Source organism: Scyliorhinus canicula, chromosome 18, assembly GCF_902713615.1.
Source record: "Scyliorhinus canicula chromosome 18, sScyCan1.1, whole genome shotgun sequence".
In the NCBI taxonomy this organism is placed as follows: Eukaryota; Metazoa; Chordata; class Chondrichthyes; order Carcharhiniformes; family Scyliorhinidae; genus Scyliorhinus; species Scyliorhinus canicula.
Window position 1 is genome coordinate 65191718 of NC_052163.1, and position 576716 is coordinate 65768433.

Here is a 576716-nt window from a genome sequence, read left to right on the forward strand (position 1 = left end):
TCCGAGGTCCAGCGACTCTTGCGGGAGGGGATCATTGAGGCCAGCAATAGCCCCTGGAGAGCTCAGGTGGTTTTAGACTACAGCCAGACTATAAACCGGTACACGCACCTCGATGCATACCCCCTTCCCCGGATCGCAGACATGGTTAACCAGATCGCGCACTACCGGGTGTTCTCCACGGTGGATCTGAAGTCTGTGTACCACCAGCTCCCAATTCGCCCGGAGGACCGCCACTACACAGCCTTTGAGGCAGACAGCCGACCGTATGCGCCCCCTCTTCCAAAGAACGATGGACCGAATGGTGGACCAGTACGGGCTGTGGGCCACATTTCCGTACTTGGACAACGTCACCACCTGCAGCCACGACCAGCAGGACCACGACGCCAACCTCCAGCAATTTCTCCAAACCGCCCAAGCCCTTAACCTCACTTATGACAAGGAGAAATGCCTTTTCCGCACAACCTGACTGGCCACCCTTGGCTATGTTGTGGAAAATGGAGTCCTAGGCCCCGACCCCGACCGTATGCGCCCCCTCCTGCAACTTCCCCTCCCCCACTGCCCAAGGCCCTGAAAAGGTGCCTCGGGTTCTTTTCCTATTACGCTCAGTGGGTCCAAAACTACGCGGACAAAGCCCGCCCACTAATCAAGGCCACCAGCTTCCCACTGGTGGCTGAGGCCCACCAGGCCTTCAGCCGCATCAAGGCAGATATTGCCAAGGCCGCGATGCACATGGTGGATGAATCCGTCCCCTTCCAGGTGGAGAGCGACACGTTAGAAGTCACCCTGGACGCCACCCTTAACAAGGCAGGCAGGCCAGGAGTATTTTTTTCACGTACCCTCAACGCCTCTGAAATTCGACAATCCTCGGTTGAAAAAGAAACCCAAGCCATCATGGAAACCGTGCGGCACTGGAGGCACTACCTCGCTGGTAGGAGGTTTACCCTCGTCACCGACCAACGATCGGCAGCCTTCATGTTTGATAATATGCAGCGGGGCAAGATCAAGAATGATAAGATCGTGAGATGGAGGATTAAACTCTCCACCTATAATTACGATATAGTATATCGCCCTGGGAAGCTCAACGAGCCCCCAGATTCCCTGTCCCGTGGCACATGCGCCAGCGCGCAAGATGACCGACACCGGTCTATCCACAATGACCTCTGCCACCCGGGGGTCACCCAGCTTCTCCACTACATCAAGACCCGCAACCTGCCCTATTCCACTGAGGAGGTCAGGGCCATGACCAGGGACTACTAAATCTGCGCGGAGTGCAAGCCGCACTTCTATCGACCGGATAAGGCCCACCTGGTAAAGGCATCCCGGCCCTTTGAGCGCCTCAGTAGAGACTTCAAAGGGCTCCCTCGCCTCTACCAACCGCAACATGTATTTCCTCAACGCCATCGACGAGTTCTCCAGCTTCCCCTTTGCAATCCCCTTGCCCCGACATGACCACGTCCACCGTCATTAAAGCCCTACATAGTGTCTTCACCCTGTTCGGCTTCCCCACATACGTCCACAGTGACCAGGGCTCATCGTTCATGAGCGATGAACTGCGTCAGTACCTGCTCAGTAAGGGTATCGCCTCGAGCAGGACTACCAGTTATAACCCCAGGGGAAATGGGCAGGTGGAGAGGGAGAACACGACGGTCTGGAAGGCCATCCTCCTGGCCCTACGGTCTAGGAATCTCCCGGTCTTCCACTGGCAGGAGGTTCTCCCCGATGCACTCTAATCCATTAGGTCCCTCCTTTGCACAGCCACAAACAAGACCCCTCATGACCGCCTGTTTGTTTTCCCCAGGAAATCCACCTCTGGGGTCTCGCTTCCGTCCTGGCTGAAGGCACTGGGGCCCGTCTTACTCCGCAAACACATAGAACATAGAACATAGAACAGTACAGCACAGAACAGGCCCTTCGGCCCTCGATGTTGTGCCGAACAATGATCACCCTACTTAAACCCACGTAACCCGTATACCCGTAACCCAACAATCCCCCCCATTAACCTTACACTACGGGCAATTTAGCATGGCCAATCCACCTAACCCGCACATCTTTGGACTGTGGGAGGAAACCGGAGCACCCAGAGGAAACCCACGCACACACGGGGAGGACGTGCAGACTCCACACAGACAGTGACCCAGCCGGGAATCGAACCTGGGACCCTGGAGCTGTGAAGCATTGATGCTAACCACCATGCTACCGTGGGCCCTAAATCCTGATCGAGAGGGTCCAGCTCCTTCACACCAACCCCCAGTACGCATACGTAGAACACCCCGACGGCTGACTGGATACAGTTTCCCTCCAGGACCTAGCGGTCGCAGGTTACACTACCAAGGCCACCCCAACTAATCCCGCCCAACCTACGCTGACCATCGCCCCCGCCCCTAAATGACCTCTACACCCCCTCCTATACTCCCTTCCCCCTTCACCGACCCACAGGAAAGAAGCTCCAGGAGACACGCTCCCGGAATCCACGTCTGTGCCCGCACCGGCGAGTTCACCACCCATGCCCGCACCGATGAGTTCGACACCCGAGCCAGCTGCGATACCAGAGCTTCGGCGATCACAGCGCACGATCAGGGCGCCGGACAGACTGAAACTGTGAACCCGTCACCCTCGCCGGACTTCATTTTTTAACAGGGGGTGAATGTGGTGAATGTATTGTACTAACCATTCACCACTGTATTACATTGTATCACGCTGTTGCCCATGTGGGCTCCACCTATGGGCCGTTGTACGATATTATACAGAATGTATCATATTGGTGCCCTTGTGGGCTCCGCCCCTGGCTCCGCCCCCTCGAGGGGAGGTATAAAGAGCAGCTGCCCTGTAGGCAGCTCTCTCTAGCAGAGGTGTCGCAGGCAGGCACTGTTCTAGTCGATTAAAGCCACAGTTTACATCTACCCTCTGTTTCGCGTGTATTGATGGTCGCATCAATATCCACTGCCTTTCTTCAAGCTAGTGGAGGTTGCAGGTTCAGAATGTGCTGCCAAGGGAGTCTTGGCAAGTTAGAATAGAATAGAATTTTACAGCAGAGAAGGAGGCCATTTGACCCATCATGTCTGCACCGGCTCTGGAAAGAGCTACATAGCGAGTCCACTTCCCCAGCCCTATCTCCGTGGCCCTCTAAATTCATCACTTTCAAATATATATCAAGCTCTCTTTTGAAAGCTCCTATGGAATCCACCACCACCTCTCTCCTAGGCAGCGCATTCCAAACCCCAACAACTCTCTGAGTAAAGAAGTTTCTCATCATCTTGGAACATATTCTCAGAGATAGGATCTATGCACATTTGGAAGTGAATGGTCTTATTAGCACAGGGCTAAACCGCTGGCTTTGAAAGCAGACCAAGGCAGGCCATCAGCGCGGGTTCAATTCCCGTACCAGCCTCCCCGAACAGGTGCCAGAATGTGGCGACTAGGGGCTTTTCACAGTAACTTCCTTGAAGCCTACTCGTGACAATAAGCGATTTTCATTTCATTTCATTATTAGAGACAGGCAGCATGGTTTTGCACGAGGGAGGCCCTGTCTCACTAATTTGATTGAATTTTTTGAGGAGGTGATAAAAATGAATGATGAGGGAAGGGCTGTGGATGTTGTCTACACGGACTTTAGTAAAGCATTTTACAAGGTCCCTCATGGCAGGCTGGTGCAAAAGATTAGATCACATGGACTAGCTGGATGGATCCAGAACTGGCTTGGCCATAGAAGGCAGAGGGTAGCAGTGGAAGGCTGTTTTTCTGATTGGAGGTCTGTAACTAGTGGTGTTCCGTAGTGATCAGTACTAGGACCTCTGCTCTTTGTAACATATATAAATGACTTGGAAGAGAAAGTAGCGGGTCTGATTAGCAAGTTTGCGGATGATACTGAGATTGCAGAAGTTGCGGTAGTGATGAAGATTGTCAGAGAATACAACAGGGTATAGATAGGCTGCAAAATTGGGCAGAGAAATGGCAGATGGAGTTTAACTGGACAAATGCGAGGTGATGCATTTTGGTAGATCCAATTCAGGTGAGAACTATAAAATAAATGGCAGAACCATTAGGAGCATAGAGACAGAGAGATCTGTCCGATTAGGTCAACAGATCCTTAAAAGTGGCAGCACAGATTTAAATGGTGGTAACAAAAGCATATGGCATGCTTGCCTTCATAGGACGGGTATCGAGTATAAAAGCTCAAAAATTATGTTCCATTTATATAGAACATTGGTTAGACCACATTTGGAATATCGTGTCCAATTCTGGTCACCGCACTATCAGAAGGACGTGGAGATTTTGGAGACAGCACAGAAAAGGTTTACCAGGATATTGCCTGGTATGGAGGGTATTAGCTATGATGAGAGAGTGAATAAACTGGGATTGTTCTCCCTAGAGAGACGGAGGCTGAGGGGCGGTCTGATAGAAGTTTATAAAATTATGAGCGGTATAGATAGGATGAACAGTTGGAGGCTATTTCACAGGGCGGAAATGACAATTACAAGGGGGCACAAGTTCAAGGGGGGGGGATAGGCTCAGTGGAAATGTGCGGGAGGTTTTTACACAGAGAGTGGTGGTGGCCTGGAATGCACTGCCAAATGAGGTGGGGACCTGTAAGCCTTATCTGGATAGACACATGAACAGATGGGGTATAGAAGAATACAGGCGTTTAGTTTCGATAGGACACGTGATCGGTGCAGGCTTGGAAGGCCGAAGGGCCTGTTCCTGTGCAATGAATCTCTGTCAACAGCACACCCCTGCCTGATGACATCAATGCAGTCTATGCTAGTTTTGAGCAGGATGCCAACAAATGTTTGTGAACTGCCCCAAAAACCTTGGACCCACACCTACCGTCACAGCCTCAGGAGTTAGATCGACTTTCTTGAAAGCGAACCCACAGAAAGCAACGGGTTCTGACGGAGTCCATGGTCATGCACTCAGATCCTGTGTGGACCAACTGGTGGGTGAGTTCATGAACATCTTCAACCTGTCCCGACTCCATTCCGGGATTCCCACCTTCTTCAACAAAACACTATCATTCCAGTGTCAAAGAAGAACAAGGTAATCTGCCTTAACGACTACCAAGCGGTGGCCCTGACTATCATTATGAAGTGCTTCCAGAGGTTAGTCATGAGATACATCAACTCCATACTCCCATAATGCCTTGATCCACTGCAATTTGCCTACCACCATAACCGGTCCACAGCAGACGCTATCTCCTTGGCTCTCCACTAAACCCTGGAGCATCTCGATAACAAGGACTCCTACATCAGAATCTCATTCATTGACAGCTCCACCCTCAACACCAAAACCACAGCCAAACTCATATATAAACTCCAAAATCCAGGACTTGGATCCTCCCTCTGTAACTGAATCCTCGACTTCCTGACCCACAGACCACAATCAGTACGATAAACAACACATCCTCCACAATAGTCCTCAATACTGCAAGGTTGCGTACTTACCCCCCACTATACTCCTTATATACATATGACTGTGTGGAAAAATCCGGCTCCACCTCCATCTACAGGTTTGCTGATGACACGGCCATAGTGGGTCGGATCTCAAACAACAATGTGTCCAAGAGGGAGATAAAGAATCTAGTGGCATGGCGCAATGACAACAATCTCTCCCTCAATGTCATAGAATCACAGAATTCATAGTGAAGAAGGAGGCCATTTGGCCCATCAAGTAGGTACCGGCCCTTGGGAAGAGCATTCTACCTAAGTCCACACCTCCACCCTATCCCCATAACCCCACATAACCTTTTTTGGACACTAAAGGCAATTTATCATGGCCAATCCACCCAACCTGCACACCTTTGGACTGTGGGAGGAAACTGGAGCACCCGGAGGAAACCCGTGCAGACACGAGGAAAACGTGCAGACTCCGCACAGACAGTGACCCAAGCCAGGAATTGAACCTGGGATCCTGGAGTTGTGAAGCAACTGTGCTAAACCATAGTCCTACTGTGCCGCCTTAAGGAGGCACGATAGCACAAAACTAAGGAACTGGTCATCGACTTCAGGAAGCAAAGTGTTGTACAAATTCCTGGCTGTATCAATGGTGCTGAGGTGGAGATGGTTGACAGCTTCAAACTCCTAGGTGTAAACATAACAAACATTCTATCCTGGTCAACACACATTGATGCTACAACCAAGAAAGCACAACAGCACCTATACCTCCTCAGGAAACTAAGGAAATACAGCATGTCCGCATTGACTCTTACCAATTTTTACAGATGCACCATAGAAAGCATCCTATCGGGCTGCATCACAGCCTGGTATGGCAACTGCTCAGCCCAGGACCGCAAGAAACTTTGGAGAGTCATGAACACAGCCCAGTCCATCACAAAAACCTGCATCCCATCCATTGACTCCATCTAAACCTCCCACTGCCTGGGGAAAGCGGGCAGCATAATCAAAGACCCCTCCCACCCGGCTTACTCACTCTTCCAACTTCTTCCATTGGGCAGGAGATACAAAGGTCTGAGAACACAAACAGACTCAAAAACAGCTTCTTCCCCGCTGTTAACAGACATCAAAACGACCCTCTTATGGACTCACTTCATTAACACTACACCCCTGTATGCTTCACCCGAATCCGGTTCTTATGTAGTTACATTGTGTACCTTGTGTTGCCCTATTATGTATTTTATTTTATTTCCTTTTCTTTTCATGTACTAAATGATCTGTTGAGCTGCTCGCAGAAAAATACTTTTCACTGTACCTCGGTACACGTGACAATAAACAAAATCCAATCCAATGCTGCACCCAATGCCCATGTATTTACATTGTGTATTTATCATATGTCCTCTGCGGGATTCTCCATGCCAGAAACTAAGTGCTGACGCTGGGACTGACTCGGTGGTGTTCTACAACAGCAAAATTAGTACCGTTCCCAGATCAAGCCACCGATTGATTAAGGAGCTTGCACCGGCGCCACGTGGAACATGACCAGTTCCAATGAAAAGCGGTGTCTGATTCGCTGGATTTGGGATTGACACTCGAGAGGCTGACAAGCTACAGCCATATAATTGGTATCGGGTGCAGACATGCATGATGCACGGCTCATGGTCATACACCAGCTGCATGTTCATCGTGTGGAACCCCTCTCGGTTTGTGAAGTCCGGCCTGCCGTGGGTTGGTGTTCGTAGGACGACATGCGTCCCATTGATCACCCCCTGGATGTGGGGCATCTCAATGATAACAGAAAATTCCACAGTCCGGGCATCCTGGTTGGCTCAGCCCACCAGATATATAGGGCCTCCGTGATGGTGCAGATGCTCTGTAAGGTTCTGAACAGGTCCCCACTCGGCACCTGGAATAATAATATTTATTAGCGTTAGGCTTACATTAACACTGCAATTATGTTACTGTGAAAATCCCCTAGTCGCCACAGTTGCCTGTTTGGGTACACTGAGGGAGAATTCAGAATGTCCATTTCACACAAACAAGCACGTCGTTCGGGACTAGCGGGAGGAAACCGGAGCACCCGGAGGAAACCCACGCAGACATGGGGAGAACGTGCAGACTCCACATAGTGACCCAAGCTGGAAATCGAACCTGGGACCCTGGCCCTGTGAAGCAACAGTGCTAATCACTATGCTGAAGGACCCCATTGTGTAAATGTTCAGGGCAACCATCACCTTGACAGCCACCAGGTGCAGCTGACCTTCCCCATTCCCCGCGGTGCCAGGTGCACCATGATCTCGCTCAGCCGGAGTCTTTGACGGCATGTCCGGTTCAGTAGTTCCTCGAATGACGCTGTTGGTGCATGAGGCCTTATGCGGCGCATCCCTTGCACATCCTCCCCTCTTTGGCTTGCTGGGTGGCCAACTCTCCATCCGTATTGTGGCGCTAACAATTATACTCAAAGACGAGAGAGTAATACAATAGAGGCTTTATTGCTGTGCGATGCTATTCCTCTATCTGCAACTGTAGACTAGGATCTGAGTGACTCACACACATATTTATACACAAGCTCCCTGTGGGCGGAGCTAGCCGGCAGGGGCTTACCGGAGGAACCTGTATTACAGGTACAGGCATACATCCCCCACTGCAAGTACACATCACTACAGTGGTTATATCACCACACATAGCAGCTGCCACCTGGTCCTCTGGGGCAGGCTCCTCTGCTGCAACATCCTCCTTCTCAAGCAGTTCCAGCTTGTACAGTCTCAGTGCATCCCCTGTTGGGAATGGGTTAACAGACCTTTCACTTAAATACTAATTTGATGTCAATTACCCAATAGAAGTCACTGATATATAAAGAGGTTACAGGTGGCACTATTTGTTGGTGGAGATTTGTGTGTGAAGTTGGATCAAAGAAATAAAGGTGTTTCATGGAGAAGCAAACTCTTGTCTCTTTTACTCGACAGCAGCCCAGAAAGTTAACATCACCCAGGGCTGCGGCCACCATTTCTGGTTGAATTCCAAAGTCTATTGTCTGCAGGGGGTGAAAGGCAGACCCGTTAGCATGATACATAACCCTGTGCCCAACCAGGTCCACCGAGCTACAAGATGGCCACAGTCTGCACTGCCACCCCTGCTCCTCATGCCTCCCTCTTCCTTCTCCATCCGCACTCCCATCCCCAGATGTTCCCCCTGGCAGTCTGCCCACTGCACCCCTGGCCCCATTGGTGCTCAGCAACGTGGAACCTCTTGCCCTGGCGCCCATCTCTGCAACCGGGATAACAGTAACTGGTGCTACCCATGCCAGCGGTATGCCCCATGGCATCCATATGGCACCCTCCTGCAGAGGCTACTGTGGGCTTTGCCATTGGGTGGACCACATGCTGCCCCGCTGATGAGCGGGGGAGGGGGGGCACCACCGATATGGCCAGTGTCACTCTGCATGACCAGGGGCCACAATGAGCTGTCAGTGGAATTTGCAGCAAGATGGCTGCCTTGCAGACCACAACAAAGGCAGCCCATCCCTTGGTCACCCCTGTCACCCCCACGCTGCCTCCCCCGGTCCTGCCGGAGGCCCTCCGACTCCACGGCCTCCCCCCCACCTCCCCCACCCCCCTCACCCCTGCCACCGGCCCAGCCAGAGGCAGCACCAGAAGTCCTCCCTCCTTTCTCTCCCTCATCATTGGAGACTGATAGCAGATACGGTATTCGTTACTGATAGCGTATCGGCATTAGAGACTTAGTGGATATGGTATTAGTTACTGATAGCGTATACAGTATCAGGGAATGATAGCGTATACAGTATCGGAGAATGATGGTGTATACAGTATCAGAGAATGATAGCATATACAGTATCAGAGAATGATAGCATATACAGTATCAGAGAATGATAGCGTATACAGTATCAGAGAATGATAGCATATACAGTATCAGAGAATGATAGCGTATATAGTATTGGAAAATGATAGCGTATACAGTATTGGAGAATTATAGCATATACAGTACCGGAGAATGATAGCATATACAGTATCGGAGAATGATAGCGTATACAGTATCAGAGAATTATAGCGTATACAGTATTGGAGAATGATAGCGTATATAGTATTGGAGAATGATAGCGTATATAGTATTGGAGAATTATAGCGTATACAGTACCGGAGAATGATAGCATATACAGTATCGGAGAATGATAGCGTATACAGTATCAGAGAATTATAGCGTATACAGTATTGGAGAATGATAGCGTATACAGTATCAGAGAATTATAGCGTATACAGTATTGGAGAATGATAGCGTATACAGTACCGGAGAATGATAGCATATACAGTATCAGGGAATGATAGCGTATACAGTATCGGAGAATGATAGCGTATACAGTATCAGAGAATTATAGCGTATACAGTATTGGAGAATGATAGCGTATACAGTATCAGAGAATTATAGCGTATACAGTATTGGAGAATGATAGCGTATACAGTACCGGAGAATGATAGCATATACAGTATCGGAGACTTATAGCGTATATAGTATTGGAGAATGATAGCGTATACAGTATCAGAGAATTATAGCGTATATAGCATCGGAGAATGATAGCAGAAACCATTTCAGAGGTTGCTGTATTTATTTATCTCAATTTCTTTATTATTAATACTGGAAACCGGATTGCTAAGACACGTATTATTTTTTGTAACATTTAAAATCAAAGTGCAGCTTATAGCCAACCGGTTAAACATACAACATTACTCTTCCACAAATACTTTATGAATGAAGTATCATTGATATAAATATTTCTAAAGTTAAATAAAACTGGAAATATTTAGTGCAAAAGAAGTTTAGTTTAAGTTTGAAAAGGCTATAAATTGATATTGAAGGAAGGATTGACTTGTAAAATTGTGTAGCGGCATTAATATTATCATCCAGGTTTCCTCCATTCAGTAATTCTGGACATTGTAAGATAGTCTATTTGTAAAAGATAATGACTACAGAAAGCGTTTACAAATATGTGTATTTTTATTTGTTCCTCATATACTTGTTACCCATTCCTAGCTGTCCTGTGATGAGTCTTTTCCTTGAATATTTGCAGTGTGCTGAACGTGCTCCCAGGATGGTGTTTAAGGAGGGAATTCTGGGATGTTAACCCAGCGGGAATGAGGTTGCGAAGCCATCGGGCTAAAATTCTGCAGCGTAAGTAATTAAGATAAATGTCCAAGTCAGGGTGATGGTCTTCATAATGTTGTTGTCCTGATGTGATAGATTTAGTGACACTGAAAGATGCTGTCAAAATGAGCTGGGTGTATCTCACTGACTAGACCAACATTCATTGCCCATCCCTAATTGCCGTTGAGATTTCAGCGTCACCTGTAGATCTCACATTGATGTCACAGAGGGCTGGTAATGGAGTGGCTGACAATGGCAAGAGACATCACTACATATAGGAAACAAATCATTCCTTTCCAGAGCTGATGCCTTGTTCTCTGGCTTGCTGGTTGCAAACTGTGATTAACTTTGATTCATCGCCCATTCTGCAGATGTTGGAAATCTGAAATGAATCTGAAAAAGAAACTTCTTTTGGAAGATCATTGGTCTGAAACATTAACTTTGTGTCTCCCTTCACAGATGTTACCAGACCTACTGTGCATGTCAAGCATGCTTATGTTTTTATTCCAGTTAAATGCATAAATATTATTCATCTGAACGTCTCCATATGAGTGAATTCCACATTCTAACCATTCTCTAGCAAAAGGTATCTCCATGCACAATAGTGACCAAAATCAGTTTGGTTTCCCCTAGAAATTCAGCCGAAAAGCATCTTGAAATAAAAATTATCCTGTTTTGAGAGAGCCTATCCTAACTCAGCTTGCACATCTGAAGTGATGTTCCCAGAAATACCCAAAAAGCGGGATACACAGGCTCCGTAAACACTGTCTTGAATTTGTGGATTAGATTCATGGTGTTACTGATTCCATAAAAGTCCAGTGTCCCCTCAGGATAGTCGAGGTAGACCCCGATCCGCTGGTGCCTCCCTGAATGTACAGTGACCTCTTGTTTATTGTGAAGTGCCGAGCATTTGCTGTTGCTATACAACAGGCACCAGGAGAGATTGTTCCTCCCAATTAGGCTGCACATATTCGACCCTTTCCTTCTGATCCCTTTGTAAGTGACCCCGATTCCCACCCAATGTCCGCTCATTTCCACCTCCCAGTAACAGCGACCCTCCGAAATGCTCTCGGCACACAACACTTGGGGGAAGTTGCTGAACCTCTCTGGATGTTCAGGGTAAGGGACGCTGTCAGGGTCGACATCTGTCACTGTGCTGTTGTTGTCCGACAGGAGGAGATGCTTGTGCGCCGTGTTCGGGTTAAATGTCAGCCGGAGGGCATCTGGAGATACAAGGGAAAATGATTAGTGCAGCAATCATCATAAAGGCAGTTCTTTTTGAGTTACCAATGGATTCATTGGGTCATTATCCTGCCACTAGACAGCCCGCCTGATGTTCCTTCCATTACCATTGAGACACAGCTCTGTGTCGGGGCTCACTTTAAGTTTACAGCCCTTAATCTTTGATGAGGTTGACCACTCTTGCCCGAGATTGCCAGAGAGACTTTTGACAGGATGTGACGAGTGGAGTCCCGCAGTGATTGGGCCTCAACTTATATCAATGACTTAGTTGAGGGAAATAAAGACACGGGAGCTAAATTTGTAGATGACACAAAGGTGGGTCGGAAAATATGATGTGAAGTGGATATAAGGAGTTTGCAGACGGATATAGATAGGTTGAGTGAGTGGGCACAAATCGGCAGATGGAGCATAATGTGGGAAAGCATGATGTTGGTCACTTTGGCAGGAAGAATTAAAAAAGCAGAGTGTTTCTTAAATGGAGAACGGCTGCAGAATTCTGAAGAGCAGAGGGATCCAGGTGTTCTCGTGCGTGAATCAGAAAAGTTAGCATACAGTTTTAATAATAAAAAAGACTAATGGAATGCTATTCTTTAACAAAGGAGGAATTGGGCATTAAGGATGTTATGCTTCAGTTATACAGGGCCACAGATGTAAAACCACATCTCAAATACTGTGTGCACAGGAGAACACAAGAAACAGAAGCAGGAGTAGGCCACCAGGCCCTTCAAACCTGCCCCTCCATTCAGTACCATCATGGCTGATCTATGCCAACCTTAATTCCTTTCTGTGCCATTTCCCCACAGACCTCTGTTCCTCGATCTATCAAATATTTATCCACCTCCACTTTAAATACTTCCAATGATCCAGCCTCCACCACCCTCCGGGGGAGAGAATTCCAGAGATAACCATCCTCTGTGAGAGAAAATTTCTACCCATCTCAGTTTTAAATGACCACCCTTTATCTTGTAGCTATGTCCTCTTGTTCGAGACTGTCCCACTAGTGAAAACATCTCACCATCTACCCTGTCAAGCCCCTCACTCTTCTAAACTTCAAGGAATACAGACCCAGACCATTTAGTTTCTCTTGACAGGACAGCCCTCTCATCCCAGGAATTAACCTGGTCAATGTCCTTTGGACTGTCTCCAATGTTACTTTTTAGGTAAGGGGACCAGATACACGCAGTATTCCAGGTGAATGAGGAGTTTTAATTTCTCTCACAGTGTTGTACGCCTTTGGAACTCTCTGCCTCCGAAGGCGATAGGGGTGGGTTCATTGAATATTTTTAAGGTGGAGGTAGATAGATTCTTGTTAAAGCAAGGGAATCAAAGGTTATTTGGGATAGACAGGAATGTGGAGCTCAAAATACAAATATATGTGTGATGAATGTGGGAATTTCAGATATATTGTGCTATGTCTATTTGGTGTAGTAAGAGTTAAAACTGGCTTAGTGTATGACTGCTGCAGTCATGTTTTTTAAGAAGTTCTGGTTTAACAGCAGACACTGGCTGCAAGGGTGCAAATAAAGCATCGTGAAAGTAAGATCATCATTCATTCCAACCGTGTATATTGTTTACCCGAAGTTGGGTGAATGGAAATTTGTTTATATAAAGAAGGTTCCCTGGGGAGTAGATAGTTAGAGACATTGGGCTTGATCCTGCGCTGTTGGGATTCTCCGTTTTGCCGGCAGGCCGGAGGTTTCCCGATGGCATGAAGCTGCCCTACAATGGGAAACCTCATTGGCTGGCTGGCCAGGCAGAGAATCCTGAGGGCCCACCACATCAGAAATCTGGGCTTCTTCCAGCAGCGGGGGGAGACACTGAGGTCCCTGCAGCAGCGAGGGGGTGGGGTGTACACTGAGATCGGGAGACACTGAGCCCTTCAAGCAACAGGGGGCGGCACTGAGCTACTTCCAGCAGCGGGGGAGACACTGAGCTCCTTAGAATAGCAGTGGGAGGCACTGAGCTACTTCGAACAGCAGGGGGAGGCACTGAGCACTTCCAGCAGTTTGGGGGGGGGGGGGGGGGGTGTACACTGAGCTCAGGAGACACTGAGCCCTTCAAGCAACAGGGGGTAGCAATGAGCTACTTCCAACACCAGGGCGAGAAACTGAGGTCCTTCCAACACCAGGGGGAGACACTGAGGTCCTTCCAACACCAGGGGGGACATTGATGAGCATTCAGGAATGGAAGCTCCAGTTCCGATGAAACAACAACAATACTGAGGTGAAGTGAAGCATCCTAGATGGTGCATTCACTGAGACCAGTGACATAATTCAACCAAAAACATTTCTAAGTGTGATTGTAGGTGGATTTGGCAGCCTGTTTCCCAGCGGCTTTTTGGATGAGATCCACACCGTAATTCAACACACTCAGGGCGCAATTTAACAAAAAAAAGAGTGCCGTTTAGGATGGGTTTAGCGGGGTTGTTCTTGACACTTTTAATGCCGAGAATGACCCCACCATCAAATGGGAATGGCCCCCGAGGCCACACTTACTTTTATTTCCTGTACTGAGAAGCTCCGCTTGGCAGTGCAGCAAGAGATTGAGGCACCATCTCTCAGCCCCTGGACACGACAACCTGACTCCCGCAACACCCCAACTTACTGTTGGGGGTCGTCGGACCGCCCCGCACCCCACTTCATACGGGCAGGGCATCCCCAGGCCCGGTCCACAGCGTGGGCAAAATGCCATCTGAGCACCTTGGCAGTGCCCCTGCCAGTCAGGCAGTGCCACAGTGGCACCTGGGTGGCACTGTCAGAGTGCCCAGGTGGCACTATCAGAGTGCCCAGGTGGCACTATCAGAGTGCCCAGGTGGCACTGTCGGAGGGCCCAGGTGACACTGTCAAAGTGCCCAGGTGGCACTGTCAAAGTCCCCAGGTGGCACTGTGGGAGTGCCCAGGTGGCTCTGTCAGAGTGCCCAGGTGGCACTGTCAAAGTGCCCAGGTGACACTGTCAAAGTGCCCAGGTGACACTGTCAGAGTGCCCAGGTGGCACTGTGGGAGTGCCCAGGTGGCTCTGTCAGAGTGCCCAGGTGGCACTGTCAGAGTGCCCAGGTGGCACTGTGGGAGTGCCCAGGTGGCTCTGTCAGAGTGCCCAGGTGACACTGTCAAAGTGCCCAGGTGACACTGTCAAAGTGCCCAGGTGCACTGTCAGAGTGCCCAGGTGGCACTGTCAGAGTGCCCAGGTGGCACTGTCAGAGTGCCCAGGTGACACTGTCAGAGTGCCCAGGTGGCACTGTCGGAGGGCCCAGGTGACACTGTCAGAGTGCCCAGGTGGCACTGTGGGAGTGCCCAGGTGACACTGTCAAAGTGCCCAGGTGGCACTGTCAGAGTGCCCAGGTGGCACTGTGGGAGTGCCCAGGTGGCTCTGTCAAAGTGCCCAGGTGCACTGTCAGAGTGCCCAGGTGGCTCTGTCAAAGTGCCCAGGTGGCACTGTCAAAGTGCCCAGGTGGCTCTGTCAATGTGCACAGGTTAGAGGTTCCATAGTGTCCAGATGGCATCAGCAGTGCCAGGGTGCCGCCCTTCCCATACACCAACCACCCAGGGATCTCCGATCACCTGGGAGACCCTCCCAAGTGCCATTCCGCCTGGTTCCCATCTGTGGAGTGCCGTGCTAAACGGTGCCCATCTGAGCTCTCCTCAGCACACCTGATAGATCTGGGGGTTGGTTAGTTCTGTCTCGGGGCTGGTTAGTTCTGTCTCGGGGCTGGTTAGTTCTGTCTCGGGGCTGGTTAGTTCTGTCTCGGGGCTGGTTAGTTCTGTCTCGGGGCTGGTTAGTTCTGTCTCGGGGCTGGTTAGTTCTGTCTCGGGGTTGGTTAGTTCTGTCTCGGGGCTGGTTAGTTCTGTCTCGGGGTTGGTTAGTTCTGTCTCGGGGCTGGTTAGTTCTGTCTCGGGGCTGGTTAGTTCTGTCTCGGGGCTGGTTAGTTCTGTCTCGGGGCTGGTTAGTTCTGTCTCGGGGCTGGTTAGTTCTGTCTCGGGGGCTGGTTAGTTCTGTCTCGGGCTGGTTAGTTCTGTCTCGGGGGCTGGTTAGTTCTGTCTCGGGGGTTGGTTAGTTCTGTCTCGGGGGCTGGTTAGTTCTGTCTCGGGGCTGGTTAGTTCTGTCTCGGGGGCTGGTTAGTTCTGTCTCGGGGCTGGTTAGTTCTGTCTCGGGGGCTGGTTAGTTCTGTCTCGGGGCTGGTTAGTTCTGTCTCGGGGCTGGTTAGTTCTGTCTCGGGGGCTGGTTAGTTCTGTCTCGGGGCTGGTTAGTTCTGTCTCGGGGGTTGGTTAGTTCTGTCTCGGGGCTGGTTAGTTCTGTCTCGGGGTTGGTTAGTTCTGTCTCGGGGCTGGTTAGTTCTGTCTCGGGGCTGGTTAGTTCTGTCTCGGGGGCTGGTTAGTTCTGTCTCGGGGCTGGTTAGTTCTGTCTCGGGGCTGGTTAGTTCTGTCTCGGGGGCTGGTTAGTTCTGTCTCGGGGCTGGTTAGTTCTGTCTCGGGGCGTGTTAGTTCTGTCTCGGGGCTGGTTAGTTCTGTCTCGGGGCTGGTTAGTTCTGTCTCGGGGGCTGGTTAGTTCTGTCTCGGGGCTGGTTAGTTCTGTCTCGGGGCTGGTTAGTTCTGTCTCGGGGCTGGTTAGTTCTGTCTCGGGGCTGGTTAGTTCTGTCTCGGGGGCTGGTTAGTTCTGTCTCGGGGCTGGTTAGTTCTGTCTCGGGGCTGGTTAGTTCTGTCTCGGGGGCTGGTTAGTTCTGTCTCGGGGCTGGTTAGTTCTGTCTCGGGGCTGGTTAGTTCTGTCTCGGGGCTGGTTAGTTCTGTCTCGGGGCTGGTTAGTTCTGTCTCGGGGCTGGTTAGTTCTGTCTCGGGGCTGGTTAGTTCTGTCTCGGGGGCTGGTTAGTTCTGTCTCGGGGCTGGTTAGTTCTGTCTCGGGGCTGGTTAGTTCTGTCTCGGGGGCTGGTTAGTTCTGTCTCGGGGGCTGGTTAGTTCTGTCTCGGGGGCTGGTTAGTTCTGTCTCGGGGGCTGGTTAGTTCTGTCTCGGGGGCTGGTTAGTTCTGTCTCGGGGCTGGTTAGTTCTGTCTCGGGGCTGGTTAGTTCTGTCTCGGGGCTGGTTAGTTCTGTCTCGGGGGCTGGTTAGTTCTGTCTCGGGGGCTGGTTAGTTCTGTCTCGGGGCTGGTTAGTTCTGTCTCGGGGCTGGTTAGTTCTGTCTCGGGGCTGGTTAGTTCTGTCTCGGGGGCTGGTTAGTTCTGTCTCGGGGCTGGTTAGTTCTGTCTCGGGGGCTGGTTAGTTCTGTCTCGGGCTGGTTAGTTCTGTCTCGGGGCTGGTTAGTTCTGTCTCGGGGGCTGGTTAGTTCTGTCTCAGGGCTGGTTAGTTCTGTCTCGGGGGCTGGTTAGTTCTGTCTCGGGCTGGTTAGTTCTGTCTCGGAGCTGGTTAGTTCTGTCTCGGGGCTGGTTAGTTCTGTCTCGGGGCTGGTTAGTTCTGTCTCGGGGGCTGGTTAGTTTCTGTCTCGGGGCTGGTTAGTTCTGTCTCGGGCTGGTTAGTTCTGTCTCGGGGGCTGGTTAGTTCTGTCTCGGGGGCTGGTTAGTTCTGTCTCGGGGCTGGTTAGTTCTGTCTCGGGGCTGGTTAGTTCTGTCTCGGGGGCTGGTTAGTTCTGTCTCGGGGGCTGGTTAGTTCTGTCTCGGGGCTGGTTAGTTCTGTCTCGGGGCTGGTTAGTTCTGTCTCGGGGTTGGTTAGTTCTGTCTCGGGGCTGGTTAGTTCTGTCTCGGGGCTGGTTAGTTCTGTCTCGGGGGCTGGTTAGTTCTGTCTCGGGGGCTGGTTAGTTCTGTCTCGGGGGCTGGTTAGTTCTGTCTCGGGGGCTGGTTAGTTCTGTCTCGGGGGCTGGTTAGTTCTGTCTCGGGGGCTGGTTAGTTCTGTCTCGGGGCTGGTTAGTTCTGTCTCGGGGCTGGTTAGTTCTGTCTCGGGGTTGGTTAGTTCTGTCTCGGGGCTGGTTAGTTCTGTCTCGGGGCTGGTTAGTTCTGTCTCGGGGCTGGTTAGTTCTGTCTCGGGGCTGGTTAGTTCTGTCTCGGGGCTGGTTAGTTCTGTCTCGGGGGCTGGTTAGTTCTGTCTCGGGGGCTGGTTAGTTCTGTCTCGGGGGCTGGTTAGTTCTGTCTCGGGGGCTGGTTAGTTCTGTCTCGGGGGCTGGTTAGTTCTTGCATGGACATAGTTATGTGTGCCTAACCGCACACTTAACAATGCAAATCAGATCATGACGTCGCGTGAGATTTCATTCGATCTCGTGAAGCGTAACGAGCATCGGAAATCTCGGAAGAGACCTCTCACGAGATTTACCGGCTCCACCGTCACATTCCGGCAGGACATGGCCGGTAAATCGCACACTTTGTCATTTTTTTGGACCTTGGGGAGTTTCTCCCCAGTCCAGCCCACACTTTTTTCAGCAAGGGGAGCTGAAGTTGCCAGCAAGATCGGCTCCTCAGAGATCGGGGCACCATTTTGAAAAGGCGCCATGGTCTCTCAGTGGGCCCCCCACACATGAGCAATGTCACCCCCCCCACAGACATGCACATTATGCCACACCCCCAAATGAGGACACCCCTCCATGTGGTCGCTGAGGGCCCCCCAGCCTTTACAGGCCTCCCCATCCCCCCTTTCATACCCCCTCTTCAGGACCCCCATCCTCAACCCACCACAACCTTTATGAGACCCTTCATATCCACCCTTCAAACCCCTCTCAACCCCTCTCATCCTCCCCTTTCATGGGCATGGCCGTGTCATGCTCCTCGTGTGCGATGTGGGAGCTCAGGGACACGTCCACTGTCCCTGGCTCCTTCACGTGCAAGAAGTGTGTTCAGTTGCAGCTCTTGTTAGACCGCTTGACGGCTCTGGAGCTGCGGATGGACTCACTTTGGAGCATCCGTGATGCTGAGGAGGTCGTGGATAACACGTTTAGCGAGTTGGTCACACCGCAGGTGAAGGTTACTGAGGGAGATAGAAAATGGGTGACCAAAAGAAAGAGCAAGAGTAGGAAGGCAGTGCAGGTGTCCCCTGCGGTCATATCCCTGCAAAACAGATATACCGCTTTGGATACTGTTGAGGGAGATGGCTCACCAGGGGAAGGCAGCAGCAGCCAGGTTCATGGCACTGTGGCTGGCTCTGCTGCACAGCAGGGCAGGAAGAAAAATGGCAGGGCTATAGTGATAGGGGACTCGATCGTAAGGGGAATAGACAGGCGGTTCTGTGGACGCAATCGAGACTCCAGGATGGTATGTTGCCTCCCTGGTGCAAGGGTCAAGGATGTCTCGGAGCGGCTGCAGGACATTCTGGGGGGGAGGGTGAACAGCCAGCTGTCGTGGTGCACATAGGCACCAACAATATAGGTAAAAAACGGGATGAGGTCCTGCAAGCGGAACTCAGGGAGTTAGGAGTTAAACTAAAAAGTAGGACCTCAAAGGTAGTAATCTCAGGATTGCTACCAGTGCCACGAGCTAGTCAGAGTAGGAATGTCAGGATAGATAGGATGAATGCGTGGCTCGAGAGATGGTGCAAGAGGGAGGGATTCAAATTCCTGGGGCATTGGGACCGGTTCTGGGGTAGGTGGGACCAGTACAAACCGGACGGTCTGCACCTGGGCAGGACTGGAACCGATGTCCTAGGGGGGGTGTTTTCTAGAGCTGTTGGGGAGGGTTTAAACTAATGTGGCAGGGGGATGGGAACCGATGCAGGAAGTTGGAAGGTAGTAAAACAGGGACAGAAGCAAAAGGAAGTAAGGGGAAAAGTGCAAGGCAGAGAAGACATAGTCAGAAATCTAAAAGGGCGACAGTACAAGGTACAGTGACTGAGGGGAGCACAGTGAATAGGCCCAGTAATAACAAAAGGAATAAAACTGGAGATGTTAAGATTCAAAACAGAGGTAAAAAAACCAACGTAAGTGTACTTTACCTGAATGCTCGTAGTATTCGGAATAAAGTAAATGAGTTGGTGGCACAAATCATCGTAAATGACTATGATTTAGTGGCCATTACTGAAACATGGTTAAAGGATGGTCACGACTGGGAGTTAAATATCCGAGGGTATCAAACTATTCGGAAGGACAGAGTGGATGGTAAGGGAGGTGGTGTTGCTCTGTTATTTAAGGATGACATCCGGGCAATAGTAAGGGATGACATCGGTGCTATGGAGGATAAGGTTGAATCCATTTGGGTGGAAATCAGGAATAGTAAGGCGAAAAAGTCACTGATAGGAGTAGTCTATCGGCCACCAAATAGTAACGATATGGTGGGGCAGGCAATAAACAAAGAAATAACTGATGCATGTAGAAATGGTACAGCAGTTATCATGGGGGATTTTAATCTACATGTCGATTGGTTTAACCAGGTCGGTCAAGGCAACCTTGAGGAGGAGTTTATAGAATGTATCCGCGATAGTTTCCTAGAACAGTATGTAATGGAACCTACGAGGGAACAAGCGGTCCTAGATCTTGTCCTGTGTAATGAGACAGGATTGATTCATGATCTCATAGTTAGGGATCCTCTCGGAAGGAGCGATCACAATATGGTGGAATTTAAAATACAGATGGAGGGTGAGAAAGTAAAATCAAATACTAGTGTTTTGTATTTAAACAAAGGAGATTACAAGGGGATGAGAGAAGAACTAGCTAAGGTAGACTGGGAGCTAAGACTTTATGGTGGAACAGTTGAGGAACAGTGGAGAACCTTCCAAGCGATTTTTCACAGTGCTCAGCAAAGGTTTATACCAACAAAAAGGAAGGACGGAAGAAAGAGGGAAAATCGACCGTGGATATCTAAGGAAATAAGGGAGAGTATCAAATTGAAGGAAAAAGCGTATCAAGTGGCAAAGATTGCTGGGAGATTAGAGGACTGGGAAATCTTTAGGGGGCAACAGAAAGCTACTAAAAAAAGCTATAAAGATGAGTAAGATAGAGTATGAGAGTAAACTTGCTCAGAATATAAAAACAGACAGTAAAAGTTTTTACAAATATATAAGACAAAAAAGAGTGGCTAAGGTAAATATTGGTCCTTTAGAGGATGAGAAGGGAGTTTTAATAATGGGAAATGAGGAAATGGCTGAGGAACTGAACAGGTTTTTTGGGTCGGTCTTCACAGTGGAAGACACAAATAACATGCCAGCGACTGATAGAAATGAGGCTATGACAGGTGAGGACCTTGAGAGGATTGTTATCACTAAGGAGGGAGTGATGGGCAAGCTAATGGGGCTAAAGGTAGACAAGTCTCCTGGCCCTGATGGAATGCATCCCAGAGTGCTAAAAGAGATGGCTAGGGAAATTGCAGATGCACTAGTGATAATTTACCGAAATTCACTAGACTCTGGGGTGGTCCCGGTGGATTGGAAATTAGCAAACGTGACGCCACTGTTTAAAAAAGGAGGTAGGCAGAAAGCAGGAAATTATAGGCCAGTGAGCTTAACTTCGGTAGTAGGGAAGATGCTGGAATCTATCATCAAGGAAGAAATTGCGAGGCATCTGGATAGAAATTGTCCCATTGGGCAGACGCAGCATTGGTTCGTAAAAGGCAGGTCATGCCTAACTAATTTAGTGGAATTTTTTGAGGACATTACCAGTGCACTAGATAACGGGGAGCCGATGGATGTGGTATATCTGGATTTCCAGAAAGCCTTTGACAAGGTGCCACACAAAAGGTTGCTGCATAAGATAAAGATGCATGGCATTAAGGGTAAAGTAGTAGCATGGATAGAGGATTGGTTAATTAATAGAAAGCAAAGAGTTGGGATAAATGGGTGTTTCTCTGGTTGGCAATCAGTAGCTAGTGGTGTCCCTCAGGGATCTGTGTTGGGTCCACAATTGTTCACAATTTACATAGATGATTTGGAGTTGGGGACCAAGGGCAATGTGTCCAAGTTTGCAGATGACACTAAGATGAGTGGTAAAGCGAAAAGTGCAGAGGATACTGGAAGTCTGCAGAGGGATTTGGATAGGTTAAGTGAATGGGCTCGGGTCTGGCAGATGGAATACAATGTTGACAAATGTGAGGTTATCCATTTTGGTAGGAATAACAACAAACGGGATTATTATTTAAATAATAAAATATTAAAGCATGCCGCTGTTCAGAGAGACCTGGGTGTGCTAGTGCATGAGTCACAGAAGGTTGGTTTACAAGTGCAACAGGTGATTAAGAAGGCAAATGGAATGTTGTCCTTCATTGCTAGAGGGATGGAGTTTAAGACTAGGGAGGTTATGTTGCAATTATATAAGGTGTTAGTGCGGCCACACCTGGAGTATTGTGTTCAGTTTTGGTCTCCTTACTTGAGAAAGGACGTACTGGCGCTGGAGGGTGTGCAGAGGAGATTCACTAGGTTAATCCCAGAGTTGAAGGGGTTGGATTATGAGGAGAGGTTGAGTAGACTGGGACTGTACTCGTTGGAATTTAGAAGGATGAGGGGGATCTTATAGAAACATTTAAAATTATGAAGGGAATAGATAGGATAGATGCGGGCAGGTTGTTTCCACTGGCGGGTGACAGCAGAACTAGGGGACATAGCCTCAAAATAAGGGGAAGTAGATTTAGGACTGAGTTTAGGAGGAACTTCTTCACCCAAAGGGTTGTGAATCTATGGAATTCCTTGCCCAGTGAAGCAGTTGAGGCTCCTTCATTACATGTTTTTAAGGTAAAGATAGATAGTTTTTTGAAGAATAAAGGGATTAAGGGTTATGGTGTTCGGGCCGGAAAGTGGAGCTGAGTCCACAAAAGATCAGCCATGATCTAATTGAATGGCGGAGCAGGCTCGAGGGGCCAGATGGCCTACTCCTGCTCCTAGTTCTTATGTTCTTATGTTCTTATGGCCCTCTCTGGCCCAAACCCTTGACAGTGCCGCCCAGGACCTGGGCACCCTGGAACTGCCACACAGACACCCTGGCAATTCCGTTGCCAGCTGGCATTGCCACCCGGGCATCTTGGGAGTGCCAGGGTGGCAGTACCAAGGTGCCAGGCTGACACTGCCACGGTGTCTGCATGCCAGAGGAGAGTCAGGGGACCACCCAGGGATCTCCACTGGTCTCGGAGGCGCCCCAGATGCCATTACGCCTGGTACGGGTTTGCGTGAATCAGTATTAAATGGTGACGGGCAAGGCCTCGCTGAGAAAACTGTTAGTTCGCCGGCGCTGGGAGAAACCAGCACACTCATATTTAAATTAGCCTAATGGATCATTTAAATATGCTGATCTGGATCACGCCCAGCGCGGGCGAGATCCAGATTGTGACATCTCGTAAGGTTCGGTTGAATCTTGCGAGATGACTCAAGCATCGTTAATATCACGAGAGGCCTCATTGATTCAATGGCCTCATCGCGTCACTAAGCCGGGCGCGACGAAGCTGGTAAATCACGCCCCAGGTATCTCTGCACAGACTAAGATCAGAGAAGGGACTTTGCTCATTTGTGAGGTTGAGCTCCAGTATGATTATTCTTCAACATATAACACCTAGACAGGGTGAATAAATGTCCCATATTCTCAGGGATTGTCCCTTCGTTCCATTTCATTTCATTTCATTTTTCTTTTGACTGTTTACCCCATGTTCCTCAAGGAACTCCCTTTGTAAGAGTTGCCAGGACAGCCTTTGAGAGACAGACCCTGGGAGTCTCTGTTAATGATTTGAGTAGGACTGCAAATCTGAATCAGCTGAGAGAGGAGATGTTGTGACACCACAATATAAGATGTAACTTCTGGTTCCTTTAAACCACCCACCCTCATGCTCGCCACCAGCCCTCCCGTTGTCATGGTTACCAAACACCCACACACCCACCGAAAAAAATCCTCCCGGTCTCACAGTTAAATTGCTTCTTATTTTGGTCATCCTGCTTACTGATGTTCAGCACATACATACATTGTAAATAATCTGCTTTCTGTTGGCAGTTGGAGTCGGGCTTTGTTTCCACGAGAAATATAACTGGTGGGCCAGAGGAGATCGGTCTCTCAGTATCTGTGTACAGGACAGAAAATGTTCAAAATATATTCACTTATTTCTTTGTCGCTTCTTTTATATTTTTCTTCGGGATAATTGAAGTTCACACAGCGGAATGGAGCGCTAACCCTTCAAACGCTCCCAGCACAGATACAGCATTGGGTTAGATACAGAGTAAAGCTCCCTCTGCACAGTCCTCATGAAACACTCCCAGATCAGGGACAGCACAGGGTTAGATAGAGTAAAACTCCCTCTACACTGTCACCATCAAACACTCCCAGGACAGGTACAGCACTGGGCTAGATAGAGTAAAACTCCCTCTACACTGTCACCATCAAACACTCACTCCCAGGACAGGTACAGCACAGAGTTTCTTTTTAATTTAGCGTGGCCAATCCACCTACCTCGCATATTTTTGGTTGCGGGGGCAGAACCCACGCAAGCATGGGGAGAACGTGCAAACTCCACACCGACAGTGATCCAGAGCCGGGATCAAACCTGGGAACTCAGCACCGTGAGACAGTAGAGCTAACCCACTGTGCCACCGTGCTGCCCCCTACAGCACAGAGTTAGGTACATAGTAAAGCTCCCTCTATACTGCCCACATCAAACACTCCCAGGGCAGGTACAGCACGGTGTTAGATACAGAGTAAAGTTCCCTCTACACTGTCCTCATTAAACACTCCCAGGACAGGTACAGCACGGGGCTAGATACAGAGTAAATGTCCCTCTACACTGTCCTCATCAAACACTCCCAGGACAGGTACAGCACGGGCTAGATACAGAGTAAATGTCCCTCTACACTGTCCTCATCAAACACTCCCAGGACAGGTACAGCATGGCGTTAGATACAGAGTAAAGTTCCCTCTACACTGTCCTCATTAAACACTCCCAGGACAGGTACAGCACGGGGCCAGATACAGAGTAAATGTCCATCTACACTGTCCTCATCAAATACTCCCAGGGCAGGTACAGCACGGGGCTCGATACAGAGTAAATGTCCCTCTACACTGTCCTCATCAAATACTCCCAGGGCAGGTACAGCACGGTGTTAGATACAGAGTAAATGTCCCTCTACACTGTCCTCATCAAATACTTCCGGGGCAGGTACAGCACGGTGTTAGATTCAGAGTAAATGTCCCTCTACACTGTCCTCATCAAACACTCCCAGGACAGATACAGCACGGGGCTAGATACAGAGTAAAGCTCCCTCTGCACTGTCCTCATCAAACACTCCCAGGACAGGTACAGCACAGGGTTAGATAGAGTAAAACTCCCTCTACACTGTCACCATCAAACACTCACTCCCAGGACAGGTACAGCACTGGGTTAGATACAGAGTAAAACTCCCTCTACACTGTCACCATCAAACACTCACTCCCAGGACAGGTACAGCACAGAGTTTTTTTTAAATTTAGCGTGGCCAATCCACCTACCTCGCATATTTTTGGTTGCGGGGGCAGAACCCACACAAGCATGGGGAGAACGTGCAAACTCCACACCGACAGTGATCCAGAGCCGGGATCAAACCTGGGAACTCAGCACCGTGAGACAGTAGAGCTAACCCACTGTGCCACCGTGCTGCCCCCTACAGCACAGAGTTAGGTACATAGTAAAGCTCCCTCTATACTGCCCACATCAAACACTCCCAGGACAGGTACAGCACGGTGTTAGATACAGAGTAAATGTCCCTCTACACTGTCCTCATCAAACACTCCCAGGACAGGTACAGCACGGGCTAGATACAGAGTAAATGTCCCTCTACACTGTCCACATCAAACACTCCCAGGACAGGTACAGCACGGCGTTAGACACAGAGTAAAGCTCCCTCTACACTGTCCTCATCAAACATTCCCAGGGCAGGTACAGCACGGCGTTAGATACAGAGTAAATGTCCCTCTACACTGTCCTCATCAAACACTCCCAGGACAGGTACAGCACGGGGCTAGATACAGAGTAAATGTCTCTCTACACTGTCCCCATCAAACACTCCCAGGACAGGTACAGCATGGCATTAGATACAGAGTAAATGTCCCTCTACACTGTCCTCATTAAACACTCCCAGGGCAGGTACAGCATGGCGTTAGATACAGAGTAAATGTCTCTCTACACTGTCCTCATCAAACACTCCCAGGACAGGTACAGCACGGGCTAGATACAGAGTAAATGTCCCTCTTCACTGTCCTCATCAAACACTCCCAGGACAGGTACAGCACGGCGTTAGATACAGAGTAAATGTCCCTCATCACTGTCCTCATCAAACACTCCCAGGGCAGGTACACCTCAGGGTTAGATACAGAGTAAATGTCCCTCTACACTGTCCTCATCAAACACTCCCAGGACAGGTACAGCACGGGCTAGATACAGAGTAAATGTCCCTCTACACTGTCCACATCAAACACTCCCAGGACAGGTACAGCACGGGCTAGATACAGAGTAAATGTCCCTCTACACTGTCCACATCAAACACTCCCAGGACAGGTACAGCACGGCGTTAGACACAGAGTAAATGTCCCTCTTCACTGTCCTCATCAAACACCCCCTGGACAGGTACAGTGCAGGAATAGATACAGAGTGATGCACTATCAATTACGACGAGACGAGAGTAGAGTGTAATTGAGGCATTATTAAGCAGAGATGTGTAGCCTCCTGCAGCTGCTGCAGAAATGGCTGCAGATTGGTGAGCACACACATTTATACTCCGCCTACTGGGCGGAGCAAGCAGGCAGGGATCTACCCCCGTACCTGTAGTACAGGAGCCTTATCGTATTACACCTCATATGTGATATACACAACAGTGGTGACTACCACATTCACCCCCTATTCAAAAAAGTGTCCAGCGGGAGTGGTGCTATTTACATGCACAGGTTAAAATTTTTAGGGAAAGTTCACAACTTAAGATGATCGGGTGCCTTGATCCTCCGTTGTGAGCGCCGCAGTCCCGGTGGTGATGCAGGTGTCGGTTTGATCGCCAGGGACTCCGGGAGCGTGTTGACCTCATCTTCATCCACGGTTTGACCAAGGAGAGGATGGATCGTCCTGGAGCGGGGGCTTTAGTGGGGTGTGCTGAGGGGAGGAAGGGTGGCACCAGGGCAGGGGGGGGGGACCCAGCTGGTGCCAGGTCCCTGAGGGAGACTGTGTCTTGGCGGCCATCGGGGTACGCCGTACTGCGGGTTCGCGTGGAGTAGCTGTACCCTCTCGACAAACGTGTCCGCCTTGTGGAGCCGCACGTGCTTGCGGAGGTGAAGGGGTCCTGGAGCTACCAGGAACTGCTTCGTTGGGTGCAAAACCCCAGAGGTGGACTTCCTGGGGAAGGCAAAGAAACGTTCATGGGGGGTTTCGTTAGTCGCGGTGCACAGGAGCGACCGAATGGAGTAAAGGGCGTCAGGGAGGACCTCCTGCCAGCGGGAGGCCGGGAGATTATTGGACCGTAGGGCCAGTTGGATGGCCTTCCAGACCGTCCCATTCTCCCGCTCCATCTGCCCATTTCCCTGGGGGTGTAGCTGGTCGTCCTGCTCGAGGCAATGTCCCTGTTGAGCAGGTACTGGCGCTGCTCATCGTTCATAAATGAGGATCAGCGGTAGCTGTGGACGTAGGTGGGGAAACCAAACAGGGCGAAGGTGGTGTTGAGTGCTTTGATTACGGTAGCGGACGTCATATCGGGGCATGGGACGACGAAGGGGAATCTGGAGTATTCATGAAACATGTTAAGGAAATAAATGTTTTGGTCGGTGGAGGGGAGGGGCCCTTTGAAATCCACGCTGAGGCGTTCAAAGGGGCGGGGGCCTTCACTAGGTGCGCTCGGTCTGGCCGGTAGAAGTGCAGTTTACACTCCGCGCAGACCTGGCAGTCTCTAGTGATAGCCCTGACTTCCTCGATGGAGTAGGGCAGATTGCGGGCCTTTATGAAGTGAAAGAACCGGGTGACCCCTGGGTGACAGAGATTGTCATGTAGGGTCTGGAGTCGGTCTACTTGTGCGCTGGCACATGTACCTCGGGGGGCTCGTTGAGCTTCCCGGGGCAATACAAAATCTCGTAATTATGAAATGAAATGAAAATGGCTTATTGTCACGAGTAGGTTTCAATGAAGTTACTGTGAAAAGCCCCTAGTCACCACATTCCGGCGCCTGTCTGGGGAGGCTGGTACGGGAATCGAACCGTGCTGTTGGCCTGCTTGGTCTGCTTTAAAAGCCAGCGATTTAGCCTTGTGAGCTAACCCAGCCCCTTATAGGTGGAGAGCTTGATTCTCCACCTCAAGATTTTATCATTTTTGATCTTGCCCCGCTGTGTGTTGTTGAACATGAAGGCAACCGACCGTTGGTCAGTGAGGAGAGTGAATCTCCTGCCGGCCAGGTAATGCCTCCAATGCCGCACAGCTTCTACGATGGCTTGGGTCTCCTTCTCGACAGAGGAGTGCCGAATTTCGGAGGCATGGAGGGTGTGTGAAAAGAATGCCACGGCCCTGCCTACCTGGTTGATGGTGGCGGCCAGAGCGACGTCTGATGCATTGCTCTCGACTTGGAAGGGGAGTGCATCGCGGCCTTGATACGGTTGAAGGCCTGGTGAGCCTCGGCCGTCAGTGGGAAAATGGTGGAGTGAATGAGTGGATGGGCCTTGTCTGCATAGTTAGGGACCCAGTGGGCGTAGTATGAGAAGAACCCCAGGCATCGTTTGAGGGCCTTGGGGCAGTGGGGGAGAGGGAGTTCCATGAGGGGGTGCATGCGATCACGGTCGGGCCCAAGAACTCCATTTTGCACCACATAGCCGAGGATGGCTAAGCGGTTGGTGCTGAACACGCACTTCTCCTTGTTGTATGTCAGGTTGAGGAGTTTGGCGGTGTGGAGGAATTTGGAAAGGTTAGCGGCATGGTCCTGCTGGTCGTGGCCGCCGATGGTGATGTTATCCAGGTACTAGAAGGTGGCCCGCAGTCCGAAACGGTCAACCATTTGGTCCACAGTTAGTGACGCCGAAGGGAATCCAAAGGAAGTGGTAAAGGTGGCCGTCCACTTCAAACGCGGTGTACGGGCGGTACACCTTGTGAATGAGGAGCTGGTGGTAGGCAGATTTCAGGTCCACTGTCGAGAAGACCCAGTACTGTGCAATCTGATTGACCATATCAGATATGCGTGGGAGGGGGTACGCGTCGAGCTGCGTGTACCGATTGATGGTCTGACTGCAGTCAACGACCATCCTGTTTTTCTCCCCAGTTTTCACAACTACCACTTGGGCTCTCCATGGGCTATTGCTGGCCTCGATAATGCCTTCCCGTAGCAGCCACTGGACCTCACACCTGATGAAGGTCCTGTCCTGGGCACTGTACCGTCTGCTCCTGGTGGCGACGGGTTTGCAATCCGGGGTGAGGTTTGCAAACAGAGAAGGCAGGTGGACCTTAAGGGTCGTGAGAACGCAGACAGTAAGGGTTGGTAGGGGCCCGCCGAATTTCAGGGTTAGACTTTGGAGGTTGCACGGGAAGTCCAGGCCGAGTAGCAAGGCAAGCGCAGAGGTTGGGGAGGACGTAGAGCCGGAAGTCGCTGAACTCTACGCCCTGGATGGTGAGAGTGGGATCTGGAGGCCAGGGAGATTCTCTGGTTAATGGGGTGTACCGCAAGGGAGAAGTGCCTTACCGTATCCGGATGGATGAAGCTGTCAGTGCTCCCGGAGTCAAGAAGGCATGATGTCTTATGCTCATTGACATTTACTGTCGTTGACGCGGTCGCGAGGTTAGAACTTAGAACTTAGAACTTAGAACAGTACAGCACAGAACAGGCCCTTCGGCCCTCGATGTTGTGCCGAGCAATGATCACCCTACTTAAACCCACGTAACCCGTATACCCGTAACCCAACAATCCCCCCATTAACCTTACACTACGGGCAATTTAGCATAGCCAATCCACCTAACCCGCACATCTTTGGACTGTGGGAGGAAACCGGAGCACCCGGAGGAAACCCACGCACACACGGGGAGGACGTGCAGACTCCACACAGACAGTGACCCAGCCGGGAATCGAACCTGGGACCCTGGAGCTGTGAAGCATTGATGCTAACCACCATGCTACCATGACGCCCCATGAGGTTGTGCGGTCGGGACTGGTCGATTGTGATGGAGGCGAGACACGACTGGTGTTGGAAAGCCCCTGGCTGATCGGCGGCGGTTGCAGGCGATGAGCGGCCCGATGAGGTGCCTGATGAGCAGGGGTCCTGAGGCGGGGAAGATGGCGGCGTCCACGGGGTGCACGTGGTGGGAGGCGTTAAAGATGGTGTCGCCCACAGGCCGCATGAGGCCTGAGGCAAGCAAGATGGTGGCGCCCACGGGCAGCACGTGTTCTGAGGTGAGGAAGATGGCAGCGCCCACTGGCCACACGTGGGTTGCGGGGGCGAAAATGGTGGTGCCACGGATCGCATGTGGGGGGTGCAGGGACAATGGACCTGGTCACAGCGGCGATCGAGCGGGCCTGACACACAGCAACGAAATGTCCTTTCTTTCCGCAGGCCTTGCAGAGCGCGCTCCACGCCGGGCAGCGCTGCCGGGGTTGCTTTGTCTGTCCACAGAAGTAGCACTTGGGTCCCCCGGGGTTGGTTGTCTGCCGCGCGGCGCAGGCCTGGGGTTGGCTGGGGGCGGTCGCTGATTTGGTCCACGATGGGGTGTTCGCTGGTGGGGTCCATGATGTCCAGGAGGGGGGGGGGGCGACATGCGGTCAGGGCATATTCCTGTACATTACGGGAGGCGACCGTTAGTGAGATCGCGAGTTTCTTGGTCACCGCGAGGTCGAGGGTAGACCATTCTTTTTTTTAATAAATTTAGAATACCCAATTATTTTTTTCCAATTAAGGGGCAATTTAGCATGGCCATTTCACCTATCCTGCACATCTTTGGGTTGTGGGGCAAAACCCACGCAAACACGGGGAGAATGTGCAAACTCCACATGGACAGTGACCCAGAGCTGGGATCAAACCTGGGACCTCAGCGGCGTGAGACAGCAATGCTAACCACTGCGCCACCGTGCTGCCCGAGGGTAGCCCCTTCTAAGAGGCGCTGGCGGATGTACGCCGACCCTATGCCCGTAACGAAAGCGTCGCTAATTAGGAGTTCGGAATGTTCAACGGCCGAAACGGCCTGGCAATCGCAGTCCCTCGCCAGGGCGTGCAGGGCACGGCAGAAATCTGCCACAGACTAACCGGGGAGTTGATGCCGCGTGGACAGGAGGTGCCTGGCATAGACTTTGTTGGTCTGCTGAGAGTAGTTCACCTTCAGTAGCGCCATGGCCTCAGTGTAGGTAGGCGCGACCTGGATGAGGGGAAAGATATCGGAGCTCAGCCTCGTGTACAGGATCTGGAGCTTCTGTTCCTCTGAGGATGGTTCAGTTACAGATCCGATGTATGCTTTGAAGCAAGCTAGCCAATGTGCGAAGGCCGACTTGGCGTTGTCTGCTTGAGGGTGCAGCTGCAGGTGATCCGGCTTGATGCGGAGATCCACCATTGTAAAATCTCTGCTTAATAAATTGATGCACTATCAATTACGACGAGACGACAGCAGAGTGTAATCGAGGCTTTATTAAGCAGAGATATGTAGCCTCCTGCAGCTGCTGCCGAAATGGCTGCAGCTCGGTGAGCCCACACAGTTATACTCCACCTACTGGGCAGAGCCAGCAGGCGGGGATCTACCCCCGTACCCGTATTACACCTCATATGTGATATATACACAACAGTGGTGACTACCACACAGAGTAAAGCTCGTTCCACACTGTCTCCCTCAAACACTCCCAGGACAGGTAGAGCACGTGGTTTGATACAGAGTAAAGCTCCCTCTACGCTGTCGCTATCAAACGCTCCCAGGACAGGTACACTGAAGGTTTAGATATAGAATAAGAAAATGTTGGAAATCATCATCTGAAATAAGAATCCCTCTTCTATATCAGGAGCTTTGTATTGCTGTCTGATGAAGTTAAATATAATCTAATTATAAAATATTCTGTCAATAGAGTAAAATCCCAACAGATATGGTGGACAGACAGACTCGAGTCCCAACTCCCTGACCCACCCAGTGTGAAATCTCCCACTGCCCACCACAGGTTCTCATTGGTTTCTCAGAGCCAAATTTCTGGGTCACTCCTCATGAAATGTCCACTGTAAACTTCACCGAAAAACCCTCAAACTCATTTCAATAGGAAACATAAGAACATAAGAACTAGGAGCAGGATATGGCCCCTCGAGCCTGCTCCGCCATTCAATGAGATCATGGCTGATCTTTTGTGGACTCAGCTCCACTTTCCGGCCCAAACATTATAACCCTTAATCCCTTTATTCTTCAAAAAACTTTACCTTAAAAACATTTAATGAAGGAGCCTCAATTGCTTCACTGGGCAAGGAATTCCATAGATTCACAACCCTTTGGGTGAAGAAGTTCCTCCTAAACTCAGTCCTAAATCTACTTCTCCTTATTTTGACGCTATGCCCCCTAGTTCTGCTTTCACCCGCCAGTGGAAACAACCTGCCCGCATCTATCCTATCTATTCCCGTCATACTTTTATATGTTTCTATAAGATCCCCCCTCATCCTTCTAAATTCCAATGAGTACAAAGAACAAAGAACAAAGAAAATTACAGCACAGGAACAGACCCTTCGGCCCTCCCAGCCTGCGCCGATCTAGATCCTTATCTAAACCTGTTGCCTATTTTCCAAGGTCTACTTCTCTCTGTTCCCCACCCGTTCATATATCTGTCCAAATGCATCTTAAATGATGCTATCGTGCCCGCCTCTACCACCTCCGCTGGCAAAGCATTCCAGGCACCCACCACCGTCTGCGTAAAAAACTTTCCACGCACATCTCCCTTAAACTTTTCCCCTCTCACCTTGAAATTGTGACCCCTTGTAATTGACACCCCCACTCTTGGAAAAGCTTGTTGTTATCCACCCTGTCCATACCTCTCATAATTATGTCGACCTCAATCAGGTCTCCCCTCAACCTCCGTCTTTCCAATGAAAACAATCCTAATCTACTCAACCTTTCTTCATAGCTAGCACCCTCCATACCAGGCAACATCCTGGTGAACTTCCTCTGCACCCTCTCTAAAGCATCCACATCCTTCTGGTAATGTGGCGACAAGAACTGCACGTAGTATTCCAAATGTGGCCTAACCAAAGTCCGATATACCTGTAACATGTACAGTCCCAGTCTACTCAACCTCTCCTCATAATCCAACCCCTTCAGCCCTGGGATTAACCTAGTGAATCTCCTCTGCACACCCTCCAGCGCCAGTATATCCTTTCCCAGGCAAGGAGACCAAAACTGAACACAATACTCCAGGTGTGGCCTTACTAACACCTTATACAATTGCAGCATAACCTCCCTAGTCTTAAACTCCATCCCTCTAGCAATGAAGGACAAAATTCCATTTGCCTTCTTAATCACCTGTTGCACCTGTAAACCAACCTTTTGCGACTCATGGACTAGCACACCCAGGTCTCTCTGCACAGCAGCATGCTTTAATATTTTATAATTTAAATAATAATCCCTTTTGCTGTTATTCCTACCAAAATAGATAACCTCACATTTGTTAACATTGCATTCCATCTGCCAGACCCTAGCCCATTCACTTAACCTATCCAAATCCCTCTGCAGACTTCCGGTATTCTCTGCACTTTTAGCTTTACAACTCATCTTAGTGCCGTCTGCAAACTATTCAAGAGATGACCATAATAACATTCCCGTCAATGGGGATCCTAAGGAAGTGTGGAAGGGTACTCTGGCACTGCTCAGGTCACCTTGCTTACATCTTTCTCAAGACACACAACCTGCTGAATATTTTGTAGCATCATTTTCCTCCTGTAACCTCTTTTCAGCCTACCATAGCCGAGCAGCCTTGCCTCAGACCTGCGGCAGTGGATGCCAGCTTTAGCCACTGCGAGGCGTCACAGAAGATTCTTAGTCTCTATTTCCCTGTCCTGACCTCTACCCAAACACACTACCAGCAGACTGCCACCTTCCCCACCTCCTCTGCCCAACAGGTACTAAATCGGGTAGTGTAGGGGGTGGTTGGTGGGATAGAGAAGGGAATAGAGCCAACCTTCTCCCACACCATAATAGGCCGACGGACATGTGGCCATGACATGAAGCTACTGACCTTTGGAAACTTCTGCCTCCAGATGTGGGTTGAAGCTGCTGTGCAGATGTTCTGTGATATGATTGGACAGTTCAGTCATGGCGTTTTCCACAGCAGAAATTTTTACATCGATCTCGCAACGAGGGAGACGGATGGCATCTACAGGTTTGTTCAGTCTCCAATGTTCCTGGAACATTCAAGGGATTACTTCAAAATCATCAGATGAATATTCTCAACATACCTGCAATTTAAATTAACATGTGCAGATCTATCCATAGGAAGCAATAGAAAGGAAAGTAAGAATTTTAATTGTTGCTGTGTGTTGTCCGCCTGAAACGCTTCACATACAATGGGCTGGATTTAATGGGCTCGACGGTGGGCCATTTCCAGGAGACCCGCCCCGATTAAATGTGAATCAGGTACCTCAGTCAGCATCAGAGAGCCAATTAGAGGCCAGCAGTTCTTCAGTACCAACAGCTCCACCTGGAGCGGTGTCCATTTCTGGGACTGCAGGTGGTCTGGTACAAGGTGCGGTCAAGGGGGACTGCAGGAAAGGGAAATGAAGGGGCCATGCCACCTGGGTCCAGCCAGGCAGGTGGGGCAGGGGCGTCAATTTAAAAGGCAGGGGGATGCCTTGGACACAGCTGCTTGAGCAGATGGGATGCACTACCCAGGCCAGGAATATACCTCAGCTTTTCCACATGGTGTGGCCTCCTCAAACTGCTTGTAGAGTACCCTCCCCCATCTTATCCACCTTTCCTTCCCCCTTCCCCATCCACACATCTACAGCTGTCACAGTTTACCCTCTGATTTTAGTTTCTCTACAGTTTGGCCTTTCATACTTTTGGTCTCTCTGGGGACTGCCATTTGCACTCTTCCCCCTTTTTAAAAAAATGAATTTTATTCAAATTTGTATCAAAGTAGTTTACAGCAAATAAACACCTCGGGAAACATTCTCCCCAACAATCAACTATACAGTTTGTACAGATTTTTATCTTTTTTCACCCCGCCTCCCCATCACCCACCCTCCCACCCCCCTGCGACGAACAACTCCTCAAACACGGTCACAAACATCCCCAACCTTTTCTCAAACCCCCCTGCTGAGCCCCTTAACTCATACTTTATCTTCTCTAACCACAGGAAGTCGTACAGGTCACCCAGCCATGCTGCTACCCCCGGTGGCGATGCCGACCGCCACTCCAGCAAAATTCGGCACTGTGCAATCAGAGAGGCGAAGGCCAAGACATCGGCCTTCCTCCTCTCCATGAGCTCCGGCTTCTCTGAAAACCCAAATATAGCCACCAAATGGTTCCGGTCCACTCCCTCCTCCACTATCCTGGCTAAGACCATGAACGCTGCCGCCCAGAATCTTCCAAATTTTTCACAATCACAAACATGTGCGCATGATTTGCTGGCCCCCGCCCACACCTCTTACACTCATCTGCTACCCCCTGAAAGAACCCACTCATTCTCGCCCGAGTCATATGCACCCTGTGCACCACCTTAAACTGTATCAGGCTCATCCTTGCACAATAGGAGGTCCCTTTTACCCTTTGCAGTGCCTCATTCCTTACTCCCCAATTGATCTCCATTCCCAACTCCGCTTCCCATTTCTCCTTGATCTTCACAACCCGCTTGCCACCCTGCTCCCCCAGCCACTTATATATATCCCTAATTCTTCCCTCCTCTTCCACATCCAGAAGCAGCAGTCGCTCCAGCAGGGTGTATCCCGACAATCTAGGAAACCTTTCCAGACCTTTTGTGCAAAGTCCCTAACCTGTAGATACCTGAACTCACTACCCCTCAGCAGCTCTACCCTTTCCCTTAGTTCTTCCAGACTGGGGAACCCTTCCTCCAAATACAAATCCAGTATTCACCTTAACCAGCCCCATTTCCCTCTACCTCCTGTATACACTATCCATCCCCCTGGCAAAAACCTATGATTCTCGCACAGCGGCGTTAGCACCGACATCCCTTCCACCCTAAAATGCCTCCTCAGCTGATTCCATATCTTCACCGTGGACTGCACCACTGGGCTCCCTGAATACCTACTCGGAGCCATTGGCAATGCTGCCGTCACCATAGCCCTCAAACTAGATCTCTTACAAGATTCCTCCTCCATCCTAACCCACTCTACCCCTTCTCCTCTCAACACCGCTGCACCTTGTCCACATTCGCCGCCCAATAATAATGAGGCAAGTTTGGCAACGCCAACCCCCCCTGCTGCCTCTGCCTCTGTAGCAGGGTCCTCCCCACCATCGGCACCTTCCCCACCCATACAAAGTCAGAGATAATTGTGTCCACTTTCCGAAAAAAGGCCTTTGGTACAAAGATCGGGAGAGCCTGAAAGATAAACAAGAACTTCGGCAGAATATTCATTTTCACCACTTGGATCCTCCCCGCCAATGTGTATCCCACCACTTAAGATCCTCCCTGGCCACCTCCACCAGCTTCGTTAAGTTCCACTTATGGAGCCCCGACCATTCCCTCGCTACCTGAATCCCCAAGTACCTAAACCTATCCCTCGCTACCGTAAATGGCATCCCCCCTAAATTAGCCCGCTGTGTCAGTTGCACTCTTTCCCCTTGGTTTCTGTGGCTATTAGCACCCGGTTTCCCTGGGTTTCTGTGGCTATGACTCATCTTTCATTCTCACTCCACAGTATAAATATTTCCCACTTTCTCTGTCTTTAGCTTTGACAAAGAGTCATCTGGACTCGAAACATTAACTCTTTTGTCTCCCTACAGATGCTGCCAGACCTGCTGAGACTTTCCAGCATTTTCTTTTTGATTTCAGATTCCAGCATCCGCAGTAATTTACTTTTATCCAATAGTTTTACAAACCTCTGTTCGGCCAGCCCTCGGCCTCCCTTCTTCAAGAGAGAAGCCCGTCAGTCGGCTGATCCTCCCTGATATTTACACCCACACATTTCTGGTATCATCATAGAATCATAGAATCCCTACAGTGCAGATGGAGGCCATTCGGCCCATCGAGCCTGCACTGACTCTCCTAAAGGTCACCCCACTGAGGCCCACTCCCCCACCCTATCGCTGTAACCCCACCCAATCGTTGGACATTAAGGGGCAATTTATCATAGCCAATCCACCTAACCTGCACGTCTTTGGACTGTGGGAGGAAACCGGAGCACCTGGAGGAAACCCACATAGACACGGGGCACAGACAGTCACCCAAGGTCCAAATCGACCCCAAGTGCCTGGCACTGTGAAGCAGCCGTGCTAACCACTGTATCACCGTGACATGCTCATAAATCTTCTCTGCATCTTCTCCAATGTCTCTATTTTCATTTTATAATATGGTGACCAGAACCACACCGCTGGTCACCGGAATGGCAGCCGGTGACCAGCGGTGTCCCACAGGGTTCAGTGTTGGGGCCGCAGCTGTTCACCATATATATTAATGATCTGGATGAAGGGACTGGGGGCATTCTAGCGAAGTTTGCCGATGATACGAAGTTAGGTGGTCAGGCAGGTAGTGCTGAGGAAGTGGGGAGGCTGCAGAAGGATCTAGACAGTTTGGGAGAGTGGTGCGGGAAATGGCTGATGCAATTCAACGTGAGAAAATGTGAGGTCTTGCACTTTGGAAAAAAGAATCCAAGCATAGACTACTTTCTAAACGGTGAGAAAATTCATAATGCCAAAGTACAAAGGGATCTGGGAGTGCTAGTCGAGGATTCCCTAAAGGTAAACATGCAGGTTGAATCTGTGATTAAGAAAGCGAATGCAATGTTGTCATTTATCTCAAGAGGGTTGGAATATAAAAGCAGCGATGTGCTACTGAGCCTTTATAAGGCTCTGGTTAGGCCCCATTTGGAGTACTGTGTCCAGTTTTGGGCCCCACATCTCAGGAAGGACATACTGGCACTGGAGAGTGTCCAGCGGAGATTCACATGGATGATCCCTGGAATGGCGGGTCTAACATATGATGAACGGCTGAGGATCCTGGGATTGTATTCATTGGAGTTTAGAAGGTTAAGGGGAGATCTAATAGAAACTTACAAGATAATACATGGCTTAGAAAGGGTGGACGCAAAGAAACTGTTTCCGTTAGGCGAGGAGACGAGGACCCGTGGGCACAGCCTTAGAATTAGAGGGGGTAAATTCAGAACAGAAATGCGGAGACATTTCTTCAGCCAGAGAGTGGTGGGCCTGTGGAATTCATTGCCGCGGAGTGCAGTGGAGGCCAGGACGCTAAATGGCTTCAAGGCAGAGATGTCTTGATGTCGCGAGGAATTTTTTTTTTTATAAATGTTTTTATTCAGTTTTCGTATTTTATATTGAACAAATTACAAATTGTTAGGAGAGAGAAAAAAAAACAAACAAAAACAAACACGCAAAAATTAACACACATATTTACAGGTAAGCATCTTCGTAGTAGTAACTGCGCCCCCCCCCCCCCCCCCTCAACATGTTTATTTAGCTTGGTTTTGGGCCTTAGCTAGCCATCGAACCCCCGTAACGAACCTGTAGCCCCCCCCCCCCTCCCGCTACCTTCCCCCGACTATTCTTCCTCTTGTACATTGGCCACAAATAGGTCCCGGAACAGTTGCATGAATGGCTCCCACGTTCTGTGGAAGCCGTCGTCCGACCCTCGGATGGCAAATTTGATTTTCTCCATTTGGAGAGATTCCGAGAGGTCGGACAGCCAGTCCGCAGCTCTGGGCGGTGCTGCTGACCGCCAGCCAAACAGGATTCTACGGCGGGCGATCAGGGAGGCAAAGGCAAGGGCATCCGCCCTCCTCCCCAGGAATAGATCTGGCTGTTCTGAAACCCCGAAGACCGCCACTATCGGGCATGGCTCCACCCTCACTCCCACCACTTTGGACATTACCTCGAAGAAGGCTGTCCAGTACTCCACGAGTCTGGGGCAGGACCAGAACATGTGGGCGTGGTTGGCCGGGCCTCTTTGGCACCGTTCACATCTGTCTTCCACCTCCGGGAAGAACCTACTCATACGGGTTCTTGTTAAGTGGGCTCTATGTACCACTTTTAGTTGCGTCAGGCTGAGCCTTGCGCACGTGGAGGTGGAGTTGACCCTATGCAGTGCTTCGCTCCAGAGTCCCCACCCTATCTCCATCCCCAGGTCGTCCTCCCATTTCCTCCTTGTTGCGTCCAGTACGGTGTCGTCCCTATCTACCAGTCGGTCATACATGTCACTACAGTTCCCTTTCTCTAGGATACTTGCGTCCAGTAGGTCTTCCAGTAGTGTCTGTCGTGGCGGTTGTGGGTACGTCCTTGTCTCCTTTCGTAGGAAGTTTTTGAGCTGCAGGTACCGTAGCTCGTTCCCCCCAGCTAGCTGAAATTTCTCTGTCAGTTCGTCCAGTGTTGCGATCCTGTCGTCCGTGTACAGGTCCCTGACTGTCAGTGTCCCCCCGTCCTGCCTCCACCTTTTGAAGGTGGCGTCGGTCAGTGCTGGTTTGAACCTATGGTTGTTGCAGATGGGAGCCCTGTTCGACATTTTGGTCAGGCCAAGTTGCTGCCGCAGTTGGTTCCAGGATTGGAGGGTGGCTGTCACCACTGGGCTGCTGGAGTGTTTTTTGGGTGGGGATGGGAGTGCTGCCGTGGCGAGGGCCCGGAGGGAGGTTCCCATGCAGGAGGCCTCCTCCGCACGCACCCACTCAGCTTCTGGCTCCTGGATCCATCCCCTTACTCGCTCGGCTGTTGCTGCCCAGTGGTAGAGTTGTAGATTCGGGAGGGCTAACCCTCCCCTGGTTTTTGTTTTTTGTAAGACCTTCTTTGGGATCCTAGCATTTTTACCCCCCCATACGAACGCCATGGTGAGTTTGTCCAGCGCTTTGAAAAAGGCCTTGGGGATGTAGATCGGAATGGATCTAAACAGGAAGAGGAACCTGGGCAGTACGTTCATTTTGATCGTCTGAACTCTCCCCGCGAGGGAGAGCGGGAGTGTGTTCCATCTTTGCAGGTCCTTTTTAACTTCCTCCGTCAGGCTGGTGAGGTTCCATTTGTGGATCCCTTTCCAGTCATGGGCTATTTGGATCCCCAGGTAGCGGAATTTATGTCGGGCTTGTTTGAACGGCAGCCCCTTTAGTGCTGCCCCCCCCCCCCCTTGCGGGTGTAATGGGAAGATCTCACTTTTGCTCATGTTGAGTTTGTAGCCCGAGAAGGCTCCAAACTCTTTCAGGAGCGCGATGATCCCGTCCATGCTGCTTTGTGGGTCCGAGATATAGAGGAGCAGATCATCCGCATAGAGTGAGACTCTGTGCTCTCTACCTCCCCTTCGGATCCCCCTCCAATTTTTTGCTGCCCTGAGCGCGATTGCTAGCGGTTCGATTGCTAGTGCGAACAGCAGCGGGGACAGTGGGCATCCTTGTCTGGTGCCCCTGTGCAGCTGGAAGTATTGGGAGTTGGTATTGTTGGTCTGTACACTCGCCATGGGAGCGTTGTACAGGAGCTTTACCCAAGCGGTGAACCCTGTTCCAAGCCCGAACCGCTCCAGTACCTCTATGAGGTATTTCCATTCGACTCTGTCGAAGGCCTTTTCTGCGTCCAGGGAGACGATCACCTCTTGTGTTCTCTCCCCGGAGGGGGTCATTATCACGTTCAGCAGGCGCCTGATGTTCGCGGTCAGCTGTCTACCTTTGACAAAGCCCGTCTGGTCCTCTGTGACCACCTCAGGTACACAGTCTTCTAGCCTTTTGGCTAGGATTTTGGCCAGTATTTTGGCGTCTGCGTTCAGCAGAGATATGGGTCTGTATGACCCACATTCCGTTGGGTCTTTGTCTTTCTTAGGTATCAGCGAGATTGAGGCCTGTGCTAACGTGGGTGGCAACGTGCCCCTAGCTAGCGAGTCTGTGAACATCTCCCGCATGTGCGGGGCCAGCGCTGTCGCAAATTTTTTGTAGAAGTCCGCCGGGAATCCGTCCGGTCCCGGCGCCTTCCCCGCCTGCATGGAGCTAATGCTCTCCATGATCTCTCCCAGTGCTAGTGGTGCTTCCAGATCCCGTTTTCTGCCCTCTCCCACAACTGGTATGTTCAGTCCGTCAAGAAACCGGTTCATCCCAGCCTTCCCCGTTGGGGGCTCTGAGGTGTACAGCTCTTGGTAGAAGGCCTTGAAGGTTTTGTTAATCTTCTCTGGTTCTGTTTCCAACGTGCCTCTGGTATCTCTGATTTGCGCGATTTCTCTGCTGGCTGCCTGCTTTCTCAGCTGGTGGGCCAACAGGCGGCTGGCTTTGTCTCCGTGTTCGTATAGGGCCCCGCGTGCCTGGCGGAGTTGGTGTACTGCTTTCCTGGTGGAGAGCAGGTCAAAGTTCCTTTGTAATTCTTTTCTCTCCGCCAGGAGTTCTACAGTCGGGGCCTCGGAGTATTTATGGTCTACCTCCAGTATGGAGTCGACCAGCTTCTGCCTAGCCACCCTTTCCTCCCTATCTCTTTGCGCTTTGTAGGCTATGATTTCCCCTCTTAGTACGGCCTTAAGCGCTTCCCAGAACGTGGAGGGTGAGACCTCCCCGTTTTGGTTGATCTCAGTGTACTCCGCTATGGCCTGCGCTATCCTTTCGCTGAAGGCCTTGTCAGCTAGTAAGGCACCGTCCAACCTCCATTTGGGGCGCTGGGCCCTTCCCGTCTCTAGCCGCACATCCATGTAGTGTGGAGCGTGGTCTGATATCACAATTGCGGAGTATTCCACCTTGTCTATCTCTGGAAGCACCGTTTTCCCCACCACAAAGAAGTCAATTCTGGTGTACACGTTGTGTACTGGGGAGAAGAAAGAGAATTCTTTCTCCCCCGGGTGGGCGAATCTCCAGGGGTCTACTGCTCCCATCTGCTCCATATCGTGACTGAGTTCCCTTGCCATGTTTGAGGTTTTCCCCGTTCTGGGGTTTGATCTGTCCGTCGTTGGGTCCTGTACACAGTTGAAGTCCCCCCCCATGATTAGTCGGTGCGTCGCTATGTCCGGGATTTCTGCCATGGTCTTTTGGATGAAGCTCGTGTCGTCCCAGTTGGGCGCGTACACGTTAACTAGAACTACCGGCGCCCCATCCAGGGCCCCGCTGACCATGACATACCGTCCCCCTGGGTCCGTAACCGTCTTTGTCGCCCTAAACATTGTCCTCTTGCCAATCAGGATCGCCACCCCCCTGGCCCTTGCCCCATAACAGGAATGATAGGTTTGTCCCACCCAGCCCTTTCTTACCCGCAGTTGGTCCCGCTCCCTCAAGTGCGTCTCTTGGAGGAAGACTATGTCGGCCCTCATGTTTCTAAGGTGGGTGAGGACTCTAGATCTCTTCACTGGGCCGTTAAGTCCCCTTACGTTCCAGGTGACTATTCTGGTGGGGGGCTTCTGCCCCCTTGCTCCTGTGGGGTTAACCATATTTGTCCGGTGGACGCGCCCCTGCCCTCTGGGGTTTCCCTATGTTAGGGGGCCGTCCAGGATGTCCACTATCACTGCTCTCCCCATGCGGTCGGGTCCCTGCGCTCCGGGGTTCCCCCTTGTCCCGGGGACACCCGCCATGGCCGTCCACTTTGTGTCCGCCACGCGGGTAGTCCCCTGCACTCCGGGGGGCCCCTTCACCCACAGACCGTACTGGGTGGGTGCTTGCAGCAGTTCCCTGTTTCGAGCCCTTGTCTGTGGCACTTTGTGGCCCTATTCCCTTACTGGCCTCTTTTGTCCCTTCGTCCCTGCGTTTCCCCTCCCTGGTCTCTCGCCCCCCGGGTGCCCCCCCCCCCCGCTCTATCCCTTTCGGGGATACCCCTGTGTACCCCTCCATTGCCCCTCTCTCCCCCATTCCTGTCCCCATTTGCTCTCCCACCTTTGATGGGTGATCCCCCCCCTCCCCTGCCTGGCGCCTTCCCCCCTGTTGGGGGTGCGCTGCGGCCCTGCTCTGTTGCGCGCCCCCTTCGCTAGCTTTCCTGCTAGCACGGTGGCTCCCCTCCCGGAGGTTGCTGTCCCGCTTCCCCTCTCCCCTCTCCAGTACTCCCGTTCCCTCGTGCCGGGGCCTGGCCTCCCACCTGGAGCGGGCCCTAGGGCATTGGGTTGTTTTCCGTTCTGGGTGTTTCTGCCAGGGGGGAGGGGGCTGGCTTTGCCTCGCCCCTCCCCACCCCCCCGTCGGCATGACGTGTCTCCTTGCCATGGGCCCCTCGTCCCTACTTCCCATGGCGTTTTTCCAGCCCGTGCTCCTCGACGAATCTATTCGCCTCGGCAGGGGCTGTAAAGAAATATTCCTTGTGTTGGTATGTGACCCAGAGTTTTGCTGGGTACAGCATACCAAAACGTACTTTGTTCTTATAGAGAGCTGCTTTCGCTCTGTTGAACTCCGCCCGTCTCTTAGCTATGTCCGCTCCAAAATCCTCGTAGATTCGGATGGCGTGCCCGTCCCAATTGCAGGCTCTATTCTCCTTGGCCCAGCGCAGGATTGTCTCCCTATCCCGGTACCGGTGCAGTCTGGCTATAACTGCTCTCGGTTTTTCCCCTTCCTTGGGCTTCGGGCGCAGTGACCGATGAGCTCTGTCCATTTCCGGTGGGGTGGGAAAAGTTTCCCGCCCCACTAAGGAGCCCAGCATCGCAGCCACGAATGTTGTGGGACTTCTACCCTCTATCCCCTCTGGCAGGCCCACTATCTTGATATTTTGCCTTCTCGAGCTGATCTCCTGGTCGTCTACCCTGCCCTTCAGGCTCCCCTGTGTTGCACTCAGTTTCACCATTCCCCTCTCCAGGGATATGACCCGGTCGCTCGCGTCAGTCGCTGCCTTCTCCAGCTCTTTAATGGTTGCCCCCTGGGCTTCCAGTATCTTCCCTTGGGCTTCCAGTATCTTCCCTTGGGCATCCACTTTCTTCTCCAATCTGGTCAGAACCTGCTGCACCCCTGACATGGCCCTGGTCGCTGCTGCCTGTGCTGCGGCCTCTGCGTCTGCTTTTAACTCTGCCTTGAATGCCTGCAGCTGCTCCCTCACCACCTCGGCAAAGGCTTCCTTCCAATTCACGCCCCCCTCTAACCCCAGGGGAGAGGTTGCCCGCCCGTCCAGCTCTTCTGGATGCGGCGAAGCATCCTTCCCGCCGCTTCGCGTGTTGACTCGTTCGCCCGAGCTGGCGTTCCCTTTGCCCAGTCTACTTCCGGTGCCCCCTTTCTCTTGGCTCCTTTCTGGCACTTTTTTCTCCCCCTTCCCCTTCATCTTTTCTTCTCTCCTTGTTCTTCTTTTTCCCCCTTTTCCGCACCCTATTTTTATTTTATTTATTATTATATATCTATATATGTATATATATATATATATATATATATATTTTTTTTTTTTTTTAATTTATTTCCCCTACCCCTTTTCTCTTTACCAGTTTTCTTTTGGGAAGAACAGAAATACAAGTCTCTTTTTTCTTTTTTCCCCACTCAACCAGGAGAGAGAGTCCCTTTGTCTTTGCCACGTGGTGGTCACAGCAGTTGGGGGGGGGGGGGGGGGGAGGGGCGAGTGGGCCGGTGGTCGCTGCTGGTTGGGGGGGGGGGGGGTCCCCGCTGCTGGTTGGGGGGGGGTCCCCGCTGCTGGCTGGGGGGGGGGTTGTGTCCCCGCTGCTGGCTGGGGGGGGGGGGTTGTGTCCCCGCTGCTGGCTGGGGGGGGGGGGGGGTTGTGTCCCCGCTGCTGGCTGGGGGGGGGGGGGGTTGTGTCCCCGCTGCTGGCTGGGGGGGGGGGGGGGTTGTGTCCCCGCTGCTGGCTGGGGGGGGGGGGGGGGTTGTGTCCCCACTGCTGGCTGGGGGGGGGGGGGGTTGTGTCCCCGCTGCTGGCTGGGGGGGGGGGGGGTCCCCGCTGCTGGCTGGGGGGGGGGGGGGAAAGAGAAGAGGGGCCGCCGCCGCCGCACCGCTCCTGGCCCGCGTGGGGGGGGGGGGGGGAGAAGAGGGGCCGCCGCCGCCGCACCGCTCCTGGCCCGCGTGGGGGGGGGGGGGGAGAGAGAAGAGGGGCCGCCGCCGCCGCACCGCTCCTGGCCCGCGTGAGGGGGGGGGGGGGAGAGAGAAGAGGGGCCGCCGCCGCCGCACCGCTCCTGGCCCGCGTGGGGGGGGGGGGGGGGGGGAAGAGAAGAGGGGCCGCAGCCGCCGCACCGCTCCTGGCCCGCGTGGGGGGGGGGGGGGGGGGGGGAGAGAAGAGGGGCCGCCGCCGCCGCACCGCTCCTGGGTCGCGTGGGGGGGGGGGGGGAGAGAAGAGGGGCCGCCGCCGCACCGCTCCTGGCCCGCGTGGGGGGGGGGGGGTGGGAGAGGGGATGGACCTGCTGCTGTTGGGCCCCCCTGTCGCCGCTCCGGCTCCTCCGCTCCGGCTCCTCCGCTCCCGCTCCGGCTCCTCGGCTCCGGCTCCTCGGCTCCCGCTCCGGCTCCTCGGCTCCTCGGCTCCTCCGCCCCGGCTCCTCGGCTCCTCGGCTCCCCGGCTCCCCGGCTCCTCGGCTCCTCGGCTCCCCGGCTCCTCGGCTCCCCGGCTCCTCGGCTCCTCGGCTCCTCGGCTCCCCGGCTCCCCGGCTCCCGCTCCGGCTCCTCCGCCGTCCGGCCTGTCGGGGGGGGGGGGGGGGGGGGGGGGCTGTTCCTCCTGCTGTCCACCGCTTGCGGGAGCCCCTCTCCCTGCGACCTCCTCGCTCGCCGCCCGGAAGTCAAGTCGATGTCGCGAGGAATTAAGGGCTACGGGGAGAATGCTGGTAGGTGGAGTTGAAATGCCCATCAGCCATGATTGAATGGCGGAGTGGACTCGATGGGCCGAATGGCCTTACTTCCACTCCTATGTCTTATGGTCTTAAGGTTCATTACAGGTTTGGTATAACTCTCAATTCTATCACTCTGGAAATAAAGCATTATACTTAGTTTTCTATTCTTTGACCTTGTTAACCTTTAGTGATTGGTGTATTTATATTCCACAATGTTGGCAGGTAAAGGTGAACTGGTGTGGGAGTGGAGTCGCTATAATCTTGGTGACAGCAGACTCTTGGTGTACACAGTGCTTGCTTCAACTGGCTAAGGGTGCATTTACCTGTAATACAAGTAGGCTGTCATCGCTCTCCAGCGCAGCCTCCAGCTGCAGCCTCCTGTCCTGGAGCCCGGCAAGACTCTGCTGCAGTTGCTTCATGGAATCCTCCACCCAGCTCACCACAGCTTCCCCCTCACCATCGAGAAATCGCAACACTTCCTTCTCCGCCTTCTCGACGGTTTTCACCAACTCGATGCACTTGTTCCTGGCATGCTGTTTTACCTGCTGCACTGTGCCCTAAGATTTAAAAAAAAGTCACAAATATATTCACAAAAAAAAGTCACAAAACATATTCCAACATTCGAGCGGGACTAAGTGCAGCCAATGGGTTCTTACTGAGACAAAACAGGATTGTCATACCACAATCTCTGAGATCTATGATTCTACAGAAGATTCATGAGGGACTGTTAGGCATTGAAAAATGCAAACAAAGAGCTAGAAACACGGTAAACTGGCCAGGCATAAATCAAGACATTCAGATGATGGTAGAAAACTGTGCAACTTGTTGGAAATTTCAGTAAAAGCAACGAAAAAAACTAATCCACCTGAGTGAAATAATAATGATTCTGTGGCAGAATGTGGGACTGGATCTTTTCTATCTGGCAGGAAAAGAATACCTGTTATTGATCAATTATTTCTCTAACTTTGCGGAAGTGGTGCAACTATCCAGCTCGTCGGCCAGGTGTGTCATTAAACATACCATGGATATTTTTGCTCATCATGACATACCACAAGTTGTCATGAGCGACAATGACCCATGTTTTAGCAATCATGAATGGACAGAATTCGCACAGAACTATGATATTCAACACATCAAATCTAGTCCTCTTTATCAACAATCCAATGGGAAGGCTGAGAAAGGTGTTCACATTGTGAAGCAGCTGCTCAGAAAAGCTATGGACAGTCAGGAGAATCCATATCTCCCGTTACTTAACTATAGAGCAGCACCATTGATTAATGGGTTAATGAATCGACAACTCAGAACCCCCTTACCATATTTCACAGGAGCCAACCAATCAGAAATTCATGAAGAAGTTCAAATTTCAAAAAAGGAGGCAGAAGAAATATTATCATAGATCTACAAGATGTCTGCAACCATTAGCAAAGAATGACACAGTCAGGATAGAAGATCCTGATGGAAATAGATGGTTGAAGTTTGCAAAGGTAAATCAACCATCAGGTCCAAAGTCATACATCATCGTCACGGATCAAGGGCAAGTTCTATGAAGAAACAGGAGAGCCTTGCTGAAGGTTCAGCAACCCTTTGTTTCAGTACCACCAGATGATGTAGAAAGCAATCTCAGGGCAACTGAACAGACGTTACCTCAGCATACAAAAACATAGAACACAGAACATTACAGCGCAGTACAGGCCCTTCGGCCCTTGATGTTGCGCCGTCCTGTGAAACCCCTCTAAAGTCCCTCTACACTATTCCCTCTACACATATGCCTATCCAATGACCATTTGAATGCGTTTAGTGTTGGCGAGTCCACTACTGTTGCAGGCAGGGCATTCCACGCCCTTACTACTCTCTGAGTAAAGATCCTACCTCTGATATCTGTCCTATATCTATCTCCCCTCAATTTAAAGCTATGTCCCCTCGTGCTGGACATCACCATCCGAGGAAAAAGGCTCTCAATGTCCACCCTATCTAACCCTCTGATCATCTTGTATGCCTCAATTAAGTCACCTATTAACCTTCTTCTCTCTAACGAAAACAGCCTCAAGTCCTTCAGCCTTTCCTCATATGATCTTCCCTCCATACCAGGCAACATCCTTGTAAATCTCCTCTGTACCCTTTCCAATGCTTCCACATCCTTCCTATAATCTGACGACCAGAACTGCACGCAATACTCCAAATGTGGCCGCACTAGAGTTTTGTACAACTGCAACATGACCTCATGGCTCCGAAACTCAATTCCTCTACCAATAAAAGCTAACACACCATACGCCTTCTTAACAACCATCTCAACCTGGGTGGCAACTTTCAGGGATGTATGGACATAGACACCAAGATCTCTCTGCTCGTCCACACTACCAAGAATCTTACCATTAGCCCATTACTCTGTCTTCCTGTTATTCCTTCCAAAATGAATCACCTCACACTTCTCTGCATTAAACTCCATTTGCCACCTGTCAGCCCAGCTCTGCAGGTTATCTATGTCCCTTTGTAACTTGTAACATCCTTCTGCACTGTCCACAACTCCACCGACAGAAAAACAGAACAAGCTAAAGATGTGAAAAGCACAGAAACACAGCAAGAACCATCTTCAGAAACATCTGAATGCCAGTCAAACTCACAAGTTCAAACAGTGTTTAGAAGGTCGACAAAACACAGAACAACGTCAGACAGATTGAATTTGTGATGGACATTGAATATGTACATAATGAAGTATAATGCATATTATATGTATTGTGTATTGAATTTAAATAATGCATGTAAATATTGTTCATTTGCAAAGGAAAGGGGATGTGATGATATACATAAACAGTTATGTAAATATTAACAGATACGCTCCAATCAGCAGGTGGCGGTAAAGAACAACCCGTGACACTGCAACCTCAGGGAGTTTGGAGATAGTCATCATAGTGGATAGTCACATTTGTAATAACTCTTGGATAATTTTATAATAGTAATTTAATAGTTAGTGATTTTAGTAGTTTTCATATTGTTATCTGACCCATGATATTGTTAATCAATAAACATTCAACCAGTCATGAACTAGACGTTCTTGAGTGCACTAAGTCAGTCCAGCAAAGCACAGAATATAACACCCGGGGCCGGATGGGATCTATCCCAGGTTACTGCAGAAGGCAAGGGGAGAAATAGCTGGAGCCTTAACATATATCTTCACATCCTATTTGACCACAGTTGAGGTTCCAGAGGACTAGAGAATAGCCAATGTTGTTCCCTTGTTTAAGAAAGGAGCAGGAACAACCCAGCAAATTATAGGCCGGTGAGCCTGATGTCAGTGGTGGGGAAGCTTTTGGAAAAGATACTGCGGGACAGGATGCATGCACATTTGGAGGAAAATGGACTAGTTAGTAACTGGCAACATGGTTTTGTACGGGGAAGGTCATGTTTCACCAATTTGATTGAGTTGTTTGAAGAGGTGACAAAGAAAATTGATGAGGGAAGGGCTGTGGATGTAGTTGGTCTGGATTTTAGTAAGGCATTTGACAAGGTCCCACATGGCAGACTGGTACAAAAACTAAAATGTGGGATTTGAGGTTGGGTGGCTAGATGGATACAGAACTGGCTTAGTTATAGAAGACAGAGAGTAGTGGTGGAAGGGTGTTTTTCTGAATGAAGATCTGTAGCTAGTGGTGTTCCACTGGGATCTGTGCTGGGAACTCTGTTGTTTGTTGTACATATAAATGATCTGGAGGAAAATTTGGGTGGCCTGATTAGTAAGGTTGTGGATGACACAAAGATTGGCGGAGTTGCTGATAGTGCTGAGGATTGTCAGAGGATACAATAGGATATAGATAGATTGGAGACTTGGGTACAGAAATGGCAGCTGAAGTTTAATCCAGACAAATGTGAGGTGATGCATGTTGGAAGATCAAATCTAGGTATGAATGATACTGTAAATGGCAGAATCCTTAGGAACATTAACATACAGAAGGTGTGCAGGTCCACAGTTCCCTAAAAGCGGCAAGCACAGGTGGCCAAGGTGATAAAGAAGGCATATGGCATGTTTGCAATCATCAGCTGGGACACTGAGTACAAGAGTTGGGAAATCATGTTGCAGCTGTATAAAACCTTGGTTAGGCCGAATTTTGGAGTATTGCACACAGTTCTGGGACGTAATTCTCCGACCCCCAGCAGGGTCGGAGAATCGCCTGGGGCTGCCGAAAATCCCGCCCCTGCTGTGGCAGAGATTCTCCGCCACCCGGGAAGTGGCAGTGGCGGGAATCTCGCCACTCCGATCGGCGAGGCCCCTGCGGTGATTCTCCGGCCTGGATGGGCCGAAGTCCCGCCGCTGGGAGGCCTCTCCCGCCGCCGAGGTTTGAACCACCTCTGTAACGGCGGGATCAGCGGCGTGAGTGGGCCCCGGGGTCCTGGGGGGGGGCGGGGGGCGATCGAACCCCGGGGGGGTGCCCCCACGGTGGCCTGGCCCGCGATCGGGGCCCCCCGCTCAGACTCCGGGCCAGTGCCCAGGGTGCACTCTTTCTCCTTCCGCAGCCGGCACAGCCTCCGCCATGGCGGAAGCAGAAGAGAACCCCACATCGCACATGCGCCGGTGGTGACGACAGCGGCAGCTGGCCGCTGACATCACTGCCGGCGCATGCGCCGACCGGCGAAAGCCTTTCGGCCAGCCCCGCTGCCGGGGGCGCTGATTTTTTGCGCCAGTCTTCTGGTGCCAACCACTCCGGCGCGGGGCTGGCCCCTTAAGCTGGGGAGAATTCCCCACCTTTGGGGAGGCCCGACCCCTGAGTAGTTGGCACCACTCCCCTGCGCCGGGACCCTCCGTCACGCCGGGTAGGGGAGAATCCAGCCCCTGGTCACCACATGATCAGAGGGACCTGGAAGCTTTGGGGAGAGTGCAAAGAAGGTTCACCTGGATGTTGCCTGGTCTCGAGGCAGTTGGCTTTGAGGAGAGGTTGAATAAACTAGAATTATTTTCACTGGAAAGATGGAACTTGAGGGGAGGCCTGATAGAGGTCTACAAAATTAGGAGAGACATAGACAGGGTGGATAGGCAGAGGCTTTTTCCAAGGGTGGAACTGTCAATTACAAGGGGTCACAGGTTCAAGGTGAGAGGGGGAAAGTTTATGGGAGATGTGCAGGGTAAGTTTTTCACAGAGAGTGGTGGGTACCTGGAACGTGTTGCCAGAGGGTGTTGTAGAAGCAGGCACATTAGCAACATTTAAGAGGCATCTGGATGGATACATGATTAGGGAGGAAATAGAGGAATACGGACTGAGTAAGGGCAGAAGGTTTTGTTTTTAGTTAGGGCATCATGATCGGCACAGGCTTGGAGGGCCAAAGGGCCTGTTCCTGTTCTGTACTTGTCTTTGCTCTTAGTTCTATTATGATTTAGAGATCAACGTGGGAGGAGTAGAGGGTAGTGTTGAGTTGGTAGAAGCAGGCATGCAGATCGTCAGGTCTGTATCCTGTCTATATGTATATAGTAATATGTTATTAATAAACAGTTATTGTTCAACTGTAGAAACCTCTATGCCTCTTCATGAGACAGCATACAACTTTACAACACTGTCCAGTTTAAACTTGGAAGCTTCTCTTACTTTAACAGAGTCAACCTTTTGCTGCAATTTTCCGATCTCGCCTGTTGTCTCCTGCAGTTGTTTGTTCACTTCAGTCTTTCGGTCGTGAAGTTCTTTCTGAAAAATCAGAACATTCAAAATCTTGGTCAGTGATACCTGTTGCTTAATGGATGGGGTGACTGCTTCCTTTAAAATTTGTCATCATTTCTCTTATTCATACTCTACCCCTGGCTTCAATATCACAGAATTCCTAACTTCCCTCAATCTTTTCTTACAGAGACATGCAGTCACATACCAGGCTAGAAGGCAGCCCTGTAAATTGCCAGGCCTGTCCTCATGTCCAAACAAATACCATCTGCTTCTCTTGTTAGGGTACTGGGCCAGACCCCAACTTTCCTTAGCATACCGGATGATAACCCCAAACAATATTTTAGTTGTAAAACTGTTAGAAAAGGATACTTCACCCCAGGAGTGATGACTCTGACCAATAGGTATCTTTTATGTGAAAACAAACTTTAATTTCAACACAGAATTAACCACATTAACATCAAATAAATAGCTTTACAATTATCAGTTAAATAGTTCTTAAATAAAAGAAACAACTTGAACGCACTTGAACCTGTCGCCAGTTTCAATTAAGCAACCAATAGAGTTCAAATGCTAATTATAAATAAAATTAACAAAACAGGTTACTTGTTTAGCTATGCAAACCTTTCAAGAGCAGATCCCGTATACCTCTGCTCAACCTAACAGCATTTGGCAAAACTGCTGTTCAACTTAAAATCTTATAGCAGACTGCAAAACTACAGACAGACTTGGTTCCTCCCACTAACTCCATCATTTGTATCCCACTAAGTGACATGACCTGCTTATCTAGGAGTAAATACAATCCTTCATAATTTATCTACATGCCAGGGAATCTCCTGCAAACACAACACTAATCCATTAGCCCTTCATCTGTAACCAAGTAAGTGGTTGCAATGAATGATTAGTTCACCTTTTACGACTCTTTAATTAATTCTTTAGTAGACACACTGCATGAATTTTAAACCAGGGATTTTAATAACGTTACAGCCAGAGAATATAAAATATAATACATGACAATTTCTACATTCACCACACTCTCAGGGTTCTGATGTATACCAGCAGGTCACTGGATTACAAGCTGGGACAAGTTGTACTGACTGTGCTGAGACCAGTTCTAAAATATGGGCGTGTGGACCTTTTTTCAGAAAGGGGTTTGATACAAAATTGCTCAATCACCATCATTAACTACCTCCCTTGTAACTCTCAATTTGAAAAAAAATACATCATTAGTTACGAAACACCCAGAAGACATTGTGACCAACACAGAACCAACAAATCACAAAGTTGGGATAAGTAATTTTTTTCCCAAACCTTTAATAAGTAGCCACGTCCTTTCCCATCACTCAATCTGCCTCAATAAAATCACCTGTTCCACTGCTGCCTCTGCCCATCTGCAGCTGAAACCCTCATCCAGGCCTTTATCATTTCCTTTACTCAGCTATCTAAATGCCTCCCAGCTTGCACCGTCTGTAATCTTCAACTCATTTAATGGGCGGCACGGTAGCCTAGTGGTTAACCCTGTTGCTTCAGTGCCAGGTCCCGGGTTCGATTCCCGGCTTGGGTCACTGTCTGTGTGGAGTCTCCCTGTGTCCTCCGGGTGCTCCGGTTTCCTCCCACAAATCCAGAAAAACATGCTTGTTAGGTGAATTGGACATTCTGAATTCTCCCTCAGTGTATCCGAACAGGTATCGGAGTGCGGCGACTAGGGGATTTTCACAGTAACTTCATTGCAGTATTAATGATAGCTACTTGTGACACTAATTTAAGTTATTATAAAACCTCTGTTTCTCGAGTCTTAACTTGTAATATGTCCTGTTTGTCCAGCATCCCTGTGCATGTTGGTCTACACTGTATTATAATCCACATAGATTACCAACTCAAATTCTTAAGCATGTTTAAATCAGTTCATAACCTCCTCGCTCCTCCCTGTGCCCTATCTGGAACTGTCTATAGCACTATCATCCCCTCAGAAACCTCTTGTTTCTCTGACTCTGGCCAATTCCCCCATTCCTTCACCACTCCATTATGAACGTGCCTTCAGCTTGGATATGATGCTCTGGAGTGTCCCCGTAACCTTGTGGCCTCTCCACTTTCCTCACCTGCTGTAAGAAATTACATCAAGACCAATTCCTTGACCAAGTTTTGATCAACTCTGCCCTTCTTTGACCAACCATCCATTTTTGGCTGCACCACCGTTCTGCTGGATGGTTTGCTATGATAAAGGCGCTATGGAAATGCATGTTGTTGTTGAGCCACCAGACCTCAGAGTTAAGCAATGAAAACAAGTTGCTTATAAGAGTGTGGGTAACACAAGTTCCAACACCTCAGTGATTTCAAAGCTTTCAAAGATAATTATTAAATGAATACTTTGTGTCGTGTTCACTCGTGGGAGGGACGTGTGGATATACTGTATAAATCAAGGAGAAGGACTGAGATAGAATTAAAGAGATGAACATAGACAGAGAGGAGGTTTGAGTGGTCTGGGAGGTTTAAAAGTAGACATATCTCCAGCGCCAGATGAAATGTATTCCTCCTGAGTGAGGCAGGAGAGGAAATAGCAGGGGCGCTGGCAATAATTTTCAATTTCTCACGAGCCACAGGAGAGGTGTTGGAGGATAGCCAATGTGGTACCACTATTCAAGAAGGGAGGAAGGGACAAACTAAGAAACTACAGGCCAGTCAGTCTTATCTCAGTGGTGGGAAAACTATTGGAAACAATTCTGAGAGACAGAATTTTTTAAAAATACATTTAGAATGCCCAATTCGTTTTTTCCAATTAAGGGGAAATTTAGCGTGGTCAATCCATTTACCTTGCACATCTTTGGGTTGTGGGGGTGAAACCCACGCAAACACGGGGAGAACGTGCAAACTCCACACGGACAGTGACCCAGAGCCGGGATCGAACCTGGGACCTCAGCGCCATGAGGCAGCAGCACTAACCACTGTGCCATTGTGCTGCCCCCTGAGAGACAGAATTAATCTGCAATTTGAGAGGCAGGGATTAATCAAGAACAGTCAGCATGATTTTGTTAAGGGAAGGTCATGTCTGACCAACTTGATTGAATTTTTCAAAGATGTGACCAGGTGTGTCGATGAGGGCAGTGCATTTGACGTAGTCTACTTGGACTTCGGTAAGAAGTCTTACAACACCAGGTTAAAGTCCAACAGGTTTGTTTCAAACACGAGCTTTCGGAGCACGGCTCCTTCTTCAGGTGAATTCACCTGAAGAAGGAGCCGTGCTCCGAAAGCTCGTGTTTGAAACAAACCTGTTGGACTTTAACCTGGTGTTGTAAGACTTCTTACTGTGCTCACCCCAGTCCAACGCCGGCATCTCCACATACTTGGACTTCAGCAAGGCTTTTGATAAGATCCCACTTGGAAATGGATAGCTGTTTGTTGTTTATAGAAATGATTTTGATATGAACCTAGGAGGGTTGATCAGTAAGTTTGCGGATGATATGAAAATTGCTGGGGTGGTAAATAGTGAGGAGCTGGCTTTCGATTACAGGAGGATATAGACGAGCTGGTCAGATGAGCTGATCAATGGCAAATGGAATTCAATCCCGATAAATGTGAGGTGATGCACTTGGGCAGGACAAACAAGGCAAGGGAGTACATGATAAACGGCAGAACCCTGGGAAGCACCGAGGATCAGAGGAAACTTAGTTTGCATATACACAGGTGCTTTCAGGTAGCAGGGTAGGTGATACAGTGGTTAAGAAGGCATATGGTATACCTGCCTTCATTAGCCATGGCATAGAATTTAAAAGCAGGGAGGTTATGCTGAAACTGTATAAACGTTGGTTCAGTCACAGCTCGAGTATTGTGTGCAGTTCTGGAATCCACATTATAGAAGGGATGTGATAACACTGGAAAGAGTGCAGAGGAGATTTATGAGGATGTTGCCTGGGCTGGAGAGTTTTAGTTATGAAGAAAGATTGGATAGACTGGGATTGTTTTCCTTGGAGCGGAGGAGATTAAAGGGGACCTGATTGAGATGTAGCAAATTATGAGGGGCAGAGATAGAGTATACAGGAAGAAACATTTCTCCTTGGTGGAGGGATCAATGACCAGGAGGCATAGATTTGAGGTAAGAGGCAGGAGGTTGAGAGGGAATGTGAGGAAAAACGTTTTTACTCAGAGGATGGTGGTAGTTTGGAAATCGCTGCCTGAAAGTGTGGTGCAGGCAGAGACCCTCATAACATTCAGAAGTATTTAGATGTGCACTTGCAATGCCAAGGCATACAAGGCAATAGGCCAAGTGCTGGAAAATGGGATTAGAATAGCTAGGTGATTGTTTTTGACCGGCCCAGATGCGACGGGCCGAAGGGCCTTTTCTGTGCTATAGATCTCTATGACTCTATAAGACAGTTAGAGTAATTCTAACCTATTGTACATCTCAGATTTCCCTTTTTTCCAATTAGGGGTCAATTTAACGTCGCCAATCCACCTAACCTGCACATCTTTGGGTTGTGGGGTAAGACCCACACAAACATGGGGAAAATGTGCAAACTCCACACGATCAGTGACCCGGGGTCAGGATAGAGCCCGGGTCCTCGGCGCCATGAGGCAGCAGTGCTAACCACTGCACCACCGTGCCACCCTACGTCTCGGATTTCCATCGCTTCAGTTGGCAAGACCCTAAACTCTGGAATTATCTCTCCAAGCCTCTCCAGCTCTTTGTCTCTTTCTGATCTCTGACCTCTTTGATCAAGCTTTTAACCAATGTACCTGGTATTTCCTTAGGTGTTTTGTTGCCAAGTTTTGTTTGAAAGTTTTTCCCATGACTTTGTAAAAGGTGCTATATAAATGTAAGTTGCTGTTGATATATTGGAGGAGAGAGTGAATGTTTAAGGTGATGGATGAGGTATTGATCCAGCAGACTGCTTTGTCCTGGATGGTGTTGAGCTTTGTGAGTGTTTTTGGACCTGCATTCATCCAGGCTATATATAGCGAGCCACTGCCCTATGGGAGGGCAGCACGGCATTGGAGCGACCCATGCTGCTCCAGCTGCCGATACCGGCGTCAAATGGATGCCGCGGGTCTGCGCATGCGCGTTGAGACCGGCGCAAATGCGCGCATGCGCGGTAGCCTCCTTCTCCTCCTTGCGGCGCAAAAGAGGCCCCCATCACGAGAGGCCGGCCCGCCGATCGGTAGACCCCAATCGCGGGCCAGGCCACGGTGGTGGCCACACCCCCCCACCCCCCGGTGTCGGACCCCCCCCCCTCCCCCCAACACCAGGCCGCCTCAAGCAGGATGGATGCAGAGGTCCCACCGGGTAAGACCAGATGTGGACGGCGCCGGCGGATCTCAGGCTTTTTGGGCAGCTACACGGCCCATCTCGAGCGGAGAATCGCCGGGGGGGGAGGGGGGGAGGGGGCGCTCTACGCCGCGCCAGCGCCAATGGCACCGATTCTCCTCTCACCGATGAATTGGCAGACCGGCATCGGGGGGGGGGTCACGCGATTCCCGCCCGGCCTGGCGATTCTCCGACCCGGTGTGGGCTGAGAATCCCGCTCAGGGTCTTTGAATGGTTTCAAGGCAGAGGTGGATAGATTCTTGGTAAACATGAGGGTGATAGGTTATCAGGGGGAGGCAGGATGCAGATTCGAAGTTACTATCAGATCAGCCATGAACTTATTAAATGGCGGAGCAGGCTCGAGGGGTTGTATAACCTCTTTCTGCTCATGTTCATATTTGTTATTCTATATGTAAACCACCCAAATCCCCCGATTAGATTCCAGCCTGTAATCCACTCCATGAGATTTGTTTTTCTATATACAAAGCATCCAAATTCATCAATTAAATGACAGCCTTCAACTCACTCCCTGGCATTCATCATTCTATATATAAATCACCCCAACCCCTCGACTAGATTCTAACTTATAATTCGGTCCTTGGTATCTCTTATTCTATATATAAACCGCCAGAAACCTGCTATTAGATTCCAGCCTGTAACTTACTCCGAAATATCTAAATATAAACTGGCTGTCTCAAGCGCTCATCAAAGCAGAAGCAAATGCAGAATAAAACTACAACAATTAAACCAGCCTGTCAGGATATATCGAGTCTGGAAATCTGTTTCCAGGCTTGATTCTGATCAGGAATCTCATGAAAACACATGGATTTAAATGGATGCCAATCAGTAAAAACTGAGAACAAAGAGTCTTTGTAAAAGGAAAATCGCATATGCTTGAAATCTGAAATGAAACCGCAGGGACTAGAAATACACAGGCGGTCAGTCAGCAAATGATAAAAAGCAGGCGAGAGCTCAGCTGGGGATACTTTAGGTATGACTTGCCCTGTTTGGTGCTAATGGCAAACAGATTTGTAACAAATTCCTTTCTCAATAGAGTTTAACTCCTTCGCATGCAAAAAGAACTTTCATTGCTAGCATGAAAAGGAATGATTTCCACTCAATAGTCACAAAAGATCATTTGTTTTGCTTTTCTTTTCTTTCAATACAGTTTACAAAGCATATTTATTGTACCTTCAATTCGCTCACTTGTTCCTCCACAGACACAGTCTCATGTTGCCTGTGTTCGTTAATGGCACACAGGCAGCAGACACACATCTGATCGGTCCTGCAGAAGACTTCTAGAGGTTTGCGATGGATCGGGCATTTCCTCCTCTCGATATCCCTGACCGGATCAATGAGTCGGTGATCCCTGAAGACCGGGTTGCTACCATGGGGCTGCAGGTGGATCTCGCAGTACGACGCCATGCAGACCACGCACGACTTGACGGCTTTGAGCTTCTCATTAGCGCAGAAGTCGCAGAGGACATCCTGGGAACCCACGGGATCCTTAGAGGCAGAGGCTGGGTCAGCATTGGAGAAGTCCTCCACAATCTCGCAGAGAATCGTGTTCTTGGAGAGGGACGGCCTGGAGCTGAAGGTTTCCCGGCACTGAGGGCATTTGAAAGTCTCTGAATCCCCTTCCTGGTGCCAACACCTTCCAATACACTCCATGCAGAAGTTGTGGCCACAGGGGATGGTGGCAGGAGACTTTAGGAGATCCAGGCAGATGGCGCAGGCTAGCTTTGCTTCAGAGATGGAGACTTTCGACACCGCCATTCCTCGGGGAGAGAGAGAGTAAAAACCCAGCCCTCACCAAGTCTGGGCAAGCAGAGAACTGAAAGGGAAACTTGGAAACAGTCCTGAAAGTTACGTTAATGATTCGCAAGGATCTACCTCAAAACAAATACAGTAGATTACTTCAATGACTCAACATATTTCTCAAAAGCAATAGTTTCTCTTTTATTTTTGTACTTTAAATCTTCTTTTTAAAAAAAATGTTTTCAACATAACCAGGAACTCCACCCATACTTAATATCCAGTTTCACAAGCCAGCTACCGACATTCCTGTAGGTTTTTATTGGAATGACATCTGTGCTTGCCTGTTAGCTCTGCTGTAACGGCTTAAAGGGGCCGTGATTTCATCTCCCGGCCATTTCTAAGCTTGAATGATACATCCCCACGGGGTTAACCACATACTGACAATCAGAAAAAGTACATATGTAAAAAAGGTGGGTGGGGATAATTGATAAACCAATCAAGCTTAGGAGAAACATTCCCCCCCCCCCCCCCCCCCCTGTTGTGGATGGATGTTACACCCCTGCATATTAAAAAAAAAGTTATAGTAAATGGCAATGGTGTCAGAGGACTGTCTGCCAGCACACATGATTCCTATAAATAGGAAAGACTTGTACGTATATCTATATGTATATATATATATAGCACTTTTCATAACCTCTAAACATTGCAAAGCGTTTTACAGGCAATGAAGTATATCTTGAAATGTAGTCACTGTTGCAATGTAGGGAACAATGCAGCCAATTCATACACAGCGAACTCTCACACCAATATGACCAGATAATCATGTTTTTGTGATGTTGATTAAGGAATAAATATTGACCAGGACTTTAAGGTAACTCCCCTGTTCTTCTTCAAAATAAAGCCAGGGGAACCTTTACACCCACAGCAGGTTGGGCCTCGGCTTAACATCTCCACTGAAAGACGGCACCCCAGCAGTACAGCACATCCCCATATTTAAAAGAGCAAGTCCAGGGAATTATAGACCAGTTATTTTAATGTTGGTGTGAGGAAAGTTAATGGAAGATTTACTCTTAGATATAATTAATTAATATTTATCATTGGAAATATTGAGAGTTCTCGGTTTTCATATTCCAACAATATTGTTCCAATAAAGGTAAGGAAAGGGGAAATCAAAGCTTGAGTAAACATCGTGGCATTTACAGAAATTCTGATCAGGGACAAAATCATCAAGGTTTTTGATGCGGATGCACTCGAAGACTCATGTCGAAGTAAACAGTGGCTTTAATCAGCTTATAACTTTGCCTGCCTGTGACTGGTACATTACTGAAGGTGGTCCCACAGGTCAGCTGCTCTTATACTTCCTCTAAAGGGCGGAGCCATGGGTGGAGCCCGTACATGCTCCAACATCTCCCCCTGTGGGTGAAGCCACACAATGGTCCATAGATGGAGCCCACAGGGTTAATAACATAGTACAACGTAATACAGTATACTGGTGAATTAACAGTATTTATACATTCACCAGTTTTATTGTTGCAAAATTGGGGGTAATAATTTTATTGCAATGTCAACAAGGCTGAAGCTATGTGAACCTTCTATTCCTCATTCCCATGAATGGTTGGTAAAAGGGCGTCGTCAATAATGAGAGGGAGCTGGAATCCAGCCGCACATTGTTAAAGAGCGACCAGTCACTGCTGAAGGGGGAAGGGCAAAGAGTGGAAAATGGTAAATGCAAGAGCGGAAATAAAAAAACTAATTAAATTCAGCAGGGACTAAATATTGAAACCGGGAGCACCCGCCCCATCCGGGTCGTGTGCCTCATCTATTGAATGCAACCTCCCACTGGCCACCAGGGGAGCTGAAGGAAACCATCCTCCGGTTTTAAACTATTCTAACAATTACCTGGCCCATGATTGTATTTTGTTCCAGTTCGCCCCTCCCCATGCCCCTGGCTTCATCAATGGGCTAAAATTTTATATTTGAAGAGATTTTTTGCCACCACACAGCTTCCAATTAAACTCCTAACAGAGCCAGCTTGTGTGAAATGTAGGATCATACAGACAGGTGGTGCGTCGTGATCCACTCCAATTAGCCAGGAGACCTGGCAGTGTAGTGTTAATGCCATGGCTGAGCTATAGAGCGGCAGAAAAACCCAGTCAGTGGGTATCTGAGTTTCCAATCTGCCAGCTGATCACAATGCCAGTGGTCCAGAAGTTAAACCTGGTGGCAGGTTTGACCCCAAGATGAGCTTTCAACCCCATACTCGTGCCACCACTGAGACCACGACGTCAACCTCTATAACATCATCTGACTTTGCATCTGTCTCAGCTCATTTGCTGCCCAAACCCACATTCATGCCTTCATTACCTCTAGATGCGACTATTCCAATGGACTCCTAGCTGGTCTCCCACATTCTACTCGAGCTCTTTAAAACCCTACTGCCCATGTCCTCACTTACAATCTTTCACCCATCACCCTTATGCTCTCTATATGTTGACACCCAGTTAATCAATGCCTCCATTTTAAAAGTTTGTTCCTTGTTTTCAAATCTCTCCATCTTTGAAGATGGCAACGCAAGTTGACAAGTCAGTCAAGAAAACATACAAAATGTTTGCCTTCATTGGACGGGACATTGAGAATTAAAAACTGGCAAGTCATGCTACAGTTGTATAGAACCTTGGTATGGCCGCACTTGGAATATTGCAGACAATTCTGGTCGCCACACTACCAGAAGGATGTGGAGGCTTTGGAGAGGGTGCAGAGGAGGTTTACCAGCATGTTGCCTGGTCTGGAGGGTGTTAGCTGTACAGAGAGGCTGAATAGACTCAGACTGCTTTCATTAGAAAGACGGAGGTTGAGGGGGTGACTTGATAGAGGTCGACAAGATTCTGAGGGGCATTGATAGAATGCTTGGGCAGGCAGTCTTTCCCAGGGGGGAGGGGTCAGTCACCGGGGGGCATAGGTTTAAGGTCCGCGGGGCAAATTTTAGAGGAGATGTGCGGGGCAGGTTTTTTACGCCGAGGGAGGTGAGTGCCTGGAATGCGTTGCAGGGGAGGTTGTGGAAGCAGATACATTAATGGTGATCAAAAGGCATCTCGACAAACACATGGATATGGGTACAGAGGGATATGGCACTAGGAAGTGCTGAGGGTTTTGGCAAAGGTTGCTATCATGACTGGTGCAGCCTTGGAGGGCCGAAGGGCCTGTTCCTGTGCTGTATTGTTCTTTGTTCTTTGTTGTCATGCCCCAATATATTCTGAACTTCAAACCAGTTGAGACACTCACTGAGGGTAAGAAAAGATACATCTCTTGTACATAATCACACTGGTCGTAAAATTCCGGGCATTCCCGCCACGGGATCTTCTGGTTTTTTGAATATGAAATAAAATAACCTAAGTAAATCATAACGCAAGTTTACTGCGGATTATTGATAAATTGAAACATGCAATCCGGGAGTTGGGAAATCGATCATTCAAAACACTCACTGCGTTCCGTCAGGTGGTGAGAGGGAATCAGCCCAGTTTGTCCAACAGAAGGGATAAAGAAAATTCCGGGAGTAAAGGGAAGAGTCTGCTTTCTGGCTAGAAAAAAAGAGATTGAGGCAGCTGGGACTTTACCTAGTGGTAATTTAGCCTTAGCCCAGAGGCATGCCTCAATTTCCTGAAGTATTCCCAATTCAGCCCAAAGTTGAAGAAGAGAATGTGGAAACTTTCTTCACAGCCTTTGAGAAGTTGGCAGTTCAATCACAATGGCCAACAGGACACTCCTTATAGGAAATGCCCCTGAGGTTTATTCCATGCTGCCTGCTGACGGCGCTGCCAGCTGCAGATAGACAAAGGCTTATTGGTGCTAATGAACTTGTACCAGAGGCATACCACCAACAATTCTCCAACTCCCATACAAAACCCACAGGCCCTCCTGCAATCTGAAAGAACTAAACAGCATTTACCTGGTGTTCAAGCCCTGAAAACTGACCACACCTACAAAGGATTAAGAGTTAGAGGAGTAAAATCTACCTTGCATACAGCCTTAATACTCACGTAGAGGAACAAAACATTTCAAAATGCTTTGTGGACTGCTACAGGGATCAGTGCTGGAGCCTCAGCCTTTTACAATTTATATAAATGACAAGGGTGAAGGGAGTGAAGGTTGAGTTGCTAAATTTTATTAATGACACAAAGATAGATAGGAAGGTAATGACGATGGAAGGAGCCCACAAAAGAACATCGATAGGTTAAGTGAGTGGGCGAAAAACCTGGCGAATAGGGAATAATGTGGGAACGTGTGAAACTGTCCATTTTGGTAGGAAGAATTAAAAAGAACATATAGGGCGGGATTCTCTGTTGCCCAACGGCAAAATCGTGTTCACTGATCGGGCGGAGAATTGGCTCCGATACTGAAATCGGGGCCGGCACCGGTTCAATATCGGTCAGCCATGATCCGCCCACTCCAAACTGGCGTCATCCTGACGGGTGCCGTTGCAACAGCGTTGGCATGTCATCGGCCGGCCCACCCGCGGTGGTCTGCCCCCGGTTGGCCAAGTTCCCGCCGGTGCGGGAACTAGGCAAGGCGGCTGCGGACTGTGGCCGGGATCCATGCCGCTGGCCAGGGGGCTTCTGCAAGGGTCGGGGGGCTGATAGGGGGGTGGCTAGGAGGTGGGCTGTGGGGTCGCAGATGGTTTGTTGGGTCTACGTGCGGCACAACTGCAGCAAGTCGTCAGCCATGCACATGCACGGCCCAGGACCCGGCCATTCTCCGGCAGTTTCCAGCGCGGGAGGCGGGGGTTTCACTCAGCGCCGGTGCTAGCCTCTCACCAGTCCCCAAACTTTAGCTGCGTGGCCTCCGCCCCCTATCTAGGAAGCTCGTACTCCATGAATCCTACGGGGAGACCAACAGTGGTTTCCCCGTGATCCTTGTGGGGGTTAGAACACAAATGAAATGGGCAGAAGACAGAATGCCTACTAAGGTGTAATGATGCACTGTCACAGTCTTCATTAGAAACACAAAAGGATTTATTAATAAGAAGAATTGTTGTAGAGCAACCACACGTCTGCCCTAGTCACACCATCGAGGTTGTCCCTTTCACCAGTTGGTCAATGGGCTTTCCCATTGTGCGGCAGCCCCACGGCGTCGGGAAACCCCTCGGTTGCCGGCAAAACGAAGAATCCCGTTTTGCCGGCAGCCGGGGGGCTTTCCAATGGCAAAACTGGTGCCGCACCTGACCGATTCAGTGACCGTGGAGGGGCTAGCACCGGTGCCACGTGGAATACAATCAATTCCAATGAGAAATGGTCTGGGGTTCGCTGGGTCCATGATCGACACTCGGGAGGCCGACAAGCTGCAGCTGCATATACACATTACAAATCCCACACACACACCATCCCAGCCAACAAGATGGTACTGGTTGCCCTGGAGCACGCCCATCCCGCTGATGGGTCAGCTGGGGTCGCAGGGTATCTGGGGGGGAGGGGGGGTGCTCTGGGGGGGACACCCATACGATCCATGGCCCTCAGGTCACAGTGGGCAGTCAGCGGTGCGCTCAGCTGCATGGCCGCCTTGCAGGCCGCAGCAATGGTGCTCTGACCTCATAGATCACATAGGCCACTTCCCACTACTCCTCGGCCCTGTCTGAAGCCCCCCCAGTTAGCGGCGCAACGGTCAGCAAACTATGTTGGACACGTTCTGTACCCCCCTGTCTCTCCCTCAGCAGCCACGGCGCCTGTTTCACGATTTATAAAAGCACAAGTGAACCTTGTCATTGGGAATTCACCCCAATGGAGGCGGAGCATCGCGGAGGCCCCGGAGAAGACCAGGTCAGACCCGCTAATGATATACAAACGGCGTTTACTGTACATATGGAGTGACGACGCTATTGAGGAACTGGATTATTGCGATTTGATGTGGACCAGTGCCCGCCACGATTTTCCCGTCAAAAACAATTCTGCGCCCAAATGCGCTTCCTGCTGGTGTGCTAACAGGCGACTGGCCTTCTCCCCATGCTTAGAAATGCAGACCATGACCCAAAATAACTATTGTCGAATACCTCGCGCCCCCACCACGCCTGGAAGCAGAGGCCTACCCGCCACAAAAAAGAGGAAAAGAGAAAGAGGAAAAATCCTTCTCATTTGGATGTAAAAATCTGCGCGGGTCTTCAACCCCCCCACTCCATCTACTTCACAAAAGCCAAAAGTGCCTTTGCCACCCTTGAAGGACGCAAAGATTTAGGCCTCGATCTATCCAACCGAGGGACCAATACACAGTTGAAAGTCCCCTCCCAGAATTAGCTGGTGTGAGTCCAGATCGAGAATAGAAGCCAACAACTTTTTATTTTATAGAACATAGAGTGTAGAAGGAGGCCATTCGGCCCATCGAGTCTGCACCAACCCACTTAAGTCCTCACTTCTACCCTACCCCCATAACCCAATAACCCCACCTAACCTTTTTTTTTTTAAATTTAGATTACCCAATTATTTTTTCCAATTAAGGGGCAATTTAGCATGGCCAATCCACCTACTCTGCACATTTTTGGGTTGTGGGGGCGAAACCTACGCAGACACAGGGAGAATGTGCAAACTCCACACGGACAGTGACCCAGAGCCGGGATCGAACCTGGGACCTCAGCGCCGTGAGGCGGTTGTGCTAACCACTAGGCCACCGTGCTGCCCTCACCTAACCTTTTTGGTCACTAAGGACAATTTATCATGGCCAAATCACCTAATCTGCACGTCTTTGGAATATGGGAGGAAACCGGAGCACCCAGCGGAAACCCACACAGACAAAGGGAGAACGTGCAGACTCCATACAGACAGTGACCCAGTGGGGAATTGAACCTGGGTCCCTGGCGCTGTGAAGCCACAGTGCTATCCACCTGTGCTACCGTGCTGCCCAAACGTGCTGACCAAAGCTGTATCATCCCAGTTTGGTGCATATAAATTAACTAAGATCACCCGGGTACCAGCCAATAACCCACTGACCATAACATACCTCCCGTTCAGATCAATTAATATCTTATCACCAAAAAAGATACTCTCTAATTAATCAAAACCACGGCCCCCTGGACCCTCCTGTCAAATCCCGAATGAAACACTTGTCCCACCCAGTCCTTCCTTTTTTTTAATAAATTTAGAATATCCAATTCTTTTTTTCCAATTAAGGGGCAATTTATCGTGGCCAATCCACCTACCCTGCACATCTTTGGGTTGTGGGGGTGAAACCCACGCAGACACAGGGAGAATGTGCAAACTCCTCACAGACTGTGACCCAGGGCCGGGATTTGAACCCGGGTCCTCAGCGCCGTAGGCAGCAATGCTAACCACTGTGCCACCGTGCCGCCCCAACCCAGTCCTTCCTTAAACTTGTCTGATCTTTAATCCACAAATGGGTCTCCTGCAGCAGCGCCACATCAGCCTTCAAACTCCCAAGGTGCAAAAACACGCCAGATCTTTTTAGCAGGTCATTCAATTCCCTCACATTCCAAGTGACCAGCCTAATAGGGGGTTGTCTACCCCTCTCCTCCGACCCAGAGATAGCCATTCCCACCCTGTGGGGCAGTCCAGCAACTATTCAAAGAGTGCCGACACCAGGTCCACCCAAGATAGCCACCAAATCCCCCATCAGAACAAAGAAAAGTTTACATCCAGAAAACTAACCCTCCCCCTTCCCGTTAATACCACACCCTAAATGCCCCAGAAAACTACAAGGCAAAGACACCCACCTCCCCCACCTTCCTCCGAAACCTCAACCAAATCAAAAACAAAAACCCAAACTCATGCTTAAAATCACCCCCTCCCCACCCCCCACCCGCCCCCACAGTATGAGCTGCAGATACCCCCATCCCCCTGCTCCCATAAACTAACTATATAGGTGCATGACAGCACCCCCACACAGAGTAATAAACATAATGATTTAAAAAATTACACCAACCAGCTCCTGGCCCAAATCCAACTTTAATTGTTCCAGCAAAAAAGAAACAACAACCACACCCATCTCACAAAACCCACAGTAAAGTTCCAAGTGCAATACTCCAAAACATCCAACAAACACCCCAACAAATCACAGAAATCACACTCCCCTGCCCAGACACACATCTCCCAACCAATACGATTCACAGTTCTCTCAATCCCAGTCCATCGTCCCTGCCTCCTCTGGACTCTCAAAGTAATCGGCAGGATTCTCCGTTCCTGAGACTAAGTGTTGTCGCCAGAGCAGATTAGTGGACTTCCACGACAGCAAACTGGTGTCGCACCAGTAGACAGATTCGGCGACCGTTAAGGGGCTAGCACTGACGCCACATGGAACGTAACAATTCCGATGAGAAAAGTTGTCGGATTTACCGGATTCGCGATTAATGCCCAGGAGGTTGACAAGCTGCAGCAACACATTCACTCCCCACACACACCATCCCAGCCAACAAAATGGCAGCAAGGAGAGTGGTCCCGAGATTCCCGGACTGGCCAACAGTGCCATAAAAAACTGCACAACCTCCTCAGGGCAGCCAGGGTGAGTAGGCAGCACTGTGCCCATGGCATCAACCCCTGTCCCACACACCCGTAGCTCTAAGCCCCCCCCCCCACCAACCCTGCAGGTGGTTGAACTCCCTCCCTGCACCATATGTTGATACACATACAGGCTGCCATGGCCGGGTGCCCTGGCCACTGAAGCCACCAGCTACCCATCCCCTTTGCTGCATGCGTATGACTGTCTAACACTGTGCATGTTCTGTTCCCCCCACCCACCCAGGAGAACGCTGTCCATAACCACAGGGAGTGGGAGGGGACTGGAGGGTGACTGCTGATGGCACAGCAGCAAGCCCTGGACATGGTTGGCGGGCCCCAGAATAGGGCAGCCACCGAGGTGGAGATCAGCCTCAGGCGAGGAAATGAGATCCTGCTGGATTGAATGTGTCACTCTCCAACACAACCTTCACCCCATCCCACACCACCCTCACACTACCCCCAGACCACCCTCACCACCACACTACCCTCATCCCCACACCACACTCACCCCCACACCACCCTCAACCCCACACCCACACCACTTCCTCACTCCCGCTCCACACACCCCCACAATCCCCACTCCCCCCTGGCCCACGGTCTAATCATGCGTCCTGTCTTGTGTCTGCAGCACCTGCTGGTGATGGGGCCGGTCCTTCTGGCATCTCCCGCTCCCAGCCACAGCCAGAGCCCCAGGTGCTGTGTAGTGATGAGGACACCAACAGGGAGGGGAGGTAGATACCCGACTCCCACGAAACCCCGGAGCTCAAATCCGAGGATGACACGGATTTCCCATCACAGCTGTCTCCAACACCCCGCACCATCCCAGAAACTATTACCCCGGTTGGGCATTTTAGTGATGAGCTCCTGGGATATTAACTGCTGCGCATCACACAGTTGAGCAGGTGGAGGTAGGAACACCCGAGGGGGCGAAAGGTCGAAGGGCAGCCCGGCCCCAGGAACTAACTGCTGTCCAGATGGGTCTTGGGCTTCTGGAACAGACAGTCCCATCGATCATGGCGATGCAGTCGCAGAGCCAGGGACTGCATGAGGGGTTGTCAATGAACATCCAGGCGCAGGTGGAGGAGTCCAACCGTGTACAGGAGCAGGAGGTGGTGCCAGCCATGTGTGCCACCCAGGCCAACACCGCAGGGGTGGTGTCCGTGGTGGAGACATTGGGGGTCACGGTTTCGGCTATGGACCAGAATGTCCAAGGCCTGGGGCAATCTGTGCAGGCGCTGGCCAAGGCCCTGGACTGGGCTGCCCTCTCACAGGCAGCCATGCACCAGAGCCACCTGGACAATACAGCGGTGCTCCTGAGCGTGGCCCAGTCACAGCGAGCCATTGCTGGGAGCGTCGGCAGCATTGCCCAGGCACTGGCCAGCATGGCACAGAAGCAGAGGGGGGTGGCCCTGTCCCAGAGGGAGATGGCTCAGTCACTGGCACAGACCCAGAAGATGGTGGCGCAGTCCCAGACGTATGTGGTCTGCTCCCGCGGGAATTTAGACACTGGTCGAGATGGGAGTGCAAGGTGGTGGGGGAGCCTCAGGGGATATCTCTGCTCACACCCTGGTCCCATGGAGTAGCCTGGGGGCCTCTGCCACCCCAAGGGACGAGGAGGAGATCGGGCCTGTGACTCCTGCAGGGGAGATTCTGGAATACCTCGTACTCCCCCTTCCCCCTGTTGTCCCTGGTACATCTGATGGGCAGTAGGCAGAACACAGTGTCATGATATGCACTCATGCACATAATGAGATACAGACAGGCAGTGACAGACACCCAGTACAGCCAATCAACACACAGGACATAACACAACCAATCACCAGGCAGAACACTAGAGGGTGGTCTCCCACTATAAAACACACGAGGCATCAACACTCTGCCTCTTTCCACTGGTGACAACTGTAGTGACAGTCAGGGTGTATATATCAGTTAGCATCTTCTACACATGGCTCAGAGCTAGTCTGGTCTAGTTAGTTATAGTAAGCACGCTGAGATTAGTAGAGTGTTAAACCCACAGCGAACTGTGTGCACTGCTTAACAAGTTCAATAAAGGGTATTGAATTAACATCACAGTTTGGTGTCTACTTTCAAGTACAACTGCATCCAGTTGCAGTCTGTGTTACCTCAGGGTGATTAACACGACACAGGGCAGCACCGTGCCACCTGGGACACCCAAGTAGCAGCCAGGCCTATCCAGACGTAGCATTATGTCCGTAAGTCCAGGCGTAGCGATAGGGCCGTAAGTCTAGTAAACACTGGTTAAGTTGGCACGGGTGCAGGATACAGTTTAGTGATAGGGGCTGGAGCATGTATCTGTTTATACATTGTCACATTAAACACTCGTGCACAATGTTACAACCTGCCTCAGTGCGCTGTCGGAAGGGTGTGAGGATTGGCTGGTCTGGGCTGGCCGCAGAAGGGGGTGCGGAATTGGCGGACGTTGTGGGTGGGATTGGCTCAGGGACCACAGTTCACCCACTCATCACTCCGGTGTCCCACCCTCATCCCACCACCCCGTCCTACCCCCGCAACGCTAGGGAATCAATGGGACCGGGCGGCACGGGAGCACAATGGTTAGCACTACTGCTTCACAGCTCCAGGAACCCGGGTTCGATTCCCAGCTTGGGTCACTGTCTGTACGGAGTCTGGATATTATGGAGACATAGGGCTGAATTCTCTCTCGCGACATTGCAAACAGGAACTGCAATTGGACAGAGAATCAGGCGTCCGGCCAAAATCAAGGTCTGCGCCTGGGACTGATTTGGCCGCCAAGCTCCAGTCCCTCGCTGACGGTGAAAACAAGGTTTGCGTTCTGTGCCAGCAGGGGCATGCATTTAAATGTGAATAGCGTGCTGGGCACTATATGCCCCGTCCTTCCACGATGCTCTGTTCCTCTCAGGCAGGAGTCTTGTCGGTGTGAATGAATACAAGTATTGATGAACACGACTGGATGGCATGGCTGCGGAGGGGGAGCAGGAGGCCAGAAAAACACTGAAGAACCATTGAAATTGTCCGGCTTGTTGGGGAATGGCTGCTTAGGCTGGGGCAGTGACATGGTGCCATGTCTGCGGACTGGGGATGCCCGCTCAGGATCAGGTAAGCCTGGCTCAGACCGCCATTGCTGCAGTCTGTCTTTAAAACGCACCCCTTTGCTGCTACTTACCGGATCCTGGCTGCTCATACTGCTGAGTGCTGCCTGTGTCCTTTAAATGCTCACAAGGCCTCTGGTCACCTGGGAGCCCACCCAGGCCTCAAAGAACAAACAAGAACAAATAAGAATTACAGCACAAGAGAAGGCCCTTCGGACCTCCAAGCCTGCGCCGATCCAGATCCTCATTCTAAAACTGTCGCCTATTTTCTAAGGATCTGTATCCCTCTGCTCCCTGCCCATTCATGTATCTGTCTAGATACATCTTAAATGACGCTATCATGCCCACCTCTACCACCTCCGCCGGTAATACATTCCAGGCACCCACCACCCTCTGCGTAAAGAACTTTCCACGCATATCTCCCTTAAACTTTTCCCCTCTCACCTTGAACTCGTGACTCCTAGTAATTGAGTCCCCCACTCTGGGAAAAAGCTTCTTGCTATCCACCCTGTCTATACCTCTCATGATTTTGTAGACCTCAATGAGGTCCCCCCTCAACCTCCGTCTTTCTAATTAAAATTATCCTAAACTACTCAACCTCTAGTCCCCTTCACTTTCTGCTACTCCACCAATCTTAGTGTCATCTGCAAACTTGCCAATCAGACCACCTATACCTTCCTCCAGATCATTTATGTAGATCACAAACAACAGTGGTCCCAGCACGGATCCCTATGGAACACCACTGGTCACAGATCTTCATTTTGAGAAACTCCCTTCCACTACTACTCTCTGTCTCCTGTTGCCCAGCCAGTTCTTTATCCATCTAGCTAGTACACCCTGGACCCCATGAGACTTCACTTTCTCCATCAGCCTACCTTGGGGAACCTTATCAAATGCCTTACTGAAGTCCATGTATATGACATCTACAGCCCTTCCCTCATCAATCAACTTTGTCACTTCCTCAAAGAATTCTATTAAGTTGGTAAGACATGAGCTTCCATGTTGCCTATCACTGATAAACCCATTTTCTTCCAAATGGGAATAGATCCTATCCCTCAGTATCTTCTCCAGCAGCTTCCCTACCACTGACGTCAGGCTCACCGGTCTATAATTACCTGGATTATAGAACATAGAACATAGAACAGTACAGCACAGAACAGGCCCTTCGGCCCTCGATGTTGTGCCAAGCAATGATCACCCTACTCAAACTCACGTATCCACCCTATACCCGTAACCCAACAACCCCCCCCCCCCCCTTAACCTTACTTTTAAGGACACTACGGACAATTTAGCATGGCCAATCTACCTAACCCGCACATCTTTGGACTGTGGGAGGAAACCGGAGCACCCGGAGGAAATCCACGCACACACGGGGAGGACGTGCAGACTCCACACAGACAGTGACCCAGCCGGGAACCGAACCTGGGACCCTGGAGCTGTGAAGCATTTATGCTAACCACCATGCTACCGTGCTGCCCCAATTATCCCTGCTACCCTTCTTAAACAAGGGTCCTCCCTACCTCACCCGTGTTCAAGGATGCTGCAAAGATATCTGTTAAGGCCCCAGCTATTTCCTCTCTCACTTCCCTCAGTAACCTGGGATAGATCCCAACTGGACCTGGGGACTTGTCCACATTAATGCCTTTTAGAATACCCAACACATCCTCCCTCCTTATGCCAACTTGACCGAGAGTAATCAAACATCGATCCCTAACCTCAACATCCGTCATGTCCCTCTCCTCGGTGAATACCGATGCAAAATACTTGTTAAGAATCCCACCCATTTTCTCTGACTCTACGCATAACTTTCCTCTTTCGTCCTTGAGTGGGCAAACCCTTTCTCTAGTTACCCTCTTGCTCCTTATATATGAATAAAAGGCTTTGGGATTTTCCTTAACCCTGTTTGCTGAAGATATTTCATGGGTAGCACGGTAGCATTGTGGATAGCATAACTGCTTCACAGCTCCAGGGTCCCAGGTTCGGTTCCGGCTTGGGTCACTGTCTGTGCGGAGTCTGCACATCCTCCCTGTGTCTGCGTGGGTTTCCTCTGGGTGCTCCGGTTTCCTCCCACAGTCCAAAAATGTGCAGGTTATGTGGATTGGCCATGATAAATTGCCCCTTAGTGTCCAAAATCGCCCTTAGTGTTGGGTGGGGTTACTGGGTTATGGGGATAGGGTCGAGATGTTGTCCTTGGGAAGGGTGCTCTTTCCAAAAGCCGGTGCAGACACGATGGACCGAATGGCCTCCTTCTGCACTGTAAATTCTATGAGATAATTCTATGACCCCTTTTAGCCCTCTTGATTCCTTGTTTCAGATTGGTCCTACATTCCCAATATTCTTCCAAAGCTTTGTCTGTCTTCAGTCGCCTAGACCTTATGTATGCTTCCTTTTTCCTCTTAGCTAGTCTCACAATTTCACCTGTCATCCATGGTTCCCTAATTTTGCCATTTCTATCCCTCATTTTCACAGGGTCATGTCTGTCCTGCACTCTAATCAACTTCTCTTTAAAAGACTCCCACATATCAAATATGGATTTACCTTCAAACAGCTGTTCCCAATCCACATTCCCCAGCTGCTGCCGAATTTTGGTATAGTTGGCCTTCCCCCAATTTAGCACTCTTCCTTTAGGACCACTCTCGTCTTTGTCCATAAGTATTCTAAAACTTACGGAATTGTGATCACTATTCCCAAATTAATCCCTGACTGAAACTTCAACCACCTGGCCGGGATCATTCCCCAACACCAGGTCCAGTATGGCCCCTTCCCGAGTTGGACTATTTACATGCTGCTCTAGAAAACCCTCCTGGATGCTCCTTACAAATTCTGCTCCATCTAGACCTCTGACACTAAGTGTATTCCAGTCAATGTTGGAAAAATTAAAATCTCCTATCACCACCACACTGTTGCTCCTACATCTTTCCATAATCTGTTTCCATATTTGTACCTCTATCTCACGCTAGCTGTTGGGAGGTCTGTAGTACAGCCCCAACATTGTTATCGCACCCTTCCTATTTCTGAGCTCTGCCCATATCGCCTCACTGCTCGAGTCCTCCATAGTGCCCTCCTTCAGAACAGCTGTGATATCCTCTCTGACCAGCAATGCAACTCCTCCACCCTATTTATCTCCCTCTCTATCCCACCTGAAGCATCAATATCCTGGGATATTTAGTTGCCAATCATGCCCTTCCCTCAACCAAGTCTCAGTAATAGCAATAACATCATACTCCCAAGTACTAATCCGAACCCTAAATTCATCTGCCTTACTGATGAAGGAAGGGCTGCAGATGCCATATACATGGACTTTAGTAAGGCATTTGTTAAGATTTCCCATGGCAGGTTGATGGAAAAAGTGAAGTCGTATGGGGTTCAGGATGTACTAGCTAGATGGATAAAGAACTGGCTGGGCAACAGGAGACAGAGAGTAGTGGTGGAAGGAAGCGTCTCAAAATGGAGAAGGGTGATTAGTGGTGTTCCACAGGGATCCGTGCTCGGACCACTGTTGTTTGTGATCTACATAAATGACCTGGAGGAAGGTATAGGTGGTCTGATTACCAAGTTTGCAGATGATACTAAGATTGGTGGAGTTGCAGATAGGACTGTCAGAGAATACAACAAAATATAGATAGATTGGAGAGTTGGGCAGAGAAATGGCAGATGGAGTTCAATCCAGGCAAATGCGAGGTGATGCGTTTTGGAAGATCAAATTCAAGAGCGGACTATATGGTCAATGGAAGGGTCTTGGGGAAAATTGATGTGCAGAAAGATCTGGGAGTTCAGGACCATTGTACCCTGAAGGTGGCAACGCAGGTTGATAGAGTGGTCAAGAAGGCATACAGCATGCTTGCCTTCATCGGACAGGGTATTGAGTACAAGAGTCGGCAGGTCATGTTACAGTTGTCAAGGACTTTGGTTAGGCCACATTTGAAATACTGCGTGCAATTCTGGTCGCCACATTACCAGAAGGATGTGGATGCTTTGGAGAGGGTGCAGAGGAGGTTCACCAGGATGTTGCCTGGTATGGAGGGTGCTAGCTATGAAGAAAGGTTGAGTAGATTAGGATTGTTTTCGTTGGAAAGACGGAGGTTGAGGGGGACCTGATTGAGGTCGACAAAATTATGAGAGGTATGGACAGGGTGGATAGCAACAAGCTTTTCAAGAGTGGGGGTGTCAGTTACAAAGGGTCATGATTTCAAGGTGAGAGGGGGAAAGTTTAAGGGAGATGTGCATGGAAAGTCTTTTACGCAGAGGGTGGTGGGGGCCTGGAGCGCTTTACCAACAGTGGTGGTAGAGGCAGGCACAATAGCATCTTTTAAGAGGCATCTAGACAGGTATATGAATGGGCGGGAACAGAGGGAAGTAGACATTGGAAAATAGGAGACAGGTTTAGATAAAGGATCTGGATCAGCACAGGCTGGGAGGGCTTGAGGGCCTGTTCCTGTGCTGTAATTTTCTTTGTTCTTTGTTGTTCTTTTACCTACTACACTTCTTGCATTAATACAAATGTACCTCAGACCATCAGTCCCTTTGCATTCATCATCTGCTCCCTGCCTACTCTTCCCCTTAGTCATGCTGACTTCATGATCTAGTTCCTTACAGGCATTAGTTACTACCTTCTTCCTGTCCACGAACCTCCTCATTTCGTTCCCATCCCCCTGCCACATTAGTTTAAACCCTCCCCAACAGCTTTAGCAAACACCCCCAAGGACATTGGTTCCAGTCCGGCCCAGGTGTAGAACGTCTAATTTGTAGTAGTCCCACCTCCCCCAGAACCTGTCCCAATGTCCCAAAAATCTGAACCGTCCCTCCTGCACCATCTTTCAAGCCACGCATTCATCCTGCCTATTCTTTCATTTCTACTCTGACTACCACGTGGCACTGGGGGCAATCCTGAGATTACTACCTCTGAGGTCCGACTTTTTAACTTGGCTCCTAACTCCCTAAATTCTGCTTGTAGGACCTCATCCTGTTTTTTATCTCTATCATTGGTGCCTATATGCACCACGACAACTGGCTGTTCACCCTCCCCCTTCAGAATGCTCTGCAGCCGATCTGAGACATCCCTGACCCGTGCACCTGGGAGGCAACATACCATTCGGGAGTCTTGTTTTCAACCACAGAACCTCCTATCTACTCCCCTTACAATTGAATCCCTTATGACTACATCCCTTCCACTCTTTTTCCCGCCCTTCTGTACAGCAGAGCCAGCCATGGTGCCATGAACCTGACTACTGCTGCCTTCCCCTGGTGAGCCATCTCCCGCAAAAATATCCAAAACGGTATACCGGTTTTGGAGGGAGATGACCGCACGGGACACCTGCACTGCCTTCCTGCTTTTTCTCTGCCTTTTGGTCACCCATTCCCTTTATCCCTCAGCAATCCTAATCTGTGGTGTGACCAATTCACTAAAAGTGCTATCCATGAACTCCTCATCATCGCGGATTCTCCAAAGTGAGTCCATCCGCAGCTCCAGAGCCGACATGCGGTCGAACAACAGCTGCAGCTGGGCACACTTTCCATACGTGAAGGAGCCAGGGACATCAGCCACATCCCTGAGCTCCCACATTGAGCAAGAGGAGCATAACACGGGTCTGAGATCTCCTGCCATTTTTAATCTTAAACTTGGCTGAGTCCAACTATAATATCAAATAATAGATAAATGAAAAAGGAAAAAAAAGAATAATTGTTGCCAATCACACGATACAAAAAAATAGAAATAGAAAAACCTTACCTTATCAACATACCTCAGGGAAAAGAAAAACTACTTACCAGTCAGCAGCCAATCACTTAACTGCTGGCTGTGACATTACGGTTCAACTTATTTCTACTTCTACCTGCCCTCGAGTCTCCCTCTTGATCTTTACTCAGCTGGGATCCTTACAGTGATTGATTTTTTTTGGTTAGAGGAGGAGGTAGGGAGGGAAACACTGAAGAAGTGTTTGGAGTTCAACTGTCACTTGACAACAGCTCCTCCAGAAACCTCCTTCTGGATACAGTGACCGCAATGCACTGATGCAAATTTTCCCCGCAACAGCCAATCAGCGGCTCCGCTCTGCTGCCCTCTGCTGGATCCTCTTCTTTGGAAACCCTCATATCCCCGCTATATCATCAAGGGCCAAGCTCAATCAGGAGCCCACCAGATGTTCGCAGTCCTCAGAGGCACTGCCCCACTGCAGAGGATGCAGGGAGTTAGCACAGCTCACCGTAACTAGAGGACACCTGCACCACAGCCTTTGGAACCCTCCTTGATTCTTTGCCTTTCTCAGGGCAGAGGACTCACCAGCAAACCTCTAACGCGATCTCACGAGATTTTGTGATGTGAATCCTGCCCACTGTGGGTGGGAAACTTATTTTGGCAAATTTCATAGAATTTCAGCCCATCGAGTCCATATCGGGCCCGAAAAGCACCCTACCTAAGCCCACACCTCCACCCTATCTCCTTAACCCAGCAATGCCACCTAACCTTTGGACACTATGGGGCAATTTGAAGTGACCAATCCACCTAACCCGCACATCTTTCGGGACTTGTGGGAGGAAACCAGAGCACCCAGAGGACACGGGGAGAACTCGTGCAGACTCCACTGTGACCCAAGTCGGGAATCAAACCTGGGACCCTGGAGCTGTGAAGCAACTGTTCTAACCACTGTGCTACCGTGCTGCCCATTTACCTCGGCCTGCACCGTTGGTTTGCCTACATTATTCAAAATGCTTTGTGCATTAAAATACAAAGCCTTTAGACTTGCCTTTTGTCATTTTTAATCATTTCTTTGCACTGTAGCCTTTTTTGCCTCTCACCCTTGATTACCCTGTCTACTGTTTTTGCATTTTACTGTTTCTTTTTATTACTATCCTTTTTTTCTATTATCCTTGGCACCCTGCTTGGGTTCCCATCCCCCTGCCATTCTAGTTTAAACCCTCCTCAACCACACTAGCAAACACTTCCCCTATGACATCAGTCCCAGTCCTGCACAGGTGGAACCCATCAAGTTTGCAATGGTCCCACCTCCCCCAGAACCAGGTCCAATGCCCATGGAATCTAAAATCCTCCTCGCTGCACCATCTTTCCAGCCACTTATTTAACCAATGTACCCTGTTATTCCTACTCTGACTAGCACGTAGCACTGGTAGTAATCCTGACATCGCTACCTTTCAGGTCTTACCTTTCAACTTACCTCCTAACTCCCTGGGCGGGATTCTCCGAGCCCGCGCCGGGTCGGAGAATCGGCGGGGATGCGGGAAATTCCGGCCACGCCGCTCCGACGCCGGGCAGGTGATTCTCCAGCAAACGGAGAATTGCCGGCAATTGCGCCCACGTGGTCACCACGGTGCCGGTTGGGGTCACTGAAAGAGGCACCCGCGGCGATTCTCCGTGGTCGACCGACCAGACTCCCGCCGAGTCCCGCCAGCATGGTTCCAACCTGGTACCACCTGATACTCCGGGTGGGGCCTCCAGAGGGTCCAGGCCCGCGATCGGGGGCTTCCAATCGGCGGGCGCCCACGATCTGTATTTTTACATAGAATTTACAGTGCAGAAGGAGGCCATTCGGCCCATCGAATCTGCACCGGCTCTTGGAAAGAGCACCCTTCCCAAGGTCAACACCTCCATCCTATCCCCATAACTCAGTAACCCCACCCAACACTAAGGGCAATTTTGGACACTAAGGGCAATTTATCATGGCCAATCCACCTAACCCGCACATCTTTGGACTGTGGGAGGAAACCGGAGCACCCGGAGGAAACCCACGCACACACGGGGAGGATGTGCAGACTCCGCACAGACAGTGACCCAAGCTGGAATCGAACCTGGGACCCTGGAGCTGTGAAGCGATTGTGCTATCCACAATGCTACCGTGCTGCCTACCTCCTTCCGCTGTAAGTCTCCGCCATGTTGCGCGGCGGCGGAGCGGAGACAGCAACCACGCGCATGCTCTGGCGTGGAGATGGCCATTGCAAACATGCACGGACCCGCACTGGCCATGCGCAGCACTCCAGCACAATGCTGGCCCCTGAGGACCGCTGAATTGCTGGGCCAGGGGGCCCATTGATGCTGGCGTGCACCACTCCGGTGTTTGCGTCGGCGTCAACACTTGGCTGGGATTTCCGAGAATCCCGGCCCCTATTTTTGGATTTCAGGACCTCATCCCTTTTTTATTTACATCATTGGTACCAATGTGTACCATGACAACTGGTTGTTCAGTTTCTCCCTCCAGAATGTCTTGTACCCACTCCGAGAGATACTTGACCCGAGCATCAGGGAGGCAACGCAACATCATGAAGTCTTATTTGCGGCCTCAGAAATGCTGTCTATTCCCCTTACAATCAAATCTCCTGTAACTATTGCATTCCCTTTATACTCCTCCCCTCTGCAGCAGAACAACGATATTGGCTATTGCTGCTTTCTCCTGAGAAGCTATTCCCCTCAACAGCATCCAAAACGGTTTATCTGTTTTGCAAGGAAATGGCCACAGGTGATTCCTGCACTGCCTGCCTCGCTCTCTTGTCCTGCCAGATGGTCAACCATCCCCTTCCTACCTGTGGAGTCTTAGCCTGCGATGTGACCACCTCTCTATACGTGATATCCACTATACTCTCCTTCTTTGATATGCTTCCCAGTGTCAACAACTGCTGCCCCAGCTCCGAAACCCAGACTTCCAGGAGCTGCAGCTGGAGACTCTTCCTTCAGACATGCTGGCCCGAGCACCGGAAATGTTCCCGGCTTCCCACATGGAGCATGAGGAGCAAACCGCAGCTTTGAGCTCTCCCCCCATGACCTACCCCTTTAAATTAAACCTTTGGAAGATGCTTGATATCAGATTATATCCAGTTCTCTAGTGCCCTTCCCTGGTCCTTGCTACTTCAGCATAGAGTCCTTGCAAACTAGAAACCACAAAAGACCTTTAAGTGATAAAATAAGTAAGTAAATACTTACAACTTTACCCACTACATACCAATCAGCTATTTGTCCTGTAGCCTCTACTGCAGCAGGACACGACCACTCTCTGCAGACTTAAAAGGTTAGAAAGCAAAAAGCATCACTTTCCGCTCTGCACCCAATTTCCACTATGCTCCAGATTCCCCAAACCCACACTCACTCTGGCTGTGTCTCACTGAGGAACAGTTCTATCCCATTGCTTCTGCACAAAGCTCACACCCTTCACGAAGCCTACGGACATGTGCCGTCGGAGACTCCGGCTCACCAGGGAGACTGTGCAATACCTGTGCCACATTCTTTCCAACTTGGCACCATGTGGAAGCAGAGGACACCCTCTTCCTGTGGCCATGAAGGTCGCGGCAGCCCTCAACTTTTATACGGCAGGGTCATTTCAGGGCTCTACGGATGACCTGTGTTGCATTTCGCAGTCATCTACCCATAAATGTATCCATGAGATGTCGGAAGCACTCAATGTGAGGGTGTTGGACTTCGACCTGGACCAGGCCTAGCAGGACGAGAGAGCTGCGGGATTTGTCACCATAGCTAGTCTTCTACCAGTACAGGGGACGATCAACTACACTCAAGTCGTTCTACGTGCCCCGTAACATCAGTGAGTCCTCTTCATCAACAGGAAGGGTTCTACTCCCTTAATGTTCAGCTGGTGTGTGACCATCAGATGCGGTTATGCACGTGTGTGCCCGATTTCCAGGGAACATTCATGATGGCTACATTCTCGGGCAATCACAAATCCCTGGAATTTTCAAGGATCACCCCAGGCTGCAGGGATGTCTTGTAGGGGAAAAGTGATATCCCCTGATGTCTTCGCAGAAGGTGTAACACCTGTCCCTTTACCTCTTCCATGCTTAACATCCCAGGCCCAAAACACTCATTCCAGGTTAAGCAGCGTTTCACTTGCATCTCTTCCAATCTGGTCTATTGCATTCGCTGCTCCCAATGTGGTCTCCTCTATATCGGTGAGACCAACGCAGACTGGGTGATTGCTTTGCTGAGCATCTTCGGTCTGTGTGCATTCAGGACCCTGACCTTCCTGTTACATAAGAACATAAGAACATAAGAACTAGGAGCAGGAGTAGGCCATCTGGCCCCTCGAGCCTGCTCCGCCATTCAATTAGATCATGGCTGATCTTTTGTGGACTCAGCTCCACTTTCCGGCCCGAACACCATAACCCTTAATCCCTTTATTCTTCAAAAAACTATCTATCTTTACCTTAAAAACATGTAATGAAGGAGCCTCAACTGCTTCACTGGGCAAGGAATTCCATAGATTCACAACCCTTTGGGTGAAGAAGTTCCTCTTAAACTCAGTCCTAAATCTACTTCCCCTTATTTTGAGGCTATGCCCCCTAGTTCTGCTGTCACCCGCCAGTGGAAACAACCTGCCCGCATCTATCCTATCTATTCCCTTCATAATTTTAAATGTTTCTATAAGATCCCCCCTCATCCTTCTAAATTCCAACGAGTACAGTCCCAGTCTACTCAACCTCTCCTCATAATCCAACCCCTTCAGCTCTGGGATTAACCTAGTGAATCTCCTCTGCACACCCTCCAGTGCCAGTACGTCCTTTCTCAAGTAAGGAGACCAAAACTGAACACAATACTCCAGGTGTGGCCGCACTAACACCTTATACAATTGCAACATAACCTCCCTAGTCCTAAACTCCATCCCTCTAGCAATGAAGGACAAAATTCCATTTGCCTTCTTAATCACCTGTTGCACTTGTAAACCAACCTTCTGTGACTCATGCACTAGCACACCCAAGTCTCTCTGAACAGCGGCATGCTTTAATATTTTATCGTTTAAATAATAATCCCGTTTGCTGTTATTCCTACCAAAATGGATAACCTCACATTTGTCAACATTGTATTCCATCTGCCAGACCCGAGCCCATTCACTTAACCTATCCAAATCCCTCTGCAGACTTCCAGTATCCTCTGCACTTTTCGCTTTACCACTCATCTTAGTGTCATCTGCAAACTTGGACACATTGCCCTTGGTCCCCAACTCCAAATCATCAATGTAAATTGTGAACAATTGTGGGCCTAACACGGATCCCTGAGGGACACCACTAGCTACTGATTGCCAACCAGAGAAACACCCATTTATCCCAACTCTTTGCTTTCTATTAATTAACCAATCCTCTATCCATGCTACTACTTTACCCTTAATGCCATGCATCTTTATCTTATGCAGCAACCTTTTGTGTGGCACCTTGTCAAAGGCTTTTTGGAAATCCAGATATACCACATCCATCGGCTCCCCGTTATCTACTGCACTGGTAATGTCCTCAAAAAATTCCACTAAATTAGTTAGGCATGACCTGCCTTTAACGAACCCATGCTGCATCTGCCCAATGGGACAATTTCTATCCAGATGCCTCGCAATTTGTTCCTTGATGATAGATTCCAGCATCTTCCCTATTACCGAAGTTAAACTCACTGGCCTATAATTTCCTGCTTTCTGCCTACCTCCTTTTTTAAACAGTGGCGTCACGTTTGCTAATTTCCAATCCACCGGGACCACCCCAGAGTCTAGTGAATTTCGGTAAATTATCACTAGTGCATCTGCAATTTCCCTAGCCATCTCTTTTAGCACTCTGGGATGCATTCCATCAGGGCCAGGAGACTTGTCTACCTTTAGCCCCATTAGCTTGCCCATCACTCCCTCCTTAGTGATAACAATCCTCTCAAGGTCCTCACCTGTCATAGCCTCATTTCTATCAGAAATATATATTAAGAAAGACAAGAAAGAAGCTTGTCATTTTAACACAAGATCCTGCTCCCATGCCCACATGTCTTTCCTTGACCTGCTGCAATGTTCCAATGAAGCTCAATGCAAACTGGAGGAACAACATCTCATCTTCCGGTTAGGCTCACTACAGCCTTCTGGTCTCAACATCGAATTCAACAACTTCAGACGATTAGCTCTACCCCACCTCGACCCACTTGTTTTCATCCCATTTCATTTTAACTGCCTTTTAACATTTCCTTCTTTCTTGTCTTTCTTAATATATATTTAACCCCCCCCCCCCCATCTTATCCACCTTTCCTTACCCTTTCTCCTCTTTGCTTCCCCCTTCCCCTCCCCACACCTACAGTTCATCCTCTGATGTTATTTTCTCTGTTGTTTGGCCTTTCACACCTTTGTTATCTCTGGGGACTGCCATTAGCACCCGGTTTCCCATGGTTTTTGTGACTATACCTCATCTCTCATTCTCACTCCACAGTATAAATATTTCCCACTTTCTCTGTCTGTTAGCTTTGACAAAGTGTCATCGAACTCAAAACGTTAGCTCTTTTCTCTCCCTACAGATGCTGCCAGACTTGCTGAGATTTTCTCTTTTGTTGTTCTGAGGTCTTGGCTGATGACGCTAGTGTAGAGGCCTACAGCCTAAATAGAGGCCTGTTGCAACGAGGCTCAAAGTGTCACCCTGTCTGTGATTGAGTGGTCCATCAGCCTCCTGAAGATGCGCTTCTGCTGCCTCGGCATGTCCAGTGGTGACCTACAGTACAGTCCCCAGAGAGCCTCCTGCATCGCGATGGTCTGCTGTGCCCTACATAACTGGTCTCAGCAGCAGGGTGGCGACCTTACTGATCAAGTCTTGGAGGTGCTTCAGGTTTCCTCGGATGAGGAAGGAGTCCTGGAGGGAGTAGAGGCAAAGGCTCATGAGGTTCCAGATGATGAAGACCCAGTGAAGTGATGGTTTGCATAGGCAGGAGGGTAAGGGATATTGCTTCCCACTTTGAATTAGATCAACATGTCCAACAGCGCAACAAGCCCCGTTCCACCTGCCCCATAATTTGTTGTGATCTCTCTGCGAGAGGTTGCAGAAACGTTAGTCATCAGGGTTCTGGAGAGCCCTTGTGCCTGCTGATCGGTCAATACGGGAGGGTAATGACAACTCGCAGTGAGGAAAACTCTGTGATGTTCCTCAGCTATTGCTTGTATGTGACTCCTGTCTATCTGCTGCCAGCAGGCTGACTCCCCGTCTCGTGAACATGTGAGATTCGGCCTCAGATTCCTTTGTCTCGTAGCACTGGAGAGGGATTAGGGGCGAGGGTCTAGGGCGCTTCTTGAACGATGTTCAAAATAAGACGTTTATCTACGTTTTATTATCAGTTATGACAACATCATTAGGTAGGCAAAGGCTGCAGCACAATGACCTCTGATGTACTGAGAATTATATTACTGTACAGTCGCCTGTTAGTCATTACATTACAGAAACGTGGCGTTGTTTTACAATCATACTCTAGAAATGAACTGATAGTGATTATTGCCATATGAGATAAAGAAGAATGTTCTCCAGAGAACGCAAAGGATGTGTATTGAATTTAGGTAAATGTTTACAGAGGTGAATGATTGTTGCCCAGTTATCTGGTTATGACAGTGACCTCTTCTATTTCCTAATTACGTTACATGATGATGGTAATCCTGTGTTGTGATGTTGGAATGCCTGGAATTAACCTCCCTCACACATTCTCTAGCGTCCATTTGTTATTGGGCAGCACGGTAGCATTGTGGATAGCACAATCGCTTCACAGCTCCAGGGTCCCAGGTTCGATTCCGGCTTCGGTCACTGTCTGTGTGGAGTCTGCACATCCTCCCCGTGGGTGCGTGGGTTTCCTCCCACAGTCCAAAGATGTGCAAGTTAGGTGGATTGGACATGATAAATTTCCCTTAGTGTTGGGTGGGGTTACTGGGTTATGGGGATAGGGTAGAGGTGTTAACCTTGGGTGCGGTGCTCTTTCCGGGAGCCGGTCCAGACTTGATGGGCCAAATGGCCTCCTTCTGCACTGTAAATTCTATGTAATTTTGCATATCTCATCTCTGCCGATCACACTATTTCGATAAGGCGGCAACCGAGCTCTTGGCATAATTCGAGCTCTTTTGTAGAGCTGGGCTTATCCGTGAATGTTTCAGCTCCCAGCTGCTGGTCCTAACCGACACTCTAAAGCCAAATTCTGCATCTTCACAGCCCTTTCTGCTTTTTCTCCAAGGACAACCTCTAAAATACAAAACCCTGAGCCCACTGTGTCTCATCTCCCAGCCATAGCTCCAAGTCTGTCCCCTTGCAATGTCCTCTTTAAAACCAAACTGACTGAGGCTTCCGGTTGCGGCTATGCGGAGCTAAGTCGCACGTTCGGCAGCTCCCGCTAGCACAGGACTTTTGGGCTCTTTTTAGGGCCCGTTACGGTGCTTGTTTGACTTTTCCCGGTGTGGAAAGGGAACAGCAACATTTCCCTGCTGGTGTATGGATTGGACCAGGAGCGGGGCGATTAAAAAAGCGGCATTGGAGCAGAGAAAGGTGCGAAGGAGGAAGACAAAGATGGCGGCGGGCGGGGACCAGGCAGCATGGATGCAGTGGGCGCAGGAGCAGCAGGAGCTGCTCCAACGCTGCTTTAGGGAGCTTAAGGCAGAGCTGCTGGAACCACTAAAGGCCTCATTTGATAAGCTCCTGGAGACCCAGACGGCCCAAGGGGCGGCGATCCGGGAGGTCCGGCAACAGGTCTCGGAGAACGAGGATGAGATCCTAGGCCTGGCGGTGAAGGTGGAGGCGCACGAGGCGCTCCACAAGAAGTTGCAGGCGAGGTTCGAGGAGATGGAGAACCGATCGAGGCGGAAGAACCTGCGGATTCTGGGCCTCCCGGAGGGGTTGGAGGGATCGGACATGGGGGCCTATGTGGTCACCATGATGAATTCACTGATGGGAGCGGGGTCCTTCCCTTGGAGCTGGAGGGGGCCCACCGAGTGCTGGCGAAGAAGCCCATGCCCAGTGAGCCGCCGAGGGCGGTGCTGGTGCGGTTCCACCGGTTCACTGATCGCGTGTATGTGCTTAGGTGGGCCAAGAAGGAGCGAAGCAGCAGATGGGAAAATGCAGAGGTCCGAATCTACCAGGATTGGAGTGCGGAAGTGGCGAGAAAGAGGGCCGGTTATAATCGGGCGAAAGCAGTGCTGCACAGGAGAGGGGTGAAGTTTGGCATGTTACAGCCGGCACCTATGGGTCACCCACAAAGACCGTCATCACTATTTTGAGTCCCCGGAGGAGGCCTGGGCCTTTGCTCAGGCCGAAAAACTGGACTCAGACTGAGGGTTGGGGGATGGTCGGGGATGGTTGTGTTGTGCTTGTTCCTTTGGGGGGTTGATGGGGTGTTGTTCAGGCCCACCAGAAGGGCTCGTGAAGGGGGGGTAGGCGCTTAGCCTGGACTGTTGATGGTCGGTAGGGGTTGATAGGGCCTCATGGGGGGGGGGGGGGGGGAGAGTGGCCTGGGATGGGGCCAGTGAGATTGGGCCTGAAAAGGGAGCAGTGCCAGAGGAGGCGGGACCGGCCGAATGGGGAGCGCGGGCTTTTTCCCGTGCTGAAGGCTGAAGGGGGCGGGGCTGAAGTTGGAAGCGCAGGCCTTTTCCTGCGCTGGGACCGGAAGGGGAAGGAGGTGACCTGTTCATGGGCAGGGAGGGGAGGGGCAGTGTTACACTGGGGGGGGGGGGGGGGGGAGAAGGGGGGTACTGGGTTGCTGCTGAAAGGGCCAGGGGGGAACTGAGTTAGAGAGGGTCGAGACGGGGATCTGCCGCTGTGGGGAAAGGGCCATGCGGGGGACGTGGGCACGTGGCTGGTCTAGGAAGGGATATGGCTGATCGGCGGGGGGGGGGGGGGGGGGGGGGGGGGGGGGTGAATAGCCCCCTGATCCAGCTGATAACCTGGAATGTAAGGGGACTGAATGGGCTGGTCAAACGGGCCCGGGTATTCGTGCATCTGAAGGGGCTGAGGGCGGATGTGGCCATGCTCCAGGAGACGCACCTTAGGGTGGTGGATCAGGTAAGGTTGAGAAAGGGGTGGGTTGGGCAAGTGTTCCATTTGGGCTTAGATGTGAAAAACCGGGGGGTGGCGATTTTGGTGGGGAAGAGAGTGTCGTTCGTGGCGTCGAGCATGGTGGCGGACAGTGGCGGCAGGTATGTGATGGTAAGTGGCAAGCTTCAGAGGGAGCGGGTGGTGCTGGTCAATGTGTACGCCCCGAATTGGGACGATTCGGGCTTCATGCGGCGCATGTTGGGCCGGATTCCTGACCTTGAGACAGGGGGTCTAATAATGGGAGGGGATTTCAACACGGTGCTGGACCCGGCACTGGATCGCTCCAGGTCCAGGACGGGTAGGAGGCCGGCGGCCGGGGTTCATGGAGCAGATGGGAGGGGTGGACCCCTGGATATTTATGAGGCCGGGGGTTAGGGAATTCTCATTCTTCTCCCATGTCCACAAGGCCTACTCCCGGATTGACTTTTTTTTCTTGGGCAGGGCGCTGATTCCGAGGGTGGAGGATACGGATTACTCGGCGATAGCCATCTCAGACCACGCTCCGCATTGGGTGGACCTTGAGTTGGGGAAGGAGAGGGACCAACGTCCGATGTGGCGTCTAGAGGTGGGGTTGCTGGCTGACGAGGAGGTGAGTGGGCGGGTCCGGAGGTGTACAGAGGTACCTGGAGATTAATGATAATGGGGAGGTGCAAGTTGGGGTGGTTTGGGAGGCGCTGAAGGCGGTGGCTAGAGGGGAGCTGATCTCCCCTGAGGGGGCACACAAGGAGAGGGGGGAGAGGAGGGCGAGGGGGGAGAGGAGAGAGAGGGAGAGGCTGGTGGGGGAGATGGTGAGGGTAGACAGGAGGTACGCGGATGCCCCGGAGGAGGGATTGCTGAGGAAGCGACGTAGCAACCAGGCTGAGTTTGATTTATTGACCACCGGGAAAGCAGAGGCACAGTGGAGGAGGGCGCAGGGGGTGGTATATGAATATGGAGAAAAGGTGAGTTGGATGCTGGCGTACCAGCTCCGGAAGTGGGAGGCAGCTAGGGAGATAGGGGGAGTTAGGGACGGAAGAGGGAGCATGGGACGAGGCGCAGCGGGCATCAACGGGGTCTTTAGGAGCTTCTACGAGGAGCTGTACCGGTCAGAGCCCCCAGTGGAGGAGGGAGGGATGGATCGCTTCCTAGACCGGCTGAGGTTCCCGAGAGTGGAGGAGGAGCAGGTAACGGGGTTGGGGGATGCCAGTTGGACTGGAGGAGCTGGTCAAAGCGATAGGGAACATGCAGATGGGGAAGGCACCGGGGCCAGACGGGTTCCCGGTAGAATTCTACAAGAAGTATTCAGACCTGCTGGGCCCGCTGTTAGTTAGGACCTTCAACGAGGCAAGGGAAGTGGGGGCTCTGCCCCCGACGATGTCTAGGGCGCTGATATCCCTGATCCTGAAGCGGGATAAGGATCCCCTACAGTGTGGGTCATATAGACCGATTTCACTCCTAAATGTAGATGCAAAGTTGCTGGCAAAGATATTGGCCATGAGGATTGAGGACATTCTGCCACAGATCATACATGAGGATCAAACGGGTTTTGTGAAAGAGAGGCAGTTGAATGTTAATGTACGGAGGCTCCTAAATGTTATAATGATGCCGGCAGTGGAGGGGGAGGCGGAGATAGTGGTGGCGATGGATGCGGAGAAGGCCTTTGATAGGGTGGAATGGGGATACCTATGGGAGGTGTTGAAAAGGTTTGGGTTTGGAGAGGGGTTCGTTAGGTGGGTGAGGTTGCTATGCGAGGCCCCGGTGGCGAGTGTGGCTATGAACGGAAGGTCAGAGTATTTCCGACTGCACCAGGGGATGAGGCAGGGGTGCCCCCTGTCTCCCCTGCTCTTTGCGCTGGCGATTGAACCCCTGGCCATGGCGCTGAGGGAGTCGAGGAACTGGAGGGGGCTAGTGCGGAGTGGGGAGGAGCATCGGCTGTTGTTATACGCGGATGACCTACTGTTGCACGTGGCGGACCCGGTGGGGGGAATGCCGGAGGTGATGAGGATCCTGAGGGAGTTTGGGGATTTTTCCGGGTATAAGCTTAATGTGGAGAAGAGTGAGCTGTTCGTAGTACACCCGGGGACCAGGAGAGGGGGATTGGGGAGCTCCTGCTGAAAAGGGCGGAAATAAGCTTTAGGTACCTGGGGGTACAGGTAGCTAAGAGCTGGGGGGCCTTACATAGGCTTAACTTTACAAGGCTGGTGGAGCAAATGGAGGAGGAGTTTAAGAGATGAGATGTGCTTTCACTCTCCCTAGCGGGCAGGGTCCAGTCAATCAAAATGACGGTGCTCCTGTGGTTTTTGTTCTTGTTCCAGTGCCTCCCTATCCTGATTCCTAAGGCTTTTTTCATGCGGGTTAACAGGAGCATTATAGGGTTTGTGTGGGGCGCAGAAGACCCCGAGGGTGAGAAGGGTGTTTCTGGAGCGGGGTAGGGATGTGAGGGGGTTGGCGCTGCCTAACCTCTGTGGGTACTACTGGGCCGCCAACGTGGCGATGATACTGTGGTGAATGTAACTTGGTAATTCACACTGTATCTTTGCAAGCGCAGTAGCGTTATCCGACCACTAAGGGGGGGGGGTAGCTCTGGGAATGCTCAGGAGTTTGTACGGGGCTCCACCCTTGGATCCGCCCACGACTCCTCCCCCTTATGCTGCTGTATAAATACCCTTGTCCAGAGTCAGCCTGCAGTTCACCGGGAGTTCATCAACGGGTAACAGGCTGGCTCTGTAGTAAGTAGATTAAAACCACTGTTCATATCGGAAAGCACGTGTCTGGTGAATTGATGGTTCCATCAGATATGGTAGTGGGTAATGGAGGGGGCGGCATGGAAGAGGTTGGAGATGGCGTCCTGTGTGGGCACGAGTCTGGAGGCTCTGGTGACGGCGCCGCTACCGCTTCCCCCAACGAGGTATACTACGAGTCCGGTGGTGGCGGCCAACCTCACAATTTGGGGGCAATGGAGGCAGCATAGGGGGGAAGTGAGGGCTTCAGTGTGGTCCCCGATACGGGGGAACCACCGGTTTGTCCCAGGGGGAATGGACGGAGGGTTTCTGAGCTGGCACAGGGCAGGTATTAACATTCCCAGTTGCAATCTCTACAAATTCACCTCTCAAACCTGCCTAATCTCAAATTCACTTTATAAGACATTTCCGTGAAAATTCTTTTAACTAAGATCCCAAAATAAGGCCAGGATTAAACTGAGACGGCAAGGAAAAATTCCCATTTGAAGACTATTTATCGCTCAACCAGAATCAGCTAAATTGTTGATTTTTCTAATTTCTTGTGTTGAGTCTATCAAACCGCACCCCCAAAGAGCCCACATGCCAGCCTCATCAAAATAAACTAGAATTAAATTAGTCAACAGTAATGTGGCACATCCCTCCTTTTCCAGCACTCACAGAAAACAGGCTGACACTTCAGCACAGCACAGAGGGAGTGCTGCACTGCCTTTCAGGCGAGATGGACATGAAGGATCCCGTGGCTCTATTTTTAAAAAATATTTTTATTCTCCTTTTTCACATTTTCTCCCAAATTTACACCCACCAACAATAAACAATGAGCAGGAACAAATACAATGCCAATCCCCATATCAACAACAACGATCCCAACCTCCCACAACTGCCCGCATGTTAATATATGTTTGCACTGGAGTGCTGAGCTTGTGGCATTTGAGTGCTACTGAGGGAGTATAAGGGTGACTGAGGGAGTATAAGGGTTCATTTTTATTTAAAGTCTAGTATTTCTTTTATTTAGTTAATTAACTTAAAAGTTTCTGTTTGGTCTATAAGAAGGTGAATTTTGAATCAGCTTTAAACAAGGTTCTACTTGGACTTACTTGCAGCTGGAGCTTGTTAATTAGTTAATTGCATTAGGCCAGTTTTCAGAAGCTAGAGTCACAGCATAAATAGGAGCTAGTTACGGTGCAGACTTTGTTTGCACTAGAGTGCTGAGCTTGTGGCATTTGAGTGCTACAGTGAGAGTTTGGTGACTGAGGGAGTGCTGAGCTTGTGGCATTTGAGTGCTACAGTGAGAGTTTGGTGACTGAGGGAGTGCTGAGCTTGTGGCATTTGAGTGCTACAGTGAGAGTTTGGTGACTGAGGGAGTTAGGTGAGGAGGGAGTAAGGTGCTCCTTACATTTCATTTCCTATAGACATAGAACAGTACAGCACAGAACAGGCCCTTCGGCCCTCAATGTTGTGCCGAGCCATGATCACCCTACTCAAACCCACGTATCCACCCTATACCCTTAACCCAACAACCCCCCCTTAACCTTACTTTTTAGGACACTACGGGCAATTTAGCATGGCCAATCCACCTAACCCGCACATCTTTGGACTGTGGGAGGAAACCGGAGCACCCGGAGGAAACCCACGCACACAGGGGGAGGACGTGCAGACTCCACACAGACAGTGACCCAGCCGGTAATCGAACCTGGGACCCTGGAGCTGTGAAGCATTGATGCTAACCACCATGCTACCCTGCTGCCTTTGATATTTATCAAAGAGCGTGAAGGGAGCCAGGAGTTTAGAGTACAGCTGACTGGAAGTAGAGTCAGAGGGCGGAGGTCCAGTTGGTCCACGGGGCAGCTAATTTTGTAAAGTAAGAGGGGATGGAGGCTAGGGCAGTTGCATGCTCCTCCTGTAGGATGTGGGTGGTGAGGGATACCACTGGTGTCCCCGCTGACTATACCTGCGGGAAGTGCACCCAACTCCAGCTCCTCAGAGACCGTGTTAAGGTACTGGAGCTGGAGCTGGATGAACTTCGGATCATCCGGGAGGCAGAGGGGGTTATAGAGAAGAGTTACAGGGAGGTAGCCACACCAAAGGTACTGGACAAGAGTAGCTGGGTTACAGTCAGGGGAAAGAAAACTAACAGGCAGACAGTGCAGGGATCCCTCGTGGCCGTTCCCCTTCAAAACAAGTATACCGTTTTGGATGCTGTTGGGGGGGATGACCTACCGGGGGAAGGCCCCAGCGGCCAGGTCTCTGGCACTGAGTCAGGCTCTGGGGCTCAGAAGGGAAGGGGGGAGCATAGAAAAGCAATAGTAATTGGAGATTCAATGGTTAGGGGAATAGATAGGAGATTCTGTGGTCGCGAGCGAGACTCCCGAAAGGTATGTTGCCTCCCGGGTGCCAGGGCCAGGGATGTCTCTGATCGTGTCTTTAGGATCCTGAAGGGGGAGGGTGAGCAGCCAGAAGTCGTGGTGTACATTGGTACCAACGATGTAGGTAGGAAAAAGGGTGTGGAGGTAATAAACAAGTTTAGGGAGTTAGGCTGGAAGTTAAAGGCCAAGACAGACAGAGTTGTCATCTCTGGTTTGTTGCCGGTGCCACGTGATAGCGAGGCTAGGAATAGGGAGAGAGTGCAGTTGAACACGTGGCTGCAGGAATGGTGTAGGAGGGAGGGCTTCAGGTATTTGGATAATTGGAGCGCATTCTGGGGAAGGTGGGACCTGTACAAGCAGGACGGGTTGCATCTGAACCAGAGGGGCACCAATATCCTGGGGGGGAGGTTTTCTAGTACTCTTCGGGAGGGTTTAAACTAATTTGGCAGGGGAATGGGAACCGGACCTGTAGTCCAGCAACTAAGGTAGACGATAGTCAGGACGCCAAAGCACATAGTGATGCAGTGGGGAAGGTAACAATGACAAAGGAGAGTACTTGCAGGCAAGGAGATGGGTTGAAGTGTGTATACTTTAATGCAAGAAGCATCAGGAATAAGGTGGGTGAACTTAAGGCATGGATCTGTACTTGGGACTACGATGTGGTGGCCATCACAGAAACTTGGATAGAAGAGGGGCAGAAATGGTTGTTGGAGGTCCCTGGTTATAGATGTTTCAACAAGATTAGTGAGGATGGTAAAAGAGGTGGGGGGGTGGCATTGTTAATTAGAGATAGTATAACAGCTGCAGAAAGGCAGTTCGAGGGGGATCTGCCTACTGAGGTAATATGGGTAAAAGGAGCAGTCACCTTGTTGGGAGTTTTCTATAGGCCCCCCAATAGCAGCAGAGATGTGGAGGAACAGATTGGGAAACAGATTTTGGAAAGGTGCAGAAGTCACAGGGTAGTAGTCATGGGCGACTTCAACTTCCCAAACATTGAGTGGAAACTCTTTAGATCAAATAGTTTGGATGGGGTTGTGTTTGTGCAGTGTGTCCAGGAAGCTTTTCTAACACAGTATGTAGATTGTCCGACCAGAGGGGAGGCCATATTGGATTTAGTACTTGGTAATGAACCAGGGCAGGTGATAGATTTGTTAGTGGGGGAGCATTTTGGAGGTAGTGACCACAATTCTGTGACTTTCACTTTAGTAATGGAGAGGGATAGGTGCGAGCAACAGGGCAAGGTTTATAATTGGGGGAAGGGTAAATACAATGCTGTCAGACAAGAATTGAAGTGCAGAAGTTGGGAACATAGGCTGTCAGGGAAGGACACAAGTGAAATGTGGAACTTGTTCAAGGAACAGGTACTGCGTGTCTTTGATATGTATGTCCCTGTCAGGCAGGGAAGAGATGGTCGAGTGAGGGAACCATGGTTGACAAGAGAGGTTGAATGTCTTGTTAAGAGGAAGAAGGAGACTTATGTAAGGCTGAAGAAACAAGGTTCAGACAGGGCGCTGGAGGGATACAAGATAGCCAGGAGGGAACTGAAGAAAGGGATTAGGAGAGCTAAGAGAGGGCATGAAAAATCTTTGGCGGGTAGGATCAAGGAAAACCCCAAGGCCTTTTACATATATGTGAGAAATATGAGAATGACTAGAGCGAGGGTAGGTCCGATTAAGGACAGTAGCGGGAGATTGTGTATTGAGTCTGAAGAGATAGGAGAGGTCTTGAACAAGTATTTTTCTTCAGTATTTACAAACGAGAGGGGCCATATTGTTGTAGAGGACAGCGTGAAGCAGACTGATAAGCTTGAGGAGATACTTGTCAGGAAGGAAGATGTGTTGCGCGTTTTGAAAAACTTGAGGATAGACAAGTCCCCCGGGCCTGACGGGATATATCCAAGGATTCTATGGGAAGCAAGAAATGAAATTGCAGAGCCGTTGGCAATGATCTTTTCGTCCTCGCTGTCAACAGGGGTGGTACCAGAGGATTGGAGAGTGGCGAATGTCGTGCCCCTGTTCAAAAAAGGGAATAGGGATAACCCTGGGAATTACAGGCCAGTTAGTCTTACTTCGGTGGTAGGCAAAGTAATGGAAAGAGTACTGAGGGATAGGATTTCTGAGCATCTTGAAAGGCATTGCTTGATTAGGGATAGTCAGCACGGATTTGTGAGGGGTAGGTCTTGCCTTACAAGTCTTATTGAATTCTTTGAGGAGGTGACCAAGCATGTGGATGAAGGTAAAGCAGTGGATGTAGTGTACATGGATTTTAGTAAGGCATTTGATAAGGTTCCCCATGGTAGGCTTATGCAGAAAGTAAGGAGGCATGGGATAATGGGAAATTTGGCCAGTTGGATAACAAACTGGCTAACCGATAGAAGACAGAGAGTTGTGGTGGATGGCAAATATTCAGCCTGGAGCCCAGTTATCAGTGGCGTACCGCAGGGATCAGTTCTGGGTCCTCTGCTGTTTGTGATTTTCATTAACGACTTGGATGAGGGAGTTGAAGGGTGGGTCAGTAAATTTGCAGATGATACGAAGATTGGTGGAGTTGTGGATAGTGAGGAGGGCTGTTGTCGGCTTCAAAGAGACATAGATAGAATGCAGAGCTGGGCTGAGAAGTGGCAGATGGAGTTTAACCCTGACAAGTGTGAGGTTGTCCATTTTGGAAGGACAAATCTGAATGCGGAATACAGGGTTAATGGTAGGGTTCTTGGCAATGTGGAGGAGCAGAGAGATCTTGGGGTCTATGTTCATAGTTCTTTGAAAGTTGCCACTCAAGTGGATAGAGCTGTGAAGAAGGCCTATGGTGTGCTAGCGTTCATTAGCAGAGGGATTGAATTTAAGAGCCGTGAGGTGATGATGCAGCTGTACAAAACCTTGGTCAGGCCACATTTGGAGTACTGTGTGCAGTTCTGGTCACCTCATTTTAGGAAGGATGTGGAAGCTTTGGAAAAGGTGCAAAGGAGATTTACCAGGATGTTGCCTGGAATGGAGAGTAGGTCATACGAGGAAAGGTTGAGGGTGCTAGGCCTTTTCTCATTAGAACGGAGAAGGATGAGGGGCGACTTGATAGAGGTTTATAAGATGATCAGGGGAATAGATAGAGTAGACAGTCAGAGACTTTTTCCCCGGGTGGAACACACCATTACAAGGGGACATAAATTTAAGATAAATGGTGGAAGATATAGAGGGGATGTCAGAGGTAGGTTCTTTACCCAGAGAGTAGTGGGGGCATGGAATGCACTGCCTGTGGTAGTAGTTGAGTCGGAAAATTTATGGACCTTCAAGCGGCTATTGGATAGGTACTTGGATAAGGGTAGAATAAGGGAGTGTAGGTTAACTTCTTAAGGGCAGCACGGTAGCATTGTAGATAGCACAATTGCTTCACAGCTCCAGGGTCCCAAGTTCGATTTCGACTTGGGTTACTGTCTGTGTGGAGTCTGCACATCCTCCCCGTGACTGCGTGGGTTTCCTCCGGGTACTCCGGTTTCCTCCCACAGTCCAAAGATGTGCAGGTTGGGTGGATTGGCCATGAAAAATTGTCCAAAATTCTATGATTAACCTAGGACAAAAGTTCGGCGCAACATCGTGGGCCGAAGGGCCTGTTCTGTGCTGTATTTCTCTATAATCTATAATTATAAACAAATAACAAAAAGGAATCAGGAATCACCCATAGTCACCAGTAACACATCCAGTTCCCCCTCCCTGCAACCCTCCCAACCCCCATCCCCCCTAATGTTCGATATAATCCAATTCTTGAAAGTGCATAATGAATAACGTCCATTAATTTTAGAACCCTCCAACCTTCCCCTCAGTTCAATTTTTTTTTTAAATTTAGAGTACCCGATTATTATTTTTTTCGAATTAAGGGCCTGGCCAATCCACCTACTCTGCATATCATAGAATTTACAGTACAGAAGGAGGCCATCTGGCCCATCGAGTCTGCACCGGCTCTTGGAAAGAGCACCCTACCCAAGCCCACACCTCCACCCTGTCCCCATGACCCCATAACCCAGTAACCCCACCAAACACTAAGGGCAATTTTGGACACTAAGGGCAATTTAACATGGCCAATCCACCTAATCTGCACATCTTTGGACTGTGGGAGGAAACCGGAGCACCTGAAGGAAACCCGCGCACACACAGGGAGAATGTGCAAACTCCACACGGACAGTGACCCAGAGCCAGGATCGAACCTGGGACCTTGGCACCATGAGGCAGCAGTCCTAACAACTGTGCCACCGTGCTCAGTTCAAAATTAACCTTCTGAAGAGTTAAAAATTCCAGCAGGTCCCCCCCATCATGCCAGGACACCGAGTGGAGATATTCATCTCCATCCAACAGGATCTGCCTTCGGGTGATCAACGAGGCGAAGGCTACAACATCTGCCTCCGCACCCGTTTCCAATCCCAGCTGGTCCGACACCCTGAATATGGCCACCCGAGGGCCCGGCTCCAGTTTTATGTGCACCACTTTAGAGATTACCCTAAACACCTCCTTCCAGTAATCCTCCAGCTCTGGACAGAACGAGATTTGTGCGCGCCCCCCCCCCCCGCAACAGTCACACACATCTTCTACCCCCTCAAAGAGCCGGCTCATGCTCGCCCTCATGAAGTGCGCTCTATACACCACCTTCAGCTGTATCAGCCCCAACCTCGCACACGAGGTGGAGCCGTTCACTCTCCGGTGCACCTCACACCAGAACCCCTCCTCCATGCCCTCTCCCAACTCTTCCTCCCACTGTGCCTTGATCCCTTCCAGCAGTTCCCTTCCCTTCTCCTCTTCCAAAATAGCTCTGTAAACCGCCGACACTACCCCCTTCTCCAGTCCCCCTGTCGTCAGCACCTCCTCCAGCAATGTGGAGGCCGGCTCCTCCGGGAAGCTAAATATCTCCTTCCTGGCAAAATCTTGAACCTGCATGTATCTATACATTTACTCCTACATCAGCCCATACTTCGCTCCCAGCTTCTTCAATCCTGCAAACCGACCCCCAAGAACAAATCTTTTAGTGTCTTAATCCCCTTCGCCTCCCATCTCCAAAAATTTCCATTTCACTTCTCTGGCTCAAATCTGTGGTTCCTCCGAATTAGCATTTCTCTTCACCCTGCCCCCAATCCGAAGTGTTTGCAAAACTGCCTCCAAATTCTCAATGAAGCTATTATTACCGGACTCCCTGAGTATTTCCCCGGAGCCATCGGGAGCTGTTGCTAGGGCCTTCAATCCCGCCCCCCAACTCTCCTCCATCCTGACCCACGGGGGAACAACCCCTCTGACCCAATTCCGCACCTTCCCCACATTATCCGTACAGTAATAATACATCAGGTTCGGAAGACCCAAACGCCGTGGCTCTATTTGGAAGAGCAGGGGAGGGCCCTGGAAAGTAATTCCCTAAATCAACATCGCATAAAAAGCTATTTGGACGTTCTCACTTTGCAATGTGTGTGTTCCTATGTGAGAAAATTTGCCGCTACACTCCAACATTGACTAAACTTCAAAAGTATGTAATTGGGGGGCAGCACCGTGGCGCAGTGGTCAGCATTGCTGCCTCACGGCGCCGAGGTCCCAGGTTCGACCCCGACTCTGGGTCACTGTCCCTGTGGAGTTTGCACATTCTTCCGTGTCTACCTGGGTTTCACCCCACAACCCGAAGATGTGCAGGGTAGGTGGATTGGTCACACCAAATTGCCCCTTAATTAGGAAAAATTAATTGGGTTCTCTAAATTTATTTTTTTTAAAGTACGTAATTGGCTATAAGGTGTTTTTGGATGTCTGGTGACTGTGAAAAATGATATCCTACTGTTATGGAAGCGGGCAAAGTGTTGCAACAACATCCTCCCCCACCCAAACAGCAGGACACAACGGCTCGGTAAAGACTGACTGAAAGGTGTGGATCAGAGTCATAGTGTTGTCAATGCCAAAGAAAGTCAGAGTGCCTGCAGTGCAGTCCAGGTACACCCCAACTCGTTCATAGTTTGCCGGCTGCAGCTTCACTTCCTGGTTGCCGTGCCAGGCCGAATAGCTCTTATTGAAGACTTGCAGAGCCCAGGAGACATTGTTCCTACCGATCAGGGACAAGTCTTCACTGCGGCTGATCTTTTTGTAAGTAACTCCGAGGTAGACCCATTGACTACTGATCTGCACTTCCCAGTAGTGCTGGCCAGTGTCGAAGCTCTCGCAGCACAGGACCTGCCACACCTTTTGAAATCGCTCTGCATGCGTTGGGTATCTCGGGCTGCCCTTGTGCGAAACCCTGTGATTGCCTTTGCTCAGAGTGAGGAAGCGGTGAACGGTATTGGGGTCGAAACACAGCTGACGATAATCTGTAGACAGATAGACAATTGAAAATTTTTACATCTTTAGCTGAAAGGCATTAAAACCAAAACAGACAACTGCACAGTGAAAAATCCTTAACCCAGCTCTGAATAAACAGAGTGATTTTTACTCAAAATAAACAGTGACTCTGTACAATCACACAGTGAGTGGCCGTTACCCTGAATAAACAGTGACTGTACAGTTACACAGTGAGTGACCCTTATCCTGGATAAACAGTGACTCTGTACAGTTACACAGTGAGTGACTCTTACCCTGAATAAACAATGACTGTACAGTTACACAGTGAGTGACTCTTACCCTGAATAAACAGTGACTCTGTACAGTTACACAGCGAGTGACCCTTATCCTGAATAAACAGTGACTCTGTACAGTTACACAGTGAGTGACTCTTACCCTGAATAAACAGTGACTCGGTACAGTTACACAGTGAGCGATTCTTACCCTGAATAAACAGTGACTCTGTACAGTTACACAGCGAGTGACACTTACCCTGAATAAACAGTGACCCTGTACAGTTACACAGTGAGTGACTCTTACCCTGAATAAACAGTGACTCTGTACAGTTACACAGTGAGTGACCCTTATCCTGAATAAACAGTGACTCGGTACAGTTACGCAGTGAGTGACTCTTACCCTGAATAAACAGTGACTCGGTACAGTTACACAGTGAGCGACTCTTACCCTGAATAAACAGTGACTCGGTACAGTTACACAGTGAGCGACTCTTACCCTGAATAAACAGTGACTCTGTACAGTTACACAGTGAGCGACTCTTACCCTGAATAAACAATGACTCTGTACAGTTACACAGCGAGTGACCCTTATCCTGAATAAACAGTGACTCTGTACAGTTACACAGTAAGTTACCCTTATCCTGAATAAACAGTGACTCTAGAGTCACACAGTAAGTGACCCTTATCCTGAATAAACAGTGACTCTAGAGTCACACAGTAAGTGACCCTTATCCTGAATAAACAGTGACTCTAGAGTCACACAGTAAGTGACCCTTATCCTGAATAAACAGTGACTCTAGAGTCACACAGTAAGTGACCCTTATCCTGAATAAACAGTGACTCTAGAGTCACACAGTAAGTGACCCTTATCCTGAATAAACAGTGACTCTAGAGTCACACAGTAAGTGACCATTATCTTGAATACACGGTTACAGAATGAGTGATCCTTAACCTGAATAAACAGTGATGTGGAGATGCCAGCGCTGGACTGGGGTGGGCATAGTAAGAAGTCTTACAACATCAGGTTAAAGCCCAATAGGTTTGTTTCGAATCACTAGCTTTCGGATCACTGCTCTTTCCTCAGGTGAATGAAGAGGTGGGTTCCAAAAACATATACATAGACAAAGTCATAGATGTAATATGATACTTTGAACACAAATCTTTGCAGAATGCGAGTCTTTGCAGGTAATTAAGTCCTCAGGTCCAGACGGAGCAGCTGGTGAGAGGGATAATCACAGGCGTGTGAATTGTCTCAAGCCAGGACAGTTGGTAGGATTTTGCAAGCCCAGGCCAGATGGTGGGGGGGTGAATGTAATGCAACATGAATCCAAGGCCCCGATTGAGGCCGTACTCATATGTGCAGAACTTGGCTATAAGTTTCTGTTCGGCGATTCTGCGTTGTCGCGTGTCCTGAAGGCTGCCTTGGAGAACGCTTGCCCGAAGATCAGAGGCTGAATCCCCTTGACTGCTGAATTGTTCCCCGACTGGAAAGCAACATTTCTGCCTGGCGATTGTTGCGCAATGTCCTTTCATCCGTTGCCACAGCATCTGCATGGTCTCACCAATGTACCACGCTTCGGGACATCCTGTCCTGCAGCATATGAGGTAGACAACGTTGGCCGAGTCGCGCGAGTATGTACCACGTACCTGGTGGGTGGTGTTCTCATGTGTCATGGTGGTATCCATGTCGATGATCTGGCACATCTTGCAGAGATTGTCATGGCAGGGTAGTCACTGTTCTGAAGGCTGGGTAGTTTGCTGCAAACAATGGTTTGTTTGAGGTTGCGTGGTTGTTTGAAGGCAAGTAGTGGGAGTGTGAGGATGTGGGAATGGCGTTGGCAAGATGTTCATATTCATTGATGACGTGTTGAAGGCTGCGAAGAAGACATCCTAGTTTCTCCGCTCTAGGGAACTACTGGACGATGAAGGGTACTCTGTCGGTTGTGTCCCGTGTTTGTCTTCGGAGGAGGTCGGTGCGGTTTTCTGCTGTGACAGATTGGAACTGTCGATCGATGAGTCGAGCGCCATATCCTGTTCATACGAGGGCTTCTTTCAGTGTCTGTAGATGTCTGTTACACTCCTCCTCGTCTGAGCAGATCCTGTGTGCACGGAGGGCTTGTCCATAGGGGATGGCTTCTTTAATGTGTTTAGGGTGGAATCTGGAGAAGTGGAGCATCGTGAGATTATCCGTGGGCTTGCGATAAAGTGAAGTGCTGAGGTGACCGTCCTTGATGGAGATGAGTGTGTCCAAGAATGCAACTGATTTTGGAGAGTAGTCCATGGTGAGTCTGATGGTGGGATGGAACGTATTGATGTCATCGTTTCAGTGATTCTTCATCGTGGGTCCAAAGGAAATAAATGTCATCGATGTATCTGGTAAATAAAGTCGGTTGAAGGTCCTGTGCAGTCAGGAGTTCAAATTTGTGCATGAAGATGTTGGCATATTGAGGTGCGAATGTGGTCACCATGGCTGTTTCGTTGGTCTAGATGAAGAACGTGTTGTCGAAGGTGAAGACATTGTGCTCCAGAATGAAGCAGATGAGTTGCAGAATTGCCTCTGGAGATTGGCAGTTGTCGGTGTTGAGTACTGAGGCTGTTGCAGCAATGCCGTCGTCACGGGGGATGCTGGTGTAGAGTCCCGAGACGTCCGTTGTGACGAGGAATGTTCCTGGTTCAACTGGTCCATAGGTGCTGAGTTTCTGTGGGAAGTCCGTCGTGTCGCGACAGAAGCTGGGCGTTTCTTGTACGATGGGTTTCCAGATGCCCTTGATGTAGCCAGAGAGGTTCTCACACAGGGTCCCATTGCCTGATACAATAGGACGGCCTGGTGTGTTGGCCTTGTGTGTTTTCGGGAGGCGGCCTTCAGGACGCACGACAATGCAGAATGGCTGACCAGAAACTTATAACCAAGTTTTGCCCAATGAGCACGGCCTCAACCGGAACTTTGGATTCATGTCACATTACATTCACCCCCAACATCTGGCCTGGGCTTGCAAAATCCTACCAACTGTCCTGGCTTGAGACAATTCACACCTCTTTAACCTGTGATTATCTCTCTCTCCAGTTTCTCCGTCTGGACCTGTAGACGTAATTACCTGTAATGACTCGCATTCAAAGTATAGTATTGCATATTTGACTTTGTCTGTATATATGTTTATGGAACCCACCTCTTCATTCACCTGAGGAAGGAGCAGTGCTCTGAAAGCTAGTAATTCAAAACAAACCTGTTGGACTTTAACCTCGTGTTGTAAGACTTCTTTTGTGCTCACCCCAGTCCAAGGCCGGCATCTCCACACCATTGTATAGTTATACAGTGAGTGACGCTTACTCTGAATAACAGGGACTCAGTATAGTTGCACAGAGAGTGACCCTTACTCTGAATATACAGTGACTCTGTAGTTACACAATGAATAACCGTTACCCTGAATAAACAGTGACTCAGTAGTTACACAGGGCATGATCCTTACCCAGAATAAACAGTGAACTCTGTAGTTCCACAATGAGTGACCCTTATCCTGAATAAACAGTGATTCTGTACAATTACACAGTGAGTGACCCTTACTCTGAATAAACAGTGATTCTGTACAATTACATAGTGAGTGACCCTTATTCTGAATAAACGGCGACTGTACACTTACCCAAAGTATAACTAAATGAGAATATTTTATAGATTTGTAACAGCTGATTCTGACTAATGTAATTCTGAGTTTAGAATTTTATTAGTTTGATCCGAATGGAACACAATAATCACACAATCGTGTTTGATTAATGAGTAACTGAATAATTATACTCACTCTGTAGGAATGGTTCCTTGATGTGCAAATGTGTTGTGAGTGGCCGAGGCTCAAGAGATTTCACTGAAGCACATTGGTCAGTCACAGTGGGCTCTGCACCAAAGAGATTAGTTACAAAGAAAAGGGTTAGTCACCATCTCTCTACTGGTGGGTTTTGCAAGGTGCTGGACATCATTTGGCAGATCCTATTAAGGCATTCAATAGGTCAGGCATGTCTGGTTCCCAGCCATGCGGCCCCCGGAATGATTACTGAAAATGTCGGTAAGACGGGTTAGTGAGTTTGAGGATTTCTCCAGGTGAAGCAAGCTGAGTAAATGAGTGTGAGGGAGGATGAGTGAGGGAAGGCGAATGTGAGGAAGGGTGAGTTAGTAGAAGTAAGTGAATGTGGCAGAAGGTGGGTAAATGAGTGTGAGAGAAGGTGAATAAGTGAGTGTGAGGGAGGGTGAGTGAGTGAGAATGAAGGAAGGCAAGTGTGAAGGAAGGTGGGTAAATAAGTGTGAGTGAGGGTGAGTATGGGAGTGTGAGATAGTGGCCTTGAGGGAGGGTGAATACACTGGTTTCATCTCAGACTGTTTCCAGGGGGAAGGATGAAGTTGGTAAGCTAGGGAATGGGTACCTGTAACAATGACTTCAGTCATTCTGGATGTCAGATAAACAGTCTGATAATTTAGCAACAGTGGAGCAATTATAGAATCCATAGGATCCTTACAGTGTGGAAGGAGACCATTCAGCCCATTGAGTCTGCACCGACCCTCTGAAAGAGCTCCCTACCTAGACCCTCTGTCCCGCCCGTTCCCCGTAACTCCACCTAACCTACACATATTTGGACATAAAGGGGCAATTTAGCAAGGCTAATCCAATTAATGCTGTACTTTAAGATGTTGCCAAGAATCCATGTGTAGATAAGAAATAGGAGGAGGCCAACAACTCCCTCAACAATTGAAACAGAACTGAGTGATGAACTTGTCCCCCAAATTACTGACCATCAGATTGGTGGTTGACACAGTGTTCTATTCATCTGCATCAGAGTTGGCAAAACAAGGCTACTACAGCAGGCTTACACCATCAAACTGATGATACAGCAGGTTGATCAAAGGAAGGGCAGGAGGTCTGTGCTTCAACGAGGTCTTTTTCAAAATATTTTAATTGAAAACCTCTTCATTACAACAAAATAATATAATATAAATCAGATATTTCAAGGTACAATGTAAATCATTGTATAATGATCATAACCATTAATCAGAAACATATCCGATCTTAACCCCTCAACATTAAACTAACCCCCCCCCACAACTAACAGTGACTAACTCTTTGAAAATGGAAATTAATGGCTGCCATCTTAAGTAGAACCCTCTCCCGGCCCCCTAATTGTGTGCTCCAAATGTAGGAACTCCATGAGGTCATCCAACCAGGCCGAGGCAATGGGCAGAGTAGGAGACCTCAACCCAAGCAGGACTAACCTTCACCCACCTTCACCCCTATCTGCACCACTGGAGTATGATACATCCAAAATGACCACCAGCGGACAAGGCCCCAGTTTAACATTAAGAATCTCTAACTAGGTGATAAAGAAGGAGTCCCAAAAGCCTAATAATTTGGGATATGAACAGAACATATGGGTATGGTTAGCTGGCATCCAGAACAACACATTGCACCCATCCTCCACCCCCGAGAAAAAAACACCCAGCCTCGCCTTGGTCAGATGAGCCCTATGCACCATTTGAACTGGATCAAGCAAGCGGACGTGGAGATGGCCCTACAAAGAGCCTCGCTCCACACCGCCCCATCCTGAACAGGACCCAATTCACCCTCCATTTCATCGTTACCTCGTCCAACAGAGCCAACTCCGCCGACAGAATCTGGTCATAAATACCAGAAATACTCCCCTCACCAGACCCGGCCAGAGATTAGATCCTCTTCAACAGGGAGGGCGATAGTGCCAAGGGTAATGAAAGAAAATCCTTCCCCAAAAAATTGCGAATCTGGAAATATCTAAACAGATTATCCCCAGGGAGTTGAATTTTTTCCGACAGCTCCTCAAAACTGGCAAAACCACCCTCGATAAACAGGTGCCCAAACTTCTCCCGACCCCTCTCCCGCATGACCTAAATGCCAAGTCTAAACCCACTGACACAAAGAGTTGATTACGAGAGATAGGGTCTAACAATAACATGGAGCTGAGTTTAAAATGTTGTCTGGGGACTCCAAGTGGTGACATTTAGAAGGAGGTCGCACGTAAGGCACCTTCCGCTAGAGTGCTTGGCTTTTGGCCATTTTAGTTCTTATATAAATGATTTGGAAGAAAATGTAGCTGGTCTGATTAGTAAGTTCGCAGCCAACACAAAAATTGGTGGAGTTGTGGAGAGTTAAGAGGATTGTCAGAAGGTACAGCAGGATATAAACAAGTTTAAAGTATGTGGGGAAAAGTTTAGACCTGATGTGCGAGGCAAGCTTTTTACACAGAGGGTGGTAAATATATGGAATATGCTGCCTGGGGAGATGGTGGGAACAGATAGAGGCATTTCAGGGGTATCTAGACATATATATATGAATAGGATAGGAATGAAGAATACGGACACCGTAAGTACATACGGTTCTTGTTCAGGCAGGTACCATGGTCGGCGCAGGCTCGGAGGGCCGAAGAGCCTGTTCCTGTGCTGTACCGTTCTTTGTTCTTTGCTCTTTGTTCATCCGGTTTCTGGGGGTAATTGGTGGATAGATACCTCTCATTTGAGAGCTCCTAACAAGAGGATGTCAAAAAGTGCCAGGAAGGAAAATATTGGTAAGAAAGGTGTGAGTGGTAGCCCTCCTGCAGAGCTGAGCAAGGTTTGGGGTCCGGTGGGATTGAACATGGCAAGCAAGCTCGTCCGGTGGGGCCGCATCTATTACAGTGGATAAACTGGCGGTGGTACTGGCTGTCTAATTTGAAAGGCAGTGCAGCAAACATTTTGAAAGGCAAGGGGGGGGGGGGGAGATGATGGAGATCTTCAAAACATCGGTGGAAGCCGCACTGGTCCCGATAAAGGAGGCATTGGGGAAGACCTTGGGGACAGTGCGGGAGCATGGTGAGGTACTGAAGGGGGTGGAGGAGACACTGACACAACACAGTGACCAGTTAGCCTCGCTGGATGCTGTGCTGCAGAGCGTGGAGGACAGGATTAAGGACCCAAGGACTACGGTCGAGGACCTGGAGAATAGGTCAAGGCGGCAGAAACTCAGGATCATGGGGTTGACGGAGGGGGTGGAGGGCCTGAGGCCAGCTGAATATTTTGTGTCAATGTTTATGCAGTTGATGGGGGAGGAGGACCAGGGCCGCCCCATTGAGCTGGATCGGGACCACCGACTGCTCCTTGGGGCCCAGTGAAGTGTGCAAGAGTTTTCTCTCATTTGAAGAGTTTGAAGGCTATATGGCACTTTTGCAGGAGACCGACTTGCAAGTGAGGGATCAGGTTAGACTTCAGAAGGATTGGGTGAGTCAGGTGTTTCACTCGGATCTTGATAGCGGAGCCCGGGGAGGAGGGGGGATGGTTAATATTAATTTGGGGGGGGGGATGATTTTAATTGCTTACTAGAGCCAAGGGTGAACAGGTTGAGCCCTAAGTCAATGGGAAGATTGAGGATGGGAAGGAGCTGGGGGGGAGGGGGTTATGGAAAGGATGGAAATGGTGGAACCATGGAGGTTTAAGAACCCAGGGGAGAGGGAGTACTCCTTCACGCACGTGAACAAAGTAGACTCCGGAATTGACTTTTTTGTGGCGAGGAGCAGTGTTGGTGGGAGTGGAGTACGTGGGAATCGTGATCTCTGACTATGCACCGCTGTGACTGGAGGTTAGACTTAGCTTAAGGCAGGAGCAGAGGCTGGGTTGGAGAATAGCCTTGGGGCTTCTAGCGGATAAGGGGTTCTGTGAAAAGTTGCAGGCAGTGATCAGAGACTATGTGGAGTTGAATCAGAATGGGGAGGTATCGGAGGCCACATTTTGGGAGGCGCTGAAGGCGGTGGTTTGGGGGAGATGATCTAATTCAAGGCACACAGAGGTAGAAGAAGGAGGAAGGATTAGGGACGGTTGTTGGATAAGATAGTCGAGGTGGACAGGAAATATTCGAGGGCAACCACCAAGGAGAGGTTGGTGGAAAGACATTACATGAGCAGTTTGATAGGTTGACGACGGGAAAGGCAGCTGTGAACGGGGTGCAGTATGAATATGGAAAGAAGGCGAGCTGTATGCCAGCTCATCAGCTACGGAGGCAGACTGCATCTAAGGAAATCCTGAGAGTGCGGACAGGGAAGGGGGAGGTAGTTTCGGAGCCGAGGAAGATAAATGAGGCATTCAGGAAGTATTATGAGAAGTTGAATAGGGCTGATCCTATGAAGGCGACATGGGGCAGTTTTTAGATGGGCTGTTATACCCACGGCTGTATGAGGAGAAGAGGCAGTTGCTGGAGGAGACTTTAGGGTTAAGAGAGGTGATGGAGAGCATAAAAGGGATGAAGTCGGGGAAGGCTCCGGGGTCATAGAACATAGATATAACAGTGCAGAAGGAGGCGATTCGGCCCATTGAGTCTGCACCGGCTCTTGGAAAGAGCATCCCACATAAAGCACCCACCTCCACCCTATCCCCGTAACCCAATAACCCCCACCTAATCTTTTTTGGACACTAAGGGAAATTTAGCATGGCCAATTCACCTGACCTGCACATCTTCGGACTGTGGGAAGAAACCCACGCACACACGGGGAGAACTTGCAGACTCCACACAGACAGTGATCCAAGCCAGGAATCGAACCTGGGACCCTGGCACTGTGAAGCAACCGAACTAACCACTATGCTACTGTGCTGCCCTCGGTCAGACGGTTACCCAGTTGAGTTCTGTAAGACGTTCGCGACAGAACTGGCAGATGGCACAGCATTTATTGGAGATGTTTAGCGCTGGAGAAGGGTGAGTTGCCTGCAGACACTGACCGAGGCGCGATCACGCTAATCACAAAGAAGGGGAAGGACCTGTCGGAGTTTGGGTCTTATAGGCCATTGTTAAACACAAATGTAAAAGTGTTGGCTAAGTTAGTGGCAGGGAGGATGGAAGGTTGCATTCTGGGGGGTAGTTGCAGAGGACCAAACGGGTTTTGTGAAGGGCAGGCAACTTTCCAGTAACATTAGGTGATTATTAAATGTGATCATGACCCCGACGAAGGCAATGGACGTGGAGAAGGCTTTCGACCAGGTGGACTGACAGTACCTGTTCGAGATTCTGGGAAGGTTTGGGCTGATGTTTGTGGCGTGGTGCGTCTATGTTGTTCGTGGCCCAGGAGGCGAGCGTATGGACAAACAAGATGAGTTCCCGGTGTTTCAGGTTGCACAGGGGAACGAGGCAGGGTGTCTGCTGTCGCCACTGTTGTTTGCACTGGCGATACAGCCCTTGGCGATGGCCTCAGGGGTCAGTAGAGTGGCGGGGGATTGTGAGGGGGAGTAGGGAACACTGGGTGTCGCTGTATGCAGAAGACCTGCTGCTGTTCGTATCAGACCCACTGGAATTTGGGGAAAATTATGGGCATACTGGAGAAGTGCGGGGCTTTCTCGGGCTATAAGCTGAATGTCGGAAACAGTGAGGTGTTTCCGGTGAATGCAGCGGGTCGGGGAGTCAATCTTGGGGTGTTGCCACTTAGGGTTGCCAGGGATAGGTTGCGGCATTTTGGGGGTTCAGGTGACGGCGGAGTGGGCGATGATACATAAATGGAACCTAACAAAGTGGCGGAGGACGTTAGGGAGGACTTTAGGAGATGGGATCTATTTCATGTGACATTGGCAGGAAGGGTCAAGATGGTAAAAATGAACATCTGCCCAGGTTCCTGTTTGTATTCCAGACCCTCCTGGTCTTAATTCCAAAGACGTTTTACCAGCAGCTGGACGCAGCGATCCCGGAGTTTATATGGGTGGGGACGGTACCTACGTTGAAGAGGGACCTGTTACAGAGGCAGAGGCAGAAAGTTGGTGTTACCGAACCTGCTGCACTTTTATTGGGCAGCAAATGTGGAGAAGGTGAGGGAGTGGTGGGAAGGAGAGGGGTTAGAATGGGTTAGGATGGAGGAGGGGTCCTGTAGGGGGTCTTGCCTGAGGGCCCTGGTGACGTCGGCACTACCGCTGGTACCAAGGAGGAACACGGAGAGGCCGGTGGTACCGTTCACGATTAGGGTGTGGAACCAGTTGAGGAGACTTTAGGATGGAGGGGATGTCGGAGCTAACACCGCTGTGTGGGAACCATGGATTTAAGCTGGGGGAGACTGATGGTATGTACAGGAGAGAGTTGGGACTGGTGAGGGCGAGGGATCTATATCTGGAGGAGAGGTTCGCAAGTCTGGAAGAGCTGCGGGAGTGGGTAGAGCTCCCGAAGGGAAGCAAATTCAGGTATATGCAGATGAGGGACTTTGCCAAGCCGCCGGAGTATACCTCATTGGAGTGGTTGCTGCTTCCGGACATGGAAGGAAGGGTAGGATTGGGGATACATATAAGGGTGGCTGAGGGAGCAGGGGGGAGCGCAGATGGTGAGGATCAAGAAGAAATGGGAAGAGGAGCTGGCGGGGGACGGGGGGAGGATAGGATGGGGAGTGTGGAGTAAGGCGATGCGCAGGGTGAATTTGATCTCCTCGTGCGAAGATGAGTTTGATACAGTTTACAGGGTGCACATGATTTGGGTGAGGACAAGTGGGTTCTTCCAGGGGGTGGCAGACGAGTGTGAGAAGTGTGGACGAGGACCAGCAAATCCTGTGCATACGTCGTAGGGCTGCGGGAAGTTGGAGAGATACTGGGAGGGGGTGTTTGGGTCGTTATCCGGGATTGTGGGTGTAGAGGCCGGGCCAAACCCTATAGTGGAGATTTTTGGGCTGTCGGAAATGCCAGAGCTGATGGAGGGAAGAAAGGCCAATGTTGTGCTGGGCAAAGGATTCTTTTCTTCTTAAATTTAAAGTACCCAATTGTCTTATTTTTCAATTAAGGGGCAATTTAGCGTGGCCAATTCACTTACCCTGCACATCTTTGGGTTGTGGGGGTGAGACTCACACAGACACGGGGAGAATGTGCAAACTCCACTAAGACAGCCCGGCGAAGATTCAGCTGAACGACGGTCGACAACACTGCTGGGGGTGGCGGCTGGCTGGGGGGTCTGTACGACTTCTTCCGCTGGAGAAGATTAAGTTCAAATTGAGGGGATCAGCGGAGGACTTTGAGACATGGGGTGGGGACAGTTCATGATCATGTTTGAGGAATTGTTTGTTGCGGGGTGGGCGAATTTAATGCACAAGGAGGCCATTCAGCCCATCGAGTCCACCAGTCCTTGGAAAGAGCACCCTACTCAAGCCTGCACCTCCACCCTATCCCCGTAACCCAGTAACCCCACCTAACCCCTTTGGACACTAAGGGCAATTTAGCATGGCCAATGCAGCTAACCTGCACATCTTTGGACTGTGGGAAGAAACCGGAGCACCAGGAGGAAACCCACACACACACTGGCAGAACGTGCAGACTCTGCACAGATAGTGACCCAAGCCGGGAATCGAACCTGGAGCTGTGAAGCAACTGTGCTAACCACTGTGCTGACGTGACACAGTGGTAGGTGGTGGCGGACTAGAATGGTAAGTATGTCATAGTTACAGAAACGTTGGAGGGTAAATCAGTGGTTTTGATGAGTGCGTACGCTCCAAATTGGGATGATATCGTGTTCATGAAAAGGATGTTGGCTGACATACCAGACTTGAATACGCACCAGCTGATATTAGAGGAAGATTTGAATTGTGCCTTGAATCCTAATTTGGATCGGTCTCGGCCGAAGTCGCTGGCCCCTTCGGGGGTAGCAAAGGTATTAACGGCTTTTATGAAGGAGATGAGGAGGTGGTTCCATGGCAGTTTTTGCACGCTGGGGTAGGGAATTCTCCTTTTCTCTCCGGTGCACAATGTGTTTTCGTGATGGGGAGATCTCTGCTGCGTGGGGTGAGAAACACGGAGTATTCTGTGATAGTTATTTCGGACCATGCTCCACATCTGGTAGATGTGAATCTTGGAGACTGGGCCGGTTCAGCAGCCGGCATGGAGGTTGGATGTGGGATTGTTGGTGGATTTGGGATTTTGTGTGAAGTTGGCAAGGGTAATCGATGAGTATGTGAGGTTTAATAAGAATAGGAAGGTTTCACCCTCGGTACTGTGGGACGCCCTGAAAGCAGTGGTGAGAGGGAAGGTAATCTCACATAAGGCGCAGATGGATAGCGAGGCAAGGGAGAAGCGCCAAAGTTTGGGAGATGAGATTTTGGAGGTAGATGGAAGGTATTCGAGTGACCCCACCACAGAGCTCCTGGCTAGCACGAAGAAGCTGCAGATGAAATTTGACGTATTATCCACTGATAAGGCGATGCGGCACTTGCGGCATTAAAGGGGGTAATGTATGAATACGGGGATAAGGCACATCATTTGGTTGGTCAGCTGAGGTGGAAGGCAGCCTCCCGAGAGATGGTTCTGGATTCGAATGGTGGATTAATGTCTGTGCTGGATAAAGTTAATGGGGTGCTTGAGGCATTCTATAAAAATTTGCATAGGTCAGTGCCGCCAGGGAGGAGTCTCATACGGTGGAGTTTCTGGAGGGGTTGGAATGCCGTAAGGTGGAGGAGGAGGATTGTGACGTTGGAGGAGCCTTTGGGGATGGAGGAGGTCCGGACAACTCTCAGACAGGTAAGGCTGGGGAACCGGATGGGTTCCCGGTAGAATTTTACAAAACGTTTGCTGATCGGCTGGTACCGTTATTGGTGGAGATGTTTGTGGACTCGGTAGCGCAGGGATTTCTTCCAGAAATGATCCAAGCGTTCATCTCGCTTCTGTTAAAAAAGGATAAAGACCCGGTGGGGTGTGGGTTGTACCACCCGATTTCCTTATTAAATGTGGAAGCTAAGACATTGGCCAACGTACTAATGCTGAGGTTGGAGGAGAATTTCCCTCTGGTTACTGGGGAGGATCAAACAGGATTTGTGAAGGGTAGGTGCTTGTCGTCAAACGTGCGGAGAATTTTAAATGTGGTGTTTTTCCCATCAGACGGGAGGGAACAGGAGGTTATTGTGGCTTCAGATACTGAGAAGGCTTTTGAAAGAGTTAAATGGGGGTACTTGTTTGCATTGCTGGAGCGGTTTAGGATAAGGCCTAAATTTGTGTTGAGGGTACGGTTGCTATATGAGGGGGTCTAAGGCTATTGTCTCTACAAATCATCTGAGTTCAGGATATTTTCATCTGCATAAGGGAATGAGGCAGAGGTACCCTCTGACACCCTCTTGTTTGCATTGGCAATCGAGACTTTGCCCATTGCCCTGAGGGCCTTGGATAGGTGGAGAGGGTTAATGAGGGGCGGGTGGAACACAGGGTGTCCTCGTACATTGATGATCTTCTTTTGTATGTGACAGACCAGTGCCCCACAATGGGTGATATAATGGCGCTGTTGAAGTGATTTGGGGCTTTCTCTGGGTAAAAATTGAATTGGGAGAAAAGTGAATGTTTTCCGGTCACTCCACCGGGGAAGTGAGTCAATCTGGGGGTGTTGCCGTTCCCTTTAGCGGGTTCTCATTTTAGGTTTCTGGGGTTCGGGTAGCTCGGGATTGGGCCCGGCTCTGGCAGTTGAACTTTACGAGCTTGGTGAGGAGGGTCAAGGCTGACTTACAGAGATCATAGAATCATAGAATTTACAGTGTATAAGGAGGCCTTCGGCCCATTGAGTCTGCACTGACTCTTGGAAAGAGCACCCTACTTAAGCCCATACCTCCACCCTACCCCTGTAATCCAGTAACCCCACCTAACCTTTTTGGACACTAAGGGCAATGTATCATGGCCAATCAGCCTAACCTGCATGTCTTTAGACTGTGGGAGGAAACCGGAGCACCCCGAGACAACTCACGCAGACACGGTGAGGATGTGCAGACTCCGCACAGGCAGTGACCCAAGCCAGGAATCGAACCTGGGACCCTGGAACCGTGAAGCAACTGTGCTAACCACAATGCGACCGTGCTGATGGGATAGTCTCCCTCTGTCCTTGGTGGGCAGAATTTAATCAGTGAACAAAAATGTTTTATCATGGTTCCTGTTTTTGTTCCAGTGTTTGACGGTGTTGCTGCCAAAATGGTTCTTTGGGGGGAGTTGAGAGATTGGTTTCATCTTTTATTTGGGCGTGTAAAGCGGTCAGATTTCGGAAAACGGTCCTGTGAAGGAACCGGCAGTCAGGGGGCTTGGCGTCGCTGAGCTTAAGACTAAGACTTTAAGACATCGGACCGAATTAGGTCATTCGGCCCATCGAGTCTGCTCCGCCATTCAATCATGGCTGATATGTTTCTCATTCCCATTCTCATTCCTTCTCCCCATAACCCCTGATCCCCTCATTAATCAAGAACCTGTTGTGTTATGCTGCTTGGGATAACACAGGCTGCTACTTGATGCAGTCTTAACTAAAGGTTGCTCCAGACTCTGAAATGAGTTCAACGTGTTCATTGAACTATTAACAGAGTTCTCAAATGAGTTCGACTCTCTGCTAATCTAACTGTAGTAACTCAGTCTAACTGTACCAGCTTGCTCTAAGCCACGTGCTGGGGTATGATGCTGCTGATCAACCCTGTCTAATTCTCTAGATGTCTGCCTGTGGAAAGAAGCAGGGTGTGAGTGCCTCATCCCTTTTATAGTATTAATGTCATGCCCCCTTGTGATGATGCCACCTCTGAGTGTCCTGACTGCCCATTGTAGTGTCCTATTCTGAGTGTTCATTGGTTGCATGTTTGCATATCATGACAGAACCTATCTATCTCTGTCATCAGTGATTTGGCCCCACAGCCACCTGCGGCAAAGAGTTCCACAGATTCACCAGAACAGGGAGACGTGTAGGGTTGGATGGGTCCATGGGAGATTGTTTAGGATTTTTTGTTTTCATTTTTAAAAAAGCTTTAGTGTCCAATTCATTCTTTCCAATTAAGGGGTAATTTAGCGCAGCCAATCCACCTACATTGCACATCTTTGGGTTGTGGGGGCAAAACCCACTCAAACACGGGGAGAATGTGCAAACTCCACACGGACAGTGACCCAGGGCCAGGATCGAACCTGGGACCTCGGCGCTGTGAGGCCGCAATGCTACCCACTGCGCCACCGTGCTGCCCTAATTGTTTGGGATTTTAATGGGGTCTGCAGGAGGGGGCTGGCACTTGATGGGAGTTTGTTTGGGTTTTAATGGTGCCTGCAGGAGAGGGTTTGGAGGCTGGGAAGGGAAAGTGGAGGATGGGCCTCCCATGCAGGAGCCAGTTCTGCCAAATGGACAGTTAAGGGGCTAAAATCCCTGGTTGACCCGGTGGTGTTTGCTTGCTGATGATGGGGTTGTAGAGGGGCCCTCCTATTTGTGCGCACTATGGCCCATACGGCAATGGCGGCGGCACAGCAACTTCTCTCAGCCCGCATGGACCACCCACTACCGACCCCCCCACACCCCCCTCAATCTCCCCCCCCCCCCCCCCCCCCCCCCCCCCCCCCCAAGATTGCCTCACTAATTCCCAAGCCTACATACGCTGCTGCGAGGCCGGAGTCCATGGTGTTTCTCTCAACTCGTTGAAGGCCCAGTTGTGACCTCACTTCTGGTTGCATTACTAGGACTGAATAGCTGCTGCTCTCTGATTGGGTCAGCAGCTCTCGGAGGCTGGACCGCATCCCTTGCAGGCCGGGAGTCCCAACGGCAGCTCATTGGTCACACAATTGGCAGAAAAACCGGCCTGCATCGCTTCAAATATCGGAGATGGGGTTCCCCTCAGCCTCCCAGGCTGTTGTCAGGCCCTGACAAAATCCAGGTCTCAAGGTACAACTAGCCCCCTGAACCCTTATCTATTGGAGCTCAAGAACCTTCAAACAAATTCCGACTTCCATCTCGCCCAACTGACAAGAATTGTGTGAAGCAGCATGTAAAAATCCAGAGAAAAAATGCTTCCTACCTGGAATATCTAATGGCTCCGGTGCTTGCCTGAAGAAGCCCTGTAGGTCCTGGTGGGTGAGGATGGAAATCTGCTCCAAGGCCCTTTTCACTCCTCCCAGCTTGTTGTCTACTGCCAGGTCTGGAGGAGGCAACACAATGTCCGGCTGCCTCTTAATCATAGGAATCTCCTGAGCAAACTGAGAGGCAGCACATCACAGACAGAGCAAAAGAAAGAGCTTACATTAATGTGACACCCTATCACAACCTCAGCACATCTCAAAGTATAGACACAAATTCAAAATTTGCAGACAATGGCAAACTTGCAAGTATTGTGAACCGAGAGGTGGACGGTGATGGGACTTGAAGAGGGCACAGACAGGCCGGTGGAATGGGTAGATACATGACAGATAGATTTAATGCAGAGAAATGTGAAGCAATGCATTTTGGTAAGAAGAACTAGGAGAGGAAATATAAAATAAAGAGTATGATTCCAAAGGGAGTGTCGGAACAGGGAGATGTGTAGAGGTTTGTGGACAAATTACTGAAGGTGGTGGATATAATACTCCGCATGGGACCTACAGAATGGGAGTGATTGTCTTTCCGCTGGTCCTTGCAGAATACGAGCTCCCCCGCTAGAGGTGGGGGATCTGTATTATCTTTAGTATAAAAGGTCAGATGGTGAAGCACCGACCAGAACAAGGACCCGATAATGATCTACCGGGCAGTTTATATGTGAACTGTAAATAAAACTAGGTTTCTTTATTTTTAATTGGAGCGGACTCCCTATGTCCTTATTAAAGTAGGTACGTCAAGAAACCATTTAGTCAGATATGCGGGATCTTGGGCTTTATGAATACAGTACAATACACAGAATCCCTACTGTGTAGAAGGAGGCCGTTCGGCCCATCGAGTCTGCAGCGACCTTCTGAAAAAACACCCTATCTAGGCCCACTTCCTCGCCATAGCCCATAACCCAACCTAGCCTGTAAATCCCTGGGCACTAAGACACAATTTAGCATGGCCAATCTACCTAACCTGCACATCTTTAAACTGTGGGAGGAAACCGGAGCACTCGGAGGAAACTCATGCAGACATGGGAAGAACGTGCAGACTCCACACAGAGTGACTCAAGGCTGGAATCGTACTCAGGTCCTTGGCTGTTGTGAGGCAGCAGTGCTAACCACTGTGTCCCCCCCCCCCCCCCCCCCCCACACACGAAAGCAAGAAGTTATAAGAATATTTATAAAACACTGGTTTGGCCACAATCGGAATATGTGTCCAATTTACACTGTATTTTAAGAAGGGTATGATTGCTATAGACAGGGTGCGGAAAATAATTTTGTGAAATGTTCCAGGGATGAGGGACTCCAGTTATGAGGATAGATTCAGGAAGCTAGGGTTGTTCTCTTTAGAGGAGAGAAGGTGGAAAGGATATTGGAAGTGAATTGCAAAAAAAAACAAAATGTGATGAGAGAAAAAGCTTCTTCACACAGCGAGTGGTTGGTGTCTGGAATGCACTGCCCTGGAGTGTGGTGGGGTAGATTCAATCAAAGCATTCAAGAGGGAATTAGACGATTATTTGAATATCATAGAATTTACAGTACAGAAGGAGGCCATTCGGCCCATCGAGTCTGTACTGGTTCTTGGAAAGAGTACCCCACCCAGGCCCACATCTCCACCCTGTCCCCATAACCCAGTAACCCCACCCAACACTTTGGGCAATTTAGCATGGCCAATCCACCTAGCCTGCACATCTTTGGACTTTGGGAGGAAACTGAAGCACCCGGAGGAAACCAACGCACACACGGGGAGAACGTGCAGACTCCGCACAGACAGTGACCCAAGCCGGGAATCGAACCTGGGACCCTGGAGCTGTGAAACAATTGTGCTAACCACTATGCTATCTTGCTGCCCCAAATCTTGCTTCATTATTACGTCAATTGTAATTCTAAATAATATTTAATTACCGAATCATAAAATGGTAGCACCATTCTGCCTCTCTGCAAGAACAGTTCAACTGGTCCCACTACCCCGCTAATAGAGCAATGCACAGAGGTAGGGGGAAAAGGTAGGGGAATGACACAAAATAATCATTCTCATTTGGAGGGCTGGTGCAGACATGATGGGCCGAAAGGTCTCCTTCTGCACCGTAACAATCCTGTGATTCGGTAGAGGAGTTCAGAACCATGAGGGAGCTAAACAGACAGACAGGGGTCCGGCAGTATCTGTGGAGAGAGGAACAGAGTTAACATTTTGAGTCCAAGATGACTCTTCTTTGGAGCAACAGAGAAATGGTTCCCTTTGGCCGAAAAGCCAAGAACCAGTGGACACCAAATTTAAGGGGAAAGAAGCAATGGCCACAGGAGAAAACATTTTTAAAAATGCAACAGATGGTTAGAATCTGGAATACAGTGTCTGAGAGTGTGGAGGTGGCAGATTTAATTATGGCTTTCAATAGGGACTTGGATAGCACCTGAGGCTAAAGAAATTTGCATAGTTGCAAAGAAAAGGCGGGGTAGTGGAACCAGCTGAACTGTTCTTGCAGAGAGGCAGAATGGCGCTACCATTTTATGATTCGGTAATTAAATATTTCGATTTACAATTGACGTAATAATGAAGCAAGATTATATAGAATTACACAGAACTTCCAGTACAACAAGCAGCCCAATAGATTTCTCTCAGTGTTTATGGTCTTCCCACTCCATTTCATTCGAACTGCGCATCCTTTTATTCCTTTCTCCTTCATATCTTTATCTAATAACCATCCCATCTGTGACTGTGTTATTTAGAACATAGAACATAGAACAGTACAGCACAGAACAGGCCCTTCGGCCCTCAATGTTGTGCCGAGCCATGATCACCCTACTCAAACCCACGTATCCACCCTATACCCGTAACCCAACAACCCCCCCCCCTTAACCTTACTTTTATTAGGACACTACGGGCAATTTAGCATGGCCAATCCACCTAACCCGCACATCTTTGGACTGTGGGAGGAAACCGGAGCACCCGGAGGAAACCCACGCACACAGGGGGAGGACGTGCAGACTCCACACAGACAGTGACCCAGCCGGGAATCGAACCTGGGACCCTGGAGCTTTGCCTCAACTCTGCCTGATGGTAGCAGGTTCTACATTCTCACCACTCTCTGGGTGAAAAAGTTACTCCTAAATTCACGATTGGATTTATTGGTGACTATTTCACATTTGCTCGTCTCCCCAACAAGTGAAAAAATCTTCTCCATGTCCTTCTTTATCAAATCCCTTAAACCTTTATTCGGTTCCCTCTAGTTTATAAGCAAGAACCCAAGTCTGTTCAATCTTTCCTGTTAGGGCGCGATTCAATGGGAAAAATAAATCTATGTCCAGTTTCGGGCACGTTTAGCAAGGTATTTCTCAGCACCAGCAACTTTACCATTTCTTTTCGCTTTGGCGAGGAACGCCTCGTTGAGGCCATAATTTAGTCATTTCCTGCATCGACGAGCTCCGTTCAGAAGTACAAGAGAATTTTTAAAGGCAGCCCGATCTTTCAACCCCACCTCAGCGAGCACACCGCGGCCTCCAGAGCCCCCCCTCAATTCACCCAACCTACCTATTCCGGGGCCTTGAACCACCCTCCTCACCCTACCTCTTTTGGGTAAGGCATCCCCAGGCCTGACCCCTGACACAGGCAACCTGGCACATTGGCACTGCCAGCCTGGCGCCACAGACATGCCCCTGCCAACCTTGCAGTGCTACCTGGGCACCATGGCAGTGCCAAGGTGCCAGGTCGGCAGTGCCAAGGTGCCCAAGTGCCAGTGGGACAGCCAGGGTACCACCCTGCGCTGTCCTTGATCTCCCAGGGGTCTCTAGTGGTCTGGGAGACCTCTTCAGGGGCCGATACAGCTGGTCCTGGCCAGGTCTCCCTGACGCGGCTGCTAGGTCACCAGGAGAATCCGGTGAATGCATATTTAAATGAGCCTAATGGATCATTCAAATGTACATATCTGCTACTCGCCCAGTCTGGCTCTGGTCTTGTGCTTGTGAAACTTTATCGCATCTTCTCTGCTTTTTGGGGTGCAGTAAATCTTGTAAAACGTGCTTGATATTAGCGCAGAGCAAGATCCCACAAACAGCAATGAAATAAGTGACGAGATCAAATGTTAGGTGGTGTTTGAGGCGTTAACATTGGCCAGGAGCCTGGGAGAAACTTTTCCGCATTTTTCTGGTGAGGCGTCTCACCCAAAAGATGGCGACTCTGACAATGCTGCACTCCCTCGGTACGGGGAGCGTGAGCCCAGAGTTGTGAAGTCTCTGAATTGGGATTTGAACCCACAACCCTTTGCGAGATGCGAGTATCAAGGCCGACAGTTAATGACAAGTAGATACTGGTCGGACTTCTCCGGCTTTCGGGAAACTCCTTTCCCGCTGGCAGCGCACTCCCACCCATGGGTTTCCCAGCGGCTTGCAGTATTTTCAGCGGGAGTTCCCATTGACAAGCGGCAGGAGCAGAGAATCCCGCCACCAGCGAATGGCACGTTGCCACGCTACACCGTGGCTGGGGGACCGGAGAATCCAGCCCAATCATTATTGTGGATAACACCCCATTACGGAATAAACTAAAATGAGAAAGCAGGCCAGTTAACCTGGTCTAAAATCAAGGATTTCTGCTGTACATTTAGAATTCAGGAGCTGAACTGCCGGAAATGTTGCAATGATTATCACAGTTGCAGTGAATTTGATATGTCCACCCATTCGAAATAAATTATGCTTTTGGATTATACTTATCAAGATTCCCAGAATATTATGATGCACTTTTCAATAAATACCTTTTGAAGCTTAGTCATGATTGTTTTGCTATTGCAGCAGCCAATCTACATTCAGCAAGATCCCATCAGCAAGAAATGAGGACCAGGATTGTCTGATCCTCCAGCCGCATGTTTCTCGGCGGCGCACCGTTCGATGGTCGCGGGATTCTCTGCTCCCGCCGCTTGTCAATCAGATTTGATTGATTTGATTTATTGTCCCCTGTACCGAAGTACAGTGTAAAGTATTTTTCTGCGACCAAGGGAACGTACACAGTATGTACATGGTAAACAAAAAGAATAATCGACAGAGTACATTGACAAATGGTACATCGAAAGTGATTGGTTACAGTGCGGAACAAGGGGCCAAACAAAGCAAATACCTGAGCAAGAGCAGCATAGGGCATTGTGAACAGTGTTCTTACAGGGAACAGATCAGTCCGAGGAAGAGTCGTTGAGGTGTCTAGTAGCTGAGGGGAAGAAGCTGTTCCTACGTCTGGATGTGCGAGTCTTCAGACTTCTGTACCTTCTGCCTGATGGAAGGGTCTGGAAGAAGGCAAAGCCTGGGTGGGAGGGGTCTCTGACAATGCTGACTGCCTTTCTGAAGCAGTGGGAGGTGTAGACAGAATCAATGTGAGGGTGGCAAGCTTGTGTGATGCATTGGGCTTCACCCAACGGGCATCATCCAATTGGAATTTCCCATTGAAGCCACCCAACCTATCCGGGAAACCCCCGGTTGGCGGTGCGCTGCCAGCGGGGAAAGAGAATCCCAACAGCCAGAGAATTCCAGACATGATGTATTGGTGTGTTGGTTGATGAATGAAGATTGGTCAGAACTCCCTTCCTTCCGTTTTAGTAAATTGCAAATTGCAACATCCACTCGGTCTGCACTTGGTTTAATATCCGATACTGATGAAAAGTTTACATTGGAAACAACTTTCATTGAGACAACGTCTATAATTTGTCAAGTGTGCTATCACAGAGAAGCAGCAGCATACTTGTGGGTCTTCAGGTCCTGTCCGTTAACTGTGGCTCAGTACCAGAGCAGGCAGTGGGTTTGGGGTTTGAGTCACTAGGAACAGCTTCACTTTGGTATGTTTGTCTCATTGATAAGATTGTAGTCTCTCAATCTCACTCACTAGGGCCATGCCCAATACACTTTCCAATCTATGCATGGACAGACTGTTGTTCCAGTCTGATAATCAGCTTTTCGAGGTGTTAACATGCTGACAACCTTCCTCCTAACCTTTGGTAAATATATCCAATGTGACAGTTTTCTCAAAGCCAAATTTATCACTGCAACTCAGGCAGTCTTTGGGGTCAGCTGCACTCAAATGTCCACCAAGCTTAGTGATAGAAACTGGATGGCATGGACAAGCTGGGCCAAACGGCCTGTTTCCATGCTGTAAACATCTATGACATTTATGACAATGGTAGAGTTAGAAGGTGATAGGTTCAGGACTCTCTCCAGAGCCTTGACACTGGAGTTTTGAAGGTGCCGTCTTTCGGAAGCGATGCTAAACTGAGGCCCCATCTGCCCTTGAGGATGGACATAAAAGATCCCACAGAACTATTCAAAGATGAGCAGGGAACTTATGCTGGTGGCCCGACCAACATTATTCCTCAGCCAATACCTAAAACAGATTAATATGTGATTTATTTTGTTGCTCTTTGTGGGATCTGGCTGTGCGCATATTAGCTGTGCATTTTCTATATTACAACAATGACTACATACACACCATTAGTTGTAACGCTCTTTCGAACATCGCCAGGTTGTAAAAATCCTGATAATTTTTCATTTCCTGCTTTGCTGATGTAGTCCCAGGGCACAAGCGGAAATGGCTGTTATTTTTTGCCATCTATTTCTTTGGTACACCGATGATTTCCTACAACACAATCCTCTGTGAGCAGTTTTTAAACAGGTGCAGCGTTAAGGAATAAATGGATTAGTGTGGGTGGAAAACAAAAATGACAGCTGCGATCATGGGTGCGTTCAGAATATGAAGGTTGAATCCATGCAGAGTAAGTCAGATCCCCAGTCAATGGCTAAGAGATCTGCGAGTGAAAGCCATGTGGGTCTATAAGGCAGCAGGAGCAAGGCAACACGTGCGGTGGCTGGACTAGCAATCCAGAGACTCAGGGTAATGATCTGGGGACCCAGTTCAAATCCCACCTCGGCAGGAGGTGGAATGTAAACTCAATAAAATATCTGGAATTAAAGGTCCAATGATGCCCATGAAATCACTGCTGATTGTTGTTAAAAAAAACCCCATCGTGTTGACTGACGTCCTTCGGGGAAGGAAACCGTACCCGGTCTGGCTTACATGTGATTCCAGGCCTACACAGCGATGCAGTTGGCTCTTAATTGGCCCCTCTTAACTGACCTAGCAAGCCACTCAGTTCAAGGGCAATTAGGGTTGGGCAACAAATGCTGGCCTAGCCAGCGACACCCACATCCCAAGAACGATTTTTAAAAAAAGTTCCCCAAGCCATACAGCAACCCAGACTTAGAATTCGATCACCACTCCTTCACAGTCAATGGAGCAAAATCCTGACAGCATGCTGGGTGTACCTGCACTACATCGACCGCCGTCGTTTGTGCAGGTGGCTCACTACCACCTTCCCTGGGGCAATTAGGGATGGGCTTGCCAGTGCGGCCCACATCTCATGAAAGAAACAAAAACCCTCATCACAGTGCATATCCTTGGGTTCATTCTCTGATTTGCCCGACTCTTTATCCTGAATTGACACTCGCTGGAACGCTGTTCATCCAATTCTATCTTCCAATTCTAACGAAAGCTTAATCATCAACTCCATTTCTTTCTCCACAGATGCTGCCAGACCTGCTGAGCAACTCCAGCATTTTCTAATGAGCAGCCGTAAGCGTCAGAAGTTAAAACGTTAAACTCCAGTAACCTTAAAAAAAGTTGCTTCCAGCAAGTTAATGCTCTTAACTATGACTCATTCACATTACGCCTTTGGGAATCCTGCTATATTCCTGCTGAATCAGATTTCCCGGTGCAGACCTTTCACAATCCCATGGATTTCCACACGAGTCTTGGTAAGTGCAGATTTCAGACGTCACTGAGGATGATTCAGGCACACCGTTCTGGGCTTGTTGCTGACAAATCTGGACCTGTGTGTTGTTGTTCTATTGAAAGTACGATTTGCTCTTGTGTTAGTGGCTACAATTTACACTGCTGGAGATCAAGGTCTGCTCCCTTTAACTACACCTCAAAGAAAACCGAGAAAAGGGACAAAAACTGCCCAGCCATCTTGAAAACTGACATTCAAAAATAGACTGGCACATAGGGCTTGAAATGAGAACTTTGTGAGAGGTTCTTGTATAAATATCAGACGGTAATTCCCAGTAGACAGAACGCATTAAATTCCGAGGAATATATTCCATAGATAATTGAGTGATCTGGATATATAACTCTTAGATCCGAGCAGAGTGACCACAAAGAACCAAGGTTTGGAGTCAAAATGAAAGGTTTAGGCAGCACGGTGGTGCAGTGGGTTAGCCCTGCTGCCTCAAGGCACCGAGGTCCCAGGTTCGATCCCGGCTCTGGGTCACTGTCCGTGTGGAGTTTGCACATTCTCCCCGTGTTTGCGTGGGTTTCGCCCCCATAAGCCAAAGATGTTCAGGGTAGATGGATTGGCCACACTAAATTATCCCATAATTGGACAAAATGAATTGGGTACTCTAAATTTATAGAAATAAAAAAGAAAGGATTAATCATACCCACAATACTCACTCCACTCCTCAAAGGATTCTCCCGCCCCTGCCCAAATCTGGGTCTGGGTTTTATCCCAGGGAAGTCCCACCCTTTAATGGCCAAGTTCATATTCTGCTGAGGTCACTGGGAATCTTTTTTAAAATAAATTTAGAGTACCCAATTATTTATTTATTTTTTATCCAATTAAGGGGCAATTTAGCACGGCCAATCCACCTAGCCTGCACATCTTTGGGTCGTGGGAGTGAAGCCCACGCAGTCATGGGGAGAATGTGCAAACTCCACAAGGACAGTGACCCATGGCCGGGATTCGAACCCAGGTTCTCAGCGCCGCAGTCCCAGGACTAACCATTGCACCACATCCCACCCTAGTCATGGGGAACCTAACAGTTCACAACCTGTGACCTCTGAGAGGGTTATAACACTCTAGCCCCTGAAGGCATGAGTGGCTTCCACCACTGCGGAATGTCATGAAGGTCCCTGGTCCTCTTTGCCCGGGGCTGGTGCTCGGGCACCATCCATATAACACACAGAGGCTTTGTTGCGCTAACAATTGCACACAGAAACACGAAACGGTACAAAAGAGGCTTTATTACCGTGAGATGTTATTACGTCAAGTGGAGCTGTAAAATGGGGGCTCAGGAGACCTCATGGATATTTATACTACTCCTGTGGGCGGAGCTAGCCGGCAAGGGCTTACCGACAAACTATGCAGGAGCTTACCGACAAACCTGTAATAGCCGGTACTATTGTACATCCCCTAATAGAGGCACACACATATATATACAGTGGTATTACCACAGGCTTGTAACACACAGGAGACCATTGATCCCGAGTGGAGCATCGAGGCGGCGCCCGTTATTGCGCCCAGGTTTTCGGTCCCCGCCGTCTATGTCTCCATATCAGAATCAGAATCGAAGATCGCTGCATCCATCACCTCCGCGTCCTGGTGGTCCAGAAACTGAGAGTCTGGTGCCTGTGGTAATAGTGCAGGAGACTGGATCAGGGGAGCCGGGGCATCAGGGAGTAGGCTGGTTAGCATCGGAACGTGACTGCGGAGGTGGTCCACATGTCTATTTGATTTGCAGCTCTGCATCCGCACTGTATAGAAGACTGGTCCCGTCTGCTTTGGTACCGCACCCTGGATCCATGCAGCTCCGTCACCTCAATTCCTAATGTGCATATTGGCCAACGAAAAATGCCGTAGGGGTGCTCGTCTACCAGAATCCACTTCAGACCAATCCTGTCCACTGCCGACCTTCCCGCCACTGTCCAGCAGTATCTAGCTCAAGCGCGTGCGAAGGAATTACCGCATGAGTAGCTCCGACAGTGCCACCCCTGTTGTGATGTGAGGCATGGTCCAATAACAAAAAAGGAAATGGGACAGATGCGTCTGCAACCACATCTCCTGCTTGAAAGTCTGGATCGCTGCTCAGCCAACCCGTTCAAGGCCGGGTGGGATGGAGCAGTGCAGATGTGGCAAATCCCATTTGTCCTCAAAAAGCTGCCGAATTTGGCGCTGACAAACGCCATCCCATTGTCGGAAACGGAATACCATGGACACTGAACGTCTGGGGGAGTGGTTCACCCGTGGAGTGGACATCGACCATGGTAAGGAACATCAGCCCTTGGAGCTGCTCAGCAAAATCGAGATGAAGGTATGACCAGGGCCGTCCTGGCCATTCTCACAGGTAGAGGGACACTGCTGGCAGAAGCTTCTGGTGCTCCTGGCACTGGCTGCACTGTTGGGAGAGCTCCTCTATGTCGACGTCGATGCCTGTCCACCGAACGCAGCTGTGGGCCAACATCTTCATCTTAGAGACCCCGGGATGGCCACAATGGAGGTCCTGCAGAATGGAGTTGTGATCCTTTGTCGGGATCGCGGCACGTGACCCCAGAGGAGGGCATGATCCTTAATGCTGAGCTCCATTATCTTCATTGTGAAGGTCTTTAGTTGTCTGGAAAAGTGCGGTACTGACCTCCGTATAAGATGATACACCAGACACGAGCTAACTGCGGATCCATCTGGGTCCAGGCCCGGATCCGGGACGCTTTGACAAGCAACATGTCCATTAAATGCAAGGTGGCTATGTCTTTACTGACAGAGTGGCTATCGGTGGCCTGGTCGGGAGGGGAAGGCATGAGGAATCCTCATAAGGGATCCTCGCCCCAGGGCGGTGCTCCATCACAAATTCATAGGCCGCCAACAGCAATGCCCATTGCTGAATTCGCGTGGACATGGCAGGAGGAATCGCCCTGTCCTCCTGAACCAACCCCAACAAGGGTTTGTGGTCCGTCCGCACTGTAAAGGTGTGGCCAAAGACGTACTGATGGAATTTCTTTATCGCAAAACAACAGCCAAACCCTCCTTCTCAATCTGGGGGTAAATCCGCTCGGCTGCGGCGAGTGTCCGAGAAGCGAATGCGATGGGCTGTTCTATTCCGTCATCTATGTAGGGGGGTCATCCAGTATAAACGGGTCAGTAGGGTCGCGAGGTTCATGATAACTTTCCTGTAAAAAGAGTGGAGAACTGTTGGTCCGATCAGAAGAGGGGCCTGTCGGATTGCCCATACTTTGTCCTCGGCCAGGTGAAGACCGTGGCAGTCGACACGATAACCCAGGTATGTAACATCCTCGGCGTGAAATACAAACTTCTCCCTCCGAATTCGAAACGCCAGTGGCCGCTAAACGTTGGAGAACCTCACCGAGGTTCTGTAAGTGTTCCTGGTCCGTTGAATCCGGTAATCAGCACACCATCGAGGTAGACCATGATGCTCGGTAAACTCCGCAGCATGATCTCCATGACACGCTGGAATATAGAGCAGGCTGACGATACTCTAAAAGATAGCTGGGTGTGCACATCCAACTCGCGGTTCGTATTTTCCATCACACACCTTCTGGTTCCTGGACCAAGACCAGCTTTGCATAGATGTCCTCTATACGCGGGATGTGGTAGCGGTTCAAATGGGAAACGTGGTTGACCGTCATCTTGCAGTCCTCACAAAGACAAATGGAGCCACATATGGTTTCAGCACAGGCATGACTGGCGCTACCCAATCTGCGAATAATACCAAGGGGATGATGCCTAGTCGCTCCAACCAGTCGAGCTCAGCATCTACTTTTGGCCGCAGGGCGTGCGGAATCGGCCAGGGCACAGAAATAGTGTGTCTGTGCCGACTGGTCGACGCAGATTCTGGCCATGGCCCCCCATATAGTGCCCAAAACTTCTGGGAAATCTCTGGGAGCTTCACTTACACGGCTTCCGGACTATCGGGTACATGCAGGAAACCTTTTGCCAGTCAGGGCGGAGATGCTTCAACCAATATCATCCTAGCAGACTAGGGCCACTTCTGCGCACCACAACCAGGGTGAAACGAGAGGACTGCTGCCCTTATTCGGCGGGAACCGCCAAGTTACTGGCAATGGGCAATTGTTCCCCAGTATAAGTGGCCACCTTTGGCCCAGTGATGCAGTTCAATTGTTGGTATTTGTCAACATTCTCGCCCAAATAATATGTCTGCTCCCGGGGAGGGCGATTGCGCTTGGCGAGACGGTGGGAACATGGGTCCTTCTTTGGATGTCTTTCAGCCCGGTCTCGGAGGTTTCTGCGACCTGATTCCTCTGGGTTGGGAGAAAATATTCATCAGGTATCTTAGCTCCACCGACAACGGACCAGCTCTCATCGGTAACACCCCCAAAGTAGGAGGCTGGAATCTTTGGTTCTCGAAGGCCGGTTGAGGACCTCCAAACCTTACAGCCCCTTGTTCCTCGCTGGAAATGCCGATTTCGTCGTCTCTCTTCAGGTCCAAGCGTGATTCAGTCTGTAGCTGCTTTTGGGTCGTGGATCCCACAAGCCAGTCTGTCTCGCAATGTTTCTGACAAGGATGTCCTGAACTCACAGAACTCCGCGAGCTTCCTCAGCTGGGCCAAAAACTCAGGCATGGACTCCCCTTGGGTTTGGGCAGCTGTACAAAAATGGAAACGTCAAACTATTATGAGCAGCCTGGGGTTGAAATGTTCACCCACTAACGCAACCAAAGTGGCGAAAGACCATGAGCACGATTGTCCGGAAAAATTTCTAAGTATGGTTAGTGAGCAGGAACTGCCGCGAGCTTCCTGCCGCTCAGTCCATCGAGGCCGGCAACGCAATTCAACGTTAAATGGTCCACTTAACGAGGCCTCATGGGCTTCTCGCTACAAATGAAGACTCGCCAGTTTATTCACTGGGACCGCCCTCGCCAGCCCCCGCTAACAAGATCGAGCAGCATTTAAGCTGCACTTGCTCAGCCAACTCCAGCCAGCTCACATGGTGCCGAGGGGACAGAGATCTGGGGAGGCTGCGAGACACTGCGGAGGCCAGGAGGGATGTCCTGTACCTCCAAGGGTCCAGGAGAGTCAGCCTCAGGGCAGCCAGTGATGCCGGGGATGATGCATGGCAGCTGTTGAGCTCGGTGAGTGTGACCAGGAGTCCTCCAGTGCAGGAAAAAGGTCAAAAATGTTCAACAGGCAGCATGCGTGACGAGACACCAACACCCCCACCCCCCGCAAGGGAGCACACACACCCCCAACTCTTCATGCGACCCCCCCAACCCTCCCTCAAACCCCTACCCCTTCAACAACCCACCCCAACCCTCACTTCTCACCCCCCCTACACTGTGAACCATGCGTGTAGCGAACGATACCCCCTTGTATCTCCTCAGGAAAAGCTCTTCCATAATCGCCGGGAAAGGGCCCAGACTAGCGATGGGGTGCTGGACTCAAGAATCCTGACCTCTTTCAAGGAGCGTGCCCCAAAGGTGACTGGTGTGGCTGAGGACAGATCTGTCACCCCCGCAGAAGCAGACGGACGCCGCAGAGGTGAGAGACCATCAGGCTCTACCTGGAGGATCTGTTAAACGTGAGTTATTGTTGCCTTACTGACTAACCCATCCATCCCTCCCACTGACCACATGTCCATTCTCCCGCAGGTCCTCCAGCAGACAGCGCCGGCCCTCCAGGAGCATCGTAAGCCATGGGATGAGACAGGCAGCTGGCTGTCTGCACCACTGATGTGCATCCTGGGGAAACACAGAGGTAGTGGTAGAGCTAGGAGGGCAAAGCACATTGAGGATCGGTGCAGCACCATCGGGAGGGTGGGGAATTGGAAAACACATTAAACACCCTTGTGCACAAGCAGTATGTTGCCTCTGTCACTTTCTTCCGCAATGCGGGCTGACCTCCGATCCCTTGGCCCATCTCTCCAGGCATACCCCCTCCCTGAGGCACCCACCCACCCTCCGGCCGTGGACATGACGCCGGAGCTGTGTCTTATCCCCTGGGTGCTCAGATGTTGGCTGCTGCGTGTGTGGTGTTGTCTCCGCAGTGTTCAGGCATCAAGATGTGATTGTGATGCTAGGCAATGACTCCCACAAGCGCGGCCCCCAGTACATGCCCTTTGGGAAGGGTGGTGCCCTGGCACTGCTGGTGCCACAGGGGCACCCTGGAAATGTGCGTCTGGCACCATGACCGTGCCACCTGGATGCGAGCCTGGCACTGCCAAGCTGCCCAGCTGGCAGTTTGTTGCACGTGTGCGATCGGGCCGTGGTTGCACCGTGTGTGGGGGGGCCAGGGTCCCATGTTGCCTTTGGGTTGGGGTGGGGAGGAGAAAGAGGTTGGGATTCTTTTCGGGGCCACGGAGATCAGGTCGTCATTTTTAAATTGCTACAATGGGGAGTTACAGCAAACGAAGTTCCCCATTGTAAACAACAGGGCTACGTGCAGCTTCGGCCGCACGCTCCCCACTTAGGCCCCTTTTTCAAAGCGAGTCAGCAGGGCGAGTGCTGGGAAACACACGGCTAAACGCGATCGCTCGGGGACCTTGTTCCCTTTTGGGAAGAATTGTGTTCGAAGTATCAAACTCCATCACCAAGTATACCAGAAGGTAGTCAAGATGGGATTATCTCAATTCCAGTTATTTTAACCTGAGAGAGACACAGGTAGATGGAGCAATAAATAAAGTTTTGAAATGTGTAACCAACATGTTTAATGGTCAGCCCAAAGGGACTGTTTGGTTATTCTTGGAATTAAAGTGCACAGGATTCAAATGACCGTCCAGTGCACCAGTGTGGTGTAATATCTCGGGACAGAGATCAATTCATTTAATGATGGGAAATCCGACACAGACAGTCAATTGTCAAACACCAAATTGCTGATATTAATGCCTGTCTCGTGAGTTTATGCTCCATTAATGTTCAGCTGTAAGATGATGCGCTGTTATTGCTGGGGTTCGGGTCGTGGTTCCCTCCCAGACCCAACGATTTCAGCTCAATCTCCCTTTCAGTTTCTACTGTGGTCTCTCTTTCTCTCACTCCCACTCCCACTTTCCCCCTATCTGCATATATCTCCTTCTCTCTCTGTCTGCCTCCATCTCACCCTCCAGCCTCTACCTTTCCATCTCTGTCTCCCTTCAGTCTCCCCATTTCCATCTCTGTGTCTCTCGTTCTCTGGCTCCCGTCTTTCAATCTGTATCTCCCTTTTTACCTCTCTCTCTCCATCCCATCCCTGTCTTTCTATCCTAGTTGTCTCTCTTTCTCTCTTTTTCACTTCCCTCTCTTGATCTTTTTATCTCTGACTCTTATCTCTATTTGGTCAATATTGCTGAGCTCAGTGTTCTGAACTGCTGCTTTGCAATGCCACGAATGACACTGGGTGAGAGGTATTTGAAGAATTCTATTAAAACCCATGTTCTGCTGATGATTTCACTCTCTTAAAATGAAATGAAATGAAAATAAAAATCGCTTATTGTCACAAGTAGACTTCAATGAAGTTACTGTGAAAAGCCCCTAGTCGCCACATTCCGGCAGCTGTTCGGGGAGGCTGTCACAGGAATCGAACCGTGCTGCTGGCTTGTCTTGGTCTGCTTTCAAAGCCAGCGATTAGCCCTGTGAGCTAAACAGCCCCTTAAGCTCAGCAGGGTTCCTTTCAACAGCACTAATTTCAGAAGAGTGGAGGGGCAGGATTTCCTTCTTCAACTTCAGGTGCTTGAAGGGTGGGTTATGTAGTTCATTAATAACAGGGTATCTAAGAATGAGCAAAAAATGCCAACTTTGCCAGATACACCCAACATCCCGTGAATGAAATTACTGATGGGTCTAACCAACAGGAGAAGTTCAATTTTGTCTGCTACAGCGAAATGAAATTAGTCGGTGGTAAGGCAAGTTTAGAGCTTAGAACTTAGAACAGTACAGCACAGAACAGGCCCTTCGGCCCTCGGTGTTGTGCCGAGCCATGATCACCCTACTCAAACCGACGTATCCACCCTATACCCGTAACCCAACAACCCCCCCTTACATTTTAGGACATTACGGGCAATTTAGCATGGCCAATCCACCTAACCCGCACATCTTTGGACTGTGGGAGGAAACCGGAGCACCCGGAGGAAACCCACGCACACACGGGGAGGACGTGCAGACTCCACACAGACAGTGACCCAGCCGGGAATCGAACCTGGGACCCTGGAGCTGTGAAGCATTTATGCTAACCACCATGCTACCGTGCTGCCCCTAAGTCTTGTTAAATTTGTGATCTATGTTGAAATTGTTATGTATTATATTTCATATTTGTGGTAGGAATGTTATTAAAACCCCTGATTTAAAATACATACAGGCTGTGTGTCTACTAAAGCTATAATTAAGGAGTCATAAAAGGTGGGGTCATACTTGTTTACAGAGAGATGGCTAATGGGATATTGTTTTGATTGCTGGAGATTCCCTGGAGAGTAGATAATCTATGAGGGATTGTATTTAGCCCTAGCTAAGCAGTTGATGGAATGTCTTAGTTGGATACAGATTATGTAATTAATGGGAGGAGCCAGGTATTTCTGTAGTTTTGCCAAATGCTGTTAGGTTGAGCAGAAGAGTCTGACAAGACAGAAGGATCTTCAGGTAGTTCCTGAAATGCGTCTCTCTCTCCATAGATAAGGGTCTCTGTCTGCACAGATAAGCAAGTAACCTGTTTTGATAACATTAGTTATAAATGGCATTTGAACTGAATAGGGTTGCTTAATTGGAATTTGTTGTATGTGTAGATAATAAGTTCAAGTTTTTTCTTTTTATTTAAGAACTGTTTAACTGTTAATTATAAAGCAATTTCTTTTATGTTAACGTGGTTTATTCTGTGTTTAAATTAAGGTTTATTTTAACATAAAGAATACCTTTGGTCAGAATCAACACCCCTGGGGTGAAGCATCCGTTCCTCAGTTTTACTGAAAGAAAAATTGTTTGCGGTTCTCGACTGGGATTCGAACAAATGTTGGGGTCTGGTCCACTATCCTAACACATTCAAAATGGTAGGTTTGGGCCATCCATACCTTTAAAATCTGCACGGAGTCATTGCTCTTTAAGATGGTCGCAAGCTTTAGCCTGACCTCTCGCAGCTCGATACACTTCTCCTCCAGTCTCTCCAAGGCACAGTCAGCCTGCTCCAGTGCCACCTGTTCCTCGTTTTCAATGTACTTAATCACTTTGTCCTGCACCTCCTCCAGCTCCGTCTTTAACATGACAAACTTGTTGACATAGTTTGTTTGTGCCCGAGAAGCAGAGTCCTGAAATCACAGGAAACAAATCTCGTCAGCGGAATCTGCTGATATTTCCACCCCTCCTTCACCCCCAGGCCTGCTCTCTAGGTGGCTATCAGTTGTGGTTCAGTGACAGCACTTTCCCCCTCAGAGTCAGAGTAGAGCAAAGCATCGAGGCTGTCACTCTCAGTACAGTCAATGTGTCAGCAAGTGCATACTTTGGCAATTATATTGTTAAGCTTTGTTATATTGTTAAGCCTTATTAAAGGCAGGCGATGGTAATTGGCTCAAACTTCAGAAGAGTATAAATGCAGCCAGCTGGAACTGTTACAGTGGGGGAACTATAAGGAGTTTGTACTTCGGCTGAGCTGCGTGTGGAATAAACTTACCGCAGCTTGTCTTCCCTTCAGTATTACTCCTCCATCATATCCTATGACTGAATTTAACATGTTAAGGGGGTGCTTCACTGTTGGAGCGCTTGTCTTCGAGGTGAGATGATAAACCGAGTTTCTGCCCTCTTGGATGGATTTAAGAGATCCCATAGGACCCTTTAAAAGAAAAGATTTCCCCTCACGTCCTGGCCAATGTTTATCCCTCAAGCAACACCTAAAGGTGACCTCAGTACATGCATGCCAGAGTGTGTGCACAAGTCCAGGGGGATGTGCACCTGTATTTCCAAACATGTATGTTGCCGTGTGTGTATTTGTGGGCTAATTGGTGAATAGAATAACACTGGCCCTGTTCAATCCTCGTCCTCTGTCCCCATTTACGGGTTACCATCGGGCTCCAAAATAAATCTTCCTCGATTTAGAAGAGAAATGTGTGAGGAATGGTAATCATTGTTGAAACTGTACAGTCACCACCTGGAGGCTACGTATATACTGGCAGCTTTGTCACAACGGGGAATGCTTTGGTAAAAGTCACAGTGGCACGATAAGAAAAATCTTCATACAAGCACATCACCTGATACCTGCTCCAATTACAACTCAGTCGAGTAAGCTGCCTGCAACTTTAGAAATGAAATGAAAATCGCTTATTGTCACGAGTAGGCTTCAATGAAGTTACTGTGAAAAGCCCCTAGTCGCCACATTCCGGCGCCTGTCCGGGGAGGCTGGTACGGGAATCGAACCGTGCTGCTGGCCTGCTTGGTCTGCTTTAAAAGCCAGCGATTTAGCCGAGTGAGCTAAACCAACCAGAAACACTTCATTGCAATGTTCCCAAAGCGTTTGCCAATGAGACCCTCCATTAACAATTTAAAATTAACATGACCCCAGATGTCAGCAATAACAAAGCAGCAAAAAAGCAGTTGTTCGATCAACATTTAAACAGACATCATGGGTGGGATTCTCCAATAATGGGGCTATGTCCCCATGCCCGCGAAAAAATGCATGCGAATCACTCTGGACTTACCTGGAGAAAGTCCAGCGTGATTCTCCGATTTGCAGGGAGCTAGCAGGACCCCAGAGTGCTCCTCGCAGCTCCGGCTGCCAATACGGGGCATTGCAATTCCAGTCAGGGGTCCGCGCATGCGCAGGCCGTCAGCCTGTGTCGGCCACCCCGCGCGACATGGCCGACCAACACGACAGACCGGCACCAAGAAATAAGCCCCACTCAGCGCGCGCCCGCGTATCGGTGGCCCCCGGTCGATAGCCTGGCCATTCTGGAGGGCCCCCCAACCCTCGGTGAATTATCCCTCTGCCCTCCCCCAGGGCGGCCGCTGACTGAGTCCACAGCCACCATGCCAAATGCCCACCGGGTGGAACCATGAGAGAACCACATCGGCGGGAACTTGGCCAGCTGCACTTGGAGAATCGCTGCGGGGCCTCTTTCAACGGCCCCCGACTGGCGCCGCGTCGGCCGCGCGAGCCCGATTGGCGGTGATTCTCCAGGGACCGGAGAATGGCGGGAGGGGCGTCGGACACGATCTCGGGTTTGACACCCATTCTGCGCCCTCGCGCCGAGTGCGATTTTGGCACAGAGAATCATATATAAATATGAAAATCTGGGTTTTAAAGTACTTTGTAAAAGTACAAATTTCTATGTAACTGATGCCCTATCAATTACCACAAAGATGAGAATAATGGAACAATCGAGGCTTTATTGAGCAAGATGTTGTGCCTCCTGTAGCTGGAACCAGAATGGCTGCAGCACAGGAGAGCACACACTTTTAGACGCCGCCTACTGGGCGGAGCCAGCAGGCAGAGATTTACCCTTGTACCTCTAATATACGGGCAGTGCCGTAATACATGTAATATACTACTAGTAGTGACTACCAAAGTACCCATGGAGGACGTATCAAAGTAATCCACATTCACCAATTACAAAAGGCTTAGTGAAACACGTCACCCTCCCCCCCACTCACACGCATTATAACAAATTCCTCCACCTATAACATCAACCTCCTCCCCCCACAGTCCCTCCCCCCGACACACACAAAAATCAGCCCTATCGCCCCTCGCACACAGAAATCGGTCTCTGCTCCCCCCACCTCACACAGTAATCAGCCCCTATCCCCCCTCACACAGTAATCAGCCCCTATCCCCCCCTCACACAGTAATCAGCCCCTACCCCCCCCCCACACACAGTAATCAGCCCCTATCCCCACCTCACACAGTAATCAGCCCCTATCCCCCCCCACACAGTAATCAGCCCCTATCCCCCTCACACAGTAATCAGCCCCTATCCCCCCTCACACACAGTAATCCGCCCCTATCCCCCCTCACACAGTAATCAGCCCCTATCCCCACCTCACACAGTAATCAGCCCCTATCCCCACCTCACACAGTAATCAGCCCCTATCCCCACCTCACACAGTAATCAGCCCCTATCCCCCCCTCACACACAGTAATCAGCCCCTATCCCCCCTCACACACAGTAATCAGCCCCTATCCCCCCTCACACAGTAATCAGCCCCTATCCCCACCTCACACAGTAATCAGCCCCTATCCCCACCTCACACAGTAACCAGCCCCTATCCCCCCCTCACACACAGTAATCAGCCCCTATCCCCCCTCACACACAGTAATCAGCCCCTATCCCCCCTCACACAGTAATCAGCCCCTATCCCCCCTCACACAGTAATCAGCCCCTATCCCCTCCTTACATAGTAATCAGCCCCTATCCCCCCCCTCACACACAGTAATCAGCCCCTATCCCCCCTCACACACAGTAATCAGCCCCATCTCCCCCTCACACAGTAATCAGCCCCTATCCCCCCTCACACACAGTAATCAGCCCCTATACCCCCCTCACACAGTAATCAGCCCCTATCCCCCCTCACACACAGTAATCAGCTGCTACCTCCCCCCCTCACACACAGTAATCAGCCCCTACCCCCCCCCCACTCAGTAATCAGCCCCTATCCCCCGCCCCCTCCCCCACACACAGTAAGCAATCCCTCCCCCCCCCCCCCCCCGCCTCACACACAATAATCAGCAGCTAACCACACCACACAAGTGTCTCTTCTCCACAGTTGCCATTTGGAGAAGAGGGAGCTCCCAAACACTGTCTCTACGACCCTATTAGGGGTTGTGAATCACAGTTTGGGAAGCCCCATCTTAATGGCTGTCTGAATGTCACCCTGGCCTCCTCGGACCTGGATGTGGTGAGTTTGGGACTGCACACTAAGAACTTAGTCAGTGCCACAGCTAAAATGGCAGGGGCTTTCTGCCAATACCATCGGGGGCCATCGCCATTTTAATTAGGAACACCCCCCCACCCCTCCCCCGCCACCCACTTCTCTGGGACAGGCGACCTGTACTTTGCCTAGAAACCTGGTGTGGTGAATGTAATATATATATGTATATATGATCATTCACACTGTCTTTGTAAGCGCAGTAGCGCTATCCTACCACTAGGGGGGAGTAGCTCTGGGAGTACTCAGGAACTTGTACTGGTCTCCATCCTTGGCTCCGCCCACGACTCCTCCCCCTAGTGCAGCTGCATAAATACCCTTGTCCAGAGTCAGCCTGAGTTCACTAAGAGTTCATCAACGGGTAACAGGCTGGCTCTGAAGTAAGTCGATTAAAGCCTAGATTCATATCGGAAACACGTGTCTGGTGAATTGATGGTTCCATCACTTTAATCGACTTAAGAACAGTAAAGATCGATTATGGAATCGGCCCTCAAGCCTGGACGCCTGGAACTCGACCCGCAGGATGCAGAGGCTAAAGAAATCTTCTCCCACTGGATCCGGTGCTTCATGGCCTACCTGGCAGAAGCGGGCACAGCCGAAACGACAGAGGATCAGAAGCTAAGTCTACTGCACGCGAGGGTGAGCCACAGAATCTCTACGCAACTAAACTCGGCCAGTTCATATACTGCGGCGCTAGCAGTTCTCGATAAAATTTATGTAAGGCCTATTAATGAAGTTTGCGCTCGCCATGTGTTCACAACTCTCTGCCAGCAGCCTACGGAATCACTCGCCGAATTCCGAAGAGAACTTAATTTGTCCAATGACTATAATTACCAAGCGGTTACCGCGGCTGAACACAGGGAATTGGCGGTACGCGATGTTTTTGTAGCGGGCCTCAGGTCTAACTAGTGCGCCAACGATTGCTGGAAAAGGGGGCCCAGGACTTAGAGACGACTGTGGAAGCTGCTACCACGATGGAGGTCTCCTTCCGCAGCCTTAACTCATTCCCTGCGGACCCCGCGACCCAATCACAGGGCCCCCGACCAGCTACTCCCCCAGGCCTGTGCTATGCGGCCGCCCAGCCACCATGCTGCCCCAGCCAGCCACTATGCTGCTCCAGCCAGCCACTAAGCTGCTCCAGCCTGCCATTTCTGCGGCCAGAACCAGCACCCGCGGCAGCACTGCCCGGCCCGCAACGTGACCTGCAGCAGCTGCGGGCGAAAAGGCCATTACGCAAGAGTGTGCCTCGCTAAAAGGGCCCCAGCTTCCAACTCTCCAGCGACTCGAAGTAATCGCTCCCCTCACTCGCAGGCCCGCGGGGCCCGAAACGCTGCGGCCTATGCCCCGACTCCGCCCCCTCCAGCCACGTGCGATCCACGGGGGCCGCCATCTTGGAAAACCTCCACCACGTGGCCGGCCACGTGCGACTCATGGGGGCCGCCATCTTGGATGCCATCTTCCTCGCCGCCCGCCACGTGCGATCCAGGGCCCGATCGGCATCTCCGCGCTCAGACAACTCTGCGGAAGAATTCGAATTCGACTATGAACTCAGAGGGCAGTCATCACGGGGCCACTCCAGCACAGCTGAGCCGACGACTACCCGCAACTCAGCGCGGTCACCCTGGACCAATCATGACCAAAGAATCTACGAAACTCGATGGCAGAGGTCCATATCAATGGGTACAAAACTCCATGCCTCTTCGGGAGCACTGAGAGCTTCATACATCCAGACCTGGTAAGACGCTGTTCGCTCCCCGTTTTCCCCGTGCAGCAAACTATCTCGCTTGCTTCAGGCTCCCATTCGGTCCAGATCCAGGGACGCACCGGCGCGACACTCACAATCTGAGGCGCTAGCTACTCGAAATTCAAACTCTACCTTTTGCCCGAACTCTGCGCGCCACTCTTATTAGGCCTAGGCTTCCAATGTAACCTCAAGAGCCTCACCCTCAGCTTCGGAGGGCCCCTGCCCCACTCACTATTTGCAGCCTCGCTATGCTGCGAATCCCCCCCCCTCCTCTCTTCACCAATCTCACAAAGGACTGTAAACCCGTAGCCACTCGTAGCAGGCAGTATAGCCTGCAGAATAGGGTATTTATCAGAGAAGAGGTCCGAAGGCTACTCAGTGAGGGGGTTATAGAGGCCAGCAATAGTCCCTGGAGAGCTCAGGTGGTGGTCGTTAAGACTGGGGAAAAATTCTGTGTGGTGGTCAACTACAGTCAGACTATAAATAGATTTACACTCCTAGACGCGTATCCCCTCCCCAGGATTGCAGACATGGTAAACCAGATCGGCCAGTACCGGCTCTTTTCCACGGTGGATCTGAAGTCTGCATACCACCAGCTCCCAATCCGCCCGGAGGACCGCCACTACACGGCATTCGAGGCCGATGGCCGCCTCTTCCATTTCCTCCAGGTCCCTTTTGGCGTCACTAATGGGGTCTCGGTGTTCCAATGAGCAATGGACCGAATGGTGGACCAGATCGGGCTGCGGGCCATGTTTCCATACTTGGACAATGTCACCATCTGCGGCTATGACCAGCAGGACCACGACGCCAACCTCCACTGTTTTCTCCAGACGGCACAGAAACTGAATCTCACATACAACAAGGAGAAATGCGTTTTCCGCACAACCAGACTAGCCATCCTCGGCTATGTCGCGGAAAACGGAGTCCTGGGCCCAGACCTGAACCGTATGCACCCCCTCTAAGAACTCCCCCACCCCCATTGCCCCAAGGCCCTCAAACGGTGCTTGGGCTTCTTTTCCTACTACCCAGTGGGTCCCTCAATATGCGAACAAAGCCCGCCCACTCTTTAGGGCCACATGATTTCCCCTGTCAGCCGAGGCACGCCAGGCCTTCGACGGCATCAAGGAGGACATCGCCAAAGCGGTCATGTGGGCGGTGGATGAATCCACCCCATTTCAGGTAGAGAGCGACGCCTCAGAGGTCGCTCTTGCAGCCAGATTAAATCAGGCAGGGAGACCAGTTGCATTTTTCTCCCGTACCCTCTCCGCTTCAGAACTCCGACACTCTTCAGTCGAGAAAGAAGCACAAGCCATCGTGGAGGCTATCCGTTACTGGAGGTACTACCTCGCAGGTAGGAGGTTCACCCTCATCACCGGCCAAAGATCGGTTGCCTTCATGTTCGACAACTCGCAAAGGGGCAAAGTTAAAAACGACAAAATTCTGAGGTGGAGGATCGAACTCTCCACCTACAATTACGATATCAAATATCGACCCGGGAAGCTCAACGAGCCTCCGGATGCCCTATCCCGCGGGACATGCGCCAGCGCGCAGATCGACCGATTAAAAGTCATCCACAATTACCTCTGCCACCCGGGGGTCACCCGCCTCGCCCACTACATCAGAGCCCGAAACCTGCCTTTCTCCAACGAGGAGGTAAAAGCGGTCACCAGGGACTGCCCGATCTGTGCGGAGTGCAAACCGCACTTCTATAGACCAGACAGGGCCCACCTGGTCAAGGCTTCTAGGCCCTTTGAACGCCTCGCGATTGATTTCAAAGGTCCACTCCCCTCAACTAACAAGAACGTTTACTTTTTAAACATAGAACATAGAACATAGTCGTAGACGAGTTCTCCCGTTTCCCATTCGCTATCTCGTGCCCCGACATGACCTCCCACACAGTCATTAGGGCCCTGCATAGCATCTTCACCCTGTTTGGTTTCCCCATCTACGTACACAGCGACCGGGGTTCGTCCTTCATGAGTGACGAGGTGCGTCAGTACCTGCTCGACAAGGGCATTGCCTCGAGCAGGACTACCAGCTACAACCCGAGGAGAAACGGGCAGGTGGAGAGGGAGAACGCAACGGTCTGGAAAACCGTCCTGCTACCCTCCAGTCTAGAAAGCTCCAAGTCTCCCAGTGGCAGGAAGTCACGGCTCGCTATTAGGTCCCTTTTGTGCACAGCGACCAACCAGACCCCTCACGAGAGGCTCTTCATTTTTTCCAGGGGCACTACCACGGGGGTCTCACTTCCAGCATGGCTGATGACGCCGGGCCCCGTACTTCTGAGGAAACACGTCAGGGCACACAAAACCGACCCCCTTGTTGAAAAGGTGTGCTTGCTCCACTCCAACCCCCAGTACACATTCGTCGAGTTCCCTGACGGCCGTCAGGAAACGGTATCCCTCCGGGATCTGGCACCCGCCGAATCCAGCGCCCCCTCTACCCCCACAGAAGGACCTCTCACCCTACATCCCATGCTGCCGCCCCCTCACGCTCCCGAGCCCGCTCCACCAGTTCCGCGCACCCGCGCCGGCCAGTCCCCAGCGCCTCCAGTCCCCGGTCGAACCAGGAGTGTATGAAGCTCGGATACAACCCTCCCTGGAGTCCGCCATCGTACCCCAGCACACAACACCCATCCAGCCACCGCAAGAGGCTGCAACCACAGTGCTCCGCAGATCACAACGGACAATTCGACCACCGAACGTTGTAGGCCACCACCCCCGCCGGATTTTTTGCAGGTGGTGAATATGGTGAATGTAATATATATATGTATATATGATAATTCACACTGTCTTTGTAAGCGCAGTAGCGCTATCCTACCACTAGGGGGAGTAGCTCTGGGAGTACTCAGGAACTTGTACTGGGCTCCACCTTTGGCTCCACCCACGACTCCTCCCCCTAGTGCAGCTGTATAAATACCCTTGTCCAGAGTCAGCCTGAGTTCACTAAGAGTTCATCAACGGGCAACAGAAGTAAGTCGATTAAAGCCTAGATTCATATCGGAAACACGTGTCTGGTGAATTGATGGTTCCATCACCTGATTTTGTATTTATTCATTGGGAAGCAGGTATCGCTGGCTGGGCCAGCATTATTGCCCATCCCTGGTAGTACTAGCGCTTGAGGCAGGATTGTATGTAGACTGCAGTGTAAACCCACAACTCTCACCATCTTTTTTTCTATAAATTTGGAGTACCCAATTTTTTTTTTTCCAATTAAGGGGCAATTTAGCATGGCTAATGCATCTGACCTGCACATCTTTTGGGTTGTGGGGGTGAAATCCACACAGACACTGGGAGAATGTGAAAACTCCACACAGACATTGACCCAGGGCCGGGATTTGAACCCAGGTCCTCAGCGCCCAGTGCTAACCACTGCGCCACCGTGCTGCCCTAACTCTCACCATCTTAACCTCATCCCTCATGGTTTCTGCTGGGCGGGGGCATTAAAATGTCCTCTATAAGGTGGGATGGTGAATGCAGCTGCCTCCCAGTATGGGTGACTAATCTATCAAACTGAGCAGTGGCGCTGACTGGGTACAAATATTTTCCCTACTTAGGATGAGGCAGCTGAGTAAATATGGCAGCCGTCGCCATATTTAGCACAGTGACTACATTCTTTCTGAAGATCAGCAGAGCAAGCATAAGGCAGGCCCGATGGCTGCAAATGGAAAGCTGACAGCAGCTGTGAGTCAGATAGCAAGAATAAGTGGCCTTAAATTTGGGCAGTGTCTCACATTCACTGAAGCACTTTGACGCACAACAATTACTCCTGTGTAGGCAGCTATCTTCAACACAGCACGATCACAGAGACCGGCTGTTTCACTTTAATTATAATTCATTCTTGGGATGTGGGTGCAACATGCCACACCTGGCAAGGCCGACATTTAGTGTGTGTCAATTGAGTGGTTTACTAGGACACTTCAGAGGGCAGCTAACAATTAATCACATTGGTGCGGGACTGGAGTCACAGATAAGCAGAGCAGAGCAGGTTTCCCTCCTTAAGCATGAACCAGTTGGGTTTTTATGACAAGCTCATGGTCACTTTTACAGACACCAGTTTTTGTCTCATAGAACATAGAACAGTACAGCACAGAACAGGCCCTTCGGCCCTCGATGTTGTGCCGAGCCATGATCACCCTACTCAAACCCACGTATCCACCCAACAACCCCCCCCCCCTAACCTTACCTTACCTTTTTAGGACACTACGGGCAATTTAGCATGGCCAATCCACCTAACCCGCACATCTTTGGACTGTGGGAGGAAACCGGAGCACCCGGAGGAAACCCACGCACACACGGGGAGGACGTGCAGACTCCGCACAGACAGTGACCCAGCCGGGAATCGAACCTGGGACCCTGGAGCTGTGAAGCATTTATGCTAACCACCATGCTACCGTGTTGTCTCCTAATTCTTTTTTTCTGTACTGCACTTAACTTCTCAAACTTTCTTGGTGAAACTGTGAACTGGCAACAGGGTTGCTGGTCATAATGACTACAGCCTGTGCCTCTGTATTGGTTGGCCTGCTCGCCTTTAGCATCTATCTGAACTGGCAGACTGGGCATTGGGTTAACATCTCATTTAAAAGTCAGCACCTCTGACAGTGCAGCACTCCCTCAGTGCCAGCCAAGATAATGGACAAGGAGTAACTCCTCTGCTCTTCAAGATGGTGCTGTGCGATCTTTTGCATCCACTTGAGAGAATATTGGTTAGTAATTGCTGGATTGTCAAAATCAATGGAAGGTAAAATCACGGCAGTTTAGAATTGGTGCCCCACTCGATCACAGTGGTTAGCATTGTTGCCTCACAACGCCAGGGACCTGGGTTCAATCCCGGCATTGGGTGACTGTCTCTGTGACGTTTGCACATTCTGAAATTCTCTAATTTCCCTTCTTGTGAGGTGCTTCGTTGGCCTTCTCTGGTTCTCTCAGGGCTCTCCTTCTGGAATCTTCTTCTACCCATGTTCTGGGGTCTTCTATTGCCCATCTATTGCCCTTCGGGGGTATTTCATTGCCCTCCTTCTGGGGTCTTCTTTTACCCTCTCTTTGAGGTCTTCGTTTCCTCTCCTCGAGTTCTTCATTGTCTCCAGCAGGGTAGCATGGTGGTTAGCATAAATGCTTCACAGCTCCAGGGTCCCAGGTTCGATTCCCGGCTGGGTCACTGTCTGTGTGGAGTCTGCACGTCCTCCCCCTGTGTGCGTGGGTTTCCTCCGGGTGCTCCGGTTTCCTCCCACAGTCCAAAGATGTGCGGGTTAGGTGGATTGGCCATGCTAAATTGCCCGTAGTGTCCTAAAAAAAGTAAGGTTAATGGGGGGGGTTGTTGGGTTACGGGTATAGGGTGGATACGTGGGTTTGAGTAGGGTGATCATGGCTCGGCACAACATTGAGGGCCGAAGGGGCTGTACTGTTCTATGTTCCTCTGTGGTCTTCCGTTGCCTATGGACCTTTTTAGATAGTTGCCCTCTAACTGGGGTCTTCTCTAATTTTTCTGCGTATAGCCTTTTTTTTCTTTGTGGTTACTGCTTTAAGTGAATTGCCGCTTTAAATGCATTATCACTTGTATTGTATAAATGTATTGTCACTTTAAGGCTGTCAGCTGTCAGCTTTTGGCTTTCTCTCTGTTTTTGGTGCGAACATGGCTGCTCTTTTTTGAACTTTTAAAACTTCCATTCTTACTGAAGGAAGGTCATTCAGTGATCTCTGGATGTTTTTCTTCTTTTGACCGTTTGGAGAGTCAATGGGCCGGATTCTCCGCCCCCCGCTGGGTCGGAGAATCCCCGGGGCCGGCGTCAATCCCGCCCCTGCCGTGTCCCGAATTCTCCGCCCCTCGGGAGTCGGCGGGGGCGGGAATTGCGCCGCACCGGTCAGCGGGCCCCCCGCGGCGATTCTCCTGCCCGCGATGGGCCGAAGTCCCGCTGCTGACAGGCCTCTCCCACCGGCGTGGAATAAACCACCTACCTGACCGGCGGGATTGGCGGCGTGGGCGGGCTCCGGGGTCCTGGGGGGAGGCGCAGGGCGATCTGACCCCGGGGGGTGCCCCCACCGTGGCCTGGCCCACGATCGGGGCCCACCGATCGGCGGGCGGGCCTGTGCTGTGGGGGCACTCTTTTTCATGGCGGAGGCGGAAGAGGCCCCTTCCCCAACGCATGCGCCGGTATGACATCAGCAGCCGCTGACGCACCGGCGCATGCAAGGACTTACGCCGGCCGGCAAAGTCCTTTCGGCCCCGGATGGCGTGGCGCCAAAGGCTGTTCACGCCAGCCGGCGAAGTGGGAACCACTCCGGCGCGGGCCTAGCCCCTCAATGTGAGGGCTTGGCCCTGAAAGGTGCGGAGACTTCCGCACCTTTGGGGCGGCCCAACGCCGGAGTGGTTCACGTGACTCCAACACGCCGGGACCCCCCCCCCCGCCCCGACGGGTAGGGGAGAATCCCGGCCAGTGTTTCTTTTGTTTATTCTCTCTGAAGGTGCGCATTTTATCTATTTTTCCCGCACTTGGAGACCTGGTGTGGTCCAGTTGTTTTTAAACTGAGTAGCTTGCCTTCTTTTTCTTGAAAGGTTGAGAACTTTTCTTTTACTTGAAGCTCATCAATGGAGGGATCGCTGCCATGGTAACCCAGCAAGCTCTGCTCTGGTCCTGCTCGTTGGGAGCCTGTCACTCAGCTTCAGCCTGTTGATTTTCCCCTGCTTCGGGACACCTCACTGCAGTTGACTTGGGACATTACCTTTTACTGAAAGCACTGCTTTCGGTGTGATCGCTTTTACATTTTCTTTACAGTATCTCTTTGTTTCACTTAACATTTTTTTAAAACTTAAGTAAAGTTTATGGGCGGCACGGTGGCACAGTGGTTAACACTGTGGCCTCACAGCGCGAGGGACCAGGGCTCAATTCCAGCCTTGGGTGACTGTCTGTGAGGAGTCTGCAAGTTCTCCCCGTGTCTGCATGGGTTCCTTCAGGTGCTCCGGTTTCATCCCACGGTCCAAAGATATGCCGGTTAGGTGGATTGGTCATGCTAAATTTTAGTGTCCAAAAAGTTAGGTGGGGTTACAGGGATAGGGCAGGGGAGTTGGCCCAGTGTTGCAATCTACGCAGATCCTACTGGGTAGGGACAATTGGTTACCCCATGGATCTCGGGGAATATGAGCTCCCCTAATAAGGGGTAATTGTTAGCCTTTTCTGTTGCATAAATAGAGCCGGCCAGTATGGTACCAGCTAGAGAGAAGACCAGTAGCGAACTACTGCCGCTGTGTAAATATTATTGTAAACAACGTGACTCACAAACTATAATAGTAATAATCTTTATTGTCACAAGGAGGCTTACATTAACACTGCAATGAAGTTACTGCGAAAATGCCCTTGTCGCCACATTCCGGCGCCTGTTCGCATACACAGAGGGAGAATTCAGAATGTCCAATTCATCTAACAGTATGTCTATCGGGACTTGTGGGAGGAAACCGGAGGAAACCCACGCACAAACGGGGAGAACGTACAGACGCCATACAGACAGTGACTCAAGCCGGGAATCGAACCTGGGACCCTGGAGCTGTGAAGCAACAGTGCTAGTCACTGTGCGACCGTGCTGCCCCAGTGTTGGACTCTTCGTGGCCCTCACAAACCCTAGGTAGGGTGCTCTTTTGGAGGATCGGTGCAGACCCGATGGCCTCCTTCTGCACTGTAGGGATTCTAGAATTCTTGTGGATTATGACCCGGGGTCTTGCCGTGTTGTTTCTGTTGTCTACGCATCGTGTAACTGGCTATCTTTTCTGATTCTACATTACTCAGATTCTGGCAATATCTCAACATCTCAAATGGGACTATTCACCCAAAGAGAGGAATCCGCGTGGCTACCTTTTTTCAGACTTAGATTAAAACTCACAGGTGTCGGGCCAGGGCCAGTGTCATGATAATTTTATCTTCAATACCAAATGTAAGGATGCAATTTCACACACTTAATTAATATATACATTTGTGTTCATTAATGAAGAATTGTACAGCAGACACATGGCTGCAGCTTGCTCCCTACATCTCTCCTTGCCAAGGGACTCCGTCCTCTGGGGTGATGACCAACTCTGAATTCCAATTGGTTCCCCCAAGCCAGACAATCCTTGTCGAGTGTGTTGCCCTTAAAGGGACAATCACCACCGAGTTTCAATGTAAACACAGCACAAATGAAAAGATGGGGTGCAGCAGGACCAAGGAGGGGAGATTCAAAGGAGCATTCATCATAACATTACTGATAAAATAGATGGACAAGAGAGAAGGATTGTCTGTACATCATCAGGGACCAGAAATGTATTTACTTCTATTATCAATGCCCATTCCAGGAACGCCAAGGCCTTTAATGTCACTCTTATCTTTCCTTTTTTCATCCACGGTATATTTCCAGCAGTTCCTGTTTTGACCAGTAAAATGATGCTTTTCTTCAGGGAACATGTTGTAAAAATTAGAATAATTATTACCTTAACAGAAATCCTCTGCATTTTCAGTGTATCGATTAACCCTTCTGTCTTCTTTACTTGGCGCTCCATCTCCTCATGTTTAGCCACAAGTTCCTTCTGAAATATTTTAATAAAGAGTAAAAAGCAAATTAATTCTACCTTTGGCTCAGTGGGTGGCAATCTTGGAGCTAGAAGATTGTGGGTTAATTGCAGCGGTTTCAGCACATTAGCCGGATGACACGCCAGTGGCATCCCTCAGGGGGGTTTGTTCTGGCAATGGTGCCATATTTTGGATGGGAAATTAAACCAAGTCCCACCTGCGTTCACAGGTGGGCATAAAAGGTGCCACACAGCATTTGAAGAAGAGTTCTCCCTGTTGGCCTGGTCAGTATTAATCCCATTGGGTAGCACGGTGGTACAGTGGGTTAGCCCGGTTCCCTCACGGCGCCGAGGTCCCAGGTTCGATCCCAGCTCTGGGTCACTGTCCGTGTGAAGTTTGAACATTCTCCCCGTGTCTGCGTGGGTTTCACCCCCACAACCCAAAGATGTGCAGGGTGGGTGGATTGGCCACGCTAAATTGCCCCATAATTGGAAAAAAGTGAATTGGGTACTCTACATTAAAAAAATATACATTAATCCCATAATTTACATCACTAAATCCTTGCTGTTTGTGGGACATTGATGTGCATAATTTGGCTGCTGTATATTCTCTAATACAACAATTACTCCAAATATCCTTCAATGGCTGTGAAACTCTTTGGGACCTCACAAGGTCATGAAAGGTGCTATATAAATGCAAATCTCTATGCCAAGGGAGGCGCTGATGGTAATAATCAGGGGAGAAATAATGGTCTGGATTCTCCGTTTCTAAGTCCAAGTGCTGACGCCAACGGAGAATCAGTGGAGTTTCACCTCAGAAAAATCGGCGCCACACCTGCACCGATTCTGCTACCGGTGAGGAGCTAGCAGCAGCGCCGCGTGGAACACCATTGGAACCCACGAAAAACAGTGCGGAAATCACCGGGTCCGCGATGAATGCTTTCAGGGCTGGCAAGCTGCAGTTATTTGCGTTAGCAATAGTGCCACTAGCCATGGTGCTGAGGACTTCAAAAGCTTAGGAGTTAAAGGAGGGGTGAAGCATAGGATCTCGCTGTATGTCGACGATTTGCTGTTATATGTTGGGAATCTGGAGATGTCAGTGGGAAATTATATTATGGGGATCTTACAGCGTTTTGCAGTCTTTTCCGGCTATACGTTAAATATATGAAAGAGCGAATACTTTGTGTTTGGGCATGGGGCAGAGAGGGGGGCTCAGGGGGTTACTGTTCTGGTTAGCAGGAAGTAATTTTCAGTATGCAAGGGCCATAATGTGTTACGGTGAACATCTTGCCGAGAGTTTAATTTTTATTCCAGCACTTCTCGGTGTTAATGCCCAAGGCGTTTTTCAGAGAGATTGACCGACTTGTGACTGGGTTTATTTGGGCGGGTTAGGGCCTGAGGATCAGGAAGACAGTGCTTCAGATGGGCTGGCCTTGCCAAACTTTCAATATTACTATTGGGCGGCTAATGCTGAAAAGGTGCAGGAGTGGTGTGGTGACTCAAAGGAGCAGTGGTTCTGTGTGGAAGCAAAGTCTGTGAGGGGAACAAGCCTGGGATTGTTGGCAATGGCAAGGCTCCCGATGGTGCCGAAGAAACAATTGACTAACCCGGTGGCAGTCGCCATGTTAAAAATTTGGAGACAGCTCGGTCAATATTTCAATTTGAAGGCTGCCTCAAGGCTAGCTCCCATCTGTGCAAATCAGTTATTCGAGCCTGCTAGGCTGGTTGCAAGGTTTAGGGAGTGGAAGGAGAAGCGGTTACAGAACGTGGGAGGTTTCTTTTTAGAAGGTCAGTTCTCTAGCCTTGGGGATCTGAAGGAGAAATATGGGGCGCGATTCTCCCAAAACGGGAGAAATCGTAAGGCTGGCGTCAAACCCGGGCGGGTTTGACGCCAGCCCTCCCCTTCCTGACCGGGAACCGATTCTGGTCCCCGGTCGGGGCTAGCAGCCCGACGCCGTAAGCTCGGGCATCACGGGCTTAACGAATTTCGTTAAGCCCGCTTGCTGGAGTTAGCGCCGGCTGACGCGTCATATGACGTCAGCCGCGCATGCGCGGATTGGAAGACTCCAACCCGCATGCGCGGATGACGTCATCGTGCATTTGCGCGAAACCCGCGCATGCGCGGGCCAGGTTGCCCCTCAGCCGCCCCGCGAATGGATACTGCGGGCGGCGGAAGGAGAAATAGTGCGCGGGCATCGGGTCCGCTGCCCGCAATTGGTGCCCACCGATCGTGGGCCCATGGCACCCTTGGCACGGCCGTGGTACTGCCGTGCCAATCGGTGCTATGGTTATAAAATGCGAGTGTTTACGGCCGTTTTTACAAACGGCCAGACCAGGTGTGTTTGCCGTTCGTAAAAACAGCCGGAAAGGGCTGGGAACTCAGCCCATCTATCAGCTGAGAATCGCTGCCGGCCGTAAAAAAACGGCGGCAGCGATTCGTGTCGGGAGTTGGGCGTGGGGGGCGGAGAATAGCGGGATGGCGTCGGAACAGCGTGGCTGTAAAATTTTACGAGCCACGCTATTCTCCGCACCGTCGGGAGTGCGGAGAATCTCGCCCATGAGCTTACAGATGCTGGTGGGTTCAGGTAAATCCAGGTGCGTAGCTGGGTCAAAAAACATTTTCCAGCCTTCCTGGTGAAGCAGCTTTCTACCTTGCTCAAGCGGATTTCATCCCGCTCAGGGTCTGAGGTGGCTAGTACATCGGGCAACGGATAGTAGGGGAGGAGACGAGCTCGGCTGAGGGAGTGAAGGCAAATTGGACAGAGGAGCTGGGGCCAATTTTGGAGGAGGTTTGGAGCGAAGCATTGAGGAGGGTGAACATGACCTTGTCCTGTGTGAAGCTGAGTCTCATCCAGCTAAAAGTAGTGTTTTGAGCAGACCTCACGAAGGCTAGAATGAGTCGGTTTTTTGATGGGGTGGAGGATAGATGCGTGTTCGAGGAGGCCGGCGCACCACCTGCACATGTTCTGGTCGTTCTCAAATGGTGAGCTTCTGGAAGTCCTTTTTTGATACCATGTCGGCAATCTTGGGCATTGGGTTGGAGCCTTGCCCACTGGCAGCACTTTTTGGGGTTTCAAATATGCCGGAGCTCCGGACGGGAGTGGGGGCAGATGTCCTGGCCTTTGCCTCGCTTGTGTCAAGGAGGTGGATCCTCTTAGGCTGGAGGCCGACTACACCGCTAAGCACCTCGGTGCGGTCGGGTGAACTGATGGAGTTTTTGCAACTCAGGAAGGTCAATTTCACCGTGAGAGGGTCGGTGGACGGGTTTTACTGTAAATGGCGGCCGTTTATAATGCACTTTAAAGAGTTGGTCACTATTAACTGTTAGGGGGGTGGGTGGGAGGGTTTAGTTTATATTGTTGTGGGGGTGGGGGGGTTATTACTGTTATGTGTTAGTGTTTGGTTTTTGTAAACTTTGTATAAAATTTGTTAAAATTTCAATAAAAATATTTCCAATAAATAAATGCAAAGCTTTTCTTAACAAGGGTAAAATAAAGGATTGCATTAACTGCAGTCATTACAATCTCAGGCAGGACACCCCACTCTCCGTCCTGTAAAAGCTGTGGTAACAGTCAGCTTGTACTTTGACACATTATGTAGATTTGTACATAGGTCACTGTGTGAATGCTCCCTAAGGTTATAGTCGTATTAAAATATCCACACATAGTTGTTACACTGACCTGCTACAAGTCACAGTTTCTCTCATGAGAAACACTCTATTACGAATCCCAATTTAATATAAGATGAAATGAAAATTGCTTATTGTCACGAGTAGGCATCAATGAAGTTACTGTGAAAAGCCCCTAGTGGCCACATTCCGGTGCCTGTTCGGAGAGGCTGTTACAGGAATCGAACCGTGCTGCTGGTCTGCTTTCAAAGCCAGCGATTTAGCCCAGTGTGCTAAACAGCCCCTGATTTCAGTAGTAACATTTCTCTGTCACACTAGGAACTTGCTGATCCCATGATGGTACTTGTGTAGAGCAGGCATTTTCAACGTCGGGGTCGCGACCCGCGGGTGGGTCTTGGGCGGGTGTCGGGAGGGTCGCAGAGCTGTCCGTCGCGGCACTCCCGATTGCCGCAAATTTGCACGGAACAGCCACAGCTGGGGCTTTTAATAATACCGGCTGCAAGCGGCCTTCAAAATGAGGGCCGCGACTATATACAAAACTGCACACTGTGCATGTATGCCCGCTCATCGGTGCGCATGCGCTGAACTGCGTGGTTCTGTAAGCTCCAATAAGGAAACCTGATCGGCTAGCATTTAAAGGCAAGATTTGACCCAAAATGTGAGGGTACTTTTCTTCCAATTCTGTTGTGAATTTATTTTCTATTTCTTTTTTTTATAAATGTTTTTTATTCAGTTTTCATGTTTTATATTGAACAAATTACAAATTGTTAGAGAGAGAAAAAAAAACACGCAAAAATTAACATATATATTTACAGGTGAGCATCTTCGTAGTAATAACTGTGGCCTCCCCCTCTTTGCCGGCATACATATTTTACATTCCCCAACATGTTTATTGGCATTTATTTAGTTTGGTTTTGGGCCTTAGCTAGCCATCAAACCCTCGTAACGAGCCCGTAGCCCCCCCCCCCCCCCCCTCCCCGCCGGCTACCTTCCCCCGACTATTCTTCTTCTTGTACGTTGGCCACAAACAGGTCCTGGAACAATTGCATGAATGGCTCCCACGTTCTGTGGAAGCCGTCGTCCGACCCTCGGATGGCGAATTTGATTTTCTCCATTTGGAGAGAATCCGAGAGGTCGGACAGCCAGTCTGCAGCTCTGGGTGGTGCTGTTGACCGCCAGCCAAACAGGATTCTACGGCAGCCGATCAGGGAGGCAAAGGCAAGGGCGTCCGCCCTCCTCCCCAGGAATAGATCTGGCTGGTCTGAAACCCCGAAGACCGCCACTATCGGGCATGGCTCCACCCTCACTCCCACCACTTTGGACATAACCTCGAAGAAGGCTGTCCAGTACTCCACAAGTCTGGGGCAAGACCAGAACATGTGGGCGTGGTTGGCCGGGCCTCTTTGGCACCGCTCACATCTGTCCTCCACCTCCGGGAAGAACCTACTCATACGGTTTCTCGTTAAGTGGGCTCTATGTACCACTTTTAGTTGCGTCAGGCTGAGCCTTGCGCACGTGGAGGTGGAGTTGACCCTATGCAGTGCTTCGCTCCAGAGTCCCCACCCTATCTCCATCCCCAGGTCGTCCTCCCATTTCCTTCTTGTTGCGTCCAGTACGGTGTCGTCCCTATCTACCAGTCGGCCATACATGTCACTACAGTTCCCTTTCTCTAGGATACTTGCGTCCAGTAGGTCTTCCAGTAGTGTCTGTCGTGGCGGTTGTGGGTACGTCCTTGTCTCCTTTCGTAGGAAGTTTTTGAGCTGCAGGTACCGTAGCTCGTTCCCCCCAGCTAGCTGAAATTTCTCTGTCAGTTCGTCCAGTGTTGCGATCCTGTCGTCCGTGTATAGGTCCCTGACTGTCAGTGTCCCCCCGTCCTGTCTCCACCTTTTGAAGGTGGCGTCAGTCAGTGCTGGTTTGAACCTATGGTTGTTGCAGATGGGAGCCTTGTCCGACATTTTGTTCAGGCCAAATTGCTGCCGCAGTTGGTTCCAGGATTGGAGGGTGGCTGTCACCACTGGGCTGCTGGAGTGTTTTTTGGGTGGGGATGGGAGTGCTGCCGTGGCGAGGGCCCGGAGGGAGGTCCCCATGCAGGAGGCCTCCTCCGCACGCACCCACTCGGCTTCTGGCTCCTGGATCCATCCCCTTACTCGCTCGGCTGTTGCCGCCCAGTGGTAGAATTGTAGATTCGGGAGGGCTAGCCCCCCCCCTGGATTTTGTTTTCTGTAGGACCTTCTTTGGGATCCTAGCATTTTTACCCCCCCATACGAACGCCATGATAAGTTTGTCCAGCGCTATGAAGAAGGCCTTGGGGATGTAGATCGGAATGGATCTAAACAGGAAGAGGAACCTGGGCAATACGTTCATTTTGATCGTCTGGACTCTCCCCGCGAGGGAGAGTGGGAGTGTGTTCCATCTTTGCAGGTCCTTTTTTACTTCCTCCGCCAGGCTGGTGAGGTTCCATTTGTGGATCCCTTTCCAGTCATGGGCTATTTGGATCCCCAGGTAGCGGAATTTATGTCGGGCTTGTTTGAACGGCAGCCCCTTTGGTGCTGCCCCCCCCCCCCCCCCCCCCCCTTGCTGGTGTACTGGGAAGATCTCGCTTTTGCTCATGTTGAGTTTGTAGCCCGAGAAGGCTCCAAACTCTTTCAGGAGCGCGATGATTCCGTCCATGCTGCTTTGTGGGTCTGAGATGTAGAGGAGCAGATCGTCTGCATAGAGTGAGACTCTGTGCTCTCTGCCTCCCCTTCGGATCCCCCTCCAATTTTTTGCTGCCCTGAGCGCAATTGCTAGCGGTTCGATTGCTAGTGCGAACAGCAGTGGGGACAGTGGGCATCCTTGTCTGGTGCCCCTGTGCAGCTGGAAGTATTGGGAGTTGGTATCGCCATGGGGGCGTTGTATAGGAGTTTTACCCACGCGGTGAACCCTGTTCCAAGCCCGAACCGCTCCAGTACCTCTATGAGGTATTTCCATTCGACTCTGTCGAAGGCCTTTTCTGCGTCCAGGGAGACGATCACCTCTTGTGTTCTCTCCCCGTGGTCATTATCACGTTCAGCAGGCGCCTGATGTTCGAGGTGAGCTGTCTACCTTTGACGAAGCCCGTCTGGTCCTCTGTGACCACCTCAGGTACACAGTCTTCTAGCCTTTTGGCTAGGATTTTGGCCAGTATTTTGGCGTCTGCGTTCAGCAGAGATATGGGTCTGTATGACCCACATTCCGTTGGGTCTTTGTCTTTCTTAGGTATCAGCGAGATTGAGGCCTGTGCTAACGTGGGTGGCAGTGTGCCCCTAGCTAGCGAGTCTGTGAACATCTCCCGCAGGTGCGGGGCCAGCGCTGTCGCAAATTTCTTGTAGAAGTCTGCCGGGAATCCGTCCGGTCCCGGCGCCTTCCCCGTCTGCATGGAGCTGATACTGTCCATGATCTCTCCCAGTGCTAGTGGTGCTTCCAGGTCCCGTTTCCTTCCCTCTCCCACGACTGGTATGTCCAGTCCATCAAGGAACCGGTTCGTCCCAGCCTTCCCCGTTGGGGGCTCTGAGGTGTACAGCTCTTGGTAGAAGGCCTTGAAGGTTTTGTTAATCCTCTCTGGTTCTGTTTCCAACATGCCTCTGGTACCCCTGATTTGCCCAATTTCTCTGGTGGCTGCCTGCTTTCTCAGCTGGTGTGCCAACAGGCGGCTGGCTTTGTCTCCGTGTTCGTACAGGGTCCCGCGCGCCTGGCGGAGTTGGTGCACTGCTTTCCTGGTGGAGAGCAGGTCAAAGTTCCTTTGTAGTTCTTTTCTCTCCGCCAGGAGCTCTACGGTCGGGGCCTCGGAGTATTTACGGTCTACCTCCAGTATGGAGTCGACCAGCTTCTGCCCAGCCACCCTTTCCTCTCTATCTCTTTGCGCTTTGAAGGCAATGATTTCCCCTCTTATTACGGCCTTAAGCGCTTCCCAGAACGTGGAGGATGATACCTCCCCGTTTTGGTTGTTCTCCGTGTACTCCGCTATGGCCCGCGCTATCCTTTCGCTGAAGGCCTTGTCAGCTAGTAAGGCACCGTCCAACCTCCATGTGGGGCGCTGGGCCCTTCCCGTCTCCAGCCGCACGTCCATGTAGTGTGGGGCGTGGTCTGATATCACAATTGCGGAGTATTCCACCTTGTCTATCCCTGGAAGCACCGTTTTCCCCACCACAAAGAAGTCAATTCTGGAGAACACGTTGTGTACTGGGGAGAAGAAGGAGAATTCTTTCTCCCCCGGGTGGGCGAACCTCCAGGGGTCCACAGCTCCCATCTGCTCCATAAAGTGACCGAGTTCCCTTGCCATGTTTGAGGTTTTCCCCGTTCTGGGGTTTGATCTGTCCGTCGTTGGGTCCTGTACACAGTTGAAGTCCCCCCCCATGATTAGTCGATGCGTCGCTATGTCTGGGATTTCTGCCATGGTCTTTTGGATGAAGCTCGTGTCGTCCCAGTTGGGCGCGTACACGTTGACTAGGACTACCGGCGCCCCATCCAGGGCCCCGCTGACCATGACATATCGCCCCCCTGGGTCTGTAACCGTCTTTGTCGCCCTAAACATTGTCCTCTTGCCGATCAGTATCGCCACCCCCCTGGCCCTTGTCCCATAGCAGGAATGGTAGGTTTGTCCCACCCAGCCCTTTCTTACCCGCAGTTGGTCCTGCTCCCTCAGATGCGTCTCTTGGAGGAAGACTATGTCGGCCCTCATATTTCTGAGGTGGGTGAGGACTCTGGATCTCTTCACTGGGCCGTTAAGTCCCCTTACGTTCCAGGTGATTATCCTGGTGGGGGGCTTCTGCCCCCTCGTTCCTGTGGGATTAACCATGTTTGTCTGGTGGACGAGCCCCTGCCCTCCGGGGTTTCCCTTTGTTAGGGGGCCGTCCAGGATGGCCGCTACCACTGCTCTCCCCATGCGTTCGGGTCTCTGCGCTCCGTGGTTTCCCCTTGTCTTGGGGGCACCCGCCATGGCCGTCCACTGTGTGTCCGCCACACGGGTAGTCCCCTGCACTCTGGGGGGCCCCTTTGCCCACAGACCGTACTGGGTGGGTGCTTGCAGCGGTTCCTTGTTCCGAGCCCTTGGTTGTGGTACTTTGTAGCCCTGTTCCTTTTCTGGCCTCGTTTGTCCCTTTGACCCTACCTTTCCCCTCCCTGTGTGCCCCCCCCTGGTCTCTCCCTCTACCCTCCTCCCCTCTATACCCCTCCTTTGCTCCTCTATACCCTATTCCTGTCCCCGTTTGCTCTCCCGACTTTGGTGGGTGATCTCCCCCCTCCCCTGCCTGGCGCCTTCCCCCCTGTTGGGGGTGCGCAGCGGCCCTGCTTTGTTGCGTGCCCCCGGCACTAGCTTTCCTGCTATTACGGTGGCTCCCCTCTCGGAGGTTGTTGTCTCGCTTCTCCTCTACCTGGCCTCTACGGTTTTCTGCCTGCTCTTCCCCCATCCTACCCATTGGCATGTCGTTGCTCCTTGCCAGGGGCCTCTCGTCCCTACCCCCCCTGCTGTTCTTCCAGCCCGTGCTCCTCGACGAATCTATTCGCCTCAGCAGGGGCTGTAAAGAAATATTCCTTGTTTTGGTATGTGACCCAGAGCTTCGCTGGGTACAGCATACCAAAACGCACTTTGTTCCTGTAGAGAGCCGCTTTCGTTCTGTTAAACTCAGCCCGTTTCTTAGATATATCCACTCCAAGGTCTTCATATATTCGGATGGTGTGCCCGTCTCATTTGCTGGCTCTATTTTCCTTGTCCCAGCGCAGGATTGCCTCCCTATCCCGGTACCGGTGCAGTTTGGCTATGACTGCTCTCGGTTGATCCCCTTCCTTGGGCTTCGGGCGCAGCGACCGATGTGCTCTGTCCAGATTCGGTGGGGTGGGGAAAGCTTTCCTGCCCACTAAGTTGCCCAGCATTGCAGCCACGTATTTTGTGGGGTTTCTACCCTCGGTCCCCTCTGGCAGGCCCACTATCCTAACATTTTGCCTTCTCGAGCTGTTTTCTTGGTCTTCTACCCTGCCCTTCAGGCTCCCCTGCGTTGCGCCCAGACTCGCCACTTCCCTTTCTAGGGCCGTGACCCGGTCGCTCATGTCTGTCGCTGCTTTCTCTAGCTCCTTAATGGTTGCCTCATGGGCTTCCAGTTTCCCCCCTTGAGCTTCCAGTTTCTTCCCTTGAGCTTCCACTTTCTCCTCCAATCTGGTCAGAGCCTGCTGCACCCCTGACATGGCCCTGGCCACTGCTGCCTGTGCTGCGGCCTCTGCGTCTGCTTTTAACTCTGCCTTGATTGCCTGCAGCTGCTCCCTCACCACCTCAGTAAAGGCTTCCTTCCAATTCACGCCCCCCTCTAACCCCAGGGGAGAGGGCACCTGTCTGTCCGGCTCTTTTTGATGCGGCGGTACATCCGTCCCGCTGCTTCGTGTGCTAATCCGCTCGCGTGAGCTGGCTTGCCTTTTGTCCCGCCTGCTTTTGGTACCCCCTTTCCCTTGGCTCCCTTCTGGCGTTTTTTTCTCCCCCTTCCCTTTCATCTTTTCTTCTCCCCTTGTTTTTCTGTTCCCCCTTTTTCGATGCCCGATTTTTATTTTATTTATTTGTTTATTAATTATTTTCTCCCACCTCCTTTTATGCAACTCCCCTCAGGTGGGCTTGCTTTGATGGGAGTGGGTGTAGAGAAAGAGAAAATAATATATATATCCCTCCCCCTTTCTCTTTAACAGTGTTCTTTTTTTAAAATAAAAGTCCTTTTTTTTCTTTCCTCCCCCCCTCACTTTTCCCCTACCTCTCTCACGCAGGAGAGAGAGAGAGTGAGAGGAGTCTGTCCAGTCCTTTGTTCTTGCCACGTGGTGGCTGCTGCCGGTTTTTTTTTGGGGGGGGTGGGGGGGGTGTATGTGGAGACTCCGCTCCGGGCCTGCTGGGGGGGGGGGGGAGACGCCGCTCCGGGCCTGTTTGGGGGGGGGGGGGGGAGAGACTCCGCTCCGGCCCTGGGGGGGGGGGGGGTATGGACGCCGCTCTGCTCCGGCCCTTGGGGGGGGGGGGGGGTATGGACGCCGCTCCGCGGGGGGGGGGGGGGGGTAGACTCCGCTCCGGCCCTTGGGGGGGGGTAGACGCCACTCCGGCCCTTGGGGGGGGGGGGTAGACGCCGCTCCGGCCCTTGGGGGGGGGTAGACGCCGCTCCGGCCCTTGGCGGGGGGGGGGGTATGGACGCCGCTCCGCTCCGGCCCTTGGGGGGGGGGGTAGACTCCGCTCCGGTCCTTGGGGGGGGGGGGGGGGGGAGGGTTATGGACGCCGCTCCTTGGGGGGGGGGGGGGGTATGGACGCCGCTCCGCTCCGCTCCGCTCCTTGGGGGGGGGGGGGGGTATGGACGCCGCTCCGCTCCGCTCTTTGGGGGGGGGGGGTATGGACGCCGCTCCGCTCCACTCCGCTCCGCGGGGGGGGGGGTATGGACGCCGCTCCGCTCTGTTCCGCTCCTTGGGGGGGGGGGATGTAGACGCCGCTCCGCTCTGCCGCCGCCCGGGTCTCTCCTGCCGCTGCTCCTGCTGCTGCCGCCGCCGCCGCCGCCTGGGCCCCTCCCGCCACTGCTGCCGCCGCCGCTTGGGCCTCTCCCGCTGCCGCCGCCGCCGAGGATCCCTCGGTGACCGGTTTGTTTTGGGGGGGGGGTGTGCGCGTCCTTTCCCTTCCCTTCCCTGTTCTCCACCGCTACGGGAGCCCCTCACCTTGCGACCGCTCCGCTTGCTGACCGGAAGCCTTTCCTCTTCTTTTCTATTTCTGACCCCAAAACCGATTGAGCTACTGTGGTGGTATGATTTGCATAGCTGTCTGCCATTGGTGCAGAACACCGGCTTACCATTGGCCCTGGTCGGTCATGTGCCTCTCGACCGATTGGTTGAGACCAGTCATGTGATGGCTCTCCGATTGGTCGAGAGGCTGAGTTAACCACGCCTCCAGATCGAGATATAAATAGCCAGAACGCCCTGCGGTTGTCCATTTACTGTAGTCGACCGCAGGGCTAACTTCTAGCTTATTAAAGCCTAACTTTTGTACAGCAACTCATCTCGCATTCGATTGATGGTTCATCAATTTAATAAGCTAGAATTTTGAAGATGGAGTTCCGGATCAAGCCCGAATGCCTCCGCATCAGCCCACAAACTCAGAACGCTTCAGAAATCTTCCAACATTGGCTGGCATGTCTCGAGGGATACCTGGCGTCTGCAAACAGCCCCCCCACCATGTCACAGAAGCTTCATATCTCCACTCCAGCGTGGGCATGGCGGCCTACGCGATGATCAGGGAAGACAAAGCTTAAGCTGAATGGACAGTTTCTTAAACCAGTCAACAGAGTATTCGCCCGACATCTGCTGGCCACCAGACAACAGCTCCCCGGTGAGTCATTAGACCAATTTTACCAGGCCCTCGCTGTCCTGGGGAGGAATTGCTCCTGCCTCCAAGTTTCAGCCACGGAGCACATGGAACTTCTGATCAGAGGTGCTTACGTAGCTGGGATGCAGTCTGCCTCTATCCGCCAGCAGATGCTGGAGAAAGACGACCTCAGCCTAACTGAGGCACGGACTCTCTCCACCTCCCTGGAGGTCGGTGATTTAAACGCCCGCGCCTATGTCCCCAGCCGCGCTGCACCACCCTGGGCCTCCTGGCACGCTTCCCCACCGCCATCCGCCACTCCCGACCCCCCTCAGGCCTGCGCCACGGGATGCCCCGACAAATCCACGGGGCCCCGCTGCTATTTCTGTGGGTTCGCGAAACACCCTCGCCCACGCTGCCCGGCCCGCTCCGCCCTCTGTAAGAGCTGCAGGAAGAAGGGCCACTTCTCCTCCGTCTGCCAGGCCAAATCGGTCGCTGCTGTACCGCGCAGCGACCGGGGATCCCCCCCCTCCGGGCCCTTGCCAGCCCCTCCAGTACGCCGCGCCGATCTCTCCCCCTCGCCCCCGGGCCCCTGCGCCCGGCCTATGCGCCTCCCCCTCTCTTCCGGGCCCTTCCGGGCCCCCCCAGCGCACCGCGCAACTCTCTCCTCACCACCCCCGGGCCCCTGCGCCTGGCCTGTGCGCCTCTCTGCCCCCGCTCTCAGCCGCTTCGGTCGGCCCGCCGGCACCGCTAACTCCGCCCCCCTCAACCACGAGGGCCCCGCGGGCGCCGCCATCTTGGGGCGCCGACTCCACGTGCGGGTCCTGGGCGCCGCCATCTTGGGGCGCCCGACCCTGGCCACCCCTTCCCCATCCACGCCATCTCCACCACCAGCTCGGGTGACGGAGACTGTTCAAGGACCATCTTTCCCGGACTCCAGGACGTCAGCGGAACCACCACCATCGGCTGAACCGACGTCACCACCTCCACTGCGGTGGTCTGCCAGAACGTCACGGGCCACGAAAAGACTGATCAAATCGATTTAATTTACCACAACTCCAAGGACCTTGTTGGGACATTTTGTACTATTGTTAATTGTCTGGGCCAGTGGGAAGCCAAAAAAAATATATAATAAAAAATAATAAGGATTTTTTTTTTCTCCCTTCTCTGGCTGCTACTCATACCACCAGTTCTCTCTCTCCCCCCCCCCCCCCCCCCCCCCCCCCCGGCTCTCGTTGATACCCCCCCTTCTTTCTCCGCAAGGGGTGAATGTGGTGGTATGATTTGCATAGCTGTCTGCCATTGGTGCAGAACACCGGCTTACCATTGGCCCTGGTTGGTCATGTGCCTCTCGACCGAATGGTTGAGACCAGTCATGTAACGGCTCTCCGATTGGTCGAGAGGCTGAGTTAACCACACCTCCAGATCGAGGTATAAATAGCCAGAATGCCCGGCGGTCGTCCATTTACTTTAGTCGACCGCAGGGCTAACTTCTAGCTTATTAAAGTCTAACTTTTGTACAGCAACTCGTTTCGCGTTCGATTGATGGTTCATCAGCTACCACCACCTAAGTAGCCATATCCTGTGTTACACTGAATTACATTGAATATACCACAACATTCGGCCAACCAGACCATGTCCACATTTCTGCTTCATTCGGAACACAATTAAGCATCAGGCACTATTCATATATGAGAGAAAACAAGTGGAGAAACAAAAGAACAGTCTGACCAGCCAACCAGCACACCTTGGAATTGAATGAAATGCAGATTGATACAGGAGCAAATACTTTATCTCTCATGTCTTTCAAAACATGAAGCAGCTCCTGCTCTGGCCAGGTGGACAGAAAAGCAGCAAATAGAATACAACCCAGGGAAGTGCGAGGTGATGCATTTGGGGAGGTCAAACAAGGCAAAGAATTACACAATAAATAGGAGGATACTGAGAAGTGTAGAGGAAGGGAGGGACCTAGGGGTGAATGTCCACAGATCCCTGAAGGTAGCAGGACAAGTTGCTAAGGTGGTTAATAAGGCATCTGGAACCCTTCCATTTATTAGCCAAGGTAGATTTGTGTAATCGGAGAAGCAGGAGAAGATTTTAAACAAAATGCAATGTAACCTTCCTGCCTGAAAGGAGGTCACGCCCCCGAACATCAACATCACATGCTTTGGGCGGGATTACGATTCCCCCATTTTATCAGCAGCAAACAAGGTAAGAGAAAATGGTGGGTCGTGCAGGTCAGCCAGTTCGGTCGCGGCGTGGGTCGCGAAGGTGAGCTGCCGTGGGTCGTGAAGGATGGCCGGCGTGGGTCGCAAAGGTCAGCTGGCGTGGGTCGCGAAGGATGGCCAGCGTGGGTCCCAAAGGTTGCCCGGTTGGTAAAAATGGGTCCCCGGAAAAAAAGTTTGAAAAACACTGGTGTCGAGCTCCAGAGAGTTAATGGGGGAAGGATAGATATTGGGGAAACAGAGAAACTTGCGAGGGCGGGGGCTGGGGGGTGGAGACATCGTAAGAGATAAAGCTCAAAGAGAGAAAAGGAGATTGATGAAGAAAATGACAGAGATGCAAAAACATCACAACAGTGTGATGTTATGAAGATGTTAAGATCAGGTGATGAGCAGGTTCAACATCAGCAATGCCAAATGTCTATTACTGGACATGAATTCCTCCTGAACCCAATGGCACTTGCCTCATGTGCATCACCATCCTTCCCCCTCCTCTCCTACTATCGGTGGCGTTTGGCCATCCAGACCCCATGCTTTGGGATTCCCTGTCAAAATCTTCTGCCTCTCCACATTTCTCTACTCTGTTAGCATTCTCCTTAAAACACATCTGAGGAACAGATTCCCACACACTAATGGCCCTCAGATGGGGATGCAGTAGGGTAGTGATATTGTCACTGGACTAGCAATCCAGAGACCCAGACTCATGCGCTGGGAACATGGGTTCAAATCCCACCAGGGCAGATGCTGGAATTTGAATTCAATTTTAAAAAATCTGGAATTAAAAATCTAATGACAACCATTGTCGATTGTTGTAATGTCCTTTAGGGGAAGGAAATTTGTCATCCTTACTTGGTCTGGCCTACATGTGACTCCAGACCCACAGCAATGTGGTTGACTCTTAAATGCCCACAGGGGTGGGCAACAAATGTGAGCCCGGCCAGCAACGTCCACATCCCATGAACAAATAATAAAATAAAAATTGAGAGACCCCTTATTTTGAAATTGTAGCCCTGGTTCTAGATTCCCCCATGAAGAGAAGCATCCTTTCAGCATCTATCTTCCCTGTCGAAGCACCCTCAGAATTTCATGTGTTTCAATAAGATCGTCTCTCATTCTTCTAAACTCCAATGTGTATAGGCCCAACCTTTCCACATAAGACAAACTCCACTTGTACTCCACTGATGTAGGGTGCAGGCTCAGCAATACTACAGGTAGGTGTTGTTACAAATTAAGTCTTGGATCCCTGTGAAAATACCATGTTTAGGCTGACCCTCATTTACTGAAGCATCAGGGATAGGGTGAAGGCATGGGCTGAAGTAGGGTGCTCTTCCCAAGGGCCGGTGCAGACACGATGGGCCGAGTGGCCTCCTTCTGCACTGTAAATTCTATGATTCCATGATCGCTTCAGCCCCTCCCCCTGATAGTGGACAGGTGAGGGTAGCTGCCCTTGACATCAAGGTGGCCAGCATGATGGATCTGACTGGCCTGAACTCCACTTTCCTGCTGAACCCCATAAACCCTTCACTAACTGGTTTTAGTGATGTTGATGTATTAATATTGCCCAAGACAGAACCTTCCAAATACGCCCTGGTGTCTTTTTCACCCATTTGGGGGGAAGGCAGTTCTCCCTTTAAATTCTCATCCAAAAGACATAATGGCACTGAAATGTTAGCCTCGACTTAGATCTGATTTTAACCGAAGGGCTGCCAACCCTCCAGGATTAGCCTGGAGTCTCCAAGGATTGAAGCTCAATCTCCAGGGCACTGCTGTGTGCAAAGCTGGATAAAAACATGTTAAAATTATTGGATTTTTTTTCTTTAAACATTTCTCTTTAGTAGATATAAAAATATTTAAAATAGGTGGCATAGTGGTTAGCATTGCTGCCTCAGCGCCAGGGACCCAGGTTTAATTCCGGCCATGGGTGACTGCATGGATTTCCTCCTGGTGCTCCGGTGTCCTCCCAGTCCAAAGATGTGCAGGTTAGTTGGATTGGCCATGCTAAATTGCCCTTAGTGACAAAGATGTGCAGGTTAGGTGGGGTTATGGGGATAGGTCAGGGAAGTGGGTCTGGGTAGGGTGCTCTTTCCGAGGTTGGTGCAGACTCAATGGGATGAATGGCCTCCTTCTGCACTGTTAGGCTTCTATGGAGAGGATAAAAGGCTGGTTTGGCTGACAGTCAAGCACCATCCAATTGAGTAATGGGTCTTTTTACTGTCCAATTGGTGTGGGGTCAGTACCTCACCATGATGGACGTGTTGGCCAACAAGTGGCTGAAGGGCAAGTCATGTGAAGAAACCTCCAGGAATAACATTTTATCATATTTGGCAACCCCTCAGTTTACTGATCCTGAGGTGAGACATTAATTTTTGAGCTGAGGTTGGCAACATTGATCAACCTGTGAATCCTTCACGGTCCTCCTAATGGGAGATGGGGGACTCTGGCAAGACCCCCACCCAGGCTAGGCAAGAGCTGGCTTCCCGCTTCCTCCCTGCACTGACCTCCCTCTGGAGTCTCTCATCCTCCACAGTGACCAGGTCGTGTCCCTTGTGTTCGCGGGTGGCGCAGACGGAGCAGATACACAGACCATCCTCCCTACAGTACAGATCCAGCGGCTTGCGGTGGGCGAGGCAGCCGGACAGCTCCCCCTCCGCGTGCGGGGGCACCGACCACCGCAGCTTCAGGAACTGCACCATATCGGCCAGCACCAGGTTCTTGCACAGGGGTCCAGGCCGCTGCTCGAACACGGTCCTGCAGGCGGGGCAGTCATAGGGTCCGGCCGGGCTCTGACTCTCCAAGTGGCCCTGGAGGCAGCTCTTGCAGAAGTTGTGCCCGCAGAGGGTGGTCACCGGCTCGGTGAAGATGTCCAGGCAGATGGCGCAACTCAGCTTCTCCTCCAGCTCCCGGCCCTGGAAATCAGCCATGGTGCCAGCAGGCAGCCCAGTGAAAACGAAAGGAAACTACGGCTTCCTGTTTAACCCAGCCCGAAATGTCCAAACTGCAGACTTCCCAGGGTTAGAGACACCCCATCCCATCCCCAACCCATGTCCATTCAGACAGCAGTTAATAATCAGTAACCACCCTGCTCCCGCAATTTAACAACTGGCTCTTTATAGTTTATAACCTAGGTTTAATAAACACGGATTTTCAAAAAAAACATAATTCTTGTATGTGGGTGTCATTGCCAGGCTGCTATTATACTGATCATCCCTCATTGTCCTGGACACAATGGTGGAGAGACAATTCCTCAACTGCTGTATTACATAGAATCCCTCCTGTGCAGGAGGCCATTCCAGCCTGCACCAACCCTCTGAAAGAACACCCTACCTCAGCCCACTCCTCTGCCCTGTTGCGTTATGTAATTTGGAATAACACAAGCTGCCACTTGATGCAGTTTTAAGTAAAAGATGCTCCAGACTTTGAAGTGAGTTAAATGTGTTTGATTGAACTATTAGCACAGTTCTCAATGAGTTCGACTCTCTGCTAATCTAACTGTAGTAACTCAGTCTAACTGAACCAGCTTTGCTCTAAGCCACATGCTGGGGTGTGATGCTGAGGATACACCCTGTCTCACTCTGTAGATGTTGGTCTGTGGAAAGAGACGGGGTGTGAGTGCCTCATTCCTTTTATAGTGAGATACAAGGTATACTCAAGGAGCCAGAGGAAATGGGCGAGGTGCTGAATGAGTACTTTACATCAGTATTCACCAAAGAGAAGGACTTGATGGATGATGAGTTTAGGGAAGGATGTACAGTCTGTAAAAAGGATGTAAAAAGCATTAAAGTAGTTAAGTCCCTAGGACCTGATGACATCTGCCCCAGAATACTGAGGGAGGCAAGGGAGGAAATTGCTGGGACCTTGACAGAAATCTTTTGCATCCTCATTGGCTACAGATGAGGTCCCAGAGGACTGGAGAATAGCCAATGTTGTTCCTTTGTTTCAGAAGGGTAGTAGGGATCATCCAGGAAATTATAGGCTGGTGAGACTTATGTCAGTGGTAGGCAAATTATTTGAGAAGATTCTTAGGGACAGGATTTATTCCCATTTGGAAACGATGGATAGGCAGCATGGTTTTGTGAAGGGGAGGTTGTGTCTCACCAGACAAGCTTTTTGAGGAAGTTCCGAAGATGAAGGTAGGGCAGTGGATATTGTCTCCATGGACTTCAGTAAAGCCTTTGACAAGGTCCCTCATGGCAGACTGGTACAAAAGGTGAACTTACACGGGATCAGAGGTGAGCTGGCAAAATGGATACAGAACTGGCTCGGTCATAGACGACAGAGGGTAGCCGTGGAAGGGTGCATTTTTGAATGGAAGGCTGTGATTAGTGGTGTTTCGCAAGGATCAGTGCTGGGACCTTTGTTGTTCGTAATATATATAAATGGAGGAAAGTGTAGCTGGTCTAATGAGTAAGTTTGAGGACGACACAAATATGGTGGAGTTGTGGATATTGAAGAGGATACATAGGTTACAGATCAGTTGGAGTCTTGGGCGGAGAGGTGGCTGATGGAGTTTAATCCAGACAAATGTGAGGTAATTCATTTTGCAGGTGGGAATTATACAGTAAATGGCAGAACCCTTAACAGTATTGACAGGCAGAGATTTGGACGTACAGATCCACAAGTCAATGAAAGTGGCAACGTAGGTGGAGAAGATAGTCAAGAAGGCATCCAGCATGCTTGTCTTCATCGGTGGGGGCATTGGGTGTACAAATTGGCAAGTCATGCTGCAGTTGTACAGAACCTTAATTCGGCCACATTTGGAATATTGCTATAATTCTGGTCCCCACACTACCAGAAGGACGTGGAGGCTTTGGAGAGGATACAGAAGAGGTTTACCAGGATGTTGCCTGGTTTGGAGGGTACTAGCTATGAGGAGAGGTTGGATAAACTCTAATTGTTTTCACACAAGAAAGGGTGGAAACGTCAATTACTAGGGGACATTAAGGTGCGAGGGGGAAAGTTCAGAGGAGATGTGCGCGTCAAGTGTTTTACACAGGGTAGTGGGTGCCTGGAACTCGGTGCTGGGGGAGGTGGTGGATTATGATACGATAGTGATGTTTGAGAGACATCTTAACGCATATATGTCAAACTCAAGGTCCGCAGGCCAAATCTGGCCCGCGGTGGAATTATCTTTGGCCCGCGAGATAATATCTAATTACTTTTTTTAAAATTTAGATTAGCCAATTATTTTTTCCAATTAAGGGGCAATTTAGCGTGGCCAATCCACCTACTCTGCACATTTTTGGGTTGTGGGGGCGAAACCCACGCAGACACGGGGAGAACGTGCAAACTCCACACGGACAGTGACCCAGAGCCGGGATCGAACCTGGGACCTCAGCGCCGTGAGGCGGTTGTGCTAACCACTAGGCCACCGTGCTGCCCTAATAATATCTAATTACTATTAAAGCTGGCCCCAGCAATTGAAGCGCCTATGGCGTATGATGTGGCTGATGCCGAGTTTATTCAGGTATAGTGTGAATCACAAAGTGTTGGCCTGTGGAAAAATGTTTTCATTAGAAATTACTCTGGAAAAGCTCCAGATAAAGCAATAAGAAATAAATGCAACTCATTTTTTAATTTATTTAATATTTAATGTTGTTTTTATAGGCAATAACCTAAGCTTTATTAGTTCCAGGTTCAATAAGTTCATTTCAATAAGTTTTGCAAAAAAACATTGAACCAGTCCGGCCCTCGACTTGTCCCGATTTTTAAATTTTGGCCCACGGTGTATTTGAGTTTGACACCCCTGTCTTAACGGATACATGAATAGGATGGAAATAGATGGATATGGACACCGGAAGTGCAGAAGGTTTTAGTTTAGACAGGCATCATGATCGGCACAGGCTTGGAGGGTTGAGGGGCCAGTTCCTGTACTATACTGTTCTTTCTTCTTTGATCAACTTTTTCAGTATGGATAAGAGTATGTGGCAGTGGTTATTTCGGGACCACATACCGCATTGGGTGGACTTTAAGTTGGAGGCGAGTCGGGCACAGCGAACAGGTTGAAGGTTGAATGTGGGGCTGCTGGCAGATCTCGGGTTTTGTGCAAAGATTTCTAGGGTCATAAAGGGCGATTAGAATGGAATGAGAATGGGATGGTTTTGCCCTCTACATTGTGGGAGGTGCTAAAGGCGGTGGTAAGGGGTGGGGAGAACTTCTCGTATAAGGTGATGTAGATAGGGAGACTAGTCAGGAGTGCCAGGCGATGGTGGAGGAGATCCTGAGAGTTGGTAGGGAGTATGCGAGTGATCCTACCCCAGAACTCTAGGCATAGAAGCTGAAAATGCAGTTTGACATGCCGGGTGGTGCACCAGCTGTGGCGTGTAAAGGGGGTGGTGTCTGAGTATGGGGAGAAGGCTAGCTGTCTGTTTGCTCATCAGTTCAGGCGGCTAGAAGCTGATGAGAGATTGTGCAAGTGCGGGAGCTGGGTTGGACTGATGTGCATCCCAGAGAGGTCAATGGGGTGTTCCGGGCCTTCTCTGAAGAGCTTTATAAGTCAGACCAACCAGAGAGCGAGAGATGGCAGGTTTCTTAGAGAGTTTGGAGTTCCCTCTGTAGGAGTTGGAGGAGGTTTGCAAGGCCTTGGGAAGATGCAGATGGGGAATGCGTCAGGGCCAGGTGGGTTCCCGGTAGAATTCTATAAGAAGTTTGCCGATCAATCGGCCCCATTGGTGCTGGGGATGTTTATTGATTCATTGGCACGGTTTTCCTTCCTGGAAATTTTTGGGAAAGCGTCCATCTCCCTCCTTCTGAAGAAGGATAGGGACCCCACAAAGTGCGAGTCGCTCGGCTGATCTCTCTCTCTCTCAACATAGATGCAAAACCTTTGGCTAAGGTTTTAGTGTTAATGTTGGAGCCCTGTCTCCCTGATGTGGGGGAGAATCAGATAGGCTTTGTTAAGGGGAGGAAGATGGCGTCCAACATGAGGCCGTTACTTAACACGTTTCTCAGACTGGTGGTGGGGCCAGAACCGGAGATAATCGTATGTTTGGACACAGGAAAGGCGTTCGACAGGGTTGAATGGAGATACCTGGAGAGGTTTGGGATCGGTCCTGGGTTTGTGTCTTGGGTGTGGATGTTGTATGAAGCACCATATACTAGTGTGAGAACCATTATTATGAGTTTGCGGTCCTTTAGGCTGCATAGGGGAATGAGACAGGGTTGTCCTATGCCTCCATTGTTTTTTAAAATCTTTTTATTGGCATTTCCCATATTTATAAGCAGTTGTATATACACATCACATTTTTCTCGCCCGCGCTAATTTCCTTCATTATACAGAGAGGTTTAGTTTGTCCTCTGTTTAACTGACCCTTTGTGCATTTCATTGCCTTCTGGGTGGTCTATGGTTCCTCCCCCTTCCCCGTTGTCCCTCCCTTGGCTTCGGCTGTGCTTTTCTTTTATTTTCCAGACAGAATGCAATCATCTCTCGTGGTTTCCCCGCCTTCCTTCCGCCTCTTTCCTCCCCGGTTGCGTAGTCATTTGGTACCTCATCTGTCTTGGGTGTTTTAAAAAAATTCTTATTAGGTTACTCCTTGTTGCTGGCCTCAAACAGGTTTTGGAACATCCCGACAAACTGCCCCCAATTATCCAGGAAGCCTTCCTTTGACCCTTGGGTGGCGTACTTAATCTTCTCCAGGTCTGCAGCTGTGGGTGGTGCTGCCGATCGCCAGCCGAGCTGGATTCTCCGGCGTGCGATTAGGGAAGCAAAAGCAAGGGCGTTGGCCCCCTTCCCCATGTGTAGCTCTGGCTGCTCCGATACCCCAAAGATTGCATCTATTGGGCACCCTCACCCCCACAACCTTGGACATTGCCTCAGAGAAGGCTGCCACAACCCAGCAAGCTTGGGGCAAGCCCAAAACTTGTGGGTGTGGTTGGCCGGGCCCCTCTGGCACCGCTCACATTTGTCCTCCACCTCCGGGAAGAACCTGATCATTTGAGTTCTGGTCAGGTGCGCTCTGTGCACCACATTGAGCTGCATTAGGCTTAGCCTTGCACAGGAGGTGGAGTTCACCCTGCTCAGTACTTCACTCCAGAGTCCCCATCCTACCTCTGTCCCCAGTTTGTCATCCCATTTTTGTCTGGTCTATATCTCCATTGTTGCTCGTGCTGGCGATCGAGCCACTGGCAATTGCCTTTAGGGCTTCGGACAAGTAGAGAGGGATTGTGATGGGGGGAGTGCAGCACAGTGTGTCTTTGTAAATTGACAATATTTTGCTCCAAGTAAGAGACCCGGGGACGGTGATGGGGGATATCATGGGGATATTGGAGAGGTACAAAAGGTGAGGAGGAGCTGGGCCTCATTTTGGAGGAGGTGTGCATGCTACCGCAGGATGAATGCTATGTCATCCTGTGCATTAAGTTTGATACTGTTCAAGGTGGTGTTCAGGGCACATCTAATCCAGGTTAGAATGAGTCACTTTTTTGAGGGTGCTGAGGATAGGTGTGAGTGGTGCTCAAGAGGGCCTACGAACCACACGCACATGTTCTGTTCCTGCCCCAAGTTAGTGGATTTCTGGGGGTCTTTTTTCAACACCACATCAGCAATCCTGAATGGGGATCTGGAGCCCTGTCCATTAGTAGCGATATTCAGGGACCAACCGGAATTGAGGATGGGTGTGGGGGCAGACGCTTTACATAGAGCATAGAAAATACAGCACAGAACAGGCCCTTCGGCCCACAATGTTGTGCCGAACTTTTGTCCTAGATTAAGAACAAATTAATCTACACCCCATCATTCTACCGTAATCCATGTACCTATCCAATAGCCGCTTTAAGCTCCCTAATGTTTCCGACTCAACTACTTCCACAGGCAGTGCATTCCATGCCACTACTCTCTGGGTAAAGAACCTACCTCTGACATCCTCCCTATATCTTCCACCATTCACCTTAAATTTATGTCCCCTTGTAATGGTTTTTTCTACCCGGGGAAAAAGTCTGACTGTCTACTCGATCTATTCCCCTGATCATCTTATAAACCTCTATCAAGTCTCCGCTCACCCTTCTCCGTTCTAATGAGAAAAGGCGTAGCACCCGCAACCTTTCCTCGAAAGACCTACTCTCCATTCCAGGAAACATCCTGGTAAATCTCCTTTGCACCTTTCCCAAAGCTTCCACATCCTTCCTGAAATGAGGCAACCAGAACTGCACACAGTACTCCAAAAGTGGCCTTACCAAGGTTTTGTACAGCTGCATCATCACCTCGTACCTCTTAAATTCAATCCCTCTGCTAATGAATGCTAGCACACCATAGGCCTTCTTCACAGCTCTATCCACTTGAGTGGCAACTTTCAAAGATCTATGAACATAGACCCCAAGATCTCTCTGCTCCTCCACATTGCCAAGAAACCTACCATTAACCGTGTATTCCGCATTCATATTTGTCCTTCCAAAATTGGACAACCTCACACTTTTCAGGGTTAAACTCCATCTGCCACTTCTCAGCCTCTCGTCTCTTTGCAGCCGACAACAGCCCTCCTCACTATCCACAACTCCACCAATCTTCGTATCATCTGCAAATTTACTGGCCCACCCTTCAACTCCCTCATCCAAGTCATTAATGAAAATCACAAACAGCAGAGGACCCAGAACTGATCCCTGTGGTACGCCACTGGTAACTGGGCTCCAGGCTGAATATTTGCCATCCACCACCACTCTCCGACTTCTATCGGTTAGCCAGTTCGTTATCCAACTGGCCAAATTTCCCACTATCCCATGCCTCCTTACTTTCTGCATAAGCCTACCATGGGGAACCTTATCAAATGCCTTACTAAAATCCATGTAAATTACATCCACTGCTTTACCTTCATCCACGTGCTTGGTCACCTCCTCAAAGAAGTCGATAAGACTTGTGAGGCAAGACCTACCCCTCACAATTCCGTGCCGACTATCCCTAATCAAGCAGTGTCTTTTCCAGATACTTCAAAATCCTATCCCTCAGTACCCTTTCCATTACTTTGCCTACCACCGAAGAAAGACTAACTGGCCTGTAATTCCCAGGGTTATCCCTTTTTTGAACAGAGGTACGGCATTCGCCACTCTCCAATCCCCTGGTACCACCACTGTTGACAGTGAGGACAAAAAGATAATTGCCAACTGCTCTGCAATTTCATCTCTTGCTTCCCATAGAATCCTTGGCTATATCCCGTCAGGCCCAGGGGACTTGTCTATCCTCAAGTTTTTCAAAATGCTCAACACATCTTCCTTCCTAACAAGTATCTCCTCGAGCTTACCAGTCTGTTTCACACTGTCCTCTCCAACAATATGGCCCCTCTCATTCGTACCTACTGAAGAAAAGTACTCGTTCAAGCCCTCTCCTATCTCTTCAGACTCGATACACAATCTCCCGCTACTGTCCTTGATCGGACCTACCCTCGCTCTAGTCATTCTCATATTTCTCACGAGGTTTTCCTTGATCCTACCCGCCAAAGATTTTTCATGCCCTCCTTAGCTCTCCGAATCCCTTTCTTCAGTTCCCTCCTGGCTATCTTGTATCCCTCCAGCGCCCTGTCTGAACCTTGTTCCTCAGCATTACATAAGTATCCTTCTTCCTCTTAACAAGATATCTAACCTCTCTTAGGCTCAAACCCTAATTAGATGATTTGGAGTTGGGGACCAAGGGCAATGTGGCCAAGTTTGCAGATGACACTAAGATGAGTGGTAAAGCGAAAAGTGCAGAGGATACTGGAAATCTGCAGAGGGATTTGGATAGGTTAAGTGAATGGGCTCGGGTCTGGCAGATGGAATACAATGTTGACAAATGTGAGGTTATCCATTTTGGTAGGAATAACAGCAAACGGGATTATTATTTAAACGATAAAAGATTAAAGCATGCTGCTGTGCAGATAGACCTGGGTGTGCTAGTGCATGAGTCACAGAAAGTTGGTTTACAGGTGCAACAGGTGATTAAGGCGGCAAATGGAATTTTGTCCTTCATTGCAAGAGGGATGGAGTTTAAGATTAGGGAGGTTATGCTGCAATTGTATAAGGTGTTCGTGAGGCCACACTTGGAGTATTGCGTTCAGTTTTGTTCTCCTTACTTGAGAAAGGACGTACTGGCACTGGAGGGTGTGCAGAGGAGATTCACTAGGTTAATCCCAGAGCTGAAGGGATTGGATTACGAGGAGAGGTTGAGTAGACTGGGACTGTACTCATTGGAATTTAGAAGGATGAGGGGGAATCTTATAGAAACATATAAAATTATGAAGGGAATAGATAGGATAGATGCGGGCAGGTTGTTTCCACTGGCGGGTGAAAGCAGAACTAGGGGGCATAGCGTCAAAATAAGGGGAAGTAGATTTAGGACTGAGTTTAGGAGGAACTTCTTCACCCAAAGGGTTGTGAATCTATGGAATTCCTTGCCCAGTGAAGCAGTTGAGGCTCCTTCATTAAATGTTTTTAAGGTAAAGATAGATCATTTATTGAAGAATAAAGGGATTAAGGGTTATGGTGTTGGGGCCGGAAAGTGGAGCTGAGTCCACAAAAGATCAGCCATGATCTCGTTGAATGGTGGAGCAGGCTCGAGGGGTCAGATGGCCTACTCCTGCTCCTAGTTCTTATATTCTTGTCAACTATGGTTCCCTCCGCTGTCACCGAGTTGCTAGCTCGGCAGTGGATTGTGCTAAATTGGAGTCAGGGGACACCACCCAGTGCTGCATCGTGGCTGGGTAATTTGATGGAGTTTTTGCACCTCGAGAAAGTCAAGTTCACTGTGAGAGGTCGCTCAATATAGATGGCTGCCGTTCGTTTTGCACTTCAAGGATCTGGTCACTGTTAACTGTTAATGGGGGGGGGGGGGGGGGGGGGAAGAGACTGGAAGGGGCGTATTTCGCGTTTGCTTTGGGGGGGGGGAAACTGTTACAGTTGGTGATAGCAGTTTGTCTTTTTTGCCGTTGATATAATCAAAAAGGCTAATGGAATGCTATCTAGAAGATTGGAATATAAAGACACAAGGGTAATGCGGCAGCTATACAAAACACTAGTTAGACCCCATTTGGAGTACTGTGAGCAGTTCTGGGCACCACGCCTTAGAAAAGATATTTTGGCCTTGGAGGGAGTGCAATGTAGGTTTAACAAACAGGATATCTGGATTACGAGGAGAGATTACTCAAATTAGACCTGTTTAGAATTTAGAAGGTTAAGGGGTGATCTGATCAAAGTAAACAAGATATTAACAGGAAAAGACTGAGTCGATAAAGATAAAACCAAATTACTGTGGATCCTGGAATCTGAAACAAAAACAGAAAATGCTGGACAATCTCAGCAGGTCTGACAGCTTCTGTTGAGAGAGAAGGGAGCTAACATTTCGAGTCTAGATGACTCTTTGCCAAAGCTGATAATCTATTTCCACTGAATGCAGATTTTACAATTAGGGGGCATAGTCTATAAATTAGGTTCAGACCATACACGAGAGACGTTAGGAAGAACTTCTTCACTCAAAGGATGGTGGAGGTTTGGAACTCTCTCCCACAAACAGCAGTTGAAGCTAGATCAGTGTTAATTTTAAATCTGAGATAGACAGACTTCTGTTAAGCAAAAATATTAAGGGATATGGGCCAAAGGCCATATGGAGTTAGGTCACAGATCAGCCATGATTTCATTGAATGGAGGGACAGGTTCAAGGAGCTGAATGGCCTACTCCTGTTCCCAGATAATCTTTAATAAATGAACAGTAATTCAGTATTAGCAAGAGATAGCTTGCATTTATATAGTGTCTTTTATGACCTCAGTACTTCCAAAAGCATTTTCCAGATTTGAAGTCGTTTTGAAGTATAATCACAATTATAACATAATCCATCATTGACGCTTTCTCTGGGTCAATGACTCGGGACCAGCAGCTTACAGTTCAAGGCAGTAGCTCTGATGGAAAAAATGCTTGTGTACATTCTCAATTTCTGCAGGTACATCAAAGTATTAGAAAAATATTTATTTTTGCTCCAACATTACATGTGTTTCTTGACAAGTGATCACATGAAATTGTTAACTGAATTGTTGCTGAACTGACATGGGGGGTGTAAAGAACAACCTTGGATGGTAGACCTCAACTCCAGCTGCCAAGGCCTGGGAGCTTCCTGATGAGTAGTTGCTGGATCAGTAGATGCCGTAGGTGGGCTCGTGGCTGTCCCTGTACCGATCCAGGTAACGGAGTGGCTGACCATGCGGGTATTTTTTCTGAGGCGGATGATAAACTGGAGGGAAGTCATATTCAAACACCGGTTCCTTCATATCTATCAAAGAACACAGGGAGATTATTGTTTCTCTTCTTATCGCCAAATAGCTTAAGTTTGATCTCCTCTGTCCCTTCATCTGGAAATGATCTCGAAGTCCTTTCATTTTCTCAGACACCAGCCACATTGTCCAGCCCTAGGTCTCCATTTAACCAAACCCACTGTTTTCTCAGACAATTCCTTACATCCCTCAATAATCCAACTCTATTCTCTACTTGTTTCCTCCTCACTACACAGTATCTGTACAATTGGCCTCTGTTCTTCAAGATGTGGAGATGCCGGCATTGGGCTGGGGTGGGCACAGTAAGAAATCTTACAACACCAGGTTAAAGTCCAACAGATTTATTTGGAATTGTTCCTCCCACAAGTCCCAAAAGATGTGATGTTAGGTGAATTGAACATTCTGAATTCTCCCGCAGTGTACCCGAACAGGCGCCAGAGTACAACGACTATTGGATTTTCACGTAACTTCCTTGCAGTGTTAAATGTAAGCCTACTTGTGACAATAATAAAGACTATTATAATATCACCTCAGTGGTAAAGCGAAAAGTGCAGAGGATACTGGAAGTCTGCAGAGGGATTTGGATAGGTTAAGTGAATGGGCTCGGGTCTGGCAGATGGAATACCAATGTTGACAAATGTGAGGTTATCCATTTTGGTAGGAATAACAGCAAACGGGATTATTATTTAAACGATAAAATATTAAAGCATGCCGCTGTTCAGAGAGACTTGGGTGTGCCAGTGCATGAGTCACAGAAGGTTGGTTTACAAGTGCAACAGGTGATTAAGAAGGCAAATGGAATTTTGTCCTTCATTGCTAGAGGGATGGAGTTTAAGACTAGGGAGGTTATGTTGCAATTGTATAAGGTGTTAGTGCGGCCACACCTGGAGTATTGTGTTCAGTTTTGGTCTCCTTACTTGAGAAAGGACGTACTGGCACTGGAGGGTGTGCAGAGGAGATTCACTAGGTTAATCCCAGAGCTGAAGGGGTTGGATTATGAGGAGAGGTTGAGTAGACTGGGACTGTACTCGTTGGAATTTAGAAGGATGAGGGGGGATCTTATAGAAACATTTAAAATTATGAAGGGAATAGATAGGATAGATGCGGGCAGGTTGTTTCCACTGGCGGGTGACAGCAGAACTAGGGGGCATAGCCTCAAAATAAGGGGAAGTAGATTTAGGACTGAGTTTAGGAGGAACTTCTTCACCCAAAGGGTTGTGAATCTATGGAATTCCTTGCCCAGTGAAGCAGTTGAGGCTCCTTCATTACATGTTTTTAAGGTAAAGATAGATAGTTTTTTGAAGAATAAAGGGATTAAGGGTTATGGTGTTCGGGCCGGAAAGTGGAGCTGAGTCCACAAAAGATCAGCCATGATCTAATTGAATGGCGGAGCAGGCTCGAGGGGCCAGATGGCCTACTCCTGCTCCTAGTTCTTATGTTCTTATCATGGTGGTTCCTGTGCAATGACTTTTCTATTACTGCCAGCCTCGTTATATAAATTTTACTACATACAGTCTGTGTACAAACGTGCCCAGATTTGCTCCAGGAAGTTAACCCACATCAAACCATTTGCCCTAGCCAATGTCCAAAGGAAGTAGCCTCTGCACCTAACAACAGAGTGTTTGAGGGTCAATGCTCAGCACCACGAGTTAGGAGGACACGGGTTAGTGTGTCACCCCATACCAGCTCGTTCTCAATCTATGCTGCATCAGACAGAATGTCCCAGGCAGAGGGTGAGCATAAGGAAGGGAGAGATCAAAGGTGGATGGATGGATTTTTATCATACATTTCTCAGCAAATGTTTTAAAGCAGACTTGCATGGATGCTCTATCCTCAGACAGGACCCAGGTATACTGGAAAACTGAAGACGAGCACCCACCCAGGAGAAGGTAAATACTCAGCAAGACAAAAAATACCACATCTATACTTAGTGTTCAGCACAGGTCAATCACCTTTAAACATGTGGGCAATACTTGAAGGGCTTACCAAGAAGGTTGTGGAAGATGTGCGTAACAGACTCATCCCATCGACACTGAAAGAATGCCAGCCCAGCTGGAGTCATCAGATCCTGATGCTTCTTGTAGAAATCAAAAGTTTTAAAAGTTCTGAAATTCAGGCTGTGGCTGTAAAGAACAATTGGTGATGGGTAGAAGGTATACATGTACCAGGGATACCTGCTCAGTCAACATACACACACCAGTTATCTATTGCACATACATATCAATTATACACATTTGTTACACATAAGCCACATTCATGGACTTGCATGTGTGCACGCACATGGATGTACAAAGATGGGTGTTCCTTTCCACACACAAAGACAAGTGCATAAATGCAAACATCTCCTAAACCTACTCACACTCAGGATAAATCTCTGTTCAATATTATTTAGTGGCACGGAAAGTGTAAATACAGAAGCTACACTTATATTAACTTAGAATAACTGACTTCCGGTGGTGGCTATGAAGGAGGTTTTCCCCCGATTTTCTACTGGACTTGAACCATGAAACTGAAGACAGAGGCAATTGTGTCCTAAATTCCCACTTCGGTGCATGGAGAGAAGGACTAGAAGCGTTCGTAAGGGCAGAAACAAAAAGACAGAGAAGGCCTGGGCTGTAGCTGCAACAGCATGGAGGAGGTTCGGACCTCGGGCTTGTTGACCCAGCAGTCTATGGAGTAGTTCATGCAAGTCATTCAGGAAGGCTTTGCTAAGCAGAAACAGGACTGCTTGGAGCCGATAAAATAGTCGATTGAGCGGCTGGAGCATAGATTGGACGCCCAAGATCGGGCGATCCAGAAGGTGGAGAAGTCGCTGGCTGGCTGAGCAGGAGGGACATCAGACTGTGGTGGAGCTGGAGGTGGAGATGCTGAGGGACCAGCAGAAGAAGCTCCTGGAGGTGAAGGACCTTGAAAATAGATCCCCCCGGCAGAACCTAAGAATTGTCGGGCTCCTGCCGCCAACCCCCACCGGGCTGACCACAGGGAGTGCGGTGGAGAAGCTGAGAAAGGTGAGGGGAACAATCTACGAACATGGAGGAGGCCAGCAAAATGCTTGCACAGTAGCTTAGGAAGAGCGAGGCCGCTAGGGAGATAGGGAAAGTAAATGACGGAGATGGGAACCTGGTTGGAGATTCAGCAGGGGTGAATAAGGCATTTATGGGATATTGGGGCCTTGTTGATTAGGATGTTCAATGAGGCAAGGGAAAGAGGGGTGCTGCCCCTGACGATGCCACAGGCAATTATTTCACCGATTCTTAAGCGGGACAAGAACCCGGAGCTGTGTGGGTCCTACAGGCCAATCTCCTTGTTAAATGTGGATGACAAGTTGCTGGCCAAAATTTTGTCCTCCAGGATTGAAGATTGTGTTCCGGACGTTATTCGGGAGGACCGGACAGGGTTTGTTAAGGGCAGGCAATTGGTGGGCAATGTAAGAAGGCTGCTAAATGTGATCATGATGCCCCCGGAAGGTAGGGAAGTGGAGGTAGAGATCGCAATGGATGCAGAAAAGGCTTTTGATCGGGTAGAATGGGACTATCTGCGGGAGGTACTGGGATGGTTCGGATTCGGGCGGGGCTTTATCGACTGGGTCAGGTTGCTGTATCAGGCTCCTGTAGCAAGTGTACGGACGAATAGGACTATATCGGACTATTTTAGACTGCATCGGGGGACAAGACAGGGTTTTCTCTCCCCACTGTTGTTTGCGCTGGCTATAGAGCCGTTGGCAATTGTTCTGAGAGCCTCGAGGGGTTGGAAAGGACTGGTTGGGGTTGGGGTGTAGCACAGGGTTTTGCTCTATGAGGATGACCTGCTTCTTTACGTTTCGGACCCGATAGAGGGGATGGAAGAAATCATGAGGACTCTAGGGGACTTTTGCCGGTTTTCGGGGTATAAGCTTAATATGGGAAAGAGTGAGATGTTTGTGGTCCAGGCGAGGGGACAGGAGAGGCGACTGGGAGAGCTGCCATTTAGGTTAGTAAAGGGAAGCTTCAGGTACCTAGGCATCCAAGTGGCGTGGGAATGGGACCGGCTGCATAAATTGAATCTGGCCCAGCTGGTGGTCCAAATGAAGGACGATTTTCAGAGATGGGACGTGCTTCCGTTGCCTCTGGCTGGGAGGGTGCAAACGGTTAAGATGACAGTCCTCCCGAGATTCCTATTTGCATTTTAGTGTCTCCCCATTTTTATTCCGCGGTCCTTTTTTAAGCGCGTCAACAGAGTGATCATGGGCTTCGTCTGGGCGGGCAAGACCCCGCGAGCAAGGAAGGTAATGGTTGAGCGGAGTCGGGGAGAGGGCGGGCTGGTGCTGCCAAATTTTAGCAACTATTACTGGGCGGGCGAATATAGCCATGATCAGGAAGTGGGTGGTGAGGGAGGGGTCGGCATTGGAGCGTATGGAGGCGGCCGCATGCAAGGGCACCAGTTTGGGGGCATTGGTAACTGCACCTCTGTCGTTCCTGCCGGCACGGTATTCCACCAGTCCAGTGGTGCTGGCAGCCCTAAGAGTTTGGGGCCAATGGAGGCGGCATGTGGGAGCTGCGCTTTGGGCCCCAATCTGTGATAATCACCGGTTTGCCCCGGGGAGTATGGACGGGGGGGTTCCGGTTATGGTGCAGAGCGGGGATTAAGAGGATGGGGGATATGTTTATAGAGTGGAGCTTTCCGAGTATGAGGGCATTGGAGGAAAGGTTTGGGTTGGCGAAGGAAAACAAATTCAGGTATCTGCAGGTGCGTGACTTCCTACGTAAACAGGTGTCAACCTTCCCGCTCCTACCGCTAAGGGTGATTCAGGACAGGGTAGTTTCCAGCGGGTGGGTAGGGGAGGGGAGTGTCTCAGACATTTACAAGGAACTTACGGGGTCTGAGGAGTCGCAGACCGAGGAGCCGAAGCGCAAGTGGGAGGAGGAGCTGGGAGGTAGGATAGAGGATGGTCTATGGGCAGACGCGTTGAGTAGAGTCAACGCGTCCGCAGCATGTGCCAAGCTCAGCCTGATACAATAGTGTCCCGGATGAGCAGATTCTTTGGGGTTGAGGACAGGTGCGCAAAACATACGGGAGGACCAGCGAACCATGTCCACATGTTCTGGGCATGTCCAAAGCTTCGGGGATTTTGGCAAGTTTTGCGGACGTCATGTCCACGGGGGGGGGGAAACTTAGGTTAGAGTAGGGGGTCAATAAGGGTGAGACCTGTACAAGAGGTAAATGGCTTCTGCACTATGTTTACGGTTTCATGTATACTGTTTATTTTGTTGTTTTGAATAGCTTCACTGAACTAAAGTTATCAGACAAAGTTACAGCAACAAAAAACACAAGACAGCAGTAGTAGACAAAACAAATTTAGTGCAGTGACTGTCACTGTCCATCGCACTCCAAACATCAGAGGCAGGTCAAGAGTTCATGGTCAATGACCCTATCGCCTGGACAATGAGGAACTCTACATTCTATAAGGAGGTGTTTATAGTTTCCTCTTACCAGGGCGATGGTCTGAAGTCTTCCTTGAAATCGATTAATTCATCCTGTTTAAAAATGATGAAGATGCACCTGTGGTATCCTGTACCTTTAGCGGGGAAAGGGGGGAAATAGTGACAGATGTCCTCTCCCTCTGATACAGCATTCCCAGGAATGTTACCACTGTACAAGAAAATAACAAAATAAACAGGAGTCCAGTTTGATTTGTCGGCCATTCCAGAATGATCACAATGTGACAGAATAAAATCCACATAAAATAATGCTACCTACTCTTAAAGCGGGAGAGTTAAGTGATAGCCTTGGAAGGGACTAAAACAAATTTGCTGAACGATAGGATCAGCGTCTTTGTTAAGGAGTGATAGCACGGTGATGGGAACTACTCAGTGGAAGATCTCCGAGATCAGTGTTAGGACCTCTGTGGTTTCTGATAATGTTTACAAGTTTTGATTCTGATGCCTGAATGCCAATTTGCAGAGAGAAAGCTGGGGGCGACTGAGAAGAGGAAGCAGAGGGAAATCTGAGGTGGTGACTGGAAACCTCCAGAATCAGTTAACAGAACTAGGAACAGAACAGTGGCAGATTATAATCCAGTAAAAACAAACTAAAAGTTACGGATGGGGGAAATCAGAAAGAAAAAAAACAGGAGAAATTAAGACACAGCAGGTCAGTTGGCATCTATGAACAGAATAGGTGCAGATCCTTCATCAGAACTGAAAGATAAGAGATGGATAGTGAATGGGCAGGACAGTAGCACAAGTGGATAGCACGGTGGCTTCACAGCGCCAGGGTCCCAGGTTCGATTCCCCCTGGGTCACTGTCTGTGCGCAGTCTGCACGTTCTCCCCGTGTCTGCGTGGGTTTCCTCCCACAGTCCAAAGATGTGCAGGTTAGGTAGATTGGCCATGACAAATCGTCCTTAGTGACCAAAAAAAAAGGTTAGGAGGGGTTATTGGTTTACGGGGATAGGGTGGAAGTGAGGGCTTAAGTGGGTCGGTGCAGACACGATGGGCCAAATGGTCTCCTTCTGCACTGTATGTTCTATGCTCGAAAGGAGGAGCAAAATGTAAACATGTAGGAAGGAAGCATCAGTGAAATGGTGCAACAAGTAATAGACAAAATAACGGTACAAATAAAAAGTAGCAAACAGAAGGACTTATAAATACTCAGTGAAAGTCAAAGAAAAATAGGAGATGGAAGTATTGGTGTGTGTTGGAAGTTAAAAATGGTTTGAAAACCATCTAAAAGATTGCTGGCAATGTTTCTTCTAAGCTGAACAGGTGCAAACCGCAACATACCATGCAGTAAAACAAATCGGTCACTTACAACCAGCGTACTCTTTAGCATGTGCATAAACTCAGCAATCTTCAAGGGACCATAAAGGGCAACAGACAGGCCATGCACAAAGTAGTAGAATTAGGGAGAACATTGATTGTTGCCAGTACATGGGGTACACCAATTTGGTCATCAGAACAGGATGTCAATGTGGAGTGCAGTCCCTCCCCCACCCTCATCATACATCCCCTGATCAGCACCAGCACTGTGTTCCCCCATCCAAAACTCAAACCCATCTTCCCCCTCTTCAGACATCTACTTCCAACCCTAGAGCCGAACATATTCAAAACCGGGGAAGAAGCTGCTTGTGGAACAGAAGTGACATTTTTCCTTAAAAAGGGCACTTATTAGTTAGGCCATGTTATATTGATGTCAATGGATGCAACATAAACATTAGTCCTGCATTTGGAATATTAAGTCCTGAAAGGAAGAAATTAAATTGAGAAAGGAAATATCAAGTGGAGAACAAAGTTGAAAATCGGCCTGTGAGCATTTTTCACAGGGAATGTTTAAAAAAATTAACTTTTACAGGATGTGGGCTTCACTGGATGGGCAGGCATTTGTTACCCATCCCTAATTGTCCTTGAGACGGTGATGGTGAGCTGCAGTCTACGTGGTGGAAGTACACTCACTGTTTTTATAGTCACTTATAAAATTCTAACAGGACTAGACAGGGTAGAGGCAGGGAAGATGCTACCAATGATGGGTGTTACCAATCAGGGGTCACAGCCTGAGGATTCAGGGTAAACCATTTGGAACAGAGATAAGGGGGCATTTCTTCACACAAAGAGTGGTGAGCCTGTGGAATTCATCACCACAGGAAGTAGTTGATGCTAAAACTTTGAATATATTCAAGAGGTGGCTGGATATAGCACTTGGGGAGAATGGGATCAAAGGCTATGGTGAGAAAGCAGGATTAGGCTATTGAGTTGGATGATCAGCTATGATCGTGATGAATGGCGCAGCAGGCTTGAAGGGTCAAAAGGCCTCCTCCTGCTCCCGTCTTCTATGTATCTATGTTCTATTAGGGAGGGAGTCCCAGGATTTTGACCCAGCGACAGTGAAGGAACGGCGATATATTCCCAAATCAGGATGGTGAGTGACTTGGATGGGGACTTCCAGGTGGTGATGCTTCCCATGTGTCTGCTGTCATTGATGGTAGTGGTCATGGTTTTGGAAGGTGCTGTCTAAGGAGCCTTAGTGAGTTCTTGCAGTGCATCTTGTAGATGGTACACATGGTTGCCACTGTGCCTTGGTGGTGGAGGGAGTGAATGTTTGTAGAAGGGGGCAATCAAGCGGGCTGCTTTATCCTGGATGGTATTGAACTTCTTGAGTATTGTTGAAGCTGCACTCATCCAGGCAAGTGGGGAGTATTACATCACACTTCTGACTTGTGCCTCGTCGTTGGCGGACAGGCTTTGGGGAGTCATGAAGTGAGTTACCAAAGGCAGGTATATGGAGTTAGGCCACAGATCAACCATAGTGTCATTGAATAGCGGAGCAGGCTCAAGGGGCTGAATGGCCGACTACTGTTCCTATGTACTCGCCACAGAATTCCTAGTCTCTGACCTGCTATTATAGTCACAGTATTTATATGGCTGGTCCAGTTCAGTTTCTGGTCAACCGCAGGATGTTGACAGTGAGGCATTCAGTGATAGTAATGCCATTGAATGTGAAGAGGCGATGGTTTCATTCTCTTACTGGAGATGATCGCTGCCTGGCACTTGTGTGGTGTGAATGTTATTTGCACACGTCAGCCCACAATTGATATTGTCCAGGTTTTGCTTCATTTGCACATGGTCTGCTTCAGTGACTGAGGAGTTGTGAATGGTGCTGAACATTGTGCAATCATCAGCGAACATCCTCATATCTGACTATTTTGTAGAATCGCGACAGTGCAGGAGACGAGTCTGCACCGACCCTCCAAAAGAGCACCCTACCTCGGCCCATGCCCCAACCCTAACTCCGTAACACTACCTAATCTTTTGGAGACGAACGGGAAATTTAGCATGGCCAATCCACCTAACCTGCAATTCCCAGCCGTAACAGTAATAATGACATGTTCGAAGTATTCTGGAAGTCCGGTAGTGGTGGCCTCACTGAAGATTTGGAGGCAGTTCCGGCAGCACTTTAGGTTGGGAGGACGAATCCTTCGAGTTCCGATCAGGAGGAATTCCTGATTCGCACTGGAGAGGATGGATGTGTGGTTCCAGGCATGGGAGGAAAGGGAGATCAGGGAGATGAAGAATCTGTTTCTGGGAGGGTGGTTTGCAAGCTTGGAGGAGTTGAATGATAAGTTTGGTGTGGCGTGGGAGGAGAATTTTTGGTACATGCGGGACTTTGTGAGGAAGGTCTTTCCGACCTTCCCAAGTTTGCCACTTCATTGTTCGAGGTGCTGGCAGTGGGGGGAGGGGAGGGGGGAGTCTTCTCGGTGATTTATGGGCGGATTTTGGATGAGCATACGGTGTCCATGGAGGGGGGTTAAAGCTTAGTGGAAAGAGGAGCTGGGGGCGGCATTGGACATGGGATTGTGGTGCAAGGCGCTGCGGAAGGTGAATGTCTTGACCGTATGTGCGAGGCTGTGGCTAATACAGCTGCTGGTGGTCTACAGGGCGCACCTGACAAAAGTCAAGGATGAGCCAGCTGTTTAAGGGGCAGACGACATCGGTGAGCAGCGTGGAGGGGTCCTGCTAATCATATGCATAGGTTCTGGTCTTGCTCGAAGTTGGAAAGGTTCTGGAGGTACGTTGCCAGCACCATCTCAGTGGTTTTGTATTTAGATGTGGAGCCCAGTCCCCTGAGGCCATATTTGGGGAATCATACCGGCTGGAGTTGCAGCCGGGTGCGGGAGCAGTTGTTTTAGCCTTCGCCTAGCTGATTGCCTGTGGGCTGGTCCTGTTGGGGTGGAGGCCAGCCTCTCCACCCTGTGCCTCGGTGTGGCGGCGGGACCTATTGGAGTTTTAAGCCCTGGAGAAGGTGAACTTTGCCTTAAGAGGGGCAAGAGTTGGGGTTTGTTCATTCTGCATTTTGGTGAGTTGGTTACCGTTGACTGTTAAGGGGGGGTTCTTATTGGGTGAGGGCTTTTATATGTTGGGCGTGTTTTTTTGTCTGTACAATGTAAAATGTTGAAAATTGGAATAAACATACTTTTAAAAAAATAATCACAAGTTGGGTAACTTATTACTTATTGGGAAATTATTTAGAATTGTTGGATGAAATGGTGTTAAGACTTGGGGAATAACATTCAGCTGCCAAACCCAATACTCACACCAGCCAGTGGACGTACTCAGACTCATTGTCTCTCAGATGTCCGTCTGAAACATGAAAGACAATAAAAAGGTTAAAAGCTTTAGTAATTAACATATTACCACTTAAAACGTAGGTGGCAAGCAGTTGGGAGATTGTAAGCCACCAACAAGTATCTTTCTTAGTCCTTTTGAGTAGGGATTTCCAAACTGAAGTTGTGGATGCCATGCCACCCTTGGACCCTGGCACCTTAATTCTTGATTTTGTACTTGCTGTTCGGATTTTGTGAGCCTACAGTTTGGAAAAGAGTCATTTTTGTTCTTTGGTGGAAAGGTCAATTACCAGGGGACATAGGTTTACGGTGTGAGGGGCAATGTTTAGAGGCGATGGTGCACGGTGACACAGTAGCACTGCTGCCTCACAGCGCAAGGGACCTGGGTTCAATTCTGGCCTTGGGTGACAGTCGGTGTGGAGTTTGTACGTTCTACTCGTGACTGCATGGGTTTTCTCTGGGTGCTCTAGTTTCCTTCCACAGTCCAAAGAAGTGACAGTTAGGTGGATTGGCCACGCTAAATTGCCCCTTAGTATCAAAAAGGTTAGGCGGGTTACTGGGCTACGGAAATAGGGTGGGAACATGGGCCTTGGTAGGATGCTCTTTTCAAGGGTCGGTGCAGATTTGATGGGCCGAATGGCCTCCTTCTGGACTGTAGGGATTCTATTCTATGATATGTGAGGCAAATATTTTACAAAGAGGGTGCGGAGTACCTGGAACTCATTACTGGGGTGGTGGTGGAAGCAGGTACAATAGTGACATTCAAGAGGCATCTTTTCCTTCTTTTTTAAATACATTTTGAGTGCCCAATTCATTTTTTCCAATTAAGAGGTGATTTAGCATGGCCAATCCACCTACCCTGCACATCTTTGGGTTGTGGGGGTGAGATCCACAGCAGACACAGGGAGAATGTGCAAACTCCACACGGACAGTGACCCAGAGCCGGGATCGAACCTGGGACCTCGGCGCCGGGAGGCAGCAATGCTAACCACCGTGCTGCCCTGTTCAAGAGGCACCTTGATGAATACATGAATAGGATGGGAATAGAAGGATACGGACCCCGGAAGTGTAGAAGGTTTTAGATTAGACAGGCGGCATGGTCGGCGTAGGCTTGAAGGGCCAAAGGGCCTGTTCCTGTGCTGCAGTGTTCTTTAAGTTTGAATCCACAACCTTGATTCGGTGAACGCAGGAAGACAGTACTTACTGTAAAATTAAAATTAATGCTGTGGCTCCCAAATAGGGGGAATCTAAAATCACAGTGCTAGTTTGCATTGTTATATTAAAAAAATGATGAATTTAGGAAAATCTCCCATCAGTACTTTTTTATAATATGCTTATGTCCTTATAAACTGGAGTTGAGTCAGTAGAAATAATTTTGAGTTTGTTTGGTGAGTAAGGGAGTGAAATTTAAAGTTTTACGGGTTAATCTCGTTCTGTAAAATCTAGTTTACTTGTTTGAAATTTGGTATTGAATTTAAATTCCTTGTTTTAAGTTTCGTCCAGGCTTGGGCAGAGCTAATCAAGCGTATTTTTTTAAATATAAATTTAGAGTACCCAATTATATTTTTTTCCCAATTAAGGGTCAAGTAGGGCAGCACGATAGCATAGTGGTTAGCACAATTGCTTCACAGCTCCAGGGTCCCAGGTTCGATTCCCGGCTTGGGTCACTGTCTGTGCGGAGTCTGCACATTCTCCCCGTGTGTGCGTGGGTTTTCTCCGGGTGCTCCGGTTTCCTCCCACAGTCCAAAGATGTGCGGGTTAGGTGGATTGGCCATGCTAAAATTGCCCGTAGTGTCCTAAGAAGTAAGGTTAAGGGGGGGGTTGTTGGGTTACGGGTATAGGGTGGATACGTGGGTTTGAGTAGGGTGATCATGGCTCGGCACAACATCGAGGGCCGAAGGGCCTGTTCTGTGCTGTACTGTTCTATGTTCTATGTGCTCCGGTTTCCTCCCACAGTCCAAACATGTGCAGGTTAGGTGGATTGGCCATGCTAAATTGCCCTTAGTGTTCAAAATTGCCCTTGGTGTTGGGTCGGGTTCTCGGGTTATGGGGATAGGGTGGAGGTGTGGGCTTGGGTAGGGTGCTCTTTCAAAGAGCCGGTGCAGACTCGATGGGCTGAATGGCCTCCTTCTGCACTGTAAATTCTATGAATTTAGCGTGGCCAATCCACCTACCCTGCACATCTTTGGATTGTGGGGGTGAGGCCCACGCAGACACGGGGAGAATGTGCAAACTCCACACGGACAGTGACCCAGGGCCGGGATTCGAACCCGAGTACTCAGTGCCACAGTCCCAGTGCACATGCCACCCTTATAAAGCTAATTCAAGTGTCAGCTTGAGAGCAGGTGAGACCAACTCAACAAGTAACCAGCCTAATCTGGTTATGTAATTGCCAGAAAGTAGGCACATCTGAATCTCAGTAGTATAAATAAAACCGGTTAAGTGCAACTGGCTGTGGGTTTGGCGAGTGTATAAGTGAGAATTTAAATTTAAATTTAAAAAATCCAAGAGTGACATCGCAGCAGAATCTTCAGTCCATTGGTTGGTGACAAACTGCTGTTAGAGAGTGTCTTTTGGTAGTTGAAAATTTTAAAAACACATTCATTTTAAAAGTAGCTACACTGTCCCTGTGGAGTTTGCACATTCTCCCCGTGTCTGGCAGGTTTCGCTCCCACAACCCAAAGATGTGCAGGTTAGGTAGATTGGCCACACTAAATTGGCCCTTAATTGGAAAAAAATAATTGGGTACTCTGAATTTATTTCTAAAAAATAAATAAAAGTAGCTACTTAGATTTAAGTAAGAAACAGAAGCAATAGGGATGAAGGGTTAAGTCAAAGCCAGATAAAATAACATGGTATAAGTGAGTCAAGGTACATCTAACACATGTCATGGGAATGCCACTTTAAGAAATGTTTGTGTGCTCAAGTGGCTGCAGTGACATCAGAGTGTGGGTGAATTGCTCTGGCTCTGTATTTTAGTTTCGCTTTGAGAAAAAGCTTGTGTGTGTCTGTGTTTTTTGGTTTCATTTTAGTGTTGGAGCTGAAGGTAGCCAAAGAAGGTGTAATTGTGATCTCTCTGCCATCTAAAGACTATCTCTCGATCATTTGGTGAATTCAGAGTGATAACTGCTCTCAGTAGAGAATTTAAACCTGATGTGCTTCTGTCAAAAGGATTTTGTCTTATGGATGTTAAAAGGACAGTTTAAGGATTACTTACAGTGTTTGGGGGGTATATTTGAATTGATGGTTGCTAAGATGTTCACTGTATGTTTTAAAAAGGTGAACTGAGTTCATAGAATAAACATTGTTTTGCTTTAAAAACTACTTTTAAAATTCTGCTGCACCACACCTGTAGAGTGGGCCATGTGCTCCCCTCACCACAAATTAGTAAAGGTCATGGGTCAGGTGAATGCCATGATACACTTTGGGGTTCTCTAAACCCTGGCCCATAACACACCTGAAGTAAATTGAAGTTATGGTTGGACAGCTCGATCGTGTGGCATGAGTGTCCCATAATATGTGGGAAGTTGTGGACATTAGGAAGGAAGTTTAAAATCGGACCTCAAAGGCAGTGATCTCAGGATTACTACCAGTGCCACGTGCTAGTCAGAGTAGAAATGACAGGATATATAGGATGAATATGTGGCTGAAGAGATGGTGTGAGGGGGAGGGTTTCAGATTCCTGGGGCATTGGGAACGGTTCTATGGGAGGTGGGACCTGTACAAACTGGACGGGTTACACCTGGGCAGGACTGGAACTGATGTCCTAGGGGGACGTCTATTTGCTAGAGCAGTTGGGCAGGGTTTAAACTAATATGCCAGGCGGACGGGAACCTACGCAAGGAGTCAGAGAAAGAGGGAGCAAGGACAAAAGCAAAAGGTAGAAAAGTGAATAAGAAAAGTGATTGGTGGAGCAACCACGGACAAAATTCAAACAGGGCAGTAGAGAAAAATATTGGGAGCAAGACAAGCATTGTGAAAAAGACAAACTTAAAGGCTCTGTGCCTTAATGCACGGAGCATTTGCAATAAAGTGGATGAACTAATTGCGCAGATAGATATAATGGGTATGATATAATTGGGATTACGGAGACGTGGCTGCAGGGTGATAGGGATGAGAACTGAATGTTCCAGGGTTCTCAGTATTTAGGAAGGACAGGTATAAAAGAAAAGATGGTGGTGTGGCACGGCTGGTTAAAGAGGAAATTAACACAATAGTGAGAAAGGATCTGACAATGTGGAATCTGTATGGTAGAGTTGAGAAATACGAAGGGACAAAAAACATTAGTGGGTGTCATATATAGACCCCCAGACTGCACTGGTGAGGTTGGGCATGGCATTAAACAAGAATTTCGAGATGCATGTGATAAGGGAATATCGGTGATCATGGGTGATTTTAATCTTCACATAGATTGGGCAAATCAAATTAGCCACAATGCTGTAGAGGAGGAATTCCTTGAGTGTATACGGGATGGTTTTCTTGACCAATATGAGGAGGAACCAACTAGAGAGCAGCCCATCTTAGACAGGGTACTGTGTAATGAGAAGGGAATCATTGCCAATCTGGCTGTACGAGACCCCTTGGGGATGAGCGACCATAACATGATAGAATTTTTTATCAAGGTGGAGAGTGAAGTAGTTGATTCGGAGACTGATTCGGATGCTGAATCTTAATAAAGGGAACTATGAGGCTATTAGGGGTGAGTTAGCCTTGATAGATTGGGGAGAGTTACTTAAAGGGATGACAGCGGATAGACAATGGCAAACATTGAAGGAACGCATGGAGGAACTACAACAACTGTTCATTCCTGTCTGGCACAAAAGCAAAGGGGGTAAGAAATGAATGAAATGAGGGTGAATCCATGGCTTACAAGGGAAATTAGAAATAGTATCTGATACAAGGAAGAAGCATATAGATTGGCCAAGAAAAATAATAGGCAAAATGAAAATGAAATGAAATGAAAATTGCTTATTGTCACGAGTAGGCTTCAATTAACTTACTGTGAAAAGCCCCTAGTTGCCACATTCCGGCGCCTGTTCGGGGAGGCTGGTACGGGTCTGAGGATTGGGAGCAGTTTAGAATTCAGCAAAGAAGGACAAAGGGGTTGATTAAGAAGGGGAAAGTACAGTACGAAAGGGAGTTTGCAGGGAACATAAAGACTGACACTAAGAGTTTCTACAGATATGTGAAGAGAAAGAGGCCCACGACAGACAGAAACAGGGGAATGCATAATAGGGGACAAAGAAATGGCTGGGCAATTGAATACATACTTTGGTTCTGTCTTCACAAATGAGGACACAAATCAGATCCCAGAAATGTTGGAGACTGAAGGTTTAGTGAGAGGGAAGAACTGAGGGAGGTCAACATTAGCAGAGAAATGGTGCTGGGAAAATTGGTGGGATTGAAGGTGGATAAACCCCCAGGGCCTGAGAATCTGCATCCCAGAGTGCTTCAGGAGGTGGCTCTTAATGATGCATTGGTGGTATCGTCCGGGATTCTATAGACTTTGGAACTGTCCCTGCAGATTGGAGGGCAGCTCACATCACTCCAATATTCAAAAAGGGAGGTAGAGAGAAAGGAGGTAGACCAGTAAGCCTAACATCGGTAGTGGGGAAAATGCTTGAATCCATTATCAAGGACTTCATAGCGGAACATTTAAAAAGCAGTGGCAGGATCAGTCAGAGTCAGCCTGGATTTATGAAGGGAAAATCATGCTTGACAAATCTGTTGGAATTCTTTGAAGCGGTAACTAGCACAGTCGACAAGGGGGAGCCATTCGATGTGGTATATTTGGACTTTCAGAAGGCGTTTGACAAAGTCCCGCATAAGAGATTATTGTGCAAAATTAAAGCACATGGGATTGGAGGAAATGTATTGAGGTGGATAGAAAACTGGTTGGCAGAGAGGTAACAAAGAGTAGGGATTAATGCGTCCTTTTAAAATTGGCAGGCAGTAACCAGTGGGGTACCACAGGGATCGGTGCTGGGACCCCAGCTATTCACAATATATAGTAATGATTTGGATGAGGGAACAAAATGTAACACCTCAAAGTTTGCAGATGATACCAAATTAGGTGGGAGGGTGAATTGTGACGAGGATGCAGGGATCCTACAGCAAGATCTGGACAGGTTGGGCGAGTGGGCAAACCAATGGCAGATGCAGTATAATTTGGATAAGTGTGAGGTTATTCATTTTGGAAGCAAAAACGGGACGGCAGATTACTACCTGAATGGCTGTAAATTGGGAGAGCTGGACACACCTATAATTGGAGTATAGAAGCAGGGATGTGTTGCTGCAATTGTACAGTGACTTGGTGAAGCCACACTTGGAATATTGTGTGCAGTTTTGATCTCCTTCTCTGAGGAAGGATGTTCTTGCTCTCGAGGGAGTGCAGCAAAGGTTTACCAGACTGATTCCAGGGATGGCGGGACTCCCATATGAGGAGAGATTGACGAGGTTGGGATTGTTCTCACTGGAGTTCAGAAGAATGAGGGGGGATCTCATAGAGACTCATAAAATTCTAACAGGGTTAGACAGGGTAGATGTTACCAATTATAGGTGTGAGTCACAGCCTGAGGATTCAGGGTAAACCATTTTGGACAGAGATAAGGAGACACTTCTTCACACAAAGAGTGGTGAGCCTGTGGAATTCATTATGACAAGGAAGTAGTTGATGCTAAAACTTTGAATATACTCAAGAGGCGGCTGGATACAGTACTTGGGGAGAATGGGATCAAAGGCTATGGTGAGAAAGCAGGATTAGGCTATTGAGTTGGTATGATCAGCCATGGTTGTGATGAATGGGGGAGCAGGCTCGAAGGGCCAAAAGGCCTCCTCCTGCTCCTATCTTCTAGGTATCTATGTATCCTACAGCAAGATCTGGACAGGTTGGGCGAGTGGACAAACCAATGGCAGATGCAGTATAATTTGGATAAGTGTGAGGTTATTCATTTTGGAAGCAAAAACAGGAATGCAGATTATTACCTGAACGGTTGTAAATTGGGAGAGGGGAGTGAGCTGCAGGACCTGGGTGTCCTTGTGTACCATTTGCTGAAGGTAAGCATGCAGGTGTAGCAGGCGTTAAGAAGGCTAATGGTATGTTGGCCTTCATTGCGAGAGATTTTGAGTGCAAAGAAACAAAGAAAAGTACAACACAGGAACAGGCCCTTCGGCCCTCAAAGCCTGTGCCGACCATGCTGCCCGTCCGAACTAAAATCTTCTGCACTTCCGGGATCCGTATCCCTCTATTCACATTCTATTCATGTATTTGTCAAGATGCCGCTTAAACGTCACTATTGTCCCTGCTTCCACCACCTCCTCCGGCAGCGAGTTCCAGGCACCCACTACCCTCTGTGTAAAGAAAAAGTATAGAAGCAGGGATATGTTGCTGCAATTGTACAGGGCCTTGGTGAGGCCACACTTGCGAGTATTGTGTGCAGTTTTGTCTCCCTTTCTGAGGAAGGATGTTCTTGCTCTCGAGGGAGTGCAGCGATGGTTTACCAGACTGATTCCAGGGATGGCGGGATTGAGGAGAAATTGACTAGGTTGGGATTGTCCTCGCTGGAGTTCAAAAGAATGAGGGCGGATCCCATCCCTAATTGTCCTTGAGACGGTGATGGTGAGCTGCAGTCTATGTGGTGGAAGTACACTCACTGTTCTTATAGTCACTTATAAAATTCTAACAGGACTAGACAGGGTAAATGCAGGGAAGATATTACCAATGATGGGTGTCCAGAACCAGGGGTCACAGTCTGAACTTTCAGGGTAAACCATTTCAGACAGATATAAGGAGATATTTCTTCACCCAAAGAGTGGCGAGCCTGTGGAATTCATTACCACAGGAAGTAGTTGATGCTAAAACTTTGAATATATTCAAGAGGCGGCTGGATATAGCACTTGGGGAGAATGGGATCAAAGGCTATGGGGAGAAAGCAGAATTAGACTATTGAGTTGGATGATCAGCCATGATCGTGATGAATGGTGGAGCAGGCTCGAAGGGCCAAAAGACCTCCTTCTGCTCCTATCTTCTATGTATCTATGTATTGCCAGTGTCCTAGACGGTCACATATACAGGAAGTGTCACCAACTGCAGGAACTGGAGCTCCAGATTTCAGAGCTCGAGCGGTGGCTGCAGTGGTGCATCCACAAAGCCAAGATCTAAGTGGATAGCACGTTCAAAGTTGGGTTCACACTGCCGGCTCGGAGAATGGAGGCAGAAAGGGAATGTATGACCACCAGACAGTCCAAGAGGACAATTAAAAGAGCAAATACGTAAGCAACTTTCTGAGTGCAAAAACAATCGGGCAATAATCGTTGGGGATTTCAGCTATCTGATATCAACTGGGATACGAACAGTGTGAAGGGCACAGAGGGCACAAAATTCTTGAATTCAGTCTTCGGCAATGAAGCTGCTCATGTGGATGAAGTAGCAGTGGGGGTCTATTTTGGAGATAGTCACCAAAATAAAAATTAGATTTAACAAAATTATAAACTTGGATAATGATAAAACTGAAGTAAAAGGATTAATTTTGGGAAAGACGAATTTCGCAAAGCTGAGAGGCGAGCTGGGAATAGTAGATTGAATACAACTAATAGAAGGGGAAAAAGTGAAAAATCAGTGCGAGGCATTCACAGGTGAGATTCTATGGGCACAGTGCAGACAGGTCCCCACAAATAAAAAGGGTGCTACTGCCAAATCTAGAGTCCCCTGGTTATCCAGAAGATTAGAAGGTAAGACAAAGCAGAAAAAGAAAGCTCATGAGTCATAATATGCTGAGCACTGTAGAAAGGTGAGAGGAGTATAGAAAGTACAGGGTTGAAGTAAAAATGTAAATTAGGAAAGCAAAGAGAGAATACAAAAAAATATTGGCGGGTATAGTCAAAGAAAATCCGAAGAGATTTTACCAGTACATTAAGAGCAAGAGAATAACTCAGAAAAGGGTAGGGCCTATCAGAGATGTATCTGGTAATTTGCGCGAATACCAGCCATGTGGGAAGGGTTCTCATTGAGTACTTTGTCTCTGTCGTCATGAAGGAGATGGATGATGCAGACATTCCAGTTAGGAGCATGAAATGTTTGATACAATAGTATAATGAAGGTGGATAAATTCCCAGGATCAGATGGATTGTATCCCAGGTTGTTAAAAGGAAGCCAGAGAGGAAGTATCAGATGCTCTGTGGATCATATTTTGTTCCTCACTAGATACAAGGTGAGGATTAGAGATTGGGAAACGTTGTGCCATTATTTAAGAAGACTGTGAGGGATAGGCCAGATAATTATAGGCCAGTCAGTCTGACTTTGGGTTTGAACAAATTATTGGAATCAATTCTGAGACAGAGAATGAACCGTCATTTAGAAAGACAGATTGTTCAGGGATAGTCAGCATGGTTTTGTTACGGGAAGATTGTGTCTTATTAACTTAATCACATTTTTGAGGCAGTAAAAAGGAGGATCAATGAGTGTAGTGCGGTGGAATTTGCCTACATGGGTTTTAATAAGGAATAGTATGCACAGACATGATGGGCTGAAAGGCCTTTTGCTGCGCCATATCATTGCTATTTTATAATCCAGGTACTTAAGTATATAACACCATAATACTCATAGGTACAGGTCTGTCACTGTATACTACTGGGGTACAACACTGGTTGCTACAGGTCTGTCACTGTATAACACCGGGGTACAGTACTGGTGGATACAGGTCTGTTACTGCATAACGCTGGGGTACTGTACTGGTGAGTACAGGTCTGTCATTGTATAGCACTGTGGTACAGGTCTGTCACTGTACAACACTGGGGTACAGGTCTGTCACTGTATAACACAGGGGTACACGTCTGTCACTGTACAACACTGGGGTACAGGTCCGTCACTGTACAACACTGGGGTACAGTAATGGTGGGTACAGGTCTGTCAATGTATAATACTAAGGTACAGTACTGAATGGTACAAGTCTGTCACTGTATAACACTAAGGTACAATACTGGTGGGTAAAGGTCTGCCACTGTATAACACTGGGGTACAGGTCTGTCACTGTTTAACAAGGGGGTACAGTACTGGTGGGTACAGGTCTGTCATTGTATAACACCAGGTACAGTACTGGTGGGCACACGTCTGTCACTGTATAACACTGGGGTACATTACAGGTGGTTACAGGTCTATAACTGTATAACTGTCGCTGAGCAGATCTCAGGCTAGAAACAAGTTCCAGTTCCTGTTGTGTATCATAAAGCTGTGGAACACACCTGCCCATCGGTGCCACCATTGGAGTACCTAAGTCAGGGAGATAGATAACATGAAAGTGAAAATTTCTCCTCCATAACTTTCCTCCCTTACATCCGAGTGACAGCACAGTAATTACATGGGTTCTTTAAACTTGGGTTTCAGGAATTACATACCTGGATTGGTAAGCAATAGTGTCCAAAGAGAACCCTCTTCTGCTTCAAATGACACCCTTGGAAGATTTAAGGCCTGTGAATGAAAAAGAAAAGTGGATGAGAGGCAGAATTGGGAAACATCTGCACTAATGCATAACTAATATCACCCACCATGAAGAGACTGGCACACACAGCATTGGTGTGAGGCAGTACAGCATTGTATTGTCCATGGTCAGTGACATAGGAATACTAACTGGCAGGATAAAATCATGCGCCATGTTATCCTTTCAGACTTTCTTGTATCAGAATATTTGGACCTAGGTGAACTAATCCTCCATTGCAAAGTACAGAGCAGCAGCAAGGATACCAACTTCAGGGTCAGTGCTACAGATTACTCACATACAGATCATACAGTCAGTCTCCCTCTAGCTGCGAAGTTGCTGACCAACCCTTAACATTTTACTGATTGTTGCTAAATTTCATTTTTGTTTAATTCAATTATTATATCCGCTTGTTTTTAAGTTGTGCATTCTTCATGGGTAGAGTGGATATGTAGATTACTAACTACACTGGAGATTTATCACTCCATTACCTCTGAGGGTGTGACCACATTCCCGTGATACACCGGCATTGCATCATCCTCATGGCCGTATTGAATACGCAGCATCACACGGGGAACGAAGGTTGCACTGTTGAACAAATCTCTGTAAACACCATAGTGTTCACCGATTTTCCGCAAGTGGAGAGGACCATTTGTTTTCTCCCATTCAGCTTTCACCTCATCCAGTGGAATCGACACTGAGCAAAGAGAACTAGGTTTACCTCCATACAAACAAACCTGCCTGCACTTTGTTATATTTTACATTACAGTCGCTGCAATTAAACTGCTCCCGTTTTGGGCATGTTGCTCAGCTTTGGCTTCCCTCTTAAAGGAGGGTTCAGGGATGAATGCACAGGTACCGACCTAACTTAGCAACCTGCACACGGGGGAAAGAGTTCAAACTTGTCATAGGAATTTGTATGGAAAGAGGAAGGGGCTGACGCTGGCACCCGAGAACATCACAACACTAACAATGCCACTCGCAATTGGATTAGGAAAGGAAAATTGATGGTTAGCAGTAAACGGAAGTGGAGTAAAGAGCGCAGGAGGTGGGTCTCAGGGAGAATGTATGAGGGGAAATAGGAAAGAAATCAGAGAGGTGCTGGTTCAGTCATGGTACCTGGGCAACGGTGAGACTTGGCCTTGTACGCAATGGGAAGCAGTAGAGGTAGCTCAACATACAGTCTGGGGAGTGGTGGACCAGGATGATCCTAGAGTAGTTTTGACATAGAAAAGTGCCCTCTGCTGTATTTGTTCTTACACCACCAGGTTAAAGTCAAACAGGTTTGTTTCGAATCACAAGCTTTCGGAGCACTACTCCTTCCTCAGGTGAATCAAGAGGTAGGTTCCAGAAAAAAAAATATATAATATATATATATATATATATAGACAAAGTCAAAGATGCAAGACTATACTTTGAATGAGAGTCTTTGTAGGTAATTATGTCTTTACAGATCCAGAGAGAGGGATAATCACAGGTTAAAGAGGTGTGAATTGTCTCAAGCTAGGACAGTTGGTGGGATTTCGCAATCCCAGGCCAGATGGTGGGGGGGTGAATGCAATGAGACATGAATCCAAGGTCGCGGTTGAGGCCGCACTCACGTATGCAGAACTTGGTTATAAGTTTCTCGGCGATTCTGCGTTGTCGCGTGTCCTGAAGGCTGCCTTGGAGAGCGCTTACCCGAAGATCAGAGGCTGAATGCCCTTGACTGCTGAAGTGTTCCCCGACTGGAAGGGAACATTTCTGCCTGGCGACTGTCGCGCGACGTCCGTTCATCTGTTGTCGCAGCGTCTGCATGGTTTCGTCAAAGTACCACGCTTCGGGACATCCGTTCCTGCAGCGTATGAGGTAGACAACGATGGCCAAGTCTGGTTATACACCAGATACATCGCTAACATTTTTTCCCTTTGGACTCACGGTGAAGAATCACTGAAATGACAACAGGATGCCATCAATAAGTTCCATCCCACCATCAGACTCACCATGAACTACTCTCCAGAATCTGTTGCATTTATTGGCACACTCATAGAACATAGAACAGTACAGCACAGAACAGGCCCTTCGGCCCTCGATGTTGTGCCGAGCAATGATCACCCTACTCAAACCCACGTATCCACCCTATACCCGTAACCCAACAACCCCCGATCAAGGACGGTCACCTCAGCACTTCACTTTACCGCAAGTCCACGGATAACTTCACGATGCTCCACTTCACCAGCTTCCACCCTAAATACATTAAAGAAGCCATCCCCTATGGACAAGCCCTCCGTATACTCAGGATCTGCTCAGATGAGGAGGAGCGTAACAGACATCTACAGATGCTGAAAGATGCCCTCGTACGAACGGGATATGGCGCTCGACTCATCGATCAAGTTCCAACCTGTCACAGCAAATAACCGCACCGACCTCCTCAGAAGACAAACACGGAACACAATCGACAGAGTACCCTTCGTCATCCAGTACTTCCCCGGAGCGGAGAAAGAACATCTTCTTCTCAACCTTCAACACGTCATCGATGAAGATGAACATCTTGCCAAGGTCATCCCCACACCCCCGCTACTTGCCTTCAAACAACTGCGCAACCTCAAACAAACCATTGTTTGCAGAAAACTACCCAGCCTTCAGAACAGCAGCCACGACACCACACAACCCTGTCATTGCAATCGCTGCACGACGTGCCACATCATCGACCTGGGTACCACCATTACAAGCGAGACCACCACCCACCAGGTACGTGGTACATACTCGTGTGACTCGGCCAATGTTGTCTACCTCATATGCTGCAGGAAAGAATGTCCCGAAGCGTGGTACATTGGCGAGACCATGCAGACCCTGTGACAACAGATGAACGGACAACGCGCAACAATCGCCAGGCAGGAATGTTCCCTTCAGGGAACACTTCAGCAGTCAAGGGCATTCATCCTCCGATCTTCAGATCAGCGATCTCCGAGGCAGCCTTCAGGATGTGCGACAACGCAGAATTGCCGAGCAGAAACTTATAGCCAATTTCCGCACACGAGTACGGCCTCAACCGGGACCTTGGATTCATGTCACATTACATTCACCCTCACCATCTGGCCTGGGCTTACAAAATCCTACCAACTGTCCTGACTTGAGACAATTCACACCTCTTTAACCTGTGATTATCCCTCTCTCTGGATCTGTAAAGACTTAATTACCTGCAAAGACTCTCATTCAAAGTATCGTATACTTCTTACTGTGCTCAGTCCAGTACAATGCCGGCATCTCCACATCATGGCTATTTGTTCTTGCTTCAGTTTAATTTGACTTTCTGACAAAAAAACTTGGCTTTTGCCTGAGATTTGGCAACATTTGTCTGCCAGTCAGCGAGATCAAGCATTACTGTTATGTTTACCTGCAGATACTGATAATGAGGTTTGTGCTCACCCAGAGCGTGCAAGCTCCCAAAATGAACTTGTGGATGAAATTCCATTTTGGTTCATTAAAAGTACAATTTTGCTTGCATCCGTTTTGTGATGGGCACAAGAAAATAGAGTTTGGAGAGCAGTAGAAAGATAACAGTTCTATGAGTTTTAATAAGCCTATATATAGTCTGCCCTGTGGTGGTAATCAGGGGCCTGAGCCATATACACCATGACCACAGCATAGTTGCAATAATCCTGGAATTGAAGCTCACAAAAGTCCAATGGCAAAGGAGTTACAGGTATGTCTAGGGAGCATATCCAGCCGAGGTTAATTTGTTTGTCCAACCTGGGTCACCCGTATGTCAAACCTGACGTACATGTTCTGTGTCGTGCGGCTCTCTCAAGATCACTATTTTTGTGGTTTTCCGTAGCAATGCGCCTACGTTCTTTCAATTGCCTCTTCCGAGACTCTCTAAAATGAGGGAGGCCAATGTCAATTTTCTCTGGAGCTGAAAGGAATTTAAAGAAAAATAATGAGAAGTGTTGTCACACTGTGCAAATCAAAACATTTTGCTCTTTTGTTATCTACTAGTCATGGAGAACTTGAAAGTAATAACTGCAAAAATATGTCAACGGAAAAACGTAGTTTAATTTTCCAAGTAAAATATCGAAGTTCGAAAACATAAATCCCACAGTCTCACTTAACTCCAATGATTCTTCTATTATCTCAATGTTCCACAAGATCAATGCACTCTGATGGGCAGACTTCTGTTCTGGTAACATTGCAATGATGTTACTGGACTAGTAATCAAAAGGCCTAGACTAATGATCCAGGGGCACAAGTTCCAATCTCACCATGACAGCTCGGCAATTAAAGTCAATTAATTATATAAATCTGAAATTAAAAAACCAAGATCAGTAATGATGGCCATGAAACCACGAAATTTACCTAAAACCCACCGGCTTGCTAAAATCCTTTGGAGAAGGAAATCTGCTGTCCTTAGCTGCTCTGGCCTCATGTGGCTCCAGACCCACAGCAATGTGGTTCATTCTTAACTGCTCGCTGAAATGTCCTCACAAGCTGCAGCAAACCACTCGGAAATACTATAATAACAATTATGAAAATACTGGATAATCCTGCATCTTTATTACAACAGCATAGGACATGGTCCATCAGACCAGTCAAAATTCGCCTCACTAACATCTAGGGACTTGTGCCAAAATTGGGAAGCTGTCCAACAACTAGTCACGCAACAGCCTGGCAGTCATAGTCACTGAATGGTACCTTGTAACAACGTCCTGGATTCCTCCATCACCATGCCCGGATATGTCATATCCCACCGGCAGCACAGATCCACCAGGGTGGCAACATACCGTGAGGAGGGAGTTGCCCCGGGAGTCCTCAGCATTGACTCCAGACCTCATGGAATTCATGGCACCAGGTCAATTATGGGCAAGGAAACCTTCTATTGATTACCACCCTCCCTTAACTAATGAATCGCTTCTCCTCCATGATGAGTTGGAAGAAGTGCTGACGATAGCAAGGCACAGAATGCACTCTGCGTGAGTGGTTTCAATGTCCATCATGAAGACTGGCTCAGTAGTACCACTACTTACTGAGCTGTGTGAGTCCTGAAGGACAGATGGTGAAAGAACCAACAAGAAAAGCCTACTCGATCCAACCTCACCAATCTACCTGTCACAGATACATATGCCACGGCAGTTTGGAAGGAGTGGCCACCTTGAGGTAACAAAGTCCTGTCTCCACAATGAGGATACCGCCCCACCCCCATCGTATGGCACAACTAGTGTGCTATATAGGTTAGATTCAGCAGCTCAAAACTGGACACGAGGTGCTGTGGGTCATCAGCAACACCAGACTTGTATAAAACCACAATCTATAACCCCATGGGCCAGCATTTCACTCGCTCTACCATTACCCTAAGGCAGGGGACCAACTCTGATTCAATGTGGTTTGTAGAAGAGCATGCCAGGAGCAGCACCAGACACAGCTGAAAATGAGGTGCCACATAGTGAAGCTACAACAAAAGAGTACATGGATGCTAAACAGTGGAATTAGCATGCTACTGACAAAGCTAAGTGCTCCCAAAACCAATGGATCAGCTTATAATTTCCACAGTTCTGCCACATCCAGACACGAGTGCTGGTGGACAATTGAAAAACTAATCAGAGTTCCAAAATATCCTCATCTTCGTCGATGTGAAGTTCATGACACCAGTGTAAAAAAACAAGATCAAAGCACTTGCAAACACTTTCAGCCAGAAGTGCTGAGTGGATGATCCATCTTGTCCTCCTTCTGAGGTTCCCAGCATCACAGATGTCAGTCTTCACTGTACATGATATCAGGAAACAGCTGAAGGCACTGCAATGGCTATGGACCCTGCAACATCCCAGCTGTAGTATTGAAGGCTTCTGTGTAGGAACCAGCCAAGTCTCTAGCCATCAGACATTTGCATCCCACTGGCATCAGTTAGTAAACACCTCAGGACGTGAAATGTGAAGGTTCAAAAAACACATCAATGCCAAGTTCACTTCAAAATATTTTTAGAGTGATCCAGTAATCATGTATAGAATGTAACTTACCAGGTTCTTGCGTGTACTGCTTATACGTCCTCCACCAGGTTGGCTGTTTGCTTTTTTCCTCCGCCAGATGCAGGTACCGTGCATAGCTTCGGTACTTCTCTATGGACTCCAGCTCTGCAACATTAATCTCTTCATTGGGCATTGGCCCCAGTGGAGCTGTGCGTTTACATAACACAGCTGAAAGAGAAAAGAATGGAATAAGAAACACTGCTACAATTTGAATCCTTAGGACTAGCAAAACTTCACAGTTGTGTAGGTGAGACCTGAGCAGGAGACCAAAGAGTTAAGTTCAACTACTTAAGGTACAGTAATAGAGAGGACTTTAGAGATGACTCTGCCTCAGTTTGTCTGCTATTGAAATTCTCACCCATGCCTTTGTTATCTCCAAACTTAATGATTCAATAATGTGCTGGCCCACCTCATCCCCTGCTAAACTTGTTCATACAAAGCTCCTTCACCCATACCTTGACTCATCCCTATGCTGTCCATTTGGTCCGAATCAGGAAACACTTTGATGTTAAAATTCTCATCAAAGAACACAGAAAAGTACAGCACAGGAACAGGCCCTTCGGCCCTCCAAGCCTACGCCGACCATGCTGCCCGTCTAAACTAAAATCTTCTACACTTCCGGTGTCCGTATTCCTCTAGTGCCACCCGATTCATGCATTTGTCAAGATGCCCCTTAAACGTTACTATCGTTCCTGCTTCCACCACCTCCTCCGGCAGCAAGTTCCAGGCACCCACTACCCTCTGTGTAAAAAAAACCTGCCTCGTACATCTCCTCTAAACCTTGTCCCTCGCACCTGAAACCTATGCCCCCTAGTAATTGACACCTATACCCTGGGAAAAAGTCTCCGACTATCCATCCTGTCTATGCCCCTCATAATTTTGTAGACCTCTATCAGGTCGCCTGAAAGGCATCATGTGGATGAGGATCTCAGGGGCAGTGAACATAGAACATATAGTGCAGAAACAGGCCATTAGGCCCATCGAGTCTGCACCAACCCACTTAAGCCCTCACTTCCATCCTATCCCTGTAATCCAATAACCCCATCTGACCTTTTTGGCCACTAAGGGCAATTTATCATGGCCAAACCATCTAACCTGTACGTCTTTGGACTGTGAGAGGAAACCGGAGCACCCGGAGGAAACCCACGCAGATATGGGGAGAACATGCAGACTCCGCACAGTGACCCAGCGGGAAATTGAGCCTGGGACTCTGCCGCTGTGAAGCCACAGTGCTATCCACCTGTGCTACCGTGCTGCCCCAGTGGAAGTAAGTTGTGAGCAAAGGCAGGTTTTCCGGGTAGAAATAGAGTGATGGACTTGATGTGGTGTCTTGAGCTCAGCATCAAGCAGAGTGTGAGGATGTCATCTCTCAGCTTGCCTTACCCTAAGGTGAACATTTTGACAGGGGCTGGTTTAGCACACTGGGCTAAATAGCTGGCTTGTAATGCAGAACAAGGCAGCAGCGCGGGTTCAATTCCCGTACCGGCCTCCCTGGATAGGTGCCGGAATGTGATGGCTAGGGGCTTTTCACAGTAACTTCATTGATGCCTACTTGTGACAATAAGTGATTATTATTAAATAAGATCACGAAAGGTGGAATTTTGGGTGACACCAAAGTTGACCCCTGAGTACAGAAGATGGAGCTATTGTAGGGGATGTGCTGGTGAGCATGGGACAGCTCGAATTAGACCCATAGGAGGTCTGTACCACGGGAGCTGCAGAGCGGGTTTGTACCATTATCTTTGCTGAATGAAGGCTGCAGGAGGTCGAGGAGCAGTATGAACATAGAACAGTACAGCACAGAACAGGCCCCTCGGCCCTCGATGTTGTGCCGAGCTTTGTCCGAAACCAAGATCAAGCTATCCCACTCCCTGTCACTCTGGTGTGCTCCATGTGCCTATCTAATAACCGCTTGAAAGTTCCTAAAGTGTCCAACTCCACTATCACAGCAGGCAGCCCATTCCACACCCTAACCACTCTCCGAGTAATGAACCTACCTCTGACATCCCTCCTATATCTCCCACCCTGAACCTTATAGTTATGCCCCCTTGTAACAGCTACAGCCACCTGAGAAAATAATCTCTGAACATCCACTCTATCTATCTCCCTCATCATCTTATAAACCTCTAGTAAGTCGCCTCTCATCCTCCTCCGCTCCAAAGAGAAAAGCCCTAGCTCCCTCAATCTTTCCTCGTAAGACCTACCCTCCAAACCAGGCAACATCCTGTTAAATCTCCTTTGCACCCTTTCCAATGCTTCCATATCCTTCCTATCGTGAGATGACCAGAACTGCACACAATACTCCAAATGTGGTCTCACCAGGGTCATGTACAGCTGCAGCATAACCCCACGGCTCTTAAACTCAAGCCCCCTGTTAATAAACCCTAACACACTATAGCCCTTCTTCACGGCTCTATCCGAAAGAAAAAACAGTAACATTTGTAAAAGACTGATCCAAATCAGCTTTGTACATGAATGTTAAGGGGCAATGAAGGTACAGCAAGTAAATGGAAAAGCTAACTAAAATGTTATAATTTATTGTGAGGGGAACTCAATACAAAAGTAGGGAGGTTATGCTTCAGTTGTACATGGCACTAGCGAGACCACATCTGGAGTATTGTGTACATTATTATTTAAGGAAGGATGTAAATGCACTAGAAGCAGTTCAGAGAAGGATTAACAGAATATGCTGGATGGGTGGGTTGTCTTTTGGGGAAAGGTTAGAGAGGCTAGGCTTGTACCCATTGGCGTTTTGGAGAACAAGAGGCAACTTAATCAAAAACTTTTAAGATCCTGAGAGAAAGGATTAGTTGGCAACCTAGTTGTGAGAGAACCCTTGGGGATGAGTGACCATAATATGGTAGAATTATTTATCATTGTGAATAGTGAGGTTGTTCATTTTAAGACTAGGGTCCTGAACATCAGTAAAGATAACTATGATGGTATGAGGCATGAGCTGTTTATGATGGACTGGAAACATTACTGAAAGGAAGAGCAGTGGACAGGCAATGGCAAGCATTCAAGGAACTAATGGGTGAACTCCAAAAGTTGTTTATTCCTATTTGGCGCAAAAGTAGAAAGGGAACTGTGGCCAAACCAGGGCTCTCAAGGGAAATTAGAGATAGTACTAGATTCGAAGAAGAGGCACACAACTTAGCAAGAAACAGCAATAGATCTGAGGATTGAGAACAGTTTAAAATTTTGCAAAGGCATACCAAGGGACTGCTTAAGAAGGGGAAATATGAAAATAAGCTAGTAGGGACCATAAAAACTGACTCTAAAGAGAAAGATTGATAAAAACAAATGTAGGCCCCTTACAGACAGATATGGAGAAATTCATAATGGGAACAAAGAAATGGCTGAGAAACGAAATTTGTACTTTGTTTCTGTCTTCACAAAGGAAGACATGAATAATGTACCAGAAGTTCTGAGAAACACAAGTCTTAGTGAGGAGCTGAAGGTAATTAGTATTAGTAGAGAAATTATTTCGGAGAAATTAATGGGATTGAAGGCGGATAAATCTCCAGGGCCTGAATCTTCATCCCAGAGTATTTAAGGAAGTAGACCTAGAAATAATAGATGACTGTCATTTTCCAAAATTATCTGGTCTCTGTATTGGTTCCTATAGGGTAGTGAATGTAGCCCCACTATTCAAAAATAGGGAGAGGTAGAGAGAAAACATGGAACTATAGACCAGTGAGCCTAACGTTGATAGTAGGGAAATTGCTCGAGTTCATTATCAAGGATTTCATAGCACTTCATTTGCAAAGCAGTGGTATAATCAGACAAAGTCAGTATGGATTTATGAAAGGGAAATCATGCATGACAAATCTATTGAACTTCTTTGAAAATGTAACTCGTAGAGCTGACCAGAGAGACCATGTGAATGTGGCTAATTTAGACTTTCAGAAGGCTTTTGACAAGGTCTCACATAGCAGATTACTGTGTAAAGTTAAAGGATATATGACTGCAGTTATGGATAGAAAGCTGGTTAGCAAACAGGAAGCAATAAGTTGGAATAAATTAGTCTTTTTCCGATTTGCAGGCAGTGTCTAGTGGGGTATCGCAGGGATGTGCGAGGGCCTGAACTGTTCACATTATCTATTGATTTGGGCGAGGGAACTAAACGTATTATTTCAATATTGATGATTTGCAGATGATACAAAGTTGGGTGGGAGGAGGATGCAGAGATGCTTTTGTGGGATTTGGACAGGCTGAGTGAGTGGGCATGGCAGACGCAGTATAACGTGGATAAATGTAATGTTATCCACTTTGGTAGAAAGACAGATTATTATTTGAAAGGGTGTAAATTCAGAGAGGTGGATATTCAGCGAGACCTTGGGTGTCCTCGTGCATCAGTCGCTCAAAGTAGGCGTGCGGGTACAGCAGGCAGTAAAGAAGGCAAATGGTATGTTGGCCTTCATAGCGAGGAGACTCAAGTATAGGAATAGGGATCATAGAATCACTGTAGTGCAGAAGGACATTCGGCCCATCGAGTCTGCACCGACCCTTGGAACGAGTACCCTAACTAGACTCACGCCCCAGCCCCATCCCCACAACTTCACCTAACCTTTTGGACACTAAGGGGCAATGTAGCATAGCCAATCGACCTAATTGGAACATGCGCATCTTGGACTGTGGGAGGAAACAGGAGCACCCGGAGGAAACACATGCAGAAACGGGTAGAAAATGCAAACTCCACACAGACACTCACCCGAGGCCGAAAGTTTTACTCCAGTTGTATAGGGCATTTTGAGGCCACACATGCGAGTACTGTGTGCAGTTTTGGCGTCCTTATCTGAGGAAAGATGTTCTTGCTATGGAGAGAGTGCAGCGAAGGTTTACCAGGTTGATTTCTGGGATGGCGGGACTAAAACTCACATAAGGAGAGTAAATTGGTTTGGATTATCTTCATTGGAGTTTAGAAGAGTGAGGGGGAAATCTCATAGAAGCTTAGAAAATGCTAACAGGATTAGACAGGGTAGATTCAGAAAGAATGTTCACAAAGGTGGGGCAGTCCAGAACTAGGGGGTCATAATTTGAGGACTGAAGTCATGAGAAATTTTTTCACCCCGTGAGTGGTGAATCTGTGGAATTCACTACCGCAAAAATTGTTTGATATGGAAACATTGTATAATTTCAAGAAGAAATTCGATATAGCTCTTGGGGCTAAAGGGGTCAGAGGATATGGCGGGGGGGGGGGGGGGGGGGGGGGTCAGGATTAGACTATTAAACTTGATGATCCGCGATAGTCATAATGAATGGCAGAGCAGGCTCGAAGAGTTGAATAGTCCCCTTCTACTTCTGTTTTCTATGTATGACAAGGTGGATGTGGAGAGGATGTTTCCTCTTGTGGAAGAATCTAGAACTGGGCATCACTGTTCACAAATAAGGGGTCACCCATTAAAACAGACACGGTAAAATGTTTTCTCTCTCAAGAGGGTTGAGAGTCGCTGGAAACATCCTAAGAAGGTATTGGAAGCAGAATCTTTGAATACGTCTAAGACAGAGGTAAATAGATTCTTGGTCAGTAAGAAGGGCGGGACTAAAAGGTTATGGTGGGGTGGGTGATGCTGATGCGGAATCTGATTGATTAGTTAAATGAAAATCGCTTATTGTCACGAGTAGGCTTCAATGAAGTTACTGTGAAAAGCCCCTAGTCGCCACATTCCGGCGCCTGTCCGGGGAGGCTGGTACGGGAATCGAACCGTGCTGCTGGCCTGCTTGAAAAGCCAGCGATTTAGCCCAGTGTGCAACAGGATCGAGGGACCAAATGGCCTCCTCTTGTTACTTGTTCGCGTGTGTGTACTGTGTGTAACCTCCAGTCCGGATTAGTCCCGGTCATTTCACACCATGGCCACAATCACACTTTGATTGAGGAGCCCGGGAGGGGGGTACCAGCGGTGATGGCCTTCTCCAGACTGCTGTCCCCCGGTCACTAAACTAAATAACTCTAACGTTAGAGTTATTTAACGTGTTTGTTGCCTTGGCCTCCCGTTGCCTGATATTGTCTTTAGGCTGGGTTAGATCTGCACTAAGATGAGGACCCACACCGTGCAGAGCAGAGCGGCCCAGGCAGTGGCAGATGTCTAATTGGCCTCAGTGCCCCTGGCCTGGGGAGTTGCGCTCTGAAGGGTTCCCATGGTGACGCCGACTGATGTGCACTCGGTTCACAGAGCGGCTTCTTATACTCCAGTCCTTGAGGATTTTTCCAGCCCCTATCGTTTACTCACCAGTGCCTGTCACCGTCCTGACCGGCTCCGTGGCCTTCAGACTCCGAGCCAAAGCCCACAGTAACCCCGCTCGCTCCCTCACCAACGCCGCCATCTTTCCTGTGCCTCAGTCCGCCAGTATCCCGTCAGCCATCGCCCTCAGCAGTCTGCCAGTATCCCATCAGCCACTCGCCGTGAGCAGTCAGCCACTCAGTTCCTCAGCCCGGGAATGCTGTGAAAAAGGTGGTGTTTAGGCTGCTTGGGCACAGTGGGTGAACACGGTACAGGACCCCATAGAAACGCTCTTTATTTTGCAGCGAGATGCAGGCCAAATTCTTCTCTTAGTTTATATATATATATATATAAATAAATAAATACATCCAGATTGAGGGCTGTATGGTAAACAGAATGTGAAAACTGGGAATTGGGGGGTTGCCTCCGTCTCCAATACCTGTGTCGGAGATTGGATCGAGGTATTCAAAATCATGAGGGATCTGTACGGATTAGACTGGGAGAGACTGTTCCATTGATCGGATCGAGAACATGGGGATCCATCAAGCCGTTCAAAAGGGAACTGGTTCATGATCTTAAAATGGAAAATGGGCTAGGGAAGTGGCACTTGTGAATTGCTCCTTTAGAGGTGGGGCACAGACAAGACAGGCTGAGTGGCCTCCTGCTATAACCATTCTATGCTTTTTATAAACATGGGTCAGATAGAGATGGGAGGTGATGTGCCATAATTGCACTGACGAAAAAGAATAGATAGAAATAGTGGGTAACCAACGTTCAATAAGAGTAAGGATGTTATATTAAATACTAGTAAAGTACTGGAGAAATTAATGGGGTTAAAAACTAACGGATAATCTGCATCATATGGTTTTCTAAGGAGTGGTTGCAGAAATAGTGGAAGTATTCTGTGATCTTCTAGGATCCCTTACATTCTGAAATGGGCCTTGTGGATTTAAGAACAGACCATTTAGCTCCATTAGTCTGTTACTCCATTCAGTGATACCATGGCTGAACTGTGATCTAATTCCATACATCTGCCTTTGCCTCATAAAATTTATCAATCTGTTTGAAATTTAACATTAATCTAGCTTCAACACCTGTTTGCGCACAAGTGCTATACACTTCTGCCACCCTTGGAGTGAACGTATGTTTCCTAATTTCCGTCAGCAGCGGAATTAGTTTCTCTCCATCTACTTGATGTATTCCTTGTACCATCTATCAATCAACTGACCCTTTAAACTTCTAACGTTCTAACTTCCTAGGCAGACAAACCTAGTGTGTAATCACTCCTTGCAGTCCAGCTCTCATTCTGGTAAATCTATGCTGCAATTCCTGTAAGGCCACCTGCATTCTAAGGTGTGGTGGTTTGCGTCGTGTAGTTATGACCTCTTTACTGAAGGATATACTTGCTTTAGAACAGGTGCCAGAAAGATTCACTAGATTGATTCCCAGTGTGAGATTGAGCAGAATGCACCTATACTCTGGTGTTTAGAAGAATGAAGGGTCATCTTACTGAAAGATACAGGGCAAAATTCTCCCAACGGGAGACTAATGCCAATGTCGGAGTGAAAACTGGAGTGTTTCACTACGGCGTTGGAGGCCGCTCCTCGCCCCCTATTCTCCCAACCCCAGGGGGCTAGGAGCGGTGCCGCGTCAATTACACGCGCCAGTCCGCAGCGCCGCATAAATGACACGGCCGGAGGCGCTTAAATTACGTCACCCGCGCATGCGCAGGTTGGCCGTCCTCCCCGCAAGACGAGGATTGATCTTGCGGGGAGATGGAGGAAAAGAGTGCGTTCTTTACAGACGCCAGCCTGCCGATCGGTGAGCACCGATCGCGGGCCAGTCCCCTACTGAGTACCCCCCGGTGCTCGATCCTCCCTCCTCCCCCCCCCCCCCACACAGGCCGCACACGCAGTGTTCGCGTGCTGTTCACGCCGGCAGCGACCAGGTATGGTTGGCACCGGTATTGACCCGTCGGATTGGACAGGCCGGAGAATCGCCGGTCGCCTGTTAGAAACGGCGAGCGGCAATTCTCCGAGCGGCCTGTCGTGAAACGCGGCACACCGTTTTGGGGGGGTGGGAGAATCGCGTGCGGGTGCCAGGGTGGTGTGGCGGGAATCGCCCGGCACCCCCGCGATTCTCCCATCCAGCGTGGGGGTCAGAGAATCGCGCCCACAAGGTTTTAAGCGGGTAGATAGATGCTGGCTGGGAACCTTGAATAAGGGAGCTTAGTCTCCAGAGAAAAGATCAGCCATTTAAGACTGAGATGAAGAGAAACATTTCATTCAGGTTTGTGAACTATTCGAACTCTCTACCTCAAGAGAGCGCTGGATGTTCAATTAGTAAATTCAAAGCTAAATTCTTTAGATTTTTGGACTTTTAAGGAAATCTGAGAATGTGAGGTTGGGCAGGAAAGTGAAGTTGTGCTGCAAGTTCAGTCATGTTATTAAATGGTGGGAACGGCTTGAGGATCATATGATCCCCTGCTCCTATTAAGTTCCGATAGGCATTGATAGAGCAATTTAACTTTTTTTTAAATTTAGAGTACGCAATTAAGTTTTTCCAATTAAGGGGCAATTTAGTGTGGCCAATCCACCTACCGTGCACATCATTGAGTTGTGGGGGCGAAACCCACACAAACATGGGGAGAATGTGCAAACTCCACCTGGACAGTTATCCAGCACTGGGATCGAACCTGGGACCTTGGTGCCGTGAGACAGCAATGCTAACCACTGCGCCACCGTGTTGCCTGCAATTTAACTCTTAATTGTGCTGTCCGACTCCCAGTAATCTGGAGTCTTCCCCTGATTTCTGATTCACCCAACGACTCCAGTATGGCACCATACTGAAAAATGAGAAAAAGACTGATCTATTTTTAAAATGTGTTCTAAAGTTGTCAGCATTGCTGGAAAGGCCACAACACTAGCTGTTCTGAGAAAGTGGTAGTGGGCTCTCTTCAGTAGTACGATTGGAAATTGCTTCTAATACCTATTACTACCAGAAAATATTTGTGTATTTAAATATTGGAGCTCATCACAGTGACAACCCTGTTCATAGAATAATTGTAATTATCAAAGTATAAACTTCTAGATGTTAGGCTTACCTCAGTGGCTAACTATGTTGCTCAAATCAGAAGGCTTGAGCACCACTCCAGGGGCATTCTAGACAGACACTTAAGCAGCGTGTGAGGGGATGCTGCACAGTCAAGAGGTACTGTCTTTTTTTACTTTCACATTATCTAAACAATCCCATGGCACAACTTAAACAGCATAAAGGTTCTAGTGTTGTGGCCAACTCAAGTTACACAAAAACAGATACTTGGTTATTTATCTCATTGCTGGATCTTGCTGTGAGTAAATTAACTGCCACATTTCCCTGAATTATGACAGACTGCAATTTAACAACTTTCTTTGAAACACTTGGGAAATTGAAGGTTGTGAAAGATGCCAAGGTTAATTCTTTCTTCCAATTTGGACCTCGGGCATTAGGTCTGAGCCCAGTCCTGTCCCCACCTGACGTTGACACTGTAATAAGTGTTTAATCCGAAACTTTAACCATAACTTAATTTCCTGTGCCGATCTGCTGTGCATTGCTCTTTCGGTATCTTTTATTTCAAAAAATGCATATAACTTAATTACACAGAATTTTTTATATACCAACGAATCTTCTAGTTCACTGGGGGAAATAAATGAAACCCTGTAAAGCAAAGACATGATAACCATACAGGATCTTCCTGAGTGAAAACTGTCCTCTATCCACCAAGGATAGTTTGCTGTGTTGTGTCTAATACTTCCTGCCCTTTAGGATGGCGCAAGAAAGGTAGGTGAAAAAGACTGTCTTCCCAGTTTTGAATGTGATCACAGGTTAATCTGCAACAAGGATCATTCTGAAATTTATGATACTCTGGTATCGATCCACATGGTAAAATAACACTGATGTGACCTTCTTCCCCTTTCCTTCACACACACAAACTGCTGGTTGAGAAATTAGATGCAGGATCACATCTTGACACCCTTTGCAGTTCGAGGGAGATAATCGAGCTGGATATTTAATGTAAAACAAAAACTTACATGGGTAGGAACCAGATCTGGGCCATGGACAAGCTGGCGTAATACTGACTCAAAAGTACATTTTTCACGAAAAGCGGACTGTTCACAACATCCATATTTGAACGCAGAGACAGGGCTTTGGACCTGAGCTGGTGGAACTGTCCAATAACAGATACAACAATTTAAAACCATGCCGAGCTAGGCCTAACATTGAATGGGAGTCCCCTGCATGCAATGTGATCTTGCGTTCTTGCTGGAGGGTGTCGAAATATGCCAAAGAATGAGCTGCATCTGTGCAACAGATGTATTAGAAATGTATTACCATCGGAATGGTTAGGAATATTGTTCATTGACAAAATGATTTACTTATGCTTACAAAGGTTATTATAAATGTAAAAAAATACGATATATACTTTTTTAAAAACAATCACTACATTTATCGATCACACACAAGGTATTTATATAGAAATATAAAAATCACTCAACATCAGTGTCACTTGTGTGTTTTATACTGTTTGGGAAGTTGTGTTATATGGAGCTTTCTTCAGCGTTTCTAGGAAGAACTGCTCATCTTCAAGAAAGTCACGGTCCTGCACAGGAGAAGCAAAGGCAAGAGTCACTGAAGGGCTTAACAGTGGACTGACTAAAGACTGGACTGCATCACTGAGGTGTTGACTCTACACAGAGTTGTGCAGACTCATTTCAGAATACTTTAATTCCAGGTTGATTACATTTTGGAATGTGCTGATCCTAGACTAATGTCCAAACTGTTTACCTTGTGATACTTGGATAACCAGCAGGAATACAGCCTTCCCAGGATAATTAACAGGCAGATTTCTGATGTGTATCAACAACTAATCTTAGTCAGACCAAAGGAAGCAACACAATTTCCCCAAGAACCCTGGGGCAAGGAGTGGAAAACTCTTGATAGTTCCTGCTCCCAGCAGTTGTCCACGGAATGCAGATGACTGCGTGATCCAGACTGGTGTTGCTTAGACACCATGGATTGGAGGTCATAGTTGTACAGCGCAGCAAAGGCTCTTCTTCGGCTCATAAATCTGCACTGACAAATATCCACCCCTAATCCCGCACTAATCCAATTTACTAGCACTTGTCCCAAATCCTTGAATGCAATGGTGTGCTCATCCAAGTGTTTTTTAAACGTTGTGAGGTTTCCAGCCTTCACTACCTTCCCAGACAGTACATTCCAGAAACTCACCCGCTGAATGTATTTTTATTTTTTTCAAATCCCCTCAGAATCTCCTGCCGCTCACCCTAAAGTATACCCCCTTGTGATTGACTCCTCAACCAAGGGGAACAGCTGCTTCCTATTCACCCTGTCTAAACCCCTCAATCTTATACACCTCAATCATAACCTCAGCCTTCTCTGCTCTAAAGAAAACAACCCAGGCCTATATAGTCCTTAAAGCTCAGATGCTCTATCCAGGCAACATCCTGGTGAATCTCCTCTATACCCCATCCAGTGCAATCACCACTTTCCAATAGTGAGGTGACCAGAACTGCACACAGGACTCCAGCTGTGGCCTAACAAATGTTCTATACAGCTCCAACATAACTTCCTTGTTCCTATATTCTATGCTATGATAAAGGCAAGTGTCTCATATGCCTTTTTAACTACCCTATTCACCTGCTCTGACACCTTCATGGATCTGTGAACAAGTACCCCAAGATCCATCTGTGCCTCTGAGCGTCCTAGTGTCCTGCCATTCATTATATACTCCCATGTCCATTGAGATTTTTCAATGAGACTGCCAGAATAGTCGGGCAATGGACAGAGATGGCTTGGTGTGAGGTGCAACGGCTGCTGTGTGTACAGCACAAACTGGGCTGGCCATGTCACCTTTGAGCAGAGTGTGCACAGACAAGTTGGTAGACCCACAGTTACCAAGACGGGTGTTGGGCACCAGATGAACTCAGCCTTGCTCAACAGTGGAGTTTTCAAAAAATATTTCCTATTTAAACTCAAAGATTGCCAAAATGTCAGGTGGTCCGGCTATTGTGATTTTTCTGTAATAATCTGGACAGGGTCCGTAATTAAGAATAAAGAATAGTACAGTACAGAAATAGGCCCTTCGGCCCTCCAAGCCTGCGCCGATCATGATGCCTGTCTAAACTAAATCCTTCTGCACTTCTGAAGTCCTTATTCCTCTATTCCCATCCTAGTCATATATTCGTCAAGATGCCTCTTAACCGTCGCTCTCATATCTGCTGTCACCACCTCCCCGACAGCGAATTCCACTTGTAAAGGGATCAAGGGAAATCAATGAAAAGCACTGATTTATGTTCTGTCCATTGACAAGATCATCTGTGGACATGGGATGGGCTTCTACTAATGTCAACCAGATCTATTTACCCACCACCCAACATGGACTCTTATGTTGTCAAACTGTTTGTTCAGTATCCTGTCTTAGGTGAGCCACAAGGTTCTCTATTTGAAGACTGGTAAGGTTGATGACCTTGCCACAAATTCCATGCCCCAACCACAAATTCTTCAGCCACTCCCACAGACCGAACCAGCTTACTCACATTGTTGGTGTTATATTTGACCCCATCTCTCCTGTCTCACTCAATTCAATTGATGCTGAAACTGTCATCCATGCATTTGTCACCCCCAACTTGATTACTCCATTGCTTTCCTGGCCAGCCTCCCATCCTTGTATCTGCATTTCATTCAAAATCTGATGCCATGGCCATTAACCATCTCATTCTCAATGCCTGAAACTTACATTTTTAAGCCTTGTGTTTAACTTTGCCAGACTTACCCTTTCCTTGCTGTAAATGTCCTTATCCTGCAAACCCTCCCATCCAAACTCTGATCCTCAAACTCTGGCCTCTTGTGTATTCCACCCTCACCACCCATAGCCATATTCACCTACAGTTCACTATTTACAATGATGAGTGCCAGATGCCCTCAGTAAACAAGATCCAAATGATGTGCATTCAAAACTACAGTACTCAGCATGGCCATCACAGGTTTGCTCAAGTCACCTACTCCACTGAACCTCAATATTGCTAATAGAACATAGAACTGTACAGCACAGTACAGGCCCTTCGGCCCACGATGTTGTGCCAAACTAGTCTGAAACTAAGATCAAATCAACCTACTCCCAATCATTCTAGTGCACTCCATGTGCCTATCCAATAACCGCTTGAAAGTTCTTAAAGTGTCCGACTCTACTACCATAGCTGGGAGTGCGTTCCACGCCCCAACCACTCTCTCAGTAAAGAATCTACCTCTGACATTCCTCCTATATCTTCCACCATGAACCTTATAGTTATGCCCCTTTGTAACAGCTACATCTACCTAAGGAAAAAAACGAAATCGCTGAAAGTCCACTCTATCTATCCCTCTCATCATCTTATACACCTCAATTAAATCACCTCTCATCCTCCTTTGCTCCAATGAGGAAAGCCCTAGCTCCCTCAACCTTTCCTCATAAGACCCACCCACCAATCCAGGCAGCATCCTGGTAAATCTGCTTTGCACCCTTTCCAATGCTTCCACATCCTTCCAAGAATGGGGTGACCAGAACTGCACACAACGGGCAGCACGCTTGTGCAGTGGTTAGCATTGCTGCCTATGGCGCTGAGGACCCGGGTTCGAATCCCGGCTCTGGGTCATTGTCCGTGAGGAGTTTGCACATTTTCCCCGTGTCTGCGTGGGTTTCACCCCACAACCCAAAAGATGTGCAGGATAGGTAGATTGGCCACGCTAAATTGCCCCTTAATTGAAAAAAAATAATTGGGTATTCTAAATTTATTTTTAAAAATAAAAAAGAACTGCACACAATACTCCAAATGTGGTCTAACAAAGGTCTTGTACAATTGCGGCATAACCTCTTAAACTCAATACCCCTGTTAATGAATGCTAACACACTATAGGCTTTCTTCACAGCTATCTACTTGGGTGGCAACTTTCAGAGATCTATGGACATGAACTCCGAGATCTCTCTGCTTTTCCACATTCTTCAGAACCCTGCCGTTAACCATGTAATCCACATTCAAATTTGTCCTACCAAAATGAATCACCTCACACTTACCAGAGTTAAACTCCATCTGCCACTTTTCAGCCCAGCTCTGCATCCTATCAATGTCTCTTTACAACCCACAACAGTCCTCCACATTATCCACTACTCCACGAATCTTGGTGTCATCAGCAAATTTACTAACCAAACCTTCAACTCCATCATCCAAGTCACTGATAAAACACAAATAGCAGAGGACCCAGCACTGATCCCTGTGGTACACCGCTGGTGACTGGGCTCCAGGATGAAAATTTATCATCTACCACCACCCTCTGTCTTATCTGTGATAGCCAGTTACTGATCCAATCGGACAAATTTCCCTCTATGCCATGCCTCCTTACTTTCTGCATGAGCCGACCATGGGGCACCCTATCAAACGCCTTACAAAAATCCATGTATGCGACATCAACTGCTCTACCTTCATCTATGTACTTAGTTACCCCCTCAAAGAATACAATCAAACTTGTGAGGCAAGACTTACCCCACACAAATCTGTGCTGACTATCCTGGATTAAGTTGTATCTTTCCAAATTATCATAAATCCTATCCCTCAGGACCCTTTCCAATAATTTACCGATGATTGAAGTGAGATTAATCGGCCTATAATTCCCAGGGTTATACCTATTCCCTTTCTTGAACAAGGGGACTACAGTCACCTCTCTTCAGTCTTCTGTCGTGGGCCAAAGGGCCTGTTCTGTGCTGTATTTTTCTATGTTTTATGTTCTATTCCTGTAGACAGCGAGGACATAAAGATCAAAGCCAAAGTCTCTGAAATCTCATCCCTTGCCTCCCAAAGAATCCTAGGATATATCCCATCAGGCCCAGGGACTTATCTATCCTCAGGCTTCTCAAAATTTCTAACACATCTTCCTTCCGAATATCTACCTCCTCCAGCCTACCAGCCTGTATTGCACTATCCTCCTCAACAACATGGCCCCTCTCCTTTGTGAACACTGAAGAAAAGTATTCATTCAGGGCCTCTCCTATATCTTCAGATTCCATGCACACGTTCCCACTACTGTCCTTGACCGGCCCTAACTTCACCTTGGTCATTCTTTTATTCCTCAAATCAGTGTCAAAAGCCTTGGGGTTTTCCTTGATCCTACCCGCCAAGGACTTCTCATGCCCCCTCCTAGCTCTCCTGAGTCCTTTCTTGAGCTCCTTCCTAGCTATCTTGTATCCCTCAAGTGCCCTAACCGAAGCTTGTTTTCTCATCCTTACGTAAGCCCCCTTATGCCTCTTGACAAGACATTCAATCTATTTTGTAAACCATGATTCCCTCACTCGACCATTTCCTCCTTCCTTGCCGAATCGCATCGTAATTACCCTCCCCCAGTTATAAACCTTGCCTTTTATGTTCCTATCCCGCTCCATTCATATCTCTCTCCAAATATAACTTTCTCCTCTAGGTCATCTCTGCAGCACTGATTCTTACCACTGTGACACCACTGTGACATCTGGGGCTGTTTAGCACAGGGCTAAATCGCTGGCTTTGAAAGCAGACCAAGGCAGGCCAGCAGCACGGGTCAATTCCCGTAACAGCCTCCCTGAACAGGCACCGGAATGTGGTGACTAGGGGCTTTTCACGGTAACTTCATTTGAAGCCTACTTGTGACAATAAGCGATTTTAATTTCATTTTCATTTCAGAATGGTGTGCACTCTTGCCTAGACCATCGTACTGTGTGATTTTGGTTGGCATCCCATATCTGTTCTCACTTTGACTGTCAGGATAACTGAAATCAGAAACTATATTGTGTGAGCTAACCTCTGTCCAAACAAGCCATTGCATTTTACATAGTTGTTCCATATTTGCTGTCATACCCAGAACATTTCTCAAACTTTCAAATCCAGGGGACCTCACCTTTTTAGCAGCATGTCTGAAAATTGCAAGTTTAGCCTCCAATTCCGAAGGCCTAGTTGACTCGATACTGCTATCCGCCCTAGGATTCGCAAATAGTCCATGCCGGGCATTATTAAGCACCGGAGGAAAATCTGAAAGGCAAATACAGAATTCAAATTCTACTCTTGTGGGATGATGGCTCTTTCTTCAAAGGTGAAAGAGAACCAATTCAAAAATGATTTACAGTTGGAGACGAGCAAACAAATATAAAAAGTCCTGAGTCCAAGATACAGGAGAGAATTGGGCCATTCGCCCCATCCAACCAGTTCCGCCATTCAATCTTTTGTTAATTCATTCATGGGATGTGGGCATCGCTGGCTGAGCCAGCATTTATTGCCCACACCTGAGGGCATTTAAGAGTCAACCATATTGCTGTGGATCTGGAGTCACATGTAGGCCAGTCAGAGTAAGGATGACAGATTTCCTTCCCGAAACGATATTAGTGAACCAGATGGGATTTACAGCAATCGACAATGCTTTCATGGCCACTGTTAGATTTTTAATTGTAGATTTTTTTTGCTGAATTCAAATTTCACCGTCTTCCATGCCAGGATTCAAACCCAGGTCCCCAGAGAATGACTTAGGGCAGCACGGTGGCGCAGCGGGTTAGCCCTGCTGCCTCACGGCGCCAAGGTCCCAGGTTCGATCCCGGCTCTGGGTCACTCCGTGTGGAGTTTGCACATTCTCTCCGTGTTTGCGTGGGTTACGCCCCCACAACCCAAAAATGTGCAGGCTAGGTGGATTGATGACGCTAAATTGCCCCTTGATTGGAAAAAATGAATTGGATACTCTAAATTTATTTTAAAAAAGAGAATGACTCTGGTTCTCTGGATTACACGTCCGGCGACAATACCACTGCCTCCCCACTGATATGTTTCCAATCCACCTAGAACATAGAACATAGAACATAGAACGATACAGCGCAGTACAGGCCCTTCGGCCCTCGATGTTGCACCGACATGGAAAAAATTTAAAGGCCATCTAACCTACACTATGCCCTTATCATCCATATGCTTATCCAATAAATTTTTTAATGCCCTCAATGTTGGCGTGTTCACTACTGTTGCAGGTAGGGCATTCCACGGCCTCACCACTCTTTGCGTAAAAAACCCACCTCTGACCTCTGTCCTATATCTATTACCCCTCAATTTAAGGCTATGTCCCCTCGTGCTAGCCACCTCCATCCAAGGGAGAAGGCTCTCGCTGTCCACCCTATCTAACCCTCTGATCATTTTGTATGCCTCTATTAAGTCACCTCTTAACCTTCTTCTCTCTAACGAAAACAACCTCAAGTCCATCAGCCTTTCCTCATAAGATTTTCCCTCCATACCAGGCAACATCCTGGTAAATCTCCTCTGCACCCGTTCCAAAGTTTCCACGTCCTTCCTATAATGAGGCGACCAGAACTGTACGCAGTACTCCAAATGCGGCCGTACTAGAGTTTTGTACAACTGCAACATGACCTCATGGCTCCGGAACTCAATCCCTCTACCAATAAAGGCCAACACACCATAGGCCTTCTTCACAACCCTATCAACCTGGGTGGCAACTTTCAGGGATCTATGTACATGGACACCGAGATCCCTCTGCTCATCCACACTACCAAGAATTTTACCATTAGCCAAATATTCCGCATTTCTGTTATTCTTTCCAAAGTGAATCACCTCACACTTCTCCACATTAAACTCCATTTGCCACCTCTCAGCCCAGCTCTGCAGCTTATCTATGTCCCTCTGTAACCTGCAACATCCTTCCGCACTGTCTACAACTCCACCGACTTTAGTGTCGTCTGCAAATTTACTCACCCATCCTTCTGCGCCCTCCTCTAGGTCATTTATAAAAATGACAAACAGCAACGGCCCCAGAACAGATCCTTGTGGTACGCCACTCGTAACTGAACTCCATTCTGAACATTTCCCATCAACTACCACTCTCTGTCTTCTTTCAACTAGCCAATTTCTGATCCACATCTCTAAATCACCCTCAATCCCCAGCCTCCGTATTTTCTGCAATAGACGACCGTGGGGAACCTTATCAAACGCTTTACTGAAATCCATATACACCACATCAACTGCTCTACCCTCGTCTACCTGTTCAGTCACCTTCTCAAAGAACTCGATAAGGTTTGTGAGGCATGACCTACCCTTCACAAAACCATGCTGACTGTCCCTAATCATATTATTCCTATCTAGATGATTATAAATCGTATCTTTATAATCCTCTCCAAGACTTTACCCACCACAGACGTTAGGCTCACCGGCCTATAGTTACCGGGGTTATCTCTACTCCCCTTCTTGAACAAAGGGACCACATTTGCTATCCTCCAGTCCTCTGGCACTATTCCTGTAGCCAATGATGACCTAAAAATCAAAGCCAAAGGCTCAGCAATCTCTTCCCTGGCTTCCCAGAGAATCCTAGGATAAATCCCATCCGGCCCCGGGGACTTATCTATTTTCACCTTGTCCAGAATTGCCAACACTTCTTCCCTACGCACCTCAATGCCATCTATTCTAATAGCCTGGGTCTCAGCATTCTCCTCCACAATATTATCTTTTTCTTGAGTGAATACTGACGAAAAGTATTCATTTAGTATCTCGCTTATCTCCTCAGCCTCCACACACAACTTCCCACCACTGTCCTTGACTGGCCCTACTCTTACCCTAGTCATTCTTTTATTCCTGACATACCTATAGAAAGCTTTTGGGTTTTCCTTGATCCTACCTGCCAAAGACTTCTCATGTCCCCTCCTTGCTCGTCTCAGCTCTCTCTTTAGATCCTTCCTCGCTTCCTTGTAAATATCAAGCGCCCCAACTGAAACTTCACGCCTCATCTTCACATAGGCCTCCTTCTTCCTCTTAACAAGAGATTCCACTTCTTTGGTAAACCACGGTTCCCTCGCTCGACCCCTTCCTCCCTGCCTGACTGGTACGTACTTATCAAGAACATGCAATAGCTGTTCCTTGAACAAGCTCCACATATCCAGTGTGCCCAACCCTTACAGCCTACTTCTCCAACCAACACATCCTAAGTCATGTCTAATGGCATCATAATTGCCCTTCCCCCAGCTATAACTCTTGCCCTGCGGGGTATACTTATCCCTTTCCATCACTAACGTAAAGGTCACCGAATTGTGGTCACTGTTTCCAAAGTGCTCACCTACCTCCAGATCTAACACCTGGCCTGGTTCATTACCCAAAACCAAATCCAATGTGGCCTCGCCTCTTGTTGGCCTGTCAACATATTGTGTCAGGAAACCCTCCTGCACACATTGTACAAAGAACGACCCATCTAATGTACTCGAACTATATCTTTTCCAGTCAATATTTGGAAAGTTAAAGTCTCCCATAACAACTACCCTGTTACTTTCGCTCTTTTCCAGAATCATCTTCGCCATCCTTTCCTCTACATCCCTAGAACTATTAGGTGGCCTATAGAAAACTCCCAACAGGGTGACCTCTCCTTTCCTGTTTCTAACCTCAGCCCATACTACCTCAGAAGAAGAGTCCCCATCTAGCATCCTTTCCGCCACCGTAATACTGTCCTTGACTAGCAGCGCCACACCTCCCCCTCTTTTGCCCCCTTCTCTGAGCTTACTAAAACACCTAAACCCCGGAACCTGCAACAACCATTCCTGTCCCTGCTCTATCCATGTCTCTGAAATGGCCACAACATCGAAGTCCCAGGTACCAACCCATGCTGCCAGTTCCCCTACCTTATTTCGTATACTCCTGGCATTGAAGTAGACACACTTCAAACCACCTACCTGAACACTGGCACCCTCCTGCGAAGTCAAATCTGTGCTCCTGACCTCTATACTCTCAATCTCCCGTACCCCAAAACTACACTCCAGGTTCCCATGCCCCTGCTGAATTAGTTTAAACCCCCCCAAAGAGCACTAACAAATCTCCCCCCCAGGATATTGGTGCCCCTTAGGTTCAGATGTAGACCATACTGTCTATAGAGGTCCCACCTTCCCCAGAAAGAGCCCCAGTTATCCAGAAATCTGAATCCCTCCCGCCTGCACCATCCCTGTAGCCACGTGTTTAATTGCTCTCTCTCCCTATTCCTCATTTCACTATCACGTGGCACGGGCAACAACCCAGAGATAACAACTCTGTTTGTTCTCGCTCTGAGCTTCCATCCTAGCTCCCTAAAGGCCTGCCTGACATCCTTGTCCCCTTTCCTACCTATGTCGTTAGTGCCAATGTGGACTACGATTTGGGGCTGCTCCCCCTCCCCCTTTAGGACCCAGAAAACACGATCCGAGACATCACGTACCCTTGCACCTGGGAGGCAACATACCAAACATGAGTCTCTCTCGCTCCCACAAAATCTCCTATCTGTGCCCCTGACTATTGAGTCCCCAATTACTAATGTTCTACTCCTTTCCCCCCTTCCCTTCTGAGCAACAGGGACAGACTCCGTGCCAGAGGCCCGTACCCCATGGCTTACCCCTGGTAAGTCGTCCCCCCCACAAGTATCCAAAACGGTATACTTGTTACTCAGGGGAACGACCGCAGGGGGTCCCTGCACTGACTGCTTCTTCCCAGTCCCTCTTACAGTTACCCATCTATCTCCAGTCTATCACCTACCCTGCTCATTTGGATTGTGGGGGTGAGACCCACACAGACACGGGCAGAATGTGCAAATTCACACAGTGTTCCAGAGCTGGGATCGTACCTGGGTCCTCAACGCCGTAGGCAGCCGTACTAACCACTGCGCCATCGTGCTATCATGTCAACTCTATCTAGACCTCTCAGTGTTCTGTAAGATTCAATGAGATTCCCCCCTTCTTCTAAACTCCATCGAGTACAGACCAGATTCCTGAACCACTCTTCATATGACAAGCCCTTCATTCCCGGGATCATTCTTGTGAACCTCTGGACCCCTCCAAGGCCAGAGCATCCTTCCTTAGATAGGGGCCCAAAACTGCTCACAATATTCCAAATAGGGTTTGACCAAGGCTTATACAGCCTCAGCAGTACATGCCTGCTCTTGTATTCTGCAGAGGGCGGCAGAGCTGTGACGCTGATTGGCTGTTGCGGGAAGTGAATTGTGAAAAGCTGCTGTCGGGTGAGTTTCTAGAACTAATATTTTTTAGGCAGTGGCTAAACCGGAGACACTACACAGGTAGTGTCTCCCACCCATCCTCCTCTAACCAAAAAAAAAAGACTGTGTAATGAGTTGGTGAGGTAAGCTTTTCCTCTCTCCACCCTTCCACCACCTCTAATCTGCGGGGAGTGTGAAAATCAGGTAAGGTTTTATTTTCTCTCTGTAATTGTCAAGTAGATAAATGGAAGGGAGGGCAGTGCAATGTTCCTCCTGCAGGACGTTCGAGGTGAGGGACACCATCAGTGGCCCTGCTGAGTTCACCTGTGGGAAGTGAACCCATCTCCAGCTCCTCAAAGACCGTGTGAGGGAACTGGAGCTGGATGAACTGAGGATCATTCAGGAGGTAGAGTTGGTTATAGATCGAAGGTACAGGGATGTAGTTACTCCTAAGAATGAAGGTAGCTGGGTGATGTTTAAAAGGAGGGGGAAGAAGCAGTCAGTGCAGGGATCCTCGGCGGTTGTTTCCCTCAATAACAGGTATACCGTTTTGGATACAGTTGGGGGGAGGGGGAATCTACCAGAGGTAAGCCACGGTGACCATGTCTCTGGCACTGAGTCTGTACCAGTGGCTCAGAAGGGAAGGGGAGAGAGCAGGAGAGCATTAGTTTTGGAGACTCTATAGTTAGAGGTACAGATAGGCGGTTCTGTGGCAAGGCTAGAGGCTCATGGTTGGTGTGTTGCCTCCCGGGTGCCAAGGTCTCTGATCGTGTTTTCAGGATTCTTAGTAAGAGGTCTTACAACACCAGGTTAAAGTCCAACAGGTTTGTTTCAAACACGAGCTTTCGGAGCACGGCTCCTTCTTCAGGTGAAGAAGCCGTGCTCCGAAAGCTCGTGTTTGAAACAAACCTGTTGGACTTTAACCTGGTGTTGTAAGACCTCTTACTGTGCTCACCCCAGTCCAACGCCGGCATCTCCACATCAGGATTCTTAAGGGGAGGGGGAGCAGCCACAAGTTGTGTACACATCGGTATCAACGAGATAGGTAGGAAAAGGGACGGGGATGTAAAACAGGAAATCATAAAGCTAGGGTGGAAGCTGAGAGCCAGGACAGATCGTGTTGTCATCTCTGGTTTGCTGCCAGTGCCACGTGCGAGCGAGGTGAGGAACAGGGAGAGAGTGCAGTTAAACACGTGGCTACAGGGATGGTGTAGGAGGGAGGGTTTCAGTTACTTCAATAATTGGAGCACATTCTGGGGAAGGTGGGACCTGTACAAACAGGACCGGTTACACCTGAACAAGAGGCACCAATATCCTGGGAGGGAAATACAGCTCTTCGGGGGAGTTTCAACTAATTTGGCAGGGGGAAACTGATTTGTAGTCCAGGAGATAGTGTTGCTGGAGTTCAGGAATTTGAGGGTAGTGCAGTACTGAGGAAGGTACCAAGGTCACAAGAGTGGACCTGCAGGCATGAAGGTGGTTTGAAGTGTGTCTACTTCAATGCGAGGAGCATCAGGAATAAGGTTGGTAAGCTTGAAGCATGGATTGGTACCTGGGACTACGGTGTTGTGGCCATTACGGAGACGTGGATAAAATAGGGGCAGGAATGGTTGTTGGAGGTTCCGGGGTTTAGATGTTTCAGTAAGGTTAAGGAAGGTAGTAAAAGAGGTGAAGGAGTAGCATTGTTCATCAAGGATAGTATAATGGGCGCAGAAAGGCAGTTTGAGGAGGATCTAACTACTTGGGTAGTGTGGGCTGAAGTTAGAAATAGGAAAGGAGCGGTCACTTTGTTAGGAGTTTTCTATAGGCCCCCAAACAGTAACAGAGATGTGGAGGAAAAGACTGCAATGCAGATTTTGGATAGGTGCGGTAGTCACAGGGTAGTTGTCATGGGTGACTTTAACTTTCCAAATATTGATTGGAACCACGATAATTCGAATAGTTTGGATGGGGCTGTTTTTATCCAGTGTGTGCAGGAGGGTTTCCTCACACAATATGTGGATAGACCGACAAGAGGCAGGGCCACACTGGATTTGGTACAGGGTAATGAACCGGGCCAAGTGTTAGATTTGGTTGTGGGAGAGCACTTTGGAGATAGTGACCACAATTCGGTGACTTTCACTATAGCAATGGAGAGGGATAGGGCCATACGGCAGGGCAAGGTTTATAACTGGGTGAAGGGTAATTACGATGCGATTAGGCAAGAATTGGAGAGCATAAGCTGGAAACAGGAACTGTCAGGGATAGGCACAAATGAGATGTGGAGCTTGTTCAAGGAACAAAGACTGCGTGTCCTTGATATGTATGTCCCTGTCAGGCAGGGAGGAAATGGTCGAGTGAGGGAACCATGGTTTACAAAATAGATTGAATGTCTTGTCAAGAGGAGTAAGGGGGGCTTATGTAAGGATGAGAAAACAAGGTTCAGTTAGGGCACTTGAGGGACACAGGATAGCTAGGAAGGAGCTCAAGAAAGGGCTCAGGAGAGCTAGGAGGGGGCATGAGAAGTCCTTGGCGGGTAGGATCAAGGAAAACCTCAAGGCTTTTGACACTGATTAGAGGAATAAAAGAATGACCAAGGTGAAATTAGGGCCGGTCAAGGACAGTAGTGGGAACGTGTGCATGGAGTCTGAAGATATAGGAGAGGCCCTAAATGAATACTTTTATTCAGTGTTCACAAAGGAGAGGGGCCATGTTGTTGAGGAGGATAGTGCAATACAGGCTGGTAGGCTGGAGGAGGTAGATATTCAGAAGGAAGATATGTTAGAAATTTTGAGAAGCCCGAGGATAGATAAGTACCTGGGCCTGATGGGATATATCCTAGGATTCTTTAGGAGGCGAAGGATGAGATTGCAGAGCCTTTGGTTTAGATCTTTATGTCCTCACTGTCTACAGGAATAGTGCCAGAAGACTGGAGAGAGGCGAATGTTGTCCCCTTATTCAAGAAAGGGAATAGGTATAACGCTGGGAATTATAGGCCGGTTGGTCTCACTTCGGTAATAGGTAAATTATTGGAAAGAGTCCTGAGGGATAGGATTTATGATCATTTGGACAGATACAACTTAATCCAGGATAGTCAGCACGGATTTGTCTTGCCTCACAAGTTTGATTGTATTCTTTGAGTGGGTGACTAAGTACATAGATGAAGGTAGAGCAGTTGATGTCGTATACATGGATTTTAGTAAGGCGTTTGATAGGGTGCCCCATGGTCGGCTCATGCAGAAAGTAAGTTGGCATGGCATAGAGGGAAATTTGGCCGATTGGATCAGTAACTGGCTATCACAGATAAGACAGAGGGTGGTGGTAGATGATAAATTTTCATCCTGGAGCCCAGTCACCTGCGGTGTACCACAGGAATCAGTGCTGGGTCCTCTGCTATTTGTGATTTTTATCAATTACTTAGATGATGGAGTTGAAGGTTGGGTTGTTAATTTGCTGATGACACCATGATTCGTGGAGTAGTGGATAATGTGGAGGGCTGTTGTAGATACATTGATAGGATGCAGAGCTGGGCTGAAAAGTGGCAGATGGAGTTTAACCCTGATAAATGTGAGGTGATTCATTTTGGTGGGACAAATTTGAATGTGGATTACAGGGTTAAAGGCAGGGTTCTGAAGAATGTGGAGGAGCAGAGAGATCTCAGAGCTCATGTCCATAGATCTCTGAAAGTTGCCCCCCAAGTGGATAGAGCTGTGAAGAAAGCCTATAGTGTGTTAGCATTTATTAACAGGGGGATTGAGTTTAAGAGCATGAGGTTATGCTACAACTGTACAAGACCTTTGTTAGACCACATTTGGAGTATTGTGTGCAGTTCTGGTCACTCCATTATAGAAAGGATGTGGAAGCATTGGAAAGGGTGCAAAGGAGATTTACCAGGATGCTGCCTGGATTGGTGGGTGGGTCTTATGAGGAAAGGTTGAGGGAGCTTGGGCTTTTCTCATTGGAGCCAAGGAGGATGAGAGGTGACTTAATTGAGGTGTATAAGATGATGAGAGGGATAGAGAGTCGACGTTCAGCGACTTTTTCCTTGGGTAGATGTAGCTGTTACAAGGGGGCATAACTATAAGGTTCATGGTGGAAGATATAGGAGGGATGTCAGAGGTAGGTTCTTTACTGAGAGAGTGGTTGGGGCGTGGAACGCACTCCCAGCTATGGTAGTAGAGTCGGACACTTTAAGAACTTTCAAGCGGTTATTGGATAGGCACATGGAGTGCACTAGAATGATTGGGAGTAGGTTGATTTGATCTTAGTTTCAGACTAGATTGGCACAACATCGTGGGCCGAAGGGCCTGTACTGTGCTGTACAGTTCAATATTCTAGCCCACTCGAAATGAATGTGAACATTGCATTTGTCTTCTTACCTGCCAACTGAAGCTGCCTATTAACCTTAAAAGAATTCTGAACTAGGATTCCCAAGTCCCTTTGTGCTTCAGATTTCCCTAACTTTTCCCCATTTAGAAATTGGTCTATGCCTCTATTCTTCCTACCAAAGCGCATAACCTCATACTTTTCCACGTTGTATTAAATCTGCCACTTCTTTGCCTGTCCAATTCCTTCTTCAACCTCCCCACTATATCAACACTGCCTGCCCCTCTACATATCTTTGTATTATCTGCAAACATCCATCCTAAAAAAGTAAAGTCACTTCTTATTCTCAAACTCCCAGTGGATACAGACCTAACCTCTCCAACCCTTCCTCATAAAGCCAACCCACCCATTTAAGGTATTAGTTGAGTAAACCTTCTCTGAACTGCTTCCAATGCATTTACATCCTTCCTTAAACAAGGTGACCAACACTGCGCACAGTACTCCAGATGTGGTCTCACCAGTGCCCAGTACAACTGAAGCATAACCTCCCTACATATTTGGCATTCAATGGCATTACCATCACTGAATCCTCCACTACCAACACCCTGGGAGTTACCATTGACCAGAAACTAAACTGGACTAGCCATATAAATACTGTGGGTTCAAAAGCAGGTCACAGTCCAAGCAACACATCCATCATCAGCGAATCAGAGTGTTGATAAAGTACTTACATGAATGATTTGCAAAGGATATTGCTTGATTCCTGATATGTGGTGTTACTGTGTTGATGGGCATTTCCACTGTAAGTTTGTGTGGGTGATGGCGTTGCTGGGCTAGACTCAGGCGTTCCTGGATATGAGACATTTAGACAGAAATTGTGCAACTTTATATGTTCACTTCCCTTGTTCATTTGAATCAGACTCTAATGTTCCCCTAATCACTCCTGGTTAGATACTCTGCTCCAATTTGCGAAGCCCCTAAATGTACTGTCACATTTTTCATGTTTTCTCACACCATCCATCTCAAGCTGCTTAAATTCAAGTTTTTGGATAAACGGTAGTTTATAATGGTGATCAACTTCCCTAAAGAACTGGATACGAGGTCCTACAGGAAGAATAATTTCATCCAGTCTGACTGGAACTGAAGACAGATCACAGAAGTGAAAGGTCTGTGCCTCACCCATTGCTTGCACCTTCCATGTGTTTTTATAGAAGCCTATCCTGTGGGCATATAATAATACGGTACAAGTATTTTACTGAAAGTGCAGGAATCTTCAACTGCTTAACAAGAAATATCAGTACTGTAACTGGCGTTCCTTGCATTGCTTACTGTGTTCAATGCTTTAAGTCTAAATGAGCTCAAAAACAACTTTGTGTTTGCTCACTAATACTGCATTATACTGCGTTATAATTACTTGCATTTATAAGGCCCCAATGCTGAATATTTTCTATTTTTTAAAATAAATTTAGAGTGCTCAATTTTTTTTTCCAATTGAGGGGCAATTTAGCATGGCCAATCCACCTACCCTGCACATCTTTGGATTGTGGGGGTGAGACTCACACAGACACGGGGAGAATGTGCAAACTCCTATATCCTAGCAATCATTACACTTCATAAGTAGTTTATTGTATGAAAGAATTTGAAATGCTACAGCTTGAAAATATTCAGCATTACGGGCAGCACGGTAGCATTGTGGATAGCACAATGGCTTCACAGCTCCAGGGTCCCAGGTTCGATTCCGGTTTGGGTCACTGTCTGTGCGGAGTCTGCACATCCTCCCCGTGTGTGCGTGGGTTTCCTCCGGGTGCTCCGGTTTCCTCCCACAGTCCAAAGATGTGCAGGTTAGGTGGATTGGCCATGATAAATTGCTCTTAGTGTCCAAAATTGCCATTAGTGTTGGGTGGGGTTACTGGGTTATGGGGATAGGGTGGAGGTGTTAACCTTGGGTAGGGTGCTCTTTCCAAGAGCTGGTGCAGACTCGATGGGCTGAATGGCCTCCTTCTGCACTGTAAATTCTACGATTCTCCACACGGATAGTGACCCGGGGCTGGGATCAAAGCTGGATCCGTGGCAGTGTGAGGCATGAGGCAGCAGTGCTAACCACTGTGCCACCGTGCCGCCCGTAATGCTGAATATTTTCAAGCTGAAGCATTTCAAATTCTTTCATACAATAAACTACTTATGAAGTGTAATGATTACTAGGATATAGGCAGACACTCCTTGCCCTATTGTGACATCATGAAGTTCCTCCAAGGTTTCACCTGGCTTAACGGTTTGCACTCTCATCTGAATCAGAAGATCAGGGCTCAAACCTCAATCCAGACATTTGAGTACTGAACCCAGGCTGCTGTTTCAGTGCAGTATGAGGCAAGTGCTGCACTATCAGAGGTGCCAACCTTTGGTTGAGACATTAAACTCTGCCCTTTCAGGTCTGTGTAAAAGATCCCAGCTTTTTGATATGCTGGTCAATATTTATCACTCAAGCAGCATCACTTAAAATGATCATCAGGTCATTATCGCATTGCTCTTTGTGAGGGCCTGCCGTGTGCAGATTGGCTGCCTATTACAGTGACTTAATTTTGAAATAGCTATAAAGTGCGTTGACATACCATGAAAGATCAATAAACACAAATTATTTTTCTTTCTTGAAGTGTTATTCCCATTAGACACATAATTGTCAATGAGAAGACCTCAATCTGTCCCTGATTAAGCTGTCTCAATACAAGCATTAACTATGGTACATGTGGATAGATGAAGAAGAAAAACATGGGACCTGTGTTGTTTTATGGGGTATCATTTATTTAAGTTTGAAAAATCTAGACACTGCAACAATCAGAATATTTCACGTCTGATTCTCTTCCTGTACACTTGCTGCTGGATCTACATCACTTACAATCTACTCACCATCAGCAGTGAACCGTGAAATCAATCCATTGGTTTTCTCCAATCTAAATGTACATTCTGTACTTCAGCTTACTTGGTTGTGGCACCAAATGGTATATAATATTATGATTAACTCAGACATGTGGTATCTACTGACAAGCCACCAGCAGTTCAAAAGTAAGCCTTATAAGTCTAATATCACTCTCGGCTATCGCGGAAAGTTAGTTACTACAGCAGCAACTTCCATATGGTATCATCCAAAACTCGTGGACCCAGTCTCCCTGTTATTTCCTTCTTCCCACAGTACCTGGTGTTGCTCTTTTATTCTCTCCATTTGAAGTAAGTGTTGTAAATTTTCCTCCCATTTACTGTATCTCTTTCCCCTACAGCTGTGTTACCTTTTTGCAGTGCCGTGCTTCCCATTTCCCTCCCCTGTGTTCCATGGTTCAGTGTATCCTCGACTCTCCCACTTGCAGTATCCTCTCTGTGAGCCAATTCCCACCATACATGATGGACAGTTCCTTGCCTTTCCCTACTTGCACCATCTTTCTTCTCTCCCTCGTTCCCTCTCGTGGTACCTGATGTAGCTGCTGCTCCTGCTGCTGCAGTCTCTCCATTTTCCTTTGAATAGCATGCAGTCGTGCCTGGTGCTCAGACTCCACCCGTTTAGCATCCATGAACTTTTGTTCACCTTCCTCAAATTTCTGAGAGGCAAGCTGCAGGGGCGGAGATAAGGCAATCAATCAGTTAGAGAGTATGTGTTATATTAATTAGCCGAAGGACATTGCATAAGAATCACCACCCACCCGATACCCATTCTCTTCTCAAACAATGAGGGCGGCAATGGTATAACATAGAACATAGAACATAGAACAGTACAGCACAGAACAGGCCCTTCGGCCCTCGATGTTGTGCCGAACAATGATCACCCCACTTAAACCCACGTAACCCGTATACCCGTAACCCAACAATCCCCCCATTAACCTTACATTACGGGCAATTTAGCATGGCCAATCCACCTAACCCGCACATCTTTGGACTGTGGGAGGAAACCGGAGCACCCGGAGGAAACCCACGCACACACGGGGAGGACGTGCAGACTCCACACAGACAGTGACCCAGCCGGGAATCGAACCTGGGACCCTGGAGCTGTGAAGCATTGATGCTAACCACCATGCTACCGTGAGGCCTCAATGACAATTACGCGAAGTACTTGGAAGTGCATGGTAAAAAAGGACTGAGGCAGCATGGCTTTGTCAAAGGGAGGTCATGTCTGACAAATCTGTTAGAGTTCTTTGAGGAGGTAACAAGGAAGTTAGATAAAGGAGAACCAGTGGATGTGATTTATTTAGATTTCCAAAAGATCTTTGACAAGGTGTCGGATAGGAGACTGTTAAATAAGTTAAGAGCCCTTGGTGTTAAGTGTAAGATCCTGGCATGGATAGAGGATTGGCTGACTGGCAGAAGGCAGAGAGTGGGGATAAAGGGGTCTTTTTCAGGATGACAGCCGGTGACTAGTGGTGTGCATCAGGGATCTATGCTGGGACCACAACTTTTCACAATATGCATTAATGATCTGAAAGAAGGAACTGAAGGCACTGTTGCTAAGTTTGCAGATGATACAAAGATCTGTAGAGGAACAGGTAGTATTGAGGAAGCATGGGGGCTGCAGAACGATTTGGACAAGCTGGGAGAGTGGGCAGTGAAGTAGCAAATAAAATACAACGTGGAAAAGTGTGAGGTTATGCACTTTGGAAGGAGGAATTTAGGCATAGACTATTTTCTAAATGGGAAAATGCTTAGGAAATCAGAAGCACAGAGAGTCCTTATTCACGATTCTCTTAAGGTTAACGTGCAGGTTGAGTAGGCAGTTAAGAAGGCAAATGCAATGGTAGCATTCATGTCAAGAGGGCTAGAATACAAGAGCATGTATTTCTGAGGCTGTATAAGGCTCTGGTCAGACCCCATTTGGGCCCCGTATTTAAGAAGGAATGTGCTGGCTTTGGAAAGAGTCCAGAGGAGGTTATCAAGAATGATCCCTGGAATGAAGAACTTGTCGTATGAGGAACGGTTGAGGATCCTGGGGCTGTACTCGGATTTTAGAAGGATGAGGGGATCTTATTGAAACTTACAGGATACTGCGAGGCCCAGATAGAGTGGACATGGAGAGGATGTTTTCACCTGTAGGTAAAACTAGAACCAGAGGACACCATCTCAGACTAAAAGGACGATCCTTTAAAACAGAGATGAGGAGGAATTTCTTCAGCCGGTTGGGTGGTGAATTTGTGGAACTCTTTGTCGCAGAAGGTTATGGAGGCCAAAGCACTTGAGTGTTTTTAAGACAGCGAAAGATAGGTTCTTGATTAATAAGGGGATCGGGGGGGGGGGGGGGGGGGGGGGGGGGGGGGAGAGAGAAGGCAGGAGAATGGGGATGAGAAAATATCCGCCATGATTGAAAGGCGGAGCAGACCCAATGGGCCAAGTGGCCTAATTCTGCTCCTATGTCTTATGGTAATTACATCAAATACATATATCTAAATGTGAAAATAACCATAAACAACCTCTTCTGTTTAACATTTTAAAAACTGCCCAGAAGGGCAGTGAGAAGATAGAATTCAGAATTACTTCAGCTCCTGGAAGCCCGCATTTCAGAGCTGGAACGGCAGCTGCGGATACTGGGGAGCATCTGTGAGGCTGTGTGTGTTGTGGATAGCACGTATAGAGAGGTGGTCACATCGCAGGCTCATATTCCACAAGCAGGAAGGGAATGGGTGGCCACCAGGCAGAGCAAGAGAGCTAGGCAGAAAGTGCATGAATCTCCTGTGGCCATTTCCTGCAAAACAGATATACCGTTTTGGATACCGTTGAGGGGAATGACCTCGCAGGGAAAAGCAGCAACGGCCAAATTTGTTGCATCACGGTTAGTTCTGCTGCAGAATGAAGGAGTAAAAAGTGTGAGAATGTAATAGTTATAGGGGATTCGATTGTAAGGGGAATAGACAGGCGTTTTTGTGACCACAAACGAGACTCTAGTATGGTGTGTTGCCTCCCTGGTGCTAGGGTCAGAGAATGTCTCAGAGCGGTTCCAGGACATTCTGGAGGGGAAGGGTGAACAGCCAGTGGTCCTGGTACACATCGGTACCAATGACATAGGTTAAAAAAAGGGATGAGGTCCTGAAAGCAGAATGCAGGGAGTTAAGAAGAAAGTTGAGAAGTCAGACCTCAAAGGTAGTGATCTCAGGATTACTACCAGTGCCACGTGCTAGTCAGAGTAGAAATAGTAGGATGTATTGGGTGAATACATGGCTGAAGAGATGGTGTCAGCAGGAGGGTTGCAGATTCCTAGGGCATTCAGACTGGTTCTGGGGGAGGTGGTACCTGTACAAACTGGACGGGCCTGATGTCCTTGGGAGGGAGGGACTTGTTAGAGTGGTTGGGGAAGGTTTAAACTAATATGGCGGGGGGGATTGGAACCTATGTAAGGATTCAGAGCAAGGCAAATCAAGAACAAGAGAAAAAGACAGAAAGGAGAATAAGAAAAGTGATAGGCACAGAAATTAAGGGCCTGTGTCAGATAATAACACTGTAAAAAATAGTAAGGAAGGGACAGGTCATTGGACTAGTAATCCAGAAACCCAGGGTAATGATCTGGGGTCCTGGGTTCGAATCCCACCACGGCAGATGGTGACATTTGAATTCAATAAAAATCAGGAATTAAAAGTCTAATGATGATCATGAAACCATTGCCAATTGTCGTAAAAACCCATGCGGTTCACTAATATCCTTCAGGGAAGGAAATCTGCCATCCTATTTGGTCTGGCCTTCATATGACTCCAGATCTACACAGCGATGCGGTTGACTCTTGAAAAAGCTTAGCAGATTAATATGTAAAGTTAAATCGCATGGGATTACCGGCCTTGACTTGAAATGGATAAAAAGCAGGTTAGCAGACAGGAAGCAAAAAGTTGGAATAAATTTTTTTTTTTGGATTGGCAGGCAGTGACTAGAGGGGTACCGCAGGACTCTGTGCTAGGTCCCCAACTGTTCACATTCTATTTTAATGATAAAATGAGGGAACTAAATATATTATCTCCAAATTTGCAGATGATACAAAGTTGGGTCGGAGGATGAGTTGTGAGGAAGATGCAAAGATGCTTCAGCAGGATTTGAACAGGCTGAGTGAGTGGGCATATGCATGGCAGATTCGGTATAATGTGGATAAATGTGAGGTTATCCGCTTTCGTAGCAAAAATAGGAAGGCAGATTATTATTTGAATGGGTGTAAATTCAGAGAAGTAGATAGTCAGTTGAAACCTTGGTGTCCTCAAGCATCAATCGCTGAAAGTAAGCGTGCAGGTACAGCAGGCAGTAAAGAAGGCAAATGGTATGCTGACCTTCCCAATGAGAGAATTTGAGAACAGGATTAGATATGGCTTATTGCTATTGTATAGGGCATTGGTGAGGCCACACCTGGAGTATTGTGTGCAGTTTTGGTGTCCTTATCTGAGGAAGGATGTTCTTGCTATGGAGGGAATGCAGCAAAGGTTTACCAGGCTGACTCCTGGGATGGTGCAACTGTCATGAGGAGAGACTAAATCGGTGAGGATTATATTCATTGGAGTTTAGACGAGTGAGACGAGATCTCATAGAAACTTTCCAAATTCTAACAGGATTACACAGGGTAGATTCAGAAATAATGTTCCCGATGGTGGGGGGAGTCCTTAATCGGGGTCATAGTTTGAGGATAAACCTTTTAGTACTGAGGTGAAGAGAATTTTTTTTACCCAGAGAGTGGTGAATCTGTGGAATTCTCTACCACAGAAAGCAGTTGAGGCCAAATCATTGTATAATTTCAAGAAGGAGTTAGATATAGCTCTTGAGGCTAAAGGGATCAAGGGATATGAGGGGAAAGTGGGATCAGGGTATTGAACTTGATGAACAGCCTCCTCCTGCTTCTATTTTCTATAATTCAATTAGGAGACATCCACAGTAAGATTTATTTTCCACGTGTCCAAAATATCTAATTTACATACCCAACATTACAGATACACATCTTTTTCTGATAAATGTTACCAAGCCAACAGATGCGGTGATGTTTCAGCAAGTTCTTAGACTTAGCAGCTTAACCTCTTCAGATACTTTGGGTCAGGAACTTTGTCACCCAGTTGATATTTAGAATATGGCAGACACAGCAGCTAAAGAAAGAGTTGAACCTTCTAATGTGTCTGCAGTAGCTGGTCCAAGTTTCACTGCCATTTGCAGCCTGCTCAGAGCACATGCTTGAGAGATACATTGCTGTTCAACATTAAGCCTTTAGATGCGCACTTGAAATGCCGAAGCATACATGGTTATGGACTAAGTGCTGGCAAATGGGATTCGAATAGATAGGTGCACGATGGCCAGGACACTGACGATGGCTCAAAGGGTCTCTTTGTGCGATAAACTCTATGACTCTAATTTTTTTATTCCACAGTCAGTTGCCCAATAGTGAGTGATTGCTGCCTTTCTGATAGTGTTTAGCTCAACATCTGCAGAGATTAGTTATCTAAAAAAATTGATTCTAAGCAGCCGAACCGGTGCACACCTCCAACCTGGCATTAGCTGTTGAAACATCTGATGTAGTCAACACATCCTTTGCCACAATCAATTCTTTAGACTGACAGTTAGTCCAAATTTATCACAAGCTGGCAAAGCCTTTTGCCAAGTTCTTTCAGTTCTATTACAAATGCTGAAAATCTGAAATATAAACAGAAAATGCTGGAAATGCTCGAAACATCATTGACTGAAATGTTCATTCTGTGTATTGTCTCTACAGACCTGGTCGGAGTATTTCCATAACTTTCAGTTTATACTTCAGAGTGTGACCAGCACTGCATCATCAGCAAAAAGAAGTTCTCCTATAGAGATAATTTGATTTCACTTGCGTTTAGGCGTACAATATTCAAAATTTACATCTAATTTGTATAAAGTAGGGGGCGGCATGGTGGAGCAGTGGTTAGCATTGTTGCCTTATGGCGCGAAGACCGGGTTTGATCCCAGCCTCATGTCACTGTTCATGTGGACTTTGCACATTCTTCTCGTGTCTGCCTGGGTCTTACCTCACAACCCAAAAAGATGTGCAGGGTAGGTGAATTGGCCATGCTATATTGCCCCTTAATTTGAAAAAAAGAATTGGGGATTCCAAATTTTTTTTAAAAAATGTACATAAAGTAATTTGTACCAATACATTCCCAGTGCATTAACGTATTTTAATAGATGATGGGCATGAACAATTTCACTAACTGAACCTTCATTCAATACCTTAACATGCCACTGTTTTGGTGATAGTTTTCTATGAGAAGGAATACCTAGTGCGGGATTCTTCTGTAATCGGTGGGGCGGGCAACTCCGGCGGGAGTGGTTTGCGCCCCGCCGGCTGGTGGGGAAGGGGCTTGGCGCCACGCCATGAGCAGAGGGCTTCGTTTCCGCACCGGCAATGGCGGACTGGTACAGCCGCCGCTGCGGAACAATAGAGTGCCCCCACGGCACAGGCCTGCCCGCAGATCAGTGGGCCCGGATCGCGGGCCAGGCCACCGTGGGGGCACCTCCCGCAACCAGATCTCCCCTGCCCCCCCCCCAAGAACCCCGGAGGCTTCCCACGGAGCTGGGTCCCGCCGGTAGTGACCTACCTTGATTTACACCGGCGGGACTCTCGTTAAACAGGCGGGACTTCGGCCCATCACGGCCCAGAGAATTCAGGCGGCCCCGGGGCCCATTGAGTCGCGCCAGTCCCCGCCATTCTCTGAGGCGGGCAGCGTGATTCACACTGAGGCGTTTTTTGGGGGATTCACACCGACCCCCCGGCGATTCTCCGACCCGGCGGGGTGTCGGAGAATCCCGCCCCTAGTATCTGGAACTGAGATAATTTGCAAATTGCTTATTCTTTCTTCCAAATGATGTTTGGTAAAGGGATGAGTATGATCTCAGTCACAGTCTTACAATCTCTCAAGTTACCCTTTTAAAAGTGGACATTGAAGTGACCTTTAATCTCTTTCTCGGACAATAGGTTGGATGCAATTCATAAATTACATAGTCAAACTCCGTTTCGAGATAGTATTTTGAATCCCAGTGTGCATGTTACATGTGTTATTGTGATGAATAAGATCAGTTTCTTCACACCTTACTCATGCCCTCGACTTCTTCGGCCCTCTGCTTGATGCGAATTGCCATGGTGTTAACTCGCTCCTTTTCCATTTGCAGTTCATGACGCTCTTGATTTAGGATTTCTCGCTCTTGAGCCAACTGCTCCCCTTTGGATCTCAGTTCAGTAGATTTCATCTTCAGTTCAGCTTGTTCCTACAGGGAAAGGGCAAACTCAGTCCAATTAATAGTTTTTCTAGTTTTGAACACATTTTTAAAATTTCCAGACGTACTTAAATATAAAACAATATGACAGAAAGAATATCAGTATTTTATATCCAAGTGATTTTTAATGGATAGCACAGTCTCAAACCTGGTGATCAATGAGCTCCTCAGATTTCTATCCTTCAATAACACACACAACAGTTCAAACTCATTCCATTCCCTCTTAAGTACGCACATAGGTCCAGCCCCCTTAAATAATACACATACAGGGTCACAGAAATTTAGCCTTTGTAAGAATACAAACAGGTTTGTGAAATCTAGTCCCTGAAATAATGCACAGAGGGGTTGTTTGCCACATTAAAGGCATGTGCTGTTCCCTTACTTTTGCCAGGCTAAAGACCGTTCCTTCCTGCTGTGCGTTGAGCTGGAGGGTACGGTTGGCACCTCGCTCTATTCGCTCGTTGTTCAATTTCTGTTGTGTGTGAAATTCTGCCCACTCACTCGCCAGTCTTCGACGTTCTTCTGCACAGCGATGCATCACCGACTGCTGCTCTTCCAGCAAAGCACTCTGAGAGATTGTAACAAGATGGGAAGATGCTGTAAACTCCAGGCAATCACTCTGAAATTTGGAAATATTTCAGCATCCTCACACAGCACTGTACCATTTCCCTATCCACTGACACACATTCACAGTTGTTGACTGTCCACCTAGAGATATCTGGTAGTCTGCACTCTATGAGGTGGACAATTTTCTATAGGATGGACAAGACCGTCACCATGTTTATTCACTGGAAAGGAATCATTTTAAATGGAATCCGAGGCCAACCTGGCTTGATACGTACTCCATAGATGAACTAACCAGATTGTAAGTGCCAGGTATTTAAACAGGCAATTTATTGCCAGGATTTGGGGTCCAATCTGTCCCTCTCTTGCTGCCCCAACTGACCCAATCTGTTACTGTCAAGTAACAAAAAACAAATTGGGGATTATTTCCTTCTTTGGTCACAGAAATAAAGCTCTAGATGAGCATTCGAATGCTGGACAGGCAGATTTCCTCTCACTGAGTTTCAGATTTAAAAATAAATAAATTTAGAGTAACCAATTTTTTTTTCTCCAATTAAAGGACAATTTAGCATGACAACTGTGCTGTGAACTGTTTTAATAATCAGAGTATCCTAACCCCCCCCCCCCCCCCCTCCTCCTTGTACATTGGTACAGAGGGGAGGGTATCCTGTTTCTCCAACACAAAATTAGTGTTTGTACCGTTTGGCCTAGTATATATATTTTACTGCTTTAATAAAAAGATATGGCCAATCCACCTAACCTGCACATCTTTGGGTTGTTGGGGTGAAACCCACACAGACACGGAGAGAATGTGCAAACTCCAGACGGACAGTGACCCAGGGCCGGGATTCGAACCCGGGTCCTCAGCGCTGTAGTCCCAGTGCTAACCACTGCAACACGTGCCGCCCTAGAGTGTTTCATATGTGATGGCGATGGAATTGGAGCTTTTATAAACCTGTCCACAAGCCTACATACTAGGGGACATCCATTCAACTGAGGGGACGCAGAAAAACATTTGGGGAGGTGGTGGGAGCAGGTACGATAGTGGCAATTAAGGGACATCTAGACAAATATATGAATAAGGTAGGAATGGAAGATTACGGACTGTGTAAGTGCATACGGTTTTAGTTTAGGCAGGTACCATGGTCGGCGCAGGCTTGGAGGGCTGAAGGGCCTGTTCTTGTGCTGTATTGTTCTTTGTAAGCACTCTGACCCCCATTGTTGTCAATATGGAGTGTTTACACTGTAAGGCAGCTTACACCAGTTCTGCACTTCTGCATCACTAACAAATACAACTAAACAACTATTGAAATAGGTGAGTGGGAAATTATCAGAACACACCATTCTAGTACTGATCCCAACCCTTACCAAACTTTTGAGTAAATGCCACCTCAATCCACGTAAAGCTAGTTCTACAAAATATGAAGATTTCCACTAGTTGTGGAAAACGTTTGATGACACTTGATTAGTTCATCTTTAATGATTCAACCTTTGCAATCATTTAAAAAAGTTATGCTGCTCATAGCTTGGACAGTGAAAACTAGTCTGTTAAGGTCTCCCTTGGGTTTGGCTCCATTGGTTGTTTTACACATGTCTCAGGATGAAGAGCAGTGTGTTCTGCAGTTTGTCCTCCAGCACTCCTGTTGCTTTTCACACTGTTAATTCCCATGAACACACCAAATACAAGAAATGAGTGACTGGAAATAGTTCAGTGACAACATTTGACACGGAGGATGACTTGTTCACAACTGGTCCAATCATGGCAGAAGTGAAGTAGAATGGGTTCAGGGCCTATTTGCTGGTCATGGTCAGTAAATTAATGCTGGGAGTAGGCAAAATGGAAATTGCTATGGCAGCTTAAATTGACAAGCAGTCGCAAGGGCAAAATAATTAAAATTTCCTTGGTCCAATGAAGTGGAGTGGCAAAATCCACTGCAACGGAATTGCCGCTCTATTTTGCCTGAATAAATTGGTTTTCTTGTTTTGGATCTTTCTACTTGCTCTGATGGATGACTGTTGATTCAAGCATTCCATCACCTACAATTGTTCAGGCAATAATGGTGAAAAACATGACACTTGAAATTACAGCAGCGCCTCAGTGAAGTGTGCCTGCACATACTTGGGCTGCTGTTTTCAGTATTTGGCAGAAGTGACTCCAGAAAAGTGTGCTGCATACAAAAATGGCTGAGGATCCAAGTTTAACAAATCATTAATCCATTTTCCTGCCCCAGCACAAATGAAAAAGAGGGAAACCTCACTCAACTGATCATTAAATAACCAGTTGGAATCATCAACTTACACTCAATGGGATCTACAAAGTGTCTCTTGACTGTTTTCATCAAATTCTAGGGGCGTGATTCTCCGCTACCGCAACAGGAAAGCTGTCATGAACTCGGCCGAGTTTCACGACGGCGTCGGAGGCCGCTCCTCGCACCCTATTCACCCCCCCACCAGGGGGCTAGGAGCGGCGTTGTGAGAAACTCGGCCGCCGGGCCTTGACGCTTGCGTTAAAGCGGCGCGCCGAGAATGACGCGACGGCGGCGCCAAAGTGACGTCAGCCACGCATGCGAAGGTTGGCCGACTCCAACCCGCGCATGCGCGGTTGCCGTCTTCCCCTCCGCTGCCCCGCAAGATGTGGCGGCGTGATCTTGCGGGGCGGTGGAGGGGAAAGAGTGTGTCCCTCGGAGACGCTGGCCCGACGATCGGTGGGCACCGATCGCGGGCCAGTCCCCTCCTGAGCACGGCCGTGGTGCTCACTACCCTTTCCGCCCCGCACAAGCCACAAACGAACCTTTGTCGCCATGTTCACGACGGCAGCAACCAGGTGTGGTTGCCACCGGCATGAACAGGTTGGGAACGTCAGGCTGCTCGGCCCATCCGGTCCGGAGAATCGGCGGTCGCCGTGAAAAAGGGCGAGCGGCGATTCTCCGAGCGGGGGGGTGGGAGAATCGCGGGGGGTGCTAGGGCGGCGTGTCATGATTCGCCCGGCCCTCCCGCGATTCTCCCACCCGGCGTGGGGAGTGGATAATCGCGCCCTAGGTTAGGGAATCCATATAGAGGCCAATCTTGAAAATGCACACTTAAGACATGAACCCACACCCACAGAGTACATATCAGGAAATTGAGAGTGCTCCCCTCATTACCCCTTCTTTGAGGAGGGTCCTTCTGTCAAAGAACTCCTGGGTGAAATTCATATTACACATCATTACAAAATGGTGACAGTGTATGGACAGTAAAGGAAACGAACACTGCATGGAGTGGAAATAAAATCACAGATTTATGCTAATGCCCAAGACATTTACACCCCCAAATAATTCCAGCTGGGGTTCAGAATTGAAGAAGATCCACACACTTCCATCAGGATTTCCTGGGCAGTGATCAGGGCCGGGATTCTCCCCTACCCGGCGGGACGGAGGGTAGCGGAGTGGCGCAAACCACTCCGGCGTCGGGCCTCCCCAAAGGTGCGGAATTCTCCACACCTTTGGGGACTAGGCCCGCGCCGGAGTGGTTGGCGCCAAAACCTGCGCCAACGTCCTTTGACGCCTGCCGGCTGGCGTCGGGGCTGGCCGAAAGGCCTTCGCCGGTTCGCACATGCGCCGGTGCATCAGCTGCCGCTGACGTCACCACCGGTGCATGCGCGGTAGGGGGGTTCTCTTCTGCCTCCGCCATGGTGGAGGCTGTAGCGGCGGCAGAAGAAAAAGAGTGCCCCCACGGCACTGGCCCGCCCACCGATCGGTGGGCCCCGATCGCGGGCCTGGCCACTCTGGGGGCACCCCCCGGGGTCCGATCGCCCCGCGCCCCCCCCAGGACCCTGGGGGCCCGCTCGCGCCGCCAATCCCATCGCCACCAGAGGTGGTTGAAACCACGTCGGCGGGATTGGCCTCTCAGCGGCCAAACTTCAGCCCGTCACGGGCCGGAGAATCGCCGCAGGGGGCTCGCCGATCGGCGCGGCGCGATTCCCGCCCCCGCCAATTCCCGGGTGGCAGAGAATTCCGGCTACGGCGGGATTTTCGCTGGCCCCGGGCGATTCTCCAACCCTGCGGGGGGGGGGTCGGAGAATTTTGCCCCAGGAGTGGGACTCCTGTCCAATTTCCTCTCCCAAATACCAAGTGTAATGCCCCTAACACTGCTCTGGGAAATGCTAAGGGGGGCCATTTCTGGTCCAGCTGTTAAACTAGTAAATTTGTCAAGTCATGAGCAGACCTGAGGCACTTATTGTAAGAAAAGGTTGCTGCTCTGTCTTACCTTTGCCCGCTCCAGCTCCTCCCTCTCAATGCTGAAATGCTGGTTCATGATCCTGCGCTCTTCCTCTAGGGATCGCTGCACTGACTCCACTTTGGTTTGTTCGGCTGTTGCCCTCCAACGTTCCTGCACAGTATTACACAAAGTATTACAATCACAGCCCATGTATCCACCCATATACTGATCAGAAGAGTGACATCCTCACAACAAACAGCAGCAAATAGACATCTTGAGTACTGTGCTAGTTAGCTTGCAGAACGCTATATAGTTGATGCAGTTTGATAATGACAAACGTCTAAAGCATGCGGCTCCCTCCTTGAATCAATGTCACAAATTCAGGCAATCGATGATAATGAAGACCGATAAAATACATGTTTAAAAATGTACCAATACGATTAGAGGATTGGTTAAGGGAAGTAGAAACAGGGATGGATAATTTTGACACTGGATGATAATGCAGAATGGGGGATTTTTGACTCAGCCGAACACTTCTCCAAAACAACAATATCATCCAATGCCAAAACTACCCTTAGGGAGTTCCACATTTCCACTAATGTAGCATTTCATAGTGGAGCATAATGCAAATAATCAGCAGGTTGTGAAGAATTTTTTTTAAAAATCACAGAAATGTTACAGTACAGGAGGAGGCTATTTCGCCAATGTGTCTGCATCAGCTATCCAAATGAACAACTCACTTAGAGCCATTCTCCTGCCTTCTCCGCATGACCCTGCAGATTCTAATTCCCTTTTGAATGCTTCAATTGAACCTGCTTCCACCACACACTCAATCAGTGCATTCCAGACCTTACCTGAGTGAATAGTTTATTCTCATGTCGCTTTTGCTTCCTTTGCCAATTACTTTACATCTGTGCCTTCTTGTTCTCAATCCTTTCACGAATGGAACAGTTTCTCCCTATCTATTTCTATCTAGGTCCCTCATGATTTTGAATACCTTAATCAATCTCCTCCCAGCTGCCTTTTCTCCAATCTATCTACCTATATTTCCTCATCCTTGGAACCATTCTCGTGAAACTTTTCTGCACCCTCCCTAATGCCTTCATATCCTTCCAAAATACCCAGAACTGGACACAATACTCCAGCTGAGGCCGAACTAGTGTCTTATACAAATTCAACACAACGTGCCTGCTCTTGTACTCTACACCCTATTAATAAAGTCTAGGACACTGTCTGCTATATTAATCATGCTCTCATGCTTGAAGGTCCTGTCACCTTCAAAGATTTATGCACATATACACCTGCTCCCTTTAGAAATGTCCATTTATTTTATGTTTTCTCTCTGTGTTCTTCCTACAAAAATGAATCACTTCACATCTCTCCACTTCACATTGGACTTCATCTGGCAACTGTTCACCTTTTCTACCAACTTGCCAATGTCTTTTGAACTTCTGCACTATCTACCTCACAGTACACAATGCTAGAAAGTTTCTTATCATTCACAAACCAGAAATTGTGCCCTGTACATCAAGGTCTAGGCCATTAATATAAATCAGGAAGAGCAAGGTTTCCAATACTGACCCCTGAAAACGCCATTGCAAACCTTCCTCTGGCCTGAAAAACATGCATGATCCGGTAATTCTGTCTTCTGTCACTCAACTCATTTTCTATTCGTGTTTCTACTGTCCCTTTTATTCCATGAGTTTTAATGGATGTAGGAATTTCTGATTTATTGTATTATATGTATTTGGTGCAGCAAGGGTTAAAAATCTGGGCCAGTATGTGTATGACTGCTGCAGTAGTGTTTTTAAAATCCTGGTTTGCAAGCCAGCTCGTCTTTTTGGGAGCCAGAAGTGGAAACGACAGGCTCACAGGCTTGAAATGTCCACAAACTTTGAAACATCAGCTATGGTTGAAGCAATTTAAAAATATATTTTCTCCACCACGCTGGCAAGTAAACTGCCTTTCCATATTTCAGGCATAAAAATATTTTGCTTCCAACCCTTCTGACACGTGGGGCAGGATTCTGTGGGAATCAGCAGTGCAGGCAACTCCGGCGCCGAGGAGTGGCGCAGAATCCTCCGCACCTTCAGGGGCCAGGCCGGCGCCAGGGTGGTTTGCGGCGGCCGGCAGGGAAGGGGGCTTGGCGCCACGCCAACCGCCACCGAAGGGCCTCCGCCGGCCCTCCTCGAGTTGGCGCGTGCGCAGAAGCGGCAACGTGTGCTGGCGTCATCCCAGCACATGTGCCGGGGGGGGGTTCATCTCCGCGTCGGCCATGGCGGAGGACCACAGCGGCCGATGCGGAATAGACTGCCCCCACGGCACAGGCCCGCCCGCGGATCGGTGGGCCCCGATCGCGGGACAGGCCACCATGGGGGAACCTCCCGGGGCCAGAACCACCCCTAGACCGCCCATGCAGCCATGTCTCACCGGTAAATACCTACTCTAATTTACGCCGGCAGGACCGGCCGATAACAGGCTGCCACTTGGCCCATCGTGGGCCGGAGAATCGCCGGTTGGGGGGGGAGGGGGGGGGACTGCCAGAGAATCCCGCCGGTGGTCTTCACCATTGAGCCCACTATGGCCATTCCCATAGAATCCCTACAATGCAGAAAGAAGTAATTTGGCCCTTCGAGCCTGCACGGGCCCTCTGAAACAGCATATAACCAAGCTCCGACCCTATCCCTGCAACCCCATAACCCCATCTAACTCAGACATCCCTGGACACTAAGTGACCATTTAGCATGGCCAATCTACCTAACCTGCAGATTTTTAGACTGTGGGACGAAACCGGAGCACCCGGAGGAAATCCACGCAGACACAGGAAGAATGTGCAAATTCCACACAGTCAGTCACCCAAGGCTGGAATTTAACATTGGTCGCTGACGCTGCAGTATTAACCACTCTACCACCATACTGCCCATACGTGTGTTTATAATGGAAACAGAACAGGAGCAGGAGAAAGGAAATGGCAGAGGTAAAGAGGATAAAGGGCTAGCAAAGACCATCACCACTTGGGGGATACCATTCCACTGGAGTCTATGGACACGAGGTACCTTTAATGATGTCTCAGACGATGGTGTGTTCAAGGATTTAATAATAAGGAAGCAATGAAAGAACTGTGTCCCCACTTGCAAAGCAACATCCAAACATCTCATCAAAAACAAAAACAAAGAATAGGTGGAGTTTAGAAAAATAACTGTACCACAATGTTGTTTTACAGTCCATATATATTGTTGACACAAGAACTTACTTTCGCTTTGCCTTCCTAATGTGTCTCCAAATTGATGTTAAACATATTCTGATTCTGCACCGAGAGGATATCCTCGGGCGGCATAGTAGCACAGTGGTTAGCACTGTTGCGTCACAGCTCCAGGATCCCAGGTTTGATTCCCGGCTTGGGTCACTGTCTGTGTGGAGTCTGCACGTTTGCCCCATGTCTGCGTGGGTTTTCTCCGGGTGCTCTGGTTTCCTCCCACAAGTCCTGAAAGATGTGCTTGTTAGGTGAATTGGACATTCTGAATTCTCCCTCAGTGTCCCCGAACAGGCACCGGAGTGTTGCGACCAGGGGATTTTCACAGTAACTTCATTGCAGTGTTTCTTACACGGTCAACAAGTTCTTGGGCAGATCTGAACCCTGAGCCTCTGACTCAGAAGCAGGGGCACTACCTACAGAGCCAACAATACCTCACCCTCCATTTAAAACACGAGTATGATATTTCCCAACGTGGTGCAGACTGCTAATACACTGTGCAACCAGATCACTGCCTACTGCTTGCAATGAACAGAATCAAGGAACACAACCTATAGCTCATAAGGAAAGTGTGATTCTCTGTGAATGGACCAGTTTCCAAAGCAAACCAATCCCCGTCTCTGCCATGAACCGTGTTGTTTAATGGTGGGAAATGAAAATACACTGTCAGCACCAAATAACAAGAATCATCCACTGAACGTTCAAGCAGGAGGCAAGCTGGAAATGGGCTCACAATGGACGGGCTAAAAGAAACGGCAACAGAATATTAACATTTCAGATGTAACTTTTTTTCATAACTTCACTACTGTCATTTATCGTCCTCACCTTCTCAAGCAGTCGTGTCTGTTCATTCAGTCTGATCTCCATCTTGGTTATAACATCCTGCAGGCGAGCTCTCTCCTCCTCCAGGTCTCTCTGCTGGCGCATCAGTCTGTCCTGTTGTGCTGAAAGAACCCATTTAAAATCAACAATCAGACTCCACAAAGGGGCTGCATAAACTCATTGGCTTAAGACTGATTCACAGAACCAGTAGATACAGATCCTTAATGCTTATAGCAGAAACATTTTGAGGACCAGTTATCAATATTGGGGAAATGCTGGCTAATGGTGAAACTCTGATGGACTGGAAACACTGGTATGCCAAGTCTGATACAGTAAATCCAGCCCTCTAAACACCTCATAAATAACAGATAATAAATGGAATGGGTAGGCTGAAAGTGTGCTCACATTAAATAATTAGAATGGATTTAGAAAGGGATCATCTTATTCAATTATGATGTGGAGATGCTGCTGTTGGGCTGGGGTGGGCACAGTAAGAAGTCTTACAACACCAGGTTGAAGTCCAACAAACAGACCTGTTGTGCTTTAACCTGCTGTTGTAAGATTTCTTACTTCTTCAATTAGCCATTCTGACTTACTTGACAATTTAGCGTGTCCAATCCACCTACCCTTTGGGTTGTGGGGACGAAACCCATGCAAACACGGGAAGGATGTGAAAACTCCACACGGACAGTGACCCAGAGCCGGGATCGAACCTGGGATCTCAAATTAGCTAGCCAATACCACCTGTTGTTTGTTGGACCTTGTTATGCACAAATTGAGTGCCAAAGTTCCTATACTGCAACAATGGAGTCAATTTTGAATTATATAGTTAGCTGTAAAGTCATAGTTAGCTGTAAAGTGATATGGCACATACTGAGGGGGGCATGAAAGAATCTGCAAATACAAATCTTTCTCCTTTCAGAGATTTTATTTTGGAAGTATATACACGGGGTGAAGGGTGAACAATTCTGAGCGCTGATCAGCTTTCTGAATTCGGAAAATCTTAACTCCCATTACATAGCTACCTCGCTGCTGCTCATCCCGTTGCCTTGCATTGAGCTCCATCTCATGGGATGTGTTCTGATGAGTGCTTTCCACTTTATAGGAGAGGTCGTTCAGCTTCACTGAGAAAGCCCCCATCTGTTCAATTATATTATTGAGTGACCTGCAGGAGAACAGAAAGGAGGAAGACTGGAGTCTGACATTCTGTACCTTGGATATTTAAATAGAAAAATGGTTTTCTGAGTCGTAACCAACTTTTTAATTACAGGTTATAATCATCATATTATATTACATATAAATTATCCAGAACATCCAAATGTTCCAGCCTGTAACTCACTCCTGGGTAGCTGCTATTCTCTATACTGTATAAAACAGTGGAACCCCTCAATTCCATTTACTCCAATTCAAGTCTGGAGCTACACTGAAAACTAGAGTTGAGATGATGTTACCTTGTATGTGAGGACGCACTGGTCACCGCATCAATTTCCTGTTCCTTCAGTTGTTTCACGTGCTGCAGCTGGTCTTCATGTTCTTTTCGCATATCCAGGATCGACTGTCTACGGATTAAAAGCCAGCAATGGTGAAGCTCACAAACAAAAAACCATGCAGCCCAACCAAAGATTTTAAGATGTATGCTTTTTCTGTTGGAGCTCCTCTTGTGGCCCACAGGAGGTCCCAGGTTCAAAGCCCATCTGAGGGCAGCATGGTGCTGCAGTGGTTAGCACTGCTGCCTCACAGTGCCAGGGACCCGGGTTCAATTCCTTCCTAACTCCTACCTTAAGTTTCTTTCTACTTGCTTTATATTCTTCAAGGGCTTCATCTGTCCTAAGCCTTTTAGACCTTACGAATGCTTCCTTTTCCTTTTTGACAAAATTCATAATATCCTTCGTTATCCAGGGTTCCCTATACTTGCCACCCTTACCTTTCGTCCTCACAGGTACATGCCGGTCCTGAATTCTAATCAACTGACATTTGAAAGCCTCTCACATGCCGGATGTTAATTTTCCCTCAAACGGCCTCTTCCAGTCAACACTCTCCAGATCCTGCCTAATGCTGTTGTAATTAGCCTTCACCCAGTCTAACACCTTCACCTGAGGACCACACTTGTCCTTTTCCATAAGCAGCTTAAAACTTACAGAATTATGATCAATGTTCCTGAAATCATCTCCTACTGAAACTTTGATCACCTGGCTGGGCTCATTTCCCAGCACCAGGTCTAATACGGCCCCTTCCCGAGTTGAGCTATTTACAGATTGTTTCACGAAACTCTCCTCGATACTCCTTACAAATTCTGCTCCATCCATGCCTCTAGTAGTATGTGTGTCCCAGCCAATATAGGGAAAGTTAAAATCACTCACCACGACAATCCTATTATTTATCTTTCCAAGATCTGTCTGCATATCTGTTGCTCTATCTCCCCTCTGGCTGTTAGGAGGTCTGTAGTAAACGACCAACATTGTGACAGCACCCTTCCTATTCCTGAGCTCTACCCATATTGCCTCGCTACCTGAACCCTCCAAGGTGTCCTCCCTCAGCACAGGTGTGAAATTTTCCTCACCCAATAATGCAACTCCTTTTGCACCCCCTCTATCCTGCCTGAAGCATCTAAATCTAACGTTTAGTTGCCAATCCTGTCCCTTTTTCAACCAAGTTTCTGTAATAGCAACAACATCATAATTCCATGTACTAATCCAAGCTCCAAGTTCATTTGTTTTGCCTGAAATACTCCTCGCATTGAAACTAATGCAATTCAGCCCACCAGCTCCGCTGCATTGGCCAACAACTCCCTGCCTGCTCTTCCTCTTAATCTTACTGGCCTTAGTCTGTAGCTCACCCTCAGTTGTTTCTCCCGCTGATCCTACTGCTCTAGTTCCCACCCCCTTGCCATACTAGGCAGTTCAATCTGCTTCTCTGCCTTCCACTTTTCTCCTTACTACCTTATGACTTCCTGCATTGGCTCCCATCCCCCTGCCACATTAGTTTAAACCCTCCCCAATCCTCCTCAAAGGGGGAAAGGAAACTGGACAAAGCTTCTGCTGTTGAATGCTATTCAGTGACCCCTGCTGGAGTGCACACGTACATGGGCAAAGGGCCAGAACAGCTTCAGTCATGATGAAATGCTTTTGGCACACGAGGCAAAAGTGGAGAGTGAAAAATGGGCACTTGGGCAAGTTATTCAGATATGGTAGAGGAAAAACGTTGGTGGTAAAGACAGAAATGTATTTGTTAAACAGGCAGTGCTTATGATACAATATAGCTTTCCTCTGACCGTTGTAGATCTCGGAGTCGCTCCTTCTCCTTGGCTTTCTCTTCCTCAAACTCAGTGAGTTTGCACTGGTATCGTGCAATCAACTCCGATCTCTCTCGATCTAAGCTCTGTTGTCGGGCCACATGTTGTTCGGAGAGAATCTGGTTCTCTTCTTGAAGTCTAGCCTCCCGCTGCTGGTACGATTCCTCAATTACCTTCAAGCGGGTCCTGAAAGGAAGGATGAGAAGAAGAGGTGATCAATCCAGCCTGTCATATCTTTATTCTCAACAATGGGATACTGTTCAGCCTGCTTAGTATTTCCAGCATTTTCAGGTAATACTTCAGATTTCCAACACCTGTAGTACTTTATTTTGTTTTTGTGTTCACACTCATTCCTTGTTACTGTCAGTCTCTTGGTTCCTAAGTTGTGGCCCCCACATACAGAACTTGTTATTTTTGTTCCAAATCTAAATGGACGGCACAGTGTTTAGCACTGCTGCCTCACAGCTCCATGGACTCGGTTTCAATTCTGGCCTCGGGTGACTACGTGGAGTTTGTACTTTCTCCCCCTGTCTTCGTGTGTTTACTCCGGGTGCTCCGGTTTCCTCCCACAGTCCAAAGATAAGCACGTTAGGTGGATTGGCCATGCTAAATTGCCCCTTAGTGTCCAAAAGGTTAGGTGGGGTTACTGGTTATGGGGATAGTGTGGAGGCGTGGGCTTAAGTAGGGTGATCTTTCGGTGGGTTGGAGCAGACCCGTTGGGCTGAATGGCCTCCTTTTGCACTGTAAATTCTATGACTCTATAATGCGGTGACACGGTGGTTAGCACTGCTGCCTCACAGCACCAGGGACAAGGGTTCAATTCCGGCCTTGGGTCACTGTCCGTGTGGAGTTTGCACATTCTCCCAGTGTCTCCGCAGCTTTCCTCTGGGTGCTCCGGTTTCTCCCACAGTCCAAAGACATGTAGGTTAGGTGGATTGGCCAGGCTAAATTGTCCAAAGATTAGGTGGACTAATGGGGATAGGGCAGAGGAATGGGCCTACATGGGGTGCTCTTTCGGAAGGTCGGTGCAAACTCGATGGGCCGAATGGCCTCCTTCTGCACTGTAGGGATTCTATGATGATTCTATGAATTGGATGTATTTGCTGGATAAGGTTCAATGGAGCTTTACTCTACATTAGATGTGGTTAGGACCACACCTAAGGTGCTGCAGGCAATTCTGGACACAACCAAGGAAGGACTGCAACACAGATTTACTAGGCTGGGATTTTCTCATCCTGAATTGGATGGGAATGGAGGCGGGACGGCAATTAAATTGGCTGAATGGTGGAACCCAAAACCCTTCTATTTCACCCTGTGCCATTTTCCTGAGCACAGGAGAGGGAGTGGGCCCCTAACATTCCCACTCCTGTTAACAATCTCATTTAAAATACAATGGATTTATTAAGAGCCCAATTCTGAAACGCTTTCTGATTCTCTATGAGGTTTCTGGGATTCAGCAGCTGTTAGGTTTTATATTAACAACGGCATGGAGGTGGAAAGAGGTTCGAAAAGGTAAGTACATTCTTATGAAGTCTTAATTGCATTTATATGTTCAGTTTAAACATTTATTGAAATTAGCACTACTGAGGTCAAATTGTTTATGTGGGGGATTTATGGGCTCTTGGATCCAATCCAGCTTTTTTAATGTGTTCATAATGTTAGGAATGGGTTGAGAGATATTCCAATCACATGTCAAATTGATGTTAAGTATCTAATAATTGACACTGATGTGTAAAGGGGTTGCGGGTGGCACTTGTGGTGCCAGAGTTCTGTATAGAGAGTGTTCAAGGAAAATAAAGGTGTTTGGGAAAAGAACTCTTTACTCAACAGCAGCCAGAAAGTAACACATAAGAATGTCACTATGTTCATAGTTAGAACATAGAACAGTATAGCACAGAACAGGCCCTTCAACCCACGGTGTTGTGCCAACAATTTATCCTAATCTAAGATCAACCTAACCTACACCCCTTCAATTTGCTGCTGTCCATGTGCCTGCCCAAGAGTCACTTGAATGTCCCTCAATACCCTGACTCCACCACCTCTGCTGGCAGTGCATTCCACGCACCCACCACTCTCTGTGTAAAGAACCTACCTCTGACATCTCCCCTATACCTTGCTCCAATCACCGTAAAATTATGTCTCCTCGTGGCAGCCATTTCCGCCCTGCGGCTAAGTCTCTGGCTATTCACTCTATCCATGCCTCTCATCACATTGTACACCTCTATCAAGTCACCTCTCTGCCTTCTTTGCTCCATGATGTGGAGATGCCGGCGTTGGACTGGGGTGAGCACAGTAAGAAGCCTTACAACACCAGGTTAAAGTCCAACATGTTTTTTTCAAACACTAGCTTTCGGAGCACTGCTCATTCACCTGAGGAAGGAGCAGTGCTCCGAAAGCTAGTGTTTGAAACAAACATGTTGGTCTTTAACCTGGTGTTGTAAGACTTCTTATTGTTCTTCGCTCCAGTGAGAAAAGCCCTAGCTCCCTCAACCTTTCTTCATAAGACATGACCTCCAGTCCAGGCAGCATCCTGGTAAATCTCCTCTGCACCCTCTTCAAAGCAGCCACATCCTTCCTGTAATGAGGCGACCTATTCCAAGTGTTTTATAAAGCTGCAGCAAAACCTCGCGGCTCTTGAACTCAATCCCCCTGTTAATGAAAGCCAACACACCATACGCCTTCTTAACAACCCTATCAATCTGGGTGGCAACTTTGAGGGATCTATGTACCTGGTCCCCAAGATCCCTCTGTTCCTCCACACTTCCAAGAATCCTGCCTTTTACCCTGTATTCAGCATACCTGCCATCCACTACCACTCAAAGAACAAAAAAAAGTACAGCACAGGAACTGGCCCTTTGGCCCTCCAAGCCTGCGCCGACCATGTTGCCCGTCTAAACTAAAATCTTTTACACTTCCGGGGTCCGTATCCCTCTACTCCCATCCTATTCATGTAGTTGTCAAGATGTCCCTTAAACGTCACTAACGTCTCTGCTTCCACCACCTCCTCCTGCAGTGAGTTCCAAGCACCCACTACTCTGTGTAAAAAAAACTTACCTCGTACATCTCCTCTAAACCTTGCCCCTCACACCTTAAACCTATGCCCCCTCTTATTTGGTCTCTTCTTTCGGCCAGCCAAGTCTGCATCCAAACAGCCAGATTTCCCTGTATCCCGTGCCCCCTAACTTTCTGAATGAGCCTACCATGGGGAACCTTATAAAATGCAGATGCATTCAATTACTTATAAACATATTATAAAGTAAGATTGCATCCAAGAGCTCATAACTCTCCCAAATAAACAAATTTGGCTTGACATGTGGAAATAGCTGCTGGTAATTATCAAATTGTTTATATATTGAAATTTTAACAGACTTTTGAAATACTTTTAAAATGCATTTACATTCATTTAAGTATATTTTGAAACTTTCCCAATACAGCTCAACTTTTCACCACATATCCTTCCACAAATCTGGGCCAATCTGTTTGGGAATGGAAAGGAATGGAGGCTCACCTGACAACCTGCCTACTCCAGAGTCAACCTGCCTCCAGCCTGCCATAATTGGACAGAAGACCCACCTTCAAGTCCTTGAGGACCAAACAGTTGCACTCCACAGGAACCTAGAGGGAGAGGCTGTAATGCGACTCTGGTTCGTACCTGATCTGTGCAGTTCTAGAATTCACATTGCAGGAGGTTTGTGATAGCATTGGAAAAGGTGCAGGAGAGATTTATCAGGAAGTTGTCTAGGCTGGAGAGTTTTAGTTATGAAGAGAGATTAGAAAGGCTGGGATTGTTTTCCTTGGAGCAGAGGAGACTGAGTGGGGACATGATTCAGATGTATAAAATTAAATGAGGCATAGATAGGAAGAAACATTTCCCCTTGGTGGAGAGATCAATGACCAGGGGGCATAGATTTATGGTAAGGCTTGGCTGGGGATGTGAGGAAAATCTTTTCATCCAGAGGGTGGTGGGAGTCTGGAATTCATTTCCTGAAAGGATAGTGGAGGCAGAGACCCTCATATCATTTAAGAAGTTTTTCGTGTTTTTTTTTAAATTTAGAGTACCCAATTCATTTTTTCCAATTAAGGGGCAATTTAGCATGGCCAATCCACCTAGCCTGCATATCTTTGAGTTGTGGGGGCAAAACACACGCAATCATGGGGAGAATGTGCAAACTCCACACAGACAGTGACCCAGAGCCAGGACCGAACTTGGGACCTCAGCGCCGTGAGGCACCAGTGCTAACCACTGCACCACCGTACTGCCTATTTAAGAAATATTTAGATGTGTACTTGTGATGCTAAGACATACAAGATCAAAAGCCAAGTGCTGGAAAATGGGATTGGGATAGTTAGGTGATTGTTTCCAACCAGCGCAGATGCAATGGGTTTAAGTGCCTTCTCTATACTGCAGGCCTCCATGACTCTCTGACTCTCAGTGGAAAATTGGGCCCCAAGACTCCAACGGCTCAAATTAAATAAATAAAATAAATAACCTTTATCGTCACTGAAGGGGGGTTAAGCGAAACTGAATAGTTAGCATGCCACTAGAGTAGTTTTACATAAATTACTTTATTAAGGATCGAGATGAATTATAGGACTGAGTAAACATTATTAACCATTAAACATGTATTTTTAGGAAATAGCAGTAATAAGTAATCAAAAGGGATTTAGGGTTGCTAACTTAACCAAAAGGACATTACTTTTGACATCTTTCTTTGCGAAACAATCCAGGGTGTTGGTTCTGTTGTTCTGTTTCTTACAAACAGTCAGCACAGGCTGCTGGAATTGTACAAAGCTGTCAGGTTGAGGATCAATCATGTGCTGCTTGCGATTCTATTGGGTGAAGTTTAAACACAGCTTGCAATTCTAGTGGATAAGTTTAAAAGTAGCAGCTTCAGGGATTGGATCGGGTCCAACTGGGGTGGGTTATTGATTTTTGAACATAGTATAAGTAGTGTTCTGGTCTTTGTTCGGCAGAACAGGTCTTGGCAGATATCCAGTCTGATCTCCGTGTACACGTAACAAGGGAGAATGTGCAAACTCCACACGGACAGTGACCAGAGCCAGAATCGAACCTGGGACCTCAGCGCTGTGAGGCAAGAGGGCTAACCCACTGCGCCACCGTGCTGCCCTTGGCAATATTATTAAGATGGAAATTGGCTGTTTAGGTGGTGAAGAGGATTTGCGGTTATCTTGGGTTAAATATGTAACAAGGTTGCAAGCTGTGTGGTTCAGCCTCAGATTGTTGTCAGGGAGAGGGATGGAGTCAGTAAATAGAGAATGGAATTTGTGGTGGGAACTGAAGTCAGTGGCTTTGATCTCCCCACAGTAAACTGCCTCTTAAATTGGAAAAAAATAATTGGGTACTCTAAATTGAAAATAAAATATATATATATTTAATAGTATTGCTAACTCTGTCCTGGCCTCAGCTAATCTAATACTGAAACCCTCAACAACATCATTAGTTTAGGATCGACTATTCCAATGCTCTTTGGGCCAGACTCTCATCTTCCACCAGCATTTCATAGAATTTACAGTCCAGGAGGAAGCCATTTGGCCCATCGAGTCTGTACTGGCCTTACAAAGAGCACCATACTGAAGCCCACGGGCGTAATTCTCCGCTCCCCACGTGGCGTGGGAGAATCGTGGGAGGGCCTCCCGACATTTGTTACGCCCCCCTGGCGCCCCCAGCGACATCAGAAAAGCGCCATTTCCGCGTCATTTCCGGAGCGACGAAGTCGCGGCCGGGAACCCGCTCCTAGCCCCCCGGGTAGGGGTGAATTAGGTGCGGGGAGCGGGCCCCAAGGCCGTCGTGAAGCTCGGCCGATTTCACGACGGCCATCCTGATTTTTATCGGGAGCGGAGAATACCGCCCCACATATCTACCCTTTCCCCGCAACCCCCATTTTACATTTTTTGGACACTAAGGGCAACCCACCTAACCTGCACATCTTTGGACTATGGGAGGAAACCGGAGCACCCGGAAGAAACCCACGCAGACTCAGGGAGAACGTGCAGACTCCGCACAGTGACCCAGCCGGGAATCGAACCTGGGGCACTGGAGCTGTGAAGCAACTGTGCTAACCACTATGCTACCATGCTGCCCGTAATTTACCTGAATACATTCATTTCTTACTTAAAGTTTTCTGCCTGGGAGTGGTTGTTTTCCATCACAACAGTGCGTTAGTGAGTGGATGAGTGAGGGAGGTAGGTATGGTGAGTGTTGTAGCTAGGTGAGTGAGCAGATAGTTAGCTGGTTGAGGGGGGAGCGGGCTGGGGGTAATTGGGTCAGGCTTGAAGAGAGTGGGGAGGTGTGTTCTATGTGTTCATAGAATCCTCAGTGCAGAAGAGGCCATTCGGCCCATCAAATCAGCATCAACCCTCCAAAAAAGCACCCTATCTAGTCCCATTCTCCTGCCCAATCCTCACAACCCCACCTGTCCTGCACATAAACTGTATAACATTTCCTGGGTATCTATCAAGCTAAGTACTGCATGGATCTGGCCCAAGGGTCCAACTCTAGATCAGAATTGGAGACATTCACTGAGCGTTCTGGGGAGCAGGGGAATTTCCATCAGACATTTAGACTTCTTGAGTAATTCCCATATAGACTTCCAAAGAGTCTTAACCTGCACCTTCAATCATATGTCTGGTCTCCAATGATCTGATGACCAGAAGATTTCAGCCATTGCCTCCCAGCTCAACAAGGCCCCAAATCTTACAATTCTGATCTAATTTTCAAATCCTGCCATGGCCTTACTCCTCTCTATCTCTGTAAGTTCTTCCAGCCCTACAAACTTCTGAGATCTCTGCACACTCCCAATGTGGCCTCCTGCAGACCCCTGATTTTAATCGCTCCACCATGAGAGGTATCTGTCTGGGCTCTAAGCATTGAAATTTCCTCCCTAACCCACTCTAACTTTCTCACACACACTCCTCTTTTAACACTCTTGTTAAAATTTAACTCTTTTACCAAGGTTTTTGTTATCTATCCTAATGTGTCCTTATGTCAAATTATGTTTGTTACCACTCCTGTGAACTACCTTGGAATGTTTACTATGTTAAAGGAACTAAATAAATCCAAGCATTCCCATTTCTGCATTTTGTCTTTCCTTTTTCAAGTTTGAACCTGTTTCTCCTCACCTGTGTGCATTTTCTATTAGCTCAAGATCATTGTTGTGCTGCTGCTGGAGGCTATCCAGTAGAATTCTTTGTTGCTCTCGCTCCAGTTCCAGCTTCCTCACCTTGTGCATACACAAACATTTTTAAGTTCCAGGTTTGAGGAAAGAATGACACAATTAATACATAATCAAAACACAAAATATTCTCAATGACCAGAGAAGAAGATCTCTCTCCTTCCAAAGAGGATGAACCATGAAGGATTTATCTCTGCTTCAACTGCTTGTATTGTGGAATTTTTGTTATTCACTCCTCGGAATGACCAACATTGTGATGAATGTAGGAATACAGGAACAGGAAGAGGTAATTTCTCACCTTCGCCTACACTGCCATTTAAATCGATCAATGTTAATCAGTATCCTGATAACCCCATCTAATGAAAATCTGCCACCCTCAATCTTGAAAGTTCCAACTGGCCTCGCATTCATGGTCTTTCTAATGAAAGATAATTCTAGATTTCCAATATCCATAGTTTGAATAAGTATTTTCTGAAGTCATTCTGGAATGCCTAGGTTCTAATTATTTTCAGTTTGGTCAGATTGAACTCCATCTTCTGCGATTTTTCCCAGTCAGTTAGTCTGTTTATGTTCCTTTGTAACTTCCTAACGCTGCCCCTACCAACTTAGTGGCAGTGACTAGCACGTTCATGTAACAGTCACTCTCAGAACTGGTCTTGTACCTTACTCTCCAGCTCGATGATTTTGACCTCGGTATCTTGAAGGATTGTCTGTTGCTCGGCCTCTGTGCTCTTCAGCTGTTTCTGCACAGCCGACAGCCTGCTCTCCAGATCCATGGCATTCGGCAGATCCACGGCCAAATCTCGCCCCCCAGATACTGACTGAAGCAGCTGTTAGCAGAAAAGTATATAAAGTTAAACCGCAGTGTCATATGAGTTTAAATCACATCACTCACACTTCCGGTGGCGGCCATGGAGGAGTAGCTCCCGCACATTCAATAGCTCCCGACTGTAACGGACTTTCCCCTGATTTTTCTGGGCTTTTATGGGATAAATTGATGAACTGTGCAACAGTAAGGAGGATCCCCTCTCTGGTGTATGGAGAATTGGACCAGAAGTGGCCGTGTGAAACGACTCAGTCCTGGTAGTGAGAAGCAAGCGGAGCTGGTATCGCGGGACAGCATGGTGGAGGGCAAGGGCCGAGGAGAGACGGCACAGTGGTCGACTGGGGCAGCTGGTGAAGTTTTTTGAGGATTGCTTCATCAAGCTGATAAAGGATACGCTGGACCCGATCAAGGCTTCAATTGATCAAGTATTCTTGAATCAGGAGAACCAGGGGAAAGCAATACAGGAGATCGAACAAAAGTTATCTGACCAGGAGGACTATATAACCGTGCTGGAGAACAAGGTGGAGGTGTTGGACAACCGCCAGAAGAGGATGCAGGAGGAGCTGGAGAATAGGTCCAGGAGGCAGAACCACAGAATTGCTGGCCTCCCTGAAGGCAGTGAGGGATCGGATGCGAGGGCATATGTGACAGGCATGCTGGAGATGTTGATGGGGTTTGGGGCGTTCCCATGGCCCCTGGAGGTGGATAAAGCGCACAGAGCCCCCGCGAGGAAGCCCTGGGCGAATGACCCGCCGAGGGCCACGGTGGTACGTTTTCACCGTTTTACGGATAAGGAACACGTCTTGCGGTGGGCCAAGAAAGAACGGAGCAGCAAGTGGGGGAACTATGAGTTGCGTATTTATCAGGAACTGGGAGCGGAGTTGGACAAGAGACGGGCTGGGTTCAATCGGACAAAAGTGGCCCTCCTCAAGAAGGGGGTGGAGTTCGGGATGCTGTACCCAGATCAGCTGTGGGTTACGCACGAGAAACGGGACTTTTATTTTGAGACGCCGGTGATGTACGGACATTCATCAAAGAAAAGAAGCTGGAGACGACTTAAAAGTCATTTAAGCTGCCGAGAAGTTTTGTAGCGGTGGTTCGTAATACTTAACATAGACATAGAACATGGAACGATACAGCGCAGTACAGGCCCTTCGGCCCTCGATGTTGCACCGACATGGAAAAAAACTAAAGGCCATCTAACCTACACTATGCCCTTATCATCCATATGCTTATCCAATAAACTTTTAAATGCCCTCAATGTTGGCGAGTTCACTACTGTTGCAGGTAGGGCATTCCACGGCCTCACCACTCTTTGCGTAAAAAAACCCACCTCTGACCTCTGTCCTATATCTATTACCCCTCAATTTAAGGCTATGTCCCCTCGTGCTAGCCACCTCCATCCGCGGGAGAAGGCTCTCGCTGTCCACCCTATCTAACCCTCTGATCATTTTGTATGCCTCTATTAAGTCACCTCTTAACCTTCTTCTCTCTAACGAAAACAACCTCAAGTCCATCAGCCTTTCCTCATAAGATTTTCCCTCCATACCAGGCAACATCCTGGTAAATCTCCTCTGCACCCGTTCCAAAGCTTCCACGTCCTTCCTATAATGAGGCGACCAGAACTGTACGCAATACTCCAAATGCGGCTGTACTAGAGTTTTGTACAACTGCAACATGACCTCATGGCTCCGGAACTCAATCCCTCTACCAATAAAGGCCAACACACCATAGGCCTTCTTCACAACCCTATCAACCTGGGTGGCAACTTTCAGGGATCTATGTACATGGACACCGAGATCCCTCTGCTCATCCACACTACCAAGAATTTTACCATTAGCCAAATATTCTGCATTCCTGTTATTCTTTCCAAAGTGAATCACCTCACACTTCTCCACATTAAACTCCATTTGCCACCTCTCAGCCCAGCTCTGCAGCTTATCTATGTCCCTCTGTAACCTGCAACATCCTTCCGCACTGTCTACAACTCCACCGACTTTAGTGTCGTCTGCAAATTTACTCACCCATCCTTCTGCGCCCTCCTCTAGGTCATTTATAAAAATGACAAACAGCAACGGCCCCAGAACAGATCCTTGTGGTACGCCACTCGTAACTGAACTCCATTCTGAACATTTCCCATCGACTACCACTCTCTGTCTTCTTTCAACTAGCCAATTTCTGATCCACATCTCTAAATCACCCTCAATCCTAAAACCCTCAAGGCCTGTTCTGTGCTGTACTGTTCTAATTCTAATCCCCAGCCTCCGTATTTTCTGCAATAGCCGACCGTGGGGAACCTTATCAAACGCTTTACTGAAATCCATATACACCACATCAACTGCTCTACCCTCGTCTACCTGTTCAGTCACCTTCTCAAAGAACTCGATAAGGTTTGTGAGGCATGACCTACCCTTCACAAAACCATGCTGACTATCCCTAATCACATTATTCCTATCTAGATGATTATAAATCGTATCTTTTATAATCCTCTCCAAGACTTTACCCACCACAGACGTTAGGCTCACCGGCCTATAGTTACCGGGGTTATCTCTGTACTGTATACTGTACTGGTTTTTTTAAAGAAAAAAAGATCTCATGTCGTTTTGGGTGAAATAATGGGCTGTGGTGATGGTTGGAGGGTGCTTTGTCTTGCAGGGATTTGATGTGGGGGGGGGGTCTTGAAGTTAGAGCTATTCTTCGGGAGACTGGGTTGTGTGTTAACTAACTGTCTTTTCACTGGTTTATGTTAATTTTGTCTTTTTTTTGTTGTTTTTGCTGATGTTTACTCACTGGGGAATGTGATGCTGTTAAAAGGTTTATTCATGTGGGGGAGAGGTTCGAACAATAGGGAAACAGACTGCTTGGCGCCGGGGCGGGGGTTATTGGGGTCAGCATGGTTCAGCTGACTCTCGGAAGCGCAGTGGGGGGTGAGCAAGTGTTAAACTGGCGCTTGACCTGGGTGTGTTTGGGGGGGGGGGGGGGGGGGGGGTGGAGGCTCCTTCGCTGACAGGGAAGGAACTATTATTGGGGAGTAAATGGGAGGTTGGGAACGGCTGCTGCTCATAGGGGTACTCGGGGAAGTGGGGGGCGGGGACTCGGGGTTGGCCTAAAAAGGGTGATGGCTAGTCAGCGGGGATAATTATGTGGTACATGAGAGCACTGAATGGGCTGGTCAAGAGGGCTCGCGTGTTCACGCATCTAAGGGAACTGAAGGCAGACGTGGCAATGCAGAGACACATCTTAAGGTCATAGATCAGACGAGATTGAGGAAGAGATGGGTCAGCCAGGTGTTCCACTCAGGGCTGGACTCAAAGACCAAGAGGTAGCAATTTTGATTGGTAAGCGAGTGGCATTTGAGGCTGGGAGAATCGTGTCAGCTAAGTGGGGGTAGGTACATAATGGTGAGTGGAAGGTGTGGTGCTCGTGAATATATATGCTCCGAACTGGGATGATGTGGAATTTATGAGGCGTGTGCTAGGCAAAATCCCGGACTTAGAGTCACATAACCTGATCATGGGGGACGGGGGGGGGGGGGGGGGGGGGACTTTAACACGGTCATTGATCCGGATTTGGACCAGTCAGTATCCAGGTCAGGGAGGAGGCCGGCTGCGGCAAGGGAATTGAAGGGCTTTATGGTACAGATTGGGGGTATAGACCCATGGAGGTTTACACGGCCGAGGGCGAAGAAGTTTTCTTTTTTTACTCACGTCCATAAGGTTTACTCCCGCATTGACTTTTTGGTTCTGAGCAGGGCGCTAATACCGAAGGTGATGGGGATGGAATACTCGGCAATTGCAGTGTTCGATCATGCCCCGCATTGGGTGGATTTGCGGCTCAGTGAGGAGAGAGGGCAATATCCGTTATGGAGACTGGATGTGCGGTTGCTTGCGGATGAAGCAGTCTGTGGGCGAGTGAATAAGTCCATCCAGAACTACCAAGAAACAAATGACACGGGGAGGTATCTACAGCAACAGTTTGGGAAGCTCTGAATGCGGTTGTTAGAGGGAGCTAATTTTGATTCGGTCCCACAGGGTAAAGGGGGAATGGGTAGAGAGGGAGAGATTAGTGGAGGAGATACTCTGGGTGGACAGGAGATACGCAGAGGCCCCGGACGCGGGGCTCCTGAAGGAGCGGCGGAAGCTGCAAGTGGAGTTTGAGTTGCTGACCACAGGGAAAGCAGTGGAGCAGTTGAGGAAGGCAAAGGGGACAGTTTATGAGAACGGGGAAAAGGTGAGTAGGATGTTGGCACAACAGCTTAGGAAGAGAGAAGCGGCCAGGGAGATTGGCAGAGTGAAGAATAGGGAGTGTAACGGTCTTAGACCTCGGGGGGAGGGGGGTGGTGAACAAAGTTTTTAAGGACTTTTACAGTAAATTATTTGAGTCGGAACCCCCCGGCTGAAGTGGAGGGGAAGAGGCAATTTCTCAATCAGTTGAGGTTTCTGAGGGTGGAGGAGGACCTGGTGGAGGGGCTGGGGGCCCCAATTGAGATTGAGGAAGTTACCAAGGGGCTGGAGGGCATGCAGTCGGGCAAAGCTCCGGGGCCGGACAGCTACCCGGTGGAATTTTATAAGAAGTTCCCAGAGTTGTTGAACCCACTGCTGGTGAGGACATTTAACGAGACTAGAGAGAAGGGAATCCTCCCCCCGACAATGCCACAGCCTTGATTTCACTTATTCTTAAACCGGAGAAGGATCCCGAGCAGTGTGGGTCATAGATACATAGAATTTACAGTGCGGAAGGAGGCCATTCGGCCCATCGAGTCTGCACCAGCTCTTGGAAAGAGCATCCTACCCAAGGTCAACACCTCCACCCTATCCCCATAACCCCACCCAACACAAAGGGCAATTTTCGACACTAAGAGCAATTTAGCATGGCCAATCCACCTAACCTGCACATCTTTGGACTGTGGGAGGAAACCGGAGTACCCGGAGGAAACCCACGCACACACGGGGAGAATGTGCAGACTCCGCACAGACAGTGACCCAAGCCGGAATCGAACCTGGGACCATGGAGCTGTGAAGCGATTGTGCTATCCACAATGCTACCGTGCTGCCCATATTGGTCATATAGGCCAATCTCGCTTTTGAATGTGGATGCCAAGTTGTTGGCTACGATATTGGCCACAAGGATAGAAGACTGTGTCCCGAGGGTGATAGAGGAAGACCAGACGGGATTCATTAAGGGCAGGCAACTCAAGGCCAACGTTCGGAGGCTTTTAAATGTCATTATGATGCCCTCAGAAAGAGGATAGGCGGAGGTGGTGGTAGCGATGGATGCGGAGAAGGCTTTTGAATGGGTAGAGTGGGAGTACATGTGGGAGGGGCTGGGAAGATTTGGGTATGGTGAGGGCTTTATTGGCTGGGTGCGGTTGCTCTACCAGGTGCCTATAGCGAGCGTGGGGCCGAACCGGCTAAGGTCGGGGTATTTTAAATTACGTTGAGGGATGAGGCAAGGGTGCCCCCCTCTCCCCGTTATTGTTTGTTCCAGCTATAGAGCAACTGGCCATGGCGCCAAGAGCTTCGAGGAATTGGCAGTGGCTGGTTCCTGTGGGGGGGGGTCACCGGGTCTCGCTCTACGCGGACAATTTGCTTTTGTACATTTCGGACCCATTGGAGGGGATTTGGGGGGGGGGGGGGGGTTTATGTGGATCTTGGGGGAATTTGGCAATTTTTCAGGGTATAAATTGAACATGGCGAAAAGCGAGATGTTCATGATTCAGGCTAGAGGGCAGGAGGAGAGACTGGAAGAGCTGCCGCTAAGAATGGTAGGGAAGAGCTTTCACTATCTGGGAATCCAGGTGACTCGGAAATTCATAAGCTTAATCTATCCCGGTTGGTAGAGCAAATGGAAGGGGACTTTAAGAGGTGGGACATACTCCCGTTGTCACTGGCGGGCAGGCTACAGACCTTGAAAATGACGGTCCTCCCCAGATTTATGTTTGTCTTTCAGTGCCTCCCCATCTTCATCCCAAAGGCCTTTTTCAAGCGGGTGAACAAGATCATTTTGGGCTTTGTTTGGGCGAAGAAAACCCCGCGGGTGAAGAAAATGTTGTTGGAGCGTAGTCAGGGGGAGGGTGGGTTAGCGCTGCCGAACTTCTGCAACTACTACTGGGCGGCTAATATAGCCATGATTACGAAGTGGGTATTGGGGGAGGGGTCAGCATGGGAGCGGTTGGAGGCGGCGTCATGTAAAGACACCAGTCTGGGAGCATTGGTAACAGCACCTCTGCGTTCTCGCCGGCCCGATACTGCACAAGTCCGGTAGTAGTGGCGGCACTGAGGATCTGGGGGCAATGGAGGAGGTAGAAGGTGGAGGGTGCGTTGGTCTGGACTTGTCCCAACCGATTTGTCACAACCACAGGTTTGTACCGGGCAGGCTGGATGGCGGGTTCCAGAGCTGGCAAAGGGCGGGAATTAGAAAGATGGGGGATCTGTTTATAGATGGGAGCTTTCCCAGCTTGAAGGCGCTGGAGGATAAATTTAAACTGCCACCACGGAATGGTTTTAGATATTTGCAAATGCAAGACTTCCTGAGAAAGCAGGTGCCGGCCTATCCGCTGCTGCCGCCACGGGAGATACAGGATAGATTAGTTTCTGGTACCTGGGTGGGGGAGGGGAAGGTGTCGGATATCTACCAGGAGCTGTTGGAGGTGGAGAAAACACTGGTGGAGGGCGAGCTAGGAGGAGAGTTAGAGGCGGGTCTATGGGCAGCACGGTAGCATGGTGGTTAGCATAAATGCTTCACAGCTCCAGGGTCCCAGGTTCGGTTCCCGGCTGGGTCACTGCTGTGAGGAGTCTGCACGTCCTCCCCGTGTGTGCGTGGGTTTCCTCCGGGTGCTCCGGTTTCCTCCCACAGTCCAAAGATGTGCGGGTTAGGTGGATTGGCCATGCTAAATTGCCCGTAGTGTCCTAAAAAGTAAGGGCCCCCCCAAGGGTTGTTGGGTTATGGGTATAGGGTGGGTACGTGGGTCTGAGTAGGGTGATCATTTGCTCGGCACAACATCGAGGGCCGAAGGGCCTGTTCTGTGCTGTACTGTTCTATGTTCTATGGGCGGACGCCCTAAGCAGGGTCAATTCCTCCTCTTCATATGCCAGACTTAGCCTAATACAATTTAAGGAGCTCCATCGGGAACACATGATGGCGGCAAGGATGAGCAAGTTTTTCAGGGTAGAAGATAGATGTCTGAGGTGGGCGGGAATCCCAGCAAACCATGTCCACATGTTTTGGGCATGCCCGAAGCTCAGGGGGTTTTGGCAGGGGTCAGCGAACGCAATGTCCACGGTGCTAGGAACTCGGCTGGTGCACAGTCCAGAGGTAGCGATTTTTGGAGTGTCAGAAGATCCGGGAGTTCAGGGAGTGAAAGAGGCCTTTGCCTCCCTAGTAGCCCGGAGACGGATTCTTTTAATGTGGAGGGACTCGAAGCCCCCGAGTTTAGAGACCTGGGTTAGTGACATGGCTGGGTTTCTCAGTCTTGAGAAAATAAAGTTTGCGTTAAGAGGGTCAATGTTGGGGTTCTCTTGGAGGTGGCAGCTGTTCATCGACTTTCTCGGAGAAAATAAAAATGTCAGCAGAAGCAGCAGCATTCCGGGGGAGGGGGGTGTTAGATGGTTGAGGTGTGTGAGGATTGGGTCGCGTGGGGAAATGTTTATTTTACTATGTTAATGTTATTGTTTTTGTTGCTGTTATAAAAAAATTTTAAATACCTCAATAAAAATATTTTAAAAACAAAAATAAATCACATCACTCACAAATCTCACTGTGCTGTGTGAAAATCCTACAAAGCATTTAAATGCCAAATGGTAACTTTTTTTAAAAATTGTAATCCACTTTCAAATTTTCATGGTTTATGTTCTTCAAATGAACAGGATAAAATTAAATATATTTTGCACCAGGTATCGAGGATTGCGAATCCTGCATCATATGCTAACTAATTTTCCCTCTTTATCCAGCAGGCCTGATCAGTGCTCATTGATGCACCAGTCTCCCAGCTTTAAGAACTCTCTGAATTAAAATGTCCGTGGTATGCTGCAGAAAACTGCTTTTTTGCTAACTGAATATTGTAAGCATAAATATTGGGTGTAACTCTGCCCTTGAACCCCACAAAGGACAGTCCTAACAATTACATCAAGGGAGATGTTAAGTGGAACCTATAGATATGCAGAGAAAGTAACTATCAAAGGAATCATCATACGCACGCATGCACAAATCCAAAAGAGCTGGTGTGTGAAAACTATTTCAAAATGTTATATAACTTGCACTAAATTAACTTAATATGGAATGGTCAGAAGGCCTCACCTGAAACTGAAGTAACTTCTGCAGCTGATCAGTGGAGAGGGACACCTGGGAGGAGAGAGAAACATTATTAATAATAATAATCTTTATTGTCACAAGTTGGCTCACATTAATATCGCAATGAAGTTGCTATGAAAAGCCCCTAGTCGCCACACTCCGACACCTGTTCGGGTACATAGAGGGAGAATTCAGAATATCCAATTCACCTAACAGCACGTCGTTCGGGACTTGTGGGAGGAAATCGGAGCCAGACACAGGGAGAACATGCAGACTCCACACAGACAGTGGCCCAAGCCGAGAATCGAACCTGGGACCCTGGAGCAATGAAGCAATAGTGCTGACCATTATGCTGGGGAGGTGAGAGAGAGAGGGAGAACACATTCATGAGAAGGTGAGAGATGGACCAGAAAGGGAGGGGAATGAAGGATAGAAAGGGTGGGGTAGGTGTAAGAGTGGGCCAGATAGAAAGAGAAGTCAAAGTAGAGAGTAGGTAAGAGAAAGAGTAGCACAAGTGGCTAGCACTGTGGCTTCATAGCACCAGGGTCCCAGGTTCGATTCCCCGCTGGGTTACTGTCTGTGCGGAGTCTGCACGTTCTCCCTGTGTATGCGTGGGTTTCCTCCGGCTGCTCCGGTTTCCTCCCACAGCCCAAAGATGTGCAGGTTAGGTGGATTGGCCATGCTAAATTGCCCTTAGTGACCAGAAAGGTTAGGACTTATTGGCTTACGGGGATAGGGTGGAAGTGAGGGCTTAAGTGGGTTGGTGCAGACTCGATGGGCCAAATGGCATCCTTCTGCACTATATGTTCTATGTTCTAAAGGGAGAGTGAAAAGTGGGAGAGAGAGAAGTGGGACAGAGAGAGAGAGAAAGAGAGAGCGAGTAAGTAAGGACATGTGCATGATCAGCTCAGAGAGGAAGGTTGGGCGAGAAAGATAGAGAGAGAAGAGAGAGATAAAAATTTAATAATTTAAGCTTTACTAATTTAATTACCTCTTTATAATCCACACTGCTCAATCCTAGGCAAGTAGCAGACTGATTGGATGAGGTGTAGTAATACAAGGCAGAATATAATGAAACAATTTCCGACAGATTTTCTACATTATAACAGTGACTAAAAGTACTTCATATCTGTAAAGCACTTTGGGATGTCTTGAAAGGCACTACAGAAATACAAGTTTTCTCCCTTATTTTGCAATTTGGTCTCTCAGCAATTTCACCAATATGTGGTTGGAGGGCAGAGGGGGAGGGTGATGGGGGAGCATGTCATAGGGAAAGTGGCAAATGGAGATGAAGAACTTTGAAGATTCAAAGAAATATAGTTGAACTGTCAGTACCTGTCCCAGTAACCTCGAGCATATGTTCATGACCAGCATTCATAAGAATCTGGGAATAGGCTGTAGATCACGGGCAACTTTTTGGGAAAAATTGGATAACTGTGGGGCTGGTTTAGCACAGTGGGCTAAACAGCTGGCTTGTAAAGCAGAACAAGGCTAGCAGCGCGGGTTCAATTCCTGTACCAGCCTCCCCGAACAGGCTCCGGAATGTGGCGACTAGGGGCTTTTTTCAGTAACTTCATTTGAAGCCTACTTGTGACAATAAGCAATTTTCATCTCAGAAAAAAAGGAATATCTTAGAAAATAATGAGGAATAAAGTTTCCCTCTTTTTAAAGAACATAATATTCCTTTTCTTTCACATACCTCCTGCAGACCTGGTGGGAATAGCTGTCACACAAGCATTTTGCAAACTAGTCTTCCAGGCCTGCCACACCAATTTGATTGGTCCAATTATTATGCAGCCTTTCTTACAAGCTCCAATTATTTATCGTTTAATGTTTTTCCCAATGGTATAACTACTGCTAGGGGGCTTATAAATTACTCCCAGCAGTTTTTTCTGACCCTTGTTATTCCTAATCGCCACTCATACTGACTCTACTTCTGGACAAGATCCTTTCTCAATAATGTCCTTCTGTCATCCTTCACGATCAGGGCTACCCTTCCACCTTTTCCATTCTGTCTGTCTGTTTGAAATATTGTGTCCCCTGGAACATTTATTTCTGAACCTTAGTCACTGAAGCATGGCCGAGGGCATCAGAAAAAGAACAGCCCCAACAGAAGTCTGGAAGGAAAGAGGAAATAGTGTTTGATCATGGCAAAAAGAGAAAATCCCGTTGAATGTGGAGATTGATGAAGATGAGGACAAGAGAAACCCACTGTAGTTATGGAGGGAGGAGGATGGATGAGTACAGAAGTGCATGAAATGGGACAGGTACAGTCAAAGGCACCATCTATCATGGTGGAGGGGATCCTTGGAGAAGAAAGGAGGAAGACATATCATAAGCACTGATCTGGGAAGTGACATCAATGAACTGACGTGACTAAGAGGGAGAAACTGGGAGAATGGAATATAACTCTTACAAGAAGCGGATGGACCAAAGTGGTCAAGGTAATTGCAGGTGTCAGTGGACTTATAATGGATCTCAGCCGATGGCTTATTTCAAGGAATGCAGATGCAGAAGTCAAGGAGGGGAATGGAAAGGACTAAGATGGACCATTTGAAGAAGAGCGAAGGGTAGAAATTGAAAGCAAACTTGATTAAATAGTCCGATTCGTACAGAAGCAGGAAACAATACCAACAGTCATCATTGGCATATATAAGCTTTGTTAGTGTCACAAGTAGGCTTTAACTAACACTGCAATGAAGTTACTGTGAAAATCACCTAGTTCCCACACTAGTGCCGGTTCAGGTACACGGAGGGAGAATTCAGAATGTTCAATTCACCTAACAGGCACGTCTTCGGGACTTGTGGGAGAAAATCAGAGCACCCGGAGGAAACACACGTAAACACGGGGAGAACGTGCAGACTCTGCACAGACAATGACCCAAGCCGGGAATCAAACCCAGGTCCCTGGCGCTGTGAAGCAACATATAGCCGGGATCCATATGAGAAGACCTTTTATTGTGAGTATAAACTAACCACACCTGGTTATAAGTAGAAACCAAGCCAATATAGACAAAGCCAGTTTGCTCCCACCTGGAAAGCAGATAGCTGATCATCCTTCAGTTCTTGTGAAGATGCTGTAAAAACAAAGCAGAGAGACTTTGCAATTATGTAGCACTTTTTGTCGTATTAAGCACAGTAAGACAACACAGGCTGCAACTGGATGCAGCTTTACCTGAGAGATACTCCACACCTTGAAGTTAGTTCAATATGATTTATTGAACCTGTCACACGGTTAGCTCAATCCTCTGAGTTCGACTTTCTGCTAATCTACTGTGATTAATCTGTCTGACTGAACCAGACAAGCTCTTAGCCACATGCTGTAGGAGTTATATAATATGTACACCCTGACTGACACTAAATGTCACCAGTGGAAAGAGGTGGAGTACGAGTCCCTCGTGACTTTTATAGTGGAAAACCACCCCCAAGTGTTCGGCCTGCTGATTAGTTATGTCCTGTTCTCTGTATTCATTGGCTGCCTGTTTGTATCTCATTATGTGCAAGTCATGACACTTTTCATGATCATCAGATATCTCAAAGCGCTTTATAACAAATTAAGTATTTTTGAAGTGTAGTCACTACATAGAATATAAAGCATACAAGCAAACTGCTTGGCCCAACTAGTCCATACCAATATTTATGCTCCACTAGTACCTCCTCCCATCTTTCCTCATCTAAAACTAACATAACCCTCTATTCTCTTCTCCCTCAAATGCTTTCTATCTTCTTCTTAAATGCATCACGGTGGCACGCAGGGTCGGAGAATCGCCCGGGGCCGGCGAAAATCCCGCCCTGCCGTGGCAGAAATTCTCCGCCCCCGGGAATTGGCGGGTGACCTCCGCGCCGATCGGCGAGCCCCCTGCGGCGATTCTACGGCCCGCGATGGGCCGAAGTCCCGCCACTGAGAGGCCTCTCCCGCCGCCGTGGTTTGAACCAGCTCTGGTGGCGGCAGGGATCGGCGGCGCGGGCGGGCCCCCGGGGTCCTTGGGGGGGCGATCGGACCCTGGGGGCTGCCCGCACGGTGGCCAGGCCCGCGATTGGGTCCCACCGATCGGCGGGCGGGCCAGTGCCGTGGGGGCACTCTTTTCCATCCGCCGCCGCCACGGCCTCCACCATGGCGGAGGCGGAAGAGAATCCCCCAGCCGCTGACGTCACCACCGCCGCATGCACGAACCGGCGAAGGCCTTTCAGCCAGCCCGGGCGGCGGGCGTCAAAGGCCGTTGTGCCGGTTTTGCCGCCAGTCGACGTGGTGCCAACCAATCCCGCGCGGGCCTAGCCCCTCAATGTGAAGGCTTGGCCCCTAAAGGTGCGGAATTCCGCACCTTTGGGGAGGCCCGACGCCGGAGTGGTTGGTGCCACTCCGCTACGCCGGGACCCCCCGCCCCGCCGGGTAGGGGAGAATCCCGCCCGTTAGCACTGCTGCCTCACAGCATCAGGGACCCGAGTACAATTCCAGCCTTGGGTGATCGTATGGATGGAGTTTGCATATTCTCCCCCTCACATTCCACGTAACTATCCTAATCTGGGTCTCTCAACCCCCTCTCCCCCCGTCCTAGGGCTTGGCCCGCCCGTCCCATTGTTACCATCGGACCCCCCTCCCCCGAATCCTCCCATCCACATCCTCTCGCCAACACCTCACCCAGGATCAGTCCCCTCAACCAACTTTTCACACCTCCGAGGTCCATCGAAACCTGTTCTACCAGGTTCTGATGGTCACGGTCCCAACCCCCACCACACTCTTGTTCACTGGCCAGCTTGAGCTTGTGTCCTCTTGTGTCCAATTAATATAAGGGTAGTTGAAATCCCCCATGATTATCATTCTATGTTTTTTACTCAATTTCCTAATGTGCCTGAATATTTCTTCTTTCACCTCACTTCCACTATTAGGTGACATTTTGACAACACCATTTAGAGTGATGGATCCTTATTATCTTGTATGTCTATCCATATATGCTATTTTTCTCTTGAGGATAGCTGCATCTCTTTTTACTATCGTCAATATATTATCCTGAATAATTACAGCGATCCCACCCTCCCTGTTTTCTCACCCTATATTTTCTAAATATGTTATACTCTGCAATGTTTAAGTCCCTGTCCTGATTTTTCTGCAGCCGTCTCAGTAATTCATGCTATTTCTGGTGTTTCCCAACATGAATGCCTCCAGCTCCCCTGTTACATCAAAGACACTGGCTGGGATTCTCCCCTACCCGGCGGGGCAGGGGGTCCTGGCAGGATGGATAGGCGTGAACCACTCCGGCGTCGAGCCTGCCCAAAGGTGCGGAATTCACCGCACCTTTAGGGGCTAGGCCCGCGCCGGAGTGGCTCCCGCTCCGCTGGCCGGCGGGAACGGCCTTTGACGCCCCGCCAGCCGGGGCTGAAAGGCCTTCGCCAGCCGGCGGAAGTCCGGGCATGCGCTGGTGCGTCTCTTCCGCCCCCGCCATGGTGAAGGCCATGGCGGGGCGGAAGAAAAAGAGTGCCCCCACGGCACAGGCCCGCCCGCCGATCGGTGGGCCCTGATCGCAGGCCAGGCCACCGTGGGGGCACCCCCTGGGGCCAGATCACCCTGCGCGCCCCCCCCCCCCCCCCCCCCGGGAGTCGGAGCATTCTGCCCACTGTGTGCATTGCTGTGCAGGCATTTTAACAAATTTTTATTATGATTTTCTCTCCCTATATGTATAACCGTCTTTCTATTTATTTCCTTGCTGTCAATGCCCTTCCTTCATTCTTTCCTATGTTCTCCTGTCCTGTTCACTTTAGCTTACTGATGTTTCTTGTAGATCCCTCGCCACTCCTTTTTAGTTTAAGTTCTTGCCACCCCTCTATTTACTATTCTCAGGAAGATACACATCTCATCAGTACTTCTTGTTCCAGAACTGGTGCCAGTGTCCCGTGAAAATGAACCTCTCTTTTCCACACCAGTCATTTACCCACATGTTAACTCGCCTGATCTCTCTGCTCAGTAGGAAATGTGCCAGCTAATTTGCGCTCAGCAAACTCCCACAAGCAACAATGTCATAATGGCCAGATAATCTATCTCTTCAAATGTTGATTAAGGGATAAATATTGGCCAGGACACCATGGAAAACTCATGGGATCTTTTACATCGACCCAAACAGGCAGCTGGGGCCTCGGTTGAACATCTACTCTTAAAGATGTCGGGCGCGATTCTCCCAACGGGAGACTAAGGACATGATTCTCCGCTTCCTACGCCAGGTGGGAGAATCGCAGGAGGGCCGGGCGAATCACGACATGCCGCCCTGGCACCCCCCGCGATTCTCCCACCCCCCCAAAATGGCATGTCGTGTTTTGCGACACGCCGCTCGGAGAGTCGCCGCTCGCCGTTTTTCACGGCGACCGGCGATTCTCCGGCCCGAATGGGCTTAGCGGCCTGATGAACCCGACCGGTTCACGCCGGCGCCAACCACACCTGGTCGCTGCCGGTGTGAACATCGCGCGACCGGTAAGTGTGGGGCCTGTGGGGGGGCGGAGGGAGGATCGAGCACCACGGGCGTGCTCATGAGGTGACTGGCCCGCGATTGGTGTCCACCGATCGTCAGGCCGGCGTCTCTAAGAGACGCACTCTTTTCCCTCCACCGCCCCGCAAGATCAAGCCGCCATATCTTGCGGGGCAGCGGAGGGGAAGACGGCAACCGCGCATGCGCGGGTTGGAGCCGGCCAAGTGTGGGACCAGCTAACACTCCAAAGATGTTTTATCAATACATTAACAGTAAGTGGATAACTAAGGAAAGAGTAGGCCCCATAAAAGACCAAAAAGGTAACCAATATGTAGGAAGATGTGGGCTTGGTCCTTACGGTTACTTTGTGTTTGTCTTCAAAAGAGGAAGGGATTTTGCACAGTGTGATGAATATAGGAAATTGGTACATATTTTATTTTATATTTGTTGGAGTAATGTCATTAAAACTCTGGTTTGAGATACGGTACATCTGCTAATGCTATGATTAAGGGGTCCTAAAAGCAATGTAATCATTAATTTTAGCCATATACTTGTTTACAGGCAGATGGCTAATGGAACATTGTTTTGATTTTGGAGGCTCACTGGGGTGTAAATAATTTCTGAGGGATGATGCTTAGTCCTGGATAAACATGTCATGGGACATCATAGTGGGAGGTGACCGAAGAATGCCTACTGATGTAATTAAGAGGTAGAGCCAGGCCTGTCTGTAATTTTCAGTGTGCAATCATAGAATCCCAACAGTGCAGAAGCAGGTCATTTTGACTATTGAGTCTGCACCAACCCTCCGAAAGAGCATTCAACCATCCCACCCTATCCCTGTACTCCTGTAACATAACCTGCACATCCCTGGACACGGAGAGGCAATTTAGTGTGGCCAATCTATCTAACCTGCACCTCTTTGGACTGTGGGAGGAAACCGGAGCACCCGGAGGTAACCCACTCAGACATGGGAAGAAAGTGCAGACTCCACGCAGACATAGCCGGAATTGAACCCGGACACCTGGCGGTGTTAGGCAGCAATGCTAACCACTGGGCCACCATGCCACTCTTTTAGGATTTTAGTCTGACAAGACAGGGCTTCAGTTTGCTCCTGAAATGTTCTCTCCAAGGTCTTTGCAGATGGAAAAGCAAGTAAACTTGATTGTTAACTTTAAGTAGTCTTTGAATTATATTGGTTTGCTTAATTGGAATATAAATAATAATAAATCTTTATAATTGTCCCAAGTAGGCCGGCACGATAGCATAGTGGTTAGCACTGTTGCTTCACAGCTCCAGGGCCCCAGGTTTGATTCCTGGCTTGGGTCACTGTCTGTGTGGAGTCTGCATGTACTCCCTGTGTCTACGATGGTTTCCTCCGGGTGCTCTGGTTTCCTCCCGAAAGATATGCTCTTAGGTAATTTGGACATTCTGAATTCTCCCTCAGTGTACCCGAACAGGTGCCGGATTGTGGCGACTAGGGGCTTTTCACAATAACTTCATTGCAGTGTTAATGTAAGCCTATTTGTGACAATAAAGATCATTATTATTATTAGGCTTACATTAACACTGCAATGAAGTTACGTAAATATATAGTTCTAGGTTTAGGGGGTAAGTTAAAGTTTTTCCTCTTATTTAAGAATTGTTTTAACTGTTAACAATAAAGTTGTTGCTAATGTGTTGAATTCTGTGTTTAACGTTAGAGTTTTTCATTTTGTCCCCATTTCTTTTAGTTTTATTATTTTTGGTCCATGGACCTACAATTGGAATGTGCCTTTGAGCAGTCGACTCAAGCTGAAGCAGCCTGTTTATCAAGACAGTGTGTTCCAGATTTTATATTTTGCAGAGGAGAAAACAGATGTGTCGGTGCCGGAAGAATCGTAAGAACCAACTTTGTAGGAAGTCAGTTTGGCTGGCTGACTAGCAACCTGTGGATTGGTCAGAGACAGTGTTCTTGCTGACAACAGTCAGTGATTGGTTCCTGTGTGATGCTTTTGAGAGAGCTGGACAGAATGATTAGACCTCGAAAGAAGAAATAACTCTCTCTCACACTTGCTGCTGAAGTAAAGAACTGCTTTATTGTCCTAAAACTATATATTTGAAATAATCTTGGATCTGCAGAGCAAGTAGGCTCTTTAGAAAACTTTAGAAATCTCAAGCTTAGCAGGAAGTACCACCAGAATGAAAGCGTGAAATCTTGAAAAACTTTAAAGAGAAACTAACCTCGAACATCAGAGATCCTTTATTCTTTTATGTTATCAATATCTTCCCACTCCACCACTCTTCGCTTCTATGTTTGTGTGTGTATGCGTGCGTGTGTGTATCGCGATCTACTGGCCACATCCCACCGTAATCGGAGCGCGACGTGACAGGTAGGTGTCAGGAGAGGCCGCCCCCAAACTACCCAACAGCCCTTGCGCCCAGCAAGATCTCACCATATCTCCCAAGGTTTCACAATGTGGGCAGGACCCTGTCTTGCATGGCTAGGTGGATTTAAGAACCCATTTAACCATACTGACGCCAGGTCTAACTGGCTCCAGCATCTATCAGCCTCTCCAGGGATACCCAAGCCGGACTCTAATTAATATTGGTCCATACAAATGACATTGGATGCCCTGGGTGGTCAGGGACAGTGTAGGGTGCACACTGGCTCTGTCCCTGGCACCACCACCACCCTGGCACTGCCATGGTACCCAGGTGGCACTATCAGGCTGGCAGGAGCACTGCCAAGGTGGCAACGCCAGGGTGCCTGGGTGCAAGTGTGGCACTGCCAAGGGTCAGGGCCTGAGGGGGGCCATGCCCATGAAAGGAGGAACTTTGGGAGGTATGAAGGTGGGGGGGGGGGGGAGGCGTTGAAGGGCGGGCATGAAGGTGCCTCAGGAAGATTGGAGGGGTGAAGTTTGGGGTCCTGAGAGGAGAGGACCCAAAGGGGACTGGGAAGGCCTGAAAACGGCGGGGGGGGGGCCTCAGTGGCACCATGGCGGGATGTCCTCACTTGGGGGGGGGGGGTGTGTTAGTGCCCATGTGTATGGGGGTGACATTGCCCGTGGGTGGGGAGTGTGGGGGACCCTCAACCTCACTTGGAGATCAGGGGCACCCTTTCAAACTGGTGGCCCGATCTCAGACAAGCAGGTTGGCCAGCAAGTTCAGCTCCCCAATGATGGAAAAAATTCTAAGTGTGGGCTAGCCCAGGGAGAAACTCCCCAGAGCCTGAAAAAGTGACTAAGTGTGGTTATATTATGGTGGGAAACTCGCTGACAGAAGCGGGGAGAAGCTCCCAGCCAAACCCGCCTGAAATGACACTTAGAAACTTTTCTGTTAGATTGCGTCCGTTAATATAGAGGGAGACGAGTTGGAAAGGAGACGAGTTGGAAAGGAGACGAGTTGGAAAGGAGACGAGTTGGAAAGGAGACGAGTTGGAAAGGAGACGAGTTGGAAAGGAGACGAGTTGGAAAGGAGACGAGTTGGAAAGGAGACGAGTTGGAAAGGAGACGAGTTGGAAAGGAGACGAGTTGGAAAGGAGACGAGTTGGAAAGGAGACGAGTTGGAAAGGAGACGAGTTGGAAAGGAGACGAGTTGGAAAGGAGACGAGTTGGAAAGGAGACGAGTTGGAAAGGAGACGAGTTGGAAAGGAGACGAGTTGGAAAGGAGACGAGTTGGAAAGGAGACGAGTTGGAAAGGAGACGAGTTGGAAAGGAGACGAGTTGGAAAGGAGACGAGTTGGAAAGGAGACGAGTTGGAAAGGAGACGAGTTGGAAAGGAGACGAGTTGGAAAGGAGACGAGTTGGAAAGGAGACGAGTTGGAAAGGAGACGAGTTGGAAAGGAGACGAGTTGGAAAGGAGACGAGTTGGAAAGGAGACGAGTTGGAAAGGAGACGAGTTGGAAAGGAGACGAGTTGGAAAGGAGACGAGTTGGAAAGGAGACGAGTTGGAAAGGAGACGAGTTGGAAAGGAGACGAGTTGGAAAGGAGACGAGTTGGAAAGGAGACGAGTTGGAAAGGAGACGAGTTGGAAAGGAGAGGTTTGGGAAAGGGGTATTAGACAGTTTAAATTTATATTACTGTTAAATAATAAAAGTTTTTTTGTGTTAAAGTTACAAACTTGGTGACTGCAGGTTATTGGGCTCAGCCAAGGTCCTCAGGTATTTCACTTATATTTCACTTATATTGTGACTCCGGGTAAGTGGAGATGGAATTGACCACGCACCAGCCCAGGGGGTCATGACATTAAATTATAGGTTTTTTTTTAAACATATAAATTACCGATTGGTCAGTGTTATCACTCCTGTGGCAAAGTATCCTCCCATTCAGTGTTGCAAATTGTTGGGTTCTCATCAGGGATCTTAACATTAGTGTGAAATATTGGGTGTGATAAACTGAGGGAGAGACGAAGTATTAAGGGGATTAGCATCCTTGAAAGTGTATATAACACCAAGGTCGGATGTAATGTACCCAGGCTGTTAATAGAAACCAAGGAAGAAATAAAGGATGCTCTGACCATCTTTTTCCAATCCAATCCTCACTGGATTGATGCAGGTGCAATGCCAGAGGATTGGAAGACTGCTAACGTTGTACCTTTGTTTAAAAATGGAGCAAGGGTTAGACAGAATAATTATAGGCCAGTCAGTTTAATCTTACTAGTGGGCTTACATGTCCATCAGAATCAATTCTGATGGACATGATAAAACTATCACGTAGAAAGGCACTGATTAATCAAGGACAGTCAGCATGGATTTGTAAAGGGAATATCATGTCTGACTAACTTGATTGAATTTTTTAAGGAAGTAACAAGGAGGATTGATGAGGGTAGTGTCGTTGATGTGGTCTACAATTGATGGATTTTAGCAAGGCTTTTGACAAGGTCCCACATGACAGACTAGTTTCAGAAAGAAAGCTGGTGAGATCCCGGGGAAGGAGCAAGCTGGATACAAAATCGTCTCGTGGGAGGAAACAACGGGTAATGGCTAGTGGTTTTTGCAACTGGAAGGCTGTTTCCAGTGGCTCTCCACAGGACTCAGTACTCGATCCCTGCTTCTTGTGATGTCTACTAATGATTTGGACTTTAATGTAATGATCAAGGCATTTGCAGACAACACAAAAAATGGCCACGAAATTGATAGTGAGGATAGTGAGGAGGCTGTGGACTGCAGGAAAATATCAATGGACTGGTCAGGTGGGCAGTAAAGTGGGAAATAGAATTTAATCGGAAGAGAAGTGTGAGGTGATGGATTTGTTAAACAAGGCAAAGGAATATACAATAAATGGGAGGATACTGAGAGGTGTAAAGAAAGTGAGGGAAGTGGCGGAGTTGCGCTACTGGTTAGGGGGAATATCACAGCTGTACTACGGGAGGACACCTCAGAGGGCAGCGAGGCTATATGGGTAGAGATCAGGAATAAGAAGGGTGCAGTCACAATGTTGGGGGTTTACTACAGGCCTCCCAACAGCCTGTGGGAAATAGAGGAGAAGATAGGTAGACAGATTTTGGAAACAAGTAAAAACAACAGGGTTGTTGTGATGGGAGACTTCAACTTCCCCAATATTGACTGGGACTCACTTAGTGCTAGGGGCCTGGACGGGGCAGAGTTTGTAAGGAGCACCCAGGAGGGCTTCTTAAAACAATATGTAGACAGTCCAACTAGGGAAGGGGCTGTACTGGACCTTGATGTGTTGGGTCCTCTGGATCCGTGGAACACATACAGGCCACCAACACTTAAAATAGTACAACACAATTTTATTAAACTATCAACTGTTGAACATACTCTTACTGTGGGTTAACACGATGTTAGATTAACTAAAGACCTGTGCCTATCCTAACCAGTCGAATCACTCAGCACATGGTGTGGATCTGTGCCGTAAGCTGTAAGCTCTTGTACTTCTGAAAGGCTGCATCCTGAATGAGCGGGAAAACTGATGCCCTCTGTCTTTATAGTGAGTGTGCTCTAAATGGTGATTGGCTGCTGTGTTATGCATATTGATTGGTCCTACTGTATGTCTATCAATGTGTGTGTCTGCACCATGATATACTGGTGTATATTATGACAGACCTGGTATTGGGGAATGAGCCCAGCCAGGTGGTAGAAGTTTCAGTAGGGGAGCATTTGGGAACAGTGACCACAATTCAGTAAGTTTTAAAGTGCTGGTGGAAAAGGATAAGAGGCGTCCTAGAGTGAATGTGCTAAATTGGGGGAAGGTGAATTATAACAATATTAGGCGGGAACTGAAGAACCTAGATTGGGGGAGGATGTTTGAGGGTAAATCAACATCTGACATGTGGGAGGCTTTCAAATGTCAGTTGAAAGGAATTCAGGACCGGCATGTTCCTGTGCGGAAGAAGGATAAATACTGCAAATTTCGGGAACCTTGGATAACGAGAGATATCGTAGGCCTTGTCAAAAAGAAAAAGGAGGCATTTGTCAGGGCTAGAAGGCTGGGAACAGACAAAGCCTGAGTGGAATACAAGGAAAGTAAGAAGGAACTTAAGCAAGGAGTCAGGAGGGCTAGAAGGGATCACGAAAAGTCATTGGCAAATAGGGTTAAGGAAAATCCCAAGGCTTTTTACACGTGCATAAAAAGCAAGAGGGTAGCCAGGGAAAGGGTTGGCCCACTGAAGGATAGGCAAGGGAATCTATGTGTGGAGCCAGAGGAAATGGGCGAGGTACTAAATGAATACTTTGCATCAGTATTCACCAAAGAGAAGGAATTGGTGGATGTTGAGTCTGGAGAAGGGTGTGTCGATAGCCTGGGTTACATTGAGATCCAAAAAGACGAGGTGTTGGGCATCTTGAAAAATATTAAGGTAGCCGGATGGGATCTACCCCAGAATACTGAAGGAGGCTAGAGAGGAAATTACAGAGGCCTTGACAGAAATCTTTGGATCCTCACTGTCTTCAGGTTATGTCCCAGAGGACTCGAAAATAGCCAATGTAGTTCCTTTGTTTCAGAAGGGTAGCAAGGATAATCCAGGGAACTACAGGCCGGTGAGCCTTACATCAGTGGTAGGGAAATTACTGGAGAGAATCCTTTGGACTGGATCTACTCTCATTTGGGAGCAAATGGACGTATTGACAAGAGGCAGCACGGTTTTGTGAAGGGGAGGTCGTGTCTCACTAACTTGATAGAGTTTTTTGAGGAGGTCACAAAGATGATTGATGCAGGTAGGGCAGGGGATGTTGTCTATATGGACTTCAGTAAGGCCTTTGACAAGGTCCCTCATGGTAGACTGGTACAAAAGATGAAGTCACACGGGATCAGAGGTGAGCTGGCAAGATGGATACAGAACTGGCTAGGTCATAGAAGGCAGACAGTAGCAATGGAAGGGTGCTTTTCTAATTGGAGAGCTGTGACTAGTGGTGTTCCGCAGGGATCAGTGCTGGGACCGTTGCTGTTTGTAGTATATATAAATGATTTGGGGGAAAATGTAACTGGTCTGATTAGTAAATTTGCAGACGACACAAAGGTTGGTGGAATTGCGGATAGCGATGAGGACTGTCCGAGGATACAGCAGGATTTAGATAGTTTGGAGGCTTGGGCAGAGAGATGGCAGATGGAGTTTAATCCGGACAAATGTGAGGTAATGCATTTTGGAAGGTCTAATGCAGGTAGGGAATATACAGTGAATGGTAGAACCCTCAAGAGTATTGAAAGTCAGAGAGATCCAGGTGTACAGGTCCACAGGTCACTGAAAGGGGCAACACAGGTGGAGAAGGTAGTCAAGAAGGCATAAGGCACACTTGCCTTCATTTGCTGGGGCATTGAGAATTGGCAACTCATGTTGCAGCTGTATAGAACCGTAGTTAGGCCACACTTGGAGTATAGTGTTCAATTCTGGTCACCACACTACCAGAAGGATGTGGAGACCTTAGAGAGGGTGCAGAAGAGATTTACCAGGATGTTGCCTGGTATGGAGGGCATTAGCTATGAGGCCGGTTGAATGAACTTGGTTTGTTCTCACTGGAACGACGGAGGTTGAGGGGCGACCTCATGGAGATCTACAAAATTATGAGGGGCAAAGACAGAGTGGATAGTCAGAGGCTTTTCCCCAGGGTAGAGGGGTCAATTACTAGGGGGCATAAGTTTAAGGTGCGAGGGGCAAGGTTCAGAGCAGATGTACGAGGCAAGTTTTTTTTTATACACAGAGTGGGTGCCTGGAACTCGCTGCCGGAGGAGGTGGTGCAAGCAGGGACAATAGTGACATTTAAGGGGCATCTTGACAAATACATGAATAGGATGGGAATAGAGGGACACGGACCCCGGGTATATAAAGATTTTAGTTTAGACGGGCAGCATGGTCGGCACAGGCCTGGAGAGCTGAAGGGCCTATTCCTGTGCTGTACTTTTCTTTGCTCTTTGACCTTGAAGTGCATATCCAAAGACCCCAGAAGGTAGCAGGGCATGTTGATAAGGTGGTTAAAAAAGCATATGAAATGCTTTCCTTCTTAGGCGAGGTACAGAATATAAAAGCAGGGAGGTTTTTCTGGAGCTATATAAAACACCAGTTAGGCCATAACCTGAGTACCATGTACAATCCTGGTCACCTCATTACAGAAAGGATGTTATTGCACTGGAGAGGGAACAGAAGAGATTTGCGAAGATGTTGCCAGGATTGGAAAATTGCAGCGATGAGGAAAGATTGGGTAGGCTGGGGGTTGTCTTCCTTGCAATAGAGGAGACTTGAGGATAGATTTGATTGAAATGTGCAAGGCTGTGAGGGGTCTGGATAGAGTGGATGGGAAAGACCTATTTCCCTTAGCAGAGAGGTCAGTGACTAGGGGACATAAATTTGAAGTGAATGGTAGAAGGATTAGAAACAGGATGAGGAAAGAAGCTTGTCACCTAGAGTGTGGTAGTGGTCTGGAATCCACTGCCTGAAAGAGCGATAGAGACAGAAAACCCTTAATCATTTAAAAGGTGTCTGGATATACACCCAATGTTCTGTAACCTGCAGGGCAATGGATCAGATGCTGGAAAATGGGACGAGGCTCGGGGGACTTGTTTATCGGCTGTCACAGACGCGATGGGCAGAGTGGCTTCCTTCCATGTCATAAAGGTGTCTTAAGTTTTCTAAATATTGGAAAAGGACAAATGTGCAGGGATTTGAGAGGGCAGGAGAGTGGCAGTTTGTGATCTGCACCTTGGGAGAACCAGCATGGACACAATGGGCCAAATAGCCTTCTTCTGTGCTCTAACGATTCTATGAATTCACAAACATACAATCATAGAATTTACAGTGCTGAAGGAGGCCATTTGGCCCATCGGGTCTGCACGGCCCTTGGAAAGAGCACCCTACCCAAGCCCACACCTCCACCCTATCTCCATAACCCAGCAACTCCACTTAATCTTTTTGGACACTAAGGGCAATTTATCATGGCCAATCCGCCTAACCTGCACATCTTTGGACTGTGGGAGGAAACCGGAGCATTCGGAGGAAACCCACGCACACACGGGGAGAGCATGCAGACTCCGCACAGACAGTGACCCAAGCCGGGAATCGAACCTGGGACCCTGGAGCTGTGAAGCAACTGTGCTAACCGCTATGCTACCGTGCTGCCCTAAGTGAAGAAAGATGGTGAACACCATTTCATAACAAAAATAGTGAATTCAAGACACTGCATCAAGTGAGACTTATTAAAGAAAAAACAAATAGTAAATAACAACGAACAGGATGTTGGGGCATTTGTTCCATAGTTCAATGCACTTATTGGTTCATTTTATTTGAGTCTAATGAGTGGCTAAGTTAGTGGTCCTGCCCTCAGGATGTCTCACATTATTTCACAAGAAAATGAATTATTTTTCTGAATGGCAGAACTGTTATTTTGTAGACAAATTCAGAAGCCAATTTGGACATAGCAAGCCCTGCCAAATAACAAAAATAAGATGGACGGCCAGTTAATCTGCTTTTGGTGAAGTTGGCTGAGTGAAGGATGCCGGCCACAACCCTGCTGTTTTCTGAATAGTGCTTCAGGATCTTTTACAGCCACCTAAACAGGCAGACAGACTTTTGGATTTGTATGTTATCTGAACACTATCAGAACCTCCAACAACACAGCACTCGCACAACAATGCACTCAAGTGTCAGCCTAGATTCTGTACTCAAGCTCTCAAGTTGTGAGTTGAGGCCAAAACCATCTGATTCAGCAAGTTCAGAGCCACAGTGGCCATTATTACTTTATAACTCCAGGCAGAAAGTGTTGGTTGGCTATTCAACTGTATGGTGCACTACATGTATACTGTCCATATAATACGGTGCACATATAATATCCTTATATGACATACACACGCATACATAACTTTTGAAATACAAATCATTTTTGCGATCTGGCCATCATTGGCAGGGTTCAGCCTGTATCGTCAATTCCTGGTTTAATACTGAATGATTTGATACACCATTTCAGAAGGAAGTTGAGGATCAAACATATTGGTGCAGGACTGGAGTCACATATAAGCCAGACTGGGCAAGATCAGCAGTCCCAAAAGGACATTGGTTTTAACATCAATCTGACAGCTTCACACTCATTTTTACTGGCATCAAATTTCCAGCTGTATTAAAACAGAATTCAAATTCACATTATGCTCATGGTGTCTGAATTGCTTGTTTCCAGTAACATAATCACGAGGTTACTGTACCCACAGAGGCGATTACACAGCGATCAGGCGTGGAATGTTGACAACTATTTTTTTCCCCCCACCCAAGTCCAGCAGACCAATCCAAACACCACAAATTCTGTCATGGCTGAGATCAGCTGAGTCAGCACAGACCTGGATTCGAACCGGTGACCTGCTGGCCTTTAATGCTCAGTACCACACTGGCAATGCTATTACTGATTCCTTCATCTAATTTTTCAACTCACCAACCATCTCTGCCATTTTAGCATTAGTGTCCTTCCGAGTGTGGGTTCCAAGTGGTGGAGTGGTCTGCCTGCGTGCATTCTCCCATGGAAATGGGGAGCTGCAAAAAGACAGAAAAGAGCATCGGATAAAGGAGTTGTATATGGCACGCGAGCGACAGGACAGATGATTATGGTGCCCAAGTCATAAGAGAAAGAACATAGAACATTTGATGGGTTAAAAATTGGTAGAGGAGGCATTAGAAAGACTAGCTGTGCTTAAATTTAATAAGTTACCAGAAGAAAAGATGCATCGAAGGATACCGAGGGAAGTAAGGGTTGAAACTGCAGAGGAACTGGCTATTATCTTCCAACCCTTCTTAGATACCAGAGGACTGGAGAGTTTCAAATGTTAGTCTTGTTCACAAAGGATAGTAACGATAAGCTCAGCAGCTGCAGGTCAGTTCGTTTAACCTTGGTGGCAGGAAAGCTTTTAGAAACAATATTTTGAGAAGAAATTAATGGTCAAATGTGGATTAAATACTAATTGAGTAAAGTTAACAAAGGTTTGTTATGGGCAAATAGTGTCCAACTAAATTTGCTTGAGTTTTTTGATGAGGTTAACAGTGAGGGTAGATGAGGGTAATGCAACTGATGTGTGTACATAGAATTCCAAAAGGCATTTGATAAACTGACACACAACAGACTTATGAACAAAGTTAGACGTCACAGCATAAAAGGGACAGTAAGGAGCATTCTGGATACAAAATTGGCTGAATGAGAAGAAGTGATGAATGGTTGTTTCTCAGAGAGAAAGGTTTATATTGGGACACCACAAGGGGTTGTATTAGGACCCATATTCTTCTTGATATATTAATGACCTAGGCTTTGGTGCACAGGGCACAATTTCAAAATTGTGGCTGACACAAAACTTGGAAATATTGTGAACGGTGAGGAGGGTCATGTTAAACTTCAATAGAACTTAGGCTGGTGAAATGGGTGAACAAGTGGTAGATTAAATTTAATGTAGAGAAGTTTGAAGTGATACATTTTGGTTGGAAACAGGATGGGGCAACATAAAATAAAGGTAAATTCCTAAACAGGTTGCAGGAGTACAGGGACCTGGGGGTTTTATGTACACAAATTATTGAATCACAGAATTGTTACGGGTCAGAAGAAGGCCATTCAGCCCATCATGTCTGCACCGGCTCTCCAAATGAGCATTATGACTTAATGCCATTCTCCTGCCTTTTCCCTGTACCCTTGCATATTCTTTCTATTCACCACTGAAGGCAGGAGGGTATGTTGTAGTTAATGAAATTTAAGGGATCCTGGAGCTTTAGAAATAGGGGCATGGAGTACAAGAGCAAGGATGTAATGATAAGCCTGTATAAAGAACTGCTTTGGCCTCAACCATGAGTGTTGCTACCAGTTCTGGGCACCTCATTTCAGGATAGACGTGAAGGCATTTGAGAGGTTGCAAAATATATTCATGAGAATATATGTTAGGATGTTGCACCGACATGGGAAGTCAAAAACTAAAGGCCATCTAACCTACACTATGCCCTTATCATCCATATGCTTATCCAATAAACTTTTAAATGCCCTCAATGTTGGCGAGTTCACTCTCCCCATGTCTGCGTGGATTTCACCCCCACAACCCAAATATGTGCAGGGTAGGTGGATTGGCCACGCTAAAGTGCCTCTTAATTGGGAAAAAAAAATAATTGGGTACTCTAAATTAAAAAAAAAAACTTTTGTTACCTGTTTCTGTTTGCCAATTGGGACAGGTTCTTGTGGGGGTGGTTGAACCCACTTTTCTGTGTTTTTGCTTTTTTCAGAGGGGGGCACTTCGGTGTAATTGTGTATTGGAGCCAAGGGTGGATAGGTCAAACCCTAAATCGATGGGGAGGTCACGAATGGCACAAGAGCTGGGAGGATTTATGGAGAGGTTGGGGATGGTGGATCCGTGGACGTTTGGGTACCTGGGAGAGAGAGAGAGGATTCTTTCTTCTTGCATGTGTACGGAGTGAATTCCCGGATTGGCTTTTTTGTGGTAAGCCGAGCGTGCTAATGGGGATGGAAGGTGCGGAATATGGGGGAATAGTGATTTCAGCCCATGCTCCGCAGTATCTCGATGTTCGGGTCAGGAGCAGAGGCCGAGGTGGAGGTTGGATTCGGGGTTTTTGGCCGGCAAGGGGTTCTGTGGGAAGGTGGCAGTGGCGATTAAGAATTATGTTGAGCTTAATCAGAATGAGCAGGTATTGGTAGCCACGTTTTGGGAGACCTTGAAGGTGGTGGTCCGGCAGGAATTTATTTTGTTCAAGGCCCACAAAGTTAGGATGGGGAGGGAGGAGCATCGGCCACTGCTGGACGAGATAGTGAAGGTGGATTCTGTGGCCCCCACGAAGGAGTTGCTAGCAGAAAGAAGTTGCAGGGGCAGTTTGACCAATTGACGATGAGCAGGGCGGTGGGTCAGCTGCCCCGGGCACAGTAGGAGTATGGGGAGAAGGCAGGCCAAATGTTGGCCATCTGCGGTGGCAGGCAGCAACGAGGGAAATTCTTCAAGTGAGGGTGGAAGGGTGAGCAGTGTCTGATCCGGAGAGGATAAATGAGGTGTACAAGGCCTTTAATGAGGGGCTATATGGGGCCAAGCCGGGGAGGGCAGTTTGGGGGGGGGGGGGGGGGGGTGATATGGGTCGGTTTTTAAGATGAGCTGGACTTCCTGGAGTTGGAGGTGCGGAAGAGGCACGCGCTGGAGGAGCCGTTAGGGCTAAAGGAGGTGATGGAATGCATTGGCTTCCCGGCAGAATTTTATAAGCAGTTTGTGACAGAGTTAGCCCCCCCCACCTTTTGGGCATGTTTCATGAAGGTGGAGCAGGGGGAGTTGCCGGCTATGTTGGCGCAGGCGTCGATTTCTCTGATCCCGAGAAAGGGGAAGGATCCATTGGCATATGGGTCCTATAGGGCCATCTCGCTGCTGAATGCGGATGTGAAAGCCCTGGCAAAGGTATTGGCAAGAAGGTTGGAGGAGTCCTATAGTCCCATCTCGCTGCTGAATGCGTTTGTTTGTGACCGACCGGTTAGAAAGCATGGGCAGAATCATGGACTTACTGGAGAGTAGGACTGGGGACAAATATGAGTGGTTGGGAGAGCAGGGCATGGCCTTAGTGAACAGGATTAAGTGGAAGTGAGAGGAGGAATTGGGAGGGATATAGGATGGGGACTTTGGTGCAAAGTAATGCACCGAGTGAACTCACCCTCCTCCTGCGAAAGGATGAGCCTTATGCAATTTAAGGTGGCGCACAGGATCTACATGACCATGTTCTTTTCCCCGGAAGGATAGGGGGTTTTAGTTCAGATGGGCAGCATTGTTGGTACAGGCTTGGAGGGCCAAAGGGCCTGTTCATGTGCTGCAATTTTCTTTGTTCATTGACCGGGGCCCGGCTGAGTGGGCTTTTTCTGGAGGTAGTGGATGGGTGCGAGAAGTATGCGAGGGGGCCGGGCCGGTGAACCATGTCCATATGTTCTGGGGTGTGAGCAGTTGGAGAGCTTTTGGGTGGTGGTATTCGGGAACCTACTGAGGTTTGTAGGAGTTGAGATAAAACTGGACCCTATGGTGGTGATCTTTGGGGTGTCGGAGGTGCCGGAGCTGATGGAGGGGAAGGGGGCCGATGGTATGGCCTTCACCTCCTTTACTACCCAGCGATGGATATTTTTGAATTGGAGGGGTCGGCCATCCACTGCGGGTGTGGCATTGTGTGGGAGTCTTGTGCAAATTTCTTAGGTTGGGGAACAAAATCAAATTGGGGGGGGGGGGGTGTAAATAGGGGAAAATGTACAAACTGTATGCACTGTTGGATGTTGCGGTTAAACTATTATGTTGAATATGTTTGGAATAAAATATCATTTTCAAAAAAAGTTCTGGAACGTAGAGCCTGAGAGTGTGGTGGAGGCAGATTCAATTGTGGCTATCAAAATTGGATTATTTTCTGAGAAACAAAATGTAGGCCTAGGGGAAAGAGGCAGAGGGGTGGCATGTGACGAATTGCTCTTGCAGAGAGGCAGCACAGATACAATGAGCCAAAAGGCCTCCTGCAACCAGTCTTCATAATTCTATTCTCGGCCGGAATTCTCCAGTCATTAGGATTTTCTGTTCCCGTTGGCAGCCCACCCCAACCTGCTGGTTTCTTGGCACCATGGAGTTGCTTCAATGGGGAAATCCCATTGACAAGCAGCGTTAAGAGAGAATCCCGCCACCGAGAAACATGCAGCTGGTGAACCAGAGAATCCCACCCCTAGTTTAGAAGTAACATTCATGTATATGCACATCCGCGCACAGATACACAACTTGAACTGGTTCAATATTGTACAAGTATATGAACAGAGCTAGAGAGAGGGACTTTTATATCTTTTTCTCCATTATTTCATTCCACCATTTCCAAGAATAAAACCCTCAAGCAGCTATGGAAATGTTCTACTTACCCGGAGTCCCTGGATTCCACAGGATTACTCTTAGGCGCAGGTTCTTTCACCGAGGTGATTGGGCACTGCCCAGGTGCACTTGGTGATCCATTCTTTTTACTGTTTGACAAGAAAACATTTCAACAGCTCATTACGGGGAGGAAATAAGGACTTTTTCAAAGATCTACTGACTACATAATATAGATATGCATGCAGCAGTGTAAATTTAACATTTATCAACTGGCAGGCGAACTAGCTCCATCAGGGTGTCCCATCAAACAATCTGTCAGCTTGATTGGCAACTTTTCTGTTTCTCTAACCCAAAATCAGATCATTACCATAAGCTTGTTGTTGCATCTCCATCATCACCCGATGTCTGGGGTTGGGCTTCTGTGGCTCGAGTCTTCTTTCGAGCCAGTGCCTCCTTCAGCCAATCGCCTTCTACTACACTAGACAAATCTGCTTTTGCTGTGGATGGTGCAGATCTGGCCAGTGTCTTGTCAATCGCTTTTGATGCAGATGGGGGATGGTCTGCTGAAAAAGGCCTCTTGCTCTGGTTGTGGCTGGCTGGAAGGTTTGACTCAGATTTTGCTTTGTAGAACATGGTTCCTTTCTCCTTATCTTTGGTTGGCATTTGATTATCTAGATCAGGAATTACATCATCTTTCAGCCCCAGCCAATCAGCAGCACTCTTATTTCCACGTGTCAAAGTTGGAGTTGTCGGTGTTGGGGAGGCCTCTTTGGGTTTCTGATCGATAGTGGAGCTTCTATCACCCTCTGGGCTAAATCTGGAGACGGCAAAATATCACAATTAGAAAAATGAATCATCCAAATCATTGCAGGTAAAAGGTAGCACAGTGCAACCTCGATCTACAACACTCAACCCCTACCCCACCTCCAACACCACACATCCCCTTCCCTATCCCAACCCAAACATTCCTGGCATGCAGCAACAGAGGGTCCCTTCCTCAAAGTAGAAGGAAGAACTGAGGAACAAATCAAGAGCAAGGTTTGGCTTGAGGCATAGGCGGTCATGTGCATACCATATCTGCTGCCATGTTTTAAACGTACAGGGCCCCAGTGATTTCACCCACTTGCATAAAGACCTATTCATTTCTGAATGAATGACCCTGGTTTTTGAAGTGGCTGAATCGAGACAGTGAAATGATTGACAGGGTGTGCTGCAAGTCCGTTTAACTGCTGCAGGGCAGCACACTAATGCAGAATGGCAATTAGTGCTGCTTACTTTGACAGGAAGAACCCTCCTCTCAGGGTAAATGAAGTACCTTACTGACTGACGTCTGGACTGACGATCCTCTGGGGTTGTGACCACAGTGGGATGGTAGGAACCGAAGGTAAAGTCATCCAAAAAGTCTTCCTTTTCTAAGCAGGAACCAAAGACAATTAATCACTGACAGCAGCCATAACAGGCCCTCCCCAGCACCTTACAGTCAACTGCAGCTTTCCCCCCATTTCGTACACATATTTTCTTTTCTAAATAAGCTACTCAGTTATAAATAGAAAACTCACAATAGAAGACCCCCTACTTTCTCAGGGTAACTAGGATGGGCCTTGCCTTCACATCCTGGAAATAAATCACTACGGTAGCAGAAGAGGGAAACAAAACTAAAATGAGGCAGCAAACGTGAGAATTTCTACCAGGTTTATACGTTGTCAACAGACATTGAAATTTCAGAAATATAATCAGAGGGAAAATAAACAAACACAGACTAGTAAAGGAGAGCCATTTGTTTAGAACAAATCATATTTGACAAACTTGAATTAGTTTTTTGATGAGGTAAATGCAAGAATCTTTCCTGTGTATTTCCTTTGTTCCCATTTCTTTTCTTTTGACAAACACATGGATAGGATGGATGGGTATAGACAGATGCAACACAAGGAAGTGCTGAGGGTTTTGGCAAAGGTTGGTATCATGACCAGCACAGGCTTGAAGGGTGTGAGCCTGTGCTGTATTATTCTTTCTTCCTTTATTATTTTTGGTCTGTGGACCCATAATCGGAATGTGCCTTCAAGCAGAAAACGCAAGTTGAAACAGCTTGCTGGTCAGGACATTGTGATCCCAGATTTTGTGTTTGGAGAGGAGAGGCCAGACTTTTCGGTGCCAAGTGAATCTTAGGAACCAGTTTTGGAGGAATCGGTTCGATTGGCTAATGGGCAACAGGTGGGTTGGCCACGGACAGTGTTCTGACTGACAGCAGTCAGTGATTGGTTCCTGCTTAATGCTTTCTAACAGAACTTAGCAGAAGTGTTTAGACATTGGAGGTGAAAGGAACAGTCTCTCACTGTCTGTCTCCTGCTTGCTGAAGTGAAATAACTGCTTTATTTGTCTAAAATAAGTGAATGCCTGGCACATTTTTGCTGTAAACCTGAAAGGGTCCTAAAAATGCAGAGAAAGTAGACAACCTTGCTAAAGAAAACCATCTCAAGCCTAGAAGGAAGAAATGTCAAAAAGAAAGTCTGATCTTCAGAGAGACACTAAATGGAAGTCATCCCAATGCATCAAAGATTCTTTATCGTTTTATTTAATCACATATATTCAGCGCCTTACAACCACCCTTTTTCCCCTCTTTGTTGTTTGTCTGTGTGTGTGAGTAGAGGGTGGGGTAGAAAGAAAGGGGGTTTTGGGAATGGGATATTAGATAGTCAGTTACATTTTCAGTCCATTTAATTATAATACTGTAAATAATAAAAGGTTACGTGTTAAAGTTATAAACCTGGTGACTGTAGTTTATGGCTCAGCCAAGGATGTTGAGTATTTTAAATAAAGTCTAATTTTACCTACGTTGCGACTCCACATCAAGTGGGGCTGGAATTGACCGTGCTAGCCCAGGGTGGCGTAACATAATTTGGGGGTTCGGTCCTAACTAACTTATAGTCTGCTAAATATCTCCTTCAGAGGTCTGCCCTGCAGAGGTGACAATACCAGTACCTCACCTCCAGCTTGGAATGTTCTGGATCAAACATGTTTGGCTGCCCACATTTTAATTCTTTCTCCCAAAACCTTTAAATGCTCTTGGGCTATCTGACAAGCTCCTGTGAATCTTTCCAGAAACAGGGACACATAATCTGACATTCAGGATTTCTTTTTTTTGTTTTAGAAACGTCTCTTTCATAAACTTTGACGGACCCCATACTTAATGGCCATAGACCAATTCAAATGGGCTAAACCCAGTAGATTCATCCAGAGAATTCCTGGTGGCAAACATAAAAAAATACAATCCCTTGTCCCAATCTTTTTGATAATAATAATCTTTATTAGTGTCAAAAGTAGGCTTACATCAACACTGCAATGAAATTACTATGAAAATCTCCTAGTCGCCACATCTGCCGCCTGTTCGGGTACACTGAGGGAGAATTCAGGATGTCCAATTCACATAGCAAGCACGCCTTTCGGGACTTGTGGGAGGAATCCAGAGCACCCGGAGGGAATCCACACAAACATGGGGAGAACGTGCAGACTCCACACAGACAGTGACCCGAGCAAGGAATTGAACTTGGTCCCTGGCACTGTGAAGCAACAGTGCTAACCACTGTGCTACCGATATTCATGACACTAGACCCTAATCAAATTTTGAGAGTTTGGTAATAACTCTCCAAATATCTCCGAGTTTGTGGCTGATAGGTGGTTGACTTTAGTTACTTGATATGTAAACAACGAATTGTGCCCCGCAAAATTTTAGACGTTAATATAGAACCCTTGTCAGATTATACTTCAAAATGTAGGCCATAGCGTGCGACCATGCACTCGCCCATGGTGTCGTGACATAACAGAGATGGTGGATGCAGGCAGCACAAATGATATTGCATACATGAACTTCCAAAAGGCACTTTATAAAGGATTAGGTCTGTTCACAAAATGTAAGCCCATGGGATAAAAGGCCCGAATACAAAATTGGTTAAGGGATAGAAAACAGAAAATAGTGATGAATGGTTGGTTGGTTTTTGATCTGGAGTTCCCTATAGTTTAGTAAGGGGAGCATGCTATTTTAGACACACATATGTGACTTGGAGCTGGGGGTACAGGGTACAATAAAAAAATCTACAAATTACATAAAACTTGGAGGTGTAGTAAGCTCTGAGAAAGATAGTAAGGGACTTCAAGAGGGCATAGGCTGGCTGGCAGAAGGAGCAGACTCATGACGAATGAAGCGCAACACAGAAAGGAAGAATAGGAAATGCTGCATTGAACTAAGGGTGCAAGAAGAGCAAGACCTGGGGAAGTTTGTGCATACCTTTGAAGGTGCAGGCCAGATTAACAAAGTAACTCTAGTTCAGCCCCCAGCTACAGTACTGTGTTCAATTTTAGGCACCATTCTTTAGAAAAGTTGGAAAGGCTTTAGAAAATGTATAGAAGAGATTTATCGGATTGGTTCCGTGAATGAGGGATTATAGTTACATGATGTAAGCGGAAAAAGCAAAACACTGCAGATGCTAGCTCTAAAGAAGAGCCATAGGGACTCGAAATGGCAACTCTGTTCGCTCCACCACAGATGTTGCCAGATCTGCTGGGGTTTTCCAGCATTTTCAGAGAAACTGGGGTTGTTTTTGGAGCAGAGAAGGCTAAGAGGAGATCTCAGGTGTTGAGAATTTTGTCCAGTTAGAGTAAATAAACATAAGATTTTTCCAATGGCTAAAGAATCAATAGTATGGGGAAGGGAAAACCTTTTTGCACAGAAATTTGGAATGTGCTGCCTAATATAGTGGGCAATAGATTCAATTGTAGTGTTCAAAAGCAAATTGGATAAATTCTTGAAGGAGATAAAATTTCAAGAATATGGGACAAAAACAAGAAAGTGGGACTAACAGATTTGAACTTTGAATGTGCATACTCGATGGGCCAAATGGCCTCCTTTTATGCTGGACATTTCCAAAATATGTTGGACAGGGATATGTGTTACGTGAAAATTTCCGTCCCAGTTAAAGAGAGAAATGAGTACAACGTGAATCAACTGTTTATTGTCACCGAAGGAGAAGAATTATGAATGCATGAGCTGTGCCATCAATTAAATTCAGATTTCAAAGCTTTTAAAATACCCAGCTGGTTCATCAGTATGCAAGAGAGAAAGGTTATTATTTTGGGTACAGACCATTAATTGTGGCTCGGATGTATTCCCATTTTTCTCCGTCATTGCTGACTGACTTGGTGCGTTTATTTAGCTACATCCCTTTTTGGGACTATTTTCGAACACATCTGTCTCTCCGGCACCACCTCATCTCTACATTCTCACCTCTCCCACCTCCAAGAACCTGGTATATCCTCCTTCAGTTAAACTCATAGAAAGTTATACAATTGAGGCTTCCATTTTAAGTCATGCTGAACAAATAGTGTGCTTTGGGTTCACAGACAGACAACCTGATTGTGAGGATTACCTTGTGTCTTTTTGTATTTTGGATCCAGTTTAAATTCTTTTCTTTCACCGGTTATAGGTCGCTCGAGGAGCTTCTTGGCTGTCCCTCTCCCTAATAATTCATCCATCTTTGAGCGAGCAGGGCGTGGCGGCTCTCTAACACAGAAAAGAAACAGGTGGAGTCAAAAAGTACAGGCTAAATGACAGTCAACAGAATCTATTACCACTGTAGTACGTGCTCGCCAATTTAGTTCCCTTTGTGGGTAGAATCCTGGTGCAGCAATGGAAGTGAGTAGAGCTCGGAAGTGGGACAGCTGACCACATCCAATCGGACGCGGTCAACCAATTAGCAATGCACAATTGAGGGGGCTAGCCAATTGTGCAGTAGGGCAGGAATTTGCCAACCCCACCATTACCTCACAGGATTTAAGATCCAGTCACCATCCGGACAGAAATGTACTTCACTGCACAGCCAATAGAATTCCACTGCCTGTTTTGGAGGAAGATTTTGAATGGAAAGTGCTGCCACCCCATCTCTACTCACCACACTTGGCTTGGCTCCCCCCACACCCCCCCACCCCCACACCCCCACCCCACCCCCCCACACACACACACACACACACACACACACACACACACACACACACACACCACCCTTGTGACCTACAGCATCTATTGCTGTGTGAAGATGAGGGACTCACCTAGGGCATCAAGGAACAAGACAACTTCCATACCTGTGGCTGTGATTTCTTGGATTGCTGCACTCACCCATGTTACGTTGCTGTATGTGTAATTTGTTCCATAAATGAACTAGTGAGTGTCTGACCACACACTGCTGAACCAGCAAATAATCTCCCCAGCCTACACTTACTCCTCCGCCTTCTTCTCTTCCTCTGGTGCTTTAGGACTATCGCCAAATCCAAGTGCATCCATAAGGTCATCTCCTTCATCATCAAAGAACAATTCATCCTTCTTCTTTGGAGTAGGCATGCCTGGAACAGAAGCAGACAGAGCTGGAGGGCACTGTGAGAAGCATACACAAATATTCACATGTTCAGAAGTCGATGACTGATGTACTTTTCAAATTCCCAGATACTTTGGACTGAGCTCACCTGTAGATAATGTTGGACATTCTTTCAAATCAGCACCCTCATCATTGTACCAGCTCAGAGCAGTACGACATTAAACAGTTACAGTAAATCTAGAGCACTCAGAAAGACTCTAACACTTTGGATGAGACTATAAGACATCGGAGCAGAATTAAGCCATTCGGTCCATCGAGACTGCTCCAGCATTAAATTGTTATATTTCTCATCCACATTTTCCTGCCATCTCCCCATAACCCCTTATCTCCTTATTAATCAAGAACCTTTCTATCTCTAGCTTAAAGACACTCAATGATTTGGCCTCCACTGCCTTCTGAGGCAAAGAGTTCCACAGATTCACCACCCTCTGGCTGAAGAAATTCCTCCTCATATTGCAGTCCTTGGTCAAAGAAAGAACTTGGGCGAGATTTTCCATCCCGCCGCACACATTTCAGGTGCGGCGCGCCCCCATCGGCAGCTGGATTCCCCATCCCAGCAACTGGCCAATGGGGTTTCCCATTGTGGGCACCCCTACGCCGTTGAGAAATCTTTTTTTTGTTACTTTTTCTGAGTTACAGAGCCAGAGCTCCTGGACAGGGGCGAACTCCTAATCTAGCTCCTTGCCTGCTCCAAAAAACAATTCAAATTCAAATTGAATCCAATTCATGCTCCCCACAAGAGAGACATACCAGATTTTAGCCAAAGACCGAGCAGATACTACGCTTCATCTTAGCCAAAAGGCCGAGAAGCGATGTCGTTGGGAAATCTGTGGGCATGAGTGCACTGCCAGTGAAACGGAGGATCCCACCGACGGGGAATCAACCCCTTTGTATTAAGATAGCACCAGAAATCATCTATAGAGCCACGGTCTTCATAGCCAATGGAGTGCTTTTGAAATGTAGGAAACTCTGCCAGTCACTTTACAAGTGGCAAGCTGAAAATGACAAACGGCCAATAAATCTGCTTTGGCAATGCTGGTTGAGGGATAAATATTGACAAGGAACCAGGGGAACATTCTGCTCACATTTGCACTCGTGCAGGGAGTGGGAATCCAGAGGCAATTCACCATCCCTTGCCATGCAAATTCATGCTTGGCAGGGATTATGAGGGATTCCCTTGCAAATTCCACTATCAGGCTAGCATTTTGAGCTGGAAGCCTGATAGTGAGGTTCAGTGGCTGGCTTCCCAAAACCACCCTCACCGCCCACAATGCAAGTGCTCCAACCCCTCCCACGACCTCCCACCAGAGACCACCCCCCCCCCCCCCCCCACCCCGCATCAGAGACATCCACCAGCAACCGCCTCATTACAGAAACCCCTGCCAGAGATCCCATAAGAGACACCCACCATAAGAGAGATCCCCACATTACAGAGACCCCACATTACAGAGAGCCCCACATTAGAGACCCCCACAGTACAGAGACCTCCATCCATAAGAGAGACCCCGACCCGTAAGAGACCCCACCCATAAGAGAGACCCCATCACAGAGACCCCTGCCTGGAATCTAGAGGGGTCCAGACAGAGACAGTGAAAAATCACTGCTTTAAAACTCATTTGTGCCCTATTCCTGATGGCTCAGACAGAGAAAGCAGCAGCTGTCAATTCCAGCAAGCAAAAACAACATAAACTGGTTTAAAACCCCCTCAGATCTTTGATCTGCAAGACTTTCTTTCACATCAATGTAAAATTGGGTTCTCCAGGTTGCGATTGACAGCAAGCACACTGTCAGCTGTCTGAATTGTTTAATTTTGTTTCCCTTCATGGTCAAATGGATCTCATGCACCTAGCTATGACTCACTTTTTAAAATAAATTTAAATTACCCAATTCATTATTTTTACCAATCAAGGGGCAACTTAGCATGGCCAATTCACCTATCCTGCACATCTTTGGGTTGTCGGGGTGTGACGCACACAGACAAGGGGAGAATGTGCAAACTCCACATGGGCAGTGACCCAGGGACAGGATTGAACCCGGGCCCTCAGTGCTACCCACTGTGCTCCCTTGCTGCCCACAGAGGCAGAGACAAGTCCTGAAAGACGTGCTGTTAGGTAATTTGGGCATTCTGAATTCTCCCTCTGTGTATCCAAACAGGCGCCGGAATGTGGCGACTAAGGGATTTTCCCAGTAACTTCATTGCAGTGTTAATGTAAGCGTACTTGTGACAATAAAGATTATTATTATAGACTGCACGCTAGCTTCCAGGGAGGTGTCTAGGTAATGGGGGGCATCGGGTGATCTCTGTAATGGAAGGGTCTCTGGTGGGGGGGTCTCTCTTTTACTGGGGGTGTCAGGTTGGGGGGTCTCAGGTGGAGTGGTCTCGGGTGGGGGGGGGGTGTCGGGTGGGGGGGGGGTTGTCAGGTATGGCGTTTCGGGTGGGATCTCGGGTGCGGGGTGTCTGTGAAGGGGGTCTTTGTGAAGGGGGTCTCTGTGAAGGTCACTCATTTGGGGGGCCTCTGGTGGTTTTGGGGTGAGCAGGCTTTGCATTGTGTGTGTGTGTGTGTGTGTGTGTGTGTGTGTGTGTGTGTATGGGGGGGGGGGAGAAAGAGTGGTCTTACGATTGACTTTGGGGGCAACTCCCTTAAAGCGTTACCCCTTGGCCCACCACGAGGTTCACCGTGCCAGGGCCACACCGGGAAATACCTGCAATTCTTGCCCACATGAATCCTGGCTCAGAGGACCTGAGATTCACGCAGTCTTGGTGAATCTGGTGCCCATCCCATTAATAGGATGCAAATGGATCCATTTGACCAATTTACATCCTGCCACTGACACAAGGCCGAACCTCGATGCCACCACCAGCAGGGCAACCAGAGTGCTCGGCCCCAAACCGTCTTTTTGACAACACTGGATTCTCCGCCGCATCGACAACTCACTACAGGCAGCGGGGAATTCAACCCCGTCTTTCAAATTAAACGGTTTCGTTTCTCATTCTTCATCCTGGGTAGCATAAATATTCACAAAACATTGAAAGGGAAAGTGTATAAAAATTACGGCAGGCTGTTGAAATTAGTTAAGGTTTGGCATGTCTGATTCTGCACCCAGATCAAGCAGAAAAAGAAAACACATGAAAACAAGATGGCATTGCAAATGGAAAGCTGATCACAAGTTAGTTCCAGTCACTCTTCTGTCCTGCCTTCGAATCTGACTAACAACCAGGTCCACAGATCAAGATGGGAGAAAATTCCATTCAGATTTGCTTATAGAATCCATAGAATCCCCACAAAAGGAAGACATTCGGCCAATCGAGTCTTCACCAACCCTCTGAAAGAGCACCCTACCTAGGCCCACACCCCCATCCTATCCCCGTAACCCAACCTGACCTGCACATCTTTGGACACTAAGGGGAAATTTTATCATGGCAAATCCACCTAACCTGCCCATCTTTGGACTGTGGGAGGAAACCGGAGCACCTTTAAGAAACCCACACAGACACGTGAGTATGTGCAAACTTTGCCTGTTCCTGTGCTAAATAATTCTTTATTCTGCACAGACAGTCACCCAAGGCCGAAATCGGCCACGGGTCCCTGGCCCTGTGAGGCAGTAGTGCTAACCACTGTGCCACCGTGCCGCTCCCGGGATGTTACTGGATCTTTTCAAAACCTATGTCTTCAAGACGCTCTTGAAAGCCTATCATTTTGGCTAAGCTTTTCATCATTTGTTATTTTTGACTAACTAGGTTCCTATGAAGGGCGTTGTGTTGTATTAAGTACATGGTAATAGACCTGGAGGCTCAATGGGCCTTCCCTGCTTTGCAAGGGAGTTTTTTTGAATCGCTTTGTATGCGTGCTTTGTGAAACTTTCACAGGTCCAAGAATGAATCGACACACTCCCAGAGCAAGCATTAAATATATGATCGGAATGACCAGTTAAAGACAAAAGTACTCACTGGTACTTTGAACAATGCTAGAATCAGGGACAGAGATTTACCAGAGAAAAGATCAGCTGTGATGTTTGGGTGCAGATTGGATCCCATTTATTGTTTCAGCACTAAAAATAGTAAATCAAATTAAATCACTAACTTGAAAACCAACAAGATGGTCCACCAAGGACTGTTTAAGCTCCCAGCTGAGTGAAGAATACCATTATGTCCATGAAAATAAGCTTTATCTACTGACAGGCAAAATGAAAGCCACAAGGGCTATTCACACTGTAAGTATATGCGCACCGGATAGAACACCGAGCATGCACAATATTAAAAAATGCCTCAAAAAGATATCCACAATTCTCCCAGCTGATTCCCTGGCATCTTTAATTTTGCCAAAATGAAGTGTTTTTGAAAGGGTGCAGATTTTCTCAATACCTTTCTCTTCTTTTTTATGTTTCTGCAGATCGACACTTGAAGGGCTTGGTTTCCGTCCAGTCATTACTGCTTTCTTTGGTCTCTCTTCTTCTTCATCAGATATAATTCCTGCCAGCGGATCATCCACATCTGGAAAGTAGATTGGAACAGTACTTAAAGAGAAAAGTTTATTGCAACAATCACTTCAGAAACTGACAGAATGCATCAGTGGAACTGATTACCCAGATACAGCACACTGCTGGGAATAAGGCTATCTCCAGTGGATAGGTACACAAAAGCACAGGAATAACAGTAAGTGTCTCAGTGTCCATACTGTTAGACATGCATCACTAATGCAAAATCCAAATTCAGGAGGACTTCCGGTTGCGGCTATGACCAACTAAGTCGCACGTTTGGCTGCTCCTGCTACAAAGGTGTTTTCGGGCCGATTGGAGGGCCCCAACGGCGCTGTAAGGACAAATCCCGGTGGGGGAAGGCTCCCTGAAGAGAACCAGACCAACTTTATGGTCGGTACCCGGAGTGGGGTGGTAAAGAAAGCAACAGCAGCTCCCAAAAAAAAGCGGGGGAAGAAGACCAAAATGGCGGCCGGTGGCGCACCCGAGGAATGGAGGAAATGGGCGGAGGAGCAGCAGGCCGCTCTCCTGCGCTTCTTTACGGAGCTGAAAATGGAGCTCTTGGAGTCAATGAATGCGACGACCACCAGGCTGATGGGAGCCCAGGCGATCCAAGAGGCGTCGATTCGGGAGCTGCAACAGGAGATGACTGTGAGGGAGGAGGAGGCCACGGTCCTCGTGGGAAAGGTAGAGGTGCACGAGGCACTCCACCTGAAATGGCAGAGCCGTTTTGAGGAGCTGGATACCCGAATGAGGCGGAAGAACCTGAGGATCTTGGGCCTGGCAGAAGGCCTGGAGGGGTCAGACCTCCCGGGATATGTAGCAGAAATGCTGAGCTCCCTGATGGGGGCAGGGGCCGTCCCTTCGCCCCTGGAGCTGGAAGAGGCCTACAGGGTCATGGCTAGGAGGCCAAGAGCAAATGAGCCCCCGAGGGCGGTGCTGGTGCGGTTCCAGCGACTCAGCGACCGTGAGAGAGTGCTGGAGTGGGCCAAGAGGGAAAGGAGCAGCAAGTGGGAGAATTCGACGGTGAGGGTCTACCAGGACTGGAGTGCGGAGGTGGCAAAGCGGCGGGCCCGGTACAACCGGACGAAGGCGGTGCTACATGCAAAACGGATCAGGTTCGGAATGCTGCAGCCAGCGCGCTTGTGGGTCACCTACAGGAACCAACACCACTATTTTGAGTCCCCAGAGGAGGCGTGGGCCTTTGTACAGGAAGAGAAACTGGACTCGAATTAGACCCAGGGGATACTTGGCGGCCGTAGCCGCTCGGGTACTTTCAGCTGAATTCTTTGTTTGGATTTTGAACTCTTGCTGTGGTTTTTCTTCTGATGTTTTTTCCCCCTTTGCCAACTTCCCTTAGTTATTGTTATTGTGGTTATTCATGGTTATTTATGGTTATTTATGCTGTTTGGTAGAGGGCGACTGTTAAGTACATTGTTATTTGTTATTTATCTGTTATTTATAATGTTAAGTTGGGGAGGTGGGACGGGGGGGGGGAGAGCAGATCGGGGATATGGGCCCCTAGGGGGGGTTCTTTTACAGGCATGGACGGGGACGGGGGTGGAACTGAAGATGGCGGGGTGGGGTGTGGCAGGGCGAAAGCGCGGGCTTTCCTCTGTTTTCCTGCGCGCGGGGCAGAGGAGGGGGGAGGGGAGGAGTGCGGGGCGTGGCTAGCAATGGCGACCTTTCCCGCGCTGGAGCGGGGCCAGGGAGGAGTGGCAAGGGGGGGGAGGTCCCCCCCCGAGCCGGGGGGAGTCGGAGTGTGGCAGGAGCAGCCGGGTCAGCGTGAACCAGCTGACTTACGGGAGTACGATGGAGGGTACATCGCGGCTAGGAGGGGTCCTAGCCTGGGGGGGGGGGGGGGGAGGGGGGTTAGGGGGGGACACCGGGTTGCTGCTGAAAAGACCAGAAACGGGAAGTGGAGGACTGGAGAGGTGGGGGGAGGGGGACATCGCCATGGGGAGCGGGTCAGAAGGGGAGGGTCGACCCGGGGCGAGCAGGGAACAGGACATGGCTAATCGGCAGGGGAAGGGGGCGGGTCGTCCCGCGACCCGGCTGATCACTTGGAACGTGAGGGGGTTGAATGGGCCGGTCAAGAGATCAAGGGTATTCTCACACCTGAAGGGACTGAAGGCTGATGTAGCAATGTTACAGGAGACCCATTTGAAGGTAGTGGACCAGGTTCGCCTGAGAAGGGGGTGGGTGGGACAGGTGTTCCACTCTGGATTGGACGCAAAGAACCGGGGGGGTGGCGATTCTGGTGGGAAAGAGGGTGTCGTTCGTGGCGGAGGAGGTGGTGGCGGATAAGGAGGGTAGGTAAGTGATGGTGAAGGGTAAGCTGCAGGGGGAGAAAGTGGTGATGGTCAACGTATATGCCCCGAACTGGGATGACGCGGGTTTTATGAGGCGCCTATTGGGCCTCATTCCGGGACTGGAGGCAGGGGGCTTGATCATGGGGGGGGACTTTAACACAGTGCTGGACCCCGGGCTAGACAGATCGAGCTCAAGGACCAATAGGAGGCCGGCAGCGGCAGAAGTGCTGAGGGGGTACATGGAGCAGATGGGAGGAGTAGACCCATGGAGGTTTGGTAGGCCGAGGGCGAGGGAGTATTCCTTTTTCTCCCACGTCCATAGAGTGTACTCCAGAATCGATTTCTTCGTGTTGAGCAGGGGGCTGATCCCGAGGGTACGGGAAGCTGAGTACTCGGCCATTGCGATCTCTGATCATGCACCGCATTGGGTGGATGTGGAAATGGGGGAGGCGCGGGACCAGCGCCCGCTGTGGCGGCTGGATGTGGGGCTGTTAGCGGACGACGAGGTGTGTAAAAGGGTCCGGAAGAGCATTGAGAGCTATCTGGACTTGAATGACACGGGTGAGGTGCAGGTGGGGATGGTCTGGGAGGCCCTGAAGGCAGTGATCAGGGGAGAGCTGATCTCCATAAGGGCGCACAGAGAAAGAAAGGAGAGGCAGGAGAGGGAGAGGCTGGTGGGGGAGCTATTGGAAGTGGATAGGAGATATGCGGAGGCACCAGAGGAGGGGCTGCTGGGAGAACGGCGCAGCCTGCAGGTCAAGTTCGACCTGCTGACCACCAGGAAGGCAGAGACGCAGTGGAGAAGGGCACAGGGCGCGGTCTATGAGTATGGGGAAAAGGCGAGCAGGATGCTGGCACACCAGCTTCGCAAACGAGATGCGGCTAGGGAGATTGGGGGAGTGAAGGAGAGGGGCGGGAAGGTAGTGCAGAAGGGGCAGGAAGTGAACGGGGTCTTCAGGGATTTTTACAAGGAGTTGTATCGGTCTGAGCCGCCGACGAGGAGAGGGGGAATGGAGGACTTCCTAAACAAATTGAGGTTCCCAAGGGTCCAGGAGGGGCTGGTAGAAGGGCTGGGGGCGCCAATAGGGCTAGAGGAGCTAGTCAAGGGAATAGGTCAGATGCAAGCGGGGAAGGCGCCGGGGCCAGATGGGTTCCCGGTGGAATTCTATAAGAAAAATGTGGACTTGGTGGGACCGGTACTGGTACGAGCCTTTAATGAGGCGCGAGAGGGGGGGGTTCTGCCCCCGACAATGTCGCAGGCTCTGATCTCCCTGATATTGAAGCGGGATAAAGACCCCGTGCAGTGCGGGTCCTACAGGCCTATCTCGCTTCTGAACGTGGATGCCAAGTTGCTGGCAAAGATCCTGGCAGCTAGAATAGAGGATTGTGTGCCAGGGGTAATCCATGAGGACCAGACGGGGTTCGTGAAGGGGCGGCAGCTCAACACGAACGTGCGGAGATTGCTGAATGTAATTATGATGCCGGCAGTGGAGGGGGAGGCTGAGATAGTGGTAGCGCTGGACGCGGAGAAGGCATTCGATAGGGTGGAGTGGGAGTACCTGTGGGAGACGTTGGAACGGTTTGGGTTTGGGGAAGGGTTTATTAAGTGGGTGAAGTTGCTCTACTCGGCCCCGACGGCGAGTGTTGTGACAAACGGGAGGAGGTCGGAGTATTTCGGGCTCCACCGAGGGACCAGGCAGGGATGTCCCCTATCCCCCCTACTTTTCGCACTGGCGATTGAACCGTTGGCGATGGCACTGAGGGGTTCAGGGGGGTGGAGAGGACTGACTAGGGGAGGGGAGGAACATCGAGTATCGCTGTATGCGGATGATCTACTGCTGTACGTGGCAGACCCAGAAGGGGGAATGCCGGAGATAATGGAACTATTAGCAGAGTTTGGGGACTTTTCAGGGTACAAACTAAATTTGGGCAAAAGCGAGGTTTTTGTGATACACCCGGGGGACCAGGGAGAGGGTATTGGGAGACTCCCCTTCAAGCGAGCAGGAAAGAGCTTTAGGTACTTAGGGGTGCAGGTGGCAAGGAACTGGGGGACCCTCCACAAGTTGAACTTTTCCAGGCTGGTGGAACAGATGGAGGAGGAATTTAAGAGGTGGGACATGGTACCGTTGTCGCTGGCGGGGAGGGTGCAGTCAATCAAAATGACGGTCCTCCCAAGGTTCTTGTTTTTATTTCAGTGCTTGCCCATCTTCCTCCCTAGGGCCTTCTTCAAAAAGGTGACGAGTAGCATCATGAGCTACGTGTGGGCGCATGGCACCCCAAGGGTGAGGAGGGTCTTTTTGGAGCGGAGTAGGGACAGTGGAGGGCTGGCACTGCCCAATCTCTCGGGGTACTACTGGGCGGCAAATGTGTCAATGGTGCGCAAGTGGATGATGGAAGGGGAGGGGGCAGCTTGGAAACGAATGGAGAGGGCGTCCTGTGGCAACACAAGCCTGGGGGCCCTAGTAACGGCACCATGGCCGCTCCCCCCCACGAGGTACACCACGAGCCCGGTGGTGGCGGCCACCCTCAAGATATGGGGGCAGTGGAGGCGACATAGGGGGGAAATGGGAGGTCTGTTGGCGGCGCCAATAAGAGGGAACCATAGATTCATCCCGGGGAACATCGACGGGGGATTTCAGAGCTGGTACAGGGTGGGCATACGGCAGCTGAAGGACCTGTTTATAGAGGGGAGGTTTGCGAGCCTGGGAGGGCTGGAGGAGAAGTTTGAGCTCCCCCCGGGAAACATGTTCAGATATTTACAAGTGAAGGCATTTGCTAGGCGGCAGGTGGAGGGGTTTCCCCTGCTCCCCAGTAAGGGGGCGAGTGATAGGGTGCTCTCGGGGGTCTGGGTCGGAGGGGGGAAGATATCAGACATCTACAAGATAATGCAGGAGGCGGAAGCAGCATCAGGGGAGGAGCTGAAAGCCAAGTGGGAAGGGGAGCTGGGAGAGCAGATAGAAGACGGGACGTGGGCGGATGCACTGGAGAAGGTCAACTCTTCCTCCTCGTGTGCAAGACTGAGCCTCATTCAATTTAAGGTGCTGCATAGAGCTCACATGACGGGGACAAGGATGAGCCGGTTCTTTGGGGGTGAGGACAGGTGTGTCAGATGTCTGGGAAGCCCAGCAAACCATGTGCATATGTTCTGGGCATGTCCGGTGCTGGAAGGGTTCTGGAAGGGGGTGGCAAGGACGGTGTCGAAGGTGGTGGGGTCCAGGGTCAAACCAGGATGGGGGCTTGCGATCTTTGGGGTCGGGGTAGAACCGGGGGTACAGGAGGCTAGGGAGGCCGGAATACTGGCCTTTGCGTCCCTAGTGGCTCGACGAAGGATATTAATTCAATGGAAGGACGCGAGGCCTCCAAGCGTTGAAACTTGGATTAACGATATGGCTAGCTATATTCAGCTAGAAAGGATCAAATTTGCCCTGAGAGGGTCGGTACAGGGATTCGCCAGGCGGTGGCAACCTTTCCTTGACTTTTTAGATCAGAGATAGACGTTCGGGGTCGTGGCAGCAGCAACCCGGGGGGGGGGGGGGCAGCAAGGGTCGTGGGGGGACATGCACGACTGTAACGTGGGCAAGTCTGCTCGCTGCTCATGTCTGAAACTGTAGGCTGCCTTGTTTGTTAAGGTTGCCTGGGGGGGGGGGGGGGGGGGGGGGGGGGATTTTAAAAAAAAAATCCAAATTCAGTTTCAGATTCTGTTCCCCTTTGTCTGATGGTGCTGGTTCTATCGAGGCTACAGTTCAAAGCACACGTGTCTGATTGGCTCAGTTACATACTCAGGGGAGTCCCAGTTCTAAACACAAAAGGAAAATAGCGAGTTACAATATAAGCCATCATTAAAGCTTACTTCGGAATAACATTTATTAAAAAATTACAACCTAATACAGGAAGAAATAGCCATGCAAGAGTGCACAAAGAGACAAGGAGCATACATGCATAATACTAGGAGATGGGACGAAGAAACATTTAACAGAGATAGTACCGAAGTGAAAGCTGCTCTCCACAGTGCAGTCTTTTCTTTTATCCCCAAAATTGGAATTATCAGATCATTTGAACTGGGCATCAATGAAACAAAAGGCATAGACCGTACTTCTCAGAAATCAACTCTCACAAAACAGTGCTATCAGGCTATATTAGAATAAATCCATTGACGAATTAGGACGACACTTTGGCAAAGGGTTAACCGTTTCAAAAAAGATTTGTGACGGAACACCACCAAAGAGCTTTCAGTCTGGGAGGAAGCACAGCTCCTAGACACCCTGGGTGTGACTGGAAGAACATGGAAAGAACAGGCCTCTTGTTCAACGGTGTGTTTACCTTGTTTTGTCGCTTTCAAACCAACATCCTCCTCATCTGGAGTTTTGCATAAAAACAAACATGCAGAAAAGATTTAATTTTGATGAACAAAGCATGATCACTTCCAAGTGAAGCCAATAAGATCCCCCTGACATTTCTTGACAACAGAGATTCTACTGCACAATCACATTCAATACACGATTACTGGTCAGTAATGTTTATGACCCTATGTTGTTGCAACAACACAACTTGGAGCTGAATGTGACTTTGTGTCATAGTGTAAAATGAGTGATAGCAAATTGGCAGCACTCCACAGGTCAATAAAAATGGGAGAAGTGTAAAACAGGCTGCCCATTCACTACTGACCATTTCACACTATTACATTTACCCTCCTGAAGCTTCAGCCACTACTTGGTGATTTTTCAGTACGAAAGAACTGCCACACAGAACATCGGTACTCATGAATCTAAATGTTTTTCCTAAGTCCTGAACATACTCAATCAGATTTCCAAGTGTGAAATAACTCCATCACAGAATTGTTACCGTGCAGAAGGAGGCCATTTGGCCCATTGTGTCTGCGATCTAAATGAGTACATAACTTAATGTCATTCCCTACCTTTTCCCTTTACCTCTGCACATTGTTTCTATTCAAATAATCATCTAATGCCCTGTTGAATGCCTCGATTTAACCTGCTTCCACCACACTGTAGCCATCTGGGATGGCCACTTACAACTAGGTACACAGAAACTCACAAAGCCTAGCGGGTAAAATGGACAAGCCAAGACTCAGGCAGGCTCAGAGCCTGAAATGTATATTTGTCAGCAAGAAGTCCAGATGGTATCGAAAGTCCGACCAATTAGCATTTTAATGGGGCCGATTAGCATTTGATGGCCCATCTTCACCAAAACAAAGGACTGGTACTCGAGCGACCGGTACAGTCCCAGACATTTCGGCGCCACTCCCTGTTCAAGGGAAACGCAAACAACGGGGTCGATGACCGCTTGGGACACACCCAGCCATCCAGATCCCTGCCCACTTATTGGTTAGGAATCGAACGGAGTGATCAGGGATCACCCAATTAGTAGTCCCCAAACCGAAGGAACGCCCAAAAGAGCGCGAAAACCCCTCAAGTATAAGGAGAGGTCGCCACATGTTCGTCCTTTCTTGGTCCTGGTACCCCGGTCACGGCCATCTCCAAGTGCAGCAACACCAGAAGAAAGTCCAAGTTCAACGTTCACGACGGATGAGCCTAGCTTTGGACTCGATAGATCCAGAATCAAACAGCGGCCACAGGTTCTCTGACCTAAGCTGGGTGCCCGAAGTCAAGTACAGCTTGTCGTCGTCAATAGGTGCAGTTAACTAGTAGTGTTTATGTTGCATGACTAATTGTGTGTAAATAAAGTACCCTTGATCGTGAACTAACTAACTGGTGTTTGGCTCTTTGATCAATAGCCGGTTGAAACTTGTGGTGGTATCATTTGATACCTGGTGACTCTAAGCATTAGGACATAGATAACATAGAAAGAAGGGCAAATTCACTGATTGCCATCATTGGAACAGAGCCATAGAAAGGACAGAATAAAAGAGTATAGGTAGAAAAGGCAACAACACTCTCAGACGGTGCTTTCCAGACCCCAACCACTCACTGTGTAAAAAAGTTTTTTTCTCACATCACGGGCGAAATTCTCCGACACCCCCGCAGGGGGATCCACATTGCTACTGTCCCTTTTATTGCATGGGCTTTAACTTTTCTCACAACTCTGTTGTGTGAAGCTGTATTGAATACCATCTAAACGTCTGTATACACCACATCAACAGCATTACCCTCATCGGCCCATTGTTACCTCCTCAAAAAACTCCAGCAAGTTAGGTAAAAACAATTTCCCCTCTAATATATTAGCAATCGATGAAAAGATAATATGACTCAAAGACCACTCCAAAAACCTTTCATTAGTTCATTGAACAGAAGGGATAGTAAAGGTTACATTTTTTGGTGCAGTGGTTAGCACTGCTGCCACACGGGGCCAAAGATCCAGGTTCGATCGCGGCCCCGGGTCACTGTCTGTGTGGAGTTTGCTCATCCTCCCCTTGTCTGTGTGGGCCTCACCCCCCACAACCTAAAAGTGTGCAGGGTAGGTGGTAGGTCAATTGCTCCTTAATTGGAAATTATTTTTAAAAAGATTACATACTTCACCCAAGATTTCTTTTCTGTGAAAAATATTTTAGAGGCATTTATATTATACATTTTAACATAATTTTAACACAATGGGTAACTACACACCCCAAAACTAACCAACATGGCTTATATAAACAACACTACAACAAAACTTCCCCAAAAACCCGTCCCAACTTTGTCCACCTTCCCCTGCCTCCTCTTTTTAACATCCCCTCCTGACAGCTTAGTTCCTTCCAAAGATTACCCAAGATTTCTAAGCAGATGTGATTTACTTCTTCACCAAAAAACCAAGAGCTTTGGCATCCATTTCAGATATGTAGATGAACACACAAGATCTAAAATGGTGACTTATGGTATTTGTAGATTGCCCTTCGCGGCATCATACGGGCATATGGCTTAAAATTAACATTAAAACAATATTATTAGGTCACTAAAATAAGTAAAATACTGCAAATGCTGGAATCTGAAACAAGCTTGAAAACCCAGCAGGTCTGGCAGCATCTGTAAGGAAAGAAAGCATAGTTAGTATTGATGAAGAGCCAAAAGCACTCGAAACGTTATCTTTACTTTCTCTCCTTACAGAAATTGCCAGACCTACTGAGATTTTCATGTACCTTCTGTTCTTGTTCTATGAGTTCACTATTGTGCTCCCATAAACTCAGCTGTATTTTAGACACAAAAAAAATGCATCTGCCTTACAAAAATAGATTATGGTTACTGCATGCTCACCATCAAATGTGAACTTCTTGTATTGGCGCTTAGAGGTCGCAGGGGCAGAGTGACGTTTCTCATTTTCACCAGTCACATCTAAGGAGATGAACATACCATTAATGTGGCTCTTTAGACTTTCCACTGCCCAATGAGGGTAAGGTCTGGTGCATTTTGGGATGTTCAGTCTAGTTGGATGAATTACTGAAGGTATTACATCACAACCGCTTTCCCCTGTCTGAGGTTACTAGTCGCCGATAGACCCTTTTTTGTGGCCCACTAACCTCTCACAATTGAATAACAAATACGCTCTTCGATCGTCGTTCATGCTACCTTTTCTTTCTCCATGATACCCTTCCCTGCCCTATCGCGAATAATTAAGAAACAAAAGTGTTCAAAGAAAATGTAAAAATGTTTTATATTGGTGCTATGATTCTTCTCCCAGGTTGTTTTCAGAAGTACACAGGAGATTCATCTTTAATTCTTGGGAGACTCCACAGCAATCTTGGCGCAGCATGATCCCAAAGAGAAATCCTGCCAACCTCCATATTTTCTGAGTGCATCATGATTTGCTGCCCACATATTGCCATTTTGTGTAAAACCTACAGAAAGCATATAACAAGGAGAGGTTGTGTAGACTGGGACTGTACTCGTTGGAATTTAACTGACCGACCGATCAAACCCCAGAGCAGGGAAAAGACTGGCATGGCTAGGGAACTAGGAGCATTTCTGGTGCAGATGGGGGCGGTGGACCCTTGGAGGTTCCTGCACCCAGAAGAGAAGGAATTTTCATACTTCTCACAAGTACACAAGGTATACACCCGTATCGACTTCTTTGCCATGGGGAAATCGGTGCTTCCAAGGATCACGGGAACGGAGTACTCCGCGATCGGTATCTCCGACTACGCTCCACACTATATGCATATGAGGTTGGAGACAGGCCAGGCCCAGTGGCCCAAGTGGAGGCTGAACATGGATCTCCTGGCCGACAAGGCCTTCTGTCAAAAAACATCACGGGCCATAGGCGACTATGTTAGTAACAACCAAAATGGGGAGGTCTCACCCTCTACGTTCTGGGAAACACTGAAGGCTGTGATTAGAGGAGAGATCATAGCCTACAAGGCATGCAGATATAGGGAAGAGAGGGCGGCCAGGCAACAACTGGTGGACTCCATCCTGGAAGTCAACAGAAAGTACGCCGAGGCCCCGACCATAGAGCTGCTGGCGGAGAGAAAAAAGCTGCAAATGGACTTTATCCTGCTATCCACTAGGAAAGCTGTGTACCAACTCCGCCAGACACGGGGGACCTTCTACGAGCACGGAGACAAGGCTGGCCGCCTATTGGCTCACCAGCTGAGAAAGCAGGTAGCCACGAGGGAAATAGTGCAGGTAAAGGATAGCAGAGGCAAACTGATAACAGAACCAAAGGAGGTCAATCGAGCATTTGACACCTTCTACCGGAGATTGTACGCCTCCGAGCCCCACAATGGGGCGCAGGGATAAAACAGTTCCTATATGGACTGGAACTACCAGTTGTGGGGGGAAACAGACAGGGGGAGCTGGAAACACCAATAGATCTGGGAGAAATCATGGAGAGCATCAGCTCCATACAGGCGGGGAAGGCACCGGGACCCGACGGGTTCCCGGCGGACTTCTACAAAAATTTGCACAGTCCTGGCCCACATCTAAGGGACATGTTCGCGGATCGTGTCTTCAGGATCCTGAAGGAGGAGGGTGAGCAGCCAGACGTCGTGGTGCACATTGGTACCAATGACATAGGTAGGAAAAGGGGTGTGGATGTAATAAACACGTTTAAGGAATTAGGCTGCAAGTTAAAAGCCAGGACAGACAGAGTTGTCATCTCTGGTTTGTTGCCGGTGCCACGTGATAGTGAGGCTAGGAATAGGGAGAGAGTGCAGTTGAACACGTAGCTGCAGGAATGGTGTAGGATGGAGGGCTTCAGGTATTTGGATAATTGGAGCGCATTCTTGGGAAGGTGGGACCTGTACAAGCTGGACGGGTTGCATCCGAACCAGAGGGGCACTAATATCTTGGGAGGGAGGTTTTCCAGTACTCTTCGGGAGGGTTTAAACTAATTTGGCAGGGGAATGGGAACCGGACTTGTAGTCCAGCAACTAAGGTAGCCGATGTTCAGGACGTCAAAGTGTGTAGTGAGGCAGTGGGGAAGGTAACACTGACAAAGGAGAGTACTTGCAGGCACGGAGATGGGTTGAAATGTGTATACTTCAATGCAAGAAGCATCAGGAATAAGGTGGGTGAACTTAAGGCATGGATCGGTACTTGGGAGTACAATGTGGTGGTCATCACAGAAACGTGGATAGAAGGGCAGAAATGGTTGTTGGAGGTGCCTGGTTATAGATGTTTCAATAAGATTAGGGAGGGTGGTAAAAGAGGTGGGGGGGTTGCATTGTTAACTGGAGATAGTGCAACAGCTGCAGAAAGGCAGTTTGAGGAGGATCTGCCGACTGAGGTAGTATGGGTTGAAGTCAGAAATAGGAAAGCAGTCACCTTGTTGGGAGTTTTCTATAGGCCCCCCAATAGCAGCAGAGATGTGGAGGAACAGATTGGGAAACAGATTTTGGAAAGGTGCAGAAGTCACAGAGTAGTAGTCATGGGTGACTTCAACCTCCCAAATATCGAGTGGAAACCCTTTAGATCAAATAGTTTGGTGGTGTTTGTGCCGTGTGTCCAGGAAGATTTTCAAACACAGTATGTAGATTGTCCGACCAAAGGAGAGACCATATTGGATTTGGTACTTGGCAATGAACCAGGGCAAGTGATCAAATTCTTAGTGGGGGAGCATTTTGGAGATAGTGACCACAATTCTGTGACTTTCACTTTAGTAATGGAGAGGGATAGGTGCGTGCAACAGGGCAAGGTTTACAATTGGGGGAAGGGTAAATACGATGCTGTCAGACAAGAAGTCGGGCAGCACGGTAGCATTGTGGATAGCACAATCGCTTCACAGCTCCAGGGTCCCAGGTTCGATTCCGGCTTGGGTCACTGTCTGTGCGGAGTCTGCACATCCTCCCCGTGTGTGCGTGGGTTTCCTCCGGGTGCTCCGGTTTCCTCCCACAGTCCAAAGATGTGCAGATTAGGTGGATTGGCCGTGATAAATTTCCCTTAGAGTCCAAAATTGTCCTTAGTGTTGGGTGGGGTTACTGGGTTATGGGGTTATGGGGATAGGGTGGAGTTGTTGACCTGGGTAGGTGCTCTTCCAAGAGCCGGTGCAGACTCGATGGGCTGAATGGCCTCCTTCTGCACTGTAAATTCTATGATTCTAAGTGAAGTGCAAAAGTTGGGAACATAGGCTGTCAGGGAAGGACACAATTGAAATGTGGAACTTGTTCAAGGAACAGATACTATGAGTCCTTGATATGTATGTCCCTGTTAGGCAGGGAAGAGATGGTCAAGTGAGGGAACAATGGTTGACAAGAGAGGTTGAATATCTTGTTAAGAAGAAGAAGGATACTATGTAAGGCTGAGGACTCAAGGTTCAGACAGGGTGCTGGAGGGATACAAGATAGCCAGGAGGGAACTGAAGAAAGGGATTAGGAGAGCTAAGAGAAGGCATGAAAAATATTTGGCGGGTAGAATCAGGGAAAACCCCCAAGGCCTTTTACACAGATGTGAGAAATATGAGAATGACTAGAGCGAGGGTGGGTCCGATCAAGGACAGGAGCGGGAGATTGTGTATTGAGTCTGAAGAAATAGGAGAGGTCTTGAACAAGTACTTTTCTGCAGTATTTACAAATGAGAGGGGCCATATTGTTGGAGAGGACAGTGTGAGACAGACTGGTAAGCTCAAGGAGATACTTGTTAGGAAGGAAGATGTGTTGGGCATTTTGAAAAACTTGAGGATAGACAGGTCCCCCGGGCCTGACGGGATATATCCAAGGATTCTATGGGAAGCAAGAGATCTATTCATCCTCACTGTCAACAGGGGTGGTACCAGGGGATTGGAGAGTGGTGAATGTCGTGCCCCTGTTCAAAAAAGGGAATAGGGATAACCCTGGGAATTACAGGCCAGTTAGTCTTATTCAGTGGTAGGCAAAGTAATGGAAAGGGATAGGATTTCTGAGCATCTGGAAAGACACTGCTTGATTAGGGATAGTCAGCACGGATTTGTGAGGGGTAGGTCTTGCCTCACAAGTCTTATTGAATTCTTTGAGGAGGTGACAAAGCACGTGGATGAAGGTAAAGCAGTGGATGCCAGAACATACAGTGCAGAAGGAGGCTATTCGGCCCATCAAGTCTGCACCGACCCACCCAAGCCCTCACTTCCACCCTATCCCCACTACCCAATAACCCTCCTAACCTTTTTGGACACCAAGGGCAATTTAGCATGGCCAATCCACCTAACCTGAACGTCTTTGGACTGTGGGAGGAAACTGGAGCACCCAGAGGAAACCCACGCAGACACGGGGAGAACGTGCAGACTCCGCACAGACAGTGTCCCAGTGGGGAATCGAACCTGGGACCCTGGCGCTGTGAAGCCACAGTGCTATCCATTTGTGCTACCGTGCTGCCAAATGTGATGTACATGGATTTTGGTAAGGCATTTGATAAGGTTCCCCATGGTAGGCGTATGCAGAAAGTAAGGAGGCATGAGATAGTGGGAAACTTGGCCAGTTGGATAACGAACTGGTTAACCGATAGAAGTCAGAGAGTGGTGGTGGATGCCAAATATTCAGCCTGGAGCCCAGTTACCAGTGGCGTACCGCAGGGATCAGTTCTGGGTCCTCTGCTGTTGGTGATTTTCATTAATAACTTGGATGAGTGAGTTGAAGGGTGGGTCAGTAAATTTGCAGACGATACGAAGATTGGTGGAGTTGTGGATAGTGAGGAGGGCTGTTGTCGGCTGCAAAGAGACATAGATAGGATGAAGAGCTGGGCTGAGAAGTGGCAGATGGAGTTTAACGCTGAAAAGTGTGAGGTTGTCCATTTTGGAAGGACAAATATGAATGCGGAATACAGGGTTAATGGTAGGGTTCTTGGCAATGTGGAGGAGCAGAGAGATCTTGGGGTCTATGTTCATAGATCTTTATAAGTTGCCAGTCAAGTGGATAGAGCTGTGAAGAAGGCCTATGGTATGCTAGCGTTCATTAGCAGAGGGATTGAATTTAAGAGCCGTGAAGTGATGATGCAGCTGTACAAAACCTTGGTACGGCCACATTTGGAGTACTGTATGCAGTTCTGGTCGCCTCATTTCAGGAAGGATGTGGAAGCTTTGGAAAAGGTGCAAAGGAGATTTACCAAGATGTTTCCTGGACTGGAGAGTAGGTCTTACGAGGAAAGGTTGAGGGTGCTAGGCCTTTTCTCATTAGAACGGAGAAGGATGAGGGGAGACTTGATAGAGGTTTATAAGATGATCAGGGGAATAGATCGAGTAGACAGTCAGAGACTTTATCCCTGGGTAGAACAAATCATTAGAAGGGAACATAAATGTAAGGTGAATGGCGGAAGATATAGGGGGGGATGTCAGAGGTAGGTTCTTTACCCAGAGAGTAGTGGGGGCATGGAATGCACTGCCTGTGGAAGTAGTTGAGTCGGAAACATTAGGGAGCTTAAGGCGGCTATTGGATAGGTACATGGAATACGGTGGAATGATGGGGTGTAGATTAATTTGTTCTTAATCTAGGGCAAAGGTTCGGCACAACATAGTGGGCCGAAGGGCCTCTTCTGTGCTGTATTTATCTATGTTCTATGCTCTTCTGTGAACAAACAGGCTTAGGTCCCTTTGTTCCTCGGAACTTCCCAGTGTCATGCCATTCACTGAAGACTTCCTTGTAACATTACTCCTTCTGAAGTGTATCACCTCACACTTTCCACGGTTAAATTCCATCTGCCACTTTTCTGCTCATTTGACCATCTCATCTAAATCTTCCTGTAACCCAAGACACTCAACCTCACTGTCAATCACCGCCAACTTTGTGCATTGCAAACTTACTGATTCTACCCCCACATAGTCATCTATGTAATTTGTATAAATGACACACAATAGGGAACCCGGCACCCTGTGGTATACCACTGCCCCGTTTCCTGCTCTGTTCAAAACAGATGGAGACGGCTATGAGGGCTTTATCTCCGGATCTTTGCTCTCGTGACATGTTTTTCTCCCACCCAACACAGGGCCCCAAATCCTAACATAGTAAGTCAGAAATATATAATTCTTTAAGACCACAAAGTTAAAGTGCTGCAAATCAGTACGCCCCGAAGTCAAATTGAGGTTAGTTGCTGTTTGCGAGGAAAGTATGTAGACTGGCAGGTGCTTGTAAATTCCAATGTCAGGTCAGAAGAAACCAGCACAAAATGCGTCCCCCCCTCCTTCTCTTTACATTGTACAGGGTTGCATATAGCATAGGGATTAAGCAGAGCAGTCTGGTCTCACATTTCTTCCACGAATCAGCCAGATATACACAGCCAGATTTTTCATCCAAGACAGGAAAAGAATTCAGAGGAAAGAGAGCAATAAACCATTTACCAAAGGAAAGCACTCCTTCAAAGACTATGTTTGAAGGCACTTCACCTTGGACAGGTGGCTTTCCAAAACTATCTCCCGCACACGCTTGTTAAAATATCCTTCTCTAATTGGACATTTATTTGGACACAGAACTCCTGCATTTTGTTGCAGGGCTCCCTTCACTTGAAACATGATCCCGTTTTATTTGTTCAGGTTCTACATATTTTCATGTTTGTTTTGTTGCACATAGTTACCTTTTACTGCTGCTGGTTTGTGTGTGGTTCTCGCAGATTCTAATGTGGAACTTTCTGTCTCAGCAGCGTTTCCAGTGGGTTGGCTTGGAACAGAATGTAGTTTCTTACTTTTTCCGAAGAGGTCGGCATCCATATCGTCAATATCCTACACAAAGAAAGCACGCAAAAAGAAAAGAAGGTAAAAGAAGCCTGGTGCATGTGGCACTGGATTAGCAACCCAGAGATTGAGAGTTCAAATGGTACCATGATCAAGCAAACTGAGTTGAACACAGTTGTAATGTGCAAACTTGCAGCAGAAAGAAGACCATACAAGCTGCACCCCTGCCTGTCCTTGCCTGGATGTAATCCAATTCTACAACTTGCGATTGGTTCTTAATAGGGATGGGCAATAAAATATTGCCTTGCTTATGTCGACACACATTTCCAAAGGACAAATGAAAAATAAAATTGCATCCCTGTAACTCTATGATAGGGCCATCCACATTTTTCCAAAAAAAATGCAGCACTTACTTTTTTTGTTTTCGACCCAAGGCACGATTGATTCCATTCAGCTCTCAACAGAAACCACAATGTGGGAGTCACAAATTTATGGTGGCAGCATAAATGCTTATGAAGGCCTCATAAAACTTGTGTATCCTTTGTGCAGAGCTCTTCAATGTAGCATTTTAAACTCGGGAGCCTACTTCAGAGACAGAGGTTGGTAGCTGACCGCAAGGGAGGGAGGAGTGGACAATTGTGTTGGAGAGGGAGGACAGATTTGTGTGGCACCTCAGATTATTTCTTGCTTTGGGCAGCCAAAAGATTGCTTGGCTCTCTGGGTGAAGAGTATGTGAAAAGATTGGGCATGGGACATTCCCACATACGAGATAGCAGCAACATACAGCTAGAGCCAGGGTATCTGGCCAGGAGTTGGCAGAGCCAACATAGAGAGCAGCAAAAACAAGAAGAGCGTACCATCTCCGAAGAAGTTTTCTCAACATGACCGAGAGGCAGTATAGTGATAGCTCTGAATTTCAAGAGAAACAGTTCGAGACATCTGTTTCACGGTGAAGTAAAATCTCATGCTGCAATCAGCCATGCCCTGCCTCTTCCACTAAGGTTACCATGGCCGTCAATTTCTATGTGGCTGGCTCTTCCCAGGGGTCTGGTGAAGACTTTTGTGGATGTCTCAATCAGCCGCCCACTGCTGCATCACCTCTGTTGCCGATTCACTCTTTGGTCAGGTGAGGGAATGCATCAATTGCCCCACATTTGTTATGTCATAGATACAGAGGACAACAACACCACCGCAAATAGCTGGGGATTATCTAGTGCCTAGCCAAAGCCTGTCCACAATTTCAAGAACGCACGTGTGCAGTGAGAGTTGAGATTACTGGGGCGGGATTCTCCGACCTCCCGCCGGGGCGGAGTGAATCCCGCCCTGCTGCCCCACCGCCGGCTGCCGGATTCTCCAGCGCCGGTTTTTTCAGCGGGGACAAAAATCGCGCCACGCCGGTCGGGGGCAGCTGGCAGCGGCTCCCCCCCCCGGCGATTCTACAGCCCGCGATGGGCCGAGTGGCCGCCCGTTTTTGGTGGGTCCCGCCAGTGTGAAATACACGAGGTCCTTACCGGCGGGACTTGGCTCTGCGGGCGGCCTGTGGAGTCCTTGGGGGGGAGGGGGGGGGAGGGGGGGGGGTGGGGGGGGGGGGGCAGGGGGATCTGGCCCCAATCCACGGGCGGGCCTGTGCCATGGGAGCACTCTTTCCCTCCGCGCCGGCCAGTGTAATGGTCCGCCATGGCCAGCGCGGAGAAGAACCCCCCTGCGCTTGCGCTGGGATGACGGCAGCACACGCTGGCGCTCCTGCGCATGCACCAACTCACGCTGGCCGGTTGTCCTTCGGCACCGGCTGGCGTAGTGCCAACCCTGCCAGTGCCAGCCTAGCCCCTGAAGGTGCTAAGGATTCCGCACCTTCCAGGCGGCCCAACGCCAGAGTGGTTCACGCCACTCCTCAGCGCCGGTATGGCCCGCCCCGCCGTTAGGGGAGAATCCTGCCCCAGATCTGCGGATACACTCATATCTGGGCCAACAGAAGTTCAATAATTTGACACTGTGCAGGAAAAAGCCTCACTGTGCTCCCCATACCATCCTCTTTCTTCTACAGTCACCACCAGCACAAAGTAAGATCAGTGTGTGACATCTACAACATTCATTATTGCAACTCACTGGGGTCCCCGTGTCAGCCCACAGCCTCTCCAACCAAGAAGCGTAATGATATGTATAGTCCAAGTATAGTAAAGGGTTAACAAGGTGATGTTCATGTATATCAACACTAGATGGCATCACTAAGTGATCTTATAAAAGGCTGCGTCTCTAGGCATGCTGGGAAAAGCTGATAGAGAATTTGACGTAGAAGGATAGTGTGAGGTTGAGTTAGTGTATTGTATATATTGGAGAGATTATTAATTACTGTATCACAGATTCAATACTATTATTTTGTTATCTGTTACTGAGTAGAGTGTGCGAACCAAATCAAGTTAAGTAGTGTAAAATAAGTTAGTTTTGATTTAAATATATAGTTTTATATTCTTTGCCAACACTACATCCTTGGCTATCTTGGAGAACATAGAACTTAGAAAAATACAGCACAGAACAGATCCTTCGGCCCACGATGTTGTGCCGAACTTTTGTCCTCCATTAAGAACAAATTAATCTTCACACCATCATTCTACCATAATCCATGTACCTATCCAATAGCCGCTTGAAGGTCCCTAATGTTTCCGACTCAACTACTTCCAGAGGCAGTGCATTCCATGCCCCCACTACTCTCTGGGTAAAGAACCTACCTCTGATATCCTCCCTATATCTTCCACCATTCACCTTAAATTTATGTCCCCTTGTAATGGTTTGTTCCACCTGGGGAAAAAGTCTCTGACTGTCTACTCTATCTATTCCCCTGATCATCTTATAAACCTCTATCAAGTCTCCCCTCATCCTTCTCCATTCTAATGAGACAAGGCCTAGCACCCTCAACCTTTCCTCATAAGACCTACTCTCCATTCCAGGCAACATCCTGGTAAATCTCCTTTGCACCTTTTCCAGAGCTTCCACATCCTTCCTAAAATGAGGTGACCAGAACTGCACACAGTACTCCAAATGTGGCCTTACCAAGGTTTTGTACAGCAGCATCATCACCTCATGGCTCTTAAATTCAATCCCTCTGCTAATGAACGCTAGCACACCATAGGCCTTCTTCACTAAGGAATGTAACAAGAAGGGCATAGGCTTCAATTGAATGGGAACTCCCATATGTGCAAGCTTCACTCAAAGACACAAAACATCCTGACCTGTGGAGTGGTTGCCATGCTTTTATTAACGAACACTTGTGTATTTCACTGCCTTCCACACATGACTATATGTGGAACTACACCTGCATCTTAACATAGAACACACAGTGCAGAAGGAGGCCATTTGGTCCATCGAATCTGCACCAACCCATTTAAACCCTCAATTTCAACCTATCCCCGTAACCCAATAACCACCCCTAACCTTTTTTGGTCACTAAGAGCAATTTAGCATGGCCAATCCACCTAACCTGCGCGTCTTTGGACTGTGGGAGGAAACCGGAGCACCCGGGGGAAACCCACACAGACACGAGAAGAACATGCAGACTCCGTACAGAGAGTGTCCCAGTGGGGAATCGAAGCTGGGACCCTCGCACAGTGCTAGCCACTTGTGCTACTGTGCTACCCATCTTCTCAAGTCAGATCATCACAACTTTCTCAAATGCACCTCTGAATGGACAACAAATGTTGGGAGGGCCCATGATAACTACATTCCATGGTAAACCTTTTCTGAACATCTGGATAAAGACTCAGCCTTCCACTGCTGACCATGCATGGCCACATCCTTCATATTCATAGTACTGGACTACTAGCTGCAGTAACCTGCTACTTTTTCACGTTCCACGCTTTCTGACAATGAATAAAGCATATGGCTAAGTAAGATTTCCTACTTTGTGCGGCACAACATATAACCTATCTCTGCCCACATGCATGCAAGAACCCGATTATCTATTTGAGCATAGACTGATTACGCTGGGGGGCAACATTTTGGCTGGGTGGCCTGGTATTTGCTGTCTTCAGGGCAACATGGCACCATGACTTTCTGAGCTTACATGCCCTTCTGGCCTGTTCCCTATGAGTCACACTCATCTATTACAATCTCAGACCAGACCCCAACAATGGCTCGGATACTGGGCAGGAACCCAAATCATTTTTGTTTTTAAATTTGTAAAACTGTGAGGAAACGATACTTCGCTCCAGGAGTGATTTCACGCACAAATAAGGATATGGTATATTAAAGCAAACATTGTTATTAATAGAGTATTAAACTAACTTTAACAGCACAGAAATACAGCTTACAAATACCAGTTAAACAATGCTTAAAAGTAAAATGAAACACTTTTAACTCTTAACCAATATCTGCTCTATCTCAATCTGTGGAGAGAGAAACACATTTTGAGTCCATATGACTCTTTTTCAGAGCTCTACCCAAATTGGGAACAGGATTGAAATGTAATCTGGGAGGTCAACTGTGGTAGATGAGCTGTGATCTGAACCCAAAGAGTTACGCTACAGGTTCACAATCACTCCCTGCTCTCTGTTGTTCAATAGGTTCGCTGCAACAAAACTACAACACTGACTGTAACAACTTAGCAAACCTTTCTTACCTTCATGGTTACTAGCAAAGCCTGAGGATCAGCATCTGAAATCTCTGACTCCTGCGCAAAAGAAAAGAGTAAAGCTCCCTTGAATTCAGTGGCGGTGTAATGCTGCAAGACTGTCCTGTAACAGCACGCAGCACTGCTTCCTGCATTTTAACATCAGCAGAACTACACCTCTGTAATCAGTTCAGCTATTTTGTTCCCAATGTGTAAACCAAAAGCATTTCTGTTAAAGGCGTTAGGCGGAGAGAGGACAGAGGAGGATGAAGATAAAAACAGATGGGGTTTACGCAGAGGGTGGTGGGTGCCTGGAACGCTTTGCCAGCGGTAGATGCGGGCACGATAGCATCATTTAAGATGCATCTGGACAGATATATGAACGGGCAGTGAACAGAGGGAAGTAGATCCTTGGAAAATAGGCAACAGGTTTAGATAAAGGATCTGGATCAGCGCAGGCTGGGAGGGCCAAAGGGCCTATTCCTGTGCTGTAATTTTCTTTGTTGTTTGTATATCTCAACATCCTTAAGAAGGTATATCCCGGCAGCACGGTGGTGCAGTGGTTAGCACTACTGCCTCACGGCACCGAGGTCCCAGGTGAGATCCTAGCTATGGGTCAATGTCCATGTGGAGTTTGCACATTCTTCCCGTGTTTGCGTGGGTTTCACCCCCACAGCACAAAAGTATGCAGGGTAGGTAGATTGGCTACTCTAAATTGCCCCTTAATTGGAAAAAAATGAACTGGGTACTCAAAATTTATATTAAAAAAAAAGAAGGCATATCCAACAGACCAGTAATTAGTGATAATTAATAGCGTATGAAATCATATCATCAGTGAACTGGGAAGATGATTTTCAGGATGCAAGACAATTTAATAAATACAGTAAAATGATGCATTGACCACAGCTTGGTTAAAATCAAGACACACCGCATACAGGAGGCACATAAGTTCTGCTAAAATTAGTTCTGAAACGCACACTCCAGCTTGCCTGCTGCTCTGCATCTTATCTATCAGATTATCTTATCTCCTACTGACTCTTAAACAGTCACATGTGCATCATCAGTAAAAAATGAAAACATAAAGTTGCCATAGTTCCCGATGACCATAGGCTGACTGCTGGTGATTTACCCTGAGGATCACCACACCTCAGGCCAGGGGCAAGATTGAGACGGTGGGACCTTCATGAATAATACAGGAATTGAACCCCCGCTGCTGGCCTTGCTCTGCATCATGAACCAGCTGTCTGCCAAGTGAGCTGAACCAGCCGCCAACATCATCAGTACCTCCACTGAACTTCATAGAAAGAACATAGAAATAGGCCATTTGGGCCACGCAGTCAATGTTGTGTTTAGCCTCCAGCTGAACAGTAGCCTTAATTACAGGCTATTCACATTCATGGAAACCAATCTTGTTCTCAATAGAAATAGATCATAGAATTTACAATGAAGAAGGAGGTCATTTGACCCATTGAGTTTGCACCGGCCCTTGGAAAGAGCCCACTTAAGCGCACACCTCCACCCTATCCCCGACCCAGTACTCCACCTATCCTTTTTGGACCCTAAGGGCAATTTAGCATGGCCAATCCACCTAACCCGCACATAATTGGACTGTGGGAGGAAACCGGAGCACCCGGAGGAAATCCACGCAGACACAGGGAGAACGTGCAGACTTCGCACAGATAGTTACCCAAGCCAGGAATCGAACCTGGGACGCTGGAGCTATGAAGCAACTGTGCTAACCACTGTGCTGCCCCAAATGTAGGAACATAAGACGCAGGAGCAGGAGTCGACCATTCGGCCCTAGCACAGTGGGAAGCACTGTTGCTTCACAGCTCCAGGGTCCCAGGTTCGATTCCCAGCTTGGGTCTGTGCGGAGCCTGCACATTCTCCCCATCTCTGCGTGGATTTCCTCCAGGTGCTCCGGTTTCCTCCCACATGTTCCGAAAGACATGCTGTTAGATACCTGAACATGCGCCGGAATGTGGAGACTAGGGGCTTTTCACACTAACCATTACAGTGTTAATGTAAGCCTACTTGGGACAATAAAAATTATAATAAATATCATCTCCTACCTCAACTCCACTTTACCACCTGCTCCCATTATCCCTGATTCCCTCAAAAATATATCATGCTAAGTCATGAATAAACTCAATGATGGAGCATCTACAACCCTCTGAGGTAGACAATTCCAAAGATTCACATCCCTGTTAGTGAAGACATCTCTCCTCATCTCAGGCCTAAACTTTCGACCCCAGAGACAGTGCCCCCGTGTTCCAAATTCCTCTCCCACTGTGAAACAACCGCTCATTGTCTAACCTGTCAAGCCCCTTTCAATGAGATCATCTCTCGAGCTCCTAAGCTCCAGCGAATAACGGCTCAATTTATTGACTCAGCCCCTCATCAAAGGGCAACCCTCTCATCCCAGGTACAATTTTTAAAAATGTATTTTAATTTGATTTTTAACATTTTAAGCATTCAACCCAACAAAGCAAAACAAAACAAAAAACCCCGAACCCTTCTCCATCCCCCCAACAACACCCAACAAAAGACCCACTCCCCCACCCCCCCAGCAGCTAACAGTTATGGACTGACCTGATCAATACTACGCTTCACCTGATGCCAATGTCTATATATTTACATTGTGTACCTTGTGTTGCCCTATTATGTATTTTCTTTTCATATACAAATTGATCCGTTTGAGCAGCTTGCAGAAAAATACTTTTCACTGTACCTCGGTAAACATGACAATAACCAAATCCAGTAACCAAAAGCCCCATTTCTTGTGGAACCCCGAAGGAGGACTGAAAGCTGGGGGTAGAGGAGGGGGGGTCTTGGGATGAAACCTCTTAAAAACGGATAACTACGATAACACGAGAATAGCTCTACATAAGTTAGTTTGTTGAGGATTGAAACTAATCATAGAAAGTATATCCAGTAATCATTATTAACCATAAAACATGTATTCTGAGAACATAGCAGTAACAAGCATTTGAACTCTTGCTCATAGTATTGGCCGCAATGTATGATGGTATTTAGACTAGCTAACTTGACCACATTCCTAAGCCAGACAGAATTAGACAGAAATAACGTGGTCAGCAATAACACAGCCAGCTCAGTAAGCATTTATTATCAGCGGCTCCAACAGCCTGCGCTTAGACAGACAATGGTACGAGCAGGGACCACAGATAAGAAAAATGTGAGTAGGAGAGAGCAAAAGACAGCGAATGCGAGGGTCTTGAAAAACAACAGACAGCCAGGGAACAGAATGGGGCTAAATCACGAGCTGACCATGCTGCCTAAAGTAACATTCATTGGTCAAGGTAAAATCTACAGTTACAAGGATTGGATTGAGTCCAACTGGGATGGGCTACTTATTTTGGAAATTGTATAACACTTGAACTTGAAGCAATGTAAAGTAGAATGGTTTTGGCGTTTATCCAAATCATTCTCCCGCGCACGTTGAACCAAGCTTGGAAAGTTAAGCCGTCGGGACCAGAGTTGCTGGCTCCGCGAGTCTTTGTGATAGTTGAACTGCAATTAGGTGGGGAAAATCCCCCATATAAAAGCCAGCTCAATACTCTGTCTCTGAAAATGTTCCTACTGATTTTGGCACTGCGAGCAGGGTAGCCCACAGGACTCTAGCAGAATGATGCGTCTCCTATGTGGGGGAGTACGTTTTAGTTTGCTACTCAGTAGAAGAGGAGTTACGTATCAGGTGGTCAGAGCAATAAATTGTGCGACCCAAAGAAGGGAAAAAGCTGCGAAGTAGGAAGCAGGACACATGCAACACAGTGTGAGCTAATGTTGGGTAGGCAAAGACTTTTGTACCACTCCGATGAGCAGTGCGAGATATCCGCCGCACATTAAAAAGACTGGAAAGGATAGGGGCCCGCTACGAATCGATAGCGGCCAAAACAGGGAACCCCCAGTGGGGACCCAATAGTAGTATGATACAAACCATTGTTATTGAATAAAAAGTTGATCAAAGGGCAGTTAGCTCCAAGGGCAGCCATGGAGAAACACCACTGATAATTCAGAGGGCGAGGCCGCCAATCTCCACCCCGGTACAGCCCCTTGCAGTTCGGTGGTGAGCCAATTTGAATTCTTCAAAACAAGTTAAAGGTGAATTGATAAGATTTCTTTCAAACTTGAATTTGAATCAGTTCGAAGGAAAAATAAAGGATAAAGGAAAATAAATTTGAGCACAAACGCTGACTATGTCAGCATGCAATTGATTGGTTTTTAAATTGCCCAGAAACCTATGTGTCTAGATTACTTGATACAAGGTTTTGTAGCTCATAATGTGTTTGGGTGAAATGCCTTTGAGATTTGAATTTAACAAAGGATAGGCGATTCCTATGAAATCTGTTGTTGAAGATTGGCTTAAATGAAAAGAAAAAGATGAATGAATCAAATAAATAATGTAAGTCTTATAGCGAAGAAGAGTGGAGGATCCTGTTTATTATTTTAGCCAAGAGAGTGTGAGCTTGCAGTGCTTTATCTCTTTAAGATTCTGCAGCAGCGAGAGAAGGCTGATGATGAACTGTTTAACTTTACAAGCAAAAGAATCGTGTGCTTTGTTTGTTATGTGGAGGTTTGTAGAGTCATGTTATATTAAGGTTTATCTTTTGGGGGAATTAACTTTGAGTTTTTAATTACAGATATCTGAAGTGTAGAAAAGAAAATTCAAGAACATTTACGTATTTCATTTGTTTATTGTTGTTTAAAAACACTTGATATGTTTCACTGCTTGTGCATGAATGATATTTGTGTGTGTCTGTTTCAAGCATTGATGTTTTCTGTCTGAAATTGTAATCTTTGAGATCTTTGTTGAAGTGATTTAAGTCAAACAGTTGACAAAAGCGTGGAGTTTTCTGGCCAGAGGCATGATTCCAGGATATTTTTGATCAACATGGGGGAATTTTAATCAGGATACAAATTCACACATGTAATAATGAGATAATTTTAATTCAATAGGATTGATTGGAATTTGAGATATCTAAAATTATTATGGCTGATCCTGTGTTGGATTGATCTTGTGTCAAAACTTTATGTCAGGTTGAAAAATATAATTATTCCTGACACAACTGATACAACGAGAAAGAAAGGAAAAAAATGAGATCAACAAAAAACAATGGGTGTAAAATAAAGATCAAGAACAAAGAAAAATTACAGCACAGGAACAGGCCCTTCGGCCCTCCAAGCCTGCGCCGATCCAGATCATCTATCTAAAACTGTCGCCTATTTCTAAGGATCTGTATCCCTCTGCTCCCTGCCCATTCATGTATCTGTCTAGATACATCTTAAATGATGCTATCGTGCCCCCTCTGCCACATCCGCTGGCAATGCGTTCCAGGCACCCACCACCCTCTGTGTAAAGGATTTTCTACGCATATCTCCCTTAAACATTTCCCCTCTCACTTTGAACTCGTGACCCCTAGTAATTGAGTCCCCCACTCTGTAAAAAAGCTTATTGCTGCTATCCACCCTGTCGATACCTCTCATGATTTTGTAGACCTCAATACGGTTCCCCCTCAACCTCCGTCTTTCTAATGAAAATAATCCTAATCTACTCAACCTCTCTTCATAGCTAGCGCCCTCCATACCAGGTAACATCCTGGTGAACCTCCCCTGCACCTTCTCCAAAGCATCCACATCCTTTTGGTAATGTGACGACCAGAACTGTACGCAGTATTCCAAATGTGGCCGAACCAAAGTTAATGAAAGAAAAGGGGCCCCTCATCGTGTTTCTGTTTAGGTTGAAACAAAAAGCGGTGATGACAGAATGACACCCAGTTGAGAACTTTTGCCCCGCCTCTTTTCAAACAGCAGAGAAATAACCCTTGCCTATTAACAGCTGAAGATGTATTATAATTACAGGAACTGAGAATTTTTAGTTTGAATTGTCAGATATGTTCAGACTAATTAATCCATTTTGCCCCAAGCAGAATGGATCTTTTGTGTTTTACTTTCTAGGTAACTGCAGTGGAACCAGATTTGCAGTAGCTTCCAGAATCTGAGAATTTATTTGTAGACTTTCAATAATGCAGCAATAGTCGGCGAATTTAAAATATAGTGGAAGGGTATGCAGCCATCGCAAAACCCCTACAAGATTTAACAGAGTGGAGGAAGGGCTAGCAAAGACACGATAGAGTGGGAGGTGGGGGGGGGGTCGGAGAGAGAAGGAGATGCAGGCTTTTTCCGATCTCCAAATGGTGGTGAAGGCGCCCGCCCTAGGGTTGAGTAACTTCAGTAAGCCATTCCACATCTTCTGCCAGGAGGATAGTGGAATGCAAGCCGCTGTAGTAGCCCACAGGCATGGGGATAGATTAAGACCAGTAGGATCTTACTCTGCCCAAGTGGATGTGGTAGCCATAGGAATGCAATGACGCATGTGGGCTTTAGCATGCGCCTCATGGGCAATAAATGCATCAGAATCCATCACACCGATGGGAAAGATAAACCTCCATAGCCCTCACACCTCTTAGAAGCTGGAAGACTGAAGGGCCTCTTGGATGGTAGGCACTCAAAGTGGGAAGCTAATATTTTACCAGGGACAGACTTGTGGAAATCAGTAAAGATGTGAGGGAAAATCTGCAATGGGTTTAACGATACAAGAAACAGAGCATGAATGTATTGTGGAAGTAGAGGAGGGCACTAGTGGAGGCTTGGCAGAAGAACCACGAGTGGGAGAGGGAGTGAGTGACTTGCACGTGGATGGAGCAAGGAAGTATATAAGAGGAGAGCCCTGTCCGGAATGGGCTGTAGTGGATAGCAAAGGTGTGTTGATTGCAGGAGAACAGATACCTGGGAACCACTCAGCATAAGTAGCTGAATTACTAGTTCTAGCGAAGGACCTAGAATGGGGCAAGGAAACGCGGATCAATGGATACAATGACAGCAGGTATGCCTTTGGCATAGTTCATAATTATGAACAGCTTGGAGTAGGCGAGGGTTTGTGACCTGTAGCGGAGGACACATACAGCATGAGAATTTAATCAAGGATTTGATCTTGGCCACTCGACAGCCCTTAGAAGTGGCAGTGATTAAGGTCCAAGCCCATCAGAAAATTGAGAATCATGCACAGCGAGATAATAGTTGGGCCGATCAGGCAGCTAAAAATCTATTAGAGCAGGAATGGGTGTGGATACAGACTCCAGGAATAGCGGTCGTGAAGGGAAAAAACGGCGCTGATATTGATGTAAGGTAGGTGCAAAAACAAGCGCCAGTAGAGGAAGAAGAGAGGTGGAAAAATTAACAGGGGATGGATAGACCATAATGGAAAATGGAGGAGAGAGGGAAAGATAATAGCCCCCAAGGCCGTGCAACAATCTTTCTTATACATATACCATGGACAAGCACACACGAGGAGACAATATGATCAAACTATTAAAAGAAATGTTGGCGGTGGAAGGGAATGGGAAGGGATGTGGCTAAATTCTGCCAGCAATGTATACAGTGCACCCTACTGGAACCTGGCCATCCCTGCAAGATTAAAATGGGAAATCAGCACCGGCCCAAGGGACCTTGGGAAAATTTGCAACTAGATTTTACTGGGCCTTTGCCTCAGGTACAGGGTAAAATATACTGTTTAGTGATCATAGATCAATTCACCCAGTGGGTGGAAGCATTCCCATATCAGGACACCACCATGAGCATCGTGGCTTTGATATTGGATAATGAAATAATACCATGGTGGGAGGTGCCCCTCCAACTGGATTCTGACCAAGGGGCCGATTTCATGGGAAAAGACATTAAAGGAAGCCTGTAAATATTTGAGAATCCAGCAGAGATTCCACATCTCATACCATCCCCAGAGCTCGGGAATGGTAGAGCAGATGAACCGAACCTTAGAAAACAGCCCAGCCAAAGCCATACTGCAGGAAGGGCATAATTGGGTACAGGCCTTGCCCATAATATTGTTTTGACAAAGAGCCACCCCGGCCGGAAAACGAGTCTAACCCCTTTTAAATTAATGACAGGAAGAACATTGCGCTTCCCTTAAACAAAGGAACTGTACTCCAATGTATGAAAAATCTGGTAGGCCACCTGCATATTCCTTCAGGGTCAAGTAATTGCACAGCAACAGCATAGATATTGGACAAATAAGAGATACGTCAAAACTACCAACACCAGGCTACCATCAACACCAGGGACAGGGTAATGGTCAAACTCATGACAGTTAAAAGGGACTAGGGGTTAGATGGGAGAAACCCTATGAGGCAATAATCGCCAGACAAACTTGTGCCCTAAAAGACAAGAAACCCAGTCCGCAGTGGCGGCACTGGACACAGTTGAAGCCATACCCTCATGAATAGTCCCATAGTCACAAAGATTGAGAGGCCCCTCCGGTGGGTCAGCGAACCCATGGAACAGGCCTTGGCATTGCAGCCACTGCACTTGTGATAAGAATCATCTGGATTTGTAGTTGGGCCACCAGGGTGGCTCGGACTACGGGACAAAGGCATGGAGATGATGCAGACGAGGAAGGAGTGGAGATGATGCAAATGATATAATACTAATTGAGCATCGGAAGGTATTTGTTTATACCCACAGGATCCTATTGCTAACACGCTTTGGGGCCCCATTCCATCTCTGGCTGCAACTACCGACATCGACCTCCTCGTCACAGAACCAGACGGAACCGGACATCACTGACACAAAACCCAATGATCGCATGTATACTGATGCCATGCGGGTACATCAGGATGCTGTAAATGTCATGAGAGACGCAAGGGGAAGGCGTGGTGTCGGTCTTTATTGTGACGGGACTCAGGATGTATATACAAACGGGACTCTATACTTTCCTGCGGGGCAGCTTACGAATTACCTGCAATTCCAAAAACACCTTGGGTCCTAGATCAGTTGGGAACTCAAGATCAAGGGAGTTGCAGATGATAAGGAAAGCTGGGACACAGGACCCTTGCCCCTAGGCAAGATGACATTGTTTTTTTAAAATTACAGATCAGAAAACATTGAATGCTCTTGATGACCCAAATCGCCCTATTGTGAGCTATAAAGTTATAGGGGACCGCCTGGAGATTCATTGTATAGATCCCTGCCAGGGGCTTAACCGTACTAAAGATCATGAGGTGATATGTGAAAGATTGACAGCTGTGTACCAGGGAAGTGAAGCAGGCAGCCAGTCAGCACAAGAGCCCAGGAGTCGGGTGGGATATTTAAGAATCAAGGACTCCACCAGATAAGGGTAGGGACCAAACAGAAACCTACCACCAACACTGTGACGCCGGTGAGTCCCAGCTTGGTTACAACCACAAGCCCAAGGACGATCCCCAGGCCCGAATGTGATGAGCACTAGCCACACTATGGGACATGGGTTAATCCTGACCTCCACTGACGAATCAGTGACAATAGTACTGGGATATGAACATGTATGAACTTGTCAGAGAAAACCATCTCAGTCTAGAAGGAAAAATGCCAAAGTAAAAGCCAGAACTTCAGAAAGACATTAACTGGAAGTCTTCCCAGTTCTTCAAATATCTTCATCCTTTCATGTTATTAATATTTTATTTCCCTTTCCACCACCCTTTCCCCTCCGTGTTGTTTTGTGTAGAGTGGGGGTAGCCAGGAAGGAGGGCTTGGGAAAGGGATAGTACATAGTCAGTTATATGTTCTGTCAGTTTAATTATAATACTGTACATAATAAAAGGATGCTTGTGTTGAAGTTACAAATCTGGTGACTAATTTATTGAACTCATCGAAGGACCTCAAGTGCAGAAAATAAAATCTAATTTTACCTGTGTTGCGACTCCGGTTCAAGTGGGGCTAGAATTGACCACGCACTAGCCCAGGATATCATAACAACTGGGTAGACAGATGGTAAAAGAAATTAACCCTGATAAGTTTAAAGCATTGTGCCCAGGAGCTGGTTTAGCATACTGAGCTAAATCGCTGCCTTGTAATGCAGAATAAGGCAGCAGCGCGGGTTCAATTCCCATACCACCTCCCCGAACAGGTGCCGGAATGTGGCGACTCGGGTCTTTTCACAGTAACTTCATTGAAGCCTACTTGTGACAATAAGCGATTATGAAATGAAATGAAAAATTAAAATCGCCCTATTGTACCTCTCCAACTCTGAAAACGAAACCAAAATCACACTGCAGCTCCCAGCTCAAAACAAAAGTGTAAGACAGGCAGCCCAGCTCCACCCACACACTGACATCACTGCAGCTATTTGATAAACACCCAGTTCTTAAAGGTACATCCACCTGACATGTCAAAGTGCATTGTTCGGACTCCCTTAATGGTAAATTCCAGAATTCTCTCAATTAACGTCAGGTTAAATGGCTTGTTGCTCCCAGTTTTCTCTCTCCCTCCTTTCGTGAACAGTAATGTTACATTTCACAAGTACAAATCCGCTGGAACAATTTTAGACCCTTGGGAATTTAGGAAAATCATAACCACTCCATCCACTATTTCTGCAGCTCTCTCTTTTGGAACCCCAGGATTCAGCCCACCAGGTCTTGGGATTTGTCAGATTTTAGTCTTTTACGTTTCTCCAATACTTTTTCTCTGGTGATATTAATTACTTGAAGTCCCTCACTCTTAGTAGTCCCTTCGTTGCCCTCTATTCTGATATGTAATTTGTGTATTTGGCTATAAGGACAGACACAAAGTATTTGTTCAATGTCTCTGCCATTTCCTCATACACCAATGATAAAGTTTCCTATCTCAACCCCTAAAGGACCAATGTTCATCTCCTTTTTATACACTTGTAAAAGCTGTTACAATCTGATTTAATATTTCTGGCTTTCTATTCTATTTTTCCCCCTTTTTAAAAAATATTTTTATCAAGGTATTTGAAATTGTTTATAAAAATAACATTAACAATGACATCAACATGGTATAATAAACATTTCCCCCCATCCCAATCTTCACCCCAATAATACACCCCAACCATAAAACAACAATCCCCCCCCCCCCCCTTGGAATACTGCATCTGCTAACATTTAAATTTTCCCCGAGAAAGTCGACGAACGGCTGCCACCTATGGGTGAACCCTACCATTGACCCTCTGAAGGCGAACTTTATTTTCTCGAGACTGAGAAACCCAGCCATGTCACTAACCCAGGTCTCTACACTCGGGGGCTTTGAGTCCCTCCACATTAACAAGATCCGTCTCCAGGCTACCAGGGAGGCAAATGCCAAGACGTCAGCCTCTTTCGCCCCCTGAACTACCAGCTCTTCTGACATTCCAAAGATTGCTACCTCCGAACTCGGCACCAACCGTGTTTTTAGCACCGTGGACATTGCCTTAGCAAAATCTTGCCAAAACTCTCTGAGCTTCGGGCATGCCCAAAACATGTGGACATGATTTGCTGGGCTTCCGGTACACCTCGCACAACTATCCTCTACCCCGAAAAACTTGCTCATCCTAGCCGCTGTCACGTGTGCCCAGTGGACTACCTTAAATTGTATCAGGCTAAACCTGGCACATGATGAGGAGGTATTAACCCTGCTTAGGGCATCCGCCCACAGACCCGCCTCTATCTCTCCTCCTAGCTCGTCCTCGCACTTGTCCTTGACCTCCACCGGAGTTTCCTCCGCCTCCGAAAGCTGCTGGTAAATATCTGAAACCTTCCCCTCTCCCACGCAGGTACTGGAGAGTACTCTGTCCTGTATACCCTGTGGCGGCAGCAGCGGAAAGGCCGGCACCTGCTTTCTCAGGAAGTCTCGCACCTGCAAATACCCAAACCCGTTTCCTGCTGGCAATTCAAATTTATCCTCCAAGGCTTTCAAGCTGGGAAAGCTCCCATCTATAAACAGATCCTCCATCCTTCTAATTCCTGCCCTTTGCCATCTCCAGAACCCATCATCTAGCCTACCTGGTACAAACCGATGATTAGTATAAATCGGGATCCAAACCGATGCTCCCTCCACTCTCTTATAACTCCTCCATTGCCCCCATATTCTCAGAGCCGCCACCACCACCGGACTTGTGGAGTATCGGGCCGGCGAGAACGGGTCGGCGAGAACGGAAGAGGTGCCGTTATCAGTGCTCCCAAACTGGTGTCTTTACATGACGCCGCCTCCATTCGCTCCAATACTGTCCCCTCCCCCACTACCCACTTCCTAATCATGGCTCGCTCTCCCGTGGGTCTCTTGATTCTGCACAACTTGATCAATCGAAGCCTTAATCGGGTCCAGCGTGTCCTTCTTCCGCTTGGCAAAGCAATCTTCGAAAAACTTCACCAGCTGCTCCGTCGAACATTGTGCCATCTCCCCCGGCCCTTGCTGTCTGTCATGCTTTCTCCTGTTGCCAGCTCTGCTTGCGTCTTCCTTGTAGGACTTTAGCTTCTCACACGGCCACTTCTGGTCCAATTCTCCATATACAGGAGGGGGATTTCTCCTCAACTGTCTCACTCTTCACCAATTTATCCCATAAAGTCCGGAAAAAACCAGGGGGAAAAATGTCCAAAAGTCCGTCACAGGTGGGAGCTAGCAAATGTGCGACCTACTCCTCCTTGGCCGCCACAGGAAGCAACTAATTTTCCCCTTTTTAATCAACTGTTAGGTGAATTGGACAGTCTGAATTCTTCCACAGTGTACCCGAATAGGTGTAGTTGTGTAGCCACTAGGGGATTTTCACAGTAATGTTATTACACTGTTAACGTAAGCCTACTTGTAACACTAATAAAGATTATTATTATTAATCGACGTCGTCAATCTATATACATCCATTTTCCAACAAGGGGGTGACTGGGTGGTGATCGGCAACAAGAGGTTTGGTTAATTTTTTCCTCCTCACTAGCCAGGCGGTCTGGGGCGACAGGTATTACATTAAATACATTCCACAACAGGGAGCAGGTACACGCAACAATTCTGGAATTGAACCAGGGACCTTCTGATGAGTATGGTTAAGCTTTAGGCCAGGCTTTGTTTATACCCATTCAGCTGTTCTACTATGTACGGGCCATACAACAGGTATGTAAAACAAAAAGATGCACACTAACCTCATTGTCCTTGTTGGCATCCTGTGCCAACTTACTGAAAAAGTCATCATCTAGCAACGATCTGAAGAGAAGAAACCACTGTTGTATTAATCTCAACAAATCAGGGCAATACTCACTGCACTAATCTCTAAAGATCAGGGCATCACCAAAGCATTTGCAACATTAATCTCCACACATAGACATAGAACAGTACAGCACAGAACAGGCCCTTCGGCCCTCAATGTTGTGCCGAGCCATGATCACGCTACTCAAACCCACGTATCCACCCTATACCCGTAACCCAACAACCCCCCCCTTAACCTTACTTTCATTAGGACACTACGGGCAATTTAGCATGGCCAATCCACCTAACCCGCACATCTTTGGACTGTGGGAGGAAACCGGAGCACCCGGAGGAAACCCACGCACACAGGGGGAGGACGTGCAGACTCCACACAGACAGTGACCCAGCCGGGAATCGAACCTGGGACCCTGGAGCTGTGAAGCATTTATGCTAACCACCATGCTACCCTGCTGCCCGACATTGGGACAACCCCAGGCACCCACTGCAAATAACCCTAGGAAATCATGGGAAAACCAAAAGTGCATTCAGTTACAATGTACATTTTTGTTGTGCAGGAATTATAAATTACATTTTGATGTGCTGTTTCTGTTTGAGTGACTCTCTGAATATGCTTCATTTCAGGTTGAAAACCAAAATTAAACTTTCAAATCCTAATAAATTAAATCCCTGGGTGAACACTACAATTATCCAAACAGCATGCTCTTTTCTGCTGCAGTCAGAGTCAGTCTGCTAACTTGCATACTTTCTGCTTGTTCTAGATGGTGCAATGACAGATGTCCTGATGTTGCTTCCTGAATGTGTAGTTACTGAAGCAGGTTTATTGGGAGATCCATCTGAAAAAATAAAGTGACATAAATAAAACTTTTAGCATACCCACAGTTCCTTAAACCACAGACTGAACACAGGTACTTTATTTTTCTCTTTAAACTATATTGGATTGCCAACCTAAAATGGAACCTCCCCTCCCGGAACAGACTTTTTTTTTAGTTAAATCGCACCCATCATTCAAGACCTCTGCCACCTCGAAGGACAAGTGCAGCAAACTCTTCTTCGGAACTGGTTATCATTGGACAGTTCTAACAGCATTAAACCCCAGCAGTATTTCTGAACTCATTTGGGGCATAGACAGATTAATGAAATTAGCAGACTAGTGGCAGATGTAATTTCATGTGAAGGAATGCAATATATTTTGGAAAGAAAACCAAGGAAGAGGAATATATATTTATGGAACGATGGTGAAGGATGTGATAAACAGGAGGATCTAGGGTTTTCAACACAATCTTTGAATGTGTAAGCACTCAAAAACCCATAGAAAAGGACAATAGCCAAACTTCCCAGTATAAGAAATTCTACATATCTTAATAATATTTCTGAAAGTCTATCATGATAATTCGGTTTCTACCAATGTGTCTGTAGCAATCATTTATTCGCAAGTTGGAATTTTAAATTAGCAGTGAAGGAAATAGTGTTTTCAACTTCCTGATTTATTGTCTGTGAGAATATTTTATTATGATTGGCTGCTTATGCTGTTTGATGATGTCACTATTGTTGGACATCTGGAGATTGCATTGTGGCGATTTACACTAACATCAGGAAAGGGGAAAGTTGCACCTCAGACATTGCTAGTTCTTTATGGGCAGCTTCATGGTCAGCGGCAACCACAAAATTGGGGTGGCACAGTAGCAGGGACCCGAGTTTGATTCCAGCTTGGGTCACTGTCTGTGTGGAGTCTGCACGTTTTCCCGCATCTAAGTTGGTTTCCTCCGAGTGCTCCGGTTTCCTCCCACAAGTCCTGAAAGATGTGCTGTTAGGTGAATTGGACTTTCTGAATTGTCCCTTGTGTTGCCGAACAGGCACCATAGTGTGATGACTAGGGGATTTTCACAGTAACTTCATTGCAGTGTTAATGTAAGCCTACTTGTGACACTAATAAAGATTATCACTTTAAACATTTACTGTAGATTTTAATACATGGCCATGGGGACTGGTTTTGAATTGTTCAAGAGTGCAAGAACAGAACTCCGCCAGGAAAACAGAAATTCATATAGGCAGTTTAATTCAGAAACTCCAAAACGGGCAATAGATCTATCTCCTGATATAACAGATCAAATAAAGTACACAATTGTTCTCCTCCCTGCACTCCCAGCATGTAAAAGTTGGGACTCCCTGCACAGTTTTTAAAAATTCCTTAACAGAATGTGAGAGTTGCTGGCCCATCCAGCCTTATTGCCCATTCCCAAATGAGCCACCTTCTTGATCTACTGTTGTACATGTGGTGTAGGTACACCCACAGTGCTGTTAAGAAGGGAGTTCCAGGATTTTGACCCAGCGACAGTGAAGGGATGGCTATATAATCCCAAATCAGGGTGGTGTGTGGCTTGGAGGGAACTTGCAGGATGTGGTGATCCCATGCGTCTGCTGCCGTTATCTTTCACGGCGGCAGAGATCATGAGTTTGAAAGGTGTAGTTGAAGTTGTCTTGAGTTGCTGCAGTGCATCTTGTACATGGTACACACTGCTGCTACCCATGTATCAGTGGTAGAGGGCATGAAGGTTTAAAGTGGCGGATGGGATACCAATCAAGTGAACTGCTTTGTCCTGAATGGTTTTGAGCTTCTTCAGTGTTTTTGGAGCTACACTTATTCAGACAGGTGGAGAGTGTTCCATCACACCTGACTTATGTTTTGTGAAGAGGATATAGGAAGTCAGGTGGTGAGTTACTCGCAGCAGAATTCCCAGCCTTTGTCTAACCTGCTCTTTTAGCCACAGAATCTAAATGGCTGGTCCAGTTTTCCAGCTCTTTAATCTCAGGTCCTCAAAACTGGGCCTTCCTATCTTCCAGACCTTTCCTACGGGAAATTTTCAGGATGAAAACCAAAGCTAACATCAATTCCCCATTAATATTTGATTTAATTTGTCTTCACTGCTATTCTTTTCAAACTTGGCGTTGCCCTACAATCTGAGTTCTCGTCCTTCAGCATGGGATTTCCAATTAAAACAAACAGAATTACTTACTATAAGGAGGTTTCTGAGACACAGACGATACTCGATATGCTGTGATTAAATGGCACTAATCTGTCAGCTCTGGTTTATCAAAAGGATAAAATTATCACAACCTACCATCTTCTCCAAGGAGGTCATCCAGTACGTCATCAATCGATTCTGAAACAGAACGCAGGCACAGTAATATCAGAGAATGTTGACTTCTGGTGATGACTATGCTGTGAACGGTCGCACATTTAGCAGCTCCCGCCCTTGGTGGTTTTTTTAACGGCTTTTAAACTGGATTTTCGCAGAAATTATTTCTAACATAAGTGGATAAAAGTGAGAGGAGGAGAAGGCAACCCCTATCCTATGGAATTATGCTTGAAAAATAATCACAAAAGAAGGAATCAAAAGCTGGTTGGAAGTGAGGATCTGATCTTGGTGGCTGCAATGGCAGAGAAGCGAGGTCCAGCCCCGCGGGCTCAATGGTCGATGGACCGGTTGGTTACATACCTGGATGAGAAGTTTGCCCGGCACCGTAAGGAGTGTGCAGAGGACCTGACCAAGGGGGTAGCTTCGATTAAGGAGGCTGCCGACTGGATGGAGGCGTCAGTGATGGCCCAGGGACAATCAATCCAAAAGCTACAGGGGTAGGCGACGGAACAAGAGGAGCAGTCCACTGGGATGGCGCTGCAAATTGACATTTTACAGGATCGGCAAAAGCGGCTGCTGGAAAAGGTGGAACACCTGGAGAATCGTTCCCACAGGCAGAACATTCGGATCGTCGGTCTGCCAGAGGGAGAAAACGATGGGGGCAGAGGCGTTCGACAGGCCGTTTGGAGGTGGAGGGGGCTCACAGGACACTTATGCGCAAGCCCCAGGGTCAGGAGTCCCCAAGGACCATGGCGGTGAGGCTACACCCATTCCTGGACAAAGAACGCATCATGAGTTGGGCTAGGCAGGCAAAGCGGTTCGTATGGGAAGAAGCCGAGATCCGGGTTTACCAAGACTTGGGAACAGGACTTGCTAAGAGGAGGGCGAGTTTTAATAAAGTTAAAGCGGCCCTATATGCAAAAGGAATAAAATTTGGACTGCTCTACCTGGCCAGTCTTTGGGTAACCTACAAGGACCGAGAAGTATATTTTGGCTCGCCAGAAGAAGTGGTGGTCTTTATGAAGGACAACAACCTGGAGGATCCATAAGGACTTTTAAAAAACTGGTCGGTAGTGATTTGAATCAAAAAGTTCTGTGGTGCACTGTAACTTGAGTTTCGATGACCGGGAAGAGAAGGATTTCTCGGAATTATCTAACTTTGACCTTTTAGTGTATGTACCAAGGTACAGTTTCTTCACTTTTTAGTGTGTTTGTAAAAAAGATAAAAGAAAAAAATGGAGGGGGGTGAAGAAACGTTCTGTCTGAGTTTGTGCATGCATCATTTTTTCTGCTTCTCCATTTATCGAGACTATGGGGCTGGTTTAGCACATTGGGCTAAATCGCTGGCTTTTAAAGCAGACCCAGGCAGGCCAGCAGCTCGGTTCAATTCCCTTACCAGCCTCCCCGAACAGGCGCCGGAATGTGGCGACTAGGGGCTTTTCAAAGTAACTTCATTGAAGCCTACTCGTGACAATAAGCGATTTTCATTTCATTTTTCATTATCCTGTTTGTTTTCACTTCCATTGTTTGGGGCTCTGGTTGAAGGTGATGGGATTGATAAGATGTTGTAAAAGGGGAGAGGTGGGGCATTGAGCCGAGACCTTAAGTAGATGATGTGTTTGCTTTCTGCGTTTGGTGCTATTGTTTTGAAAACTTACGTTAAGAGTTGGGGGGTAAAGTTCCAGCAGGTGGTAAAATCCTAGGCGCCGGGGCACGACCGAAGCCCCTGGTAAAGCTGGTTCACGGGAGCAAAGTGGGAGGTGAGCTGAAAAGTGACAGAGTTGACAGGGTAGAGGGGGGAGGGGGTGGGGGTGGGGGTGGGGACTGCTGACGATCAGGGGACTTCCAGGAGGCTGGAGATGGAGACTAGATGACGATTGCTGCCGAGGGGAAGATCTGGAGAGGTGCGGCTCATGGGCTAAGGGCTGGCCTAGGAAAGCTCATGGCTGATTAACAGGGGAGGGGGCAAGAGCCCCCCCCCACCGACCAAAATGGTTATGTGGAATGTTCGTGGCCTGAATGGGCCAGTCAAGAGGGCCTGTGTGTTCGCACACTTGAGACAGTTAAAGGCGGACGTGGCCATGTTACAGGAGACACACTTGAAGCTGGGGGATCAATTTAGAATGAAAAAGGGATGGGTCGGACAGGTGTTCAATTCAGGATTGGACTTTAAAACAACGGGGGTGGCCATCCGGATTAACAAAAGGGTGGCGTGTGAGGTGGGGAAAATGGAGACAGACCCAGGAGGCAGATTTATTATGGTTAGCAGGAAACTGGAGGGAATGGCAGTGGTGTTGGTAAATATATATGCCCCAAATATATTGGGGCAGCACGGTAGCATGGTGGTTAGCATAAATGCTTCACAGCTCCAGGGTCCCAGGTTCGATTCCCGGCTGGGTCACTGTCTGTGCGGAGTCTGCACATCCTCCCCGTGTGTGCGTGGGTTTCCTCCGGGTGCTCCGGTTTCCTCCCACAGTCCAAAGATGTGCGGGTTAGGTGGATTGGCCATGCTAAATTGCCCTAGTGTCCTAAAAAGTAAGGTTAAGGGGGGGTTGTTGGGTTACGGGTATAGGGTGGATATGTGGGTTTGAGTAGGGTGATCATTGCTCGGCACAACATTGAGGGCCGAAGGGCCTGTTCTGTGCTGTACTGTTCTATGTCTATGTAAATGGCGATGACATTGCGTTTGTTTGGAAGATGTTGGGAAAAATCCCGGTCCTCGACTCGTACTGGCTGGTTATGGGGGGTGATTTTAACACGGTCTTGGATCCTAGAATGGACCGGTCGAGTTCTAGGTCGGGGAAAATTTCAGCAATGGCGAAAGAGCTACGGGGTTTCTTGGAGCACATGGTGGTGTTGATCCGTGGAGATTTGAGAGGCCAAGGAGCAAGGAATATTTATTCTACTCTCATGTGCACAAGGCATATTCCAGGATCGATTATCTTATACTGGGCAAAATATTGTTAGCGGGGGTGGTGGAGTATTCAGCAATCGTAGTATCGGACCATGCACCACATTGGCTGGACCTCCAGGTGAACACGGGAAATTCTCAGCACCCACAGTGGAGGCTAGATGCAGGGCTGTTAGCAGATGACAAGGTACGTGAGCGAGTGAGGGAGGCCATTCAGGGGTCTATAAAAACCAACGACACAGGAGAGACCGCTGGGTGGTGTGGGAGCCATTGAAAACGGTCATCAGAGGGGAATATATTTTGATTCGGGCCCACAGAGAGATGAACAGGCAGAGCTGGAAAGGCTAGTAGGAGAAATCTTACATGTGGATAGGAGATATGCGGAGTCTCCGAATGAGGAACTCCTGAAGGAGCGTCAGAGACTTCAAATGGATTTTGGGCTCCTTTCCACAGGCAAGGCGGAGGGACAACTGAGGAGGGTAAAAGGGCCAGTATATGAATATGGGGAGAAAGCTAGCAGGATGTTGACACATCAACTGAGGAAGCAGGAGGCGGCGAGAGAAATAAGGAAAATTAAGGATGGATGTGAGGGGGAAAGCAGTGAGGACCAGGGGGTGGTTAATGACGTGTTTCGGGGGGCAGCACGGTGGTGCAGTGGTTAGCATTGCAGTCTCACGGCGCCGAGGTCCCAAGTTCGATCCCGGCTCTAGGTCACTGTCCGTGTGGAGTTTGCACATTCTCCCTGTGTTTGTGTGGGTTTTGCCCCCACAACCCAAAGATGTGCAAGGTAGGTGGATTGGCCACGCTAAATTGCCCCTTTATTGGAAAGAATGAATTGGGTACTCTAAATTTATATTTAAAAAAATAAAATTTAAAAAATGATGTGTTTCGTGAATTCTATAGTCGTTAATATGAGTCAGAACTCCCTGCAGGAAGGAGCGAATGAACTAATTCCTGGAGGGGCTAGAGTTCCCGAAAGTAGATGAGGAGCTGGTGGAAGTCTTGGGAGGCCCAATTGGGCTCGGTGAAATGAGAGATAGATTGGGGTCAGTGCAATCAGGTAAGGCCCCGGAAGCTGATGGATTCCCAGTGGAATTTTATAAAGTGTTTTCAGGGCTAGTGAGTCCGCTGTTAGTTAAGGCTGTCAATTAATCAAAGGAATTGGGAGTGCTTCTCCCAACGCAATCACAGACATCAATATCTTTCATCCTGAAGCGAGACAAGGGCCCGGAGAGCTGTGGATCGTACAGACCAATTTCCCTTTTAAATGTAGATGCTAAATTACTGGCAAATATCTTGGCCACCAGAATAGAGGACAGTGTCCCGGAGGTAATAGGGGAGGATCAGACAGGCTTTTTGAAGGGCAGGCACTTGACATCCAATATTAGATGGCTTCTTAATGTTATAATAATGCCAGCTGAGGGACGTGAGTCTGAGGTGCCATGGACACGGAGAAGGCTTTTGACCGGGTGGAGTGGACTTACGTATAGGACATTTTATAGGACATATTAGGCAGGTTTGGGGTCGGGCAGGGATTTGTGGACTGGGTCCGGCTGTTATATCAGGCCCCGGTGGCAAATGTGAGAACCAACCGAACCTGGTCAGAATATTTTAATCTTGGGAGGGACAAGGTAGGGATACCGGCTCTCCCCATTACTGTCTGCCCTGGCCATGGAGCCTTTAGTAATGGCCCTTAAAGCATCGAGTACGTGGCGGGGGATAGTGAGGGGGGGGGGGGGGGGGGGGGGGAGGGGGGGGGGGGGGGGGGGTGGTGGAGCGCAGGGTTTCTCTCCATGTGGATGACTTGCTGCTTTATGTTACAGACCCGGTGGGGGGTTACCAAAATCATGGAGGTACTCGGAGAATTTGGGCGATTTTCAGGCTAAAATTTGAATATGGGAAAGAGCGGGATGGTTGTGATCCAGGCATGGGGGCAGGAAGGGAGACTAGGGGAGTTATGGTGGGGAGTTTTAGATATTTAGAAATTCAAGTGGCTAAAGTGTGGGGGTAGCTCCACAAGTTAAATCTGGGCAAAGCAGTCGACCAAATTAAAGGGGATTTCGACAGATGGGACATGCTCGCGCTGACGCTAGCGGGAAGGGGCCAGATGGTGAAGATAACAGTCCTCCCAAGACTGCTTTTCTTTTTTCAGTGCCTTCCGATTTTTGTCCCAAAGACTTTTTTTAACAAAAATAAACGTGGTGATTACAGGTTGTGTGGGTGGGAAAACCCAAGAGTAAAGAGGGCACTCCTAGAGCGGGATCGCGGCGAGGGAGCCTGAGCTTTATTAATTATTACTGGGCGGCCAACATGTCGATGGTCAGGTAATGGGAGAGGGGTCGGCCTGGGAGCGAGTAGAATTGGCATCCTGGAAGGCTACGAGTTTGGAGGCTTTACTAATGGCGCCCCTGCCGTTCTCACCGGCTCAGTACTCTACAAGTCCTGTGGTGGTGGCAGCCCCAAGGGTGTGGGGGCAATGGAGGCAGCACATGGGATGGGAGGGGGCGTCGGTGTGGTCTTTGGTTTGTAACAATCACTGGTTTGTCCCGGGGAGGCTGGATGGGGGCTTCAGGAGGTGGCAGCAGGCAGGGATCGAGAGATCTGGGTATTTATTTATTCAAGAGGGCTTTCCCACCTTGAAGGAACTAGAGGAGGAGTTTGAGCTACCGCACAGGAATGGGTTTCGATACCTTCAGGACTTTGTACGAAGGCAGGTTAAAAGCTTTCCTCGCCTCCCCCTGAGGGGACGACAGGATAAGGTGATGTCAAAAACTGGGGTTGGAGAGGGAAGGATTACGGAGATATACAAGAAGTTGATGGCGTGGGAGGGGCCCCCGATCAGGGAGGTGAAGCGGAAGTGGGAAGAGGAGCTGGGAAGAGAGCTGGAAATGGAACAGTGGGAAAAAGCCTTGAAAAGAGTGAATTTATCCTCATCCTGTGCCAGACTTAGCCTGTTCCAGTTCAAAGTGGTTCAAGGTGGTCCACAGGGCCCACATAACGGAAGCCCGGATGAGCAGGTTGTTTGACGAGGTGGAGGACAAATGTGGGCGGTGTAGGGGTAGCCCGGCGAACCATGACATATGTTCTCGGCATGTCCGAAGTTGAGGGGATTCTGGCAGGGATTTGTGGACTTTATAGAACATAGAACAGTACAGCACAGTACAGGCTCTTCAGCCCACGATGCTGTGCCGGCTATTTATCCTAATCTAAGATCAACCTAACCTACAGCCCTTCAATTTACTGCTGTCCATGTGCCTGTCTAAGAGTCGCTTAATGAATCACAGAATTTACAGTGCAGGAGGCGGCAATTCGGCCCATCGAGTCTGCACTGGCTCTTGGAAAGAGCACCCTACCCAAGCCCACACACCCACCCTATCCCCATAACCCAGTAACCCCACCCAACACTAAGGGCAATTTTGGACACTAAGGGCAATTTAGCATGGCCAATCTACCTAACCTGCACATGCTTGGACTGTGGGAGGAAACCGGAGCACCCAGAGGAAACCCACGCACACATGGGGAGAACGTGCAGACTCCACACAGTGATCCAAGCTGGGAATCGAACCTGGGACCCTGGAGCTATGAAACAATTGTGCTAACCACTATGCTACCGTGCTGCTTAAATGTCCCAAATGACTCTGACTCCACCACCTCAGCTGGCAGTGCATTCCACACACCCACCACTCTGTGTTAAGAACCGACCTCTGACATCTCCCCTGTACCTTCCTCCAATCACCTTAAAATTATGTCCCCTTGTGACAGCCATTTCCACCCTGGGGAAAAGTCTCTGGCTATCCACTCTATTCATGCCTCTCATCACCTTGTACATCACTATCAAGTCACCTCTTTGCCTTCTTCGCTCCAGTGAGAAAAGCCCAGCTCCCTCAATGTTTCTTCATAAGACATGCCCTCCAGTCCAGGCAGCATCCTGGTAAATCTCCTCTGTACCCTCTCCAAAGCATCCACATCCTTCCTATAATAAGGCGACCAGAACTGGACACAATATTACAAGTGTCGTCTAACTAGGGTTTTATAAAGCTGCAGCAAAACCTCGCGGCTCTTAAATTCAATCCCCCTCTTAATGAAAGCCAACACACCATATGCCTTGTTTTGTTTTGTTTTTTTAAAATAATTTTTATTGAAATTTTTCGATACAAACATTTACCCCTATTACATTTTAAATTATAACACCACAAGTCCCCCCTGGAAAATCCTCCCCACGCCCTCCCCCGCGCGCACCCCCCCACCCTCCCTCCCCCCCCCCCCCCCCCCCCCCCCCCCCGCGCTATCAGTCTAGCAACAAAACCGTTTTTCCCTTTCTGCCGATGGCCTCGGGCAGTCATTGCCCGCGACCCCCCGCTGACGTGCTCCCTTCGTTGCTATCCCCCCCCCCCCCCTCCCTTCCCCCCCCCCCCCCCCCCCCTTTCTCCCCGGGTTGCTGCTGTTTCGGCCTCCAGTTCCTATCTCTGATCCAGAAAGTCAAGGAAGGGCTGCCACCGCCGGAAGAACCCCTGTACCGACCCTCTCAGGGCGAATTTGATTCTTTCCAATTGGATGAAGCTTGCCATGTCGTTTAACCAGGTGTTAACACTTGGTGGCCTTGTGTCCCTCCACTGAATCAAGATCCTTCTCCGAGCTACCAAGGACGCAAAGGCCAATATTCCGGCCTCCCTTGCCTCCTGTACTCCTGGCTCCACCCCAACCCCAAAAATCGCTAGCCCCCACCCTGGTTTGACCCTGGTTCCCACCACTCTCGATACCGTCCCCGCCCACCCCCTCCCAGAACTCTTCCAGTGCCGGACACATCCAGAACATATGTACATGGTTCGCAGGGCTTCCCGAACACCTAACACACCTGTCCTCCCCCCCCCGAAGAACCGACTCATCCTAATCCCCGTCATATGGGCTCTGTGCAGCACCTTAAATTGGATGAGGCCCAACCTTGCGCACGACGACGACGAATTGACCCTCTTTAGGGCATCCGCCCATGTCCCATCTTCTATCCGCTCTCCCAGCTCCGCTTCCCACTTGTCTTTCAGCTCCTCTATCGGTACCTCCTCCACCTCCTGCATTATTTTGTAGATGTCCGAGACCTTCCCTTCTCCGACCCAGGCCCCTGACAGCACCCTATCACTCGCCCCTCCATCGGGAAGCAAGGGAAATCCTTCCACCTGTCGTCTGGCAAATGCCTTCACCTGCAGGTATCTAAACGTGTTCCCCGGGGGGAGCTCAAATTTCTCCTCCAGCTCTCCCAGGCTCGCAAACCTCCCCTCTATGAACATGTCCCTCAGTTGCCGGATGCCCGCCCTGTGCCAGCTCTGGAATCCCCCGCCAGTGTGCCCCGGGACAAATCTGTGGTTCCCTCTCAGTGGCGCCGCCATCAGACCCCCCACTTCCCCCCTGTGTCGCCTCCACTGCCCCCAGATTTTAAGGGTGGCCGCCACTACCGGACTCGTGGTATACCTTGTGGGGGGGAGCGGCCATGGTGCCGTTACTAGCGTCCCCAGGCTTGTATTGCCGCAGGACGCCCTCTCCATACGTTTCCAAGCTGCCCCCTCCCCCTCCATCACCCACTTGCGCACCATCGATGCGTTCGCCGCCCAGTAGTATCCGGAAAGATTGGGTAGCGCTAATCCTCCACTGTCCCTACTCCGTTCCAAGAAAATCCTTCTCACTCTAGGGGTGCCATGCGCCCACACATAGCCCATAATGCTGCTAGTTACCTTCTTGAAGAAGGCCCTGGGGAGGAAGATGGGCAAGCACTGGAACAGAAACTAGAACCTCGGGAGGACCGTCATTTTGACTGACTGCACCCTCCCTGCTAGCGACAGCGGTACCATGTCCCACCTCTTGAACTCCTCCTCCATCTGCTCCACCAGCCTTGAAAAGTTCAGCTTGTGGAGGGTCCCCCAGTTCCTTGCCACCTGCACCCCCAAGTACCTGAAGCTCTTTACTGCTCTCTTAAAGGGGAGCCGCCCAATTCCCTCCCCCTGATCTCCCGGGTGTATCACAAAGACCTCACTTTTACCCACATTTAATTTATATCCCGAAAAGTCCCCAAACTCCGCTAGTATTTCCATTACCTCCGGCATTCCCCCTTCCGGATCCGCCACATACAACAACAAATCATCCGCATAGAGTGATACCCGATGCTCCTCCCCTCCCCTTGTCAGTCCTCTCCAACCCCCTGAACCCCTCAGTGCCATCGCCAACGGTTCGATCGCTAATGCAAATAGTAAGGGGGATAGGGGGCATCCCTGCCTGGTACCTCGATGGAGCCCAAAATACTCCGACCTCCTCCCGTTTGTAACCACACTCGCCATCGGGGCCGAATACAGCAGCTTCACCCACTTGATAAATCCCTCCCCAAACCCAAACCGTTCCAGCGTCTCCCACAGGTATTCCCACTCCACCCTATCGAATGCCTTCTCCGCATCCAGTGCTACCACTATCTCAGCCTCCCCCTCCACTGCTGGCATCATAATTACATTCAACAGCCTCCGGACATTTGTGTTAAGTTGTCGTCCCTTTACGAAACCCGTCTGGTCCTCATGGATTACCCCTGGCACACAATCCTCTATTCTGGTTGCCAGGACCTTTGCCAACAGTTTGGCATCTACATTCAAGAGGGAGATAGGCCTGTAGGACCCGCACTGTACAGGGTCCTTGTCCCGCTTCAGGATCAAGGAGATCAGGGCCTGTGACATTGTCGGGGGCAGAGCCCCCCCCTCTCGCGCCTCATTGAAGGCTCGCACCAGCACTGGACCCACCAAGTCCACATACTTCTTATAAAATTCCACCGGGAACCCATCCGGCCCCGGCGCCTTCCCCGCCTGCATCTGGCCTATCCCTTTAACTAGTTCCTGCAGCTCTATCGGCGCCCCCAGCCCCTCCACCCGTTCCTCCTGGACCTTTGGGAACCTCAATCTATCGAGGAAGTTCTCCATTCCCCCCCTCCTCCTGGGCGGCTCAGACCGGTACAATTCCCTGTAGAAATCCCTGAAGACCCCGTTCACCTCTTGCCCCTTCTGCACTACGTTCCCTCCCTTCTCTCTCACTCCCCCAATCTCTCTGGCTGCATCTCGCTTGCGCAGCTGGTGTGCTAGCATCCTGCTCGCCTTTTCCCCGTACTCATAGACCGCACCCTGTGCCCTTCTCCATTGCGTCTCCGCCTTCCTAGTGGTCAGTAGGTCAAACTGGGCCTGTAAACTGCGCCGCTCCCTCAACAGCCCCTCCACTGGTGTCTCCGCATATCTCCTGTCCACTTCTATAAGTTCCCCCACCAGTCTCTCCCTCTCCTGCCTCTCCTTCCTTTCTCTGTGTGCCCTTATGGAGATCAGCTCTCCTCTGATCACTGCTTTCAGGGCCTCCCAGACTACCCCCACCTTCACCTCGCCCGTGTCGTTCGTGCCCAGATATCTCTCAATGCCCTTCCGGACCCTTCCGCACACCTCATCGTCCGCCAGCAGCCCCACATCCAGGCGCCACAACGGGCGCTGGTCCCATGCTTCCCCCAGTTCTACCTCTACCCAGTGTGGTGCATGGTCCGAAATCGCAATGGCCGAGTACTCCGTGTCCTGCACTCTCGAAATCAGCCCCCTGCTCAGTACAAAAAAGTCTATTCTGGAGTACACCCTGTGAACGTGGGAGAAAAAAGAATACTCCCTCGCCCTTGGCCTGCCAAATCTCCAAGGGTCTACCCCCCCCATCTGCTCCATGAACCCCCTTAGCACCTCCACCGCTGCCGGCCTCCTATTCGTCCTGGAACTCGATCTGTCCAGCCCAGGGTCGAGCACTGTGTTGAAGTCCCCCCCCATGATCAGGCCTCCTGCCTCCAGACCCGGAATGAGGCCCAACAGGCGCCATAAAACCCGCGTCATCCCAATTCGGGGCATATACATTTACCAGCACCACATTCTCTCCCTGCAGCCTACCCTTCACCATCACGTACCTACCCTCCTTATCTGCTACCACCTGCGCCGCCACGAACGACACCCTCTTTCCCACCAAAATCGCCACCCCCCGGTTCTTTGCGTCCAAGCCTGAGTGGAACACCTGTCCCACCCACCCCCTTCTCAGGCGCACCTGGTCTACTACTCTCAAGTGAGTCTCCTGCAACATTGCCACATCCGCCTGCAGTCCCTTTAGGTGTGAAAAAACCCTTGATCTCTTGACCGGTCCGTTCAGCCCCCTCACATTCCAAGTAATCAACCGGGTCGCGGAGCGACCCGTCCCTTTCCCCTGTCTATTAGCCATGTTCTGTCCCCTGTTCGCCCCGGGTCGACCCTCCCCTTCTGACCCGTTCCCCATGGCGATGGCCCCCCCCCTCTCTCCTCCCGTTCTTCCCTTCCCGTCCTCAGCCTTTCCAGCTCCACCATCGTACTCCCGAGAGTCAGCTGGTTTTCGCTGACCCGGCTACCCCTGCCACACTCCGACTCCTCCCGATGTGGGGGGGGGGGGGGGGAGGGGCCTCCCCCCCCCCCCTTGCCATCCCTCTCTGACCCCGCTTCAGCGCGGGAAAAGCCACCATTGCTGGCCACACCCCACTCTTCTCTCCTCCCCCTTCCTCCGTCCCGCGCGCGGGAGACAGGGGAGAGCCCGCGCTTTCGCCCGGCCACACCCTACCCCGCCATCTTCAATTCCACCCCCCGTCCCCATCCACACCGATAACAAAGCCCCCTTAAAACGAGAGGAAGAAAAAAAGAGAAAAAGAAAACACGCATAACCCACTTGCTCCCCCCCCGTCCCGCCTCCCCAACTTAACAATATAACAATATAAATAACAAATCGCAAATAAATACATAAATACATAACTATGCCTGCATAACTAAATAACTAAATAACTACCCAATAATAACGTACTTAACCAACAGTAACCATAACCCTTAAAGAACAGATCAAAAAACAGTAAAAAAAAGCCCCCCCTACAACAACAATAATTAAGGGAAGTTGGCAACGGGAAGAGACACACAAAAAGGAACAAAGAAACCCCCCATAACACAAGTTTCAAAGAAACCAAACGATCCATCAACTTTAACCAAGTTCCGACCTGGCCTAAGAAAGACATGGGCCACTTGATCAGTCAAGGGTACTCGGGCGGCCTCGACCGCCGGCGTTCCCAAGTTCTAGTTCAGGTCCAACTTTTCCTCCCGAACAAAAGTCCATGCCTCCTCTGGGGTCTCAAAGTAATGGTGCTGGTCCTTGTAGGTGACCTACAAGCGCGCTGGCTGCAGCATTCCAAACTTGATCCTTTTTGCGTGCAGCACCGCCTTCGTTTGGTTAAACCGGGCCCGCCGCTTTGCCACCTCCGCACTCCAGTCCTGATATATCCGCACCGTCGAATTCTCCCATTTGCTGCTTTTCTCCCTCTTGGCCCACCTCAGCACTTTCTCCCGATCGCAGAGCCGCTGGAACCGCACCAGCACCGCCCTCGGGGGCTCGTTTGCCCTAGGCCGCCTAGCCATGACCCGATATGCTTCTTCCAGCTCCAGGGGCGATGGACCGGCCCCCTCTCCCATCAGGGAGCTCAACATCTCCGCTACATATTTCGGGAGATCAGGCCCCTCCAGGCCTTCTGCTAGGCCCAGGATCCTCAAGTTCTTCCGCCTCATTCGCGTGTCCAGCTCCTCAAAGCGGCTCTGCCATTTCAGGTGGAGTGCCTCGTGCACCTCCACCTTTCCCACGAGGACCGTGGCTTCCTCCTCCCTCACCGCCATCTCCTGCTGCAGCTCTCTTATCGACGCCTCTTGGGTCGCCTGGGCCCCCATCAGCCTTGTGGTCGTCGCGTTCATGGACTCTAAGAGTTCCACTTTCAGCTCCGTAAAACACCGGAGGAGAGCGGCCTGCTGCTCCTCCGCCCATTTTCTCCAAACTTCTAGTGCGCCACCGGCCGCCATTTTGGTCCTCTTCCCCCGCTTTTTTTGGGGAGCTGCTGCCGCCTTTTTTGTCGCCCCTCTCCGAGTACCGACCATAAAGTTGGTCTCACTCTCCTCAGGGAGCCTTCCCCCACCGGGATTCGTCTTTACAGTACCGTCGGGGCCCTCCAATCGGCCCTTAAACACCTTTGTCGCAGGAGCTGCCAAATGTGCGACTTAGCTGGTCATAGCCGCAACCGGAAGTCACCATATGCCTTGTTAACTACCCTATCAATCTGGGTGGCAACTTTGAGGGATCAATGTATGTGGACCCCAAGATCCCTCTGTTCCTCCACACTTCCAAGAATCCAGCCTTTTACCTTGTATTCAGCATTCAAATTCGACTTTCCAAAATAGATTATTTCACATTTATCAAGGTTGAACGCCATCTGTCACTTATCAGCCCAGCTCTGCATCCTGTTAATGTCCTGTTGTAACCTGCAACAACCTTCAAAATTATCTACAACTCCCCCAGCCTTTGTGTCATCGGCAAACTGACAAACCCACCCTCCCACATCCAAGTTATTGATAAAACCACAAAGAGCAACGGTCCCAGAACAGATCGTTGCAGGACACCACTGATCACCGACCTCCAGGCGGAATACTTTCCATCTACTACCACTCGTTGCCTTCTTTCAGCCAGCCAATTCTGTATCCAGACAGACATATTTCCCTGTACCCATGCCCCCTAACTTTCTGAATGAACCGACCATGGGGAACCTTATCAAATGCCTTACTGAAATCCATATACACCACATCGACTGCCCGACCTTCATCAATGTGTCTCGTCACATCCTCAAAGAATTCAATGAGGCTTGTGAGGCATGACCTGCCACTCAAAGCCATGCTGACTATCTTTAATCAAACTAAGGATTTATGATTATTTAGAAAAACAATCTCTCAGAAACCTTTCCAATATTTTATTCACCACAGATGCAAGACTGATGGGTCAGTAATTCCCAGGGATTTCCCTATTCCCTTTCTTTTTTTTTAGAACATACAGTGCAGAAGAAGGCCATTTGGCCCATCGTGTCTGCACCGACCCACTTAAGCCCTAACTTCCACCCTAGCCCCGTAACCCAATAACCCCATCTAACCTTTTTGGTCACTAAGAGCAATTTATCATGGCCAATCCACCTAACCTGCACGTCTTTGGACTGTGGGAGGAAACCGGAGCACCCGGAGGAAACCCACGCAGACACGGGGAGAACGTGCAGATTCCGCACAGATGGTGACCCAGCAGGGAATCGAACCTGGAACCCTAGCGCTGTGAAGCCACAGTGCTATCCACTTGTGCTACCATGCTGCCGTTCTTGAACAGGGGAACAATATTCACCTCCCTCCAATCATCTGGTACTACTCCAGTGGAGAGTGAGGACGCAAAGATCATCGCCAACGGCACAGCAATCTCCTCCCTCGCTTCATAGAACATAGAACAGTACAGCACAGAACAGGCCCTTCGGCCCTTGATGTTGTGCCGAACAATGATCACCCTACTTAAACCCACATACCCATAACCCAACAATCCCCCCATTAACCTTACACTACGGGCAATTTAGCATGGCCAATCCACCTAACCCGCACATCTTTGGACTGTGGGAGGAAACCGGAGCACCCGGAGGAAACCCACGCACACACGGGGAGGACGTGCAGACTCCACACAGACAGTGACCCAGCCGGGAATCGAACCTGGGACCCTGGAGCTGTGAAGCATTGATGCTAACCACCATGCTACCGTGAGGCCCCATGCTACCGTGAGGCCCCTTCCTGCAGTAACCTTGGGTATATCCCGTCAGGCCCAGGGGACTTATCTAGCCTGATGCTTTTCAAAATTCCCAGCACATCCTCCTTCTTAATATCAACCTGTTTGAGTCTATTAACCTGGTTGACACTCTTCTCATGAGCAACAACGTCCCTCTCGCTCGTGAATAATGAAGCAAAATATTCATTTAGGGCCTTCCCCATCACCTCAGACTCTCGGCACAAGTTCCCTCCACGATCCCTGATCGGCCCTACTCTCACTCTGATCATCCTCTTATTTCTCACACAAGTGTAGAACGCCTTGGGGTTTTCCCTAATCTTTCCCGCCAGGGCTTTTTCATGCTCCCTTTAAGCTCTCCTCAGTCCATTTTTGAGTTCCTTCCTGGCTACCTTATAACCCTCTGGAGCAGAGTCAGATCCTTGCTTCCTCAACCTTACGTAAGCTTATTTCTTCCTCTTGACTAGAAGCTCCAGTTCTCTTGTCATCCAAGGCTCCTTCACCTTACCATTTCTTCCTTGTTTCAGTGGGACAAAACTATCCAGCACTCGCAGCAAGTGCTCCTTAAACAACCCCCACATTACTGTTGTGCATTTCCCCAAGAACAATTGTTCCCACTTCATGCTCCTCAGCTCCTGTCCAATAGCAGTATAATTTCCCCTCCCCCAATTAAATACCTTCCCATACTGTCTGTTCCTATCCCTCTCCATGACTATTGTAAAGGTCAAGGAGTTGTGGTCACTGTCACCAAAATGCTCTCCCACCGAGACATCATACAACTGGCCTGGTTCATTGCCAAGCACCAAGTCCAATATGGCCTCCCCCCCTAGTCGGCCTATCTACATATTGAGTCAGGAATCCTTCCTGTACACAGCTGACAAAATCTGCTCGATCCAAACCATTTGCACTAAGGAGGTTCCAGTCAATATTAGGGAAGATCAAGTCACCCATGACAACAACTCTGTTACTTCTGCACTTTTCCAAGATCTGCCGCCCAATCTGTTCCCCTATCTCTCTGCTGCTATTGAGGGGTCTGTAGAAAACTCCAAATAAAGTGACTGCTCCTTTCTTGTTTCTGACATCCACCCATACTGACTCAGTAGACAAACCCCCTTCAATTACCTCCTTTTCTGCAGCTGTACTCCCTAATTAACAGCGCTTCTCCCCCTCCTCTTTTACCTCCCTCCCTAGTCTTTTGAAAACATCCAAACCCCGGAACATCTAACAACCATTCCTGCCCCTGTGAAATCCATGTCTCCGTAATGGCCACAACATCGTAGATCCATACTCTAAGTTCATCTCCCTCACTCCTGACACTCCTTGCATTGAAACAGACAGACTTTAACACATTCCACTGAGTGCAACTTTGCCCTATCAACTGTCTATCCTTCCTCACAGACTTGCTGCATACTATTTCTGCCTGTTCAACAGTTGTGTCAGAGGTCCTGGAAGGGGGGGGGGGGGTAACTCCGAGTCCAGTACTGGCAATATTTGGAGTATTGGATGATCTAGGGGCTGGGGGGCGGGGGGGGGGGGGGGGGGGGGGGGGGGGGGGGGGGGGGGGGGGGGGGGGGGGGGGCTTCTCCTCCCTGGTGGCCCGGAGACGGATTTTGCTGGGATGGAGGGACTCGGAGCCCCCGAAGTCAGGTGTGTGGGTCAGTGACATGGCGGGGTTTCTCATCCTGGAAAAAATCAAGTTCGCCTTGAGAGGATCAATTCAGGGGTTCGCCCAGAGATGGCAACCATTCATCGACTTCTTCAAAGAAAATTGAACGTCAGAAGGGGGGGGGGGGGGGGGGGGGGGGGGGGGGGGGGGGGGTGGAAAAGGGGGGGAATGAAAACAGGAGGCATGGCAGTGTTAGATAAGGACAGGGATCTCAGTATACGAGTAATTAGGGAATAAGGCGGGAGTAGTAGGGGACATTGTTTTTTGGGTTTTTTGTGGGTGTCGGCCAACGCGGTTGTTTAAGAAATGTTAATGTGTTAAACTGTGAAAATTACAAATGCTTCAATAAAATATTTTCTTAAAAAAAAAATCAGAGAATGTGACACTTTCACTCCCAGCAAATAAGATATAGAATGATGCAGCATGTAAAGAGGCTATTTGACCGGTCATGATTTTGTCAATTCAGTGAAAGACCAGACGACATCGGAGCAAAAGTAGGCCATTCGGTCCATCAGGTCTGCTTCACCACTCAATGAGATAGAACATAGAACAGTACAGCACAGAACAGGCCCTTCGGCCCTCGATGTTGTGCCGAGCATTGTCCAAAACCAAGATCAAGCTATCCCACTCCCTGTCATTCTGGTGTGCTCCATGTGCCTATCCAATAACCGCTTGAAAGTTCCTAAAGTGTCCGACTCCACTATCACAGCAGGCAGTCCATTCCACACCCTAACCACTCTCTGAGTAAAGAACCTACCTCGGACATCCCTCCTATATCTCCCACCCTGAACCTTATAGTTATGTCCCCTTGTAACAGCTACATCCACCCGAGGAAACAGTCTCTGAACATCCACTCTATCTATCCCCCTCATCATCTTATAAACCTCCTATTAAGTCGCCTCTCATCCTCCTCCGCTCCAAAGAGAAAAAACGTAGCTCCCTCAACCTTTCCTCATAAGACCTATACTGCAAACCAGGCAGCATCCTGGTAAATCTCCTTTTCACCCTTTCCAATGCTTCCGCATCCTTCCTATAATGAGGTGACCAGAACTGCACACAATACTCCAAATGTGGTCTCACCAGAGTCATATATAGTTGCAGCATAACCCCGCGGCTCTGAAACTCAAGCCCCCTGTTAATAAACGCTAACACACTATCGACCTTCTTCACAGCTCTATCCACTTGAGTGTCAACCTTCAGAGATCTGTGGACATGAACCCCAAGATCTCTCTTGTCCTCCATATTCCTCAGAACCCTGCCGTTGACCCTGTAATCTGCATTCAAATTTTTTCTACCAAAATGAATCACCTCGCACTTATCACGGTTAAACTCCATCTGCCACTTTTCAGCCCAGCTCTGCATCCTATCAATGTCTCTTTGCAGCCTACAACAGCCCTCCACCTCATCCACCACTCCACCAATTTTGGTGTTATCAGCAAATTTACTGTCCCACCCTTCAGTCCCCTCCTCCAGGTCATTGATAAAAATCACAAATAGCAGAGGACCCAGCACTGATCCCTGTGGTACATTGCTGGTAACTGGTCTCCAGTCTGAAAATTTTCCATCCACCACCACCTATGTGATAGCCAGTTACTTATCCAATTGGCCAAATTTCCCTCTATCCCACACCTCCATACTTTCTTCATGAGCCGACCATGGGAAACCTTATCAAACGCTTTACTAAAATCCATGTATACGACATCAACTGCTCTACCTTCATCTACACACTTAGTTACCTCCTCAAAGAATTCAATCAAATTTGTGAAGCAAGACTTACCCTTCACGAATCCGTGTTGACTATCCCGGATTAAGCTGCATCTTTCCAAATGGTCATAAATCCTATCCTTCAGAACCTTTTCCATTAACTTACCGACCACCGAAGTAAGACTAACCGGCCTATAATTACCAGTCATTCCTATTCCCTTTCTTGAACATAGGAACAACATTCGCAACTCTCCAGTCCTCTGGTACTATCCCGTGGACAGTGAGGACCCAAAGATCAAAGCCAAAGGCTCTGCAATCTCATCCCTTGCCTCCCAAATAATCCTTAGATATATCCCATCTGGCCCAGGGGACTTCTCGACCATCAGGTTTTTCAAAATTGCTAATACATCCTTCCTCAGATCTAGCTCCTCCAGCCTACCCACCATGACAGAACTGATGTGGTAATACTCAACTCCATTTTCCCACCTTATCCCCATAGCCCTTGATTCCCTTACTGATTAAAATTTGTCTATCTCATCTTTGAACATATTAACAACCTAGCCTCCAGCTCTCTGCCGTAAAGAATGCCACCGATTAACTATCCTCTAAGAGAAGGAATCCCTCCCGATTTCTGTCTCAAATGGGCGATCCCTTACTCTGAGATTATGCCCTCTGGCCCTAGACTCTCCCACAAGGGGAAACAACCTCTCTGCATCTACTCTGAGAACCCTATGGGCGGAATTCTCTGCTCCCCACACGGCGTGGGAGAATCGCGGGAGGGCCTCCGGACATTTTTTACGCCCCCCCGGCGCTTCTCTTCCCCCCCCCCCCCCGCGCTCGGAAAAATCGGCGCTCGCCGTTTTTCACGGCGAACGGCAATTCTCCGAGCCCGATGGGCCGAGTGGCCGGCCCTTCATGCCCGTTTCACCACAGCAGCAACCACACCTGGTCGCTGCATTCGTGAAACGGGCGGCAGATGCCAGTTTGGGGCATCTAGGGGCCCGATTGGCACGGGAGCACCACGACTGTGCTCGGGAGGGGACAGGCCTGCGATCGGTGCCCACCGATCGTCAGGCCAGCGTCCAAAACGGACGCACTCTTTCCCCTCCGCCGCCCGGCAAGATCAAGCCGCCACGTCAACCCGCGCATGCGCGGATGACCTCACAAATGCGCCGTTTTGTGCGTCATTTCCGGTCGTGGCCGGGAAAGACGGAGGCCCGCTCCTAGCCCCCCGGGTGGGGGTGAATTAGGTGCGGGGAGCGGGCCCCGAGGCCGTCGTGAACCTCGGGCGAATTCACGACAGCCTCCACGATTTTGGCCACCAGCGGAGAATTCCGCCCTATACGTCTCAATAAGGTCACCTCTCATTCTTCTAAACTCCAATGAGCATAGGCCCAATCTACTCAAACTCTCCTCATAAGAGAATCTCTCCATATCTGGGATCAATCTCGTGAACCTTCTCTGGACTACCAATTGCAGTATATCTTTCCTTAGCAAGATTCCCCTATTTCTATATTCCATTCCCATTTAAATAAAAGCCAACATTCAATTTGCTTTCCCAATTACCTGCTGAAATTGTGCTTCCGTGCTTTGGGGCAGCACGGTAGCATAAGTGGATAGCACTGTGGCTTCACAGCGCCAGATTCCCAAGTTCGATTCCCCGCTGGGTCACTGCCTGCGCCGAGTCTGCACGGTTTCCTCCCACAGTCCAAAGACGTGCAGGTTAGGTGGATTGGCCATGATAAATTGTCCTTAGTGATCAAAAAGGTTAGGAGGGGTTATTGGGTTAGGGCAGGGGTGGGCAAACTACGGCCCGCGGGCCACATGCGGCCCGCCAAAGGTATTTCTGCGGCCCACCAAGTCATTGAAAAAAAAAAAAAATTTTTTTTTTTTTTAAGGTTAATGGGGGGGGGGGGGGGGGGGGGCTGTTGGGTTACTTACTGGTATAGGGTGGATACGTTGACTTGAGTAGGGTGATCATTGCTCGGCACAACGTCGAGGGCCGAAGGGCCTGTTCTGTGCTGTACTGTTCTATGTTCTATGTTCTATATGAGTCGCCCAGAATCATAACCGGGTGAAGTAATTATTTTACTTAATATACTATGCGGCCCTTTGTGAATTGTGAATTTCTGAATGTGGCCCTTGCACGGAAAAGTTTGCCCACCCCTGGGTTAGGGGGATAGGGTGGAAGTGAGGGCTTAAGTGGGTCGGTGCAGGCTCGATGGGCCAAATGGCCTCCTTCTGCACTGTATGTTCTACGTTCTATGAAATTGCATCCTAGCTTGTTGTGATTTATGCATGAGGACGACCAAATCGCTGTGTGCTGCAGTTTCCTGCAATCTTTCTCCATTTAAACAATATTCACCTCCTTTATTCTTCCTACCAAAGAGCTATCTAATTACTGCCACTCATCTGCTCTTTCTACATAGCCATGCAAAGTTAATTTTTCAAGTACAGATCTAATTACATTGGGACATCGGGTAGATTCATAATGGGACAGATACTAAATAGGGCCTCAATTATCTCTGAAAAGGGTGCAGGCCCATTGGATGGGTTTTTGGTTGTTGCAGGCTGTTCAGAGAATAACAGGAAGCAGCATTTGCAGTGTTTCAGCTCAGTAGCTATAACATTAGAGCTCTGGAAACACAGCAAGTGGGTCAGACGTTGTTGCAGAGTTAACATGAGTTGCACCAGTTCTCAAAATTGATTCCTGCACAGTGCAATGGTAATGTCACAAAATGAGTCCACCTACTGTATAAAGAAGGCTGTATGCAAACATGGAACACCACACATCTACTCCTCACGTCAAAGAAGCATGGAACAGTCAGTTCCTTGACCCAACGAGGACCCATGCGATATCTGCAACCGAGACTGTCTAATATTTCCATTAAAATCAGCAATGTGAGGAGTGAGCATGGTGGAAAGCAGAACAGCTCTCACAACTCAACTGTTAAATATTTGGAATAGTTGCATTTTTACTGTGTTGCAGATGATGAAATGAGATTGTCCTTGGATCACTGTGGAGTATTTTCAGTGATAGAAGAGATAATGTGCTCATTTTCTCTTTTGTTTAATGCAATATATGCAATAGCTCACCTTCCAAGGCAGGTTCTAGATTCACTTCCACGTTGGATGGAAATAAATGTTGTAAAAGTTCCAATTCACACTGTAATATGACCAAAATGATCAGGAAGCAAAGGGATCCAACATGGCAGTGCTTCACTTTCTTCAAAAACTTTACAGGTATTGTTACACATTTTATACGAAAATTAAATGGCCTCCCTTTGGAAGACATTTATTTTTCTTTAAGTTGCTATAAACAATGCAATAAAGAAACGAGGTATACAAGTTACTCACTTCGAAAACCTTTCTTTTGTTTTGATCCCTGAAACACAAACAGATTGATCATTTCCAAGTTAAATATGTTCAAAGCTACGCGTTGAAAGTAAGGGACACTTAATTTTCAACTCATGGCAATGTTAAAAATATAGCACCTTGTACTCAGGTTAAATTCAAGGTTAGACCACACTGCCCCATTGAGTATTCCCAGGCTATTTATAGGAAAGATCACGCCTTTTCTGCCCTTCTGACTCGAGGTACTCTGGCTTCTGTAGGACTAATGTGACAATGAATCATAGAATCCCTATAGTGCAGGAAGCCAATCGGCCCATCGTGTCTGCACCGACCTCTGAAAGAGCACCCTACCTAGACCCACACTCCCGCCCTATCCCTGTAACCCCGCCTAACCATAGGACATTAAGGGACAATTTAGCATGGCCAATCCACCTAACCTGCACATCTTTGTACTGTGGGAGGAAACCGAAGCACCCGGAGGAAAGCTACAGAGACACAGGGAGAATATGCAAACTCCCTGTGCTGTACTGTTCTTTGTTCCACGCAGACTGTCATTCAAGGTTAGACTTGAACCCGGGTCGCTGGTGCTGTGAGGCAACAGCGCTACCACTGTGCCACAATATATTTCTAACGTTGGTGTGACTTCATAGGGGAGCCTGCAGGTGCTGGTGCCCCAGGCACTGTCGCCCTCGGAGTTGTGGATTTGGACGGTTTTGTCAAAGAAACTTTGGCAAGTTGCTGCAATGCTTCTTGTAGATGGTACACCACTGGGCATCAAGTAGTGGAATAGGTAAACGTTGTAACCGCTAGATGGGGTAACATTTAAACCGGCAGCCTTTTGCTGGGTGATGTTGAGATTTTTTGGGTGTTGCGTGAGCTGCACTCATCCAGGCAAGTGGAGAGTATTCAATTACACTCCTGACTTGTGCCTTGTAGATGGTGAAATGGCTTTGATGAAGTGAGTTACTCACTGCAGAATACTCGACCTCTGATCTGCACTTGTAGCCACGGTAATTTATGTGGCTGGTTCAGTTCTTCTCTGGTCAATGGCAAAAGTAAAGTCCCCATCGTTCCAGATAACCATAGGCTGCTTTGCCCTTTGAGGGGGGAGAGCTGACTGCTGGTGATTTAACTGGAGAATCACCATACCTCAAGTGAGGGGAAAGGTTAAGTAGGCGAGCTTTTGTGAATAACCTCAATGGTAACACATGAGGATATTGATAGTAGCAATGGTTCATTGGAATTTCAAGGGGGAAGTGGACAGATTTTTTCTATTGGAAATGATCCTTACTTGGCACTAGTGTGGCACAAATTCTACGTGTGACTTTTCAGCCCGATCCTGAATGTGAGCCAGCTCGAGGAACACGTGGGCACAGACTGCTTCAAACAACAACTTATTTGTTAACATAATAAAGGAACCTCACAGAAGCATTACAAAACAAAATACCAGTATACGAGTTACAAATGAAACTGAACACTTCTGAATCCCTACTTCTGAGCTCATGATGCAAGTTTTCAAGCTGAAGCAGACAAAATGCTGCATGTGTCTCACATATTAAACTAGATGAAAGCTCCCTAATATGGTTGTCCATTATGCATTTTCAGAAATAACAATGGTGATGTTAAAGTTCTCCTTCCATTCCGGAAGAATAGCCCCAGATCACTGAGAGCTACAGTTGTTCGCATCCATGTGGCTACCAACATAGGTAAGTGTACAAAATAGCTTTCTGTTGATGGAGTACGAGAGGCTAGTTAAATGCAGGGTCACAAAGCACAAAGGTGGAATTTAATATCCTCTCCCGAGGCAGGTTTGGTGGCGGGGGTGCTTTAACGGGACTAGAGGGTTGTGGGTGAGGTTGCCACCACCTTCCCACCTCTGTCGCGACTAAGTATGGTGTGGGAAGACTCTTGGTTGACCCTCCCAACAATTGACGTTCTGAGTGTGTAGTTATTGTCCACTTAAAGGCCTCATGCTGGTGCCAGTAGTATTGACCCAGCGGCTGGTGGGGTACTCACCGAACAGGAAGCCCAAAAAGTAAATCCTGTTGGAAATGTGGTGGGGCTCGTATTATTCAAAGGCACTCAGTGCCTCTTTGAGGCACCTGGGATCAGGAAGGGGATTGCTGGGGGGAGGGTCACTGACCCTCCTCCCCCATTCAGCCATATGCAGCCTGGACTTTGGGTGGCTGGAATGCCAGCAGCTGTGACCGCTTCGCTGGTGGCGTTGCTGAGCAATGCACAGCTGCCAGACTCTGATTGGCCGGAAAGCCATGAGTTTATTGAATAGTTGAGCAGGTCTAAGGAGCTGACCAAATGGCTTACTCCTGCTCCTATTTCATATGATCATATATGTTGTGCTCTGTTGTCTTGCTGTTGCAATGATGCTCACAGAACTGCTGATAACTTATCTGGAATGTTGATTTATTGATGAATACGTGGAAAGATAACATCCAGAATATATACAGACTAGGTTGCTCTGGAACTACCCGATGTGCGACTGTCCTTGTGTACACCGTACTACCAACTGATGAGTCTGCTACATCACGTGACCAGCATCTGACCCACCAGTTGGCTGGAGGTCGAATTGCCAACTGCTTACAATATTATTCACAGACATATCACCACATCCCCCTTCCTTTGGAGATGTTAACATTTATATACAGAAACATCCTTTGCCATATACAGACACATTATTTGCATTATCTTTTAACACATGTGGCATGAGCATGTACAGATTTAACAGAGCGTTAATTTACATGATATGTTGATTTAACTGTGCTTTAGTTTACATGATATGCCTGATGCATGTGTCCTTTGTGCACAACTCATTGTTCACCGCTGACGGGATCAACCTGCTGATCATCTGAGGTCTTGTCAGCTTTCTGTAAGACTGGATTGCGTGCCAGTCTTTTGTGCCTTAGCCTTTTTAGGCGATGAGCCTTGAAACCCGGTAGTCTTGTTGGCCATCCATGTGTCTTCAGCTTCTTCCATTTCTTTACTCTATACTTTTTGCTGCTGCATTGTTGTGCGCTTTTGCAATGCTCTTTGCTGCTGATTTGTTCTGCGGTCTCCGGCCTGTCGGCCACAATGCCGACGTCTTCTTGCTTGGTGTCCTCGGTGGGACTCACGGTATCCCCAACTCTCCTTCTCTTCCTCTTTTTTGTTTTTAGTGCCATTTTGTGACTGCTCATCTTGTCCTTTCTGTGAGCAATTTTGTGACTACTTCTCTTCTTTCGTTTGGCCATGGTAGCACCCATCTTGGCCGCTGGTCTGCGCCATGGAATCAGTGGTTTGTGGGTTGTCTGCAGACGCCTCATGTTGGCATGCTTCCGAGGGGCTGCGCAGTGGTGGTTAAGTCAGCACCTTCAATGACCAGCTGCAGAGCCTCACGCTCTGGTGTCTGGGTTGGACTAGCAGGCCCAGAGTTGGGCGCTGTCCCCAAGTCTTTTGCTTGAGCCCCAAGTGATGGTTCCTCGTCACTCAAGATTAATATGCACCAATCATCTTTTCCAGAGAGACCAAGTAGTGACTCATCCTCATCTTGTGATCGTATATATGTATCATCCAATGCTGTGGAACAGCATCCTGACTCAGTAGCAATTGGCGACATGGCGCTGCATACAGTTACAGACCATGGCTTATCCTTGTCATGTGCTATTATGTACGTATCATCCGTTGCTCCTCTAACTCCTCCTTCGGTAGTGGCCTCGGGAAGTCCACACCGGAAATTCTTCATAGTATTGCGATGGTTCCCCATATGCTTCAGGAGCTAGTACTATGTCTTCTGTTTTTACTTCATTTGGAGTTGTATCGTCTTCTTCTGAGGTATCTGCTACGTGCACCATCTCAGAGCGTTCGCACTTCTCGGTGTCCGGCGCAGGCTGGGCATCCCTTGTGATCATCTCGTTATTCCTGCCAAACCACCGAAGTAGCGCTGCACAGTCTCCCTCACGGAGTTTGCCATCTCTCCCGCGAAAAAGCTTTACTAGCGTTTCATATTCATCCTGCTCATCTTCCAAACCTTTGCTTACTTCATCATCTTCGTGGTCTTCGTAAATGTCATCAAGAACTCATCCTCGGAGTCAATATCATCAGCAAAGACTTCTCCTAGAAAGTACAACAATGCACAGGGAATTATATGTTCACACAGGAGTCGGCCAATTTCCAAGACAGCAGCGAGTCTTGCTGCAGAACCTTTATTTAACATTCCATGCTGTGGAGCTTTTGGAGGACTGAAGACATTGAAAGAGTCATTTGGTACAGTTTTCGTAATCATTTTGCTGGTGCTCCGACCATTATGGCTTCATTTTAATGGTCTTCAATGTGACATTTTTTCCTTTCTTCCAGTCGATCTGGCACCCTGTGCATCCTGTGATTTCTGGTTCATCATAGAATGAGAATTCATGCTCGTCAGATTCCAGCTGGTATGCTTTGGTAATTACCTCATTTGTAAAATACTCATGTAGCTCAAACGTAAACCCCAGAGTGAAGCTCATCGACTGTGTATGCTCTGAACATTTAATGTTCACATCTTGTAGATGCTTTAATATGGGCTCATCATGCTCCTGTATCATACCACTGAGTACATACACCATCTTGAAGACTGTTAACCAGAAGTATGGAATTCCCTTTGGCTCTTCGAGCGCCTTGTCGCATTTGGCATCTTGCGCCTGGACTTTCACTTGCTTCTCATCGAGTGAGTGCCCCAGCATAACTTGTTGAGAGTTGCAGTAACAGCCTGGACCTTACAGCTGCTCATGACTATTCAAAAGGATTTCTTCACTGGTTTTGGTCAGACTGTTCTGGTCCTTGTCTGAAATGAGATCAATGAAGAACTGCTCTTCTAGGGGCATCTCCTCCACTGCGTTAATTGCTCTGCTTTGGTCCACTGAAGGACGGGAAAAACATTGTTTCGCAAAGTGATTCGTTCGGCTGCACCTGGAGAATACCTTTCCATATGCTGGACACTGAGTTGCCACATTTCTGGCATAAGATGACAGACCTGGTCGGACACTTAAAATGGCCGCCTGGGCTGAGACCATGTTTCCTATTGAACCGCGTTACAGTGCTGATGGCGCTGGCGTCTTCTTCCATGTTGGTGCCAAAATGTTTTGAGCTGAGTGTACTGATTTGCTCTGCAACCACTCACTCGCATGGCAAATCTTCATTGCGTTTTCCAATATCAGATCTTCTTCATGCAGCAATCTCTCATGGAGCGTGTCATTTCATATGCCAAATACGATTTGGTCGCAGATCATCAAAGATTACTGAAATTGCAGGGTTGGGCCTTCAGCCTCACGTCAGTGACAAAACTCTGAAAAGATTGACCTGGTTTCAGAGTACATGTACGAAAAATATATCTTTCAAATGTCTCATTCTTGTTTGGAGAGCAATGCGGATCAAAGTAGTCTATCACTTGATTATATCTCTTGCTTTCCTCTTCACTATCAAAAGTGGAAATATTGTAGATTTCAATTGCTTGTGGACCTGCCACCATGAGCAGCAAAGCAATGCACCTCTCGTCAGGCTGTGCCCGCAGGCCAAGGGCTGTTAAATTGCTGTTGGAAATGCGCCAGTTGTCGTCTCTCTTACCCGATACTTGAAGCTGATGGGGTACCTTTGAACTTTCCATCTCAAACTTCACCACAGTTTATTGTGTTGAGTCACCATAGGCTGTAGTTCAGGATGAAATGCTGATGTCTTAACTAGAATGATGCTTCATTGATAAACACGTGGGAAAATAGCATACAGAATACTATACAGACTAGGTTGCTCTGGAACTACCCAATGTACGCCTTACTACAACTGGTGAGTCTGCCATCTCACGTGCCCAAGGTCTGATGCCACCAGCTGGTTGGAAGTCACATTGCTAACAACACACAATGTTTTTCACAGACAACAAAGAACAAAGAAAAGTACAGCACAGGAACAGGCCCTTCGGCCCTCCAAGCCTGCGACGACCATGCTGCCCGTCTAAACTAAAATCTTTTACACCTCTGGAGTCCGTATCCCTCTATTCCCATCCTATTCATGCATTTAGCAAGATGCCCCTTATAAGTCACATTGTCCTTGCTTCCACCACCTCCTCCGGCAGTGCGTTCTCGGCATCCACTACCCTGTGTAAAAAAACTTGCCTCGTACGTCTCCTCCAAACCTTGCCCCTCGCACCATAAACCTATGCCTGCTTGTAACTGACCCCTCTACCCTGGGAAAAGTCTCTGACTATCCACCCTGTCTATGCCCCTCAACCTCCGTCGTCCCAGTGAGAAAAAAAGTTTATTCAACCTTTCCACATAGCCAATGCCCTCCATACCAGGCAAAATTCTGGTAAATCTCTTCTGCACCCTCTCTAAAGCCTCCACATCCTTCTGGTAGTGTGGCGACCAGAATTGAACACTATACTCCAAGTGTGGCCTAACTAAGGTTCTATACCTTCATCTTCTGGCCTATTGCTCCGGTACCCACCCCCCCTGTCATACTAGTTTAAACCCTCCCGTGTGACACTAGCAAACCTCACAGCCAGGATATTTATGCCTCTCCAGTTTAGATGCAATCCGTCCTTCTTATACAGGTCACACCTGCCCCGGAAGAGCTCCCAGTGGTCCAGATAATGGAAACCCTCCCTCCTACACCAGCTGTTTAGCCACATGTTTAGCTGCTCTATCTTCCTATTTCTAGCCTCACTGGCACATGGCTCAGGGAGTAATCCCGAGATTACAACATTAGGAGGTCCTGTCTTTTAACTTTCTGCCTAGCTTCCAGAACTCCTGCTGTAGGACCTCATGCTCCTTCCTGCCTATGTCGTTAGTACCAATATGTACAACGACCTCTGCCTGTTTGCCCTCCCCCTTCATGATGCCCATAACCCGTTCGGAGACATCCTGGACCCTGGCACCAGGGAGGAACATACCATCCTGGAGTCTCTTTCACGTCCACAGAAGTGCCTATCTGTGCCCCTGACTATAGAGTCCCCTATGACTATTGCTCTTCTGCGCTTTGACCCTCCCTGCTGAACATCAGAGCCAGCCATGGTGCTATTGCTCTGGCTGCTGCTGTTTTCCCCTGATAGGCTATTCCCCCCAACAGTATCCAAAGCAGTACACCTGTTTGAGAGGGGGACAACCACAGGGGATTCCTGCACTGACTGCCTGCCCCTTCTGGTGGTCATGGAGGGAGAATTCAGAAGTCCAATTCACCTAACAAGCACATCTTACGGGACTTGTGGGAGGAAACCAGAGCACCCAGAAGAAACCCACGCAGACACAGGGAGAACGTGCAGACTCCACACGGACAGTGACCCAAGCGGGAATCGAACCTCGGACCCTGGAGCTGTGAAGTAACAGTGCTAACCACTACTGCCCTGGCCAGACCAGGTGAGGATATCAGATTTCCTTCCCTAGAGGGACATTAGTAAACCGCATGGATTTTTCTGACAATCGACAATGGTTTCATGGTCATCTTTAGATTTTTAATTCCAGATTTTTATTGAATTCAAATTTCTCCATCTCCAATGGCGGGATTCAAACCCGTGTCCCCACAGCATTAATCTGGGTTTCTGGTTTACTAGTGCAGTGACAATACCACTACACCACCACCTCCCCATGTTTGTATAATTGTTAATTACTGTCAGTCAACTTCTCCAGCACCAAAGTTAACTTACACATATGGGGTGAAATTCTCCGACCCCCGCACCGAATCGCCCGGGACCGCCGAAAATCCCGCCCCCGCCGTGGCAGAAATTCTCCGCCACCCGGGAATTGGCGGGGGCAGGAATCACGCCCCCCGATCAGCGTTACATCCGCGCCAATCGGCGAGGCCCCTGCGGCGATTCTCCGGCCCGCAATGGGCCGAAGTCCCGCCGCTGGGAGGCCTCTCCCGCCGCCGTGGTTTGAACCATCTCTGGTGGCGGCGGGATCGGCGGCACAAGCGGGCCCCCGCGGTCCTGGGGGCGATGGGACCCCGGGGGCCCCCCGATCGGCCGGCGGGCCAGAGGCGTGGGGGCACTCTTTCTCTTCCGGCGCCGCCATGGCCTCCACCATGGCAGAGGCAGAAGAGAATCCCCCAGCGCGCATGCGCCGGTGGTGACGTCATGGGCAGCTGCCGTTGACGTCACCACCGGTGCATGCGCGAACAGGCGAAGGCCTTTCGGCCAGCCCCGGCGCCGAGCGTCAAAGGCCGCTGGTGCCGGTTTTGCCGCCAGTCGGCGTGGCGCCAACCGCTCTGGCACAGGCCTAGCCCCCAAAGGTGCAGAGAATTCCGCACCTTTGGGGAGGCCCGACGCCGGAGTGGTTGGCGCCACTGCCCTACGCCGGAACCCCCCCGCCCCGCCGGGTAGAGGAGAATGCCGCCCCTGGAGTCTCACTCCTTGAGGTTTTAATTGTTGTTAGTTTAGAAGTGTAACTTTTTAACTTTAACTTGTTTTTATTTTTACATCTTTTTCTCTCACAGCCCAATCTTTCTTTCCCTCTCCTTATTTATCTTTCTGCACCCAATTTAATAGCAAATTCATCAATCCTAATTTATCCTAATTCATCAATCCTAATTTATACTTTCTTCTCTGACTCTGCACTGTTAATTTCATAATTCTTCAATTTGATTGGTTAAGGAGACATGCGGCTGCTTCCCCTATTCAGATGCCAGATGCCTCTTTCCCTCATAATAAAAATGAAAATTGCTTATTGTCACGAGTAGGCTTCAATGAAGTTACTGTGAAAAGCCCCTAGTCGCCACATTCCGGCGCCTGTCCGGGGAGGCTGATACGGGAATCGAACCGTGCTGCTGGCCTGCTTGGTCTGCTTTAAAAGCCAGCGATTTAGCCCAGTGAGCTAAATCAGCCCCTCATTACAAATATTGTAATCAGCTCACACTCTCAGCAAGTTGCTGAGCAAAATTTTTTTTAGATCGAAGCATGTACTCTATAATGGCAGAGGCCATTAGATTAATTGCTACAGGAAATGATGACATTGCAATTGGAACCATCATGACCATCATTGGAACCATCATGACCATCATTGGAACCATCATGAAACCGACAGCAGCAAAATAGGGAGGCACGGTACAAGCAGCAAGTCTCTTAAAAAAAAAGTTGCTGGGGAATTCAATTATTTATGCAACCGGGCCAACAAATAACACTGATAAATGTGTATATATGTAGATTGAAAAACTAAATGATAAGTGCACAATTATTAAAATTGAATTGAACCACCAAGACTTAGAAAAGGACCTGGAAGGGATAAAAATTCCAAGCACAACTGTACAAGTCTGCAGAGGCTATGTTGCTGCTTTATTGTCACTATGCATACTGGAATACTGTGAATGATTCTGGTTACCATACTACAAACTATGTCTAAAGTAATGGGGAGTAGCAAAACTGATCAAGTTTTTTAAAAAATTCATTTATGGGATGTGAGCGTCGCTGGTTCGGCCAGCATTTATTGCCCATCCTGGTTGCCCTTCAGAAGGTGCCTTCTTGAACCACTGCAGTCCTTCAAATGCAGGTACACCCACTATGCTGTTAGGGACTTCCAGGATTTTGCCCCAGCGACAGTGAAGGAACATCGATATATTTCCAAGCCGGGGTGGTGAGTGACTTGGAGGGGAACCTCCAGGTGTTGGGGTTCCCAGATATCTGCTGCTCTTGGCCTAGATGGTGGTGGTCATGTCTAAGGAATCTTAGTGAGTTACAGCAGTGCATCTTGTAGATGGTACACAAGGTTGCCACTGTTCGTCAGTGGTGGAGGGTTTGAATGTTTGTGGAAGGATGAGCAATCAAGCGGGCTGTTTTATCCTGGATGGTGTTGAGCTTCTTGAGTGTTGTTGGAGCTGCACTCATCCAGGCAAGTGGAGAGTATTCCATTACACTCCTGACTTGTGCCTTGTAGATGGTGGACAGGCTTTTTTTTTTTGAGGGTGGGGGGGGGGAACTTAACAGGAATTAAAAGTTTTTTTGCCCAAACAAGATGGCGCTGGAGCATGGTGACTCTCTGTGAGCTCTGTCACACAGATCCTCTTCTTACATCTCCTATAACCATACTAATCTCATAAAACTTAATTCTAACACTATCACTAGCCTTTCTCTTTTATGTTCTCTTGCAGGTTTGAAGAATCTCAGAGGCCCCTGGAATGGCTGATGTCTTCACATATCTTCTCCACCAAGTAGTACTACACTCCTGAATGCTTCTCCTGATGCCTGTGTCTATGTATTTACAATGTGTATTTTATGTTAAGACCACAAGACATTGGAGCAGAATTAAGCCACTCAGCCCATCGAGTCTGCTCTGCCATTCAATCATGGCTGATATTTTCTCATCCCCATTCTCCTATAGTTTTGCCCTATTATGTATTTTCCTTTCATATACGGAATGATCTGTCTGAGCTGCACGCTGAACAATACTTTTCACTGTACCTCAGTACACATGACAATAAACAAATCAATCCATTTAAAACAAACATAGTAGGAAAAAAAACTCTTCACTGCAAATGTTAAATGTTCGGAATAACGCCCAAGAAAAATATGGATTTTCTTCTTGGAGGCAGTGATCGGGATTCAGGGGATTTTCTGACATCGCAAATCCACCTCCCACACTCTATCCTCACAGTTGTATGAGGTGGGCAGATGCCAAGCCTGTCAGTTTAAGAGCCCTGCCTCTGTTTGCTGGGATATCTGTGCACTTCGAGACACGAGTGTGAGACCACCTAGCCCTCATAACCCTACCCCCTTCACCATACTCACATGCCCCTCGCCCCCATTCGCCACCAATAATCCTTCACTCACCAATACCCAGTCACCCAGTATATACTAGACACATAGCTCACAATAACACTGTGAAATCTTTGAGTGGCTCATAAATCTGTCAAGATAAACAGTACTTCAAAAAACACTTTAAAAACTATAATTCTCTTCACTGCTCAAGCATTTGTCAAATTAAAGAAACTACTTTATAATCCATTTTTAAAAATCATAAGCCTCTTAACTTTTCATAAGTCTATCAATATAATCAAGCTCACTGTCTCCTTGACAGCTGTGTCAATAACTCCTGCTGACCAGAATCCATTGGTGGGTTTGAAGCACAGCCGAGCATTCACAATGAGATTGCATCGAATGGCTCCTAAACAATTCTTGCTAAGTTGAATCTTTTTGGTGGTTTGGAACTCAGCCAAACACTAATAATTATACTTCATTGAACAATTATGTCTGCAAAACCTCCAGAGCTGAATACATTAAAGTCTTTGAAGGCAGTCAAAGATGAGACAGTCAAACAGATGGCTGAACTGAAATTAAAGGAAGCATAGAACATACAGTGCAGAAGGAGGCCATTCGGCCATCGAGGCTGCACCGACCCACTTCCACCCTATCCCCCTAACCTAATTTTGGACACTAAGGGTAATTTAGAGTGGCCAATCCACCTAACGTGCACGTCTTTGGACTGTGGGAGGAAACCGGAGCATCCAGAGGAAACCCACGCAGACACAGGGAGAACTTGCAGACTCCGCACAGACAGTAGCCCAGCGGGGAATCGAACCTGGCTGCTATGAAGCCATAGTGCTAAGCACTGTGCTACCGTGCTGCCACTAATGAATGTGAAGTGAACAATTGGCACAGGCAAATCAGAATTTCACTATTGTGGAATGCATTTTATCCAGTGGACAACGTGCTCTATTGCCTATGACGCTTTACAAAACAAAGCCCCATCACCAATACTATATTATAAGTACAGACACTGTAACACAAAGCATTTCATCATGACATGTAAAAATAGCTAGACTTTTTGAATGTGCACCTGTTAAATGCCTCCAAGCCAGGGATCCTTCATGGTTTATGATACCTTTGAAGTAATGTGAATCGTATCACCTTCCAAAGACACCATGACTCCATGAAAATTGTCCAATTCCAGAGTGCAGCTGGGTGTAATTACCATCTTTGCTAACTTCATGGTGGGGTAGTAGGGACAGTCGAGAGCCATGGAGATGGAGGCCGTCAGATGCCAAGCCAGTCAGGTTAAACGGTCTGTCTCTGTTTTCTGGCATATTACCACGGTTCTGGACAGCAGTGTGAGCCCCCTTAACCCCCATATCAAAATTGCTGTCGACAGAATTGCTGTCGGTGGAGTGGAAATCACAGAGCTGGTTTCTATACACCATTTGCAAAGTCCACCTATTATGGGTCAGCCTACTAGGAAAATGTAGCTGGCTGCTCTATTGGCAGTTATAATTGTATTATGAGCCTTACGGCCTTTATTTGGTATCTTATGCAACGTTCCACTATTGCAAGATAGATCTGAACCTGTCCCTCCAAAGTTTGATCAAACAGCTTAAAGGTAAATTCATTCTAAATCTAATTAATGCTCTTATAAATCATAGAAACCCTACAGTGCAGAAGGAGCCCTTTCGGGTCATCGAGTCCACACAGACCCTCCGCCATATCCCATAACTCTACAAATTGACAATGGCCAATCCACCTAACCAACATATCTCTGGGCGAAGAAGAAATCGGAGCACCCGGAGGAAATCCACGCAGACACGGGGGGAATGTGCAGGTTCCACACAATCACCCAAGGCCAGAATCGAAATCAGGTCCCTGACACTGCAAACATAAGATTGCCGGATGGAACAGTGTAACAGGAGCTCTACTTACTGAATAAACTATGCTATCCCTGACCTGGTCGTTACTCTGTATATATCCTGTGCTATACCTGACCTTACCATTACTCTGTACATAACCCGTGCTATACCAAACTTGGCCATTATGGTGTATATAACCCGTGCTATACCTGACCTGACCATTGCTTTGTATAGAACCAGTACCATACTTGACCATTGTTCTGTATATAACTAGTGCTATATCAGACCTGACCGTGACTCTGTATATAACTAGTGCTATACCCGACCTCACCATTACTCTGTATATAACCAGTGTTATTACGCTGCATATAACCCGTACTATACTTGACCCCCACAAATGGAGGGCAGGAAGCGAAGGGCTCTGAGGAACTCAATACAAGTCCAAAAACAAATAACAGGGCAGAGAGTAAAGAAATAGTGAGAACCATAACATTAGGAATTGCAGCTAATGGTAAAACTACAAGAAGTATAATGGTTATTGGGAACTAAAGCAGCAGGTCAGCATGCGAGGAGAAAGTAGGGCCAGTCTAACAACTATGGAGGGAAAGGAAAGGGCAAAAATTAAAATGTAAGATGACTGTGGGAATGAAAGTTGGGGATGAGGCTGTATGTTATCAGATATTAATAAAGGAGGTCAGATTGTGTGAAAAGTATAATGCACAAGAAAATCCTGCAAGGGAAAGACAAATCAGCAGGATATATTTAAAAACCTTGTACCTAATTGCACAGTTTTTGGAATAAGGTCAATGAGCTGTCAGCAGAAATAGAGACAAATGGCTATGATTTGGTGGGGATCCCTGAAACATGGCTGTAGGAGGACCGGGATTGGGAGTCGAATGCCATGGGGTGCTCAGTATTTAGCAAAGACAGACAGGGTAGAACAGGAGGTGGAGTTGCTTTATTGGTTAAAGATGGCATCAAGACCCTAATCAGGAATAATTTCTGCGGGGATCCAGTGGTTAGCACTGCTGCCTCACGGCGCCGAGGACCCGGGTTCGATCCTGGCCCGGGGTTACTGTCCGTGTGGAGTTTGCACATTCTCCCCGTGTCTGCGTGAATGTCACCCCCACAATCCAAATATGTGTAGGGTAGGTGGATTGGCCACGCTAAGTTGCCCCTTAATTGGAAAAAAAAGTACTCTAAATTTTTTTTTAAATAAATGATATTGGCACCAAGGGCCAAAATGTTGAATCGATCTGGGCGGAAATAAAATACAAGGGAATAAAAGCCATTGGTAGGAGTAATTTACAGGCCCCCGAACAATAATTCCAAAGTGGGGCATAGTATAAACCAAGAAATAATGAGGGCTTGTGGGAAGGGCACAACAGTAATCATGGGTGATTTTAACATGCGTATTGACTGGATTAATCAAACTGACAGAGGTAGCCTCGAAGGAGGTTTCAGGGATTGTTTCTTAGGGCAATATGTTGTGGAACCAACCAGCGAGCAGGCTATTTTAGATTTAGTATTATGTAACGAAGAAGGGTTGATAAATAGTCTTGTTGTTAAGGATCTTTTTGGGAGGAGTGATCATAGCGTGCTAGAATTTCAAACTGAATGAGAGAAGACAGAGTGTCATATTAGCATTAGGCATAGGCCTGAGGAAAGAGTTGGCCCAAGTAGGCTGGGCACAAAGAATTGAGAGTAGGACAGTTGAGAAACAATGGCGATGGTAGAAGGAGATATTAAATACCATTCATTTAAAGTATATTCCTGAGAGGAAGAAAAACATTTCATGGCTAAATAAGGCAGTCAAGAGGACATAAAGGCAAAAGTAATGGCATACCATACTGCAAAATCTAGTGGAAGGCTGGAGGATTGGGAGAGCTTTAAAGTTCAGTAAAAGGCTACTAAAAATAAAATCAAAAGAGCCAAGATAAACTACAAAAGGAAATTAGCAAAAAACATAAACACAGATATCAAAAGCTTCTTTAAGTCTATAAAGAAGAGAATAGCTAAAATAAATGTTGGCGCTTTACAGGACGATACTGGTGAGGTAATAATGGGGAACACAGAGATGGCGGAGGCACTGACCAATATTTTGCCTGTCTTCAGTGTCCTTCTCCACTATCACAGCAGGCAGTCCATTTCACACCCTAACCACTCTCTGAGTAAAGAACCTACCTCAGACATCCCTCCTATATCTCCCACCCTGAACCTTATAGTTATGTCCCCTTGTAACAGCTACATCCACCCGAGCAAATAGTCTCTGAGTGTCCACTCTATCTATCCCCCTCATCATCTTATAAACCTCTATTAAGTCGCCTCTCATCCTCCTCCTCCTCCTAGCTGCCTCAACCTTTCCTCACAAGACCTACCCTCCAAACCAGGCAGCATCCTGGTGAATCTCCTTTGCACCCTTTCCAATTCTTCCACATCCTTCCTATAGTGAGGTGACCAGAAGTGCACACAATATTCCAAGTGTGGTTTCACCAGGGTCATATACAGTTGCAGCATAACCCCACGGCTCTTAAACTCAAGCCCCTGTTAATAAACATTAACACACTATAGGCCTTCTTCATGACTCTATCCACTTGAGTGCCAACCTTCAGAGATCTGTGGACATGAACCCCAAGATCTTTCTGTTCATCCACATTCCTCAGAACCCTGCTGTTGACCCTGTAATCAGCATTCAAATTTTTCCTACCAAAATGAATCACTTCGCACTTATCAGGGTTAAACTCCATCTGCCATTTTTCGGCCCAGCTCTGCATCCTATCAATGTCTCTTTGCAGCCGACAACAGCCCTCCACCTCATCCACTACTACACCAATCTTGGTATCATCAGCAAATTTACTGACATTAAATTTATTGAAGAAGGTGGGAGCTGAGATAGCGGATGCATTGGTTCTGATATTTCAAAATGGGTGGCATGGTGGCGCAGTGGGTAGCACTGCAGCCTCATGGTGCCATGGTCCCAGGATCCATCCCAGCTCTGGGTCACTGTTTGTGTAGAGTTTGCACATTATCCCTGTGTTTACGTGAGTTTCGCCCCCGCAACCCAAAGATGTGCAGAGTCGGTGGACTGGCCACGCTACATTGCCCTTAATTGGAAAAATGAATTGGGTACTCTAAGTTTATTTTTAAAAATGATATTTCAAAATTCTGTGGATTCTGGAAATGTCCCGGTGGATTGGAAACACAATAATGTGATGCCCCTATTCAAAAAGGGAGAAAGGCAAAAAGTAGGAAACTATAGACGGGTTAGCTTGACCTCTGTGGTGGGGATGTTGCTGGAATCAATCATTAAGGAGGAGATGACTGAACATTTGGAAAGACAAAGCTCAATCCCCCATTGATTGTCAGCATGGCTTTATGAAGGATAAGTCATGCTTGACAAACTTGCTCGAGTACTTGGAACCTATGGATACCGTGCTATACCTAATCAGGCTGTTATCTGTATATAACCTGTGCTATTCCTGATATGCTGTTACTCTGTATATAAGCCATGCTATACTGTGGTATACACCTGAAGAACATATATCTCAGAACTATAAATGAGTACCAAAAAAATCTGAAAGTAATGAGCAAGGCATGTCTACCAAGGGACTATCATAGTGCTGTCTTTGTTTGAACTCTGACTGAATAATCGACATAGGAAACAATTCCTCACTTACCATCTCTAATCACTTTCAGTAGCACAATCAACAGCCCTGCTTATACATAGTTTTAGAAACATGCATCAATCTTGACCAGAAGTTTACGTTTTGTGCTGCATTAGGTTATGGGGGATCCATCACTCTTCGCTTCATAGGAGAAGACTGAAAGGAAAAGGACTCAATAAGGTACAATCTTAATCAGTGTAAAACTGGAACTACTTGGCAAACATTGGGTTACTTTGGAAATACTGTCATTATAAATTGCAAAGCTCTATCGTGGACCCAATATTAAATAACTCTATGACACATATAATTGCTTTTAAAAATAATGAGTTTTTAAAAAAGAATGTAACAATGTGGATGCTAGCTATGTTACATTTCTCATGTGCTTATCATCCCTTACCCTAGCTTCTCATGCAGCAATGGTGCCTCAATCTTCTGAAATGTGACAAGGAAATTGCATTGCAGGGAAATCAGCCTCAAGAGTGATTGAGTGACATTTTTCCCCCTTACTTGGCATGCTGATAGTAACATGCAATCAAATCTATCTCACTGCAATGGGACACTCCTGCTACCTATTGGCTGCTGAGTTTGTCTCTATAACACTGTATTACAGAAATGATTTAATGTTTGAAGTTCTCTGCAATGTTTCAATATTATAAGCACTGTATCAAAGCAACTACACAAGAACGCATTTTCGGTTCAATGAACTTTTGAAGAGCAGTTAGTATTGTCTATGGATAAACGCAGCAACCAATTTACCGCTTAGCAAAACCTCAAAAGCAGCAACTGAGACTGACAATTAATTTGTCAGAAGTGCATCTTTAGAATCTTACAGCACAGGAGACAATTTTGATTAAACATTAAATTGAGGCCCCATCTGCTTTCCCAGGTGGGCATGAAAGATTCCATTGCCCCTATTTCGAAGATAAGCAGGAGAACCTGCCCCTGTCCCTGCCAATCATTCCACAATCAACACGTCTAAAAATCAGATTAGCTGGTCTTTATCAATGGACGAGTGTGGGATCTTCCTGTGCCACAGTTGACAACAACATTAGCTGTAAGGGGGTTGCTGAGAATGTTGCAGGCGCTATATAGATTCCAGTTGTTCTGTCTCTGGCACTACAACGCTACCAGGCAGAACTTGTGCATCATTCGATGACAAAGACTCACTCCCACCCTGAGCCAAGGTTCCAATGGCTGGTACAGACGCTGAATGGCCTCCTCCTGCACTGTAAATTCTATGAGCTAGAGTGAATATATCTCCCTCACCTCTCCCAGTGTCATGGTGGCATGGCAACATCAATACTTCCGGAGCACCCACTCTGCCGTGACCCCAGCCACGCCCCTCACACTAGACCCACCCCCAGGACCAGCCTCACATCCCAGCCCCGCCCCTAATCTCAATCCTGTGCCCAACGTTCCCCGCCTTAAACCATGCCACTTCTGGCCCCGCCCTCAGCCTCAGTCACGCACACCCAACTCCAGACCCCGCCCTCAGACCCAGTCAGGCCCCCTCCACTCCGGACCCGCCCCCCTTCTAGGCCCCGCCCTCATCCCCGGCCATCCCCCTTTCTAGGCCCAGCCCTCAGCCCCGACCATCCTTTCTAGGCCCCGCCCTCAGCCCCGGCCATCCCCCTTTCTAGGCCCCGCCCTCAGCTCAGGCCATCCTCCCTTTCTGGACCCCGCCCTCAGCTCCGGCCACGCCCCCACTCCAGCCCGAAAATCACACGTGCGCTAACCTGTTTGGCTGGTTAAACAACTAAAAGCGAGCGGCTGCTCTTTGTGTTCATCCCTTCCTTGGTTACAGTTAAAATCATCTTCACTGATGGCCGGAAACACCTCAGTTTGTAGAAACCTTGAGTTAACACAAGGGTACGGCAATGGATCAGAGCTTGCTGGTTAAATTTCATGCGAAAGACAAGAGCAGTGTAATTCAGCAGAAAGGTTATGGCTCGGAATTCTGATTAAAGTACCGTTGGAGGAACACTTGGCAACAAAACCCTCTGTAGACCGTTGCGCATGCGCGGGATGGCCTAGCGCTCGGCATTGTGGGAGCGGTAGTCCTGAATTTCAGAAACTTATGGCTCAAACTTCGGCCCTTCATGGCGCTGCTGGCTCATTGCAAGAACATTGCCACTCCTGTCGTTTCTCACCCCTGAAAATCGTTTCTCTTCAGATAATTATTGTTCTCTTTTGAAAGCCTCCATTGAACCTGTCCCCACCACACTTAGGCAGTGAACTCCAGATCCTAACTACTTGCTGCTTAAAAATGTTTTCCCCCATATTGCCCATAGTTCTTTGTTATTCCGCTTACGTTGGTGTCCTCGGGTTCTCCATTCTTCTGCCAGTGGGAACAATTTCTCCTTATTTACTTTGTCCAGCCCCCTCAACATGGTTTTCATCAATGTTTTCCTCTCAAACCTCTTCTTTGAGTAGCTTCTCCATTCTACCCACCTAACTGCATTTCTCATCCCTGTAACCATTCTCTTACATCTTTTCGACACTCCAATGCCTTCACAACCTTCCTAAAGTTGGAGGCTAAGTCAGGCCAAACTAGTGTTCTATAAAGATTCACAATTACTTCCTTAACCTTTGCATCACCCTCAACCCCTGACTTTATTTATAAAATGAAGTATCTGATCTGCCTTATAAAAGGCTTTCTCAACCTGTCCTACCACCTTCGACAATTTGCGCACTGTGGTGAATGTTCGTGGTTTATATAAATGATTTAGAAATGAATGTAGGAGGGTTGATCAGATGATACGGAAATTGGTGGAGTGCTAAATAGTGAGGAGGATAGCCTTCAATTACAGGAGGATATAGACAAGCTGGTCAGATGGGCTGATCAGTGGCAAATGGAATTAAATCCGGATAAGTGGCAGGGCAAAAAAGGCAAGGGAATACATGATAACCTGGGAAGCACCGAGGATCAGAGGGATCATGGTGTGCATGCACACCAAGGTACCAGAGCAGATGGATACAATGGTTAAGAAGACATTTATATACTTGCCTTTTTAGCTGAGCCATAGAGTTTAAGAGCAGGGAGGTTATGTTGTATAAAATTTTGGTTAGGCCACAGGTGGAGTATTGTGTGCAGTTCTGGAATCCACATTATAGGAGGGATGTGATCGCACTGGAAATCGTGCACAGGAGATTTACCAGGATGTTGCCTGGGCTGGAGGGTGAAATGAAAATTGCTTATTGTCACAAGTAGGCTTCAATGAAGTTACTGTGAAAAGCCCCTAGTCGCCACATTCCGGCGCCTGTCCGGGAAGGCTGGTACGGGAATCAAACCGTGCTGCTGGCCTGCTTGGTCTGCTTTAAAAGCCAGTGATTTAGCTGAGTGAGCTAAACCAGCCTCTAACCTTCATAACTAGCCTTCCAGCCTTCATAACTAACCAGGGTTAATTATGAAGAGAGATTGGCTAGAGTTGGATTGTTTTCTTTGGTGCAGAGACATGATTGAGATGTATAAAATTAGGAGGGGCGTAAACAGACAGGAACAAACCTTTCCCCTTGGTGGAGCATAGATTTAAGGTAATGGGCAGGGGTTTTAGAAGGGATGTGAGGAAAACGTTTTTGCCAAGAGGGTGGTAGGAGTTTGGAATTCACTGCCTGAGAAAGATGGTGGAGGCAGAGACCCTCATAAAATTTAAGAAATATATATTGTGCACTTGCGATCCCAGGGCATATAAGGCTATAGAACAAGTGCTGGAAAATGGGATTAGAATGCTTGGGTTGTTTTTGAGTGGCGCAATCACTATGGGCCTATGGGCCTTTTCCGTGCTGTGATTCTATGACTCCCCATCAGAATTGTATCCTATATTTTGTCTGCTCACGTTGCCTTCTACTTCTCTGCATTAGATTTCACCTGCCATGTATCTACTCATTCCACAAGCCTGTCTATGTCTTATGAATCTATCCTCCTCCCAGTTCATTAAACTTTTTGTGCCATCTGCAAATTTTGAAATTGTGCCCAGCGCACCCAAATCTCACCCATTAATATAGATTAAGAAAAGCAGTGATGCTAATCTCGACCCTGGGAAACCCCACGATACACATCCTCAAGACCAAAAAACTTCACCGCTACTGTGTTTCGTGTCACTCAGTCAACTTGCTGCCTTTCTTCCTCTCGGTCCTTGGACTTTAACTTGGCTGACAAACCTGATAATCTGTCACTTTATCAAACACCTGTTGGAAGTCCAGGTACCCAACAACAACTGCATTACCCATATCAAATCTTTTATATCACCAAAAATCTCAATCAAGTTAATTAAACAAGATTTGTCCTGGATTATTATTTTTAAAAGCTCTCCCACCAAAATTAAACTGACTGGTTTACAGTTACTAGGTTTAATTTTGCACCAACCCTGTACCGACATGCAGGGATCTGTGTGAACATGTAATCCAAGATCTTTCCTTTGCTCTGCATTTCTCAATCTCCTTTCATTGTGTATTCCCTTGCCTTAAGGCATCACCTCACACTTCTCTGGATTGGAGTCCATTTGCAGCTTTTCTGCTGACCTGACCATCCATTGATATGTCCCTCTTGTTTGTAGTTTTCTTTCTCACTATTGACCACCTGCCCAATTTTTGCATAGAATCATAGATAAATAGGAGCAGGAGACCATTCAACCCTTCGAGCCTGCTCCACCATTCGTTATCATCATAGCTGATCAGCCAGCTCAATAACCTGATCCCGCCTTCCACCCCGTATCTTTTGATTCCCTTCACCCCAAGAGCTATATCTAACTCCTTCTTGGAAACATACAAGGCTTTACCCTCAACTACTTTCTGGGTAGCGAATTCCACTCTCTGTGTGAAGAAATTTCTCTTCATCTCTGTCCTAAATGCCTACCGCATATACTCAAACTGTGACCCCTAGTTCTGGATTCCTCCACCAGCTGCAAACTTCTTCATCACTACATTTAAATCTAAATCATATACATCACACAATATGTTGGCAAGAGCATTATTGTTTTTAAATTCCCCACAGGAAGCACTTAACCAGTTAGAAGGTAGCTAATCCCTCCGATTACAAAAGTTAATCTTCAGGTTATTTGTAGTCCCATGGAACCCATGCCTACTGCTGACGTAAGAGGCACTGCGAAAACAGAAGCAGTACCTGAAATGACCAGAAAATTCTTCTGCAATGTATGTGGCAAAGGCAGAAGATATGCCTGGTTCACCCTCCACCCCTATTGGAAGTTGCTGCTTGTTAGTTGTGATGGAAGACAATAAACCTGGGTCTTGTCCCAAATTCTGTCTTTCTTCCTTCCCCGCCACCCTCTTTCCCACCACTCACCCCCAACCGTAACAACACCAAAGTTCCATCCCCATGTGACTGAAATTTCAATGTCACACCAGACACTGCATAGACATGACCTTCAGGCGAATCTTGGTAGCATCGTCAAGTTCCAGCTGAAATATGATTTCTGGTACAATGGCACCTAGAAATAAGGACTAGTCAGACAGGCAAGAATTCGGCCGGACCCTATGGTGGCGATATTTGGGGTCCTGGAGGAACCGGAGCTGCTGAAGGAAAAGGGGGCCAATGTTGTGGCCTTCGCCTCTGATTGCCCGGCGAAGAATCCTGTTGAATTGGAGGTCGGATTCGCAGCCTGGCTGGGGACTTGTATGACTTCCTCTGGTTGGAGAAGATCAAGTTCGAGTTGAGGGGGTCAGAAGAGGGTTTTGAGGTGCGGTGGGCGTCGTTAATTCATTTTTCCAAGTGTCAATTTAGCATAGCCAAGCTACCTACCCTGCAAATCTTTGGGTTGTGGGGGCGAAACCCACGCAAGCACGGGGAGAATGTGTAAACTCCACACGAACAGTGACCCAGAATCGAACCTTAGACCACGGCGCCATGAGGCAGGAACACTAACCACTGCACCACCGTGCTGCCCCATGGACCTCATTCATGATGCTATGTGAGGAGTTCTTCGTTGCAGGTGGGGCGGCGGGAAATAGAAGGAAAAACTACAAGCTTTTGATTATGCTCTGATGGACTGTATTTTGTTGATGTGTATGCTTGGAATAATATATCTTTTAAAAAATATGTGTACCAGCTAGAGCGAGGAAGGCTGAGATAATTGAAGTGATGGCTCAACATTTAAATTTGAAAGAAATCCAAGAAACACCCTGGGTCATGGCAACAATCAATCAGTACAATCAAATTTACTACAAATGAAACAATTGGAGATGCAGCAAAAACCAAAAGAAATGGAGCTGAGGCAGAAAGAAAGGGAAAGAAATGGAGATGAAGCAAAAAGGAGAGAGAGAGCGGGTAAAGAGAAAAAGAGAGACTTCCAGTTTAAGGCACGACAAATGACTGGGAAGTGCGAGAGATGAAAGCGAGCTTAATCCTAGATGGAACCCAGTGAGGATATGTTTAAATTTATACAAGCCCTCCCTAAATTCAAAGGGAAGAAAGTAGAAACGTTTTTTAGGGCTTTTGAGAAAATAACAACCCAAGAGCAAAGTGGAATTACCCCTGCAGAGTAAACTGACGGGGAAGGCACAGGGCGTTTATACTTCCCGGTCAGTGCTGGACTCTCAGGGTTATGAAATGGCAAAAAAGCTATTCTGGATGCATATGAATTGGTTCCTGAGGCATATAAGCAAAAGTTTTGGAATTCTAGAAGACAGCCAGGACAGGCTTGTGCAGAATTGAAGGGTTAAGCAGAACAAATTTGATTGATGGGTACGGGCATTAGGAGTTGAAACTACTGGGGGAATTAGCACAAATGGTAGAGTGCTCGCTTTGCATGTGAGAGGTAGTGGGATCGATGCCCATATTCGGCACTTTGATTTTAAAGGGGCGGCACGGTAGTACAAAGGTTAACACTGCTGCTTCACAGCGCCAGGGTCAATGTCTGTGCAGAATCTGCATGTTCTCCCTGTGTCTGCATGGGTTTTCTCCTGGTGCTCCGGTGTCCTCCCACAAGTCCCAAAAGACGTGCTGTTGGTAATTTGGACATTCTGAATTCTCCCTCCATGTACCCGAAACAGACGCCGGACTGTGGCAACTAGGGGCTTTCACAGTAACTTCATTGCAGTGTTAATGTAAGCCTTCTTGTGACAATAAAGATCATTAAAAATTATTACTTGTGACACTAATAAATTATTATTGTTATGAAGTTGTCAAAGATGTTATTCTCTTAGAGAAGCTTAAGAACCCCCTACATCCTATAGTAAGAACCCATGTTGAAGACCAGAGGTTGAAAACTGCTGGGCAGGCAGCAATTATGGCTGATGATTATGAGCTAATCCATAAATTTAAACCTCTGTTCCATCACCCTCATAATTTTGAACAGGATAGGAAGTGGGAGAGTGAAAGGAAGCAGGTAGCCAGGGTAAAAATGGATAGTTGGGAAGACTCTTGAGATCTCCTCAGACCAGGAAGGGAGGTACTGAGGGTAGAGGTGACACTTGGAAGCCTAGGCATTACCATTGTAATAAAGTTGGACACGTTTGTTCAGCATGTTGGAAGTTGCAAGGAAAACCCATGGGACTTGTGGGGATTCATGAGGAGGATTCTGAAAAGGGAACAAAAATGGAGAATACTATAGAGTAGACTGTAGCTTTAACTGGACTTAGTTGTATCCCAGTTCCATTGTATAAAGGGCAATTGGAGTGTGATTTAGTGTCAGGTCCAGTAGTTGTTGGAGAGATTAAGGAGTTCCCAGTTGGAGGAGTAGACTTGCAGTTGGAGAATGGTTTAATGGGAGTGAACGTTGTAGCTTCATCCAATGATTACAGAAAGTCCGAGGGACGTACTGCAGTTAGCACAAAACATGCCAACGGTAGAGCATATGGAAGTTAGGAAAACTCATTGAGCTGTAAATTAATCAAAGAAAGAAATGTTGGCAGACGTTTATCACATATCAAATGAGTGCTGGTGAACCAGATTCTGAGAATTCTAAGACTGAAGGTGACCATACAAAAGGAGTTCGCATTTGGGAATGACAGTGATGAAGAGTCAGACGAGAGTTTTGACTTCGATTTTGGTTCTGATTATGCAGTAATGATAAACAGTTGTTACCGAATAGGCCTGTCGCTCATTATCAATGAACAATTCGTAAGTAATTCTTCCAAAGCTAGTAAAGAAGATAGCAAGCCAGAAGAAGAAAGTGAATTGGACTTTTTTTTAAAGTGATTTGTTATAGCGTCTTGCAGTAAATCCATTGCCAATCCCTTCAGGTGAAAGAATTTCCTAGAGCATGCTTGCTTTGAAGGACTATATACATGATAATGTGACATTAGTTAGTCAGGGTGAGGGCAGTAAGGACTGTGAAGTGAGACCAAGCAAGCGGCAGGTTAACCCACATTCTTTTGAAGGTCCACAGAGCTTCAAGGTAAAAGAAACAGATAGCATGAGAGGTGAAGTAATCGGTAATCAATTCCTTTTGAAAATTAAGGGGAGGTGGATGGAGAACCCTGTAGTGATTCTGCAACTATATATGTTGGCAAAATCAAAAGTTTCATAATGCGCCATCTTCTAATTCTGGAAGTAGAGTGGAACAATTGAAATCTAGAAAGCACAAATCATGTTAGCCCTTATTACTAATTAGAGGTAAAGGCAGCGATTACAAAAACTGTGATGAGGAGGTAAAAGTTGCCACACAAGAAATAGTGCATATAAAGTCAACCAACTCTGAGAGGATTGAACCCTCAGCTGCAAAGATGTAAAGATCGAGAGGTTGAAAGAGTCTATGGGTTAAAAATGAACCAAATATATCCCTCAGCGCTGGCAACCCAGGTTGACTGCAATAGATCCGTGAAATCTGATTAAACATTCATTGGACACTCAGGAAAGACTGATGTTACACAAGAGACTGATATAGTAAAGGTACTGAAAGAATATAGACGGACTTGGAGGGAAACACCGGGGGCAGTCCGTTAAACAATCATGACGTAGACATAAGAAACTTTGAACCACTTTAACCACATCCGTTTCAACTAAACCCACAGAGACTAGCTCAGTTAGAGACTGAAGAACAACAATGTATGTTGGACATGTTGCAGAAACCGGCAAAGCCGCTATGATCCACCGAACGCCAAGTAGAGTTTGGGGAATCGCAGGTCATATTGGAGTACAAACCGCTGCTGACCGCCCCGGACTTCCACACCATAATCCACTTGCACTTATAGAAAGTTTAAAACCCGGAACGCAAGATTATTCCATTGGAGTTTATCATTACAGCAGTTTAATATTAAAATTGTACATATACCTGGAAAAGATAATGGCCTGGATTTTCCGCTGACCACAGCTGGTAGCGGGCTCCCCAATGATGCAGTGAATTGAAGAATTGGGATCGCCGTGATGCTCTGATAACCCCCACCCCGCACGCTAGCGGGAGAATGTAAATCAATGCAAATGGATCTTAATGGCTCATTTGCATCCATTTAGCGGGACAGGCACACTCTGGGCCGGAAATCACGTGGGTGGGGATTACTACAGGTTTCACCAAACGTGAACCTGACGTGGTGGACCTCACGGTGGGCCAAGGCAGTAACTCCTTAGGGGAGCTAGCCCCAAAGTCCATCGAGGGCCACCCTCCTCCCCCCCTCCGCCCCCCCCCCCCCACACACACACACAATGCACGACCTGCCCACCCCTCTACCAGATCCCCCCTTCACAACCCCTCCCCCCACTGTGAGCCCTAAAATGCGAGAACCCGCCGCAGAGACCCCCTAACTAGAGAGATCCTCCACAGAGACTCCCTTAATAGGGAGACCACCCTGGGACCCCTTAATAGGGAGATCCCTATCCAGGGACCCTAAAATAGAGGGACTCCCCCCAGACGTCCCCAGAAAACAACCCCTCTGGAAGCTAGAGGGCAGTCAGACAGGGACAATTAAAACAATTACAGCTGTAATACTTACCAGGAATTACCACATGTCCATTCCTGGAAGGAAAACAGCTCTTACCTGTGTTTAAACCCCTCCGATTCTGTAGCTTTAACCCATTCATTAATTTCTAGTAGTGGGCTGTGATTGACAGATTTCACAGAACAGCTGGAGCCTTGATTCATTCATGGGTGAGTGACTCTAAAGTGTTGAAACCCCAATGTTTACAAACATCAACCACATCAAAGAGTGGCAAGTGCATTGCAGCCACAGGGAAGTAAGAAAAGACCCCAGTAGATTGTGCAGCACTGTTCAATGTAATAGATTTCATTGTTCACATAATGTAATTTGTTGGTACAAAGAAATCCATTATATCGTTTGGCAGTTTGATTCAAGGAAGTTGCTTTTATGTTAGATTCAAACAAGTGAGAACAACGTTTCTCTTTGATTTCTTAAAGAGTCTCGCTAGAAATTCTTCTAGGGGAAGCATTAGTGTAGTGGTACTGTCGCTGGACTAGTGACCTGGAGTCATGCTCTGTTTACCCGGGTTCGAATACAATAAAGAAAAAATTCTGGAATTAAAAAATGATGGCCATGAAACCATTGACGATGCCCACATCCCATGAATGAATAAAATAAACAATTGCATTTCACTCCAGAATGAGGCTTTGTGACAGGATCAAACAAGTTATCTTGCTACCTGATCCAAAACAAACAAGGCCCTGAATTGTTGATGGAATTTTCCACTGTGGTAAACATTTTTAAGTATATTTAAGTAATGTTTGTGGCAGCTGCCTGTAACTAGGTGGAGAAGATGATAAAAAGTATTAATGCCCCTGTGATCTTTCTGCTCAGTGGCTCCCGGGAGAGTCTTGGAGATTAATGCTCAATTCTTGAAGACCTCAGGACGATCCTACAGGAATTAACAGCACTGCTGGGCCTCATCTCTTCCATTATTTTCAACACCTCTATCAAATCATATTCATGTAATACCGTTCCTCTCTATTTAATACCTTCAAATTATTGTTCATATTCTTCTCAACAATTTTACAAATGATTGTTAGAAATAACCAGCTGGATTTTCCCACCTTCAGGTGTAACTTTGGAAACTTAGTATCTACGCGAACCTCCATCAGAGTAAAGTCAGTGAATCTCTAAAGTGTTGCACATAAAACTGGACCCGGGCCCACGGGAGGCCATATTCAGGGTGTCGGACCAGCTGGGGTTGGAAACGGGTGCGGAGGCAGATGTTGTAGCCTTCGCCTCATTGATCGGTCAAAGGCGGATCCTGTTGGGATGGAGATCAACCTCTCCACCCTGTGCCCTGGTGTGGCGGGGAGACCTGCTGGAATTCTTAACCGTTGAGAAGGTTAAGTTTGAACTGAGTGAAGGATGGAGGGGTTCTACAATTCATGGGCATTATTCATTATGCACTTTCAAGAATTGGATCACATCGAACATTAGGGAGGATGGGGTTTGGGAGGGTTGCGGGAGGGGAACTGGATGTGTTAATGGAGACTATGGGTGATTCCTGATTCTTTTTAGTTATTTGTTTATATTAAGATGCGGGCTCCTGTTTGGAGGTTTGGTGAGAGGATGGAATTGTTGTTGAAATGGGGATTGACATTGTATTCATTATTGTTTATTGTTGGTGGGTGTAAATTTTGGAGAAAATGTGAAAAAGGAGAATAAAAATATTTATATAAAATAAAAAGTAAAGTCAGTGAAGCAGGAGAAATCCCAAAGTAGTTCTAGAGAGTGGATTGTGTGAAAACAGCACAGAATGATTGACCAGGTGAGGTGACTAAGTCGGGCATTAGGAGTATTAAACATAGCTGGGCAGTGAGCAGGGTGGGTTTGAGTATGAGGGGATTATCCACTAATGGGCTGAATAGGCTCAGGTTTGGAGAGGTGAATGGAGGCACACGGAGATCTGCCCATCTGCCTAATAGTGAGGATGCAAAGTGCCAATGTGCGACTTGGAAGCTGGCAACATATCCAAAGTTAAACTGGTGGGTTATTAACCGAAGACACAAAGACTCAATAAAAATGGGTGTCCAGCAGCTGCAAGAGAGTCGTGCCCAGCGCACCAAATGTAAAAGACGCTTTCAGTAGAAGTTGGGCAATTGGCGCGACAGCACCTGTCAATTCAAAGCAATGGGGTTTCCATGGTGATCGCAGACTTAGTGAGAAACAGGGGTTGGAGGAAAGGGGCAGCAAGCATTTTAAATGTTCATCAGCTGGTGGGAGTCGGAAGCTAATTGAATTTTGAGCCATGAATGAGTTATTGAAATTCATGATTCTTTGTGGAAATCAATGGAGAGCTCCCAGCATCTGAGCCAACGATAGCAGCTTGCAGTCTTTGACAGATTTTCATCCTGTCTTTCACACGCAGCAAAATTCCCAAGTCTGTTTGTGTCAAAATCACCACAGGGGCCCAGCAATTGAACAGCCCCGTTGGGTGGAGGGCAGCCTTACTTTTGCTTGTTGTTTAGAGAGGAGAGGTCGATTCAGCTATTTTTGAGCTATATTGTGGGTCAGTTCCGTTGCTGTTTTTTTTGGGAATGCGGAAATGTATTTCAAGCTTGGGTGAGACTCAAAATTGAAAAGCTAAGTGCCGACCAGTATAGCAAAACAAAGTCTTGACCAAACAAACTGCATTGGGATTAGGCTAAATTGGGAGAGAGGACATAAGTTTGAGGACATAACCGCATGTGTCGTTCTCTCTCCGCTTTGCATTTTTTGCAGCTATGCAGAGTGTTTCTCAACTCCCTGTTTTATCCCAAGCACAAGGTGGAGGAACCAGTTGAACTGGACAGTCCATCCCTTGTCCCGGCAGATCTCGATCTGGTCCAGAAAGTGCTTCTTGGCCTCCTCTTCATTCTTGCCGACTGTCAGTGTCTCGCGAATATATTCAATATCTTCTTTGCTGGTTAGTTGTGGCATCCCTGTCATTACCATCATGGAGAAGAGTATAATCAGTAGGTTGGTGTGGTGGCGGAGTGCAAGGTAGGCCTTGACACAGATATCCTGTGGGAGGAAATTAAATATAAATTTTCTGGAAATGAAATATTGTATCTATTTTCTTTTGTTCAAGCTGCATTAAAGAGAAAATACACTCAGTCAGACACTGCATAATGTAGCAGATAGGGTCTCCATGAAGCATGGGGATGGGATCCAGATTGCAACATCTCGCAAGATCATGTTAGATCTCGCAGGGCGTCAACGAGCCAGATAAATCTCAAGAGAGGCCTCGCACGAGATTTACCCCGATTTGGGTGTGGCGTTTGATTTTGCCCATACTGTTTAGTGGGCCTGACATTTTGTGCAAAAATGTAGAAGCTGACAAGTAATGAATTTGGGTTCATCCCTTCGGTCCCACACATATCGTGCCCTCAATGTTTGTCCCCAATGAGTATTGATAAAGCCATGATGTGGAGAAGCCGGCGTTGGACGGGGTGAGCACAGTAAGTAGTATTACAACACCAGGTTAAAGCCCAACAGATTTGTTTTGAATCACTAGCACTGCTCCTTCCTCAGGTGAATGAAGAGGTGGGTTCCAGAAACATATAAAAAAGAACAAAGAAAATTACAGCACAGGAACAGGCCCTTCGGCCCTCCCAGCCTGCGCCGATCCAGATCCTTTATCTAAACCTGTCGCCTATTTTCCAAGGATCTACTTCCTTCTGTTCCCTGCCCGTTCATATATCTGTCTAGATGCATCTTAAATTATGCTATTGTATATAAACAAAGTCTTCCATCTTTGACTTTGTCTGTATATATGTTTCTGGAACCTACCTCTTCATTCACCTGAGGAAGGAGCAGTGCTCCGAAAGCTAGTGATTCGAAACAAACCTGTTGGACTTTAACCTGGTGTTGTGAGACTACTTATTGATAGAGCATTATAGCAAAATAAAACCAAACAGGATCACTGTCTTGTACTAAGAGTAGCAACTCACCCAGGAACAGAGACTAGAAACTGGCTTTTTGCCAACTTTTTCAAACTGCTTTTTATGTGAGGACACCTCACACATATAGGATCCAGACGGGTCTTGACAAGGTGGATGTGGAGAGGATATTTCCTCTTTGGGAGAATCTAGAACTAGGGGGTCACTGGTTAAGAGGTGACGTGACCCATTTAAGACAGAGATTAGGAGAATTCTTTTCTCAGTGGGGATTTTGGGTCTTTGGTACTCTCCTCAAAAGGCAATGGAAGCAGAGACTTTTTTTTAAGGCAGGGCCTCCTAGACACAACCATCTTTTGCTTGATCAATGATCTTGCTTCCATCATAAGGTCTGAAAATGAGGATGTTTACTGATGATTGCACACTATTCAGTTCCATTCGTGACTTTTGAAATACTGAAGCAGTCCATGTCCAAATACTGCAAGACCTGGACAATATGCCTGTGGAAGTAATTGAGTCGGAAACATTAGGGACCTTCAAGCGGCTATTGGATAGGTACATGGATTACGGTAGAATGATGGGGTGTAGATTAATTTGTTCTTAATCTAGGACAAAAGTTTGCACAACATTGTGGGCCGAAGGGCCTGTTCTGTGCTGTATTTTCCATTTTCTAGCCAGACCTGGGTTGACAAGTGGCAAGTAACATTTGTGCCACACAAGTGCCAGGCAATGACCATAGCCAACAAGGGAGACTCTAACCATCTGCCCTTAATATTCTGTAGTATTACCATCACTGAATCCCCTATTATTAACATCCTGGGGGTTACCATTGACCACAAACTGAAGTGGACTAGCCATACCAATACAATGGCTACAACAGCAGGTCAGAGGTTCGGAATCCTGTGGCGAGTAACTCACTTCCTGTCGCCCCAAAGCCTGTCCACCATCTACAAGGCACAAGTCAGGGGTATGATTGAATACTTTCCACCTGCAGCTCCAAAATCACTCAAGAAGCTCAATCCAATCCAGGGCATAGCAGCCCACTCGATTCGCACTGCTTCTACAACCATTCACTCCCTCCACCATCGTCGCACATTGGCAGCCGTTGTACCATCTACAAGATGCACTGCAGGAACTCACCATGACACCTCAGATAGCATCTTCCAAACCCACAACCACTACCATCTCGAAGGACAAAGGAAACACCACCATCTCAAAGTCACTCACCATCCGGACATGGAAATATATTGGCCGTTCCTTCACTGTTGCTGAGTCAAAATCCTGGAATTCCCTCCCTAACAGCACAGTACATGTACCTGTACATCGCGGACTGTTGAGGTTTGAGAATGCAGCTCACCACCACCTTCTCAAGAGCAATTAAGGATATGCAATAAATTCTGCCTTGGGCAGCAACACTCGCATCCAAGAATGTATTTTAAAAAAATAGATTAGTGATAAACAAAGGGTGAAATGTCATCAGGGGTAGGTGGGAATGTGAAGTTGAATGGCGAGCGAGTTCAAAGGTCTGATTGAGCCACTCCCATTCGTAATTCACCGTGGTGGAACAGTGGCACAGTGGTTAGCACTGCTGCCTCACAGCGGTAGGGACCTGGGTTCAATTCTGGCCTTGGGTGACTGTCTATGTGGAGTTTGCACTTTCTCCCCATGTCCACGTGGGTTTCCTCGTGTGCTCGGTTTCCTCCCACAGTCAAAAGATGTGCAGGTTAAATGGATTGGTCATGTTAAATTGTCCTTAGTATCCAAAGATGTGCAGATTTCGTGGGGTTACAAGGATAGAAATATAAAAAATAGGTGCAGGAGTAGGCCATTCGGCCCTTCGTGCCTATGCCACCATTCAATATGATCATGGCTGATCAGGCAAATTCACTCCCGCTTTCTCTCCATACCCCTTGATCCTTTTAGCCGCAAGGGTCACATCCAGCTCCCTCTTGAATATAGCCAATGAACTGGCCCCAACAGCTTTCTGTGGTCAAGAATTCCACAAGTTCACAACTCTCTGAGAGAAGAAATTCTTCCTCATCTCAGTTCTGAATGGCTTATCCCTTATTCTTAGGCTGCGACCCCTAGTTCTGGCCGTGAACGGCAGCATGCCATTAGCTTTCCTCACCGCCTGTTATACCTACGACACCCAGGTCTCGTTGCACTTTTTAAAATAATAATAATCTTTATTGTCACAAGCAAGCTTACATTAATACTGCAATGAAGTTACTGTGAAAAGCAACACAATAGCACAGTGGGTACCACTGTTGCTTCACAGCTCCAGGGTCCCAGGTTCGATTCTCTGCTGGGTCACTGTCTGTGTGGAGTCTGCACGTTCTCCCCATGTCTGCGTGGGTTTCCTCCGGGTGTTCCGGTTTCCTCCCACAAGTCCCGAAAGATGTGCTGTTCGGTGAATTGGGCATTCTGGATTCTCCCCCTATGTACCTGAACAGGTGCCAGAATGTGGCGACTAGGGGCTTTTCACAGTAACTTCGTTGCAGTGTTAATGTAAGCCTACTTGTGACAATAAAGATTATTATTATTAAAAGTGCCTAGTTCATCACATTCCGGTGCCTGTTCGGGTACACTGAAGGAAAATTCAAATGTCCAATTCACCTAACAGCACATCTTTCGAGACTTGTGGGAATCGAACCTGGGACCCTGGTGCCGTGAAGCAACAGTACTAACCACTGTGCTCCCGTGCCGCCCGCTTTTCCCTTTTTCCTAAACTGCCAGTATTCAAATACTAATCTGCCTTCCTGTTTTTGCCACCAAAGTGAATAACCTCACATTTACCCACATTATATTGTATTTGCCCACTCAGCCAGCCTGTCGAGGTCACCCTGCAGCCTCTTTGCATCCTCCTCACAGCACACAGTGCGACTCAGCTAAGTATCAACCATAAATTTGGAGATATTGCACTCAATTCCTTTGTCCAAATCATTAATATATATTGTGAACAGCTGGGGTCCCAGCAATGAACCATGCAGTACCCCACAAGTCACTGCCTTCCAATCTGAAAAAGGATCCATGTAGTCCCATTCTCTGCTTCCTGTCATCCAACCAGTTCTCTAACCACGTCAATACATTACCCCCAATACCATGAGCTTTAATTTTTCTCATTAATCTCTTGTGTAGGATCTTGTCAAAAGCCTTTTGAAAGCCCAGATTCACAACATCCACTGGTTCACCCTTGTGCACTCTACTGGTCACATCCTCAAAAAATTCCAGAAGATTTGTCAAGCATGATTTCCCTTTAGTGAATCCATGCTGACTTGGACCAATCCTGGCTCTGCTTTCCCAATGCTCAGTTATTTCATCCTTAATAATTGACTCCAGCATTTTCCCCACCATCGACGTCAGGCTATAATTCCCTGTTTTCTCTCTCCCTCCTTTTTAAAAAAGTGGGGTTATATTAGCTACCCTCAAATCCATGGGAATTCTTTCAGAATCTACAGATTTCTGGAAAATGCATCCACTATTTCTAGGGCGACTTCCTTAAGTACTGTGGGATGCAGAGCATCAAGCCCTAGGGACTTATCGGATTTTAATCCCATCAATTTTCCCAATACAATTTCCTGGCTAATAAGGATTTCCTTCAGTTCCTCCTTCATGCTAAACCCCTCTGTCCCCTAGTAAGTTTATTTGTGTCCTCCTAAGTGAAGACAGATCCAAACTATTTGTTCAACTGGTCTGCCAAATCTTTGTTGCCAATTATGGATTTACCTGATTCTAACTGTAAGGCCTAATTTGTCTTCACCAGTCTTTTTCTCTTCACATATCTATGGAAGCTTTTGCAGTCAGTTTTTTTGCTTTCTGCAAGCTTACTCCCGTATTCTATTTTCACCATCCGAAATTAAACCCTTTGTATTCCTCTGCTGAATTTTAAATTTCTCCCAGTCATCAGGCTTGCTTTTTTTTTCTGGCCAATTTATATGCCTCCTCTTTGGCTTTAACCCATCTTCATGAAGAATTCTACAATATTATGGTCACTCTTCTATAAAGAATCTCAAACCACAATGTTGCTAATTAATCCTCTCTCATTGCAGAATACCCAGTCTAGGATGACCTGCTCTCTAGTTGGTTGCTCAACATAGAACATAGAACATTACAGCGCAGTACAGCCCTTCGGCCCTCGATGTTGCGCCGACCTGTGAAACCCCTCTAAAGGAAGTCCCTCTACACTATTCCCTTATCGTCCATATGCCTATCCAATGACCATTTGAATGCATTTAGTGTTGGCGAGTCCACTACTGTTGCAGGCAGGGCATTCCAACGCCCTTACTACTCTCTGAGTAAAGAATCTACCTCTGACATCTGTCCTATATCTATCTCCCCTCAATTTAAAGCTATGTCCCCTCGTACTGGACATCACCATCCGAGGAAAAAGGCTCTCAATGTCCACCCTATCTAATCCTTTGATCATCTTGTATGCCTCAATTAAGTCACCTCTTAACCTTCTTCTCTCTAACGAAAACAGCTTCAAGTCCTTCAGCCTTTCCTCATAAGATCTTCCCTCCATACCAGGCAACATCCTTGTAAATCTCCTCTGTACCCTTTCCAATGCTTCCACATCCTTCCTATAATATGGCGACCAGAACTGCACGCAATACTCCAAATGCGGCCGCACCAGAGTTTTGTACAACTGCAACATGACCTCATGGCTCCGAAACTCAATTCCTCTACCAATAAAAGCTAACACACCGTACGCCTTCTTAACAACCCTCTCAACCTGGGTGGCAACTTTCAGGGATCTATGGACATGGACACCGAGATCTCTCTGCTCGTCCACACTACCAAGAATCTTACCATTAGCCCAGTACTCTGTCTCCCTGTTATTCCTTCCAAAATGAATCTCCTCACACTTTTCTGCATTAAACTCCATTTGCCACCTGTCAGCCCAGCTCTGCAGCTTATCTATGTCCCTCTGTAACTTGTAACATCCTTCTGCACTGTCCACAACTCCACCGACTTTAGTGTCATCTGCAAATCTACTCACCCATCCTTCTACGCCCTCCTTCAGGTCATTTATAAAAATGACAAACAGCAGCGGCCCCAAAACAGATCCTTGTGGTACACCACTAGTAACTGGACACCAGTCAGAACATTTCCCATCAACCACCACCCTTTCTCTTCTATCAGCTAGTCAATTTCTGATCCAAACTGCTAAATCACCCTGAATCTCATGCCTCTGTATTTTCTGCAATAGCCTACCGTGGGGAACCTTATCAAACGCTTTACTGAAATCCATATACACCTGTTGTTGGCGAGGCCAGCATTTATTCCCATCCCTAACTGCCCTTGTGAAAGTGGTGCTCAGCTACCTTCTTGAACCGCAGTGTAGTGTAGGTACACCCACAGTGCAGTAAGGAAGGGTGTTCCAAGATTTTGACCCAGTGACAGTGAGGAACGGCGATATATTTCCAAGTCAGGATGGTGAGTGGCTTGGAGGGAAACTTCCTGGCGGTGATGTTCCATGAATCTGCTGCTCTTGTCCTTCTAGATGGTAGCGGTTGTGGGTTTGGAAGAGGCTGTTTAAGGAACCTTGGTAAGTTCCTGCAGTGCACCTTGTAGGTGGTACACACAACTGCCACTGTTTATCGATGGTGGAGGGAGTGAATGTTTGCAGGAGGGGTGCCAGTCAAGCGGGCTACTCTGTACTGGATGGTGTCGAGCTTCTTGAGTGTTATTGGAGCCTCGCTCATCCAGGTAAGTGGAGAGTATTCCATCACATTCCTGACTTGTGTCTTGTAGATGGTGGACAGACTTTGGATAGTCAGAAGATGAGTAACTAGCCACAGGTTTCCTTTTTAAAAAAATTTTGAGTGCCCAATTCATTTTTTCTAAATAAGGGGCAATTTAGCGTGGCCAATTCACCTACCCTGCACATCTTTGGGTTGTGGGGGCGAAACCCACGCAAACAAGGGGAGAAGGTGCAAACTCCACACAGACAGTGACCCAGAGCTGGGATCGAACCTGAAACCTCGGCGCCGTGAGGCAGCAGTGCTATCCACTGCACCACCATACTGACCCTGCCGCAGGTTTCCTAACCTCTGACCTGCCCTTATAGCCACAGTATTTATATGGCTAGTCCAGTTCAGTTTCTGGTCATTGGTAACCCCCAGGATGTTGATAGTCCGGGATTCAGCAATGGTAATGCAATTGAATGTAATGGGGTGATGGTTAAATTCTCTCTTGTTGGAGATGGTCATTGCATGGCACTTGTGTGGCACAAATTTTATTTGCCACTTGTCAGCCCAAGTCTGGATGTTGTCCAGGACTTTCTGCATTTGGGCATGGACTGTTTCAGTATCTGAGGGGTTGCGAATGGTGCTGAACATTGTGCAATCATCAGCGAATATCCCCACTTCTGATCTTATGATGGAAGGAAGGTGTACCTGGAGTCACTGCGCGATATGGTAGGTGATGCCAGCATTCGATATACGCACCTGAAACTTCTGGAAGTGTCGGCTTGTCTTCTTGCCAGATGTGCCCATCACAAAGAGAAAGTCAGGAGTCAGAACAAAGGGGACTCTTTCCTTATTGATCCCCAGGAAGCTTTTATAGTTTCCAAGGATATGACCAAAATCAATGTGGAAAAGATTTCCTGAATGGAATAAAGCAGAAACGTGTCAATTTATTTTTATTATTACCAACGTAAGTGTACTTTTCACAATTCTCTCATGATTGTTAATGAGTCTCAGAGCAAACTAACCAGCAGGAAGATCAGTAACTAAAAGGGTTGCCCCCTTGTGGTAGTGTCACCTCTGGGTGTCTTGACTGCCCATTGGTCGTGTCCAATTCTGTGTGTTCATTAGCTGTATGTCTGCATGTCAGGATGTCTCTTGTGCTCCCTCTAGTGTAAACTTAGTCTTAGTGTATTTACATTAACCCCCGTGTATTTACAGTGATACATATCACCACATCCCCCCTTTTTCGTGTTACACATTTTCTGTACAGTGTGAAAGAAAATTGAACAAAATAGGTAGACAAGTGATGACATGCACAAATCATGATAACACCGATGACGACACAATACCAAACAATATGCATGAGTCCAAAGTTCATGAATTAATATGGTCGAGTGGCTTTCTTGTTTTGTTATTGAAGTGTCGATGTTGATGTTGTCATTTCCTTGTGAATGCCGTCAGCGTCCCTGTGCTTAAGGAACCAAGAAGTCATCAGGTGTTCAAATGGTCAAATCACTGCGTTCTCTGATTTGGACTCTTTTTTTCTATGCTTGTGGTAGCGATGCAGTATGTCATCTTTCCTGTCTGACCTGGACTGGCGTCTGTGTTTGCAGTATTGATGCCATATGTCAGCTGCCTTGAAAGCTGGTTTGCTTGTTCGTAGTGGAGCAAACTCATCTGCCTTGAAAGCTGGTTTGCTTGTTCGTAGTGGAGCAAACTCATCTGCCTTGAAAGCTGGTCTGCTTGTTTGTAGTGGAGCAAACTTGAATCGGTGAGATTTGCTGTCATGCCATGGTATGGCTGTACTCTTGCCAGTGTTAGGAGCTGTGCTGTTACATTGTCCTGCATTTGCAGAGTTGCACCACGTCGTGCCAGTCGCTGTTCCGTTGTTGTTGATTTTGTCATGCTTGTTGTTGACATTGGTGCCTTTGGTACTCTTCTTGTTGTTGTCGGTGTTGTCGTCTTTGTAGATTTTGTTGTTGTGTTTGTTGCATCAATGACCACCCCGAGTGGATAATGCGAGTCCTTCACAAAGTTACTTGTGTCATTGTCCTTTGTGGCATCTGCTGTTTCATTGAGCGTGCCGTCTCTGACTCCTCGGCGCTCCCCGTCCGGAGTCATGTCCGGTTCACTGGAATCATCTTTGGCTTGTCGATGCTCCCCGTCTGGAGTCCTTTCTGGTTCACCTGAATCAGCTTTGGTTTCTTGACACTCCCCGTCCGGAGTCATTTCAGGTTCACTTCAATCATCTGAGGTGTCACTTGAATCATCTGAGGTGTCTTGATGCTCCCCGTCCAGAGTCAAAACGTTCAGGAATGCATTGTCTTGTGGAGAGGCTCGAGTGGATGAGGTTTGAATTAACGTGGTGTCACCGGAGTCACTAGTAGTCTCACTTTGATTTTCGAGTGCCTCTATACATACTAGTTGAGATCCGTCAGTCTCGCTGAGATGTCGCACATCTTGTATGGGAATTGTGAAACCTTTGTCACTTGTCGCACATACAGTGGGTAGACCTTCAGTGTCTTCTTGTTGGTTAGATGAGTTGGATAGACTGTCAGAGTCTTCTTCTGGTGGCTCAAATAATCTGGGTAGACTGTCATAGTCTTTTTGTTGTTCACGTGAGTGTGGTAGACTGTCATAGTCATCTTGCTGTGCACTTGAGCGTGGAGACTTGCATCGTCTGCTGCTGGTTGCTCAGGTAAGGTCGCTAGACCTTCATGGTCTTGTTCATGCAAGGGACTGCGCTCTGGAGTCTTGCATTGTTTCCATCGTGGAGTCTGTCAACGAGCTCGCTGCGGAGGCTTCTACCACTCTCTCTGTGTGGAGTCATGCAGTGGTCTCGCTGTGGAGTCGATCTGAGCGCTCTCAATGGAGTCGTGCAGTGGTCTCGTTGTGGAGTCTTTCTGTGTTCTCTGTGTGGAGACATGCAGTGATCTCGCTGTGGAGTCTGTCATTGCCTTCTGTGCGGAGTCAGGGACTCTTCGTGGTGCATGGACCACTCTCTGTGTGAAGTCAGGGACTCTTCGTGGTGCGTGGACCACCCTCTGTGTGGAGTCGGGGACTCTTCGTGGTGCGTGGACCACTCTCTGTGTGGAGTCGCGGACTCTTCGTGGTGCGTGGACCACTCTCTGTGTGGAGTCAGGGACTCTTCGTGGTGCGTGGACCACTGGTGTGGCGTCAGGCCGCTCTCTGTGGGCTAGTACCTCTCTCTGTCTCTTGGCATCAGGCCGCTCTCTGTGGGATTGTACCTCTCTCTGTCTCTTGGCATCAGGCCGCTCTCTGTGGGATTGTACCGCTCTCTGTCTCTTGGCGTCAGGCTGCTCTCAGTGGGCGTGTACCTCTCTCTGTCTCTTGGCATCAGGCCGCTCTCTGTGGGATTGTACCTCTCTCTGTCTCTTGGCATCAGGCCGCTCTCTGTGGGATTGTACCGCTCTCGGTCTCTTGGCGTCAGGCTGCTCTCTGTGGGATTGTACCTCTCTCTGTCTCTTGGCATCAGGCCGCTCTCTGTGGGATTGTACCTCTCTCTGTCTCTTGGCATCAGGCCGCTCTCTGTGGGATTGTACCTCTCTCTGTCTCTTGGCATCAGGCCGCTCTCTGTGGGATTGTACCTCTCTCTGTCTCTTGGCATCAGGCCACTCTCTGTGGGATTGTACCGCTCTCTGTCTCTTGGTGTCAGGCCGCTCTCTGTGGGCTAGTACCGCTCTCTGTCTCTTGGCGTCAGGCTGCTCTCTGTGGGATTGTACCGCTCTCTGTCTCTTGGCATCAGGCTGCTCTCTGTGGGATTGTACCTCTCTCTGTCTCTTGGCATCAGGCTGCTCTCAGTGGGCGTGTACCTCTCTCTGTCTCTTGGCTTCAGGCCGCAGCAGAATCCTGTACTCACGGGTCGGGATGTCGTCTATGCTGGGCTGAGGATCTTCAAATCCGAAGAACCCATCCATGACTGTGTCGGATTCTTCAATGTAGAACACATCTCGTTGCGGTTCGGATTTGGTACTGAGGTTGCCACGTCCAATGATGAAATCATCTTCCAAGTCGTGGTCTTCAAGGACCATATCATCACTTTTTGTGTCGGAGCTGTCATTGTGCTCGCTATGTCCAAGGAAGAACTCAACGTCTGAGTCGTAGTATTCAAGGACTAAATCATCTCTTAGAGTGGTGCTAACTGCTTGTTGCAGGGTTCTGCAGGGGTTACTTTCAGCAACTGGTCGAAGTTCAGGCATTGTGCTGTTGTTCCATGTGAAAGAATTGTGTTTTGTGGCTTTAAAACTGTTTTTCACTTTTTTTGGACAATGCCCCTAATGGGCATTGGTCCAAGGCCTCTGACGTCATGATGCTTGTGACGTAGAGCGTAGGAATGGATTGGGCATGCGCAAATTGCTTTTCCTTTATTGTGCGTGCTTTGCGCAACTGCGTATGTGTGGCTTCTCCTGCATGCGCGGCTTCTCGCGCATGCGCAAAAGATTGTTTTGCCGGTTCGCGTCTTCTGGGGAACTGCGCATGTGCGGCTCCTTTCTCAAGATGGCTGCCAATCAAAATTGCCGTTTTCCTCTGCTGCAAGACTATCTGTGCCTCGTTGTGAGTATAGGCTCCAGTTTTACCGATTTTGTTTTCTGTTCCCCTCGCAGTAGTTTTCAAACTTGTCCAGGACTGTCTGGAAGTGTCTCTTGTCTTGCCCTTTGGAGTACCTGAAGGAGTTGAAGATTTCTGTTGCACTTTCACCCACAATGGTGAGGTGATCTATCTTCTCAGCATCAGCCACGCCATCTCGGTCGGATGCTACCATGTAGATCTGCTTGAAAGCACGCCAGTTGGCACAGAGATTGCCGTGGTACCTGAGCTGCTGAAGAACCGGAATCTCGAACATCTTGCCTGGTGCTGTTGCTGGTAGTCACGGATCTTGAGTTGAACTATACAGATTCAACAGGCACTACTGGTACCATGATGTGTTATGTTCCTTCATGTAGCATAAGCTGCTTCCTTGATTTTTTGCTCTGACAAAGGAAGGTTCAGACTTGGAGATAGGTTTAACACATTTATTGAACAGTTAACAATTTTCATACTTGAGTTCAACTCTCCTGCTAATCTTACTATAGTAACTCAATCTAACTAACCAGTCTGCTCTAAGCCATGCGGTGGGTGTGATGCTTCTGATCTGCTCCTGTCCTTCTCTCTGAGTGTCGCTTGTGGAAAGAGAAAGAGCATATGTGCCCTGTCCTTTTATATGGGTTGCCCCCTTGTGGTAGTGTCACCTCTGGGTGTCTTGACTGCCCATTGGTCGTGTCCTATTCTATGTGTTCATTAGTTGTATGTCTGCATGTCATGATGTCTCTGGTGCTCCCTCTAGTGTTCACTTAGTCTTAGTGTATTTACATTGACCCCCCGTGTATTTACAGTGATGCACATCACCACACTGGCAAGGGTGGAGAATTTGGCGCGCTATCCACTGCCAGCGGGATAATCTACTCCCGTGCTTGTCAATGGGATTGCTACTTGAAGACACACCACGCTGCTGGGAAACCTACGGGCGGGGGTGCGCTGCTGGCCGGACCAGAGAATCCCACCACCAGCAAACAGCCAGAGAATTCCGGCCGTGGGAAAGCTTTTTCAAATGAGCCAACACAGCTACAATGGAACAAATGGCCTCCTTCAGCATTGTATGATTGTATGAAAACCAAACCTGCACTGTCAAATGTTTAGCCTATACCGAAGGTTTACAGGAAGTAAATTACAAGGTAAAAACAGAATATGCTGGATAAGCTCAGCAGGTCTGGCAGCAACTGTGGAGAGAGAAACAGGAGTTTGACTCTGCAGTAAAGTCAGGCAGACTCCAATTGTTAAAGCTGCCAGACCTGCTGAATTTTTCACAACATTTTTCTGCTTTTCTTTCAGATTTCCAGTATCCACAGTATTTTGCTTCTATTTTGTTAAGTTACAAGTCTATTGACCCAAAAGTTAATAAGATTTGGGAATCACATTGAAGTGGAGAGTGCTAAAGGAGCCAAGGGACAGAAACTCAAGTGTATATCTGCAGAGAGAAAGATGAGCCATGTGGTGAGTAAGTGGAGTTGATCTACAGTATTGTTTGCCTTTCTATTCCTTTTGCTATTCTTTTTTAAATGTTCTTATGCTCTAGATTTTGTAATATCCTGTGCTAGTTGCACCGGATGGACTGCAATATGCTGTGCTAGTGGACCGGATGGACTACACCCCCTGGTCCTAAAAGAGATAGCTGAGGAATTTATGGAGGCATTAGTGATGATCTTTCAGGAATCACTGGAGGCAGGAAGGGTACCAGAGGACTGAAAGGAGGCTAATGTAATACCACTGTTTAAGAAGGAGGGAGACAGAAGACGGGAAATTATAGGCCAGTTAGCCTGACTTCGGTCATTGGTAAGATTTTAGAGTCTGTTATTAAAGATGAGATCGCGAAGCACTTGGAAGTGCATGGTAAAATAGGACTGACAGCACGGCTTTGTCAAAGGGAGGTCGTGTCTGACAAATCTGTTAGAGTCCTTCGAGGAGGTAACATGGAAGTTAGACAAAGGAGAACCAGTGGACGTGATTTATTTGAATTTCCAGAAGGCCTTTGGCAAGGTGCCACATAGGAGACTTAAGTATGTTAAGAGCTCATGGTGATCCTGGCATGGATAGAGGATTGGCTGACTGGCAGAAGGCAGAGAGTGGGGATAAAGGGGTCTTTTTCAGGATGGCAGCCGGTGACGAATGGTGTACCTCAGGGGTCTGTGCTGGGACCACAACATTTCACAATATACATTAATTATCTGCAAGAAGGAACTGAAGGCACTGTTGCTAAGTTTGCAGATGATACAAAGATCTGTAGAGGGACGGGTAGTATTGAGGAAGCAAGGGGACTGCAGAAGGACTTGGACAAGCTGGGAGAGTCAGCAATGAAGTGGCAAATGAAATACAATGTGGAAAAGTGTGAGGTTATGCACTTTGGAAGGAGAAATTTAGGCAGAGACTATTTTCTAAATGGGGTAATGCTTCGGAAAGCAGAAGCACAAAGGGACTTGGGAGTCCTTGTTCACGATTCTCTTAAGGTTAACGTGCAGGTTCAGTCGGCAGTTCGGAAGGCAAATGCAATGTTAGCATTCATGTCAAGAGGGCTAGAATACAGGGCAGCACGGTGGTGCAGTGGTAGCGTTGCAGTCTCACGGCGCTGAGGTCCCAGGTTCGATCCCGGCTCTGGGTCACTGTCCGTGTGGAGTTTGCACATTCTCCCCATGTTTGCGTGGGTTTCGCCCCCACAACCCAAAAGATGTGCAAGGGTAGGTGGATTGAACACGCTAAATTGGCCCTTAATTGGAAAAAATTGGGTACTCTAAATTTTTTTTTTGAAAGAGGGCGAGAATACAAGGGATTTACTTCTGAGGCTGTATAAAGCTCAGGTCAGACCCCATTTGGAGTATTATAAGCAGTTTTGGGCCCCGCATCTAAGAAAGGATGTGCTGGCCTTGGAAACGGTGCAGAGGAGGCTCACAAGAATGATCCCTGGAATGAAGAACTTGTCGTATGAGGAATGTTTGAGGACTCTGGGTCTGTACTCGTTGGGGTTTAGAAGGATGAGGGGGGATCTTATTAAAACTTACCGGATACTACGTGGCCTGGATCGAGTGGACATGGAGAGGATGTTTCCACTTGTAGGAAAAACAAGAACCAGAGGACACCATCTCAGACTAAAGGGACAATCCTTTAAAACAGAGATGAAGAGGAATTTTTCAGCCACAGGATGGTGAAGCTGTGGAACTCTTTACCTCAGAAGGCTGTGGAGGCCAATTCACTGAGTGTCTTTAAGACAAAGATAGATAGGTTCTTGATTAATAAGGGGATCGGGGGTTATGGGGAGAAGGCAGGAGAATGGGGATGAGAAAATATCTGCCATGATTGAATGGCAGAGCAAACTCGATGGGCCGAGTGGCCTAATTCTGCTCCTATGTCTTATGGCCTTACACACTGCACCCAAACTCCATAAAAACAAGGAAAAACCAATAGTAGAAAAGCTCAAATATAATTATCACAGAAAAGTGAACATCATTGTTTAGAAAAGCAATTTGAATTAAAGCTTTTTCAAAAAATTTGCTGTTTTCAGTGCAATTAACAGGGCAATATCGTTCCTGTAATTCGGTTGTACCAGAGTCCCCCATTTGTGACAAGGGATCACTACCACTGGCCCACTTCACTTAACTTGTGCACAGATGTATGAGTGAGCAAATGATCTGAGTCGCTGACTCGTCAGACAGCAAGCTCCCCAGTGTGTGCTGATCCATTGCGTGGGGATCAGAGTGGAGATGGGCCAGTGATGGCAGAGGAGAGGAGGAATGGGAATACCAGGCTAATCCCATGGAATGCCTCTCTGTGACTGGTTCAGCAGCAGCATGGACCCGGCTGTCAGTCTATTTGGTCAGCGATCGATAAAGGGGTGGAATAATGTAAAAATAAAGGAAAATATGAGATTACATTCAGACATTTAAAGGCCACTCTTTGCCTGTTGTGTCAAAGAACATAAGAGATAAGAGCAGGATTGGGCCTACTTGACCATTAAGCCGGTTTTGCCATTCACTAAGGTGATGGATTAGCTTCTACCTCACACCATAATCACAGAAGATCCCCCTACGTCTTGGTATAGACATTAGTTGAGCCCCTACAGTCCTCTGTTGTAGTGAACTCCAAAAGATCACAACATGTGGAGTGAAACAGTTTCTCCTCACTTCAGTCTGAAACAGCCGACCCCTCCTTCTGAGTTTGTGAGCCCAAGTTTCAGACTGGAAAAATCATCCCAGCATCTACCCTGTCAAGCCTTCGATGAATTGGAGATGTTTCAAGGAGAGTGTGCTAAGAATTTTGTCCCCTTGCTCCTAAAGGCTATCCATGCTGCTGCTTACATACCAATCCTGTTGGATGATTTTCACACCTACTCTATGTTGCCGTTTGTACACATTTCCAATGTTGCTGCTTATACAACAATATATACCACAGTTTCCGCACTCACTGATTGGCTTATGCGATAGTAATAACCTGCCACTGGCTCGTCTCACCAGCCAGTTAGCTCTCCTCTTCCTCGGTCAGTAATTCATTCTGGGCTTAGTTCTGGCTTAGTGAGCAGCAGCAGCCCAAGTGTATTGCACTCATAAAAGGTATTTCCATCATTACTATTCGTAATGTAACCAGAATAAATCAATTTATAGCTTTTAAGATAATTTCTATTTGTTAAACAGGCCAATTGCAGTCAAGTGAATCACAGAATTGTTGCAGCACTATTTGGCCCATCATATCTGCTCCGGCTCTCCAAATGAGTATCATGACTTAGTGTATTCCCCTGCCTTTTCCCAGTACATTGTTTCTATTCAAATAACCATCTAATTCCCTCTTGAATGTGTTATGGGCCAGGGTTTAGAGAACCCCAAAGTGTATCATGGAGTTTACCTGACTCACAACTTTTAATTGATTGTGGTATGGGGAGCACACGGGCCACTCTACACGTGTGGTACAGCAGAAATGGAAAAGTATTTTTTCAAACAAAACAATGTTTATTCTATGAACTCAAGTTAACCTTTCTAAAACATACAGTGAACATCTTAGCAACCATCAATTCAAATACAATTCCCAAAAAATACAACACTAAGTAATCCTTTAAGCTTTCCTTTTAACATCCATAAGACTTAAAACACCTTTTACCAGAAGCACATCAGGTTAAAGTCACTACTGTTATTAGTTTTAAATCACCAGGATCGATTTACATTCTTTAGATTACAGAGAGAGAGACTCATACACCTTCTGGCTGTGACTGCAGCTATCCAGCTCTGAAAACGAAACTAAAACACACCCTGCAGCAAACAGCCTAAAACGAAAGTAAAAGGTTGACAGACAGCCCAGCTCCACCCACTCTCTGACATCACTGCAGTAATATGAGCAGTCAAACATTTCTTAAAGTGACATTCTCATGACAAATGCCTCGATTGAACCTGCCTCCACCACACTCCCAGGCAATGCATTCCAGACCCGGACCATTCCCTGTGCTGTGTGAAAAGGTTTTTTCTTCCATCACATATGGGATTTTTGCAAATTAATTTAAATCTGTGCCCTCATTCTCGATCCTTTTATGAGCGGTAATAGTTTCCCCCTATCTACTCTGTCCAGCTCCCTCATGATTTTGAACATCCCTATCAAATCTCCTCTTCTCTCCAAGGAGAACAGTCCCAACCTCTCCAATCTATCCTCATAACTGAGGTTTCTCCTCCCTGGAAACATTCCTGTGCACTCTCCACTCTCTCAAATGCGGGAGCCCAGAACTGGACATAATATTCTAGCTGAGGTCTAACCAGTGTCTTGTATAAGTTCAGCTACGACAGGAGCCTGGATTGGGAGTGGACAGGTTATAGCACTCTGGGGTGCATTGCCTTATCCTGTACACACCAGACATCCACTTACAGAAACTTTGTTCACAGGAGAGGGCTCTTTCAGATACGAACGCTGGTTTGATTTTCATCTTTCTCTTTGACTAGCCAGGAGATACTAAAACTGATTGTAATGACTAGGATGGTACTCCCTTATAGAGAAGACTAAGGGTAGCTTTAATAGAGCTGTTCAGAATTATGCTGAGTGTTTATACATTTATGATAACCGTTCCAAAATAAACAGGAGGGAGGTGAGGAGAAACCTCTTTGGCAGCTGATTTTACAATTTGAAATCTGCTTCCTGAAAAGACAATGGAAACAGATTTATAGTAACTTTCACAAGGAAATTGAATAAATGTTTCAAGAAGGAAAAGATTTGTAGGTGTACGGGGAAAGAGGAGGGTGGCAGAGAATATAGACAGCTCTTTTCAAACAGCCCTCAATCTGCCGAATTGTTTCCTTGTTGCTGAATGATTTTATCTTCCTCCAAACCTCTTTTCTTCCAATGTTGCCCTGTTAATTCATAGAATCCCTATAGTGCAAGAGGCCATTCAGCCCATCGAGTCTGCACTGACCCTCAGAAGAGCACCCTATCTAGACCCACTCCCCCGCCCTATGCCAGTATCCCACCTAACCTACACATCTTTGGACACTAAGGGCAATTTAGCATGGCAAATCCACCTAACCTGCACATCTTTGGCCACTATGAGGCAATTTAGCATGGCAAATCCACCTAACCTACACATCTTTGGACACAAAGGGCAATTTAGCATGGCAAATCCACTTAACCTGCACATCTTTGGACACTAAGGGCAATTTAGCATGGCAAATCCACCTAACCTACACATCTTTGGACACAAAGGGCAATTTAGCATGGCAAATCCACTTAACCTGCACATCTTTGGACACAAAGGGCAATTTAGCATGGCAAATCCACCTAACCTGCACATCTTTGGACACAAAGGGCAATTTAGCATGGCAAATCCACCTAACCTGCACATCTTTGGACTCTGGGAGGAAAGCGGAGCACCCGGAGGAAACCCACACACACACGGTGAGAACGTGCAATCTCCACAAAGACAGTCACCCGAGGCCGGAATTGAACCCGGGTCACTGGAGCTGTGAGGCAGCGGTGCTAACCACTGTGTAATCCAATATAATGCAAAAATGGAATAGAAACTTCTCAGGTTTAGTGCACTTAGCCATCAGAAGCGGAGCATATACTTCAATCACCTAATTAGACACTGAGCACTGACTTACCTGACTCTGTGATCATAATGTTGTCATTGTGCCTGTCTCCTATGCCCAGGATGTAGGTAGCAACGCAATACCCAGCACAAGAATAAACAAACCTTTCCACTGCTGATTGGAACTGCAATATCAATGAGGAATTCTTTCAGTTTGCATCGTTGAACAGCCATGTCAAATACTAAACACAACATGAGAGAACATCAAGTAAGGAGCACAGAACTGACGCAATTCAGCCAGAAAATAATGCCGGGATTGTTTGCTTCAACAGCTGAATGCTGTGTTGTCCGAGAACACAGCTGTCGACTTCCAGTGCAGATAGGTAGGAGAAGGTCACACATAAGGTGCCTCCCATTATGGTCTCTGTTTTTTGGACTTTTTAACACTGTTCTTGGGAATTTTGGTCATCAAGGCCCCTTGTATGGGATAAGGAATTTGTCGGCGGAAATACATCAATGAAGAAGGATGGTGGCAAGAAGGTTACGGGGGATATCCTTTGACAGAGCCAGTAAGCACACAAAGCTCAGCAGGAGAGAAGGCGGCAGACCCAGCCTTGGGTGTGGCCACCCACATGACAGCTGAAATGCTGACTGGGGTGATGGCACAGGAGTTTGAAAAACAGTTTGTGAAGCATTTTTTAGGAGCAGGGCAGGGTGATAATGGAAACTCTTAAGCGGTCAATTGACGAGGCACTTGGCGCCATTCAGGAGAAGCTAGAATAAACGTTGGAGGTTGAGTTGTTGGTGGTGGAGTAGAGGAACAAGACTCTGAGGGCAATGATGGATGACTTGGAGAACAGATCGAGGAGACAGAACCTCAGAGTTGTGGGATTACCGGATGGGGTACAGGGCCCGAAGCCAACTGAGTACTTTTTACAGGTGTTCATCAAGCTTTAGGGGGAGGACGGGGTGGGGTGGGGGAAGATGAGCCACCACAGCCTACAGGAGAAGGAGTGGGTTCTGCCAAGGGCCAAAGTGAATCGGGACTCGAGGTGAGAGGGAAGCATCATTCGGAGATACCAAGATGTTGGAGCAGAGTTGGAGAAGCAGCGTGCAGCATTTAATAATACAAAGTCAGCGCTATTCAGGAGTGGAGGTTCGGTTTGGAGTTCGGTACCCGACAAGGCCGAGACTGACTTTCTGGTTGAAAGATGTCAGAGGGGACGGAGGCTTTTGTAAGGAGCATGGACTTGGGATTGATTGAATAGATTCGACTGGGACTTTAATGGTTGGGAGGGGTTGGTTGGAGATGTTTTGTTGTTTGTGTATGTGTGGGATTGAGGGGGCTACGGTTGTCGGGGGTAGTAGTCAGGGTAAGAGTATGGCGAATATATGGCCCCCCTGGGAGTTCTTACGCAGTTGGAACGGGTTAGGGAGTGAATTGATGAGAATTTTTGCTTTGTTCCTTAAGCATACTGTGGTGGTATGATTTGCATAGCTGTCTGCCATTGGTGCAGAACACCGGCTTACCATTAGCCCTGGTCGGTCATGTGCCTCTCGACCGATTGGTTGAGACCAGTCATGTGACGGCTCTCCGATTGGTCGAGAGGCTGAGTTAACCACGCCACCATACCGAGGTATAAATAGTCAGAACGCCCGGCGGTTGTCCATTTTATTGTAGTCGACCGCAGGGCTAAGTTCTAGCTTATTAAAGCCTAACTTTTGTATAGCAACTTGTCTCTCGTGCAATTGATGGCTCATCACATACACCCTGGGTGGGGGAGTTACCTTTGCTGTAAAGTTTCAGCTCATAAATGGGAGTGATGTGGGGGGAGGAGCTGCGGCTTCTTGGACCTGCTTGGGCAAAGTTCAGTGAGCCTGGGAGGGGAGAGAGTGGATGGAGTTGGAGTCGTGTCTCTGGAAAGGTTTCTTCAGGTTTATGGATGGAGGGATCTGACTGGGACTAAGGGCTTTATCTTTAGGAATTGATTAGTCAGTGGGTTGGGGACGTAAGGGGGGTTTTATGTTTTTCCCCCAAGGGCAGGGGTTTGTAAATGGTATATTGTTTGTATGGATTTGTTTATTTTGTGTTTTATAAATTGAAAACTTCATTAAAAATCTTTTCCAAACAAATATAGAATACAGCTGTCACAAGAGTTAATGTGCATTGTACCAGCAGCTGCCAGACTGAGTACATGTTTGTACCTGTACCAGTTAGGGAGAGTACACCCCAGCAGGCGCAATACGACCAGCTTATTCCACCTGATAGTTATTTTTATGAGAACTTTACTTTAAACAGAAAGCGCTGGAAAATCTCAGTGGTGCAGCAGCATCTGCAGAGAGACACAGACAGAGTTAACAGGCAGGATTCCTGGTCCCGCCAGTGATGGGCTGGGCTGGTGTAGAATATGTGGGGGAAGGCGAAAAGTCCTATAAAAACAGGACACAATTGTCCGTTCCCAACTTTAATGATGGCTCGGTTGTCCTACTGCACCATGTCAGTAAAGACATTTGCATGGATTTAAATATAATGAATGCTCATTATGAAGCTTGCTTGCAAAATAACCACCCCTCCCCGTGCGCCCCCCGTGCCTCTACATTTAAAAAAATGTATTAATTTCCGGGATGTAGGCGTCGCTGATTAGGCCAGCATTTATTGCCCATCCCTAGTTGCCCTTCAGAAGGTGGTAGTGAGTTACCTTCTTGAACTGCCGCTGTCCCTGAGGTGTAGGTACACCCACTGTGCTGTTAGGGGGTGGGGGGGGGGAGGAGTTCCAGGATTTTGACCCAGTGACAGTGAAGGAATGGCCGATATATTTCCAAGTCAGGGTGGTGAGTGACTTGGAGGGGAGCCTGCAGGTGGTGGGGTTGCCAGGCATCTGCTGCTCTTGTCCTTCTAGATGTTTAGGGCGATGGGTTTGGAAGGTGCTGTCTGAGGAACCTTGGCTGCAGTGTATCTTCTACCAAATACACTGACCATTCTACAGTGCGGAAGCATTAGAGAGACTACATGAACCTTCATCTTACTCCGTCATGACTGAAGTTGACATGACTGAAGAACTACTAAAGCAGGTCCCAAGATGTCTTGGGCAACCACACATTTCTTTGAGGCTTACACTTCACTGATGTTGGCGCTGAGCAAAGAATGGTCAGGCACTGTCTTAAGATGGTTCGACACAACATTGAGTTGAGGCACATGATGAGACATCGGCGAGAAGGGTTGGCGGGGACTGAATTGTGTGAAACATGACTGACCGTGAAACAGCTCATCAGACAGAAGAGGCATACACACCAGGAGAAGTGCAATGGGTCCAAATCTATCCACATCTGTAGATATGATATAGATTGTGAACACCAGTACAACATTTGAGTTCCACAAAGTGATTACCCAGTCTGTGATTAGTCGCCCCAATCTAGAAGAGACTGTATTGTAAGCAGTGAATGAGACAAAGTTTAATGGATTAAATTGAAGGAGGTGCGAGAAACACTGCTTAACCTGAAGAGTGTTTGGGGCCTTGCAGAGTGATGAGGGAGGAGGTAAAGGGGCAGATGTTATGCCTTCACGATTGCATGGGGAGGTGCAGTGGGAATGTGATGAGGTGTGAGGTTGATAGAGGAGTTGTCCATGGTGTCATGGGGGGGCGGTCCCTATGGGAGACTGACAGACGAGGTGAGGGGAAGATATGTTTGGTGATCGCAGAAATGACGGAGGATGAACCAATGAATACGACGGATAGTGGGGTGAAAAGTGAGGACTAAGGGGACCCTATCATGGTTCTGGGGGGAGGAAGGGCAGGCAGACGTGTGGGAGATGGGTCGGACACAGTTGAGGACCCTCTCAACAACAGTGGGGGGTGGGGGGGGGGGGGGGAGACCTGCTCAGGAAAAAGGAAGACATTTCAGAAATGCCATTTGGGAAAGTAGCATCATCGGAACAGCTGAGATGGAGCAACTGTTAGAATGGGTTGGAATTCGTAAAGGGAGCAGGGTGTGAGGAGCTGTAGTCAAGATAGCTGTGCGAGTTGGAGGGTCCGGAATGAATATTTTAAAAATTATTTCACGAGACATGGGCGTTGCTGACTAGGCCTGTATTTATTGCCCAGCCCTATTTGCTCCTGAGAAGGTAGTAGTGGGCTGCCTTCTTGAACCACTGTGGTCCATATTGGTAGACAGCGCATCATCAGAAATGGAGACAGAGATGTCAAAGGAGAGTTGGTTCCTGTAAACTGACCGAACATTTTCAGCACCTCTACACTCGGCTAAGATCCCTGAACGTCCAGCACCTGAGAGTTGTTCCGGTATCTGTGAACCAGTCCGGTCGGTATCTGTGAACCAGTCCGGTATCTGTGAACCAGTCCGGTATCTGTGAACCAGTCCCGTATCTGTGAACCAGTCCGGTATCTGTGAACCAGTCCCGTACCTGTGAACCAGTCCCGTATCTGTGAACCAGTCCCGTATCTGTGAACCAGTCCCGTACCTGTGAACCAGTCCCGTATCTGTGAACCAGTCCCGTATCTGTGAACCAGTCCCGTACCTGTGAACCAGTCCGGTATCTGTGAACCAGTCCCGTACCTGTGAACCAGTCCCGTATCTGTGAACCAGTCCCGTATCTGTGAACCAGTCCGGTATCTGTGAACCAGTCCCGTATCTGTGAACCAGTCCCGTATCTGTGAACCAGTCCGGTATCTGTGAACCAGTCCGGTATCTGTGAACCAGTCCCGTACCTGTGAACCAGTCCCGTATCTGTGAACCAGTCCCGTACCTGTGAACCAGTCCGGTATCTGTGAACCAGTCCGGTATCTGTGAACCAGTCCCGTATCTGTGAACCAGTCCGGTATCTGTGAACCAGTCCGGTACCTGTGAACCAGTCCCGTACCTGTGAACCAGTCCCGTATCTGTGAACCAGTCCCGTATCTGTGAACCAGTCCGGTATCTGTGAACCAGTCCCGTATCTGTGAACCAGTCCGGTATCTGTGAACCAGTCCGGTATCTGTGAACCAGTCCCGTACTTGTGAACCAGTCCCGTATCTGTGAACCAGTCTGGTATCTGTGAACCAGTCCGGTATCTGTGAACCAGTCCCGTATCTGTGAACCAGTCCCATATCTGTGAACCAGTCCGGTATCTGTGAACCAGTCCCGTATCTGTGAACCAGTCCCGTATCTGTGAACCAGTCCCGTATCTGTGAACCAGTCCCGTATCTGTGAACCAGTCCGGTATCTGTGAACCAGTCCGGTATCTGTGAACCAGTCCGGTACCTGTGAACCAGTCCGGTATCTGTGAACCAGTCCGGTATCTGTGAACCAGTCCGGTATCTGTGAACCAGTCCGGTATCTGTGAACCAGTCCGGTATCTGTGAACCAGCCCCGTATCTGTGAACCAGTCCCGTATCTGTGAACCAGTCCCGTATCTGTGAACCAGTCCGGTATCTGTGAACCAGTCCGGTATCTGTGAACCAGTCCGGTATCTGTGAACCAGTCCCGTATCTGTGAACCAGTCCGGTATCTGTGAACCAGTCCGGTATCTGTGAACCAGTCCGGTATCTGTGAACCAGTCCCGTATCTGTGAACCAGTCCGGTATCTGTGAACCAGTCCCGTATCTGTGAACCAGTCCGGTATCTGTGAACCAGTCCGGTATCTGTGAACCAGTCCGGTATCTGTGAACCAGTCCGGTATCTGTGAACCAGCCCTGTATCTGTGAACCAGTCCGGTATCTGTGAACCAGTCCGGTATCTGTGAACCAGTCCGGTATCTGTGAACCAGTCCCGTATCTGTGAACCAGTCCGGTATCTGTGAACCAGTCCCGTATCTGTGAACCAGTCCGGTATCTGTGAACCAGTCCGGTCGATACCTGTGAACCAGTCCGGTATCTGTGAACCAGTCCGGTATCTGTGAACCAGTCCGTATCTGTGAACCAGTCCGGTATCTGTGAACCAGTCCGGTATCTGTGAACTAGTCCGGTATCTGTGAACCAGTCCCGTATCTGTGAACCAGTCCGGTATCTGTGAACCAGCCCTGTATCTGTGAACCAGTCCGGTATCTGTGAACCAGTCCCGTACCTGTGAACCAGTCCGGTATCTGTGAACCAGTCCCGTATCTGTGAACCAGTCCGGTACCTGTGAACCAGTCCCGTATCTGTGAACCAGTCCCGTATCTGTGAACCAGTCCCGTATCTGTGAACCAGTCCGGTATCTGTGAACCAGTCCCGTATCTGTGAACCAGTCCGGTATCTGTGAACCAGTCCGGTCGATACCTGTGAACCAGTCCGGTATCTGTGAACCAGTCCGGTATCTGTGAACCAGTCCGGTATCTGTGAACCAGTCCCGTATCTGTGAACCAGTCCGGTATCTGTGAACCAGTCCGGTATCTGTGAACCAGTCCGGTATCTGTGAACCAGTCCCGTATCTGTGAACCAGTCCGGTATCTGTGAACCAGTCCCGTATCTGTGAACCAGTCCGGTATCTGTGAACCAGTCCGGTATCTGTGAACCAGTCCCGTATCTGTGAACCAGTCCGGTACCTGTGAACCAGTCCCGTATCTGTGAACCAGTCCGGTATCTGTGAACCAGTCCCGTATCTGTGAACCAGTCCCGTATCTGTGAACCAGTCCGGTATCTGTGAACCAGTCCGGTATCTGTGAACCAGTCCGGTATCTGTGAACCAGTCCGGTATCTGTGAACCAGTCCGGTATCTGTGAACCAGTCCGGTATCTGTGAACCAGTCCCGTATCTGTGAACCAGTCCGGTATCTGTGAACCAGTCCCGTATCTGTGAACCAGTCCGGTATCTGTGAACCATTCCGGTCAATACCTGTGAACCAGTCCGGTATCTGTGAACCAGTCCGGTATCTGTGAACCAGTCCGGTATCTGTGAACCAGTCCGGTATCTGTGAACCAGTCCTGTACCTGTGAACCAGTCCCGTATCTGTGAACCAGTCCGGTATCTGTGAACCAGTCCGGTATCTGTGAACCAGTCCCGTATCTGTGAACCAGTCCCATATCTGTGAACCAGTCCGGTACCTGTGAACCAGTCCCGTATCTGTGAACCAGTCCCGTATCTGTGAACCAGTCCGGTATCTGTGAACCAGTCCGGTATCTGTGAACCAGTCCGGTATCTGTGAACCAGTCCGGTATCTGTGAACCAGTCCCGTATCTGTGAACCAGTCCCGTATCTGTGAACCAGTCCCGTATCTGTGAACCAGTCCCGTATCTGTGAACCAGTCCGGTATCTGTGAACCAGTCCGGTACCTGTGAACCAGTCCCGTATCTGTGAACCAGTCCCGTATCTGTGAACCAGTCCGGTATCTGTGAACCAGTCCCGTACCTGTGAACCAGTCCGGTATCTGTGAACCAGTCCCGTATCTGTGAACCAGTCCCGTATCTGTGAACCAGTCCCGTATCTGTGAACCAGTCCGGTATCTGTGAACCAGTCCCGTATCTGTGAACCAGTCCCGTATCTGTGAACCAGTCCCGTATCTGTGAACCAGTCCGGTATCTGTGAACCAGTCCGGTATCTGTGAACCAGTCCGGTATCTGTGAACCAGTCCCGTATCTGTGAACCAGTCCGGTATCTGTGAACCAGTCCCGTATCTGTGAACCAGTCCGGTATCTGTGAACCAGTCCGGTATCTGTGAACCAGTCCGGTATCTGTGAACCAGTCCGGTATCTGTGAACCAGTCCGGTATCTGTGAACCAGTCCGGTATCTGTGAACCAGTCCCGTATCTGTGAACCAGTCCGGTATCTGTGAACCAGTCCGGTACCTGTGAACCAGTCCGGTATCTGTGAACCAGTCCGGTATCTGTGAACCAGTCCGGTATCTGTGAACCAGTCCGGTACCTGTGAACCAGTCCGGTACCTGTGAACCAGTCCGGTATCTGTGAACCAGCCCTGTATCTGTGAACCAGTCCCGTATCTGTGAACCAGTCCGGTATCTGTGAACCAGTCCGGTATCTGTGAACCAGTCCCGTATCTGTGAACCAGTCCGGTATCTGTGAACCAGTCCCGTATCTGTGAACCAGTCCGGTATCTGTGAACCAGTCCGGTACCTGTGAACCAGTCCCGTACCTGTGAACCAGTCCGGTATCTGTGAACCAGTCCGGTACCTGTGAACCAGTCCGGTATCTGTGAACCAGTCCGGTATCTGTGAACCAGTCCGGTATCTGTGAACCAGTCCGGTACCTGTGAACCAGTCCGGTACCTGTGAACCAGTCCGGTATCTGTGAACCAGCCCTGTATCTGTGAGCCAGTCCCGTATCTGTGAACCAGTCCCGTATCTGTGAACCAGTCCGGTATCTGTGAACCAGTCCGGTATCTGTGAACCAGCCCTGTATCTGTGAGCCAGTCCCGTATCTGTGAACCAGTCCCGTATCTGTGAACCAGTCCCGTATCTGTGAACCAGTCCGGTATCTGTGAACCAGTCCGGTATCTGTGAACCAGTCCGGTCGATACCTGTGAACCAGTCCGGTATCTGTGAACCAGTCCGGTATCTGTGAACCAGTCCGGTATCTGTGAACCAGTCCCGTACCTGTGAACCAGTCCCGTATCTGTGAACCAGTCCGGTCGATACCTGTGAACCAGTCCGGTATCTGTGAACCAGTCCGGTACCTGTGAACCAGTCCGGTATCTGTGAACCAGTACCGGTATCTGTGAACCAGTCCGGTATCTGTGAACCACTCCTGTACCTGTGAACTAGTCCCGTATCTGTGAACCAGTCCGGTATCTGTGAACCAGTCCGGTATCTGTGAACCAGTCCCGTATCTGTGAACCAGTCCCGTATCTGTGAACCAGTCCGGTATCTGTGAACCAGTCCGGTATCTGTGAACCAGTCCCGTATCTGTGAACCAGTCCGGTATCTGTGAACCAGTCCCGTATCTGTGAACCAGTCCGGTATCTGTGAACCAGTCCCATATCTGTGAACCAGTCCCGTATCTGTGAACCAGTCCCGTATCTGTGAACCAGTCCCGTATCTGTGAACCAGTCCCGTATCTGTGAACCAGTCCGGTATCTGTGAACCAGTCCGGTATCTGTGAACCAGTCCGGTATCTGTGAACCAGTCCGGTATCTGTGAACCAGTCCGGTATCTGTGAACCAGTCCGGTATCTGTGAACCAGTCCGGTATCTGTGAACCAGTCCCGTATCTGTGAACCAGTCCGGTATCTGTGAACCAGTCCCGTATCTGTGAACCAGTCCCGTATCTGTGAACCAGTCCGGTATCTGTGAACCAGTCCGGTATCTGTGAACCAGTCCCGTATCTGTGAACCAGTCCGGTATCTGTGAACCAGTCCGGTATCTGTGAACCAGTCCGGTATCTGTGAACCAGTCCGGTATCTGTGAACCAGTCCCGTATCTGTGAACCAGTCCCGTATCTGTGAACCAGTCCCGTATCTGTGAACCAGTCCCGTATCTGTGAACCAGTCCGGTATCTGTGAACCAGTCCCGTATCTGTGAACCAGTCCCGTATCTGTGAACCAGTCCGGTATCTGTGAACCAGTCCGGTATCTGTGAACCAGTCCGGTATCTGTGAACCAGTCCCGTATCTGTGAACCAGTCCGGTATCTGTGAACCAGTCCGGTATCTGTGAACCAGTCTGGTATCTGTGAACCAGTCCCGTATCTGTGAACCAGTCCCGTATCTGTGAACCAGTCCGGTATCTGTGAACCAGTCCCGTATCTGTGAACCAGTCCCGTATCTGTGAAACAGTCCGGTATCTGTGAACCAGTCCCGTATCTGTGAACCAGTCCCGTATCTGTGAACCAGTCCCGTATCTGTGAACCAGTCCGGTCGATACCTGTGAACCAGTCCGGTATCTGTGAACCAGTCCGGTATCTGTGAACCACTCCTGTACCTGTGAACCAGTCCCGTATCTGTGAACCAGTCCGGTATCTGTGAACCAGTCCGGTATCTGTGAACCAGTCCCGTATCTGTGAACCAGTCCCGTATCTGTGAACCAGTCCGGTATCTGTGAACCAGTCCGGTATCTGTGAACCAGTCCGGTATCTGTGAACCAGTCCGGTATCTGTGAACCAGTCCCGTATCTGTGAACCAGTCCCGTATCTGTGAACCAGTCCCGTATCTGTGAACCAGTCCCGTATCTGTGAACCAGTCCGGTATCTGTGAACCAGTCCCGTATCTGTGAACCAGTCCGGTATCTGTGAACCAGTCCGGTATCTGTGAACCAGTCCCGTATCTGTGAACCAGTCCCGTATCTGTGAACCAGTCCCGTATCTGTGAACCAGTCCCGTATCTGTGAACCAGTCCGGTATCTGTGAACCAGTCCGGTATCTGTGAACCAGTCCCGTATCTGTGAACCAGTCCGGTACCTGTGAACCAGTCCCGTATCTGTGAACCAGTCCCGTATCTGTGAACCAGTCCCGTATCTGTGAACCAGTCCCGTATCTGTGAACCAGTCCGGTATCTGTGAACCAGTCCCGTATCTGTGAACCAGTCCGGTATCTGTGAACCAGTCCGGTATCTGTGAACCAGTCCCGTATCTGTGAACCAGTCCCGTATCTGTGAACCAGTCCCGTATCTGTGAACCAGTCCGGTATCTGTGAACCAGTCCGGTATCTGTGAACCAGTCCCGTATCTGTGAACCAGTCCGGTATCTGTGAACCAGTCCCGTATCTGTGAACCAGTCCGGTATCTGTGAACCAGTCCCGTATCTGTGAACCAGTCCCGTATCTGTGAACCAGTCCCGTATCTGTGAACCAGTCCCGTATCTGTGAACCAGTCCCGTATCTGTGAACCAGTCCGGTATCTGTGAACCAGTCCGGTATCTGTGAACCAGTCCCGTACCTGTGAACCAGTCAGGTATCTGTGAACCAGTCCCGTACCTGTGAACCAGTCCGGTCGATACCTGTGAACCAGTCCCGTATCTGTGAACCAGTCCCGTATCTGTGAACCAGTCCCGTATCTGTGAACCAGTCCCGTATCTGTGAACCAGTCCCGTATCTGTGAACCAGTCCGGTATCTGTGAACCAGTCCAGCATCTGTGAACCAGTCCGGTATCTGTGAACCAGTCCGGTACCTGTGAACCAGTCCGGTATCTGTGAACCAGTCCGGTACCTGTGAACCAGTCCCGTATCTGTGAACCAGTCCGGTATCTGTGAACCAGTCCGGTATCTGTGAACCAGTCCCGTATCTGTGAACCAGTCCGGTATCTGTGAACCAGTCCGGTATCTGTGAACCACTCCTGTGCCTGTGAACCAGTCCCGTATCTGTGAACCAGTCCGGTATCTGTGAACCAGTCCGGTATCTGTGAACCAGTCCCGTATCTGTGAACCAGTCCCGTATCTGTGAACCAGTCCGGTATCTGTGAACCAGTCCGGTATCTGTGAACCAGTCCCGTATCTGTGAACCAGTCCCGTATCTGTGAACCAGTCCGGTATCTGTGAACCAGTCCCGTATCTGTGAACCAGTCCCGTATCTGTGAACCAGTCCGGTATCTGTGAACCAGTCCGGTATCTGTGAACCAGTCCGGTATCTGTGAACCAGTCCGGTATCTGTGAACCAGTCCCGTATCTGTGAACCAGTCCGGTATCTGTGAACCAGTCCCGTATCTGTGAACCAGTCCCGTATCTGTGAACCAGTCCCGTACCTGTGAAACTGTCCAGTCGGTACCTGTGAACCAGTCAGGTATCTGTGAACCAGTCCCGTACCTGTGAAGCAGTTCGGTCGGTACCTGTGAAGCAGTTCGGTCGGTACCTGTGAAGCTGTCCGGTTGGTACCTGTGAAGCTGTCCGGTTGGTACCTGTGAAGCAGTCCCGTACCTGTGAAGCAGTTCGGTTGGTACCTGTGAAGCTGTCCGGTTGGTACCTGTGAAGCTGTCCGGTCGGTACCTGTGAAGCAGTTCGGTCGGTACCTGTGAAGCTGTCCGGTTGGTACCTGTGAAGCTGTCCCGTACCTGTGAAGCAGTTCGGTTGGTACCTGTGAAGCTGTCCGGTTGGTACCTGTGAAGCTGTCCGGTCGGTACCTGTGAAGCAGTTCGGTCGGTACCTGTGAAGCAGTTCGGTTGGTACCTGTGAAGCAGTTCGGTTGGTACCTGTGAAGCAGTTCGGTTGGTACCTGTGAAGCAGTTCGGTTGGTACCTGTGAAGCAGTTCGGTTGGTACCTGTGAAGCAGTTCGGTTGGTACCTGTGAAGCTGTTCGGTCGGTATCTGTGAAGCGGTCCGGTCAGTACCTGTGAAGCAGTCCCGTACCTGTGAACCAGTCCGGTAGGTACCTGTCAAGCAGTTCGGTTGGTACCTGTCAAGCAGTTCGGTTGGTACCGTGAGCAGTCCCGTACCTGTGAAGCAGTTCGGTCGGTACCTGTGAAGCAGTTCGGTCGGTACCTGTGAAGCAGTTCGGTCGGTACCTGTGAAGCAGTTCGGTCGGTACCTGTGAAGCAGTTCGGTCGGTACCTGTGAAGCTGTCCGGTCGGTACCTGTGAAGCTGTCCCGTACCTGTGAACCAGTCCGGTAGGTACCTGTAAAGCAGTTTGGTTGGTACTGTGAAGCAGTCCCATACCTGTGAAGCAGTTCGGTCGGTACCTGTGAAGCAGTTTGGTTGGTACTGTGAAGCAGTCCCGTACCTGTGAAGCAGTTCGGTCGGTACCTGTGAAGCAGTTCGGTCGGTACCTGTGAAGCTGTCCGGTTGGTACTGTGAAGCAGTCCCATACCTGTGAGCTGGTCCTGTGCCTCCTGTATTACCCCTGTACCTTAGAGTCTGACCTGTTCAAATGACCTTCTCTGGTACACAGCAGGTAGTTCATTTACCTTGTCCTCAATCGGGCACTTGTCTTTCAGCCAATGATTCAACACTTCATCCTTGAATGCCCCAGTGTTGCCAACTGTGCTTTGCTGGATCTTGGCTATGGTCGTGGCATCTTTTACAATCTGAATCATTCCTGCAGAAGTACAACAAAACCTTTGGGTTTGTGATCTTGAACAATTTTAAATCAGAACTCTATAAAGCAGGTTATCTCTTCACCCAGCACTCGCTGTGAAAGATTATTACTGAGTTAACCTATTGTACACAGGCCCTGTAACCATCCCATAAGTGATTGGGATTTATTTGATGCTAGTACAGAGAATATTAAATCAAACACTTTCAATTTTGAGCCACATTCCTTACATTAACCACATTGTACTGGTCATTGCCAGCTCATTCCGATTGTGTGCTCTAAACTCATGCTTCTCTCGGGACTAGACCCAGATTGGCCAAACACAAGTCACAAAGGGTGCCGACGGCCACTTTGAGCCCATTGATCGAAGCTACATTTGAACCCTGGTTTCAGAGGTGACAAGTTCACGTCTGAACCATCCAGTTTTCCACACCCATTTTCTAAACACACACAGAGTCTACGAGGCCAGAGTAAAGAGAATTATTTTTTATACCAATTTTGTTCCCTGTTGCAATGCATCCGTACGGCAACAAACAAAGGTCCAAGGATTCTGTCTCCCAGATTGAGTCCATAATGAGAAGGATCTGTGGATAAATGGAAGTATTGTTGTATTTACGAAACAAGAGCATTCAAAGAAGTAACTAAGCAGAGTCATGGAACAATGGTCTACACCTGTTACCAACTTTGTTTGCTTCTCCCCAAGGCTAAGCTTTGCTGTGTTCCCCATGTTACATTATGATAATATTTATTTGTGTCACAAGTAGGCTTACATTACACTGCAATGAAGTTACTGTGAAAATCCCCGAGTCGCCATACTCTGGCGCCTGTTCGAGTACATTGAGGGAGAATTCAGAATGTCCAATTCACCTAACAGCACGTCTTTCGGGACTTGTGGGAGGAAATTGGAACACCTGGAGGAAACCCACACAGACACGCTATGAGGCAGGTATGACCCCCTTACCCAGTGACATGTTTTTTTGATTCATTTTACAGGATGTGGGTGTTGTTGGTTAGGCCAGCATTTATTGCCAATCCTAGTTGCCCTTCAGAAGGTGGTGGTGAGCTGTCTTCTTGAAATGCTGCAGTTCCCGTGATGTCGGTACACACACTGTGCTGTTAGGGAGGAAGTTTCCGGATTTTGACCCAGCGACAATGAAGGAAATGCAATATATTTCCAAGTCAGAATGGTGAGTGACTTGGAGGGGAACCTCCAGGTGGTGACGTTGCAGGTATCTGCTGCCCTTGTCCTTCTAAATGGTAGTGGTCGTGGGTTTGGAAGGTGCTGCAGGAGGAACTTTGGCGAGTTTCTGCAGTGCATCTTGTAGATTGTACACATGGCTGCCACTGTTCATCGGTGGTGGAGGGTTTAAATGTTTGTGGAAGGAGGAGCAATCAAGCGGGCTGCTTTGTCCTGGATGGTGTCGAGCTTCTTGAGCGTTGTTGGAGCCTCACTCATCCAGGCAAGTGGAGAGAGTATTCCATTACACGCCTGACTTGTGCCTTGTAGATGATGGCCAAGCTTTGGAGGGGTCAGGAGGTGAGCTACTCATCGCAGAATTCTTAGCTTCTGATCTGCTCTGATAGCCACAGAATTAATATGGCTAGTCCAATTCAGTTTCTGATCAATGGTAACCCCCAGGATGTTGATTGTGGGGGATTCAGCGATGGTAATGCCATTGAATGTCAAGGGGCGAGGGTTAGATCGTCTCTTGCAGGAAATAGTCATTGCCTGGTACTTCAGTGCTGCAAATGTAACTTGCCACTTGTCAGCCCAAGCCTGAATATTGTTGTTATACCGTCAATTCACTGTGAAACTGTGAGAACGAGTGAATATCCAAGAACTCACCTGCCAGAGTCAGCTGTACAAATGAGTGCCACCCATAGGTGGCCGGACTACATATGGCCCCGGATAGGGTGGAGCCAGAGATGGAGCCCACTGGGGTTCCAGTAGACTACCTGGAAGTAGACCCGTATCATCACTTCCAAGTTATGGATCACATCATTATACAGACAGTACAGACAGCTCATGTATTAGGTGAAATACATTCCCTGAAATACTTGTTAAAAAAACAAGTCCAGCGGGACGTGAGGTCTTAGAGATTCAGTCTGTCTGGAGGACGGATCGTTCATTTAGACCTCCTCAGCTCTGGTGATACGGCGGGCACGGTCGTTGCCGATGGTGACTCCTGGGGCGTTGTGTCTGGAGTTTGAGCCTCAGTCTGGTGTGTTGGAGACGGTTGGGGGGGTGGGGGAAGGCAAGGGGTTGGTGGGTGGCGGCAGTGGCAGCGCTGCCAAGATAGGAGACTCAGGGGGGCATAAGGGGCGCAGGGGTTGGCTGTAGGCAGCGGAGAGGGGGGCGCATTGGCAGGGGAACCAGCTGCGCCAGATCTCGCAGGGAGACCATATCGTGGTGTCCGTCCTGGTGCACGATGTAGGCGTACTGGGGTTAGCGTGCAGCAGCTGCACCTTCTCGACCAGGGGGTCAGTCTTATGGCTCCTTATGTGCCTCTGGAGAAGGACAGGTCCCGGAGTGGTCAGCCAAGATGGAAGGGAGACCCCGGAGATGGACTTCCTGGGGAAGAGAAACAAGCGGTCATGAGGGGTCTCGTTTGTGGCTGTGCAGAGGAGCGACCTAATGGAGTGGAGGGCGTCGGGAGGACCTCCTGCCAGTGGGGGGTCGGGAGACTTCTAAACTGGAGGGCCAGAAGGACGGCCTTCCATACCATCGCGTTCTCCCTCTCCACCTGCCCGTTTCCCTGCGGGTTATAGCTCGTAGTCCTGCTCGAGGCGATGCCTTTGCTGAGCAGGTACTGACGCAGCTCATCGCTCATGAACGATGTGCCCCAGTTGCTGTGGACGTATGCAGGGAAACCGAACAGTGTGAAGATGCTGTGCACTGCCTTTATCACAGTGGCTGAGCTCACGTCGAGGCAGGGGACGGCGAAGGGGAAGCGGGAGTACTCGTCGACGACGGTTAGAAAGTATATATTACGGTTGGTGGAGGGGAGGGGCCCTTTGAAGTCCATACTTAGGCGCTCAAAGGGCCGGGAGGCCTTTACCAGGCGGGCCTTGTCTGGCCGGTAGAAGTGCGGTTTGCACTCCGCGCAGACTTGGCAGTCCCTGGTCATGGCCCTGACCTCCTCGGTGGAGAAGGGCAGATTGCGGGCCTTAATGAAGTGGGTAAGCCGGGTGATCCCCAGGTGACAGAGGTCATTGTGGATAGCCCAAAGTTGGTCATCTTGCACGCTGGCGCATGTGCCATGGGACAGGGCATCTGGGGGCTCGTTGAGCTTCCCAGGATGATACTTGATATCATAATTGAAGGTGGAGAGTATGATCCTCCACCTCAGGATTTTGTCATTTTTTTATTTTGCCCCGTCGTGCGTTGTCAAATATGAAGGCGACCGACCGTTGGTCGGTGACGAGGGTGAACCTCCTACCGGCTAGGTAGTGCCTCCAGTGCTGCACGGCTTTCACTATGGCTTGTGCTTCCTTCTCAACCGAGGAGTTTCGGTTCTCGGAAGCGTGGAGGGTTCTAGAGAAGAATGCTACTGGCCTGCCCGCCTGGTTGAGTGTGGCAGCCAGTGCGAAGTCTGACACATCGCTCTCTACCTGAAAGGGGACGGACTCATCCACCATAGCGGCCTTGGTGATGTCGGTCTTGATGTGGCTAAAGGCCAAGCGGGCCTCAGCCATCAGGGGAAAAGTGGTGGTCTGAATAAGTGGGTGGGCTTTGTTCGCATAGTTGGGGGCCCACTGGGCGTAGTAGGAGAACAGCCCCAGGCATCGTTTGAGGGCCTTGAGGCTGTGGGGAGGGGGGAGTTCCGTGAGGGAGCGCATACGGTCGGGGTTGGGCCCTAGGACTCCGTTCTCCATGACGTAGCTGAGGATGGCCAGTCGTGTAGTGCAGAAAACGCACTTCTCTTTGTTGTAAGTGAGGTTGAGGGATTGGGCGGCCTGGAGGAACCTCTGAAGGTTGGCGTCATGATCCTGCTGATCATGGCCGCAGATGGTGACATTGTCCAAGTACGGGTATGTAGCCCGCAATCCGTACTGGTCCACCATTCGGTCCATTGTTCTCTGAAAGACCGAGACCCCGTTAGTGATGCCGAAGGGGACCCTGAGGAAGTGGAAGAGTCGGCTGGCTGCTTCAAAGGCCGTGTAGTGGTGTTCTTCCGGGCGGATGGGAGCTGGTGGTAGGCCGACTTCAGATCAGTTGAGAACACACGGCACTGTGCGATCTGGTTGACCATCTCCGCTATGCGGGGGAGAGAGTACGTATTGAGTTGCGTGAACCCGTTAATTGTTTGGCTGTAGTCTACAACCATCTGGTTCTTTTCCCCGGTCCGGACGACCACCACTTGCGCTCTCCAGGGGCTGTTGCTGGCCTCGATGATCCCTTCACTCAACAGTCGGTGGACCTCCGAATTGATAAAAGTCATATCTTGGGAACTGTAGCGCCTGCTCCTGGTGGCGACGGGTTTACAGTTGGGAGTGAGGTTCGCAAAGAGCGAAGGGGGGGAGACCTTGAGGGTTGCGAGGCTGCATACTGTGAGAGGGGGGGGTAAGGGTCCACCGAACTGTAGGGTCATACTTCGGTGACTACATTGGAAGTCTAATCCAAGAAGTAGGGGGCGCAGAGGTGAGGGAGGACATACAACTTAAAACAGGCGTACTCGGCGCCCTGCAGTGCAAGGTTAGCGATACAGTACCCCCGGATCTGGACTGAATGGGATCCGGAGGCAAGGGAGATGGTTTGGGATGCGGGGTGTATGGGTAGGGAGCAGCGCCTTACCGTGTCAGGGTGAACAAAGCTCTCCGTGCTCACGGAGTCGAAAAGGCAGGGGGTCTCGTGCCCGTTGACCTGGACGACCCTCATTGAGTTTTTCAAGTGCTTCGGCTGCGACTGGTCGAGGATGACTGCGCCCAGCTGCGGGTAGCCAGCATGGTTGGCGGCGTCGGGGTCACAAAATGGCGGCCCCCATGAGTCGCACGTGTCGAGCTTGGTCGAAGATGGAGACCAAGATGGCCGCCCCCACGAGTCGCACGTGTCAGGCCAGGTCGAAGATGGCGACCAAGATGGCCGCCCCCATCGGCCGCACATTTCGGTCGGTGTTGGAGCCAGTGGGCAAGATGGTGGCCCCCACGAGTCGCACGAGGCTGATGAAACGTCTGAAGGGGCCGTTCCGGGCAGGCACGCAGCAACATTGCGGGTCTGTGGGCCTGTGAGTCCACGGGTCAGGCCTGGCGAGTGTTCGATTTTTGGGCTTTATGTTGGCCCAGACAGGCTCTGGCGAAGTGTCCCTTTTTCCCACAGTCGCTGCACGTCACTGTGTGGGCTGGGAAACGCTGCCGGGGGTGTTGACCCTCATCGCAGAAGTAGCACCGTGGTTCCCGGGGCTAGACTTGCAGCTACGTGGCACAGGCCTGCTACGTAGTCGGGTCCGACGGGGGTCGCAACGATGGCATCCACGAGGGGTTCGCCGGGTCCGGGGGGAACGCACTGAGGTTCTGGTATGCCACCTCTAATGAGGTAGCTAGCTTTACCGTGTCCCGCAGGTCAGTGGTCCCGTTTTCCAGCAATCGCTGCCTGATGTAGTTCGATCGGACCTCAGCCACGTAGGTGTCCTGGATCTGTCGGTTCATGTGTTCCTCCGCCGTCACATCCCGGTAGCTGCAGTTCCTCGCGAGTAGGGTCGGTTTTTCCAGGTACTCATTTAGTGATTCCCCAGCATGTTGACAGCAAGTCATGAGAAGATGTCAGGCGTACACCTCGTTTACAGGCTTCACGAAATGCGCCTGGAGGGTTGCGACCGCCGCCTCGTACGTGGCCGCTTTCTCGACCATCGCGGAGATTCGATGGCTAGCCAGAGTGTGGAGGAGTCGCAGCTTGAGGGTTTCAGTGGGAGGCATTGTGAAGGAGTCGAGGTAGGCGTTGAAGCAATGAAACCAATGTTTGAAGATCTCCTTGGCTTCCGATGCGCGCGTGTCGAGTTCGAGCTTATCCAGCTTCAGAGCGGCTTCCATGATGCTGTTGATGGATATTAAATTGTTATACCATCAATTCACTGTGAGACCGTGAGAATGAGTGAACATTAGGTTTTAATATCCATGAACTCACCTGCCCGAGTTGGCTGTACACAGGTGGCCGGACTATATATGGCCCCGGTGAGGGCGGAGCCAGAGGCGCAGCCCACCGGGGTTCCAGTACAGTACCTGGAAGTAGCCCTTATCATCACTTCCAGGTCATGGGTCACATCACTATACAGACAGTACAGACAGCTCATGCATTAGGTGGAATACATTCACCACAATTGTCCTGGTCTTGCTGCATTTGGACATGGACTGCTTCATTATCTGAGGGATCGCGAATGGTGTTAAATACATTGTGCAGTCATCTGTGCATTTATATTGTTAACTGCTTTGTATCAGGTTATGCCCTAAACCTCCTCTTATCCAATGGATATTTGCATAGGTGTGCAAACCTAGCAATACTCATCTTTGCTTTACAAAGCATAAAGATTAATCACCCATTCCTCTTTGACATTCACTATGGGCGGCACAGTAGCAGTGGTTAGCACTGTTGCTTCACAGCGCCAGAGTCCCATGTTCGATTCCCGGCTTGGGTCACTGTCTGTGCAGAGTCTGTACTTTCTCCTCGTGTCTGCATGGGTTTCCTCCGGGTGCTCCGGTTTCCTTACACAAGTTGAGAAAGATGTGCTTGTTTCGTGAATTGGGCATTCTGAATTCTCCCTCAGTGTACCCGAACAGGCACCGGAGTGTGTTGACTAGGAGCTTTTCATAGTAATTTCACTGCAGTGTTAATGTAAGCCTACTTGTGACAATAAAGGTTATTATTATTACTACATGCCTGTATTTTCCTGGGCTTCCTTCACATCGTAGATAAGCAATGCCAAACATCGATGGGCCAAATGGCCTACTTCTGCACTGTAAACTCTATGATTCCATGAGTTAAAGATGCAATTCATCATGCTCAATGAATATGCATCGCTTTGAAGGATAGAAACTCCACAGGAAAAGTGGTCTCACCGTAGCTAACAAGAAAAGTTAAAGATAGTATCAGTTAAAGGAAGAGGTTTATAATATTGTCAAAAAAAAAAGAGTAGCAAGTCTGAGGAGTGACAAAGGATGAACAAGAACTTGTAAGGAGGGCGAAAACAAACCGTGAAAGTAAACCAGCAAGAAATATCAGAATGTATTGTGTGAGCTTTTTATTTGGCCAACATTTGTTACCCATCCCTAATTGCCCTTGAGAGCAGCTAAGAGTCAACCACATTGCTATGGGTCTGAAGTTACATGTAGGCCAGGCAGGTAAGGACGGCAGATTTCCTTCCCTGAAGGACACGAGTGAACCAGCAGGGTTTTCCTGACAGTTTCATGGTCATCGTTACTGAGACCAGTTTTCACTTCCAGATTTTTTTGTAATTAATTGAATGTATTAATTAATGAAATTGAATTTAAATTTCACCAGTTTCTACAATTATTTTAAAAGTAAGAGGTGAGCAAATTTAAGTTTGGATCCCTTAGCGGCAGAGACTGGAACAATTAAAATGGGGAATATAGAAATAGCAGAGAAGTTAAAGAAGTAGTTTGTGTCTGTTTTCCCAGGAGAGGGGGAAAAGATTTACCAGATATAATGGGGAAACCAAGAGTCCAATGGGAGAGAGGAATTTAGTTAATAAATATTAAAGAAAAAATACTGGAAAAATTAATGGAACTAAAGCTGATAAAGGCCCTGGACTTGGTTCCAAAGCCCAGTGTTTTGAAAGAGGTGGCTGCATTATATTGTTATATAACAGGAAGGGTGGATGGGAGAGCAGGGGAACCAGTTGATGTAGTATATTGGGCTTTTCGAAAAGCTTGCGATTTGGTGCCACATAAAATGTTACATAAGATTCAGGCTCATGGGGATTTAGGGTAATATATCGGCATGGATTAAGGTTTGCTTAACAAGAATAAACAAGTATATTGTGTAAGAATCCTTCCTGGTTATTTCCTTTGTTCCCATTTCTTTTCTTTTTATTATTTTGATCCATTGAACCATAATCGGGATGTAACTTTAAGCAGATGATTCCAAGTTGAAGCAGCCTGCTTGCCAGGTCATTGTGTTCCCAGGTTTTGTATTTTGGAAGGGAGATGCCAGACTCTTTGGCACCAAGTGGATCTTAGGAACCAGCTTTGGAGGGACTTTGATTAGTTAATTGGCAACCGATGAGTTGACCAGGGACAGTATTCTGCCTGACAACGGTCAGTGGCTGGTTCCTGCATGATGCTTTCTGCGAGAACTTGGCAGAAATGTTTAGACCTTGGAAGAAGAAGGAATACTTTACCCCTCTCTCTCCTATTTGCTGACGTGAAAGAACTGCTCTATCCTTCTAAAACAAGTGAGTGCCTGGCACATCTTTGCTGGGAACTTGAAATGATACGGAGTCTGCAGAGAAGGTAGACAACCTTGCCAGAGAAAACCATCTCAAGCCCAAAAGGAAGAAGTACCAAAATGAAAGTCCAGACTTCAGAAAGACATTAAGTAGAAATTATCCCAGTGCATCAAAGATCTTTATCCTTTTATTTTATGAATATTTTATTTCCCGCGTGAGCACCATTTCCCCCCTGTGTTGTTTGTCTGTGTGTGTATGTGTGTAGAGAGTGGGGGGAGTTAGGAAAGGGAAAGCCAGTTACATGTCAGTTTAATTATAATACTGTACATATTAAAAGATCACTTGCGTGTTAAAGTTACAAACCTGGTGACTACAGTTTATTGGGCTCAGCCAAGAACCTTGGGTATTATCTAATTTCACCTGTGTTGCGACTGTGGGTCAAGTGGGGTTGACCAGGGTATTGTGACAATTGGATGCATTGCTTTTATCTAGAATCAATAATTCACTGATTCTAGGACAGCCATATGGATTGGAAGATAGCAAATGTAACTCTGCTGTTCAAGAAAGGGGACGGAGAGAAAATAGGGAACGACAGACCAGTTAGCCTGACATCAATAGTTGGAAAAAGTGCTGGAATCTATAGGCACCTGGGATCCTAATTTGATTAGGCAGAGTTAATCCATCTTTGTGAAAATAAATTATGTTTTACGAATCAATAAGACATTTTTGTGGCTGTAACTTTCAGGGTGAATAAGGGAGGACCAGTGGACGTAGTATATTGGGATTTTCAGAAAGGATTTTATAAGGTGTCACACAAGAAGCTGAGGTTAGGACTACGGGATTTGGGTAATATCTCGTCATGGATTGAAGATTGGTTAAGGTGGGCAGGTGAATCAGCTGCCAATCTGCCAGCAGAGTTAGAAGGAACTCGCCTATGCATAATTAATGAGGTTCCAAGTGCAGAATCTGGCTCAGAATCCCGTCATTCTGGTTGGCAGCACAGGTGTCACCAGAGCCGCCCATCACTGCACTTAGTCTCAAAATGGGAGAATTCCACCTGTAATATTTACTGCAAGGGTTTGGAGAATAAGGGTGAGGAAGCGGTTTAGCACAGTGGGCAGGTTTAGCACAATGGGCTAAACAGCTGGCTTGTGATGCAGAACAAGGCCAGCAGCGCAGGTTCAATTCCCATACCAGCCTCCCCGAACAGGCGCCGGAATGTGGCGACTAGGGGCTTTTCACAGTAACTTCATTGAAGCCTACTTGTGACAATAAGCGATTATTATTATTATTAAGTGTTGCTGCAAATCCCTTACATGTGAAAAAGTTGAATCGTAAAAATTGACTTGTAATTTTTGGCTTAAAGGATTGTAACTTTTCATATACCTCATGCAAAAGTTGACACGTTTTGCAGAAATCAAGGTGCATTGGCTGCCCCGTTCACCTCTCCTCCCCACTCCCCCGGAACCCCTCCACACACCATTTTAAAAAGATCGCAGGTTGGAGACACCATCCAGGAAAATGGCAGACCAGACCAAGCCAGGATCCACTCATTACGGAAGTAGTAACAGGTCTCGGGCAGCTAGACAATCAGTGGACCCACCTGGAGCGTCAATCCTGGAGAGGATACTACGCGGGCCCATGTCAAGCACATATTGAAAATATTACTCCTGTAAATGTTACCCCTGGATTTTTTGTTTTAAAGCATGGTGGTGCAGTGATTAGCTCTACTGCCTCACAGCACCGAGGACTCAGGTTCGATCCCGGCCAAATGTTGCATTAAGAGTAAGGAGCATTGAAATGGAATCCACCATAGCAGATAATAGTGTGTAGAGAGTGTTACATTGAAGGATCCGGAGTTACCATACTGAGTGTTGTGATGAGGAACATGAAGAATATCCAGGATTTTATTTCTGAGCATCACCTGTATGATCAGCATGTCCTGCCGCAGGTCATCTCCATGTTTAAAGATGATCCCAATGGTATCCTTGGATATGGAGGTGAGGTCTGCACACTTAAACTCCAGCCACAGGGGCTTTTTCTTTGATGGCATGACTTTGCATTTATCCACCTGCAGGACAAGTCAACAGAAGGTGGAAGTGAATCAGATGAACCCTTTTATCCTGCAGTCTGGCAGGAATTTGATAATGCATTTATGTTGACTACAAAATGAACCCAGTTATGTTTTGTTTTTTGGTGTGTGATGCATCACTATAGGCGAGCATTTATACAGCACTCATCGCATCTCAGAGTTCTTGAAGAACTTAACACACAATAAACGATTTATAAGTTTAATATTATTTAGACAAAGTTGAAATCAAAAGATTTTTTAAAAATCTCATTACTGATAGTCCAATAATCTCAGTTTAGGTATAAATATCGATCTACCCTGAGATGCCCAGAGCAGGCCAATGTGTTTCTCAGATTCTCCAGTACTGGAATAGTTAAACCTGGAAATAGCATGGGAAATCAACAAGGCTACCTTGCAGCTTCCCAATCAATTGCTCCATGCTTTTGGGTATATCTGAACACAGACACACCACCCAGTACTGAGTTTGTCAACCTCAAACCAGGACATGTGGAACAGGCTATAATGAAAACAGTGTGCTTCTGAATGACCCAGATTGTCATTCAGTGGCCCCTGATGGAAATTATCTGCTTGCTGTTCCAACAGATAAGGGCAACACTGCCCCAAAAAGACTGTTCTGACAGTGAAAGTTAAACACTAGTCTGCATAGTGCATAGAACATACAGTGCAGAAGGAGGCCATTCGGCCCATCGAGTCTGCACCGACCCACTTAAGCCCTCACCCCCCCCCCCCCCTCCCCCCCCCCCCCCCCCCCCAATCCCCGTAACCCGATAACAACTCCGAATCTTTTTGGTCACTAAGTATGTACCCGTTAGGCAGGGAGGAAGTGGTCGAGTGAGGGAACCATGGGTTACTAAAGCAGTTGAAACACTTATCAAGAGGAAGAAGGAGGCTTATGTGAAGATGAGACGTGATGGTTCAGTTAGGGCGCTTGAGAGTTACAAGTTAGCTAGGAAGGCTCTAAAGAGAGAGCTAAGAAGAGCCAAGTGAGGACATGAGAAGTCTTTGGCAGGTAGGATCAAGGATAACCCTAAAGCTTTCTATAGGTATGTCAGGAATAAAAGAATGACTAAGGTAAGAGTAGGGCCAGTCAAGGACAGTAGTGAGAAGTTGTGCGTAGAGTCCGAGGAGATAGGAGAGGTGCTAAATGAGTATTTTTCGTCAGTATTCACACAGGAAAAAGACAAAGTTGTCGAGGAGAATACTGAGATACAGGCTACTGGACTAGAAGGGCTTGAGGTTCATAAGGAGGAGGTGTTAGCGATTCTGGAAAGTGTGAAAATAGATACGTCCCCTGGGCCGGATGGGATTTATCCTAGGATTCTCTGGGAAGCTAGGGAGGAGATTGCTGAGCCTTTGGCTTTGATCTTTAAGTCATCTTTGTCTACAAGAATAGTGCCAGAGGACTGGAGGATAGCAAATGTTGTCCCCTTGTACAAGAAGGGGAGTAGAGATAACCCCGGTAACTATAGACCAGTGAGCCTTACTTCTGTTGTGGGAAAAGTCTTGGAAAGGTTTATAAGAGATAGGATGTATAATCATCTGGAAAGGAATAATTTGATTAGAGATAGTCAACATGGTTTTGTGAAGGGTAGGTCGTGCCTCACAAACCTCATTGAGTTCTTCGAGAAGGTGACCAAACAGGTGTATAAGGGTAAAGCAGTTGATGTGGTGTATATGGATTTCAGTAAAGCGTTTGATAAGGTTCCCCACGGTAGGCTATTGCAGAAAATACAGAGGCATGAGATTCAGGGTGATTTAGCAGTTTGGATCAGAAATTGGCTAGCTGACAGAAGACAAAGAGTGGTGGTAGATGGGAAATGCTCTGACTGGTGTCCAGTTACTAGTGGTGTGCCACAAGGATCTGTTTCGGGGCCGTTGCTGTTTGTCATTTTTATAAATGACTTGGAGGAGGGCGTAGAAGGATGGGTGAGTAAATTTGCAGATGACATTAAAGTCGGTGGAGTTGTGGACAGTGCAGAAGGATGTTACAAGGATGTTACATGTTGCAGGTTACAGAGGGACATAGATAAGCTGCAGAGCTGGGCTGACAGGTGGCAAATGGAGTTTAATGCAGAAAAGTGTGAGGTGATTCATTTTGGAAGGGATAACAGGAAGGCAGAGTACTGGGCTAATGGTAAGATTCTTGGGAGTATGGACGAGCAGAGAGATCTCGGTGTCCATGTCCATAGATCCCTGAAAGTTGCCACCCAGGTTGAGAGGGTTGTTAAGAAGGCGTACGGTGTGTTAGCTTTTATTGGTAGAGGAATTGAGTTTCGGAGCCATGAGGTCATGTTGCAGTTGTACAAAACTCTGGTGCGGCCGCATTTGGAGTATTGTGTATTGTGTGCAGTTCTGGTCGCCACATTATAGGAAGGATGTGGAAGCATTGGAAAGGGTACAGAGGAGATTTACAAGAATGTTGCCTGGTATGGAGGGAAGATCCTATGAGGAAAGGCTGAAGGACTTGAGGCTGTTTTTGTTAGAGAGAAGAAGGTTAAGAGGGGACTTAATTGAGGCATACAAGATGATCAGAGGATTAAATAGGGTGGACATCGAGAGCCTTTTTCCTCGGATGGTGATGTCCAGCACGAGGGGACATAGCTTTAAATTGAGGGGAGATAGATATAGGACAGATGTCAGAGGTAGGTTCCTTACTCAGAGAGTAGTAAGGGCGTGGAATGCCCTGCCTGCAACAGTAGTGGACTCGCCAACACTAAACGCATTCAAATGGTCGTTGGGTAGGCATATATGGACGATAAGGGAATAGTGTAGAGGGACTTTAGAAGGGTATCACAGGACGGTGCAACATCGTGGGTCGAAGGTCCTGTACTGCGCTGTAATGTTCTATGTTCTATGTTCTACGGGCAATTTATCATGGCCAATCCACCTAACCTAACACATGACTGCGTGGCAAAACTTGGTTCCAACTCTATCTACAAGTTTGCTGACGATGCGACCATAGTGGGCCGGATCTCGAATAACGACGAGTCAGAATACAGGAGGGAGATAGAGAACCTAGTGGAGTGGTGTAACAACAACAATCTCTCCCTCAATGCCAGCAAAACTAAAGAGCTGGTCATTGACTTCAGGAAGCAATGTACTGTACACACCCCTGTCAGCATCAACGGGGTTGAGGTGGAGATGGTGAGCAGTTTCAAATTCCTAGGGGTGCACATCACCAAAAATTTGTCTTGGTCCACTCACGTCGATGCTATCACCAAGAAAGCACAACAGCGCCTATACTTGCTCAGGAAACTAAGGAAATTCGGCATGTCCACATTAACCCTTACCAACTTTTACAGATACACCATAGAAAGCATCCTATCAGGCTGCATCACAGCCTGGTATAGCAACTGCTCGGCCCAGGACCGCAAGGAACTCCAGAGAGTTGTGAATACCGCCCAGTCCATCACATGAACCTGCCTCCCATCCATGAACTCCATCTACACCTCCCGCTGCCTGGGGAAAGTGGGCAGCATAATCAAGGATCCCTCCCACCCGGCTTACTCACTTTTCCAACTTCTTCCATTGGGCAGGAGATACAGAAGTCTGAAAACACGCACGAACAGACTCAAAAACAGCATCTTCCCCACTGTCACCAGACTCCTAAATGACCCTCTTATTGACTGACCTCATTAGCACTACACCCTGTATGCTTCATCCGATGCCAATGCTTATTTAGTTACATTGTATATCTTGTGTTGCCCTATTATGTATTTTCTTGTATTTTCTTGAATTTTGGTTAACTCCATTTTCTTCCCATGTACTGAATGATCTGTTGAGCTGCTTGCAGAAAAATACTTTTCACTGTATCTCGGTATACATGAGAATAAACAAATCCAATCCAATCCAATCCAAACCTGCATGTCTTTGGACTGTGGGAGGAAACCGGAGCACCCGGAGGAAACCCACGCAGACACGGGGAGAACATGCAGACTCCCCACAGACAGTGACCCAGCAGGGAATCGAACCTGGGACCCTGGAGCTGTGAAGCCACAGTGCTATCCACTTGTGCTACCGTGCTGCCCTAAAGTCTGTTCGACAATTTACAAGTGAATGCTTTAGCAACATCCCTCCCACTCTACAACAGCAATCTGTGTCCCCAAATTCACAGTCATGATACTCTGAGGGCTATTTTGGCTAAAGAGTGAAAATAGGCTCAAAACAGATATTGTGCTATTCAGAAATACCTGTTTGAAAGTGTGGATTTAGCTGACAATTTTAAGGCTAATTGATGATTTTCCCGATTCAAACATTTCCACAGGTGCAGAAACTGCCTCTCACGTGCCGATTGGATACAGTTTCCTCAGAGCTGTTTTGTAAACTGCACTCAGCCACTTCCCACTGAAGGTGTAGATTGCTCTCACTGGGAGGAAAGCCAAACAGGACAGATGGTTCAAGAACTGAGCGAAAGAGCATACAGGATCTTGGACACATCACGTTAGAGAGGTCTAGAGGTGCAGGGATGTCCCAAATCCAAGGGATGTTGGAAGGGGCAAGTGAGGAAGGGAGGGGAGAAAGATCCCTCCTCACCCTCATGTCCCTCTCCCTTAGGGCTACTCTGCCTGGTCTCAGATCTTCCTCCCATTACTCCTGCAGATCAAGATGGACCCCCAGCAAGATGCCAATGACCAAACAGTACCTTTCTTCTGCAGACTCCTGCAAGGTGTCCAATAAGGTAAAGTAGCACAGAACTCACTCTCCTTAAGTGTAGTCTTGGGAGCGTATTCAGAATAAATGTTGATAAAGTATTGGTAACGCCTTAACAGAGAATCCCAGAAAATCCTCTTCAAAATACCAGTAGAAAGTGAACAGTAAAATACATTATAACTATAAAAAGCATCAAAATCACAACTAGCTTAATTCTGTATGATTGTTGTTACAAGAGGGTCAAAATCCTGGAACGCCCTCCATAACAGCACTGGACTGCAGTGGTTCAAGAAGGCAGCTCACCACTACATTCTTAAGGGCATTTAGGGATGGGCACTAGCCAGCAACGCCCACATCCCACGAATGAATATTAAAAAAGGGTATCAGGAGAAGTGCTAGCCACCAAAATGTTGTGCAGCCCTGAATGCTAGCAGATAATATAAATTGAAATCAGCCTCTTAATGATCTTCTGGGAAGCTGTTCATAGCACAAGATTCAACTCCTTTACCAAGACAGTGTCTTATATTAAACACAGACTAAACTGGCATTTTCAGCTTAAGACCACACCCTGGACATCTCAAAGGCTCTTTGTGATCAAAATATCCACAGGAAATTGCTTCCATATATTTTAACTTACCACAAGAACACCTGCACGGAGTCCAGGATCGTAAGGAACCCGGAAACATTCAGGAAAACCAGTTGATTGGAGCTTCTCAAGTTTGTGTCTCAACTGAGAGATCGCTACAAACAATATAAAAATCAGGGAAAAAAATCAGATACTTGTCAGCTTTAATGAAAAGAGCACTCCCGTGTCAGCTCAGTTGGTAGAACTCTCATCTTCGAGTCAGTCAGTTCAAATCCCACTCTGGAGACTTTGAGAGCAAACAATGTGGGACTGGAAGAGTGCTGCACTGTCAGGGGTGACATCTTTCAGATAAGACATTGACCCCAGGCCATGTCTGCTCCCTCGGGTAAACATAAAGCATCCCATGGAACTACTTTGATAAAGGGCAACAGCGTTATCCCTGGTGTCCTGGTCAATATCTATACTATGCTTCAATCGACGTCTTTAAAAATATATATAGATTACCTTGTCATTATCACATTGCTGTTTGTGGGAGGTTTTTATGTGCAAACTGGCTGCTGTGTTTCCTACATTACAGTAGTGTCTACACTTGAAAGTATTTCATTGTCCTTTGGCAACCCTGACGTTGCAATAGGTGCTACAGTCCTTATTTTCTTCCCTCTCACTCCTGGTTTACACTGCACCTATTCCAGTTGTTAGATCTTTTCTTTATATATTTTATATCCCAGTCAAATCCCAGGTATTCAGTTCAAGGGAGTGCAGATTTGATCACATCTGGAACACAACCGGCTCAGCCTTCATCAACAGATGTGGCTGCACCATATCAGCCACTGTTTCCTCTGGCAAACACACTCACTACTCCAGGATCCTCCAACAGACTTCCAGAGATAACCCCTGGCTTCATTCCTTCACAATCAGCCATCTCTTTAAACCTGCCTCCTCTGCACTCTTGCCTCCAACATCTAGAGCAAAAAGCTCATGAAGTTACTTTGTTACCATGGGAAAAGGAACAATGGTGAATTGCAGAAAATACGGAGGCTGGGGATTGAGGGTGATTTAGAGATGTGGATCAGAAATTGGCTAGTTGAAAGAAGACAGAGGGTGGTGGTTGATGGCAAATGTTCAGAATGGAGTTCAGTTACGAGTGGCGTACCACAAGGATCTGTTCTGGGGCCGTTGCTGTTTGTCATTTTTATAAATGACCTAGAGGAGGGCACAGAAGGTTGGGTGAGTAAATTTGCAGACGACAATAAAGTCGGTGGAGTTGTAGACAGTGTGGAAGGATGTTGCAGGTTACAGAGGGACATAGATAAGCTGCAGAGCTGGGCTGGAGGTGGCAAATGGAGTTTAATGTAGAGAAGTGTGAGGTGAGTCACTTGGGAAAGAATAACAGGAATGCGGAATATTTGGCTAATGGTAAAATTCTTAGCAGTGTGGATGAGCAGAGGGATCTCGGTGTCCATGTACATAGATCCCTGAAAGTTGCCACCCAGGTTGATAGGGTTGTGAAGAAGGCCTATGGTGTGTTGGCCTTTATTGGTAGAGGGATTGAGTTCCGGAGCCATGAGGTCATGTTGCAGCTGTACAAAACTCTGGTACGGCCGCATTTGGAGTATTGCGTACAGTTCTGGTCGCCTCACTATAGGAAGGACGTGGAAGCTTTGGAACGGGTGCAGAGGAGATTTACCAGGATGTTGCCTGGTATGGAGGGAAAATTTTATGAGGGAAGGCTGATGCACTTGAGGTTGTTTTCGTTAGAGAGAAGGTTAAGAGGTGACTTAATAGAGGCATACAAAATGATCAGAGGGTTAGATAGGGTGGACAGTGAGAGCCTTCTCCCGCGGATGGAGGTGGCTAGCACGAGGGGACATAGCCTTAAATTGAGGGGTAATAGATATAGGACAGACGTCAGAGGTAGGTTTTTTACGCAAAGAGTGGTGAGGCCGTGGAATGCCCTACCTGCAACAGTAGTGAACTCGCCAACATTGAGGGCATTTAAAAGTTTATTGGATAAGCATATGGATGATAATGGCATAGTGTAGGTTAGATGGCCTTTAGTTTTTGACTTCCCATGTCGGTGCAACATCGTGGGCCGAAGGGCCTGTACTGCGCTGTATCGTTCTATGTTCTATGTTCTAATGACATGAGGAAAGCCTGTTTTATGTAGTGAATGGTTAGGATCTATAGAACATAGAGTGCAGAAGGAGGCCATTCGGCCCATCGAGTCTGCACCGACCCACTTAAGCCCTCACTTCCACCCTATCCCCGTAACCCAATAACCCCTCCTAACCTTTTTGGTCACTAAGGGCAATTTGACATGGTCAATCCACTTAACCTGCACGTCTTTGGATTGTGGGAGGAAACCGGAGCACCCAGAGGAACCCACACAGACACGGGGAGAATGTGCAGGTTCCGCGCTGACAGTGACCCAGTGGGGAATCGAACCTGGGACCCTGGCGCTGTGAAACCACAGTGCAACTGTTCTTCCCAGAAGAGTGCACTGTCTGAATGTGTGGTGGAGGCAGATTTAATCGTGGCTTTCAAAGAGGAATTGGATAAGCACCTGAAAAGAGAACATTTTCAAGGCTGTGAAGGAAGGGCAGGAGAGTGGGACTATAGATGAGTTGCTGTTGTAGAGAACGGGCACAGATGTGACAGATTGAATGGCCTCTTCTTTGCTGTAACAATCCTACGGTTTTATTTATTTATTTTTTATAAATTTAGAATATCCAATTATTTATTTATTTCCAATTAAGGGGCAATTTAGCATGGCCAATCCACCTACCCTGCACATCTTTGGGTTGTGGGGTTGAAACCCACGCAGACACGGGGAGAATGTGCAAAGTCCCCACGGACAGTGACTCAGGGCCGGGATTCGAACCTGGGTCCTCAGCGCCGTAGGCAGCAATGCTAACCACTGGGCCACATGCCGCCCTTATCCTATGGTTTTATAATTGAGATGCCTTTTTAATTCTAGAGCTGCCTCTTAAGCTTCGCCAAATCACCAAACCTCCACAAATACCCCTTGCCCTGGCCTTGAGCCCACATCTTTCTTTAGTTTCTCTCCTATTTTCCCTCATGTCCTTTCTCAGCTCGTTTTCTTTACCGGACCCAGTACCTGCACCTTTGACCCCATTCCCAATACTTTCTTCAACAACTTCCTTATCTCACTCATCTGCGCTGGCGTTGCAAATACTTTCCTCTCCCCAGGCATTGTCCCTTTTTCTTTCAAAACTGTTCTCACCTCCCCACCCTACACAAAATAAATAATGTTTGACCCCTCATTCCTTGAAAGTTTTTAATCCCATCTCCAATCTTCTTTCCTCTGCAAAGTCCTTGAACATTTATGGAACCATGGCACAGTGGTTAGCACTGCTACCTCACAGCACCAAGGAAAACTGGGTTCATTTCCGGCCTTGGGTGACGGTGTGGAATTTGCACCTTCTCCCATGGGTTTCCTCCGGGTGCTCCGGTTTCCTCTCAAAGATATGCAGGTTAAGTGAATTAGCCATGCTAAATTGCCCCTTAGTATCCAAAGATGTGGAGGTTAGATGAGATTATGGGAATAGGGTGGGGGAGTGGGCCTAGGTAGGGTGCTCTTTCAGAAGGTCGGTGCAGCCTCAATGGGTCAAATGCCCTCCTGCACTGTAGGGATTCTAACAAATTTGTGTTAATCTTTCCCACAACTCTATCTTTGGAGCTCTAGTATTAGGTTTTTAGCATTAGTCTTTGAGATGATTTCCCACACTATTTATCTCAAGCATCTTTCTTCCTTTGTTCAAATCAATGGTCACTCTCCTCGCTTGACTTCACTTGTACCTTCTCTTCTTACCTTCATATCTTCACTTCCTATTCCCTAAGGATCTATCTTTGTCTCTCTCCGATTACTCATCTACTTGCTGTTCCTTGGCATCACCATCGTCAGACAAGGTGTCAGTGTCCACATTTACACTGATAACACCTAGCTCTATTCCTCCACCACCTCTTTGGACCCATCCTCTATCTTTGTGTTCTCAGACCAAATGGCTGAACTTCAGTCTTGGATAAGACTTCATTTACTCAAGTTAAACATTGGGAAGGTCAAAGCCATAAACATTGTACCCTTGTCACTGATTCCATCCTTCTTCTTGGCCACTGTCTCAAACAGAACAAGACTCTTTATAATTTCCAAATCATATTTTACCCTGGGCATATCTTCTCACCATGAATCCTCCATCACAAAGACCATCCATGTTAATATAACCTGCTGCATCATTGCCCTTTCATCCTCCATAAACATCAGTTCAACCAAAGCTCTGTTGTCCTTTAGGGGCAGCCTGGTAGCACAAGTGGATAGCACGGTGGCTTCACAGCGTCCCAGGTTCGATTCCCCAGGGTCACTGTCTGCGTGGAGTTTGCACATTCTCCCAGTGTATGCGTGGGTTTGCTCCGGTTTCCTCCCACAGTCCAAAGACGTGCAGGTTAGGTGGATTGGCCATGCTAAATTGTCCTTAGTGACCAAAAACGATTAGAAGGGGTTATTGGGTTACGGGGATAGGGTGGATGTGAGGGCTTAAGTGGGCCGGTGCAGACTCGATGGGCCGAATGGCCTCCTTCTGCACTCTATGTTCTATGTTCCTGTTGAGCTTCAAGTCCCTTCCAATCGTCATCTTGTCTTTTTTCTCCCACATTGCTTCCCACTCCCACCATCATATTAAAATAAAAATGCTTATCCTGATGTTTAAATCTCTTCATGAACTTGCACCTTCTTATCACCATTTTTTCCTCCAGACATACACCCCCACCCCACCCACCAGCATTATCAACCCCTCCTGAATTCTGGCCTCTTGTATAACCCCCAACCCTTCCCTCTACTATTGGCAGCCATGGCTTCAACTTCCTAGGCCACTGAATGCACTGCCTTAACTCCTCTACCTCTTCAATGCCCTCTCCTGCTTTCAGACACTCCTTGCAATCCACCACTTTGGCCAAGCTTTTGGTCTCCTGTCCGAATATCTCTTTCTTTTATATTGCTGAAGAGATACATGCTGTCAAAGCTTTTCCTCTTGTACTCATCAGGACAATTCACAAGATTACCAAATGTAAAGGGAACTACAATTTATACTTCATGAGAAGAAAGTGTTGGTTGTTAGAGGTGTTGCCATGGTGGATGCACCAGTTAACTGATGACTGACAGTAAACTATCAAGATTTGTTGAAATTTAAACCAGGCAGGTTAATTCTGATTGATCGAAGCATTGCCCTGGGGAATAAGCCAGACAATAGTCCCAGTAAGAAGTCTTACAACACCAGGCTAAGTCCAACAGGTTTGTTTGGAGTCACTAGCTTTCGGAGCACAGCTCCTTCATTACCTGATTCATCCAATCATCTCCATTCTGGCTAGGACTTGGCGCATCACCCCATTGAAGCCAAAAATGTATAAACATACCTTGAGCAGAAACGTCATACTTTTCAGCAGTGACGTTCTTTATCTCCAATGTGACTTTGTGCAGAGCTTCCATCACCTTGACCTGCCTCATGAAATCCATCAGCATGGCTGTCCCACAGCCTCGGAGGTAGGCCTCCAGAATGACGGCATAGCGCTGCCGATAGTGCATCGACTCAGCCACCTCACTCCTCAGAAACCAGAACAGAAAATGTCCAGTTCGTTTACTCTAGCAACAGGTCAAAATTAAAAGGTCAGGCAAGTTTTTAAAAGAGAAAATTATTTGGGGATGGAATAGAATAAAAACATGTTCTTCCAATCTAAAAAGGGAGAATTTATACTCACTCTTAATGCTCGTTGGAGAAGAAATCGAGCGAGGGCACTGTCATGGTAGGGCTCAAACTTGACTGCCTGAAATCAGTTTAATTTAATATGTGAATAAGCACACAAGTCTCAGGGAGGGACACAAAGCAACAACAACTCACACTTTTTCTATTTGTCCCTGGATGTGGGTGTTATGGCTAGGCCAGCATTTATTGTCCATCCCCAATTGTCTTTGAGAAGGTGGTGGTGAGCTGCCTTCTAAAATCACTGCGGTGGAGGTACACTCTCAGTGCTGTCCAGGATTTTGATCAAGCAACAGTGAAGGAACAGTCATATATTTCCAAGTCAGGATGAAATGTAACATGGAGGTGAATTTGTAGCTGTTGGTATTCTCATGCAATTTGTGACCATCTTCTTCTAAGCCACAGAATCATAGAATTCCTACAGTGCAGAAGGAAGCCATTCAGCCCGAGTCTGCGCCAAGCCTCCAAAAGAGGACTCCACCCAGGTCCACTCGCCCACCCTATCCCCATAATCCTGCAACCTAACCTGCACATCCCTGGTCACTAAGGGCCAAATTAGCATGGCCAATTCATGTAACCTGCGCACCTTTGGACTGTGGGAGGAAACCGGAGCACCCGGATGAAACCCATGCATTCATGGAGAGAACGTGCAAACTCCACACATTCGCCCAAGGCCGGAATCGTACCCGTATTCCTGACATTGTGAGGTAACAGTGCTGACCACTGTGCCACTGTGTTAGACAACATTTGATACTGAGCTACATAAGGAGATAGAAGGGCAAGTGGCCGTAAACCTGGTCAAAGAGTCAAGTTTTAAGTGGCATCCTAAAGAATGGATGAGAATTAGAGAAATGGAGAGGTTTTGGGTGGGAATTCCAGAGCTGTGGGCTTTGGAAACTGAAGACACAGCCACCAAAGGAGGGCAGTGGGTGGTGGGGGGGGGGGGGGGGGGGGGGGGGGGGGGTGGTGGGGGGGGGGGGGGGGGGGTGGAAGAGAAAGACATTTCTGATGTGGTAAAGGTCAGAATCAGAGAAGCACAGGAATCTTGGGAGTGTTTTGAACTGAAAGAGGGCAAGAGACATGGTGGGGGAAAATTCTTCGAGGAATTTGAAATGAGAATTTTAAAATCAGGGAGTTGTTTAACTGGGTGAAATGAAATGAAATGAAAATTGCTTATTGTCACGAGTAGGCTTCAATGAAGTTACTGTGAAAAGCCCCTAGTCGCCACATTCCGGCGCCTGTTCGGGGAGGCTGGTATGGGAATCGAACCGTGCTGCTGGCCTGCTTGGTCTGCTTTATAAGCCAGCGATTTAGCTGAGTGACAATGTGGATTTGTGAGCAGAGACAGGGGTGATGGATTAACAAGACAGGGCAGCAGAGTTTTAAATGAGTCCAAGCTTATACAGGGTGGAAATAGGAAACCAACCAGGAAAACATCAGAATGGTCGAGTCCAGGGGTAACAATGGCAATAATATTGTAATATAAGCAACAAAAAAAACCTCCGAAACACAAGATGCTAAGTTCCCTTTTCCCAACCAGACAGCTACACAGCAGCTCCCAGCTGCCCATCACCTGAAGACCTGGACTTTTACCCACGTCACTGCCAACTGGTCTATATGATCTATAAGAAAGGGCCAGTGAGTTTCCTTTTAACCCAGTAAGGAATGTGGCCGCTGCCCTTGAGTTCTGGATTCAGCAGCTTCGGGAAAAATGGTCACAAATGCCAGGGACATGGAGCGTTAGAGTGAAGAGTGTAAGTTTTTTAAAAAATGATTTCATACAATGTGAGCATTTCTTCCACAACTATGTTTGTTGCCCAGCCCTAACTGCCCCAGAGAAAGTGGTGATGAGCTGCTTTCTTGAACCTACAGTGCTGTTAGGGAGAGAGTTCCAGGATTGGGCTCAGCGACAGTGAGGCAACGGTGATATATTTACAAGTCAGGATGGCGAGTGGCTTGGGGGCAAACTTGAAGGTGGTGGTGTTCCCGTCTACTGCTCTTGGCCTTCTCGGTAGTAGATGTCACGGGTTTGGAAGGTGTTGTTGAAGTCGGCTTATTGAGTTGCTGCAGTGAATCTTGCTTATGATGCACACTGTTGTCACTGCATTATGTCAAACAGGTTATCCTCTCAAAACAATTAAGTTAATCAGAGTCATACACCACCTTCTCTTAACAAATCCATGCTGACAATTTTGGATTAATCAGTGCCTTTCTAAATTACTAATGTTTACTCTCTCTGAGAATGTTTCTACTAATTTTCCCACCACCTAGGTTAGACTGTCCTGGGATTACTTAATCTGTCACTCTGATATGGTGGCACAATAGTTAGCACTGTTGCCTCACAGCACCAGGGACCCAAGTTCAATTCCGGCCTTGGGTGACTGTCTGCATGGGTTTCCTCCAGGTGTTCTGGTTTCCTCCCACAGTCCATAGATGTGCACTTTACACGGGTTCTGGGGATAGAGTGGAGGAGCGGACCTAGATAGGGTGCTCTTTTGAAGGATTAGTGCATTTTTGATGAGCCAAATGCCTCTTTCTGCACTATAGGAATTCTGTGCCTTTAGCCAGAGTGGATTGGAAAGTGATGGTTGGAAATTCCGCTACTTCCTCCCTTGCCTTTTTTTAACAATGTGGGATACATTCTATTTGGGCCCAGTGGCGATATCTCCACTTTCAACTATGCTAAACTCCTTAATATTTCCTCTCTCTCTATGTTACAACTATCCAATATTACACATTTCACCTCCTTAATTAAAATGTTTACATTTATTTCACAAAGACAAGAATAAAGTATTTGTTACGAACCCTTCCATGTCCACATACAGAGTTCTCGCCTCCGCCTTACTCTTAGTAATCCTCTTACTCATTATTTATTGCCATTTGTGTTTGCCCTTTGTGGGGCTTGTCTCTTTAGGGGCAACACAGCTGAGTAAAAGTCACATGGCCTGTGCTACCCTTAAAGAGAGTGTCACCACAGACATCTTTGGTTTTCCGCTATTCTGCTTACCAATATCTTTCATGCTCTCTTACTAGTTTCCTAATTTTCTTTTGCATTTCACTCCTGCACTTTCTAAGCTCCTCCAGGCTTTTTGAATTATTGAGCTCTCAGTATCTGTTACAAGCTTCCCTCTTTTTATCTTCTCCTATTCTATCTTCCTTGCCGTCAGGTAGTGGGTGGGGGTGGGTGGTGCAGCCTAGGTTTGGGAGTCCCACCAGCTTTCTTTCCAGGAACATATTTGTTCTGAACACTCTCCATCTTCTCCGTGAATATCTCCCACCGCTCTGATATCCTCAAGTAGCTCACATTTGCCAGAGTCTTGTTTCTTAAGCACCAAATAATTAGCCATTCACCGTGTATGGTGGCTAGTGCAGGGAGACTGATGTGGGTAGTTACCAAAAATGAGCTCAATTCCAGACTCAAGGATCGCTACACATTTACCTTCAAGGCACTGAGCAGCAATGAACCATTGATTGACTTTCCCCCTCTTCTGCCTATGGATACAATAATACGACAGCCTTTACTGATATCTACTAACTTAGCACTGACTAATTGATAGGGCCTGAGGTCTTTGGTTTTCATGGTATTGTGCAACACAAATTACTACCTTTATCAGACAGACCTGTAGACTTACTGCATCATTGCACCACATGTAGAATGGAAGGTTAGTTTACCTGGACCAACTGTAAGAGATAACGTAGCACCTCACTATTGTCAAGTGTCTCCAGCTTTTGAATGGCCAATGCCCGAACCTGTTCATCTGAAAATCGGCAATCCAGAAGCTGCATTGCAAGTCCCACATCCAAGGGACTTCTGTCCCAAATGTCCTGTCTGTCTAAAAGCTGGTGAGTTTTCAGCACTACCTCCTGTTGTCCCCATTTGACTGAGCTAAGAAACTTGGGGTAGGCCTTCGGCTGCCTCAGGCATTCGTGTTTGAAGTGCCACAACAATTCTTTGTCCTCTATGCTCAGTGGGTTCAAAGGGTCAGTGCTGATGATCTCTTCAAATTGTTTGCGCAGCTGACTGTGCATCTCGTGGCCTGACCGCTCAATCTCGGGGTCATGACAGCTTCGTGGAAGAGCAATTGGGTAATTGTACCGGTCCAGCAGGATGCAAATGGCCATGGAGGTCTGCCTGTCAGGATTGGTTGCTGATGTGAGCTTGTCAGCTTCAATGGTGCCTTGTTCTTCACCTTTATCAGGAATCTTCCACATGTGAAGTACATACTCTCCTTGTCGAAGGAGAGATCGATGGTTAATCACCAACAGGTTGACGTAATACAGCATATGGTTCTTACTCTTGATGTCCCACATGTTATCATCTTGCGATTGAAATGCACCCCTCGCACCTTGTGCCGGTGCCTTACCACAGTAAACTTGAAGATTCAGTCGTGCCCCTCTGGGCAGGTCCTTGACTTTAATATCAAATTCAAGCCAAACATTCCACAGCACTTCTTCAGTAAAGGCTTTTGTAGCGGTCCTTTGTTGTGCAAGCACCTGCTGCCCATGCAGTATACTAGCCTCAACAAAGACAGTAAGTTCTGTGTTTTTTGGGAGCACAGGAATATCAATCCCTGTAATCTTGACCCTGAACTTTCTGTTGCAATCCCAGAGAGATATGGTGAATACTTTGTCATGATCTCTTCCTTCCAGGGTTAATTGCTCATGTGATCCAGTGACCCCAGTACAGTCGTCCACAAGAGGCCACTCTTCCTTCTGAACTTCATCTAGAGCTGGGTCTGGGGGCAGGTCCAGGACAAAATGAATTTCTTCACCATTCTTCAGGCAGCTCCTCACCCAGTGGAAGTCCTTGATTGGGTTGTCACCAACTATGTAATCCTCCCTGCCACAGACCCTAAGAACAAAGTCTTCCTCATTATGGCTCTCAGCAATGTCCAGCAGCCCCTTTTTGTTGGCCATCTTTTTGAAGAAGTTCTTCAGAATGCTTTGTGGCGTCTCATCAATGGAAACCTTTATAGTCAGACTTGTCGTCCCCCTGTGAATAATTATGAAAATGTTATTATTGCAGATCTTGCTCAGCAGATATTCAGGCAAGGGCTTGGAGATGATCCAAGGGTCCATTGAGTACAGTCTTGCGTCCCTGGTGGACACTTCATTCAGCTGAGGGGTAATCAGCTTCCGCCGAGTAAATTCCAGCTCGTCATCATGGACATTGCTCACATCAGTGACATCGTAGCCAATCAGGTAGTTCAGGTCATTCTGCAACTGCAAGGATTCCTTGGAGGCTTTTGTTTTCTGGACCAAGTGAATCTTGCCGTTGCTTTTCTGCAGCGCCTTCCAGTAGTTAATGCAGTCCAGCGTTTGGATCACCTGGTGTTTGTCGTATATCTCGTACAGCTGCCCCTTCTTCTGGTACATTAACCTGAACTGGTCCGGGCTAAGCTTCCGATAGAAATCCGGGCAAGCACTGATTCCACCAGCTTTCACCCAAACCTTGGCTTTCAGTTGCTCTACTGTGTAATTCCCAGCCACCTCCAGGGAGACCTTCTCATGGTCATTATTGAACTTGTTGCGCGTAGGTAAGACAAACTCAATGGCTAGCTGCTCCAGAGAATAGTACTGCATGTTCCTGCTTGTGTTGGCTCGCATCTTCCTTCTTCTCCTCCTGTTTTCCTCTCTCATGACAATGGGAAACTCATGATTGTCATTCTTTGGCTCTTCCATGCCAGGGGTGATCTGTTGAGGAGACAGAATTCAGAAAAAAAATGTGTTCATGTGATACAGTACTGAAGAACCTTTGGATCACTGGGACATGAAAAAATAAATAAAAAGAGCTTTATTCTGCTTTTTTGGGGGAACTTACTGCTGAACCAAAAAAGATGGTTGCCACAAGTCATATGACCAGAGTTGACCCTTTGTTCAGGAGCTACCACCGTGAGTTAGTAAAACAAATTAATTCTTCACTTCACCTGTGGAGTCTCACACCTCAATGTGCAGACCCTGAAAGTAGAAGTACAGACAAACCGCAGCCTCTGGCTGGAACTACCATAAAAGAGAGAGTTTGAAAGTCACTATATTGGAAGATTTATTTTAAAAAGGAGCCAGTTACAGCAGTAAGGAGAGATGATATATTAATGGGGGCATCATATAAAGCTTTGTGGACAGAGTTTAGAAATAAAAAACGGACAGCCACATTGCTAGGTGTTTATTATAGATCCCCAGACAGTCAGCTGGAAATTGAGGAACAAGCATGTGCACAATCCGCAGAGGCGTGTATCAATGATAATAGGGTAACTGCATTAGGTGATTTCAACTTTCTCAACTTTAATTTGGATAGTCTGCTAGACACCTCCACCTCGTGTGTGAGGTTGGGGCTGATACAGCTGAAGATGGTGAATAGAGCGCATTGTACAAGGGCGAGGATGAGCTGGATCTTTGAGGGGGTAAAAGATGTGTGTGAACGTTATGGGGTGGGGGGGGGGGCGTAAACCACATTCATATGTTATGGTCCTGTCCAAAGCTGGAGGATTACTGGAAGGAGGTGTTTAGGGTAATCTCTAAAGTGGTGCACGTGAAACTGGATCTCGGCACTCAGGAGGCCATATTCGGGGTGTCGGACCAGCTGGGGTTGGAAACGGGTGCGGAGGCAGATGTTATAGCCTTCGCCTTGTTGATCGCCCGAAGGCGGATCCTGTTAGGGTGGAGATCAACCTCACCACACTGTGCCCTGGCGTGGTGGGGGACCTGCTGGAATTCTTAACGCTTGAAAAGGTCAAATTTGAACTTTGGGGTAGGATGAAGATGTTCTACAATTCATGGGCGTTATTCATTGTGCACTTTCGAGAATTGGATCTTATTGAACATTAGGGGAAGATTGGCTGGGAGGGTTGGGGGAGAGGGACTGTATGTGTTAATGGTGACTATGGGTGATTCCTGATTCCTTTTTGTCATTTGTTTATGTTATGTTTATGGCTGGGGTTTGATGGGAGGATGGGATCGTTGTCATTGATATGGGGATTGACATTACATTTGTTACTGATTATTATTTATTGTTGGGTGTAAATTTGGGAGAAAATGTGAAAGAGGAGAATAAAAAATATATTTTTTTTAATTAATTGGGATAGTCATGGTGTTAAGGGCTTAGATGGAGTGGAAAAGAGTGGAGATGGCGTCATGTAGAGGTACGAGCCTGGGTGCCATGGTAACGGCGCCGTTGCCGCTCTCCCCTAAGTGGTTTACCACGAGCCCGCTGGTGGCGGCGACCCTAAGAATCTGGGGACAGTGGAGGCGGCATAGGGGGGAAACAGGGGGCTCGATGGAGGCTCCACTGGGTGGCAACCATCGGTTCATCCCGGGGAACAAGGATGGGGGATTTAGGGGGTGGCAAAGGGCGGGCATCAGCAAATTGAGAGACCTGTTTATTGGTGGGAGGTTTGCGGGCCTGGGGGAACTGGAAGATAAATTTGGCCTTCCCCAAGGGAACATGTTCAGATACTTGCAGGTAAAGGCGTTTGCTAGGCGACAGGTAGAGGGATTCCCTTTGCTGCCCTCGCAGGGGACGATGGACAGAGTGCTTTCGGGGGTGTGGGTCGGAGAGGGGAAGGTGTCTGACATCTATAAGGTAATGCAGGAGGTGGAGGAGTCGTCAGTGGAGGAGCTGAAGGCTAAATGGGAGGAGGAACTCGGGGAGCAGATAGAGGACGGGACTTGGGCGGATGCCTTGGAGAGAGTCAACTCTTCCTCCTCATGTGCGAGGCTTAGTCTCATCCAATTTAAGGTGCTGCACCGGGCCCACATGTCCGGGGCCAGGATGAGTAAGTTCTTTGGGGGTGAGGACAGGTGCACCAGGTGTTCGGGGAGTCCAGCGAATCATGCCCATATGTTCTGGGCATGCCCAGCACTGGAAGAATTCTGGAAGGGGGTGGCGGGGACGGTGTCGAGGGTGGTCGGATCCAGGGTCAAACCAGGGTGGGGACTCGCGATTTTTGGAGTTCCGGTAGAGCCGGGAGTGCAGGAGGCAAAAGAGGCCGGTGTCCTGGCCTTTGCGTCCCTAGTAGCCCATCGAAGGATTCTGCTACAGTGGAAGGATGCAAGGCCCCCAAGTGTGGAGACCTGGATCAGTGACATGGCGGGATTTATAAAACTGGAATGGGTCAAATTTGTCCTGAGAGGATCAATACAAGGGTTCTATAAACGATGGCAGCCTTTTCTGGACTTCCTGGCTCAAAGATAGGTATCTTGGTCAATAGCAGCAGCAACCCGGGGGGGGGGGGGGGGGGGGGGGGGTGTTCCTTATTGTAGTTTCTATTCTGTAACTTTATATTGTGTTAATTTGCGTTGTTGTTAAAATGCTGTGTTTTGCATGGGGGTGGGGTGAATGTTTATGATTGTTAATATTATTGTTATTTTTGGTATTTTACAATGGTGTGTTATTGTTGTATAAATTCAAAATTTTTCAATAAAAACTATTTACAAAAAAAAGGGCTTAGATGGAGTGAAGTTCTTAAAATGTATGGAGGAGAACATCTTAGCTCAATATGTAGAGGGTCCAACAAGGGTCAGTGCAATAGAACATTACAGCGCAGTACAGGTCCTACAGACCTCGATGTTGTGCCGACCTGTGAAACCAATCTAAAGCCCATCTACACTGTTCCCTTATCATCCATATGTTTATCCAATGACCATTTAAATGCTCTTAATGTTGGCGGTCCACTACTGTTGCAGGCAGGGCATTCTACGCCCTTACTACTCTCTGAGTAAAGAACCTACCTCTGACATCTGTCCTATATCTATCTCCCCTCAATTTAAAGCTATGTCCCCTCGTGCTAGCCATCACCATCCGAGGAAAAAGGCTCTCACTGTCTACCCTATCTAATCCTCTGATCATCTTGTATGCCTCAATTAAGTCACCTCTTAACCTTCTTCTCTCTAACGAAAACAGCCTTAAGTCCCTCAGCCTTTCCTCATAAGATCTTCCCTCCATATCAGGCAACATCCTGGTAAATCTCCTCTGCACCCTTCCAATGCTTCCACATCCTTCCTATAATGCGGCGACCAGAACTGCACGCAATACTCCAAATGCAGCCGCACCAGAGTTTTGTACAGCTGCAACATGACCTCATGGATCCGAAACTCAATCCCTCTACCAATAAAAGCTAACACACCGTAAGCCTTCTTAACAACCCTATCAACCTGGGTGGCAACATTCAGGGATCTATGTACATGGACACCGAGATCTCTCTGCTCATCCACACTACCAAGAATCTTACCATTAGCCCAGAACTCTGTATTCCTGTTACTCCTTCCAAAATGAATCACCTCACACTTTTCTGCATTAAACTCCATTTGCCACTTCTCAGCCCAGCTCTCAGCTTATTGTCCCTCTGTAACCTGCAACATCCTTCTGCACTGTCCACAACTCCACCGACTTTAGTGTCATCCGCAAATCTACTCACCCATCCTTCTAAGCCCTCCTCCAGGTCATTTATAAAAATAACAAACAGCAGTGGCCCCAAAACAGACCTTGTGGTACACCACTAGTAACTGAACTCCAGGCTGAAGATTTCCCATCAACCACCACCCTCTGTCTTCTTACAGCTGGCCAATTTCTGATTCAAACTGTTAAATCACCCTGAATCCCATGCCTCTGTATTTTCTGCAATAGCCTACCGTGGGGAACCTTATCAAACGCTTTACTGAAATCCATATACACCACATCAACTGCTGTCCCCTCGTCCACCTGTTTGGTCACCTTCTCAAAGAACTCAATAAGGTTTGTGAGGCAAGACCTACCCTTCACAAAACCGTGTTGACTATCCCTAAACAAATTATTCCTTTCTGGATGATTATAAATCCTATCTCTTATAATCCTTTCCAAGACTTTGCCCACAACAGAAGTAAGGCTCACTGGTCTATAGTTACCGGACCAATGCTGGACCTAATTCTTGGAAATGAAGTTGGACAGGTGGTTGAGGTGTTGATGGGGGAGCATTTTAGCAACCAATCCTGACAAGCAGCATTTTAGTGATAGCGACCACAGCATGGAGCAATTTAAGCTTGTTGTGGACCAACGCTCACTTTATTAATTCTTTTCATACTTTTTGAAAAATAGTTTTATTCGCCATATTTGCATCATTTTCACCATACAAACGAGAAACAAAAATAACCCAAACAATATAAAAATTAAAAGTCTCCCCCAAACCCACATACACCCGTCCCCTCAACAGTCAATGGTAACCAACTCCCGAAAGTGCATGATGAACAAACCAAGTTTGGTGGCAAAGTGAAGGTTATATAAGATTGCAACAGGTTCTTGACCAATCGGGCCAGTGGGCTGATGAATGGCAGATGGAGTTTAATTTGGATAAATGTGAGGTGATTCATTTTGGTCAATCAAATCAGGGCAGGACCTACTCAGTTAATGGTAGGGAGTTGGGGAGAGTTCAAGAACAAAGAGATCTAAGGGTACAGGTTCATAGCTCCTTGAAGGTGGTGTAGCAGGTGGGCAGGGTGGTGAAGAAGGCATTCAGCATGCTAGGTTTTATTGGTCAGAATATTGAATACAGGAGTTGGGACGTCTTGTTGAAGTTGTACAAGACATTGGTAAGACCACACATGGAATACTGCGTTCAGTTCTGGTCACCCTATTATAGGAAGGATATTGGTAAACTAGAAAGAGTGCCGTGATGTGGAGATGTCGCGTTTGACTGGAGCGGGCACAGTAAGAATTCTCACAACACCAGGTTAAAGTCCAACAGCTTTGTTTGGAGTCACTAGCTTTTGGAGCTCAGCTTCTCCATCAGGTGAGTCCGGTAGAAAAAGTGCAGAGGAGATTTACGAGGATGCTACCAGGACTTGAAGGTCTGAGTTATAAGGAGTGGCTGGATAGGCTGGGACTTTTCTCACCTGGAGGGAATGGAGGCTTAGGGATGATCTTACAGAGGTCTATAAAATAATGAGGAGCATAGATATGGTCGATAGTGAACATCTTTTCCCAAAGGGCCGCACGGTAGCATAGTAGTTAGCACAGTTGTTTCACATCTCCAGGATCCCAGGTTCAATTCCCGGCTGGGTCACTGTCTGTGTGGAGTCTGTACATCCTCCCCTGTCTGCGTGGGTTTCCTCCGGCTGCTCCGGTTTCCTCTCACAGTCCAAAGATGTGCGGGTTAGGTGGATTGGCCACGCTAAATTACCCTTAGGGTCCAAAAAATGTTAAGTGGGGGTTACTGGGTTACGGGGATGGGGTAGATACCTGGGCTTCAGTAGGGTGCTCTTTGTAAGGGCCAGTGCAGACTCAATTGGCCGAATGGCCTCCTTCTGCTCTGTAAATTCTATGATTCAAAGGTAGAGGAGTCTGGAACTAGAGGGCATCGGTTTAAAATGAGAAGGGAGAGATACAAAAGAGACCAGAGGGAAAATATTTTCACACAGGTGGTGAGCATCTGGAATGAGCTGCCAGAGGCAATGGTAGAGGCGGGTACAATTAAGTTAGACAGTTACATGGGCAGGGTGGGTATAGAGGGATATGGGCCAAATGCAGGCAAGTGGGACTAGCTTAGTGATAGAAACTGGGCAGCATGGACAAGCTGGGCCGATGCTGTAAACATCTATATCTCTAAACCCCAACAATTGTAGACCCCTCCTTCACCCCCTTCAGCTCAAACTTCACCTTCTCCAGGGTCAAAAGCTCCAACAGGTCCCCCTGCCACGCTGAGGCACAGGGTGACGAGACTGACATTCACTCCAATAGGACCTGCCTGCGAGGCAAAGGCTTAAACATCCGCCCCGCTCCCGCCTGCAACTCGCACCCATGCAAGACCCCTGAGACTGTGCTAAATACCATCTTCCAAAATGTTTCCAGCTTCGGGCAGGACCAAAACATATGAATGTGGTTTTTGGGGCCCCACCCACATCGCCAACAGACTTCCTCCACCCCATCAAACAGCCGACTCATATTTGATTTTGTGAGTGCGCCTTATGTACATCTTTCAACTATATCAGCCACAGCCTTCACACGAGGTCGAGCTATTTACCCTCCGTCGCACCTCACACCACAATCCCTCTTCCATCGCAAACACCCACGTGCGTCCCTCCAGCTCCTCCTCCCACTTTGCCTTAATCCCCTCCATGAACACCCTGTCCTTCTCCAGGATCCTCCCATAGGTCACAAAAACAACCCCCTCTCTCCAGCACTTCCGCTGACAGCACCACCTCCTGCAATGAGGAGGCCAATGCTATTGGGGAAGCCTGGAACACCTTCCTTGTGAAATCCTGAGCCTGCAGAAACCTAAACCCCCCCTGCGCCAATCCATACTTCCCTCTCACCTCTCCAGACTCGCAAATCGCCCCCCAAGAAACATGTCCTTCATTTCCTTGATTCCTCCTCTTGTTCCATCTCCGAAAGCTCACATCCATTCTCCCCGACTCGAACCCATGATTCCCCCTAATCAGCATCCCCCTGACTCGGCCCCCAGTTTAAAACATTGCCTAAACCACTTCCAGATCTTCAAAGCCACCACCGAATACCTTCCTGGAGCCTTCAGATAAGCGCCATTACCAGCGCCCGCAACCCTGACCCTCTACACGAGCCCTCCTCCATCTTAACCTCCCCCTCATTGGTCCAGCCCCACACCTTCTCCCTATTCACCGCCCAGCAGTAGTACAGTACGTTTGGGAGGCCTAGAACCCCCCCCCCCCCCCCTCCCCCGCCTGTCACCCTTTCTGCAAGACCACCCTCCTAATCCTGGCCACCTCCTCCCAACCCCAGATAAACGAGATCAATTTGTCCATCCCCCGAAGAAGGATTTCAGCAGACACTGGCATAAGAACAAGAATCACGGTAACACATTCATTTTAACTACCTGCACCCGGCCCACTAATGACAGAGGGAGGGTATCCAACTTAACAAATCGGCAATCACCCTCCCCATCAAACTAGTCAAATTGTATCTTCGGAGCCCACACCAATCCCAGGCCACCTGCACCCCCAAGTACCTAAAGTGGGTTGCTGCCAAAGAAAATGGCAGCCCCCCCCCCCCCCCCCCAACCTACTTAGGGATGGGAGACCATGAAATACTCATTCTTGCCCAAGTTCAATTAATACCCCGAGAACGTCCTGAAACTTTGAAGCAGCTCCATTATAGTCCCCACCAATGTGCTCGGTTCCGAGATGTGCACAGTAGTTAGCGAAGTTGCTTCACAGCGCCTGGGTCCCAGGTTCGATTCCCGGCTTCTGTCACTGCCGGTGCGGAGTCTGCATGTTCTCCCTGTGTCTGTGTGGGTTTCCTCTGGGTGCTCCGGTTTCCTCCCACAAGTCCCGAAAGATGTGCTTGTTAGATGAACTGGACATTCTGAATTCTCCCTCTGTGTACCCGAACAGGCGCCGTAGTGTGGTGGCTAGGGGATTTTCACAGTAACTTCATTGCAGTGTTAATGTAAGCCTATTTGTGACAATTATAAAGAGTATTATTATTAGGGGTGTTTTTCTAATTGGAAGCCTGCTTCCAGTGAGGTCCCTGGAGTGTTGGGATCTTTGTTGTTTGTATAAATGATTTGTTTGTTGTTTATATGAATGATTTAGACATGAATCGGTGTATAAGGATACTCTATGCTCCACCCCCACTCTCCCCTTCCACAACCCCGAGCTCCTCAGCGCGATAGCCAAGGGCTCTGCAGCCAATGCAAACAGGGGGGACATAGGGCACCCCTGCCTTGTACCCCGGTGCAGTGCAAAGTACCCCAAATTCACAGTTAGTACGAACGCATGCCATTGAATCCTTGTACAACAGCTGTACCCACACCACAAAACTCGGCCCAATTCCAAATCTCTCCAATACTGCCATCAAGTAACCCCACCCTACCCAATCAAACGTCTCCTCTGCGTCCAGTGTGATCACCACCTCCATCTTCTTTCCCTCCGCCAGAGACAGGATCACATTCAGCAATCTCCTCACGTTTTAGAACAGTTTCCTTCCCTTCACGAAGCCTGTCTGGTCCTCCCCAATCACCTACAGGAGACATCCCTCCAACCTTATCACCAGAACCTTTGCCAATATCTTGGCATCTACAATCAGTAGGGATATGGGCCTATATGAAACAAGAGATAAAGCTAAACACAGCCCCCATCCCCTCAGTCCAAGTCCCACTCCCAACTCCATCCCTCACTTCAGTCCCAGTTCTTCGGTCTTAACAAACGCCTCCACCACCTCCACCGTCTCGAAGTAGAAGTCTCTCGCATTGTAAGTCATCCTCAACTTCGCTGGGTAGACCCCGCCAAACCTCACACCTTTACCCCTCCAAAGGCCGCCCACCTTCTCACCAACTCCACTGTCAAGTCCTGGTATAATCAAATACCAACTCCTTTCAACTTCATCTCACACCTTTGCTTCACCAAACTCAGGACCATCTCCTTAACATGGAACTTCTGGAAGCAAATTATAACTGCCCTAGGCGGCTCGTTTGCCCTCGGCTTGGGCCTGAGCGACTGATGAATCCTGTCCAGCTCCTATTGGGAGGGTTCTTCCCCCTCCCCCATCAACTCCACCAACATCTTTGCGAAGTACTCAGTCAGCCTTGTGCCATTCACCCCCTCTCGTAAATTCTGCCGCCTTAACCTGTTCTCCAGGTCCTCCACATTGGCTCTGAGTTCTTTGTTGGCCTCCACCACCCTCCGCAGCTCCTCACCCATCGAGGTGAACTGGTCACTGTGCTGCGATAGAGTCTCCTCCACCCCCTTCAACTTCTCTGTTTGCTCCTGTACTTAGGCCAATGCCTTCGACACAGCTGCCTTCACCATGGTAATCGCCTCCTCCACCATGGTAATTGCCTCCTCCACCATCGCAGCCATCATCTCCTTTCGCAGCACCTCCATGGCTGCCTCTCGAATTGTCCGGCGATGCCCCACCCAGTGATCCAGCCTCCGCCATCTTTCCCGCTGCCAGGCTGACCCGTTCAGTTGACGTTGAACTTTTGCTCGCCCCCTTCTTCCCAGCAGCTTTTTTCTGGGCCTGAGACATTCCCCACCTTCTTATGCTTTCCTGCACCAGCTTGTTCAAAACCTGCCCCTGAAAATGGGCATTAAACTCCAAAAAACAGAGCCTTGAGCAGGAGCCACCCAATGTGTGACTTCCACCTACATGCCACCATCGGAAGTCTCAATTATTTTCTTATTAAAGTATCCACTGAAACTCATAATATCCATTTTTATACTTCCAGCTAGATTTTGCTCATTCTCTAAGTTTTTACTCACTAATCATTTTTCTCATTCTTTGTTGCTTGTTATATCCTGTCATATTTTCTAAGCTGGACAATTGTATGCTTTTTCTTTAATATTGATGCTATCTTGATCCATTGTTCTAATAAACCACCCTGAAAACATTCTATGAACTCCTCATCTACACTATCTTTGCATATCTGATTTTTCCAGTCGATATGTAGATTAAAATCCTCCATAATTATCGGAGTACATTTCTGACAAGCTCCCATTGTCTCTTCCTTCATACTCTGTCCGACCTTGTAGTTATAATTAGAGGGCATGTACAAGTGGCTCATTGTCTTCATCATTTCTAATCTCAGCCCAAACTTACTCCACATCCTGGTTTCCTGAACTTAAGTCATCCCTCTCTAATGTGCTAATACGATCATTAATAAATAGAGCCACCCGTCCACCTTTTCTTAACTTCCTGTCCTTCCTAAATATCCTTCAAAATTCAGGGTCCATCTATGTCATCTGTGAAACTATTTCAAAGAAGTGGCTAATATTTGTGGGATATTGCTTCAATTGAATTGGCTACTGTGTTTCCTACATTATATCAGTGGCTCAGACCTGATCCCTTCACTGAGTAGGGAGTACCAAAGTTACAGAAAACTTGCCAAAATATGATGGTCAGAACTTTCTGGCCATTTACAGCGGTGGGATCTTCCTATCCTGCCAACGATGCACCTTCGCCACGGGTTTCCGGCGGGAAACCCCATTGACAATGGCATGACTGGAAAATCCCGTTGTTGGCCAATGGCAGGCCTTCCCAACCCCCGCAAAGCACACGGCGGGTTGTACTGAAAATCCACCCGAGGTTTGTTTTATTAAATGTTTATCTTAGTTCTTAGTTAACCTGGTTGTAACTTTTCACTGGGATAAGTGGTCTGTCAGACAGTTATTTTTCAGCTGAAGAGACCAGTCTGGGATATTCCCGGAACTGTTCTTTCTCCTCTGCCATAACGTCACCAGATGCGTTCTTTAAAAATTAATTTAGGGGATGTGGGTGTCTCTGGTTAAGCCAGCATTTATTGGCCATCCCTAGGTCCAATTAGGGTGCTGCCTCCTTGAATTACTGCAGTCCCAGAGGTGTAGGTACACCCACAGTGCTGTTTGGGACGGAGTTCCAGGATTGTGACCTGGCAGCAGTGAAGGAACGGCTGATATATTTCCAACTCAGGGTGGTATCCTGAGTGGTATCTGTTGCTCTTGTACTTCTAGATGGTGGTGGTCGTGGGTTTGGAAGGTGCTGCCCAACGAATGAGATCCTGCACTGCATCTTGTAGATGATGCCAGAAATCTTCATTGCAAGTCTAAACCAGTTTTACACTGCATTTCTCTGAGTTATGGTGGCGGAAAGGGAGCAATTCTGAAGACACTCCTGGCTCAGGAGTGACAGCAATGAAGTTGTTTGCCACTCTCTGCACATACTGTATCAATAAAACAATCTCCAGTGCGGTCATAGAGGTCTATAGCACAGGAAATGCGATGAGGTGACGGAGCATCGCGATTTGGCGTCAAACCGGCGCCTGCCCCGATTTTGCTATCAGAAGGTATTTTCCGCCCCAATTTCAACGTCAGCTAACAGAGAATCTCTATAAATGCAAATCTTTCTTTCAATTATTACCTCCTTAATCCACTCGATCGATTGACCCCAATACTCAAATCCCAGTTCTTGCCCCCCCCCCCCCCCCCCCCCCAGGACTAGATCATGGCTACAATTCTCCAGCCTTTCGACAATAGACATTAGAACATTACAGCGCAGTACAGGCCCTTCGGCCCTCGGTGTTGAACCGACCTGTGAAACCACTCTAAAGCCCATCTACACTATTCCCTTATCGTCCATATGTCTATCCAATGACCATTTGAATGCGTTTAGTGTTGGCGAGTCCACTACTGCTGCAGGCAGGGCATTCCACGCCCTTACTACTCTTGGAGTAAAGAACCTACCTCTGACATCTCTCCTGATATCTATCTCCCCTCAATTTAAAGCTATGTCCACTCGTGCTAGCCATCACCATCCGAGGAAAAAGGCTCTCAATGCCCACCCTATCTAATCCTCTGATCATCTTGTATGCCTCAATTAAGTCACCTCTTAACCTTCTTCTCTCTAACGAAAACAGCCTTAAGTCCCTCAGCCTTTCCTCATAAGATCTTCCCTCCATACCAGGCAACATCCTGGTAAATCTCCTCTGCACCCTTCCAATGCTTCCACATCCTTCCTGTAATGCGGCGACCAGAATTGCACACAATACACCAAATGCAGCAGCACCAGAGTTTTGTACAGCTGCAACATGACCTCATGGCTCCAAAACTCAATCCCGCCACCAATGAAAGCTAACACACCGTACGCCTTCTTAACAACCCTCTCAACCTGGGTGGCAACTTTCAGGGATCTATGTACATGGACATCGAGATCTCTCTGCTCATCCACACTACCAAGAATCTTACCATTAGCCCAGTACTCTGTATTCCTGTTACTCCTTCCAAAATGAATCACCTCACACTTTTCTGCATTAAACTCCATTTGCCACCTCTCAGACCAGCTCTGCAGCTTATCTATGTCCCTCTGTAACCTGCAACATCCTTCCGCACGGTCCACAGCTCCACCGACTTTAGTGTCATCTGCAAATTTCTCACACATCCGTCTACGCCCTCCTCCAGGTCATTTATAAAAATGACAAACAGCAGTGGCCCTAAAACAGATCCTTGTGGTACACCACTAGTAACTGAACTCCAGACTGAATATTTCCCCTCAACCACCACCCTGTCTTCTTACAGCTAGCCAAACTGCTAAATCACCCTGAATCCCATGCCTCCGTATTTTCTGCAATAGCCTACCATGGGGAACCTTATCAAACGCTTTATTAAAATCCATATACACCACATCAACTGCTTTCCCCTCATCCACCTGTTTGGTCACCTTCTCAAAGAACTCAATAAGGTTTGTGAGGCACGACCTACCCTTCACAAAACCGTGTTGACTATCCCTAATCAAATTATTCCTTTCTAGATGATTATAAATCCTATCTCTAATAAACCTTTCCAAGACTTTGCCCACAACCGAAGTAAGGCTCACTGGTCTATAGTTACCGGGGTTGTCTCTACTCCCCTTCTTGAACAAGGGGACAACATTTGCTATCCTCCCGCCTTCTGGCACTATTCCTGCAGACAATGATGAAATAAAGATCAAAGCCAAAGGCTCAGCAATCTCCTCCCTAGCTTCCCAGAGAATCCTAGGATAAATCCCATCCGGCCCAGGGGATTTATCTATTTTAACACTTTCCAGAATCGCTAACACCTCCTCTTTATGAACCTCAAGCCCTTCTAGTCTAGTAGCCTGTATCTCAGTATTTTCCACGACAACGTTGTCTTTTTCCTGTGTGAATACTGACGAAAAATATTCATTTAGCACCTCTCCTATCTCCTCGGAGTCCACGCACAACTTCCCACTACTGTCCTTGACTGGCCCTACTCTTACCCTAGTCATTCTTTTATTCCTGACATACCAATAGAAAGCTTTAGGGTTATCCTTGATCCTACCTGCCAAAGACTTCTCATGTCCCCTCCTAGCTCTTCTTAGCTCTCTCCTAGCCAACTTGTAACTCTCGAGCGCCCTAACTGAACCTTCACATCTCATCTTTACATAAGTCTCCTTCTTCCTCTTGACAAGTGATTCAACTACTTTATAAACTACGGTTCCCTCGCTCAACCACTTCCTCCCTGCCTGACAGGTACAGACTTATCAAGGACATGCAGTAGCTGTTCCTTGAACGAGCTCCACATTTCAATTGTGCCCATCCCCTGCAGTTTCCTTCCCCATCCTATGCATCCTAAGTCATGCCTCATCGCATCATAATTGCCTTTTGAATTCTCTTTTCCTGCCGGCAATGCACCCCTGCCCATGGGTTTCTCGGTGGCATGGGTTGGCTTCAATGGGAAATCCCATTGACAAGTGGCGGGAAGAGAGAATCCCGCCACCAGCGAATGGCCCACCAGAGAATCCAGCCCCATCAGTTTATGTTCTTTGTAATACCTTTAACTCCAGTTTTAACCAAATCACAATTCTTAAAACAAAGAATCTATTGATAGGTCCGATCTGCAATAAAAACAGAAAATTGACAGAAATACTCAGCAGGGCGGACAGTATCTGTGGAACGAAAAACATTTCAGGTTAATGACCTTTCATCAGAACTGTCGGAGCCGAATCTGCATCTCCGCTACACTACATGGGGAAAAGGCAGAGGAAGATTTTACACTCATTTGTTTCAATCTTCCAAACACAAGACCGGTTGAATAATTTACATCTGTATTATCCACTCCTTCCAACACCCGACATCTCTGGTTGGTACCTCTTCTTGTTCTTCTCTCATCCAATAAGAGGGAGATTTCTGCCAACGATGCTCACCTTAAGATTCAGAACAAGCTCTGCTGTGTGTCTTTGATTCCTCCTCGGTCAATCGCCATCTCAATGGTAAAGTGCCGGGGAGAAAAGTGCGTAAAATCCAAACATAGTTAGGTTTCAGAAGATTCCAACGTGTTCAATGAGCATCAACAAATGTGTTTTCCCTGTGACTATTGGGCAGATTTGTTTGGAGGGGCTGGAGAATAATCATGCTTTGTTTAATTTGCATGGTGTGTAAATTCATCATACTACCTCATACAGTCATCGGCACAAAGCGATAACTACGCCTTTATTTCCTTTCCTATCCATCTTGATAAGGTATGAAAATTTTGCAGTATCCTTCTCTTCGCTCCCCCAGCCTGTATCTGTTACTTACGACGCATGGGAACATTGCCTTAATCAAAAAACATCCACGCAAGGAAAAACACCAACTCGTTTTCACCAACTTTTTCTTTGGTCTGATTATATGAAAAATCTCCATCCCAATATCAAAACAAACAAATGCAAATAAGCAGAGTTTCCATTTCCTTGATGTAAATGGGGTGCGCACTCTCTCCCTGAATACACACAACCCACTGACATAATTACAGGGAATTTAGGCAGAAGGTGGCAAGATGTTTAGGAATGTCAAATGGACACTGTTGAAGTATAAAGCCATATGCAGCTGCGGCAGGATATTAGCTACTTATTCACTTCCAGTTCCGAAGCAGTCTATTAGACATAAAACATTAACTCCTGCTTATCTCTCTCGCTCTCCACAGGTGCTGACAGACCCACCGCGTTTCCCCAGCACTTCCTGTTTGCATTTGTGGAATAGATTTCCAACAAAAACACAGAAAATACTGGACAATCTCAGCAGGTCTGACAGCATCTGTGGAGAGAGAAGAGAGTTAACAAAGTTTGCAAAGTTTGAAAATATAAAAATAAACACAAAACAACGTGACATTTACACACGACATGATAAAATATATCACATTTATAAAATTTTAAAATACAAGAAATAAATAAAAAGAAAACCGCTCATGTGCTGGGTTATAATAAGGGTTCTACCCTTTCTTTTGAAAGGATAAATTGTGGCCAACTGAGCCACAACTGCACCTTAAGATTGATGCTTGTGGCTCAGAGTAACATGGACTTAGTCCAAATTCCTCCCTGCCCTAGGGAGTACAGTGGTTAGGGTTAGGGTTAGGGTTAGGGTGCAGTGGTTAGCACTGCTACCTGACAGTGTTGAGGACCCGGGTTCGATCCCGGCCCCAGATAACTGTCGGTGTGGTGTGAGCCCATTCTCCCTGTGTCTGCGTGGTTCTCACCCCCACAACCCAAAGATGTGCAGGGTAGGTGGATTGGCCACGCTAAACTGCCCCGTAATTGGAAAAAAAGAATTGGGTACTCTAAATGTTTTTTAAAATTCCGCCCTGCCCACTCATCATTTTGAAGAGAGATTCTGCTAACTCCCCTTGAGGTAATAAAAGTGTGACCATTGTATTGAGGCCTTGGTAACGCTGCTCTCGCATCGCAGCCAGATCCAGTGCCCTTCAGGGATTGAAAGCAGAAGGGGAGAACAGAAAGAGTCCTACTGGATTCTGTGGGCCAGACGTGGAACTTGGGAACTGCCAGCAAAGGTTTGGAATTTTTTCCAAGAATGATGGACAGTTGGAGTTTTTCGGATGTCATCATAGAATTCCTACAGTGCAGGAGGCCATTTGGCACATCGGGTCTACATCAACCGTCTGAAAGAGCAGCCCCGCCCTCTCCCCACCTAACCTTTAGACACCAAGGGGCAATTTTGCATGGCCAATCTACCTAACCTGCACATCTTTGGACTGTGATAGGAAACTGGAGCACCCGGAGGAAACCCGCGTAGACAAGGGGAGACCCGAGATCGGAATCGAACCCGGGTCCCTGGTGCTGTGAGGCAGCAGTTCTAACCACTGTGCCACCCAAGACCGTATTTATTGCCCATCCATTAATTGTCTGGAAAAGTGTTTCACATCCCCCAAACATGAACTAATGCCATCCATGTTGGGGGTGATGATCCCGAATGGCGTAAGATATGGAATTCCAGGATTTTGATCCTGTCTTAACTATTTCTACACAGGGAGAGGAGAAAGCTGATGGGGAGCGTAATACTGAGTTGCTGTCACCCATGCAGCACTGGCCGATTCCAGAACAGCACTAGCAGAGGCCTAGGGGCAAGTTCCTCTCTCCTCCTCCAGTCCAGTTAAGCACTGGGAAACTGAAAAGGGTATAGTTAAGTTGAATTACAGTCTAGGGCACCCAGGATATATTGAGCTCACTCCTTTCTACCTCATACGATGAAAATACTTACATCTCTCGGTGCGCCTCGTTTATCAACAGATCATTTCAGCAAATCCTCAGTAGGATCTGAGTGACAAAAGAAAACACGGCAAAGCCACTCCTCAACTTCCCCATTTTGAAGCTTCTTTTCCGCTCGAGATTGGAGGAAATGAGCCACAGCTAGAACAAATTCAACTTACCTCCGTGTTATGAGTCTGCGATCGCACAGGCCCCTTTGCTCGACAATGCTGTGGCTCAGCTGTAGTCAGCCTGGGCATGTCGCCCCAACCCTTTGTGCATGGTTAAGCAGTGTTTGCACTTTTGGTGTTGTCTCGGTGATCACCATGTACAAGTATAGACGCAGAGGAAGTGCTGTAAGGGGGCTCAGGAAATGAGAGCAAACCACAGTGATTCTCAAGATGTTTACTCATTCAGAGACACCAATACTCAGTAAATGGAATAGAAACTGCAAGATGACAAAAGACCAAGTTTGCTTTTCATTATTACTTATTTAATCATTCTGGGGATGTGGACATCACTCGCAAAGCCAGCATTTGTTACCCATCCCTAATTGCTCTTGAGCAAGTGATGGTGATCCACCTTCTTCAACCACTGCAGTCCATGGAAGGGAATTTCAGGATTTCTTGTGAGTTAGAGAGGAACTTGCAGGTGGTGGTGTTCCCAGGCATCTGTGCTCTTGTCCTAGATGACAGAAGAAGGTGCTGCAAAAGACACCTTGGCGGGTTACTAGAATGCATCTTATAGATGGTACACACTGCTGCTACTGTGCATCGGTGATGGAGGGAGTGAATGATTCAGCTACTGGATGGGGTTTTCTTGAATACTTTTGCATTCCTTGAGTGTTGTCGGTAATTTCTTTATACAATGATTTGTGGAGTTGTTGATAAATCATAGTAATCAATCTCTACTAATTAGTCTACAACAGACCAAGGCATGACTGTTCCTCTTGCTTTAAATTAGTTTTTAAAATAATTATGTTGTTTTGCATTGGAGGCGTCAGTCATGGCTCAAATGGTATTCTCACCTTGGGGTCATAAAGTTGTGGGTCCGGACTTCCGGTTGCAGTGATGCTGAGCTAAGCCACACGTTCGGTAGCTCCCGCTATTTTTGGTTTTTCGGGCTCTTTTAAGGGCCCGTAGCGGTGTTGGTTGGACTTTTCCCGGTGTGGGAACACATCCACTGCGCTTATCTGCCGGTGGATAGACTGGACCAGGAGTGGAGCGGTCAAAAAATCGGCTTTGGAGCAGAGAAAGGTGCAAGGCAGGAAAAACAAGATGGCGGTGGGCGGGGAACCGGCAGCGTGGCAGCAGTGGGCGCAGGAGCAGCTCCATCGCTGCTTTAGAGAGCTGAAGGCTGAGATCCTGGAACCGTTTAAGGCCTCGCTGGACAAGCTCATGGCGACTCAGACGGCTCAGGGTGCGGAGATCCGAGAGCTACAGCAAAAGGCCCCAGAGAGCGAGGACAAACTCCTGGGCCTGGCAGTGAAGGTGGAGTCACAAGAGGTGCTTCACAAGAAATGGCTAGCGAGGATGGAGGAGATGGAGAACCGGTCCCATCGGAAGAACCTGCGGATTCTGGGCCTCCCGGAGGGGCTGGAAGGTTCGGATTTGGGGGCCTACATTGCTGTGATGCTGAACACGTTGGTGGGCGTGGGGTCGTTCCAAGGACCCTTGGAGCTGGAGGGGGCCCATCGAGTGCTGTTGAGGAAGCCCAGGCCGAACGAGCCACCAAGGGCGGTGCTGGTCCGTTTTCACTGCTTCGTTGACCGTGAGTGTGTGCTGAGATGGGCGAAGAAGGAAAGGAGCAGCCAGTGGGAGAATGCAGAGATCAGGATCTATCAGGACTGGAGCGCGGAGGTGGAGAAGAGAAGGGCTGGTTTCAATTGGGCGAAGGGAGTGCTTCACAGGAAGGGGGTGAAGTTTGGCCTGCTACAGCCGGCTCGCCTCTGGGTCACTTACAAGGACCGCCAGCTCTACTTTGATTCTCTGGAGGAGGCCTGGGCCTTCGTCCAGGCAGAGATGTTGGACTCGAACTGAGGACTGGGGGGCTGGGGAATGATGTACATAGTCTGGAGGCTCTGTCCTCCTTGGTATCCTTTTGTTTTTATTGGCTGTGTTTGATGTTGCCTTTTTGCTGTTCTGCTTTTTCGCTTTTTGGGGCTGTTATTTATTTATTGGGGTGCTTTATCGTTTTTTCACTGGTGGGGGGGTTGGGGAGCTGTTCGCGGTCCCGCTGGGTCATGTGCCCGTCTTTTTCCCGCGTGTTGGGTCGGGGGAGCGGGGTTTGGCATGGAAGCGCGGGCTTTCTTCCCGCGCTGGAGAAGTAGGGGGCGGGGCCGGCACTGGGAGGGGGGTATGGTGGTTGTGTTGCATCGGGGGGGGGGGGGGTCGTCGGGATGTCGGGAGCAGCCGGGGTCAGCAGGAGTCGGCTGACATTCAGAAGTACAATGGTAGGGGTTACGCAGCTAGGGGGGGGCCCTAGCTTGCCCCCCCCCAAGCTAGGGCCCCCCCTAGCTGCGGGGGGGGGGGGGGGGGGGGGGTGGAGTAGGGGGGGTACCAGGTTGCTGCTACAGGGGCCGTAGGGGAACGGCTGGTGAAGGGGGAGGCTGGGGGGGGGGGGCTGCCACCGTGGAGAACGGGCCTGGGGGGGTTCTCTGGACACGTGGTGAGCCGAGGGAGAGCTATGGCTGACCGCCACAGAGGGAGGGGAAGACCCCCCAGATTCGGCTGGTCACATGGAACGTGAGGGGGCTGAATGGACCGGTGAAACGGTCCCGGGTCTTGGCGCATCTGAAGGGGCTGGGAGCGGACGTGGCTATGCACCAGGAGACGCACCTTAAGGTGGCGGATCAGGTGAGGCTGAGAAGAGGCTGGTTGGGCAGGTGTTTCACTTGGGGCTTGATGTGAAGAATCGAGGGGTGCCGATCTTAGTTGGCAAGAGCTTGTCGTTTGTTGCGTCGAGTGTGGTGGCGGACAATGGAGGTAGATACGTAATGGTGAGTGGTAGACTTCAAGGGGAGCGGGTCATTCTGGTTAATGTGTATGCCCCCAACTGGGATGATGCGGGCTTCATGCAGCGAATGCTGAGCCAGATCCCGGACCTGGAGACGTGGGGTTTGATCCTGGGTGGGGACTTTAATACTGTGTTGGACCCAGATCTGGATCGTTCGAAGTCTAGGACGGGTAAGAGGCTGGCAGCGGCCTCAGTGCTGAGGGGGTTCATGGATCAGATGGGAGGGGTAGACCCTTGGAGGTTTTTGAAGCCGGGGGGTAGGGAGTTCTCCTTTTTCTCCCATGTCCACAAGGCTTCTTCCCGGATTGACTTTTTTGTTCTCAGCAGGGCGCTAATCCCGAGAGTGGTGGGGGCGGAGTATTCGGCGATAGCCACATCTGACCATGCTCCGCATTTGGTGGTCCTGGAGCTGGGGGAGGGGAAGGATCAGCGGCCGCTGTGGAGGTTAGATGTGGGGCTTCTAGCTGAGGAGGAAGTATGTGGGCGGGTCTGTAGTGGTATAGAGAGGGGTACCTGGAAGCCAACGATAACGGGGAGGTGCAAGTTGGGGTGGTTTGGGAAGCGCTGAAGGCAGTGGTTAGAGGGGAGCTGATATCCATTTGGGCGCACAGGGAGAGGGTTGAGAGGGAGAGGCTGGTGGAAGAAATGGTAAGGGTGGACAGGAGGTATGCGGATGTCCTGGAGGAGGGGCTTTTGAGGAAGCGTCGCAGTCTCCAAGTGGAATTTGATATACTGACCACCCGGAAGGCGGAGGCGCAGTGGAGGAGGGCGCAGGGGGCGGTATATGAGTACGGGGAGAAGGCAAGTCGGATGCTGGCCCACCAGCTCCAGAAGAGGGAGGCAGCGAGAGAGATAGGGGGAGTCACAGATGCAGGAGGGAACTTGGCGCGGGGTGGCAGGGACATTAATGGGGTGTTCAGATCCTTTAATGAGGGGCTGTACCGGGCGGTGCCCCGAGGGAAGTGGGTGGAATGGACCGCTTTCTGGATAAGCTGGAGTTCCCAAGAGTAGAGGATGAGCGGGTGAAGGGTCTGGGGGCTCCAATCGAGTTGGAGGAGCTGATGGAGGCGCTGGGGAGCATGCAGACAGGGAAAGCACTGGGACCTGATGGGTTCCCGGGGGAGTTTTATAAGAAGTTTTCAGATCTGCTGGGCCCGCTGCTTGTGAGGACCCTGAATGAGGCAAGGGAGGGGGGGGCTTTGCCCCCGACAATGTCTAGAGCAATAATCTCACTGATCCTGAAGCGGGATAAGGACCCCCTCCAGTGTGGGTCTCACAGGCCGATTTCGCTCCTCAAGGTACTGTCCAGAAGGGTGGAAGATGTGGTTCCGATGGTTATCCATGAGGATCAAACGGGGTTTGTGAAAGGGAGGCAGCTAAATGTCAATGTACGGCGGCTTCTTGATGTTATGATGATGTCGCCGGCGGATGGGGAGGTGGAAATAGTAGCATCGATGGATGCGGAGAAAGCTTTTGACAGGGTGGAGTGGAGCTACCTGTGGGAAGTGCTGAGGAGGTTTGGGTTTGGTGAGGGATTCATTAGCTGGGTGAGGCTGCTGTATAGTTCCCCGGTAGCGAGTGTGGTGACGAAGGGGAGGAGGTCAGAGGACTTTAGGTTTTCCCTTGGGGACGAGGCAGGGGTGCCCCTTGTCTCCCCTGCTCGTCGCGTTAGCGATTGAGCCCTTGGCCATGGCGCTGAGGGATTCGAAGAACTGGAGGGGGATTGTGCGGGGGGAGGGAGGAGCACCGGTTGTCGCTGTACGCAGATGATTTACTGCTGTACATCGCTGACCCGGCGGGGGGGATGCCAGAGGTGTTGAAGATACTTGGGGAGTTTGGGGACTTTTCGGGCTACAAGCTCAACGTGGGGAAGAGCGAGCTGTTTGTGCTGCACTTGGGGGACCAGGAGAGGGAGATAGAGGAGCTCCCGTTGAAGAGGGCGGAGAGGAGCTTTAGATATCTCGGGGTCCAGGTAGCTGGGAGCTGGGGGGCCCTGCACAGGCTAAACTTTTCGAGGCTGGTGGAACAGATGAAGGAGGAGTTCAGGAGGTGGGACGCGCTGCCACTCTCTTTGGCGGGTAGGGTCCAGTCAGTTAAGATGATGGTGCTCCCAAGGTTTTTGTTTCTTTTCCAGTGCCTCCCCATGTTGATTCCGATGGCTTTTTTAAAGAGGGTTAATAGGAGTATTCTGGGGTTCGTGTGGGCGCGGAAGACCGCGAGAGTGAGGAAGGTATTCCTGGAGCGAAGAAGGGAGGTAGGCGGCTTGGCGTTGCCCAACCTGTGTGGCTATTACTGGGCTGCGAATGTGGCAATGATTCGTAGGTGGGTGATGGAGGGGGAGGGTGCCGCATGGAAGAGGTTGGAGGTGGCGTCCTGTGTGGGCACGAGTTTGGAGGCATTGGTGACGGCCCCGCTCCCACTTCCCCCGGCAAGGTATTCTACGAGTCCGGTAGTGGTGGCTTCCCTCAAAATTTGGGGGCAGTGGAGGTGGCATAGTGGGGAAGTGAAGGCCTCAGTGTGGGCCCCGATACGGGGCAATCACCGGTTTGCACCAGTGAGATTAGATGGTGGGTTTTTGAGTTGGCATAGGGCAGGCATCAAGCGGATGGGGGACCTTTTCCTCGATGGGAAGTTTGCGACTTTAGAGGAGTTGGAGGGGAAGTGGGGCCTCCCCCCTGGGAATGCTTTCAGGTATATGCAGATTAGGGCGTTTGTTAAGCGGCAGGTGGCGGAGTTCCCGCTGCTGCCGCCTAGGGGGGTGCAGGATAGGGTGCTCTCGGGGACGTGGGTCGGTGAGGGTAGGATCTCGGCAATCTTTCAGAGGATGCAAGAAGAGGAGGAGGCCTCGGTAGAAGAGCTGAAAGCGAAGTGGGAGGAGGAGCTAGGGGAAGAGATCGACGATGGGACATGGGCAGACGCCCTGGGGAGGGTGAACTCGTCCTCTTCTTGCGCATGGCTCAGCTTAATTCAGCTGAAGGTGCTGCATAGGGCGCACATGACGGGGGCCAGGATGAGCCGGTTCTTTGGCGGAGAGGACAGGTGTGGGAGGTGTTCGGGAGGCCCGGCAAACCACACCCACATGTTCTGGGCATGTCCGGCGTTGTCCGGCGTTGGAAGGGTTTTGGAAGGGGGTGGCGGGGACTTTGTCCAAGGTGATCGGTTCCAGGGTGGAACCAGGCTGGGGGCTCGCGATCTTTGGGGTAGCATCGGAGCCGGGAGTGGAGGAGGCGAGAGCGGCCGGTACCCTGGCCTTTGCGTCTCTAGTAACCCGGCGTAGGATTCTTTTACAGCGGAGGGACCACATCAGAGATTTAGCACAAAGGTCTAGGTTGACTCTCCAGTGCAGTACTGAGCATTTGCTGCATGGTCAGAATCATTGAATCGTGACACACAACAGCTACTTGGCCCATCATATCTGTACGAGCTCACTAAAGGAGCCACTCCGCTGCCCTCTGCCTACATACCTGCACATTCCTCCATTTCAGATACTTAGAAAATGTTGAAAGGTTTGGGGCCAGCAAGAGGCCACAATGACCATTATGTCTGTACCAGCCAAAAAATACAGCCCCCCCCCCCCCCCCCCCCCCCCCCACCAAATCCCATTTTCCAGCATCTGGTCCATTACCCTGCAGGTCACAGGACATCAGATGCATAACCAAACACCCTTTAAATGATTGAGAGTTTCTGTCTCTACCCCACTTTCAGGCAGTGGGTTCCAGACCCCTGCCACCCTCTGGGTGACAAGAAATTCCTCATCTTCCCTCTAATCCAATCACTTTAAATTTATGCCCCCTAGTCCCTGACCTCTCTGCTGATGGAAATAGGTCCACTCTATCCAGCCTTGTATACATCAATCAAACCTATCCTCAGCTTCCTCTGTTGCAAGAAAAGCAATCCCAGCCGAACCAATTTTTTCTCATGGCTGCAATGTTCCAATCCTGACAACATCTTCATAAGATTCTTCTGTCCCCATTGCCAGTGCAATAAAATCCTTTCTATAATGAGGTGACCATCTCCAGATTAATCTCCAGATTGAATTCCATTTGCCAATTTACTGCCCACCTGACCAGTCCATTGATATCTTCCTTTCATTCTCACTATCAACCACGGCCATTTTCTGTCATCTGCAAACTTCTTGATCATTCGCCCTGCATTTACACCTCAAAACCCCAGTGGAAACAGCCTTCCAGTCACAAAGACCTGTCAACCATTGCTTTTTGTTTCCGACCACGAGCTAATTTTATATCCAGCTTACTACATCCCTGAATGAAGAACGTATCGTATGAGGAACGTTTGAGGACTCTGGGTCTGTACTCATTGGAGTTCAGAAGGATGAGAGGGGATCTTAGAACATAGAACATACAGTGCAGAAGGAGGCCATTCGGCCCACCGAGTCTGCACCGACCCACATTAAGCCCTCACTTCCAGCCTGTCCCCATAACCCAATAACCCCTCCTAGCCTTTTTGGACACTAAGGGCAATTTAGCGTGGCCAATCCACCTAACCTACACATCTTTAGACTGTGGGAGGAAACGGTAGCACCCAGAGGGAACACACGCACATACGGGGAGAAATTGCAGACTCCGCACAGACAGTGACCCAGCGGGGAATCGAACCTGGGACCCTGGCGCTGTGAAGTCACAGTGCTATCCACTTATGCTACCGTGCTGCCCTAAATAAGTTTCTTATTGAAAAGTACAAGATACTGCGAGGCCTGGATAGAGTGGACGTGGAGAGGATGTTTCCACTTGTAGGAAAAACTTGAACCAGAGGACACCATCTCAGATTAAAGGGACAATCCTTTAAAACAGAGATGAGGAGGAATTTTTCAGCAAAAGGGTCTGAATCTGTGGAACTCTTTGCCGCAGAAGGCTGTGGAGGCCAATCACTGAGTGTCTTTAAGACAGAGATAGATAGGTTCTTGATTAATAAGGGGATCAGGGGTTTTGGGGAGACGGCAGGAGAATGGGGATGAGAAAATATCAGCCATGGACCTGTCAACCACTCCCTTTTGTTTCCTGTGGTGGTATGATTTGCATAGCTGTCTGCCATTGGTGCAGAACACCGGCTTACCATTGGCCCTGGTCGGTAATGTTCCTCTCGACCGATTGGTTGAGACGAGTCATGTGACGGCTCTCCGATTGGTCGAGAGGCTGAGTTAACCACGCCTCCATACCGAGGTATAAATAGTCAGAACGCCCGGCAGTCGTCCATTTATTGTAGTCGACCGCAGGGCTAACTTCTAGCTTATTAAAGCCTAACTTTTGTACAGCAACTCGTCTCGCGTTCAATTGATGGCTCATCATTTGAGGGGAATTAAGGGCTACGGGGAGAATGCTGGTAGGTGGAGTTGAAATGCCCATCAGCCATGATTGAATGGCGGAGTGGACTCGATGGGCCGAATGGCCTTACTTCCACTCCTATGTCTTATGGTCTTATGATCATTTCCTACCACAAGCTAATTTTATATCCAGTTTAGTACATTCCACTGAATTCCACTGAATAATGCAGAGTGAGGCCAGCAGCGTGGGTTCAATTCTCATACCAGTTGAGATTATAGAATCATAGAATTTACAGTGCAGAAGGAGGCCATTCGACTCATCGAGTCTGCACCGGCTCTTGGAAAGAGCACCCTATTTAAACCCACACCTAACCTATCCCTGTAATCCAGTAATCCCAACTAACCTTTTTGGACTCTAAGGGCAATTTAGCATGGCCAATCCATCTAACCTGCACATCTTTGGACTGTGGGAGGAAACTGGAGCACCCGGAGGAAACCCACGCACACACGGGGAGAATGTGCAGACTCCACACACAGTGATCCAAGCCGGAAATCGAACCTGGGACCCTGGAGCTTCATGGTTATTCATGAAAACTCAACCTTCTCAACCTCGCTTGAGGTATAGTGATCCTTATGTTAAATCAGCAGCAGTCAGCTCTCCCCCTCAAATGGGAAAGCAGCCTATGGTTATCTAGAACTATGGCGACTTTACCTTTACCCATGTCTTTCTAAGTGACTGTTTATCTAGTCTCTAAGAATTGATTCTAGTAATCTGCCCAATACTGACGGGCCTGCAGTTATTTGGCCTATTCCTCACTCCATTTTTAAACAAAGGTACGTTAGCAGTCCTTCAATTCTCTGGCAATGCACTTTCATCCATCCATTGAGGATTGGAAAATGATGGTCAGAGTATCTGCAATTTCATCCCTGACCTCTTGTAACAGCCCAAAGTACATTACATCCAGCTTTGATGTTACAGTCGCTTTCAAGGATTCTAATCCCCATACAACTTCCTCTCTACCTCGATCTATCACATCCGATATATCACAGAACTCCTCCTTAAATGCAATGATTGCATCACCCCTCCCCCGTCTTTTGTGAAGACAAATGCAAAGTATTCATTAAGAACTATACCCATATCTTCCGCCTCTGTGCAGTTTACCTTTTCGGTCTTTCATGGACTCTATTCTTCCCTCTGTTATCCACTTCCTCTTAATGTATTGATGAAACATCTTTGGGTTCCCCTTGATTTTACTTGCCAACGATCTTTGCTCTCCCAATTTCTTTTTTCACTCGATACTTTCCAGACTCCACTTGGCTTACTGTCGTAGGGTGTTTGACACAAGCACTTTTCTGCCTTCTGGTACCCTGTATGCTCCTTGACACCTAGAGAGCTCTGGATTTGACCATCTCACCCTATCTTTTTGAGGAACATGTTTATTCTGCCCCCGCCCCCCCCTCCTCCCCAAATGCTTCCCACAGCTCTGATACTGATTTTATCTTCAAGTAGCTATTTCCAGTCCAATTTTTCTAAATCACTCCCCAACATAATTGTGGTGAATGTAACTCTGTAATTCACACTGTGATATATATATGAGACTGTACGATTGTAAGCGCAGTTGCGTTGCCCGACCACTAGGGGGAGTAGCTCTGGGAATGCTTAGGAGTTTGTACAGGGCTCCACCCTTGGCTCCGCCCACAGCTCCTCCCCCTGGACTGCTGTATAAATATCGATGCCCAGAGCCAGCCGACCGGTTCATCGAGAGTTCAACGTGTAACAGGCTGGCTCTGTAGTAAGTAGATTAAAACCACTGTTCATATCTCAAAGCATGTGTCTAGTGAATTGATGGTCTCATCAATTTAATCTACTTAAGTCAGGATCAATCATGGAATCAGCCCTCAAACCTGAGCGACTGGAACTCGACCCACAGGATGCAGAGGCAAAAGAAATTTTTTCTCATTGGCTCCGGTGTTTTAAAGCCTACCTGGTGGAAGCAAGCACAGCCGAAACAACGGAGGAGCAGAAACAGAGCCTACTGCACGCGAGGGTGAGCCACAGAATTTCTACTCAACTAAACTGTGCCGGTTCGTATACTGAAGCCCTAGCGCTACTCGACAAAATGTATGTGAGGCCTGTTAATGAAGTCTATGCATGACACGTGTTCACTACTCGCCGCCAGCGGCCTACGGAATCGCTCGCAGAATTCCTGAGAGAGCGTAAAATTTTATCTAGTGACTGTAATTACCAGGCGGTTACCGCGGCAGAACATAGAGAACTTGCTGTACGCGATGCCTTTGTTGTGGGCCTTAGGTCAAATTACGTACGCCAGCGACTGCTGGAAAAGGGGGCCCTAAATCTTGAAGCGACTGTTGAACTTGCTACCACTATGGAGGTCTCCTTCCGCAGCCTCACCTCGTTCCCCGCAGACCCCGCGACCCCGTCATGGGCCCCCGACCAGCGACTCCCCCAGGCCTGTGCCGCGTGGCCGCCCAGCCACAATGCTGCCCCAGCCTGCCACTTTTGCAGCCAGAATCAGCACTCGCAGCAGCACTGCCCGGCCCGCAACGCGACCTGCAGCAGCTGCAGGCGAAAAGGACACTATGCCAGAGTGTGTCTGGCGAAGAAAGCCCCAGCCTCTAACCCTCCCACGGCTCAAAGCACTCATTCCCTGAATTCACAGGCCCGCAGGCCCCGAAATGCTGCAGCCATCTTGGCAATCCTCCTCCATGCGGCCGGCCATGTGCGACTCATGGGGGTGGCCATCTTGGGATCCACCCCCTTCAAACTCTGAAACTCACCTCGACGACTACGAACTCAGAGGGCAGTCGTCATGGGGCCACTCCAGCACAGCTGACCGAGCCGCCGACTACCCGCAACTCAGCGCAGTCACTCTGGACCAATCGCGCCCGAAGCATCTGCGAAACTCGATGGCAATGGTCCAAATTAACGGGTACAGCACGCCATGCCTTTTCAACTCCGGGAGCACTGAGAGCTTCGTACACCTAGATCTGGTAAGACGCTGTTCGCTCCCCGTTTTCCCCGTGCGGCAAACTATCTCCCTCGCTTCGGGCTCCCACTCTGTCCAGATCCAGGGGTGCACCGCTGCGACGCTCACGATCCAAGGCGCTAGCTATGCCAAATTCCAGCTCTACATCCTGCCCAAACTCTGCGCCCCACTCTTATTGGGCCTAGATTTTCAGTGTAACCTCAAGAGTCTCACCCTCAGTTTCGGCGACCCCTACCCCCACTCACTATCTGCAGCCTAGGCGGTACAGCCTGCAGGATAGGGTGTTCATCAGGTCAGAGGTCCGAAGGCTTCTCAGTGAGGGGATCATAGAGGCCAGCAACAGCCCCTGGAGAGCTCAGGTGGTGGTCGTCAAGACCGGGGAAAAATTCCGCATGGTCGTAGACTATAGTCAGACCATTAATAGGTTTACTCTCCTCGACGCGTACCCCCTCCCCACGATTGCAAACATGGTAAATCAGATCGGCCAGTATCGGCTCTTTTCCACGGTGGATCTGAAGTCTGCATACCACCAGCTCCCAATCCGCCCGGAGGACCGCCACTACACGGCATTCAAGGCCGATGGCCGCCTCTTCCATTTCCTCCGGGTTCCCTTCGGCGTCACTAATGGAATTTCGGTGTTCCAATGAGTAATGGGCCGAATGGTGGACCAGTACGGGCTGCGGGCCACGTTCCCGTACTTGGATAACAGGACCATGACGGCAACCTCTACCGTTTTCTCTAGACGGCTCAGAAACTAAACCTCACCTATAACAAGGAGAAATGCGTTTTCCGCACGACCAGACTAGCCATCCTCGGCTATGTCGTGGAAAATGGAGTCCTGGGTCCCGACCCGGACCCTCTTAGAACTCCCTCTCGACCCTCCGGTCCAGGAATCTCCCAGTCTCCCATTGGCAGGATGTCCTCCCAGACGCGCTCCACGCTATTAGGTCACTCTTATGCACCGCGACCAACCAGACCCCTCACAAGAGGCTCTTTATCTTTTCCAGGGGCACTACCACGGGGGTCTCACTCCCGGCATGGCTGAAGACACCGGGCCCTGTACTCCTGAGGAAGCACGTCAGGGCGCACAAAACTGACCCCCTTGTAGAGAAGGTGCGCCTGCTTCACTCAAAACCATGCATTCACTGGTTCTAACCTCCTATTCCTACGCTCACTAGTGTGTGGTACTGGGGGTAATCTGGAGATTACTACATTTGAACTCCTACTTTTTAATGCCTTTCCTAACCCCCAAACTCTGCCTGCAGGACCGTCTCCTTTTTTTTAACCCACATTGTTCATACCGAGGTGGACCATGGCGTTCTGGCTCTTTACACTCCTCCTTCCAGAATGTTCTGCAGCAGCTCAGTGACATCCCATGATCATGTCACCAGAGAGACAACACAGAAACCTGTAGTCACATTTGTGGTTGTAAAAACACCTGCCTGCTCCACTAACTAGAGAACGACCCTATCACTATTGCTCTTCCAGTCTTCCCCACTGTGCAGCTGAGCTACCCATGGTGCTATGGGGTTGACTCCAGCTGCACTCCCCAGATGAACCATTGTTCTCATCATATTCAGATATTCATCATATTGCCATTTCGGTCAGGCATTAAACTGGTCTCTCATAGAAGTCAATATCTATCCCTCACCCACCATCACTAACACTGCAGTTAGCACTGTTGCTTCACAATGCCAGGGTCCCAGATTCGATTCCCAGCTTGGGTCACTGTCTCTATGGATTCTGCATGTTCTCCCTGTGTCTGCATGGAGTTCCTCCGGGTTCTTCCCACAAGTCCCGAATGAGATGCTGTTAGGTAATTTGGGCATTCTGAATTCTCCTTCTGTGTACCCAAACAGGCGCCGGAATGTGGCAACTAGGGGCTTTGCACAGGAACTTCATTGCATTGTTAATGTAAGTCTACATGTGACAATACAGATTATTTTCTGAAATATTAAAACACGTTTGATCATTATTTTGTTGCCGCTTTCAGGAGCTCGCTGTGTCCAAATTAGTTGTATTATTTTCAAAAGCACAACTGTGACTACACTTGAAAAGTATTGGCTGTGAAAAGCTTTGGAATGGAAAGCAAATATTTTCCATCTTTCTTTGCTCAACTCAGAATTATTCAGAAGTCCTTTGAATAAGACTGTTAAAGATCCCTTGGTACCAAAGCAATGCAGGGAGTCCTCCCAGAGCCATGGGCAGCTCTCCTCCCTCAAAGAACACAACTAACAAACCAAATTAACTGCTCAGTTGTTTTATTGCAGGATTCTTTCAGTGTGAAAACCTTAGGGCTGGGATTCTCCGAGCCTAAATCGTGGTCAGCGCGGGGGTGGAGAATGGGGCCTCAGGCCCCCGCGCCGATTCTCCGTGGTCGACCGGCCAAGTTCCCACTGGCGTGGTTGTAACATGGTTCCACGCGTCGGGATCTCGGACCCGCGGTCGCCCTGGTGGGGGCCTCCACGACGGCCAGGCCCGCGATTGGGGGCTACCGATGGGCGGGCATGCGCGATCCCGGGGGGGGTGTACCTTCTTCCGCCATGTTGCGCGGTGCCGGTGCGGCACGTGGACCCGCAGCCATTTGCCACGCACATGCGCAGACCCACGGCCGGCAATGCAGGGCCGTGTACGGCATCTGGAACAGCGCGGAGCACTCCGGCGCCGTGCTGGCCCCGTGGGCTACAGAATCGCTGGGCCAAGAGGCCCGTTGACGCCGGCGTGAAACACTCCGAGGTTTATGCCGGTGTCAACACTTAGCTGTGTTTTTGGTGAATCCCGGCCGTGGTTTCAGTATCAGCCACATAAATTATTGGATGTACTGAAGTATCTCATTGTCTGTGGGGAACTTCAAGATATTTCTGTTCGCTATATAGCAGTCACTGGAAATATGGGCAGAATATTCAAGAACATAAACATGAAGTGAGTAAAGGCCTGTTGAGCACTTTGACAGAATGAAAAATCCCAGGAAATATGCAAGAAATTTCAACTCTCCAGTTTCTCTTCCTCAGATTATAGAGACAATAGAATCCCCAGAAGAAACTATGTGTGGGTGCAATTTTATGTTGTGATACTGATGGGATCAGGTACATCTGGATTTACACTCCACCTCATTTCATTCTCCACTAAAGATAATGGTCAATATTATATGGGATGTAAACGCACCATTCTTCAAATCCCAAGGGTTTACTGCCTCTTGCGTTTAATTAAAATTATGGCTTAAAATTTTCAGTGAAATTACTCACCTCAAAAACTGCAGCCTGAAAGCAGTGGAAGTGACTCAGCCAGAACTGCACTGAAGGTCATGCTTTCCTTCTCTCACCTGTGAGCCAGTTCAGCCTTCCTCAGCTTTACAGTGGACTGATCTGCTGAACTAAACTTTCTGTCCCTTTTTCACTGTGCTCTTGTTTCTTTCCCTCTTCGTCTTAACCCTTTGTGCCTTTTCACTCTATTCTCTTAATCTTGTGCTTCCACCTCATCTATGTTCTTTTCCCCTATACTACTTATGTTTTGGTTTCATTCATTTTCATTTCTTTTTCCTCGGTAAGTAGATCCTTGAAAGCTGGACAGGGTGCTCCATCTTGCTTGTTGAAAGCTGCAGTCTTTCAGATGCATGCACATTTTGTTTGTGAATCTTGCTCTTTACACTGAAGATGTGGAATGAGTTAGCTGAATGAGAATACTGAAGTTTCAGAATAGGTAAGAGGGTATAGGTATCCAGACTCCACAATATTCAGAATCCCATGTGATATTGCCGTAAGACAGAATGCTGTTAAAGCCAGACTTATGGTTAAGTTCATGATTTTTAAAAATATACTGGGTGATTAATTGTTTCTGTAGATTGGTACTTCAACATTTATCCATGCGTGTCTAGAAGGACCATAAAAACAGTAGGAAACAACTGACATGTTTTTTTATTTTTGGGTTACTGGGTTAACGGGAAGGTGTGGGTTTAAGTGCGGTGCTCTTTCCAAGGGCCAGTACAGGCTTGATAGGCCGAATGGCCTCCTTAGCACTGTAAATTCTATGATTCTATGATAATTCTATATAAATAATCCTTCTTCAACAGAGGAATCAAGGAAAACTATGGACTATACTCCGAAACAGGCCTTTTCCAAATGTTCAGGAATTAGGTGGTATTCTCCGCTCCCGGGACTAAGTGCCCGCGCTGTCATGAACGCCGTTGCGTTTCACAACGGCATTAACAGGGCCCGGGCACAACCTATTCTGGCCCCCTGCACGGCGCTGGAGCGGTTCACGCCGCTCCAGCCTCCTTACGCGGCGCCAAATGGGCGCCACGCCAACCTGCGCATGCGCAGTTGTGACAGCTCGTTCCTGCGCATGCGCAGTTGTGCCGCGCCATCCTGCGCATGCACGGCGAACTTCTTACGCGCGCCAGCCCCTCACCAACATGGCATCGGTGTTCTGGGGCCGGCCGCAGAAGGAGGTAGGTCCGGGGTGGGGGGGGGGGGGGGGGGAGATCCCAACCCGCCAATCGGTGGGCCCCGATCGCGGGCCAGACCCCATCGGAGGTCCCCCCGGTGGAGGAGCCCCCCTCCCCACAGGCTGCATCCCCCAGCGTTCCCGCTGGCATCGACCAGGGGTGGCCGGCCCCAGCTGGAACCTGTCGTGTCGGAGCAGCCGCTCGACGTTGGCGGCGATTCTCCGAGCTGCCCGGTGCGATTCTCGTGGCGCTGGTTTCGGGGGTGGGAGAATCGCGTGCGGGTGTTGGGGCGGCGTGGCACGACTCGCGCGACGCCCTGGCGATTCTCCCACCCGGCATTGGGGGGGGGGGGGGGGGGGGGGCAGAATTGCGCCCATTATTTTCTCTCATGGAATAGTAAACCATTATAATCACTATCTTTTGTTGACTCTCAAGATACAAAAAGGAGTTAATCAACTCAGAATCAACTGCTTTTGCTGGGAGGTCTGTTTCTTTTATGCCATTGAGAGGAGTGTAACTTTAATCTCACATCTATTAGTTCTGTGGTCAAATTCATGCCAAATGTAGACTTCTGGTGACGGCGGGTGGGAGGCAGCCGCACATTGGAGGGCTCCCACTCGGGAATGGCATTTTCGGGGTTTAACGCCCAGTCCCAGGGGCAACAGAGGCGGCAAAAGCAGGGAGAAGGCACAGTGAAGGACGATGTCGAGAACAAGTAAAAAAAAAAACGGCCGTGACAAAAGCAGCTGAAAGTCCGTCGGGGAGTGGAAAGGTCACCGCGGTGACGGCAAGGAAAATGAAGGCTGGGGCACCAGGGGAGGCCGCATTGCCCACGGCTGAAGAAATGGCTATGGTGATGGCCTCGGAACCCGAAAGGCAGTTCGCAAAACACATGGAGGTGATGAGGAAGGAGATGGGGGCGATATTGAAAGTGCTGCTGGAGGAGGCGATTGCCCCGGTGAGGGCGGCGGTATTGAGCGCAGTGGCGGAGGTAAGGGAGCAAGGCGAGGTGCTGAAGGAAGTGGAAGAGACATTATTGGAGCACAGTGATCAACTTACCTCGATGGGGAAGGAGAAGCGGAATGTGATAGAGATCAACAAGGGACTGCGAGCCAAAATGGACGACTTGGAAAACAGATCCAGGCGACAGAATCTGAGGATTGTGGGTCTGCCTGAAGGAGTGGAAGGCCCGAGGCCGACTGAGTATTTTGCCACGATGTTGGCAAAGCTATTGGGGGAGGGGGAGGATCACTCCCGATATGAACTGCATCGGGCTCATCGGTCGTGGAGGCCTGTACCAAAGGAGAGTGAGCCGCCAAGAGTAGTGACTCTTTGTTTTCGTAGGTACAGTGTAAAGGAGAAGGTCATGTGCTGGGCAAAGCAGAAGCGGGTAGTGCAGTGGGCTGGAGCTGGTATGCGTATATATCAGGACTTTACGGTGGAGTGGGTGAGAAGGCAGGCTGCCTTCAGCTGGGTGAAGAAAGCGCTGTAACATCAGTAAGGTACAGTGCGGCATAGTATACCCAGCTAAGTTGAGGGTGACCTAAAAATCCAAGGACTTTTATTTCTGAACGACGGAAGCAGCGGAGGAATTTACGAAGGCAGGAGGACTGTGGCTGAATTGAGAAGTGGTCATGTAGCAATGTAGCCTCATGTAACTGTATTTTTTCACTGCGGCGGGTGAAGGTGCTAAATGAGCCAACATTGTATATACTTGGACAAGGGACTTTCACTTGCAATGATGGTTCTTTGGAGCTTGGGTGTGAATGCGGGGTTTGTGTGCTAAAGGGAATTTCTTGGTTTTCCTGGGGCCATGCAAGGGGGAAAGAGACCCGGGCGGAGGCCTCCACACTGACCGGTTTAAGCCGGCCAGTGAACGAGAGTGAGGTGGGGGGAGGGGCTGCAGCCATCGGAGCCTGGCAGAATAGGTCCCGATGAGTCTAACCGGGGTGGAAAGATGGGGGGGAAGGAACAGAGATTGGGGGGAGGATTTTTGTAAGAGGAAGTGGAGGGGAGCAGCCGGGGAAGTGTGGGGGGGGGGGGGGGGGGGGGGGGGCTTGCAATGCATGGGTGTCATCTATGGTACTCTATCGGGAATTGGACGGCATTGAATGTTAGGGGGAGGGGTGTGGGAGGGACTCAATAGGTTAATGGTGACCACAGGTGATTCCTAATTCCTTTCTCTTTTATTTCTCCTTTGTTTGTCCCACGGTGAGAAGATTTGTTTTATTGAATGCTTATATTGTCAGGTGGGTTGTTGCTTGGGGTGGTAGGAGGATGGGATCGTTGTTGTTGATAAGGAAATTGACTTTGTATTTGTTACCATTTACTGCTTGTTGGTGGGGTGTAAATTCTGGAGAAAATGTGAAAATAAAAATGTTTTACCAAAAACAAAAATTCATGCCAAATATTTGCTAAGTCTTCTTAGATTTACCACAGGATGTGAAGTTGCGGATCTTGACCCCTTCAGTTCAAACAAGTTCAGGTTTGAGCCTTTTTTCCAACTTAAAACTTTATCGAGTTCCAAACTTACCCTATCACATTTCTCTGCAGTCTCCGAAATCCAACAACTTGGGATATTGAGTGGAAATCCTTTAGATCAAATAGTTTGGATGGGGTGCTGTTTGTGCAGTGTGTCCAGGAAGCTTTTCTAACACAGTATGTAGATTGTCCGACCAGAGGAGACATCATATTGGATTTGGTACTTGGTAATGAACCAGTACAAGTGATAGATTTGTTAGTGGGGGAGCATTTTGGAGATGGTGACCGCAATTCTGTGACTTTCACTTTAGTAACGGAGAGGGATAGGTGTGTACAACAGGGCAAGGTTTACAACTGGGGGAAGAGTAAATACGATGCTGTCAGACAAGAACTGAAGTGCATAAGCTGGGAACATAGGCTGTCAGGGAAGGACACAATTGAAATATGGAACTTGTTCAAGATACTACGTGTCCTTGATATGTATGTCCCTGTCAGGTAGGGAAGAGATCGTTGAGTGAGGGAACCATGGTTGATAAGAGAGGTTGAATGTCTTAAGAGGAAGAAGGAGACTTATGTAAGGCTGAGGAAACAAGGTTCAGACAGGGCGCTGGAGGGATACAAGATAGCCAGGAGGGAACTGAAGAAACGGATTAGGAGAGCTAAGGAGGGCATGAAAAATCTTTGGCGGGTAGGATCAAGGAAAACCTCACATGTGAGAAATATGATAATGGATAGAGCGAGGATAGGTCCGATTAAGGACAGTAGGTGGAGATTGTGTTTTGAGTCTGAAGAGATAGGAGAGGTCTTGAACGAGTACTTTTCTTCAGTATTTACGAATGAGAGGGGCCATATTGTTGGAGAGGACGGCGTGAAACAGACTGGTGAGCTCGAGGAGATACTTGTTAGGAAGGAAGAAGTGTTGGGCATTTTGAAAAACTTGAGGACAGATTAGTCCCCCGGGCCTGACGGGATATATCCAAGAATTCTATGGGAAGCAAGAGATGAAATTGCAGAGCCGTTGGCAATGATCTTTTTGTCCTCACTGTCAACAGGAGTGGTACCAGGGGATTGGAGAGTGGCGAATGTCGTTCCCCTATTCAAAAAAGGGAATAAGGATAACCCTGGGAATTACAGGCCAGTTAGTCTTACTTCGGTGGTAGGCAAAGTAATGGAAAGAGTACTGAGGGATAGGATTTCTGAGCATCTGGAAAGACACTGCTCGATTAGGGATAGTCAGCACAGATTTGTGAGGGGTAGGTCTTGCTTCACAAGTCTTATTGAATTCTTCGAGGAGGTGACCAAGCACGTGGATGAAGGTAAAGCAGTGGATGTAGTATGCATGGATTTTGATAAGGCATTTGATAAGGTTCTTCATGGTAGGCTTATGCAGAAAGTAAGGAGGCATGGGATAGTGGGAAATTTGGCCAGTTGGATAACGAACTGGCTAACTGGTAGAAGTCAGAAAGAGGTGGTGGATGGCATGTCTGGCAGCCTGGAGCCCAGTTACCAGTGATGTACCGCAGGGATCAGTTCTGGGTCCTCTGCTGTTTGTGATTTTCATTAATGACTTGGATGAGGGAGTTGAAGGGTGGGTCAGTAAATCTGCAGACGATATGAAGATTGGTGGAGTTGTGGATAGTGAGGAGGGCTGTTGTCGGCTGCAAAGAGACATAGATAGGATGCAGAGCTGGGCTGAGAAGTGGCAGATGGAGTTTAACCCTGAAAAGCGTGAGGTTGTCCATTTTGGAAGGACAAATATGAATGCAAATACAGGGTTAACGGTAGGGTTCTTGGCAATGTGGAGGAGCAGAGAGATCTTGGGGTCTATGTTAATAGATCTTTGAAAGTTGCCACTCAAGAGGATAGAGCTGTGAAGAAGGCCTATGGTGTGCTGGCGTTCTTTAGCAGAGGGATTGAATTTAAGAGCCGTGAGGTGATGATGCCGCTGTACAAACCTTGGAAAGGCCACATTTGGAGTACTGTGTGCAGTTCTGGTCACCTCATTTTAGGAAGGATGTGGAAGCTCTGGAAAAGGTGCAAAGGAGATTTACCAGGATGTTTCCTGGAATAGAGAGTAGCTCTTACGGGGAAAGGTTGAGGGTGCTAGGCCTTTTCTCATTAGAACGGAAAAGGTTGAGGAGAGACTTGATAGAAGTTTATAAGATGATCAGGGGAATAGATAGAATAGACAGTCAGAGACTTTTTCCCCGGGTGGAACAAACCATTACAAGGGGACATAAATTTAAGGTAAATGGTGGAAGATATAGGGGGTGATGTCAGAGGTAGATTCTTTACCCAGAGAGTAGTGGGGGCATGGAATGCATTGCCTGTGGAAGTAATTGAGTCGGAAACATTAGGGACCTTCAAGCGGCTATTGGATAGGTACATGGATTACGGTAGAAAGATGGGGTGTAGATTAATTTGTTCTTAATCTGGGACAAAAGTTCGGCACAACATTGTGGGCCGAAGGGCCTGTTCTGTGCTGTATTTTCTGTGTTCTATGTTCTAACTTGCATTTGTGCAATGCCTTAAACATAGCAGAGTCGCTTAGCAGAAACCTCGTTTTTTATAATGTAATAATTCATTTTAACAGCACAAATTTGCACATTAGTATTATTTTGTTAATCATACATATATCAATCTTTTACAATATCTAGTGGCACTTGAAAGTGCGACACCAATTACATTGGTAAAATCAGGACGGCAATCAAGAAGCAACATTCTCTCCAGAGCTCATAGGAAATTCGGAGCTGAAACAGCCACGCAGTTTAATCCTTAGGATCATATATTTTAAAAACTCAAAAACATTTTCCCGAATACTGGTGGCTGGACTAGACTCATTGGCTGAACAGCAAACAGATTTGGGTCATCCAGAACAGTAAGTTATTACCGAGCTGCTCCTCCATCATGTGGACATCACTCTTACAATCAGAGCCGCTAAGTTCCTCAGTTTGTGCTTAATCAGGCTGGCCTGATTTCACTGGCAACCCTTTCTCTCACACCCCTTCCCCACAATGTCTGTAATCTGAATGTGCAAACCCACTCAGCCTCTCTCATCCTGTGACTAAAAAATAATTCCCATTTTTTTTCAGTTTTAGGTTTCTCTCCTGCAATGTTGATGATTTGTGCTGATGTATTCACACTTAAGCACCGTCTTGAAACTGGGGCAGGGAGGGTGCGAGAGAGATGCACAGACAAGGACTGAGGCTATTCATTCAACCCAACATTTGTTACAGGCAGTTTAGCCTGAAAACGGAACCATTTTAAAACAGCGTTACTGAAAAAAAACCTATGTTGGGATCATTAAGTCTGAGCACATAGAAGTTTCAGGAGACAGCATTTACTGACCCAGCACTGGATGAAACATCACAAAATACTTAAGCGCTGCCACTCCGAATCTACCATAGACAGCACAGGAGTTCAATCTTGATACATTAAAATCAGACAGGATTATTGCTCCATCATAAAGAGTTTTAAACTGAGAACCTGCACCATCTTCATTTAATAGGATGTGGGCAGAAAATTACTGTAAAATCTCCCACTGCAAACATACATTTACGAGTATTCCATTTTACTTCCTTCACCCACAACCCGAGAAATCTGATGAATACAAACGTTTTGTCATAATTCATTCCACAAGAATATCGGAGCTTAGAACACAGGCCCCAGGCCAAATAAAACCCGAACCACATTCAGCAACATTGTAAATTAGGATACAGAGCAATCCAGGCAAAGATACAGTGACCAACATTGTAGAAACAGAGAGAATAGGAAAACGGTCTGGATTACTTAATGACAGCATGATCCACAGAATTATTAGTTGGCAAAAATTTAGCATAAATATCTGAAACTGCTCCAAAGTTACTCAGTTACACCTACTGCGTAGTGAAGTGCACAGGAATAAGCAACAGGCACACATAAATTGTGAGCAAGTACACAGTACCCATTTCTGAATTGTTGAAACTATATGCAAATATTCTGGGAACTAAATTATTCAAGAATAATCCTCATGTTAATAGGGGCACAAATCAATGTTTTAACAACTGATACACCCATTGTTACAATTGAGGTTTAAGGTAAGGAAGTTTTGGGACTATATCTTTGAATTTAGGGTAAATGAAGGGGACATGTGATCTGTTCTGAAGTCTGCCTTACAGTAAGACTGGGTGCTTTGATGAAATGAAATGAAATGAAAATCGCTTATTGTCACGAGTAGGCTTCAATGAAGTTACTGTGAAAAGCCCCTAGTCGCCACATTCCGGCGCCTGTCCGGGGAGGCTGTTACGGGAATTATTAGAGATCAAGGGAAGGCTTAGATTGTTTAACTAGGAGGACGGTGCAAGGTGCTTGGAGACAATGGCAGCAGTCTCTGAGTTTACAATGAGTCAACTCCAAGTCTCCCAAAGTCCCAGAAAAGTGTTGAAGGTACTTGGTTGTAAACAGTTGTGCTGTCAACTGCCCATTTATTTCTAAGATAAAAGCGAGTTGGGCTCACCAGGACAGCCGATTAGCATTTCTACCTGGGTTCAAAACCAATAAGTTTCACATTGCCATGGGGAAGCCATTTTTTCCCCTTTTTTCCCCACTTAGAACATAGAACATAGAACAGTACAGCACAGAACAGGCCCTTCAGCCCTCGATGTTGTGCCGAGCAATGATCACCCTACTTAAACCCACGTAACCCGTATACCCGTAACCCAACAATCCCCCATTAACCTTACACTATGGGCAATTAGCATGGCAATCCACCTAACCCGCACATCTTTGGACTGTGGAGAGGAAACCGGAGCACCCGGAGGAAAACCCACGCACACACGGGGAGGACGTGCAGACTCCACACAGACAGTGACCCAGCCGGGAATCGAACCTGGGACCCTGGGGCTGTGAAGCATTGATGCTAACCACATGCTACCGTGAGGCCCCATGATGGGGTCAAAACTCCAGATTTGCTACTTAAGTATCATAAATATCTGTTACTCTGCCTGCACTACAATCAGATAATAATCTTTATTGTCACAAGTAGGCTTACATTAACACTGCAATGAAGCTACCGTGAGAAGCCCCAAGCCGCCGCGCTCTGGTGCCTGTCCGGGTACATGGAGAATTCAGATACTCCAACCAAATGTTGAGGCTTTTAAAAAAAAAAACTCCTAATGTGTTTACAGAAAGGGGATGAAGAGGAGGAAGAGAGCATTGTTAATGGAACAACCTGTGAGGATGACACGGATGAACTCATACGGTCTGGCTCTCCGTGGTTCAAGAAACCCCTCAAAAACACATCGGTTGTGGATGGCGAGCCCGTACGGTTCACTGTAAAAATCATGGGGGAACCCACACCGGGTGTCACATGGTGGTTTGAGGGTGAAATGTTGCAGGACTGCGAGGACTATCAATACATTGAAAGAGGAGAAACGTACTGCCTTTACCTACCTGAAACCTTTCCTGAAGACGAAGGAGAATACATGTGCAAAGCTGTCAACACCAGAGGAACAGCTGCTAGCACCTGCATTCTCCCATTGAAAGTAAGAGTTAAATTTTGGTACAATGGCACTTTTCTCTAAAAGTAGGAAACCTGCAATGTCAACCACACGCACACCCAAGTAAACACAATCTACTTCAATTTTCAGCTCTTTTTGATGGCAACTAATTTCTTAATTTTCTCTTCTCTTTTAGCTGATGACTACTAAATCTGCTGGAATTTCCTTTCTGTCCTCAACCTTTACTACATCCGTCTTTCCCCACTGATGGGGCCAAAAAAATTAAATATCCTATTACCCTTGAAAATTGCTGTAGCGTTGATCGTTATTCTTCTCATGGTTAACGTATAGCCTAGGAAAAATGCATGAGGTTTACATACTGGTTTTATTTGGTCAGTTTTAACTCAGTTTATAATTATCTTTGATGTTATTTAACAGATGCTCTATATCTGCACATTATTGTTACCAGTGGGCCCACTGGGATCAATCTCGAGTCTATAAACATGAATTTTAAAAATTCTATCCAGGGCTTATCCAATTTAATCAATTACTACTTGGTCAAGCACTAGCAAAATGCTAGTTTTAAAATAACTGTTAGAATTGTCCTTTGAGAAAGCCCACTTAACTTTGCATACTGGAGTTTTTAAAAGGTTTTTTTAAAAAAGAAATTAAATGCAACAGGAAAATTATTGTCCATTCTCATAAATAAGCAAACTTTGGGTTGTCTACATACAGATAATACCTATTACGTATCACTAAATTACCATGAGGCCTTACAGACAAATTGTCCATGGATAAAGATGTTGCCTTCATGTAACTTGGAACAATGGCCCCGAGAGGCACAAAACATTGCATGCTGGACAATCAGAGACCCTCAACTTAAGGGGCAATTCAGCGTGGTCAATCCACCAACCCTGCATATCTTTGGGTTGTGGGGGTGAGATCCACGCAGTCATGGGGAGAATGTGCAAACTCCACATGGACACTGATCCAAGGCCGGGATTGAACATGGACCCTCAGCGCCGAGAGGCAGCAGTGTTAACCACTGTGCCACCGTGCAGCTCCTGGGAAGCCATTTCTTGAGCTCAGGTTACCAGCTTCACAAGTTAATGAATCTCAGACAAGAGGTCTGTGTGGTCAAGATAGAAAGGACAGCTCAGCTTTGCAAGCTACCACAGCCAGATGCACGAGGATGATGGTCTCTAATTAAAGAGATGCATCCTGCAGCCTTCTAATGATTCCAAAACATTTGTCATGGTCTGGCTAGTGGGAAGGGGAATCATTTAAACAGGCTTCACTGCTGGTGGTGGATTTAGGACTCTCCCTGAAAACTGAGGAAAGCGCCTGAGACGGTCACTTCAATATGGGATTTATAGAATTTACAGTGCAGAAGGAACCCATTCGGCCCATCGAGCTTGCACCGGCTCTTGGAAAGAGCACCCACTTAAGCCCACACCTCCACCCCATCCCCGTAACCCGACCTTACCTAAGGGCAATTTATCATGGCCGATCCACCAAACCTGCACATCTTTGGACTGTGGGAGGAAACCGGAGCATCCGGAGGAAACCCACACAAACACAGGGAGAATGTGCAGACTCCACACAGACAGTGACCAAGCCGGGAATCGAACCTGGGACCCTGGAGCTGTGAATCAATTGTGCTAACCACTGTGCTACCAAGTTACTACTTGGAAAATGAGGAATAGAGGAACCCACTGGAAGCAGCTGTGGGCTGCTTGCTTACACGGACTGCAATTCTGTGAAGAGTGCGATGGGTAGTAAGTATAAAAGGGGTACGTTATTTTCTGCAGTTTAAAGTGCAAGTTGCCTAGGGCGGTACAATGGCGCAGTGGTTAGCACTGCTGCATACGGAGCTGAGGACGCGGGTTCGATACCAGCCCCGGGTCACTGCCTGTGTGGAGTTTGGCGAACAGGGGATTTTCACAGTAACTTCATTGCAGCGTTAATGTAAGCCTACTTGTGACAATAATAAAGATTATTATTAAATTTATTTTAAAATAGTACAAGTTGCCCACAAAAAGAAAATTATTTAGTCAATAGTATTTTTTGAGTCATTTGTTACAGTAAAAGTTTAAAAACATGAAATCTTGTCATGTCGTTCTTTTAGCCAGTAACTGAAAGTTTGAATCTCTTTTTTTTTAAAGTTACCAGTCTCTCAGGAGTCTGTAACACTGAATTGATAATATATGGTGAATTCAGTAAATTATGGACACCTAAGGATCTTGCATCAGCTATCCCAGTTTTGCAGGTATAAAACATGTTCACTGGCACAACAATCTTGAGAAACCAACTAAGATTGTGATCAGCTTCTCGTCAGCTGCAACAATGTTAAGAACTTGTGTGGAAGCAGATCAAATGAAAATGTTGCCATCTGCAGTACCTGTACAATGGAACCTGTCCCTAACACACACAAAAGATGGCAACAACTGGGGTTAGATGCACACTTGCCGTGAATCTGCATGGATTTGGGTTAGCAGTCTGCTGCTGTGCCTTGTGTTTTAGGGTTCAAAAGGGCTTGGCGCGTTGAAGGTAACCAGTAGTTTACTAATTTGTGAATGTTTGTGGCTTCAGAATAGCTCCCGTAATTCTTCCATTGCTGGTTATTTGGGACCATGAATAACATGTCTGTTCAAAACGCATTTTTAAAAAAATGTTACTCCCTTACTATTTCAGTTTATGCCAAATTAGAGAAGCCAGTGACTGGCAAAAAAAATGTTTGCTGTAACTCTACATTTCCACCGACAGTGGGCACCAGTGCACTGAAAAAGCTGAATTTATCCCAAGTCTGCAATACATGGTGAGACCCTTAGTTCCGGGAAACTTGAGAAATGGATGTTTACTCCACGAACAAAAAAGGAGCAAAGAGCACAGGAGTACCATCTGGTACAGGCTCAGACAGATAATTAGCAACCATTGCAAAATGCTTCATGAGTGTAGGGGAATGATCATACAATCTGGCTACTGCAACTCAAAACCCCAGGTTGGAAAGCACCATTATCCCCCATTCCTGAAAGGAAACCTAAACCCCATCTACAGAGCAGTTTCTGATCTCTGCTCCAGGCTCTGAGACCTTTTGCCTTGAATGTTTTCCCTTCCAAATTGGCAATTATTACTGACCTTTGACCTTCACTAACATCAAGCAACCATACCCAGAGCTGGGGCACAAGCAGTCATGGCCAGCGTGGAAATCGTGCAAATCACAAAGTGCAAATCGACTTCCGATGGCGGCTATGAAGGAGTAAGTCGCACATTTGGTGGCTCCCGCTCTGGTCGGACTTTTGGACCTTTTCCCCTGATTTTCTACCGGCCTTGAATTGTAAAACTGATGACAGAGGCAATCGTGGACTGAATTCCCACATCGGTACATGGAGAGGAGGACTAGAAGTGCTCGCAAAGGCAGGAACAGAAAGACAGAGAAGGCTTGGGCTGAAGCTGCAGTGGGAGACAGCAGGGCGGAGGACCGGACCTCTGGCTTGTCAACCCAGCGGTCAACGGAGCAGCTGATGCAAGTTATTCAGGAAGTTATTCTTCGCTGAGCAGAAACGGGTCTGCTTGGACCCGATAAAAGTGTAAATTGAGCGGCTGGAGCTTAGATTGGACGCCAGTAGAGAAGGCGCTGGCAGGGCAGGAGGAACGTCAAACAGCAATGGAGGTGGAGGTGGGGATGCTGAGAGACCAGCAGAAGAAGCTCCTGGAGAAGGTGGAGGATCTAGAGAATAGGTCCTGCCGGCAGAACTTGAGAATCGTTGGGCTCCCGGAGGGGTCCAAAGGAGCGGACACTGGGGCATACATAGCAGGCATGTTTGAGAAGCTGCTGGGGGAGGGGTAAATGTTCTGCTGACGAGGGAGGGACTTGGGCTAAGGGACAGAGAGGAGGTTGGAGGCGGAGGCTGCTTGGGGGCGGGCCGGTGGAGCAGCGGAGCATGGGCTGGAGGCAGGCCCAAAAAAGGGAATTGGTGATCGGTGAGCCCCCCCAACTAGGCTGATCGCCTGGAATGTTCGAGGGTTAAATGGGCCGGTCAAGAGGGCACGTGTGTTTGCACATTTTAGGGGACTGAAGGCGGATGTGGTAATGTCGCAGGAGATGCACCTTAGAGTAACGGACCAGGTTAGATTGAGGAAAGGCTGGGTCAGTCAGATCTTTCACTCGGAACTGGATTCAAAGACTAGAGGGGTCGCGGTCCTGATCATAAGTGTTTGAAGCAGGTAGAATAGTCTCAAATGTGGGAGGTCGGTACATTATGGTCAGTGGGAAACTAGAGGGGGTGTAGGTGGTATTGGTAAATGTGTATGTGGCAAATTGGGATGATGTGGAGTTTATAAAGAGGATGCTTGGGAAGATACCGGACCTGGACTCGCACAGGTTGGTCATGGGAGGGGACTTCAACACAGTTATTGACCCTGGCTTGGACCTGTCAAGCAGGGTGCCAGCAATGGCAAGGGGGGGTTCATGGAGCAGATGGGGCGGAAGGGAGGGGGGGGTGGATCCATGGAGATTTGGGCAGCTGAGGGTGAAGGAGTTCTCCTTCTACTCACACGTGCATAAAGTGTACTCCCGGATTGATTTCTTTATTTTGAGCAGGGCCTTACCTGGCAAGGGTGGTGGACACTGGGTACTCGGCGATCACAATCTCAGACCATGCTCCGCACTGGGTTGACCTGCAGGTTAGTAAAGAAAGTAACCAGCACCCACAATGGAGGTTAGATGTGGGACTTTTGGCTGACGAAGGGGTGTGCTGAGGAAATGCATTCAGAACTACCTGCAGATCAATGACACGGGGGAAATTTCAGCAGCGGTGGTCTGGGAAGCACTGAAGGCGGTGGTCAGAGGGGAGCTGATCTCGATACTGGCCCATAGGGAGAAGGTGGACAGGGCAGAGACGGACCGACTGGTTAAGCAGATACTACAGAGCAATAGGAGGTATGCGGAGACCCCAGAGGCAGGGCTTTTAAGGGAACTGCGGAGGCTACAGGCGGAGTTCGGCTTGTTAACCACAGGGAGGGCAGTGGAGCAGCTGCGAAAGGCGAGGGGGGCGATCTATGAGCATGGAGAGAAGGCCAGCAGAATGCTTGCACAGCAGCTTAGAAAGAAGGAGGCAGCCAGGGAGATAGGGAAAGTAAATGACGGAGATGGGAACCTGGTTGGAGATTCAGCAGGGGTGAATAAGGCGTTTAGGAATTTCTACAGTAGGCTATACAGGTCAGAACCCCCTACCGGGCTGGAGGGGCTGAGGCACTTCTTGGAGGGGCTGAATTTCCCAAAGGTGGGTGGGGAGCTGGTAGAAGGACTGGGGCAACGATCGTGCCCCCAGTGGAGGGTATGAAGGCCATGAGTCAGGTAAAGCCCCAGGGCCGGACGGGTACCCAGTGGAGTTTTATAAAAAGTTCTCTGGAATATTGGGGCCAGTGTTGATGAGGATGTTGAATGAGGCAAGGGAAAGAGGGGTGCTGCCCCCGACGATGTCACAGGCCACTATTTCGCTGATTCTGAAGCGGGACAAGAACCCGGAGCTGTGTGGGTCCTACAGGCCGATATCCCTGTTGAATGTGGATACCAAATTGCTGGCCAAAACTTTGTCCTCCAGGATTGAGGCTTGTGTTCCGGACGCTATTGGGGAGGACCAGACGGGGTTTGTTAAGGGTAGGCAGTTGGCGGCCAATGTAAGAAGGTTGTTAAATGTGATCATGATGCCCCTGGAAGGTAGGGAGGTGGAGGTAGTGATCGCAATGGATGGCTTTTGATCGGGTAGAATGGGATTATCTGTGGGAGGTACTGGGACGGTTCGGATGGGGCTTTATTGACTGGGTCAGGTTGCTGTATCGGGCTCCTGTGGCAAGCGTACGGACGAACAGGAAAACATCGGGCGGGGGAACGAGACAGGGATGCCCCCTCTCCCCACTGTTGTTCGCGCTAGCTATAGACCCGTTGGCAATTGCTCTGAGAGCCTCAAGGGGCTGGTCCGGAGGGGGGTGGAGCACAGAGTCTCGCTCTATGCAGATGACTTGCTTCTGTATGTATCGGACCCAATAGAGGGGATCGAAGAAATCATGAGGATTCTAGGGGAATTTGGCCGGTTTTCGGGGTGTAAGCTAAATATGTGAGATGTTTGCGGTCCAGGCGAGGGGACAGGAGAGGCGATTGGGGGAGCTGCCGTTTAGATTAGTAGGGGGAAGCTTTAGGTACCTAGGCATTCAAGTGGCGCGGGAATGGGACCGGCTGCATAAATTAAGTCTGGCCTGACTAGTAGACCAAATGAAAGACGATTTTTGGAGATGGGACGCGCTTCCGTTGTCACTAGCTGGGAGGGTGCAGACGGTGAAGATGATGGTCCTCCCGAGATTCCCGTTTGTATTTCAGTATCTCCCCATCTTTATTCCGCGGTCCTTTTTTAAACAAGTCAACAAAGTGACCACTGGCTTTGTTTAGGCGGGCAAGACCCCACGAGTAAGGAAGGTAATATTTGAGCGGAGTCGGGTGGAGGGCAGCTGGTGCTGCCAAATATTAGTAACTAGTACTGGGCGGCGAATGTAGCCATGATCAGGAAGTGGGTGGTTGGGGAGGGGTCGGCATGGGAGCGTATGGAGGCAGCATCATGCAAGGGCACCAGTCTGGTAGCGTTGGTAACTGCGCCTCTGCCGTTCCCGCCGGAACGGTACTCCACCAGGTGGTGGCGGCCATGAGAGTCTGGGGACAATGGAGGAGACATGTGGGAGCAGAGGGAGCATCTGTCTGGTCCCCAATCTGTAATAATCACTGGTTTGCCCCGGGAAGTATGGGGGGGGGGGTTCCGGATATGGCGGAGAGCAGGGATTGAGAGATGGGGGACATGTTTATCGAGGGGAGCTTTCTGAGTATGAGGGCGCTGGGGGAGAAGTTTGGGTTGCCGAGGGGAAACAAATTCAGGTATCTGCAGGTCCAGGACTTCCTTCGTAAACAGGTGTCAACCTTTCCGCTCCTATCGCTAAGGGGGATTCTTACAGGGTAGTTGGGAGTTACGAGGGTGGGGAGAAGGGAGCGTCTCGGACATTTACAAGGAACTTATGGGGTCAGAGGAGACGCAGACTGAGGAGCTGAGGCGCAAGTGGGAGGAGGAGCTGGGAGGAGAGATAGAGGATGGTCTATTGAGTAGAGTCAACGCGTCCGCAACATGTGCCATGCTCAGCCTGATACAATTCAAGGTCGTTCATCGGACTCACATGACAGTGGCCCGGATGAGCAGATTCTTTGGGGTGAAAGACAGTTGGGCAAAATGTGCGGGAGGACCAGCGAACCATGTCCACATGTTCTGGGCATGTCCGAAGCTTGGGGGACTTTGGCAGGGGTTTGCAGATGTCATGTCCACGGTGTTAAAAACAAGGGTGGCACTGAGACCAGAGGTGGCGATTTTCGAGGTGTCGGAAGACTCTGGAATCCAGGAGGAGAACGAGGCAGATGTTCTGGCCTTTGCTTCCCTGGTAGCCCGGAGACGGATACTAATCGCTTGGAGGGACTCAATGCCCCCGAAGTCGGTGACCTGGCTATCGGACATGGCTAGCTTTCTCTGCCTGGAGAAAATCAAGTTCGTCTTGAGAGGGTCACTGTTCGGGTTCGCCCGGAGGTGGCAACCGTTCGTCGACTTCTTTGCGGAAAATTGATCGTCAGCAGAGAGGGGGGGGGGGGGGGGGGGGGGTTTAGCTCAGAGTAGGGGGTTAATAAAGATGGGACCTGTAAGGAAGGGAGACGGCTTTTGCATTATGTTTATAGTTTCATGTACATTGTTTATTTTGTTGTTGTTACAATACCAAAAATACCTCAATAAAAAGTTTATTAAAAAAACAAAAAACAAAGTGCAAATATTAAAATTAAAATGTAGAAGTGTTTCAAATCTGTCCCACAGGGGAAAGAGTTAGATTTTCTTTGATCTGTAACCCTGTTTCTGGTTCCCAATACTACCTGACCGGCTGCAAAACTTTGGGGAAAGGGGAGTGTCAATGGCCAAATGGGAGGTGGCACATTGACCTGGAAGCTTTTGCCAGGAAGTGAAATGGAAGGCAGTTCCTGTCAAGCTCTGCAGTGTCACGGTTGGTGTAACCCCACAAGTATGGGGAAATGGTGGAAATAAATTGTGAAATGTATAAAGATTTGCAAGCCCAATTCTGACGTTCCTTTACACAGCCCCACCAGTGCACAGCACAAGGAAGGGAACATGAAAATTACCACAATCGCAGACGTGGAGAATGTGGAAAACCATTTGTGAACAGAGACCGAGGAGTCAAAGATGCTAAGGGTCAAAATTACGAGTTTAGAGTTTGATCTGCAACCAGATTCAATTTCCTGGACAGCCAACAGCCAGCTCAGCCTCACAGCTTGGACTGCAGAGGTTTCAGATACTTGTAGAATGATTTGTGAACCTAGGAAAAAGAAACAAATGATGATCAGTCCTCAGCAACCAAACAACCTCCAAAGCTCAACAGTGAACAACCCTCATGAGTGCACATAATTCTCGCTAATAACGATCAACACTTAGCGATAAATAATAGTTTATACAAACTGCTACCATATTGTCAAGAAGCAGCTGATAATCACACCCGTATAACAGCCTCAGTGAGAAACATCAAGATTTCTATAATACAACAGTAAAGAAAGAGAATTGTTCAACTACACAGAATCAATTCTTCATTCTGGTCATCACTGCGAGGGATGGAATGTGTCTGCATTCAAGTCAGGTACAGGATGACTGGATGCCAAGTACAGCTCTCTTTACGAAAGGTTGTTGTCGTTTCCACTGACCACAGAATGTAAAATATAAAAGCAGCGATGTGCTACTGAGCCTTTATAAGGCTCTGGTTAGGCCCCATTTGGAGTACTGTGTCCAGTTTTGGGCCCCACATCTCAGGAAGGACATACTGCCACTGGAGCGTGTCCAGCGGAGATTCACACGGATGATCCCTGGAATGGCGGGTCTAACATATGATGAACGGCTGAGGATCCTGGGATTGTATTCATTGGAGTTTAGAAGGTTAAGGGGAGATCTAATAGAAACTTACAAGATAATACATGGCTTAGAAAGGGTGGACGCAAAGAAACTGTTTCCGTTAGGCGAGGAGACGAGGACCCGTGGGCACAGCCTTAGAATTAGAGGGGGTAAATTAAGAACAGAAATGCGGAGACATTTCTTCAGCCAGAGAGTGGTGGGCCTGTGGAATTCATTGCCGCGGAGTGCAGTGGAGGCCGGGACGCTAAATGGCTTCAAGGCAGAGATAGATAAATTCTTGATGTCGCGAGGAAATAAGGGTTACGGGGAGAATGCTGGTAGGTGGAGTTGAAATGCCCATCAGCCATGATTGAATGGCGGAGTGGACTCGATGGGCCGAATGGCCTTACTTCCACTCCTATGTCTTATGGTCTTATGGTAACAAGAGGACATTCGGGAGACTCATAAAATTTAATTACGGGAGGGCCATGAACACATGTCTTCGCACAGAGGGTAGTCAGAACGTGTTCCCCAGTAGTTAAGTTAGAATTGGAGCTTTAATTGTTTAATAGACCACACTTATTGTTTGATAGACTGCATACGCGTACACACACACACACACGTGTGTACACGCACACACACGAGCGCACGTGTACACACACACACAGGATACAGGTGGCACTCTGCAGTTGAATGAGAAATGATTGTAGAACACAAGAGTCAAGACTTGCTTTTTAGTTCGTATTCTAGAGATGCCATTGGAGTGTCACAATACCCGCTATTAAAAGTGGACTGACACTGCCCAAACTAATTTCACAAAGGACCCTCAGAGCCAGCAATTAATTTGATTCCTTCAGTCTGTGCTAAATTTAGACCACGTCCCAAAGATAACATACGAATTTCCAATAGACCTGACCAATCATTAATTGTGGGTCTCTCTTACCTCGGTTTTATTCAGAGGTGATTTCTTTGCCCATTCAAACATGTGTTCATAAACATTCCCATCATAACGCCCGAGCACAGACGCCAGGACAGCATCAGGATAATCAAAAGCATCTACTAGAGCGACAGCATTGGGTCGGATGACAGCAAGCAGCTCCTTCACACGCTGATGAACCTGGGAAATCTGCGGGTCACTGAGGATCCCAGCCTGCAGCAGACAACAGAATGTTATAAATTGCACCGCAAGCCAGCTCAGGAGACATATTACAGGCCAATTCTGCCTACTTTTTGAGCTTGTTGTTCCCAAACCAATTGGCTATGTCTTCCTGTGTATGCATTAATGTCCCAGCCTGGAGTTAATGAGAGATTGAGTGCGATAATCTCGAATGCATCCCTCAACCTCAAGAGTTTATAACAGATCTTCAACAACTTTAAATTTAAGGGAACTTAAAATGATGATAATAAAATTAATTGGGCTCAAATTGGATTCTAGGCCACATGAAGCCTCATGACACCTGGTCAAGCGTGGACAAGGAAACCTCCTGCTGATTATGACCTACCACCCCCAGTGAATAGGGGAGGCAATGGCATAGTGGTATTGTCACTGGACTAGCAATTCAGAGACACAGGGTAATACTCTGAGAACCCGGGTTCGAATCCTGCCATTGCAGAAGGTGAAATTTGAATTCAGTAAAAAAATCTGGAATTAAAAGTCTAATGATGACCATTAAACCATTGTCAATGGTCATAAAAACAAACCCATCTGGATCACTAATGTCCTTTAGGGCAGGAAATATGCCGTCCTTACCCGGTCTGGCCTACATGTGATTCCAATCCATAGCAATGTGGTTGACTCTTAAAATGCCACTCAGTTCGAGGGAAATTAGGGATGGACAACAACTGCTGGCCTTACCGACAACACCCATATCCCATGAAAGAATAAATAAAAATAAGTACTCCCCCCATGTTGAACACCACTTAGGGGAAGCATTGAGCGTAACAAGGGCACAGACCGAGTTGGTTCTAAAGGACATGTCTCCGAAATTGTGTTTGCAGCAGACGGTGAGGGAACTAACAAGAGGGAAAAATCTACTTGACCTCGTCCTCACCGATCTACCTGTGCATCTGCCCGTGACAATATCGGTAGGAGTGACCACTGCACAGTCCTCCTGGAGACAAAATCCCGTTTCACATTGAGGATACCCTCCACCATGCTGTGTGGCTAAGTGGGATAGACTTCAAATTGATCGAGCAATTCAAAAATGGTAATCCATGAGGCGATGTGAACCATAAGCAACAGCACAATTGTACACAGCCACATTATGTAATCTCATGGTTCTGGTATATTCCCCACTCTACCATCAATAAGCACCAGGCATGTCTCAAAATGAGATGTCAACATTGTGAAGCTAAAATGTCAGACTACTTATGTGCCAAACAGCGAAAGTAGCACGTGATGGACAGAGCTAAGCGATCTCATCCATCACTTCAACATCCACTCCTTCCAGCACTGATGCACAGTGGCAATCTTCCAAACCCACGACCATTAGTACCTAGACTAGCCACACACATCCTGACTTGGAGCTGCCGTTCCTTCACTGTCGCTGGGTCAGAATCCTTGATTCTCAGAATCATAGATTCCCTACAGTGCCAGAGGCCTTTCGGCCCATCGAGTCTGCACCAACCCTCCGAAAGAACACCCCCACAGTCCCAATCCCCTGCCCTATTCCTGTAATCCCACCTAGGGGTAATTTATCACAGCCAATCATAGTTTCTACAGTGCAGAAGGAGGCTATGAAGAGTCTGCGTATTCTCCCTGTGCCTGCGTGGGTTTCCTCCGGATGCTCTGGTTTCCTCCCACAGGTCCCAAAAGACGTGTTGTTAGGTGAATTGGTCATTCTGAATTCTCCCTCTGTGTACCCGAACAGGTGCCGCAATGTGGCGACTAGGGGATTTTCACAGTAACTTCATTGCAGTGTTAAAGTAAGCCTACTTGTGACAATAAAGATTATTATTATCTTTGGACTGTGGGAAGAAACCGGACCATCCGGAGGAAACCCACGCAGACACGGGGAGAATGTGCAGACTCCACACAGACAGTCACCCGAGGCCAAAATTGAACCCGGGTCTCTGGCGCTGTGAGGCAGCAGTGCTAACCACTGTGCCACCCTGCCGCCCAGGAACTGTTCCCCTAACAGCAGTGTGGGTGTATCGACACGATATGGAGTGCACTGCTTCAAGAAGGCAGCTCACCACCACCTTGTCAAGGGCAATTAGGGATGGGCAATAAATGCTGGACCAGCCAGCACCATTCACATCCCATAAAATAAACATTGCAGGGTGATGGAGGCTGGCTGACCACGGATACGGAGAGATGTCACCCAAACGTTGGGAAGACTAAAAGGCAGGTTTAAAATAATATAGCAAATGTACAACCAAACTGAATGACATAAACATGGCACAAGAATGTAGGGCTTAGAGGATTATTGGGCTGAGGCCCAAAGATGTACTTTGACCTTTTTAAAGTTATGTATTCTCTTATTTTGAACAATGCGTTTATTCGATGTTAAATGTTAAATAACAAAATTACAGCAATTGGGAAGCTTGAGTGTTTGAGTTAGGGATTGGGGCGTTCTCTAGAGTCTCTGGGAGATGAAAGGTTGAGCAAGTTGGGCCTGTACTTACTGGAGTTTAGAAGCATGAGAGGTGATCTTGTTCAAACAAGTAAGATTTACATAGATTTTACATAGAATTTACAGTGCAGAAGGAGGCCATTCGGCCCATCGAGTCTGCACCGGCTCCTGGAAAGAGCACCCTACCCAAGGTTAACACCTCCACCCTATCCCCATAACCCAGCAACCCAGTAACCCCACCCAACACTAAGGGCAATTTTGGACACTAAGGGCAATTTATCATGGCCAAACCACCTAACCTGCACATCTTTGGACTGTGGGAGGAAACCGGAGCACCCGGAGGAAACCCACGCACACACGGGAACGATGTGCAGACTCCGCACAGACAGTGACCCAAGCCGGAATCGAACCTGGGACCCTGGAGCTGTGAAGCGATTGTGCTATCCACAATGCTACCGTGCTGCCCTTTGAGGGAGCTTGACAGGGTAGAAGGTGGCAGGGTGTTTCCCTTCGTAGGGGACATGGTCTCAGAATAAGGGATTGCCGTTTAGGACAGGGGTGAGGAGCAATTTCTTTACTCAGGGACTTTTGAATCTTTGGATTTCTCCACATCAGACAGCTGTAGAAGTTGGGACATTGAACACATTCAAAACTGAGGGAGACAGATTTTTTGACCTACAAGTGGGTCAAGAGTTATGGGGAACAGGCAAGAGTTGAGGTCAAGTTCAGATCAGTTATGATCTTATTGAATGTCGGAATAAACTTAAGGGCCCAAATGGCCTACTCATGCTTCTATTTCTCAGGTTAAACCTACCACTGGGAGGAAGGTGTAATCGCAGTGTGACAATTACGTAGGTCTTTTCCATTCTAAATATTGATGTGGAGATGCCGGCGTTGGACTCGGGTGAGCACAGTAAGACGTCTTACAACACCAGGTTAAAGTCCAACAGGTTTGTTTCAAACACGAGCATAGAACATAGGACAGTACAGCACAGAACAGGCCCTTCGGCCCTCAATGTCGTGCCGAGCAATGATCACCCTACTCAAACCCACGTATCCACCCTATACCCGTAACCCAACAACCCCTCCCCCCCCCACCCTTTAACCTTACTTTTAAGGACCCTACGGGCAATTTAGCATGGCCAATCCACCTAACCCGCACATCTTTGGACTGTGGGAGGAAACCGGAGCACCCGGAGGAAACCCACGCACACACGGGGAGGACGTGCAGACTCCGCACAGACAGTGACCCAGCCGGGAATCGAACCTGGGACCCTAGAGCTGTGAAGCATTTATGCTAACCACCATGCTGCCGTGCTGCACTGCTACTTCACCTGAGGAAGGAGCAGCGCTCCGAAATCTCGTGTTTGAAACAAACCTGCTGGACTTTAACCTGGTGTTGTAAGACTTCTTACTATTCTAAATATTGGCAGAGGAATCTATATTGAAACGTCAACATTAGAGGTATCAACAGATCCATGTTTTTAATACATTACCAATTGTGTATATTGGATGGTTATAGTTGTTAGAGCAATTACTAAGGTTTTCAATTAACTTTGTTTCGCAGACTTTGGAACTTAGATCTATTACTCCATTCTCACCACATCACACCCAAGCCTCCGTGTGTTTGGGCTATGCAAAGAGCAGCATGGTTGATTATATATTACAAACAAAGACATGAGGTGGGATTCTCCGGCCTCCCAGACGCATGTTTCTTGGCGATGCATCATTCACTGGTGGCAGGATTCTCTGCTCCTACCACTGTCAATGGGAACTCCCACTGAAACCATCCCGCGCTGCCTGGAAACCCATGGGAGGGGGTGCACTGCTGGTGGGACCAGAGAATCTCCGAAAGGCCGGAGAATTCAGGGCATGATTCCAGCCCCTTGTAATGTCCCACAGAGATCGGCGTATTGCGAGTACACAATGTCTCCAGCTGTTTTTTGAGTTCTCTATATCGACTTAACCTCGGCCGTGGTTTAAATTCCACTCACGTGCAGGAAATCTCCAGAGTTCTTGCTAATTCCGTACAGCGCATACATCAGGCACAGGGTGCTAAGGACATCATGGATCGCCGTGTCCGTGATCTCTGACAGCTTGGCCGCAAACAACTTCACCACCACATAATGGCAGTGAGCCTGTGGGGAGGGAGAAGGAGCAAGAACACAATTATTCACGCATTCAGATGAACAGCCTCTACACAAAGAAACAAGACGCACAATGAGGTTCAATAGGAATGAAGGAGGGGTTTCTTAACTGCAATAGCAGCACAACCTTCCTCTTGTACAAATGTGTAAGAATGTGCCCAGATCACACTCCCACCCTGCGCAGCACAAAGTATTTAAATATATGTCTCAATTCACCTCCTCTCACACATACAAACATGATGTGGAGATGCCGGCGTTGGACTGGGGTGAGCACAGTAAGAAGTTTTACAACACCAGGTTAAAGTCCAACAGGTTTGTTTCAAATCACTAGCTTTCGGGGCACTGCTCCATCCTCAAGTGAATGAGGAATACATATAAACATAATAATTAGGAGCACGGAGAGGCCACTCGGCTCCTCAAGCCTGCTCTCCCATTCAATAAGATTATGGCTGGTCTGATCATAATTTCAACACCACCAGGGAACTATAGGCCGGTGAGCCTTACGTCAGTGGTAGGGAAATTACTGGAGAGAATTCTTCGAGACAGGATCCACTCCCATTTGGAAGCAAGTGGACGTATTAGCAGGGGGCAGCACGGTTTTGTGAAGGGGAGGTCGTGTCTCACTAACTTGATAGAGTTTTTCGAGGAGATCACAAAGGTGATTGATGCAGGTAGGGCAGTGGATGTTGTCTATATGGACTTCAATAAGGCCATTAACAAGGTCCCTCATGGCAGACTGGTACAAAAGGTGAAGTCACATGGGGTCAGGGGTGAGCTGGCAAGATGGATACAGAACTGGCTAGGTCATAGAAGGCAAAGAGTAACAATGGAAGAGTGCTTTTCTGATTGGAGGGCTGTGACTAGTGGTGTTCCGCAGGGATCAGTGCTGGGACCTTTGCTGTTCGTAGTATATATAAATGATTTGGAGGAAAATGCAACTGGTCTGATTAGTAAGTTTGTGGACGACACAAAGGTTGGTGGAATTGCGGATAGCGATGAGGACTGCCAGAGGATACAGCAGGATTCAGATCGTTTGGAGACTTGGGTGGAGAGATGGCAGATGGAGTTTAAACCAGACAAATGTGAGGTAATGCATTTTGGAAGGTCTAATACAGGTAGGGAATATACAGTGAATGGTAGACCCCTCAAGAGTATTGACAGTCAGAGAAATCTAGGTGTACAGGTCACTGAAAGGTGCAACACAGGTGGTGTAGGTAGTCAAGAAGGCATACGGCATGTTTGCCTTCATTGGCCGGGGCATTGAGTATAAAAATTGGCAGGTCATGTTGCAGCTGTACAGAACCTTAGTTGGGCCACACTTGGAGTATAGTGTTCAATTCTGGTCGCCTATAGTGTGGAGGCTTTAGAAAGGGTGCAGAAGAGATTTACCAGGATTTTGCCTGGTATGGAGGGCATTAGCTATGAGGAGAGGTTGAAAAAACTTGTTTTTTTCTCACTGGAACGATGGAGGTTGAGGGTGGATAGTCAGAGACTTTTCCCAGGGTAGAGGGGTCAGTTACAAGGGGGCATAGGTTTAAGGTGTGAGGGGCAAGGTTTGGAGGAGATGTACGAGGCAAGTTTTTTTACACAGAGGGTAGTGGGTGCCTGGAACTCGTTGCCAGAGGAGGTGGTGCAAGCAGGGTCGATAGTGACATTTAAGGGGCATCTTGACAAATACATGAATAGGATGGGAACAGAGGGATACGGACCCGGAAGTGTAGAAGATTTTAGTTTAGACGGGCAGCATGGTCGGCGCAGGCTTAGAGGGCCGAAGGGCCTAATCCTGTGCTGTACTTTTAGAACATAGAACATAGAACAGTACAGCACAGAACAGGCCCTTCGGCCCTCAATGTTGTGCCGAGCCATGATCACCCTACTCAAACCCACGTATCCACCCTATACCCGTAACCCAACAACCCCCCCTTAACCTTACTTTTATTAGGACACTACGGGCAATTTAGCATGGCCAATCCACCTAACCCGCACATCTTTGGACTGTGGGAGGAAACCGGAGCACCCGGAGGAAACCCACGCACACAGGGGGAGGACGTGCAGACTCCACACAGACAGTGACCCAGTCGGGAATCGAACCTGGGACCCTGGAGCTGTGAAGCATTTATGCTAACCACCATGCTACCCTGCTGCCCTTTGTTCTTTGTACCCCATTCCTACCGACTCCCGATATCCTTTCAGTGTAGTCTAGTAAACCTTCCCTGAACTGCTTCTAAAGCACCTTAAAAACCTTCCAATACTGCAAACCACTAATTTATTGTTGCATCTCATCTTCTCGACCTGACCTAAATTGGACCGGGCCCATCTGTTGATGAGACAAAAGCCCAAATCAGGGGAACCGCCAACGATGATAATTGCCCAGTTCCATGGATATTGGATAGGAGTGGGTCCTGGGATGGGCAAAGGACACTCGAGAGAATAGATGGGAGGGTCATCCCACGCGAATATATCAAGATGTCAAATTGTCAAGAGGGCATGCGGCGTTCAATAAGCCAAAGCGGCCCTCTGCAGAAACAACGTGCCTTTTGGGATGGTGTATCCGGCTAGCCTTCATGTTACTTTTGGAGACAGAGATTATTATTTTGATGTGCCGGAGCAGGCGGACTGGGGGGAACTGAAGCCTTTGATCCATTTTTGTTTGAACACTCTTGAGTTTTCACGGTATTGCTTAGTAAAAGGGTGGCTTTTTCTGCAGTCAACATTTTGGCAGACCCAAGAGGGAGATATGTAATAGTAATGTTGGTGGTTTTGAAGGTATATGCGCCGAATTGGGATGACATGGAATTTATTCAGTGGGCGCTCGTATCTATTCCTGATCTCGATACGCATCAGTTAATTGGACCCTCGGCTGAACAGGTCAAGTCCCAAGTCCTTCATTAGAACAGGGATGGCAAAAGAATTGCTGGTGTTAATGAAACAGATGGGGGAGGGGGGGGTGGAGAGAGACCCGTGGAGATTTAGATACCTTTTTATTTTGATGTCAATTTAGAGTACCCAATTATATTTTACCAATTAAGGGGCAATTTAGTATGGCCAATCCACTTAACCTGCACATCTTTGGTTGTGGGGGTGAAACCCACGCAGTCATGGGGAGAATGTGCAAACTCCACATGGACAGTGACCCAGGGCCGTGATTCGAACCCGGGTCCTCAGCGCCGCTGTCCCAGTGCTAACCACAGATACCTGAGTTATAAGGAGTTTTCTTTCTTTTCCCATGTTCATTGGGTCTACTCCCGGATAGACTTTTATGTGTTAGGTAAGTCCTTGATCACTGGGTTAGGGTACTTAGCAATAGTAATAACGGACCATGTCCCATATAATGTGGATCGGTTGTTGGAGCCGGGCCACTCTCAGTGATCCCTGTGGAGGTTGGACATGCTTGTGGACAAAGGTTTTTGCGAGCGGATATCATTTGCAATTAGGGAGTACATGGAGATGCAAAAGGATGGGGAGGTCTCAGCCTCCACGTGCTGGGAAGCATTGAAGGAGGTCATTAAGGGGAGATTATTTCATACAAGTTATATAGGAATTTATCTGTGAGGGTGGTACTGGCGGCTACTCTGGCCCAGACATCGATCTCTCTGATCTTGAAAAAGGACAAGGATCCAGCAGAGTGTGGGTCGTACCGACCTATCTTTCTGTTAACTGTGGATACGAAATTGTTGGCTAAGTGATTGGCAACTCTTTTCGAGCCTTGTCTGTCAGGGGCGGTATCGGAGGAGCAGACAGCATTTGTTAAGGGCCAGCAGCTGTCAGCCAACTTTAGGAGACTCTTGAATGTGGTACTGTCGCCCTCCTCAGTGGTAAAGTCAGAGGTGATCATTTCAATGAATGCATTGGGTTGAGTGGAAGTACCTTTTTGAGGTTATGGGGCGATTTAGTTTTGGGCCGAAATTTATATTCTGGATTAGGCTTTTGTATAAGTCTCGTATTGCGCGTGTCCGTACAAATGCCCTAAATTTGGGGTACTTTTGATTGAACAGGATACGAGGCAGATCCATTATCACCGTTTCTGTTTGTGTTAGCAATCGAGCCACTGGCCATTGCGCTTAGTCGTCCAAATGGAGGGGGATTGAGTGGGGAGGCAGGGAGCATAAGGTGTCCCTGTATGTAGATGATCTGTTGTTGTACGTTAAGGACCCTGTCTCCAATGTGAAGGAGAGTATGGAGTTGCTCAGGAAATTTGGTTCCTTTTCGGGGTATAAATTCAACTTTGGCAAAAGTGAATCTTTTTGGTGAACGTTCAGGTGAGGTGAGGGGAGCTGATCTGGGGAAGCTACAACTAACTTTCGGTATCTTGGAATTCGGCTGGCTCATGATTGGGCCTCACTCCATAAACTTAACTTTGGCAGTCTGGTTGATGGGGTGAAGGTGGATTTAAGGAGGTGGTATGCTCTTCCTTCAACTTTGGCGGGTACAGTCCAGACGGTGAAAATGAATATTCTTCCAAGATTTTTGTTTTTCTTTCTGAGGCTTTCTTTGGTAGGGTCAATTTTTTTTTTAAGTCCATGATTTCATTGCCATTTCCAAATGAAAGAAAATGCTACTTTCTCACTAGAACCCCAATAATTACAGTTTTTTGTCCAGAGCGTCGAAGGCCATAGATCGGAGACATAAAATGTTACGAGAGATAGAGGGGGAGGATGCGTTGGGTATAGCTCTCTCAGGAAACAGTCCGGGTTCATGCATCAAACTCACCCCGGGGCGAGGTTCCTGGAGGGGGCGGGTGGGCATGGTGTATTAAAGAGATTCCGGGGGCCACTAACGTAAGGACTTCGCTTTGATATTTTTCAAGCAGAAACAGAGATGAGCTTGGTCGTTATCACATCGCAGTTTGTGGGAGCTTGCTTTGCGTGCGGGGGGGGGGGGGGGTTTGAGGATCGATGCTGGACCGAAATGCCTCAGCAGGCAAATAACCCCCCCCCCACCAAAAGTTTTTGGTAGGGCCAATAAGTTAATATCTACATTTATTTGGGCGGGCAAGACCCCTCGGGTGCGTACAGTCTTTTTACAGAGGGATAGACAGTTGGGGAGGGTTGACACTACCCAATTTCCTGTGGTATTACTGGGCAGAAAACATTGATGGGTGGTTGAAGGATCCAGACTCTATCTGGGGGGCGGACGGAGGAGATTTCTTGTATAATAATAATAATAACCTTTTTCTGTATGAAGTTACTGTGAAAAGCCCCAAGGCACCACATTCCGGCGCCTGTTTGGGTAAGCTGGTACGGGAATTGAACCTGCGCTGCTGGCCTTGTTCTGCATCACAAACCAGCTGTCTAGTCCATTGAGCTAGGAATGGGCTTGTGGGCTCTGGTCATCATCCCTCTCCCATTCTGTCTAGTGAGGTTGTCATCGTGCCCAGTGGTAATAGCCTCTTTGAAAATTTGGAACCAATTTAGGCAGCATTTTAATTAGGCACTATGGCGCTGTTGGCGCCGGTCTGTAGGAATCATAGGTTTGTGCCGTCTGGGCTAGATTCAATGTTTAGGGAATGGGACATGGAGGGTTTAAGAGAGATTTAGGGACCCGTTTGTATGGGTAGGTTTTCAGAGTTAGAAGAGATTTCAGAGAGGTTCCAGCTTCCAAAAGGGAATATGTTTAGATATCCGCAGGTGCGAGACTTTGTGCGGAAAGAGCTTCCTTTGTTTCCCCTGATGCCAGCACCATCGCTTTAAGTTCTGTCGTTTATGGGCAGATGTTGGTGATGGAGCGGGCTTCTTTGGGAAGACGGGTTGGGGGTGGTTTTGGAGGGGGAGGGGGGGGGGGGGGGGGGGGGTGCGGATAGATGTGACAGATGTTCTCGGAGGCCGGCGAACCATACGCATGTTTTAGTCTTGCCACAGGCTGGCTGAGTTATCAGTTTCCCTTTTCAAAATAATATCAGGGATTCTGGGGGGTAGGGTGGAGCTGTGCCCAAGGGTACCCATCTTTGGAACTTCAGACTTGCCGGAGCTGCAGGAGAGGAAGAAGGCCGATGACTTGACCTTTGCCTCTCTAAAAGCTCAGAGGCAAGTCTTGCTTGGGTGGAGCCACTTTGGCTTGGTTAGTGTCTTGGTGGATTTTCTGCACCTGGAAAAATGGAGGGCACTTTGAGAGGATCGGTGGATGGGTTTTACTCAAGGTGACAACCTTTCATTGCCTTTTTCAAGGAGTTAGTTACCATCAGCTATTTAGGGGGAGGGGGGGACGGAAAAGGGGGGATAGGCTAGGTATGTGGCTGAATTAGACTGGATGGGGTGATTTGGGGTTATTTTTATTTTTTTCTGTAATAATATAAGATCTGTTGGAATGGTATGAATAGTTTGTGTATATAAAAGAAAATGTTTCAATAAAATATACACTTTTTAAAGTTTATCATTGAATCCCTACGAAGTTCAGCCAAGTCTAACATTACACTCAGAAATGGTGAGCCAGACAGTATAACTCTACATTACCTCGTGACTTCAGGGGGTTATTGTTGGATAGTTACAGTAATTGGGGCAGTGCCACTTTGCACTGGCATTCTACAAAGGTCGGCTGTCATTCACAATCATAGAATCCCTACAGTGCAGAAGGAAGCCATTCAGCCCATCGAGTCTGTACCGTCTCTCTGAAAGAGCACCCTACCTAGGCCCAACTCCCTGCCCTATCCCCATAACCCCACCTAACCTTTGGACACTAAGAGTAATTTAGCACGGCCAATCCACCTAACCTTCACACCTTTGGACTGTGGGAAGAAACCAGAGCACCCGGAGGAAACCCACGCAGACACGGGAAGAACGTGCAAACTCCACACAGTCACCCAAAGCCGGAATCAAACCTGGGTCTCTGGCACTGTGATGCAGCAGTGCTAACCACCGTGCCACCCCAAATGTGCCAGGGACAGGCATCCTGGCTCAAACCAACCCATTAGGGGATCATGATCCAGCACAAGCGAGGATAGGGGCAATTAATCTTCACAAGGGTGAAATGGGGAAAGGCGAGGTGGGTAGGGAAGGAAAGGGAAAAGCAAATCCACCTTGCAAATGAGAGGCGGCAATCTTCTAAACATGGGTCACTCACCCCCGATGCTCTGACCAGATCGATAGAGGTGCTGTTCCAGGCTTCTTCCTTGTTCTTCCTCCGGCCCAGTTCCAAGCGATAATTATGTGCAGCTGCCTCAACCAGGCTGGGATGGAAGTCCAGGGAGTGGGATGAGTGAAGGGAGAGAAAGATTACACAAAGCATCTGCAGGGAGAGTGGGTAAGTGTCAGAGCTAACCTGTACATACTGGGGGTTTGTGTGGTGTGGTGATCACACACACACATCTGTCTCGTCAGACTGAGCCAAAAAAGAACATGGATTTTGCAAAGAGTCTCAAATTAAATATTTCTCACAGCTCTGCCTTTCAAGCTGGGTCGGGTGTTCAGTGCAGGGACACTAAGAGCAAAAGGGACAAATGAGGTTGATCAGCAAGTACTGATTGAGGCAAGAGAGTGATTGCGAAAGCGAGTCATAGGGGAAAAAGGAATAACAATTTAAAAAATGGTCCAGCAACTATTCAAGACACCAGATTATTCCTGCCAAACAAAATAATCAAGAACCTCAGAAATTACTGCACTAAAGCTTATTCAACCGACTGCACCTGTTTAACTAATGTCACAAATGACTATGGCAATGGTGCATTATCTATCCTGACTCGTTTCAGACTTTGACGAGGTTGGTCAACCATCATCTGTATTGTTCAGTGCGTGGACTGTCCTTCTGGATGTCCAATCATAGCCAGAGCATCTTCTGCAATGGTTTGCCCTTGTATTCTCACACCATTACTTCCAAAATTCCCCAAGGAACTTTCCTTAGTCTCCTCCACGTGTTTTCCCAGGACAATGTAATCTGTGGACATGAGTCAGCGTCCACCTGCACGCTGATGTCACCTAGCTCCGTCTCCCTCAGCTGCTTCACTGCCTTGGTGTTGTCTAGCTGCCTGTCTGACCAACAGGAGTTGTAGCTGCCTCGAGGTAAAATGGAAGAAGTGGCCCAAACCAACCACTCAAACCTCCCTCCCTAGCCGTAGTTTGTTTCAGGCCACTTGCAAATCTGGTGTTCTATATAAACCCCGTCTGAGTTTCTGACCCCCATATCCTCCCATCACAAGGCCACTTCTAAATTTTTAACGGTGCTGCTGAAACCCTCGTCAATATATCTCCAAATCAAGATGGTGAGTGACTTGGAGGGGAATCTCAAGCCGTATTCCCAGCTATATGCTGCTCTTGCCCTTCTAGGTGGTAGTGGTCATGGGTTTGGAAGGAGCTGGCTAAGGAGCCTTGAAGAGTTGCTGCAGTGCATCTTGTAGATGGTAGACACAGCTGCCATTGTGCATTAGTGGTGGTGGGAGTGAATGTTTGTGGAAGGGGGAGCACTCAAGTGGGCTGCTTGGTCCTGAATGTTGTTGAGCTTCTTAGTGTTGTTGGAGTGGAGAGTATTCCACCACATTACTGATTAGTGCCTTTTGCCATGGACAGAGTGGATAATCAGATGCTTTTTCTCAGGGTGGCAAAGCCAATTACTAGGGGGGCATAGGTTTACGGTGCGAGGGGGAAAGTTTAGAGATGTGCGCGGCAAATGTTTTATAAAGAGGGTGGTGAATGCCTGGAACGCGCTGCTGGGGGAGGCGGTGGAAGCAAATACGATAGTGACGTTTAAGAGGCATCTTGACAAATACATGAATAGGATGGGAACAGTGGGATACGGACCCCAGAAGTGCAGAAGGTTTTAGTTTAGACAGGCAGCATGATCGGCGCAGGCTTGGAGGGCCGAAGGGCTTGTTTCTGTGCTGTACTTTCCTTTGTAGATGGACAGTCTTTGAGAGTCAGGAGGTGAGTTACTCGCCACGGGATTCTTAACCTCCGACCTGTTTTTGTAGTCATAGTATTTATATGGCTGGTTCAGTTCTGTTTCTGGTCAATGGCATCCCCAGGATGCTGATAGTGGTAGATTCAGTGATTGTAACACCATTGAATGTCATGGGGTGATGGTTAGATAGGCTCTTGGTGTGGATGGTCATTGCCTGGAACTTATGCGGCACAAATGTTACTCATCAGCCCAAGCCTGGATATTGTCCAGGTCTTGCTGCATTTGGACATGGACTGCTTCATTATCTGAGGAGTTGTGAATGGTGCTGAACATTGTGCAATCATCAGCGAACATGCCCACTTCTAAGCTTATGATGGGAGGAAGACCAACTGAAGATGGTTGGGTCTTGGACACTACCCTGAGGAACCCATCGCCTTTGCAGTATCCTGTGCCTTCAGCCGTTTCTTGATATCACATGGAGTGAATTGAATTGCCTAAAGACTGGCATCTGTGATGCTGGGGACCTCCAGAGGAAGCAGAGATGGATCATCCACACGGCACATCTGGCTGAAGATTGTTGCAAACGCTTTGCCTGTGAAGGATATGTCGAGCCATAAGGTTGCAGATTGTAGCAGAGTACAATTCTGCTGCTGATGGCCCACAGAGCTTCATGGATGCCCAGTCTTGACTTGCTAGATCTGTTCTAATTTCTAAGTCTATCCCATTTAGCACAGTGGTGGTGCCACACAGCACAATGAAGGGTATCCTCAATGTGAAGACGGAACTTAGCTTCCATAAGGACTGTGCGAAGGGTCTCTCCTACCGATACCGTCATGGACAGATGCATCTGCGACAGACAGGTTGGTAAGAATGAGGTCCAGTATATTTTCCCTCTTATTGGTTCTCTCACTACCTGCTGCAGTCCCAGTCTAGCAGCTATGTCCTTTAGGTCCTGGCCAGCTCGGTAAGTAGTCGTGCTACCGAGCCACTCTTGGTGATGGACATTGAAGTTCCCTATCCAGAATATATTCTGTGCTCTTGCCACCCTCAGTGCTTCTTCTATGTGGTATTCAACATGGAGCACTGCTTCATCAGCTGGGGAGGGCTGGACAGAGTGTAGTAGCAGCAGTAGTGAATTGTCAGATTGACACTGCGGCTAATAAGATTAATTAATAAGGACAAGATGTATAGCGTAGGCTTACAGTCCCTTAAAGATTACGAGGCAATCTTATTGGAATGTTTAAGATAATTAAAGAATTTGATAGGGTATGGAGAGAGAAACTATATTGTCAGGTAGGGGTGTGGCGAGTCCACAAGGAAGACCTTAAAATTAGAGCTAGGTTGTTCACGGGTCAGAAAGTATTTCCATACACATAGTGGAAATCGCCTCAAAAAGGCTGTGGATGCTGGGGGATCAATTGAAAATTCCAAAACTGAGATTGATAAATGTTTGTTGGGGAAGGGTCTCAAGAAATATGGAATAAAGGTGAGTGGAGTGGGAATAGATATCAGCAATAAATGACAGAACAGGCTCAAGGGGCTGTATAGCCTACTCCACTTCCTATGCTCCTTCCCTATCTCTCCGTCCCTATACCATGTTAAGAATTTCACCGCCCAAGATACATTTTATTATTTTTCCCAAAATGCATACTGAGTTACATCTTACACTTATTTGCCTCGTCATGCAATCCCCTTCATCACAGTTTTCCATGCCCCTAAATTTAGTGTCAGCAAACCTCAATACCATTCCTCTATGTTCTCTGTCTAAAACATTCCAGGGAGAAAACAAGTGTGATTGCAGCACAGACAAGGATCACAGGAAACTGGAACATCTCTTGCATCCCACCACAGGACACTGGAACATCCCAAATGGCTCTGAGGTGCCTTATGCTAGTGTCCTTATCCCAGATGATCAAAGACAGTCAAACAATGAAAAGGTTCAACAAACACGGACAATCCAAACAGGTAATATAGCTTGGCTGCCCTACTTCACCCCTCAGTACTCACTTGGCTGCTCGCAGTTGGTACGCTTCCACTAGCTGGCTGATGTCATTAATGTCCATCACTATGGGTCGGCTGGCCACCTGCTGGGGCTGGATGTGGTTGCACAGGTCATTCAGGTACGAGACTGTGCCTGATAGCTTCTGCCCAGACTTTGCCTGCGTATAGCTCTTGAACAGGTACCTGCAACACAGCCAGAAGCAGGTAATCCATCACCATCAGTCTATATGACTAATGCAACCAATGTTAAAACCGTGCAAAGAGGGGCAGAACAGAAATGAACAAGACTTTACCATGGGATAGTTCTGCACGCAAAGAGTGCAGTCTGCCAGCTCTTTGAAAGAACTAATCAGTATTGCAATCCCCTGCTCTTTCCCTACAGCCCTGTGAACCTCCAGCACCATATGCCACCCTGGTGCCAAGCCTGAGCTCATTCAGGACTGACACGCAGGGAAAATGCTCCTTTTCATGGGGCAAACCAGTGAACAACAGACAAGTGGAAGTAGTCTCAGTTGTGTTGGCTTTGTGGGCTGATTACCAAGGGTATAGAGTAACACTTAACCCTAGGATTACACATCCTTGGCAGTCTTTGAGGTACAACAGACAATACAGTCTCACCACTCTCAGCAACTCTTAGGGCTGGAGATAGGGTGAAAACTAACAACCGGGGGGGGGGGGGGGGGCACTGATGGGTGGGAGGGAGTGGCATGTTTGCACAGTTTTTACATACTCAGGATAAAGGGAGACTTAAATTTATATAGCGCCAAACACAACCTTAGGACAACTTGACGGGCTCAACAGCCAATGAAGCACAGTCCTGTTGGAATTTAAGGCCAATTTGTGCAAGCTGCTTCCCACAATGTGTGATAAAGACTAAATAGATCTGTTTCTGGGTATTAATTGAGGGTTAAATGTTGGCCAAGACAAAAGGGCAATGATAAACTTCAGAAAGGATAGGCTGTGAATCCCCCACAAGAGAGAAAACCGGACCCAACGGCATGAACTTAGCTGTCCTCAAAGGTCACACACTCCAAAGAATGCAGTCTGCTGTACACCAGCCAATGCTGAGGGAGTCCTTACCTGGCCGTCTGCAACATCATCACAGTGTTCTCTCCTTCGTACGTGCAGCTGGGTGAGAATGTGACATAAATATCTGGGAGACCACTGGACCGTGAATACCCATGGCCACCACACGCCATTCGACATTCCTCAATTCCGGCACTGGCCACCCAGCTGGTGAAGGCCTTCAGTCCAGCAGACAAGGCATGTAGCTGGAATCAAACAGCAGCCATCAGCACATCAATTGATGGGGGACGGGTGTCGCGGGGCAGAGAGTCCATCAAATACATATTTTGAAGTCACATAAATCACAATTATATAAAAGCTAAATTGCTGTGATTACACTGGGGAAACCCAAGTGGCTTTTAAAAAATTCTCCGGATGTGGGGGTCACTGCTCAGGCTGTGTCCATTTATTGTCCATTCCAAGGTTCTGTTGAAAGTGATGGTGAGCCACCTTCTTGCACCGCTGCAGTCAACGTGGTGAAGGCTCTCCCAGTGCTGTTGGCTAGGAAGCTGCAGGATTTTACCAGCGACAATGAAGGGACAGGAAAGCAATCCACTTTGTAATCAACAATAAACTATTTTTAGACAGTGCTTTAAAGTAATGAAATGTCGCAAGGAGGTTCGCAAGAGCATTATAAAACAAAATATGACACTGAGCCACATAAGCAAAACTAGGGTAGGTGGCCATCATTTGGTCAAAGAGGTAGGTTCTAAGGAGCATTTTCACAAGGGTGAAGGGCAAGTGCAGAGAGGGAGCCCTGAGTTTTGGGTCCAGGTAGCTGAAGGTAGGGCCACCAATGGTAGAGCACTTAAAGATCAGGGATATTCAAGAGCCAGAAACTAAACTACATGGTCGGAAAAAGGGATCAAATTTGGGAAGTTGTGGTAGTAATAATAATAATCTTTATTAGTGTCACAAGTGGGCTTACATTAACACTGAAATGAAGTTACTGTGAAAATCCCCTCGTCGCCACATTCCGGCGCCTGTTCGGGTACACAGAGGGAGAATTCAGAAGGTCCAAATTACCCAACAAGCACCTGGAGGAAACCCACGCAGACACAGGGAGAATGTGCAGACTCTGCATAGACAGTGGCCCAAACCGGAATCGAACCCAGGTCCCTGGTGCTGTGAAGCAACATTGCTAACTACCGTACCTAGACCTGGTATTGTGCAATGAGATAGATGATCTCACAGTGAAGGCACCCCGAGCAGAGATCCCACTATGATAGAATTTTACACTGTTGGAGGGTGCAAACAGTGGGTCCAAAGCTAGTATTAGGGTAATTATAAGGGCATGAAAGGAAAGCTAACTAAAGTGCACTGGCAAATTAGGTAATGGGACCGGTCAATAGTGAAGAAGAGGACCACCATCCGTGGTTAACGAATAAAGTAATATATAGCATTAAACATAAAGAGAAAGCACATAATTGTGCAAATCAAAAGATTGGATTGAATATAAAAAATAGCAATCAAAAAGATTAACAAGGAGGGGAAAAATAGAATACAAGAAAAAGCTAGCTAGAAATATAAAGACAAATATTGGGAGTTTCTTTTGATGTTTACAAAAGAGTTGACAGAATGAGCATTGGTCCTGTAGAAAATAAGTCTGGGGAATTAATAATGGAAAATATGAAGATGCCAGATACTGAATCGAACACGTATTTTACAATGTCTTCACTATAGAGGAAACAAGCAAGATCCCAGAAATAGCTGTAAATCAGAAAATGGAAAGGAGGGAAGAACTCAGAAAATTACAATCACCAGGGAAGTGGTACTGAGCAAATTGTTGGAGCCGCGGGCTGACAGGTTATTTTCAGGTTGGCAGGATGTGACGTGTGGTATCCACCTCGGGCCTCACCTTTTTACAATTTGTATACATGACTTGAATAAAAGGACTGAAGGTATCGTTGCTAAATTTGCTGGTGACACAAGATCAGTATGAAAGCAAATTGTAAAGAGGACATAAGGAGGCTACGGAGGGATATAGATAGTTAGGTAGATGGGCAATGATCTGGCAAATGGAGTATAATCTGGGAAAATGTCACATTGCTCATCTTGGCAGGAAGAATAAAAAAGAAGCATATTATCTAAGTGGTGAGTGATTGCAGGGCTCTGAGGATCTGGGTGTCCGAGTGCATGAATCACAAAAGGTTATTATAAAGGCACAGCAAGTAATTAGGAAAGCTAACGAAATGTTTTTGATCGTGAGGAGAATTTCTTTTTAAAATCCTCAGCACCGCAGTCCCAATGCTAACCACTGTGCCACCTTCCGCCCCATTGTGAGGGGAATTGATTACAAAAGTAGGGAGGTTATGTTTCAGTTGTACAGGGCATTGGTGACACCACATCTGGACTGTTATGCACAGTATTGGTCTCCTTATTTAAGGAAGGATGTAAATACTTTGGAAACAGTTCAGAGAAGGTTTACCAGACTAATACCAGGAATGGGCAAGTTGTCTTTCGAGGAAAGGTTGGACAGGCTATGCTTGTATCTGAAAAAGTTTAGAAGATGAAGATACCACTTGGTCCTAAGGGATCTGGACTACTTCCTTTGTGGGAACTCAGGCTCACTATTTCAAAATAAGGAATTGCCCATTTAATAGAGAGATGAAGAGAATTTTTCTCTCTCAGAGAGTTGAGAGTTTTTGGAACTCTTCCTCAAAAGGCAGTGGAAGCAGTCTTTGAATATTTTTGAAGGCACAGGATGAAAGATTCTTGATAAGCCAAGGGGGTGAAAGGTTTTCGGGGGCAGGCAGGAAGGTGGAGTTGAGGTCACAATCTGATCAGACCTTATTGAATGACCCTTGCTCCTCCTATCTTTGGAATTAGATGAAACAGATATCTTGCAGGGCTGTGGGGCTGGAGAAGATTACAAGGATAGAGAGGCAGATGGTGTGTGACTTGGAGGTGCTGCTGCCCTTGACATTCTAGAGAGTGGAGATTGTGGGTTTAAATCTGAGGTTTAGACTGGCGAGAAACTGAAGAGGGATGTCACAGGAGGGCTGTGATTAGATTGGCCAAGAAAGGACCGACTGGTAAGTAGTGGTGACAGGTAAGTAGTTTTTCTTTTCATTGTCTATTTTTTGTTTGTTTTTTATTTTTTTTTTGGCATTGTAGTTGTATAAGTTAACCTAAGGTTTAAGACATGGCAGGAGATCCCAGACCCGTGCCATGCTCCTCGTGTGCAATATGGGAGCTCAGGGACATGTCAACTGACCCTGGCTCCTTCACGTGCAAGACGTGCATCCAGCTGCAGCTACAGTTAGTTCGCTTGACGGCTCTGGAGCTGAGGGTGGACTCACTTTGGAGCATCCACAATGCTGAGGACGTCATGGATAGCACATTTAGCGAGTTGGTCACACTGCAGAATTACTGAGGGAGATAGAAAATGGGTGACCAAAAGACAGAGCAGAGTAGGAAGGCAGTGCAGGTATCCCCTGCGGTCATCTCTCTGCAAAACAGATATACCGCTTTGGATACTGTTGAGGGAGATAGCTCACCAGGGGAAGGCAGCAGTAGCCAGGTTCATGGCACTGTGGTTGGCTCTGCTGAGCAGGAGGGCATGGAGAAGAATGGCAGTGCTAGAGTGATAGGGGACTCAATTGTATGGGGAACAGACAGGCGATTCTGCGGACGCAATCGAGACTCCAGGATAGTATGTTGCCTCCCTGGTGCAAGGGTCAAGGATGTTTCAGAGCGGCTGCAGGACATTCTGGGGGGGGGGGGGGTGGAGAGGGTGAACAGCCAACGTTCATGGTGCACATAGGCACTAACGATATAGGTAAAAAACGGGATGAGGTCCTACAAGCTGAATTCAGGGAGTTAGGAGTAAAATTAAAAAGTAGAACCTCAAAGGTAGTAATCTCAGGATTGCTACCAGTGCCATGAGCTAGTCAGAGTAGGAATGTCAGGATAGATAGGATGAATGCGTGGCTTGAGAGATGGTGCAAGAGGGAGGGATTCAAATTCCTGGGGCATTGGAACCGGTTCTTGGGGACGTGGGATCAGTACAAACCAGACGTACTCCACCTGGGCAGGACTGGAACCGATGTTCTGGGTTTGCTAGTGCCGTTGGGGAGGGTTTGAACTAATGTGGCAGGGGAATGGGAACCGATGTAGGAAGTTGGAGTGAAGTAAAACGGGGCCAGAAACAAAAAGCAGCGAGGAGGAAAGTGTAAGGCAGAGAAGCCATAGTCAAAAATCCAAAAGGGCCACAGTACAGGGTACAGTGACTGAGGAGACTGTGAAAAGAGAGGTGGTCAATGCAGGATTGAGGGTGTTGTACCTAAATGCGCGCAGTATACGGAACAAGGTAAATGAGCTTGTTGCACACATTGAAATTGGCCGATATGATGTTGTGGGCATCACAGAGACATGGCTGCAAGTGGATCAGGGCTGGGATCTAAATATCCAAGGATATATGTCCTATCGAAAGGACAGGCAGATGTGCAAAGGCACGGGTTGCATTGTTAGTAAGGAATGAAGTTAAATCAATAGAAAGGACCGATATAGGATCAGAAGGCATAGAATCTCTGTGGGTAGAGTTAAGGAATCGCAAAGGTAAAAAGACCCGGATGAGAGTTATGCACAGGCCCCCTAGCAGTAGTCAGGATGTGGGGCAGAAAATAAATCAGGAGTTAGAAAAGGCATGTAAAAAAGGCAATATTACAATAATCATGGTGGACTGGGAAAATCAGGTTGCTAGTGGATCCCAAGAAATGGAATTGGTGGAATGTCTTTTTGGAGCAGCTTGTGACAGAGCCTACTAGGGAACAGGCAGTTCTGGATTTGGTGATGTGTAATGAGGCAGACTTGATTAGGGATCTTAAGGTGAAGAAACACTTCGGGAGCAGTGACCATAATATGATAGAATTTACCCTGCAGTTTGAGAGGGAGAAGCTGCAATCAGATAGAACATAGAACATAGAACGATACAGCGCAGTACAGGCCCTTCGGCCCTCAATGTTGCACCGACATGGAAAAAAAACTAAAGGCCATCTAACCTACACTATGCCCTTATCATCCATATGCTTATCCAATAAACTTTTAAATGCCCTCAATGTTGGCGAGTTCACTACTGTTGCAGGTAGGGCATTCCACGGCCTCACCACTCTTTGCGTAAAAAACCCACCTCTGACCTCTGTCCTATATCTATTACCCTTCAATTTAAGGCTATGTCCCCTCGTGATAGCCACCTCCATCCGCGGGAGAAGGCTCTCGCTGTCCACCCTATCTAACCCTCTGATCATTTTGTATGCCTCTATTAGGTCACCTCTTAACCTTCTTCTCTCTAACGAAAACAACCTCAAGTCCATCAGCCTTTCCTCATAAGATTTTCCCTCCATACCAGGCAACATCCTGGTAAATCTCCTCTGCACCCGTTCCAAAGCTTCTACGTCCTTCCTATAATGGGGCGACCAGAACTGTACGCAATACTCCAAATGCGGCCGTACTAGAGTTTTGTACAACTGCAACATGACCTCATGGCTCCGGAACTCAATCCCTCTACCAATAAAGGCCATCACACCATAGGCCTTCTTCACAACCCTATCAACCTGGGTGGCAACTTTCAGGGATCTATGTACATGGACACCGAGATCCCTCTGCTCATCCACACTACCAAGAATTTTACCATTAGCCAAATATTCCGCATTCCTGTTATTCTTTCCAAAGTGAATCACCTCACACTTCTCCACATTAAACTCCATTTGCCACCTCTCAGCCCAGCTCTGCAGCTTATCTATGTCCCTCTGTAACCTGCAACATCCTTCCGCACTGTCTACAACTCCACCGACTTTAGTGTCGTCTGCAAATTTACTTACCCATCCTTCTGCTCCCTCCTCTAGGTCATTTATAAAAATGACAAACAGCAACGGCCCCAGAACAGATCCTTGTGGTACGCCACTCGTAACTGAACTCCATTCTGAACATTTCCCATCAACCACCACTCTCTGTCTTCTTTCAACTAGCCAATTTCTGATCCACATCTCTAAATCACCCTCAATCCCCAGCCTCCGTATTTTCTGCAATAGCCGACCGTGGGGAACCTTATCAAACGCTTTACTGAAATCCATATACACCACATCAACTGCTTTACCCTCGTCCACCTGTTCAGTCACCTTCTCAAAGAACTCGATAAGGTTTGTGAGGCATGACCTACCCTTCACAAAACCATGCTGACTATCCCTAATCATATTATTCCTATCTAGATGATTATAAATCGTATCTTTTATAATCCTCTCCAAGACTTTACCCACCACAGATGTTAGGCTCACCGGCCTATAGTTACCGGGGTTATCTCTACTCCCCTTCTTGAACAAAGGGACCACATTTGCTATCCTCCAGTCCTCTGGCACTATTCCTGTAGCCAATGATGACCTAAAAATCAAAGCCAAAGGCTCAGCAATCTCTTCCCTGGCTTCCCAGAGAATCCTAGGATAAATCCCATCAGGCCCCGGGGACTTATCTATTTTCACCTTGTCCAGAATTGCCAACACTTCTTCCCTACTCACCTCAATGCCATCTATTCTAATAGCCTGGGTCTCAGCATTCTCCTCCACAATATTATCTTTTTCCTGAGTGAATACTGACAAAAAGTATTCATTTAGTATCTCGCTTATCTCCTCAGCCTCCACACACAACTTCCCACCACTGTCCTTGACTGGCCCTACTCTTACCCTAGTCATTCTTTTATTCCTGACATACCTATAGAAAGCTTTTGGGTTTTCCTTGATCCTACCTGCCAAAGACTTCTCATGTCCCCTCCTTGCTCGTCTTAGCTCTCTCTTTAGATCCTTCCTCGCTTCCCTGTAACTATCAAGCGCCCCAACTGAAACTTCACGCCTCATCTTCACATAGGCCTCCTTTTTCCTCTTAACAAGAGATTCCACTTCTTTGGTAAACCACGGTTCCCTCGCTCTACCCTTTCCTCCCTGTCTGACTGGTACGTACTGATCAAGAACACGCAATAGCTGTCCCTTGAACAAGCTCCACATATCCAGTGTGCCCAACCCTTGCAGCCTACTTCTCCAACCTACACATCCTAAGTCATGTCTAATGGCATCATAATTGCCCTTCCCCCAGCTATAACTCTTGCCCTGCGGGGTATACTTATCCCTTTCCATCACTAATGTAAAGGTCACCGAATTGTGGTCACTGTCTCCAAAGTGTTCACTTACCTCCAGATCTAACACCTGGCCTGGTTCATTACCCAAAACCAAATCCAAAGTGGCCTCACCTCTTGTTGGCCTGTCAACATATTGTGTCAGAAAACCCTCCTGCACACATTGTACAAAGAACGACCCATCCAATGTACTCGAACTATATCTTTTCCAGTCAATATTAGGAAAGTTAAAGTCTCCCATAACAACTACCCTGTTACTTTCGCTCTTTTCCAGAATCATCTTCGCCATCCTTTCCTCTACATCTCTAGAACTATTAGGTGGCCTATAGAAAACTCCCAGCAGGGTGACCTCTCCTTTCCTGTTTCTAACCTCAGCCCATACTACCTCGGAAGAAGAGTCCCCATCTTGCACCCTTTCTGCCACCGTAATACTGTCCTTGACTAGCAGCGCCACACCTCCCCCTCTTTTGCCCCCTTCTCTGACTTTACTAAAGCACCTAAACCCCGGAACCTGCAACAACCATTCCTGTCCCTGCTCTATCCATGTCTCTGAAATGGCCACAACATCGAAGTCCCAGGTACCAACCCATGCTGCCAGTTCCCCTACCTTATTTCGTATACTCCTGGCATTGAAATAGACACACTTCAAACCACCTACCTGAACACTGCCGCTTTCCTGCGAAGTCAAATCTGTGCTCCTGACCTCTCTACTCTCAATCTCTCGCACCCCAAAACTACAATCCAGGTTCCCATGCCCCTGCTGAATTAGTTTAAACCCCCCCATGTAACGGTATTACAATTAAATAAGGGTAACTACAAAGACATGAGGGAGGAGCTGGCCAGAGTTGATTGGAAAAGGAGTCTAGCAAGGAAGACAGTAGAACAGCAATTGCAGGAGTTTTTGGGGGTTATTAGGGAGGCACAGCAGAAATTCATCCCAAGGATGAGAAAACATGATAAGGAGAGGACAAGGCATCCATAGCTGACGAGGGGTGTAAAGGACAGCATAAAGGCTAAAGAAAAAGCATACAAAGTGGCGAGGATAAGTGGGAAACCAGGGGATTGGGAAGCCTTTAAAAGCGAGCAGAGGACAACTAAATAAGCAATAAGGGGGAGAAGATGAAGTATGAGTGCAAGCTAGCTTGTAATATAAAGGAAGATAGAAGGAGATTTTTTCAATATATAAAAGGTAAGAGAGAGGCAAAAATAGACATTGGACCACAGGAAAATGTGGCTGGAAAAGTAATAATAGTAAACAAAGAAATGGCAGACGAACTGAATAGTTACTTTGCATCAGTCTTCATGGTGGAAGACAGCAGTAGGATGCCAGGGTTCCAGGAGAACCAGGGGGCAGAGGTGAGAGCTGTGACCATTACTACGAAGAAGGTTCTGGGAAACTGAAAGGTCTGAAGGTGGATAAATCACCTGGGACTACACCCCAGGATCCTAAATGAGATAGCTCAGGAAATTATGGAGGCATTAGTGATGATTTTTCTGGAATCACTGAAGGCAGGAAGGGTCCCAGAGGACTGGAAGGTGGCTAATGTAACATCAGTGTTTAGAAGGGAGGAAGGCAGAAGACGGGAAATTACAGGCCGGTTAGCCTGACTTCGGTCATTGGTAAGATTTGAGGGGCAGCACGGTGGCACAGTGGTTAGCATTGCTGCCTACGGCGCTGAGGACCCGGGTTCGAATCCCGGCCCTGGGTCACTGTCTGTGTGGAGTTTGCACATTCTCCCCGTGTCTGCGTGGGTTTCACCCCCACAACCCAAAGATGTGCAGGATAGGTAGATTGGCCACTCTAAATTGCCCCTTAATTGGAAAAAATAATTGGGTACTCTAAATTTAAAAAAAAAAAAAAAAAAAATTGGTAAGATTTGAGAATCTGTTATTAAAGATGAGATCGCAAAGTACTTGGAAGTGCATGGTAAAATAGGACTGAGTCAGCACGGCTTTGTCAAAGAGAGGTTGTGTCAAACAAATCTGTTAAGTGTTCTTTGAGGAGATAACAAGGAACTTCGACAAGGAGAACCAGTGGAAGTATTTATTTAGAATTCCAGAAGGCCTTTGACAAGATGGCGCATAGGAGACCGTTAAATGATTTAAAAGCCCAGACCCCTGAGGCTTGGTGTTAAGTGTAAGATCCTGGGATGGATAGAGGATTGGCTGACTGGCAGAAGGCAGAGAGTGAGGATAAAGGGGCCATTTTGAGGATGGCAGCCAGTGACTAGTGGCATGCCTCAGGGGTCTGTGCTGGGACAACTCTTCATAACATACATTAATGATCTGGAAGAGGGTACTGAAGGCACTGTTGCTAAGTTTGCAGATGATACAAAGATCTGTAGAAGGAAGAGGGGCAGGTAATATTGAGGAAGCAAGGGGACTGCAGAAGGACTTGGATAAGCTAGGAGAGTGGGCAATGAAGTGGCAAATGAAATACAATGTGGAAAAGTGTGAGGTTATGCACTTTGGAAGGAGGAATTTAGGCATAGACTGATCCCTGGAATGAAGAACTTGTCGTAAGAGGAACATTTGAGGACTCTGGGTCTGTACTCATTGGAGTTTAGAAGGATGAGAGGGGATCTTATTGAAACCTACAAGATACTGCGAGGCCTGGATAGAGTGGACATGGAGAGGATGTTTCCACTTGTAGGAAAAACTAGAACCAGAGGACACCATCTCAGACTAAAGTGACAATCCTTTAAAACAGAGATGAGGACGAGGCATTTCTTCAGCCAGAGGGTGGTGAATCTGTGGAACTCTTTGCCGCAGAAGGCTGTGGAGGCCAATTCACTGAGTGTCTTTAAGACAGAGAAAGATAGGTTCATGATTAATAAGGGGCAGCAGGGTAGCATGGTGGTTAGCATAAATGCTTCGCAGCTCCAGGGTCCCAGGTTCGATTCCCGGCTGGGTCACTGTCTGTGTGGAGTCTGCACGTCCTCCCCCTGTGTGCGTGGGTTTCCTCCGGGTGCTCCGGTTTCCTCCCACAGTCCAAAGATGTGCGGGTTAGGTGGATTGGACATGCTAAATTGCCCGTAGTGTCCTAATAAAAGTAAGGTTAGGGGGGGTTGTTGGGTTACGGGTATAGGGTGGATGCGTGGGTTTGAGTAGGGTGATCATGGCTCGGTACAACATTGAGGGCCGAAGGGCCTGTTCTGTGCTGTACTGTTCTATGTTCTAAGGGGATCAAGGGTTATGGGGAGAAGGCAAGAAAATGGGGATGAGAAAATATCAGGCATGATTGAATGGCGGAGCAGACTTAATGGGCCGAGTGGCCTAATTCTGCTCCTATATCTTATGGTCTTATGGATCCACTGGAGAGTATGGGAAGGATTATGGGCCCGCTGGGAGATGCTGTTGAAGATGTTTTGACTGCAGTACACATCCCGTAGGTAGGACACAGCAGCTATGGTGCGCCAGAGAGAGCAAATGTTTAAATCAGTGGATAAATTGTCAATTTAGAGAACATAGCACTGTTGGCCAAGCTCAACAATTTGAGAAGAGTGAGAAATTAAACAAAGAAGCCATTTGGGCCACAATGTATCTCATCTTAAATAGTCTCATCATCTCGACTCACTCAAAAAACAGTCAGAATGAGGAGTGGTAGGAAAGGGCAGTCAACAACCAATGAACTGTGGCCCCCAGAAGAGAGGAGAAATTGTAAGTGCAAAGGGATTGGGGGAAATCTCAATAAGGACATCAACAGTGACTTGCTCTTCTCTCTAACATTGTGTATTCTCCAATTCTGCTCAGAAGATGTCTCCAACTAGATCATGGGACTCCAGAGGATGCTCTGACGAAGCTTAACCACTGTAGGCTCCACATATTTGGGGCAGCAGGGTAGCATGGTGGTTAGCATAAATGCTTCACAGCTCCAGGGTCCCAGGTTCGATTCCCGGCTGGGTCACTGTCTGTGTGGAGTCTGCACGTCCTCCCCCTGTTTGCGTGGGTTTCCTCCGGGTGCTCCGGTTTCCTCCCACAGTCCAAAGATGTGCAGGTTAGGTGGATTGGCCATGCTAAATTGCCCGTAGTGTCCTAATAAAAAGTAAGGTTAAGGGGGGGTTGTTGGGTTACGGGTATAGGGTGGATACGTGGGTTTGAGTAGGGTGATCATGGCTCGGCACAACATTGAGGGCCGAAGGGCCTGTTCTGTGCTGTACTGTTCTATGTTCTATACCTCTGGTCAATCAAAAGACAAAAACAGGGCACATCAATTAGGATAATGCAGCATAGCCTGACAAAGCACACCCCATACCTCAGGTAACTGGCTGTAGTCCCCATCGTTCATGTCCCCAGTTATGCGATGGTACATCTCCCTCATGAAGCTTCCTACAAATCGGAACGTATAGGCCGTCACCAGCAATGGAAAGAGCTTGTACTGTTGAGTCTGGTAGTCCAGTATCTGGGGTTCTGGATCACTGGAGATAAAAGACAGGTGATATTACTTAAAACAGAAGCTAAAGATGCAATTACATTGCATCACATACAAAAGATGAAGGCAATCTATGCATTTTGGGTCAATTGGTGCAAATGGGGAATGAGGGTATCAAGAGATATTGCTGAATAGAGAGACATGTTGTTGTAGCTTTTTGTCTTACACCTATCAGGACAAACGCAAGAACACCAAATTTCAAACTATCACTACACATTACATTAGGTAAAAGGAAATTATTGTGGATGCTGGAATTGGAAACAGAAACAGAAAATACTGGACAATCTCAGCAGGACTGACAGAATCTGGGGAGAGAGAAGGGAGCTAACGTTTGAGTCTTAATGACTCTTTGTCAAAGCTGGAGGGAATTGGAAAAAGGTCATATTTATACTCGGGGGCGGGGGAGTAGTGAAGCAGTGGGACTGGATAGAGAGGGCCAGCGATCGGTGGAGGTCGTATGATTATGACTGGGTAAAGCTTCATTCTTTTTATCCAACAAAGGTAATAAGCAACCCTCAGTAAATGATTTTCCTTTCATTACGGACCTTCACTTATCGCATATTCTCAGGCAAGGGTGGTACAAGGGTGGAGACATGCCTACTCATGAGAATATAGGACAAAGGTATTGTGGATTTGTTCCCAGCTTATAATAAAGTATTCGGGTTCATATCTGATCAGACTCAAAACAAAAAGGTCTCTACAGCCTCAACATTAATAATTCCATGTACTAAAGGATAGTTAAACCCTGACAATTTGGTCTCCAGACAGCAACAAGGTGAGGAAAAACGACTCTTCTCCAGCCTCGGGGGAACAAAGCTAGGATGAGCATCCTAAAATCGACACCAACTGTGATAAATCAGTACAGCAGAGACCACGGCAATGGAACTCAATACACCGTGCTACAGCTTTCACCTAATGAAATGGAGGACAATATTTGAGTGTAATGGAGCCATGGAGTGTGATAGTGTATGGGGAGCAGAGGGAAACTTAAATATATTTCAAAAAATCTAATATTGCTTGTGTTTAACATTTAACTGCAAGTACTGTTGAAATTCCAATTATCGTCCAGGGGCCTAAGCAGCGAGATAGAAGCTATCCACTGGTAGCAGCTGAAATAATTCACTAAGGAAACTAGCTCAAACTGGTTTCATTCTGTACCGGGGTTCAGCTAGTCCCTTTTTTCAGAACATAAAAATTCAGACATTCTTGTGCGACCAGCACGGGAGTGCAACCTCAACGGAGTGTGGGAATTTGGTGATCGGAGGGAATTTGGTGATCGGAGGGAATTTAGTGATCGGAGGGAATTTGGTGATCGGAGGGAATTTAGTGATCGGAGGGAATTTGGTGAGGGAGGTACTCCTTTGCTTTGCTTTTCACTCAGTAGGAATTGGTTCTTGCTCGACCACAGGGAAAGGAGAAAGCTGTTTGGGAGTTTCTGGTTACTGGTCAAGATCCATTTAATTTCTAAGATTTAAAATATACTGTAATTTGTGATAAATTTAAGTGATAAGTGGGAGTTTCTGGACAATCCAGGGCAATCCAGGGCAAGCAAGTCCGCAGTCAGCGTCTGCGGCTTGAGGAGCTTCGGCTCAGAGTCATTGAACTGGAGGCTGAACTGCGGACACTGCGACACATCAGAATTGCTTAGCCACTTTGACCAGGGACAGATAGGAATGGAGGTAAAAGAGGTGAAGTAGCACTGTTAATCAGAGAGTGCATCACAGCTGCAGAAAAGGAGGTAGTTGAGGAGGGTTTGTCTACTGAGTCAGTATGGGTGGAAGTCAGAAACAAGAAAGGAGCCGTCACTTTATTGGGAGTTTTCTATAGTCCCCCAATAGCAGCAGAGAGATGGAGAAACAGATTGGACGACAGAAAGGTGCAGAAGAAACATAGTTGTTGACATGGGTGACTTCAACTTCCCTAATATTGACTGGAACCTCCTCAGTGCAAATGGTTTGGATGGGGCAGATTTTGTCGGGTGTGTCCAGGAAGGATTCCTGACTCACTATGTAGACAATTCCTTGACCTTTACCACAGTCATGGAGAGGGATAGGAACAGACAGTATGGGAAGGTATTTAATTAGGGGAGGGGAAATTATACTGCTATTAGACAGGAGCTGGGGAGCATAAATTGGGAACCGATGTTCTCAGGGAAATGCACAACAGTAATGTGGGGGTTGTTTAAGGGGCACTTGCTGCGAGTGCTGGATGGTTTTGTCCCACTGAGACAAGGAAGGAATGGTAAGGTGAAGGAGCCTTGGATGACAAGAGAAGTGGAGCTTCTAGTCTAGAGGAAGAAGGAAGCTTATGTAAGGTTGAGGAAGCAAGGATCTGGCACGTCTCCAGAGGGTTACAAGGTAGCCAGGAAGGAATTCAAAAATCGACTCAGGAGAGCTAGAAGGGGGCAAGACAAAGCCCTGGCAGCAAGGATTAGGGAAAACCCACAGTGTTCTACATTATGTGAGAAATAAGAGAATGATCAGAGTGAGAGTAGGGTCAATAGGATAGTGGAGGAAACCTGTGCCTAGAGTCTGAGGACGTAGGGGAGACCTTAAATGAATACTTTGCTTCAGTATTCACTCGCGAAAGGGAATTTGTTGCTCGTGAGAAAAGCGTGACATAGGTTAATAGCCTCAAACAGGTTGATACTCAGAAGGAGGATGTGCTGGAAATTTTTAAAAGCATCAGGAAAGATACGTCCCCTGGGGCAGACGGGATATACCTAAGATTACTACGGGAAGCAAGGGAGGAAATTGCTGCATCGTTGGCGATGATCTTTGCGTCCTCACTCTCCACTGGAGTGATTGGAGAGAGGCAAATGTTGTTCCCCTGTTCAAGAAAGAGAATAGGGAAATCCTGGGAATTACAGACCAGTCAGTCTTACGTCTGTGGTGAGCAAAATACTGGAAAGGATTCTGAGAGATAGGATTTATGATTATTTAGAAAAACATAATTTGATTAAAGATAGTCAGCATGGCTTTGTGAGGGGCAGGTCATGCCTCACAAGCCTCATTGAGGATGTGACAAGACACATTGATGAAGGTCGGGCTGTGGATGTGGTGTATATGGATTTCAGTAAGGCATTTGATAAGGTTCCCCATGTTCGGCTCATTCAAAAAGTCAGGGGGCATGGATACAGGGAAATTTGGCTGTCTGGATACAGAATTGCCTGGCTAAAAGAAGACAGCGAGTGGTAGTGGATGGAAAGTATTCCGCTTGGAGGTCGGTGACCAGTGGCAAGGATCTGTTGTGGGACCTCTGCTCTTTGTGGTTTTTATAAATGACTTGAATGAGGAAGTAGAAGGGTGGGTTAGTAAATTTGCCGATGATACAAAGGTTGGTGGAGTTGTAGATAGTGTTCAGGGCTGTTGCAGGTTACAACAGGTTATTGACAGGATGCAGAGCTGGGCTGAGAAGTGGCAGGTGGAGTCCAACCTAGAGAAATGTGAAGTGATTTATTTTGGAAGGTCGAATTTGAACGCTGAATACAGGGTAAAGGCAGGATTCTTGAAAGTGTGGAGGAACAGAGGGATCTTGGGGTCCACATATATAGTTCCCTCAAAGTTTCCATCCAGGTTGATAGGGTTGTTAAGAAGGCGTATGGTATGTTGGCTTTCATTAACAGGGGGGTTGAGTTTAAGAGCCGTGAGGTTTTGCTGCAGCTTTATAAAACACTTGGAATAGGTCGCCTCATTACAGGAAGGACGTGGCTGCTTTGAAGAGGGTGCAGAGGAGATTTACCAGGCTGCTGCCTGGACTGGAGGTAGAACATAGAACATAGAACAGTACAGCACAGAACAGGCCCTTCGGCCCTCGATGTTGTGCCGAGCCATGATCACCCTACTCAAACCCACGTATCCACCCTATACCCGTAACCCAACAACCCCCCCCCCCCCCCCCCCCCCGCCAACCTTACTTTTTACTACACTACGGGCAATTTAGCATGGCCAATCCACCTAACCCGCACATCTTTGGACTGTGGGAGGAAACCGGAGCACCCGGAGGAAACCCACGCACACACGGGGAGGACGTGCAGACTCCGCACAGACAGTGACCCAGCCGGGAATCGAACCTGGGACCCTGGAGCTGTGAAGCATTTATGCTAACCACCATGCTACCGTGCTGCCCAAAGGTCATGTCTTATGAAGAAAGGTTGAGGGAGCTGGGGCTTTTCTCACCTGAGCGAAGAAGGAAGAGAGGTGACCTGATAGAGATGTACAAGGTGATGAGAAGCATGGATAGAATGGATAGCCAGAGACTTTTCCCCAGGGCTGAAATGGTTGTCATGAGGGGTCATCATTTTAAGGTGATTGGAGGAAAGTATAGGGGAGATGTCAGAGGTCGGTTCTTTACACAGAGAGTGGTGGATGCGTGGAATGCACTACCAGGGGAGGTGGTGGAGTCAGAGTCAGTAGGGACATTTAAGCGACTCTTGGACAGGCACATGATCAGCAGTAAATTGAAGGGGTGTAGGTTAGGTTGATCTTAGATTAGGATAAGTGGTCGGCACAACATCGTGGGCCGAAGGGTCTGTACAGTGCTGTACTGTTCCACGTTCTATGACAATCATACTCCTTAGGATAGGGATCTTCTGATTTGGATGATGATCAAGGACAGGAGGCTGTGACAAGGGCAGCACGGTAGCATAGTGGTTAGCACAATTGCTTCGCAGCTCCAGGATCCCAAGTTCGATTCCCGGCTTGGGTCACTGTCTGTGCGGAGTCTGCACATTCTCCCTGTGTGTGCGTGGGATTCCTCTGGGTGCTCCGGTTTCCTCCTACAGTCCAAAGATGCGCAGGTTAGGTGGATTGGTTATGTTAAATTGTCCTTAGTGTCCAAAATTGCCCTTAATGTTGGGTGGGGTCACTGGGTTATAGGGATAGGGTGGAAGTGTGGTCTTGGGTCGTGTGCTCTATCCAAGAGTTGGAGCAGACTCGATGGGCCGAATGCCCTCCTTCTGCACTGTAAATTCTATGAAATTCTATAAGGGGACCCAGAGGACAAGGGTTCTTTCAACTTGTTTGGATGAGAACGGGGGCTGCAGGGTGGATGAACCGACGGACCATGGCACCATTTTAGGTTTTATTGGTCAGAATATTGAATACAGGAGTTGAGACGTCATGTTAAAGTTGTACAAGACATGAGTAAGACCACACATGGAATACTGTGTCAGTTCTCGTCACCCTATTATAGGAAGGATATTGTTGAGCTAGAAAGAGTGTAGAAGAGATTTACGAGGATGCTACCAGGACTTGATGGTCTGAGCTATAAGGAGAGGCTGAATAGGTTGGGAATTTTTTCCCTGGAGCGTTTGGGGTGATCTTATAGAGGCCTATAAAATAACGAGGGGAATAGATTTTTAAAAATAAATTTAGAGTATCCAATTCATTTTTCCAAATAAGGGGCAATTTAGCGTGGCCAATCCACCTAATCTGCACGTCTTTTGGGTCGTGGAGGCGAAACTCACGCAAACAAGGGGAGAGTGTGCAAACTCCACACGGACAGTGACCCAGAGCCGGGATCGAACCTGGGACCGCGGCTCCGTGAGGCAGCAGTTCTAACCACTGCGCCACCGTGTTGTCCGATGAGGGGCATAGATAAGGTAGATAGTCAACATCTTTTACCAAAGGTAGGGGAATCTGGAACTAGAGGGTATGCGTTTAAGGTGAGAGGGAAGTGATACAAAAGAGACCAGAGGGGAAATTTCTTCACACAGGTGAGCATCTGGAATGAGCTGCCAGAGGCAGTGGTAGAGGCAGTGTGCAAGGGAAATTAACATAAACCAACTTCGAAGCATGCTGGGAAATGCTTGACTGTAGTTCAACACTGCTTTTGGACTAAAATAAGTAGGTCAGGTAACATAAATGAAATACTGCTTAATATTCTGGTCTTGGCCTTATTATGAAAACACATTGTCCTCCGAAAGATAACAAAATGTGTATTCGAGTTGTTTTTAGCCAAGGGCAAGAATACTACGTATTTCATCTTACGTACTTTCCAAGGTCTATTTAATATAAACATGCCTGTTTACTTCAAACTGTTATTTCAGACTATAAAACATGCTGTCTTCAATCGAATCTCAGAGTGCAGTGCAATGGCTTTGCAGCTGGAACACTCTCCGCAAATATATTTGTGTAAATAAATTTCCTTAAATCGAGCCTCGAGGAATTTGTCTTTCTTATGATTTCCATGACAAATTGGCGTAGTCATTGCAGTTTCTCTAATTTAACGGGAAGTGAACCCCGAAACGAATCTCTAAACAGGACTCTCTCAGCTGAGAGGGAGAGAGCCATAGCGCGACCCCAGCTGAAAAGGGAGTCTGGGGCTCGGCAGCCTTAATTACTGGCCAGTGACTCATGCTAGGAGAGTTATCTTAATTAATAAATTAATGATAGCTGCATGAAAAGAAAAAAGGTGCCTTAGAGATTAAAATTTAAAAGAAAAAGACTTCAAGGTTCGTGAAAGGATAAGCACCGGTGTGCGCTCCCTGTAGTCATTGTAAATGATTTCCGTGGTCGTTGTTATTGTTATATATATGTTCTAAAGGGTGCTATGTCTTTTCGTCCGACGTCATTTCGTCCAACGACACTTCGTCCACGTCTTTTGGTCCAACGTCTTTTTGTCCGATGATTTTTTTTGTCAAAGACTTTTTGTAACTTGACTTATATTGCCAGAGTTGATCTCTGCGTGGATTATTGAAATAGGGATTATATAAACAGAACATTTACTCAGTCTAAATTTGATCGGGCTCTGTAACTAGCAGTGGGGACATCACTGAAAACCGATGCTGCAATTTGTCATAATCACGCCATTCCTTGTGATACACCTTTCGTATGTGTTTCCTACAAGAGGGGTGTTTGCACTTTACCTAGCAGAGGGTTGAAATCTTATATTGAATAATGTATATTCCGATCATGTACGGATTGATTCAGATTTTGCTGTGTTAGTGTACTTACGGGAACCAAGTTCCTTCCGACAATCAGTTTAATATCTGCGAAACGCAAAGCTGTCATTTCACATTTTGCAAAGACCTTTGCATTAAAATATGCCAGGCGCCAGTGCCCCAAATAATGGATATATTTTAAAATGTCAATCACCGGAAAATCAAGTACACCCTGCATATGCCTCCCTTAATGAACTATCAAACGTTCATTTAACAGAAGTTCACAGGTGTGAGGTGACAACGCTCTGCATGTCCCTCGCAGATTTTTAAAAATAAATTAAATCGGCTACATTTTATGAAGTTTTGTGGGAAAGGGTTGGTCCCGTTGATCAGACATTGGCCTTTCACCTAAACGCAACCCCAGTGCTGTCAGATGTAATTAGCTTGTAAGGGGCCAGGCTAAATAGAGTTTGGGCAGTCTCCATTCAGTATCCAGTTGGCACGGACATGTACCACAAAACTGTCTCTAATTGGGCACTAATTGGCAGCTCATTCCGAGAAGCCATGAATATTAGTGTGGGAAATGGAGAAACTAATAATCTTCGCGCAGCAGCACACGCTGTTGGGACAAAATAGAAATAAACTTTAATTCCGACCTGGAAGTGTTTGATGCTGACACCGGATTTAGGAATGTGCTTCGTAGTTACTAATTTAAATGGATTGGTTGTAGCTGACATTTATCGTTCAGAAATACTTTCTAGTTTCATGCACTTAACAGTCAAATAAGAGCATTCGAACTCTAAACAAGTATTTCTAACAATGTTTGCAATGTTTTCCATATTGTCTGTGTTACTGCACTACATCGAAGATAATTTGCAGTTATTTCTAGTTAACAAAAATCACCAGGTAAGTCCAGCTAAATTTGTAATTGGATAATTGGACAAAAAGACGTTGGACCAAAAGACGTGCGGACAAAAAGACGTTGGACCAAAAGACGTGGACGAAGTGTCGTTGGACGAAGTGACGTCGGACGAAAAGACGCGACACGGTTCTAAAGTATTTTGCAGAAGGAACGATGAGCAATAAACTCAACGCTCCCTCACAGGTCGTCCCGAAGCCTCTGGAGCAAGAAAGAAGTTGAACTCCTTGAAAAAGACAGATAAGGGAGTCAAAATGAGTAAGAAAATGAAAAGAAACGATCGTAAAGCAACAGAATGAGGTAGGAAAACCTACATGTCCCGCATAGGAATCTAATGAAGCTGACCCCCTCTCGGAAACAAAAACAGGGCAGTAAAAGTAAATAGAAGATTTTTTTTTTTTCTATAAATTTAGAGTACCCAATTATTTTTTCCAATTAAGGGGCAATTTAGCGTGGCCAATTCACCTAACCTGCACATCTTTTGGGTTGTGGGGGCGAAACCCACACAGACACGGGGAGAATGTGCAAACTCCACACAGACAGTGACCCAGGGCCGGGATTCAAACCCGGGTCCTCAGCGCCGTAGGCAGCAATGTAAATAGAAGATTAAGGTAGAAAAAGAGAATTCAGATTTGTGTGTGAGATAAGGCTACCGATTAACTGATATTTGTGAGCTGTGCAAATCTGTGTGTTTTGTTTAACCAACTAATTTTAGTCAAAGCATGAAGTGCTAATGTATTTTTTATCATCTGTCATTGAGTCAGGGATTATAACTTAAGTGATTTTTGTTGAAATTTCTCTAATGAACTGAAACATTGGAAATTACGATCAGTTTAAAAGAAAGAACGTGCCTTTACGAATAAAAGTAATTGAATATGAATAAGTTTTTAGATTACGTGAAAAAACGTAAATGGCATAATTCCAAGTTCTCCTCCCCTTAGTTCATGCAGGAAACATTAACTATTTCAGCAGACAGTTGACCTTTTCTGAATTGACAAAGAAAAATATGTCTCTAAGAATAGCTAATGACTATAAAATCAATCATTGGAAATTGACTTAAATGTGTGTTATTTATAGCCCACTCCCAGGGGATGTTTTGCTGCTTCTAAAATACTTTTATGGTGCACCTTGGCCAGCTTTGAAGGAAGGGTTGAGTCCCACCCGGCATAAATGGGGGCTGGGTTCCCAATAATGATAACCATTTGAATGAAGGAAATGAGCCCCTCGAACACTGATTCGCAAATAGAGGGAAAGAAGCTATCATGCAAGGGGCCAAGAAGCATTTAACTCCCATGAAGGGTGTAACGCAACTCGCGACATCTGACCCTCTTAGGCAGACAGACACTCTGCAAATTAGGAGCGGTAATACATTGCATTGATAATGGAATGTCTATAGTACTGTCTCAAATACGAGCTTACCAGCTGCAAAATTTAATAACTTCTGAGCCTGCACCCGATCGCTCTGTGTCTGTGTTGTATGCTGACAGCTGAACGTTAACCCTTACATTACCACAGTTTTAAAAAAATTAAAAACTGCAGGAAGTCTTACAAAAGATTAATGAACCTTGGGCACAGCTATTAAAACACCTGAAAGAGTCCAGGCAAGAGAATATAGTGACCCATTGCACGGCTTGGTATGCTCGTGAGGATGAGCACACATACAATTTACAAACGCAAAGTCACTTAGGACAGCAGACATCATTGCATGTCACTCTTTTTTATTTTTCGGTGTTGTGGGATCAGGAATGTTAGTACAGTTGACCCAAAGTCAGAGGGACCATTTTAGGATGGGTTTAACTTCAGAACCCCATTTAACATTGGCTGTAAAACATCCCACTAAGGCAAATCAAATAGGAGAAGTGATCAAAGAATCCAAAGGAAAAAAGTAATACATGGGATTTATATTGAAATGGACGGACGAAATTGCCTGATAGAATTTTATGGCAAACAGGAGGGCAAAGTGACCTGGAATGAGGAGAAATAGCCCGCTACATTTGAAAGACAACAACCTCCCCGAGAGAGCCATCATTTACTCCCTTCAATCCTGGTCCAGGTACTGGCACATCTATGGGCCCAACACAAAAATCATGTTGAAAAAGTACATTCTGCCCCAGCGCATAGGGTGCAGTTACAGAAGAATGTTGCCCTGCCCTGCTTAAAACTATACAGGTTGGCAACGGAAGCAGAAAGAGGGACAGAGGGAGTGATCAATGCACTATTACAGCAAGGGGTGCTGAAGAGAACACAAAGCCCCTGTAACATCCCTATACTCCCCATTCCAAAAGTAGGAAGACCCAACGAGTGGTGGTTTGTGTAAGATCTTAGAGCCATCAATAAAATTGTTATCACTATTGCTCCATTGGTGCCGGACACAAATGTAATTTTGTCCTCTATGCCACCAACAATGGATACATTCTCAGCCTTTTTCTCCATACCATTGCACCCGGAAAGTCAATATCTATTAACCTTTACATATCAGAATTAACAGTATTAAAAAAGATTGAACGAGTGCCAGTTGTCTGCAGGCTCAACATTCCCTCAATATGATGACGATTTATTGATAGCCTCAGAGGGAGGGCTAGTTTGTCAACAGTTTGTTATTATCACATCTGGCAGAAAGAGGGCATAGGGTCTCAATGGACAAACTGCAATTCTGTCAGGAGACAGTTCAGTACTTGGGATTACAGCTGCAGCAAGGACAGCGGAGGCTTGGGTCTGAACGTTCCAACTCCGTGCACGGAAAATTGACCTTTACCTTCCTTGGCATGATGGGCTATTGCAGGCAGTGGATACCGGACTATAGAGAGGTGGCCGCAGTATTGCGCAAGGCTACCCTACAGGACGCCCGTTCAGTTGTTACCTGGAACCCAGAGAGGGAGCAGCATTTTGTAATTTGAAACAAGCCATGATTAGCGCCCCTGCCTTGGGACTTCCTAATTTCAGCAAGTCCTTTACTCTTTATGTGAATGAAGCAGGGTGATTTGCAATAGGGATCCTGGTGCAAGAGCATTGAGGAGGGAAAAGACCCCTTGCCTATTACTCGGTGGCCCTATGTGCTGTGGTAAAGGGTATGCCAATTGCTCAAGAGCAGTAGCAGCCACAGCGGCCATATTAGAAAAAAAATCAGTTTTGCTGCTGCATCCGCAACGCAGCATTTTACTGCGGCTCGATGCACTGGGTACGAAGTAATCCTCTCTAAAACCAACTTTACCTGAAAGCGAGCGCCAGCTGTCAACCCTGCAACACTCTTGCCTGCTCCCTCGGAAGCAGAACATATGTATAATCATGACTGTTTACAATTGGTTGAAGCCACCACAACTCCTCGACCTGATTTATTGAGTCACCACTGGAAAATCCAGACATTATCTTTTTCACCGATGGGTCAGCAAACCGACCAAATGATAGGACCCTCCAGGCCAGCTGTACAATAGTAACTCCATTCGAGATATTGGAAGCTTTTGCTCTGCCTTCGGGAATGTCTGCTCAAGCGGCCGAATAGTTTGCATGTATTCTAGCTAAAAATAAAACAGTCAATATTTATATGATTCCCGATCCGCTTTTGGGGTAGTACATGATTTTGGCCAATTATGGAAAAACAGGGGATTCATAACTTCCTCCGGCCAACCTATTAAACATGCTAAACTGGTTTTAAATTTACTAGATGCTGTTCAGCTGCCCAGCAAGATAGCCGTTTTAAAGTGTGACGCGCATACGATGAAGTCTCATGCGCCAATAGATTTGTTAATAAAATAGCAAAGGAATTGTCTCTCAAGCAGCAGCCACAACTGCAAGCGGCTGCAGTTGAACTTCCATCCACCATAACAGAACCAAAGTTAAAACAGGCACAGGAGCCAGCCTCCCTACAGGAGCATCGCTCTTGGCTAAAAGCAGGTTGCTATCAAGACAATTTTGATAGATGGATAAGGGCTTTGAAAATAGACCAAACGTATGAAACTCTCAGAGAAATTATACTTTTGGAGGAGTTTAAAAATTCAATTCCTGATGTAGTGAGAACTCATGTGGAGGAGCAGAGGGTTAAAACTGCGAGAATAGCAGCAGAAATGGCAGATGATTATGAATTAGTTCATAAATCAAAGTTTGGTTTACAACATAAGTTTCAGCCTGTGAGGGATAGAAACTGGGGACATGAGAAATACTCAAGTGGTAACGGTAAAGGTGATCTAACGGGAGACAATAAAGAGAGTGTACCTCAGATTTAAAAAGAAATCCAGGAGGGTGGAAAAGAAATGAAAAGTTTCAAATGTTTTCACTGTAATAAACTAGGCCATGTAAAGTCACAGTGTTGGTGGTTGAAGAAAAGCACTGGGAAGGTTGATGTGGTAAAACAGGACAAGACAGTGGGGTTTGGTAAAGTGGTGAAGGAAAGGCCAAGTGAAGCGAAAGGGGGTGCAAAAGATTGTACAGCCTGATCAAGAGGTGATTGATAAGAAGGTGCCAGATCTCTTTAAAGAATTTACGTGTGCGGGTAAAGTTTACTCATGTGTATCAGGAGGAGCAGGTAAAGATGTCACAATTTTAAGAGATACAGGAGCTAGTCAATCTTTGATGGTAAGAGATGAGGAGTTATGTAGTTTGGGAAGAATGTTGCCAGAAAAGGTGGTAATATGTGGAATTCAGGGTGAGAGGAGTAGTGTTCCATTATATAAGGTAAGGTTGGAAAGTCCAGTGAAGAGCGGTGAAGTGAAATGAAAAATGAAATAAAAATCGCTTATTGTCACGAGTAGGCTTCAATGAAGTTACTGTGAAAAGCCCCTAGTCGCCACATTCCGGCGCCTGTCCGGGGAGGCTGGTACGGGAATTGAACCGTGCTGCTGGCCTGCCTTGATCTGCTTTAAAAGCCAGCTATTTAGCCTTGTGAGCTAAACCAGCCCCTGGTGGTAGTAGGAGTAATAGAGAAACTATCTTGTCCAGGAATACAGTTTATCTTGGGTAATGATATAGCTGGTTCGCAGGTGGGAGTGATGCCTACTGTGGTTGATAAGCCAGTGGAAAATCAGATAACTGGAGTGTTGAAGGACAAATATCCTGGGATTTTTCCGGATTGTGTAGTAACAAGGTCACAAAGTCACAGGTTAAGAAAGAGGAGAAATCAAAGAGTGAAGATGGAGTTGAAGTGCATGTATGATGTGTCAAAGGAATAATCGGTGATAGTGGACATGTTTTCACGGCGGGTAGAGGCCTTTCCAATCAAAAGAGACGATGCTAGAACAGTGGTACATATTCTGTTAAAGGAAATAATACCTAGGTTTGGGATACAAATGAGTATTTACGTGACAGGGGAACTCATTTCACTAGCAAATTGACCAAAGCCCTAACAGAAGCCATGGGATTTGATTGGAAATTGCATATACCATAACAGCCACAATCCTCAGGAATGGTGGAAAGGGCGAATGGAAGAATTAAAACTGCAGTTACAAAAGTGTGTCAGCAAAATGGGCTGCTATGGCCAGATGCTATACCCATAGTAATGTATGCCCTGCAAAATCAAAGAAATTGTAATACGGGTTTAACCCCGCATGAGATATTAATGGGACGTCCTATGACAATTGGAACTAAACCCCAAATGACTCCAGCAGCCGTAGCCTTAATATGGGCAGATGAGGCATCACTAAAATATGCCCAGGCCATGTGTGAAACTGCTAAAAAATAAAAATAAAAAAAACCAAAAAAAAACATGAAAAGGTGTGACAGGCTCAGATGCATCCAAAAGAGGGAAATACACACCCTTTAAACCTGGGGATCAAGTATATGTAAAAGCACTAAACAAAGATTCTTTCTCTCCTAGGTGGAATGGACCCTACCAAGTGCTACTAACAACCCGAACGGCCGTTAAGGTAAAAGAAAAGCCAGTTGGGATCCACGCAACTCATGTGATTCAACTTCAACTTCATCTTCACTCTTTGATTTCTCCTCTTTCTTAACCTGTGACTTTGTGACCTTGTTACTATACAATCCGGAAAAATCCCAGGATATTTGTCCTTCAACACTTCAGTTGTCTGATTTTCCACTGGCTTATCAACCGCAACTACATCATACGGACATTTGAGAGTACTAGTGAAACGCTGACCTGAAGAGAATGGCGGCGCTGCTGTTCTTATGTATTATCATATTAATCCAACATCATGTAGAGGGTAAACTGCATACTAACACCTTAATATACATGTCTCACTCATACGCAGAGAGGGTAAATAAATTCAGTAGTTGGGTTTGTACACAAATTCCCAGATGCTTGGGGGAGGGCTTCCCTGTGCGACCTCTCCCATTCACCAGTAGATAGCAGAATGGGCTCTAAGACAAAATAGTACAGGGCATGGTGAAGATACACAGAATATGTTAGATTGGAGATTAGCTGGATATGATATGAATAGGTTTAAAGGATGGTGGTGGCCTAGATTTAATGTAACATACCAGCCACCCAGTTTGATCCTTCCCAATTATACTAGAGTCCCAAAGGGCAGCATATGCTTTAGGAAACATAAAACATATGGAACCTACCCAGTCGGCACAAGTCAGTGTGATCAGACGTTGAATTGGCAACCCCTTATGTTCCACCTTACGTACTTTCCAAAGTCCATTTAATATAAACATGTCTGTTTACTTCAAACTGTTATTTCAGACTATAAAACATGCTGTCTTCAATCGAATCTCAGAGTGCAGTGCAATGGCTTTGCAGCTGGAACACTCTCTCTCCACAAATATATTTGTGTAAATAAACTTCCTTAAATCGAACCTCAAGGAATTTGTCTTTATTATGATTTCCAAGACAGGCAGGTACAATTTTTTTCCTTTAAAAAAGTTAGACAGTTACATAGGCAGGGTGAGGTAGAGAGGGATATGGGCCAAATGCGGGCAAGTGGGACTAGCGTAGTGATAGAAACTGGGTGGCATGGACAAGCTGGGCCAAAGGGCCTGTTTCCACGCTGTAAACATCTATGACTCTACGATTCATTCAAATGGGGGGAGCACAAACAAATGTAGTGGTAGCAAGGGACAGTGCAATTAGTGGAGTTGATACTGTTCTCTGTAGCAAAGAGCAAGAGTGCAAGTAGCTATGCTGCCTGCATGGTGCCAGGGTTTGAGACAATTGCTCAGACCTGGGAAGGAACTTGCAGTTATTGTCACAAGTAGGCTTCAAATAAAGTTACTGTGAAAAGCCCCTCGTCGCCACATTCTGGCGCCTATTCGGGGAGGCTGGTACGGCTTGAGTAGGATCTATATATGGGACAGTCAACATCTGAGCCTTGTTGGGGCTGATGTTGAAGTGAGCCCCGAAATTAGGGAAGTAGAGATGGCTTGAAACAGAATAGTGCGGGTAAGGAATCAAAGGGGGAAGATATTGTAGAGACAAAGGAAGAGAGGGAGTTACTTAAATGAGAAATGATGGACTGTGACAGGAAGGGACAGAGTACAAATCTCAGACTAAATCAGCAGATAAGGCTAGACGCTGCAAAAATAATAAAAGGACAAAACTAAAGGCTTTGTAACTAAACCCAAATGGCATTCGAAACAAAACTGATGAACTGATTATGCAAAGAGAAATTAAGAAGTACGATCTGATAGCCATCACAGAGACATGGCCACAGAATAACACAGATTGGGACCTCAATATTGATGGTTAAGTGGCATTTAGGAAGGGCAGCAAGTTCAGAAAAGGAGGAAGAGGGGCTCTGTTTATTAATGATGGTATAAGCACATTAGAGAGGGAAATCCTAAGTTCAGGAAACCAGGATGTAGAAGCAGCTTGGACAGGTAGGACAGAGTATGAAAGAAGAGACAGTGGGAGCGTGTCAGAAATGTACGCCGATAATTATGGACGATTTTAATCTACATATCAACTGGAAAAATTAGATATGCAAAGGTAGTGTAGATGAGGGGTTCCCGGAATGTTTTCAGGATAGTTTTTTAGAACAGCATGTTACGGAGCCAACTTGAGAGCAGGCTATACTAGATCTAGTTAGTGCAACATTTTGGATTAATTGATAAACCTCATAGTAAAGGCACCCCGAGGTGATGGAGATCAGAATATGATTGAATTTTACACTCAGTTTGAGGGAGAGAAGGGCGTGTCCAAGATAAGTATATTAAACTTCAGTAACGGCAATTATGAGGGCATGAAAGTGAAGCTAGCTAAAGTCAATTGGAAAATGAGGTTAAGGGAAGGGTCAATAATAATCTTTATTATTGTCACAAGTAGTCTCACATTAACACTGCAATGAAGTTACTGTGAAAAGTCACCACATTACGGCGCCTGTTCGGGTATACTGAGGGAGAATTCAGAATGTCCAATTCACCTAACAGCACGCCTTTGGGACTTGTGGGAGGAAACCAGAGCACCCGGAGGGAACCCACGCAGACACAGGGAGAACGTGCAGACTCCGCACAGACAGTGACCCAAGCCGGGAATTGAACCTGGGACCCTGGCGCTATGAAGCAACAGTGAAAACCACTGTGCTACCCTGCTAGAGGTTTAGCGACAGATATTTAAAGGGATATTTCAGAACAAACACATTGCAATGAGAAAGAAAAATTCCAAAGGAGAGGGTCCACCATCTGTGGTTAACTTAAAGTTAAAGACAGTATCGAACTTAATGAAAAAGCATATAATTGCGCAAGTTGATATGGTGACACATCAAAGATTATTATGGGTGGCAGGTCAGAAGATTGTAAAGAATATAAAGAACAGCAAAGAATGACAAAAAGATGACTAAGGAGGAAGAGAGTGTACACGAGAAAGATGGCCAGTAATATAAAGACCAATGGTAAGAGTTTCTACAGATACTGTACTTAAATAAAAGAAGAGTTAATAAAGTGAACATTGGTCCTATAGAGAGTCTGGGGAATGGAAAGTAAAGAGATGGCAGAAGTAATGAACAGGTATTTTGCATAGGTCTTCAATATAGAGATTGCAAATGGCAGCAGGGTGGCGCAGTGGTTAGCACTATTGCCTCACAGCGCCGAGGTCCCAGGTTCAATCCCGGCTCTGGGTCACTGTCTGTGTGGAGTTTGCACATTCTCCACGTGTTTGCGTGGGTTTCGCCCCTACAAGCCAAAGATGCGCAGATAGGTGGATTGGCCACGCTAAATTGCCCCCTAATTGGAAAAAATTAATTGGACACTCTAAAAAAGAATTTAAATCTGGCAAATGGCGTATAACGTGGGCAAATGTGAAAGTTAACCTTTTGGCATCAAGACAAAAGGAAAGCAAATTATGTAAGTGGTGAGACATTGCAGAAGTCCGAGATTCAGCAGGATCTGTGTGTCCTCGTGCAAGTATCACAGTGCAAGTATCAGAAGGCAAGTGTACAGGCAGAACAAATAATTAGGAAAGCTAATAAATGTTGTTGTTTATTGCGAGGGGAACTGATTGGAAAAGTAAGGTTTTTCAAAATAAATTTAGAATACCCAATTATTTTTTTTCCAATTAAGGGGCAATTTAGCATGGCCAAACCCTGCACATCTTTGGGTTGTGAGGGTGAAACCCACGCAGACACGAGGAGAATGTGCAAACTCCACACCGACAGTGACCCAGGGACGAGATTCAAACCCGGGTCCTCAGTGCCTCAGGAGTAGTGCTAACCACTGTGCCACATGCTGCCCACGGTAAGTAAGGAGGTTATGCTTCAGTTGTACAGGGCATTGGTGACACCATATCTGGAATATTGTTACAGTTTAGATCTCTCTAGTTAAGTAATGATGTAAATGTGTTAGAAGCAGTTCAGAGAAGGTTTATTAGACTAATAGCTGGAATGGGTGGGTTGCCTTATGAGGAAAGGTTGAAGAGGTAAGGCTTTTATCCACTGGAATTTAGAAGTGTAAGAGGCAACTTGATTGAAACATAAGATCCTGAGGGGTATTGACAGGGTGGATGTGGAGAGGATGCCTCCTCTTGTGGGAAAATCTGGAACCAGAGGTCACCGTTTTAAAAATGAAGGGTCGTTCATTCAAAGAGAGATGAGGAGACATTTTTTCGCTCAGGGGGCTGAGTGTCTTTGGAACTCTCTTCCCCAAAAGGCAGTGGAAGCAGAGTCTTTGAATATTTTAAGGCAGAGCTGGGTAGGTGCTTGATAAACAAGGGGGGAAAAGATTTAGGGTTACACAGGAATATGGGGTTGAGGTTGCAATCAGATCAGCCACAATCTTAATGAATGGCGGAACAGGCTGGAGGGGACGAGTGGCTTACGATGATGAGGAGGATAGATAGAGTGGACATTCAGAGACTATTTCCTCAGGTGGATGTAGTTGTTATAAGGGGCCATAACTATAAGATTCAGGGTGGGAGATACAGGAGGGATGTCCTATGGTACGTTCTTTACTCAGAGAGTGGTTAGAGTGTGGAATGGACTGCCTGCTGTGATATTGGAGTCGGACACTTTAGGAACTTTCAAGTGGTTATTGGATAGGCACATGGAGCATGCCAGAATGACAGGGAGTGGAATAGCTTGATCTTGGTTTTGGACAAAGCTCGGCACAACATCAAGGGCAGAAGGGCCTGTTCTGTGCTGTACTATGTTCTACTCCCGTTCCTAATTTGTATGTTCTGTTGGTCTCTCACATTTCTGAATACAAAATGCAGAACTTACCCAGGTTTCAGCTCTGACTGGTGTCGGACTGCACTGTAGCGGATGGCGATGGTACATGCTTGAGACAATGCACGTGCCGAATCTCCCACAATCATTGAACGTATGAAGACCATCGTGCCATAGGTCAGCTTATCACTGGGAGGTTTCATGTATGTACCATCTGGCATCACCTTTAACAAAGCCAAGAAAACCCATTCATTGCACCCGTGTTCTCAATATGCGAATCAATGAGAGTCTGCTGTTTCTTCTGTGAACAGTACAATGGAAAATGGACTATTTTCTCATCTCAAGTTCCACTCTCTGAAACGAGTATTCTTAGATAAGTTAGAATGCTATCTTAAATAGGGTAAACCTCATTGTATTCTGCCCTACCTGGTTGCAAAGAGTGGTTCCCGCACTTTAGCAGCAGTGTGGCATAACCCATTTCCCAGATTCAGAGCAACATCGCTAATTTGGTGCCAACTCTCAACCAAGTGTCCGTGGTTCAGCATTATACACTTCTCACTCACTGTTCCATTCTTATTGTATTTCGACTGACATTAATCCAGCATCCTCTCCCTCACTCCCCCCACCAATGTCATGTTAATGACTGTATGTCTGAATGCACGACTGCAAATATCGTGCAATGCCATCTCCTCTTGTGCCCATTCTTATTCCTCACCTACACGGTAGCATTGTGGATAGCACAATTGCTTCACAGCTCCAGGGTCCCAGGTTCGATTCCGGCTTGGGTAACTGTCTGTGTGGAGTCTGCACATCCTTCCCGTGTGTGTGTGGGTTTCCTCCGGGTGCTCTGGTTTCCTCCCACAGTCCAAAGATGTGCAGGTTAGGTGGATTGGCCATGATAAATTGCCCTTAGTGTCCAAAATTGCCCTTAGTGTTGGGTGGGGTTACTGGGTTATGGGAATAGGGTGGAGGTGTTGACCTTGGGTAGTGTGCTCTTCCCAAGAGCCGGTGCAGACTCGATGGGCCGAATGGCCTCCTTCTGCACTGTAAATTCTATGATATAGAAGGGCGGCACGGTGGCACCGTGGTTAGCACTGCTGCCGAACAGCGCCAGGGATCCAGGTTCAATTCCGGCCTTGTGTGGATTTTGTACGTTCTCTCAGGGTCTGCGTGGGTTTCCTCCGGGTGTTCCGGTTTCATCCCACAGCCCAAAGATGAGCAGGTTAGATGGATTGGCCATGATAGATTTGCCGCTTAGTGCGTGAGTTAGGTTATAGAGTTAGGGCTAGGTGGATGGGTGAGTGGATGTGGGTGGAGTGCTCTTTCGAAGGGTCGATGCTGACTCAATGGGCCAAATGGCCTCCTTCTGCACCGTAGGGATTCTATGATTCTAAGCGTGATACATTTTAGAGTATTTTGATACAACAAAGGCATAAACAAACGTTCAGCTATTTTTTTGAAGACAGACTAAATGGTGATGCAGTCAATAATACAGGGTAGGACTTAGAGAAGCTACTAAGCACAGCATGTTAGGAAGGTGGATTAACATCAGTAGAAATTGTCAGTAACATGTGCAGGTGAGGAGAGGTTACTGAATGACCGAGAGGAAGCTGGATTATCAGTAGAAATACTGTCATTAACGTTGCTTGAAAAATTCAAAGTTTTAATAATTAATTCAGTTTTAGGATAAGGGGTAGCAGATTTAAAACAGAGATGAGAAGAAATTACTTCTCTCAAAGGGTCACCTCAGAGCGCAGTGGATACCGGGAAATTGAGTAAATTTGAGGAGATAGATTTTGAAGTAGTAATGGGTTAAAGGGTTATGGAGAATGGGCAGGACAGTAGAGCCTATTCCTGCTCCTAGTACTTATGTTCTTTGCTGCATAGAGTTCTGCTTTTGATCAGTATTTAGGGGTTGGCCTTACAGATAAAAATATCATGAACAGAGACTGTGAGTAAGGCATATTCTAACCACATTTTCTGTATAAGCATTCCACACCAGACATCGTACTTTACCTTTGCGTATCTCATCAGCATGTTCTCACGTGGAACACGGACGTTCTCCAGCTTCAGGTAACCGTTATCCACCTCATCGTACCCAAACTTTGGTCCAATATCACCCACCACTACACCTGGAGAACACAGAGATCAGTGAAACAACACCGCCAACAATCCAGTCAGACCCTTTTTCTCAATTTATTCACATGACGTTGACTCTGAGTAAAGGTCAGCATATTGTCCATCCCTAATTATCCCTGAGAAAGTTAACTGCCTCAATTGGCTTACTAGGCCATTTGAGAAAGCAGTTAAGAGTCAATCACATGGAGCGAGATTCTCCAGTCGCCCAGCCGCATTATTCTCGGTCACGTGCCGTTCACTGGCGGCGGGATTCTATCTTCCCGCTGCTTGTCAACAGGATTTCCCAAAGTAACCACACCACGTCACCGGGAACCTGCTGGTGGAGGTGCCCTGCCAGCGGGAAAAGTGAATCGCAACAACCGGAGAACTCCGGCCATTGATGTGGATCTAGAATCATATCATTAGAATATTTACTTCCCTGAAGGGAACCAGATGGATCTTTAATGACAATCCAGTGGTTTCATATTTGAATTTATGTCTCCAGATTATTAGTCCAAGCCACAGGTTCAGTAGCATTACATTTTATGTTTTCAAGAAGCAGTTAGAAATAGATATGGGGCAAAAGGGATCAAAGGATATGGGGCGGGGAGGGAAGGCGGGATCAGGCTATCGAATTGAATAATGATCATAATGAATGGCAGAGCAGGCTCGAAGGGTCAAATGGCCTCTTCCTGCTGGGTGCCACAGTGGCACAGTGGTTAGCACTGCAGCCTCTCAGCACCAGGGACCCGGATTCAATTCCAGCCTTGGGTGACTGTCGAGTTTGCTCATTCTCTCCATGTCTGCGTGGGTTTCCTCCTGATGCTCCGGTTTCCTCCCACACTCCAAAAATGTTCCGGTTAGGTGAATTGGCCATGCTAAATTGCCCCTTAGTGTCCAACGGTTAGGTGGGGTTTTGGAGATAAGACGGGGATTGGGCTTAGGTAGGGTGGTCTTTCAGGCGGTTGGTTTAGACTTGATGGGCCAAACAGCCTCCTTCTGCACTGTAGGTATTTATGATTCTGTATTCTCAATGTTTCTATAACGAACCACCGGACTTCCAATTATCTGGCCTCGAATTCCAGGCTGGGCCTGATCACGCACCCTAGATCATGCAGGTTCTGGGCAAAAAAAATCCAAAGACAAAAGGTCTCAGTAACGACTGCTAACTCATGAGCATGTAGAGCCTTAGTGGACATTGTCCCATTGGGTATTCAACGCTTCAAACAGCAGTACTTGTGTCCCAAGGCTGGCTTAGTAGGCACTCAGGGCCGATGAAATAGCAGAATGAAAATAGGTCAATCTGGATGACCTACTACCATCCTGGTAGCCACACGATACAGCACTAATGGAGTTGTTAACTAATCACAGTAATCAACCTTTATTAAATAATCTACAAAACACGCAAACACGACATGAAGAAAGGCCAAGTAGCTTTGGGAACCTTGGGTCCCCAAGTTATGTCTTCCTTCTAAACATGCATCAATTCAAGCAACAGCAAGTCACACAGCAAGGTCCGATAAGTGGTGCACTGCAATTCACTTGAGTATCCCTCAGCTTTGTTGGGTGACTGCAGTAAGTGGAGCAACAAGTCAAATAAAAGGAGCTAGCCAGGGTTCCTACTCATGATAATATTTAACAGAATCTTGCTAGAAATTCTATTTGGTTCAGTGGTGAGAAAACTCCTGCTTTAATCATAGGAGCAAGAGAAGACCATTCAGCCACTCGAGCTGTTCATAGAATCACAGAATTTAGAGTGCAGAAGGAGGCCAATTGAGTGTTCTGCCACTCAATTAGGTCATGGCTGATCTGCACTTCAATCCCATTCACCCACCCGTTGTTCATATTCCTCGATACACGGCAGCTGGCCTCCAGCAGGAAGGAGAGGTCTTCCAAAAAGGAACTAGAATTGGGGATGGGGGAGTTCTGAACTAAGAATTGCAACACATTATGTCAGGCTCCTTACCAGGTAGAGGTTCGTGGGTGCCCATCTTGCGGATTGGCACAATGAAAGCATGCAACCCTTTGCACTGACCCTGGGTGTAGAGCTGAGCAAGGACGATAGCATGGTTTGAGGTCTTCCCCACTATGAGGACAAAAGTTAAAAGTCAACAAAGAGGAATAGGTACGCACATTCAAATCAGGACAGTGCTCTCATTCTCCTGTCTAGGAGTGGGACCTGAAGAAGATAGAACCAGGCTGGAAGTAATTTATATAATAAAAGAATTTTACAGCACAGAAGATGGCCATTTGGTTTATCATTCCTCTAACAGCTCTTAGAAAGAGCTTTTCTCCCCCCCAGAACCCTACAATTTTCACCTCATCAAGTAAATATCCAATATCCTGGTTTGAAAATTATTATAGAATCTGCTTCCACCCATTTTTCCAGCCTTAAGTTCCAATATTTAATTTGCTGCTTATAAAAATGAATTCAAGATTTTAGTAATCTCATGAATTAATTTGCTAAATAATCTGGATAGAACATAAGAACATAAGTGATGCGATTCAGCGGCCTCATCCCACCTGACTTGGTGTGGGGATAAGGCCGTTGAATCTTGCGGGAGGATTTTCGCAAGATTTGCGGCGATAAAGCCAACTCGCGAAATTTAACGGAATCTTAACAGACGTCGCAATTATGGATCTCGCCCTCACTGGGTGTGACCCAGATCTGCAAATAATAATAATAATAATCTTTATTAGTGTCACAAGTAGGCTTACATTAACACTGCAATGAAGTTACTGTGAAAATAATCTAGTCGCCACATTCCGGCACCTGTTTGGGTACACAGAGGGAGAATTCAGAATGTCCAATTCACCTAACAAGCACATCTTTCGGGACTTGTGGGAGGAAACTGGAGCACCCGGAGGAAACCCACACAGACACAGCGAGAACGTGCAGATTCCTCAAAGACAGTGACCCAATCGGGGAATCGAACCTGGGATCCTGGCGCTGTGAAGCAACAGTGTTAACCACTGTGCTACTGTGCTGCCCATATATTTGAATTAGTAGTATGGTTCAGTTAAATATACATTTTCTGGCTTGACCTGCTGCCCGCGACTCAACAGCTGCGCCTGGGAGACTTTGTCAGGGTGCCATTTAGTACTGGTTTCCACATAAACATGACCAGGCATAACAGCACCTGGGTGGGAGGAGTGGGTCCCAGGCCAGTGGACAGCCCCGGGTGGTCGGGGACAGGGCAGGGTGGCACCCTGGCTCTCTCTCTGGCACTGGCCAGGTTGGCACTGCTAGGGGGTCAGGCCTGGAGGAGCCTTGCCAGGTTTGGGGGGAGGATGTTCCCCAACCTTGGGGTAATCTTGGTGGAGAACATATTCCTGGGGCCAGAAAAAAGGGCAAAGTGCCATTGAATAGCGGGGTCTTTCTCTGCGCTGCAGGCGCCGAATTACACCCCGCTAAACGCACTGTTCAGTGGACTTTAACTCGAGTCCGTTGAATCACACCCAAGAACTAGGAGCAGAAGTAAGCAGTTCAGCCCCTCGAGTCCCCTGCACCATTCAATATGATCATGGCTGATCTTCTCTCGGCCTCAACTCCTCTTTCCTGCCCCTTCTCCATAACCCTTCAACCCATTACTAATTAAAAATCTGTCAACCTCCTCCTTAAATTTACTCATTGTCCCAGCATCCACCACACTCTGGGGTAGTGAATTCCAGATTTATAACCCTTTGAGAGAAGCAATTTTTCCTCATCTGTTTTAAATCTGCTACCCCTCGTCCTAAAACTATGACCTCTTGTTCTAGATTGCCCCAAAAGAGGAAGCATCCGTTCTACGCCTACTTTGTCAATACCTTTTATCATCTTATATACTGCAATTAGATCTCCTCTCATTCTTCGAAACTCGAGAGAGTATGGGCCTAAACTGCTCAATCTCTCCATATAAGATACGCTCCTCACCTCTGGAATCAATCTAGTGAATCTCCTCTGAACTTCCTCCAATGCAACCACATCCCTCCTCAAATAAGGAGACCAAAACTGTACACAGTACTCCAGGTGCAATCTCACCCATGCCTTGTACAGTTGCAACAACACTCCCCTGCTTTTGTACTCTATTCCTTTGGCTATAATTCTATTTGCCTTCCTTATTACCTGCCGTACCTGCATGCTAGTTTTCTGGAAATCATGCACGAGGACACCTAGGCCCCTCTGCATTGAAGCACTCTGAAGATCCTCTCCATATTGATAAAAGTTTACTTTCCGGACTTCCAGTGGCGACATGTAGGTGGAGGCCGCACATTGGGTGGCTCTTGCTGAAATAACAGGTGGGTTGGACGGGAGGTTGGTGGTGTTGTTTAGCATGCATGCTCCGAATTAGGATAATGTAGGGTTCATGAAGAGGATGGTGGCAGCCATAGGCAGTCAAGTCTGGACACCTTGCTGCTAATTTTAGGTGGGATTTTAAAACAGTGTTGCATCCAAAGATGGATCGGTCTAAGCAACGTTCGTTGACCCCTTCAGGGGGGGCAAAGGTGTTGGCAGAGTTTATGAAGGAGATGAAAGGGGGGGGGGGAGAGAGCTGACCTGTGGCGGTTCTTACATCTAGTGGGCAGAAAGTTTTCCTTTTTTTCACCAGTGCATAATGTGTACTCAAGGATTAACTTCTTTATTGTGGGGAGGTTGAGGGTGAGGAAATCGGAACACTCGGCAATTGTCATTTTGGATCATGCTCCGCATTTGGTGGATGTGGTCCTGGAGAGGTGCCTGCACAGAGGCCAGCGTGGAGGCTGGATGTGGGGCTGCTGACAGATCCGAGTTTTTGTGCAAAGATGGAAAAGGTGATTAATGATTATGTGGGGTTCAATAAGAATGGGGAGGTCTCACCGTTGGTGGTTTGGGAGGCGCTGAAGGCAATGGTGAGGGGTGAGATCATCTCCTATAAGGCGCAGGTGGATAGAGAAGCAAGAGAGGAGCGGCAGCGGCTGGTAGATGAAATCTTGGAAGTTGATGGGAAGTATGCGGAAGACCCCACTCCAGAGCTTTTGGTCAGTAGAAAGGAACTGCAGGCGCAATTGGGCCTTTTGTTCACAGGCAAGGTAGTACGTCAGTTGAGACAGACAAAGGTAGTAAACAAATACGGGTAGAAAGGCAGTCACTTGTTGGCAGGACAGCTCCACTGGCAGGCAGGCAGCCTCGCGCAAGATTTTTCGAGTCTGGAATGGGGCAAGGGGGTTGGCGGTGGCACCGGAGCATTTGAGCTGTTTTATAAAAGGTTGTGTAGGTCCGAACCTCCAGAGGATGAGTCGGATATGAGGGAGGTTGTTGTCGCTTAGGTTGGAAGTGTGCTTTGCGCAGTTGATTGAGGAAGGTCAGATAGGGTTTGTAAAGGGTAGGCAGTTGTCCTTGAATGTGCGCCACTTGTTAAACATGGTGCTCTCCATATCAGAAGGGAGGGGGAGCTGGAGGTGGTGGTGGCACTGGAGGTGAAGAAGCTGTTTGATCGTGGAGAGTGGAGTTATTTGTTTGTGGAGTTGGAGTGGTTTGGGATTGGGCGCAAGTTTATGACATGGGTCAAATCGTTATATGCGGAACCGAAGGCAAGTGTTCATACGAAAGGGGTGAACCCAGGATATTTTCAGTTGCGGAGGCCAACGAGGAAGGGGTGTCCCATATTCCCCCTTTTATTTGCGCTGACTATAGAGCCTTTGTCCATTGCGCGGAGCTGCCGCTCATGTTCGTCCCAGGGAAATACAAAGAACAAAGAGAAATGCAGCACAGGAACAGGCCCTTCGGCCCTCCAAACCTCCAATGGTGGTTATGTTACCACCATTGACGAGGGTGCCCACCGTGGAGGGACTGGCGAGGTGGAAAAAGTTGCAGGGGCAGTTTGACAGGCTCAAAACGGGGAGGGCGGTAGAGCAATTGCATCGGGCAAGAGGGGTGCAATATGAGTATGGGGAGAAGGCGAGCCGCATGCTGGCGCACCAGCTGCAGAAGCAGGCTGCATCCCGGGAAATATTGGCGATTCAGACTGGGGCTGGGGATGTGGTGTCGGAGCAAGGGAAGATAAATGAGGCGTTTAGGGAGTACAACCAGGGACTTTACGAGGCGGACCCTCTGGGGAGAGAAGGGAGATATGGGGCAGTTTCTGGACAAGCTGGAATTTCCCCAGGTGGAAGAAGCAAAGAGGCAGGCATTGGAGGAGTCCTTGGGACTGAGGGAGGTGCTGGATTGTATCAGGGGTATGAAGTCGGGGAAGGCCCCTGGGCCGGATGGGTACCCGGCGGAATTTTATAAGGAATTTGCGATGGAACTGGCACCCCATCTGTTGGGGGCATTTAATGAAGCACTGGGGAAGGGGGAGTTGCCGGAGACAATGATGCAGGCAGTAATCATGCTAATCCCCAAAAAAGGGAAGGGCCCAGTAGAATGTGGGTCGTATAGACCCATATCATTATTGAACACGGATGTGAAAGTATTGGCTAAGTTAGCTGGCGGGGAGGATGAAGGATTGTGTCCCAGGGATGGTTGCAGAAGATCAAACAGGCTTCGTGAAGGGCAGGCAGCTCACGAGTAATATAAGACGCCTGTTGAATGTGGTGATGAATCCATCGGGGGCTCTGGCACCGGAGGTGGTGGTGTCCATGGACGCTGAGAAAGCATTTGATCGGGTGGAATGGCGGTACTTGTTCGAGGTTTTGGGAAGGTTTGGGTTTCGGCCAAGATTTGTGGCAGGGGTGCAGTTGCTGTATGTGGCACCAAGGGCGAGGGTGAGGACGAATGATATGAGCTCACGAAGCTTTGACTTACACGGGGGTACGAGGCTGTTTGCGCTGGCCATAAAGCCGTTGACGATGGCGCTCAGGGGGTCGGCGGAGTGGCCGGGGACTGTGAGGAGACAGAGGGAGCTTCAGGTGCCGCTCTATGCTGATGATGTCTTGCTGTATATATCGGATCAGAGATGAGAAGGAATTTCTTCAGCCATAGGGTGGTGAATCTGTGGAACTCTTTGCCACAGAAAGCTGTGGAGGCCAATTCACTGAGCGTCTTTAAGACAGAGACAGATAGGTTCTTGATTAATAAGGGGATCAGGGGTAATGGGGAGAAGGCAGGAGAATGGGGATGAGAAAATATCAGCCATGATTGAACGGCAGAGCAGACCCGATGGGCCAAGTGGTGTAATTCTGCTCCTATGTCTTATGGATCCACTGGGAACGATTATGGGCCTGCTGGGGAGGTTTGAAGGATTCTTGGGGTACAAACTGAATGCAGGGAAAAGCAAGGGCCGGGATTCTCCGACCCTGCGCCGGGGAGAGGGTGGGGCCTGTAGGGCTCCCCCATATTGACCGGCTGCTGATGCAGAGACGGGAACGCACGCACATGCTCAAACCTGCACCGGCCGTGGCGTCCCTGCGCAAACTCGCTTTTGGGCGCCGGAGCTGCGGACACCACTCTGGCACCGTACTAGCCCCCTAGGAAGGGGTGGATAGCTGCCAGTTGAGGCCTGCTGATGCCGGCGTGTCTCGCGCCACTTTTCACGCCACCGTCAGAACCTGGCCGCAGGATTGGAGAATCCCGGCCGAGCTATTTCCGGTAAATGAGCTGGGACAGCGTGCTAATTTAGGGGGGTGCCATTTACGGCAACGAGGGATAGGTTTAGGTAATTGGTGATTCAGGTAGCGAGGGAATGGATGGGGCTCCACAAGTGGAATTTAAAGAAACTGGTGGAGGAGGCCACGGAGGATCTTAAGAGGTGGGACATACTGCAGTTAACATTGACAGGGAGGGTTCAAGTGGTGAGAATTTATATTCTGCCAAGGTTCTTGTTTATCTTTCAGGCTCTCCCGATCTTTGCACCAAAGGTCTTTTTCGGAAAGTGGACACGATCATCTCGGACTTTGTATGGGCGGGGAATGTGCCGAGGGAGGGCCCTGTTACAGAGGCAGAGGCAGCGCAGGGGGGGGGGGGGGTGCAGTCCACGGTAAAGATATGGAATCAGTTGAGGAGACATTTTCAGGTGGAAGGGACGTCGGTGATAACGCCGCTGTGCGAGAATCATAGGTTTGAGCCGGGGGGGTGGATAGTGTATAGAGGCGGTGGATGGAAGTGGGGCTGGTCAAGGTGAGGGATTTGAATTTGGAGGAAGGGTTCACCAGTCTGGAGGAGCTACGGGAGTGTAGAGCTGCCGAGGGGGAGCGTGTTCAGGTATTTGCAGGTCAGGAACATTGCGCAAGAGGTCTGGAGGGGGTTCCCTGGTTGCCGGGATACACCCTGCTGGAGTGACTGCTGCTTCCGGATGTGAAAGGGGAGGGAAGAATTGGGGATATATACGAGTGGCTGGGGGAACAAAGAGGCAAGCGGGTGGTGAAGATCGAGGGGAAATGGGAAGCGGAGTTGGGAGGGGAGATCAATTGGGGAGTATGGAGTGAGGCACTGCATAGAGTAAATGGGACCTCCTCTTGTGCAAGGATGAGCCTGATACAGTTTAAGGTGGTGCACAGGGTGCATATGACCCGGGCAAGAATGAGTGGGTTCTTTCAGGTGGCAGCAGATGAGTGCGAGAGGTGTGGGCGGGGGCCAGCGAATCATGCGCACATGTTCTGGAGTTGCAAAAAAATTGGGAAGCTGATGGAGAGGAGGAAGGCCGATGTCATGGCCTTCGCCTCTCTAATTGCACGGCGGCAAATTTTGCTGGAGTGGCGTTCGGCATCGCCACTGGGGGTAGCAGCCTGGTTGGGTGACCTATACAACCTCCTGCGGTTAGAGAAGATAAAGTATGAGTTAAGGGGCTCAGCTTCGTCGCAGGGGCGTCGGTGCAAAATCTGTAAAGACTGTATAGCTGATTGTTGGGAAGTATTCACTGTCCTTAAGTAGACCAATTCTTTCTCTGGTCACCCTCTTGCTTTTTACATATGAATAAAAAGCTTTAGGATTCACCTTAATCCTACTTGCCAAGGACTTTTCATGACCCCTCCTAGCCCTCCTAATTTCCCGCTTAAGTACCTTCCTACTTTCTTTATACTCCTTCGGGATTTCGACTGCCCCATCCTTCCAGACAGTGCAAAAGCCTCCCTTTTCTTTTTGACAAGGTTCACAATATCCCTCGTTATCCAAGGCTCCCTAAACTTTCCACACTTATCCTTCATTCTCTCAGGAACATGACTTTCCTGAATCCTAATCAACTGTCGCTTGAAAGACTCCCACGTGTCCGATGTTGATTTACCCTCCAACAGCCGCACCTAATCCAAATTTTTCAGTTCCTATCTAATGTTATTGCAATTTGCCTTTCCCCAGTTAGCACCTTAGGGTTACCCTCATCCCTATCCAAATGTCCCCTAAAACGTACGAAATTGTGGTCACTACTCCCAAAATGTTCCCCTACTGAAACCTCAACCACTTGTCCAGGCTCATTCCCCAATACCGGGTCCAGTACTGCCCCTTCCCTAGTTGGACTATCTCCAAGAAACCTTCCTGGATACACCTTACAAACTCTGCCCCATCCAAGCCCCTAGCACTAAATGAGTCCCAGTCAATATACGGGAAGTTAAAATTCCCTACCACAACAACCCTGTTACTTTTGCACCGATCCAAAATCTCTCTACCTATCTGCTCCTCTATCTCTCGCTGGCAACCCCCAACATTGTGATTGCCCTCTTCCTGTTCCTGAGCTCTACCCAGATTGACTTATTGTATGAGCTCTCCGAGGTGTCCTCCCGCAGTACGGCTATAATATTCTCCTTAACCAGTGCCTCAGTGTGGCTTGGGGACGTGATGGAGTTCCTGTATTTGTAGAAGGTTAAGTTTGCTTTAAGGGGGGCGATGGAGGCGTTCCACAAAGAGATGGGGTCTGTTGATAAAGAGTTGGTTACTGTCAGCTGCCAAGTGGAGGTGTGGTGGTTTGGGATCAGTGGGGGGCGGGGGGTTTGTTTGAGTTATTGGTTGGTGGAGTGGCGGGGGTGGAGTGGGGGGTTTGCCTTGGTGTTTTGCATCATTTTGTTTTATGTATAAAATGTTAAAAAACAAATAAAAATATTTTTTGAAAAAATTGCCTTTCCATTTTCAAAACAGATAACCTCACATTTATTCACGTTATACTCTATTTGCCAAATTATGGCCCACTCACCTAACCTATCCATAATCATTTGTAAGTTTCTATATTTCCACATTGCAACTTACTGTCCCTTCTATCCCTCCATCCAAGTCAGTAACATGGATTGTAAATAATTGGGCCCCGAGGACCAAATGCAGTGGCATCTTGTTACATCTTGCCAACCGGAAAAAAAACCCATTTATCCCGACTTTGCCTTCTGTCAATTAGCCAGTCTTCCATCCAAGTTAATAAACTACCCCATATCCCATGTGATCTTACCTAGTGTATTATTAACCGTTTATATGGCACCTTATCAAATGCCTTCTGAAAGTCCAGAGATAGTGCATCTACAGGATACTCTTTATTCAATTGGCTTGTTACATCTTTGAAAACTCTAGCAAATTAGTCACACACGATTTACCCTTCAGAAAACCATGCTGATCCTGATAGATTGCGTTTTGACTTTCCAAATGTCCTGTTATTACTTTCATAATAATAGACTCTAACAATTTCCCAATAATAGATGTTAAACTAACTGATCAGGCAGCATGGTAACACAAGTGGCTAGCACTGTGGCTTCACAGCGCCAAGGTCCCAGGTTCGATTCCCCGCTGGGTCACTGTCTGTGCGGAGTCTGGACGTTCTCCCCGTGTCTGCGTGGGTTTCCTCCGGGTGCTCCGGTTTCCTCCCACAGCCCAAAGACGTGCAGGTTAGGTGGATTGGCCATGATAAATTGCCCCTTAGTCTCCAAAAGGGTTAGGAGGGGTTATTCGGTTACGGAGGTAGGGTGGAAGTGAGGGCTTAAATGGGTCAGTGCAGACTCGATGGGCCGAATGACCTCCTTCTGCACTGTATGTTCTATGTTCTATCTATAGTTTCCTATTTTCTGCCTCCCTCCCTTTTTGAATAAGGGTGTTAAATTAGCATTTCCCAAATCCACTGGAACCTTTTCCACATCCAGGGAATTTTGGAATATTCTAACCAATGGATCCAATACCTCCACTGCCATTTCCTTTAAGACCCTAATTATTGAGCATCTCGCTCTTTTCTGTGTTCCCCACTATTAACTCCCTGGTCTCATCCTCCAAGGGACCAACATTCAGCTACACCCTTCCCTTTAATATACTTATAGAAGCTTTTGCTTTTATATATTTGCGCTAGTTTTCTTTACCTTTGCTCTTTTTATTACTTTTTTAGTAATAATCTTCCAGCCTCCCACTGGTCTTTGCAATATGCTATGCTGTTTGCTTTTGTTTTTACATTATCTTTAACTTCCTTGCTTAGCCATGGATGTTTTTACCCCCCTTATTCTTTCTTTCTTTCTGGAATATATTTTAGTAGAGAGGAATTGAATATCTCCTTTAACAACTGCCATTACTCATCAACCGAGCAGTCTTGCTGCCCAGTCCACTAGAGCCAAATCTGTCCTCGTGCCAATGTAATTATCTTTGTTTAACTGCAGAACGCATGTGTGGGTCTCCAGTTTCTCGCCCTCAAACTGTCGGGGCACAGTGGTGTAGTGGTTAGCACTGCTGCATCACGGCGCCGAGAACCAGAGATCAATTCAAGCCCTCGGTCAATTTCCGTGTGGAGTTTGCACGTTCTCCCCATGTCTGCGTGGGTCTCATTCCCACAATCCAAAGATGTGTAGGGTAAGTGGATTGGCCACGCGCAACTGCCACTTTAATGGAATTTTTAAAAAAAAATTATTTCATCCCTCCTCATTACACAATACTAAATCCAAAAATAGCCTACTCCCTGGTTGGTCCTTGTTGAATCCGCGATAAGCAGAATGCATCGACGACGGAGAAATGAAAGAACAAGGTTTATTCCAATAGTTATCATGCTCCTACACTTCCCTAAGGTATTCCTTCCCGACCTGCAACTAGGCCGAGATTTTATACAGCTGGGGCTGTCCTGTAAAGGGGAAATCCTGCCTGCTTAAAGGGAAAATCCTGCCTGCCTTAAAGGGGAAGTTCATATTCGGGGAGGTGATGTGGTCCTCATCCCCGGATCGCCTTTGCGGTTATAACAGCTCCCTAACATATTTCTCCAAGAAACAATCTCTAATACATTCAATGAACTCTCCCTCGAGGCCACCCTTGCCAATTTGATTAATCCAATCTACATGCGTATTTAAATCACCCATGATTATTATCGTACCTTTCTTACAAGCCTCCAATATTTCCTGGTTTACACTGTGTCCCACTGCAGGACCTATAGATTACTCCCACTAGGGACTTCTTTCCTTTGCTTTATCTTATTTCTACCCAGACTGATAAATGAAGTGAAAGAGAAATGGGCTTGACTAATCAGCCTTGTTGGTGCCCATTTCACAGCTTTGAAACTTCCAGACATTCCAATCAGAAATGGACCAGGTCTCAGCCGGCTTTTGTATCCAGAATTTAAATGCCGGTCTAGGAAAGCAGTAACTTTCCAGGTCTACGAATATTGCAGCATCTTAGCTATTTGCACAACCCCATTAGTCCCTGTATGATGACCTAACTGTAAACATTAGCAGGTTCACTTACATCCTCCAGGCCACCATTTGATTGAGGTCACAGTCGGGCTGTTCAGCACAAACTCTTGAGTTGATGGGTCGTAAGTTGCAGTCGTCTCCAAGCCTCGAATGAACGAGCCTGAAAGAAACAGAGAACTAAAAATGGCAGCCTCACTCCAGATTCTGCACCATATTGTCAAACACTTTCACCCTTTTGAAAGGCACTTTTAAAAAAGCAAACTAAAATTCTTGGGATGTGGGGTGATACTGGAAAGACCACATGTGCTGCCACTACCCAATTGTTGAAGAGATGGTCGACCTTCTCCCTGGATAATGATGTCTGGATACAGTGGCAACCAATTCCATTTGAGAAATAGAGTTACATGACTGCCAGACCGGAATAGGGTGGCAGGGCATTACTGAACTAATTTGGTTTTTAAAATGATAAGTAATCTGGCAACACTGGTGCCATAAAATCCCTCCAGCACAGGAGGCCATTCAGCCCAAGGAGTCTGAACCAACCCTATGGTCAGTTTTTCAGAAATCACTAGGGCAGCACGGTAGCATGGTGGTTAGCACAATTGCTTCACAGCTCCAGGGTCCCAGGTTCGATTCCCGGCTTGGTCACTGTCTGTGCGGAGTCTGCACGTTCTCCCCGTGTTTGCGTGGGTTTCTTCCAGGTGCTCCGGCTTCCTCCCACAGTCCAAAGATGTGCAGGTTAGGTGGATTGGCCAGGCTAAATTGCCCTTAGTGTCCAAAATTGCCCTTAGTGTTGGGTCGGGTTACTGGGTTGTGGGGAAAGGGTGGAGGTGTGGAATTGGGTCGGGTGCTCTTTCAAAGAGCCGGTGCAGACTCGATGGGCCGAATGGCCTCCTTCTGCACTGTAAATTCTATGACTTCACCAGACTGCAGTTAGCTCCAGCATTCCCTCCAGGATCAAATCAGCAAGCCATCTTGCAGCATGAAAAGTCAACTCTCTGAGAACAACTCATCAATCTCCGAGAGCGGAGGAAACATCGAAGGGGTTGTGTACTCAAGCTGGTACTGGTAAGGCAATAATAGAGGCAGAGGTCTTGTTAATTCAGCTCTGCTCATATGCCTTTTAGGATTTACGTCAAGTGTCCTGGTCCTGCCTTGCTGCCTCTGCAGACTGAATAAGATAACAATTTAAATATTATAGATTTTTGTACGGAGTGACACTTGAGCTGGATTCTCTGCCCCGCAGCGCCACATTTCTGTTTCACCCCGCCGGCGGGATGCTCCATTACGCCGGCCGGTCAATGGGGTTTCCCACTGTGGGTTTCCCCTGTGTGTTGGGAAACCCCCGGGCTGCCGGCAAAATGGAGCATCCCGCCAGCGGAGAACCAAGCCCTCGATGTCCCAGTCTTGGAAGAGGCTGCAATCTGTTTTGGCTATGTGCGTGGGGGTGGGGGAGAGGGGGTGGAAAATGGGGGAGAGGGCAGGGGAACACATGAAGGAGTAAACATACATTGGTACTCTGCAAGAATCGTACATTATTGAACAACATGAACACAATGGATTTAGTAACCTGTATCTCTGCACAAACAGCATGTGGCACCAAATTTGTTTGGATGTTCCCAGAATAGGATTTAAGGTTCCAAAATTCCTGAAGTTTAATCTACTCAATGGTAGAGAAATTATGAGTGGAAGTGAGTGTTCAATGAAAGCTACACTGAGGAAATGGGTTGGGGGTTTGAGGAGAAAAAGCTTCCTTCCCCCACAATAATGTCTTGACCACAAACTCCCTCACTCAAGTATTGTACCCGATGAACTTCACCTCCTGGTATCAGGGTTGCATTCTTTCCACTTCAAAACAATAGCTAGGACTCTATATAAAGTGGCACTTATGGTAAAACCAAACTACTGCATTATGGGAAAGTAGCCAAATTGCGCAGTGGATACCGGTTCTACTTCTGCGAGAAAAATCTCCAACTTAATTTGTTTCCTGGTAACTGGGATTGAATCCAAGGGATGAAGTTGACCTGTCTCTCTCACCGTCTTAGCTTCAATATCAATGGGTTGAGACAGTGACCCATCTCTCTTGGTGCCAGTCCACAGCACACAACTGCCCAAATGGCTGGTTTTGGAAATGGGACATGTCACAAACTAGGCCAGAACAGACTCTGGAAGGAGTGGGGATGTTCAATCTTTTGTATTAGATTTTGCTGCGCGTTCTGTATTTAATAACTTGATAACATCAGGGTGAGGATTCTCCATTTGCTGACACCGATTGGGCAGAGAATAGTTTCCGTCGCCGAAATCGGGGCAGATACCAGTTTGACGCCAAATGGGGGGCTCCGACACCCCGAAAATGGCGTAAACGCGTCGCTCGCCACACAGGGTAAAATTTCAGCAGGCATATCATCAGCGAGCCTGACACCCTGAGCGTGATTCTCTGACCCCGGGCCGGAGAATCGGCGCGGCGCCGGTCGGGATCCGGTCTACACAGCCACCCCCGCGATTCTCCACGCGGGATGGGCCGGGTGGCCACCGAGCTAGGCCGAGTTCTGCCGGTGGCGTTTACATGTGGTCGTACCCGGTGAGACCATGTCGTCCATCCTGCGGCGGGGGAGCCTCCATCGTGGCCTGGCCCACGATCAGGGCCTACTGATCGGCGGACCGGATTCTCCTGGAGGGGACTCTTTTACTCCGCGCCGAGCCACCGTAGCTCTAAGCCATGTTGTGCCGGGGCCGGCACAGAGAAGGAAACTAGTGCGCATGCGCAAGTCCGCGCTGGCCGCAGCGCTCATGCGCAGACCTACGCCGCCCGTTTGATGGCGGTATCGGCAGCTGGAGCTGTGTGAGTCACTGCAGTGCCCTGCTGGTCCCCGTAGGGCACAGGACCGCTGATCCTGGGGGCCTGCTAACGCCATCGTAAAATGCGACGGCGTTTACGACAGCGTCAACACTTAGCCTCAGGATCAGAAAATCCCGCCCCTTATACTCCGGGGGGCCTCCACGATTCACTGCCTCCGATGGGTCGAGTACCCGACGGCGTTGTTCACTTGTGGTTTTTAAAATCGTGAACCTGGTGCCTTGGCTGCTGAGTGAGAGAGTGGAGGTAGGAAATGGCGTGGAGTGACTACGGGCTGCTGCCCCGGACACCAGCCGAGCTAGTTGGGCCCCTGCCAAGGTCAGGAGAGTGGAGGGGCGGGCCGAGCAGCGGCGTGCCCCCCCACAGTCCTGGGGCATTAGCCAGGCACCAATCACCATTACGGTGGTCACTCGCTGAACACCCACAGGCCATATGGGTACGGCCACTCCCCGCACTCCACCACAGGTTGCTCACCCCTCACCCAGGCCCGAACAGCGCACCACCCAACCGGCAGCCAACACCGGGTGACCACCCATGGGCTCCAAGCAGGCAGGGGAGGCCACACAACGCCATTGCAAGGGCCAGCACGCATGGGACGCTCTGATTGCGACGCGGTTCATCGACTGGAGGGGGGGGGGGTTGTTGGCCAGGGGCGCGGACACCACATCCCAGACCCACACCCACTCACCTCTTACACCACCAAACCACCCTCATGCACGCCCCCTCCATTATACATTCCTGCGGCACAACAAGCTGAGGGCCCTGGGTTTGCAGTAACAGCGGGCCTGATCCATTGGATAGAGGATGATGACAGCCCGCTCGATGATGAGCTCCGTGCTCCACATCATATAACAATGTCTGACTCATGCCCACAGTAGTACCTTCCACCTGGGTGACCCTTGCATGTGAGATGGGCATGCCATCACGCGGTCCCAGCAGATCCCGGCAGTGGGGATGGCAGTCCACCCACGGGGCCTGCACTGGTCCCCCACCCCCCCACTCCCCCCAGGCAAAAATGACCAGCCCAACTCCACACACAGCAGACAGAGCTCCGAGGCAGGCTCTAACGGTAGTTACAGGTGTTTGGTGTGCAGAAATATACACAGTCTGTGCCCTAGCCCCATATCTCAACTGTGCCCCTCACCCATGCCAACTTAACTGGTGTCTAACTTTCTGGCCTTACCTAACACTGTGCCGAGATGGTTCCCCAGACGATACAGCAGGGGGTGGAGGTGGCATGTTGTAACCCTTGCTCTGGGACAAGGGACCTGTCAGCACATGTCTCCTGGGGCAACCTGTCCTGGATGGGCCCGCCCACTGCTCGGGTGTCCCGGGTGGCTTGGTGCCGTCCCGTTCTTCCCGCTGCCCACCAGGTGCACTAGGGACAGAAGGAGGGAGAGTCCGAGGTGCTGCAGTGTTCCGGCACCTCCCCAGCGGGAGTCACCGGTACGGGCCCCATTCTCCTCCCTCAGGGTGACCGATGACCACCAGGCTTCTCCATGGGACTGGGGAGCGAGGGGAGCCATCCCCCGAGGCTCCCCGCCACCTGGCGCTGCCAGTCCCAGAGGCCCACCTTGGTATCTACCAGAGTCTGCACGCTCACGGCCATGGAGAACAGAGAGTGGGCCATTTCCATCTGGGTTGACGCCACATGATGCTGCAACTGTGCAAGCATCCTTTTTTAAAAAATTTAGAGTACCCAATTAATTTTTTCCAATTAAAGGGGAATATAGCGTGGCCAATTCACCTACTCTGCACATCTTTGGGGTGTGGGGGCGAAACCCACAGGGAGAATCTGCAAACTCCACATGGACAGTGACCCAGAGCCGGGATCGAACCTGGGACATCGGCGCCGTGAGGCAGCAGCGCTAACCACACTGTGCCACCATGCTGCTCTCTGTGCCACCATCCTGAGGGTCTGTGCCACATCAGCAAGTGACTGGGCCACCTCCCTCTCGGTCTGCGCAACGCCGTCCAGCGCCGGGGCAATGTCGCCGACGTTCTCAGCCATGGCCTGCTGTGACTGGGCCATGCTGAGGAGCGCTGCTGCAATTTCCAGGTGGGTCTGGTACATGGCTGCCTGTGAGATGGCAGCCCTGCCCTGGGCCCCCGTCTGCACAGAATGCCCCAGGCCCTGGACACTCTGACCCATAGCCGACACAATCGCCACCACTGCAGACGCCATCCGTGTGGCATCGGCCTGGTGGCACGTATGACCGCCACCACCCCCTGCTGCTGTACGCAGGTGGACTCCTCCACCTGTGCCTTAAGGTGCTGGATGCTGGCCGTCATCCCCTCCTGGAGTCTCTGGGCCTCTGACTGCACTGTGGCTGGGACTGGATGTTCCAGGAGCCGGGACCCACCTGGACGGCAGCTGGTTCCTGGGGTCAGCCTGCCCTCCAACTGCGGCTGCTCCTACCTCCACCTGCTGTACCAGACCAACTGTGTGGTGCACACCAGATTGTGTTCCAGGAGCCACTTCACTAATGTGCCAACCGAGGTGGTTGTCTCTGGAATGCTGGAGGGTGTTGGAGACGCGGTGACGGAAAGTCCGTGTCCTCCTCAGACCCGAGTTCCGGGTTGTCCTGAGTCTCGAGCAGAGGGCTGGTGTTTGGGCTGCTCTCTCTGTCAGTGCTCGGCCGTCTGGGGCGCACCGGCTCTAGCACTGGATGGGGGCAGGGGGATCCGGCTGGACCGGCTCCATCTCCGGCAGGTCCTGTGGCCAAGGCACCCGGCCATTGCGGCTGGCATGGGTGCTAGCATGTGGGGCAGGGTGGATGTTCCGCCGTCCTCTCGGGGGCAGGGGCCGGGTTGTATGGGGGAGGCATAGTGCCAGGGGCACAGCGCTGCCTACTCACCCTGGCAGTCCTGAGGAGGTTGTGGAGTTTCTTCCGGAACTGCTGGCGAGTCCCAGCGACGTTGCCCACGGCGCTGACCACCTCTGTACCAGGCACAGCAAATGGTGACGCCTGGCGGCCTTCCTCCCAGGTCGGGGTACAGGGTCATCCTTCTCTCCTCTACGGTGTCCAGGAGGGTGTCCAATTCAACGTCTCATTCTTCCAGAGGAGCGGCCAAAGAGGGGAGCGATTTTTGGAGGGGAGAGCTGGAAGGTCAGCTGAGTTCTTGATTTTTAACTTATTTTTTCCGAGCTTTTTTTTTTCTCAGAGCAGCAGGAAACCGGAAGTCGGCCGTGGGGAGAGCTGGGAAGGTTGTATTATCCAATATATCTGAACGGTGAGGAAACCCGAGACACTACACGTGTAGTGTCTCCCACCCTCCCGCCTCCACTAACCTAAATAAAAAGACTCAGTGCTGTCAGCGGGTAAGATATTTACTTTTTTTTTTCTTTTTTACTGGGAGAATAAGTAGAGGTGATGGCAGCTCGGGAAGTGGAATGTTCCTCCTGCAGAATGTTCGATGTAAGGGAGACCTCCAGCTCCTCACAGAACGTGTTAGGGAACTGGAGCTGGATGAACTGAGGATCATTCGGGAAGCTGAGGGGGTGATAGATAGAAGCAACAGGGACATAGTTACACCTGAGAACAAAGGTAGCTGGGTAACAGTGAGAGGTGGGAAGAGGAGGAAGCAGTCAGTGCAGGGATCCCCTGTGGTTGTTCCTCTCAACAATAAGTATCCCGCTTTGGATACTGTTGGGGGGGGGATTACCTAGCAGGGGTAGGCTGCAGTGCCCGGGTCTCTGGCATGAGGTCCGGCTCTGGGGCTCAGAAGGGAAGGGGGGAGATTAGGAGAGCAGTAGTTATAGGGGACTAACTAGTTAGAGGTACAGACAGGCAGTTCTGTGGGCATGGGCGAGACTCTCGGATGGTTTGTTGTCTCCTGAGTGCCAGGGTCCATGACATCTCGGATCCTGAAGGGGGAGGGTGAGCAGCCGGACGTCATGGTGCACATTGGTACCAACGACGTAGGTAGGAAAAGGGGTGTGGATGTAATAAACAAGTTTAAGGAGTTAGGCTGGAAGTTAAAAGCCAGGACAGACAGAGTTCTCACCTCTGGTTTGTTGCCGGTGCCACGTGATAGCGAGGCTAGGAATAGGGAGAGAGTGCAGTTGAACACGTGGCTGCAGGAATGGTGTAGGAGGGTTTCAGGTATTTGGATAATTGGGAGCGCATTCTGGGGAAGGTGGGACCTGTACAAGCAGGACGGGTTACATCTGAACCAGAGGGGCACCAATATCCTGGGAAGGAAGTTTTCCAGTACTCTTTGGGAGGGTTTAAACTAATTTGGCCGGGGAATGGGAACCGGATTTGTAGTCCAGCAACTAAGGTAGCCGATGTTCAAGACGTCAAAGCGTGTAGTGAGGCAGTGGGGAAGAGAACACTGACAAAGGAGAGTACTTGCAGGCACGGAGATGGGTTGAAGTGTGTATACTTCAACGCAAGAAGCATCAGGAATAAGGTGGGTAAAGTGAAGGCATGGATCGGTACTTGGGACTACGATGTGGTCGCCATCACAGAAACTTGGATAGAAGAGGGGCAGAAATGGTTGTTGGAGGTCCCTGGTTATAGATGTTTCAATAAGATTAGGGAGGATGGAAAAGAGGTGGGCGGGTGGCATTGTTAATTAGAGATAGTACAACAACTGCAGAAAGGCAGTTTGAGGAGGAACTGCCTACTGAGGTAGTGTGGGTTGAAGCCAAAAATAGGAAAGGAGCAATCACCTTGTTGGAGTTTTCTATAGGGCCCCCAATAGCAGCAGAGATGTGGAGGAATAGAATGGGAAACAGATTTTGGAAAGGTGCAGTAGTCACAGGGTGACTTCAACTTCCCAAATATTGAGTGGAAACTCTTTAGATCAAATAGTTTGGATTGGGTGGTGTTTGTGCAGTGTGTCCAGGAAGCTTTTCTAACACAGTAGGTAGATTGTCCGACCAGAGGGGAGGCCATATCGGATTTGGTACTTGGTAATGAACCAGGGCAAGTGTGAGATTTGTTAGTGGGGGAGCATTTTGGAGATCGTGACCACAATTCTGTAACTTTCACTTTAGTAATGGAGAGGGATAGGTGCGTGCAACGGGGCAAGGTTTACAATTGGGGGATGGGTAAATACGATGCTGTCAAACAAGAACTGAAGTGCATAAGTTGGGAATATAGGCTGTCAGGGAAGGACATGATTGAAATGTGCAACTTGTTCAAGGAACAGATACTACGTGTCCTTGATATGTCAGGCAGGGAAGAAATTAAAAAATGAAAATCGCTTATTGTCACGAGTAGGCTTCAATGAAGTTACTGTGAAAAGACCCTAGTCGCCACATTCCGGCGCCTGTCCGGGGAGGCTGGTACGGGAATCGAACCGTGCTGCTGGCCTGCTTGGTCTGCTTTAAAAGCCAGCGAGTTAGCCAAGTGAGCTAAACCATGTGAGAAACATGAGAATGACAAGAACGAGAGAGGTCTGATCAAGGACAGTAGCGGGAGATTGTGTATTGAGTCTGAAGAGATTGGCGAGGTCTTGAGCGAGTACCTTTCTTCAGTATTTACGAATGAGAGGGGCCATATTGTTGGAGAGGACAGTGTGAAACAGACTGGTAAGCTCGAGGAGATACTTTGGGCATTTTGAAAAACTTGAGGATAGACAAGTCCCCCGGGCCTGACGGGATACATCCAAGGATTCTATGGGAAGCAAGAGATGAAATTGCAGAGCCGTTGGCAATGTTCTTTTTGTCCTCACTGTCAACAGGGGTGGTACCAGGGGATTGGAGAGTCGCGAATGTCGTGCCCCTGTTCAAAAAAGGGAATAGGGATAACTCTGGGAATTACAGGCCAGTTAGTCTTACTTCGGTGGGAGGCAAAGTAATGGAAAGGGTACTGCTTCTTTGAGGAGGTGACCAAGCACGTGGATGAAGGTAAGGCAGTGGATGTAGTGTACATTGATTTTAGTGAGGCGTTTGATAAGGTTCCGCATGGTAGGCTTATGCAGAAAGTAAGCAGGCATGGGATAGTGGGAAATTTGGCCAGTTGGATAACGAACTGGCTAACCGATAGAAGTCAGAGAGTGGTGGTGGATGGCAAATATTCAGCCTGGAGCCCAGTTATCAGTGGCGTACCGCAGGGATCAGTTCTGGGTCCTCTGCTGTTTGTGATTTTCATTAATGACTTGGATGAGGGAGTTGAAGGGTGGGTCAGTAAATTTGCAGACGATACGAAGATTGGTGGAGTTATGGATAGTGAGGAGGGCTGTTGTCGGCTGCAAAGAGACATAGATAGAATGCAGAGCTGGGCTGAGAAGTGGCAGATGGAGTTTAACCCTATAAAGTGTGAGATTGTCCAATTTTGGAAGGACAAATATGAATGCGGAATACAGGATTAACGGTAGAGTTCTTGGCAATGTGGAGGAGCAGAGAGATCTTGGGGTCAATGTTCATAGATCTTTGAAAGTTGCCACTCAAGTGGATAGAGCTTTGAAGGAGGCTTATGGTGTGCTAGGGTTCATTTGCAGAGATATTTAATTTGAGAGCCGTGAGGTGATGATGCAGCTGTACAAAACCTTGGTACGGCCACATTTGGAGTGCAGTTCTGGTCGCCTCATTTTAGGAAGGATGTGGAAGCTTTGGAAAAGGTGCAAAGGAGATTTACCAAGATGTTGCCTGGAATGGAGAGTAGGTCTGATGAGGAAAGGTTGTGGGTGCTAGGCCTTTTCTCATTAGAACGGAGAAGGATGAGGGGCGACTTGATAGAGGTTTATAAGATGATCAGGGGAATAGATAGAGTAGACAGTCAGAGACTTTATCCCTGGGTAGAACAAACCATTAGAAGGGGACATAAATTTAAGGTGAATGGTGGAAGATATAGGGGGGGATGTCAGAGGTAGGTTGTTTACCCAGAGAGTGGTGGGGGCATGGAATGCACTGCCTGTGGAAGTAGTTGAGTGGGAAACATTAGGGACCTTCAAGCGGCTATTGGATAGGTACATGGATTACGGTAGAATGATGGGGTGTAGATTAATTTGTTCTTGATCTAGGACAAAAGTTCGGCACAACATCGTGGGCCAAAGGGCCAGTTCTGTGCTGTATTGTCTATGTTCTATGGCCCTGAACCGTCCCACTGCTCTCCTTCCAGCCATCTTGTCGGGTGTGAGTGGGGAAATGGGTCATTTAAGTGCGTCTGCGGCATGCGAGCCTCATGTGTGCCAATCATGGACCCGGCAAATCTGGCACCAGTTTGCATGGAACTGTTTGTTCCACGTTGCGATGGTGCTAGCCCATTCAGAGTTGCTGAATCAGTGCAGCTGTTGCGCCGTTTTCCTGTCGTAAGACACCACTGTTCCCATGCCGGCGTCAGCACTTAGTCTCAGAATCGGAGAATCCAGCCCAGGGTTTCTGCAAACTATTGATCGAATGAATTGTTTTCTATTTGAAGTTAGAATGCGGGAGTCAAAAGACGTGTGGGAACATAAAGGGGGTTTTGTTATCAAGTATCAATGGTCCATGCAGGAAAGGAGAAGGGATGGGTTAAAGCCTGTCTTGGGTCAATAAAAGATACCCTGACCAAGCCATGCACTGCTCTAGGGGTGTTTGGACAGAAAAGTGTCCCATTTTCTACCACTGATATCCCTCAGTAATTAGTGCAAAAATGCTAAATCCCCCCCCCCTCTTAAAAAGTGGTTACATTTGCAGATTGTTTGTCACTGGTGATGCAAAGAGGCTGACAGGCATGATTCTAAAACAAGAGAATCTTATTGAGGAAGGAACTGGGAGAAACAGAAGAGTCATTCAGACACAATTGCTTCTTTAAATCGGACAATCCAATGATGGCCCAATGGGTTCATCCTACGGCAATACCGTCAATTTTAAAAAGACACATGCAAGAGGTTTCGACATGGGCTCCTTAAGAACCCTTGGGAACTCTATTTCCAACCCTTTTGTTGAAGCAAAGAACTGTTTGAGAGAGATAGGCTACCCAGAGATTGCAATAGAGAGCACTGGATTGTAAACCAGGTGAACATGCAGTGTCAATCACTCACCTCCAAATCTGGAAGAACTGTGCAAATGCAAGAAACATTCCCCCATCCGAACTACATCTCGATTACTTAGCTGTGTTCGGGACTAACATGGGAAGCACATGTGAAGTTCGGGATAGACCAATAACCCCGTTACCAAGTGGGCATATGAGTCCAGAAGCTTTAAAAGACTGAAAGGATTGAGAGTTCTGAGTCTAATTAAATTCTAACCGAATTACTGTACTATACCATGGCCCATCTCAGTCTGGGCATAGGTGCCAATGATCTGCAGGTTCCAAGCTGGCATGAAGAAGCGATCTTGCTGTTCAGGGGTAGCCTGGTTGAGGATGGTGGGCAAGAACATGCCCAGGTGGAGATCCAGGGGCTCTGGCCGCCCACGGTGCACATAGCTGTGAAGACACGGGCAGAGGGATTGCAGGAACACGAACAAGAAGGGTCAAACAGAGACACGGACAGACACAGACACACATACGGGTTTCATTAGAAATTTGATTAACTCTGGCATGCTGAAGTAATCACTGTCAATCAAGGCAAAATTATTAGCGCAAGGAAGTGTTGAATCTGGAGCAGAAATTAGTCACAGCCACTAAAGGCACTGGGACCATCAAGGGCATCTGCTGCATACGTGGTCACAAAGTACACATCACGATGTTATGTCCAGGTCAGTAACACCTCCGGGTTAACTCTTTCAGGTTGGGTCATAGAATCAGTATAGTGCAGAAGGAGGCCTTTCGGCCCATCAAGTCTGCACTGACCCTCCAAAAGAGCATCCCACGTAGGCCCACCCACCCTATCCCCGTAACCCCACCTAACCTTTTGGAGGGGCAATTTAGCATGGCCAATGCACCTAACCTGTACATCGTTGGACTGTGGGAGGAAACCGGAGCATCGGGAGGAAACCTATGCAGACACGGGGAGAATATGCAAACTCTAGTCATACAAGGTCGGAATTGACCCTGGCCCTGTGAGGCAGCAGTGCTAACCACTGCACCACCATGTCACCCTTGAGTCTTAGCATTTCCCATGAAATCTGGGCTTTTGTAACATACAGTGACTGCAATATTTCCTGATTGGCACTTGTATCTGATCTCGGTGCCAGTTGTCAACAGCTGAGAGTTAGCCGGCTCTCTGCTGATCAGGAAAACTACCCAAGAGCCTGTCAATTATCTAAAGTTCTTTAAAACAAGCTCAGTGATGAGTACTCGATGAAACAGACAATAACTTGAGTCACAAATGTTTTTTTGAATGCCTCAAAAGTTTATCATAACACACATGACTTTAATAATGGAAAATAAAAATGGTGGACACAGGCAAAGCAGCAACCATAATGAAAAAATATGGAGGCAACAGTTGCCACTGAGGCTCTTTGACAGCATGAGTCAGTTTTTCTTTCCAAGTGCAGATCGACTTGCAGTATTTTCCATTACTGCAGTTTCAGTGCTTATGTTTCATCTTGAAGCAGGTGATATACAATCCCTCATTTTACATCACCTCCGGGTGAGCGAATCTGCCAAATCCCAGATTATGGAGACCATACTCACTTAAACAAGGGACTGAGGAGTGAAAATAGAGTACTTTCAAAACACTCAAGCCCATCCATACCTTCTACTGTGAGCCATTTTTCTCACGATATAAATAAAGTTGAGTTTGGGAGATACACATTATATATGGCATACTAGTTCTGCAGACTAGTCTCTCTCTATATTCACACCTTCTTGCACACACACACATGCGCTTCGATTTAATGTTCCCTGGGTTAAACAGACTACCAGCTCTCAAATGTCCAGAATTCATACATTGGCCGGCTGGATTAAATAGTAAACGTCTTGGTTAGTGTGGGGTAAATGAGAAGTGAGAAGATTCAGTTAATCATCAGAACGGATTGCAACAGGAGAAACTGGGGTTTAGGCATCTTTTTTCACATTGCGAACGCCAGTGAATTAAGACACTGCTTGCCATCCGTTATTACATAAATCAACAGCATGAATTCTGTAAAGTGATTCAGAGAATGCATTCTGAGCAAAGTATTAACGTGCAAAAGCCATCAGAATAAGAGTACAGACACCACTGAGCATTTAGCAAATTAAAGAATTAGACAACATTCACTCGGTGACATTGTTGGGTCAAACCCACCCAAAGTAAAAACCTCGGAACGGGCAGGTGGGAGGATGAAGGATAAGACAGGTTGGGGTGATGGTCATGGCTTATCACACTGAACATCTCAAGAGCGACTCTCCAGGTGTGAAAATGAAGCTAGGCTGGGTAAATTAATATTGAATAATGCTTAAAAGTACCACAGTATATCAGAGTACAAAATGGCTATGTTAGTCATTACCAAAATATTTTAATAGGATAAAAGTCTGCTTTGCTACAGAAATCCTTAAGCACCAGATTTGGGTTCCAATTTCAATTTGGCTTTGGCAGAATGGTACAGGGTTTCATTCATCAATAAACCAGGCTAAGATTAGTTTTCTTTGTTTTTTTGAGTTAAGAACAGTTCCACTCCTGAGTGGTCCATTCTCCCTTTCCTCTTAGCTGAGTTAGATGAACGTTTCAACCCATTTTTTGCAAAATGACAAATTTGTCGATCTCTTGGTGCCACATGCTTGTCCTTAGCTAACCTTGTGAAGGTGACCAGCTTTCATCTCTCTGCCAATGTCAGCCAAGAGATGGGCCAGCAAGTTACACCTGGTGGTGTGCAAGGATGGCCCACCAGTTGTCTTCAGCATCTTCCTGCTGTATGGTCTCTGCCTCGACAGTCGTGCTGAGATGAGGAACACACTGCACACCAAGCACCTGCGGCCCACCCACCCAGTGCCTTTCAGTTGGCATTTAGCTGAGATGAGGGCATCCTGCTGGCCAGGTCGTGTTCACAATTTTCTAGTGCCACAATTGGAGACCCTTTTTCAAATACCTTCTGGAAACACTAACCGTGACCCAGCTCTGTCTGGGCATAGGTACCGATGATCTGCTGGGTGTAAGATCGGTGCAGCCATTTCTCTTTCTGCTCTGCAGTGCACAGATTCTCCAGGGTGGGTATGAACATGACAAAGTGAACGCCCATTGGTTCTATTTTGGCTTCCAGACAAATTCTGTAGGATATAATCAATAATTGACACGGGATAATGGGTCATAAAATCATGCAATACTTATTGTGCAAAAAATCCCTATTCATCTATCCTGATGAATACTGGTATTTATAAACGCTTACCACCAAAGTTTGACTTTTCACATAAATGAAGCAATGAAACCCACACTAGCTGTGTTCTACACAGATTGAGGAGGTGACGATCATTAATTATTTGTTGGTTGAGGGAAAGGATGTTGGCCAGCATAAGAGAAGAAATGTGGGACCAGCAGATGTGATTTTGTTGTCTCATGCGAAGGAAGTGCACCTCATTATGAACCTAAGTGTGTACGTACCCAAAAACCAACACATGCGGGAAAGCAGAATCCCAGGTGGTGAGCAGGGGCAGGAAGCCGTGCCTGGTTTTTGTTAAGTTATGGGCACCAAGTCAACTGCAGCAATCCTACTAGGCCCACAGCAGAGACCAGCTGGGCTAAAAGGCCAGGATGGGAGTTTCTCAGTCTACGTGACCCATGGGCAGTGTTTTTTTTGTACCAGATATTCAACTGATGTCCTCACTGAACTACATGAGGTGTTTCTCCAAACTAAGTCAGGGCATCAATATTAGTGATCCAAACATACCTGTGAGGATCTACCTTTTAGCATCTGAAGTACACCTCCCCATGAACCCAGGCTTAAAAATTACCCCAGAGCAGGGCTGACAAATCAATGCTAAGAGAGCTGATACGTTACAATATAAAAATGCCATACACTTCAGTGATTGCACTAATAATCAAAATGTTTTGAGTTGGACAAAAGTCTCCTCAGATCGTTAGTCTGTGCTGTCATCTCCAAGAGTGTTGATTAACAATCCCAGTTATCTCAATGCAATCCCCACTCTCCCAAACATTACTCTGCAATCCCACCATTAGAGCTGGATTTAATAGCAAGTGAAATCTTCACAAATCTGCAAAGCACATGACATTCAATGTTGGACCACCGAAGTGAGAAACCCAAGCCTAACTAGATACCCAGTTGGACATGTTTTGTGGATTGGCATGCTGATGTTTTGTGGATTGGCATGCTGATGTTTTGTGGATTGGCATGCTGATGTTTTGTGGATTGGCATGCTGATGTTTTGTGGATTGGCATGCTGATGTTTTGTGGATTGGCATGCTGATGTTTTGTGGATTGGCATGCTGATGTTTTGTGGATTGGCATGCTGATGTTTTGTGGATTGGCATGCTGATGCCCGAGGCATATAAAGAGCCTTTACCCTCCAGGGAGCCAATCAGTCACAGAGAGGGCAGTGAACAGGCGTGAGGGATCCAGATATGTTCACTCTGAGCCGGGTTGGGGGGAGGGGAAAGAGAGACATCCAGTCTCAGCATCTTCGGGGAGCTAGGGTCACTGGCAGACTTAGCGGCCCTTCATGTCTGTGAGCCTCGATGTTTAAGGGAGTCTGGCGGCTAGTTTGCAGGCAGCACTTTCAATGTCCCCCTTGTTGGGCTTGTGGTGATATAGCCGCTGAGGAAGTGCCTTTCCAGAGTGGCAGCTGGAAAGTGGATGGGAGCAGGTGAAGCCACAGGATCAGTACTGGTCACGACTCTGAGGTTCATGGGTGAGGTCCCATGAGAGGCCAGACTGAATGGGCAGAGTGAGGGACTCAGGAAGCCTAAAGACATTCATACAGGGGAAGGACGATTGCAGTGAGAAATACTCAGGCAGCCCTGTGAAGCCAGCGGGCAGGAGATGTCACCAAATTCAAGGTTACTGGTTAAGGAGACCAGGCTGACAGGGATTAGTTTCTGGCTGACTGTTCAACTTGAGAGCTGGGGAATGAGGCTGACCTCTAAGGATGAAGTTGACATGCTAATTTCAGTCTTCACACGCATCAGGCATGTCTCCCCTGCCACAAGTTGAAAACCAGTTGTCTAATCAGATCCATGACCCTTCTTTATCGATGAATTGTGCCAATTTAGACCGCATTGCAATGCTAGAGTGTGCCACTAATTGGCGACCAATTTTATTTGAATCATTTAGAAGCCTAGCCCCTAAGCTTTGAACTCCAAGGTTCATACTCACATCTACATAAAAGAGAGGTGACACAGACGTGGCCACCAATGCAAGGCATTATGGCAAATTCACTCATCAGTCACCCCATTCAAGGAGTGGGAGCAGCGCCTGCTTCCCCAGGTTAGTATGGCACTAGTACGGTAACACAGTGGTTAGCATAGTTGCTTTACAGCTCCAGTGTCCCAGGTTCAATTCCCGGCTTGGGAATTCACTGTCTCTGTGGAGTCTGCACGTTCTCCCCATGTCTGTGTGGATTTCTCCGGGTGCTCCGGTTTCCTCCCTCAGTCTAAAGATGTGCAGGTTAAGTGGATTGACTATGCCAAATTGCCCTTTGTGTCCAAAAAGGTTCAATGGGTTTAACGGGGACAGGGTGGAGGTGAGGGCTTGAGTGGGGCGCTCATTACAAGGGCCGGTGCAGACTCGATGGGCCGGATGACCTCCTTCTGCACTGTAAATTCTATAAATTCTATGAAACTTGTACACATAGAATCATAGAATTTACGGTGCAGAAGGAGGCCATTCGGCCCAAGTCCACACCTCCATACTATCCCCGTAACCCAGTAACCTTTCTGGCACCAGGAACGACACGACATTACTGCGTGATCAGTGTGGGAGGATGGGAGAGACACAACACTGCCATTCTTACACTGCTCAGAGATTAAACGTTCAGTTTGAGCGGGGGTTTGCGGAGCATGACGTCATGACATGACAGCATGGAAGCTCTTTATGGGTGATCAAAGTGATTTTTAATGCTAACTAGTTATTGCAATGGTTTATTTTGTCTACATGTGCCTAGGCTAACATGTGCCCACTAGGTGCCCTCTGGTCTGAGACTCTCCCAGGCTGGGGGGAAACATCCTCTCAGCATTGACGCTATCAAGCCTAAGAATCCTGTATGTTTCAATGAGATCACCTCTCATTATTCTAATTTCCAATGAGTAGAGTCTCAGCCTGTTTAACCTTTGCTCATAAGAGTCATAGAATCCCTACAATGCAGAAGGCCATTGTGCTACCGTGTCACCCCCAAACTGAACCAAATGTATCTTAAAAAGATCTTGGGCGGGATTCTCCGTTTGCCGACGCCAAAATCGTGAAACGCGACTGGGCGGAGAATAGCTACTGATGCCAAAATCGTGGTAGACGTCGGTTTGACGTCAAATCGGGATGCCCCGGCACCCTGAAAATGGCATAAATGCGGCGCTCAATTCGTGGGATGAAAGTACAGTAGGCATATTATTTGCCTACGGGGCGGGGTCTCCGCGATTCACCACCTGCAATAGGCCGATTCCCGACAGTGTGGTTCACTTGTGTTTATAAAAATCATGAACCTGGCGTTGTGGCCCCTGAGCGAGAGAGAGGAGGTAGGAAATGGCATGGAGAGACTGCGGGCTGCTGGGTCGGACACCGGCCGTGCTGTCTGTGATGGGGCTGGGAGCATCTGTCAGAGCCGGGGGCAGGCAATGCAGCCGGAGTGCCTCGGGATGCCCGCCCCCCCCCCCCCCTCCCCCACCCTTGCTGACCACCCGCCCTGGACCCTGGTTCTCAGGCAGGCACGGGAGGCCGCACAACGTGATCGCCAGCGCGCACGGGACGCCCTCTTTGCGACATGGTTCACCAACTAGGAGGTGGGGGGGTATTGCTGGCCAGGGACACGGACACCACCATCCCAGACCCACACCTCACCTCCCACACCACCAAACCACCCCGCATGCACACTCCCATCATGACATATATCTGTGGCGCTACGTCCTGGGGGCACGGGGCGGCAGTGACAGTGGGTCTGGTCCATGGGATCGAGAATGATGACAACCCACTCTGCGATGAGCTCCGGTGCTCTGCATCGTTAGACAATGTCTGGCTCACATCCATAGTAGCACCTTACACCTGGGTGATCCCTGCATGCGAGCTGGCCAGTACATCACACGGTCCAGTCGAATCCTGGGGATGGCGGTGCGGGGGGCGGTCGGGGAAGGGGAAGGGAAGGAGGGTGGGGAGCACGGTCCACCCACAGGGTCTGCACTGGTCCCCCCCCCACCAGCACCGACCGGCCCACCCTCACACCCATCAGACAGGGCACCGAGGCAGGTTTCAAGCGTGTTAACAGGTGTTTATTGTTTGATTTGATTTATTATTGTCGCATGTATTCGTTTACAATGAAAAGTATTGTTTCTTGCATGTTGTACAAACAATGGATACCGTAGATAGGGAAGGAAGGAGAGACTGCAGAATATAATGTTACAGTCATAGCAAGGTGTAGAGAAAAGATCAACTTAATACGAGGTAGGTCCATTCAAAAGTCTGATGGCAGTAGGGAAGAAGCTGATTTTTAAAATAAATTTAGAGTACCCAATTATTTTTTACAAATAAGGGGCAATTTAGAGTGGCCCCTGCACATATTTGGGTTGTGGGGGTGAAACCCACGCAGACACGGGGAGAATGTGCAAACTCCACAAGGACAGTGACCCAGAGCCGGGATTCGAACCTGGGTCCTCAGCGCCGTAGGCAGCAATGCTAACCACTGTGCCACCGTGCTGCCCTCGGGAAGAAGCTGTTTTTGAGTCGGTTGGTATGTGACCTCAAACTTTTGTATCTTTTTCCTGACGGAAGGAGGTGGAAGAGAGTGTGTCCGGGGTGCGTGGGGTCCTTAATTATGCTGGCTGCCTTTCTGAGGCAGCCGGGAATTGTAGACAGAGTCAATGGATGGGAGGCTTGTTTGCGTGTACTCTGCCTCATCGTTGTTTGAAATCCGACCCACTACGGTGGTGTCATCAACAAATTTGAAGAGAAATATTGTGGAGAAATATATACAGTCACCCTTTCACAACCTCAGAATATTCTAAAATGCTTCTCAGCCACTGAATTGCAGTCAGTCTGTGGTGTAGGAAACACGTCAGCCAATATCTGCACAGGAAGCTCCCACAGACAGCAATGACCAGACCATCTGTGAGAGGAAAATATTGGCCGGGACATGAGGGAGAATCTCCCTGTTCTTCAAATTGTGCCGTGGATCTTTGATCCCCAATTGAGATGATAGAAGGGACCTCAGGTTAACACCTCATACAAAAGATGGCGCCTCAGACAGTGCAGCACCCCTTCAGTACATCAATGGAATGTTAGCCTAAATTTTATCCTCAGGTTCCTGAGGTGTAAGTTGGATACACATGACATTCTGACAGGGGTGTGCTACCCACTGTGCCACGGCAGACATTTACACTGGAAAAGCCCAAATACGAATCTTACCGGAGCAATATTTTAGGATCCTAGGATGCAACTCTTCAGGGCCAGGGGACTTAGAACGTAGAACATTACAGCGCAGTACGGGCCCTTCGGCCTCGGTGTTGCGCCGACCTGTGAAACCATCTGAAGCCTATCTGACCTACACTATTCCATTTTCATCCATATTTCCTCCCACAGTCCAAAGATGTGCGGGTTAGGTGGATTGGCCATGCTAAATTGCCCGTAGTGTCCTAATAAAAAAGTACGGTTAAGGGGGGGTTGTTGGGTTACGGGTATAGGGTGGATACGTGGGTTTGAGTAGGGTGATCATGGCTCGGCACAACATTGAGGGCCGAAGGGCCTGTTCTGTGCTGTACTGTTCTATGTTCTATGTTCTATGTTCTATGTCTATCCAGTGACCACTTAAATGCCCTTAAAGTTGGCGAGTCTACTACTGTTGCAGGCAGGGCGTTCCACACCCCTACTACTCTCTGAGTAAAGAAACTGCCTCTGACATCTGTCCTATATCTACCACCTCTCAATTTAAAGCTATGTCCCCTCGTGTTGGTCATCACCATCCGAGGAAAGAGACTCTCACTGTCCACCCTATCTAACCCTCTGACTATCTTATATGTCTCTATTAAGTCACCTCTCAGCCTTCTGAAATGAAATGAAATGAAAATCGCTTATTGTCACGAGTAGGCTTCAAATGAAGTTACCGTGAAAAGCCCCTAGTCGCCACATTCCGGCGCCTGTTCGGGGAGGCTGTTACGGGAATTGAACCGTGCTGCTGGCTTGCCTTGGTCTGCTCTCTAACGAAAACAACCTCAAGTCCCTGAGCCTTTCCTCGTAAGACCTTCCCTCCATACCAGGCAACATCCTAGTAAATCTCCTCTGAACCCTTTCCAAAGCTTCCACATCCTTCCTATAATGTGGTGACCAGAACTGTACGCAGTACTCCAGGAGCGGCCGCACCAGAGTTCTGTACAGCTGCAGCATGACCTTGTGGCTCCGAAACTCAATCCCCCTACTGATAAAGGCTAGCACACCATATGACTTCTTAACAGCCCTATTAACCTGGGTGGCAACTTTCAGGGATTTATGTACCTGGATGCCGAGATCTCTCTGTCCATCTACACTACCAAGAATCTTGCCATTAGCCCAGTATTCTGCATTCCTGTTACTCCTTCCAAAGTGAACCACCTCACACTTTTCCGCATTAAACTCCATCTGCCACTTATCTGCCTTTATCCCCATTAACACTATCAGAGGCAAGATTAAGGGTAAAGGTCAGATTCAGGGAAAAGCTTTTTCTTCCATTCACAGAAAAGCCAAGAGACAGCAAAACCATTCTTGCTATTACTGTTCAGTATTTCAGGGCCTGTGCCACCTAGAAGAGTCCACAAGTAACAAAAATGCCCAAAGAAAAGCAGCACTCCATTAACCTGCATAATTCAACATCCACTCCCTATCACTCACCCACCAATTTCACCGTATGAAAGGGTACGGTGATGGGACAAGGGCACTCAAGGGCTGGAATGGTCCATATGAGCCATTCACTGCATTGCACACTATCTCACGGTAGTCTTACATTACAACAGTGACTATATTTCAAACTGGCTGCAAAATGCTTTGAGGAACTTTGGGTATATTCAGACACTCTCGAAATGTACATCTATCTTTTCATTCAGAATCCAAAAGGATTTATTAAACTATGCACAATACACTGCCCACTATTTTCAATAGTTATTGGGGAGCAATAGTTATTGGGGACTCGATAGTTAGAGGGAGCGATAGACGGTTCTGTGGCAACAATAGAGGCTCACGGATGGTATGTTGCCTCCCGGGTGCCAGGGTCCATGACGTCTTGGACCATGTTTGCAGAATCCTTAAGGGGGAGGGGGAACAGTCACAAGTCGTGGTACACATCGGTACCAACAACATAGGTAAGAGAATGGACGGGGATTTAAAACAGGAATTCAGGGAGCTAGGATGGAAGCTGAGAACGAGGACAACCATGTTGTCATCTCTGGTTTGTTGCCGGTGCCACGTGCTAGCGAGGTGAGGAACAGGGAGAGAGTGCAGACAAACACGTGGCTGCAGGGATGGTGTAGGAGGGAGGGTTTCAGTTACGTGGATAATTGGAGCACATTCTGGGGAAGGTGGGACCTGTACAGACAGGACGGTTTGCACCTAAACCTGAGGGGCACCAATATCCTGGGAGGGAAATTTGCTACGGCTCTTCGGGGGAGTGTAAACGCATTAGTCAGGAGACTGGGAAAACGAGCTGTAGTCCAGAAGCCAGTGTTGAGAGTAGTGAGGTACTGAGGAGGGTATCAAGGTCGCAGGAGTGTACCGGCAGACAGAAATGTGGGTTTATGTGTGTGTACTTCAATGCAAGGAGCATCCGGAATAAGATAGGTGAACTTGAAGCGTGGATTGGTACTTGGGGCTATGATGTTACGGAGACATGGTTAGAACAGGGACAGGAGTGGTTGTTGGAAGTTCCGGGGTATAGATGTTTCAGTAAGAGCAGGGAAGGTGGTAAAAGAGGTAGAGGAGTAGCATTGCCGTTCAAGGATAGTTTAACGGCTGCAGAAAGGCAGTTCGAAGGGGATCTGCCTACTGAGGTAATATGGGCCGAAGTTAGAAATAGGAAAGGGGCGGTCACGTTATTGGGAGTTTTCTATAGGCCCCCAAATAGTAATAGAAATGCGGAGGAAGAAATTGCAAAACAGATTATGGATAGGTGTGGAGGTCTCAGGGTAGTTGTCATGGGTGACTTTAACTTTCCAAATATTGATTGGAACCTCTATAGATCGAACAGTTCAGATGGGGCAGTCTTTGTAGTGTGTGCAGGAGGGTTTCCTGACACAATATGTGGATAGGATAACAAGTAGGGGGGTACTGGGTAATGAACCGGGCCAAGTGTTGGATTTGTTTGGGGGAGAGCACTTTGGAGATAGTGACCACAATTCGGTGTCTTTCACTATTGCAATGGAGAGGGTTAGGGCCATACGGCAGGGCAAGGTTTATAATTGGGGGAGGGGTAATTATGATGCAATTAGGCAAGAATTAGGGAGTATAAGATGGGAACAGAAATTGTCAGTGAAAGGCACAAACGAAAATTGGAGCTTGTTCAGGGAACAAATACTGCGTGTCCTTGATAGGTATGTCCCTGTCAGGCAGGGAGGAAATGGCCATGTGAGGGAACCATGATTCACAAAATAGGTTGAATATCTTGTCAAGAGGACAAAGGAAGCGTATGTAAGGATGAGAAAACAAGGTTCAGTTGGGTCGCTTGAGGGTTACAAGGTAGCAAGGAATGAGCTAAAAAAAAGGGCTTAGGAGAGCTAGGAGGGGCGTGAGAAGTCCTTGGCGGTTCGGATCAAGGAAAACCCCAAGGCTTTTTACTCTTATGTGAGAAATAAAAGAATGACCAGAGTGAGGTTAAGGCCGGTCAAGGACAGTAGTGGGAACATGTGCATGGAGTCAGAAGAAATAGGTGAGGCGTTAAATGAATACTGTTCTTCAGTGTTCACCAAGGAGAGGGGCCATGTTTTTGAGGATGAGAGTGTGACCTAGGCTGGTAAGCTGGAGGAGGTAGGTGTTCTGAGGAAGGATGAATTAGCAATTTTGAAAAACCTTAGGGTCGATAAATTCCCTGGGCCAGGTGGGATATATCCAAGGATTCTTTGGGAGGCAAGAGATGAGATTGCAGAGCCTTTGGCTTTGATCTTTGGGTCCTCACTGTCCACGGGGATAGTGCCAGAGGACTAGAGAATGGCGAATGTTGTTTCTCTGTTCAAGAAAGGGAATAGGAATGACCCTGGTAATTATAGGCCGGTTAGTCTTACTTCAGTGGTCGGTAAGTTAATGGAAAAGGTCCTGAAGGATAGGATTTATGACCATTTGGAAAGATGCAGCTTAATCCGGGATAGTCAACACGGATTTGTGAAGGGTACGTTTCGCCTCACAAATTTGATTGAATTCTTTGAGGAGGTAACTAAGTGTGTAGATGAAGGTAGAGCAGTTGATGTCGTTCGTATACATGGATTTTAGTAAGGCTTTTGATAAGGTTCCCCATGGTCGGCTCATGAAGAAAGTAAGGAGGTGTGGGAGAGAGGGAAATTTGGCCAATTGGATAAATAACTGGCTATCATATAGAAGACAGAGGGTGGTGGTGGATGGAAAATTTTCAGACTGGAGACCAGCGGTGTACCACAGTGTACCACAGGGATCCGTGCTGGGTCCTCTGCTATTTGTGATTTTTATCAATGACTTGGAGGAGGGGGCTGAAGGGTGGGTCAGTAAATTTGTTGATGACACCAAGATTGGTGGAGTAGTGGATGAGGTGGAGGGCTGTTGTAGGCTGCAAAGAGACATTGATAGGATGCAGAGCTGGGCCGAAAAATGGCAGATGGAGTTTAACCCTGATAAGTGCGAGGTGATTCATTTTGGTAGAAAAAATTTGAATGCGGATTACAGGGTCAACGACAGGGTTCTGTGGAATGTAGAGGAACAGAGAGATCTTGGGGTTCATGTCCACAGATCTCTGAAGGTTGCCACTCAAGTGGATAGAGCCATGAATAAGGCCTGTAGTGTGTTAGCGTTTATTAACAAGGGGCTTGAGTTTAAGAGCCGCGGGGTTATGCTGCAACTGTTCATGACCCTGGAGAGACCACATTTGGAGTACTGTGTGCAGTTCTGGTCACCTCACGATAGGAAGGATGTGGAAGCATTGGAAAGGGTGCAAAGGTGATTTACCAGGATGCTGCCTGGTTTGCAGTATAGGTCTCATGAGGAAAGGTTGAGGGAGCTAGGGCTTTTCTCTTTGGAGCGGAGGAGGATGAGTGGTGACGTAATAGATGTTTATATGAGGGGGATAGATAGAGTGGACATTCAGAGACTATTTCCTCGGGTGGATGTAGCTGTTACAAGGGGCCATAACTATAAGGTTCAGGGTGGGAGATATAGGAGGGATGTCTGAGGTAGGTTCTTTACTCAGAGAGTGGTTAGGGTGTGGAATGGACTGCCTGCTGTGATAGTGGAGTCGGACACTTTAGGAACTTTCAAGTGGTTATTGGATAGGCACATGGAGCATACTAGAATGACAGGGAGTGGGATAGCTTGATCTTGGTTTCGGACAATGCTCGGCACAACATCGAGGGCCGAAGGGTTTGTTCTGTGCTGTACTGTTCTATGTCCCTCTCCCAATCCAGTCCTTGTTGGGTCAACCAACAACTCTGGGCCCTGCTGTGGCCGGCTTTAACTAGCTCCAGCTGAGTGGCCTCTGCCGTCTACCTGGGAAGCTCGTACTCCACGGGGAGATCGACAATGGTTTCCCCGTGGGGGTTATGGCGATACTCCATACGATCTCCCTTCCAACCTACTTCATTTCACCCCATCAACAAATCCAGCTATTCCTTTCTCTCTCGTTTGCCTATCTAGCTTATCCTTAACCACTCTATCGGGTAGCAGTTTACACATTCTAACTACTCTCTGGGTAAAGACCTTTCTCCTGACTTTCTCACAGAATTCATTCATGACTATCTTCTGGTGATGATCCCTAGTTTTAGATTTCCCCACATGTGCAAACATTGCACACTTGTTAAATTTGTCTGTTTTCCGGTGATAAGGGCTTAATCCAATGGGAGGAGATATTATAGGGGAGGTCAAGGAACTATTATTTACAGGGTATTAACACTAAGTACGTTGACATTTACTGTATATAAAAAAATAAAGATTCACCTAGAATGGCGAAGGTAATATTATAAGACCCAGTATTGTGTGAGCTGCCATTATTACGAGATTGAAAATATGAAACGCATCTTTGAAATCTCCATGGCCTAGCCCTATCTCCATTCTTCTTCAGTCCCACAATCCTCTTGAGATCTGTGCGCTCCTCAAACTCTTGTCTCTTCTGCATCCCCAATTATAATTGCTCCCCCATTGGTGGCTATGTCTTCAGTTGCTTCGATTGATGCC

The 576716-nt window shown here is 48.0% G+C and overlaps 6 protein-coding genes and 1 pseudogene across 20 annotated transcripts in view; all 7 read right to left on the minus strand.

Moving 5' to 3' along the window:
- Nucleotides 1–10007: 10007 nt before the first annotated feature.
- Nucleotides 10008–58547, minus strand: LOC119953501 (E3 ubiquitin/ISG15 ligase TRIM25-like). The gene is made up of 6 exons (XM_038777845.1): nt 57569–58547; nt 51013–51108; nt 45763–45996; nt 33818–33983; nt 23620–23715; nt 10008–11767 (listed from the first exon to the last, which is right to left on the minus strand). The coding sequence occupies exons 1-6, from the start codon at nt 58151–58153 to the stop codon at nt 11235–11237; spliced, it is 1710 nt and encodes a 569-aa protein (XP_038633773.1). The 5' UTR covers nt 58154–58547; the 3' UTR covers nt 10008–11234.
- A 37753-nt stretch (nt 58548–96300) lies between these two features.
- On the minus strand, nt 96301–161039 carry LOC119953700 (tripartite motif-containing protein 65-like). The gene is made up of 6 exons (XM_038778247.1): nt 160570–161039; nt 143818–143913; nt 129779–130012; nt 112931–113108; nt 100954–101046; nt 96301–96913 (listed from the first exon to the last, which is right to left on the minus strand). The coding sequence occupies exons 1-6, from the start codon at nt 160990–160992 to the stop codon at nt 96393–96395; spliced, it is 1545 nt and encodes a 514-aa protein (XP_038634175.1). The 5' UTR covers nt 160993–161039; the 3' UTR covers nt 96301–96392.
- Nucleotides 161040–170974: 9935 nt separating this feature from the next.
- On the minus strand, nt 170975–204241 carry mrpl38 (mitochondrial ribosomal protein L38). 2 transcript variants are annotated; one of them, XM_038776495.1, is made up of 9 exons: nt 204092–204241; nt 197850–198026; nt 195623–195754; nt 192351–192556; nt 191780–191852; nt 181358–181403; nt 176762–176920; nt 173279–173415; nt 170975–171291 (listed from the first exon to the last, which is right to left on the minus strand). In XM_038776495.1, the coding sequence occupies exons 1-9, from the start codon at nt 204183–204185 to the stop codon at nt 171155–171157; spliced, it is 1161 nt and encodes a 386-aa protein (XP_038632423.1). In that variant the 5' UTR covers nt 204186–204241; the 3' UTR covers nt 170975–171154. The 2 variants fall into 2 exon arrangements, with proteins under 2 accessions (XP_038632423.1, XP_038632424.1); XM_038776496.1 differs by lacking the exon at nt 204092–204241 and adding an exon at nt 202573–202764.
- Nucleotides 204242–207667: 3426 nt separating this feature from the next.
- Nucleotides 207668–378720, minus strand: LOC119952881 (fas-binding factor 1 homolog). 11 transcript variants are annotated; one of them, XM_038776488.1, is made up of 32 exons: nt 378579–378720; nt 369361–369504; nt 353126–353153; nt 331797–331838; nt 329420–329510; nt 328614–328674; nt 315649–315699; nt 310940–311084; nt 304223–304300; nt 301338–301373; nt 294593–294721; nt 290077–290197; nt 289228–289361; nt 285123–285219; nt 284175–284624; nt 283858–283956; nt 279397–279494; nt 265129–265172; nt 262102–262146; nt 253643–253810; nt 252928–253028; nt 245767–245973; nt 243947–244054; nt 243521–243660; nt 242499–242617; nt 238469–238591; nt 234042–234227; nt 233474–233650; nt 226894–227031; nt 224164–224281; nt 214040–214170; nt 207668–208721 (listed from the first exon to the last, which is right to left on the minus strand). In XM_038776488.1, exons 2-32 carry the CDS (start codon nt 369361–369363, stop codon nt 208638–208640), a joined length of 3552 nt encoding a protein of 1183 aa, XP_038632416.1. In that variant the 5' UTR covers nt 369364–369504; nt 378579–378720; the 3' UTR covers nt 207668–208637. The 11 variants fall into 11 exon arrangements, 10 of the variants coding, with proteins under 10 accessions (XP_038632416.1, XP_038632414.1, XP_038632413.1 ...); XM_038776486.1 differs by lacking the exon at nt 378579–378720 and adding an exon at nt 371085–371328; XM_038776485.1 differs by lacking the exon at nt 378579–378720 and adding an exon at nt 370615–370702.
- LOC119953790 lies at nt 290840–291043 on the minus strand (annotated as a pseudogene).
- A 778-nt stretch (nt 378721–379498) lies between the features above and the next one.
- pik3cg (phosphatidylinositol-4,5-bisphosphate 3-kinase, catalytic subunit gamma) lies at nt 379499–457098 on the minus strand. 4 transcript variants are annotated; one of them, XM_038777740.1, is made up of 13 exons: nt 456882–456984; nt 456713–456768; nt 454387–454445; nt 438441–440462; nt 434767–434832; nt 434425–434650; nt 429049–429152; nt 423594–423740; nt 413764–413854; nt 413143–413273; nt 400468–400579; nt 389552–389709; nt 379499–382227 (listed from the first exon to the last, which is right to left on the minus strand). In XM_038777740.1, the coding sequence occupies exons 4-13, from the start codon at nt 440448–440450 to the stop codon at nt 381946–381948; spliced, it is 3327 nt and encodes a 1108-aa protein (XP_038633668.1). In that variant the 5' UTR covers nt 440451–440462; nt 454387–454445; nt 456713–456768; nt 456882–456984; the 3' UTR covers nt 379499–381945. The 4 variants fall into 4 exon arrangements, with proteins under 4 accessions (XP_038633668.1, XP_038633669.1, XP_038633667.1 ...); XM_038777741.1 differs by having other exon boundaries at nt 456713–456898; XM_038777739.1 differs by lacking the exons at nt 454387–454445; nt 456713–456768 and having other exon boundaries at nt 456882–457098.
- Nucleotides 457099–488163: 31065 nt separating this feature from the next.
- acox1 (acyl-CoA oxidase 1, palmitoyl) overlaps nt 488164–576716 on the minus strand; it is a 109953-nt gene continuing 21400 nt past the window's right edge. The window contains 12 exon segments of the mRNA XM_038777335.1: nt 488164–488817; nt 490324–490530; nt 494950–495093; nt 502159–502264; nt 505936–506112; nt 507010–507200; nt 518373–518535; nt 536953–537122; nt 538915–539030; nt 540983–541102; nt 551591–551698; nt 565301–565461. Coding sequence (XP_038633263.1) covers nt 488767–488817; nt 490324–490530; nt 494950–495093; nt 502159–502264; nt 505936–506112; nt 507010–507200; nt 518373–518535; nt 536953–537122; nt 538915–539030; nt 540983–541102; nt 551591–551698; nt 565301–565461 — 1714 coding nt within the window. The 3' untranslated portion in view covers nt 488164–488766.

Bases quoted from the DNA above. Each gene is read 5' to 3' on its own strand.
- pik3cg (XM_038777739.1), bottom strand. From the start codon at position 456,959: ATGCCCAGGCTGACTACAGCTGAGCCACAGCATTGTCGAGCAAAGGGG. The intron at 400,580-413,142 runs GTAAATGAACTA...TTGATATTGCAG, and splicing joins AGTGCCCGATTGAGGACAAG to TTCCAATCAGCAGTGGAAAG. The intron at 382,228-389,551 runs GTGCGTATATCG...TTCCTCCCACAG, and splicing joins GACACTTCCAGAAGTTTCAG to GATATCTGTGTCAAGGCCTA.
- LOC119953501 (XM_038777845.1), bottom strand. From the start codon at position 58,153: ATGGCGGTGTCGAAAGTCTCCATCTCTGAAGCAAAGCTAGCCTGCGCC. The intron at 45,997-51,012 runs GTAAGAGAAGCT...TTTAAATCTTAG, and splicing joins AAAAGGTTGACTCTGTTAAA to GGCACAGTGCAGCAGGTAAA. The intron at 23,716-33,817 runs GTCAGTAGCTTC...TCCTGTACACAG, and splicing joins GGAGGCAGAAGTTTCCAAAG to ATACTGAGAGACCGATCTCC.
- LOC119952881 (XM_038776484.1), bottom strand. The intron at 311,085-315,648 runs GTAAGAAAGGTT...TTCTTTGTGTAG, and splicing joins CTTTGCTAGTAACCATGAAG to GATATTGACGATATGGATGC. The intron at 234,228-238,468 runs GTAAGACAGAGC...ACAATCTCTCAG, and splicing joins AGGAGCTGGAGCGGGCAAAG to AGTGCTTTGCTGGAAGAGCA.
- LOC119953700 (XM_038778247.1), bottom strand. From the start codon at position 160,992: ATGGCTGATTTCCAGGGCCGGGAGCTGGAGGAGAAGCTGAGTTGCGCC. The intron at 143,914-160,569 runs GTCAGTGCAGGG...AAAATATTTCAG, and splicing joins ATGAGAGACTCCAGAGGGAG to AAGGAACTTGTGGCTAAACA. The intron at 101,047-112,930 runs GTAGGAAGCATT...TCTTTGGTGCAG, and splicing joins GGAGCCATTAGATATTCCAG to AGCCCACTGTGACTGACCAA.
- mrpl38 (XM_038776495.1), bottom strand. From the start codon at position 204,185: ATGGCGGCGTTGGTGAGGGAGCGAGCGGGGTTACTGTGGGCTTTGGCT. The intron at 195,755-197,849 runs GTAAGTTACATT...AATTCCTTTCAG, and splicing joins GCAGTACACGCAAGAACCTG to CTCCAGAGAAAATTGACATT. The intron at 192,557-195,622 runs GTACGTCAGGTT...CTCTTTGCTCAG, and splicing joins AGCCGCACGACACAGAACAT to TGTCGATTCCACTGGATGAG.